General features: G+C 43.6%; 5 protein-coding genes and 1 pseudogene across 11 annotated transcripts; 3 read left to right on the top strand and 3 right to left on the bottom strand.

The window, feature by feature from the left end:
- Positions 1-110612: 110612 nt before the first annotated feature.
- Positions 110613-162642, bottom strand: TTC8 (tetratricopeptide repeat domain 8). Its single transcript, XM_066628272.1, has 14 exons — positions 162468-162642; positions 145307-145427; positions 142366-142429; positions 141175-141334; positions 140144-140233; positions 137230-137274; positions 132781-132866; positions 129552-129639; positions 125735-125845; positions 123354-123493; positions 121597-121771; positions 120034-120156; positions 115468-115551; positions 110613-114304 (listed from the first exon to the last, which is right to left on the bottom strand). The coding sequence occupies exons 1-14, from the start codon at positions 162567-162569 to the stop codon at positions 114188-114190; spliced, it is 1506 nt and encodes a 501-aa protein (XP_066484369.1). The 5' UTR covers positions 162570-162642; the 3' UTR covers positions 110613-114187.
- A 13785-nt stretch (positions 162643-176427) lies between these two features.
- EML5 (EMAP like 5) lies at positions 176428-330489 on the top strand. 4 transcript variants are annotated; one of them, XM_066628251.1, is made up of 44 exons: positions 176428-176754; positions 207943-208102; positions 217867-217965; positions 220428-220496; positions 235391-235576; positions 240413-240548; positions 242601-242802; positions 244448-244585; positions 245725-245981; positions 247867-248079; positions 250374-250541; positions 251718-251824; positions 253733-253851; positions 254311-254497; positions 255304-255409; positions 257619-257712; positions 260264-260364; positions 260872-261074; positions 261799-261910; positions 263389-263516; positions 264092-264233; positions 265667-265819; positions 267239-267370; positions 268102-268190; positions 274104-274280; positions 277036-277237; positions 277562-277688; positions 279069-279083; positions 284858-284866; positions 296489-296567; positions 296960-297089; positions 298017-298115; positions 300507-300527; positions 310400-310573; positions 314290-314498; positions 315795-315952; positions 317187-317301; positions 319839-320027; positions 320245-320417; positions 321195-321357; positions 323284-323387; positions 325264-325417; positions 329472-329572; positions 329938-330489. In XM_066628251.1, the coding sequence occupies exons 1-44, from the start codon at positions 176558-176560 to the stop codon at positions 329972-329974; spliced, it is 5934 nt and encodes a 1977-aa protein (XP_066484348.1). In that variant the 5' UTR covers positions 176428-176557; the 3' UTR covers positions 329975-330489. The 4 variants fall into 4 exon arrangements, with proteins under 4 accessions (XP_066484348.1, XP_066484331.1, XP_066484341.1 ...); XM_066628234.1 differs by lacking the exon at positions 284858-284866; XM_066628244.1 differs by lacking the exons at positions 279069-279083; positions 284858-284866.
- On the top strand, positions 255487-255606 carry LOC136637763 (5S ribosomal RNA; annotated as a pseudogene).
- An 11088-nt stretch (positions 330490-341577) lies between the features above and the next one.
- Positions 341578-373561, bottom strand: ZC3H14 (zinc finger CCCH-type containing 14). 3 transcript variants are annotated; one of them, XM_066628206.1, is made up of 17 exons: positions 373473-373561; positions 367800-367842; positions 365845-365959; positions 365044-365084; positions 364486-364687; positions 363813-364233; positions 360084-360256; positions 359265-359365; positions 358487-358642; positions 355049-355123; positions 353441-353600; positions 351432-351655; positions 349191-349311; positions 348268-348404; positions 343853-343947; positions 342123-342229; positions 341578-341863 (listed from the first exon to the last, which is right to left on the bottom strand). In XM_066628206.1, exons 1-17 carry the CDS (start codon positions 373506-373508, stop codon positions 341857-341859), a joined length of 2214 nt encoding a protein of 737 aa, XP_066484303.1. In that variant the 5' UTR covers positions 373509-373561; the 3' UTR covers positions 341578-341856. The 3 variants fall into 3 exon arrangements, with proteins under 3 accessions (XP_066484303.1, XP_066484319.1, XP_066484310.1); XM_066628222.1 differs by lacking the exon at positions 365845-365959; XM_066628213.1 differs by lacking the exon at positions 367800-367842.
- Positions 373562-385240: 11679 nt separating this feature from the next.
- On the top strand, positions 385241-455308 carry PTPN21 (protein tyrosine phosphatase non-receptor type 21). Of its 2 annotated transcripts, XM_066628184.1 has the most exons (20): positions 385241-385687; positions 395944-396292; positions 415221-415390; positions 416850-416947; positions 422581-422648; positions 425053-425123; positions 425715-425802; positions 428228-428316; positions 429877-429964; positions 430609-430688; positions 432236-432337; positions 436004-436064; positions 437302-437392; positions 438600-440068; positions 442370-442507; positions 443241-443462; positions 445457-445585; positions 445696-445930; positions 448441-448601; positions 449626-455308. In XM_066628184.1, exons 2-20 carry the CDS (start codon positions 396113-396115, stop codon positions 449752-449754), a joined length of 3669 nt encoding a protein of 1222 aa, XP_066484281.1. In that variant the 5' UTR covers positions 385241-385687; positions 395944-396112; the 3' UTR covers positions 449755-455308. The 2 variants fall into 2 exon arrangements, with proteins under 2 accessions (XP_066484281.1, XP_066484290.1); XM_066628193.1 differs by lacking the exon at positions 432236-432337.
- Positions 455309-459267: 3959 nt separating this feature from the next.
- SPATA7 (spermatogenesis associated 7) lies at positions 459268-523704 on the bottom strand. Its single transcript, XM_066624020.1, has 12 exons — positions 523323-523704; positions 502811-502885; positions 501393-501488; positions 492310-492357; positions 487713-487846; positions 476763-477235; positions 473916-473961; positions 471931-472004; positions 466857-466910; positions 461487-461564; positions 460526-460583; positions 459268-459753 (listed from the first exon to the last, which is right to left on the bottom strand). The coding sequence occupies exons 1-12, from the start codon at positions 523702-523704 to the stop codon at positions 459268-459270; spliced, it is 2004 nt and encodes a 667-aa protein (XP_066480117.1).
- Between the last annotated feature and the right edge of the window lie 5609 nt (positions 523705-529313).

Genomic DNA, 529313 nt, shown 5'->3' with positions numbered 1-529313 from the left:
ACAGAGCAGCATCTTATCTGTATGTCTTTTCAGTTGATTAGACAATGCACACAATGATACTGCAGCCCTCTTCCTGGCGTCAATTTGGAGTGTACCTCGGCACCTCCACTCATCAAAGAACCGAGTGTTCTCCCCTAGTAGAGCCACTTAAATTAATAACTAGCAAAAAGCATGGAACTAATCATTTATTGCAATTCCATGCTGCGCTGGGCTTTCTAAACCAATGACAAAGCAGTTTCCCCTGACCCTGAATCCTCTGCAACTTCCATTGTTAAGATTGCTCAGAAATATTCTGTTCTACAAGACAAGGGACTGCAGATTTGACTGATGTCGTCATTTTTATTTAATTAGCAAGGACAAATAGTGACAGGGCTTTGCAATAACTCATGGGCCGTCCTCTCATTCGCTTCTCTCTTTAGTTTTGAACAGGCATTGTCTCAGAAGGTTGGAATCGACTGATGAAAGGCCCACATTCTGAATCATCGTCTTATGCAAATTCTACAATCTGTGAGATGGAGGATTTAAAAGGAGCCTGCCTTGATACCCTTGTGCCAATTTAAGAGCATTAGCTTTATTTAAAATCTAAGTTATTGGTGGCCAACCTGTGACACTGGTGTCATGCATGGCAAGGAGCTGTGGGACGTCTGGAGAGGACCATGATGACAGGGCTTTCCAATCCTGGCCTGCAATATATCCAGTGCCAGGGTAGAAGGTGACGGACACACAACTCAGAGTAAGGGGACTTTTTCCCCTTGCCCCATGTCACATGCCAGCCACCCTATGGGGGTATGCAGATCTGCACCAGCAAAATTGCTGGTGCAGATCCAAGCAGCCTGGTGTAACACGGGGCTGACTGGAAAGGGGGTTTACATCTGGCCTAACTTGCTGAGACTGGTCCCACCCTCCTCCCAGGCTCAGTCCACCCACCAGCCCTCCCCCACCCAAAAATGCCCCCATTCCACCTTCCCACCACTCTCTCTAACCCCCCCCCCCCACACCGGCTACCCTCAGCCAGCTCAAGCTTACCCTGCCCAGTTGGGATCAGACACCAAGAGGTTGGCGCGTATCCTCACACCAGTCCACCCAGCTCACAAGTTGTCATGAATGTGCTTTATGGCACATTCTCAACAATGTAGGCAGGCGCAGGGGACTTGTGCTGGCACAACACAAGGTTGGGATTGGGCCCTAAGGCAGTGTTTCTCAAACTGTGAGTCGGGACCCACTAGGTGGGTCGTGAGTCAATTTCAGGTGGGTCCTCATTCATTTCAGTATTTTATTTTTAATATATTAGACTTGATGCTACCATGCTATGTGACTGTATTTGGGGAAATGTTACAGACCTATACTTTTAATAAGCTACTATGTATATTCTTTTAACAATGATAGTCAATGGGACTTACTGCTGGGTAAGTGTGGGTAGGATTGCAGCCTAGGATTGTAAAAAAATTTCCTGCTTGATGATGTCACTTCCAGTCATGACCTCACTTCTAGTGGGTCCTGACAGACTCTCATTTTAAAAAGTGGGTCCTGGTGCTAAATGTGTGAGAACCACTGCCCTAAGGAATTTAAATGTACACAGTTGAGATGCCAGGAGAGGCAACTGTGTAAGAGGCTGTTGCCTTCATGACCCACTTCTGGCCTGGAGCATTTGGTCGACCGCTGGGGGAACCAGGATCCTAAACTAAATAGACCTCAGATACAACAGGGCTCTTCCTGGGTATGAGTGGAATGACCTGAGCTGCTTGTCTAAAGTACAGAGTCAGGCCTCTCTCCTGCTTTCCTCGTGTGTGCTGCTGCTACCTAGAAGGCCAAACCACATCAAGGCACCAGAGGAGGCATGGGGGCAGCTTGTATCTGTATCCTAGTGTGAACTAGAGTGGCACACTCTCTCTAGTTTTGGATTTGACTTGTAGGATATGTGCCAGAAAAGGCTGGCTACCTACCATCTGTTAGCAGAGTTAAGGATTAAAAGCAGCCCCGCATTCAGCAAACTGATTTTGGGGTGAACAAAGAAAGAACTGTAGGCATTGTTAAAAAGGAAGAAAACAAATAGGAAAAGAAGCCAAACCAGTGGTCTACCAGAGGTAGGGAGAGAAGTAACTTCTCTTAAACTAGCAACAAACTTCCCCTAGTGGTAGAGACCAACATTAACACACTTTCTCACCATTTGAAGGCTCAGCTCACTTGCTGTTTCAATACCATCTAGGTACTGTTGTGGTATTCATCTTAAAATAAAAGTTGTCAGTTGCATTTTAAAAAAACTAATCTGTATAAAACTCTGCCCCTCAAAGGTCAGTACTGCACCCCCCTGAGGTCTGAGCCCTAGCTGGCTGCCTAGTTGGCCTCATGATATCACTGGTCCTGCCTACACCTCCCCACTGACTCTAGTCCAGCCCTGTGCCAGCTGTTGTTGCTCCTCCTCTTCCTGCTGGTCAATCTTAAAAGGCAACACCTGGGGAGTGGGACAGGAAGTGTTCCACTCTAGGCTTCCACTCGTCTCCCCTTAATATAATTTCCCTTCTCAGGTTTTGTCTTTTTAAAATTGGGGATCTGGAAGGGATGCTTTTTAAAATTGGGGGAGCAGAGGAGTAGACAAGAAGACATGCATGCACAATGCTCATTTTTATGCACATGTTTTATGTTTTAAGCAAACAACTCAGGCTGCACAAGAGGCAGAGCTGCAAGTCAATACTCCAACTCAGATGCTGGAGGCAGGAAGGGGAACTTGGGCAGCTCTGCTTGTTGAGACTAGTTATGCCCAACATATTAGGGGTGTTGCTTATTTTGAATTTGCTTTTCTAAAACAGATTTTATGTCTCTAAAATGTCATTTTTACTTCATTTGGCCTATTTATCCCCCAAGCCACCTTATTACTTAAACTGTGTTTCCCTTGATGATAGAAATATTTGCAGATTTGTATAAGGGGAAAACCGCTGTGAGCTGCTCTGAACCCATGGGATAGAGTGAGATACAAACCTCCTAATTAAATAGCAAAATTAAACTACAGTAAAACAGAATGAAAATTTAAAAATAAAATACAATTCAGGCACCAGCAATCAAGATCCCTTAAAAAAAAAATCTAAAAATGCCCACTAAAAGAGATGTGAAGAGCACAACCATTTTAATGTGGGAACGTGTGTGTGGGTGGGAGGGTGATATTGCAACTTGGTGTATCATTATTACACCAAGTTGATTTATTTTAAAATTCAAGCACCTATGTAAGTGGCCCTCGCGGAAGCAGCCAGCTGCCCTAGTGGAGGCAGCAATAGCTACATGATGCAACTGAGGCTACAAAAGTGTGACCTGTGGTTGAGCATGTCTTCCCTTCCTGCTGTACCATATCTCAGCTTCTGCTTTGACCTATTGCCCTCTTTTTTTTCCTTTTTTGTTTTGCAAGCAGGGGTTGGCAACCTTTTTGGCAAAGGGGCCAAATGTTTGGCAATGATGTTATCACTGAACTTCTGGGCAGGGCCTAGGAGAGGGGGTAAAGGGGATAATTTGAACCTGGGCCCAGGGTCAGAAAGGGGGCCCAGGAGACAAAGGAGGGGGCCCAGAAATTTCCTGGGGCCTTACATTTTCCAATCTTATCCAGACTTACTGCCCACACAGGATGCTAGGGGCATTACTGTGGGCACTTGGTGATGACCACTGCCACAAGCCATACACACCAGGCCCAGGAATGCATACATTCCTTAACAGTGTCACACCTGGGAGAAAACGGATTTGCTACAGTCGCTCTTTGGTTTGTGGATCTGCTTCCCATGATACACAAGACACTTTCGGTTCTAGGGTGAGCCTAAATCTAATGCTATGAATCTCCTGCAGGGATTTTCTATATTTGAAAGACTTTAAGAACATAAGAACAGCCCCACTGGATCAGGCCATAGGCCCATCTAGTCCAGCTTCCTGTATCTCACAGTGGCCCACCAAATGCCCCAGGGAGCACACCAGATAACGAGACCTGCATCCTGGTGCCCTCCCTTGCATCTGGCATTCTGACATAACCCATTTCTAAAATCAGGAGGTTGCGCATACACATCATGGCTTGTACCCCATAATGGATTTTTCCTCCAGAAACTTGTCCAATCCACTTTTAAAGGCGTCTAGGCTAGACGCCAGCACCACATCCTGTGGCAAGGAGTTCCACAGACCAACCACACGCTGAGTAAAGAAATATTTTCTTTTGTCTGTCCTAACCCGCCCAACACTCAATTTTAGTGGATGTCCCCTGGTTCTGGTATTATGTGAGAGTGTAAAGAGCATCTCCCTATCCACTCTGTCCATCCCCTGCATAATTTTGTATGTCTCAATCATGTCCACCCTCAGGCGTCTCTTTTCTAGGCTGAAGAGGCCCAAACGCCATAGCCTTTCCTCATAAGGAAGGTGCCCCAGCCCCGTAATCATCTTAGTTGCTCTCTTTTGCACCTTTTCCATTTCCACTATGTCTTTTTTGAGATGCGGCGACCAGAACTGGACACAATATTCCAGGTGTGGCCTTACCATAGATTTGTACAACGGCATTATAATACTAGCCGTTTTGTTCTCAATACCCTTCCTAATGATCCCAAGCATATAATTGGCCTTCTTCACTGCCGCCGCACATTGGGTCGACACTTTCATCGACCTGTCCACCACCACCCCAAGATCTCTCTCCTGATCTGTCACAGACAGCTCAGAACCCATCAGCCTATATCTAAAGTTTTGATTTTTTGCCCCAATGTGCATGACTTTACACTTACTGACATTGAAGCGCATCTGCCATTTTGCTGCCCATTCTGCCAGTCTGGAGAGATCCTTCTGGAGCTCCTCACAATCACTTCTGGTCTTTACCACTCGGAAAAGTTTGGTGTCGTCTGCAAACTTAGCCACTTCACTGCTCAACCCTGTCTCCAGGTCATTTATGAAGAGGTTGAAAAGCACCGGTCCCAGGACAGATCCTTGGGGCACACCGCTTTTCACCTCTCTCCATTGTGAAAATTGCCCATTGACACCCACTCTCTGCTTCCTGGCCTCCAACCAGTTCTCAGTCCACGAGAGGACCTGTCCTCTAATTCCCTGACTGTGGAGGTTTTTCAGTAGCCTTTGGTGAGGGACTGTGTCAAACGCCTTCTGAAAGTCCAGATATATAATGTCCACGGGTTCTCCCGCATCCACATGCCTGTTGACCTTTTCAAAGAATTCTATAAGGTTCGTGAGGCAAGACTTACCCTTACAGAAGCCATGCTGACTCTCCCTCAGCAAGGCCTGTTCGTCTATGTGTTTTGAGATCCTATCTTTGATTAGGCATTCCACCATCTTACCCGGTATGGATGTTACATACCCGGTATAGATTAGTTACAGAGGGGTGGAAGAGAGCATGAGACTCATTCTCATGACAACTAACACTTGTTCTGATTTGTCTGAACAGCTATGCTTTCTCTCTCAATATTGAGAGGGTAAAGGTTTTCTAAGGCCAGCTGGTGGGTTTGTGGTTGAAGTGTGATTTGAACCCAGGACTTCCCAGCTGCCACTCTTGGCCACAACTTTTCACCTGCTCTCTGGCTAGAAGGCAGTTTTTATATCTTACTTATACGATGTGTGAAGTTATCATGAATTAGATAGGTCATTCTCTCGTACTGTTTAAGTCAACCATTCCTGCCATCTTTCATCTCACTGTACAAATTCCCCTCCCCTCACGTAGAACTTGAGGGCAGAGTTGGCTTTAGAAAGTAGACTGATGCCAACAGCCACATTTCATATCTGAAGAGGTAAGAGCAGCCATTTAAAGGGCCAGTGTGTTTGCAAGGAGAGAGAGCAGTGGAAACTAATGTTCTAATTGACATATTTTTGGAATGTTATCATTTTCACATATCCGTGTATGAAAGCTTAGGCATGATATGGAACCATATATTGATTTATTTTGCTATGTGAACCACTTTGTGAATTTCTATTTGTTGAAGAGGTATATAAATATTCTTAGCAACAGAGTTTTGGCCGAGGGGACAGAAACAATGGGTTAAGTTCTTGTAATTTTCTGAAAGGACAATTTCTATTTTATATTAGTGACAGCCTGACAGACCCCATGTTCATACATGCCACTTTCTGCACAACTAGCCTAAAATGTTCCACTTGTGCTCTGGATTATAGGCTCACGTACACAATGTGCCTACTTGAGAGCAGAATTGTCTTACATAATCTCCAGAACTTGGGCTGAAATCTCTCAAAATGTCAAGCCATGTTGGGGGTTCCGTTTGTGCCTTTTGTGAAACCAGAAAAGTAAACAAATGGGAAAAGGGCTGGAGCTTTGTTGACATTTTGATGAACAAAAGAACTAATTGCTTAGGCCTTTAACTCTCCCAGGTGAACAGGAGCTGTACTTTTATGTAATTCCGTTCAAATCTGGTTGCTGTAAAATTCATGTGCTGTGACAATGCATCTAGTAAAAACTAAATTGTCTGTCTTGTGCTGGCTAATGCTTGAATGGCGTTGATGGCCACCAATGTGCTTCCTTCCTTAGCATCCTGGTAGTTATGAATAGTAACAATTGATGGTCTGCATACTAATTTGTGCACACAGAATAATACCTTAACATGCTGTTATGCTCACAATTTTCCCTGGAGTGTCACATAGATTTCATAAATAAAAATTAAATCAGGAGCCAGGAGGTTTCTTAAGCTGCCGGCAAGTTTACAACCACACAAAATTGTACATTGTTCACACTGGAAGACAGGTATTGGTTACCACAATCAGGTCCCAAGGACCATACTGAGAAGACATGTTGAGCACCAGCAGTCAGATCTCTTACGACCTGATCCTGAACAATCAGCACCGGCCCTCTGCTGGCACGGAGTGTCACAATCGTGCCCTAAGGCACACTCAGTGCCAGGTCAGCGCTTGTGCCAACCCAGCACCAATCCACATTGAGCCAGAACCAGTCAGAGGCCTGGCGCATACTGCCCAGAGCAAGGATGAGCTCCAGGCGACAGAAAGATTAGTCATGGTAGGGGGAGGCATTCCAGGCTGGGGGAGGGAGCAGGGTGGAAGGAGGCAGAACCAGTGGAGCTCTGCTCCACCATATTCAGAACCCAGCGTCGGGCCTCCTGGGGCCACTCAACTCTGCACTGGTAAAATAGTTGGTGCAGTCTTGAGTAGCCCCATTATGTGGCTTGGGGCCCTATAATCCTCTGAAGGAGAGGGGAGCTATGCTCTCCTTGCCTCCAGAGTGTCCATGTGGGTCTGACTCATGGGTTCGGGGACCCCCAGATACTGAGATTCATGGGTACCAAATCTGCAGATACAGCACGCCCACTGTATATGGCAGCTGCCTTCTACTTAGTGAGACTGTTACTCCATCTCATCCAGTGCTGTCTACACTGGCTGGCAGTGGCTCTCCAGGGTCTTGGTGAGAGGTCTTTCCCCTCACTTGTCACTTAATTGACCTTTTAAGCTAGAGATTCTGGGGAGTGACCCTGGCAGTTCTGCATGCAAAGCAGTGAGCTATGGCCCCTCCCTGAGAACAAAGTGACAAAAGCATCAGTTGCATCTCAGAGAAAGGGAAAAACAATGAGCATATATGTGCATCGTGTGCACATATAGTCCAAGCAGTGAGTCAGACGCTTGATTCTTTTCTCTCATGTGAGCTTTGTGATTACTTCCTCTGCTTTGTTCTTTAGTTTTACACACCTTAAAAGCCACCGTGAAGGGTTTCCCTCGCACCCTAACTCTCTCCCAAAGTCTCCCTCAAAAGATGCACGTTATCACATTATACACTGAAGAACTAGCTTCCGAGCAGGTGCCTCCAGATCAAATTAAATCCACTTCTGTATCAACCCTGCTTTTAAGCAAAATATATTGATTGCTGAAGCTTTGGACCCACTTTAATCAAGTAATCTAAACAGGGCATAAGCTTCAAAAGCCTGGTGATGCTCCTGGCTTCAAAGCTCTTACTTATAGTGAATTAATTTATCCCGAATGCTCCCAGCAACCCAGTGGATTTTAATGTTAGAGGTTGCAATCATGCCTCTGATAATATTCCTTGAATTCTGCCTCTATTGATTATAATGTAAAGGCAGAGAGTGGGAAAGGTTGGCAGAAAACACAAGGCTTTGATTTTTATTGAGCACGATGGAATCATTCACTCTAGTTTTATTGCCCTTGTTGGTAAGGGATCTTATAAGGAGTTAATTCAGTCCTTTTGTTCAATAATGATTTTATTCAGGCATCAACCTTTTATTTCAGTGTGCCTGTTTCTCTTCAACACAGCTACCCTTTTTTCTCCTATGAATAAATTCAAAGTAAATTGTAAATATCTATCTCTTCCAGTAAATATTTACTCTTCATAGTAAATATCTATCTCTTCCAGGCCAGTCTCTATACGCAGTGTGTGAAATAAACTATCTTGTTCTGCAATTGTGAAAAATGACATTCCAAAAGGACAAAAAAAGGACAAAAAAAAGCATTCTCTGATACTGTATCATCTTCACTAGATACCACTTTCAGAGGTGTACCTAAGAGGGGGCAAGGGCACCAGGCACCAGGTTGGGGGGGGCGGCGGCGCTGTGCTGCCATCCACTTCCTCTGGAAGCACCCCCTCCATGGTAGTCAGTGCTCCAATATTGGCACACTGATCTGAGGGCTGCTCCCTGAGGGCTGCCCCCCAGAGGTATTCTAAGAGGCAGGGAAGTTGTGCGTGACCTCCCCAACACTGAGAAAGCATTGTAAGGCCTTCTGGAAGCCGAAAATAGTCACTTCTGGTTTTTGGCCAGATTGGGGCAGCACCACTGGGGGCGTGCCCCGGGTGGGGCAGTGGCCAGGAACACCACTAACCAGTTTGTTTCTGGGTCCAATTCAAAGTATTGGTTATGATTTTGAAGGCCCATAAACTATCTGTGTCTAGATTATCTTCAGGCCTGTTTTCACTCATCCATATCTAACCAGAAAGTGGGGGCATTTCCTGTGCTTACCTGATAGGGAAGGTTCTAGCAAATATGCTTCTAAATCAGTGGCAATCCACTGCACCTGCCAGCATGCCTTCTCCTGGAATTTTCCCCCATTTGTATTTTTTTGTACTCTCATGCACCTTGTCACCACCGTGACCAGGCTAAAAAAGGAAGCCACAACTGGACATGGTTGTAGGTTCTGGCACTTAAGTAGCTGGATCTGGAAGTGTGAAGATGCAGACCCATACTGGTGACACATAGACATGTTGGTTCTTCTAAATGGGAATTCTAATGATATGGGATGGAAACAAGAATCAGTCTCCAGCAGCATCCATTGCAATTTTCAAACTACAGAATGTGAAAGTCAGCACAGTCACAGTGGCATAGCTAAGAGGGGGGCAGGGAGGTACACAGCCCCTGGTACCACGCCTTGAGAGGATGCCAACCTGCCCCCCCCATAGCAGCCCCAAGGTGAAAAAGCTGCCTACCGAGGATCAGGGAGGCTACATGCCTCATAAGTCCTCCTCAAGGCCTTAGAAAGGCTTCTAGGAGGCCTTCTGAGGGTCACAAAGGAGAAGAATGAATCTGGAAAGGAGATTCTGTGTGGATACCTTTGCCCTTTCTTACCAGAAAGGGAGGTAGGGAGATTCTCCTTTGAAGAACTTGGGGCTTGTGCATACATCAAGACGCTTGTGATATCTTGCAAAACACTATGTGAGCAGCCCCCCCCTCTTTCTGTCAAAATACTAGGTAAGAGATTGCTCTTCTCTTGTCTCTTGGGAGATTCAGACCACCTCCCAGACCCTGGGGGTATTGGCGCAGGGGTGTTAACAAAGGGGTGTTAAATTTGACATGGAGGTGTTAAAATTTTTGTACCCCAGGTGCCAGATAGCTTAACTATGCCACTGAATGGGATGACCTCTGTATTTTACATTGAACAGCCTGCAGTGAAGAGGAGGAAGAATAGTTGTTAGATGGATGGAGGAAGCCTTACAAGATTCACGACCATGCCTCTTTAGATCCTTTGAGAAGACTAGACAAAAGCTGATAGACAGGTGACACAGAGCTTCAAAACTATTACATTAATAATACCTAATACATACACAACATGCCGGGGCAGGGGGAGGGAGAGGGTTTGCAGGGCATGTCTTTCCAGTGTACAAAAACAGACGTGAAATTTTAGCAGGTGGAATGTCTCCTTTTTTCATCATATCCCCTTTTCTTTGTTCCCCATGGAGAAACCCACCCCTTGTGTTTCTCTTATACTCCTCTGAATCTTCAGGAGTGGGGAGAGAAACAGAGGCATTAATTGAGTGCTGGCTGATATACTATGCACAGCAATTGGCTTTCACTATGACAAAAGCCCTGGATTGCAGAAAGTGTCTTTCTTTGATTCCTTGCCCTTAACAGGGACTCCCTAGATGAAAACATGCTGCATCTGCCATAAGTGAGGAAAGCTGTGCACAAGGGCACCCAGGGCTGGTGCTATCATTAGGCCAACTAGGCAGTTGCATAGGGTGCATAACTCAGAGGGGCACAGTACTGACCTTTGCGGGGCACCGTTTCATACAGATTTGTCTTTTTTTACGCCATGTAAAAAATGCAACTGACAATTCATATATTTTTCATTTTAAGATAAATACCATGATATACACGAAAACTATTCCAAAACTAAGCACCGCTTGGCTGTTGAAGAACAGAAGACTTAAGGAAAACAATTTAATACAGCTCAGAAGTCAAATACCATGGCCATACTGCATATTCATGCAATCTCCATCTGAACCTTTTCTAATGATCCCAAGCATGGAATTAGCCTTCTTCACTGCCTCTGCACACTGGGTCAACATTTTCATCGAGCTGCGCACCAGGACCCCAAGATACTGTCACAGACAGCTCAGAACCCATTAGCCTATATGTAAAGTTTTGATTCTTTGCCCGAATGTGCCTGAGTTTACACTTACTTACATTGAAACACATCTGCCATTTTGCTGCCCAGTCTCCCTGTTTGGAGAGATCCATCTGGAGCGCTTCACAGTCTCTCCTGGTCTTCACCACTCAGAAAAGTTTGGTGTTGTCTGCAAGCTTGACCACCATGCTGCTTAGCCCTGCCTCCAGGTCATTTACGAACAGGTTGAAAAACACGTCCCAGGACCACACACCACTTTTCACCTCCCTCCATTGTGAAAATCACCCATTGACACCCACTCTCTGCTTCCTGGTCTTCAACCAGTTCCCAATCTATGAGAGGACCTGCCCTCTAATTCCCTGACTGTGGAGTTTCCTCAGCAGCCTTTGGCACTGTATTCCTCTAATTCAAATTGTGTCCCTCTTCCCCTTGTAGCTGCTGTTTGCCATGTAGCACAAACCATACAGATATCAGCACAAGGAATATGACAGTGCTCTTCCAGATTATGTAACTCTAGAGTTTTCTCTTTTCAGCAAGAGTCTTTGAGATAAATATACTACTACTACTACTACTACTACTACTACTACTACTACTACTACTACTAATAATAATAATAATAATAATAATAATAATAATAATAATCCTCCCATGGGACACTACCTTGTGGTGGGGCTTGCGTGCTTCAGTGAGGCAGGGGGCTAAGCTGGGTAGGGCTACCAAAACATACACAACCCTACCCTACCCAAACTAGACAGGCTTTTGCTGAGGTCAGGCAAAATGTGTCCCAAACCCATTCTTAGTATGGTGAGAAAAATGAATAGAAAGTCTATACTGGCTCAGTTGTCGAAAAAGTACTCAACAGATGGTCATATACAAAATCTCGTCAAAAACAACATGACTGTGCAAAAATAAATAATAATTTATACACAGAACATATACAAGTTATCTATATATAATATTAAATATATATACACATACAGAAACAAACATCTCTAGTGACAAGGTGTTGTGTGTGTTTTTATTGTGAGGAGATTATTACTGTTTGATTTTGCTGCATGTGGGATTTTTGGTAGTTGGGAATCTTGGAAAGGTGAGGTACAAGTGTATTAAAACAAAGCTGCATCTCTCTGTGTCACTGGTGAACTGCCTGTTTTGGTCCCTTTATATAATCATCCTTTTCTGTTCTCCATCTCGGGATAGACTGTCCAATTCCGGCCAGTTGTTGCCTCAGATTACATTCCATTCTGTCACCGCTGTCCCATGGATAACAGACGGTTATTTGCTTTCTGCCGAAGACTGATCTCTAATTTACAGCACGCCATGCCAGGACATCTGCCATCCAATATATTCTGAAGGCTGCAATGTCTCTGCCTAGTTTAGTTCAGCATTTTGGGGCCCAATCCTATCTAACTTGCCAGCACCAAGGCAGGCACAATGCAGCCCCAAAGGAACAAACATTCCCTTAACTTGAGGAGGCCTCTGTGACTGCCCCTCCATCACAGGATGCAGTGCGCACCATATTGGCATGGCTGCATCAATGCTGGAAAGTCAGATAGGATGGGGCCCTTAACTGCTCTTCTTTCCCTCTTCGGAGATTAGGAATATAAATTGTCTTCTACAATTCTGTAGCTTTGAAAATAGCAGGAATGAGAAGTGAAAAGTCTGAGACTTCAGGGCCAGAAGGTGGCGCCACTGGCATCGCTAGAGGGGGGGCAGTGCACTAAGTTTTGCAGAGAGTCTCCCTGCATCTTGCAAGCAGCTACTCCCCCTCTCAGAGCCATTCACCTCCGTTTCCCCCCTCTGCCCACATGGCTCCAAAGGGGAGGGGAGGAGCCGCTTGCACGCTGCAGGGAGGCTCTCTGCAAAACTTAGTGCACCGCCCCCCCTCTAGCGATGCCTCTGGGTCCAGCAAGCAAGACGGCAGGTGCAAGGGGGTGCTAAAATGAGAAGAGTGCTAATGTTTTGTAATTGGTCATGACATGGGGTTGGCTGTCTGGAATTTCAGGACTATTCTGGATAACGGTACTAGCGTTCCAGCTTCAATTCCCTGAATTTCCTTCCTCCGACGAATGCCACAGAGAACAGAAATTGGTGGCCAACCATATATTCCTGGTTCAGACTCCACAGTGCCTGTCAAAAGTGAGTTGACAGCCTTTCCTTTCTCTATGACATTCATGAAGCATTAAAACATTGGTTTTTAAGACCACTAGATCAGTGTTTCTCAAACTGTGGGTCAGGAGTAAGACCCACAAACTGACCCACAAGGTGGGTCGTGAGCCAATTTCAGGTGGGTTCCCATTCATGTCAAGATTTTATTTTTAATATATTAGACTTGATGCTACCATGGTATGTGACTGCATCTGGGGAAATGTTACAGACCTGTACTTTTAACAAGCTGCTATGTATATTATTTTAACAATGACAGTAAATGGGACTTACTCCTGGGTGTAGGATTGCAGCCTAGGGTTGTTAAAAATTTTCCTGCTTGATGATTTCACTTCAGGTCATGACATCACTTCCAGTGGGTCCTGACAGATTCTCATTCTAAAATGTGGGTCCTGGAGCTAAATGTGTGAGAACCATTGCACTAGATGGCAAAAACGATAAACAAAAGCAATACATGGGGTATAAACAAAGGTGGGGACAACTGCAACGTGGAAAAGATGTCATTCTTCTGAATTAAATCCCCTGCAATCATAATGTGACGTGCTATAAAGCTGGTTGTGTAAAAACTATCAGGAGGTGCAGGAGCAGGTCCACAGCTTGGGGGTCCACCTGGACTCGCAGCTGCTCCTGGATTCCCAGGTGGCGGCTGTGGCTAGGGGGGCCTTCGCTCAGCTTCGACTGGTGCACCAGCTGCGGCCATACTTGGATCATGCAGACCTGGCCACGGTGATCCATGCCTCTGTGACATCGAGATTAGATTACTGTAACGCGCTCTATGTGGGGCTGCCCTTGAAGACGGTTCGGAAACTGCAACTAGTGCAGAATGCGGCGGCCTGTGTGGTTACTGGAGGTAGGCAGTTTGACTCTGTCAGTCAGCTTCTCCAGCGGCTACATTGGCTGCCCATTCGTTTCTGGGTCCAATTCAAGGTGCTGGTTTTGACCTTTAAAGCCCTATACTGCTCTGGGCCAGGGTATCTTAGAGATCGCCTGCTTCTGTACAATCTGGCTCATCTTCTTAGGTCATCAGAGAAGGCCTTTTTACAAGTGCCACCGCCTAGGGAGGTATGTGGGGCAGCAGCTAGAAATAGGGCCTTCTCAGTAGTGGCACCAACACTATGGAATTCCCTTCCCCTTGACTTAAGAATGGCTCCCTCTCTTGAGACTTTTCAGCGAGGCCTGAATACCCTTCTGTTTAAACAAGCCTTCTGAGTTCTCGGCCTTTTTAACATCTTTTCAACATCTTTTAATTTTTTACAGACCTGATTCTTTTATGACTTGCTGCTCTATGCTCTTTTTACTACTTGTTATCTGACTACTGTTTTTATGATATGTGTTAATATGCTTTTATCTGTTTTTAAATTATGTTGTTAATCTGTTTTTTAATTATGTTGTTTAATCTGTTGTAAGCCGCCTTGAGTCCCTTCGGGGAGAAAGGCGGGGTAAAAATAAAGTTATTATTAAAAGTTGTATTATATCTTTTTTTATGGTAAGTAGTTTTCCAGAGTTCATTCAAAACACTTCCAAACTGGGATTGGAACTGGAATTCAGTTCCAGAGCAGGCCTTCTGTACAAGTCCCACTTCTGGGCTTCCCAAGGGCATCTGGTTGGCCACCGTGGGAAACATAACATTGGATTACATGGATATTTGGTCTGATCCTGCAGGGCTATTGTGTTCAGCAAACTGTTTCGCTGCATCTTTTAAAAATTTTTGCAAGATTCATTTGGGGACAGGATCTGATCTGTAGGCCATCAGTTGGCCATCCCTGATAAAACATGTAAGAAAGCAGATGTGGCTATTTTTACTAGACAGCACTTTATGACTAGTGCATTGGAGGTGCTTTTAGACAAAAATTACAGTGGAGCATCTTGAGCAAGAGGGAGGCTTAGGTGTGGTGTCCATCAGTCAGGTTGGGCATTGTCAAGGGTGCATGCCCATCAGGCGCTAGCAATGCCCCACCCTGAGAAGCTCTGACCCTGCACTCGTAATGGGTGAGGCGACATTGACAGCAGCGCCGATGCTCCTTCAGTCATGCCAGCACTGGGGACATTGGGGCTAATTTTAGACATACCAAGTACAAAACTTGGAAATTGGTCACACAAGCATTTTTCAACCATTCTAAGGTGCGGGGAGGCTTCCCCCACCGTCCGGAGGCATCTACAAACCTTTAGATGGTAAGTCTAAAATTAGCCCCAATGTCCCCCATCGCCAGCCTGATTGCAGGAGCACCAGCGGCACCCCTTTCCTTCCCCCGAAAGGACTTACAGAGCACAAACTTTCCTGGAGAGTTTAGGAATCGTTGGGCGCTAAGCTTTCTCCTGACCCCTCACTATCCATGGCAGTGGTAATACCGAATATGCTATTTGGCTAGGTGACAGGCATTATAAGTGGTCCAGTGCAGAGATTTGCCCCCACCCCCAGCACTGGCACCAGTACTAAGAAGGCTGGAGTTTATGGGCAACTGTGTAATCACAAGTAAACTGTGGAGTTACCCAATAATTTCAGTAGGAGTAACAAGAATGATGGTGAGTAAGAAAAGCTGACACGAGTCATCAAGGTTTAAATGGATCCTGGATGGTTGTGTGGTCTACTTGACCTGAAGGACACCTGGCCTCTTCCTGAACTTTGACAACACTTTTCTCACTTGTCATATCCTCTAAGTACAATGTAATTTAAAAACGGAAGGATTGAGCATAACATTATTGCTGTATCTGTATGCCCATTTTAAATCAATTTACGTCCTTTAATGCACGTTTTCTACCATATCCAAACCTCTAAGTGATAAAGAGGCCATGTTCCAGCCTGTGAGCTAATTTTGTTTGCTTCTTTCTTGCTGTTTCCTTCCTTTTCATCTTTCTTCGTGTGGAGAAGAGAAATGATTGCTAATGATTCGCAAGGATGGGGTATGCGGAGATCAGTTAACAGGGCCCAAATACCCAGCCATACAAACGATGCCAAAATGATCAAGCCATGAGAGAAAATTGACCCAGAGTGCACATTCTCTGATGAGCAAAGGATGAGCAAATGTAAATTAATGTGACTTGATGAAATCTGAAAAGTCATAACACAGTAGGGCTTCTAACACATTAGATGAAATGTGAAAATTATGCTTTCCCTGAAATCAGTCTTGAAGAAATGAAAGTGGTGTTTAAATTCTTCTAAAAAGATAGGTTTGTTGTCAAGGGAAAAAAGGTTGTTGGAATGTATTAAAATGCAGACTGCAGCTCAAGAACTGAGCTGAATTCTCAGAAGTTCCCAGATTTATCTGTCTGTTCAGTCTTCTATTTTGGTTGACCCTTTCCACCAGTAATTTTTTTCTCAAAAACACTTAGAAGGCTAAAAAGTAGCATGGAAATATTTTACCATTTGGCAACATAAATCAGTGGTGTCACTAGGGGGTGTGGACTGTACCAAGTGATGCACTCGGGCGGGGGGTGACACCACTACTGGCCAAAATGGGAAAAATATTGGTATTTTCAAATAATACTAACATGTTATATATCTTTCAATGTGTAATTTAATGCTGAAATCAGTAAAACAAACCACGTTAAAATATCTGTATTCTATCAAGAGTTATGGCCAAATAACCAGAAAAGGAAAACACAACTGCCTTATGTAGCAAAAAGTAGCTTTTTATAACTCAAACTGACTACTGAGACTGATTGTTCTGAAAGCCAATGAGATGTTGTTATGATACAGCAGGGAACCAATAAGGCGTTAGTATGAGTCAACTCTCATTTCCATGTATCAGAGCTAATACTAGAACTCTTATTTAGTTGTGTGAGGGCACAATCCTAACCAGGTCTGTTCAGAAGTAAGTTCTATTTTGTTCAGTGGGGCTTACTCTCAGGAAAATGTGGTTAGGATTGCAGTCTGAGTGTCATCAAGTTGGCCAGTGGGTTTTTTTTTGTTTTTGTTTTGTTTGCGGTTACTGATTTCTTGGGTAACCTGTACTCTTATAGATTAAAATAAGCAAATAAATAAAGTTAAGGGGGGGGGGTGATACCAACCTTAGTGATGCTACTGCATTTAGGCTCTCACACCAGATGACGCAAACCCTAAGGACGCCTCTGACGTAAATAAACCCACTTCAAAGAAAAATTTCATGTCAACAGTCAGGCCTGGTCTCTCCCCCCACCCTGCCCCAGTTATTTGCCTTTTGAGTTCTACAGAAATCACTAGGCCTAAATATAGTTGAAAGGATCAGATTGTGCTCTCTATTGGTTAACTTGTGATAAATTCCATTATGTCAACATATGTACACCACAGTGTTGAGGAAGGCTCCATTCCACAATGCAAAAGCATCCAGAGTAATCATATTTGTAGCTTTGGCCACCTTAGGTTGAATATCCAGTCTGGAAATGGGAAACACATTGAGAAAGTAGGTGCAGCTTTGGCTGATTTGGTAGGGAGAAAGAATTCGCTGATGTTTACTTTATGTTTTACCCTGTTAACCATCTGCCCACAGATGGCTTTCAGCATACTGGAACCCAAATTATGCAAATATGACTCAAGTTGCCATCCAATGTACAATCTTTGGATGTAACCTTCACGAAATATAGTGGAGCTTTATATGTGAATAAAGAAGCATCAGATTGTACTATAAAGTCCTGATATGTACTTATCACTTCCCCAAGTGGTGAGAACTTTCAGTGGTATGATACCATGGTTTGGTTTCCTTTGGAAGAGACAGCACTAGAGATTTAGGGAAGTTTTGTAATATTTGCTGTATTTCCAAAAATTCAGGTAGAGAATAAGCAACTTATACTCTTACCAGATAGCAGATCCACACATACACACACACCCATCCCATCAGATCCCCTTGCGTTCTGCCCCTGCACCCAAAGGTGCTTCCATATGTCTTTATTTTTCTATCTAACTGGACAATCTGGAAACATTCCTTACAGCAGCCCTTTCCCTGAGCCTGCGTATGGTGGCTGTATCGCATGAGGCTCAAAAGAGATCTCCAGATATCTCCTAACCATAAGCTCCTACTGAGGAAGCATTAGTCAACTACACCTGGCCATTGACAAGCAATCTCTCTGAAAAGGCATAGCCAGCCATTGTAGAAGTGCTCCACTCCTCAGAAAGCTGTTTAAGAAAAATATATTTGGCAGATGCTTCTTTTGGAATAAATCAGATCATACCTGCCCTTCAATCTTGTCCATCTAAAGCAGGCCTAGGTAAACCTGTTGTACCCAGGGCTTTTTTTCTAATAGAACGCACCGGAACAGCGTTCCAGCACCTTTTTTATGCAGTCCCCTGCAGCGCCGCACTTAAACTGAGTGCAGCGCACAGCCTGCCAACCTGAGTGCTGCGCCCCCCCAGCTACACCTCTGCCCCCACTGGTTCGCATGAGAACCCGGACGTGGAACCCGCGTGGCGCTCTACCCTTTTCTGGCTCTACTGTGCGCATGTGCAGTCAAGACTCCCCTTGCCATGGCATCCTGCGTGAGATGAGAGCTGGCGGCGGCTGGAGGCTGCGGAGGGTGCCGAGCCGAAAGCGCGCGCACCGAGGGAGCCAGAGCCGGAGCCTGTCTTGGGCGGGGCCATGCAGCGAGGGCCTTTGCTCTCCAGGTCATCATACAGGCTGGACTTCTGGCTCTTCATCTTCTTTGACCTGCTGCCCTGAATGGCACCAAGGCCGCAGCCGCTGCAGTGAGTCTGGTGGGGGCGACAGGGCAGCCCCGCAGCCCGCCTGGAAGCAGACGCTCTCCCAGGGAGGCTGCACTCGCTGCCTGGGCTGCATCCTGTCTGCACTTCCCTGGGAGTGAGCCCCACTGGCCCTGATGGGACTCCCTTCTGAGTGGACAGGCACAAGATGGGGCTCTCAGTCCTCACTTCCCTGGGAGTGAGCCCCACTGACTGTAATGGGACTGACTTCTGAGTGGACAGGCACAGGATGGCGCTCTCAGTCCACACTCCCCTGGGAGTGAGCCCCACTGAACCAGGGCTTTTTTTCTAATAGAATGCACTGGAACGCCATTCCGGCACCTTTTTTATGCAGTCCCCCATGCCTAGCACCGAACACCCTAGCACCCTAAAAGTAACTCTTTGTTAATCACATGTTGTCTAGTTGTATCTTATTACTTATTTCTCCAATAAAAATGGTTTATAAATAAATAAATAAATAAATAAATAAATAAATAAAAGATTAACAAGTTGTGAGTTCCTGTACCTTCTTTTTTTTTTTTCCTAAAAAAGCACTGGTTGTACCTATCCAGTATTCACTGCCTCCTCACAAGTAGACCAGACTGGTGGATTACACAGGCCTACAAAATAGAGGGTCAGAAAAGTTTTTCCCAAACTTTATGGTGGTTTGATATGAATTTGGGGTGCCGATTCCAAAAATGGCATCTGTTTTGCCCTATCATGTCTAGTTTTGGAAATATAGTATAGCCTCATTACTGAATGGTTCAAGCAGCTTCCTCACGAGGAATTCATAGGAATTCATAAAGAGGCTATGCAGTGTCTCCAAAACTAGACGTGATAGGGCAAAACGGATGTCATTTTTGGAATCGGCACCCCAAATATACCCAGGAATTGGTGTAACATTTAAGGAAGCAAAATGTGTGTTGACCTATGTTATCAGGGACTTGACTGCACCTTTCTGGCCTATGTGCATAGAGTTGTGCAGTGGTGTAGCTAAGGGAGTGCAGGGTATAGCAACTGCACTGGGCAACAAGCTTTAGGGGAGCAACAAGCTGAACTTGACACTACTGGCCAAAATTGTGAAAATTTTGGTATGTACAAATAATGCTAGCATATTATATATTATTGGAAAGGTAATTTAATGCTGAATGCAGTGAAATAATTCATGTTGGAATATCTGTATTCTATCAAAAGATATGGCCAATTAACCAGAAACGTTTTCACTGTGAAAACCTTGGAATGTATGAATAATACCATCATATTATATATTTTTGGAAAGGTAATTTAATGCCAAATGCAATGAAACAAACTATGCTGGAATATCTTTATTATATCAAAAGTTATGGCCAGTTAACCAGAAAACTTTTCATATATTTATTAATAAATTCAATTTGATTTTGCCATGGAGGGAACAGGCTTCAAGATCTTTGATGCCAGGTAACAGATGCCTTAGCTATGCCACTGCCCCATTTTTCACTTTTTAAAAAATCTGGGTGTGATGCCACTTCTGGAAATGATGTCACTTCTGGGGCACAATTTTGTACTCGTCATCAAGCTATACTTTCATTAGCTAAGCCACTGGGGTGCATGTGTGTGGACTGGTTTGGGTTGAGAAACAATTTTAAAAAGTGATTTTCTGTGTTGCCTAAGGGAGGGGGCTGCTCTCTTGGCGTGGCCATGGAGTCCTTTACAATACTATGCAACAGCAGTGCATTACTGGGATATTCAAGCAGCAGTTCATCTATAAGGCAAGCACAGACTGACAAGTTAGATGCTGAATCTCTTGTACTTGGAGGTATTAAATTTAATCAGAAAATGGACAGAAGAAGCTTCCCACTCACGTTGGTAGCAAATCTGCAGTATCAATGAAAAATATGGTTACTTAGTGATGTATAGTTGGGATCCAATTATGTGAGATATATTTTAAATTTAGATATTTTTCGGAGGCAGAATAAGGAAGAATTGGCAGAGCACTGAATGGAAAAATTAATGACTTGCATTACACGATCAGCGAGACTGAAGGCTACAGAGCAGGGAGTTTAAAAGAAAATTATAACCACTGATATTTCCAATGTGAAGTATAGATTGCAATGAGTGCAGTTTGAAATGTGGTCGCTTACTAAGCAGATATCTGGCTCTGTTTAATCAGTGCTCTGAGAGCCGCTGGCATGAAAACTGAAAAGGCCCAGTACAATACGTTAGGTGTGACACCAACACCTGTTAGCCTAAAAATGGTCTCCCCCTCTGTCAAAAAATTTAGATCCTAGTAGACACCCTCCTTGTCTGTCCACACTCCAGCATTCCTTAAAGTAGGAGCTCAATGAATATCATTTGCTGTGTGCCCAGTTCTTGGAAATTAATGTGCAATTTAGCATTAAGTAATAAACTTGGAAATTGGATTCCAGACAGTGGAATTGTAATTGCCAGGCCAAACTTGTAATTTTCTGGCATGTGGATGCACATTCTCTGTTGGCACTGATGCACAAATGTGTCTCCATCACACTAAGAAGCTCATTTATGGCTTTGTGACTTGCAGGAGAAATACGTTTCATCACTGATGGGGCTAAGGCTGCAATCTACACAGTTTGTAAGATTGCAATCAGGCACTAAGCACTGAAAAGATTAGGGTGCCTCCGTATGTAATTCAAAATAAAAGCAATACTATACTGTAAAATTTTATTTTTTGAAATGACATAAAACTTATATGCTGAAATTAAAATAGCTTATTTCTAGATTTTCTGATTGCAAAATTCTGGATAAGTTCATTGAAGCTGACAAAGCATGTTTGTGTCCATACACAGTGAATCAAGTCTATCTTGATACATTGTTGTTATCGGAGACTTTTGTGTTCTTTCAAATGAACAAAAGAGCCTTCTGCAGACCAGTTAGTACTCATCAATGTTAGTGCAATCTCTACATTTAAGAACATAAGAACAGCACCACTGGATCAAGCCAAAGGCCCATCTAGTCCAGCTTCCTGTATCTCATAGTGGCCCACCAAACGCTTCAGGGAGCACACAAGACAACAGACACAACCTGCGTCCTGGTGCCCTCCCCTGCATCTGGCAATCTGAGGTAGCCTACCTCTAAAACCAGGAGCTTGCATATAACTACCATGACTTATAACCCATGACAAACATTTCCTCCAGAAATTTGCCCAATCCCCTCTTAAAGGCATCTAAGCATGATTCCATCACTACTTCCTGTGGCAAGGAGTTCCACAGACTAATTACATGCTGGGTAAAGAAATATCTTTGGAAATACACACTGTACTCCACCTTTCAATATTGCATCAAGAAGATCAATGTGACTGAACTTCATTTTTCCTGTATCATTAAATGTCACATGCATATAACAGTGGAGCAGCTGTACTTCTCCACAGAGATTCATGTGCAAGTCAAGAGGGTATGAGTCAACTAGCTTTCAAGAACTTAACGTGTTAACAAGATATTAACAGATAAGTCCATAGCACTTAGAAAAGAAAATCTACTTGATACTTCTTTATACACTTCACCTCTCCTCTTCATGTGGGCTTCGAGTGCATTCATTACAGCATAGTTAAGTAGATAATGTACATGAAATTTGACTCTGGGGCACTGCCATCTTTTGCGTTTTTCCCCCTTGATTTGCTTCCTTTTTCCTGATTGGGTTTCTTTGCAGTTAGTATGAGGGTTGGTACAAATAGAATGCTTCCTGTTTTTCTTTTTCTTTTTTTTAATATCAAATCTGGCACTGCATAATGTTGTGAGTTTAACTGAGTGACCTCACTAGAGGTCATGAGGTCCACCATTTTGAAGTATTCGTGCACTACACTCACGTGACATATTGCATTGCCATTCCATACAGTGAAATTAATCATTCCATGTAGTCAACACATGAATGAGACTTGAACACATGAGACTTGAACACACGAAGGAGACTTAGAGATGGCAGAGAAATTAAATGAGTTCTTTGCATCTGTCTTCACGGCAGAAGACCTCGGGCAGATACCGCTGCCCAAACGGCCCCTCCTAACCGAGGAGTTAAGTCAGATAGAGGTTAAAAGAGAAGATGTTTCAGACCTCATTGATAAATTAAAGATCAATAAGTCACCGGGCCCTGACGGCATCCACCCAAGAGTTATTAAAGAATTGAAGAATGAAGTTGCAGATCTCTTGACTAAGGTATGCAACTTGTCCCTCAAAACAGTCATGGTGCCAGAAGATTGGAGGATAGCAAATGTCACGACTATTTTTAAAAAGGGAAAGGGGGGGGGGACCCGGGAAACTATAGGCCGGTCAGCCTAACATCCATACCGGGTAAGATGGTGGAATGCCTCATCAAAGATAGGATCTCAAAACACATAGACGAACAGGCCTTGCTGAGGGAGAGTCAGCATGGCTTCTGTAAGGGTAAGTCTTGCCTCACGAACCTTATAGAATTCTTTGAAAAGGTCAACAGGCATGTGGATGCGGGAGAACCCATGGACATTATATATCTGGACTTTCAGAAGGCGTTTGACACGGTCCCTCACCAAAGACTACTGAAAAAACTCCACAGTCAGGGAATTAGAGAACAGGTCCTCTCGTGGATTGAGAACTGGTTGGAGGCCAGGAAGCAGAGAGTGGGTGTCAATGGGCAATTTTCACAATGGAGAGAGGTGAAAAGCGGTGTGCCCCAAGGATCTGTCCTGGGACCGGTGCTTTTCAACCTCTTCATCAATGACCTGGAGACAGGGTTGAGCAGTGAAGTGGCTAAGTTTGCAGACGACACCAAACTTTTCCGAGTGGTAAAGACCAGAAGTGATTGTGAGGAGCTCCAGAAGGATCTCTCCAGACTGGCAGAATGGGCAGCAAAATGGCAGATGAGCTTCAATGTCAGTAAGTGTAAAGTCATGTACATTGGGGCAAAAAATCAAAACTTTAGATATAGGCTGATGGGTTCTGAGCTGTCTGTGACAGATCAGGAGAGAGATCTTGGGGTGGTGGTGGACAGGTTGATGAAAGTGTCGACCCAATGTGTGGCGGCAGTGAAGAAGGCCAATTCTATGCTTGGGATCATTAGGAAGGGTATTGAGAACAAAACAGCTAGTATTATAATGCCGTTGTACAAATCGATGGTAAGGCCACACCTGGAGTATTGTGTCCAGTTCTGGTTGCCGCATCTCAAAAAAGACATAGTGGAAATGGAAAAGGTGCAAAAGAGAGCGACTAAGATGATTACGGGGCTGGGGCACTTTCCTTATGAGGAAAGGCTACGGCGTTTGGGCCTCTTCAGCCTAGAAAAGAGACGCCTGAGGGGGGACATGATTGAGACATACAAAATTATGCAGGGGATGGACAGAGTGGATAGGGAGATGCTCTTTACACTCTCACATAATACCAGAACCAGGGGACATCCACTAAAATTGAGTGTTGGGCGGGTTAGGACAGACAAAAGAAAATATTTCTTTACTCAGTGTGTGGTTGGTCTGTGGAACTCCTTGCCACAGGATGTGGTGATGGCATCTGGCCTAGATGCCTTTAAAAGGGGATTGGACAAGTTGCTGGAGAAAAAAATCCATTACGGGGTACAAGCCATGATGTGTATGCGCAACCTCCTGATTTTAGAAATGGGTTATGTCAGAATGCCAGATGCAAGGGAGGGCACCAGGATGAGGTTTCTTGTTATCTGGTGTGCTCCCTGGGGCATTTGGTGGGCCGCTGTGAGATACAGGAAGCTGGACTAGATGGGCCTATGGCCTGATCCAGTGGGGCTGTTCTTATGTTCTTATATTCTTATGAATACAAACTCTTGCATATTGTTTGAAATGTTTTCTGCTTCTTGTGTAGTTTCTCCCTTTTGTGATTGGTCTTCGGTTATGTTTTTGAACTCATCCACAATCTTTGCGTAGGACTCTAGAACTGCACTTGTTTCCACTGCATGTGCCTCCCAGCGAATATTAGAAAGACATTTCAATACACAATCATTGCCCCAAAATGTTTTAAGGACTGCCTGTTGGTGTGTTGAGGCTTAGAAAAATGTATAGAGTAGTGTTTCTCAACCAGTGGTAATTGAGGTGGTGCCCAGTGGTATTCACAGGACCCTCAGTTCCCCACGATCTGGCAGTGAGACCAGCAACATAACATGATAAACAGTGGTAAAAGGCTCGGCTTAGTAGGCAGAACTCCAGCGTGTGCTTTTCACATGCTTGAAAAAGCCCTCCCATCCATCCTGAGCCTCTTACTGGTGCTTGTTGGGTCATGTCAGGCCTAACAGTCCAGAAATAACTGGTGATGACTTCATCGCCATTTACTTCTGGTGATACTTCCAATAGGTAGATTGTGCAAAGTGGTACGGTGTGGGACGAACATTGAGAAACACTAGTACAGAGTAACTGGACTATTGAGAAACTGGACTTACTGCCAATGAACAGCACTGTGGGCAACAAGACTGAGAGAGTGTGCAGCACATGATATGCTTATGGCATATCTGTTGTGTTCCAAAAGCTTCTTCTGAATTCCTTGATAAAGCCCTGGCATATTGGCAGTGTTGTCCTCAGACTCTCCACCTGCAATTTGAGACATCTATGTTGCAAACTTGGCACAGATAATGTGGTCCTTGATTTGCCACCTCTTCACCAGTGTGGCTTTTCAGACTGTGGAATGCTATTAATTATTCAACTGGTTTCCCATCCCATATGGGAGACACATATCTTAATATGTGAAAAATCAATACATCAAAGTGTGAAAGATCAGGGGTAGAGTCTGCAGATAAACTGAAGTACCCTGCAGTACTTATTTCATCCACAATAGCTGAGCGAACTTTGTAACTCATTAGATCAATGAATTCATCAGATATTACTTTGGGTCACCTTTGCCAACATTCCCTTACTCTTAAGATATCTTATCCCTGCTAAATGGATCAAACTGAGCCAAAAGCCACAAGCTCCCAAGAAATTTCTGTCCAGGAAGGAAGAGTGCATAGTGGAGTGTAAGGAAGCCTAATGAAGTTTTGATTTTTCTCATGATGACTACTTTGATGCTTTTTATGAAATATGAAATGTAAAATTCCTTAAAAAAAAATAAATCTCAGTACCCATGAATTGCTAGTGCCCTAAACACATGCTTGGTCTACCTATTGGGTAATCTAGCCCTGGTTATAACCCCTTCCTCCCCCCCTCCACCCCAAATTCCCAATGAAAATCACCCACGCAAGTTGCTAACAGAGCAAATAACAGCTTTGGAGTGGGACAATTTTCATTAGGAAAATGATGCACAGAAAAGCATTAATTCCCATCACCACAGTTCTGAACAGGTTCATGGGGGGGGGGGGGGTGGCAGCTTGTGGCTGCTATTGTAAGATTTTCTACCTTTTGCCAACTATTAATCTCACGGCATACTGACAAGGTACTAAAATTTTCAGGATACACCATACATTTTTAGACAATTAACAAGCCACACTATGATGTGGTGGGGGCTTTACATCCCCAATGGCCCTACTAATAAATTGCCCTCCCCCAAAATCCCACAGCAAACTTGTGACTCATTCACAGCACATCAGTGTGCTGCGGCTCACCGGCTGAAAATCACTCCTCTAAGAGTAGATGTTCTGAGCATGATGTGGATCTCCAATTGCCATGCCTAGTCTGGCCTGTTGGGCGTGTGTGTGTGTGTGTGTGTGTGTGTGTGTGTGTAAATTGAGATTGTCATCTATGCTGTCCTTTAGGCCTTTGGGGGAAGGGCAAACGATGAGTGTAATAAATAAATAGGAAATGAGGCTAATGCGGAAACTTCTTGGTGCAGCTGTTTACAAGCTTCATTAGTAAACATGTAATTAAAGTTTGGAGCCAAAAATGGCTTGGAGATATAACATTGTTCCAGGCCTTTTGAGACCTCTCTTGTCTGGGAAACAAGAGCCGGTTATACAAGTGTGTGTGTGTGCATCGTGACCTGCTGCTTCCCCAAAGGAAAAAAACACAGCGGATTTCATTCATCAGAGCTGTCAGCCATGCTGATGTTATCTGATGCTCGCCTCTGTGATGTGTGCATGTGTGTGCGTGTGTTTCTTTAGCTCTATGTACATGCAAATAATTTTCAAACATGCAAATTAGCTAATTATATTATTTACATAAAACACCCCTCACAGGCACTACAACTTGGCAGCTATGAATTAAGCTTAAGTTGGTTCCTCTCTTTCTTCCCCAGCTGTTTTTCTTAATTTAATTTCTTGGGTCTCCTGTTTGTTTGCTTCTCCCTTGTTTCATGCACGCGATGTCTGACATTGTGTGTCTGCTTTGGTAAAGCCCTTTATCAGCAACTCTGTTTTCCGCAACAGAAAAAAACTTTGGGCTTCAGAGTTGAAAAGCTTATTCTGAATAAGATCTGTTACATGAAAGTAATGCCGTGTTCCTGTTTGAAGCCTGATGCACCTTCCCTCCCTGCTCAATTCCATCCCATTGATCTGATTGAACATTCACTAGATCAAAGGAGCATGGGTAAATGTGCAGTCAAGGTTGCCGTATGCAGAGCGGGTTGCTGATAAGAGAGCAGTTTAAATAATTGCACAAGAATTTATTGGGCAACATGATTAATGGTTATGGAAATATGATGACCTGATAGCAAAGGGGAGCATGATATGATTGATGGAGTAAGCTTTATGAGGCCAAGCTTACCAACCACGTGTTTGGAAAGTCATAATTATTTGCTAAAGATCTTTACTTTTTCATACTCACCTTCTGAGGAGAAGCTGAAAGACAAATTATATGGTACACATTGTGACTCTAAGAAAGGTTATACTTTTCTCCAAATCTTGTGTTATTAGGGCAGAACTGTGTTTCACAGGAAATACACAGGACTGTACCAAAATTGGCAACTCTGTGTCAAGTTCTCCCTCTGTAACATGCAATAAGATTTACCCACATTGTGTTGCCACTATTTCCCTTTCTCCAACAGTGGCAGCCAATAGTGTGAAAAATGTGTGGCAACATGATGATGTCATGACACAAGGCAAGGGGGAGAACTTGATATGGAGATGCTGCTTTCAATGGTGCAGTTACTGCCATGTTCACATATTTTCTCCCACACACATTTAGAGCAAAAGAAGTAAAGGAAGTAAAGGAGCCCTGAACATGCACACTGTCTCTTTGACACTTAACACTGAATATACAGTTGTTGGAGAGGTGGGATCAATGGGTAGAGTCCAGTTTCACTCACAGGCACATTCAGTATGTGTGTGCATGGGCGGAGAGAGGTATGGCTTGTATGCCCTTGTATGTTCCCATAATGCAATGACTCTCAATTTTTTTGAACTTGGACTCCCTATTCCAAACCTACTCTATGCTGTGTTTCCCCAACCCATTACCAATCATCTATTTCATAAGTGAGCAGGCAGAGATGCTCTAAACAATTCCATGAAGCAGCGGTGTCACTAGGGGGTGAGGGCCGCACTGGGTGACATGCACAGGGGAGGTGACACCACTACTGGCCAGAATTTTTAAAATCTTGGTACTTTCAAGTAATACCATCATGTTATATATCATTTGATGCATAATTTCATGCAGAATGCAATGAAACAAACCGCATTGAAACATCTATATTCTATCAAAAGTTCTAGCCAAAATACCAGTCGGGGCGGGGCAATTGTGCATCACCACATCCACTGCCTGGGACGTAGCCCTGCCCACTGCATGGGAGGAGGGTGACATGCTGGGGTGTCACACGGGGGTGACACGCTGGCCTCCTACACCTGAAGACACAAACCCTAGTGAAGACACTGTCATGAAGCAACCCGCTACTGCATGCACAGATCTATGGACTAGCACTGTGACCCGAAGTAGGAACAGGAAGAAGACATATCCAAAAAGGCAACCTAAAGACATAGCACATGATGCAGCAATCTTCCTGACTCTGTGGAGGTCTAGGTCTCACCAGGACCTAGAGAGAAGGACCCAAGAGAACCCAATGTACACCACATTGAGTTCCATGATGGAATGAAGGCAGGCTCTAAATGTAATATATTTACATTTTACATCTGACCTCCTTCCACAACTATTTCATAACTATTTCCATAACTATTTCCATAACTATGTGGCCTTTTCAGCCACACTAGACGCTGTTCCAGAACCACCATTCAGAGGGCGATACCATAGTCTTTCGGGACTGAAGGTTGCCAACAGTCCATAACTATGCATTCTCCTTTCTCTCCCCATGTCACCCTTATTCCAGAACAAAACAGTAGTAATCACTGCCACCACCAAAGCTAAAACCAGAGGAGCAGATCCTCCCTACTAGAGATCATCCTTACCAGATGCACAACCTCGGATTCCCAGGGGTTTTCCTCAAAAATGGATGTAGTAATATAGAGTTAGCAGACACACAGAGATGGGGCAACTTGCTCTTCCCTGAATCAACCGGACCAGGAGGTTTAAGGTTAAAATATGAAGAAGATTAACTTTCAGAGATGGCAGGCAAAAGGTTTAGACAAAAACATAAAAGATTTAGACAATGGGGGGCCCTTGGCATGGTTCTTATAATACAATGGCAATTGGGTGAACAGCAAACATGAAAATAAACAGAAATCTGGTGCTACCTCCTAAACCTAGTCCCTGATCTTTCTTAGTTCATACAGTGGTTCAAGTCCATTATGGCACCTCTCTTCCAAAAGGAGAACCAGATCCTGTGTATGCACTTGCTTACTCAGTGAAAGCCAAGAGAACCCTTCAGCTTAACCTTATATGCCCTTTGCTAAATGATGTCACCATTCCACCTCACTGCTCAAGGCAAGATTACCTGAGCATCTTTTATTTGTCTTCAGACCCTGTTCAAGAGGGCAAGGGGGGCCCAATCTGGATGCATGCCCACTCTACTAGGAGTGACATGCTACATTGCTGCTTTCTGGGATGAAGGCGCTTAATGCCCAAATGTGTGAGAACTCCTAAGGGTGATAATCCTGTATTCACTAGTGACTAGCCCATTTTTACACAGAGAATGGGAAACTTTGGGGATGTTCACCACAAAAGGCTAGAGTTGTTAAAGAACAATAAAGCAACACTTCTTTTTTCTCAAATGAGTTTGGGCTTATTGGGGCCCTCAGGGTGTAGAATTCTTCACCAACCCACCCAGGTCCTGGCTGATGGGAGAGGGAGGTCTCATCTGCCTCAGGACCCTACCTTTTGCTAGAACATTTGTGGCCTCCTTCAGGACCCACAGAGAAATTGATTCAATGCCTTCTTTGTGCATCTTACTCCAGTGTGCCAGCTGTTTTAAAGAAGCTGATACTTCTTTTCAGATGCCCCATCTGACCCTGTGCTGCACTGTACACCAGCTACAATGCAAGGAACGTGGCCTCAGAGTTGCCTCCCTCATCCTTTTGAACTAGAACTATCTCCATCCCCCAATGCTTCCATCAAAACCTATCCTTGATGTGCCATGCGTACTGATATGCAATAGCTTCAGGCTGTGCAGTGCAACAGTGCCTCATGAGCAGCTTTTTCAGGATGGAGAGATGGGAACCACTCTATGGTATCCAAAGAATTGTCAAAACAAGGCTCTCTCCCACTCAGGTGCAAATTTATACCAGTAATTTAAGAGAACGTAAAGAACCATCATGATAGATTGGACTAAAGGTCTAACATAGCCATTTTGAACCAGTGTGCCGCGGCACATTGGTGTGCCATGAATGGTCCCTTGGTGTGCCGTGGGAATTTGGGAGAGGGTCATTTATTAGTAGGGCCATTGGAGGATGTGAACCCCCCACTGGCAGCATGGTGTGCCTTGTCCATTGTCAAAAAACAAATGGTGTGCCTTGACCATTTTAGTGCCTTGCCAGTGTGCTGTTTTTCAGTGTTTCAGTGATTTTCAGTGAGCTGAAAAAGGTTGAAAATCACTGGTCTAGCAGTTAGCCCAGCATGCTGTTTCCAACAGAAGGCAGCCAGGCCACTGGGAAGCTTCTAAGCAGGGCATGAACGCAAAATCCCACCCCTGTTAATTAGTCCCCAACATATGGCATTCAGAGTTTCCAAGAGCAATCATGCCTTAACTATTGGGCAAGATAAATGGCAATGATTTGTGAGTCACAGCTGTACCCAGCTGCCTAGCATAAGATGTCATAAAGCAGTATAAAGTGTCCAGCATAGTGCAGTGATTAGCAGACTGGATTAGAACTGGAGAGATCTGGGTTCAAATTTTATGGATGGTCACTGGGTGATCTTGGACCCGTGACATGCTTCTCAACCTTCTACAAGTGGTTCTTGTACAGATAAAATGGGGAAGGGGAAGCATATGTGCCTCTAAGCTCCTTTAAGAAAAGGTGGAATATAAATGATAAATGCACAAGATGCTATTTTAGCTGCAGCTGACAGCATCTGCTTGTCCCACAGGCAGCTGGAGAGGCACCACAGAATAAGCTGCCCATCTGGTCCCCTGTAACCCGAACCCACAGTTTCCTCACATTCCCTAAGTCTCCCTTGAGCAAGGGCTTTGGATTCTTGATATGGCTGAAATCCTATAAACTCCTGTTTGCCAAGTCAGCTGGACAATTTCTATGACCTCTGCACACAATATTCAGCCATCATAAACCTCAGCAACTTTAATCCTCTTGTTTTGGTTTGACATAATGAATGAATTCAGAAGGGGATAGACCATGAGTAATGTGAAAATGGCCCTTTTCAAAAGTAAATTGCCACAGTGCAAATGGCACACTGGGAAATGGGTAGAGGAAGTTTTCGTAATAGGCAGGTAGAGTAAAGCTTAAGGTGCTGTGGGGTGCTGAAAATGTAAAAACGCTACTATACGCAGGAAATTAGAAAAACACGTTGGGGGTTAAGAAGGTTGTAAGGAAACATTTCATTCTAGTAAGGCACAAAAGCAGGATTTGTGATTAAGCTTATTGTGCACAGCTGGAAAAGGGAGCAAGATCCAGTTCATTCACTTTCTAGAGACTGCCTTGTTGGGGGGACTGAGTCCCCTTCCCTTCTAGGGAAACATGAAACTGCCTTATGATGTCAGACCACTCTTCCATCAGGCTCAGTATTGCCTACATCAAACCTTGAGCAGTGGCTCCCTGGGCAGCCATCAAAACCAGCAGGGGATCCTCAGAATCCTCCTGAAAAATTTGTGCCCTGTACAATGCATAGGACTATAGCCCTAATGGGGAGCTGTGGCAAATAGCCAAGGGGCCCACCAGTCAAAAAAGTCTGGGAATCACTGGCCTACATGAATTGACAGCCATGGGTTGGTGGTTGAGCACATGCTGTGCAGACCAAAGCTCCCAGATCCATATTCCCAATATCGGGGGGGGGGGGGGGAGATGAGAAGGGCCCTGGATGGTAGAGTGCTGCAGGCAGTGTAGAAGGCAATACAGATCTAGGTAGACCAATGACTGACTCAGCTTTGTAAGTCATGCTTCTAACTCCACCAGCAAGACCATAAATGGCACAGGCTTCCATTATAAATTACAAAGTGTTTCAAAAATGACAGGTAGGCTCCATTCCTGCTCTTCCCATGTCCCTTATAAGTGGTAAGTGTTTTATAAATGTTTTCCCCCCATAATTCACAGTGGGAGGAAGCTGAGCTTATTCCCTATGCTATGGAGTCACTGTGAAGTGTGTCAGAAATGACTGACATACCGAAGTGAGCTTGCTGTAGCCTGTCATGTCATACACATTCCCCACATTTCAATCATAATGACTGATCTTTCAGGTTTGCTTACACAGTTTATACAAAAAGGAGGTATATGCTAATGAAATTATTGCTAGCACATTCCTGCTTGTATAGGTATCAGTAGATCACCATAACAAAATATGCTAGATACTTTTAATGGCAATAAATTGTTACAATATTTGTGTACCCATCTGTCACCTGGGCCCAGCCCAGGTGGCCAGGAATTCCCTGGGAACAGGGGTCTCCTCTAGAGGTGAGGTGTACTTGGGAGTAAGCCCCAAGTGTCAGCAGGACTGGGGGCTGTGCAGGACACCTACCCAGGAGTAGGGACAAGGAACAGCTGGGAGCAGGGAGACACGTGGCCAGGAAGGGTGGGGCTAGGCCGACCGGAGGTAAGCCTCATAAGGGAGCTGGAGAGGAAAGAGGGAGGTCACTCCTCTTCCGAGGGGTGGAAGGCCAGAGGGAAAAGGTGACCCTGGCCAAGGGGAAAGGAGAGAGGCCTCCATAGGGAGGGGGCTGTGGTCAGCTCTAGAGAGAGGAGGCTGGGGCAGAGAGCTCGTTGACCCAGGGCCTGCCCAGACCCAGAGGGCATACCCTGGAGGGATGTGGTTGTTGAGATGGGTGCTTGATGCCAACTACAACCCAGGGGGACTAACTGACAAGGGAGCCAGCACCAAGGTACCATTGGTCCTCCCAAGGCCAGCCAGCCTGACCTCTGCCAGCCGGGGCAGTGCCCTCCAGAATCCGGGTGCAGGGCCGGGCTGGGAGGCCTGGACTACAATCTCCAAAGAGGAAGGACTGGGGAAGGAAGGACCGAGCCACTCTGATGACGACGACACAAGTCAGCCTAGACTGAGGTGGGCTGTGAAGTAACAAGCCACATGAATGTAAAGAGGTTGGCACAATTAAACCGTCTGTGTAAAGCTACTATACCTGCTTCCCGTCCATTAATTCACTGCTGACTACTGCACCTCAACTGGGTAAGCCCCTCACGCTTGGTACCAACCCAGGGCAGGGGCCTCCTCCCGCCATGGACATTATACCATCTCCCCCAGATCACTACTATCACGATGGCCAATATTACAGTATTATGCAATTGTACAAATTGATGATAAGGGCAGATCTGGAGTATTGCATACAGTTCTGGTTGCTGCATCTCGCAAAGGATATAATGGAACTGGAAAAGCTGCAAAAGAGAGACCAAAATAATTACTGGGCTGGGGCACCTCCCTTATGAGGAAAGGCTACAGTGTTTGGGGTTCTTCTGGCTAGAAAAAAAGGTGCCTGGGGTGTCCACCCAATCCAGGCCTACCATTGCAAAGTTGGTTTACACACAGTGACAGCCCATTTATGCAGCCACCTGATGAAGGTTGCAGCAGACTGTGCAGTGTCTGAGGGGGTGGCAGATTCGGAGTGCCTCTCACTCCCTGAATCTGCTGCCACCTGCCTCAATCCTGCCATCAATGCAAGCCACACTGATCTACTTCTTACCTTGCTTCTCATATGCTGCTGTGATACCCGGAAGTGTGAACTTCTGGTGTCGTTTACAGGGACAGCGTGCTTGAGTTTGGAGTTGGAAATTGGATAGGACTGGGCCCTTAGACTGGTGAAATAACAAGTGTAACTTACTTGAGGATCATCTCTTGCAGGGATCTTCCTGAGATCACACAAGATTAATCACTCACCCAGACCTCTGCTACAACAGTAAAACTGTTTTCTCCAGTTCCTCACATGATCCTTTTTCATCCTGTGGCTTTCTGTGCTTGCCTCAGAGAGCAGTACTCGGCATGAACAAGTCAATGGGAGTACCAGCTTCATCACATGAGGGAATTCTGACATAGGAAAGGGCAGGACATTTTCTACTCTGGCCCCAGGGCAACCTGTTGATGGAGATTTGATTGAATATTTTCATGGCATTCAAGGAAGGCTTCAAAATGCATCTCCTCAGGAAGGCATTTGGCTAAAAGGCTGCTGCCTGATCAGGGAGCAAATCACTCCTGTTATCTCTGTATTGGTTTGGGTAATATTTTACAAGTATATGTGTTTTTGATGTTTTCAATTATTTTAGATGCTGTGAGCCGCCACAAGTGGATGAAGGCAGGATAGAAATAATTTAAATAAAGCAATACCTGGAGGCCAAGCCCCCACTTGGGTTTTAGAAAGTTTTTTTTTTCAACCTCTGTATGTAGAACACTGAAGAATTTCAGTCTTTACAAGAATCTTCTTACTGATGGGAGAATTTCCCACATTTCTGAGGACTCCAACAGCCTTCAGCCTCCAAGAAAGAGAGCATTATGGCAGAAGGCAAGACACCGGCAAGCCAGTGTTAATATCCAGCACATTACCTTGACACACGTTAATGGCAAGAACAGCAGGCGCTCTGTGTCAGAGAAAATTACCTGTTGACCCTAAGATGGAACGTGATTCCCATTCTTAACTGGATAGCTATGAAATGGTGTGGAAAATCTTATTTTGAACAGCCCTGTCCCATAGGGAGCTCACTTTCTATCAGCTTGCCTAGAAAGAACAACTGGGCTTAGAGTTTCCACCCGAAAGGATATTATTTCATCCACTTCCAGCAGTTACTCACTGCCAAGGCTTGCCTCCTGGGGCTCTTCTCCATCCACCCCCAGCCTGGTGCACTCCCTAAAAAAACAGAATACCCCACACCCACCCCCCAGTGAAAGGGAAAAATCTACCCCAATAAGAACTCAGCTGAGGTTGACTGTAGGGTCCAATCTACTTCAAGAGAAGGAAAACGTGTCCCTTGGGCTATGTCAGAATGCCAGATGCAAGGGAGGGCACCAGGATGAGGTCTCTTGTTATCTGGTGTGCTCCCTGGGGCATTTGGTGGGCCGCTGTGAGATACAGGAAGCTGGACTAGATGGGCCTATGGCCTGATCCAGTGGGGTTGTTCTTATGTTCTTATGAGGAGAAAGAAACACCTTTCTGAGTACTGGAGTATGGTAAACAGACTATTTAGCCTGGTATTTGGATGTTAATTGAATGGTTGGTAGATTGCTGAGCATGGACCAATGGGTAAGTGCTAGTCCTTGTGAGCCAACTGGGAAGATGGTGCAAGAGGGGGAAAAATTGTAAGTGTCCCAGGTTTAGGCAAGTTGCCTTTTCCTTTAAGAGTATAAAAACCTGGGTGTGGGTTCACAGAGAAGGGGACAGGAGTTCAACAGGAGAAGCTTGGGTTACTACTCCTTGTGCTGGAGTAGGCTGGAAGGAGTGTTATGTGGTTGACTGGCTAGTAAAGTTGGTAACTCTTAGTCAGCTAACCTTTCTTACTTTGTTCTGTTACTGTAAATGCATGTACTAATGTTTATGGAGCACCCAAAGCTCTCTTAAAGTCTAACCCTTTTTATAATAAAATTTTATTCTCTTAAAGTCTAACCTTTTTATAATAAAATCCTTCTGTTCTGAAGATTAAGCGCAACACATTTTATTGACCAAGGGAATGTACTTCAAAAGAATCTGGGTGCTTATGGTATTATAAGCAGACCACATTATCCTCAGGAGTTGGGTGGATTACAGTCCAATCCTATCCACACTTTCCTGAGAGCAAGCCCCATAGACTCTAATGGGACTTACTTCTGAGTAGATACACATAGGATTGGGCTGTTAGGCTGGTGAAAGAGGCTGTGGGTTGCATCCTGCCAGGGTTTGGCAATTGCCCCCTAATCTCTCCCAAAGGGTGATAATTGTGACAGTAAGGGTGATAGCAAGGACTATGTTCAAGCAGGTCCACTGAATTCTTTATCATGTTGGTCACTCAGTGAGTAGGACTTGGCCAATGATAGGGATGCCTGTAAGGAATGATCAGCACATGTGGTCTAAAACACACAGCCCCCCTCCCCCTCCACGCTCATGTTCTCCCTTAAATGGCATCCTGTAGCCAAGGCCGGACCTATTTAGCAAGCTGGCCACCTAACAAGCTTACATATTTTCAGCATTATAGTTATTAGAGATTTTGTTTCACAATGTACATCATGCAAAATATAATTAGAATGACTTCTGGAAAGTGGTCTAAATTTTAAAAAAATAAATGTATTTGGGCATCTGTTCATATCAAAGTTTGCAAGAGTTGGGGAGTCAGCCTGTAGGACTTTGGCTTCCCCTTAGCTGGAGGACTGGTTGTTAAAAGGGTAGTGGCACCTACCTGAGGACTCATACACCCACCTGTTTGGGACCTGTTTGACCAATCAGACAGAGCTGTGCAAGAAGTTGCAAACAACCTAAGGTTTATTTGCCTAGGATCTGTGTCCTGCTTTCTCACAGAGTGTTCAGGCATTTGGGATAGTAGGATACACAAGAACAAATTGGGAATATGCATTTCTGACTCGCCAGGAATGTTGAGCCAGTGAACCAGGAGTGCAAAGACCTAGGACTGTGTCACATCCTACAGCAGTGAGTGAGATGGTAGGAAGCATAGTAAGTTCTCCGTGCATCGCTTATGTGCAAATACTGCCATGAGATTCAAAGCAGATGGTTTGACATGTTTGGGCTGAATGTTGAAGCAGCCTGCATGAGTTCTGTTCCTCGAGTACAGGGACCAAATCTCCTGCTTGCATTTTTGGCTTGGCTTCTGGGCTGAAAAGCTACTTCACTATTAGCCACACTGCAATCTTTGCCCAGTGTGTACAGTACCAGATTCCTCTTCCAGCAGGCTGGGCTATTAATATTCACAGCATTAATGTTTTCCAGGCCCTTAAATAAAAAATGAAATGCCCAAATGGGGGAGGGGGAGGAAAACACACTGCACGTATCGCCTCCTGGCAACCATTATGAACTGACAAAAATAAATGCAAGTGGATTTCCAGAGCTATTACACCATATGAAAAGGGCATTAAAAATGCATTGGAGAGACTTGCCTTGTCGATACTAATGGACTGAGGAAATCAAAGGGAGGCCTGAGCTCTGTGTCTAAGGGGGAAGCATTAGTGAAGGGGCCCTGCTCCAGTGGCAGGAGACTTGCTCTGCTTGATGGTTCTATCCTTGGAATCTCCATGAAGGGCTGGACATGCTCTATCTCAAACTGCATGATACTGCACTACATGTTACCCTCCCCCTCATAGCTGTAAGTCATCAGATGTGAAAGTTTTTTCTAAAGGGGGATCTGTGTGATGTTTGGAAGACAGGGTCCAGCTCAAGGGGTAAGACTATTTCCAACTGGCAATTTCTCAACCCTGTCTAGAAAATGAGAAGTCAGGAATCAAAAGTGATGATGGATAACCCATACTTTTTCAAAATGAACGCCAACAATTTCACAGAAGCATGGATTTGGAAGGGATTCACAAGGTCATCTAGTCCAACCCCCTGCCTGTAGCACAGCAATTTTCAACCACAAATAGTCCACAGGTGTGTTGTGGGAGTTTGGGAGAATATCATAGGGCCAATGGGAGATGTGATCCCCATGCCAGCAACACAGTGTACCTTGTCAATTCTCAAAAAACTGGTGGTGTGCCTTGACAATTTTTACATCTTGTCAGTGTGCCATGAGATGAAAAAGATAGAAAATTGCTGCTGTAGCAGGAAATCCTTCTATAGCATCTCCAGCAGGTGCCTGTCGAGCCTCAGCTTAAAGGTCTCCAGTGAGGGAATCCACCACCTCACTTGGCAATCTGTTCCACTGCCAAACTGCCCTGACCATCAAAAATTTCTTCCAACAATTCAAGATGAATTTCATCTTGAGAATGTTGCCCACTCCTCGAACAGCACCAGCCACCGATTCCACATATACAACTGAATAACTACTCAGCCTAGTAGAGCATTTAAGTTCCTTTAAAATGGATGTGAACCAGTCTATAAACATTCAGAGTGGGGGAAACCCCAGCCTTAACCACTCTCAGTGTTTACACAACACTGTCTGGCAAGAGAAATCTAATGCACATTACCAGGCAACAATGCAACAATCATGTCACCAAGCAACAAAACATTTTACATGCTTACTGAAGTTGTAAGGAAGGAAGATTTTGAGTTACACAGGACTTTTCCAATGCCTGCAGCAGAGTTCTGTGTAACTCAGAAATTTGCTACCTCATCAACAAATGTGGTTTAAAAGTTATACATTGAGCAAACATGCTAAGGCTTTCATGGCTGGAATCCATACTGAACTTAACAGTTTTTCATGCTGGGTGCTGTGAGCACTGAGCCATTTACTTGGAGCTATTTCCAAGCCTTAAAGAACTTAGTACAGCCAATGAACAAGAAGCTCCTTTCTGCTGAATCAGAACATTGGCCCCCTTAAGGCAAGGTGACCAGATGGTCAAATAACAAAAGAGGACCAGGCACCCCAGAATGTAGGACATCCAAGAAAAAATGTAGGACATGACAAAACAAAAGCTAAAAATACTTGTATATTGTACTTGATTATTGATTGATTGTATGCATGTATATTGATTTCATATGGTTACTTTGAACACTATATTATCTATTATTAAGTTTAAAACTGTATTGCATATAGATTATTACATATAACTTATTAATTACATGAAGGCTATGCGCTGCCTGCTCACAGGGAAAAGGAGGACATTTATTTTCCTCTTAAAAAGAGGACGTGTCCTCAAAAAAAGAGGACATCTGGTCACCCTGCCTTAAGGTCAGTCATGGTTACCAGCAGCTTTCCACTACAGGGCAAAAGACTGACCCACTGGGTCAAAGCCCTTCGCAGGGGGGTCCAGTGGAGCTGCGGCTGCGCTTTCGTGCGGTGCAGCTGCGCCCTCCAGTGGCCGAATGCCCTCAATGCAGCAGCATCCCTAGGGAAGCAGGCGGGGAAGCCGCTGCAGCCGGCAGGCGACCTGAAATGACTCTGCGCAGGGCCAGCCTTCCAAGCGGGGACCTCCTGGTGGCAGAGACGATGTTGCAACCTGCAGGGGAGGAGGAAGCAGGAGGGGCTGTGCACAGGCTGCTCCTCTGCAGTGTGAAGCTGGGGTTGAGTCGGATCTTTGCTCCAGGTTTGCAATAGGTTGCAGCTGCTGCTCCTTTTGTATCCCTTGCAGGGCACACTGGACATGCTGCTTTCGTCTGCCCTGATGGTGCTGGGCTTTGGCTGCTCCACTTGGGACTGGACTATGTGCATGCAGGCAATAAGTAACTGGAACAGTCGGTGGAGCTTATCCTGTGTTTTTGGACGGCTCATCAGGGGTCTTCATGGTGGCTTCATAGCTCAGAGTACTGGTTTTGTAAACCAGGGGTTGTGAGTTCGAGTCTCACTGGGCCTGTAGCTCCTTTTGATAAGGCAATTTGCAGCAGACCCCCTCCCCCTCCCCACGCATGGAAATATCAGAGGCTTCAAATCTCAAGAGCCATGCTGGATTGGGGGGGGGGCCTGAAAGGGTTGCTGCTGTTTTAAGGCTTAGCATTGAAGATGGCTCTCTTGAAAAAACCAACTGGACAGGGTGGGATGCAGACAAATCAGGCTACCTGTCAGGCCAGTTGTCCACCCCAACTGGGCAAGGGGCAATCCTGCTGCCAAGTCTAAATTAAGAAACACACATTCATTTGCTTCCTGGGTTTTATTAGCTAAAGGTCAGTCTCACTCCCTGCTAATGCACCCAACGGACTGTTCATAAATGAAATGGATAAGAACACAGAACATAAGAACAGCCCCACTGGATCAGGCCATAGGCCCGTCTAGTCCAGCTTCCTGTATCTCACAGCGGCCCACCAAATGCCCCAGGGAGCACACCAGATAACAAGAGACCTCATTCTGGTGCCCTCCCTTGCATCTGGCATTCTGACATAGCCCATTTCTAAAATCAGGAGGTTGCACATACACATCATGGCTTGTAACCCATAATGGATTTTTCCTCCAGAAACTTGTCCAATCCCTTTTTAAAGGCATCCAGGCCAGATACCGTCACCACATCCTGCGGCAAGGAGTTCCACAGACTGACCACACACTGAGTAAAGAAATATTTTCTTTTGTCTGTTCTAACTCTCTCAACACTCAATTTTAGTGGATGTCCCCTGGTTCTGGTGTTATGTGAGAGTGTTAAGAGCATCTCTCTATCCACTCTGTCCATCCCCTGCATAATTTTGTATGTCTCAATCATGTCCCCCCTCAGGCGTCTCTTTTCTAGGCTGAAGAGGCCCAAACGCCGTAGCCTTTCCTCATAAGGAAGGTGCCCCAGCCCATAATCATCTTAGTCGCTCTCTTTTGCACCTTTTCCATTTCCACTATGTCCTTTCTGAGATGTGGTGACCAGAACTGGACACAATACTCTAGGTGTGGCTTTACCATAGATTTGTTCAACGGCATTATAATATTAGCTATTTTGTTCTCAATACCTTTTCTAATGATCCCAAGCATAGAATTGGCCTTCTTTACTGCTGCCACACATTGGGTTGACATTTTTTTTTAAAATGCAGGATCTCTTAGAGACACTTGAGAACAATATTTTCGACCTGAAACTGTTCCAATAGCATGCTTTATTAACCCCTTCCCAGCCAAGCCCCCATTTGAAACAGGGTGGAACAAGCTGGAATGAACATTCTTCTAACCCAAATATCAAGCAAAACACAGCCCTATGTCACATGAGAACAGGATCTGGTACATGAGAGCAGGATCTGGATTATGGAAAACTAAAATGGTTTTCTGGAAAAAGGGGATGGATCGCTAATTTTCAAAATAGACAGAGAAACTAAAATCACAACACCAAAGGATAAATTCATTTTTGGGTACTCAGGTCACATTCAAGAACTCTGAATACTTTCACAATGTCTTGCCCCAATTATGTGGGGCTTTCTCAAGGGAATAACTACACTGGCATCCAAAAAACTCAGAATAAAGTATCATGCCCTACTGCCTCATAAACCAAAAAAACTACAGCAAGTATCCTAGCCAAAAGCTCAAAGGAGCTCTAAGCAAAGGTAAATGCACCCACCTCCTGCAGAGCTTATTCCCATCTAAATGCAAGGACAAAAAAATAAGGATTTTTATAGTCAGGATTCATCAACCAACGAACTAATTCCACCTTCCAGTATCCATTCTAAGCTATAAGCAGTTTTCTGGGAAAAGCAGCGGAAATGCCAATTTTGAACTAGTAAGCTCTATCAAAATTGTAACTTCGATTGGAATATTTATTTATTTATTCATACGTACATACATACATAGCCTTTCTACCCCACCAAGGGCACTCAAAGCAACTAACTGAGAATAATATAGAAAGCCAAAAAACTTGCCCAAATTTCATGTTGTACTATGACATCCAGATTATAACTAATTTTCCAGAAAATATGACAGAACCCCAATATCCAAAATAATGATACAGGATGTAATGATATAGAACTGATTCACCAGTTCACAAAAAGTCCCCAAATTTTCAAGCCATATCTGGAAAGAGAGCTATGGAAAATCATCTTCCTACATAGGTAGACCAACCAAAATCACAGGTCATATTGCAGTACTTGGGAGTGACAGAATGAGCCACACCGTCTCCCAGGACTCTGTCCCTTGACCTGTTCCAGCCAAGAAACCCCTGCCAGTAAATTGTCAAAAATATTCCAAATAAATACCACTGTTTTCCAAGTTACACAGCAGAAATAAGTTCTTACCAGTTGAGTCAAGAGGTAGAGTCCACAGATGTCAAAAGTGGAATCAAAGAAAATAGGAAGATTGTGGCAAAAGGACAAAATTATAGTTCTTAGGTATTAAAGTGTACTTCCCTTAAATGTGCTATCCATACAAAAGGAAAATAGCACATTATTCAAAGGCATTCCAGAAAATAACAGCAATTTTCAACATACAACTTAAGCAGTCATTTTGCTATTACTACCTGAAGCACCCTTACCCCATGAGGGGGCATAAAGGGGGCAATTTGCGCCCAGACTCAGGGTCAAAAAGGGGGCCTAGGAGCCAAAGGAGGGGGTCCAGAAATTTCCTGGGATCTTACATTTTCTGATCTTGCCAGAACTCACTGACTGTGTGGTATGTGGGCAGCTGCTGCTGCAATCCATATCTGATGTGGTGAGGAATGCATGCATGACACTCCCTAACACAGTGTCAAATCTGGGAGGAAACTGGCCTGCTACAGTAACTTTTTGATTTGTGGATCTGCTAACCATGAAGGAGTGTATAGGAGCTCAGGGACACAGTTGTAGGACTACAGCTGCTGCAGAAGTAAGTTTTGGTACACACTTGGCACTTCCCATTCTAGTGTGAGCCTAAATACCATGGTGCTAATTTTCTGCAATGATTTCCCATAGGATTTTAAAGAGTCTTAGGAGTGTGTTTGGTTTTCTGTATTACTGTATCTAGCTGCCAACACTGTGCAGGCAGTTAGAGCTGGGCTCTACATTGGGAAGCCTGATATACCTGAGCTCCAAAACCTTTTCTGCCACTCTTCCCCTGCCTTGTTTTGCTTCCTTCCCACCCCTGTTATGCCCAACCTCTTGTCAACCTCCCCTGCTCTGTTTCACCCCTCCCTGTTTCACCCCTGATAAAATTTCTCTTGAAGGCCCTGACCTCACACTTTTGAATAGCTTGATTTTAACTACGTTGCTACAAAAACACATTTATTATAAGAAGCTCAAGTTGACCCAAAGAAAACTCACACTTCCCTTGTACTGTGTTGATCAAATCACGTTGATCTGAACATTTAACCCTCTTACACTGGAAAAAGACTCTTCACTAATGAAATATTGCGTTCACATAGACTTCGGTTTAGTCACAATTTGAAAAAAAAAATCAATAAAATGTATTTAGCATTAACTCCAGTTCAATGTAAGAACATAAGAAAATAAGAACAGCCCCACTGGATCAGGCCATAGGCCCATCTAGTCCAGCTTCCTGTATCTCACAGTGGCCCACCAAATGCCCCAAGGAGCACACCAGATAACAAGAGACCTCATTCTGGTGTCCTCCCTTGCATCTGGCATTCTGACATAGCTCACTTCTAAAATCAGGAGGTTGCACATACACATCATGGCTTGTAACCCATAGTGGATTTTTTCTCCAGAAACTTGTCCAATCCCCTTTTAAAGGCATCTAGGCCAGATGCCATCACCACATCCTGTGGCAAGGAGTTCCACAGACCAACCACACACTGAGTAAAGAAATATTTTTCTTTTGTCTGTCCTAACTCTCCCAACACTCAATTTTAGTGGATGTCCCCTGGTTCTGGTGTTATGTGAGAGTGTTAAGAGCATCTCTCTATCCACTCTGTCCATCCCCTGCATAATTTTGTATGTCTCAATCATGTCCCCCTCAGACTCCTCTTTTCTAGGCTGAAGAAGCACCAAACGCTGTAGCCTTTCCTACAGCATTGTAGCCTTTCCTTTCATTGATTTCATAGAATTAAATGGTGCTTAGAAGTGCTTAACTTTGATTGGATCCTGCCCAGTATTTCTGTGATTCTCTAGGTCATGTTTCTGAAGCTGCAGAAATTTCCCTATATGAGCAATGTGACCTTCTGGCTCTAGGTGGTGCAGCCGAGTTACATTTCTAGCAAGGAAGATTACTCATCAGAATGCAAGACAGGAGAGTCCCCACAAAAACCATCAAAAGCATATAAACCGATAATATGCAGCAGGGAGCCAGTGTTTTCCTCTTGGCCAGACAGTCCCCTGTATATCTGCCTCTTGTGATGCTTAACTGGAATGAGGCAATGTCAAGCTATAAACTTCATCCCTCAGCCCAGATAGCTCAGTATTGGTAACCCTGGTTGTCAGCAGCTTGCTGAACAATGGCCCCTTCATGTTGGGAACATTTTCTTCATCTGTTTTAGTGCTATTTCTTTCTGCTTTTTGAAAGGCTCTCTCATGTCTTTCTGTGATATTTTTTCCGTCCACACATGACTTCCAGTTTGTGCATGGACCTTTAACTGCAGAGGGAATACTCAGTGGCATCCTATGGACTCCTCAAACAATCTTCATATAGGTTTGGATCTCTGTGGTGGTTCCATCCAAGTGTTTCTAACAGTGGGAAAGACCATGAGGTGACACAATAAGCTCTCGCAATGGGTAACATGAACCCTAGTGTTGCCTCTGATGTTAGCTCTGATGCCTGTTCTAAGTGCCAGAATTCAATTGCTGAATATGCACAATTCACAGTGCAGGCAAACCTATACGTGTTTATTCAGTAGTATGTCCTGCTGTGTTCAATGGGCTTCCTCCTAGGAAATTGTGCATAGATTTGCAGCCTCAGTTTCCTTTTCTGCTATTGGAGAAGGCACTTCTGTACCAAAGGGCAGTGCCAAGGCAAGTTAAGCCCCACAATCTCATCTTATTTGTGTATTTATTTTAAAAGATTTTGGTCCTTCTTCAAAAACACCCCAGACAGCTAACAACATGAATTTAAAAAAAAGAGAAAAAACCACTATAAAAATACAAAACCCCCCAAATTGTAAAAATCCAGCACTGTAAATTTCTGTAGTAACTCAAGCATGTGTGTGTTCCTTGGTCAGGATACTAAGGCTGCACTCCAATGCACTTTTATGTGAGGCTGGCTTCTGAGTTAATGGAAAGATGCTTGCTGTGCATCCAGGCAGCTGGTCATCAGAGATGAAGAATCCATTCCTTCTGTTGATAGCAGTGATTTCTCCTGCAGTTAAAGAATGCCAGAGGTGAGCTACCCTCAAGTGTAGTTCATAAACACACTGCAGGAAATTGCAGGCTGGACCAGGCAAACATAATTCTCTCCTCCACCACTATGGACAAGACAGAAGCTTGTTCATCATCTGTCAGGGCCCCTTCCCAACAGCCCAAGCCTCTTTGAAATGCAGTATGTTATCTGGTGTTCATCTGTGCAGTCTCTCACTTGATTTCCAAGACTGTGTCTCTTTGTATTTGTCTTTCCCTAGCTGGCACACTTGGAAATGTTTCTCCTTTAGAGTTTAGGAAGATAAAAAAAATCACAAAGTACTAGAAAATGCTTGGACAAATGGGGCACTGGCAACAGTGCCTTGAAGCCAGCCCCTCATAGGAGTGCTCCTGGTCAGACTTCCAGCTTGGACAGGAGCCTTGCAGCATTGTGTTGCTACTATGCTGGATAGTACTAAGAGACCCAGGATCAGAGCAGAACATGAAAGCTTCATTGCTATGAAGCAGAGACAATAGAATTTAGCATGGGGGCAGGGCTGGCGCCTGAGACACTTGGTGATGCACCAGAAGAGGGGGAACTGCAGCTTCTTTCCTCCACACATACCCTTCATCTTTGGCACCCTCTTTCTTTTCCAATCCAGGGAGTGAAGCAGTGGAGGCAAGTAGACAGATGGAGATAGGTGCCCCCGTACCTTCTGCCTGATGTCTTCTGCCTGAGGTCTTCTGCCATCTTAGGATGGGCTAACCCTGCAAGGAGAGGAGAGCTTTTGAATCTCCTGGCATGCATCTCTCCAGCCCTAGTACTCAGCTCTAGGGTGCTGTAGCTATGAGGGAATTCAAGTAGGCCAGTTCGTTCTTCCCCTCCATTCCCCCCTTCCCCAGAAGGAAACCTAACACATTCCAAATTGCCTTCAGCCACAGACTTAATGACCAGACTCACACAGTCTACCTAATCCAGTTCCTTCCTTTTTATTCCCATGGCTAGAAGGAAGAGAACAATGAAGAATCCAGGATGTTCACATTGCTGTGATTGGGCAGCAGCTTCTCCCCATTCCCAACTCCACAAAAGGTAGCTGAAAAGAACAAGAGTTCCTGTCTTCAGATTTAAATGGAAACCTTGACATTCCAACTCCAGACAATGAGTTACCCTAGTATTTTGTGCCCTCAATATTTGTTGAGTTCCTGGAAGCTTCAGGGCTGTTTGGGGAATGTTCAGTGAAATTCTTTTTCTTTTAATTTCTGAACATTATATATTTCTCTTCTGTATACTGGGGAGCCACATGAGTATATGGAATCCACAAGTTTATTTTGAGTAGCACCATGTTACTCCTATATTGCTGTGTACTTTCAACCACCAGAGTTTGCTATTAGAACATATGATGATGATTCTCTCTTGCTGGTGGGGGGTACATTTATTTTCCAGTTCCTCTTGTATTCCTACCACTATTGAAAACTGAACTCAGCATTTGACACATCCTCAGGGCTTTTATTTCCATTTGGTTTGGGAAGCAGGATCTAGGTGAAGACGTAATGCAGCTAGACAATTAGTCACTATAAATAGCTTGGGCAACGGCTGTAGGAGACACCAATTCTCCTCAGAAAATAAAGGTTGGTGTAAGACAGACTCTGCCCAAGATTGCCGAATCCCCTGTGCACTTGAATGCTCTTGATTGCTGCAGTTTTTATGCACAGAATTTCTACTTTGATGACTGACAGGGTGGCTTCCAGTGTAATCACATTTTGAAAATCAATGTTGGCGTGCAATTTTTTTTAAATGAAAGTAGCCCAAATGTGGCCAGAGTCCAGTGTCTTTGTCATCAGTAGCCTTTACGCTATCTTGGAAGACACAGGTGTACATCCTCACTAAGCTACACATTCTGTGGATGGCCTTAGTCAAATCATTATCTGTCACCCTCAGTTCCCCGCTCTGCAGAATGGGAATGAATTGCCTGTCTTATTAGTTATAAGAATGAATGAGAGATGGTTACAAAATACCTTGAGGAGACATTAAGCAATGGAAATGCTGAAACAAGCAAACAGCATTGCAATTAAAGCAGCAGCAAGACCATTTTTCTGGTGTTGTATCCTGACATGAATGTAACACTAAAAAAAAACCACTCCTTATGCAGAAAACAGTGTAATCCACCAGCCAGAGCACCCAAACCAATCCATTCAGTTTTATAGTACTTGAACACAAGTGGTTGTTTTGTCTCCATTCTGTAATTCTATCTCCATTAAAATCAGTTTTCACATTCTAAAGACATCTGCAGAGAAGCCACAGGGAACTTGCCAAAGATGCACTGTGGGGTAAGGTGTGAAGAATCAACTGTGTTTGATCAGTGAATATATAGAAGTTGACATCTGGCTCTGCACAAATAACAAAGGAATAATATACAGTTCTGTGCATTTTCTTACAGCTTCTGTACATGGAACTTCAGAGCACATGAAGGAAAAAGTAAAATGAGAAACAGCTAATGCCAGTTTCATCCTTGGGCATATCCTCATCCTTGATTTGGGAGTGAGTAATGCCTGATGATTGGCTTATAAAAACTGTCCAATGTGATCTGATCATGGAAGTGGGCAGCTGATGGGTGCATTCAAGCCCTGCCTAAACACTACTGTCCACTGCACCATAAGCGCACGGCCTTGGAAATAAGTGCCAGTCAGAAAACCACTTCCTTCTGAGAAAATGTATGTAGCACAACAGTCTGCTTAGAGAAGATGTGGAATTCTCTTTCTTTTCATTGATTTTCGGTTTGTTGCTTATTTCCAGAAGATTAGTGACAGACCAACCCTGAGAAGTACTGTTATTGGACTGCTCCCCAGATCACCTATGTGAAACGTCCTCCAAATTCCATTCTTAAAATACACTTTTTCTGTGAATCCCCAAGCTGTGATATGCTATTGTTAGTAAGTCTAAGTACATATACATTAAATAACATATTCTTCCCTTGTGCACCCTGCCTCAGCCCTCCTCCCCCTTTTCCATTGTCTCCCTTGTGATGAATGCTATCCCCTCCATATCCCCTCCATATTTGGACACTTCTCCAGAGGACTTCCCAAACACAACAGCCACACGTGGCTGGATGTGTATTGGTCCTTACTTACGCGTATATCTGGATGTGTATTGGTCCTTATAACCCAAGACAGTAGCTCCTAGCCAAGGCTCCTACTGAGAATGGCATTTGCCACTGCCCACCAACTGGCAGCCAAATCTTCCTGCCTAGGTAAAGGAGGTGGGATTGTGTGGTCAGGTGATTCCCACTCATCCAGTCAGGGTCTACACAAGGTCTACTCCTCTTGGTCAACTTTTGGCTAATCTCTGTCATGTCTGTTTTTAGATTATGACATCCTTAGGGCAGGGACCTATTCTCTCATCTGTTGTGAAAGTCTATATACATAGATGGTGCTAGACAGAATCAATGGCATCAAAATCAATAGCAAGAACATTAAGTCCAGATCAGGGTTAATGGGTAATTCGTTTTTTTAAACATGCACTAAAATGCCCGCATTTCCTCCGTCTCACCAGGTTCTGAGTTCCACTTAACCAATCAACTTCTGATGGGTCCTCTGCCCTTTTCCACTCACGGGCTCTCCCATCTCTTATAACAGGAATCCTAATGGTGAGAAATGCAGCAAATAAGAATTTATATTCCTGTTCAGTCTGACAACATCCTTCTAATATGCTTGTACTTTGTCAGTGTTCACCACCGAAAAAAACATGATTATATAATTTTAAAAATTAAAAACATGATTATATAATTTCCTGTTGCACCCTTTAGGCCACCTGCTGTGCTTAGTAGTGTCATTTCTTGAGGGTGGTTATGTCTTTGGACGCTAAGTGCTGTGCGTGCCTTGTGAGAGCAGCTGAGGCAGGCTTGCACCCATCCCCATAGATGACCTGGTGTGTCTTAGCTCAGAAGTTCAAACCAGCAGTGACTCCTGGGTCTCAGCTCTGAGCAGCTGCTCCTATCCAAGTTTCTCATTGCTCAAGCCAGAAGGGGCATAACTGGCCTCCTTAAAACAGCTGGAGTTTCTTTTGGAAGAACTCTGGCAGAAAACTGCACAAGACATTTAAAGATTCTTTCAATATTTTTAAAAATCAAAAGAGGGGCTATTCTTTACTTGAATATAAGTCTTAGATGTAGATCTCACTCTATCTTGCAGGCTCAGAGCCAATTACAGCAGTTTTAGTAAGTTTTTTTGTTTTGTTTTTTAAAAAAGGTGGGTTTTCCTGATGCATACACTAGGAATGGAATCATCACTGATGACTGGGAAGACCCAATGTGCAGTGGACATCACAGGTGTCTCTGAATTTGGGATGCATGATATGTGTGTGTGAAAGTAGCTAGTGCAGGGAGAACTCTCTAGCTCAGTGATAGAGCTCCTGCTTTGCATGCAGATGGTCCGAGGCTCAATCCCCGGTGTCTCCAGGTAGGACTGGCAAAGACCCTGGTTTGAAAACTGGGAGCGAGTTAGTGCAGACCAGAATGAGCTAGGTGGACCAGTGCTTTGAATCAAGAGGTGGTGACTTCCTTTGGTCATCTCAGGACTTAATGAGTACTGTACACAACCTCTGAACTTTAAGACATTTCTTCCCAACAAGGGACCAAATGTGTACACCTGTCACAGGTGTGTATACCTATGTGCAAGGGGCACAGCAGGAGGAAGAAGGTGATTTGTAGCATACCATGAGGTCTGCTATCATGGTCACTGCTCCACCACTGCTCCATACTGCTGCCACTAGTGCAAGAACCAGAAAGCCACACGCTGCCAGCAGCACAGTGGAGATCAGCCACTGGTGGGGTTGTGCCAGTGGAGAGTGGAAAAGACATGTGGATCTCAATCTGGAACGCTTGTCCTGGGCCTCAGAGCTACACCAGCTACAGAGCTGGTAAAGATCTTAGGAGTTGCATCAGGGACCATGTGGCAGCTGGGAAGGCAAGTACAGGTTTTCTTTCTTACCTCTCCCAGCCAGCCTAGTACTGCACCAGCAACCCCACATCATGTGTTCTGGTGGGAGAAAGGTGGGATTAGGATTGACTAATGACATTTGCCTTTTGTTGTAATATGTGGTTTGGCTTGCTTACTCGAGTTATCTACAGCTATGTACTCCCCAAGGAAGCGTAGGTACCTAGTTATTTACTCCTGTGTCATTGTTTTTTTAGTGGTCTGGAGATTGTGCAAGTTAAATACATGTGTTTGTATGTGCACCTGGCTTTGGGACTGAGTTTTATTACCTCCATGTACACTGAAGTAATATTGGATGCTATAAGATAGACTTGTGGAAGTCTGGAATACTTTAACTGCCTCGCTTGCAGCAGTGTCGAAGCTGATTTACATTTTCTTCACATCCTCTGAAGCAAGAGAAAAGAGTTGAGAATATTTCCTTCTACCCTGCTAACTTTCCGTAATTATTTTGCAAAGGTTCCTGCTAACAGTCCCAACCCTGAGGCACAGTGACAAGGCTGCCTGTGCAAAAGAGATAATCTATTTCCTGTGGCAAGGAAGAAGAGAAAGGTCAGGTTTAGATACATATTTTATGAGTAAATAATACTGTATATGGGAAGCAAATTCTCATCAGTGTGGAAAATATAGTGATTCTACTAGAGGAGAAAAATTATGTGCTTGGATACTGGGCATTACTAAAAATTCCTTTTCATAACATAAAATGTACAACTAATTGCACCTGCAAGTAAAGGAAATTGTGAAACCAAAAAATTTTGCATTTGCAAGAAGGGGAGGGGGAAACCATGTCATTACATTGATTTTCTCTTTGGCCAGCTAAACATTTCAAGGGGACATAAAATTGTTTAGTGTTCCATGAAGATAACATTGCAAGCAAGATCTAAGGGTGCAATCCTAACTGCACCCTATGCAAGCCCAAGTCCCTTGGGTCGCCTGGGAGGGTTGCAAATGTGCCATAAAGCACATTTGCGCCTCCTCGGGAGAAAGTCAAGCCGGCGTCCGAGAAGCACCGGCCTGCGGAGGCTGACGGAAGCCTCTGTGCCGGCTTCCCCCCAGCTCCGTGCATCAGCTCTGATGATCCAACGCAAGGATGAAAGGTAGGCATGGGGGGGCAGGGAGGAGGAGGGAGGGTTCCTGGGCAGGGTGAGGGAGGGTGATGGGCAGCCTCAGGGGTGGGCAGGTGGGGAGCGGGAGGCAGGGCTGGAATCTGGCCGTTATGCCGGATCCCAACCCCCGTCCCTGGGGAGAACGGAGTGGCTTTAAGCCACTCTGCTCTCCTCGGACTTGCACCACCTCAGGAGGTGGCGCAAGTTCTAGGAGACCCATAGGCACCAGCAGTCCTTACCCAGAGGTAAGGGGAAAAGTTTCCCCTTGCCTCTGGCTAAGCCACTGCTGGCCACAATCATGGCTTGCCTGTTCCAGCACAAGTTACTTTTGCGCTCTAAGAGTGTTTTATGCTTTGTACACGTCTTTTTATGCTTTGTACACGTTTTATGCTTTTTAATGTCTTTAGACATTTTGATTTGCCTTTGAAGTTGTGGGACATCTTTCTCCAATATGATATTGTTAATCATGGCTATCTGTAGCCATTTGTAGGACTTCCAGTTTAATTTATAGGAACACTGCAAATGAAGGAGCTCCTTTGTTTACCCTCTCCATGTAAATATAACCGGAAGTCCCACACTTCCAGGTTTGAAAAGTGTGTATGAGGACCACAGTAAGGGATTTAGGTGTTTTTTTTTTTTGGGGGGGGGGGGGTAGCGCAGAGGCAGCAGGCCCAAGATGGCATCAGGCTGCTTTCTAGATTGTGCCACCCCTGCACATGTTCCACAAAAAATGCCAGAATGAAGACAGGTCATGGTTTGCTGAGGCAGTGAGCGAATGCAACAAGGGTCTCTACAATTTCTCAAGTGCGCAAAAGGCCTGAAGTGCTTGCAATGGTGACATGATTCACCATTCATAGGCAAACATGGGCAGGAGGTCTGGTCTAGAGGATAGAGGCTTCGTTAGCCTGAAGATAACATTGGAAAGTCGCCAGTTCGAGGCCACCGGCAGCTCCCTGAACAGCGAGACCTTGAAGCAGCTGACAAGCCCAGCTGAGTTATTCCATCTGCTCTTTGGTGTGAGCGAAGAAGTGTCTTGGCTGCCCTCCATGTGAGAGATGCAGGAGCTGCTTGCCAGGTGGAGGCCAGAAGTGAGACCAGACCAGGAAGATCCATCTGAAATGTTGTGTGGTTCTTGAAAGAGAGAAATGCCTGCCTATGTAAACTGCCTTGAATAAAGTCAGAGGAATAATCTGATGACCAGAAAGGTGGTATATTTAGTTAGTTTCAATAGTCTCCCTCTAGCCTGCCTCCTACTGGCCAACACAGGCAGTGCAGGTATGCTGTTGCCTGTGTGCTTGGCCCCTTCTTTCCAAGTCCAATGACACCCCACCCTGCATTGCAGGAACAACATTCTATCTGATGTGGAACCTCTTGAATAAAGTAGCTGTCTACATGGTATTAGACACAGAATGTCTGGAATTAAACCATGTTGTCTGTTCCTCTTTTTTCAGCTGCACGATTCAGAGGTTACCAGTGCACATAAGTTGATTGGCAAGGTCAATCCATACCGGGTAAGATGGTGGAATGCCTCATCAAAGATAGGATCTCAAAACACATAGACGAACAGGCCTTGCTGAGGGAGAGTCAGCATGGAATGCCTCATCAAAGATAGGAATGCCTCATCAAATGGTGGAATGCCTCATCAAAGATAGGATCTCAAAACACATAGACGAACAGGCCTTGCTGAGGGAGAGTCAGCATGGCTTCTGTAAGGGTAAGTCTTGCCTCACAAACCTTATAGAATTCTTTGAAAAGGTCAACAGGCATGTGGATGCGGGAGAACCCGTGGACATTATATATCTGGACTTTCAGAAGGCATTTGACACGGTCCCTCACCAAAGGCTACTGAAAAAACTCCACAGTCAGGGAATTAGAGGACAGGTCCTCTCGTGGATTGAGAACTGGTTGGAGGCCAGGAAGCAGAGAGTGGGTGTCAATGGGCAATTTTCACAATGGAGAGAGGTGAAAAGCGGTGTGCCCCAAGGATCTGTCCTGGGACCGGTGCTTTTCAACCTCTTCATAAATGACCTGGAGACAGGGTTGAGCAGTGAAGTGGCTAAGTTTGCAGACGACACCAAACTTTTCCGAGTGGTAAAGACCAGAAGTGATTGTGAGGAGCTCCAGAAGGATCTCTCCAGACTGGCAGAATGGGCAGCAAAATGGCAGATGCGCTTCAATGTCAGTAAGTGTAAAGTCATGCACATTGGGGCAAAAAATCAAAACTTTAGATATAGGCTGATGGGTTCTGAGCTGCCTGTGACAGATCAGGAGAGAGATCTTGGGGTGGTGGTGGACAGGTCGATGAAAGTGTCGACCCAATGTGCGGCGGCAGTGAAGAAGGCCAATTCTATGCTTGGGATCATTAGGAAGGGTATTGAGAACAAAACGGCTAATATTATAATGCCGTTGTACAAATCGATGGTAAGGCCACACCTGGAGTATTGTGTCCAGTTCTGGTCGCCGCATCTCAAAAAAGACATAGTGGAAATGGAAAAGGTGCAAAAGAGAGCGACTAAGCTGATTACGGGGCTGGGGCACCTTCCTTATGAGGAAAGGCTACGGCGTTTGGGCCTCTTCAGCCTAGAAAAGAGACGCTTGAGGGGGGACATGATTGAGACATACAAAATTATGCAGGGGATGGACAGAGTGGATAGGGAGATGCTCTTTACACTCTCACATAATACCAGAACCAGGGGACATCCACTAAAATTGAGTGTTGGGCGGGTTAGGACAGACAAAAGAAAATATTTCTTTACTCAGCGTGTGGTCAGTCTGTGGAACTCCTTGCCACAGGATGTGGTGCTGGCGTCTAGCCTAGACGCCTTTAAAAGGGGATTGGACGAGTTTCTGGAGGAAAAATCCATTATGGGGTACAAGCCATGATGTGTATGCGCAACCTCCTGATTTTAGGAATGGGTTAAGTCAGAATGCCAGATGTAGGGGAGGGCACCAGGATGAGGTCTCTTGTTATCTGGTGTGCTCCCTGGGGCATTTGGTGGGCCGCTGTGAGATACAGGAAGCTGGACTAGATGGGCCTATGGCCTGATCCAGTGGGGCTGTTCTTATGTTCTTATGTTCTTAAGGTGACCAGATGATTGGCTGCACAGGAAAAGTCTGATGACAGGCCTTCTTGGTTTTGTGAGAGGAAAAGCCACAAGACTCAAAAATCAGGTGGGTATCGGAGCGCTGCAGAGACACAACTGATGATGAGCCATGCAAAATAGGAGGGTTTAAAAAAAAACTGTGTACATTCAAGACAGAGTTGGAAGTTCTCAGGAGAGAACTGTCTGATTAAATTGGGTTTTGGCACAAAAGGGGGAGTGAAACCAGCTTACCTTCTTCACCAGTTCCCCCCTTCCCTGCTTTTGCAGGGTCAATCCTCCTCCAGCTGCTGCTATTTCCCCCTCCCCCCAGAATTCTGCTCTCACAGTGTGTTGTTCGCACAGGCTGTTCTGAAAAGGGAAACAAGGGTGGCTACTGCTGCCTTTACAGTCTCTACAGTACGCCCACCCCTTTCGCTCCCCCCTTCACCAAAATGCCTTCACCATTTTTGTTGTCTACGATAAAAATGGAGGGTCCACTTTGGCTCAGGCTTACTATATGGCAGAGAACATGATCTGGTTTTCCCTATCCTAAAATTATATGAAAAGCCTATCACACAGTATTTCTGAAGAGTTTGTAATGGGCAAAATAGCATAGCATTTCATGGGGCTAGTGGAATTCGCATCACAGCGTACAATCCCATGAACAGCAATTTCGATATGCAACCTAATCCAAACTAGTGGGTCATGACTCACCAGGGAAACTGGAAGAGGGCCATCCCCCCTTAAGGGAAGTGACCCAGAAATGGGTGCCCTAATGGTACCGCTGCCATTGCGGCAACACTGGGAGAAAGGGAGTTTGAAGCTTACCCAAAAGGTTGCGCTGGCCAATTGGCGATCAAAGCCCACTTCTAGTTTTCGCGTGAAAACTGGAAGTGGGCTCAGATCACTGATCAGGACTATTGGCTGCAGTGTGGAGACCCGCAGAAGGGGCAACGAGCCTCCCAGACCCTCCTGGAGGCCAGTGTAACCCCCCAGGTAAGTTTAAAATCCCCTTGCTCCCGGCAGTCCCGTAACCGCTGCAGCACAGTCGGGGTCTCCCCCCACCCTAGCCCTGCCTCGCCCCCTCAACTACTTACCACAGTTCCAAAGTCTGAGTAGGACTTTGTGAACTGCTGACCTAAACCCATGAATATTTATACTGAAATCAGTCCTATTGAGATCATAGGGCTTACTCAAAGTAAGTGTGCAGTTAAGTGCATCGCTCAGAAGTGACGCTGACTTCAGTTGGGCCTGCCCCTAAGTATGTATGTGTAAGATTGCAGCCTTAGTGTATATTTATTTTAATTGGACTTAATTAGCAATAACTTTTGGCCCAGGGATTTAAAAAAAATTCCTTCTCAGCTAGTTGTTCTTCATATTGCTAATGGAATCTCTTTTAATTTTAGTGTGTTGGCAATGTCTTCTTTAGACAACTCAATACGAATGAAGAGGGAATAAGTTAATTTGTTTGGCGCTATTGCAAAAAAAAAAGGTTTGCTTTTCTTTAATTTTGCAGTCACCATGGAGTGCACCACTCCCAATGTGACAAACCTATAAGAAATGTTTTGCTAGTAGAACTGTATCAAAGGAAGCACCTATTTTACCATTCTTGTTTAAATCAATGCAGCGTATTTATATACTGCGAGTATTTTATTCTTTAGAAGTCAATTTGTGCCCATTTGAAACACAGGAGATCTCAGCCTCAGCACATTATTTAAATACCAGCAAGAACATGTGAAGAGGAAATAAACAAGAAATTGTCTCTAAGCATCTGCAGAGTGCTTTTCTCTCATACAGCAACAAGCTTTCAAATGTCCTAACCTATAGTACAAATTCCTAAGCAGGAATTCAAAGTCTGAGGCTTCTAACTGCCTTGGAAACCAGCACTTCTTATTTTAGACATTAATCACCAATTCTAATAAAGTAACTAATCCTTAGCTTTCACATCATGCACTGGTGGGCCCGGCTGTCCTGTGACTATGGGCCAAAGTGCTGCCCCAACACCAGAAGTAATTGTAGTGATGCCATCATGTCACCACAATTACTTCCAGCTTCTGTGCTGCTCTGGTCCGCCCCCTCATTCTCCCCTCCAATTTTTTTTAAGAAGGTGGTGCAAGTGGCTGTGAGCTTGCAGTCACTATCTGTGCGGTTCCATGCCAATCTGAGGGTTGCCCACTTCTTCCCCTTTAAAAAAGGGGGGGGAGAAGGAGGGGGTGACCCAGAGCGTGGCGGAATTGCCTTTTTTTTTAAGTGAAAGAAGCCAGCAGCGCCCCCAGGTACGGCAGTGACATCATGCGATAGTGAGAAGACCATAGGAAAGAAAGAGAGAATCTATCAGCATCAACAACCTATATAGTCCTGGAAGAATAAGATCCAATGAACTTTTCTGCCTGTATGATATAAAACTTCAGACTTTTTGGCATGAGGCCACATCATGTATCTGACACAGTGTTGAGGGTCGGAAAATAAATAAATAATAAATACATGGAGAACCGATTATTGAATACAATAAGTGGGTCAGGATGGAGGGAGGAGGGGAGCAGAGGGCAAAATTAACTTGCACAGGAAGGGGGAGGAATGGATTTTGAAAAAGCATCAAGCAACCTACATTGCTAATCACAAACTTTTTTTGGTCTCAGTTTCTGCTCCATTTTAAGTTTAATGAACTTTATTCCAGGTCTCCCAGCATCTGTATATACCTCATTCAGCCACTAGAAGTGCTGAACATAATGCAATGTAATCAGGGTGACCAGATACAATGGAGGACAGAGTGCCTATACCTTTAACCAGTGTATAGAAGAGGGGATTTGGCAGGTGTAGCTTTTTAAACCCTTCCTGTTGAGCTGCACCTGCCAAAATTCCTTCTTCTAAACAGTGGTTAAAGTTATAGGCGCTCTGTCTTCCATTGTATCTGGTCACCCTGAATAATTACTTTCCATCACATTGCATTACATTCTGCAGCTCTAGTGGCTCAATGAGGTATATACCTGGAAGTGCATCTTTTGAGTTATTTTTAGCCCATAAAAGCTGGGGAAACTTAGGGGGTAGATAAAATCCTCCCGAGGGCTGGATTTGGCCCCCAGACCGGGGTTTTGAGACCCCTGATATAAAATAAGACAGGCATTCTTTGTATAGGTGATTTAAGGGAGCAATCCTGTGTACCTTTCTTGAGAGCAGGTAACATTGAACTCAGTGGGACTGACAGTCATATTGATACAGGCTAGTGAAAGCCATAAGCCAAATACAAACAAATTAAAAGTTAAATCATTAGGAAGTTTAATAGGGAAAATGTTCAAATGTTTACTTATGCTAACAGACCAAATGTTTAATGAAGCAAATGTTATGCCATGCTATGAGTGTTTATAGCCATTTATGCTAAAACTAATCATTTATGTTTACTTATGTTAATAATGTTTATGCTATGTTTATGGGTGTTACAGCAAAATTAGTTATTAAGTTTCTATGTTCAAGAAATAGGAAAAATATTATGTTTAGCAATGTTTGGAACAAAGAAAGCATTTTTGGTCTCTGAAGCTGCAGCCAGTAGACAGGTTGTAAATTAAGGAATGTTTCTTAAGAACTGTCAGGGACATCAGATAAAGTTAACACTGTTTGTAAAAAGGGAGTACAAGCTGGAATTTCCACCTGTCAAGCTAATTGGTAATATGATAAATGAAGCTAAACTGAACAGATTAGTTTCATTTTAAATCAAAAATACACTCCCAAGCTTGAATGTCAAAACAAGTGAACAGAGAATTAAAAAGGAAAAGGGATTTTTGCATTCAAGCTTCCTTTAATCATTGCAAGAAAAAGCATTTTGGATTTCTAAAACTATTATTTTATTAGGCTTCTCTTTAAATCAAAGTTACAGTCATGTATGCATATATTGAAGGCTGGGAGGAGCCAATATAGCAAAGTTTCATGTCAAAGAGAATATGATAGCTGCTTGCTTTTAATGCTTAATGATTAGTGTCTTTAAGAGTGTAAATAATGTTAGTAGCAATGTATGGTAGTTCAAAGTGAATTCTAGCTGTTAAGAAAGTTAAATAATAGTATAGAAATACACAGAATAGTGGAAGCTAAATTAAAAAAGACTTAAGTCTCAGATGTAATTCAGCTGCAACCTTGGAGAGGCAGATGCAGCATTGTTAATGAGTCTAACAAGGAGAAATGTGGTATAGAGTTACTCTTCAGATAAGACTCTTATCTTAGGCACTCTGTAGACTCAGGGTCCTGCTTAATTAGAACTGAGAAATATACAACTTAAAGTGAGATTAGACTAAAACTCAGAGACAGATTTACAACATACAGGAAAGACAGATAAGAAGTAACCAGGAAGGAAGATCTCTTGGCACCAAGAGGCAACATAAATCAGAGTATGAGGCTAAGAAAACACCCAATTAGAGACACTTTAATGAAGAACAAGGCCTTTGCAAAGGCAGTAAATCTGTTCCTAATTAAAATAGAGTTTTTCAAGATACAGACACCTGCAAATCAGCTAGACAGGAACAGATAAGCCAAAACATAATGAGAGTCTCTACAAGCTGACAAAAGAAGCTGGATTTAGTTAAAGTGAGATTTGTTTTGAATAAGAAAAGAGTTCTAAAAGAGAATCCTTATTTACAATAAGAGTTTAGTTTGTCCTGTATAAATAAATGAAATTACACCACTATACAGATCACATAAAGGGAATTACACATGGGATAGAGATTTAAAAACCAAGAGGTTTAGTTTAAACACAGGTTAGCCCACAGTGATTAATGACACCAGACAGAAAGAATGTTGAATAGATAAGCAGATGGCTGTTTGAAACATGTCAGGGTCAGGCCAGTGAGGAATGGCCAGAGATAAGCAAAGACATGCCAAAGGCCAGTAATAAATAAGTAAAGAGTAGCAAAAGATAAGAGCAAAAGACATAAAGTTATCTGTGGCCAATCCTGAGAAGGCCTCCATCTCTGATGTCACTCATCAGCCAATAAAATGTAAGACTCCTCAGACAAAGGAGCCAGAATCCAATATAAGGGAAAGACTCACACTGGAAAATTGCACTCTCTCTGAGGGTTCTGAGAGTTCCCACATGGCTCTCATTGCTCTCTTCGCTTTGGACAAGGAGTCCCTGAGAGGCCTGTTGCTGGCAATGAGATAAAGCTTGCGGACAATCACCAGTCTTGCTTACTGAGTTTGCTTTTGAACTTTGCTTTGACCTTGCAACAATATGGCCTACTATTGAGCAATTTCAAGTGGTGATCTAATGCACATTTACTTGGGGGTAAGCTTTCATGCACTCCATAGAACCTACTTTTGAGTAAAAATGCATAGGGGTAAGTCTGCAAGCCTATGTATGCTTACACATACAGTTGCCAGTTTGTCCAGAATGAACTTATTCCTTCAGCATTTTTTTCCCCTCAGGTGAACAAATGGCTTACAGTTCGTGACAGGTTGTTTAGGAACTGGTGCTGGGCTCTACCCCTTTACTTCTGAGCTCTGCATGGTACCAGATCTTCGCCTCATTTTTCAAAAGTTGGCAATTTTGTGATCTCACCATGTCCCAGTTCAAAAACCTCAAGATTTTGGATGCATCTCCCCTGGTGATCCTGCCCAATATGAGATTTAGCCTCACTGAACCCAGCAGAACTGACTTCTGAGTAAACAAGCATCCGAACATCTTAAAACACCCCATTATTTCAGTTCAGCTTGGCTGATTAATAGCGTCTCATTTCTTCAAACTGCATTTGCAAGCAGGAGGGTTACTGAGGCACAAGGCTTAGAAGCGTAAGCACAGAAACAGCTTTTAATCTTGCAAGCAAAGAACACAAAACCAAATTATTCTGTCAGCAGGTGGCTTGCGAATTTAAATTGGCTGTTTTCAGTAACTCTAGCATGCCGTAAAAGGGAGTGAATGCAATAATTGCTGCTGTAAGAGAAGGGCTGTAGGGCAGAAGTGGCAAATAGATTAGAATTATATAGCAAACATAGTATTATTGTCAGGGCTCTTTAAGTTAAATAAGAGGCCTACTGCTTTTGATATGAGAAATTGTGCCCATGCATGTAGACGAGAAATGTAACTAAACCATGTTTAAACAGGAAGGTAGGGCAGCAAGTAAAATACATTAAATGCTTCGCAGCAAGCAGAAATCAAGTGTACAGGAAGTGCAAGTTTAAAATACGACTGAATGCCAGTCCCAGCCTGACCCAGCCTGGTCTGCCCTGCCTCCATTCTTATGGTTCCAAGGCAGTTGGCAGCCCTTGGCTTGGCCTACTCTGCTCCTTCAAACAGTCAGAGAGGAATGGAAGAGGATGTGTGAGCAAGAGGAGAGTGAGTGGCAGTACTTTAGAGCAGTTTCTCAACCAGTGGTACTCAAGGTGGTGTCTGGTGGCACCCACAGGACCTTCCCGACCCCTGCCGCCTGGCAGCATGACCAGCAATGCAACAATGCGACAAGCAGCAATAGGAGGCTTGGCAAGCAGAGCCAGCATGCGCTTTTGGTGTGCTCCCATCCACCTTGAGCCTCTTACCAGTGTTTATCATGTTGCGCCTGGCCTCTCAAACAGGAAGTAACTGGCAATGACACCATCACCACTTACTTCCAATGGTACTTCCAATAGTTGGACCATGCGGAGTGGTACAATGGGGGACAAATGTTGAGAAACACTGGTCCTAGAGCATCTTTGCTCTAGCTACTGCCAGTCACTGCCCTTCAATAACTCAGTTTTCCCTGGAGAAAGCCCCTCCTCTTTGATTAATGGCACAAGTGGCAGCTTGCTTCCCCCAGCAAATGGCAGCGATGGGGGTGGGGATCAAGAAAAAGTCTAAGTCTAATCAACACCCTCCACACCAAGGTCCCAATGCAAATCTATCCTTGCAGCTCCCTTTAGGAAAAATATTTGAGCATATCAGTTCTGATGGCATGCTTGAGGCAACATCTCATTTGCCCCTTATCTACTATGTATGAGCATACTGGATAGATTTTGTCCAGAATGAATAGCAAAGGAGTACTAAGGACCCTACTACAAGGATGACTCCCTACTCCTTTCACATGGGTGTTTCACATCTGGAGGCGTCACTCCAGATCAGCTCCTCCCTGTGCTTCTGCTGGGGGAATACAGAAAGTTCTGGCCCACATGGGAGGACTCTACACAGTGGCCTCTAGATCCTCAGACAAACCAATGCAGTGGGAGAGATGAAACTGGTGTGTAAAGAAGCAGCAAGATGGGCTCCCAAATGTGCCCCAGGGGTTCTTATATCAATCCCAGCAAGTGAGGAAATGCTCACATTTAAACAGCTTATGACTGAAAAATCATAGGCACCCAACTTTTATAGGATAAGGAAGTAAAATTCTGGGCCTCTTCAGCCTAGAGGTAAGGGATTGCATTGTTCAGTGTGCCCCAGATTTATCTTATTTTTAATCCTTGAATGTAGAAAACTTACATATCAGTTTTTAATGCAACTCTTTGCCTGATGTGCTAGTGTACTACATGCAAGGGACTTTTTACCAAAGAGAGCCTTCCAAAATAGGACATGCACATCGTTCCCACAGTCTGAAGTGGTAGAGTCTGGAATGCTTCCACTTCAGTCTTCCATATCATTCTACAAAACTTAAAAAGGAATCTCCATCAGTACAAAATGAAGTGTGCGTGTTCTTGCCTAATTGTTAATCTGCATGAACAGCATGCACAGTCACTGACTCAATTTGTATAGTCATTTGTTGTGTGATTTTCATACTGTTTTTCCCCCCTGACTGTTCCATATATCATCTGTCATAGTTTTCTGCAGGAATTTAATATTCTGCAGTTCAGCATTAAGAAGGCTTAGAAGATCTTAGATCATTTGTCAGTGTTCAGTGTGGGGTTTTCATTATTCCTAGGGTGGATTATGGAGACAGGCTACTATTCAAATGGCTTGCCTTTGAAATGTACTAGCAGTGTCTTATCTGCAGAATTAATGCATGGCTGTGCAGAACCTGTAGCATAATGCGATGGTTGTGTGTGCGTGCGTGCACTGAGCAAGATATCAACATTTGTTTTATTCCAGATTCTAGGACACGAGGGTATTAAGGCAAAATGAAATGGCAGATGCAGCTGTTGCAGGCCTTCTCCCAGATGAATCAAGCTTAATAGGATAACTATCATCTTCCACAACTGAGTTAATTTTTAAATCAGAGGATGAAAAAATTAAACCAATGTACACTGTTGTATTAAAGTGATAATTGTAGTGAGAACTGGTATCCATTATAAGAAATCTTACTGTTCAAGTGTTCAGAGATAGAGATGATGATGATGATGATGATGATCCCACTTCTGCAGACCAAATTCTAGTACTTTCATGCCCTGCTTAGGAGTTTCCTGTACGTTTTTGGCTGACCACTGTTGGAAACAGGGAATTGAACCAACAGGGAATTGAACAAGATGCTCCTTTGGTCTTATCCAACAGAACTCTTTTTTAAGATGTTGGAATATTTTAATATTTAAAACACATTTTATTGAGTTCTAATTCATACATACTTCCTTGTAGTCAACCTGCAACATCAAACATCCAAGGGAAGCAACTGAAGAGATGTGTGAAATCATCCCAGGATGACACTCTGGAGGATGTCAGCAGATTCCTTAGTCAGTGTATAGATGCCAACGGGGAACATTTTCAGCACTTGGTCTAATTATTAACTGGGCCAAACAACTTCTTCTCTGTACACCATATACAGTATATGCATGAATTTTACCATAATACTTTGACACTATAAAGTGTGTGTGCGTTTTCTTGAGACATCTTGTATATAATGTTATAAATACATTATACTCAACAGGGAATCTTTTTAAAAAATCCCTTCAGAGCCATGGGTAAAGACTTGTACCTGTAATCTATTTTCTGTTCTTAAGTTTTGGGCAAGAAAAAAATGCACAAACTTTAATTTTTATATCAACTCAAAAGAAAAGTATATCCCAGTTTTAGCTGTTCACAGGAGGCAGACCACCGTTTGACCTTATTAGTGGTCTGCAGCATTTCCTGAAAATAGAAGTTGGTTTAAAAAAGGAGGGGCTGAATCCTCCAGTTTTGCTTTAAAAGAAATTGCTGGCCCTGCTCTTGAATTAATGAATCTGTGGAAAGGTTGCTAATTTTTATACAAAGAAAGAATTATTACTCTCATCTTAAACTGTATAGGAGACTACTATTCTGTTTATGTTATAATGGTATTACTGTACGTGCAGGGCTTTCTGCTTTGAGCAGATGGGCTCTTGGCTGGATTGGCATACTTCAAAACATCCCTCATCACAAGTCCTTTGTAGCAGTGCTAAGTCAACATAGGCATTTTAAGGGCAACTCCCTGTAATCTTGCACATGTCTTAGGGCTAAACTATATATGTGTGCAATTGTGCAAAGTGGCTGGATAGGAGAGGATTAGTCTTTCTTTCTTTCTTTCTTTCTTTCTTTCTATAAATAGTAAGAAAGGGGTCCATGAAGCATGGCAGAACAATGGCAGGAGGTAATGGGGCTTTAATTCTTTGCCCCCACCTTGTTTTTGATCCTGATCACAACCCCCCATGTGCTGTTTCAGATGAAAAGACAGACACATTCTCTCTCTGGCTTTCTCTGGCTTTCTCTTTCTGGTGGAAGTTGTTTTCATCTAAAAATAGCACACATCCCCTTAATGGAGATGAAAACTGCAGCAAAGGCAGTGTACTAACCCTAAAAGTAACATATGCATGCACATGCACACACATTCATGGAGAACTGCTGCCTGAGCTAAATAGGCCAATGTTCTGATGTAGAAGGCAGCTTCATATGTTCTGTAAAAGCAGCCAGGAACCTGCCTTTGCTGTATTGCCTGCTGCGAGCACTTCCAGGTTGTGCTGGCTGACTTTCCCTGTGCTTCAGCATATGTAAAACAGTCAGTGCTCAGAGATTATTTTCTCCCCAGGGATTTGAGCAGAACAATGAAGCCAAGCTAGCAGCAGATCCAAAGCGCTGGCAGTGTGGAAGCAAGAGGCTCCTCCCTGCCTTCCTTCTCTAGCTGGATGGCAGTACCCAGGAGAGGGAGGGCAGGAATGATCAGGGATCAGGCCAGCCGAATCAGATTGGAGCTGGCCTGTGAAGGATACATTTGATGAAAATGCAAGATTAGGGGGTGCATTGCAAAGTCTTTTCTCTTTCAACTGCTAATGGGAGAAATTTCATGGGCACCAGTGAAATTATTCCAAGGCTGCAATGCTATCCACACTTACATGGGAGTAAGTCCCATTGACTATAATGGGACTTACTTCTGAGTAATTATGCATAGGATCAGGCTCCAAGTGAGTAGCTAAAAATCTCAATCTTTGTATCTTTAACAAATCACTATGAACATTTATGTATACTGGGAGGATTTATAGGGCTCTCATAGGGTTATCCAACTGGGACTGAATAACCCAGCTGTTGCTTGTTATATTGGCTGACATTTTTATTAGGAGACATCAAGCACATCCCAACTAACTTGCATTAAGTTGCCACTGGACCGTTTCCGTTTTTAACAGTAAATAATATATTTTGCCCTCTGGATGTATAATTATCACTGATTGGATGCATTGTGTTAAAAAGTCAGGGAAAATATTTGAAAGAAATCAATGTCAAATGCAAACATTCAGATTCCTCTTTGGAGTCCTTCTACTCACTCAAGATGAGCGTGCTTTGAATAAACTATAGCATCTGTATCTTGTAAAAAGAGTCCATGTTATTGTGGCCAGATGTTCTGAAGTGACTGAGTTACTAATTTTAGCTTGTTACAATCAAATTTTCAGCTCAGAAACCAAAGCCTTTTCCTGCTGGCACAATTCATATATTTAAGCTCTGATTAGATCCCAGGAAGCATTTTCAAGCTTTGCTGAAGCAATGTTTTGAATGCAATTGTGAAGTCCTGCTTTCAACGTAGCTAGGCGGGTGAAGTATAAATGCATGTGTGTATGAGTTTTGGATGTCAAAGGGGTCTGATGTGGAGCCATCGAAGACAACAGTGCCCTTCATGTCCTTGTGGAAAGATCTGATGATGCTGAGGAGCCTGAGTGGACATCCGATCTTGGGGAGAATCTTGAAGAGGCCATCCCTGCTGACCAGGTTGAAAGCCTTTGTAAGATCTATGAAGGCTATAAAGAGTGGCTGTCATTGTTCCCTGCATTTCTCCTGTAGTTGTCTAAGGGAGAATACCATATCAGTGGTGGACCTGTTGGCTCGGAATCCACACTGCGATTCTGGATAGACGCTCTCTGCAAGTACCTGGAGCCTCTTTAGTGCAACTCGGGCAAACAACTTTCCTACAACGCTAAGGAGAGAGATGCCGCGGTAGTTGTTGCAGTCACCCGTCGCCTTTGTTCTTGTACAGCGTGATGATGTTTGCATCCCTCGTATCTTGAGGTACTCCACCTTCTCTCCAGCAGAGACAGAGGATTTCATGCAGCTCAGTGACAATGATCTCTTTGCAGCACTTTAGGACTTCAGCAGGGATGCTGTCTTTTCCAGGTGCCTGGGCAAGGGCGTCCAGGGCCACGTGAAGTTCTTCTAGGGTTGGTTCACTGTCAAGCTCCTCCAGCACAGGCAGACACTCAATGTTGTTCAGCGCTTCTTCGGTGACTACATTTTCTCTGGAATATCCGAAGTGGAGTGAAGCAGGGCTGTGTTCTTGCGCCAACCTTGTTTGGATTTTCTTTGCTGTCCTGCTGAAGCAGGCCTTTGGAACTGCAACAGAAGGCATCTATCTCTGGACCAGATCAGACGGAAAGCTCTTCAACCTCTCCAGACTGAAAGCAAAGTCCAAAGTCCAGCTGAAATGTCTGCGTGACTTCCTCTTTGCTGATGATGCAGCTGTCACTACCCACTCTGCCAAAGATCTCCAGCAGCTCATGGATTGTTTTAGCAAGGCCTGCCAAGATTTTGGACTGACAATCAGCCTGAAGAAAACACAGGTCATGGTTTAGGATGTGGACTCACCTCCCTGCATTACAATCTCTGCGCATGAACTGGAGGTTGTCCATGACTTTGTGTACCTTGGCTCAACGATCTCCGACACTCTTTCTCTCGATACGGAGATAAACAAACGCCTCGGTAAAGCAGCTACCACGTTTTCCAGACTCACAAAGAGAGTCTAGTCCAACAAGAAGTTGACGGAATATACCAAGATCCAGGTCTACAGAGCTTGCGTCCTGAGTACACTTCTGTACTGCAGCAAGTCATGGACTCTTTGCTCACAATAGGAGAGGAAACTGAATGCTTTCCACATGTGCTGCCTCCGACGCATTCTAGGCATCACCTGGCAGGACAAAGTTCCAAACAACACAGTCCTGGAACATGCTGGAATCCCTAGCACGTATGCACTGTTGAAACAGAGACGCCTGTGTTGGCTCAGTCATGTCGTGAGAATGGATGATGGTTGGATCCCAAAGGATCTCCTCTATGGAGAACTCGTGCAAGGAAAGCGCCCTACAGGTAGACCACAGCTGCGATACAAGGACATCTGCAAGAGGGATCTGAAGGCCTTAGGAGTGGACCTCAACAAGTGGGAAACCCTGGCCTCTAAGCAGCCCACTTGGAGGCAGGCTGTGCAGCATGGCCTTTCCCAGTTTGAAGAGACACTTGGCCAACAGTCTGAGGCAAAGAGGCAAAGAAGGAAGGCCCATAGCCAGGGAGACAGACCAGGGACAGACTGCACTTGCTCCCAGTGTGGAAGGGATTGTCACTCCCGAATTGGCCTTTTCAGCCATACTAGATGCTGTTCCAGAACCACCATTCAGAGCGCAATACCATAGTCTTTCGAGACTGAAGGTTGCCAACATTATAGCATTATATGAGTTTTGAATCAACAACTACAACCCCATTTTTCCACTCTCCTCTGTTACCAGCAATATCTAAAGCTGCATTGATGTTGCTTTTAAAAGTTGGTAGAAGATGCTTGCAGGTTCATCTAGTTGTAACACCATCCTACCAGAATTAAGCACTGTTAAGGCTACAGTCATTTGCACACAAATCATGCATCTGATAAATTAGGCCACTGCCACAACAGACTAACACAGCTGCTTTTCTAGAATTTCTCACTTGGGTGTAAATGTCATTGACATCAGTGAAACATGTATCTGAATAATAATGTACAAGATCAAGCTGCACATTCCATTGATTTCAACAGGCCAAGCTGAGCACGTGTTAACTCGTTCATAGACATGAAAAGTTTCCCTTTAAAATGCCTTGATTGGCTGGATCAGGCCTTTGATTTTATTGGCCTGAAGTTCAAGGTACAAGTATATAGACTCTATAATCAGTGTTTCTTAAACCATGGGTCAGGACCCACTAGGTGGGTTGTGAACCAGTTTTAGGTGAGTCCCCATTCATTTCAAAATTTTATTTTAAATATATTAGACTTGATGCAACCACGGGTATGTGACTGCATTTGGGGAAATGTTACAGATCAGTACTTTTAACAGGCTATTATGTATATGCTTTTAACAAAGATAGTAAATGGGATTTACTTCTGGGTAAGTGTGGGTAGATTTGCAGCCAAGGATTGTTAAAAATTTCCCTACTTATGTCACTTCTGGTCATAACATTGCTTCCAGTAGGTTCACACAGATTCTCGTTCTAAAAAGTGGGTCCTGGTGCTAAAAGTTTGAAAACCATTACTCTATATTATAGAGCAACATTTTGTTCTTCCCATGCATCATTTGAACAATCCTTTAAGTTACTTCATTGGTAGAGGAAGGCCCAAGCCTGGAATATAATGAGTGCTTTTCAGCTGAGCTGAAAACCTTTCGTACTTCTATCTACTGTAGATATTTGTTCAGTAGACCAGACTTCAGTCTACTCTTCAGAAAGGATTTGCAGCAAGATGGGCCAGGAGACACATATTCTAATAGAATATAGTCCAAAGGCAGGTTCTTCACAAACAAGTCTAGTCATAAACAGGACAACTAACCTGAGCATATTTATACAGTATTTCATTGTCTTGACTACCCCCCCCCCATTTGCTAAAAAGTGCAAAGCTTTAAAGGGGTAGTTCTCTTCCCTGGAGGCCAGCACTCCATAACTGCTCCATGATTTATTGCCAGGCATTTTGCTTGCATTAGTGAGGAGGGTCAATGGAGCATGAGACCCTTAAGGGTGAGGATGCCACACTCTCACTGGGATCTTGTTTGAAGTCTGCAATCTCTGCGAATTCTAGCTCAGGTCTTACAGCCCAATTGTATGTATTACTCAGAAGTAAGCCTCACTGAATTTAACAGGAACTACTCCCAGGTAGGCCTATATGGGTTTCAAGTCATAATATCCAGCGGTTCCTGATTATCATGATCCAGATTAGCATTGTGGCCTGATTCCAAAACTGGAACGGTGTGAGAGGATGGGATGATCCCCCACCATGTCAGAGTTCTGGCTGTTACTCAAGTTGGGAGTGATGACACCTTTCCCCAAGAGAAACAGTGGTGTAACTAGATATTATGCCAGACTGGAAACTACTGCTGTAGTAGCAGTTCTGTGTCTCATTTTTCTTCCCTGTAAACAGGGTCTCCAAACCCCAGCCCAGGGGCCAGATGTGGCCCACGGCTAGCCTCTATCCCACCCGTAGCCAGCCTCTGATTCCCTGAGAGCCTCTGGCACAGTTGGCCAAACACAACCAGAGTTGTGCTTGTGGGGTGGGGGAATGGGTGTCCATTTAAGTGTGTGCTTTATTTCTTGGGCTGTGTTTGTGCTTGGAAAAGTCCTGGACATTTGTGCCTGTTCATTTGTTCATTCATCTAAGTTCCATCTCTAATGGATTTATTTAAATGTTATATTCAATGTTTTTTCCAGCCCTTGACACCGTGCCAGATATTTGATGCGGCCCTTCGGTCACAGAGACCCATGCTGTAAACCAGAGGTATGCACAGTGTATGATCATCCCGTGAGTTTCCCTGTCCCCAATGCTATGTCATTGGCAGCTGCTTGTGAGGTTCTACACCAGTGTTTCTCAACCAGATACTCGTGCTATCTGGTGGTACTTGCAGAACCCCCGGATACCTGCCACCTGGCAACAAGACCAGGAACCTGATGCAACAAACAGCCATAGGAGGATCAGCTCAGTGGGCAGAGCTCCAAAGCATATTTTTCCATGCTCAGAAAAGCCCTCCTGTTCACCCTGAGTCTCTTACTGGTGTTTCTTGCATTGCATCTGGTCTCTCAACCCAAAAGTAACTGGTGATGATGTCATCACCAGTTGGTACTTTGTTGGTACTTCGAATAGGTGTTGGTGGTACCTATTACTACAGTAGTAGTAGTACAATAGTAGTACAATAGTAGTACCATTTGTACTACACGGTGGACCATGTGAAGTAGTATGGCAGAGGACAAACCTTGAGAAACACTGCTCTGCAGTGGATATGGTAAAAGTCAAAGGGGAGGGACTTCCTCACCTGAGCCAATGGAACATTCCTGGAGAGAGATGATTGTTTGGTTTATCCCCCAGGGACTCCTCAGATGTTTCTTCTAGAACTGAAAGGGCAGTTGCCATGAGTGAGAGACATGGAGCCAGCCAATGAATGTGAATAATATTGAGATCCTCCCTCAATTACCCTTTAGGAGTGGAAATGGACATCTATTTGGTTCTGTGCTGCACTGCATTTTATTTTTATCTTAGGGTTTGATCAGAGTCTCAGTTGACTGGCTCTGTAATTTGTTTTCCTGGTAGTTTGTTTCAGTTGGGTTACTGGCAAAGTTGATATTATGCTGCTGGATTATTATATAATTGAAAATGTTTAGAGCCTAGTAATTTAACTGGATGCTATAGAATTGTTACGAATTTGTTATGATGATTTACAGCACTGAGTCATTTAAAAAAAAATATTTGTTATGTCTTTTAAATGAGTGTTATTAATCCTTCACAACTACACTATTGACATTAGCCTTATTGCTCTAATTGGAAAAGTGAATTGATTTTTATGGATTTGTTATGGAACTGTCCACCTTATGTAGATAGACCTAAATTGATAGACCTAAACTGCAGGAAAGCAGCATTCAGATTAAAATCTGATCTGATCTATCATGGGGAAGGTTCCATCAGGCTTGGTTCCTGCAGCAGCAGCAGCCTCATGTGTTAGTAATATCTAATTTCCTCCTGAGAGCCTTGGACTGCAGTCCTATACACAATAAGCCCCATTGATCACAATGGAACTTATTTCAGAGTTGACATGCACAGGGTTGCACTGTCAGTTTCTCTCTCACGGCTTCTCTGAGAGCCATCCTTATAAGTCTGCTGCTTGTGATGTTCCACAAACAGGCTTTGTCACCATTCCTGCTACAGTGACTGATAATATCTGGCTAAATTCATTTCTGTATATGAGCTGCTCCTGATAAGCTGCTTTAAATGAAATCTCTTATGGAAAATCACCTTTGTAAGGGGCTGTAGCTCAATAGTAGCAAGGCTGGCCCATCTGTGCAGTGGCATTTCTGGGGGGGGGGGGATGGGACACAAAGCTTTTCAGGGACCTAAACACCCATATAAAGCACCCTCACCTTCAGAGCCATTCGTGGCTGTGACAGCAAAGCAAAGGAGGTGCCTCTGCTTTGCCTTCACAGCTGTGAATGCCTCTGAAGGCAAGGGGGAGGGGTGCTTTACCTGGGTGTACAGGCACCTGAAAAACTTAGCATTTTGCCCCCCTCTGGGAATACCACTGCATCCATGAGGCCAACTGAAGCTGCCACCTCAGGCAGCAGGGTGGCAGGGGCACCCACTTCCATCCACTGGCTGGCCTCCACTGATCTCCTCCACCTCCCTTGATTGGAAAAGGAAGAGAGGGACAAAATAGATGTGTGGAGGAAAGGAGAATAGCGGGTTGGAGTGTCAGAGAAGCAGAGGATGGCACATCACCAGGTAAGGGGGGCAGCATTTGCAACACTGCCTCAGGCACCAGGTGGTCTTGGGCAGGCCCTGAGTAGCAGAGTAGGTTCAATGGAGAAGGTCCAGTTTCAATCCCTGGCATCTCCAGGTAGGACTGAGAAAGACCCGTCTGGATAGAAAGGCCTCTGGTCTTACTCAATAAGAATATAAGAACAGCCTCACTGGATCAGGCTATAGGCCCATCTAGTCCAGCTTCCTGCATCTCACAGCAGCCCACCAAATGCCCCAGGGAGCACACCAGATAACAAGAGACCTCATTCTGGTGCCCTCCCTTGCATCTGGCATTCTGACATAGTCTATTTCTAAAATCAGGAGGTTGCACATACACATCATGGCTTGTACCCCATAATGGATTTTTTCCTCCAGAAACTTGTCCAATCCCCTTTTAAAGGCATCCAGGCCAGATGCCATCACCACATCCTGTGGCAAGGAGTTCCACAGACCGGCCACATGCTGAGTAAAAAAATATTTTCTTTTGTCTGTCCTAACCCGCCCAACACTCAATTTTAGTGGATGTCCCCTGGTTCTGGTGTTATGTGAGAGTGTAAAGAGCATCTCTCTATCAGAAGGCTTAACCACTTTTCCGTCCCTGAGAGTCACTGTTAATTCGTGATGCCTTCAAATCTCTGCTCATCGGCTGAGCTGGGTTGTAGGGTTGCAAGCAAGCAAGCCCAAATTATTTCATTGGCAATTACATCCACATAATATTGTTTTGCACTCCCCACTCCCTGCAGTGGGAGGTTTGAGGCAGTGTTTAAAGGATACAGTTTCTGTGGTGGGGTGAGCGCAAATGATATCTGATGTGTTTATAAAAATCTGTTTTACAGGGAGATGTTATGGAGGTGTAGAAGCAAGCACCCAGGCAGACAGTGTGAGTCCCAGTGCAACGTCTGATCTACATCTCTCTGGATCTGGATCTAAACTGGATCTAAACTGGATCTCTCTGGATCTAAACTGATCCCTGGGGGAAGGCCGACAGGAGCCGAGGGGCATCCGGTTCGGGACTCCTCATCCCTATGGGATGAGGATGGGGAGGTTAGAGAACAACAAGACAAAGGCAGGGTAGGAGAAGAAATTGGGAAAGGTAGGGTGATGGGATGTGATAGACGGTTTGGCACAATGAGAGGATGCGGGGACAAAGGAGCGAATAAGCAGCCCATCCTGGGGCATTCCGTGTATAAATGCTTTTATGCGAATGCCCGAAGTCTACGAGCAAAGGTGGGAGAACTGGAATGTCTGGTGACAAGGGAAAATATTGACATAGTGGGCATAACGGAAACCTGGTGGAATGCGGAGAATCAGTGGGATACTGCAATCCCGGGCTATAAACTCTACAGGAGGGACAGGCAGGGGCGTGTTGGAGGTGGGGTGGCCCTTTATGTTAAGGAAGGTATAGAATCCAGCAAAGTAGAGATTGAAGGTGGGTCCGACTCCACCGTAGAATCTCTGTGGGTTAAATTACCAGGCTTGTGCAGCGATGTAATACTGGGGGCGTGCTATCGTCCTCCAGACCAGAAATCTGATGGGGACCTTGAAATGAGGAAACAGATCAGGGAGGTGACAAGGAAGGACAGGGTTGTAATCATGGGGGACTTCAATTATCCTCATATTGACTGGGTCAATTTGTGTTCTGGTCACGATAAGGAAACCGGATTTCTTGACGTGCTAAATGACTGTGGCTTAGATCGGCTAGTCACGGAGCCCACCAGAGGACAGGTGACTCTGGATTTAATTTTGTGCGGTACGCAGGACCTGGTTAGAGATGTAAACGTTACTGAGCCATTGGGGAACAGTGATCATGCTGCAATCCGTTTTGACGTGCACGTTGGGGGAAGAATACCAGGCAAATCTCTAACAAAAACCCTTGACTTCCGACGGGCGGACTTCCCTCAAATGAGGAGGCTGGTTAGAAGGAGGTTGATAGGGAGGGTAAAAAGAGTCCAATCTCTCCAGAGTGCATGGAGGCTGCTTAAAACAGTAATAGAGGCCCAGCAGAGGTGTATACCGCAAAGAAAGAAGGGTTCCACTAAATCCAGGAGGGTGCCCGCATGGCTAACCAGCCAAGTTAGAGAGGCTGTGAAGAGCAAGGAAGCTTCCTTCCATAAATGGAAGTCTTGCCCTAATGAGGAGAATAAAAAGGAACATAAACTGTGGCAAAAGAAATGTAAGAAGGTGATATGGGAGGCCAAGCGAGACTATGAGGAACGCATGGCCAGCAACATTAAGGGGAATAATAAAAGCTTCTTCAAATATGTTAGAAGCAGGAAACCCGCCAGAGAAGCGGTTGGCCCTCTGGATGGTGAGGGAGGGAAAGGGGAGATAAAAGGAGACTTAGAGATGGCAGAGAAATTAAATGAGTTCTTTGCATCTGTCTTCACGGCAGAAGACCTTGGGCAGATACTGCTGCCCGAACGGCCCCTCCTAACCGAGGAGTTAAGTCAGATAGAGGTTAAAAGAGAAGATGTTTCAGACCTCATTGATAAATTAAAGATCAATAAGTCACCGGGCCCTGATGGCATCCACCCAAGGGTTATTAAGGAATTGAAGAATGAAGTTGCAGATCTCTTGACTAAGGTATGCAACTTGTCCCTCAAAACGGCCACGGTGCCAGAAGATTGGAGGATAGCAAATGTCACGCCTATTTTTAAAAAGGGAAAGAAGGGGGACCCGGGAAACTATAGGCAGGTCAGCCTAACATCCATACTGGGTAAGATGGTGGAATGCCTCATAAAGATAGGATCTCAAAACACATAGACGAACAGGCCTTCCTGAGGGAGAGTCAGCATGGCTTCTGTAAGGGTAAGTCTTGCCTCACAAACCTTATAGAATTCTTTGAAAAGGTCAACAGGCATGTGGATGTGGGAGAACCCGTGGACATTATATATCTGGACTTTCAGAAGGCGTTTGACACGGTCCCTCACCAAAGGCTACTGAAAAAACTCCACAGTCAGGGAATTAGAGGACAGGTCCTCTCGTGGATTGAGAACTGGTTGGAGGCCAGGAAGCAGAGAGTGGGTGTCAATGGGCAATTTTCACAATGGAGAGAGGTGAAAAGCAGTGTGCCCCAAGGATCTGTCCTGGGACTGGTGCTCTTCAACCTCTTCATAAATGACCTGGAGACAGGGTTGAGCAGTGAAGTGGCTAAGTTTGCAGACGACACCAAACTTTTCCGAGTGGTAAAGACCAGAAGTGATTGTGAGGAGCTCCAGAAGGATCTCTCCAGACTGGCAGAATGGGCAGCAAAATGGCAGATGCGCTTCAATGTCAGTAAGTGTAAAGTCATGCACATTGGGGCAAAAAATCAAAACTTTAGATATAGGCTGATGGGTTCTGAGCTGTCTGTGACAGATCAGGAGAGAGATCTTGGGGTGGTGGTGGACAGGTCGATGAAAGTGTCGACCCAATGTGCGGCGGCAGTGAAGAAGGCCAATTCTATGCTTGGGATCATTAGGAAGGGTATTGAGAACAAAATGGCAAGTATTATAATGCCGTTGTACAAATCTATGGTAAGGCCACACCTGGAGTATTGTGTCCAGTTCTGGTCGCCGCATCTCAAAAAAGACATAGTGGAAATGGAAAAGGTGCAAAAGAGAGCGACTAAGATGATTACGGGGCTGGGGCACCTTCCTTATGAGGAAAGGCTACGGCGTTTGGGCCTCTTCAGCCTAGAAAAGAGACGCTTGAGGGGGGACATGATTGAGACATACAAAATTATGCAGGGGATGGACAGAGTGGATAGGGAGATGCTCTTTACACTCTCACATAATACCAGAACCAGGGGACATCCACTAAAATTGAGTGTTGGGTGGGTTAGGACAGACAAAAGAAAATATTTCTTTACTCAGCGCGTGATCGGTCTGTGGAACTCCTTGCCACAGGATGTGGTGCTGGCGTCTAGCCTAGACGCCTTTAAAAGGGGATTGGATGAGTTTCTGGAGGAAAAATCCATTATGGGGTACAAGCCATGATGTGTATGTGCAACCTCCTGATTTTAGGAATGGGTTAAATCAGAATGCCAGATGTAGGGGAGGGCACCAGGATGAGGTCTCTTGTTATCTGGTGTGCTCCCTGGGGCATTTGGTGGGCCGCTGTGAGATACAGGAAGCTGGACTAGATGGGCCTATGGCCTGATCCAGTGGGGCTGTTCTTATGTTCTTATGATCTTTGGCAGCTTTTCTGGGCTACTTCCTATAATGGGACTGGCACCTGAGAACACTCCCTCTCAGAAAAACACTCTGATGACCAGGGAGCACAGGCAGGCAGGGGGAATGTGGCTTCCAGGAAGATCAGAGTTGACAGTCCTACAGGAGCTATAATATCTGAAGGGAGGAGAACCAGAATGACTGGGAGGATGAGCCTTGACTCATTCCTTCTCTGGGGAAAAGAAGCACTGTGAAAGTCCTGTGTGTGGGTATCTGTAGAAGGAGTTGGCATTTATAGGAGACTCCTCAGAGAAAAGCTACTCCTACTGAGAGCTGGTGAGAAGGACGGGAAAGAGACAAGGAAAGGAAAGGCCACTGAAGAAAGAGTTGCTGTCCATTAGGATATGTCCAGTGTCCATAATTAGGAGAGGGATTTTTCAGAAAGTTAGAAAGCAGATGAACAGTTCAAACCATTGCAACTCCATGCGCAGCAATGCAGAGGCACTGAATGTAAGCCAGGCTAGCTCTGCCCTCTTTCAACAACTCTTTTCCTGTGTCAAGAATATTCCTTGCAACATGGAAGGAGTAAAAAGGTGCACTGGCACCACCAATGCTTTCTTGGTTTCACATTGCCAGGTAATAGGAGGACACCAGAGAGGAAGGGTTGTCTTTTCTGTAAGTGGATCGCAGTTGGCAGTACTTGCACTGCTGCTTAGAGAAGGTTGTATCAGCAGCACTTCTAGAAGGTTTCTAACTCGGGCGTGAAAACATGCTATTGGCTGAAACTTGTCATATGAGAGCTAGGCCTGGAACCGGAGCGTGTTGGTTACAAGACTGCAAGGCAAAGAAATGCCTGCCAGGTTGCTATTTGAGACTCTGTTTCAAATAGTTGCTCCCTCGAAGACCAGGATATTTGTGGGTCTATGTTTTTATATTTCCTTTCCATTTTTGAAAGTCTTTAAGTTTGGGGACACAAGGTGTCTCCACTGGATGGTGCCAGATACAGCTTAACTGTGAGCATCACCCACCCATACCATCTCCTCCACTGATTTTACTGATTGAGTGGCGTAGCTAGAGGGGGTGCAAAGCACTAAGTTCTGCAGGGAGCCTCACCTTGGCATGCAAACAGCCTCTCCCCTTTGGAGCCATTCCGGGCAGGGGAAGCAAAAGAGGCAAATGACCTGGAATGGCTCTGAAGGGGAGGGGCCACTTGCATGCTGCAGTGAGGCTCCCTGCAGAACTTAGTGCTTTGCACCCCCTTTAGCTACGCCACTGTGATCAATCAGTCCTCCTTTCCCCAAATAGTATTTCCAGTTACAGAACTCAAACATGCCATATATTAGTAGTAATAATATTTCTGTGCCACTTCTCAACAAAAAGCAGTTTACAAAGTGGTTTCTATAGCTAAACAAATAAAATAATTCCCTGTCCCCAAAGGGTTCACAAGCTAAAAAAAGTTGCAAAAGAGACACTAACAAACGCCCCTGGAAAAGATGCCAAGCTGGGATGAAAAGGGACAATTGCTCTCACTCTCACACACACCCCGAATATAAAAGGACACCACTTTAAAAGGTGCCTCTGTCATTGAGCAAGGGACGTTTACAGTACTATTTGAAATCCTCAGGGAAGGTACTCCTGTTGGTTTCAACAAGCTTAGAAACAGTCATGCGAATCAACCTGAAATTGTCTCATGTTCCCCCTTGAGCTAATGCATTGCTTTGGATCAGGATGCTGGACTGAGTTCTCCCATTTGCTGCATTTGCTTTGCCTGACAGAGTTAAAGGATGCAGTTCAATTAAAATGATAAGGATGTCACTTCTCTGGAGTGATCTGAAGAGACAATCAGTTAACTTGATGGCAGGTTTCCTGCCTTTAGGTGCTCTTAAGATTGTAACTAAGGCATTGAACTACTTGGCATTCCTCTTCAATAAAATCAGGTGGATAATACTCTCCCTTCAATAAATGGCTATAGTCCCAGTGACAAAGAATTCAGAGGGAATCCTAACATTAGCACTGATAATGCCAACTGGACCTTCTACACCAGCATTGCACATTACTTCATTTTCTAGCATAGATGTTGCATGCTCTTTTTACATGAACACTTCATGTGCCAAGCTGTGCAATCAGCCAGTCAGCCAATACTTCATTTGCTGAAAGCAAAGGTCATGGCAAATGAGGACAATTTAATGTAGTACAATGGGTGGAACCAAAGAATATTAGTCCTAAATTCAACTGAAATTGATGGAACTGAATTTGCAGTCCAGTCCTGCCCTTGAGCTATGCCAGTGTATCTCCACAAATGCAACATCAGCCCTACTGGTGTAGTAGTCCACCCACTGATTAACGTGCCACAGACACCAGAGCAACATCAGAAAAATGATGCACCATCAAATGCTCATATACTGGCTCAACTGTGTGAGGACAGAGCTCAAGGAGGGAAGGGGATGATCCAGTTCTCTAGTTTATTAAGCAGGTAGCAGATCAATACAGCTTGCACCTGCAGTGGGCTGGAGGAAGGAGGTGGCGGACCAACAAAGAAGGTCACCCCGAATCTGCTGCTCCTTCCATCCCAATGCAAGCTGCATCGCACCACTTCATGGCTGGCCGGCCATGCTCCTTGTGTTTGCTGCTTGCACGAATAATTGGTGCTGCACCCAAGCTCCCTGCATCTGCTGTCCCCACCCTGACCTCAGCGCATTCAGTCGAAGCCGATAACAATCTTCACAAGCATATCATTATCTATGTTTAGAACTCATGATTGTTCTTAGTTTCAGCTGAATGCATGGAGGTCGGGAGCAGAGCTAATCAGTGGATGCATTTCAGGGAAAGGGCTGCAGTCTTGCTTCCCCTCCATGTGTCCAATGAACTCATGATCATGAAGATGAGGGCTGTCCTTGGACCGCATCTGTGTTCCTTTTTGCATAAATATGATTGGCCCAGTGGACAGTCAGGGAGCATCTAATATTGTAGCATTGTTGAAGCCAAGTACATGTGGACCCCATTGGTACCTGCTCTAGAAAGGAAGAGCAGCGTATCATAAATGATAAAAATATATAGTGCATTTTATGGTATAGGTTAGCACAAACTCATCTTCGTGCAATGAATGAGATCAGTAGTCCCAATAATTGATATTGGAAGTGAGAATCATTTTGTATCCAGCTGCCTGGAGTAAGCTTGATTAAGTGGTGTTCACCGCAGTAGTGAATTTGCAGTAATGTGGTTGTTATTCAGCTTGAATAAGAATGTGCATCTTTTAGTGAAGACATTTAGTGTATTAATTTCAGCAATGCACCATGCCACATCCCTTGATTAATGCCCCTTTCCCAGCACTCTTTAAAATATACCGATACAGCACTTTGTGCTAGCAATATAACAAGTGAAAATCTCAATCAAAGAGAAACCATTTTATCCCTCTTTCTGTGGAGATCAGCATTTCCTATATCTTCTGTGATTACAAATTTGCCTGCCACTTCTGATCTACTAATATGTGATGGAGGGCTGATGGGACTAGGGCTCCATTGCAAATTTGAATCCCAGCCCTGGAATTCCCCAATAAGATGGTAAAATATGCAAGATTACTCATTTTGACTTGAGTGACTTGTGCCATTTCTCCTGACTAGTTAAGATGGCAGTTTCTAAGCGATAGGCTTCTGATAAGCTTGCCCAGTTTGAGAGATTCTATGTTGCCAGCACAATCCAAATACTCTAAATATGACAGCTGATGTGTGACAGACACATCTAAGGTGTAAACTGGATGCTGCTGCACAAAAAATCATAGCTGGCATCATGCTTAAAAGATGCCTACTGCATGCTTCTACATTGCCCCTGCTAACTGAACTAAGAGCCACTTTTTAAGTGGTGATTATTGAGCCACCGGGTAGATGGGACTCGTCAGCCTGGGAAGGCAGCTCATCTAAGAGAAGGAAAACTCTGATCCCAAACCTCCACTGCCTTGTGGCTACATCCAGTTATGGAAAAGGCTTCAGGAGTCAACCTCGAGGCAAAATCCGGAGCCGGAGTCCCTGAGGCAGTTCATGGCTGAACACAGTCACGTTCTGGCAACTCCTGCGACGTTGCTGGAACCAACCGTATTGGCCTCTGCCTTTCCATTGGACCATTTCAGTGACGTGGAGAGGGGGGATTTGCTGCATGGGTAACAGTCTATCCTCCATATCTACTTCACCCAGGCTTCGCGCACTGGAGAGGATGCTCTGTTCCAGAACACTATTCAGAGTGCAATACCATAGTCTTCCGAGACTGAAGGATGCCAACAAGATTGAGCAGGGAGAGAGCAACTGCCTCTGCCATCCATGCCTCTGTTAAGTTGTTGGGGGCGCGAGACCAAGACCTTGCACAGGCCCTCCCTGGTACCTCTACCACCCCCTAATGGTGTTATGGGAAATAACACTTTCACCAGTGCTAAAGGTCTGGCCAGGATGGGACCTTTGATTTGCCCAGCCTGGGCAATGCTTGATCTTGATGCCAACTTCCAGTCTCTATTCACCCCATCAGAGGAAAGGCCATAGATAACAATAAATAATTGTAGCTCTTCCCCTCTGGAACTCTCAATACAGATCCATTTGAGACAGTGTGTGAGTTACAGGAGATCACAGTGGCTCCAACAACACTTAATTTTAGAAGAGTACTAGGAGGCATAATTTGGCTAAAATGGGAGCTCAGGAGTGGGGCTTGTGAATTTCACCAGGGACCCCCTAATCTTTCCCAACCCCATAATTCAAGCACTGGGCTGAGCCAATGTATGCCTGCCCTTAAAAGGCAGGTAAAGGTTTTCTACTTTAGACCTGCTTTGAGGCTGGGAGCTGGTTTGTTTTTGTATTCTGTTTCATGCTCTGTGCTCTGTATTGTTTTTATGGGGCTTTTTATTGTATTGATTTTACACCGTGTTCCAGGACTATTTAATTTACTCATTTCCCCATTTTTGTTTCACCTTTCACTAAAAGTTCCAAGGCAACTCAGCAGTAAAATACAAAAACACAGAAACAATTAAAATAATTCAAAAGGAAATACTGTAATGGAACAACTCAGAAAATACAGCAGGCAAAATGCTGGCAGTAGGCGCAAAAAAATGCCAGGCCCCCTTCACCCCCTCCCCCTGGCAAAACAAATGGGTTTTGAGTCTGCTTTTAAAAGAAAGATTTTAAAAAGCTCAAAACAAGAGAGGTTAGCCACAAGCTGCTCTCTCCCACAAGAGATGAGCAACAGCCTGCCAGCCTCCCACCAACTTTAGGAGCGCTGGAGGCAACCTGCGTTGCAGGTGGACCCCCCAAAAGCCCCTGAGCCAGCCAAGAGACTGTTCAGCTCTGAGGCACCAGGAGGGACTCACCACCTGCCCTATGCAGCGAGGAGGTAGGCCTTGCCCACCTCCAACCTTGGACTATGTGCCACTTGAGCAACATTGTATCTGCTTGCACATGCTGTTGGAGAAGGCCTGACATATGCCAACTTTCTGTTTAATTCTCTTCCCCTTCACCCCTAACATGACTTATTGCCTTGTATGTCACCTTGTTTTCTGATTTGTGCCCCATCGCTGTAATGCATGCCTAGAAAAAACCCATCCGGAAGCTAGACACACCAGTGACGACTATGGAGACCACCCACAGAGCATGTCCTGCTCTCCAGCCCTGGACTTAGTGACTTATGGACTCTAAACTCATCACTTGTGACCCCCTGAAACGAACTTGCATGCTATGTCTGAGACTGAAGGTTGCCAACTAGTTCTGTGCTGATGATCATCAATATTTTTCCAATGCATGTAACAGTCTTTTGGGACCTCACATTTTCTACTCGGCTGTTCTTCTTTGTTTGTATATGTGAAACATTCTCTAATAAAAAGTTATTCTGTCCCTGTAGTAGAGGTCTGCTTGATCCCTGCCTCTTCTGCTACTCAGCCCAACATTGGGCAAACACTGAAACAGTGATTGTTCTGCTCTGCTCCCTTTCTAGACAATGTTTGCATCAAGCATCTGCTACAAATGCATCCGGTGAACTGTAAAGGGAAAATAGTCCCACTGCCTAATTTGAGGGAAGGGGGTTTGGAGAAGGCAGCAAGTTGTAGAAACCGTGTCACGTGAGATCTGCTGAGTCAGCCTCAGTTGCAGTCCACTAACTCCTTGAGCAGTTGTGCTGGGAACCATTGGTGTTATGGCTCTGATAAATGTCTTCATTTGTTTAGATTGCACACAGCTGAGTGAGGATATGTTCGCATCTTTCTGTGGTTCCCACTTCTGCTGCATTTGAGCGTTTAATAAGATCTCTCTCTCTCTCTCTCTCTTTGAGCTCTGCAGCAAAAGGTTATAGTAGTCATTTAAAGCGGTGTTTCTCAAACTGTGGGTTAGGACCCACTAAGGTGCGTCACGAGCCAATTTCAGATGGGTCCCCATTCATGTCAATATTTTATTTTTAATATATTAGACTTGATTCTACCAGGGTATGTGACTGCATTTGGGGAAATGTTACAGACCTGTGTACTATGTGTATTCTTTTAACAATGCTAGTAAATGGGACTTACTCCTGGGTAAGTGTGGGTAGGATTGCAGCCTAGGATTGTAAAAATTTTTCCTGCTTGATAATGTCACTTCCGGTCATGACATCACTTCCAGTAGGTCCTGACAGATTCTCATTCTAAAACGTGGGTCCTAGTGCTAAATGTGTGAGAACCATTGATTTAAAAGTTTAAAATTCAGCCTTCCACATGTTTCCCCATAAACGGCACAATGCCCTTCCTGTAATTTGATCCTGTGAGGTTTCCTCATTCTCCTTGGTCTTTTGCTTCCCCATCTCCCCCTGTAACAATCTACCTTTCAGCCAGCCCTCCTCTGCCTCCAAGCTTCATGTCTCCCTAGCCACACATAGTTCCCTCTGTTCCCAGCATGCGTGAGTGCTTGGATTTCATTTATTTATTTAAGACATGTGTATACTGCATTTTCCCCTCCAAATGGAGGTGGTTAATTTAAAAACACAACACAACAAACAAGTAGTTTCTAACAGCACATAAAAACAAATAATAATCAGGGGAATGGCAAACAAAATCCACAGAACTTAAAAAGCTTGTGGCAACAAAAGCAGTTGTTAATGATAAGGAACACTGCAGTAAAGGGAGCCAGACAAAATTCCTCTGACATAGAATTCCACACACTCTGAGTGGAAAAGTCCAACCCCCTAAGTATGACTTTTTGAAGGCTATAGCAGGGTCATGGTTTTACTAAGAGAGAGTTGGGGTGGGATGTGTGGATTTCAATAAGGTTCTCTCCTTGGGTTACCAACTGAAGCTATTCCTGGAGCTATCCCCCCCCCCCCCAAATAATGTAACGTTGGAACTTTCTGGAAGTCTTGTTAAAATTTCCTGGATTGCTTTCAGTAGTCCTCTGAAGATTAACACTTATTCCTGGAGACTTCAGGCCCACCCTGGAGGGTTGGTAACTGTTACAGTATGTGCCCCATACAGCAAGGCAATTTGGTGGCTGGATAAGGCAGGCCTACCAGACTGCTGCTGTGTATAAGCAAATGTAAGCATACCTGTCTGACAACGGGGCAAGGACCAATCAGGGCAAAGTGCTGAGTCATTGCACAGAACAAGGAGAGATGGGAAAAGCTAATGCAATCCCCACCCAGGATGATGCAATGACATTCCTCAGAGATGAGGTCATGGCCTTTCCCATTGGCTGACAGGAGTATAAATGGCCAACAAGCACACTCCACTGGGTGAGTTATAGGAGTGAGTTGCTGCATGAATCTCTGCTGGATGGATACCTGATTTACTGACTACTTGGACTGTTTGCTGGACTGCCTCTGCTTGCTGATGTTTGGAACTTGGAACTGCCTTCTACCTGTAAATACTGCCTGTAAATAGACTCTGGTGTTGGTACTTCCCTGGGTCTTGCCTCCCTTTTTTTGGTGTCCTTCCCTGTGCTCTGAGCACCACACTCTGCAGCTGCCGGTTTGTGCTTCTGCTATCTCTGTGTTTTGCCCAATTATCTCTAACAGTAACCCTAGTTCCCAGCTGTTTTGAGCACTGGCATGAGAGATTTCTCCCAGCCAAAGCAATTCACCATGACTATTGCTTGGATTTTAAAATTCTATGACTTGTAGTGTCCTGGGTGCACACAGAAGGTCCTAGGTTCAATCAATCCCTAACAGCTTCAGGTAGAGCTTGAACAGACCCTCATATGAACCTCAGGAGAGCTGCTGCCATTCACTGTACACAAAGCAGACCTAGATGGACAAAGCATCTGTCTCTGTGTAAGATGGTGCCATATGTTCATACATCAGCTCTGTGGCATGACTGATGCTAGCCTGGGGGTAATGGGTTAACTGGAATTAATTAAGCAATAGATTGCATGATTAAAGGGCCACCAAAGTGAGTTCCAGTATGGCACAAGCAGATCTCTTGCCTGGAAAGGGGGGTGGCTGTCTTGCTAAGGAGCTACAAAAACCTGGAGCCAATCCCAAACAGCGGCACACTCTGGACCTTGTTCTGGCACACAAATTACTGTGCCCCATCTAAATGCCTTATTTTCCAGAACAGGTGCTCTTCTACCAGACCATTAGCCAACTGTGAGCATAAAACTGCTTTGTTACTTAATCACATTGATTCTCTCATGAAGCCCAAAGGAAGCACAGAATGGCTGCCAGAGCTCTGGGTAGCATTCATTACTGGTGCCCATCCAGCCCTTTGCAGAGAGATGCAGGTCATATGCTTAACATCAGCTTTGCAGGCTGTACAGGCAGGTCAGTTACAAGCAGTCATGGAGCCCATTCTTCCCCTTCCCCTGGCTTCCCTTCCAGCAATTGTAACCTACACTGCTAACTGTTGTGTTAACAGCAACGTGTAATTGTAGATGCAATGGTTCTTGCTTCGTGCAGAAGCTTGGGGCTAGAGCTTTAAACAAGAGTATGTTGCTGCTTTTCCTCTTAACAATATCATGACTAGGAAGGTGCCCTTTACTGCATTTGCATCTTAATTTCACAGACTCTGATACTGTCCCAAGGGAATGACAGCTCCTCCCATGCAGATGCAGCTAACTCTCTCTAGATTTCATCTCTCTTAAGCCATTCTGAAGTTAAGCACTTTTACATAATGTCTAGAATTTTAACAGTAATGCAAAAGTCTCTTTGCATGCTTTATAGCGAAGTTGTAACTAAAGAGCTCCTAAACACTTAAAACCACTTCTTTCTCTTTCTTTTTTTTTTTACTGTTGCCTCTTTTTAAAGCAGAATGGCCTATTCAGTTCAATTCAGGGACTTGGCACAGGCCCTCCATATGACTATATTAGGTCACATCTGTAAGCTCTGCCTGACATGACGGGATATAACTTAACGGAATCTGACAAAATGTCACTTCTGTGCACTGGGGAGATGTCTATTATTAGCTTCTTGGGAATTACAGTGGTTACTAAAATATCCCACTACCTGAGGTTTGCCTAGTTCCGCACAGCCGCCATATGAAAACACTCACATTAAGGGGCAATTTACTGTGGTTGTACCTGTCCCGAAATAAACTCTCTTGTTTCAGGGCACATATGATGGCATTAAACCGAAGCATCTTTGGCCTTGCGGCCGGAACATAAAATGGCTCCTTTCAGGTGCAGAGACTTGGAAAATGCAGCAGTGAAAGTGATGAACACAACAAAACAGGATCCAATTACAGCCTGCCAAGTCCTTCCCACTGAATTAGAGACTTGCCACAGTCAAATACGTATGCTTGCTTTTTAACCAGGAGCTGTGCTGATTAACGGCTATTGCCAAGGTCACATGACTGTATAACTCTCTCCATGTAACAACACTGCTTCATGTGCAGAGTGAATGTTACAGATAAATAAAAAGAAGTCTGAATTAAAGTTATATCCTCACCAGTGCAAATGTAATGACAGCATTCTGACTTATTTCACTGAATAACTGTGCCTCTCATAACCAGAAATAACATTCTAACTCTCCCCCCACCATGTTTTATTTGTTTTGATGTTGAAAGAGTTAAAAAAAAAAGAGCTTGGGTTCCATGTTAGCTTTAGAAAGGTAGCCAGAATCTTCCATATGTTACATGTAGAGGGTTTTAATCATGCACATTGATGTGGGAAAAGAGAGAGAGCAGACTGATCTACTGATCGCTCCATTGGGATGATCCTCAAAGCACTGATCTGCTTAATGGCATTTAAGAATTTTAGGCTGCCAGGTTTATTGGGCTTAGTTGGGGGGGGGGGCTGACTTGTACCAGATGCATATGATGGAGTCTTAAGTTCCCTTGGGTCCAAGAAGTGTTCATTTTCCTCTATCTCTTTACCACAAGATTCTGCCCTAGTAACCATTTTTCAAATGATCCTGTGTCATCATAAAACTCTGCCTGATGATCTCAGTCAAAGAGAACTCAGTTTTTTTATGCATCCATCCTAGCAACTATAAGGAGCAATCCTGAGTACCTTCAGTCAGCACAAGTGCCTTGTGCTACTTGAAGAGTGTTACGAAAGTGCCATAAAGCACTTTTACACCACCTTCGGTGGAGGCCCAAGACCTGTTGGGCAAAGCAGAGGAGGTAAGCCTGCACTGGCCAAATCAGGTTGGCGTGGGGGTCTGGGAGGGCATGGGGAGGGTGGAGAGGAGGTGTTCCAGGGCGGGGCAAGCAGCGGTGGCAGAGCCAGGCTCCGGCACTTGTACTGGATCCTAACCCCTGTCCTTGGCAGCCTTGGCAGCTCTGGGCTGATTGGATCTCCACCACCCACTGGGGCTGCTGCTGCTTTACCCAGGGTAAGGGGAAGCGATTCCCCTTGCCCTGGCCTGAGCCACTTTCGGCCCCATCCCTGCTTTGAATACGGGGCTGGCCAGCCAGCCTCCCTGTGCCAGCGCGGGTCAGGATTGGGCTGCCTGTAATATGCAAAACAGGGCATCCTACTGGAAATTACAACTGCCTTTCATTCATGCTACATAAAGTTTTCAGAAATTCCTCTTTGAATCCAATTTGCTTATTCATGGTGCTGACATCTTTAGTAGCAGGTCTATTTGACCTGGCATGTCCTTAGGAAGCCAAAATGCGTCATTCTTTTCAACATCTGCAGGCACAAACAGGAAGGCATCTCAGTTTAGTTCCTAATTACCTTTTAGAACCTAAGTGAAATGAGACGAGTAATGGCTAGAATGCAAGGTAATTACGAGGCACCCAGAGTGCCATGTAAACAGGAGAATGAGTTGCAAAGAAATATTCTTCATACATTCCTAGGTGAAAGACCTGCATTTGTAAATTGCAGGTAAGACTTATTCAAATTATGATGGGATCAGTTATTTAAAAAACAAAACAAAACCATTTCTCCCAATGATGTCTGTACTCTCCATCGCTTGGGAATTTCATTTATTTATTTTGTGGTGGTTTGCTATCTTTTACCTATAAATGACCTCCAAGACATATATGAGCCCATAATATCATATGGAAGCAGGAATGGTTTTTTGAACATGGTTTGAGACACGTTGCATGCAAAACAGTACGAACATCATAAGTATGCATCCTTACTTTGCAATTCTCTGCCCAGAGAAATTCGCCTGACATGTATTTTGAAGTATTTTTGGCATCAGGTGAAAACCTTTGCATTTTCCCAGGCCTTTTAGATGACTTTATTTCGGTTCCTTCCTGGTTAAGCTATTTGCTCTGTCATCTAATTTTGCTTTACACTGTAAAGTTTACAGTTTCATTGATTTCATTGAAATCCATTTTTATGGATTTTAATTTTAATGTACAACAAAATTGTTGTAATTTTGTTTTGTTTCATTGTTATGGATTCTAATTTTGCTCTGAGAATCCTTCAGATTGAAGGATGAGGCCACAAATATTAAACATTAATACTAATCAATAAATGCCAATACTGAAGGTGTCTTTATAAACAGAGCTTCAGTAAACCTGGAATGCTTGTAGCTTAGGCTCCCTGTCTTTCACCCTGGCAAATTAACCTACTGCTGCATTGATGGGCCAAAATAAGTAAGAGCTCTCAGGGACTGCAATATAATCATTGGCAGCTAGTCATATTGTTTTAATTAGTAAATGCTAAATTGGAAAAGAGATCATTATAGCTCAAGCTCCTCATCCTCCGCAACTGTCTCTGGGGTCTTAGAAGAGGAAAAAGCAACCTTTCAGATCTGAAGTTCAGACTAGAATGGGCAAATCCCATGCGGCTTCACTCACGTTGAGCCACAAGTCTCCACCCCCGTGACTTGACTCGAAAACAAGTCATAACGGGGGTTCTTTCCAAATCGCCAAGTTGTCTTTTTGCGACTCAAAAAGACTCGTGTCATGAGTCTTTTTGATACACAAGTCAGGTGCAGAAAAAAAACACGGGGCTACTGCTGGGGTGTATGTTGGAGTTCTTGTTCATTGCTCCCTTGCTGCCACATCTCATCGGTAAACAGGACAGGAGGGAGGGAGGGAGAGACTGTGAGAGAGCAAGGACAGAAGCGGCAAGAGAGAGGAGGGTCACAAGCAGCAGCTGCGAGGCTTACCAGGACGACCCAATCCTTTGCAGTTGTACTCAAAAGTAGTCTCACTGCAACCGGTCATTCAATGGGGTTTCCTCCCCTCCCCCCAAGTATAACAAAGGCACTCGCAGCAGCCTTGTGATTGGAAAGCATGATTGCTATGAACCTCTCCCCCTGCTTCTCCCCCTCCTTTTTCCCTGGGCTTCGCCAGCCAATCCGAAGGCAAGAACCCCCTTGGCATCTCCTCCTGCCCTCCCTCATCCAAAGAAACAAACCAGACTGTCGATCCTTCATCCAATGATCATCAATTTCTTCCTATCAGAGATGGGTAAGAGATCCTGCTTCCACCTCCCCCACAACTCGGATGCAAAAGCAAGCATTAACCCTTCCCTGCCTCTGGTTGGCAGCTGCAGGATCATGCTCCTCTTGCATCTTTCAGGGAGCTGGTGAGGGAGTGTGCCACGATCAGCCCTTGTGCTCCTGAACCTGCCGGCTGATTTGTCATGCAGCCTGAGGCACCATTTGCCTTCAGGCAGCCCAAGATCATGCTAGAGCTTGTGTGAGAACCAGCCCCGGAAGAAATGGGTGTACCCTGGAAGTGATTGGTGCACAGGCATGGCCCAGAAGGGATGGGGGCAGCCCATGGCTACACTGGGTGTTATGCCTCCTCAGGACAACTCTGCCGTCACGTTCATTTTGTGTGTATGGCTTCTGAATGAAACAATTCATTGTGTCAGCCTGGCATTCAGATATGCTGCCACATAAAGCTGGTGCTTATACTGGTAGTCAAACATGATTGACTAGGTGATGAGGTGGGATGGGAAGGCCAGGCAGTCTCCACTTCTCCAAGCAGGTGCCACTATGATATGGTCAACTTTATGATATCATGAAACAAAGGTTACCTCAGCTTGTGCACAGGAATGCTCAGGGATGTCTTTGACAGCTCTGCCAGAAGGTGGAGGCCACATGGAAGAGAGGAGGCAGCAGAAGTTACTATATCTGAGTGGTGGCTGGGGAAGGAAGGCAAGTTCACATGTGAACTTGCAGAGTGAGGGGTGAGGAAGTGGCCTGCAGCAGACGGCTCTCCATGATCTGAAGCTGGCGGATGATAACCGGCTGATCTGATGGAAGCTAGCGGAAAACTGGTGGAAGTCTGCCCACTGAAGCCTGCTGGTGGAAGCCGCTGGATATCTGTGGATTGAAACCGGTGTGTGTGTGTGTGTGTGTGTGTGTGTGTGTGTGTGAATGGAGGATAAAAGGGAGAGTGAATGGTGGTTTGTTTGATGCTCCAGCACCGCCAGCTTTGTGTGATTGTGTACGTGTGTGTGTGTGGGATGGCAAATGTGGTCAAGGCGAATGTTGCTTTGCTTTGCCCTTGGAAGCTGATGGAAGTTAGCTTCCAGGCATGCAGTATGGATGGGATGGATGAAAGGAAGAACTGGTGGATATTTGTGGATAGAAAGTGGTGGAAGCTGGCAAGCGGAAGCCAGGAATTATGCTGGCAGGCAGAAGCTGGTGGATGTACCTGGCTGATGCTTGTGGATGATCACCACCCCTTCCCACCTTGCTTTTCAGTGTATTCCTTCCAGGATGTCAGAGGTTTGCTGCTGAAGAGCACCCGGATTCCCTGCTTGCTGTGCCTGTGTCATCTCAGCCATGGATGACAAAGCTCCTCTGGTTTTCCATATATCCTCTCTGGTCTTTCAATCTCCAGATTCATGACTCAAGTTCCCATCCCTGCTAGAAGCTGCAGCACCTGAGGAGGTCAGTCTGTGAGCCCTACTCAGGAGAAGTAACTACGAACCATAAGGTACTCTAGTCTGGATCAGAACCCCATTCATTCTCTAAGAAGGGGGGGGGGCATAGCAAGGCCAATCATGGAACCCTTCATCTGCTGACTGGATCTGTGAGACTCCTTCATTGGACAGCTCCCCTTCTGCTTCAGGAGACCTGCAGGACAGCCCGCCCACCTCTTTGGGAAAATGAGAAATCCAAGCTATACAGCTGTGATAGTGAACATGGGGTAGAATTGCTGATGCTGGCTCTACTATGATACAGAACAATGTGGTCACCTCAAGCAAGAGGTTTTACACACCATTAAAAAGCAACACAACACCAGCTATTTTAATATAGGTAATATATTTTTATTGTCAATGGGAATAAGTAGGTTTTACCCCTCAAGAGCTACAGAATTTATATATATAACATTCCCTCTCTCTCTCTCTCTCTCTCTCTCTCTCTCTGTGGGGGGGGGGTTTGCATGTCTTCCATATCTCACCGAACCACAGCTTTGGGACATCCTCCTGGTTTTGCTCAGTAAGCGAGAGGAGGTTGGCTGAATGAATTCACTTTGATTTGCTAGTCATTCTACCAGTGTCAGAAAGAGCCTTGTGCTGCACATACCGTTTCAGCATCTTGAGGGAAAGGGGAGGAGAGAATTTCCACTGTGGTAATTGGGCTCAGCTTCATTTATCTCTGCACAGCTTTAAAGCCAGAGTGACTTCTTGGTTCTCATTTAGATGCTATTGCAGTGTGGAGTTAAATCTTCTGATCAATATTTATCAGGTTTGCAGCTCCACCAAACCTGAGACGGCAAGTCCTTTCATAAATAGATTGATGGGTCACTTACTTGCATCACTTCAGGCATTTATTTTTGTGCTGTTCTTTGTCAGAATTTCTCTCGCAGTAGTACATGAGCCAAAGACACTCCATGCATCCATGCTTCGAATGGGCCTGGGTTTGGCTTCTGCACAGGGCCAGTGCTATGCGTCGGCCAACTATGCATGCACTGCCTAGGGCATAAACCTCAGAGGGGCACAGTACTGACCTTTGAGATCTTGTAGACCCTTTTGTGAACTTTTAACCCATGTTAAAAATGCAAGTGACATTGTTCAAAATACATTTTAAGATAAGTATCACAACTGTGCTATGGAATAGAATTAATTTTAAAGTCTTATGAAAAAAAAATGTATGTTAGCTAGCCTTGCCTAGTGTTCAAAACAGCCTGGCGCTGCTTCTGGGGTTCCCTTTGTGGAGGAGCTTGGCAGGGGGATCTGGGGTCTATGCCAAGGGAATTTTCCCCTCTCAATCTATCTCCTTTGGAGTGCTTCACCTTATCTCCAGATTGAGGGGGTTTCCATTCCCAGCGACATGCTAGAAGCTTCAGCTAGGAATTTTGTCCACAGTATTTAGTTTTCTTTATGCAGGGAATATTTGTACAGTATATGGAAATGCAGCATTCACTCTTGAGGTGTGCCCCCTCCCCTCTATTGCAATCTGAAGTGGCAGCAGTCCAGGAACTGTTTTCTTACCACATCTGCTGTTTGTATAAACTAGGTCTGAATTAAATGGATATAATCATTCTTTTCCTGAGAGAATCCTGGTAAATGTGTTCTCTGTGTGTGTGGGGAGGGGGTAGGGATCTCGAACAGAATTGTCAGCATCATTACCAAGCTACAATTTCCACAACCTATATATGGTTAGAAAACCGATATAAGTTTGTGATGTGAATCTGGCACCAATAACGCCAGCAAGTTGTGCAAGCAGGAAGAAATAGTTTGGGCCTTTTTCTTTCCTGTTGACTTTTGATTGATTAATTTAATTAGTTCTTTGATTTATGTCCCACGTCCTTGTTTTTTTTAAAACAGCACTTACATATTTATCAATCCACCTTCATAGTAGTAACCCAGTGCCTTCTGTATGGTAAATTCTCACTCCAGGCCACAGTAACCATCTGTGCTGTTAGCAATCTGCCTTATCATTTAAAAAGTTAATTGCTCCTGCGTAGGCACAATTTGTTTAATAGCAAATTGAGTTCTAGGAAAAGGTTGTGGAGAGGACTGACAGCAAAACGTTGAGATGCTGGCTTCATCAGAACAGCCTTTCCACCACAATCTGCAAAGCTTTCCAAGGACAAACGTTGGGTGAATTCCTCTTATCTGAAAATGACTGCAGTTTAATCAAGGGTAGTGCTTTCTGACACGAAAACTTACAGAAAATAGTTAGAAGCTTCACCCATGGTAGAGCTACTGGAACCTTTGCTGTTTGGCATCCATTTCTTAATAGCACAGCCACTCAAAAAGGGACTACTCAGCTTTCCTCTAAACTGCCCGCTTACTCACTTGTGGCTTGTGTGCAGTCCTTGGTTTACATTTGAGAAGCATCAATTTTAGAAGACTTTTCATAATCCCTCAGATCTTTGAATGAAAACATGCATTATTTTAAAGGGGGTGGTTTTAGAGAGTAGGTCTAAAACCATTAATTGATGGGGTGTAGTTAGCAGCTGCAATACAGGTGGAGAAAAACAAAAGGAGTTCCATTTATTTGCAACACATGATAGGCAGAGTCCATTTTTTCCCCTGATCTTTAAATGTGTGTTGGTAGGGAGATGTCTCTCCTCCTCCTTTCAACAGTGCAGTCTTATGCATGTCTATTCAGAAGTATGTCCTGTTGAGTTCAATGGTACTTGTACTATATAGAATTGCAGCCTAGTCTACTAGTTTTACAGCAGCTGGGTCCAGTGGCTCAAATGGATTTCATAGTTCTAGAGCAGTAAATGGCTCCTAACCTCTACTCTGGTTCTCTCCTAACCTCTACTCTGGTTCTCTGAGTTACAAATGACTGAGTTATGGCTATTTGAGTTACGGACAGCCACACTGGCACTTTAGTGCATGAACATTCCATCTGTTGTGGTGTTTTTGCGCAGGTGCACTAGAGCTTGGCCATTGACATACATAGTCCAACTTCTGGACAAACATCTGGAACATAAGTAGTACATATCTTGGGAACTTAGTGTATCCCTGATTGTTGGATCAGCAGTTTTAGTATAAAGTAATACCAGTAGACTTATTTAGAGATTCTCAGTAGGACTTCGCTATCAGTAGGAAAGACTTGCCTCCATCATGGGCTCCGTTCCCCTGATCTTTGTAGAAAACCCATTATTGGTTCCTTTAGTATAGCTTGTTCTTTCCTTTCCCCTGACCAAGGTTTTATAACTGAGGTTCATGTTGTTTCATTGCATTATTTTTTATATGCAGTGCACCGACAGCTACATAAATTAAAGTTATTTATTGAATGCAACAAACGTGCAACTGAATCTACATTATCCCAGCTGAGTCTAATTGGTGTCTCATAGATCTTTTCAGTCTAGGTAAAACAAAAACTTTCTAATAATGTCTGCGGTATCCCTCTATTCATCAGAGTGATCAATCACTCATCCACTTAGTCAGCATCTGATCCTTCTCCATCTGGATTGATCTGCTTATCATCTGGAGTTACCTTTCTTTCTCTTCTCCTTTTCCTCCTCCCCCAAGTCTCTTTCAGCAGTTCCTTTCACTGAATAAATCCACCATCTCAGTTTTTGGAGGATACACTGAGCTGTGTATGGCTCTATTCTTGCAGCCTGTACTCCTATCACCTTTGGGCCAGCTTCCCTAATCACCCTGAGCTCCCTTACTGCATGTTAGCAGGCTCTGACTCTTGAGGGCACATGCTCTGCCATGTGGCCAGCTGGGATATAGTTCTTTGCATGTAGCAGCATAGCAATCCTCTGCCATAAACTTTTGACCCCTCCACATTTTAACTTGACTGTAGAATGGACTGTGTTGTGAGAAATGCTAAAACAATCACACTATCACTAGTTGGCCTAGCCAGAAAGGACCATGGCAGCAACACATTATTGCAACACTCACTATGAGAAAATCTACTAGCTTCCCCCAACCTCTACTCTCTGCTCTTGCATCTTGCTCTAGCTGCTTTTCTTTTCTCTGTCCTTTTATTATCCTTTGGGAGCTATTATTTGTCTTTGTGGTACCACTTAGGAATCTATTAGAATCTCAGGCTGCGTAGCAGAGTGTAGTAATACTGTACACTATAACCTTGGCTGAGCTGCAAGCTAATCCCTGCTTTGGATGAAAGGAAAGCAGGAAGCAGTAAAATAGAAGCTTTGGAGGAGAAGGAACAGAGAGAAAGGAGGGGGCTGCACCTAGTTATTTTACTAACTACCGTTCATTTTCAGTAGCCATTCTTCATTAATGCCCTTTTGGTGCTCTTTAAAACCAGTTCTCTTACACCATACATTGAGTTCTATGGCATAAGAACATAAGAACAGCCCTGCTGAATCAGGCCCAGGGTCCATCTAGTCCAGCTTCCTGTATCTCACAGCAGCCCATCAGGGAGCACACAAGTCCACAAGATATTTGCACCTCAATGCCAGTCCCCTGCACCTGGCATTCTATTTACCCTCTTGACCCACCCACCCCCACCAATGTGGTGGTGACTGAACTTCGGTTTAACTTGGGCCACCTTATTAAACACAAGTGACCAATCTTTAACACATGAAACCTACTGAACACACCTTCCCTCCCTCACCAGTTTGGGGTAGGTGAAAAAACAGCCATCCATGTGTGTGAACGGCCCTGCATGTAGATTCCCTTTTCATTTGAAGAAAAAGGCCATGGCTGACTATGGGCCCAATCCTACCCAAATTTCCAGCATGGCTGCAGCTGTGCCACTAGGGGGTGTGGTCACAGAGGTCTCCTCAAGGTAAGGGAACATTTGTTCTTTTACCTTGGGGCTGCATTGCAGCTACATCAGTGCTGGAAAATTGGGTAGGATTGGGCCCTTTAATAAGAGATATAAGAGTAGCAGCAAAGTAGCTATTTCACATCACAGAATCACAGACTTGGAAGGAACTAAAAGGTAATCCAGTCCCAGTAATCCAGATTCGTTCTGCAATCAAAAGTATACAATTTGGACCTAATATTGACCTCTACGCTAGAGGAAAGTAGCCAATATAGGCCAATGTAACATTGTTTTGTTTAAGGATTATGGGGAGTATCGTGAGTTAATTTTATATTTATTGCCAACTGTTTAATATTTGTTTAGTTTTTGCTCAGCATTTGGAATGTAGGAAACCTCCCACTAAAACAGAATAGCTGTTAAACTGTTGGGTTATGGTGAAAATATAATACTAAAGGCATATTGAAGCTTTAAGGTGCATTTTGAAAACGTCTCCATAACATGAAGATGAGGTACCAGGGAGGAGATATTTAAATACTCTTTTTACACAGATGTCAATGAGTTGTATGAATAGCTTGATTTCATTCAAAGAATCGTAAAGTTTACTGTGAGTACCTGTTTAATTTATCCCTGATCTGTTATGAAGACGATGATGTCAAGCTTGATTATTAATAAGGTGAATTGAATATGGATAAACTTAGAATGAAGGATAGACTAAAACATATATCGATCTTTTATTTGGTAGTATGTTTTATATTTTCATAAGCTTTTTTAAGTATATCACAAACCCTTCTGAGTTCTTTGAGAGTGTCAAAAAGCATGGGGATAGAGGCAACTCAGGGCCCAGTTGTATCCAACTTTCCAGCACCAGTGCAGCCGCAATGCAGCCCAAAAGTAAGGGAACAAATGTTCTCTAACTTTGAGGAGGCCTCTGTGACTGCCTCCCCACCAAAGTATGCAGCACACGTTCCATTGACGTGGCTGCAGTGGCCCTGGAAAATTGGATAGGATTGGGCCCTCAGTTGACACAGCATACTTGAACTTTCCAAAAGCTTTCAGAAAATGTCTCTTACCAAAGACTCCTGAATAAACTCAGTGCAAGCTTCCACTGATACGGAATTGTATGACCACAATAGGGATCTGATGTGGCAGGGAAAAAGTAAGTCCCCTGCAGTTCCACAATGCTTTACCCCTCCCTACAAGGGGGTGTAATGGGGCTGGAAAAGGGCAGGGGGACGATGGTAGAGGACTCCGCCATACCCTTCCTCCTTCCTAATTTTTTGACACGAGGCTGCTCAGCTTTGCGCCATGGATTTTGCTAGTCCAAGCCTGAATACCTCCATAGTGGTGCTGGGCTTACTCCAGGGCAAGGGGGCAAATGTCCCTTTGCCATGAGGAAGACTCCAGCAGTTGCAATTCTCACTCTGGATATAGCAGAGGCTGCATTGGTGCTGCTGCATCACAGCATGGATATTAGTTAGGCTTGGGCTATAAATTTAATGTATTCGGGCAACGTAAATCTACAGTATGCCCTAACAGCACATTAAAAAAAAATAATTCAGGACTGAAAGACTAACCATCAAAATTTAAAAAAGTGTATGAAGCTGTGTTTAATGTTCCATGCAAGGGTCTATTTCACTATAAATACACACTGCAAATTAAAAGTTCAAAGCACTGTAACCTTGACAGAAATGGATGGAGATGTGGTGTTGCCTCTTAATACTCAGAAAATCCCTATTTATCTACTCATGCAAATGATTCCTAACATGGTATTTGTGGCCATTCTGTCCATATATGAAGCTTATCCGATTAAATCATGCTGCCATGCAATTTTCTCTCTTCATTTTCAGGCCCCTTTCTGATATCTGTGCATAGGGCTACAAGTTGCTACTTTTATTCCCTGACAAAGGAACTTGATAACAGCAACATTGACATGTTTTTTTCGAGGAAAGGGGTGCTGAGGTGGGTTTCATGTGAAAAATTGTTTTAAAAAATGTGATGAATGCCCCGTCGTCTCCCCAGGTTTGCCTACTTTTCTGTGATTTGGGGCACGTTTAACTCCCCATAAACTCCTGTTCAGATTCAGTGACCCAAAAGCTACTAAAGCTGCTGGAGCATCCTTTGCAAACAGCCTTTGTTTGGAAACTCCATTCTCCCCCACACAAGTGGTTGGTTGGCAACCTTCAGTCTCGAAAGACTATGGTATAAGCCTACAGCACCCAGTATTCCCAGGTGGTCTCCCATCCAAGTACTAACCAGGCCTGACTCTGCTTAGCTTCCAAGATCAGATGAGATCAGACATGTGCAGGGTAACAGTTATTCAGGGTCCATCTTTCAGTCTGGGCCAACTATTCTGCTACCTTGCCCACTGGGTAGCAAGCTTGTCTGTCAAGGTCAAAGGGGTGGGATGGAGACACCAGTTGGGTTCCACTTCTCCAGGCAGGTAACCTGACGACATCATCAAAGCAAAGCTATATATTTCCCAGCCCACAGGACCTGTTCCTTGTTTTTGCAAGTGACCCATTCTTTGGGAGCTCAGAGAGGAGCATCCACTTGCTCACCCATGTCTGCAGTTGTAATGACTGGGGATTCCTTGAGCAACATAAGTAGCTTAAGCTAGGGACTGTCTAGCTATAGCACATTCAGAGACTTTCTTTTTTCTTCTGCTTTGCCTGCTAAGTTACTCTAGCCAGCATACAAACTTCCCCAGGTTTAACATACAGATGTGTTGGGGAAGATGAGGACAGACAGTGGTCAGAGAGGTTTGAGTAGTTTCCCAGCTGCATCTGCTGGGCATTAATGGTTAGTGCATCCATCTGGTGAAAACTTTTTTTTTGTCCTCTCCATTCATGCTCAGGCATTGTCCATCAGCCTGCTTGTACTTTCATTATCCACTTTTCTTTCCCCCATTTTGTTTAACTTCCTTTTCTGTTGGACTTTTAATAAACTAATTACATTTTGATCTTTGGTCTGCTTAGTTGATGCTCATGGGCAGGTCCTAGGGTAAAGGGGGCAATTTGTACCCGGGCCCAGGGTCAAAAAGCGGGCCCAGGAGCCAAAGGAGGGGGCCCAGAAATTTCCTAGGATCTTACATTTTCTTATCTACTCAGGCTTGTTGCCTGCACGGGATGCTGGGGACACTACCACATGCTTGTGGCTGCAGTTACAGCAGCTGTTGGTAAGCCGTATATGCTGGGCCAAGGAATGCATACATGACACTCCTTAACACTGTGTCAAATCTGGGAGGAAACTGACCTGCGACAATAACTCCTTGGCTTGTAGATCTACTTACCATGAAGGAGTGTATAGGAGCTCAGGGACACAGCTGTGGGGCTACAACTGTTGCAGAAGCAAATTTTGGTATGCACAGGACACTTTTCATTCTGGTGTGAGCCTAAATACAATGATGCTAACTTTTTTGGCAATGATTTTATATATTTAAAAGATTTTAAAGAGACTTAGGAGTGTGTTTTGTTTACCATATTACTGTATCAAATTGCTGATACCACGTGGGCAGATAGACCTGGGCTCTGCATCAGGAAGTTCAGTAGATCTGGATTCCAAAGATTATTCCAGCTGTTGCCACCCTCCCCCCTGTTTTGCCCTCCCCACCTTTGGGAAGGAGCCCAAAATAAACTTTGAACCCCCTGATAAAATTCCTCTCAGAGACCCTGCTCATGGGTAATTCAATGGATTGGCATGTTTCTTCATCATACAGATGCTACAGTGGGTTTAATTTTTCATAAGGACCCCTGGGGTCAATGCTTTTCTAAGAGGGTTTTTTTTCTTTCTACCAGATAGCCCCTGTCTGTCTGGTTTCTATAGCCTGGGATGGTGGCAGTAGATACAAACTACCAAGGTTCTTTGCTTATTCAGCTGCTGATCCAGTGAGTAAAGGGAAAGGAGAGAGGAGGAAGGGATGCATGCATGAAAACCACTAGAGGCTGCTCCCTGTGGTTGACTGGCCTTCTCCAGGAGTCCCTTTGCCTGACTAAAGGTTGTCTACCTGAAAGCTCAAGGGAATGGCATCAGGGACTCCATTTTTTTGCTCCCTCTTCACATCACTGTGACCAGCAACATAGCACATGCAGAGAGCTTTTGTGGCCAAGTGGATGGTATGTTGGACTTGGCTAGAGAAGATCTAGCTTCAAATTCCTCGCTTGGTACGTGTTGGGTGACCTTGGGCAGCTCAGTATTTCTTGGCCTAATGAACTTTGCAGGCCTGTGATGAAAGTAACATCACAGCCCTCCCCCCCCCATGCATGGGTCCCAGACTTCTTTGAACAAAAGGTGAGGATGAAAATGATAGCTGGACGAATGATCTGAGAGCATCTGATGCTGCTCTACTGTCAAAGCTAAGCAGGTTTGACCTTGTAAGCTGCTTGCCTGGGAGACTGCCTGGAAACCATTTATAAGCTGTGCTGAGCTTCTTAGAGGAAGAGAGTAGTATAAGTGGGGAAAAAATAAGCTGAAGTTTCAGATTTCTCATTTTTGATGTGACAGTTCTGTTAGAGCTTTCTGCTGAAACTTTTGAACCAAATGATACAAATGAAAATTCATGTCAGTGTTTGCAATTATGAGGATTCTTTTGTACTATATAAGGCCACAAGAACACTTTTGTTGGCATTTCTCAGTAGTCCATCTGGACTCAGTGTGCTGGAGTTCCATTCTATTAAAAACAAATACAGGTGTTGCCTATTTATCCGCATTAGTTCCATTTCGTGACTCGGCGCAATTGACAAAAAATGCGTTGTGCTCAATTCCATAGAGTTATGCAAATACATTGCAGCCTGACACTTCCGGATGGGAGGAAACTAAGGCAGCTGTTATCAATCCCCTCCTCTCCACTCCGTACTCAGCCCTCCCTGTTGCCAGCTGCCCACCTTCTTTCACAGTTGGGATGCTGATCTTTTAAGAGTCCAGCCCTATGAATTTCTACTCAGAAGTAAGCCCCATTCCAGTCAATGGGGCTTACTCCCAGGAAAGTGTGGAGAGGATTGTAGGCTATATCTCATGCTTTGCTTGGTGGGAAGGCTCGCTTGTGTCAGTTATTGCCTGCACCATGGGGGTGGGGGGTTGCTTGTGTTGCCTGCACTATCTCAATGGGGGGGGGGGAATTTGGCAAACACTCCCTGGGTTTTCTAAAGCAATCCCCTCTTTTGCTACCACACCTGCTCCTGTGTGAGTGAGGGGGGGGGAAGAGGTGCTCCACCTTGCTGCACGTGTTCTGGCTACAGAGATTTTTGGCTGCCCCTCCCCTCTTCAGCCTCTTTGCTGGCTCAGGGACTCCAGGAGTGTTACTGTTCCTTGGCAAGGGGAACCTCTTCCAGGACTATTTCCCTGCCTGGGCGAGGCAGAGCCATTTTGGAGTGTTTTGGGCTGCCTGGAAATGGAGGGAGACGCCAGCGCAGGGCAAAGGAGGCAAAGTTGTGTGTGACTTTTGGTTTCCACACCCCATCAAATTCGCAGATAAAAAATCCGTGGATAAATAGGCTGCACCTGTATTTGCAATAACCAGCTTTGAGTGGCAGAATGATTAGTATTTAGTGGCATACAAGACACACAGACCACAATACTGTATATCATTTCATTTAATTTTTTTCTAGTTACCCAGAGTTAATATTGCAATATTAAGGCAATTGCTGCAGTTCTGTGCCATTCACTTATCACATGTCTGTCCTGTGTTTCTCACAAAGAACAATACTTTGCTGTAAATTTTTGGAGAACCTGAATGTGAACAATTTCCAGATCACTGAATCTATGCATTCAGAAGTGGGGCATTTGCAGATAGATATTAAGAAACAGAAGGAGCTTTCCTTGAAGCAGTTCCACATAGTGGAATCAGAAAAGGTGCAGAAGAGAGTGACCAAAATGATTACTAGGCTGGGGCACCTCCCTTATGAGGAAAGGCTATAGCGTTTGGGGCTCTTCAGTCTAGAAAAGAGGTGCCTGAGGGGGGGACGTGATTGAGACATACAAAATTATGCAGGGGTGGATGGGGGATGTTCTTTTCCCTCTCACACAACACCAGAACTAGGGAGCATCCACTAAAATTTAGTGTCAGGAAGGTTAAAGGAAAATATTTCTTTACCTAATGTGTAATTAGTCTGTGGAACTCCTTGCTGCAGGATGCAGTGATGGCGTTTGGCTTAGATGCCTTTAAAAGGGGGATTGATTTCTGGATGAAAACTCCATCGCAGTTTACAAGCCATAATGGGTATGTACTGCCTGAGATCAGCTGGTTGCTCATCATAAGGGCCAAGTAGGAACTTTTTTCTGTCTGTTTGAATTGGTAGTTTTTTCTCCTACCCTGGTAAATGAGGGAAGGTGTGTTCAGTAGGTTTCATATATGAAAAATGGCTCACTTAATAAAGTTTAATAAAGTGGCCCAAGTTAAACTGAAGTGCAATCTGCTGTCTTCATTGGAGGCTGCGAGGGTAAATAGAATGCCAGATGCAGGGGAGTGGCATTGAGATGCAAGTATCTTGCATGCTCCCTGAGTCATTTGGTGGGCTGCTGTGAGATACAGGAAGCTGGACTAGATGACCCCTGGATCTGATCCAGCAGGGCTCTTCTTATGTTCTTAAGCAATATGAACCTGTTGGTTCTAGTGAGAGGCTCCACAGTCTTGCCTCAAATCTCCATTTCTGTGAGTTAAACACATCTTTGCTCGGAGCTGGCAGGAGAGTGTGTTTCATTTAAATTGTCTGCTTCAGTTGCTAAAATGTCAAAAGCCTAAATGTCATGGAAATGCTCGTCTTTCATAAAATATTGAGGAAACAATTCAGCCAAAGTTAGGCATCTTTTTATCTCATTAATTTTAGCAGAAGTTAAACATATGCTTCACCGATACCAGTACTGTTGGCAACGTTCAGTCTCGAGAGACTATAGTATCGCGCTGATTCTGGCACAGCGTCTAGTGTGGCTGAAAAGGCCGATCATCCATTCTCACAACATGACCGAGCCAACGCAGGCGTCTCTGTTTCAGCAGTGCATACATGCTAGGGATTCCAGCTCGTTCCAGGACTGTGTTGTTTGGAACTTTGTCCTGCCAGGTGATGCCAAGGATGCGTCGGAGGCAGCGCATGTGGAAAGCGTTCAGTTTCCTCTCCTGTTGTGAGCGAAGAGTCCATGACTCACTGCAGTACAGAAGTGTACTCAGGACGCAAGCTCTGTAGACCTGGGTCTTGGTATGTTCCCTCAGCTTGTTGTTGGACCAGACTCTCTTTGTGAGTCTGGAAAACGTGGTAGCTGCTTTACCGATGCGTTTCTTTAGCTTGGTATTGAGAGAAAGAGTGTCGGAGATCGTTGAGCCAAGGTACACAAAATCATGGACAATCTCCAGTTCATGCGCAGAGATTGTAATGCAGGGAGGTGAGTCCACATCCTGAACCATGACCTGTGTTTTCTTCAGGCTGATTGTCAGTCCAAAATCTTGGCAGGCCTTGCTAAAACGATCCATGAGCTGCTGGAGATCTTTATGCTTCACCGATACCAGTAGAACAGAAACATAAGTAAGTTGAGCTGGGTCATGTCCCAGGAATTTCCAATATTTTTACACCTAATTAAGATCTCTGTTTTTCTCTTTTAGGGGAAAAGTTTTTTTTGTGCCTGAGTAAGAATATATTATTTAATACCATGTGATTTTTTTTTTTTACACACACTGGTAGTTTGTTGCAATGACCTGAATCCTTAGCATTTTGAGGATATCTTAATGTTTGGAAAACACTATGTAATACATGCTAATAAAGGATTATTATAGGATAGTCTTGACACGAGATTGTCAGTGATGGAAAAATCTGCAGATGTTAAAAAAGCCCATAATTTGACAAATTCATAATAAGTAATATCTTACTTTAGTACAATAAAATTAGTAGAGATATTGTCTGGGCCACAACTGCATCCAAGTGAGTTCGCACATTCATAAATGGCATTTGACCTTTGAATATTATTCTTTTGGCAGCTCACTACTCACATCGCATTTCATGTAGGGAAGTATCCACAAGAGAACACAATGATCTCTTATTGATATTTCATAAATCAAGAGGGTATTTAATGCATCACTGCCCCCATTTTTAAATTATGTACTCAGTCATTTAATGATATATTCCCATGGATGTAATTTGCAAGGCCTGTCCCAGTGAGCGCAACCTGCAGGTCCTCCGAGCTGCTCGCAGCAAAGTCCAGCAGACTGCCAGGAGATGTGCTAACGACTACTGGCTCCAGCTCTGTTCCGAGATACAGATAGCAGCTGACACGGGCAACATCAAGGGGATGTATGATGGTATCAAGCAGGCCCTAGGTCCAACACAGAAGAAAATTGCCCCTCTGAAGTCTGCCACAGGCGAGGTCATCCAGGATTGGGCGCAGCAGATGGAACGCTGGGTGCAGCACTATTCTGAGCTATATTCCAGAGAAAATGTAGTCACCGAAGAAGCGCTGAACAACATTGAGTGCCTGCCTGTGCTGGAGGAGCTTGACAGTGAACCAACCCTAGAAGAACTTCACGTGGCCCTGGACTCCCTTGCCTTTGGCAAGGCACCTGGAAAAGACAGCATCCCTGCTGAAGTCCTAAAGTGCTGCAAAGATATCATTGTCACTGAGCTGCATGAAATCCTTTGTCTCTGCTGGAGAGAAGGTGGAGTTCCTCAAGACATGAGGGATGCAAACATCATCACGCTGTACAAGAACAAAGGCGACAGGGGTGACTGCAACAACTACCGCGGCATCTCTCTCCTTAGCGTTGTAGGAAAGTTGTTTGCCCGAGTTGCACTAAAGAGGCTCCAGGTACTTGCAGAGAGCATTTATCCAGAATCACAGTGCGGATTCCGAGCCAACAGGTCCACCACTGATATGGTATTCTCCCTTAGACAACTGCAGGAGAAATGCAGGGAACGACAGCTACTCTTTATAGCCTTCATAGATCTCACGAAGGCTTTCGACCTGGTCAGCAAGGATGGCCTCTTCAAGATTCTCCCCAAGATTGGATGTCCACCCAGGCTCCTCAGCATCATCCGATCCTTCCACAAGGACATGAAGGGCACTGTTGTCTTTGATGGCTCCACATCAGACCCCTTTGACATCCGAAGCGGAGTGAAGCAGGGCTGTGTTCTTGCACCAACCTTGTTTGGGATCTTCTTCGCTGTCCTGCTGAAGCAGGCCTTTGGAACTACAACAGAAGGCATCTATCTCCGGACCAGATCAGATGGAAAGCTCTTCAACCTCTCCAGACTGAGAGCAAAGTCCAAAGTCCAGCTGAAATGTCTGCGTGACTTCCTCTTTGCCGACGATGCAGCTATCACTACCCACTCTGCCAAAGATCTCCAGCAGCTCATGGATTGTTTTAGCAAGGCCTGCCAAGATTTTGGACTGACAATCAGCCTGAAGAAAACACAGATCATGGTTCAGGATGTGGACTCACCTCCCTGCATTACAATCTCTGCACATGAACTGGAGGTTGTCCATGACTTTGTGTACCTTGGCTCAACTATCTCCGACACTCTTTCTCTCGATACCGAGCTAAACAAACGCATCGGCAAAGCAGCTACCACGTTTTCCAGACTCACAAAGAGAGTCTGCTCCAACAACAAGAAGTTGACGGAACATACCAAGATCCAGGTCTACAGAGCTTGCGTCCTGAGTACACTTCTGTACTGCAGCGAGTCATGGACTCTTCACTCACAACAGGAGAGGAAACTGAATGCTTTCCACATGCGCTGCCTCCGACGTATTCTCGGCATCACCTGGCAGGACAAAGTTCCAAACAACACAGTCCTGGAACGTGCTGGAATCCCTAGCATGTATGCACTGCTGAAACAGAGACGCTTGCGTTGGCTCAGTCATGTCGTGAGAATGGATGATGGCCGGATCCCAAAGGATCTCCTCTATGGAGGACTCGTGCAAGGAAAGCATCCTACAGGTAGACCACAGCTGTGATACAAGGACATCTGCAAGAGGGATCTGAAGGCCTTAGGAGTGGACCTCAACAAGTGGGAAACCCTGGCCTCTGAGCGGCCCGCTTGGAGGCAGGCTGTGCAACATGGCCTTTCCCAGTTTGAAGAGACACTTGGCCAACAGTCTGAGGCTAAGAGGCAAAGAAGGAAGGCCCATAGCCAGGGAGACAGACCAGGGACAGACTGGACTTGCTCCCAGTGTGGAAGGGATTGTCACTCCCGAATCGGCCTTTTCAGCCACACTAGATGCTGTTCCAGAACCACCTTTCAGAGCGCGATACCATAGTCTTTCGAGACTGAACGTTGCCAACTAATTTGCAGATAGTTATGTTTCAGAAGCTCGAGTTCTCTATTAAAATAAGACCATTGTCTGTTCAATGCTAACAGTTTGCTTTCCAAACAATGAGACAGAACATGCTCATATAAGAAAAGCAGGTTTTAGTGAATAAATGCTTACATAAGATCAGAGTGTGTGTGTGTGGGGGGGGGGGAATATTAGAAACAGTAGAAACAAGCCATGCATTCCAATGCAATAATTCATCAGGCATGCTGGCTTAATGAAAACTGAGCACTGCCATGTTTTCCATATAGGTCAGTCCTATTTAAATATAGTATTAGATCCACTTGACTCTGATTTTAACAGCAACAGTTCTCAGAGGGACTAGAAGTGTGTCCGGGATGACCAGATGTCATTAACTGCAAAAGAGGACCTGTATTGTATTGGCAACCTTCAGTCTCGAAAGACTATGGTATCGCGCTCTGAAAGGTGGTTCTGGCACAGCGTCTAGTGTGGCTGAAAAGGCCAATCCGGGAGTGAACAAGGCAAGTTGCCTGCAACTTGCCCGCAAGTTGCCTGCAAAAGAGGACCATGCACCCCAAAATGTAGGGAATGCGAGAAAAATGTAGGACCAGACAAAATAAAAGCTGAGAACACTTGTATATTGATTTCATGGTTAATTTAACCATTATATTACTTATTATTAAATTTAAAACTTGGAATTTATTCATTCCAAGCAGGCTCTGCACTGCCTGCTCCCAGGGAAAAGGAGGACATTGAAGTTCTTTTCCAGGACACGAGGCTAACAAAGAGGACATGTCCTGGGAAAAGAGGAGATCTGGTCACCCTATGTCCCAGCCTTATGCTGCCCAGCTTCAGCTTGCAACTGTGTGCATAGTTATTTCTTCAGCATATACCCTGCTTTTCTCCCAAATGGGCACCCAAAGAAGCGATTAGTTCAGTATTGTCTACATCGCCCTCAGGGAGCCTCCAGTCTCCAATGAGCCTCTGGCCCTCCAGAGACTTGCTGGAAACCATGCTAGCCTGATGCAATTGCTCTCAGCATGACGGCTGACTGTTTGACCTCTTGCGTGAGCTGTGGGACGAGAGCTCCCTCCTCTGCTTGTTGTTTCACATCTGTGATGCAGTAGCAGCAGTGAAGGAAAGGTTGGCCTTGAGCTATTGCAAGACATTCATTCATATAAGTTCCATCTCTAATATATTTGTTTATGTAAATTTATTCAAATTTTAAATGTAAATTAATTCTTTTCTTTCCCTGCTCCCGACACAGTGTCAGGGAGATGATGTGGCCCTCCTGCCAAAAAGTTTGGACAGCCCTGGTCTACATAACTGGCAGTGGCTTTCAGGGCTATAGACAGGAGTCTCTTCCATTCTTACCAAGAGGTGACTGGGATATCTTCTGCATGCTAGAGTTCCTTCAATAGAACTGAATGAATCTGAAGCATTAAGTGAGCTGCTCTAACAGGGGAAGTGGAGCTCAAAACTGCAGGGACTGATTAGGGCTCATGGATCTCACACTAGGCAAGTTGGCCAAGTGCTGTTTTGCACTTTGCAACAGAAGCTGAGAAAACAGAACACTCATACTTCTACGTAATGCATGTAACGGCTCAAAGACAAACAGAAATGGTGGCTTCTTACACACAGTCAACCTCTCACTAATGAGCAAAACCAAGACTAAAGTACAGTTCAATGCCCCGATTATGCGATACAGTCTTGAAGAACAAGGCAAGTTGCCTGCAGGAAGGCAGCAGCAGGCCAAACTCCTGCTGTTTAATAAAAATGTCAAATGGTGGTGTAAGTGGGCTTGCTCTCCTTTTTTACTCTGACCACCTGCTGGAAAAGCAGCTTTGCTTACCATTTTGTTATCCAGGCTGTTGCTTGCCAATATAGTTTCATGCCCAGCAGAATTGTTTATCTTTTAAGTCACAGCATGGGGCAGATCCTGCTTCTTTTAAAACACTTCCCATGTATCCTACAATTGGACAAAATTCTTTCTTACAGAATCGTCTCAGGTTCTTCCTATTTTATTACTGTTGCCTGTTGAGCTGATTTCCAAACTGGTCCTGGGTCTCCATGCAGGTGCACATTTCTGTGTCTGATACATACAAAAAATGCTTCCTGAAAAGAGTTGCATGGGTGGATTCTCATTTGAGGAAACTCAGCTTGACAACCCTTGATGTGGGAATTGCAGTTAAGACTGCAGTCAAAGCCATGACTAGAAGTGGAAATGCATTATATGCCACCATCTATACTGCACAGACTTCAATGAGAGTATATGAGAACAATGTCATCTACATACAGATTGGAATGCAATCTACATTACACATTTGAAAGCTTGCTTGGCTGCACTTGAGCTATCAGGAATAGCAGTTATGAGATGTTGGGTTCACATCTCTCAATAATGGGAACAGCTGTGGGCCATGCTATGGCTCTTCCCCCTGTGAGTACGATTCCTTTCCAACAGCAGTTTCCAAATGGTGTGCCACTAAGGGCTTCAGGTGTGCCATAGAGCCAGAGAAGACAGCGGCAGCATGGGGCAAAGAGATGACTGCCTGGAGCCTTGCATGGCAGCCCAAGTATACAAGGTGGCCAGTGAAGGGGCCAGAAGTGGCCACTTTGCACCTCATGCTGCAGTATGCTTAGAAGAAGCAGCCAGAAGCTGCTGCTTTGAAGGTCATACTGCTGTGCTTGTAGAAGTAGAAGTGGCATTGCTAGGGCGTGCGGGCTGCACTGGGTGACAAGCACGGGGGGAGTGTGACATCACTACTCACCAAAAAATTTTAAATATTGGTATTTTTGAATAACACCATCATGTTATACGAGTTGATGTCTGGTCTGGTCTAGAGGGTAGAGCCTCCGTCTGCCTGAAGATAACATCCACAAGGTTGCCAGTTTGAGGCCACCGGCACCATGCGACCTTGAAGCAGCTGACAAGCTGAAGCCAAGTTATTTCCATCTGCTCTGAGCGTGGGAGGATGGAGGCCAGAATGTGAAGCCGGATCGGAATGAAACACCTGAATGTAGTGGTTCTTGAAAGAAAGAACCTTCTTTCAATTGTAAAAATCCCTATTTAATAAGGGATTTAAATAAAGCCTGCCTATGTAAACCGCCTTGAATAAAGTCTTGAATAAAGACCAAGAAAGGCGGTATATAAATACCTGTTGTTATTATTATTATTATTATTATTATTGATGTGTAATTCTATGTAGAATGCAATGAAACACAGCATTGAAATATCTCTATTCCAGTGTTTCGGGACCCACTAGGTGGGTTGCGAACTAATTTCAGGTGGTTCCCCATTTATTTCAAGATTTTATTTTTAATATATTAGACTTGATGCTACCATGGCTTGTGACTGCATTTGGGGAAATGTTACAGACCTTATAACCAGCTACTATGTATATTCTTTTAACAATGATAGTCAATTGGACTTACTCCTGGGTAAGTGTGGGTAGGATTGCAGCCTAGGATAGTTAAAAATTTTCCTACTTGATGATGTCACTTCTGGTCATGACATCACTTCTGGTGGGTCCTGACAGATTCTCATTCTAAAAAGTGGGTCCTGGTGCTAAATATGTGAGCAGCACTGCTTTATTCTATCAAAAGATATGCTGCGAGCCCTTTTGTCAATAGAGGAAGGAGAAACTCTTGCTAATGTTGCCCATTTTGTCAATACAGTTATGAGTTCTCGGAAAATGGAACCAAAAACAAACTAGCATATGGGGCATTTCTGACTATGAGGTTCCTCTCTTTGGGTGGGTATCATGTAATGGGTTGCTGCTTCTGCTGCAGCTTGACTAGTGGTCTTTACTAATTTCATCACAGATTCCGCTTGAGTTTAACACATCTCTTTTACTGTGATGTCTATGTTATATAATCCTGTTGTAAATGCTGGCTAATTGGATGTATATATTCACATGGATGTAGTGGCCTTATAATAACCTAAATGCTTCGAGAATGGTCACCACATATGTAAGTTATCCACCCATCACACTAATGTACTAGTGATGCCTCATGCTGCTATGCTTTGTGTTCTGTGCAGGATTGCAATGCTAGAGGGTCACAGTGTCTGCATTATGATGCAGACTCACTGTCTTTTTAATATGACTTACTGTCATATTAATATATATGAGTTTAATATAACTCACTGTCTTTTTAATATGACTGCTTGTATGCTAATAAAGGTTTCTATCTATCTATCAAAAGTTATAGCCAAAAACCAGCAGGTGCAGGGTGATGGTACATCACCCCATCCACAGCCCAAGGCTTTGCCCCACCCACTGCATGGGAGGAGGTCCATCATAGGGATGATGCACTGGTCTCCAGCACCAGGCTGGAAGCTGCTGCTTTGAGCCTCATGCTGGGCCTGAATGCTGTGCCTGGAAAGTACCTGCTTCCCATTCCTACTTTCCTCACCAGAAGCATTGCAGTTCTTATAGCTGCCAAGAGCAGAGTGCTGGTGTTCTGTGTGCACAGTGCATGTGAGTGAATCACATCCCTGAGAGGACCCCTGGTCTTATTAGGGATGGATAGATTTGCAGTTAAGAAACAGAAGTTAGATTATGACCATGAATCATTTAATGTAAATTAAAAGATTGTCATGTAATAATTGCATTAATTTATTAATGGCAATGTAATAATTTAATGTAATTTTAAAAACTGGTGGTATGCCTTGATGGTGTACCATGAGCTGGAAAAGGTTGACAATCCTGCTTTGAAAACTGGAAAGCTGATTGCGTGAGAAGCAGCCACAGCACATGCTTTTCCAATACAGTTTGGGGCTTCTCATGCGACCCACAAGGAAGGAGCAGTCCTGCACTATGAACGCAGCATGAGAAGAGGGCCTAACAGCCATTCTAAAAGAGCTAATCTGTGCATGCAGCAAAATGAGGTTGTAGAATTCTCAACACTTCAGACAGTAGGATAGGGAGCTCATTTTTTTAAATATACTCCCTTACATCATGGGTCCCTAAACTTTTAGGTCAGAGGGCCGCATCAAATATCTGGTGTGGTGTCGAGGGCTGGAAAAATAAATTTTAAATATAAAATTTAACTAAATACATTAGAAAGCCTCAGAAAGCCTAAGCCCTTCAGACACCTGCCCCCCCCCCAAAAAAAACACACTACTGCAGGGGTGCTCAAACTTTCAACTTTAGGGATGCTGGACCTTTAACAAGTGTATAGAAGAGAGAATTTCAGCAGGTGTAGCTTGTCATCTGTGGGATGACAAGTTGCACCTGCTGCAATTCTCTCTTCTATACACTTGTTAAAGGTCCAGCATCCCTAAAGTTGAAAGTTTGAGCACCCCTGCACTACTGGTTTTTCAGGAAAACCAGGAAGTTATGTTTTTAGGCCTTTAGAAAGCATTCCAAGGGGAGTCGCATGGCCTCCCTGGCCCTCAATACACCCTCCAGATGCAACTGGAGCACAGCTCTGGTCATATTCAGTTAAGCGGGCCAGAGGCTTGCAGGGTGACCAGAGGCTTGTCACGGGCCGCATCCGGGCCCTGGGCCAGGGTTTGAAGACCCTTGCCTTGCATGAAAAAGTTCCTTCAACTAAGACCAAACAAAAAAGGCTCTGACTGACTGACTAACTAAGGAGTCAGGTTCTACATTAGTCTGCTGCCCATTATGCTATTTTCAAGGAGTTCTTCACATAAAAGGCCCATTGAAAAAACACTAAGCACAACCTATAGCAGCCATTTTCAACCACTTTACCACGGGTGGTCTGCAGGTGTGCCACAGGAGTTCGGGGTCATTTATTAGTAGGGCCATTGGGGCATTTCAGCCTCCTACCAACAGAATGGTGTGCCTTGTCGATGATCAAAATACTGATGGTGTGCCCTGGTAATTTTAGCACCTTGTCAGTGTGCCACGAGATGAAAATCACTGGCCTACAGTCTGAAATGACATGAACACATTCTACCACCAGAGAACATTACCATTTTGGGCTGTGGTCCTATGCTTACTTACTTGGGAGTATATTCCACTGAGCTCAATAGCCCTTAGTTCTGAGTAGACATTATAGGATTGTGCTGCTAGTCTGCTGAATGTGCATGCCAAGTTATACAGAATGAGACAGTGAACTGATGCAATAGGATTCTGGGCTGTGCCATTTTAGACTGCATATGTACGTGTGCTGGGACTGGACAGCATTCAGACCTTCCGCAGAGCAGGGCTGTCATCAGAAGCTTCCTCCAAGAGTGGAAGCAGCATTCCACTCACACCCTTTGTATGAGAAGATGCCCCTTACAGACATGGAGGAAGCTTCCTCCACGAAGTCTCATGTTACAGTAGATCTAGATGCTGTTCAATTTAAAAATAAAAAATTCCCTCATGGAAAAAGCTCCCCTAATGCCTAATGAATGCCTAATGAATTAGCAGTAATCCTCTCCCCATGTTAATATAGTCATCTACCCATTGTGCAAGTTTGAATACATAAAGTGTTTTTTTACAAAGGGAAACATTCAAAAATATGTATACCCACCTACCTTTTTCCTGAAATATAGTCCAGAATCCTATAGCTCCAATCTACCAAAGAATTAACATGGGCATTAATGCATGTAGCAGAATAAGGTGAAGGGTTCTTAGGTGGTAGAAAGGACTGTACCACTTCAACTTGCAGGTTGTTTACATTTTCAATGCTTCTTTATGTGCAAACACCCCACAAGTAGAAAAGCAGCATAAGAGAAAGGAGTCTAGAGTCTTTCTTCCTGACATGCCTGCTAGGATGTGTGTTTAAGTTGCAAAATGTTTTGCATGTAAAGAAATATTCAAAAATGGAATTTCCTTACCTACAGACTAAAGTTAGAGCTAATTTCCCAGAGGCTAAAGTAATTTAGATTTTATTTACTCATCAGAATCTTGTGAATGCAGGTTGGACAACACTGGACTTGTGTTACAAGTCAGAGGGACAAACAATTGCTGTGTTCCAGGAATGCTGTAACTGTACGAGGAGGTCACACCGTCCTAACTGGATTGGCTCACAGAGATGGATACAGTTTCTGAAGTGTCGTGTTATGCCATGTCATACTAAATTAACTAAAGGCAGTTTGCTCCAGGGCCAGCTGATTCGCCTGTTTGTTGGTGCTCATGCAAATTAAAGGAAAACTGAGACATCCCTCCATGACTAACAGCCTGCCTTGCTGATCTGCTGTTCTTTCGATGGTGGTGCTGTGTTCTCATTACCACATTTGATTTAATTAGTGTACATGTAAGCTCTCTGCAAATATTGGAATACCCTTGCTTAAGGGGATGAGAGGGTAAAAAGAGCAAGCAGCAACTAGCTTATTAAGCAAACAAATCCTGCCTGCAGAATGCCAGATTGATTACCAGTGGCTCCAAGCCGCAATGTTATAGCACTAGACAACGTAATTCACCCAACTTTGTGTTCCTATGTATTGCAAAATTTGGAAGTCTACATTGGGCTTAAATTAGGAAGATTCTATTTAGCTGGCTATGACAGAGCATGATTCCACAATGTCCATTACAATGGCAACAAGCATCCTTCATTTGCATCTCTAATTTTAAGTTATGCTTCTGTTCCTTCTTTCCCTCAGGTTTTTGGACCCTCGGACGCAAATTACATGATCATTAGAACATAAGAAGAGCCCCACTGGATCTGGTCAAAGGCCCACCTAGTCCAGCTTCCTGTATCTCAGAGTGGCCCATAAGATGCCTCAGGGAGCACGCAAGACAAGATACCCATTATGGCTTCTAACCTATGATGGACTGTTCTAAAAAAAAAAAATCTGTCCAGTCGTTTTTAATCTCAACCAGGTGCCATCACCACATCTTATGGCAAAGAGTTCCAGGGATTAATTACACAATGGGTAAAGAAATATTTTCTTTTGTCTGTTTCAACTCTCCCAACAATGAGTTATACTGGATGTCCCCTGGTTCTGGTGTTGTGTGAGAGGGAAAAGACCATCCCTTTAGGACACAATCTTAACCCCTTATGTCAGTGCTTTCCAGCACTGAGGTAGCTCTAAGGTAAGGAAACAAACATTCCCTTACATCGAGGAGGCCTCCATGATTGACACCCAACTGCCAGGATGCAGCACAAGTCCCATTGGCACTGCTATGCCAGTGCTGGAAAGCACGGACATGGGGTTAGGATTGTGCCCTTAGTTACTCTATACATTTATGTGCTTGTACACGTAAATCTTATCCATTTCACCAGGATTTGCAAGTGGGTCCAAGTTTAAATCTTTTTTTTCCCTCAAAAGAGAAAAATTGTAAGCAGTTTCTGAATTTTCAAAATTTATAACTAGTTGAAAAGAAGAAATAAGATTCTGTTCAATTATAGACCATAATTAATTATAAACTGCTTTTTAAAAATATATATACACAGTACGTAATAGCTAAAAAAAATGGCAATTTAGGTTTTTGTTTTTTTACAGAAGCCTATGAGAGGAATTACTATTTAAAATCAGCATTACGCACTCATAAACTGGATATTGGCCTACAGTCATACGTGTTATATTGATTGGTTTAAAACAAGATATTTTACCTGATTGATCTGTCTGGAATTTCTCCATACTACTATATGTAGCACTATAATGTCTACTCCATCTTGAGGGAGTCAATATTATCCACACTGTACCCCAACTTTACTAAGGGCACTTCTCTCCGTTTTATTCATCATATTGACTTTGTTAAAAATTAAACCAGATCCTTCTGTGGAACTAATTCTTATGCAATGATAATTGAAAACAATTTCCTAATTTGCAACAAGCAGCAAATATAGGAAAATAGCATAAAGGAAAATCACATGACCATGGCCTAGTTCAATCTGACTGTGCCTATTTTAAGGGCCAGCTGCCCTTAGAGTTATATCAAACAAGACACCCTTTACTGAATACAGCAATACCAGAAAATGCTTCAGTTTAGGTGGGGGGGGGGAGTATAGTATACAGTAAAAATAGATTTAGAATTTGAAAAGCATCAGCTATCCAAAACAACCAGCACATGGAATAAAAGCTCAGAAATGTCAGTATCTTCAGACTTCTTGGACTGAAGGATTAGAAGCAACAGCCTCCTCTCTCATTAGCTTTTAACTGAAAGCTACCCTTGTTTTTAAACCTTGGCCACATTAAAGAGGGGGAGGTATTCATAGCTGCTGCCACTACTCTGCTGCTTCTTTCTTTCCTTCTCAAGATGACCCGTCACACTGAACCATTCATCCTCAAACAGCTCTTCTAGGCACACCTTGACTAAGCTGCTTCCTCCAAGAGAATAAAGGCAGCCATTTCCCATTCCCTCTGCATAGCCCTTATATCCTAGTACAGAGGTTCTCAAACTGGGACATCACATTGCCCCAGTCTGAGAAGTCTGGACTCTGGCCCCTTAAGGGGCAGGGGAAGGGAGGAGGCAGCAGGGATCGCACCGCTGCCAGGGACAGGTGGATGCTTTTTGGTTTTACTTCTGGTTTTACTGATCTGCAGCCAGTACTGGAGTCCTAAAGGGTCCGGGGAACCCTCCACAGAGCTCCTCACACTTGCAAATATCTAAAGACACAAAATGGGCACTTCTGGTTTTTATCATGAAACCAGAAGTGTCTAGTGTTAAAAATTTTTTTAGCTATTTGGAGGTGCAGGGAGCCCTGCAGAAGGCTACCTGGACCCCCCCCCAGACTCTGGTGCTGATCCCCTCTGATGGGGATCAGACTGCAGTAAACCTTATTCTGCTTTACTTACTGTCCCCAGAAATAAGCCAACAAAAAAAAGGAATGCTACCACTGGCCATGTCAAGTAGACTATTCCCCACTTTAAAGCTCTTTTGGATTAAGGAAGCAGTTTTTCCCCAGGCAGGGAAGGCAAGAAGCTTCTGTCTATCTCTGCCCAACATGTCTGATATGCTGCTCTAAAAATATTTAGAGATTTGAATCCTTCCCCCTAAACCTGAACTAGTTAACTGCTTTTTAGAAAAATAATTAAAGATATTTTTAAATGAGACGGGGTATCAGAGTCTAGCGAAGTGCTGTTCCAACTGCTTGATGAGTTGTTGCGTATCCACATGCCCTGGAAACGTTGCTTCAGATTTCTGAGCCGCTATGTAACTCCTTTGGAGATCTCCAACCTGCAAGAAAGGCATGCAGACTGAGAGACACACCAATGCTATCCTTGTTCTATTAGGTTTCCCCCATCTCACAAGTACCATATCCCAATATGAAGAATATGCTCTAGCCAAATTATGTGCCTTTAATACATGTTCTTTCCCAGGTAGAATCAGTCTAAATATATCTGAAAGGAATTTTCAATCAATACTATCTGAAAATGTTTACACTTTGATAAGATCACTCCCCAACTTTCTCAAAAGACAAGAGTTTGAGTTTTTGACCGCATTTTGCATTCAGCATTATTACACAAATGCACAGCCAATGGTTATTTAGTGGGTGCAGTCCAGCAACCACATCTGTCCCGCTGGTTTCAACAAGACAGTTTATCAAAGCAGTTCCCAAACTGTTGCATTGTGACCCACCAGGGGAACCAAAAGCAGGGCATTCCCTCTTAAGGGGAGTGACCCAGCTCCAATGTCAGTGACGGCGCCGCATCTACTGAGGGGCTTGTTTCTTACCTGGGAGGCAATGCTGGCCTCCTGCAAGGTCCTGGAGGCTTGCAGCCCCCTCCAATGTACTTCATGGCTGCTATAAATAGCGCTTATCTCCGATCAGCAGCAACCCCCATGTCTACCAAGGGGCTTGTTCCTGACCTGGGAGGGCAGCACTAGCCTCCTGCAGGGTCCTGGAGGCTTGCAGCCCCCTCTGATATTCACTGTGGCGAAAACCAGAACTGTGACCACTGCAATGCTATTGCTGCCCCTTCCCTGCCCATGCAATCAGTTAACTGGTTCCCAACTCTCCTGTAGGGGTTTGGGAACCACTGGTTTAACAAGTACTTAACTTTCCTCTTGAAAATCAATAGATTTAATACAGCTCAAGTCTGGCTGGACTGCCTCCAGCAAATGAATGTGTCATGAGAAACTTAAAGCAGACAGCAAAATATAAAAAGGTACAATTAAAACCCCACCACTACCCACATACGAACCCACTACTTGGAAGCTTGCGACTGCTTTCAGAATTGCAGGCAGGGGCTGTAACTCCCACTGGCCACACTTTAAAACCCACAGGTGCACTCATAGTAATTCATGCAGAACATGCCTTGATAATCCAGTGGGAGACTTTTTGCTTGCTACGCCTGGTTGGAGAAGATACAGAGGACAACGAAATAAAGTTATGTTACCTTATCAGACAGTACAGCAAAATTGAAGTGTGGCTCATACATATGAGGTGTCAATGAGGATGCTGTATTCAGAAACACTCTTGCCTAAATAACAAGAGAAAACAAAAATGGAGAGACTTATTAACTTGTGCGTTTGTATGGAGCAAGACACATAAGTATTTCTGTTGTGTGCCTTACTCCATATTGTTTTAACATTTTAGCTTCACATTGTTTTAACAAGTGGGAGCCACTATAATATTCTTCAGTATGAACAACAGTCACAAGTTAGAAACAGATATAGCAATAAGAGTTATTGAAAAAGTAGGAGTTTTATGAGAATTAGTAGGAAGAGACTGACTTCTGAATCAGACTGTAGTAACCAAATACAGCACTAAATTCATGTGCTCCTCCTTTCCCAATGAAAACCATCTCTGATCTACTCTCCTACTGGGTGTGTGCTTCTTGTGAAAAAACAATATTAATATCCTGCAACATTGACCAGTGCAACAGATCTGGTAGGAGCGCTGAACCTTTTACAAAGCACAGGCTTATTTAGATTTTCATCCTGCCCGATCCCAAGCTCCAAGGTAAAAAAGAGAGCAAGAGAGAGAGATACAATATCTCTGATGCCTCACATTTTTATAAGGAATAGGGAGATGAGGCAAGGAATTCTTACAATATTAACTCTACCTCCCTACTCTAAATTACCACCTTTTAATGCCCTGAAAAATGCAGTCCCCTTCATTCAGCAAAACACATCTGTCATCTGTAATCACATCTGTCCCACTGATTTCAACAAGACAGTTTATTGGGTACTTCTCCCATCCCATGATGTCCCACCTATGCCTACTCTTCTTCCTCTCCACAGACTGAACCCCCTCTCCCCATTTTAAATCACCCCACCTTAAGACCTGAATCACCTTCTTTAAGAGTCATGACTTGCTACCTATTTTCAATACCCTAAATCTCACCTTGAGAAGCCTCTGCTACCCCAAACCAATAGCACCTAACCTCACCACAAGATGTGAAGCTGTTCCTGGCCATTCCATCTTTCACTAATCTGTAACTTACTAAAGAAAGCCTATCCCACTAACCATGTAATATTTATCTTATTCCTATACTGCCTTATTCTCACACATTCAAAGCGGTTTACAGATTTAAATACTGTTGTAAATACAGAAATGTTTCCAAACATTTGGGAAGGGAGGAATTATTGAAAGTAATTATATACATGCAAGCAAATAAAGGAACCCATTCTGAAACAGAGCAGCCTTTTAAAAAAAAATTAAAATTCTGAGCTGGGAAACATGCAAATGGAAATGCATCTTATATTGTGCATTCTGCTCTCTGTTCACCCTGCAGCTTTGTTCTTGCAAGATGGCTAGGGATTAGAATTTACAAGTGCTCCGTTCTTTGAAGTGCTTGGAGAGCAGAATTCTTGGTGCTCCCTGGAGGCTTAGAAAAAATGGATTGTCACAGCAAGACCTGAAGGATGACAAGATATGCATATATGCAGCTTTACACCCAATTCATTTATCATGTTCATTGCCCAGCCTAAGCCTAAGAATTAGGGTAGTTAAGACCAGGATAGTTCTGCTTTTGAGAAGCCAGTAGCAAGATTAAAAAAAAAAAATCCTTAATAAAAAGAGCCTCTCTAGCATCTTTCTTCTCAGCCCCCCTAGCACTCTTTTGAATCAGTGGAGTTATTCTGGAACCTTTGGTTTGGAAATTATTTTCTACATGTTGCTCAGACTATATGATAAAAAAAGAAACAGTGGTTTATACTATCGTCAGACTTCAGTTTGGGGAAATGATAGCCATCCAAAACAGGCCCATTCGTGGGACTGCAAAATTTTAGAGAGGTTTTGACATCTATTTGCTATTCTGGGAAATGCACCTGCTCTAGCGTCTTGCAGCAGCAAGAAAATGCACCCAAGCTGACAGTTGGCACCTGGACTACATGAAAATCTCTTTGGGCCCAATCCTATCCAACTTTCCAGCACTGTGGCAGTCATGCCAAAAGGGCATGCACTGCAACCTGTGGTCGAGGGACAGTCACAGAGGCCTCCTCAAGGTAAGGGAATGCTTGTTTGCTTGAGGCTGCATTGGTGCTGGAAAGTTGGATAGGATGGCGCCCTTAGAATATTTATGCCTGACACTAACTTGGAGGATCTTTCCCACTGTGAGGGGGGTATCTGGGGGATGAGCGGGAAAGGAAGATTAATGCTCACCAAGCTCAACCTCAGGAAGCAAACAGGCTCTCCAGCCACCATAACATAAAATTTACATGTAATTGAAAAAGAAGATTCAAATGGATGGGATAATTTTTTTTCAATTGCTTGCAGCAAGTCACTTCTGCTTTCACTGTTATTATACATTAAGACAGAAATGAAGCCTAAGTGTATGCCAATTGAATACAGTTTGAGAACTAACAGTGATCATCATCTGTCATAGCAGGGAACAGTGCAAAAGTACTTTTGAATGTTGCCATGGTAATTGCTAGAATATTTAAATAGTAGCCCTGAAAGCAACTTGCTGCTTAGAAACAGAGATTTAAATACAGATTTTATGGCACACTGCAGTTCATCTGCAGTGAAAATTCATATTCACTAAAGCATGTTCACTATTCATTTCAAAAGATTATTTAATCTTCATAGCAAACAAAAGTATAAGTCAGACACACTAATACCACCAATGTTTTCAAGAATGCTACTGGAGTAACTGTGACCCCCACAGAGCAGCAGCAGTGGAATACAGGTTTCTATTATCTTCCCTGCTTGGTGATTTATTTTCCAAGGAGGGAGCTAGGAGCCAGCAATGGTGTTGAATGCAACTGACTTTGGTAAAGAGGCCCCACCCACAGGGATTTTGCAACACTGACTTGTCTTGGTATCCACTTGGGGTGGGGGGGTTAGTTCCTCAGGACCTGCCACAAGAAATAGGTTGGTTGCCTCTTCAACCAGTCACAAGAGTGAGGATGACTCATCATTTTCAGACATTGTGGCTGGATCTCTGGTGAGAGAGAGTTCCTTTTCTGCCTTAAGCAGGTGGAATTTTTACCAGCCAATAGCAGTGTCCCTTGGATCCACCACTGCTCAGCTGTGAGACACTGGGAAGGATGCATGGAGTAGAGTGGATTATGAAGTTTTGCTTTCCAAGAGACTTCTGTATTTGCTGTGACTACCTGCTCTATAGGTAGGTTTTGTTCTGTGTTTATGTCTTGTTGTAAGTTAGAGTAGGAAAGAACGTGTTTATACAGAGAAGTAGGATTTGTCTGGGCACTGCTATTCTGAGGACAGAAAGGTGTGGTAGAAAGAAGAAGGAAAGTGAGGTCAGATATTTAAGGACTATTTCTCCTTCTATTCTCTAGGTTCTGGGTGATCAGGGTTGTAATCTTTTGGGACTAGAGATTCTGCTTAAAAAAACTTTTTTTTTTAACTCTTTCCACAATACTAGCCCCTTTGAAGAGTTATATAGGCATCTAAGGCTGCAATCTTATGCACACTTTCCTGGCAGTAAGTCCTACTGAATACAGTGAGAATTACTTCTGAGTAAATATGCATAAGACTATGTTGTAAGAATGTGAAATAGTTTCCTTACTGATGGTCTTGACTGTCTGTATTTCTGCTTATGTATTTACAGAAATAATCATTGGGGACATTTAGGGTGCAATCCTAAATGGGAGAAGGGCTGGAGCAAGTCCCTAGCACCAGCCCAGGAGTGTGGCAAACATTTAAGCAAGTTTACGTCTTCTTGGGTGTCAGCCAGGCTGGCAGAAGGAAGTGCGCTGGCCTGCGAAGGCTGCATCTAGCCTCCATAGCGACAGAGGAAAGTAAGTCTACACTGGCCAAGCTTGGCCAGCATGGAGGTCTGGGGGTGTGTGGGGAGGAGGCATTTTGGGGAGGAGGTGGGTGTGCCAGTGGGTGGGCAGTGGGAGAGGGGATGGGGCCAGATCCTGACCCCATTTCCAGGCAGCCTGGCACAGCTCCGGGCTGCCTGGATCTGCGCACCACTTCAGATCTGCGCCATCTAAGTAGACCCATTGGGGCTGCAGCGGTTCTCCCTGGGGTAAAGAGATTCCCCTTGCCCTGGGCTTAGCCACTTTGGAGCCCAACCTCATGTTTTATACAGGGCAGGCCTGCCGGCCTCCCGTTCCAGTGCAATTTAGGATTGAGCTGTCCGAGGAGCACAGAAATTACTATGCCTGTTCTGAATCATGTGGTTATATTCTAGTAAGAATTCCCAAAGCCTTTATATCTCAAACAGCATATTCTACAATGATGCCGCAAACCTGTGCTTGTTTTCAATCAGTAGCATGCATGGGTACTTGTTTAGAACATGAACTGCTGGTGCAGGGCAGGAAATCTAAAGCTAGCCTATCATGTCATAGATAAATACTGATGTTCTAATTTTATAGACACTCTTACCTTGGAGTAAATCTCATTGCTCTTAGGACCTGTTTCTGAGTAGAACTATTTAGGATCACACTGCTAACCACTTACTCAAGTTACTGAGCCCTTCACTTAACTCATGTAACAGCTTCCCTAAATCAATATATAAGTTCAAACTTTCCTTTAGCATACCAACCTGTTCAAGATGAGCTTTTTGCATCTCTAGCACAGCCAGATTATTGAAAGCTTCTGCATGATCATTGTTGTTGGCTAAGGTCAGTCTGAAACACTGGTAAGCCAAGTTTGTGTCCCCAATTCCCTTAGGAATAAAAGTTAAGAATGAGTCACACTATTTCTAGCGAAGCGCCAACATTGCATGGGGAGGCAGATTTGCAGATAACTGAATCAGTGGATAATGGATCTGCAGATACAGGGGTCCACCTGTACAGGTGTGCGCCACTTTGCGATGCTCCGGCTTACACTGGGATCGCATAGTCGATGACCATGTGTGGTCATGTGATCATTGGGGGCACACACAACACTCTGAAAGTGAGGGGAGCCTCCGGAGGGTTGTTTGAGCCTCCCAGAGGCAGTGTATGTCTGTGCGCTGCCTCTGCAAGGCTCAGACTGAGGAAAAATATGTCAGTCTGAGCTCCGCAGAGGCAGCGAGCGAAGCTTAAAAGGTTACCAAAAGAGTGACACTGACTATGAACAAATGTTCATAGCTCACAGGGCATGTGCATTTTCTAGCAGCAAGTGGCTGATATGCTGTAGTGTCACAGCAGAGGAGGACAGGCCAGTGGGTCAAGGCCCCTCTGGCTGCCATTGGCTTAGCTCCTCAAGGTCACAGAAAGGTTGGTCAGCTTAAGGCTGAGCAGCTGAATGGTAAGGGAGGCCAGGGAGACTTTAGAATTTGAATTCTTAGGCCTAAGCTGAACAACTTTTGCTCATTTTATTTATATACATCTCCTACAGGTCACAGGCTTTCAAATGGCACCATGCTGGTAGAAATTAGAGTAATCTTAGAACCCAAAAATGAAGAAGGAAAGCACAATATTTAGCTTTCTGTTGGGTTCAATCAATGACTGCTAATCTGTTAAGTACACAGATAATTTAAAAAATCCTACAACAAAATTTAACTCAACATATTTACACCATACTTTCCCCTCAAGCAGACATACTCAATTTAGCAATCAATATAAAAATCTCAATGCAAAACAAAACAAAAAGGTAACTGCTAATCTTTTTTTTTTTTTAAGAGTGACTTTTTCATAGCATTATGCTGCATTAAACCGAATCAGAGTGCGGGCTGAATCCAAGAGACTGTTAATGCCAGATCTCACACTGGCAACGTTTTGAGACAATTAGTCTCTTTAAGCCATGTGCAGAGTCCTTTCACCTTGCGATTGAAGAATTCCACTTATCCACTTAAATATACTTGGCACTGGGGCAAAAGCTTCTTAGTGAAAGAATTCAGGCCGGCTGGAGCTCTGTTACATTTTTTTTAGTTAAAAGCAAGTTTCCACTGAGATTTTCCTGAAAGACGAGTCACGTGCATTGGATGTGCACAAGAATGTCTTGTGTCTTTTCAAAAGTAGGTCTGTATCCTCCACCAAACCAGATATTGAGCTCTGCTTTTTATCTTGCAAGTATAATATAGTATATATTCTTCAGGACTTGCAGCTATTTGAAAAGCCTCCCAAGCGAACATGTCGACAGTGTTTCATCATTTCTGCATCTTAACAAATTGTGTTCTTACCACTGCAACATGTCCCAAGTTATACCAAACATCTGCGGACTCCTCTTCATTTTCAGCCAGAGAAAGTGCACGTTCAAAGGAGCTAAGGATCATGTCATACTGCTGAGCATAGAAGCAACAGAGGCCCAGGTTGTTAAAGAGCTGGCAGTTATAAACACCCATTTGAAGGAGCCGCCTAGTCCAAGAGAAAGTTTATTATTAACTTATGACATGGCCTGTGAAAGTCACTTCTGCTACTCAAGTATGGCCCAGTTCAGATGCAATGTGGGACCATAGTTTCATCCAGCTGGTGCAGAACGCTGCTACCAGGTTGCTAGTGGGGGCCTCCTTGACCAAGTACATCACTCCAATTGTTTTGTGTTGATTGGCTCACCATTTGCTTCCAGGTACAATTCAAGGTGCTGATTGTTTCCCTAAATCAGGGGTGTCAAACTCATTTCATACAGTGGGCCAAATAGCATTCATGGCACTTGCCGCGAGCCCAGAAGTGATGTCATTAAGCAGGAAATGATATCATTAAGCAGGTGGACCAAATATAAGCACTTTTTTCTTATTTAGGAGCTCATTAGCTGCAAGTGACAGAAGAGAAAATATGCAAACCTTGATCATATTTTCAAGATATGGGACAGCCCAATTAACATGCAGGCCAACCTTTCAGCAGTGCTGCTTCAGCTGAGACATCACTTTGCAGCTTAGCAGCTGAGAGGTACTCTGCAAAGTGAGGCTTCAGCAGAAGTGGCGCTGCAGAAAGTGCAATGCTAGGAGAGCTCAGTTATCAGATGGACCACCCTTTCAGCAGTGCCTCTTCTGTCAATGCATCACTTTAGAGCGCAACAGCTGAAAGAGATGCTTGGTGAGTCCAATTATCATGGGGGTGAGATAAAGAGCATTCGTAAGCCATATCCAGACTGTGGGCCTTATGCTTGACAGCCCTGTCTTAAATGGTTCAGACCCTTAATATCTCAAGGACCACCCCTCTCCATGCAATTCTATGTGCACATTAAGACTACCAGGAGAAGCTCTGGGTTCATTTGATGTGCTTGCTGGATCAGGTGTTTTTAGTGGCAGTCTCAAGGCTCTGGAATTCCACCCCCTACCCAGGAGGTTTGTATTGCCTCGTCCCCAAGGCCTTCAGATGGGCTTTAAAAACTCACTTGTTCTTTCAGGCTTTTGGCAGTATGTCCTAACAGCACACTAATACAGAGCTCCCTGTTGTGATTATGATTTGAATATTGTCTCTTCAATGTTTTCTTTTTATGTTTTTTAATATATTGATTTTAGTGTGAGTCACTTTGGACACCCATAAACTTAAACAACAACAAAACACAACAGAACAAAAACAAGAGGGACCAGCAATTAAATACTGCATCTCCTGAGCCCTAATGCCTAATTGACTCAAGGAGATCAATCTCCTCTCCCTAGCACCCCACCCCTATGTTCTCCTGTGGTTTTCTCCAACCAGCACCAACCTTCCATGGCTACTGGGTGGATACCGAGCATGTTCAGTCCATATAAGGCTATTTTGGATGCTTTTCTTCCCCCTTTTCCTTTTCTTTTAATTTACAAACATACATGCTTCCGTTTACCCAGGAAATCCTCCAAGCATGTAGAAACCACTGCTATTTCGGTGCGCGGCCCTGTTTCATGAACAAACTGGCAGGTGCTCAACCACCTCAGCTTGCTTTTAGAATATATATAAATGAAAAAAAAATGTTGCTGTCCTCATGTGGACTCTGTGAATGCAAACAGATCCTTACCTGTAAAACCGCAATGCTATCTCAGGCTGGTCAGAATAAAAGTGATTACTTCCAATGCACGCAATGGCTTCCACGTGTGTATTGTCTTGTTTTAAGACATCTTTATAGTATTCGGCAGCTGCAGAAATGTTGTTCATTTCCTGTACACAATTTAAAAAATTTTAAATTAGAAAAGCATGTTTTTAATTATGCAGAACTGCAGACTCTGAACGTCATAATTTGCAGAAATCATACAGGACACAGATGAACCATTACAGAACTGACAATCAAATAAAGATCAATTACACAATTTTATTCAACACTAGGCTGTACAACAGACTTACGTGCCATTTTGTTACTTCCTCCACCCACATGTCTATTGCCAAAGAACAAATATACTGGAGAGGATGTGCATACGTATTAGTGGAATATAATTATGAAAACGCCATTGTAAGGTGTTTTCTTCAAGCCTGTTCACAGTACATAGCCATGTGTCCTTGGGTTTCACTTGCTATTTATAGATTGCCATAGTGTAAATAGAACTATATAATAGCATCAATTTCCTGTAGCATGGAAACACTCTTTTCTGATTGTTTCCTAATCTCCTCGTATCAATCAAGCGCCAAAGCTTTTCAAAGGGCTGTTTAAAAGGCTCTGGTTCAGAGTCCCAAAGGAAAAGGTCTCAAAGACAGAATGGGTGTTTCTTAGCAGCACCAGCTCCTCCCCACATCCTCATGGTCGCAACTTCTGCTATGAGAAGTTCTTTCAACAGAAAAAGTGGAATAAAATGGCATTATGTGAAATGCTCATGATATATCATGACAATTGCAAATTATATGCTAAAAAAGTATTTCAGCATTCACATTCTATAGGAAGTTGTTAAAATGACTTTTTCCTTGTGTTAAAATACTAATGCAAACAAGATTTCAATGCCTGAAAAAGTATAAGTGCAAGCCTGTACAGTACATGATGACTGTGTGCAACCTCCGTGTTTTATAGGTAGCCTGTCTCTGAATGCCAGGTGCAACAGGATGCAGGTATCTTGTAATCATATGTGTACCTAGAAGCATCTGGTGGATCACTGGGAAATACAGGAAGCTGGACTAGGTTGGCCCTTGGCCTGATCCAGCAGGGCTCTTCTGATTAGAACATACACTGTGAATTCAGCATTAAAGAGCTTTTAGTTAAAAAAAGAGATGCTATGTGTTACACCTGTTTACCACACATTATTATTTAACATTTGCATAGTTATGCAAATAGTTATGCAAATGCTATCGCACTATGCTATCCTTTATCACAGATGAATGGATTGAGGCTAAAGGGGAGTGGCTTACCTAAGTGTGTTCATGGCAGAGGGGAGATTCGAACCAGAGAGATTCCAATTTGTAGCTCAGTCTCTTAGTCTGCAATCTTATACACACTTCCCTGAATACAATGGGACTTACTTCCAAAAAGACATGCATAGGATTGTGCAGTTAGTCTGTACCCTGCACTTTCTTTACTGAGCCCACGACAGCATATACAGATATGGAGATAAGGATAAAATGTTACCACATTTTATCTTCATAACAAGCCCTAAGGTTATGCTGGGAGAACACACTGGAGTTTCATGACTGACACAGAATTTGATCCCAAGTCTTCCCAGCCACCCTAACCAAAGGTTACCCAACTTTTAATGATTCTGTGAAATGGTCCTCCCGACATTAAAAAAATTTTTTTGGCAGGTTTACAGATTCTTAGGTTGAAGTTTGTTATAAAGCTGGTGATGAACTACATTTTGAAGCTAGTGACTTGCTTTTTGGTTTCATCATTCTCTGGTCAGTTTGTTTGTGGAACTGCAGTTTTTCAACATTGCAATTTGGGAATTTTTAATGTATTCGATTTTCTGTCTTGTAAGCTACTCAAAGTATGTGGCAAAGCAACCCACATGATGACTTAAATACCATTTTGTAATGCTTCACCAAAAGCAAACTGTTACTTAATCTCTGAAGTATTTATGCTGCTAAGTAATTCTTGCTGATTTAATGAATTCCCAAATTACTCCCAATACTAACAGTCGGCACCCATCTGCAAAGTGTCCCAAGGGTTAATCCTGTGGCTCTTTGAGAGCACAACAAATGCCTGAAAAGACAAGAGGACCACATGCTCAACATCTGGTCATGCTTCCTTAAGTGAATGTGGGCTTCTCTTTGAGATTGTTCTAGGAAATGCTACTGCAGCAGAACAAATAAGCCTTGGTAAACATCTGGGCTTGATTTCTCTTTTTTCTGCTTCTGCAGCATCATCTAATTTGCATCCATAAATGCTAGAAATCTATGCAGTGAATTTTTGAGGCCATGAACAGACGTAATGAATATTGATCCTCTCTTTGCATAATAAGAGTGTTAATTTGGTTCACCTACCTCATGGATTCTGGCAATGCCACAAAGGAGAGATACTTCTCCAGGAAACCGATCTAATCCTTGCTTGAAAACATTTAAAGCAGTCAGAGGCTGATCCAAGCGCAAATACACCTGAGCAAATAAATGGCAGGTGAGTCTGTGTCAATACCCAAAGATCTTTGAAAAAATCTGTCAAGCAAGCTGCAGTGAACGTATTACATATGCCTACATATAAGGATGAATTAAAAATAATATGCAAAGGTTGTGCCTTGGCCTCTTCATACCTTCCAGGACAGAACTGCCTTGAATAAAGTCTAAGGAGAAATCTGAGGACCAAGAAAGGCGGTATAGAAATACCTGTATTATAACTCTCTTGTATGCCAGAAAGCCACAGCTGCATTCAAACGGTGAACTACATACTAGGAACACACACTACACAGAAACTTGAGACTGCCGCTACAGAGGTTAAGTTCTCCCCACTTCCTCCATAATGTTTAGTACAACCAATCCTGAGCCCTTCAGTCATTACTAGGAATGTTACCAAAATTCATAATGACCTGGCTCAGAATACAGATTTGCCTAGGTTGCAAATGCTTAGAAGCATTACCAATCAAAGAAACTGAAATTAAAAATGAAATTCTCTACACAGAAATTATCATTTAATTTGGGTATGTTTAGTCAGTCACTAGTGATTGGTTTGTTCTCCATAGCTCATTAACTAAATTAGAAATGAGTCAGGATACTTAGCCAAAAAATTGGGAAATGGGTTGGCTTGCTTCCGAGTCAAATAAAATTCAGCCCCCAAATCCCTGCCCTCAATTACTGACTGCAACAGACAACTTTAGAGTTCATGAAACAACTTGCAGGTGAACTGCAATCTCCATAAGCTGAAGACCCTCAAGAAAACCACCAAGCCGTATGTGCAATACTGAATTCATTTCTTCAGTCTGACCAGTCTTGTTTGCATAGCACTACTATACTTCAGGAGCAAAACCCACTGCGATCACTCATAATAGTGAAGTAACATGATGAATAATGTAATGCTGACATAGCTTGGAGAACAACAGAAACCCAGCTGCCAGTGGTGTCTCTATTACACATAGTAGATAATACAGTGTGGCACTTTAACAGTAGAAAAATGTATTATTATTAAGACTTCAACAGTAAATCCTTTTTATATGCCATTATGGTATTTTGCCCTGAAAAAAATGACAGTCTGCCTTGAAAAGACACAACAGGATCACTTCAAATGACACCATCAGCTAGAATTAAGTAATATACAGAAAACAAGTTTCTTCATAAAGACTCCTAGAAATAAAAACACCTAGATCAGTGTGATCAATTTGCTGCCTGGTTTCTAGTGCCTCCTATACTGACAAGAAGTAATGGCTTCCTGGAAAGATGGCATATCTGAGATTGGTTAAAGTTGGAGGTGTTTCTTTTAATGCTGAGTTAGGCTCTGACCATATTCAAGTGCATTACAAAATAAAGGCACCTGGAAAAGACAGCATCCCTGCTGAAGTCCTAAAGTGCTGCAAAGAGATCATCGTCACTGAGCTGCATGAAATCCTTTGTCTCTGCTGGAGAGAAGGTGGAGTGCCTCAAGACATGAGGGATGCAAACATCATCACGCTGTACAAGAACAAAGGCGACAGGGGTGACTGCAATAACTACCGTGGCATCTCTCTCCTTAGCGTTGTAGGAAAGTTGTTTGCCCGAGTTGCACTAAAGAGGCTCCAGGTACTTGCAGAGAGCGTTTATTCAGAATCGCGGTGTGGATTCCGAGCCAACAGGTCCACCACTGATATGGTATTCTCCCTTAGACAACTGCAGGAGAAATGCAGGGAACAGCGACAGCCTTCATAGCCTTCATAGATCTCACGAAGGCCTTCAACCTGGTCAGTAGGGATGGCCTCTTCAAGATTCTCCCCAAGATTGGATGTCCACCCAGGCTCCTCAGCATCATCCAATCCTTCCACAAGGACATGAAGGGCACTGTTGTCTTCGATGGCTCCACATCAGACCCCTTTGACATCCGAAGCAGGGCTGTGTTCTTGCACCAACCTTGCTTGGGATTTTCTTCGCTGTCCTGCTGAAGCATGCCTTTGGAACCGCAACAGAAGGCATCTATCTCCGGACCAGATCAGATGGAAAGCTCTTCAACCTCTCCAGACCGAGAGCGATCCCAAAGGATCTCCTCTATGGAGAACTCGTGCAAGGAAAGCACCCTACAGGTAGACCACAGCTGCGATACAAGGACATCTGCAAGAGGGATCTGAAGGCCTTAGGAGTGGACCTCGACAAGTGGGAAACTCTGGCCTCTGAGCGGCCCGCTTGGAGGCAGGCTGTGCAGCATGGCCTTTCCCAGTTTGAAGAGACACTTGGCCAACAGTCTGAGGCTAAGAAGCAAAGAAGGAAGGCCCATAGCCAGGGAGACAGACCAGGGACAGACTGCACTTGCTCCCGTTGTGGAAGGGATTGTCACTCCCGAATTGGCCTTTTCAGCCACACTAGACAATGTTCCAAAACCACCTTTCAGAGCGCGATACCATAGTCTCTCGAGACTGAAGGTTGCCAACAACAACAAAATAAAGAAGGTCAGTTTTAGTAGTTTGACTGAAACAACAGACCCCTCACTACTGATGTTTGGGATGTTAGTGTTGTATTGTAACCACCGAAACAACCACCGAAGTGACCACTATGATTTTCTGTTTACAATTTCTACACAAAACTCCCAAGCTCAGCAATGTCTGCATTAAAATCTTAAAGAAATGCCTCCGTTGTGTCCATCACATTTCTTCTCATTTCTTCAACATCTGAACCTATTTCCATACTTTCAACTACTTTACTTTCCATAATCATCCTTTTCTGTAAATAGAAAAGTGACAGATATAAAGTGACAGATATAAAGGGAGAGTATATGGTCTATTCAATCCCCCCCTCCCACCTGCTCCTTGATTTTCTTTAAGGGTAGCTCAGAATGAATTATTTTTAAAGGGTGGCTTTAAAACCTGAACTCTTTTGTACCTAGTACTTTGGACAGAATCCTGCAGTTTCTGATTACAATCCAACAAAGTTATGAACAATGACAAGGCAGGGAATTATTACGAACACAAATAAAAGGGGTCTTTGAAATTTTGGTGATAGCTATTCTCAGTGTTACACAGACGCGGTTTATTTCAAAATTGCCTGTTCAGTGGTATAGGCACTTGTAGGAGAAACTTTAAAGACACCATGGCTGTGTGCACAATAGGTCTCTCTGTATACACATATATAAGTGGCTTTGGAGGATTGCTGCCTGAAAATCAGCATGTTCACTATTGGAGAAATTTGGGGAGAAAATGTGATTATTATCTTCCCACACATACAAAGAAAATATGAGAGAGAAAGAGAGAAGGATTCCCCACCCCTGCAGAACTGGTATGTTTTATGTTTTACATAAGAGGACGACAAAACTGGGACAGAATTGCCAGAATAGCTTGTGTTATTACACTACTTGAAACACATTCTTCTATTGTGATTACAGGAAATAATTTTTGTAATTCAAATGTAATGACTGAAGGACTGAAGAGTCATTAGAACTTACCAACTGTATGTAGATAAAAGAAAGGAGATTACAAAATGAGTGTATCTGAATGGAATCCAGAAACCTTTAATAATAACTGGGGAAAAGGATCAAAGTACCAAAGTAATTTGAGGATGAGTCAAAAAGGGTAGAGGTCTTGATCAACCCACAAGAGGTAAAGTAACAAACAGTTTGAATTTTAAAGGGAAACTTCACTCCCAAATTACAATTACCTGAAATGATCAACTTTTAAAATTGCAAATACTGACTTACTTTTGCCAAATATAATATTGTATCTACCATGTCCTGTTGTCTGAGAGCAGATTTAAACTGTGTTTCCGCTTCACGATATAATCCTAACCTAAGGGAATAAAGATACAATATATCAAAAACAACAAACAGAATGTAAAATGTTCTAAATATAAAGTGATCCTATAACACTATGGGAAAAAATGTTGCATAAAAAATGGTTTCTGGTTTCTCTCACTTGTGTTGGGGACTCTGATATCCTTTCTGCTCTTATGCAAAATTTGCTAGAAAAGTTAAGTAAATTTTACATACTTGACTCACTATATAATCCATTCAGCCTACAAAATCTTTATCACAGATGAAAAATTAAGACCACTTACACTGATAAAGTTCCAGTGAGCTCAACTGAACAATGCTAGCATATGGTCAGCAACTGGCCCTTACTAATCCTTGCTGTTTAAAGTAGAATGTTACATAAAATACAAAAAGTTATTTTTCAGGGAGCTTGTAATGCAGCCACTACAATCAATACAAAGCAATTTATCATTTCAATAGCCATACAGCCTATAATTCCATCCCCATAATTTCCATCCCCTTTCATTTACCAGATCAAAATGTGTAGAGAAATTAGTCGGCATCAAGATATGCTAAAGAGGACTCCCACAGTAAGAAATGTTGCATACTCTTTAAGAAAATGTCTCAAATGTAAAGGCTAAAAGGCAACTCAATCATGGTACTGGGGTCAAATTATATATAGGGGGGCACCATATCCACAGATCCCGTATCTGCAGACGCAGTTATCTGCAGATCGGGTCTGGCGCCTCCCCAGTGCATGCACCCCCACACACGCCACTTCTGGAGGTGAAGGGATCTCCACTCCCCTCACCTCTGGAAGGAAGTTTGAGCTAAGCAGAGGCCTGGGATGTCCGCCCCTAGCCTCTGCTGGGCTCAGACTGAGCTCAAAACATGCGACATCTGGTTTCATGGAGAAACCAGAAGTGATGTTTTTAATGCCTTATAAGGCATTAGTGCTGAGCTCAGGCTCCCCTCCAGAGGTAAGGGGAGCAGAGCTCCCGTCGCCTCCAGAGGGTGGGATAGTGACCCCTGGACTGTGGGGACAGGCGTCTGCCTGTATCTGTGGTTTCAGGTATCTGAAGGGGGTTCCAGAAGGGAACCCCCACAGATAAGGGGGCATGCCTGTATTAGTGCAACACCACAGGAGTCGTAAAAGCAGTACTGATATTAGTGATGTTTTTAACTGCTCTGCTCTATTTGTATATAATATTCTATGCTCCACTAATCTTATCATTGGCAGAGAGAATGTGGCACCACAGTGCCTCAAATGTTCAGCAATCAGCTTAATCAGATTCTGTGAAACCAATAATGCCTGCATGTATTCTGTCTTTTAAAAAAAAAAACAACTTTTATTTTTAAAATGGTGCAACCTGCTTGAGTAGACAGGGAGAGCAATTCATCAGTCTCTGAGTGTTACTGACAACATTAAAGCCAGCAGGAGTTTGTCCCTCCTGAAGCAACACTCCATGGATTCCACTGTGTTGGATGACTGGCCTAATCATAGTGGTTCATGCCTTGATGACCTCAGAATGTGATTACTGTAACATACTTTAAGTGGGGTTGCCATTGAAGGCTGTCTGGAAACTGCAGCTGATGCAGAATACCTGCATGGTGGCCAAGGCTCAATGGTTTGATTTTGTCAAGACATTGCTCTGGCAGCTGCATTGGCTGCTGGTTCGTTTCTGAACATGATTCAAAGTCAAAGATTTAAAATCCTATACAGTCTGGGATTGAGATATCTAAAGGGTCCCTTGTGCATGTGCTGCCCCTGGCTGAGGCCAGGTTGATGGCCACAAGGCCCATTTTTATGGGATGGTGAGATAGAAATATTTTGAATAAGTAAACAGACAAAACTCATGCCTGGCTATTAGTATTTTAATCCCAAGTAGGAATGGAAAGAGACTCTCTACTAAATAGCTTGCACATGATGCCTAACTCAATTCACCCTCATATACAATTCAAAATCTGAGGCAATCAGGCTGTCCATCTCAGTTTCAAAAGAAAAGAAGTAGTGACCCAGATTTGGACAACAATAAAGTGGTTATCTCAAAATATTTAAAAACCGCAAAACACTGAATCACAGAAAGGGCAATGTTCTGACTAAAAGGGATGCTATCCCTTACACTATATAAGGTTTATATTTGTATTGTGCTTCTGCCTATCAATCTGTCTCAGGCTGGAACTACATATTACTCATGTCACAAAGCTACAACCAAATCCTACATTCTGATGTCAAGCTCTCTACTGCAACACACAGAAAAGCTGAACACAATGTGCTGACATCACATCATGCATTTTCTTACCTGCCCTCCCCCATGTTGTGGGGAGGAAACCTCACAACATCACAGAATGTTAGTTCCTAACCATAGGAGGGGAGAAGTTGAGATGGGTAGGCTGGTTCCAGCAGCAGTTCCATAGCACGTTGCGCTGGCGTTCCTGGGGGGGGAAACGCTATGCTTTGCAGACACCAGAATGCTTGTGTAAAGCAGCCCCTTGCCTGCAGAGCCAGTTGCAACTGCAAAAGCTTTTGCAGAGGCAACTGGCTCTGCAGCTGAGGGGAGGGTGTTCTGGTGGCTGCAAAACATAGCACTTCTCCCCCACCCCCGCCAGGAAGGCGTTCTGGTGGCTGCAAAACATAGCACTTCCCCCCCCCCCCCGCCAGGAACACCAGTGGCATGTGGTAGGTGTAGTATTGGCTTCAGACATCCGGTCTTAATGTTTCCATTGCTTTTTAATTGCAGGCTGCCATCCACCCTCTCATTTTGAAAGAAATAAGGAGTTATGCAGCTTAAGTATGAATACTATTGTCAGTCCTATGGTTGCCATATATAAGAACTTCCATTCTTATATGTGCAGCTCTCATACTCCCTTCTAGCCCTTATCTCCCTACTTCATCAAGGTGGGATGGTGGGCAAAATGCACAGGCCTCCTATTTCCTGGTGCAAGTGCCTGTACACATTTGGGGAGGGGCACACAAGGACATAAGTAGGGTTTCCAAAATTGTATGGGGTCCTTCTGTGTACAGTTACTAAGGGCACAAGCCTAACCAGGTCTACTCAGATGTAAGTCCTATTTTGTTCAATGGGGCTTACTCTCAGGAAAGTGTGGTTAGGATTGCAGCCTAATTCACAGTAGACTGAATCAGGCCTTATGTTTTAGAAGGGACAAGATGCTTTACCTGTAATAACACTTCCCAATTTGCACTTTCCACCACCAGTCCTTGAACTGAGCGTGCTGCGTGGCATAGGCTGCCAAATCTATAGCCTTAAAAAAAAATTTTTTTTAAAGGTCAGCTTTAATTTTGAGACAAGACACATGGTTAAGAAATAGGAAGACATTAAAAAATGCACAAGATTACAGCAGAGTGACATAACAAGAGAAAAATATTTTTGTAAGCTTGTTTTTTCTCTTCTGCACTATATTGTGCAGGTTAAGAACAAGAAGGTGCAAGAATACCTTTTGTAACTCCTCACAAAATTGATGGATTTGTTTCACAAATGCATTCAAAACACATTCAAGGCCAAGAAGTTATCTAAGCAATTGCTGAGGTGCTAGAACATAACTCTCCTTCCTATAACAATTTTATTCACTGGATTGGATTACACATGGTCTTGTAGATCAGTATTTAAAGATGTGAATATCCACACACACATGCCTTTCTGAATTTAGGGGTTTGCAAAGGAGGCAACAAGAAGCTCACTATATTTTCAGTTTAGAAACCAGGAAAATGATCTGCAGAACTGGGACCACCACAGAACTCTAGACACTCAAACACAGAACCTGCAAATATTGACATTCCCTTGGCATAAGGTTAATACCCAACAATAGCCACAAACCCAAATTCAAATCAAAACACGTCAAAATATATTTAAGTTCCATACCCCTCTACTTGTATTATTACACAAATTCATCAGTAGTCCCATTTCTTTGACAGGTCAAATCTGAAGTGGGGGTGGGGATGCTAACATCAGACAATCCAAACATCAATTATTTGGTGGCTAAGCACCCATCATAGTCCAGACTGTGGTTATATATCCCAAATCAGATTATATGATCCAATGGTATAGATTGATAGCATTTAGTTTTTCAGATAGAAAAGTTGAAAAAAACTAACAAGTCCACAACTCATCCCAAACACCTGGCTGAAACATTTGTAGGAAGACACTTTTTCCCCGTGTTTTCTGTGGCGTACATGTCTGTGGTTCAAGGAAAGTATTTTCTGCTTTGCCTTTGAACCAGCCACTTCCCTGGAAGAGGCCCTTTCCCCCTCTGTAATCCAAACAGTAATACTTGACTAACATGAAAACTTCAACATTCATAGGGAGGAAGCTGCATCGATGAAGAGATGGCAAATCATCTGCCATAATGACAGGTGTAATAACTTCCCTCAATGAACGACAATTATAGATAGAAGTATTGGGACCACTATGTAACACCTACAGGCCATTAGTGGGTATGGAAGTTATACTGATTTCAAATGTCATTTTGTGCATCAAGGATCCAGAGGAGTAGTGTAGTAAGAAGTACATTTCTATGCATAACTTATTAACACAATTTTCCTATTTCACAGTTGGAAAAGCTAACAGTTTTAAAACAGTTGGGATTTTTTTTTAACAAGTGACAGGAGCAGAGTAGATTTATATATATACATAACTTTCATTTGCCCACACAGAATACTTTTCATGATAGCAAATATTTGCATCTCTGATAGCTCGAAATCTGGTCCCTGAAAATCCTACTGCTTTCATTCAACATTTAAGCCTCATTAACTCTTACTAATTTAACAGACCTTCCCCAAAGCAATTGCTACATCAGTAACAACTGCCAGCACATTTCTAGGCCCGAATTCTGTAACTTGCCACCATCTTCAACAAGGATTTGTTTTTAGTGAAAACAAGATTAATTCTTGCAGTGATACATTCAACACTGCAACATACCTGACAAAGTTAATTTAGCACTGACCCACTGGCTTCTTTTTGCCTGTAGAAATCTTCAACCAGTTTTTATTAGAGTAACCAATCCCAAGAACAATGTGAATAACCAGTTCACAAAAACGTATGGGAACTAGAAAAAAAAAATCTGTTCCAAAGTATTCAAAGGAGGAGGATATAACACACATTGAAATGCCCAATGCACATTGAGATGCCCAATTTCCAGTTCAGTATTCTATGAAAACAAGAGAAGCACTGAAGATGTGACTAATCCAGAGCATTGCTCATGCTCCAGTGTTCATATGGAGTTCTTGCATGCATGTGTGGAGCTTTATGCAGAAAAGGAATAAGTATGGAAATTTCGTTCTACCATCCAAGTAATTTGTACTGCTCTCTGTTGGGGAAGCAATATATGCATCAAAGGTCCTATACTCATACAAAAACACTGGACAGCATTGTTGGGCTCTGGCTACAGACTAAAGTTGAGTTGTAGAAGCCAGTAGGACTATTAGACTATAATAGTCCTATTGGCCTCTATCCTTCAAACACTTCCCTGAGAGTAAGTCCCACTTAACTCAATGGGGCTTACTTCCAATTAGACTAGGATATTCTGTATGTAGGTTATACATTTGAGACCCAATCCTAGTATAGGTAATTATTTCATACAATTCAACCTTTGCCATTTGAGGACTAAGGGTGCAACCCTGATCTGGACCAGTGCCTGGGCTGAGCCCTAGTGCTGGCACTGAAAGACTAGAACTATTCAATTGTAAAAATCCCTATGGGGGTTTAGAACAGCCTGCCTATGTAAACCGCCTTGGATTAAAGTCTGAGGAGAAATCTGAAGACCAAAGAAAGGTGGTATATAAATACCTGTATAAAATAAATAAACAAACAAACATGTTGTAAAGCATGTTTACAGCACCCAGCAAGTAAAGAGTGCCAGCACTTGGTCAGGCACCAGGCCCAGTGCCAGCAAAAGGAGGATGCGCCAGCACCTGGGATTAGTGCAACTGCCAGGCTATAGTGCAACTTCTGGGGGGAGGGGGGAATGGGACCAGTGGAACCCTGCCTCACAGGATCCTGAACACCATCAGGCTGGAAGGGCCAACACAGAGTCCTTAAAGTCTGTGCCAGCAAAATAGCCAGTGCAGACTTGAGAAGCATTGTGGGGCTTGGGGCTTTTGCGGGGGTCGGGGACAGGGACAAAAGTCTCTTTCCTCCAAAGAGACCTCCAGTTGCTTCCTGGCGTACGCTGGATACAGCGGTATCCACTTTGGCGCCACTGTTCCAACGGGTGCCAGGAAGCTCAGGACTGGGCTGTAAATCCACTGGAGGTAAATCATAGAGTATATTCTAATCTAATTTGGCTTCTGAAATTTCCACTTGCTTAAAAGAGTCAATTGCTGTTGAAGCCATTTATATCTTGCATACCCTGCTGTTCTAATATGACGTTTCAAAAATCTGCACTTGTCCTTGACTGCATTGATACCACTAAAGTTCAATTATCTCAGAATGTGCCTGTGCAACCACCCGTTTAACAACTTAAGGCAGATAATTCAGACCCAATTAAAACCCACATACATCATTTGAATCAATTCCAATGCATGCCAACAAAAACACACGTGCATTTGAAAATATTTCCAAATATTGGCAGAAATCCAGAGGGGAGCATACACAAGATCAACACACATCCAAACAGGTGTACAAAGTGTGTGTCCTGACAACTTTCCCCCTTCAAAAAAAGTTTTGCATCAACTGCTTTTTGAACATCCAGGAATTTAAAAGGACATCTTGATGCCTGCTACGTGTTCACACATGTGTGCTTTTCGGGAGGAACTGAGAAAAATTCAGGTCTTTGGGGGTCTCTGTCATGGCCAAACTGATATAACTGCCAAAAGAAACAGAAGCTGGAATGTTTGATTAAAAGTTGTGGGACTGATTCTTGTGTACTACTGCTATTCTGAGCAGGTCAGATAACAGGCATGTTCCAATGAAATCAACTGTATTCACAATTCAACAGTAAGCATGCATCAGATTAGATCAGCATAACAGAGAAGGACATAGAGCTCAGTGGCTTACATACAGGAAGGCCTCAGGTTCAGTTCCTGGTATCTGCAGGGAGCAATTTGACAGCCCCCCCCCCCAATTCTGAAACACTTCTGCCAGTCAGCATAGATAATACTGAGTTAGGTTGCAATCCTATGCACACTTTCCTGAGAGTAAGCCCCACTGAAGATAATGGGACTTATTTCTGACTAGACAAGCATAGGATTGTGCTCTTCGATGATGTATCAATTATCTGACAGTATAAGGCAGCTCCACATGTAGCAAACAATCTAGGTGATATACAGTAGTGTGTGGTGGGGGGGTGATGGCTGCTGTGCTCCCCACTCTTTCCTATATGTCCAAGTTCCTATGCTTACAATCATCTATTGATCTTGGATAGATCTTAGGTAGGGAGAATGGTCATGTTGTGGCCAAGATGCCACAGAAGAAGTTTGACACAAAGTCATGGATGAGTCACTTCGTGGCCATTTTCACTTTCTTCCCCCAAAATTTTTTAAAAAAATTGGTACTTTTTGTCCCACTGCCAAATAGAATATTCTTCAACCTGCATTGTCTTCCCTAGTAACAAAAGGGCTTATACAGAAATGCCAGTTCAGTTGAAAATAATAATACTAATAAAGACTTACATTCTTAACATCATTCTCATGGTGAAAGATGTATTCAAATAGTGCCTGTTGGAAAATAAATTTACAACATGCTTTTACACAGGTTTACAACAAGGCAGAGAAAAGACAAAAGCCATTTACAATTATGCAACACAGAGCTCAATGTTATCCCCGGTCAGCCCAAAGTATGCAGTGCCTGTGCAGGTGTGTGAGCTGCATGCTACCGGGGAGGGGACAACGCGACCCTGAAGAGGCAAGTAACACTTTTTCTCACCTTTTCTCCCCATAGGTCACCTGGCCTCCAATGGGTCTCAGAATTATGGGAGCTAATTGCTAGCTAAGTCCAAGGAGGCTCAGGGGACCTTTTAGGGCAGGGAAAGGGGAATAGGACTTTGATGTGTACTGTTGTCACCAAGATTCTTCCCATCTTGCCCCTGAACTGCCTCTGCCCAGCCTGCTCTCTACCACACCAGCTCTGGCAGAGCACCTGCGACACTTGTACTCATAGATGTTTGCATCAGCAGCTCAGGCTTTATGGTGGTGATATTTTATGCAAATTTTATAGCCCCACAGTTTCAAGCTTATCTTCACAACCTGAAGGACTAGAAACTTATGGTTTTTAGAGGAAAAAAGTCTGGATGGTGAATTCTGTTCCACATACAAACTTTGATGTTTATGTAGTGTGGCTGCAGAATACAAATTTCTGTGCCAAAGGCATTTGAGCTTCTCGGCATTGAGTAATCATATTTCAGACATTTGTTTTCAAATGCAGTGATGTACAGCAGGGTTCCCAAACATTTTTGACTGGTTGGTCCCTTGACTTATTGGGCCATTGGCCACAGCTCGCCATTCGGGTAACAATCCTATATTGTATAGGGTGGAGGGTTTTTTGCAAGGATTCCACAGCTCACCTGGCTGGTTTCCATGGCTCCCTGGGGGGCCACCACTCACAGTCTGGGAACTACTTTTATACAGGGAACTCCTTTTCTCCTACAGAATTTGCCTTGCATTGCATGAAAAATGTAATCATGCAGATTAATTCTACTAATTTGTGTTTATTTTCAGATCACTTTTTAACATGGTGGCTATCATATTTAGCAGGTGGAGAACATTCGGTGTTCCCTTATTCAATGCAGCATAGAGTCCTCCCAGCAGCTCTTCACTGGTATCTCACTAATTTTTTGCTTTCAGAACTGTGATCCTCTTTGGGACAAGAAAGTTTTTTTTAAATACCTGTTTGATATGCAAACCTTTTGGAGACTTTTGTTGTTATTGTTGAAAAACAGTATATAAAACTCAGTAATAATGATAATAGCCAATCTGAGAGGACAGTATCTTTACTTAATTTTAGAAGTGGAAGGTTGTCTATATCTGAGAACATTTCCCTCTGGAACTACCCAGCTAAATGAATGAGAAAGGGAGGTCAAGAGTAGACCTCAATTCACTCCTTCCCTTCACCTCCATTCTTAGCACAGAGGTTCATCTTGCAGGGTCAAAGGACTCCCATATTCCAATAAATCCAAGAACCCCAGGGCTTATTTGTTAACTTCTCTTCTGAAGAAGGAAGTGGGATAGAGACACAAGGGAGTGGGACAAACTCAAGGCTTGTTCCTTGTTTCTGCCAAAGATAAACCCTGGGGATGAGAAAAAGAACCAAAGAGTTGTATGGTGGTTCTCAGGACTCATTAGACATTGTCACCAACATCTGGGCCAAAAGGCCAAAGGAAAAACTCAAGATAAAATGTACATGATCTTGGGGATAGGATGAAGGCACATTGAAGTATTTTCGTTCCTTGACAGAATTATGAGAAGCTGCTATTTAAAAAAATAAATTAATAACCCTATTTTAACATTTGAATGGAAGACATCCCATGCAATTTGACCTTGTACATTAACAGCACACACAGAAAATTTATTCCCCAAGTGCATCCATAAAGCCGTGCGGTGATTTTTAGTGTTTTGTTTGTCTTGCACACGTACATTTGAAAACCCATTAGCTAAAGTTATCTTCTTTTCAACACAGTGAGTGCCCTACTTTCAGCAAATTATGTTTTTGTTTTTTTTTACTGCAATGCCTCCATTTCAACTGCTAGGACTTGTTTCTTGCTGTGCAGTGATAAGAACAAACCACAAAAACAGAATTACACCTAATTACAGTTTACTCAGATTGTGATTATATGCATGGGTTCATGTAAACTGCATTCTCTGGTGCAATATGCTATGCTATCATTATTTTTGTTTTCAAAGAAAGCCATTAGTAAGTTTGTACACAGTCTTGGCACATTTACACACATTCTTCAGTTCTTTCCTAGGCAAGTCTCTGGAGACGGGCAAGAGATAGTATTCATACAACTATAGTATTGCCAGTGACCGGCACGACTGATAAGAGTAATTTTAAAAATATCTGTCACAACTCATACTGGATGGGTCTATTTACTACTTTGGTACTGCACAGATGTAGCCATGTTTAAGCAATTGGGATTGTATGCTTCCTTGTCCCACCTTTCCCTATTGGAGTATGAATTCCCAAGCTGGCACTAACTTTTGTTAAGCATTGTGTCAGCAGTTCCATTAATCGTATGTAAGGCTAACCAAAGTTTCCACATAACCAGGATTTGAAACCAAACTGAACCCCTAAATAGCCTCAATCATGATTCATGTTGCTTTTAATATATTGCTTGCCTATGGCGGTAGGAACTTATGCTTTAGAAAAGAGAGGAGAGGAGTAGACATTCTCATAGCCCACTCCCAATTGCTTAATCATGAGTAAGTAATTCAGAACATTTTATCTGCACTGGCCCAGAAACAGATCCCTATTTAACCAAGGACAGCAGGAAATTAACTGCCCCTCCCAGTAATAAGACAGTGACTGCATCTAATGAACATTACTTTAATGAGAAACAAGATTATCAAAAGATACAATTTGATCACATACCTTTGCCAGCTTTGGTTGCTGAGCATAATTATTCAAATTCAATTTTGATAGGTTTATGAAGGGACCATCAGGATTTGTGAGCATAGAGGCCTGGAAGGGGAAAGACACCACAGAACTAATATAAATTACCACTAGCAGGACAAACTAAATCAACTAATATCTGAAAAACAATGCAGTCTACTCTAGGGAAATAAGATGTACTTTTCCTACATATTTGAGATTAATGGAAATCATTTAGTCAACAAGTTCCAGTCTACAAATGCACACCAAGAGCCACATATTCTGTGAGAATACACCAGTACTACTACTTTCAAATCCCTTAAGGACCCTTTTCCCTGACACATTCTGCACCACATTTTAGGTCCCAATACGATTTCTCGGGCAGCACAGGCGGCCACTGTGCTGTTCAGGCAACCACCATTGCAAAAGCACTGTAAGGCATTTCTGTGCCAGCAGTGAGGGTGCGGCACCAGCACTGAGGCCTGCGCAAGTTGGCACTGGGCCTCAGCACCGAGAAGAAGATTCTGCAGAGCGCCTGGTGGTTTCTTAGGGCAGGGGGAGGGTGGGGGAAGGTGGGAAGGGAACAGAACTGAGTGGGGAGAGGGCAAGCTAGGAAAACTGAAACCATCACATATTAATCCTTTGTTTATCTGTCTATTTCCCATAGCAACCCTGGTTGTCATCCTTGGGTCAATATGAAGACTGTAAGGGCAGGGACACAGCCTTTCATGGATAATTATATAAATTAAGAATAAAAAATCTCATACACACACACCCCAAAAATATGACAGTACTGTCAGTCAAGCTATTAAAAGGTATTTCATAATTTATTCAGTTGTTTATAATCCACCTTTTGGTCCCCGAATAAGTTAATCTTCTGAAGAGGCAAATTTATTTAATAGACAAAAATATGCAGTGAGATAAAACAAGGCAAGAATCACACACACACACACTTCAAACTTCCAGAAACCATTTGTTCTGTGTTTTATAGCGCAGCATTCATCTGCAGTTTGCTTTTTCTAGTCCCTTACCGTTCCAAGCCTGACATATCTCCCTGAGGCAGTAGTCATTGGACGGGCAGTGTGAGCAGTTCTTGGAGTCTTTATGGCTTGTTCAATAGTACCTGGTCGTCCACCCTGGGTGCTAGGTCGTACAAATCCTGTAATGGGTCTCCCTGTCTGAGTCACTGGCCTGAAATTATACAATTGGAAAGACATGGCAGAAGTGATGACCTCTACTGCTTAAAAAAATCCTACCTAGTAAAATTTTTAAATAAGACTATACCTGCATCAGCCTATCTTCCTGGGGACTTGGATATCCCTACAAATAGCTTTCGTAGTCTACATTCTATCCTAGGTTTGGTCTTTTGCATTTCTCTGACATCTCAATCCAATCTAAATTTCCACATGGTTGTAGTGGAAATGCACAAGATCCCTCAAGGAGATAGTGGTGTGGTGCTGACAGTGGCCCCTTGCTCTGACAGGCCTGGGAAGCATGGGGTTAAAGCCTAGACTTTTAGCAGTGGATGTGCTATGCAGCCGCAGCCACTAGAGGCAGCAAGGTCTTCAGGGATAAAAGCAGCACCAGGAGGAGAGAGAGTTTGGTGGGTGAAGAAGGAAGGAGGTTGGAGAGATTAAGAGTGCAGAAGGAAGGAGCTTAGAGGAAAGAGGATAGGTTGGGCTGGCTGGCTGATAAACTGACTGCTGATGGAACGAATGGAGACTGCTGGAAACTGGTGTGTGGCTTCCATACCCAAGAGCTGCTGAGAACCAAGGTGTTGCTGCGGTGAACAAGAAGGGAGGAAGGAGGACCTCTGCAGGTTGAACAGCTGAGTTACCCTGGTGGTGGGGTCCAGCAGTGTTGCAGCGCAGAACTAGGGCCATTGTAGGGGAAAGAAGGGGAATTAGCTTCAAGTGGGCATAAGTCCTATAGGCGAAGCTTGGAATGGTAATTTGGCAAACAGTGGCAATGCAGTGTGGGATTTTTGACTGCAGGAGGTCTCCTCAGGGTAAGAAGACATTTGTATAGGATTGCAGGTTTAGGCTTTGCAGGATTAAGTTCCATTGAATATAGTGGAACATACTTCTGAGTAGACATGCCTAGGATTGCACTGTTAAGTCACATTATGGAATACCCATTAGACAGCATTTCCCAATTCAGCTGAAAAGCAAACTGGGTATGGCAAATAGACATCAGAACCAGTTAAATTAACCAGTGAATACCTGACAGCCTGGCTGGGACCTCCACCCTGACTGGTTCCAGGAAGTTTTAATGAAGTGCCAGGACCTTCAAAACAAAAATTAAAAAGCAGTCATAATTTAAGGTTTTATAGATCAATGTCACTTCTTCCTCTCAGTCAGCTTTTGTTTAGCAGTCTCTAGTAAGGTGACAGTGACAGGATGTCAATAGTGATGTGGGGCAGAAGATCCGACTACAGGTCCAGCCTTGTTATATATGGATTTTTATAAACAGATTTAACTCAACATGAATGGCCCCTGCAAATGAGAAGGAATGTGCTGATCCCTGGAGAAGGAAAAAAATGCACCCCTTTAAAATCACAGTTTAAAAAACTGCTTTTTACTGTTGCAGAGAGACAGTCATACAAGTCATTACAGGTATAACCTAAGTATCCACAGATTTTTCTATCTCAAAGCTGATGAGATGGGCCCTTTAAATTAAAGGAAAACAGTTGTTTAATAATGCCAGAGAGGGCAGCTGGCTGACAATTCATTAATCATTCTCTCTGCAGGCTTCACTCCTCCCTTCCCCCATAGCATATGAAAGAAGGCTAAATGGCAGCTATTATCACCTTCTCCATACTTTCCCCCTTGCTGGGGCTCCTGGTGAAGGGAGGGAATCTATGCCTCCTAGTAAAGCCAAAGCACCTGGAAACAGACTGATTGCCTCTGTGTGCATTTCAAAAGTCAGCAAGGCTGTTTTAAATCAACAGAGCAAAGAGACTTTGTTTTTTAAATTTATTTAGTACAGTGCATTTTTTGCCATCCACTTGAGTTCTTGGAACAGAACCCTAGTAAATAATAATAGGGTTATTATTCTCAATAAGTGAGTCTAGTGAGTCTCAACCTGTACTACAAATTTTCCACGCCTCAGCATACATTGTTTTATAAAATTAACATAATGAATGGATACAATACCACTCAGACTGCCACCCTTTCAGGCAACTACTGTCTTTCAGAAGCATATATATTGAGTATCTGCCACACAGTTTATTTTTAAAGATGGGCAGGCAAAAGGTTCAGTGGTTCCCAAGCTGGTGGGTCATGGCTCACCAGCAAAGGAAACCCTGTCTCTGGCCCTTTAAGGAACGAGAAGGGGGGAAGTCAGCGACACAATCTCCAGGATCTTGCTGCTGCTAGGGACGAAGGGGACTTTTTTGGACTTACCTCCACCAGTGCCGGCATCTGGAGGATGTAAGAATCCCCGCAGATGACTCCACAGGGCTCCCCAAGCGGCAATTAACTAAAAAAAGCAATTGGAAACCACTTCCTGTTTCACAATTGAAAACTGGATGTGATTTCTGATCATTATTTTTAGTTAACTGCAGACTTGGGGAGCCCTGAAGAGATGTTCCCTGGCTCCTCGCACTCCCCAGAGATCAACATTGGCAGAGGTAAGTTCTTAAAATCCCTTCATCCCTGGCTGCAGTGCGATCCTGGGGACTACATCCCCATCCTCCTGGGGACTGGGCAGGAGGTCTGGTCTAGAGGGTTGAGCCTCCATTTGCCTGAAGATAACATCCGAAGGCCACTGGCACCGTGCGACCTTGAAGCAGCTGACAAGCTGAGCCAGGCTATTCCATTTGCTCTGAGTGTGAGAGGATGGAGGCCAGAATGTGCAACCAGATCAAGAAAGAAACATCTGAATGTTGTGGTTTCTTGAAAGATAGAAACCTTCTTTCAAATTGTAAAAATCCCTATGGGGATTTAATTTGCCTGCCTATGTAAACCGCCTTGAATAAAGTCTAAGGAGAAATCTGAGGACCAAGAAAGGCGGTACAGAAATACCTGTATTATTATTATTACATTGCAGCTCTCCCCCTGCAAAGACTTACAGGTTCCCAAACTCCCAAAGAGTTTAGGAACCGCTGAGTTAAATTAAAACCAACATATTCCAAACATGCTAAATACAATCCCAACATACCTAGGCCCCAGAAAATTTTCTGAGAAACCCATAGCACTGAAATGGAAACATCAGGCACAAAAAGGGGCCCTCTCAGATAATGTGCATGGGGGCTGGATGATAAGGTTTATCTAAGCAATATTATTCACAACAGGTAAGTTATGTTTTGTACACACAGGAATCTCCAATACACTTATCTGGGAGTAAGCTCCTTTTAACAAAATGGGACTTAGGCCCAAATTCTAACCAACTTTCCAGCACTGGCATAGCAGTGCCATAGCACATGTGCTGCATCCGGCACTCATGGAGGCCTCTTCAAAGTAAGAGAATGTTTGTTCCCTTTCCTCGGAGCTGCATTGCCCTTATGTCAGTGCTGCAAAGTGGGTTAGGATTGTGCCTTCAGAATCATAGGGTTGGAAAGGACAATAAGGTTATCTAGTTCAACCCCCTGCCTGTAGCAAGAAATCCTAAAGCATCTCCAGCAGATGCCTGCCGAGTGTCTACTTGAAGATCTTCAGTGAGGGAGAATCCACCACCTCACTTGGCAGGGAGGTGTTACCTCTGCCACACTGTTAAACTGACCTTACTGTTAAGAATTTCTTCTTGATATCTAAGTAGAATATCTCTAGTTGCACCTTAATTACGTCTGAGTAAACAGGTATAGGATCGTGCTATAAAATTTTCAGGATAGGTGGACAAAACTTTCTAAGCAAACTTAGTTGAAATGGACACCTGGACTTTTTTTTTTTAAACCATTTACTGAGTAGTAATCAGGGATCCCACAGTATAACTTGTGGGAACAAATCACCAGCTAGAAAGTGGAGAAGGAACTTGTAGCCTGAAGGACCAGAGATGTTCAGGTGAAAGGTGGGTAATAAACTGAATTGAAAGAATGAATAATAAATAAATAAAGTAGAACACAATGTCCTTGTTGGGCTAGGCTCCTGTACAAAACATTCCATGATTCACTTGCAGCCACAATAACTCTAAACAATTTGAAGCATCTTTAAAAGTCATGCTTACGTGCAACTTGTGCAATAGCATTTTCATCAAGCATCATCTCAGCAATGCCTTCCTGATCCACATCAATTTCATCCACATACACCATTTCCGTTAATGCTCGAACTTTCAAGCACCAAGCAGCCTAGATCACAAGTACAGAGAAGAACCAATGTTTAATTATATAATCTGAAACATACTACTACTACTACTACTACTACTACTACTACTACTACTACATCTGTGGGATTCAGCATTGTATTAAACTGAACAGAAAATGCATGCAATGGGCTATCCCAGCAGTAGGACTCCCTGCAGATGTGGGAAGGGGGGCGGAGATGGAGAAACAGCATTATGATGTAGTGGATTTTGGCTGGATTCTAGCCTGCAGCAAAAGACTGAGAACTAAAAAGAACCATCTGAGAAGGCTGGAGGGTTGAAAACTGCATAAGTAGGCATAGAGGGAATAAAAGAATAGCACAGAAAGGGAGCAGCCTATATTGCCAAGGAGAGGTTAACACCAAGAGGGACCCAAGGGTGCTGTACATTAGAGTTGTAACTGAGCTGTCTCACACACAACTAAAAAGGAATATCCCCACCAAGTACAGTATAAGTAGATTTTTTTTTTACAGAATATTTGATAAATGATTTACCAATCATTTTGACAGCAATATTATAAATCCTATAGAACAAAAGTCATAGAATACCACCCTCACAATTTTTCTCAGCCTTCCAAAAACATACACAGACATTTTAAAAACAAGCAAAATAATTGCAAAGTCCACTATCCTACAGCATGACAAATTGGTGAAGTTTCTTTCTAATGGGTAAAAAGAATTGGATGGGGAAAGCAGAGTGTGTCTCCACATGTTCTCTTGCTAACTTAATAAAAAAATGTAATCAGCTTAGGAGAGTCAAGGAAGAGAGCTAGAATACTAAAACAGAGCTGCCACAATGGAGGGCTTTTTTCCAGACATAGAACAGACCACCTCACGCTTCCCAGGAAAAAGAGTTATAAGCAAAATATTCTGGTTTTTGATGCATCATACATGTACACCCAAAGCACTGCAAACCATTTAAACAAGAAGTATCAAAGCAAACCTTAGAAAGTCATGGACACAAGTGAACAAGACACTTATTATTTAGAACCGGGGATACAGCATGGAGAGCTTTTGTAGTAGTGACCTTGCTCCTCCTTCACAATACTGATATATACAGTATTTTTTTTTATACTACAGCAGTTTCAGAAACACTGGTTGTCTCATATACAGACTACCTCCACTCACATATGCTTCATGTATTAATCCCCTGGAGCACAGGCATCCATGAACAAGCAATAAAGAAAGCAGTGTTCTTTAAAGGCAGTTCAGTAGCTGTAAGTAAAGGAGAATGTTATATAACCAACCTTCTATCAGCCATCATTTTAAAAAACCTACATAAAAGATAGGATGCCTTGAAGATTTAAATCTATGCCAATGTAATGACTCCTTATGAAAGTAGCACAAGTGATAAAGAACACAGCATAGTATGTATGTTTCACAAGACTGTCATATTGGGATCTGCTCAATCACTGCTGGAACCAAGTTGCTGTGGGCCTTGGGGCGAAGTCCTGCATGCCCCCATGGCACCTCCCAAATGTTCTTTGATGGTACACTGAGTGCTAGCACAACTACAAGCACAGTACTGAGGACTAAGGTCTTGGCCTGACTAGGCGGGGATCTGTGATGGGCTTGGGTCCTGAATCAGGGCCTGAGCTGTCCAACCTCCAACACCATCCCCACACACAGTTCTGCCAACCCATTAAGCCTCACATTCTTCTTCCATCAGAACTAAAGTTTGTGGTTATGGGTCTTCACTGTCATGGCTTTCTTTGCAGTGGTGCCCAGACCACAAATTATTATTATTATCAGTATTTATATACCACTTTTCAACAAAAAAAGTTCACAAGAGAGAAAAATCCAATAATTAATGTCTCTCTGTTTCAAAAGGGTTCACAATATAAAAAGATGTAAAAGAACAGCAGCAGACAGCCACTAGAAAAGACACTGCTGGGGTGAGGCGGGCCAATTACTCTCCCCCTGCTGCAAAGAGAGCAACCACTTGAAAAAGTGCCTCTTACCCAGTTAGCAGGGGTTCTGCAAATGTTTTTCCTTTCTTCCGGTCTCTTGCCTCTTGGTCTTTCACAGGCTGATTGGGACAGTATTTTTTTAGATGACCTGTCAATTTAAATTAGAAAACAGAAAAATCAGATGAAACATTAAATAAGGGGCACAGATTATTTAATGTTTCACCTGGTTTTCGGTTTTTCTAATAGAGGATTCTGTTTTTCTAGAACATATAGTTTATGTCGGCTTTATATGCTGCTGTTGCAAAGCATTTTGGGGGCTAACACCACAAAACAACTCACCAATTTTAATACACAAACTAATAAAAATATACTTTTTATTATACATACTTTTTATTATACAAATTCAATACCTAATTAGGCATCATGTGACAGGAAACTGGTTTTGAATTAGCACAGGAACAATGGAGTTCCAATAAAAAATTCAAAACTTCTTATGGAAACAAATTCAGTACCTCTCATATTAAATTCTTGCAATAATGAAACTGCTGTCCATATAAAATGTTGATAGCTACAGAAGTACAAACTGAAAGTGCCTTTCATTGGAAAATGAAATTTACATTGTTACTGCCACTGAATGAAGCTTGAAAGAAGAGAAGCTGAGCATTTCTTCACCCAGTTACTAAAAAAGACCTTGCCAATAAATTATCAAGAAGGGGCTGATTTAGAGAAAATATAGGCAAAGGAAATTTCAAGGAACATCTGAACAGTGGGACACTGAATACGCTCTCTCTCGCTCTCTCTCTCTGCATGTTGTCAACAGCCATATAATAAAACAAGAACCTGTTGAAACAACGTAGTGGCACCCTCAATGATATTAAACCATCCCATGCAAGATAGACAAAGTTGTATGGCAGTTGGTAAACCACATTTTGCATATTTCAAATACTCCAGGACAGGGATATCAAACTCATTTCACACAGGGGGCTGAAGTTAGCATTCCTGGTGCCTGCTGAGGGCTGAATGTGACACTATTAAGTAGATGATGGCCAGAAATAAGCACTTTGTTCTCTCAAAGAAACTCATTAGCTGCAAATGATATAAGAGAAAATCTGCAAATCTTGTTCATATTTTCAAGATATGGGAGCCCAAGTATCACACTGGAAGAATTCAATAATAACAGGGGCCAGATAAATTGCATCCAGGGGCCGCATTTGGCCCACGGGCCTTATGTTTGACACCCCTGCTCTAGGATATTATTAGCCCATCTTTTCTTTGTCTTTGTCTCTTTGTCTTCTTCCAATACAGTGCAGTATATACACTGCAAAACTATAAAGAAACAACATGAAAGGCAACAAGGGAAAACCATGAGACTGACACAGAAGGCTAAGTAACAAAAGCAAGACTCAAGGCCCAATCTGATCTAACTTTCCAGCACTGATGCAGCTGCAATACAGTCCCTCAATAAGGGAACGTTTGTTCCCTTACCTTGAGGAGGCCTCCGTAACTGCCACCCAACTGCAGGATGCAGCACACACCCCTTCAGCTGCATTGACGCTGGAAAGTTGGATAGGATTGGGGATGTTCCTTGGAGATGTTCCTTAAGCTAAGGAGTAAGATCCACAAACCTATTATGTTGTGGTCACTCTCCCTTCATCCCTGTCAAAGCACTGGCAAATCTGGGGTCTGAAACAGCATCAGCCATAGGCGGTGCAACAGCCAACACCATTGCTGTAACTGGGTATGGATCCAACCACTGTTACCAAGCAAAAGACTTATGGATTTGGCATCCTCTTCCTGGTCAGAAGCTTAGTGACCAGAAGCTTAATGACGGTCATAAGTAGCAACAGGAGTTGCTACAAAAGCAAGCAACCTTTTGCCTCTTACCATGATGTAGGCCCCGTGAAGATCATGGTTTCAGAAATTGTTCTGGGTAGTCCACACACTTGTTACTCTCACAACTATCTGTGGGTAATTTTCATCACTAAGAAATGAAAATAAGCTCACCAGAAGGGAGGGAGAAAAGTAACCAACAAAGCAGATTGTTGTAACCAACACTGAAGAAGGTTCTGACATGGTTTGTGCTAATCATAATTAAGAACCCACAACAAGATTCAAGCTTCCAGGAAAATCATGGTTTAAAACTGCTTGTCTTCTTTTATATTCACCTCCATGGTGTAGCAGCCTCTCAAGATTGAACAATGGCCCCAACTGTGGTTGTTGCCGATTTGTGAACTCAGATATAAATGTGAAATCAAACCACAATGGCACAAATTGTAGCTTGAAAACCAGCTTCACACCATGGTTCAGATCCTCTGAAAACTATCATTTATCAAACTACTATCAAACTATCAGTTTGTGAGCAAACATGATTTAGATCAGTGGTTTTCACAGTCCTACTCAGACATTGAGAGCTTGGTAAGTCTTTGTGGGGGCAGTGGGTGGCGATGGTGACACAGCGATTGTGGTGCTAGGAAGAAGGGACTTGTAAATGTACCTGGGGAAACATCAGCCATTGGGAGGGTGGGTGGATCTCACAGCCCCCACTGCACATCTCCCCACTGCTTAGAAAGGCTGTTATCTCTGATTATGACCTACTTCTCGGTTCGCAATTGCAAAATGAAAGGGGATTGCAATAGGAGATAACAGGGAGGCCTTCAGAGCGGGAATTGTCTCCTCCTTAAGGGGGAAAGGCTATCTTACGGCTCCCCTGATGGATTGTGACCCATTAGTTTGAGAACCACTGGTTTAAACACAGATGCAAAACCATTATTTAGCAAAAAAAATTAAAAAATAATGTATTCTTTATTGTTGCACACTGTATTTTCTGGGGATACTGATACAACTAATTGTTTAAAGGAAGTATTATTAAAAGAGTTATACCAAAAAAAAGGTGCCATGTTTCTAATATGCATTTCTGAAAGTAGAGGCAGTTTAGATTGATGGCAAGTAGTTCTCCATTCAAGATGACTACAACATTAAAACACTACTCTGCATAGCTGAGATGAAGAATAAAAATAACTAAGCCAGTAGTTGCCAAAGTCGTGACGGCTGTGTTGCAAAAAAATTCCTTCCCCATTTGAAGCAGCACTTATGTTCTGCCCTGCTGCTCATAATCAGTCTGCCTGATCTCTACAGAGAGATGCTCTGGGCAATCGTGTCTGTAGCCCACTGCCCCAGCAGGTTATGTGCCCAGATATCCAGGCAAACGTGACTGCACAGAGGGTCATGCCGCAGAAATCAGGTGGGTTGATTGTGAGCAGTGCAGTGAAATAGTAAGCACTGTACATGATGGGGAGGGCTTCAGCTTGTACTGAATCCAGCCTGCAGGCTATAATTTGGCAAACAGTGCTTTAAGCAAGCAATGGCGAACCTTTTGGGCTCGGCATGTCAAAAATTTGGAAAATGCCTCTGCTAATGTGTCACCCTGCCTCCCAAACAAAACAGAAACAATTCTTTACATATTCATTTATTTAAAAAAATAGTCCAACCATGTGTAGTGCTATGTATTATATAAAGAAATGTCAAATAACTACAAAAATGAAATACGAGTAAAACAAACTCAGTTGTTGTTGGGTATCAGTGAATGCTGGCATGTCATCCAAAACGTTGAGGTGTGTCACTTTTGACAATTGTGTCACAAGTTCGCCATCGCTGCTCTAAGCCCTGAACTGTATGTGTCTTAGGATCCAATCCTATCCTGTAGTATGTGTCTTAGGATCCAATCCTATCCATTTTTCCAGTGCCAGTGCAACTGTTCCAAGGGGGTGTGCACTGAATTCTGTGGTGGGGAGGCAGTCATAGAGACCTTCTCAAGGCATGGGAACATTTGTTCCCTTACCTCGGGGCTGCATTGCGGCTGCACCGGTGCTGGATAGAATTCCATCAACTCCATCAGAATTGCAAAATGAAACCTGAAAACCGAGATATGAACAAGTAGCCAGTGAGTTTTCCATTGATTCCAATGTGCTTTGGAGCCTGTGCTGAACTCTGTGAATAGAAGGAAAGCATATACAGCTCAAGATGTTTTCTTAGGAAAAAATACAATAATGAATAGTATTTGCCATTTAGAGAGCTCAAAGCACTTCAGAGATACTATCTTGCTGTTAGCCCTGCCCTGTAGAACTATGCACTGTTTCTTTATATTTCAGGTAGAGGAGGAAGGCAGAACAGAATGGCTTTCCCAAGGTCATCTAATAAATTGATGCAGATGTAAAATTAGAATCAGGAATGCCCTGATTCATAAATACAGTCTGCATCACCATGCTACACTAACCCTCAGGTGTGCATTTGGTAACATTTTGGGAAGATAACTTTTCAATCTCTCCACTTCCCACTAGTATGCTACCACTGATCTGTTCACTACAGAGGGCAGAGAAGTTACATCACCATGCAAAAGTAGAATTAAATAAGGGTTGGAAGTAGAGATGTAAAATTTCCAGAAATTTTGAAGCTCGGAAAAAAGCTCAGTTTTGTTCCGGTTTTTTTGGAAAAAAATGGAAATTTTTGGAAGGTTGGAAAAAATGCTACATTAGCACATTTTTTTTCTTTTCCAAATTGAAAATCATTCTGTTACTTTAGGAACATAAAATATGACTACGGACAATTTGACTTGGCATAAAATTATCACAACTAGCATATTAAGAACATAAGAACAGCCCCGCTGGATCATGCCATAGGCCCATCTAGTCCAGCTTCCTATATCTCACACCAAATGCCCCAGGGAGTACAACCTATAACAAGAGACCTGCATCCTGGTGCCCTCCCTTGCATCTGACATAGCCCATTTCTAAAATCAGGAGTTTGCACATACACATCATGTATATAATCCATTGTAACCCGTAATGGATTTTTCCTCCAGAAATTTGTCCAATCCCCTTTTAAAGGCATCCAGGACAGATGCCATCACCACATCCTGTGGCAAGAAGTTCCACAGACCAACTACACGCTGAGTAAAGAAATATTTTCTTTAGTCTGTCCTAACTCTCCCAACATTCAATTTTAGTGGATGTTCCCTGGTTCTGGTGTTATGTGAGATTGTAAAGAGCATCTCTCCATCCACTCTATCCTTCCAGTACATATAATAAAAATATAGTGTATCCAAACAATTATTACAAACAGAATTTACTTTTTTATAATATTTATTTGTAATTGTAACAAATGGAGCAACAATCTCCTGAACTGTTTACTGTTGGGTGCAAACCTAACCCCTTATGTCAGTGCTTTCCAGCACTGACATAAGGGCAACGCAGCTCTGAGGTAAGGGAACAAACATCCTCTTACTTTGAGAAGACCTCTGTGAATGACACCCAACTGCAGGATGCAGCACATGCCCCATTGGCACCTCTATGCCAGTGCTGGAAAGCACTGACATTAGGGGTTAGGATTGTACCCTATGTGGAACAGACAAAAAAAACCTCCTGAAGTAATAATTATTCATATTTCCTCTACAGAGTATTAAATTAAAAAACCCCATTTTCATAAAAAGAATTGAAGAGGAGGGAAGTGTATAGAAGGGAATGGGACTAAGTTTCAATGAATGGGCATGAAATTTAATCAGAATCATTTTCTGAGCTGTAATTATCAGTATCAGTTTCAGTCTGTGCGTCTGCAGCTACTCTGTTGTGTCTGTCATTATCACAGTTATTATGGACTTCTAAAAACTGAAGGTTTGCCCAGATTGAAACAAGCTTCTCTACCCTTTCACATGTCAGTTCATTTCTTGATTTAATGCGAGTGTTTCCAAACATAGACCAGATTCTTTCACATGCTGCAGAAGATGGAGGAATCTGAAGAAGGCGAGAAGCAAGAGGAGTCAGAGGCTGTGTTGTCCAAAGACCTTGCCACCATGTTGCAGGAGGAATAAGTTTGGCAGAATCTCAGATTGCATTCCTGGACCAAATCCCTGAAGATGTACTATATTCTGCAACATTTGAAAGTTCCTTCCCAACATCAAGTCCTAAATGTGATGCTTGTTTTGTAATCCAGTCAAACGCAGTAACAGTGCTATCATCACTTATATTTCCACCTTTGAAACTTTGATTCAGCAGATTTTCAGCAGCATGAATTGGATGGCAACAAAATTCTTCCCTTTTTTAAATAAAATCTTTCACTTTACTTTCTTCTACAGTTGTAAGTGGAGATATACTGAGATTTTAAAAAACAGTTGTTTTTATCTTGGTCATTAAATAAGGAGTTTCTGACAAAAGTGCACTATCTGATTCAGATGCAGTGATTGCTGCGGCAATTGGCTTTAGAATCTTCAGGGAATTTTGCAGCTGAACCCAGAAGACATCACATCCTGATCAAGAACAGTGTTTCTTACACTTCTGGGTACTTTAAGATCTTCAACTATTACTGTTTCTTAAAGAGCTTCTTTGTTTTTCAGTAAACTTTCAAAGGAGATCACCACTCCAGCCCCCTGAGTTTTACTACAGAGCTTCAGGGTCACTATTTTATTCTTTGCATTTTTTTTTCTACTTGCTTCTTCTTGAAAACTGCAGCTACAATATGAGTACCTTTTACATGTTTTATAACTTCTTTTGCTCATCTATAGATCATTTGAAGGGTGTCCAGTTTCATAATATCATTAAGAAGCAAGTTGAGCCCATGAGATGCACATCCTATTGCAGTAATAGGTGGTTACTCATCCATTATGATCTCCCATGCTGCTTTCATTTTGCTGGCATTGTCAGTCAGCAAAGCAAATACTTTACCACTCCCAATTTTCTGTAGGACTTCACATATTTTACAGCTGATATACTCTGCAGTATGTGAAAAACTGGTTGAGGAGTTATAACAAAATTTATAATTCCTTCTCCTCTCACATTTGTCCACCCATCTGTAAGAAGTGCAAGGCACACTGCTTCATTAATTTTTCCTTGCACAGATTCCATTACACATTCATATTCCGACTCCAAAAGAGGCTTGCTCAAAGAATGTCTGCTGGGCAAATGGTATGATGGTCTTAGTAATTTCAAAGCTTCCTGCCAGCATGTATTTTCAGTTATTGAAAATGGTGTTCCAGAAGAATATATTGCAAGAGCTTGATCAATTTTTTTTCCTGATCTTCAGGTGTCATCTTGTCTACAAATGAAGTTCTTGAATAGTTTTTGGATGCAGCTGTCTTCAGTATCTGTTTACTTGAAGATGCTGCTGATGTTACAGATGGAGTAGAAAGAGGACTTCTTGAACGTTGAGAAAAACTATGTGCATTTTCATCATTGCGGTCCTCTTCACTGAGATTCATGAAGGATTTTTTAAATGTAACAACAGGACACTTGTTACATACAAGAATGCGTTTTGTCATCCTGGTAGCATTTGGAAATGCATATTTCATCTGACAATATATGCAAATCACATTTTTCTTCTCAGAAGAACTTGTCATGTGAAAAAGCCGCCATATGCTAGATGTTGGTCTCACCATTTTCCTGAGGGGAGTAGGAAAGAAAAATAATTTAATGGCTAGTTTGCAAGAAGACACTCATCTATGGTTGTGGGTGGGGGAAGTAAAGAACCAGATTAGTAGTAACTCGTATTATTTACACAAAGCTTATAAAGATAAACTAACGTAGCTAAATGATTCAGTTTTCTGGAATCAGATAAATGTAAACTCTTACCTTTTTAAATTAAGTATATACTTTCAGATCCTTTTTGTTGCTCTGTATTTTCTTCCAATGCTTTGAGGTCTTGTGAAGAGAACAGAACAGAACCAAACATACCCACTCACATGCAAAAACAAAACTGAAACCTTTTTCTTTTCTTATGACAACAGCAGCACCTCCTAAAGGAAGAAATGCATGTTCTTCTTGCATTAGATAGTTCAGTTTGTAACCTAGGTCTTGCTTGTCCTCAGTGTACAGAAATTAGAATAATCTGATACCATATATATTTTTTAGAAATGATTAGGAAAATATTTGAACACCTTGTCTTAAAATATTTTACTCATCATGTTAAAATAAAACATTCCGTAATCAATTTCTTTTTTTTTCTTTTTTCAGTTTTTCAGAAAAAAACAAAAAAGGCTTCAAGAAAAAAAAAGTTTTTCCCAGAATTTTTCTGGGTTTTTTCCAGGCCTTCACATCTCTAGTTGGAAATTTATACTACATATTCATTAAGGAAAGATTTACACTAAAAATATATTTAAGACACACCCCAACAATATTTCACAACATTTTATTTTGAACTTCGAAACACCAAGCCTGCATTTTGTTCCCTTCCTAAACCAACATATGGAACACAAAGAACAGTAATCAGATTAGGCAACTAATCAGGATGATCAACTGAGACAGCAGCATGTTCCTGCTAGGTCATGCTACTGCTACAGCACACAGAAGCCAAAATATATTTTCTATGTTTGATGAAAGGTTACTTCTGACTCACTCTCACATACTAGTTTCTTCTTCTTCTTCTTCTTTGATAAAAGGTTACTTCTGAATAGTTCTCACTCTCACATACTAGTTTCAATGACCATGTGCAACCCAATCCAATGTATCATATTTTTCGCTCCATAAGACGCACTTTTTCCCCCCAAAAAAGTGGGGGGGAAAGTGTGTGCGTCTTATGGAGCGAATACTGCAAAAAAAACAACAACTGCGGGTTGGAAATGGCCCGGCCGCCCCTTCTCCGCCCCCAGCCCCGCCCCCTGCCCGCTCGCTCTGCTCTGCATGGCTTCCCCGGGCAGTCAGAGGCTGAGCTGGCTGGGGGGGGGGCTCCTGCCTTCCCTCAGCGCCTGCACGGACTGTGGCAGCACCGGACGGAGCGCGAGGGCGATGAGCAGCGGCTCCAAGGCGCCGCAGCCTGCCAGAGCCTGAGCCTCGGCGGTGCCGCCGCACGCCCAAGCCCGCGTGTCTACTCAGAAGTAAGTCTCAGAGTCAGTGGGGCTCACTCCCAGGAAAGTGTGGGTGGAGTGGCAGTCTCGCTGCCCAATCCTGTGCATGCCTACTCTGAAGTAAGTCCCATTAGAGTCAGGGGGGCTTACTCCCAGGAAAGCCTCTCTCTCCCCCCCCAAGCCTGGAGCATCACATCCTCTCTCCCCCAAACCTGGAGCATCACAGACTCTCTCCCCCCCCCCAAAGCCTGGAGCATCACAGCTTCTCTCTTCCCCCCCCCCAAGCCTGGAGCATCACAGACTCTTCCCCCCCAAGCCTGGAGCATCACAGCCTCTCTTTCCCCCCACCCCAAGCCTGGAGCATCACAACTTCTCTGCAACACAAACACTTTCGCCCCTCTCTCTCACACACAGGCTGCCCCCTTCTCTTACACACACAGATGCTCTGCCCCCCCACACACACAGCAGGGGAGGGGTGCTTTCACTCACCTCATCCAGCATCTGAATGTAAGTCCCCCCCCCCCAACCTGCCATCACAAAGAAAAAACTGTCTCCTTGGTCAGAATGCCAGTGTTTGCTTATTGCACAAGCCCCAGGTAAGGCTCGGTTCTCACCATAAATCCAGAGGTTTGTTGCGTCTTGAGAATTCAAGTTGTGGTTGGACTTTCCACTTGTTCATTTGTATTGGAATCACGGAAGAACTGGCAAGGAGGTAGATGTGGTATCAGCAGTGGCCCCTTTAAGGGTAAGGCCTGGGCATCCAGCAGAGTGTGCTGCACAGCTGCAGCCACTGGAAGGCAATAGGGCCCTCAGGGATATAAGGAGTACCTGAGGCAGAAAGGGTGTGTGGGTTTTGAAGGAGTGCAGGCTGACTGACTTTATTGAATTTGGAATCTGGCTGTGGATTGTGACAAGATACCCTGATGGATTTGACTGACCTACCTGGAACCTGACCTTGGACTGTAATTTGGCTTATTGGCTCTGGACTCTGATTTGGCAACTCTGATTGATGGACTGATTTACTTGGCATCTGTGGACTGGAACTGGACTCTAACTTTCGCTTGCTGCACTGGTGAGTTGCACAAGGGGGACTGATCAGCCTTAAGTGGGCACGAGGCCCAGTAGATTGGAATTTGGCAGAACATCATTGTAGCAGAAAGATAATGTGATCCCCTATTTGTGTGCACCTGCTTTTGTGAGCTTCATAAATTCTGACTCTAGCGGTGATGAGTTCTTGGGGTTTCCAGAAAATTAGAGTACTCAAACCTTTAAGTCTCTCCATTTGTTAATGACAGTGATAATGGTTCTTAATGCCACTGTTGACTGCTGTTCACTTTACATGGTTCAAATGTTATTCTGTTATAGTTTATTAAATATTTTATTACACTATTTGGTTCAGAATATTTTTTTCCTGTTTTCCTCCTCTATAAACTCTTATGGTCAGGTGTGTCTTATGGAGTGAAAAATATGGTAGTTTCAATAAGACATACTCTCTAGTAAAGCATGTTGAGGACTTACAGTTTAGAGTCTGAATCTTATACTCCATTACTGATTTCAAAGCAAGTAATGCATGCTAATCTGTTGAACGGTACACTGAATATTTCATGGAACAAACATACATAGCTTACCACCTCTTGATAAAATTTATAAGAACCAACTAGTTCTTAAAGTCTACAATACATGCATTACACTCAGAGTGGGCAGCAATGTCTCCTGCATGAATACCAGTACATACCCTTCTGCATGTAATGTTGTAACTTAGTACAATATCTTGAAATCAACACACAGAAATACACGGTTGGGATTTGAGGTGGTTAATCAAGTTTATGTAATCATAATACCATATTTCAATGCAAGAACAATTCTGATTGATACCAGCATAGGATAAATGACACTTAGGACATTTACAGCCTGAGCCAATACTGACCTAACGTCAGTGCTATCTGTTGCAGAATGTGCTGTAAGGCATGTTTGTGCCACCCAGGGAATAAACGGTGGAGACGGGGAGGTGTGTGCCAACCCAACACCACAATCAGAGCCCTGACTGCCAGTGGAATGGAAGTAAGCACTGAGCGGTGTGGGGTGTGCGGGGAGGGTGGTGGGACAGCGTGGGAAGGTGTTTCTGGGTGTGTGGAGGGAGGAGCGAGGGGTGGGGCTGGCAGAGGCCTCTTCCTCCTCTGAATCCTATCCTCCCTCCCAGGCTCAAAAGCCTGACACAGGGCTTCTTGAGCCTGTGCCAGCAAAATAGCTGGTGCAGACTCAAGAAGCCCCATTGAGCAGGCTGGGGCTTTACTGGGGATAAAGGGATGAATGGGCATTTAATCTATAGGGCATTTAATTTGTAAAACATTTTACTTGCCTTTATCAAATGTTTACTGTCATTTGCCCTGAGACTTTTTGGGGATATAATTTTTATTATATATAAAGAGCTAGTACCTAAATTTCACTTTTTTGACATATTCTACAGAGACAAAAACAGAACACCAACTGAACCTATGTAGATAGGGATGGACTTGATTTTCAATGATACCCTTCGAGTTCTCCAGAACACAACAGGAAGGCTGCAACTGAGGATGTCACCAGATGAAACAAACCATCTGCACCAGATGGTGGATTACCTGATCTCTGCTGAGGGAAACCTGAGATGAGGTTGTTGAAATATCCTCAGTGGTCCCTGCAATTTAAAGGCTATCCCTCTACCAGCAGTGTAATTGACATGTTATTTATTCGAAATAAATGAATACAGTTTCACTCCTCTCCAAATGCTTTCCAACTTTTCAATACAGTACCTTCAACAACTGTAGAACACACAACACAGCACAATATGCCAAATGAAGGTGTAGTAGTAATGAATATAGTGATACTGTTGTGCTTATGCATTTAGCCATTCCTTTCCATGGCAAACACTTTACATTTGTCTATAATAATTTTAATTTTGCTGCTTTCTAACCAATCTTCCAATTCTAATTATTTCAAATTAAAGTTATGCTTGGAAGTGCATGCAAATCTGATAGGTCAGCTGTCCACCTTCATTCAAGTCCTTAATGAATGTTCCCCAAAGCCAGATAGAGCACAGATTCCTTTTGTATACTTTTCAATCAGACAAGTGCAGACGGATACTGCACTTAGACTTGACTTCTCAACTATTCATCTTACAACAGTTCTTTCTATTCCCCAAGTCCCAAATATTCTTAGGAAGAAGTTATATAAAGCTGTCAAAAACCCTGTCAACTACAGTACAATATTTATTGCTTAATTCATCTTTATTAATCCAGTTGCTTTACCAAGGAAGATACTAGGTGGATTTTATAGTACAGGTTCTTAATAAATTCAGGTTGACTGCTAGCATTCACCCAGTTCTTTTATGTATGCTTACAAATTACTTTGTTGCTCCAATACTCCCAAGTTCTAAAAAAAAGCTAACAAGTTTAGAAAAGACTGGAAAAGCCCAAGATGATCTCCAAAATTTCAAATATTCTTTATCCAGACACAGAAGAGGTTCACATAGTAATTCTACTTTATGGAAGATTGGGAAAGTTGTTGTCAAAACTTGCAAACAATTATTTAAAAATTAAACCATAAACAGATATAATATTACATGGAATCCTCAATTCAGTGAACTTTAGAAATAATGGACAATGCTGGCTTTTGGTCACCTTACACAGGACTTTCAGCAGCATGAGGGAGCAATCTGGGACTACCATCCCATAACGTTCTTGAGAGTAAATCCATTGAACACAATGGAATTTACTTCAAGTAAACCTGTATAGGATTGTGCTGTAAAGGAACTAAGTATTGTATTGGAAGGGCAGGCACCTCTACCCTCCAAGGACACACCTTGAACTGGCTCTCCCATTAGGAACAGAAATGCTCCTCCACTTCCCCTGGCCACTCTAGAAATACAGATATTCCTCCATTTTTTGACAAGTCCATACCTACAGCAGTGAAGTGGCAGTACCAGGGGGAGTCTCTAAGTTAGGAGTTTAAATGAACCAAGGGGAGAGAAGGGGTATCTGAATTTAACAGACTTTCAGCATTAACAGACACAGCTTCCCCCATTCGTCTTTTATAACAAGGGTTCACTACAACTAATAATTCCTATACATTACTACATGCTATTCCTATAAACATACTGTAACAAAGTAGGTTAGTCTAACTAGGAAGGAGTCTAAGTGGCTTACAATGCAAGAAGATTTTCCTCCCTCTCTTCCTCAAACCAGGAGACATCAACTTAAATTGACCGGTGGCTGATTTAGGATGGACATCCTTCATATAGCACATAATATACACATCAGCTTAAAAAGTAAATTCATTGAGGATAAAACTTTCAATGTTTACTAGACAGGGTGGCTATATGCTACCTTAAGTTCAGAGGTAGTATGACTCTTTTCCCTCTCACATAACACCAGAACCAGGGGATATCCACAAAAGTTGAGTGTGGGAGAGTTAGGACAGACAGAAGAAAATATTTCTTTACTCAGTGTGTAATTAGTTTGTGGAACTCCTTGCCACAGGATGTAGTGATGGCATCTTGCCTGGAAGCCTTTAAGAAGGGATTGGACAAATTTCTGGAGGAAAAGTTCATTACTGGTTACAAGTCATGGTAGGTATGTGCAAGGTAGAGGTAGGCTGCCTCTGATTGCCAGATGCAGGGGAGGGCACCAGGACGCAGGTTGTGTCTGTTGTCTTGTGTGCTCCCTCAGGCATTTGGAGGGCCACTGTGAGATACAGGAAGCTGGACTAGATGGGCCCTTGGCCTGATCCAGCCGGGTTCTTCTTATGTTCTTACGTTCTCACCAGTTCCAAGGGAGTGATGGAAGGAGAGGAGTATGCCTTCATTTCCAGGTTGGGAACGCCTGGAGGCATCTGGTTGGCCACCATATGAAACAGAATGCTGGATGAGATGGGCATAATCAAGCAAGGCTCTTATGAAACTCTCTCATCGCATTCTGTTAAAGCCGATCAATTGATTTTGATTTTTAAATCAAACCCAGCTTTACTCCATACAGCATCTAAAAGCTAAACATATAAAGCTTATTTAAATTTTATTGTGACATTAACTTCAATGATTAGAACACACTTCCTCAGATGCATGAATGGCTTTCCTCTGTAGGTGTACAGGTGTATATACAGGTACAGACTAGGGAAAAAACAGTAGACTGTACATCTTGCATTTCCTACCCTCCAGTCTGTACATAAGAAGAGCCCTGCTCTTCTTATCTGGATCAGGACAAAGGCTCATCTAGTCCAGCCTCCTGTATCTCACAGTGGCCCACCAGATGCCTCAGGAAGCACACAAGATAACAAGAGACCTGCATCCTGGTGCTCTCCCTTGCATCTGACATTCTGAAGTAGCCTATTTCTAAAGTCAGGAGGTTGCACATACTCATTATGGCTTGTAACCTGTGATGAACCTTTCCTCCAGAAATCTGCCCAATCCCCTTTTAAAGGCTTCTAGGTCAGACATCATCACCACATCCTGTGGCAAGGAGTTCTACAGACTAAAGACATGCTGGGTAAAAAAATATTTACTTTTGCCTGTTCTACCGACACTCAATTTGAGTGGATGTTCCCTGGTTCTGGGGCTGTGCGAGCAGGAAAAGAACATTCTGAAGTAGCATGCTTCTAAAACCAGGAGGTAAAAACATAACACCATCATGGCTAGTTACCTGTGATTGACATTTCCTCCAGAAATCTGTCCTGTCCCCTTTTAAAGGCATCTAGGCCATCCACCATCACCATGTAGGCTAGACACCATCCTGTGGCAAGGTGTTCCACAGACTAAAGGAATATTTTCTTTTCTCTCCCTACACACTGCTGCAGTTCAATGCAAAATTTAAGATGTATCAGTGACCATTTGCAATAACTGTATGTGAACATCCCATAACACTTTTCAGGACTTGAAGTTCTGTAGAATAGGAATTGTTTAATGAAGAAACATTAACCTGCCTGCCTGACAGCCCAATCCTATCCACATGTTCCTGGGAGTAAGCCCCATTGACTCTAATGGGACTTACTTCTGAGTAGACATGCATAGGAGTGGGCTCTGAGGCTGCAATTCTTTCCACACTTACCTAGGAGCAAGTCCCATAGGACTTACTTCTGAGTAGACATGCATAGGATTGTGCTGTGAGTCTCCCCCCCCCCCTTTCACTGAGGTCAAGGGCTTCTTGCAGCCGGTGGGGGGGGGTTTGCTGGTGTTACCCCCCCCCCCGCCACAGACCCAACTATCCCCGCATGTTTTCCCCCCACCACCGCTCACACACACCCCACTCCCTGGCTCAGCAAACCTGGTCACTGGGCTCCTTCTCCAGCAGCTGGGAGCAAAGGTCCGAGCAGAGCTGAAACTTCCTACGCCTGAAGTAGCTCCAGGCGTGCAGAAGAGGGTCCATGCCGAGCCCCAGGAGGCAGAGACGCGGCCCGAGAGCGAGAGCAGCAGCAGCAACTTCTCCTCCGCCTCTCCTCTCCAGCCCAGGCCCGGCGTCCCTGCTTCGCCCAGCAACCCTGCAGGAGGGGCCTCGCCGCTTATAGGCGGCTAAACGACTGCCTGAGAGGAAAGGAGCAGCTCTGTAGACGGTGCCAGAGCTCGCGCTGCCAAGACAGGGCTTGGGAGGGAGGGTGAAAGACTCTCATCCTCCAGGCTGCTGTCTTGTCTGCCTGCCTGCAGAAGGAGAGCTGCCAGCTTCCAGCACTCTAGGAACTGTTTCTTTTTCAGTCTGAGGGGGGGATGGAGAGAGTTTCCCACTCACCCAACACCAGAACCAGGGGGCAGCCACTCAGACTGAGTGTCTGTGGAACTCCCTGCTACAGGATATGGTGATAGATAGAGTGGAGAAGGGGGGTGTTATTTTCCCTCTCACAACACCAGAAGCAGGGACCAGCCACTCAAATTAAGTATCTGTAAAACTTCTTACCAGAGAATATGGTGATAGACAAAGTGATTAGGGTGTGTGTGTGTTTTTTCCTCTCACAACACCAGAAGCAGGGACCAGCCACTAAAATTGAGTGTCTGTGAAACTCCTTGCCACAGGATTTGGTGATAGAGTGGACAGGGGGATGTTCTTTTCCCTCCCACACAACACCAGAAGCAGGGGTTAGAAACTAAAATGGAGTGTCTGTGGAACTCCTTGCTACAGGACATGGTGATAGATACAGTGGATAGAGGGATGTTCTTTTGCCTCTCACACAACCACGGAACCAGGGGATATCCACTAAAATTGAGTGTTGGGAGAGTTAGGACAGACAAAAGGAAATATTCTTTTACCCAGCGTGTGATTAGTCATACCTTCTAATGTCATACCTTCTAAGGTGCCCCAGCCCAGTAATCATCTTAGTCACTCTCTTTTGCACCTTTTCCATTTCCACTATGCTTTTTTTGAGATGCAGAGACCAGAACTGGACACAATACTCCAGGTGTGGCCTTACCATAGATTTGTACAACGGCATTATAATATTAACTACTTTGTTCTCAATACCTTTTCTAATGATCCCAAGCACAGAATTGGCCTTCTTCACTGCCGCAGCAAATTGGGTCGACACTTTCATCGACTTGTCCACCACCACCCCAAGATCTCTCTCCTGATCTGTCACAGACAGCTCAGAATCCATCAGACTATATGTAAAGTTTTGATTTTTTGCCCCAATGTGCATGACATTGAAGCACATCTGCCATTTTGCTGCCCATTCTGGAGAGAACCTTCTGGAGCTCCTCACAATCACTTCTGGTCTTCATCACTCGGAAAAGTTTGGTGTCGTCTGCAAACTTAGCCACCTCACTGCTCAACCCTGTCTCCAGGTCATTGATGAAGAGGTTGAAAAGCAGGGTCCCAGGACAGATCCTTGGGGCACACCGCTTTTCATTTCTCTCCATTGTGAAAATTGCCTATTGACACCCACTCTCTGTTTCCTGGGTGCTCCTCTTTTTAGCAGGGGGAGAGTAACTGGCCCACCTCACCCCAGCAGTGTCTTTTCTAGTGGCTGCCTGCTGGTGTTCTTTTGCATCTTTTTAGATTGTGAGCCCTTTTGGGACAGGGAGCCATTAGTTATTTGATTATTGTCTCTGTAAACCGCTTTGTGAACTTTAGTTGAAAAGCGGTATATAAATACTGTTGTTGTTGTTGTTGTTGTTATTTTGCTAACTACCAGTGAATTCTCATTCTTTCCATTCCTCTATAAAGTCCTTCCTTTTTCTTTGTTGCCAATCTTCCTTTTCCACATGGAACAATAACACAGGTGCACATGCTCTGGCATCTCAAAGGAGGGCTGAGAACCTTTTTTAAAAAAGTGCTCATTCATTAATTCATTTATAACCTATACATACTTGAATGGTAGTTGGAAAGGCATACATTATTTATTTAAGCCACGCATATACAAATTCTTCTTTTATCATGTGTGTCTTTTTTTTTAAATAGCAGTTCAACAACCAATGTACTCGCGATATAAAGCTGCAGGTGAATAAGCCTTACTTCAAAAATGGGATCCCCCCCCCCCCATTATCAACCCAGGATAAAGTCTGTTGCAATGACTCTGGGAGCAACAGGACTCAGAAGGTCCAGCTGCTGGATATAGTACAGGTGCAGAAGCAGAAAAAGAGACACCAGACAGGTTTAAAATATAAAAGCAAGAGGAAGGCTGGAGCTGAACAGGCTGAGAGTAAATGTGAGAGTGTTCTCTTCTCAGCCTCCTACAAGCTTTCTTTATGGAATCTCAAACAGCACAAAATAAGCTGAGTTGCATTCAGTTAAAAGATAAACATTAGCCAGCTCTAGCATAACTAAGGCACATTCCTTGATAAGAGGCGAATTTTCAAGGTACAGTCTCCCATCCTGTTTACATAGGCAAAAAGGCAGCGAATCAAGGCTGTCTCAGAATGTGTTCTGAAAACAAAGATGCAGGTTTGCCCACAGTATAGCCAAGGTTCACAAGCCTTTTTGTCACTATTCAATTTTCCCCACAAAAGTCCCAGTAGATTGTGCCCTCTGTCTATAATTCTTCAGATTGCATGTTGCATTAACTGTACAGGGGTTTTTGTTTGTTTGTTTAATGTGTGCTTTTCAAGATGGCTGTCTGTTAAAGCTGTTGCACAGTAATGTTTTTGTTTTTTTTAATCTTTGCTTAGTAATATTAAAGAATATTACTTTGATGGGACAGGCACACATATATATTTACATAAATGTCCAAAAGAAAAAATGTTAAGAGAAAAATATAGATAAAGTTGCATGATTTTGATCCTAACTAGGGACTGGTAGCAGATAGTCAAATAGCAATTCAGGACATGTTTTTAAATAACTTGTGGAAGTACAAAATGCTGTAACATGTTTTCTGTGCTTGTCCAATAGATAGTACAAAATATTTAAGAAACAATATAAACATTGGTTAGGTTCTTAAAAGATTTTCCAAGTTATTGGGAATCTCTTGGTCCTAAATTTTGCTATACAATATATTTAATAAGGCTTCAATCCTAACCACACTTTCCTGAGAGTAAGCCCCATTGAAAAAATAAGACTTACTTCTGAGTAGACCTGGTTAGGATTGTGCCCTTAGATTAATTATTCTGCAAGTTATGACATTTTTGTTGCAACTGTTGTTAACAAACAATAATTTGCTTATACAGCTAATAAATATATTCTACTATATTAATTTATAGCAGTAGGACTGAGAAAGACTTCTATCTGAAACTTTAGTAGACCATTATCAGAATAGCTCCATTCTACCACTATCAGAATAGCTCCATTAGATGCAGCATGTCTCATTCAGCTGCTTCCCATGCAAACTTAGTATCATCTGTACTCTCATCATTCTACCTTTTTCGTTCTCAGGTCCTCTGTAAATATATCTACCAATGACACAATGGGATAAACCAGTGGTTCTCAGACTCTTAGCACCAGGACCCACTTTTTAGAATGAGAATCTGTCAGGACCCACCAGAAGTGATGTCATGACCGGAAGTTAAATCATCAAGCAGAAAGTGTTTTAACAATCCTAGGCTGCGGTCTTACCCACACTTACCCAGGAGTAAATTACATTTCGTATCATTGCTAAAAGCATATACATACAGATATCCAGATTATACATATATATGTATATACATATACAGATTCACCGCAGACACTCATCTATAAGTTGATCCCACAGATAAGTCGAGGGCAGGTTTTGAGCCAACAATCATGGAATTTTCTATGACCCTCGGATATGTTGGGGGTTAAACTTAGGGGGTGTTGGACTATAATTTTGTCTGATTTTACTCGAGGCCAGATCCTGAAAATTAACCTACCACTAATTGTTACCTAAGAACGGTAATCTCTAATTTATTAAAAACATAGTAAAAGATCATAAGATACATTTTTATTCTTTTTAAATTCTGATCTTCATCACCTTTTTGTAAGCACTATCAGAGTAAGTGCACTGTAAACAACATACCAGTAAAACAGTGGTTCCCAACCTGGTATTCATGTACTCCCAGGGACACTCAACAGGTACTTGAAAAAGAATGGAATAATGGCAGAAAAAGGCAGGTTGTGCTCCAGAATGCTTTGCAAGGCCAGCAAGGCAGGAAGGGAGGTAGCTAGTTGGCTGTGAAAGCCCCACCAATAGCTAGTTTTTGGTCATCAATTCATGTATGAACCAGTGATTGAAAACCAGCAGAGTAAAAAAGCTGAAACGTAATATGGAAAGTGATCAATCACCCAGAATTTCTCAGCACACTTCTGGTGCAAAACAGTGCAAAGGCAGAGTCTTCTGTTCTTCAAACAGATAAAAAGAGAAAACACTGTGATAAATACATGAAGTCTGGGCTTTCATATAGAGGAGATGAGGGCTTGTATGATAATTACAAACATTTTGCTAATATGAAGGGTACAATTTATGTAAATGGGCTGCCAAGGGATATGCAAGTGAAAAAGGTTGGGAACCACTGCAGGAGAACCATGAATCAAATCCAACTTTAAGGTGTCTGGTGTGTTAAGCCAGAAGCTCTACATACAACATACAACCCATAACACATAACTGAGAGTGTGCAATTCAATTCACAGCAGAGAGATGGAGCTGCATATATTTGCAACCCTTTTTACTCAGGTGTTATTCTTAAGTAAGGGTGCATTGAATTGTAGCCTGCTTCAAATGGAAAGGAGGATTCCCATCCTGGTGTTTCAAAAAACAGACCTGCAGGTAGTGGCAAAGCAGAACCTGGTTGCAGCAGAAGGAAGAAGAATGAAAGGTTAACAAATTGCTTCTAAGGAGCTGCCTGCTACTTGAGAAACCTGGCGCCTGTCTGCTGCTTGAGAAAGGAAACTTATCAGAGTTGAAAGGCTTTGCCCTCTGATTGACCCGGAGATAAGTCGAATGATAATTTGAGCTGGATTACTTGGCAAAATTTTCACATACTATAGGCGAGTATCTACGGTATATACAGATTTTTAACATTTCCCCAAATGCAGTCACATACCATGGTAGCATCAAGTCCAATATATTCATGTTGGCAACCTTCAGTCTCGAAAGACTATGGTATCGCGCTCTGAAAGGTGGTTCTGGAACAGCGTCTAGTGTGGCTGAAAAGGCCAATCCGGGAGTGACAATCCCTTCCACACCGGGAGCAAGTGCAGTCTGTCCCTGGTCTGTCTCCCTGGCTATGGGCCTTCCTTCTTTGCCTCTTTGCCTCAGTCTGTTGGCAAAGTGTCTCTTCAAACTGGGAAAGGCCATGCTGCACAGCCTGCCTCCAAGCGGGCTGCTCAGAGGCCAGGGTTTCCCACTTGTTGAGGTCCATTCCTAAGGCCTTCAGATCCCTCTTGCAGATGTCCTTGTATTGCAGCTGTGGTCTACCTGTAGGGCGCTTTCCTTGCACGAGTTCACTATAGAGGAGATCCTTTGGGATCCAGCCATCATCCATTCTCACAACATGACCAAGCCAACGCAGGCGTCTCTGTTTCAGCAGTGCATACGTGCTAGGGATTCCAGCTCGTTCCAGGACTGTGTTGTTTGGAACTTTGTCCTGCCAGGTGATGCCGAGGATGCATCGGAGGCAGCGCATGTGGAAAGTGTTCAGTTTGCTCTCATGTTGTGAGCGAAGAGTCCATGACTCGCTGCAGTACAAAAGTGTACTCAGGACGCAAGCTCTGTAGACCTGGATCTTGGTATGTTCCCACAGCTTCTTGTTGGACCAGACTCTCTTTGTGAGTTTGGAAAACGTGGTAGCTGCTTTACCGATGCGCTTGTTTAGCTCGGTATCGAGAGAAAGAGTGTTGGAGATCGCTGAGCCAGGGTACACAAAGTCATGGGCAACCTCCAGTTCATGTGCAGAGATTGTAATGCAGGGAGTTGAGTCCACATCCTGAACCATGATCTGTGTTTTCTTCAGGCTGATTGTCAGTCCAAAATCTTGGCAGGCCTTGCTAAAACGATCCATGAGCTGCTGGAGATCTTTGGCAGAGTGGGTAGTGATAGCTGCAGTGTCGGCAAAGAGGAAGTCACGCAGACATTTCAGCTGGACTTTGGACTTTGCTCTCAGTCTGGAGAGGTTGAAGAGCTTTCCGTCTGATCTGGTCCAGAGATAGATGCCTTCTGTTGCAGTTCCAAAGGCCTGCTTCAGCAGGACAGCGAAGAAAATCCCAAACAAGGTTGGTGCAAGAACACAGTCCTGCTTCACTCCGCTTTGGATGTCAAAGGGGTGTGATGTGGAGTCATCGAAGACAACAGTGCCCTTCATGGCCTTGTGGAAAGATCTGATGATGCTGAGGAGCCTGGGTGGACATCCAATCTTGGGGAGAATCTTGAAGAGGCCGTCTCTGCTGACCAGGTCGAAAGCCTTTGTGAGATCTATGAAGGCTATAAAGAGTGGCTGTCGTTGCTCCCTGCATTTCTCCTGCAGTTGTCTAAGGGAGAATACCATATCAGTGGTGGACCTGTTGGCTCGGAATCCACACTGCGATTTTGGATAGACACTCTCTGCAAGTACCTGGAGCCTCTTTAGTGCAACTCGGGCAAACAGCTTTCCTACAACGCTAAGAAGAGAGATGCCGCGGTAGTTGTTGCAGTCACCCCTGTCACCTTTGTTCTTGTACAGCGTGATGATGTTTGCATCCCTCATGTCCTGTGGTACTCCACCTTCTCTCCAGCAGAGGCAGAGGATTTCATGCAGCTCGGTGGTGATGATCTCTTTGCAGCGCTTTAGGACTTCAGCAGGGATGCTGTCTTCCCCAGGTGCCTTGCCAGATGCGAGGGAGTCCAGGGCCACGTGAAGTTCTGCTAGGGGTGGTTCACTGTCAAGCTCCTCCAACACAGGCAGGCACTCGATATTGTTCAGTTCTTCCTTGGTTACTGCATATTCTCTGGAATATAGCTCAGAGTAGTGCTGCACCCAGCGTCCCATCTGCTGCGCCCGGTCCTGGATGACCTCGCCTGTGGCAGACTTCAGAGGGGCAGTTTTCTTCTGTGTTGGACCTAGGGCCAGCTTGATACCGTCATATATCCCCTTGATGTTGCCCATATCAGCTGCTATCTGTATCTGGGAACAGAGTTGGAATCAGTAGTCAGCACATCTCCTGGCAGTCTTCTGGACTTTGCTGCGAGCAGCTCGGAGGACCTGCAGGTTGCGCTCACTGGGACAGGCCTTGTATGCTGCTTGAGCTCTCCTCTTTTCCTCAATGACTGGTGTCAACTCCTCAGAGTGGGCTTCAAACCAGTCTGCCACCTTGTTGGTCTTCTTGCCGAATATGGACAAGGCGGTGTTGTAAACGGTATTCTTGAAATGTTCCCATCTGCTGGATGCATTTGTGTCAACTGGGCCTGGAAGTGATTCCTCAAGCGCTCGTGCAAATTCCTCCACTTTTCTCTGATCCCGGGTCTTGCTGGTATCAATGCGAGGTCTTCCTTCCTTTTTCGTGTGATACAGTCGCTTTGTTTGCAGTTTCACTCTGCTGCATACCAGGGAGTGGTCAGTGTCGCAGGCAGCACCCTGATAACTGCGTGTGATCTTGATGCTGGGAAGGTTGGAGCGTCTGGTGAGGATCAGGTCGAGCTGGTGCCAGTTCTTTGATCTTGGGTGTCTCCAAGAGACTCTATGTTGGGGCTTTGTGTTGAAGAACGTGTTGCTGACACAGAGACTGTGATGACAGCAAAACTCTAGCAGGCGTTGGCCATTTTCGTTCATCCTCCCAGTGCCGAACTGACCTAAGCAAGTGGGCCATGAACTGTTATCAGCACCAACTCTAGCATTGAAATCGCTGAGGATGAACAATGGCTCTTTTACAGGGATCTTCTTGATAGTGGTGGCCAGGTCATCATAGAATTTGTCTTTGGCTTCTGCTGGAGACGACAGAGTCGGTGCATAAGCACTGATGAGAGTGACAGGTCCTGCTGATGACTGGAGCTGCAGGGACAAAATTCTTTCACTTCCCACAGTAGGTGGAATGATGGATTTCAGCAGGGTATTTCTGACCGTAAAGCCAACGCCATGTTCCCTGGTTTGATTTGGTGGTTTTCCCTGCCAGAAAAATGAGAAATTTCTCTCCTTGACAGATCCGGAATCTGGCAGCCTCGTCTCTTGAAGGGCGACGATGTCCATCTGCAGTCTGCTCAGCTCCATGTCGATGACAGCTGTTTTGCGTGCGTCGTCTATTTCTTGCAGGTCATCAGAGAAGCCAGGTGTCATTGTCCTAACATTCCAGGTGCCCAGCTTTAGGGCAGGAGTTTTCTGTTTTCTGTTGCATGGTGCAGAGTTGTCGATCCGCTTGTCGGTTTTCACCCTAAACCCCACGCACCCCATGAGGTTAACGGACCGTGGCGAGGCAACACCTTACTGGCTGGGGACTGCCCAGCTTAAGGCGGGCGGTAGCTGCCCAATGAGATGCAATGATCTCTCCCACCTTCGGAAGCAGCCCCTAGCGTCATGCTCTACGCCAATCGAGTGAAGACTTATAACCGGTAACTGCTGCTTCCCGTGTTGTGCCGACGCCGTATGGCGAAGTTGGAGTGTCCTCTCCAGTGCGCGAAGGGTGGGTAAAGAAGGTATGGAGAATAGGCTGTTACCCATGCAGCAAATCCCCCCTCTCCACATCGCTGGAATGGTCCAATGGAAAGGCAGAGGCCAATACGGTTGGTTCCAGCGGCGTCGCAGGAGTTGCCAGAACGTGACTGTGTTCAGCCATGAACTGCCTCAGGGACTCCAGCTCCGGATTTTGCCTCAAGGTTGACTCCTGAAGCCTTTTCCACAACTGGATATAGCCACAAGGCAGTGGAGGTTTGAGGTCAGAGTTTCCTTCTCTTAGATGAGCTGCCTTCCTAGGCTGACGAGTCCCATCTACCCGGTAAGCCACTATTAAACCACTATTAAGCCACTATTAAGTTGAATGGAATCTCCAAGGTCAGAGACAGTTACCTCAGAGCACCAGATACAGCACTCCTAGCATCTGGATGGCTATGGAAAACAGGAGGCTTATGTAAATAGACCTTTGGTCTGACCTTTGGTCTGACCAATATATTAAAAATAAAATATTGGAATGAATGGAACCCACCTGAAATTGGCTCACAACCCACCTAGTGAGTCCTAACCCACAGTTTGAGAAACACTGGGACAAACCATTCTGATGGCCAAGATCAGCTGCTATTCCACAGTCCAATGAAGCGCACAATCCTAACCAGGTCTACTCAGAAGTAAGTCCTAGTTTGTTCATTGGGTCTTACTCTCAGGAAAGTGTGGTTAGGATTGCAGCTGAAGTCATTTACAGAGCTGCTGTTAGTAAGACTTTGTCTTACATATTACACAGAGTGAGTTGTTAAATCAAAATGATAGACCTCTGGACTGTTTCACCAGATTGCATATGTGGGAACTTTTTAGAGAAAGCTTCCTCATGCCCAAAACATCCTGCATGTAGTAAGTCAACAAATTTAGGAGAGTCTACACTAAATGTTTCTTCCAATTTATTTACATATGACTGTAGTGACTTTTTTTTGCATGGAGAAGACTTATAAAATACAATCCCACACCAACAACCTGAAGTGACACAGGCCCGAATTATATCATTTTAAACCCTATAATTCCTCTTTACTTTCCTCCAATTTCTATCCACCTATCCATCCATCTATCTGGTTTGGCTGGTTTACTTCAATCACTTCTTATTCTTTATACAAATGGTCAAATTCTGTATACCTTGTTGGAAAATGCATATAGAGGCATCTCTTGATTTAGACAATCTTGTTTTTGAAATTGCAAAATTTCCAAATTAGAAGTCTAATTTACACTGGCAATTTTTGAAATAATGCGGTCAATCATTTCCTTGCAAAGTCACTCCAGAAGACACAAAGACGTTTTTGTGACATTTGTCAGCTTTGAAATGCAGCTAATAAGCACCAAAATTAGCTCAAATAGCTGCTAATGAGCAATGCTATAAGATGCTGGCAGCTTCCTCTGGTGGGGGAGTCTCTTCCAAAGGCATAAGATAAAAAACAGGGAAACAAAATGCATTCACAGAGCTGCCACTGACCACTTTCTCAGTTTCCTTTCTGGCATCTTTGTTTTCATTGCTTTCTCAGCCATTGAGGGCTCAATCCTATCCAATGTTCTGGTGCAGCCACAAGGAAGAAATTTTTCCTTACCTTAAGGAGGCCTCCATGACTGCCTCCCCCCACCACAGGATGCAGTGCCCACCCTTTTGACACGACACTGCAAAGTTGGATAGGATTGGTCTTGGACATCAGTAGCCACTCCCAGTAGCCTGCCTCCTCAACCCTCCTGCTACACAATCTTGGGCAAGCAGAAGTCACCAGTTTTCAGTGTAAGTGTTCAATAACTTTGCCCCTAATCAATACAATTTACATTGGTTCTTATAGAAAAGTCCGAGGAGAGCTGTGAGGCTTGAAGCTGCTTCGTTCTCCCTGGGAACAGGGGTTGGGATCCGGCATAACTGCCCCGCCTCCCACTCCCCCGCCTCCCACTCCCCCCTGCCCCCAGGGCCGCCCACCCCTCCCCAGGAACGCTTCCCTCCCCCCTCCTCCCTGCCTCCCCCCTGCTTACCTTTTCTGCTTGCATCGGCCCAGCCAGGCTGACACAAGCATCCGAGAGGAAGCTGGCATGGAGGCTTATGTCAGCCTCCACAGGCCAGTGCTTCTCGGAGTGCTGGCCCGGCTTCCTCTCGAGGAGGCGCAGACCCTCCTGTGCCAGCACAAGGAACTTGTGGTCTGGATTGAGCCCTAAGTAATAGTCACTACCATGTAACTAATTTATTACACTGTCTTGATGGTGGCAGAACAGGGTAGTCTGTCATGACTTTGAATTCAAATTAACCCTGATCAGTTACAGCACAATCTTAACCAACTTTCCAGTGCCATGGCAGCCCTACTAATGGGATGCACATTGCATTCTGTGGTGGAGGAGCAGGCATAGAGACCTCCTGAAGGTGAAGTAAAGTTTGTTTCCTTACTTTTGAGCTGCATTGTGGTTGCTGCTGCTGCATTGTGTTTGCTGCTGGAAAATTGGTTAAGTTTGGGCTGTCAGTCATGTTTGCTCTTTGGCTACCTTTGAATCTATGATTACACTTGGAAGTCCAGGTTGTAGTCGTTGGTAAGAAACTCACCTCTATATTTTGCTGAGAGTACATGTTTTGAGGTTGGTTACAATACAGGTATTTTGTCTCATTAACTTTGATACTAGGTCACTTTTATGGACTCTATTGTGAGTGGGGAAACTTGAATGGCTATGTGGAAGCTTAGCTGGTACAGAATGTGGCAGCCTATTTTTTGACAGAAAGGGTCACTGAAATTATGGCACACTAGTACTTCAATTTGAGTACTAATGCACTCTTGGCTTTCAGACAAAATTAAGTGTACTGGTTTGTGACCTATGAAGCTCATACTTTTTGATGACCCCTCAAGAGGCTCTGCCCAATCTCCGGTCATGATCTCTGAAATCAAACTCAGAAACCCTCTTGAGTGTCTTTTCCATGTGCTGAGCTGGAACAGCCAAGGCACATTATAAGTCATTCTGCTTTGTGAACCTCTTTTCTCTACTGAAGATTTTCTGATGTTTGAGACGTACCATCTTTCAGTTGTGATGCAAGACCTTATGCGAGACCTTCCAATTTGTACTACTTTTGGGCAAAGCTGCTGGGTGAAGGTGATGATGATAGAGGGCAGGATTTGTCATGCCTTGTCTGTCATTCCTTTTATTGTGTATTATACACACTCATGCACAAGCACGCACACCCACCCATACTGAAATCAATTGGATTCACTCCTAAGTAGAGGGACCACATAATATGTATTGTATCCTTAATGTATGTGCATTGTGACTCATCCTAAGCATTTTGGGGTTAGTTATTGATATTGTGGTGGTGGTGATCTGCGATAGGTCCTTTAAAATATTTTCAAGAAATGCCTCAGCTTGCCAGATGTCAGGACAAAAGCCATTTGTGACTAAAAACAAGCTTCACAAAATTCAGCACCATGGAGAGTGTAAAATGCACCTGAGGGATGATCACTGGTATGGCTTAATGTCTTTGAATGGCTCCGCATTCATCCCATTCATACTAAGGTTGCACACTTTAGGAGTCGTGGTTTTGACCAAAAAATTGATCCTGAACATTGTTTGCATTTTGAGGTGTTCTTGAACCAGGACTTTAAGTTGACAGTAGCTAAGTGCTGAGTTTTAACATGCACTTGACCACAGGAGGGCAGGTAGTTTAGAGCGTGTCTTGTTCTGGGGTAGAAGGTTTTCTAAAGGTAGTGGCACTGCACAACAACAGAATATACACTAGTGTGCTATTCGGTGCTGTATTTCTGTTATGCCATAATTAAAGCAGTGTTAATCAACCATGGGATCGAGCCCACAATAGGGTTGCAAAGCCTCAGTTGTGGGGTCATGGCAACTTATGGGAATGAAAAAGGTTAACAATCGATGGACTAGAGCACCACCAGGTAAAGGGGGAGGCATCCGGTGTACTCCTTCAGGTACCAAGAGAGTGTCCCAGCCCTGCTCAGGTTCTTTAGAAATTGTTCTAAAATAGCTTTCACTAGTGCCAGACTTTGTGGTAACTTTTTCTTCTATATGACTATTTGGTTATAGTGAATAGTGCTTGGAGAGCATTATGGGAGCGAGGAGTGGGTGGCGATGGGCAGATAGGGTCCTGGGAAGAGGGTGGGATGGAAAGTGGGGTCCCCAATGTAATACTTTATATATTGGGGTTGTGGCACAAATGAAGACCGCTGTCCTAAAAGAACTGATGACCTGAGGCCAACTGGTGACTTCGGCTGACCAGAAAAAGGCTTGAGGGTACGTGGTGACTTCTTGTACTGTACTTTCCTAGGCTGCAATCCTATCCACATTTACCTGGGAGTAAGCCACATTAACTATAATTGGACTGAGAGCACAATCCTATGCGTGCTTACTCAGAAGCAAGTCCAACTGTTTTCAATGGGACATACTCCCAGGAAAGTAAGCATAGGATTGCAACCTTAATTCTGAGTACACATGCATAGGATTGGGCTCCTAATTCTTCGACCTCCCTCAGCAAAGCACTTTTAGAGCACAATCCTATGCATGTCTACTCAGAAGTAAGTACCACTGTGTCCCCTGAGGCTTACTCCCAGGAAAGTGTGTATAGGGTTGCAGCCTGACAGCCCAAGCCTATCCACACTTTCCTGGGAGTAAGCCCTAGTGACTCTAATGGGACTTACTTCTGAGTAGACATGCATAGGAGTGGGTTGTTAGATGTTAGGCGCCTTGGGCACAATCCTAGGCACGTCTACTCAGAAGTAAGTACCACTGTGCCCCCTGAGGCTTACTCCCAGGAAAGTGTGCATAGGGTTCTTGCCACCTCAGCTTCCCTGCCCCACCCCCACTGATGGAGGCGTCCCCCGTTTCCCGCCTTTTTTCCCCTCAGGCTGCGCGCGAGAGGGCAACGGTCGCCTCTTCAAGGGCGGGGGGAGGGGCGGCGAAGACAGAGAAACCGTCCCCCCGCTCAAAAGGCGCCACGAGGGGACTAAGGCAGACGGATCGCGCACGCGCAGACGGAGTTGGCGCGTGGGGGAGGGGGCAGGGTTGACGTCGCGTGAGGCGGCAGGAGCCGAGGGAGGCTCGGAGCGGCTGGAAGGGGACGGGCGCTCTCTCTTCGCCTGCCTTGGGCAGGACTCGCCCCCCGCCGCCTGCCCTTCGGGTGGATGCTCATCGCGGAGCCGCCGCCGCCGCGCAGCCATGTCTAGCGGCAGCAGCAGCCGGGCTGGCAGGAGGGGACGCCTTCTGTGAGGAGGACAGGCGGCGGCGGCTGTCTGAGGAGGCTAGATGTCGCCGGCCAGGGATTAAGCGGGGAGGCGACAGTCCCGGGCGAGGGGCGACGGCCCCCTTCCTCCGAGGCTCCTTCGGTGGGAGGACCCGACTGCAGGCGGGGAGGGGGCCATGGCCGACCGCAGCCCCCCGAACTGCCACCTGCGGCTGGAGTGGGTCTACGGCTACCGCGGCCACCAGTGCCGCAACAACCTCTACTACACTGCCGCTAAGGAGATCGTCTACTTCGTGGCGGGCGTCGGCGTGGTCTACAGCCCCCGCGAGCACCGCCAGAAATTCTACCTAGGGCACCAGGACGACATCATCAGGTAGGCCCCCCGTCCCTTCAGCTCTTCTCCACAGGAATTTCTGCTCGCAGGACAGCATGTTCCCCCGCCAGACACCCTCCGCCTCCTCGCGAGGGCAGCAGTGACAGGCAGGCGACCGACCGCCTCGGGCACCAGGGCGCTCCTCTGATCCCCCCCAGAAGCAGCGCTGTGGGATCCTTCTGGGCAGTGTTGTGTTCCGCCCCCTCTCTTCCCCCTCGGGAGCTACACACTCACTCGTCTTCATTTGTTATTCCACGACTGTCACTGGTTCCCCAGCTCCTTGCAGTCACAGGGTGGCCAGATGTCTCGACCACCAAAGAGGACAAGGCACCCCAAACTATAGGAAAATGTAGCATGTGCCAGCCGCCTTAGGGCACCAGGATCCTCCTTTGACCCCCATCTCCAGGAGCAGCGCTGTGGGATCCTTCTGGGCAATATTATGTTCACCCCATCCTGCTCCCCCCTTTGTAGGAGTGATGCATTCATTCATTTTAATTTGTTTTTCCAAGGACTGTCACTGGTTCCCCAGTTCCTTGCAGTCACAGGGTGACCAGATGTCATAACCACCAAAGAGGACCAGGCACCCCAAAATATAGGATATGACAACCACCTTAGGGCACCAGGGTCTTCCTTTGATCCCCATCTCCAGGAGCAGCACTGTCATCTTTGGGATTCTGAGAAATATCTTGTTCACCCTATCCTGCTCTCTCTCTCTCTCTCTCTCTCTCTCTCTGCAGGAGCTACACACTCATTCATCTTCATTTGTTATTGCAAGGACTATCACTGGTTCCCCAGTTCCTTGCAGCCACAGGGTGACCAGATGTCAGAACCACCAAAGAGGACCAGGCACCCCAAAATATATGAAAATATAGGATGTGACAACCATCTTAGGGCATCAGGGTACTCCTTTGATCCCCATCTCTAGGAGCAGTGCTGTGGGATCCTTCTGGGCAATATTATGTTCACCCCATCCCGCTCCCCCCCCCCAGGATTGATGCATTCATCCATTTTAATTTGTTTTTCCAAGGACTATCACTGGTTCCCCAGTTCCTCTCCAGATGACATAACCACCAAAGAGGACCAGGCACCCGAAAAAATGGGAAAATATAGGATAGGACAATCACCTTAGGGCACCAGGGTCTTCCTTTGATCCCCATCTCCAAGAGCAGCACTGTCATCTTTGGGATTCTGAGAAATATCTTGTTCACACCATCCTGCGCGCTCTTTCTCTCTCTCTCTCTCTCCAGGAGTGATGCATCCATTCATTTTAATTTGTTTTTCCAAGAACAATCACTGGTTCCCCAGTTCCTTGCAGACAGGGTGACCAGATGTCATAACCACCACAGAGGACCAGGCACCCCAAAATGCAGGACATCCAAGGAATGTGATAAACACCTTAGAGGACAAGGGTCCTCCTTTGATCCCCATTTCCAGAAGCGGCACTGTTGTCTTTGAGATCCTTCTGTGTAATATTATGTTCACCCCATCTCACTCTCTCTTATTCTCCGGGAGCTATGCATTCATTCATTTTAATTTGTTATTCCAAGGACTATCACTGGTTTCCCAATTCTTTGCAGGCAGGGTGACCATGTGTCATAACTACAAAAGAGGACCAGGTACCCCAAAATGTAGGGCATGACAAAATAAAAGCTGAAACCACTCGTCTATTGATTTTATGTGGTTAACACTATAATACCTATTATTAAGTTTAAAACTGTATTACGTGTAGTTTATTACGTATAATTTATTACAAGAAGGCTATGTTCTGCCTGCTCACAGGAAAATGGAGGACATTTTAAGTTCTTTTCCAGGACATGAGGTTTAAAAAGAGGACATCTGGTCACCCTGCTTGCAGAACCACACTCTTCCTTGTTTCAGATATTATCTGAGAAACAGTCTTAACTTTAGTTGTCAAGGACAGTTGTTAATAGTCAGCTGGTTATTTTCTCCTGGTCTTGGAGGAATAAGGTGAAGAAACTTGATCCTGTAAACACAGATTGTATTTGCAGTTTGGGATTCCTATTCTACTCCCTGTTTTTGACTCTCTCAAACACATATCTGTTATCAGTGATCTCAAATACTGCATTTGTCAATGCTGTGGGTGCCCTCTTGACAATACTGTCCTCTTGCCAGTTTCAGACAGTGAAAGGTGCACGAAGAGCAGGCATCTGCCTGCTTCCCCTCTCTATGAAATTCTCCCTTAGGGATTTGTCAGAGTCCAAGTTTAAGTATCTTTCCGAAGCACTGTAAGCTCTACAAGTAACTGTTTGGGGCAGACTTTAAGTTGTTGTTGGCAACCTTCAGTCTCGAAAGACTATGGTATCGCGCTCTGAATGGTAATTCTGGCACAGCGTCTAGTGTGGCTGAAGAGGCCCATTCGGGAGTGACAATCCCTTCCACACTGGTAGCAACTATAGTGTGTCCCTGGTCTGTCTCCCTGGCTATGGGCCTTCCTTCTTTGCCTCTTTGCCTCAGTCTGTTGGCAAAGTGTCTCTTCAAATTGGGAAAGGCCATGCTGCACAGCCTGCCTCCAAGCAGAATGCTCAGAGGCCAAGGTTTCCCATCTGTTGAGGTTCATTCCTAAGGCTTTCAGATCCCTCTTGCAGATATCCTTGTAGCGCAGCTGTGGTCTACCCGTAGGGCGCTTTCCCTGCACAAGTTCTCCATAGAGGAGATTCTTTGGGAACCAATCATCGCCCAGTCCCACGACATGACCAAGCCAACGCAGGCGTCTCTGTTTCAGCAGTGTATACACGCTGGAGATTCCAGCTCATTCCAGGACTGTGTTGTTTGGAACTTTGTCCTGCCAGGTGATACTAAGGATGCGTCTGAGGCAGCGCATTTGGAAAGCGTTCAGCTCCTTCTCCTGTTGTGAGCGAAGAGTTCATGACTCACTGCAGTACAGAAGTGTACTCAAGACGCAAGCTCTGTAGACCTGGATCTTGGTATGTTCCATCAACTTCTTGTTGGACCATACTCTCTTTTTGAGTCTGGAAAATGTGGTAGCTGCTTTACCGATGTGTTTGTTTAGCTCGGTAACGAAAGAAAGAGTGTCGGAGATAGTTGAGCCAAGGTACACAAAGTCATGGACAACCTCCATCTCGTGCGCAGAGATTGCAGTGCAGGGAGGCGAGTCCACATCCTGAACCATGATCTGTGTTTTCTTCAGGCTGATTGTCAGTCCAAAGTCTTGGCAGGCCTTGCTAAAACAGTTCATGAGCTGCTGGAGATCTTTGGCAGTGTGGGCAGTGACAGCTGCATCGTCGGCAAAGAGGAGGTCATGCAGACATTTCAGCTGGACTTTGGACTTTGCTCTCAGTCTGGAGAGGTTGAAGAGCTTTCCGTCTGATCTGGTCCAGAGATAGATGCCTTCCTTTGCAGTTCCAAAGGCATGCTTCAGCAGGACAGCAAAGAAAATCCCAAACAAGGTCAGCGCAAGAACACAGCCCTGCTTCACTCCGCTTCGGATGTCAGAGGGGTCTGATGTGGATCCATCAAAGACTACAGTGCCCTTCATGTCCTTGTAGAAAGATCTGATGATGCTGAGGAGCCTGGGTGGACATCCGATCATGGGGAGGATCTTGAAGAGGCCGTCCCTGCTGGCCAGGTCTAAAGCCTTCGTGAGATCTATGAAGCCTATAAAGAGTGGCTGTCGTTGTTCTCTGCATTTCTCCTGCAGCTATCTAAGGGAGAATACCATATCGGTGGTGAACCTGTTGGCTCGGAATCCGCACTGCAATTCTGGGTAGATGCTCTCTGCAAGTACCTGGATCCTCTTCAGTGCAACTCGGGCAAACAGCTTTCCTACAACGCTAAGAAGAGAGATGCCAAGGTAGTTATTGCAGTCACCCCTGTCGCCTTTGTTCTTGTACAGCGTGACGATGTTTGCATCCCTCATGTCCTGTGGTACTCCACCTTCTCTCCAGCAGAGGCAGAGGATTTCATGCAGCTCAGTGGTGATGATCTCTTTGCAGCGCTTTAGGACTTCAGCAGGGATGCTGTCTTCCCCAGGTGCCTTGCCAGATGCGAGGGAGTCCAGGGCCACGTGAAGTTCTGCTAGGGGTGGTTCACTGTCAAGCTCCTCCAACACAGGCAGGCACTCGATATTGTTCAGTTCTTCCTTGGTTACTGCATATTCTCTGGAATATAGCTCAGAGTAGTGCTGCACCCAGCGTCCCATCTGCTGCGCCCGGTCCTGGATGACCTCGCCTGTGGCAGACTTCAGAGGGGCAGTTTTCTTCTGTGTTGGACCTAGGGCCAGCTTGATACCGTCATATATCCCCTTGATGTTGCCCATGTCAGCTGCTATCTGTATCTGGGAACAGAGTTGGAATCAGTAGTCGTTAGCACATCTCCTGGCAGTCTTCTGGACTTTGCTGCGAGCAGCTCGGAGGACCTGCAGGTTGCGCTCACTGGGACAGGCTTTGTATGCTGCCAGAGCTCTCCTCTTTTCCTCAATGACTGGTGTCAATTCCTCAGAGTGGGCTTCAAACCAGTCTGCCGTCTTGTTGGTCTTCTTGCCGAATATGGACAAGGTGGTGTTGTAAACGCCTTTAAGTAAAGACTTAAGTAAAAAGTAAAAGTAAAAGTCTTTAAGTAAAAAACTTTAAGTGAGAAAGTGTTAACCCTGTCACTAAAACATGGTCTTGAATACTTACATAAACAATGGCTTTTTAATCTATTTCTGCAAAGTGTGCTGTAAGAATTCATATTATTCATATTTGTCTAATATGTCCCCTCCTCACAATCCTATGGCTGACACAAATCTGTCCTATGTTGATACTGCAGTACTGTCCACTGTTTATCTCAGCTCCAAGAAATGAATTTTCCTGATTTGTTCAAGTCTCTAAACTGAGAAAACTTTACTGTTGATACATTATGTAACTGACCTATTTCTGCAGCCTGAAGTATTGTCTTTATTTGTGTTCTTACTGCTGAGTGTACGTACCAATGCAATTATAGTTTTGCATGTGTGTAAAGTTAACTTTCAGAGTTATTACAGAATTGTCAAATGAACATAAAATATTTTTTAATAGTAAGCACCATAGATGTTTTGGAGGTGTATTTGTAGATGGTGAAACTGAATATAAATTTTGAAACATTTTGCTTTGGGTTCTTTATAATATCAATTGTTCCAGGTCTGTGTGTGTGTGTGTGTGAGAGAGAGAGAGAGAGAGAGAGAGAGAGAGAGAGAGAGAGAGAATTAGTGACAGTGGAATGTTCTTTTGGCGAAAGTTAATGGTTTTTCTTTTGAAACTGAATATTTGACAGCTGTGGGTCCCTAGTAAAAATAGGGCATTGAATTCTGAAGTTTGGATGATTTCCCCCCTTTTTTTATTAAATGCTAATCATTTGGTGTTTTGGGATGTTTTTACTTGAAACTAAAAACTAATGTTGATGGAGGAATCTATATAAGCTTTATGGGAGAGTTAGCAAAAACCCAAATAAGTTTTTTTCTGAGACCTTATTTTTGAAGTATGCATTTTTAGTTTGTAGGATGTGTGGTGGTGTTCTGACGGCTTGCATCTATGTTAGAAAAACATACTTTCGCCGGGGGTTACCTAACTCCCAAGAATCCACAGGTACATCAAGAAGGTAGTAACTGATAAGGTGGAGGTAAGCCAGGTGGCTATTTCCTTCTACTAAGCATTGGAAAACAGAAGACACTTTCTGCTACCTGTGTAATACCCTGGTATTAGTTGTTCCAATTTTCCACCCTCAGTATTTTTTCATCAAAAAATGTTCAGTGTTTCCTTTTGCATGATCTTTCTTTTTTAATTTGCACAAAGCACATGTAAATTCCATGATTTCGTGCTAGTGTGAAAAGCCTAAATGATGCCGCATCCTGAGAAATTTAATTTTTTTTGAACTCATCTTTTCTAGCTTGTATGATTGCAGAGAGAAATTTGAATAGTTTCAAGCAGTGTCTGGTGAAATCTCAGAAGCCAGTAGAAGTTTCAGTAAGATTTCAGTGAGCAATGTGTCCTTCATAGCTTTTTATCCCTTCCTAGCAGGCTCATATTTCAGTCTCACCACAGGGCAGTGGTTGTTAAAACCCACGCAAACCATGCTGCAAAACTGAAAGCAAGTTCTGTGAGTTTGTATAAAGTTCTGAAGCTTACTATTCCTGAGAACTCTAGGCCAGGGTTCCAGGCCAACAAAGGAGATGTCCAGGCAGGTACCTAAGGCTAAGGCACAGCACAAGAGAGTTAAGCAGGAAGGATGACTTGGCTGCAACTGATTTCTGGGGTTTTGCAGATTCCATGGTTGGGGCTTCTTTGCAGTAAGTATCTCAATGTTGATGTCTTAGCGCAGAATTTTGATTTCTTGGCACATGACAGTAGTAGCATCTATATAGTTCCTCTATGTCCCTCTTCACCCTAGAATGGGATATTTTCTGATGACTGTTGCTGGTGTCTCTTCTGCACTTCTTTTTAGACTATGAACCTTTTGGGGACAGGGAACCATATATTGGTTTATTTTCCTATGTAAACTGCTTTGTGAACTTTTTTTGTTGAATAGCAGTATATAAATATTCTTAATAATAATTATAGGGTGGTATGCTGCAACTTCTGCATGTGTAGAAAATCTTAGGAAAGGCAATGTTCTCAACAATCTATTAGGTAGGGAATTTTAGACAGGGAAAAATCATAACTTGTAACGCCTTTAATATTTTAAAACAAAGACTGAAAATCAGCAAGCACTGGGATGCTGGGGATACATGACTATACCTTATTTTGTGTAGCAACTAACAGCCCAATCCTATGCATGTCTACTCAGAAGTAAGTCCCATTAGAGACAATGTGGCTTACTCCCAGGAAAGTGTGGATAGAATTGGGCTGTTAATTGTTGTTACTAGTGAGAGATCAGGTGAAAATATGAGATCACTGTATTTAGTGCAGATTTAGTGGAGCTGGAGTGCATTGGGTTCCCCCCTTTTCCTGATATTTGTGAAAGAAAGAGAAATCACATGCATTATAGTTAGACAGAGAAACTATGGAGTATGATTAAAAAGTTACTAGTTGAACCATTCTGTTCTTCTAGTTCAGTGATTTTCAACCACTGTGCCGTGGTACACTGGTGTGCCATGAATGGTCCACAGGAGTCCCGTGGGACTTTGGGGAAGCTCATTTATTAGTAGGGCAATTGGGCAATTTGAGCCCCCTACCATGGTGTGCCTTGTCAGTGGTCAAAAAATTGATGGTGTACCTTGACAATTTTAGCGCCTTGTCAGTGTGCCATGAGATGGAAAAGGTTGAAAATCACTGATCTAACTTTCTAGATTTGTTGTTATTAATCAGCAAGTGAATTTTTATTAGTGGGGATTTTTGTATCTAGTTTGAAAACATCAGCTTAATAGTATCTGTATCTTTTTTTTTTAGCAAGAATTTCCTTTTTCATCTTCCTTTGCCATTAAAAGGGTATGTTATTAATTCATTTTGTCTGGCTGCAGTAAAATAGAAGTCTGTGCTTCAAGGGAAAAAGCTTCTTTCTTTATGAATCTTTCTCCTTTATTTGACAGTTGGTGTTGAAAACAGGCCACTTTGATTGTGTCAGTATATTTCCAGTAGGAATCATGTGACTAGATCAGTGGTCTAAATCAGTGATCATTTTAGCATCAGGACCCAGTTTCTAAAATGACGTACTGTTGGAACCTTTGCCTGGTTTTTGATAGAAGCTAAGGCACGTTTACCTACTCCTGAGTAAATGTGCATGTGCAGCTTAGTTTTACTTCCCATAGAGCTCAGTACATTTTCTTTGTCAGCTGGGGGGATGATATCCTTTAGTGTTTTGGGGGGCCTGTGTTCGTTGGATCAGAACCATTCTGGTAGCATTGCATTGCTCTTGGCCTACCCTTTGAAGTGAACTGAGGCACACTCACCTCCTCATTAGTAAACATGCATGTGCGACTCAGTTTCACTTTCCATAGAGCTTAATACGTTTACCTTTGCTATCAGCTTGACAGGTTCACAGCCCGCCAACAATCTGGTCATGACCCACCATTTGGGAAACACTGGACTAGATCATTGGCGGTCCTCTTCTATATCTTATACTTTGATTCAAAATACATTTAATGGGAAGTAAGCACTGGTTTCATTAGCATTTATTTTCATGTAATGTGCTTAGTATCACTGTCACAGTTGAAATTCTTTTAAAATTTAAATCATGCTGGTCTGAGATAGTTAAATAAACTGCTACTGCTACTGCTACTGCTACTACTACTACTTAAATCGACATTAAAAAGAATTTAAATTACAATTAAAAGCAAAATAATTTAGAGCCTGATCCTATTGTCCAGCAGTGCTGGTACTGGGTGTTGTAAAAGTGTTGTAAAGTGCTTACTGACACCTGATGGACGGTATGGAAGGACTGTTAGTTATGTTATAAGTATAGTTTAACAGGGGAAGCTCACATGCTTAAAAAGCTGAAAAAGCTTTTTCTGGTCCGTCTGTGTCTGTCTGTGAAAAGAAAAAAAAATTGTTCCGTTTGAAAATCCAAGCCGCTTGGCAAAATCTTGGCAGCATGTCAAGATGTTCTTGGCACAGCAGAACATTCTGATAAGAATATGCAGGCAAAATCAACAGGCCTTTGTTCTCAAAGAAAAGAAAAAGGTTTGCGGTTTTAAAATCTGTCCATTTTGCTTTTCAAACCACAGGACAGTATTATTCATTAAGCTAAAAAGTCTAATATGTATAAAATTATTAAGAGAGGTATTTTAGTAGGTATTCACACAAAATCTCATAGCAATATTATAGAAGAACACTAGTCAGCTTATTCTTCCTTATTCTTCAATATTTTAAACCAGTTTTGTCCCTCAACAAGTAACCAACATATAAAAGCTATTATAAGGAGTTTTAGTGGCCTAACTTCATTAAAAGGGTTTAGTAAAGAAGAAACACAGTAAAATCATAAAGTTAGTTTCCCAGACAAAAAGCTTAGGAAGCAGTTCTGTTAAAAGGTCACTGCTTAGAAAATCGGGCAAAGTAAGTTACATTTCAGAGATAGATAAATACCCCAACTCGGAACATTATGATGACAGATCAAAGGTAATGTGGGTTCAAAAATGAATAAGAGAAAGATTTCTTTTTAAAATCTTTCCTTATAAATGAGAATTTTTGCTTGTATTTATATGAACATACACCACTATACATCTTTACCAAGAAACGGGATGCAGATAGAGTGGGACATGAAATAGCAGAGGGTCCAGTTTAACACAAGTTAGCAAAAGCCAGAGAACCAGAGCTGGGAACCAGAGAACAGAAACACTGACGTCAGACAAGATAGAACACAGATAGCTTTTGCAACAAAGTCCATTGATATATTGAGAGCTAAGGCCAAATGGTCAGTTTTGAGCAAAATTGAGGTTACAGTACCATCTACTGGTTGTTCAACTCTTTAAATTGTATATGGTTAAATGTATGGAATTGCCTAATTTGAAAAACTGGTGACGTGAACTTTACCAATCAAATGTCTAACGCTATCTCCAGCCAATGACATGTCTCAAACAGGGAACCCAAAATTGTAATAAAAGAGAGGGATTCAGACTGGAGATGTGATTCCCACATTCTCACTCTCACACTCACTCTCAACGCTTGGAAAGGAATCCCTTGAGACGCTGGTTGATGGGAATGGAATAAAAGCTTGGAAATGATCTTGCCTACTGAGTTTGCTTTTGAACCTTGCATCACCCTGTAACACACCTAGTGAGTAAGTGGTAACAGGTGGGAATGCCTGCACCGTCCCATAGGCAATGCATCCTGCCCAACAGCTGCCAGCTGAAATAAGGTCTGTGCTGGACAGTAAAGTGGTGTGGAGAGGGTGGCAGGAGGGCATTCAGGAGGCTGGGAGGGGATGTTTTTGGGCAGAGGAGGGAGGGCAGGGACTATGGAGCAGACCTCTGCTGTATCCTAATCCTTGTCCTGGCCCTGCTGGCATTACACAGGGCTACTTGGTTCTGCACCATCTAAATAGCTGGTGCAGATCTGAGTAGCTGCATTATGGAGGATGGGGTGCTACACATAGTAAGGGAACAAATACCCCCGAAGAGACCTCTCACCTGCTCAAATCTAGTGCTGGATATAACTTCGAAAGACCTGGCGGCCCTGCTGTGCCAGTGTTGGATAGGATTGGGCTTTTAATATTTTACATGTAGTGAAAAACAAGCAACTCTTTGATTACTTTAAATCAAACCTATCTTGTTTAGAATTTGATGTGGTTTTTTTGGTCTGTGTTGCGGAAATGTTATTCTGTAACATTTTTTCTGATTGGTATTTACTGCATAGGTTTAAAATGCAGCAGACCTACAGCCCAATCCTATGCATATCTTCTCAGAAGTAAGTCCCATTATAGTCAGTGGGATTTACTCCCAGGAAAGTGTGGATAGTATTGGACTGTAAAGCTGCAATCCTATGCACATTTTCTGAGTAATCCGCACTGAATACAGTGGGAGATACTTCTGAGTAGACATACAAAGGATTCTGCTGTTAATAATATAGCTCTTTTGTTGAAGATAACAAAATCTATCAAGTGCTAATATTACAGAAGCAAAGCTAATGCTTTGAAAATTGTTCTGAAGTAAAGTCAGACAGATAGAAGATCTCTGGGGTATCTGTGGTAGTGGAAAGCTAGTGTCATTATCTGATGTATATAGTGGCTCATAAGGATCTGAAGGCCCGATCCAAAGGGCCTATGCCAGCACACAGTGTTGCAAGCATGCAGTAAGGCATGACTGCTGGGGGGGGGCACTGGCTCAGTGCAAGCCCGCCTGGGGATTACACAGGATAAGGAAGCATAAGTGCTGGGCAGCTGTGCGATGACAGCTGCCTGGAGCTCTGGGTGAGTGCTGGATGGCGGACTGGTAAGTCATGTGGGGAATGGAGGTGTTCTGGGGTGAGCAGGGCAGAGCAGGGCAGGGGAGAGGGAGGAAGCGGGGCAGTAAGGGCAGTAAGATGGTGACAGACCTTCCCACCATATCCATATCGCCCTGCTGCCATATTCTAACCCCCCTCCCGGCCCGGGAGACCCGATACAGGTCTCCTTGAATCTGCACCTGCTTAATAGTGGGTGCAGATCCAAGAGATCCATTGGGGCCGCCTAGAGATTATACGGGGTAAGGGAGCCTGGGGTTACATGGGGTTAGGGATTACACGGTGTAAGTAGACCTTGCACTGCTTCCCAGCCCCATGGGATACAGTTGTAGCCATTGCGGTGCTGCTGTAGTCCTGGGCGCTGGAAAGTACAGGATTGGGCTGTGAGTCAGCAACTCTATTTTCTAAATGCTGTCACTGCAAATAAGATTTATTTTTCTAATTGAGTATTGTTCTTGTTTTATAAACAATAGTCAGCAAAAGTTACAAACACTGGGCACAATACAGATGCTACTTTATGCTTGTAGAGGACAGAATGGAGTTTTTACATGTGACCAAGAACAGCAGGATCCAGAACAGGGGCCACATGTTTCTGTTGTAAACTGCCTCTCCAATGCAGAGCATACCTAGAATTTCTTGGCACCATTTCATGTTTGTGCTACATGGTACCTAGACTAATATGGCATGAAAGGACTTCTGACTCTTACCCTGGCTCAGTTTCCAGGCACTGATTGCTGCTGTTCCAATCCTATAAGCCAGTGGTTCTCAAACTCTTGTGTAGAGTGGGGGCGAAGGAGAAAGCAGTGGAACAGTTCACAGGATTGCTGTGCTGCAGAGTAAGGGAGGCTGTTTAAGTTACTTACTTGCTGGGGCACGGGGGTTTGGAGAGCCCTGCAGAGCCCTCTGCAGGGCTCCCAGTGCCTTGTAGAATGTAAAAAAAAAAGATTGCAACCTACTTCCCAGTTGCAATCACTAAACTGGAAGTGGGTTATGATTGTTCTTTTAGCATTCTGCAAACAACAGAGAGTGTAGCAGTGACTTTTGGGGAGCAACCAAACAGGTTGCTGGATGTAGGTGCGAGAGCAGAAGCAATGAAAAGTCAGACAGAAAATCAAGAGACAGCAGGCATATTGAGGGTTGAGAATGCAGAGAGAGACAGGCAGCTTGTACCAGCCTTCTCACTGCCGTTTTATTGAATTTTGCAACATTAATTCAAGTTACATTGAGTTCCCAGATTGTGCCACATTAGAATCTCATGCAGGGGTGAGAACAATGGGTACTTCTTTCGAATACCGTATCAGCTCGCACTGTGGCCTCGGGAACTTGGCACCCCCTCGGCCTGCCGTGGGGGGGGAGGTTTGCCTTGCCTTGCCATATCACCAAAGCCTCAGTGCTCCTCTGCATAAGCACTCTCTGTTGGCAACCTGCAGTCTTGAAAGACTATGGTATCGCGCTCTGAAAGGTGGTTCTGGAACAGCGTCTAGTGTGGCTGAAAAGGCCAATTCGGGAGTGACAATCCCTTCCACACCGGGAGCAAGTGCAGTCTGTCCCTGGTCTGTCTCCCTGGCTATGGGCCTTCCTTCTTTGCCTCAGACTGTTGGCCAAGTGTCTCTTCAAACTGGGAAAGGCCATGCTGCACAGCCTGCCTCCAAGCAGGCCATTCAGAGGCCAGGGTTTCCCACTTGTTGAGGTCCACTCCTAAGGCCTTCAGATCCCTCTTGCAGATGTCCTTGTATCGCAGCTGTGGTCTACCTGCAGGGTGCTTTCCTTGCACAAGTTCTCCATAGAGGAGATCCTTTGGGATCCAGCCATCATCCATTCTCACGACATGACCGAGCCAACGCAGGCGTCTCTGTTTCCGCAGTGCTTACATGCTAGGGATTCCAGCCCGTTCCAGAACTGTGTTGTTTGGAACTTTGTTGTTTGGAACTTTAGTGCATAAGCACTAAAACACCACATTTCCCCTTTTGTATTTATTTAATTTTGAGATAGCATTTTATGAAGTATGAAACAAGTGTAGGCCTTGTCAGCCAAACAAGAGGACTTCAGGTTGGCATTGTGGTGTCATAACACACAAATTTTGACACAGTGAAAAGAGCACACTGAATAAGACAAAAGGACCTTCATAAAAGAAATGACTGAATAAATACATGCTAAAATTACAGTTGAGAAAAAAGGCAACACTTTTTCCTCTAAAAAATGATTTGCTGTGAGCAGAATTATTATAAATCAGCTAAAACAACAGGTGGTGGTTAGGTAAACAAAAATATATATGCACTCCCTTTAGGGGGTGTTGGATGACAATTTTTCAACAAGATTATAAAAAGCAAAAACAAACATAATAATAACAACATTGAACTTTTTGTTAGGGGTCCTTGATTCACTGGATGTCATCAGGAAGCTGGGAATCTGACCTCTCAGGCTTCAGTGCCATGACATCTTAAAATGTTTCTGTGAAAATAAACAGAACAGCAGAGCCTTGCTCCTAGGTTATTTCTAGGTCTGGCAAGTACTGATCATGACTCCTATGTGTTTGTTTTTCATGGGGAGGTGAATCTTTTTAGATTCAATATTAAGAAATTCAAAATACATAATAACACATATATTATTGTATACTGTGTCTAAACAAATGAACAAATGATCTCATATCCCTTGTTTTTAATTATTTAAATAAAAAAATTGTAAGATGCACTGTGTGTGTGTTGCAAGGTACTTTAAGATGTTGCAAGAGATAAAGCAAACTGAGCAGGCAAAAGTGGTGATTATTAGTTCCAAGCATTGAGAATGAATGTGAAAGTTAGAATTTAGCAAAAGGTTGTAACACAGCGTCTTAAGGGAACATTTCCAAGCATTGAGAGAGTGTCAGAGTCAGAAGTGAAAGTGAGTGAAGTCACATCAACATCTTAAGGGATTCATGTCCAAGCATTGAGAATGTGTGTGATATTCAGAAGTGAGAAGAAGAGAGAAGCTTGTGTGTGTGTTATTACAATGTGGGGTTTTCTTCTTGAAACACATACATTTTTTACTGGAGACAATTCTGTTGTTCCATCTTACACATACAATTATCACATATCCCCTGCAGTCAGCAAATGGCATTGCACTTTGAATCACAATGACCTCATTTCTCATAACCATCGTATGACTTTTCTTCTGGCCTTCGAAATGCAACATAACTGTTGCTAAACTGCTATCCTCTGCACCCTCTGTGAGAATCTGAACTTTGAACCTGCAAATAACCTTGTGTGAACCTTTCTGATATAGTTAAACCACCACAACTAATTTAAAATATTACTATTTACTAGTAATTTATATATGCACTAAACTGGTTTTAAAATGAAGATGAGATCTGGTGTGTATATTGTTTTAGCATATGCGTGTAAGTGGTGCTTTGAAGACGCTTTCAAACCAAAAAGTTTCCTGTGGTTTGAAAACAAAGGAACATTCACTGTGTTTGCATCTTATCTGTTGTGTTGAGAACACTGGGCACACAGCCAAGTCCAGCAATCCGTTTGACTTTCAGTTTTGTGTTTTTTCCTTGATCTTGCTTGGACATTTAACTTATAGTGTTGGCATCCTTCAGTCTCGGAAGGCTATGGTGTCACGCTCTGAATGGTGGTTCTGGAACAGAGTGTCCTCTCCAGTGCGCGAAGCCTGGGTAAAGTAGGTATGGAGGATAGGCTGTTACCCATGCAGCAAATCCCCCCTCTCCACGTCGCTGAAATGGTCCAATGGAAAGGCAGAGGCCAATACGGTTGGTTCCAGCGGCGTCGCAGGAGTTGCCAGAACGTGACTGTGTTCAGCCATGAACTGCCTCAGGGACTCCGGCTCCGGATTTTGCCTCGAGGTTGACTCCTGAAGCCTTTTCCATAACTGGATGTAGCCACAAGGCAGTGGAGGTTTGGGATCAGAGTTTTCCTTCTCTCAGATGAGCTGCCTTCCCAGGCTGACGAGTCCCATCTACCCGGTGGCTGTTTAGTCGCCTCTTATGACAAGTACAGCCAAACTGAGGGCCTATTCTTATCCCCAGCCCCCAGGGGATTTAACTTATAACATACCTTCTAAGATGTGGAAACAAAAAGAAGGCTTAAAAACAATGAAAACAGGCATATATATACAGGTAACAAAAGAGAGATCAGTATGGAATTCCTGGCTAATTTTACAAAGCAATTGTTTAACTAACATTTTGTAAACTGATAAAAAAACATGGTAAATTAAACATCTTATAAGAATAAAACAGAAAGGCCTTAAGGACTTGATTAAAACTATGGGATCAGAAAAATTTTCTGATGGAACAGAATGAGACCAGAAAATCATTTTCTGATGAAACAGAATGGGATCAAAAAATCTTTTTCCTGATGAATTTAAACCATGGGATCAGGAAAAATTTTCTGATGAAGCAGAATGGGACCAGAGAAAAATTTTCAAATGGAACAGAATGGGATCAGAAAATCATTTTCTTGGTGAATTCAGGGAGGTCCTTTAAGGTCCTGATGAAAGCTTTGGGATCAGAAAAAGTTTCTGATGGAACAGGATAGAATCAGTCAAAGCTATGGGAACAGGGAGACTTTTTAAAAGCCTGAATAGCTTTGTTATTACTGTTACATAAACATCTTAGAAAAAAGAGGTGTAACTCTGACTATAAATAACAAAATAAGGTTTAGCTTGACTTTAAAGCTGTGATAACTGCTGCCAATGGGTAAAATGGCTGATGGCTGCAGTTCTAAAAGGTGTGTGGAATGAGAGACACTGGGAGACCATGGTTATATGATAAATATTGAGCTTGGAGTTGCTGCTGCTTAAAAGCTGAAGCTTATGAATATGGCTTAAATTTCATGATATAAGCCAGGGGAAGATTTTTTTTTTTAAGGACTGATCACACATCATTTTAAAAACTATTATGGCAGCTGCTAATTCAGCTCTCTGTGCAGAGATTTGGGAATTGGTAACATGGTTTTTTCACTGACCTTCCTTTTGGTGTGTAACTACTTTAGCGATGGGGATTGAGCATTTGATTGGTTTTAAAGAGAGATTTGCCTGTGTTACTTGGGCAAGCCTAGAATTTTTGGGAGTATAAATGTCCCTTCCTTCACATACTTAGCCCTTTGTTTTTTATAATGGGTAGAGTGATTCTTAAGACTTCTTGGCTTTGAAGTCTTATTGCTTGCTCTTTGCTTTTTCTAACAAGGGAAATGATGGCTTCTTGATAGAAGAACACATTCTTTGAGGGGTTGGATGAAAAATGAAACTATTTAAGCATCTGGGGAAAAATAGCCTGGTTTGCAGGATTTTGACCTTTCTTAAGGTGGTCAAACAGTGGTTTTAACAATTGTTGCAAATGTTGCTCCCAAATGTTGCAATTACACCAAAGTTAACTGTTGGGGGACATTTAATTCAGGTGTTGCAGGTATAACACAAAATGATAGCACTTTATGCTCAAACTACAAATAAAGTGCTTGTGTTTGCACTTTTTTTCTTGGTGCTATATGAAAACTAGACTGTTATGAAATTTAAGACAGGTCCTGTAAGAAAAAAGGATTTACTTGGGGACCTGCTATTAAAATCCATATGATAATAACTTATGAGTTTTAGATATTTATTTTTAAATGGCTATAAAGCTTAACTTACACTCAGCTGACACAAAGTTGGGCTGTTTAACATGTTTTGGGAAAAAACTTAGCTAATGATACTTTTGGCTTTTTAAAGTGGTTGGAACGTTACTGAGCTATACTGCTTTCTGTGCAGGGATTCTTAGGGTCTTCCAACCATAGGGAACTAAATGATATGTATGTGTTGTACCTTTTTGTAATTCTTCAGCATCTGTGCTAGTGATGCTAAAGTCTTTAAGTACAATCTGTACCTCTTTTGGCACAGAATGGGGGAATGTTTTCCGTTTTTTAACTGCTTGCCTTCGTGCGTTGTGGCCTTGTTTTACAGGGAGAACTATGGACAGCTTTAAAGACTCCTCTGCTGTTAAGTCTTCTGATTTTTTTTTTTTGCGTTTTGAGCTATGGTCTCTATAAGGGATGGCTGCTTGTTAGTGTCTGATTTTTCTTTTTTGTTCTAGCTGGGTTGGTGCAGAGGAGGGAAAAGGAGAATTATAAGCTGATGGTCTTTTAGGAAGAATACTGTTTTTTTTCTTCCTCTGACTGCTTTTGCAGCTCTGCCTGCAGAGCGAACGTTTGGATGGTAAATTAAGTCTGTGACCTCTTGGGAGGAAACACGGTGCTGAGCTTTGCTAAGGAGAAACAGTAAATCATTGCGGTGATGCTCTTACTTCAGCCGAAAGGCTGGAACCCATACTCACCTGGGATCCTGAAGGATGCTTGATGCCTCTGTAACCTGTGCCGGGCGAGGTGAGTGGGCTGTGATCTGCCTGGTCCTTGTTCCAGGTTCAGATGAAGCAATGAATGGGAAGCAACCAGGAAGGAGACAGTCAGGCTGCTTGATATAGGAAAGAGCGAGGGTCCCTGTTCGGGCGCCAGATGTAGCAGTGACTTTTGGGGAGCAACCAAACAGCTTGCTGGATGTAGGTGCGAGAGCAGAAGCAATGAAAAGTCAGACAGAAAATCAAGAGACAGCAGGCATATTGAGGGTTGAGAACGCAGAGAGAGACAGGCAGCTTGTACCAGCCTTCTCACTGCCGTTTTATTGAACTTTGCAACATTAATTCAAGTTACATTGAGTTCCCAGATTGTGCCACATTAGAATCTCATGCAGGGGTGAGAACAATGGGTGCTTCTTTCGAATGCCGTATCAGCTCACACTGTGGCCTCGGAACTTGGCACCCCCTCAGCGTGCCGTGGGGGGGGGGAGGTTTGCTTTGCCTTGCCACATCACCAAAGCCTCAGTGCTCCTCTGCATAAGCACTAAAACACCACAAGAGAGCTTTGCAGAGTGGTCTGTGGGGCTCCCAGCACACCCCCCTCCCACCCTGGCAGCAAGTAAGTAACATAAAAAACAGCCCCCCTTCCACTGCATTGGCATAATCCTGAGGGTCACTTTGCAGCTTTTTTTTGGTGCCACACCCCTTAAAGGGAAAAGGGCAGGGGTTTCCAGGTGGCCTGTTTCTCAGGCTGATAGCTTATGTTAGAAGCAATCATGCAGGGAAACCAGCTTTTTTGTTTAGGTGAAAGAGTCCTGGCATCAGTACAAGACCACAGTTTATATCCTGTTGTGGCCTAGCGCTAGTTCTAGGTTGATACTGCTATACTAGTTATGTCCCATTGTTCTTCTGTTGCAATAGGCACAGACCCACACAGAACTAGTGGGAAGGGGCTCACTGGAGTTTAAAAGCACAGAACTATATTCAGAGCTGGAAAGAGAGTTTGCCAGCAACAGAGTGAAATTACTGATTCTTACTAGCTGTAGGATTTTGTAGTGGCACTAGTATCACAAAGCATAGCTTTCATACCTACCTGCTGCAAATTATAGGATCATGGTGCCAAAAAAGCACATGCAGTTTGAAGCTACGATGAACATAATCCTCTCTGTATTTGTATATTTTCTTAATTTTAAACTTGTGAATAGCTGTGTTGAAAATAAAAGAATGCCAGTGATGTTAGTCTGGATTAAAACCTTAATCATGTATATAAGATGGCGTTATTAGCATTAGGCTATGTAGAGTGGTACTTCACCACCTCTTCATGCCTAATGAGTAAAACCTGAAAAGTGCTGTGGGTGCTTAAAACCAATGATGCAGCCATCTGTTTTTTTTTTTCTTTGCCTTTTAGTTTTCAACACTTCATTGGCTTCAAAAGATGATTACATTTGCAGGTCTAAAAAACTGTGTTATAATAAGTGAAATAAGATGATATTGGAATTGACCCTGAGTGAAAGGATTTAACAGGGGTTTAACTTCATGCACACCAAGGGAATGCTGTAAAGCAGTGTTTCTCAAAGTCTGTCTTCTGCTATACCACTTTGCATGGTCCACTGGAAGTAACGAGTGATGACATCACCTTTTACTTATGGGTTGGGAGGCCAGGTGTAACGCAACAAACACTGGTAAGAGGCTCAGGGTTAAGGTTAGGAGGACAGGACAGGAGGGCTTTTTCGAGTGTGGAAAAGCATACTTTGGAGCTCTGTCCACTGAGCAAAGCCACCTACCGCTGTTTGTTGCACAGTGTTCCTGGTCTTTCTGCCAGGCGGCAGAGGTCCAGGGGTCCAGTGCGTACCACCAGACACCATCTCAAGTACCACTGGTAGTACCCATACCATTTGTTGAGAAACACTGCTTTACAGTGTCCATTAAGGCTGTGAATCTAATATGCTTCTCTGGGAGTAAAGCTAATTGAACCCGGTGGGATTTACTTTTGAGTAAACAGTCTCAAGGAGCTCACTGTATTAGAGCTGCTGTGCACTTATTCAGATGGAAAATGTAAATTTATTTTATTTATTTATTTATACAGGTATTTATATACCGCCTTTCTTTGGGCAGATTTCTCCTCAGACTTTAATCCAAGGCGGTTTACATAGGCAGGCTGTTCTAAACCCCCGTAGGGATTTTTACAATTGAATAGTTCTAGTCTTTCATAGAACTCCTCGTTCCAGCTGGATTCCTTCCTGGTCTGGCCACTCTCTGGCCCTTTGCCTCCCACGCTCCACTTGACGGCAACTCCTCTCTGCCACCTAGGGTCAGCTCATCAGTACATCAGTGTGTCATCAGTTCTCGAGTACTTCGGAGCTGCTTTGTACCAACACCAATATCTATATTCAGAATCTACAGTCAGTGTGGAGACCTTGAGTTTGTTCCTTTTAATGGTTAAAAGATGTCTTGCTGCCCTGTTGTATGCCTGCACAAATAATCATGATGGATATTTCACCAGTATACAGGCATGCTCTGGTACAAAAACTTTGGAAAAAAAACCTTATTCTAAGATACTGGCAGTACAGAAGCTTTGCTGCAGATATTTCATATGATTGTATAAAATATATGTTTGGTAGGTATTTGGCATTTGTGACTGGTATGTTTTAATTTTCAGATTCAGATATTCTTAATTATTTGCCTTACTATAGATTCATCTTTCCTTATTTATTTACCAATTTAAAATAATTATATCTTGCTTCTCCATCAAATGATCTAGATTAGAAGAAAGCTTACATAAAAATGAAAACAAACTACATTAAAGCTAGCATAACAATGCAGTTATGGCACAGAACTAATAATCATAAGATGTTGAAGCTAATAAGAAAAAAGGTTACCTAGCCATCTTTCCTAAAATCCTGATAGTGCAATCTTATGCATGACTACCACACTGAATTCCATGTAACTGAGGGCTCAATCCTGTCCAGCTTGCCAGCACCAATGCAGCTGAAATGCTACCATGAGGTAAGAAAACAAATGTTCCTTTACCTTGAGGAGGCCTCCTTGACTGCCCCCCCCGCCATAGGGTGTAGTGCACACTGGAAAGTTGGATAGGACTGGGCCCTTACTCTCAGGTAAGTGTGTGTAAGATTGCAGCTATGAAAAGTAAGGTTTTAACTTTGGGGCTGCATTGTGGCAGCATCAGCTCTGGAAAGTTGGATAAGATTGCGCCCCGAGCCACAGGTGCGTGCTTACTCATGAGTAGGTGACCGTGCCTCAGTCCACTTCGAAGAGCTGGCCAAGAGGAACACAATGTCACCAGAATGGTTCCGGTCAGATGAACTTGGGCCCCAAAAAACACTTGAGAAGGAAGGCCCCCCCTCAAAGCTGAGAAGGGAAATGTATTGAGCCCCATGGAAAGTGAGCCACACGTCCCTTGGCTCCCATTGAAGGTGAAAGTGGAATGGACGGCTACCAGAATGGTCCTAATCTGATGGAGCTCAGCAAATGCTGTAGAAGGGCCCTCTTCCAATAGTAAAAAGCATAAGAACAGAAGCTTGAGCAGCTGGTAAGGTGAAACTTTTTTAAAGTTTCATAATGCTAGGTCCCAATAGAGCAGTGGTTCTTAAACTGTGGATTGGGACCCACTAAGTCAATTGTAAGCCAATTTCAGGTGTGTCCCCATTCATTTCAACATATTTTTTATTTTTATTATATTGGACTTGATGCTACCATGGTATGTGATTTGGAAAATGTTAAAAATCCATACTTTTAATAGGCTACTATGTCTTTGCTTTTAAGAATGGTAGTAAATCAGATTTACTCCCAAGTAAGTGTGGATAGGTTTGCGGTCTTTGGGATGTTTGGGGAATTTTTTTTAAACAGATCAGCAACTGCTTAGAAGGGTTCTTTATTTTAAATAAATTATACTTACTGTAAACTTTTAATTTACTTTATTAGATTTGGTCATATCAGGGGTGTGTCTCGGTTCTGGCCATGACATCACCTTCCAGGTTAATGACATCACTTCCAGTGAGTCACAACAGATTGTCATTCTAAAAAGTGGGTCCCAGTGCTAAAAAGTTTGAGAACCACTGCAATAGTGTGTCATTTCAAAAAGTGGGTCCTGGTGCTAAAAAGTTTGGGAAGCACTGAATCAATTCATTCTATGGTGTAGCTACCTGATAACTAAATAAATATCCTCTGGACTTTTAAAACTGTGCTGATCTTGTGTTCCATTTATAATCCATCAGCAAGAGCAAGTAAGGTGAATGATGCCTTATCTTAGGTCAGCACACGGTATCAGACTGTATCTGGATAATTTATGAAGATTTACTAAGATTAGTGTGTGAGTTTAAAGTTTGATTTCTTTTTAGGATTCAGAGCCTAAAATAAGAGAATTTGAAGCTATAGGTCATTGTTGGTTTTTTTTTTTTAAATAAAGGTTGCCTTTTTGTATTTTTTGATCATTTGTCTAAAGTCAAAGCAACCTTGCAGATAAGTAAAAAAATTGCCTGCTTATGCAGACAAAACACCTACTGATCTATTAATGTATTATTTTGCTGCCACGGATTCTACCACAACTACAAGAAGGGCTGCTAGACTACAGGTACCTTTCATTTTACCCGGGGGTTACATTTTGGAAAAACTGCACATACAGTATCTCAAAAACACATATAAATTTTAAAATACTGGTACCATAAGAATGTATGTAAATTGTGCAGGTTAGGGCAGGGGTGTCCAAAGTTTTTGGCAGGAGGGCCACATCGTCTCTCTGACACTGTGTTGGGGGCCAGGGAAAAAAAATAATTAATTTACATTCAAAATTTGTATAAATTTACATAAGTTTACATAAATGAATATAGTAAAGATGAACTTATATGAATGAATGAAGGTCTTGCAATAGCTCAAGGCCTATAAAAGGCCTTGCACAAAGCAAGGCTGGCCTTTCCTTTGCTGCCGCTACTGCATCACAGACATGAAACAACAAGCAGTGGTGGGAGCCCTCATCCCACAGCTCATGTGAGAGGTCAAACAGTTGCCCTCACGCTGAGAGCAGTTGCGTCGAGCTAGTGTGGACTCCAACAAATCTCCGGAGGGCCAGAGGTTCATTGGAGACTGAGGGCTCCCTGAGGGCCACATTGAGAGGCCTCGAGGGCTGCAAGTGGCCCCAGGGCCGGGGTTTGGGCACCCCTGGGTTAGGGGAAAAGTCATGTAACTGTTTACCTCACAAAATAAATAATTTATGATTTCCATTATTGATTTACCTTTGATTGATTTGTTTGTTTAATAGCCAAAAAAGCTAATAAAAAGTAAATACATCTTAAATAAACATTGTTTATTTAAATTTTTTATTTAAATCTCTTTTTAAATGTAAATACTAACACTTAACATTCACAATTGGTGATTTCTGCTTTCCCAAGGTGTTATATGTGGAGGGTTGAGGAGAGAGGTTATTGAGAGTAGGGTTCATTTATGTCAGCTGATGTTGGTGAGGAAGATGGCTGCCAGCCAAACATGGAAAGTTTGACCATGTTGTTTCAAAAATTTGGGAGTGTAGATTACTGTAGATACTCACCTATAGGGTGAGAAATTCCTGCCAGTAAACCAAGCTTAGATCATCACCCCAACTTATCTCCAAGGTTGCTCAAGGGTTAGAGCTTTTCAGGTAAGTCTTGGCACCAGAGAAGCAATGCAGAGATAATTAGAGAACTGTTAATCTCCACAGTAACCTCCCTGGGAAACTCCAGCCAAAGTTAACCTTTCATTCTCCTCCTTGAGAAATGGACTAAAGGGGTCAATTGAAATCAAGCAAACCTCCTTCCGTTTTGCAAATGCTGCTGCAACCTCCTTCCGTTTTGCAAATGCTTGCATTTTGCAGAGTTCTGTTTTTTTAAACACCAGGATGTCATCCTCATTTCCATTAAGACAAAGTTCCTGTCTACAATTCAATGCACCATTACTTAAGAATAACACCCATGGAAAGCAATGAGTCTACTACTGAGTAAATAGGGTTGCAACTGTGTGCTGCTACACTTGGTCACAGTCATTCCTTGTTGCTTGGCCTCTGCTGTGAATTGAATCGCACATTTCCAGTTAAGTGTTATAAGTTATATGTTGAGCCTATGGCTTAACACAGCAGGCACCTTAAAGAAGGATTTAATTAATGGTTCTCCTGCAGTGGTTCCCAACGTTTTTTCACTTGCACATCCCTTGGTAGCCAATTTCCATAAATTGTACCTCTCATATTAACTAAATGTAATATTTAATGTGCTAAATGTAATTTGTAATATGAATACTATAAGTCTTCATCTCCTCTATATGAAAACTCATACTTCATGTATTCCTCACAGTATTTTCTCTTTTTACGTGTTTGAAGAACCGGACTATGCCTTTGCACTGTTTTGCACCAGAAGCATCCTAAGAAAGAGAATCCAGGAGCAGCTGTGAGTCCAGGTGGACCCCCAAGCTGCAGACCTGCTCCTTCAGGGGGAGTGCAACCCCATTCAAGCGCAGGCTGATACTCCAGCACCTGCACTGAGGATTTTCAAACCAGGAGAACCTCTGCCTTAGCCAGATTTAATTTCAGCTTGTTAGCCCTCATCCAGATCCCCATCGCCTCCAGATAGCACTCCAGGAGCCCAACCACCACCCTGGAATCTGGAGGAAAGGGGAAATAGAGCTGGGTGTCATCAGCATATTGATGGCACCCCACTCCAAATCCCCGGATGACATCTCCCAGTGGTTTCATGTAGATGGGCAGGAGGTCTGGTCTAGAGGGTTAAGCCTCCATTTGCCTGAAGATAACATCCGAAGGTTACCAGTTCAAGGCCACTGGCACTGTGCGACCTTGAAGCAGCTGACAAGCTGAGTCGAGCTATTCCATCTGCTCTTAGTATGGGAGGATGGAAGCCAGAATGTGCGATCAAGAAAGAAACATCTGAATGTTGTGGTTTCTTGAAAGATAGAAACCTTCTTTCAAATTGTAAAAATCCCTACGGGGATTTAATTTGCCTGCCTATGTAAACCGCCTTGAATAAAGTCTAAGGAGAAATCTGAGGACCAAGAAAGGCGGTATAGAAATACCTGTATTATTATTATTATTATTATTATTATTATTATTATTATTATTATTATTATTATTATTATTATTATTATGTTAAATAGCATGGGGGACAAAATTGAACCCTGTGGCACCCCGCACCTCAAGGGCCACCACCATCTGGGACCAGTCCTCCATGTAGGAGCGGAACCACTGCAAAACAGTGCCTCCAACTTTCAACTTGGCCAATCGGCTCAGAAAGAGACCATGGTCGATGATATTGAAAGCCACTGAGAGGTCCAGCAGGACCAACAGGGATGCACTCCCTCTGTCCAGTCCCTGGCATAGGTCAACCACCAAGGGGACCAAGGCTGTTTCCGTTCGGGTTTCAAGCCTGACCTGAAACCAGATTGAAAAGGATCCAGATAATCCACTTCATCCAAGACCCTTTGGAATTGAGGGTCCCACCACCCGCTCAATCACCTTGCCCAGAAACGGGATGTTGGAGACTGGCCAGTAATTGTCAAGTACAGTGGAGTCCAGGGAGGGCTTTTTCAGGAGGGGCCGATCCACAGCCTACTTCAAAGCAAGCAGTAGTGTCCCTTCCATCAAAGAAGAGTTGATCACTCTCCCCCTCCACTCAGCCAGCCCCCCCCCCCGGCAGCTCTTATTAGCCAAGCTGGGCAAGGGTCAAGCAGGCAGGCAGATGACGTCACACTCCAAAGGAGTTTGTCCACATCCTCAGGCTGCACAAGCTGAAAAGGATCCCACAAAACTGCCATGAGGGAATTTGCGGTGAATCAGGCTATCGGTGTAACTAAACAAATAGGCCTTGCTGGTATTTTTCAGCAATGTGCCTCTGTGGTTCTAGTAACTTAACCCAGAGTTTCCAAAAGTATGGGTTGCTACCCACTGGTAGGTCATGAGCCCATGCCCTCCCACCCACCATTGTCTCTGTTTGCCTCCAAATCTCTTCCAGGTTGCGCTGGGCTAGCAACCCATGCTGCAGGCCTCAGAATAACTTGCAGAAGCCTCCAAAAGCTACTGTAGATACTAGTCTCTAAGTCAAAAAATTTATGCCTTAAAAATTGACACTTAAAACCTTGGTTGACTTATACACTGGTCAATACAGTTAATAAAGCAGAAGCTTCTGGGAGCTTCTGGGAAGCTTTGCAGCTATCTGGTGATGGGGTGTGTGTGTGTGGAACTGTGCTGAGAACAGGATACAGGGAGTGGAGGAAAAAGAATTTTTACCAGTAATTACAGTATTCAGAGGCAGTCAGTTTAGCTTCTTTTCAGAACAGGAAGAGGAGTGAAGGCATTTATGGGAATTGTAGTCTGTATGAGGGTTGCTGTAATGGAAGTGCAGCACTGTACTCCTCACAAAACCTCACAACTCCCACAAGCACCTTCCAGTTTGAAGAAGAAGGTAAAACGCCTCCTTTTTTTCTTTTTGCTGCTGCCTCAGAACAGTTCCTGGTAAGTCATTGTAGCAAATGCTACTTTGCTTTGGGAAGCACACAAGGCTTAGAGCCTTGTTGCTTTATTGGAGTGCAAGGAGCAGAGGCACGCTGAGGGTTGAGGGAAGGAACTGGAGCAGCAAGGAGTCAGAGAGGCAGAAAAGATGAGACGGCGATGCAGAATGAACACGGAGACAGGTTTCAAATGTGGATGCAGGGAGGAAGCTGGAAGCTGGAATAGAGACTGATCCTTGCCTAGCTTCCTCCAAGCCTTTTATTCACTCTTAAGCTCATGAAGCAATACAGTACAATACTGAGGGTTATTAAAGGTTAAAGATAACACTAGCCGGCTCAGGCTAACCACAACACATTTCTAGATCTGACTACTTCCTTATTTCTAATGCTAGCTCATCTTGTTTACTAGATAAAAGGCAGTGAACAAGGCCAAGCTCAGAGTGTGCTCTGGCCAAAGCAGATGTGTCTGCCTGTGTTGCCAAGTTCACTAAAACCAAAGCGTGCGTCTGCTCTAATTACTACAGTCATTTTTAAAGCATTTCACACACACACACCCTCAGTTTAGGGTTCTGAATTTTATAATGCCAGGATGTAATCCTCATTTTCAATTATTATTAACAATATTACTTAAGAAAAACACCTGTGGAAAGCAATGGGTCTTCTTCTGAGTAAATAGGGCTGCAACTATGTGTAGTGGTACTTGCTCATGCTCATTCCTTGTTGCTTGTTTTGCTGCTGTGAATTGACTTGCACACTCCCAGTTATGTGTTATAAGTTGTATGTTATATGTTGAACCTCTGGCTTCACTCACCAGGCATCTTAAAGAAGGATTTGATTAATAGTTCTACTGGTATGTTGTTTATAGTGTGCTTATTCTGAAAGTGTTTACAAAAAGGTTGTGAAGACCACAATTTCAGAAGGTAATGAATAAAAATGTATTTTATGATCTTTTACTAAAATTTTTAATAACTTGGAGACTGTACAGTTCTTAGGTAACAACTACTGGTAGGTTATTTTCCAAGATCTGGCCTCTGGTAAAATCAGACAAAATTATAATCAGGCACTCCCCTAAGTTTAACCCCCAACATGTATCTGAGGGTCATAGAAAACAGAATAGGAATGCCTTCTTAAAAAAGCAATGCATTGATATAGAGGAAAACAATACAAGAGCAAAGACTAGAGATCTCTTCAAGAAAATTAGAGATTTCAAAGGATCATTTCATGCAAAGATGGGCATGATATAGGACAAGAATGGTAGGGACCTAAAGGAAGAAGACAAGATTAAGAAGAGGTGGCAAGCAAAAATACACAGAGAAACTCTACAAGGAAGATCTTGATGTCCCTGATAACGGTGATGGTGGGATCACTGAACTTGAGTCAGACATCCTGGAGTGTGAAGTCAAGTGGGCCCTAGAAAACATCACTAACAGTAAAGCTAGTGGAGGCAATAGTATTCCAGTTGAGCTCCTTAAAAGATGAAGCTGTTAAAGTGCTGCACTCAATCTGCCAGCAAATTTGGAAAACTCAACAGTGGCTTTAGGATTGGAAAGCCTATGTTCCAATGCCAAAGAATGTTCAAGCCACCACACAATTCCCTTTTTTCACATGCTAGCAATGTTATGCTCAAAATTCTACAAGCTAGGCTTCAGTGTGTGAACAGAGAACTACCAGAAGTAGAAGCTGGTTTTTGAAGAGGCAGAGAAACTAGAGATCAAATTGCCAACATTCGCCGGATTATGGAGAAAGCAAGGGAATTCCAGTAAAACATCTACTTATCTTTCATTGACTATGCTAAAACCTTTGATTGTATGAATTACAACAAATTGCGGCAAGTTCTTAAAGAGATGGGAGTACCAAACCATCTTATCTGTCTCCTGAGAAATCTGTATGCAGGTCAAGAGGCAACAGTTGGAACCAGATATGGAACAATTGATTGGTTTAAAAAAAGACTCTGATACTGGGAAAAATTGAAGCAATTTTGAAGGAAAAGGCAGAGGTCGAGATGGTTAGATAGTGTCATGGAGGCAATAAATATGAATTTGCACACACTCCAGAAGTTAATGGTAGATAGGGAGGCCTGGCGTACTGTAGTTCATGGGGTCACGAAAAGTTGGATATGACTTAATGACTGAACAACAACAAAGTTACGATTACTCAGGTAACCAATGGTCATCCTTGCCAAGTGGCAGGTGAGAGATGGAAAATGCTTCCTGGGATCAGTATACATACAGCAAGGAAAACAACAAAACTAAATCTACACTGTCTCTGAATGCTAAATCCTAACTACCAGGCCAAACTTTACCCTGACAGATGGATGCTCATTCCTGCAGTACTTTGTGTTGCAGATGCCAGGTTCAATAGCAAACGTGAGGTTTGCCTGGTGCAAAGTTATAGGAAATTTCCTAGAGACCCACAAGGAATTAAGAGCCAATCATTTAATTACAATTGTGCTGAGTCATGTCACACCAAGTTGTTATCCATTCACAACACAAGTCATGTCTTGTTCACCCCTTCTTCTGTAGCTCATCCCTCACACCTGTGATAAATTTTTTCTATATCACTATCTCTTTTTCAAGGTCTTTGCTGGTGCCTCTCTGTGCCAAACCTCCTAGCATTTGAAAAGCATGTTAACCCTTCTTCCCTGCCATAGACATGTTTGCTCTGCCATTTAGCCTTCTACAACTACTTCTGCATATGTATTGCTGTTTTAGATGACCTATACTTCTAGGAAATTGCCCATTACTGACTTCCAGGATATTATTGATGTTTCCTGGACTCCACTTAACCGTAATTGTTACAGGGCCAAATCACTTAGGGCACAATCCTAACCAGGTCTATTCAGAAGTAAGTCCTATTTTGTTCAATGGGGCTCAGGAAATGGGGTTAGGATTGCAGCCTAACTTATCCAGTATTCCTACTGTAATATTCCATTCTGCAAACTTACTGCCATAATCTTACTACCATAAACTTACTGCCATCCCCTGGGAGCTGGGGATAAGAATAGGCCCTCAGTTTGGCTGTACTTGTCGTAAGAGGCGACTAAACAGCCACCGGGTAGATGGGACTTGTTAGCCTGGGAAGGCAGCTCAGCTGAGAGAAGGAAAACTCTGATCCCAAACCTCCACTGCCTTGTGGCTACATCCAGTTATGGAAAAGGCTTCAGGAGTCAACCTCGAGGCAAAATCCGGAACCGGAATCCCTGAGGCAGTTCATGGCTGAACACAGTCACGTTCTGGCAACTCCTGCAATGCCACTGGAACCAACCGTATTGGCTTCTGTCTTTCCATTGGACCATTTCAGCGACGTGGAGAGGGGGGATTTGCTGCATGGGAAACAGTCTATCCTCCATATCTACTTTCCCCAGGCTTCGTGCACTGGAGAGGACACTCTGTTCCAGAACCACTATTCAGAGCGCAATACCATAGTCTTCCGAGACTGAAGGATGCCAACAACAATGAGCTCCCGCCCCCGAAATATCTTGTGAATTCTAATTCTTTTCCTATCTCGTTCTGTGATAAATATACACAGTTCCCCCCCCCCCCCAAATAATTAATCTTGTCCACAGGGTTTCTAAACAGGCTACTTAAGTTCCTAGAACTAGGTCATGTATTCTAGTTAGATATCAATTATAGAGGTAATTCATTTCTTTTGGTTCTTTTTTCTTTTCCATTTGATCCACATGAGCTGAGGATTTAACTGCAATAAAAATTCTCATTAGTCGGTCATCTAAGCCAGTTGCAGTTAGTTTTCCATTTTTTATGTGGAGTGCTATTAGCACTCGAGGCAGGGAAAAAAAAGAAAAAGGAAGACAAATCAAGCTGTCAGAGTCCTAATGACCTGGTTCTTTCTGTTTTTTCTTTCTTCATATATTTCTGTAAAAATTGTGCCTTGGCATCCACAGGATTGCCATTCTCGGAATCCCTGTGGATGCAGAAACCTACAGATAATCATATCTGTGGGTCAGACATCCTGTTGCTCTCTGAATGTGACTGGAAGTGATTATTTTTGGCCCTTAGAAGGCTATCCCTCAGAATGTCCTCCGGACATAACCAGAGCACACTCCAGTTGCGTTTGGGGGGCAGCAGGTCCAGCCAATCTGTAGGTTCTGAACCCAGGGTTAGATAAAACCATGGGTTCCGAATCCACAGATAAAAAGTCTGGACCTGTACTTACTTTTTTGTGTATAGGAATTTCCTGGATGGATATTAAGGCAAAAAAATGCTGTCATCTAACTGCTGCATATTTTTTCTTGCCTGTGTATAGTATTGGCAACCTTCAGTCTCGAAAGACTATGGTATCGCGCTCTGAAAGGTGGTTCTGGAACAGCGTCTAGTGTGGCTGAAAAGGCCAATCCGGGAGTGACAGTGCCTTCCACACCAGGAGCAAGTGCAGTCTGTCCCTGGTCTGTCTCCCTGGCTATGGGCCTTCCTTCTTTGCCTCTTTGCCTCAGACTGTTGGCAAAGTGTCTCTTCAAACTGGGAAAGGCCATGCTGCACAGCCTGTCTCCAAGCGGGCCGCTCAGAGGCCAGGGTTTCCCACTTGTTGAGGTCCATTCCTAAGGCCTTCAGATCCCTCTTGCAGATGTCCTTGTATCGCAGCTGTGGTAGGGCTGTAGGCGCTTTCCTTGCATGAGTTCTCCATAGAGGAGATCCTTTGGGATCCGGCCATCATCCATTCTCACGACATGACCGAGCCAATGCAGGCGTCTCTGTTTCAGCAGTGCATACATGCTAGGGATTCCAGCTCGTTCCAGGACTGTGTAGTTTGGAACTTTGTCCTGCCAGGTGATGCCGAGAATGCGTCGGAGGCAGCGCATGTGGAAAGCGTTCAGTTTCCTCTCCTGTTGTGAGCGGAGAGTCCATGACTTGCTGCAGTACAGAAGTGTACTCGGGACACAAGCTCTGTAGACTTGGATCTTGGTATGTTCTGTCAGCTTCTTATTGAACCAGACTCTCTTTGTGAGTCTGGCAAACGTGGTAGCTGCTTTACTGATGCGTTTGTTTAGCTTGGTATCGAGAGAAAGAGTGTCGGAGATCGTTGAGCCAAGGTACACAAAGTCATGGACAACCTCCAGTTCATGCGCAGAGATTGTAATGCAGGGAGGTGCGTCCACATCCTGAACCATGACCTGTGTTTTCTTTAGGCTGATCGTCACTTTAGGCTGATCGTTACTTTTTTGTGTATAGGAATTTCCTGGATGGATATTAAGGCAAACAAATGCTGCATATTTTTTCTTGCCTGTGTATATATTGTAAAATAATACAAACTAATTTTGTGAATATATGTAAAAAGTACAATTTTCAAGTAATTTTGTTATTGTACAATAATGAAAAGTTTTAGAATGTTGCTGGTAAAAAAACTTGAATTCTACTGAAGAATTAAAAATAATATTTAAATTGCAGTATATTTTGAAAAGTTTGATGGTACAGTATTCAGAATACAAAATACTTATTTTGAATATTATTATTAATAACTTTTCCTATGTTTCTTTTTTCCAAGTCTTGCTTTGCATCCAGAAAGAGTATTGGTGGCAACTGGTCAAGTTGGGAAAGAGCCGTACATCTGTGTCTGGGATTCATATACTGTGCAGACTATCTCAATAATGAAAGATGTTCACACGCATGGTATAGCTTGCTTAGCATTTGATGTAGATGGTCAGGTATGTGCATGTATTCTGTATTCTAGTTTCTAGACTGCATGATGTATCAGTCTGCTGTACAGAAGATGGATTAAATCAAATTTTTAATCTTAGGTATTCTTCTCTTTGGGAGGAATCCTGAAATTTACTTTGAATTTCACTTTTTTTGACATTTGCGCCAACCCTATGAATTACGTAAGCAAAAAGAATATAAATTTGTCTGTGTACAAGTTACCAATCTGATGGCTGCTGTTTCTGGATATGCTTTTAAAGACACTCAGTAACATAGATACACAGGGGAACTATAAGTAGTATGCTGGCATGCTGTGTTGTGGCCAGTGGCATAGCTCATTGGTTCGGTGGGGAGAGAAGAGGGAGGTGAAGGCTCAATGAACATTATTATTATGGAAATAATTTTACAAATGCGTACATGCACACACCCACACCCACTCCGGAGGAAATGAAAGAGGCACGAACAGCCCAATCCTATCTCTGAAACGGCTACTGCTATTTCCTATGGGTGCCAAGGCAGCCGCTGATCTCCTTGGAGTAGTCTCCTTACCCTGGTTAGAATGCAGCCAGAGGCAATGGGTCTCCTTGAATCAAGGATCCAGGAAGCCAATGTCAGGCGTTCTGGGCAGGGACTCTGCACAAGATACAGTGGCAGAGGGTGCCGCCATCTTTGTCTCCTTCCCTGGTCTGATCTTCCCCTCCCCTGCCCAGTTCTTCCTTCCCCATGCCCTCCCCTCACCCTGAGAAACCGCTCCGCTTGCTGTCAGAGAAAGGTATTGCTTGGTGTTCTTGCAGCAGGTCTTTCTGGCACTGAGACCTAGCGCCAGCACTTCTTCCTTCCCAGGAGTCAGAAACATACTTTACAGCACATTTGAAACACCCTGCGCAGGCAGTGCACAAGTACTGCTGGCAGTAAGAACCACAGGACTGGGCCCTAACTGTCATCAGTTTGACTGCACATGAGACAAGGAAATATGGAAGGAGGTCTATAGGTCAGTGTTGAGGCTATCCCAAGGGAAAAGGTTTCTAGTCCTTTCTCTACTGTTTCACGTGTACTGTGTTGCAGAAGTCACAGGACTGCAGTGCTGAGACCAAGCAGTTCTCCTGTTCAAGAGCAGGATATAAAAGGCTGAAAGGGCTTTGAAGCAATCTTTGGAGCCTAGGCTGTAGCCATAGTGACTTGAGGAGACAAACAGGACAAGGGAGCTGCTTTCATGGGGGAATGGGGGCATGCTGCAAGGTGGCCCACAGGTTGTGCCTATGCTGACACAGTGGTGTTAGCTTGCACTTGAATAGGGATGTAAGGTAGGAGGTGGAGAGGAGAGTGGGTGGCTTACAGTCCTGAGTGCTGGCTTGGAATAGTGGGTCTGGGGTAGTGGCTGGAATGGCATACTTCATGTAGCACTAATTTGTCAAACTAAAGCTGTGATCCTATCCACATACCTGGGAGTAAGCCCCATTGACTCTAATGGGACTTGCTTCTGAGTAGACATGCATAGATTGGGTCCTAAAGCAACAGAAGCAAGTCAGACAGATGAGCGAAGGGCGAGAGTTATGGGGGTCTCGTGACCTGATTTTATAAAATACTTTTTCTTCCTATAGAATCCAATGGGATCTTATGGGGGGTGAGCTCATCAAACTACTTTCTTTTGTAATTTGATGGCCCTTGATTGCTCATCTTCAACATTAAATGGATGCCACTGTTGCATTACAACTTTCAAAATGTACAGCAAAGAATTTAAGACAAGCTCTGGAGGTCAGGTGCTTCATTAGCATGGATTCCTGGATTGAATTTGGAGTTGGTGAGGAAAACTAGGGTTGGTGATCTTTCTTTTGTATTACAACTTCATTTCAAGTCAGGAACCTTCCAGGATGTGGCTTTTGTTTACATGATCAAATTGGCATTCTCCGGACATAGGGAAGCACATATACATAATCAAATGCATTCGAATCTTTGTTGGGGGAAAACTGCTTAGTGGTGATGAGAGGAATGTGACCTGGAGCAGAGAAATGGCTGGTGAGAGAGAGGTTCATCTGCCCACCACCACTTCTCCACTTTAAATGTCCTAATTTCAAAGTGACTTTGCTTTTTTAGAAAGATCCCAGAGTGTTGCTTACATATCTTACGGCCTGATTCTGTTTCCTGTGGCTGCTGGTTGAACTAGTGTTGTGCCGGCGAAAGACCACTTTCTCCTATGTAATCCTGCACACCCCCTACAATCAGCAGATAAAACCCTCCTTAGGATACCTCCACCATCTGATGCCATCATTGTCATGTGACACCATGTTTCTGGAACCAGTTACCAGAATATTTGAGAACTGCCTTTGTATTGCTGCTTCTCTGTAGTGCTGCTATTTGATTGCTGTACCAGAGGGAAGACAGACCAAATTTAGAGTCAAAATGTTGGAAGTCTGGAAGGAAGTACATTGTCTCACTGGGAATTTTTGGATGTGACAATGAAGTACTGAAATTAAGATTTCAGGTAAACAATTTAGTTATATTAAAGCTCTGATTCAGTCTTGATCTTTGCAAACCTCCTGTTGAGATGAGTGAGTATAATAATACTTTTATAAATTAAAATTTGGCACACTAATCTCTTGCTGCAAAAAGGAATAATGTATCTAACAGGGAAATGTTGCCTTTGAAAATCTATGCTTGACTAACAGAGTATCAGTGAGAGGCAGATGCTTGTGTGTCGTTTACCAAAGATCCTCTATGCCAGTCCAGATATTTGAGTATGAGATGCCCTGAACAGCAAAATGAACAATACAAAAATGGTTTTAAGTGATATCTAATGTCATTTACTGTGCATAAAAGGCTTGCTTGCATTGTAAGCTCAGTTGTTACTGGCAGCAGAAGAATGAGGAGCAAGGAAAAGGGATATACCTAGAACAAATTAGAAGAAGAAATTAAAGGGGCATACAGAATTATTAGCACAATTTTCAGTATGCACATCACTGCTGACAATAAACAGAACTTTGATAGAATTTGGAAGAGGTATAGAGAAAACGGTTTAGAAGGTTGCCAGTTTCTGGGCTGGCGTAGAGGATCAGTAAGGAAATGGGAATTTTTTTCTTTCCCCAACTTTTATTTCTTGGAGATTCTCTATGCCAGCCTTTTCTTTAATTAGAATCACGTTATGTAATGTTTTAAGTATAAATAAATTATATTTAAAATATAAAGCAAACTCAGTGACAGGGTTTCTTAAGAAAATATGGGCTATTTTCAAAATTGTTGTGGGGGTTTACAGAATTGGCAAGCCCTTTGTATACAGGAAATGACATTGCCAAAAAGGATCTGTGTACTGTTTCCATCTGCTTGGCAGGGAGGATGTGTTCACAAACATTTGAACTGGCACAGAAGCTCATGAAGAAAGGAAACAATGAGGTAAGAAAATTTTCATATCCTGAAAATGTATAGTTTATTCTTCAAACTACCATGGGATCAATGTTGCGTTCAAACTTGCATAGAATTAAAGTCCTCTGCACACTTATTTGAACGCATATAGATTGCACTGTAGAATTTAGGCACCAGGTTAGGACAACTGAAATACCTGCTGAGTGCAGATGCCCCTCCAAAACCTTGACAGAAGAACCATTACCCTTCTGCTTCCCATACAGTCCTTTCCCACAAAACAGGAAGTGCAGCACTGCACTTTCTGTTGTATTTAAAAGACCTTCATGAAGTGAACAGGTAGGGACAGGTTGATATGGCTTCTCTTGCAGTGGACTAGAGGGAAGCAGTGGCAGATGTGGGTGAAGGGTAACCCAAACCTGCCTCTTTCATGTCACTTGATGTAAACCTCATCATTCATGTAATGGACAGGCCGACCATCCTATGTACTAATAACACAGCAGCAATATCACAGTAGCAATAACACAAGTATATATGTATATAATATGAAACATTTCTAGCACATTCAGTTAACAAGGGGTATTATCCCATAGTAAAAAACACATTAGCTGAGGCATATATCTAATGAAGCCCATCTTACAATCCCATTTCCCATTATTCAACGATCTTTATATTACACTCTTCTCATGCCATCACTGCATATCTGTATTTTCCCCTAATGTGTACAACCAGTACATACGGTTCTTCACATTCACAACCAGAACAGTCATATTCACAATCCTACTTCATTCTTTCTTTTTCGTATGATACCGCCCCCGCCCCCAGGAGAATGTTAGCTTTTGATAAGGGTAGTTTTCTTTTTTAATAAAAGTACGTTTTTTCAGGACCATGCTTTTGAAATGATGAATAATCAATTTTAGTGTTGAATTGGTACAAGGTACTATGAGATGATTATGGTCATAGAATTCTCAGAATTTAGCCCAAATTCTTGATATGGCCTTAACTATTCAGCAGCTGTTGCTTCTCAGTAATAATGTATTTGAATTTATACTCTCTTTTCTTAATTGGCAAACTTAACATTACATGACACCACTATTTTTTCCAGTCTTTTAGGAGTTAATAGCTGTTACATAGACTATGGATAGAATAGGGTTAGTCAACATATGCTATGTTCATTGCTTGTAGGATAGCCATCTTTGGAAATAGTTTACCTGTACAGGTGCAACCTATTTATCTGCGGATTTTTTATCTGTGAATTTGTCTCAACACAAATCGGGTGAGGCGAACTGAAAGTCATACACACCTTTGCCTCCTTTTCCCTGTGCTGGCTTCTCGATCAGTTTCAAGGCAGCCCAAAACACTGCAAAAAGGCTCCGCCTCGTCCAGGCAGGGAAATAGCCCTGGAGCCATGGAAGAGGCTCTCCTTGCGAAGGAACAGTAACACTCTTGGAACCCCTGAGCCAGCAAAGAGGTTGAAGAGGGGAAGGGGGGGCGGAAAACCTCTGTAGCCAGAGTATGTGCAGCAAGGTGGAGCACTCTCTCTCACTTACACACACACAGGGGCAGGTGCAGTAGCAACAGAGGGGATTGCTTTGAAAAACCCAGGGAGTGTTTGCCCAATTTCCCCCCCCCCATGGTGCAGGCTCTCTGTGCTCCAGCTTACACAAACAAAACAGCCCAGCAAGCAAGCCTTCCCAGCAAGCAAAGCATGAGATTTAGGCTACAATCCGATTCACGCTTTCCTGGGAGTAAGCCCCACTGACCACAGTGGGACTTACTTCTGAGTAGAAACACACAGGACTGGACTTTCAAAAGCTCAGCATCCCATGTGAAAGGGGGAGGCGAAGGAGCGGAGGGGAGGGGATTGATAACAACTGCCTTAGTTTCCTTCCAGCCCCAAGTGTCAGGCTGCAGCGTATTTGCTTAACTATGGAATTTAGCAATGCGTTTTTTGTTAATTGTGCTGGGTCACAGAACATAACTAATGTGTATAAATAGGCTCCACCTGTACTAGTATAGGATATTTACAGCACAATGCTACGCTAGTTTGCTCAAAAATAAGTCCCACTGTGCTCAGTGGGGCTTACTCTTAAAGTATAGGATTGCAGGAGTGGCCCTTCCATTAGTCAAGGTGATGTGAGTTAAACCAGTGGCAGATTGTGAGGGGGCAGTGGACTCAGGATGCCTTTCACCCTGAGCCTGCCGCCACTTCCTTCCAGCCTGCCATGGATGTAATTCACACTGATCCACTTTCTGTCTTCAGCCATCCAAACCACAGCCATCCAAATCCTGACCTGGGGTCTGGACGAACCTATCTGTCCGGTGAGCAGACCTTACCAATTCACCAGGTTGTAGCCCTGCATGTAGGAGCAGGGATACTGAAAAGTCATATCTGCCTGGACGTCCTGTTGTGCAGCCTTCTGGGACGCCAGGCAGCAGATGCAACTGCCCAGAGCATCCCTGTTCCCTGATCGAGGAGGACTACATGTGGCAACCCAACAGAATGGTAAGATGTGGTCCAAATGGGCCATGTTTCCGTTGTGCAGTGGTGGCAAGTTTGGCCACCGCTGTTCTAAACTGAACAGAAGGAGAATCACACACCTCCTTGTCTTACTCCAAGAGCAGTTTCTTCATGGAAGTGCAGGACTTCTGGATTGATTTACAGAGACTCTGCGAATGGAGCGCCTTCATTTGTGCAGTCCCTTTAAATCTTACCAGAAGTTGTGCACTTCTGCAACTGAAAAAACCATGTGAGGAACATGGTAAGTGACTGTTTTTTGTAACTGTGCAGAGGCAGCAGAGCCAATGTCATTGGGTGGCATTCCATTTCTCCTGCCACTGCTCAGTATTACTAAACATTTGGATTAGATTTGATATAACTGAAATGGAAAACAATGGGTTACTTCCATTTTGTGTTGTCAGCATCCAAGAAGGCATTTCTTATTGTTTGATCTTCCTTCGGAGAAAAAGTTATTTTATGTGATTTGTAAAACACCGAACAAGTTACAGCATTATTCTACTGTTCTTCTGTTGTTGGTCCAAAAGCATAGTAAGAAAAGAAATACAGGTCCCACCTCCATATCTGCAAAGTTGGGGTCTGCAGTTTTAACTAACCATGGGTTCTGAACCCATGATGGAAACCAGACCTGAGCTCCTCGACATGATTGAAGATGTTTTCCAGTCATGTCCGGGAGCCCTCCTGTGGCTTGCAGAGGCTGTACATGACCTCGGAAAGGCCTCCAGAGATGCCAGGAATGCACTTCTTGTTTTGGGAAAAATCAGAAGTGCCTTTCTGGCACATCTGGAGGTCTTTCTAAGGCCCATAAAGCCCTCTGTGGGCCTCAGAAAGGCCTCCGGACAGTGACTGGAGAGTATCTCCGGAGAGTACTCCGGAGAGTATCTCCGGTCACATCCGAGGTCATATGGACTGGACCCATGAATTTATTTATCTGTGTGTTTTTGGTATCTGTGGGGGGTCTGGGAATGGATTCCTTGTGGATGCCGAGGTCCAACTGTAGAGTAAATGTTCTGTTATTGCAATTAGCTTTGAGCACTTGGGATGTGTGTATATGAGCTTGTTATCAGAATCAGTGAAATCATATGCCTCAGATGTATCTTTGAGAGCATATTAGTTGTTTTGACACTTATAAAAATATTATGGACTACAGTGCAGTAAATGCATGCTTGAAGTTGCCATTGCAGGTGATTTTTCTTCTTCTATATTGCTTTATTATATAGAGTCCTTCTCTTCAACATATGTCTCTCAACCAGTGTAACTTCATAAATATTCAAATACATCCATGGAATAATTGAAAATATTTGATTTTATATATAGAAGATGTCGGAGACAGGACTAAAAAAAGGTTTATGAGATACATGTGTTTTTTATGGAAAGCATGTTTCAAATACAAACTGGAGGAGCATGCCCTTGAGTCAATTGAAACAAATTGCACAAGGAATTCAGGCCTTTAAAAAGTGTGTTACAGAATTCATTTTCTCTCTCACTTTCCTGACACAAAATATTCTTTCCATGATTTAAGAAAAAATACAGTTCCTTTGTGCCAGAAAATTTTTTGGCCAGGATCCAGAGGGCATTCACAGAAGCATGACTTGAATCCACAGACTGCTTCAGGTGGAGTCCAAATGCCACTGCTAACGCAAGCCATCTTGTCCCCTTCAAATAAGGGGGGATGAGAAAGAATGGGAGCCCCCTTTGGGAGAGCAACAGTGCCCTTTTCTCACCTGTGATGCTAGAGGGAGAAGGGGGGGAGGTGCTGTAGCTGCCATTGCTGCCTCCTTGCTTTTTCTGCGCACTGGGCAGAGAGACGACAAGCAAGGAGATGGTGCAGAATGGGAGGTAAAAGGGAGGATCACAGTGCCCTACCTCTCTCTGCCTGCTTAGCTGCAGCTTTTGCCCTCCCTTCAGCACCGCTGCTGCTGCTTTCCTGATAATCTTTTTGCTTGCTCTCAGAGTAGGAAGATAACAAAAGTGCTGATTGTGTGGGGCTCTGTTGGTGGTGGGTTGGAGGAGTTATAATGAACTGATGGGGGGGTCTTCCATCAGTTCACCTCACCTCTTCAAGGTGACACTCAGTATGATACATTTCTGGGAGTCAGTCCTACAATTCACAAGTGCTTTTGTATATACACCTGATGGAGATGTGATACTGACTCCCTGCAAATCATAGTTGCGCACTAGGAACAAGCTACAAAAACATACTAAAACACAGAATAAATTTCCCTCCCTCCTTAAAACTGCTTTAATTGTGGTTTAACTGTATGCTTACAGTTGTTAGTGCTTACAATGCTTACGATGTTAGTGCTGTAGATTTGCTTTTAATTAGAGTTTGTAAACCTGCTTCGTATCCTGCTTTCAAAAGCTGCTTAAAAGAGAACCTGCTTCGCATTAATTGTACTTAATATTGGTGCCTTACATCTGTACCAGATTGTATATTGGAGCAATATTGTGGCTTTTCTCCCCAGCCACAGCTCCTTTCATTAGAGGCCATTTGTGAACCTCCCCTTTAGAAAATATGGAAGATGCTTCTGAGAGGAGGTGGAAGCTGTCTTGCACAAACATCCCTATGCAGTCCTTTTGGAGCCTGGCCTATCTTTCAGAAAGACAAGAGATACAAGATACAAGAAACCTTTATTGGCATATTTAAAATCCAAGCAGTATAAAATGGATGGAGGGATACATGAATCAGACAGTTCACCTCCAACCATGACCAACCAGGCCTTGCTGCCACATATCAACCATTTGTGGCCATCATAGAAATACGTCTCTTAAGTATCATATTTATATATTTGGCCACCACTCCAGAAAGCTCTTCATTTACCCCACTAAGTATGCATGTTATTTTATTCTGGTCATTCTGACCCCAGAGAGTGGCCAAGACTGGCGATAAGTAACTTATACGAAGATCCTGATATATAGGGGAATATAATAATATATGATATAGTGTTTCTATATTGCCCAGCCTGCATGGGCAAACTCTGTCTGCAGCTGGAATACCTCTGTATCTTCCAAATAGTTGCTCAGATCGAATGACATTACATCTCACTAAGGTAAATGCCCTTCGTTCTTGGGCGCATTCCCAGAAGACAAAATACATAGGCCTCCTTCCAGGTAGAATACAAAGATGGAGATGTAATGAAGAACAGATGTTGAAGGCATGGCTATTAAGGTCCTGCTGCTCAATGTCAAGGAGCCTTTGTGTCAAGGCTCTGTAGGCCTGTGTTGAGGGTAATCCACCTAACAAGTCTGAGGAGAGCCCCATAGAGCAGATTTTTTACTCAATAGAGTTAAGCTTGGGAAAAGTGGGGAATCGGGTAAGAGATTCAGGCTAGCTTGTTAAGAGATATCGGGTAAGAGATATCAGGCTAGCTTGATCTGACTGGTGATACACTCTAAGCCTATATCTAAAAGTCCTAAGCCATGCCAGGGTTTCCAATCTGTGCTGTCCTGCTTCCAAACAAAGAGCTGCATAGGCTACACAGCGTGGCACTCCTAGGATCTTACGTAAAAATATCGCCTGCACACCCTCGATTGTGCAATCAAGGGCCAATAACCAAACTGGAATTTCATATAAGAGCTGGGAGATAGTTTTTGCATTAAAGGCCAGCAGTGCAAGGACGTAAGGGTTACCCCTGGTCAAATGGAAGCGCATGATCACTTGGGTCATAACCATGGCTAAATTCACTGCCATTTTGCGATGTGTAGTCCAAGAATGCTTATGGTGGAAATAAATCCCTAAATCTTTTAGAAAGATTTTAGTATAGAAACTGAGTGTTGTTAAATGTCTGTGTTCTTGATGTATTGTCTGTTTTATTTTCTTTCAAAAGTGCAGACTATTGTCATTTTGAATGTTAATATTTTATTTTATTCTCTTTTCTTTTAACATTTGGAAATTTTCAGCGTTTGCTTTCAGTTGGTTTAGATTCAAAAAATACAATCTGTGTGTGGGACTGGAGGAAAGGAAAAATGTTATCCATGGCTCCTGGTCATACAGACAGGGTAGGTATAATTTAAAAAATAAAATGGTAGTGTAGGTGCAGTTATAACTTGTTAAAACTGCTTAATGTATTTTATGAAACTATTTTTTGGATACTTTTTTTTATAAGAAATGCATTTTGTTGGCTACATTAAAATATATGAAGTCATACTAAGTAACATTGATATGTGTTGCTCAACATGTATACTTGTTCTTGGGTGTATATTAAGAGTGTACATGACTCAGGACAGACTCGTGTTGTCTTTGATCAGGTTGATGCCAAGGGAGGTCCATAAATCTCTAGTATAGTGGTTTCCAAACTGTGGGCCAGGACCCCCTAGTGGGTCGCAAAGTCGGATTAGACTGTGTGTATCAAGGGTTAAACAAGCTGCTACTTGGGAGAAAGACTGCTGCCCAATCACCATTATAGTTGCACCCGTTGGCATTCATAAATCAGGCAGCAGCAGCTTGTAGGCAATGGTGCAGACCTGAGTGACTGGTAAAATGAAATACTTTTTTTTAGGCTTGTAAAGCTAGGTAGGTCCTGATAAGAGTGTCATTTTAAAAGTGGGTTCCGGTACTGAAATGTTTGGAAACCACTGCTCTAGTAAAACGCTAAACTTTGGTTCTTTGGAATATTGTTCCCTGCTCCTCTCTGACTTGGAAAAGTCTCCAGAAAATTTCAGTAGCATGAATGCTAACTTTGCCCTCTGAATGAAAAGAGTTGGACATCCCTGTGAAGTAAAACTGAAGATCCAGGCCTGCTCAAATCCCATCTTGGATACCCTGTTCCTGTCAGTATTTGCAGTAGTGAGAGTTCTTGCCAGGGGCTGGGTGCGGCCTGCTCATACCTTGGTAACCAGTCTCACAGTGCTGCCTAAGGGATAGCAATCTAAGGACAGCTTGATTGGAAGCTTGAGACATCAGTAAGGGGGAAGGGCAGATTGCTTTAGAGCAGCGTTTCTCAACATTTGTCCCCAATTGTACCATTTTCCATGGTTCATCTATTGGAAGTACCACCAGAAGTAACTGGCAATGATGTCATCACCAGTTACTTCCAGATTGGGAGGCCAGTTGCAACGTGACAAACACTGATAAGAACTTCAGGGTGGATAGGGGGGCTTTTTCAAGCTCTGCCTGCCAAACTGAGCTTCCTACTGCTACCAGCTGTATTGCATTGTTGGTCCCACTTCCAGGTGGTGGGGGTCTTGGGGTACCACTGGACACCATCAGCCAGTGGTACAAACACCACTGGTTGAGAAACACTGCTTTAGAGATAAATCAACCGATGAGAAAACTAGGGGCCTGATCCTATCCAACTTTCCAGTGCTGATGCAGCCGTGCCAATGGGGTGTTCAGTGCATTTTGCATTGGGGATATGGTCATGGAGGCTTCCTCAAAGTAAGGGAATATTTGTTCTCTTACTTTGTGGCTGCATCGCAGCTGTATCAGCACTGGAAAGTTGCTTAGGATTGGGCCCTAGGTGGGCCTAGCCTAGTTTTATATATTCAAACTGGCTATTTCTTTAATAAATCAATTTTATTGTGATAATAAAGTTCCATTGACTCGGCCTATCGGAGTCTTGAGAATAGGGAAACTCAAGGGCAGCAGAACGGTGAAGTCAGGACCCTGTGAGAACTCCTGCCTTAAAGGATGATCAATTATAATGACTGTAAGACTGGGACCATTTTAAAATTGTAAAGGATTTAAGTGGTGATTATCAGCCGTTCATGTCACGGCACACTGACAAGGCACTAAAATTTTCAAGGCACACCATTGGTTTTTTGACAATAGACAAGGCACACCTCACTGCTGGTAGTTGGCTCCCATCCCCAGTGGCCCTACTAATAAATTACCCTGCACCAGACTCCTGTGGCACACCTGCAGACTATTCGTGGCACACCGATGTGCCACAGCACACTAGTCGAAAATTGTTGGTTTTACGAAACATATATAGTTTGGTTGGCAACCTTCAGTCTCGAAAGACTATGGTATAAGCCTACAGCAACCGGTATTCCCAAGCGGTCTCCCATCCAAGTACTAACCAGGCCTGACCCTGCTTAGCTTCCAAGATCAGATGAGATCAGGCATGTGTAGGGTAACAGTTGCTGCTCAGATATATAGTTTACGTATCAAGAAATTAGAGTAATTTTTTCAGTGCTTTGAATGGGGAGTCTGTCCAATGAAGCCTCTTTGAATTAAAAGTTGCAGTGACAAACTTTATATCTCCTATACTGATGTCACCATGTACGTGTTCTACAATATGTTTCCCAATATTTCTGGTATTTTTAATTTCAGTTTTGAAACATTTTATTATTAGGCTGAATTATTTCCAGGGCAGCTTTTTCATGCTTTTAGGTTTGTAGATGTGGTGGTTTGTCATCTTCATGCAAATTACTACCTTTCTTTGTTTAAATTAAAGTTCGTTTTCCACTTAATTGAAAATCATTTTCAAAACTAACTTGATTTTTCCCCCTCTCCCCAGATATTTGATATTTCTTGGGATTTGTACCAACCCAACAAACTTGTCAGCTGTGGTGTGAAACACATCAAGGTAAGAAAATACCTTCATAGCTGTCTTTTTTTCAAATGGTTTTGATAGCCTTGTAAGTTTACTAGCAAAGGTGTCAGCCTATAATTTCCACCTGCCATCATGAATCTTCCCAGTAAATGCCCACAGTTCTAGCAGTTTTTTCATGCCTCCTCCTGCATTTCAATAGAAAAAGCCACATGTTGAATACAATGTATAGTGATCCTCACCAGATCTTGATAACTCTTCTTCAACATTTTTCTAAACTTGTGAGCAGTCCTACCAAAATGATACTTGTAGCGATATACAGGCGCTGAGCTTTGGGATGTCTTTGCATATTTGGCAATCTGGCAGGCACACCTGCGACTGCGCACACGCTTTGTTGATATGTTGAGTGTTGAAAAGCCAGTGCTCTGGAAAATAGTAGAAGGTTATAGAAAGAGCTAGCCTTGAAGAGAAATCATATCTATGGAATGTGTTTGCGGTTAAGCTAGAGAGCCGGCTAGTTACAGCCAGTATGAATCTCAGCATCCTCTTGTAAAATTCCCTATTACGTAGCCTTATATCATGTGTTTTGAGACTTAATAAAAAGCTGGGTCAGGAGCTGGGAGAGACACTTCTCCCTTGATTTCATTCATGCTCCTGCTTCCAGCCGTTCTGCACCCCTTTAAAACATGTGTCTGTCGTCTGATTCTTCGCCATGGCTTCTCTGCCACACCAAAGCAGCATCTCGAGCCGCTTCCCAAGTAGCACTAAACTGCTACAGATACTGACCTAAACAAATTCTGGAAGAGCAACAAGATGCCATGTTTCTGTCTGAGTTTTGTTTAGTGATCTTTTGACTACAGCATGGGCCTTTGTTTTGCTAGTGTTTTTCTGCTGACAGAATATATATTATCTATTTTTTTTAATAGTCTGTCCTGTAGTCAAGTCTTAGAGTGGGTAACATAAGCAATTCTATCTCTCCACCCAGACATGATACCCACCCAGCAAATCAAAATGTAATTTGATCAAATTCATTGAAATATCCTGCTTTCCCGATAAGCCTGAACCACAAAGTCTGGCTCAAGTAAATAGATCCTATATGTCTAAAAAATGCTTTTTATGCTACAGTTATATAGCCATGGAAACTATAGTCCAGGATGGTTTCCAGACATATGCAGTGGCCTGAGTTTTACACAAGAAGAGGTGCAGGGGACATACACCTTTCTTATACAGAAATGCCTTTTTCAAGGAAAAACATTATGTACTAATCAGCCAATAATGGTCGGTTAGCACAAATTTGATTGTCCATTTGAAAATTGGAGTTGTTTTATATGATATTCAACCTTACCAACTAATTGTATGTTTCCAGCACTGTTCTTTTTATGCAAAAAGCTCCTTTTAAGAATCTTTCAACAAATGTGACAAAAATATATCTTTAATTTGCCTTCCTATTAGAGAGGTCGCCCTTCTTAACAGAGAGCTTGCAGAAATGTATTCTTAAGTGTTTTAAGTAAAGCATCCTTAATTGAACAATGGGTTCATCTTTGGGCTATGAGTTCTATGAGAAATTGAAATCAAGGGGAGGGAATGGTGACATACTCTATTTGAATAGTTTTTCTGTTTGACAGAAAATGATTTCCAAATATGGTCATGCATCACTTAGCAACAGGGATGCGCACTGGCACCCCTGTCACCAAGCAAGGCTTGATGTTATGCGAAGCCTCTGGAGGCTTTTCTGAGCCTCGCAGAGGCAGTGTACATCCCAGGAAATCAGAAATGTTTTTGGCCGAAATGGCCAGTCTAAGTCTCAAAAAGGTAGCGCATGGATGCATGCTGCCTCTGCATGGCTCAGAAACGCCTCTGAAGGTGAAGGAAGCACAGCTCCCCTCAGCTTCAGAGGCTGGAGGGAGTGAAGAGGGACCAGTGGCAGCTGTTGCATATATGGGCTGTTGCTGGTCGGACGGTCGCTAAGTAACGTTCATCTGTACAAACATCTGCTTTTAAGTACTGGGAAAAAGGTATGAGCAGGCCGCACCCAGCCCCTGGCAAGAACTCTCACTACTGCAAATACTGACAGGAACAGGGTATCCAAGATGGGATTTGAGCAGACCTGGATCTTCAGTTTTACTTCACAGGGATGTCCAACTCTTTTCATTCAGAGGGCAAAGTTAGCATTCATGCTACTGAAATTTTCTGGAGACTTTTCCAAGTCAGAGAGGAGCAGGGAACAATATTCCAAAGAACCAAAGTTTAGCGTTTTACTAGAGCAGTGGTTTCCAAACATTTCAGTACCGGAACCCACTTTTAAAATGACACTCTTATCAGGACCTACCTAGCTTTACAAGCCTAAAAAAAAGTATTTCATTTTACCAGTCACTCAGGTCTGCACCATTGCCTACAAGCTGCTGTTGCCTGATTTATGAATGCCAACGGGTGCAACTATAATGGTGATTGGGCAGCAGTCTTTCTCCCAAGTAGCAGCTTGTTTAACCCTTGATACACACAGTCTAATCCGACTTTGCGACCCACTAGTGGGTCCTGGCCCACAGTTTGGAAACCATAACATAGCCATCTCTGGAAAGCAAGAAACAAGTGTGAAATTTCCACAAAAAATACTTTTTTGTAACTTCCTGATACTTTAAATTTGTCAAAACATGGTATGTTAGCTAAGTAAGAAACTGAAATCATATGTGCAGTTAGAAACAACAGATAATATATCTCTTGCCTGGAGAAACATTCTTGAAAATTGAGCACTAAAGACTGTAATTGAGGTCGGGAAGGATCACTGACAGGCTTTGGATTGTAGTCAGCAACAAATGCATCCCCACTTAGCCTAGTTACATCTGATCATTAACTCTCCTGTGGCTCTTCCTAATTGTGGAAGTCAGATACAAAATGGTAATGAATGGTTAATGCTGCAGCCTGAGAGTTAATAAGCATGCATTCTAGCTCAACTCTCCTGCAGCTTGAGCTGACCTGCCTTCCAGCAAAGACAGGCAGCAGTCACAGTAATATGAGTCTGTCATGGCAAATGTCTTCTATCTTTTCCGCCACACATTAGTGGGCCATTTTTGTGACAGATCTACCCTGTCTCCTATCCACACGCTGCTTGTTGATGAGCGAATGCCAGCCAGTGTCCATGTCAGTGGTACAGCAGGGGATCTCTTTCTTCAGCCCTAGATATGTAGAAGAAAGAACATGACGGTCCGGGCAAGTTTGAAGACAGAACATATGGCAGCAGTTTACACCTTCCTTTTCCTTCTTAGAGTTGGGGTAATCTCCTAGTCACACCCTGTGCCAGAGAGGCAGTGGCAGTGACAAGAGAATTCCTTTCAGCCGAATTCCTTTCAGCTTCTACTGACCTTCAGAACATATATTAATGTAGGAATTTACGGTGTGGAGTTCTGCTTTGTATACCACCTTCCTATGATTTTCTTACCAGTAGTGCCTCAATTATAGAATTTATCTCCTAGGGCAGTGTTTCTCAAACTGTGGGTTGGGACCCACTAGGTGGGTCGTGAGCCAATTTCAGGTGGGTCACCATTCATTTCAATATTTTATTTTTAATGTAGTAGACTTGATTCTACCATGATATGTGACTGCATTTGGGGAAATGTTATAGACCAGTACTTTTAACAAACTACTAAGTATATTCTTTTAACAATGATAGTAAAGGAAACTTACTCCTGGGTAAATGTGAGTCAGATTGCAGCCTAGGATAGCTAAAAATTTTCCTGCTTGATGATGTCACTTCCAGTCGTGACATCACTTCCGGTGGGACCCAACAGATTCTCATTCTGTCCCGGTGGGTCCTGGTGCTAAATGTGTGAGAACCACTGTCCTAGGGAGTTCTGTCATAGTCCAATTGCATATTTTCTTAAAGGCCAGGTTTAAATGATTGTTAATTTATTGAGAGGCATTTATAGTTTACTCTGGTATATTTTGTCTGTTAAAAAGGTTTTAAGGATCTGCTTTTGTGGTTACTGCAGCTTTGTACTATTTTAAAAATAGTTTTTTAAAAAAAACTTCATTAGCTGTTTTGTATTTTTTAGTTGTAGAAAGGAAAACAAGATGAATATTTTTTTCAAATCATAAAGTGGGAAAGCCTGGCCTCTGAGCGGCCCGCTTGGAGGCAGGCTGTGCAACATGGCCTTTCCCAGTTTGAAGAGACACTTGGCCAACAGTCTGAGGCTAAGAGGCAAAGAAGGAAGGCCCATAGCCAGGGAGACAGGCCAGGGACAGACTGCACTTGCTCCCAGTGTGGAAGGGATTGTCACTCCCGAATCGGCCTTTTCAGCCACTGTTCCAGAACCACCTTTCAGAGCGCGATACCATAGTCTTTCGAGACTGAAGGTTGCCAACTACTAAACCAGATCTACCCAGCCTTCTTCACAAGTAATCTTTAATGTTTTTCTTATCTGGTTTTAGTTTTTGTATTTCTATATGGAAGGATGGATAATGTCCATAATTGTGAAAAATAGGGTGTGTGTTGTATCTGTCAGTTTATTGCCAAAGCCTAGGTTGAATACAGTTTAATACTCCATTAGCTTTATTGCTAAGTACCATCTCATCTGTTTTAAAATACAGAATGATGATTTTGTCGCCATTTCAGCATCTTTCACCAAAAATACTTAAGTGCATTTGAGATGCCCTGAATTTTGTCAAAACCTACAGTTAACATGTTTAATCCAACTCTACAATTCTTTACCTTAAATAATCCTTTCTAAATAATGTTATCTGAACTAAAAATAACTATATAAATTGCAATGATTCATCAGTGATTTTTGATGAAAACATTGTTTAGCCAAAAGTACAGATTTCTGCTTTGAAAATCAACCGCAGACACTCCCTCTAAGTCGAGCCCACAGATAAGTCAAAGGCAGGTTTTGCGTCAAAAATCATGGAATTTTCTATGACCCTCAGATAAGTTGGGGATTAAACTTAGGGGAGTGTCTGACTATAGTTTTGTCTGATTTTCCCCGAGGCCAGATCCTGAAAAATAACTTACCACTAATTGTCACCTAAGAACTGTAATCTCTAATTTATTAAAAACATAGTAAAAGATCATAAGATACATTTTTATTCTTTTTAAATTCTGGTCTTCACCACCTTTTTGTAAACACTATCAGAGTAAGTATCCCACTATCAGCACTGTAAACAACATACCAGTAGAACAATGATTCCCAACCTGGTATTCATGTACTCCAGGGACACTCAACAGGACCTTTAGGGGTACATGAAAAAGAATGGAACAATGGCAGAAAAAGGCAGGTCATGCTCCAGAATGCCTTGCAAGGACCAGCAAGGCAGGAAGGGAGGTAGCTAGTTGGCTGTGAAAGCCCCACCAATAGCTAGTTTTTGGTAATCAATTCATGTATGAACCAGTGATTGAAAACCAGCAGAGTAAAAAAGCTGAAACATAATATGGAAAGTGATCAGTCACCCAGAATTTCTCAACACACTTCTGGTGCAAAACAGTGCAAAGGCAGAGTCTTCTGTTCCTCAAACAGATGAAAAGAGAAAATACGTGATGAATACATGGGCTTTCATATAGAGGAGATGAGGGCTTGTATTATTAATTACAAACATTTTGCTAATATGAAGGGTACAATTTATGTAAATGGGCTGCCAAGGGATATGCAAGTGGAAAAGGTTGGGAACCACTGCACGTGAACCATGAATCAAATCCACCTTTAAGGTGTCTGGTGTGTTAAGCCAGAAGCTTTACATACAACATACAACCCATAACACATAACTGAGAGTGTGCAGTTCAATTCACAGCAGAGAGATGGAGCTGCATATATTTGCAAACCTTTTTACTCAGAAGTAGACCCTCTGCTTTCCATGGGTGTTATTCTTAAGTAATGGTGCATTGAATTGTAGCCTGAATTGAATTTCTGATGGAAAGGAGGATCCCATCCTGGTGCTGGAAAAAGAAAGACTTCTGCCAAATGCATGCATTTGCAAAAAGGAACCAGGTTGCAGCAACAAAAGGGAACAGAGAAGAATAAAAGGTTAACTTTGGCTGGAATTTCCCAGGAAAGTTACTATAGAACAGCCATTTTCAACCTTTTTCAGCTCACGGCACACTGTCAAGGCACTAAAATTGGTCAAGGCACACTCCCAGTTTTCTACTTACATTAAGTTACTATGAACCCTTTGACATCCCTTTGACAGACCCCTTTGACATCCGAAACGGCGTGAAACAGGGCTGTGTTCTTGCACCAACCTTGTTTGGGATTTTCTTTGCTGTTCTGCTGAAGCATGCCTTTGGAACTGCAACAGAAGGCATCTATCTCCGAACCAGAAATGGAAAGCTCTTCAACCTCTCCAGACTGAGAGCAAAGTCCAAAGTCCAGCTGAAATGAATGCGTGACTTCCTCTTTGCCGACGATGCAGCTGTCACTACCCACTCTGCCAAAGATCTCCAGCAGCTCATGGTTCGTTTTAGCAAGGCCTGCCAAGATTTTGGACTGACGATCAGCCTGAAGAAAACGCAGGTCATGGTTCAGGATGTGGACTTACCTCCCTGCATTACAATCTCTGCACATGAACTGGAGGTTGCCCATGACTTTGTGTACCTTGGCTCAACGATCTCTGACACTCTTTCTCTCGATACCGAGCTAAACAAGCGCATTGGTAAAGCAGCTACCACGTTTTCCAGACTCACAAAGAGAGTCTGGTCCAACAAGAAGCTGACGGAACATACCAAGATCCAGGTCTACAGAGCTTGCGTCCTGAGTACACTTCTGTACTGCAGCGAGTCATGGACTCTTCGCTCACAACAGGAGAGGAAACTGAACGCTTTCCACATGCGCTGCCTCCGACGCATTCTCGGCATCACCTGGCAGGACAAAGTTCCAAACAACACAGTCCTGGAACGTGCTGGAATCCCTAGCATGTACGCACTGCTGAAACAGAGACGCCTGCGTTGGTTCGGTCATGTCGTGAGAATGGATGATGGCCGGATCCCAAAGGATCTCCTCTATGGAGAACTCGTGCAAGGAAAGTGCCCTACAGGTAGACCACAGCTGCGATACAAGGACATCTGCAAGAGGGATCTGAAGGCCTTAGGAATGGACCTCAACAAGTGGGAAACCCTGGCCTCTGAGCGGCCCGCTTTGAGGTAGGCTGTGCAACATGGCCTTTCCCAGTTTGAAGAGACACTTTGCCAACAGTCTGAGGCTAAGAGGCAAAGAAGGAAGGCCCATAGCCAGGGAGACGGACCAGGGACAGACTGCACTTGCTCCCAGTGTGGAAGGGATTGTCACTCCCAAATTGGCCTTTTCAGCCACACTAGACGCTGTTCCAGAACCACCTTTCAGAGCGTGATACCATAGTCTTTCGAGACTGAGCGTTGCCAACAGTATAAGTTACTATATTACAATTTATTTTTAATTAATATAAGTAATACAATTAAATCGTTACATGACAAAGAGCACAAGCCTCACCAGGTCTACTCAGAAGTAAGTCCTATTTTGTTCAATGGGGCTTACTCTCAGGAAAGTGTGGTTAGGATTGCAGCCAAAGACGGGGAGAGAATGGGGGGGAATGTGCCTGTGGGACTTACTTCTGAGTAGACATGCCTAGGATTGGGCTGTTGGTTGCACTCTTTTTTCTCAAATACAGGAGTAGGCAATTGGCACTTCTCTCTCCTCCTCTCCCCCACCCCACCCCCTCCCACAGCGACATTCTCCCCCATCTCATAATTGCAGTTAGCACCTTTCCTACTGTCCCTCCCCTCACTGATCCACCCTTTCCAAAGGTCCAGAATCACTTGGCTCACATTCTCCCTCCCCCCATTGCCTGCTCCTGTGTTTCAGAAAAAGCCCAATCCTAGGCATGTCTACTCAGAAGTAAGTCCCATTATAGTCAATGGGGCTTACTCCCAGGAAAGTGGGGTTGGAGAGGAACCTGAGAGCCCAGCCCAGGCGTGTCTACTCCGAAGTAAGTCCCATTATAGTCAGTGGGGCTTACTCCCAGGAAAGTGTGGATAGGATTGTGGCCCAACACCCCTCCTCTGAATGGCAAAGGCGGGGCAGCGAGGGTCGCTTTGGGGAGCTGCAGGCTACTGTGGTAAGGAAAAGGGTCTTCAGCCAGCCCATTCTTAGGCTGGTAGCCTCAGCAGACTCCATGCCTGCTTGCCTGCCCCTGGCTCCCTTGTTCTCACTCTGCCCAGACCTCCTCCAGGCGTTTCTGGTTGCCCAATCAGCAGGCAGGGCAGACAAAGGACTTGATACCCAATCCTAGGCGTGTCCACTCAGAAGTAAGCCCCATAATAGTCAACAGGGCTTACTCCCAGGTAAAGGAGGATCGGGTTGCAGCCTTCCTCTTGCTCATGGCAGGAGATGCAAAGCAGCAGAAGCTGCTCCTTTTTCACCTATGCCTAGTTTTTCCGCCTATGCCTCCTAAGAGTCAACCGCTGCTATAGAAACAAATGAGCCTGCTTTAGCAAGAACTAAACTTTTCAGAGTTGAAAGGCTTTGCCCTCTGATTGACCCAGAGATAAGGCAAAGTGATAATTGGAGCTTGATTACTTGGCAAAAGTTTCATGTACTATACGTGAGTAATTACAGTAATTCTTTATTATAAGACAAGTATACTCTATACTACCATATCTTTCTCCGAAAGGTCTTACATGCAATGGTTTTTTAATGCAAAGAAAAAATTAGCAATTTCTGTTATCTATGTCAGATGACAGTTATGGATGTTGTGCAGTTGGGCCTTGGAGCCTTTTAAGGAAACTGGGTGGTGCCAGTCAACCCGCACGACAAATACCCAGTGTAACCTCTGATCAAGTATCCTCTCGAGTTGTATCCCTTTCCAAAGCCCCAAGAGGGAAAGAGCTAGTTAGTTGTTGGCAACCTTCAGTCTCGAAAGACTATGGTATCATGCTCTGAAAGGTGGTTCTGGAACAGTGTCTAGTGTGGCTGAAAAGGCCAATTTGGGAGTGACAATCCCTTCCACACTGGGAGCAAGTGCAGTCTGTCCCTGGTCTGTCTCCCTGGCTATGGGCCTTCCTTCTTTGCCTCTTAGCCTCAGACTGTTGGCCAAGTGTCTCTTCAAACTGGGAAAGGCCATGCTGCACAGCCTACCTCCAAGCGGGCCGCTCAGAGGCCAGGGTTTCCCACTTGTTGAGGTCCACTCCTAAGGCCTTCAGATTTCTCTTGCAGATGTCCTTGTATCGCAGCTGTGGTCTACCTGTAGGGCACTTTCCTTGCACGAGTTCTCCATAGAGGAGATCCTTTGGGATCCGGCCATCATCCATTCTCACGACATGACCGAGCCAACGCAGGCGTCTCTGTTTCAGCAGTGCGTACATGCTAGGGATTCCAGCACGTTCCAGGACTGTGTTGTTTGGAACTTTGTCCTGCCAGGTGATGCCGAGAATGTGTCGGAGGCAGCGCATGTGGAAAGCGTTCAGTTTCCTCTCCTGTTGTGAGCGAAGAGTCCATGACTCGCTGCAGTACAGAAGTGTACTCAGGACGAAAGCTCTGTAGACCTGGATCTTGGTATGTTCCGTCAGCTTCTTGTTGGACCAGACACAGAGGGAAAGAGCACTCTACTACCATCAAGAGAGCCCTTATAGCTTTTTGGTGGTTGTCCCAAATGCATCCTGAATTTTCCCACCCATTTTCAATGGACGAAATCAACACAGCTATCAGCAGACTGAAGTGTGGCAAAGCCCCTGGCTTTGACGGCATCTATCCTGAGTTTTTCATACGAGTACATTCTGGGAGACACACAAGGAAGAGGCTTGGCAAATTCTTCTTGGACATACTTTCTAGTGGACATCTGCCACCGGAATTTAAAAAAGCTAAAGTAATATCAGTTCTGAAACCTGGTAAACCCCTAGACAGAGTAGATAGTTATTGCCCAATTGCCCTTCTGAGCTCATGTTACAAACTTTTGGAGAAACTAATCATAAACAGAATTGGCCCTATAATAGATGAACATCTGCCTGTAGAACAAGTTGGCTTTTGACAAAATCGTAGCTGTGTTGATCAGATGTTGAGCTTGACAAGCTATATCGAGGCTGGCTTTCAACGAGGTTTAAAAAACTACAGTTGTATTTATCGACCTAACTGCGGCATATAACACCGTAGGGAGGGAGAGTCTGCTATATAAATTGTGTCACATCATCCCATGTAAAAAACTGTATCGATTAGTCAACAATATGCTAAGTGACAGATCTTTCCAGATCATAATGGGGGACAATTCAAGTAAGGTAAGAAGGTTAAACAACGACCTCCCACAAGGCTCTGTAATGGCACCCACACTATTTAACCTGTACATCTCAGACTTGCCAGTAATAAGGGGACGGAAATTTGGTTACGCCGATGACTTGGCTCTAGCAGTGCAGGGAAAAAAACATGGAGGTGTTGGATGACCTCCTCTCAGAAGACCTCAAGATCCTGGGAAAATATTTTGCTGACTGGAGGTTAATACCCAGTATCAGCAAAACGGTGACTACATGCTTCCATCTTAACAATAAATGAGCTAATGCAGCCTCGAAGGTCTATCTAAATAACCTACTCCCTTACAATCCTCATCCAAAATATCTTGGAGTAACTTTGGACTGGACTCTCTCTTATAAGCCACATCTCAAGAACATGTCCACAAAAGTCAATACCAGGAACAACATACTCCAGAAATTAACAGGAACAAGATGGGGAGCTTCAGCCACCACTCTCAGAACATCAGCATTCGGATTGATCTACTCCGTAGCAGAATACTGTGCTCCAGTATGGCTTAACAGCTGTCATACTAGCAAGATTGATATCAGATTAAATGAAAGCATGAGCATCATAAGCGGCTGCATAAGACCCACTCCTGTCTGTTGGCTCCCCGTCTTGAGCCACATAGCACCACCAGCCCTACGGAGACAAGAGGCTTTAGTGAAAGAATATAGAAAAATCAGCAACAACCCACTTTTACTAGTACTTGCAGATCTTCCTCATCTATCAATCAGTAGGCTTAAATCCAGAAAGCCTTCTCTGGCACTCGCACAAAATCCGCACAACAATTTTAACATCACTGCCCAATGGAAAGCTAAATGGGTAGTCGAATGCCCAGAAACGGGTAGTTATAGAGACAATCCTACACTTAAGGTGCCAGGTTTCGACTTACCTCGCCAGCACTGGAAAACTTTGAATGGTATCCGTACCCTACATGATGTTAGTCAGGATTCAGTGTTTAAAAGGGGGCTAGTATCTACCCCACAGTGTGATTGCGGGTTCTCCTGCCAAACCATATACCACATTGTGTCTGGCTGCAAACTGAGGGCGTATACTGGCCCATGGTCTGACTTTTTCAATGAAGGTAACCTTGTCCTTGAATGGCTGGATGAACTGGACATTGACATTTGATCTAGTCTCATTGATATATAAGTCCACGTATTATATGCCATACACTAAGTCAGTAGTACTCAAACTTTTCTGGCTATTGGCTCCCTTGACCCCTGTGGCTGTTGGCCATGACTCCCCATCATGTTCCTGAGGACTGGAAGTGACATCATTAAACAGGGTAGCCAGAAACATTAAATATATTAAATATATTAAATATAATATTATATTTATTATAATATAATATTAAATATATATTAACTATATTAATATTAATTATATTAATCATATCATTAATTAAATGCAGATCTTAAAAATATATTTTTAATACACAGTAATATACATGCTTTATAAATGATCAGCTGCTGTTCACTGTTGGAGACAGGATGCTGGAGTAGGTAGATTTTGTCTGGTCCAGGAGGACTCATTTTTTTAAACTTTGTAAGCATACCAGTAGAATTGTTTTATCAAATGAGCTTTGTGAACAACCAGTCTGACCAACATTACACACACACAACCCTGTGGACCCCAATCCAACTAGTCATTTCTCCCATTCTCCTTGGATAGGATTGAACCCTTTTTTAATTTAATGAAATTAAATTTTTCCAGCAGCTGGTGGGGAAAACAAAAATAGATCATGAAAATATATCAGAGCTGATAAGGGTTTGGTTAGGAAGCTGATTTGTCTCCTATACTAGGAGATGCACAGCTCAAGCCTATGCATGTCTACTCAGAAGTAAGTCCCATTAGAGTCAATGGGGCTTACTCCCAGGAAAGTGTGGATAGAATTGGGCTGGCAATCACTTCATCAATGGCTGATAAGTATTCCCTTCAAATAGCAAGATTCATCACTTTAAAAATACAACCTTTCCTCTTCAGTCAAACAACAAGATTAATAAATCACTTTAAAAACAGTACCCTTTTCCTGCTCCTGGCCAAGTAAAGTGTGTGCTTGTCTCTCCCCTCCCCTTTTGCCAACTGCATGGAAGCAACTTTAAGACCCCTGGTGACTGGTAAAATAGGAAGTGTTTTATTTGGGGAGGGGGAGGAAAGCGGGAAGGTTTGGAGATCGAAAGGGGGGAGTGAAAGAGGGAGCGGGTTGAAAAGAGAGATTTCACTCTGATGAGAAGCGATCCCAGGCTGGGAACTAGGAACCAACCAGGCAAGGATCAGCTAGGGTTAAGGACTACAAGCTGAGCATGCTTGGAAGAGGGCGGGGCGCCAGCAGCCACTCTCGCAGCTTAGCAACTCCCTTTTCCTCTGCTTTATAAAAAAGCGCAGACGACAGGCAGAAGACGGACTCGTATTCTGCCCAGGAGTGTGACTGCATTGCTGCGAGGGGGCATCCTGCGCCTCCCCTTTGAGTTCCTGGCGCCGCTCTAAAGAGCTACATCTCACAGTTTGAATAACCCTACACTGAATAAACAAAGTTGGTTCTTTATATTGGTATAAGTAGACTTCGTGGAATCAAAAGTCATGAAACTCAAGGAACATTGTGGTTATTATTTGTGTAGTTAGTGATATGGATACTGGAGAGGACACTCCAACTTCGCCATACGGCGTCGGCACAACACGGGAAGCAGCAGTTTACAGACTGCACTTGCTCCCGGTGTGGAAGGGATTGTCACTCCCGGATTGGCCTTTTCAGCCACACTAGACGCTGTGCCAGAACCACCTTTCAGAGCGCGATACCATAGTCTTTCGAGACTGAAGGTTGCCAATACCCTAGTTAGTGATATGGTTTCATCCTCAAAGCCTAGTGTAAAAATAGGTTGGATTCAAATATTAACTTATAAGATTTACTTTGCTCCCCAATTTAACGGAAACAATTTCATGATTTTTTAAAAAGCCTAAGGGCGCAATCCTAACTTGCGCAGGCCAGCAGGCCTGTGCTGCATCCAACTCAAGTTTGGGGCCAAAAGCTGCACAGCCTGAGGCAAGGGGAAATCTTTCCCCTTACCTCATGTCACGCTGCAGCAGCCCCAGTGGGTCTACTCGGTTCTGTGCAACCTGACAAGATGGTACAAATCTGAGCAGCCCAGGACTGTCTAGGCCGCCCAGGAATGGGGTTAGGATCTGGAATAACTGCTGGATCCTGGCCATGGCTCCTGCTCCCCACTGCCCACCTGAAACGCCTCCTTTCCACCTTCTCCCCACCCTTCCCATGCCTTCCTCATATCCCTGTGTTGGCTGAGCTCGGCCGACGCAACTCTTTTCCCCGGGGCCCACTTTGGTGTGGGAAAGCTGGATCACATTCGTGCGCCAGCCTATCTCCCCTCAGAATGGCACAAAAATGCTTTAAAGCACTTGAATGGCTGGACGAACTAGACATTGACATTTGATCTAGTCTAATTGATAGTGCTTTGCAGCACTTTTGTGACGCTCCCAGGCTGGCGTAAGGAACTTGTGTCTGCCCAAGTGAGAATCAGGATTGAGCCCTGAGTTGTCTGACATTTGCCTTCCTGTCCTGTACTGTGGCAAAGTACTTTTTTACATGTTATACTATCTGTATGATTTGATGGCCCCTATGTTTGCAACACAATCTTTGCTTACACTGAAGTAAGACTCTCTGATTTCAATGATTATGCTTAGGATTGCAGTATGAGCTTGTTGCTAAGCCTACTTATTTAAATGTAAAAACACACTGAGTTCATTGGGACCTATTTGCTGATAAATATAGGTAATTAGGATGGCAACCAAAGGCTGATGTCTTATGATTGTTGACAATAAAACACAATGGGCTTCTCCTATCCTGCTGTTTTGTACATGAAAGTCACTACTAGTTATTGAAGGGGGGATCTTGCTGCTCTCCTGGAGCCCTCTGTGCCACACAGAATCCTGCTTCTGAGAGCAATTTTTCAGAGGGCTCGGGATGTGGCGAAAGTGAGAAAGTTCACTTTCACATACAGTCTTCTGCTGATTACCTTTACTATACAGCCTATTGAACTTGGCAGCATTCCCCTCTACCCATAAATGTGCACTAAGTCAAGTTGTAAGTCTGGTTTTTGGTTTTTCATTTTCTCAGGGCTGCAAAAAGCAAACAGCTGAATATGAGAGAGCAAATAGTATAGGTTATAAGACATGACTGTTATCAGTAATATAGTAATAACTTTGATAACACTGCTTCCTTTAGCATTGTTTTGTTACAGTGCTCTTTGTCTTGGGTTGATTGACAGTTACTGCAGCCAATGAGAACTGTGTATACCTGCCAATTTGCTGCCCTATAGTCAATAACATTTCTAATAGTGCTCAATCAAAAAATGCTCAACCTTTCAGGAATGGATCCCCCATATTAAGTGCAGTATACGTTTCTTACATATGTTTTCTTTTCCCTCTTTCCAGTCATTGTTTTTATGTGGCATCATCATGCTTTCATTTTCCTCCACAAGCAACTGCCAGTTGAGCAAAGGCAAGATAACTTGAGGTGCAATATCACGTTTTTACTTATTTTACATGATGGAAGCAAAGGGAGAGAGAAGTGGGAGGATGCTGTTTTCAGTGGTAGCCAAACACCACTTATAACAAGTAGTCCTAGTTGTTTAATCTGTTTTGCATGAACTACCTAAATAAAATAACTTTATCTTGCAGTTCTGGAGTTTATGTGGCAATTCCCTGACACCAAAGCGGGGTGTTTTTGGTAAGACTGGTGATCTTCAAACTATATTGTGCCTCGCTTGTGCAAGAGATGAAGTAACGTACTCTGGTGCACTTAACGGAGATATATATGTATGGAAAGGAATCAACCTTATCCGAACTGTACAGGGAGCACATGCTGTAAGTATCCTTTTGATATGACAATTTACTGAAACTTTGAATAAATTAAGGTTTTATGGAATATGCACAGATTTCTAAGTGGCTTGCATTGTGGTTAACAACAGGAAATAGGCAGATGTTTGCCATTTGAGTTGTAATTTTACTTCTTACAGACTATAGCACAAGTTCAGTCTTAGTGTAACAAATTTGTAGACAATTAGCAGTCTTCCAGAGTAATGTTTGAGAACTCTTTATTTACTATAGCAGGAGACTGAGTGCATTTGCAGGCAGGAGGGATCTTCCCCTGTTCCAGTATGCCTTGTGTGCTGTTCCAGTTTATGCTCAGTTGCATTATGTGTAAATGTTTATTTTAAATATCATTGACTAGCTGAGAAGAGAGTGTTATTTGGTTTGCTTGTAGGTAGACTTGGCCATCTACCAGCATGCTATTATTTAATGTTCAGTCTAGGCAGGATTGTGAATCTGCAAAAGGTACTCCTTTTGTTCTTTGGGCGCAACAGTGATCCAGATCTCAAGTGCTTTCATATATCCGTAAGTACTGAAGTGAACTTCAGTATCACTTTTCTTCAGGTGTGTGGGACTGTGATAGATTCATGTGGCCTTCTACATCCATCTAGCTTCCTTTTGTGTTACTGTCTTGTATGTCCCAATCTGAAGGACGTTATGCTGGCAGAATGACTGTTCTGCCAGCAAAACATGCTTTACAGCTGTCACAAATGTACCACTGCCAGAGCACACGGTGGTGCTTGTTCACTGCCACAAATGGTGAGTGGCAGAGTCCGTGCTATAATGGACCAGGTTGCCTGCCAGTGCAGGCAGGAGATTGGAGGGAGGAGAGGAGAAATGGAGCAGGGAGTGTGCAGAACGGGGAGGAGATGAGCGGGGAGGAAGGAGTATCAGGCCTGGGAAGGGGGTGGGTTTGGTGGCAGTAGTACCTGTCGAATCTTAACCCCCTTTCTGGACCCAGTTTTGCCTCACTGGGTGCTAGTGGTATCACTGCTGTAGGTCCAACAACCCATGGTGGTGGCAAGGACTTATTCCGGGGGAAGTGAACAAATTTCCATTCCCCCGAGGAAGCCTCAGCAAGCCAAAACTCCCCCGTGGGATGCAGCAGATGTCATGTTGGCACCACTCCATCAACATACAGGGAGTTGCAGTGGATTAGGCTGATAGTCTGCAAAATGAGATATTTACAGTATTTGCACTGAGGAAGAAGAAGATGCATTTCCCTTAGTAGCTTATTCTTAATAACTGGTAGACTAGGAGCAAACAAAATATGAAACTGGGATTTTGGAGAGTTTCTAGCACACTTTTAGGGTAAGTCTTTGTGGGGGGTGGGTGGGATGGAAAGCAGTGGTGTGATCCCTAGAATCGTGCTGCTGTGGGAGAAGGGGGGGCTGTTTTTAACTTACCTGTTGCCAGGATCTGGGAGGTGTGAGGAATCCTGCAAAGCCCTCTGCAGGGCTACCTGTGTCTTGTAGAATGTAAGAAAAACCTATTGCAATCTATTTCCAATTTTGCGATTGTAACGAAAAAGTGGATCGTAATTGTTTTTTTTACATTCTACAAGCCGTGGGGAGACCTGCAGAGGGCTCTATGGGGTTCCTCGCCCGTTGGACCCTAGCAGCAGATAAGCCATTTCTGCCCAACATTGCAGATACGCAACAGGAATAAAATGTGTACACCTGTGGGCTGGGCAGAAATGGGTTAAGTTTAAAACAACCTGTCTTCCCCCACAGCTTCGTGATCCTGGGGATCGCATTGCTGCTTTCCCCCTGCCCCACCCCTTAAAGGGAATGGGACAATGGTTTTCATGCTGGTGGGTTGTGATCTACCAGTTTGAGAACCACTGTTCTAGCATATTTCTAGAAATTGGTCTCATTTCATATTTTCATTGAAATATAGTATGCACATTTAATCTTAACACTTCTGTTCATGTTAGAAACACCCTTTCATGATGGTGTAGTTTGAAAGAGGCTATGTTCCCAGAAGGTGCTGTTTTGTTATTGTTACAGAAAATGGCAGTTTGTAATCAATAAAGCTCAGGTCATGAAATAGGGAAGAAGGTAACCTCCTGAGCTCATACTATCTCAACCATATAAGGGCTTTCTATCCTGAAACAGTCAACTTGAATTATGTTAGAAAAGTAAAGAAAAATAGCACATATTCTGAACTACTGCTGTAACATGCTTTTGATCTTCATTCAAGGGCAAGCCCGTTTTAGTGCAAACTGCAGTAGCTTAGTCCTGAAGAACTACAGAAGGTGTGAATGACATTCTCACAGTACTTTACAAAGTTATAAATACTGTATACAGTATACCAGTGTACAGAATCTTTCTTTTGCATTCAAAATCTGAACAAGTTGACACACTTCAAGAACTATATGTGTGAGAATATGTAATTAAACACTAAAGGATGCATGTCTTGTATGGTTACACTGGTAGGATTTTACATGGGAAATGTATATAATACACCTCCTTAGTGACTGAATAATTTATTTCAGTATTCTTTAACAGAGCTGAATACTCAGGTGGTGTGGCTTGAAGCCAAAGCTGAGGTTAGATAACAGGCGCTCTGTATATAACATCACCATGCCATGTTGCTTGGTCAAGTTTTAATTAAATAAAAGTGGAAACAATATAGTAAACTTAAGCAAGTGGTTTAATTCTGTTGGGAGCCAACACATAGCTGCAGTTGCTCATGCTAATTCTTTGTTGCTAGTCTCTCTGCTGTGAATTGAATTTCACACTCCCAGTTTTGTGTTATATGTTGTATGTTATATGTTAAACCTATGGCTTAACACATCAGGCATCTTAAAGAAGGATTTGATTAATGGTTCTACTGGTATGTTGTTTACAGTGCACTTACTCTGATGGTGCTTACAAAAAGGTTGTGAAGACCAGAATTTAAGAAGTTAATGAATAAAAATGTATCTTACGATCTTTTACTATATTTTTTAATAATTCAGAGACTGCACAATTCTTAGATAACATAACTGGTAGGTTATTTTTCTGGATCAGGCCTTGGGTAAAATCAGACAAAATTATAGTCACATACCACCCCCCTCTTTTACAAGAAAATCAGAACTTTTTCTTTGTAAAGCTCTTAGAGCATCTTTGGGGGGTTGTGGGATACTGGGCAGGCAGAATATGTCTAGCATTTTAACTTTCTCTGAGCTGGAAGTGCCTGCATTAGTAGCACTTACAAACAAGCCTCTACTGACTGCACATAATGTATTCTTACAGTTACATACAGTTTATTTACAAATGTATGTAGTAGTAGTAATGTTCATGGATTTTTGATTAGCTCCTTTGCCTAGTCACTGTAATTACAGAGGATAAAAAATATTTGCAGTGAATTGACTCTAGATTGTGGATCCAATTCTATCCAACGTTTCAGTGCTGATGCAGGTGCAATGCAGCTCCTAAAGTTCCCTTACGTTGAGGAGGCCTCCATGAATGCCCCCTCCCCGCAGGATAACATGCACATCCTGTTGGTACAGCTGCATCAGTGCTGAACACTGGATAAAATTGGGCCCTAATTTAATGAAGCAAATTTCCTAACTATTCAAGTCACACATAAAAATAACAGATCAGTCTCAGACCAACATTAGGAATCAAGCGGTGGTGGTAATGTGTACAGTTGTGGCCATGGGAGCAGTCAAGGGCAGGTTTTCCTAGAAAAAGTGGACAGAGCTGCATGCCATTGTTCAGTTCTGTCACCAGCGGAAATATATCGCAGACACTCAAGTATAAGTCGACCTTACAGATAGGTTGAGGGCAGGTTTTGAGCCAAAACTCATGGAATTTTCTATGACCCTTGGATAAGATGGGGGTTAAACTTGGACAAAATTATAGTCAGATGCCTCCCAATGCCTGATCCTGAAAAATATCCTACCAGTAATTGTTACCTAAGAATTGTACAGCCATCAGTAGAACATGCGGTCACTCAGCGGACAAGATGCGGGAGCTGCAGGGGTGCTACTGTTGCTGCTGGTTGTGGGGGTGGCTGGCGGTCACTTAGGGGAATCAGCGGCAGCTTAGCAGTGAGTTCCTGCATTGTCCTCTAGCTCTCCCCTGCCTGTCCAAATAAGCCTGGCCCTAAGTGGCGCGCAGATAAGGCGAAGAAACGATCTAATGTATCAGCATAAATTTCTCTCCCTATAAGTGAGTAATGTGCTATTTATATACATTACTTAATTAAAACCACTTAATTAAAAGGTGAGACATCACCTTGTCGACAAAGGTCCTTATTGTCAAAGCTGTGGTAGTAAGCTTTTCCCATTAGTAATATATGGCTGTGAGCAGGATCATAAGGAGAGCTGAGTACCAAAGAATAGATGCTTTTGAATTATGATGTTGGAGAATACTTCAGAGAGTCCCCTGGACTGCAAGGAGATAAAATCAGTCAATCCTACAAGAAATCAACACTGACTGTTCATTGGAAGGACAGATACTGAAGCTGAAGCTTAAATACTTTGGTCATCTCATGAGAAGGGAGGACTCTTTAGAAAAGACCCTGACACTGGGAAAAATTGAAGGCAAAAGGAGAAGGGAACAACAGAGGATGAGATAGTTAGATAGTGTCACGGAGGCAACAAACATGAATTTGAACAGACTCCGGAAGTTAGTGGTTGATGTGGAGGCCTGGCGTGCTGTGGTCCATGGGGTCACAAAGAGTTGAACACAACTTAATGACTGAACAACAACTATTTATTTAAACTCACAATGCCTTTTAAAGCATTATGTCAAAAGAAAAAATGACTTGTGAAGATGTTTGCTTTGCATAATCATTACTGTGAGTTGCATATATAGGTAAATGTGTGTTTTTCTTTAGGCAGGAATTTTCAGCATGAATGCATGCGAAGAAGGCTTTGCCACTGGTGGCAGGGATGGTTGTGTTCGCCTCTGGGATTTAAATTTTAAACCAATTACTGTGATTGATCTCAGGGAAACTGACCAGGGATATAAAGGTAAACAAACCCTATTATTTTAATTATATTATCTAAGGGAGAAGTTTTTTTTTCAGGTATGAAGGTGTAAAGAACAAATTATGCTACCCTATGTGTATAGAGAGCAAAGTGCACTGTGTTCATCAAGGTTAAAGCTCTGTGGTTTTCTGGAAGCAGCAGTACAAAGGAGGGAAGCTAGTATATTCACATCAATAATTGTCTGCTTCTGTTGCCTTTTATTATCCTGTTAATGATGGATAGGGAGCTGTTGGCCTCCCATAACTGGGATACTCCAGTTGCAGGGGGCATTTTCAAGTCCCCTGTCCATTGTTTTCATTGCCTTATAGTTCTCAGTACAGTAGTACTGGTATTTTTTTTAACGATCACTTTAAGGTCTTGTGTAGCATGTGAGCAAGGGCCTGTGGCATTGGATGTCCTGTATGGATTATGAAGCTCTGCCAGGCTGGGGATTAGCATTGTATAGTAGAACTCTATGTATGCAATGGTTTTGGGGGCCAGTGAATTTGAGCCAGTGTGTTTTGATTCTGCTTACCTAATGATATCATTTGGCCTTTTATAATGATAATTCATCTGAGGAAATTAAAGCTGTGCTGGTGTTTGTAAATACAGGCACTCAGTCTCTGAACTGAATTGTTATTTAACCACTAAGAATAACTGCAGTGCCACTGCTGCTGGGCTAAAACCTCAAAGTTTCCTGGGTGACCTTGGACCAGTCATTATCTCTCAGCTTAACCTACCTCACAGTGTTTTCATGAGGACAAAAGGAGAAGAGGAACCGTATATACCACCCTGAGCTCCTTGGAGAAACGGCAGTGTGAAAAGTAAATAAATAATATTGCAGGTTTATATATTGGTCAGTACTCACAAAAACAGTTTGAGGGCTGTGAATAAGATGGCAGTTGTACTATGTAGAGCAGCCATTTTCAACCACTGTGCCACGGTGCACCGGTGTGCTGTGGGAGTTTGGTGGTAGGTCATTTATTAATAGGACGTTGAGGGATATGAGCTCCCCACCAACAGCATGGTGTGCCTTGTCAATTGTCCAAAAACTGATAGTGTGCCTTGGCAATTTTAGTATCTTGTCAGTGTGCTGTGAGACAAAAAGGTTGAAAATCACTGATGTAGGGGGAATCTCATCTGGCAATCTACAATATCTTGAATAGCTGGAATTTGACTAATAGTTTAAGGGAAACCCTCAACTGTCTCCTACATTGATCAGTGGCTCTTTGTCATTGTCAGCTTTTTGACAGCCAATTGTGATAAAAGTATGGCTGGCATTTGTTATGAAAGATGAGGGACGTAGAGGGTAAAATGAGTGTGTGCCTAGTGGCACTACTTTCTGTTCTTTACACTATTTCCACTGGTCAGACTGAGGTTATTGGGAAATTAGTAGCCTTCCCATTGCCACCACCCAAAATTAGGAGGTCCACGCAGAAAGAGGTCACCTTAGGAAAAACCCTCTCACAGGATAACGATCCAATCCTGTGGGCCTTTTACGAAAGTGGAACTAGTGTCCTGCTGGTGTTAAAGGCTCTGTGACCAAAGCATGACATGTATTTAAAAGCAAGTAAGGATAGTAAAAGAGGAGTGGTTGTCAAAAGATTAAAATGCGAGCAGCAAAATAAAATTCCTCTGATGTAGATAACTAAATATTGTTCCTATTCTAGTATTCACATTCTTCCAGGGTCCTGGTCCTTACACTCGCAATGCAGCAAGGTAAGTAGGTAAACTTCCTTCACTAAAATAGCATCTGCTCTCCAGTGATGAATCAGGCAACACACCTAAGCATTCTTGTGTGTGATCTTAAAAAAAGCCTGATGTTAATGAAGTCATAGTTCCACCTAACTGAATGGTTTATAACCACCTAGGCATCATGTCTGTTCCTTGACCTAGTCAGGTGAACTTGGATGCCTGATCAGCTGCTGTATGCCAGTTTTAGAACTAGGGCTGGCCAGTCTGTTGTCTGAGTTGGGCCCAGACAATGAAAATAATCAATCCAATCTTAGTATTTTGTGTATTTCTATGTATGAGCAATGTATTTACTTTCCACAGGTCTGTCTGTGAGAAGTGTTTGCTGGCGAGGAGATCATATCCTAGTTGGAACACAAGACAGTGAAATTTTTGAGATTGTGGTGCATGAACGCAATAAGCCGTTTCTTATTATGCAAGGACATTGTGAAGGAGAGCTTTGGGCCCTGGCAGTTCATCCTACAAAACCATTGGCCATGACTGGAAGTGATGATCGGTCTGTCAGGTTAGCTCCCTTGAATACTCAAAGAATGGCCACGTACAGTAAAATTGAGATTAAAAACAAAAAATGATTGAGGACTTTAAAAATATATCCCCAACTTTGCATTTAATAAGTGTTTGCATATTCTTGGAAAGAGGAGTTTGGCAGTGTTAATTATAAAACACAAACAATTTAAAAAGTCAGAGTTAATTCTGAAATGATAAGGCTTCTAATTTATCTAGGTTACCTCAAACTGGAATATGTCATCCAGCCTACACATATGCAGCGAACCCTCAATTTAATGGTCTAATGGGGGGAAGTGGTGTCCATTAATCCTGAAAATCTTTTTAAATCAGACACACTTTCCCCCATAAGTCAGTTAAACCTCTACATTAGAAAGCTGTCTTGGCTCTGCCACTCTACTCTCTACCAAGATGCACTAGGAGTGGAGGAATGTGTCCATTCTGAGAGACCTGATGGAGGGCAGAGCATCAGTACTGAGAGAGCTCTCTAACGTAAGACCTAATCCTCTGTCAATGCTGCACCAGCTAAACACATGTACCACTGGTGCACTCTGTTGCAAAAGCACCACAAAGCATTTTGTGATAGCATTAGTAGCTGGTGCAGTGGTGGGAAGGCTCGAATCTTCCTGCCCACACCATCAGCCATCAGGATGCATGCAGGACCAGGTGAATCCAGTGCAGGGGAGAGTGGGGAACACTTGTGATCCTGGCCCCTTTGCTGCCTGGGGCCGGAACCACAGAATGCCACCCCCAGTTACTCTCCCTTACCTTGACGACTGGGGTCACATTTGGCCTTCCCAGCCCTCCAGAGGCCTTCTCAAGGCTCTGGTGGGCACTTAAACATCTCCTCCAGTTTTTGTTGGAAAACTGGAAGTGACATTTAAAAGCCCTCCGAATTCCTCAGAAGGCCTCTAGAGGAGGCTGCACGCAGCTTCCCTGTTCCTCAGAAGGCCTCTGGAGGGCAGCCGAAGGCATCGGGGGGGCATGGATGGCAGAGGTGACTGACCCACTGCCCCTGGAGGTGTGGCACCCTGGGGCATATGCACCTCTTGACCCCCCCCCCCCATGAATGCTAGTGATGGGGAGGCGGAATGGGGAGGGATGGAGTGGGAAGGTAATGGGCAGGGGTTGAGCAGATTGGGCCTGGGAGGGGACAGGATTGGCAGTTCCCGTGCACACCATATACCAACTTTCTTCCTGGGCCTGATCCACCTGTATGAATCAACTCAGGCTTGCTCCAGCGATACAGCTGGTGCAGGTCCAAGGTAACCCATTGAGGCCTCTAGCCACCAAAATTCTCCTGCAGGATGCAGTGTAACCTGTGCCTGTGCAGCTGCATTGCTGCATAGGGATTTAGATAGGTATAACTGCTTTGAGTCCCTTCCTTACCTATCTTTCAAGGCACCTTTGGTGTTGGTGCTTCCGCTTCACCCTCAACCAATACTTGTGCAATACTCAGGGATATTTGGGGGGGGGGCATGAATTGACCTGGGTGTCAGTTTAGTTCAGAGCATAGAGAACTAATGAATGTAGATCATATACTTCCTTCTAGATATTTATATTTTAGAGAAACCTGTTGTACTCTTATGTTACATGGGTTATATGTTTCTCTTCATTTTTTACACTGAAATAATTTTTTCTTGTAGAATATGGAGTCTTATAGACCATGCATTGATTGCACGGTGCAATATGGAAGAACCAATTCGCTGTGCAGCTGTTAGCACTGATGGAATTCATCTTGCACTTGGAATGAAAGATGGTTCTTTCACGGTACTTCGAGTTAGGTATGCTATAAATTTGGGATTGCAATCCTGTACTTACCTCACAATGTCATCGCTGCTCCTCCACTGGTGCTGACTGTCGTAATCATAAAAGGTACTTTGACAGCACGCTACTCAGCCTGGTTCCAGGAGTGCTGGTGGGAAGGCCTGTGCCTTCCTGCTTGTGCCATTGCTTCTCCTGCTGCTCACCAGAGCAGGTAAGTCAGAAGGTAGGGTGGGGGAGGGTGGAGCAAGGGCAAGGAGGGGAAGAAATAGGACAGGAAGGTGGCAGGGGATGGTCGGATCAGGTCCAGAAATGGGGTGATTTTGGCAATAGCAGTCGCCGCCAAATCCTAACCGCCTTTCTGGATCCAGTCCCACGGCCTATCCAAGTAGACCCTCTGTGGCTCGGAGGCTTACTCTTAGGTAAGGGAACAATTGTTCCTTACCCAGAGGAGAGCTCTGCAACTGCCCCCCTTGCAGGATGCAGCAGTAGCCATTTTGGTGCTTTTGCGTTGCGGCGGGGGGGGGGGGTTAAGGATAGGATTGGGCTTGAGAATTTAAACATTAATAAACATTTGCCCTAAGGGTTTTACACACAAAATTAATTGATACCTCACAGTTGTAGCATCACAGTAAAACAGTACTGTTAAAATATCACAGTGCTATGCTGGGAAAAGTTTATTTTCACTAAGAATAGCAAAATTCTGTCCCTTGCTGGCCAACTGTATAGCATCAGTGCCAGATCCATCCTTTGGTTTGTGCTCTTTCACAGGATGCTGTTTTCATATAATGCAGTGTTGTTAGGAGTTACAGGGCTCGCGCTGCTGCAGGCAGTGTTTTCTGGTTTAATATGTTGGAAAAATGTACACAAATAATAAACTATAAATTCATAGTCATTCTGCTTTAATTTTACACTGGTACATGAGTCTACAAATAAAGAAGGATTTTTTATGTGTAGATGCCTTCGTTTAGACTGAATTTTTTACCGCACGTTTTTAGAAGTTTTACACTTTGCTTGATGAGATAAGATTGATGTGCATGTACATAGAAAATGGAAAACAGTTCATTACTATGCATATACTTGTATATAGTAAACTTTTTAACATAATTTTTTTTAATATAACCTTAACCACCAGATGTTTTCTTTTTTTGTGTTACAGAGATATGACAGAGGTTGTTCATATTAAAGATAGGAAAGAAGCTATTCATGAATTAAAGTATTCATCAGATGGAAACTTTCTCGCAGTTGGCTCCAATGACAGTTCTGTGGATATTTATGGTGTTGTTCAGCGGTACAAAAAGGTTGGGGAGTGTATTGGATCCACAAGTTTCATCACTCATATGGACTGGTCACTGGACAGTAAATATTTGCAGACCAATGATGGCAGTGGGAAAAGACTTTTTTACAGGATGCCTAGTGAGTTATTCTACTCTTGTTACCTTTATACATGAGAATAGGCAGCCAGCTCTGTATAGAGGGTGCCTATAGTCCAATCTTATGGTTGGGCTGCTCTTTGAGAACTTGCATTCTGGGAGTATGGCCTGACTTAATGGCATCGCAGAATGTGACACTACATAAGAACATAAGAACAGCCCCACTGGATCAGGCCATAGGCCCATCTAGTCCAGCTTCCTGTATCTCACAGCAGATCAGCAAATGCCCCAGGGAGCACACCAGATAACAAGAGACCTGCATCCTGGTGCCCTCCCTTGCATCTGACAGCCCATTTCTAAAATCAGGAGGTTGCACATACATATCATGGCTTATAACCCATAACGGATTTTTCCTCCAGAAACTTGTCCAATCCCCTTTTAAAGGCATCCAGGCCAGATGCTGTCACCACATCCTGTGGCAAGGAGTTCCACAGACTGACCATACCCTGAGTAAAGAAATATTTTCTTTTGTCTGTCCTAACCCTCCCAACACTCAATTTTAGTGGGTGTCCCCTGGTTCTGGTGTTATGTGAGAGTGTAAAGAGCATCTCTCTATCCACTTTATCCTCCCCATGCATAATTTTGTATGTCTCAATCATGTGCCCCCTCAGGCGTCTCTTTTCTAGGCTGAAGAGGCCCAAACGCCATAGCCTTTCCTCATAAGGAAGGTGCCCCAGGCCAGTAATCATCTTAGTCGCTCTCTTTTGCACCTTTTCCATTTCCACTATGTCCTTTTTGAGATGTGGTGACCAGAACTGGACACAATACTCCAGGTGTGGTCATACCATCGATTTGTACAACGGCATTATAATATTAGCTGTTTTGTTCTCAATACCTTTTCTAATGATCCCAAGCATAGAATTGGCCTTCTTTACTGCCGCCACACATTGGGTTGACACTTTCATCGACCTGTCCACCCCCCCAAGATCTTTCTCTTGATCTATCACAGACAGCTCAGAACCCATTAGCCTATATGTGAAGTTTTGATTTTTTGCCCCAATGTGCATGACTTTACACTTACTTACATTGAAACGCATTTGCCATTTTGCTGCCCATGCTGCCATTTTGGTGAGATCCTTCTGGAGCTCCTCACAATCACTTCTGGTCTTCACCACTCGGAAAAGTTTGGTGTCGTCTGCAAACTTTGCCACCTCACTGCTCACCCCTATCTCCAGGTCATTTATGAAAAGGTTGAAAAGCACCCGTCTCAGGACAGATCCTTGGGGCACAACGCTTTGCACCTCTCTCCATTGTGAAAATTGCCCATTGACACCCACTCTCTGTTTCCTGGTCTTCAACCAGGTCTCAATCCATGAGAGGACCTGCCCTCTAATTCCGACTGTGGAGTTTTTTCAGTAGCCTTTGGTGAGGGTTTGCTGCCAGATTGCTGCTGAAAACAGCAAGCAGTGCCAGCTTTGCTGCAATAGCCTTCTTCAAGTCTCCAGTGTGGGTATGTCAGTGCCAGGGGCCTATTGTGAGCAGGGATGGGGAGGATAAGGGCATTCCATGGGAGGAGCCAGATGAACAAGGGGGAGGCAAGAGGGGATGGATCTGGCAGCAATGGCACACACTGGATCTTATTCCCTATTTTTAAAACCTCCTTGCCCCTTTTCACTTCTTGGCCATATGCCACCAAAATAAGTGGCATATTCCAAAGAGACCCATAAGTTGCCCCAGGGCTTATGCCTTACAGTAAAAAATTTTTTTACTTACCTTCCATTGTTCTAGGGTCCCCTCACCACCACCACCATTGGATGAAGCTCTGGTTACGGGATAGAATTGGGACTGGTCAAATTCATTAAAGTAATTTATGTAACAGCTGTCCTTAGAAACTGAGTGAATGCCTAAATGGAACTTTTTATGTTTAGGTGGAAAAGAAGTGGTAAATAAGGAAGAGTTAAAAGGTGTCCAGTGGGCTTCATGGACTTCGATTTCAGGTCTTGAAGTTAATGGAATATGGCCTAAATATTCAGAGATCAATGATATAAATTCTGTAGATGCAAATTTTATGGGCCAAGTTCTAGTTACTGCAGATGACTATGGAATAGTAAAACTGTTTCGGTATCCTTGTCTAAGAAAAGGTAATTTTAATGCAAATTTTGAATGTAATAAATATATTTATAAAAACAGAAAGCCCAGAGAAATGTGAAAGGTTTTCAGAATTAAATAAATGGTCAAAATTAGTTGCTGGAATTTTCTGTCTAAACCAGGGGTCTCCAAACTTTTTGGCCAGAGTGCTGCATCAAATGTCTGGCACGATGTTGAGGGCCAGAAAAAAATTTAAATATAAAATTTATATAAATAATTTAGAGATGGAACTTAGATGAGTGAATAAATGAATGAATGGGCTCATTCATTCAACCTCTCTGGCCCTTAAAACACCCTCCAGATGCAACCAGAGCATAGTTCCAGTCATGTTCAGCAAAGTGGGCCAGGAGCTTTCAGGGGACAAGAGGCTGACCACCGGCCGGATAGAGGCTCGCCGTGGGCCGCATTTGGTCCCTGGGCCAGGGATTGGAGACCCCTGGTCTAAAGGGAATAAAATTTTTTGAATAATAATGGAATCATACAGGTGCAGCCCATTTATCCACAGATTTTTTATCTGCGGATTTGTCTCAACGTGAATGGGGTGGGTACTGAATGTGACACACAGCTTTGCCTCCTTTGCCCTGCGTTGGCATCTCCCAGTTTCCAGGGAGCCGAAAACACTGCAAAAAGGCTCCGCCTCACCCAGGCAGGGAATAGCCCTGGAGCCCTGGAAGAGGTTCCCCTTGTAAAGGAACAGTAACATTCCTGGAGCCCCTGAGCCAGCTGAGGCTGAAGGGGGGGCAAGAACCTCTGTAGCCAGAACACTGGAGGTGGAGGTGGAATTGGAGCGCTCGCGCTCTCTCTCTCTCTCTCTCTCACTCACACACACACACACAGGGGCAGGTGCCGTAGCACAGAGGGGATTGCTTTAAAAGAGAAGAGGGGATGCTTTAAAGAACCCAGGGAGTGTTTGCCAAACTCTCCCCCCCCCCAGACATGGTGCAGGCTATCACAAAGCTTTCCCACCAAGCAAAGCATGCGATTTACAACCCAATCCTCTCCTCACTTTCCTAGGAGTAAGCCCCATTGACTGAAATGGGGCTTACTTCTGAGTAGAAACGCATAGGGCTCAACTCTTTAAAGATCAGCATCCCACCTGTGAAAGAAGCTGGGCAGCTGGCAATGGGGAGGGCTCTTGAGGGGGAGGCAGGAGGGGGAGGAGAGGGGATTGCTTTAAAAAGCCCAGGGAGTGTTTGCCGAATCCCCCCCTCCCCCGATGATGGGAAACCTTGGAGAGACAGGGTGAGCAGAGAGCTGGACTACAAGTCCCAGAATGCTCCAGGGCAGAGGAGTTTCTATGATGGTGGTTGGGAGGAGTGCAGGAGTGGCAGCAGTGAAGAGGAGGAGGAGAACCTGCAGCGCTGTTGGGAGGCCGCCTGGGACACAGAGGTTTCCCAAGCAAGTTCACCATTCCAACTGTGAAAGAAGCAGGACAGCTGGCAGCAGGAGGGCTGAGTACAGAGGGGAGGGAATTGAGAGCAGCTGCCTTAGTTTCCTTCCAACCGGAAGTGTCAGGCTGCAGCCTATTTGTTCTATGGACTGTAACTCTACTGACTCAGCAAAACGCGTTTTTTGTTAATCGCACCGAGTCACGGAACCAAACTAACGCGGATAAATAGGCTCTACCTGTATTGTTAGCCAAATAGTAATGGCTGGTAACATTTTTAATCATGGGAGACTGAAGGATTAGCAAAATTCTGCATTCAGATAAATATAGTACAGCCTAGAGATATTTTATTACTTTCCCCATGCAGTAAAGAGAGAGGCTCTTCCCTCACCTCTCTCCTATGAGACCCCCAATCTCCTTTCAAGGTTGAGATTTATCTCTGGAAAGTAGCATGTGAACCAGATCTGAGATTAAAATGAAATCAACCAACAACACCAGATTGTTTATTTTAATTAGATTAGTGTTCTAGATTAGTTGAGCAGAGTAAAATTCTTACCAACTATACTGGTGTAGAATATTTCATAGTATACAGGGTTGGAGCAGTGAAATATGAGTAGACTTCTGTGCCTGGAATGAGGCTTTCTTTTCTCCTGCTGCTGTCCCCTTCAACATACATTCAAACAATCAATTCAAAGGCCCTCCATGGGGTACAGGGAGCTGCAGTTGGAGGAGGAAGGAGCTCAGCAGAAATCAAGACCACCACCCCAAGCAACCAGAAGTGCATTTCCATTTGCTCAGACCATTGCTGGATCCTAACCAATGTACAGAACACTCTTAAAATATTATTTTTAGATGTAATATTATTTTGAACGTCACTAAACTGGTTTTTGTTTTTAACAGGGGCAAAATTTAAAAAATACCTTGGTCATTCAGCTCATGTGACAAATGTCAGATGGTCACATGATTATCAGTGGGTTATTTCTATTGGTGGAGCAGACCATTCTGTTTTTCAGTGGAAATTTGTTCCTGAAAGGAAACTGAAGGATGCTCTTCACATAGCACCACAAGGTGAGTGATGCATCACTTGAAATTGAGTTTAAAATAATTTTTTATTTTTTTCACATTTTTATACTGCTCTTTCTCCAAGAAGCTCAGCATAGCGTACATGGTTCCTTCCCTGTTTTGTTTTCACAATAACCCCATGATGTAAGTTAGGCTGAGCAATAGTGACTGGCCCAAGGTCGCCTAGGAAGCATCATGGCTGAGCAGGGTTTTGAACCTGTATCTTTCAGGTCTAAGAGCCCAATCCTGAGCTTGCACCGTGGTGCACTGCCAGGCAGTGGGAAGGTGAGTGGAGGAGGAGAGGAGGCCTTCTGGGGGAGGGGGAGGCAGGGAGAGGGCAGGGAGGTGGGATGCTAGGGGAGGGAGGGGGGACTGGTAGGGATCCTGAACACAGTAACCCAAGGGTAGCTGGGCTACTTCCCTTCCCCTGAGGAACATTCCCCTTTACTTTGTCCCTCTGTGATTATTTAAATTTAGCAGGCACCGCTTTGTAAGTGATGTGAAATTGAATTGGTTAATATCAGGGTGTAACTGACTCAGCAGAATTAGGTGTAAGTGATTGGTTCTAATCCCTTGTTGGTTAAGGAGGTTTTGCTATAAAAAGAGATCAGTTTGGACATTCAAGACACCCCTTGTGGTTCTTCAGTCAACTTGGTAACTACCACGAAGCACTCTGCTCAGATGGACATCTGCCAGCACTGGTAATTGGATGATTAGTTAGTTTTAATCTTCAAAGTGGAATAGATAGAGCTAGGTTACTGTTTTTTTTTTTTTGTGCTATCTTGTATTCTGACTCCCTGGAAACACCCTAGAAGAGCTCTCTTGCTTTTCGGCAATGGAAGTGGTGTATTTAAATAGTGGTAGGAAAAAACCTACATCCACAAGGTGGCAGCAACCCTAACCTTCACACCTACTCATATGGGTAATATTCAGGATTGTTGAATTAGGGATAGCAAATTTATTTTGAATTGGTGAAGATAAAGTAGAAGACAAACATTGGGCACACTCATGATATATAGTTGATGATCATATTGTTTTGTTTTCCCCTTTTAGTCTACTCTTAAAATTGTTTCTGAGGTAGTTTTTATATGCAAAAGTTCTTGTATTACTTGGTATATTTAAATATCTTTATATCTGATTTTGTTGTTTTAGTATTTACTGTGGTCTATTTTTTCAACTCAGAAAGCCTGGTTGATTCTAATAGTGAAGAATCTGATTCTGATCAATCTGACATTCCAGAGCTGGACTCTGAGATTGAACAAGAGACGCAAATCACATACCGTCGACAGGTATATTCAAATGCAAACTTGATCTTAAAATTTGTTATGTTGATAACTGGCAAATCCAGGTTACACTTGCAGCCCGATCCTATCCCCTGTTGCATTGGTCAGTGACAACAGAATGTGTGCTGGGTACTGTGGTGCGGGGAGTTATCAGACAGCCTGCAGGAGGTAAATAAAAATGTTTTTACTTACCTCCTGTATGGCAAAGTTGGAGTGTCCTCTCCAGTGTGCAAAGCCTGGGTAAAGTAGATATGGAGGATAGACTGTTACCCATGCAGCAAATCCCCCCCTCTCCATGTTGCTGAAATGGTCCAATGGAAAGGCAAAAGCCAATATGGTTGGTTCCAGTGGCGTCACAGGAGTTGCCAGAGCGTGACTGTATACAGCCCTGAACTGCCTCAGGGACTCCGGTTTTGCCTCAAGGTTGACTCCTGAAGCCTTTTCCATAACTGGATCTAGCCACAAGGCAGTGGAGGTTTGGGATCAGACTTTTCCTTCTCTCAGATGAGTTGCCTTCCCAGGCTAATGAGCCCCATCTACCTGGTGGCTGTTTAGTCGCCTCTTATAACATGTACAGCCAAACCGAGGGCCTATTCTTATCCCCCAGCCCCCAGGGAAAACTTACCTCCTGGTAATCTGATTATCTATGGGTCTCCTTGAACCTGCACCAGCAAAACAGCCGAGGAGGGCCAGGTAGCATGTCGGGTTGCAAAATGGGGGATATGATCCAGCAAAAATCATTGCTGCTGGAACCACCGCCCTCCTTTCTTCACCATACTCAGGGTTCCTCCCCCCCACACCTAGTTATTCTCCCTACCCTTCCCATCTCCACCCATTAACCACCTCCAGGGCCAGCCTTCCTATCCTGGCACTATCAGGGTTCCCCAGCTGCAGCTAACTTGTGGCAGTGGCCTGGCAGTGACATGATCTATGCATAAGGGTCTTTTATGCTTGCTGTTAAAGTCCGCAGTATTGGCTGTTAGAAAGTGGATGCCACAACAAAATCCATAAACCGCAGAACTTATGCTCATTTATTTTATGTCAATTTTTAAATTGTATTCCACCTTTTAATTTAAATTTAAAGAAAGTTGTTTACACATATTAAGATTAAAATAGCAATAAACAAATAAAAATGTAAAAATAGAATTGTAGTTCATCATGGCAAGCTGTCTGATTGGAAGCAGTTGCAAATGTTCTGACAAAGTCCAAATAGTACTGGCCGCTGTTACATAGCTCCTATGTATCCTGTCTCCTGGTTTTGTCTATTGTTTGCTGAGACTTGGCTGTCTCTCCTAGTGTAGGAGTGAGTGACATCGTATAGCCTAGTTTAGCACAGCAGAACTACAATTCATGTTCATGCTGTTAGATCTTTCTGGTAGATTTTACCTAGCTTCTTTTAAACTCCTGAAGTTAGTGGAAAGTTTGTCCAAGTAGTTTTATGTGCTCAAAGTTCTTATCAGAAAAGAAAGTGTAAGATTGCACGTATTTATAATTTTAAATTCCATATTGTAAGTACTTGCATTACAATTACAGGTGTGTCCCCTTATCCGCGGGAGTATTGTTCCAGAACCCCCTGCGGATATGGGCAAATGCCCGTTCCTGTTTCATGGAGAAGTCGTGTGTTTTGTGTTCCTCAGTCTGAGCCTGACAGAGGCTGTTGGTGGGACATCCACATGAGATGCTGAGCTCCGAGAACCCTCCGGAGGCGAGGCGACATGCACGGGGGGCATGCATGGGGGGGGGGTCCCGTGGACCTGATCCACAGATACGGGTTCTGTGGGTATGGGGGCCCCCATACTGTTCAGTGTTGTAATTGTTTTCCATTACTATTGTTATAACAAGGTAAGAAAATTGGTGGTAAATGACTTCCTCAGAGAGATTTGCTTTTCAGAGAACTGTATATTCTCTGCTAAGGTTTACAAAGAAGATCTACCTCAGCTTAAAGAGCAATGCAAAGAAAAACGAAAAACTGCAGCCTCAAAAAGAAGAGAACGGGCTCCAATCAATAGTATAAGATTGCACTTTGTTCATGGGTAAGTAAAATATAATTTTAGCCTTAAAGCAGACCAGGCAGATTATTTTGATATACATACATTTTGACATTTAGGGGCTAAACTAGACATGGTATCCAGAAATCTGAAATCAGATCTCTCTGGCGCTAGCTGTAGGTAAGTGCAAAACCCCCTGATCAACCCCAGCAGCAGTGCAATCCTAGGGATCGATTTGGGATCAAGAAGTTTCTGAGGAGTTTGGGGACTGCCTCTTTAAGCTGTTTTCATATTTCTGTCCTCTTGTGATTACTACTTGAAGCAAAAGTAGTTGATGTAATCTGGTTGTTCCGGCATCCTGCCCACCTAGTTACTTTGATTGTTTTTTAGTACTTTTGATGTAACTACTATATTGAAATCATTTTGCTTTGTTTTATGTAACTTAAAAGCTAAAATGTTTTCTATTGTGTAATCATGCATATGATGTTAATGCCTGTTTATTAGTTACAGAGGCTATGACTGTCGGAGTAATTTATTTTACACCCAGACTGGAGAAATTGTATACCATGTTGCAGCAGTGGGTGTAGTTTACAATCGACAGCAAAACACACAGCGCTTTTATTTGGGTCATGATGATGACATTCTCTGTCTTGCTATTCATCCTTTAAAGGACTATGTGGCAACAGGCCAGGTACGATTAATGTTTAGGTGAATGAGAAATCTGTTTAGCTAGTGAACTTATAAAAGAATGTGTCATAAATTGGTGTCATTTGCATATCTGCAAAGTATTTAGAAACAGTTTAGTTGTAGAAGACATGTGTTATATATGTTTTGACATGAGAATAAAGAAACACATTGATTTCTCAGACTGCAGAAGAGTTTATTTTGGAAATCTATTTCTATCTGTAAATAATTACAATGATGCTGCACAACATTTCCTTATGGTATCTGTACCTGCAGAAGCTGTCCTACACGCTTATGTTAGGGGAAATGTTCCGTAACTCAAGGTATTATGACACATGAAAGAATGCTAAAGTAGCTGCATATATAGAACCTCATGTGCATGTTGCTGCCCCCATGTGGACACTGAACCACTTGATCAGTGTTGATAATTATAGAATATCTTAAATGAATGGGCAGCTTCAAATGTGTTAAGGAGAATGCATTTGAAACAAATACAAATTGTGATGCTTTGCAAATCTTTGAAATAAGCAGTTTGGGCTTTGATTTGACTGTCAAATCAGAACTGAAATCCATTACTAGATTTTTGAATCATTTTTTTGTTTTGTTATGAGACTGTTGTAAACCTATGAAAAGAAGAAAGGAATGTTTAGGTACTGGAATAAAGAAAAAAAACTTTAGTAGTTTTGTTTCTATTGTACCACTAGGTTTTTTTCCTCTTGGTGGTATCTCTGATGTGATTACATATGTAAGCTAATATTTGAAAAATGCGCAAAATTAGATTTGAAATAATTTTTTTAATTTTTTTTTTTAAAGGTTGGTCGGGATTGCTCAATCCATATTTGGGATACAGAGACTATCAAACCACTGTCAGTATTAAAGGGCTATCACCAGTATGGTGTTTGTGCTGTTGACTTTTCAGGTATTAATGATTTTTTTGTTTCTCCAAAATAGTAGTCCTTACAAATGCTTATCTATAAGTGAGACAGCTTTTTTTATCCTAAGAGCAACTGTTACCCTGCAGATGCCTGATCTCATCTGATCTTGGAAGCTAAGCAGGGTCAGGCCTGGTTAGTACTTGGATGGGAGACCGCCTGGGAATACTGGGTGCTGTAGGCTTATACCATAGTCTTTCAAGACTGAAGGTTGCCAACCAATTGTTACTGCAATTGTTCATATTTCAGTACAATATCTTACACAACCCGATGTGTAAGGATTAGTTCTAATCAGTTGCATTTTCAACTCTTACAATTATTATATTATAGAAAAGACTGACTTTACGGCCCAGTCCTATGCTTCGCACACTGGCTCATGTGCATATATTTGTATATCTATATATATATGCTTATATATTTTGACATTTTATATGTGGCTGGTCTTATGACCGTAATAAAGATTTACTACTACTACTACTACTACTACTACTACTACTACTACTACTACTACTACTACTACTACTACACTGGCTCATGCTGGCGCGCAGTGTCGCAAACATGCTGTAAGGCATGTTTGTGGGCCCTAGTACCAGTGCCCCACTGGTGCTAGCCCAGTGCTGGCTGGTGCTGGGCTAGCACCAGTGGAGCACCGGAGTTCTGCCACTTGGCAGTCACACAAGCTTGCCAAGGAGTTGAGAAGTAGGTGGGGGGGCGGGGAGGAGGCATTCCGGGGTGGGGGAAGGCGGAGAAAGAGTGGAGAAGGGACATGCCAGGGGGGGAGTGAGCAGGGCGGGAGGGAGGTGGGACCACTGGAGCTTTGCTCCACCGGATCCAGAGCCTCTTATTTCTTACTCTTCTATGCTGACCTTTGGGTCGCCATAGAAGTCAGTAGCCCCATTGAGGGGTTACTCAGTTTACCAAGGGAAGGAGACTAAAAGTTCCCGTCTCCTGTGAAGGAGGTGGCAGCTGCCTGGTGAGCACAGGATGCAGCGGCAGCCATTTTCTGCACCACTGCAGCCCTGTGCGCCGGGCAGCTCAGGATTGGGCTGCTGGATAGTGTTGACAGCTCTGAGTGATGCTATTTCTGGAGATTTTTTTCCCTCCAATATGGTGTCTTTAATACAGACAACCCCTGTTAAAATCTGAATGATTCCTTTCTGCAGTTCCTTGGGGTCTCCAGGCCAATCCTGAAGAGCTGGCAGCTCTAACCTTAGTTCTTGATACCATCTCTGTGAGCATACAGAAGCAAACATTTCTAAGGTATAGGCCAAATTAAAGACATACCAACTCTGTAATACATGGATACCCTAGATCAGTGATTCTCAAACTTTTAGGGAACATTACTCCCTAAGTAAGTCTTTGTGGGGGAAGGGCAAGAGCAGCGATGTGATCCCCAGTATTCAAACGTTAGAATGTTGAGAAACAGTGTGCGAAAACCACTTCTAGTTTGCAAGAGGTGGTTTGTGCACGCTGTTTCTCAACATTCTAACACCTGGGGAGCCCTGCGGAGGGCTGTGCGGGGCTCCCTGCACCTCCTGCTTCTTGCAGAAGGACACAGTAAGTAAATGCATCCCCCTTAGCAAACCGATTCCGGGAATCACGTCACTGCCTCCCCCCTTCTTCTGCCCCTTAAAGGAATGAGGGAAGCTTTACCTGAATTGGTGGGTTGCAACCTACCCATTTGTGAACCACTGCCCTAGATCCCTTTCCATAAACATTCACAGACTTTGGTAGGCATTGTGATGGGCAGGAGGTCTGGTCTAGAGGGTAGAGCCTCCATTAGCCCGAAGATAACATCAGAAGGTCGCCATTTCGAGGACACCGGCAGCTCCCTGAACGGCTGAGAATGGCGAGATCTTGAAGCAGCTGACAAGCTGAGTTGAGTAATTCCACCTGCTCTTGGTGTGAGTTCTTGGCTGCCCTCCATTTGAGAGATGGAGCTGCTTGTCAACCTGCACGGGAGAACCGGAGGCCAGAAGTGAGACCAAATCAGGAAGATCCATTCTGAAATGTTGTTGTTTCTTGAAAGAGAGAACCTCTATGATTGTAAAAATCCCCTTGAGGGATTTAGAAACGCCTGCCTATGTAAACCGCCTTGAATAAAGTCAGAGGAGTAATCCGATGACTAGAAAGGCGGTATATAAATACCTAGTTGTTGTTATTAAAAAATAATGATTTATACTGATTCTTTTACAGCGGATGGCAAAAGGATAGCTTCTGTTGGAATTGATGACAATCATACTGTTGTTCTTTGGGACTGGAGAAAAGGAGAGAAACTTTCTGCAATCAGGTAACATTTTAACCTAATCTGCATAATGATGCTAAATAAACATAATTCAGATAGTAGTGGCCAAGATTAGAAGTACAACTACTTTGTGCTGCTTAAGATTTTTTTCTCTCCTTAAGCTCAGTATACCTACTGGATCTGCTACATAGCTGCATATGGATGCAACATATACGTAAGTTGTATGTAGGTTGATTTGAATTGCACAATCAATACCTTACATTAAAACTCAAATTTGAATATGCAGTTTCAGCCTCTGCACATTGGATTTTATATGTGTAAGCACTGTGCATATTTTACACCCACGATTGGATGTCCAGTAGGTCAGACAGAATAATCTAGTGGGCAGGGTACGAAAGCAGTGTCTTACTTCCTCAGTGCATGTAGGAAGAATAACAATAACACAAAACAGATAATTTAAACAACCCACCCCAAGAACCTTACTGGGCACAGTCCTTTAAGGAAGGACTTTAAGGAGTTATTAAGGAATTGAAGAAGTCTCTTGACTAAAATATACAACTTATCCCTCAAAACGACCACGGTGCCAGAGGATTGGAGGATAGCAAATGTCATACCAATCTTTAAAAAGAGAAAGAGGGGGGACCCGGGAAACAATAGGCCGGTCAGCCTAACATCTATACCAGGTAAGATGGTGGAATGCCTCATCAAAGATAGGATCTCAAAACACATTAGACAGGGGTGCTCACACTTTTTTGGCTCGAGAGCTACTTTGAAACCCAGCAAGCCCCGGAGATCTACCAAGAGTTTTTTTTACAATGTTCGCGCCATCATAACATATAACATTTATGTGTACAATGTATGTTGGTGTACCTTGAGCCCCACTGAGTATAACAGGACTTACTCCTGAGTAGACATGCCTAGGATTAGGGTGTGAGGCTGCAATCCTAGCCACACTTACCTGGGAGTAAGGCCCATTGAGTACAGTGGGCCTTACTCCCGGCGTTTCCTCCCAGAGGCACCTGAAGGGGGGGGTTGGCACTCCGCGATCTACTCATTTTGCCTCGCGATCTACCTATTGAGCACCCCTGGCTTAAAGATACCTGGTTATCTCCAAAGATGGTTAATCATGAGTAAAGCATCATTTAAATCCATGAAACAATTTATACTTGGCTTTCTTTGGAAGATGAAGCCCCCTATTTTTACAGGGCAGAAGGATTTTTAATACTAAAGATAGTTTCTTAGTATTAAAGATACTAAAGGTGGTTAAAACTGCTTTAGTTACCTTAGGTTTTGTGTTTTTACTTGTCCTGTTGCCTGATGCGTTGTAATACATGTCTTATTATAAAACTGCATAGCATAAATTGTGGCTAATCTATTGAAGACATGCCAAAAATAGCTGCATATTTGAAATCCTTGCTCCATCCAAACATTGAAATATTCAGTTAAACATGACATTAATATAAGAGCAGCCCCGCTGGATCAGGCCACAGGCTCATCTGGTCCAGCTTCCTGTATCTCACAGTGGCCCACCAAATGCCTCAGGGAGCACACATGACAACAAGAGACCTGCATTCTGATGCCCTCTCTTGCATCTGGCATTCTGACATAGACATAGCTCATTTCTAAAATCAGGTGGTTGCACATGCCCATCATGGCTTGTAACCTGTGATGGACTTTTCCTCCAGAAATTTGTCCAATCCCCTTTTAAAGGCATCTAGGCCAGATGCCATCACCACATCCTGTGGTAAGGAGTTCCACAGACTAACTATGAGTAAAGAAATATTTTCTTTTTGGCTGTCCTAACTTTCCCAACAGTCAATTTTAAAAATTGTTAAACATTGTTAAAAAATTTTTTCACAGTGTTATCTAATAAACTGTTAAAAGTATATTTTATCCTTTTTATCGTTCAAAAATTGTTTGAAGTTATGGTTCTAAAATTTCAGTCAATGTTTATTCTTTTCATAAGATCAAGATTTGCCACTAACATTTGGGAATAAAGGTTACTCATGAGGGTTCTGTTCCCAGAACTCCCATGAATGGCAAAAATAGCACTATAGCAAAGCAATTTTAAAAACAAAGTCCCTTTGCTCCTGTGATTTGAAAACAGCCTTGCTGACCTTTGTGATGTTAAGACAGAGTCATTAAGACAACAATCCAACAATCAGTTCCTTTCCAGGCCCTTAGAAACTATTATCTTTGTGTTCAGGGGGAAGGGAGGGGGGTCGCTTGGAGAGAGAATGATTGATGAATTGTCAGCTGGCTGCCCTCTCTCTAACTATTGTAAAGGACTGTTTTCTTTTAATTTAAAGGGCCCTTCTGATCATGTTGAGATAAAAATCTCTAGGACAGTAAGAAAAGCATTTTAAAGGGGTGCATTTTTACCCTTCTCCACTGATCAGCACATTTCTTCTCATTTGCAGTGGCCCTTCCTGTTGAGTCAAAACTGTGTATATAAAATCCGTGTATAAGGTTGGACCTGTATTTGAACTTTATTTCATTTTGGACTCTTTTTGTAAATCTTGTTTTGTTTTTAATTTTATGTCTGTGGAGAAGCTTTTTCTTCAGTTAGATTGAAAAAATTTGTATTTTTTTCTAGGGGGAGCAAAGATAAGATATTTGTTGTTAAGATTAACCCATTCATGCCTGATAAACTAATTACAGCAGGAATTAAACATGTAAAATTCTGGCGAAGAGCAGGTAAGGAAAATTATTTAAAGGACTGTATTAATTTTTTACCTTGAAAAGTCTAGGTTCTGTGCACTAGACTTCCTAGTGCCTACACAAGAGGAACAAAGTGACCTATTATCCCTGGCACTGGGATTCCAGTACATGATCCAATTGACATAGGCAATTTGGGCTGCAATATTATATTCATTTTTCTGGGAGTGAGTTCCACTGAATTTAGTGGACTTACTTTTGAATGCATAGGATTGCATAGGATTGCATTATAGGTTGACACAGAGATGATTCATCTGCAGATGTATGCATTTTCTCTCAATTCTGTATTTATGGTTTATGGATAGATAATGGATAAAGTATCCTTCCTTAAGGATTCAGAAAAGCAGAACCTATACATTTGATAAATTAAAAAGCAGCAAAGAAAACTAAATTTAAAATGAATGTATAGTTTGATTATAATTGCTCTGTATGGTGCCTTAGAAAATCATGATCAAATGTTTACATAACTTTTTTATTTTAATAAAGGAGGTGGACTGATTGGGAAAAAGGGCTTTGTGGGTCCAATGGGGAAAATTGAAACGATGATGTGTGCCGTTTATGGCTGGACAGAAGAGATGTCATTCTCTGGAACTTCAACTGGGGATGTATGCATATGGAGAGATCTGTTTCTTATAAAAACTGTGAAAGCCCATGATGGCCCAGTATTCAGCATGCATGCACTAGAAAAAGTGAGTGACTTATGTTGATTATGAAACAGTAAGACTTCATTGAAAATAAATTTATGAGCAAGATCCAAAGAACTAATTTGGGCAAACCTTAGTGAATTTTTCTCTCTCTTTAAAACTGGCCACTGGGCCGTATCACAAAATGGTTTCAAACTTTTTCTTCATTCTACAAGGGGTTTGTAGTGTGTCACGGTGGCTCAGAACTAGTTGTGTGGTTCTTTGAATCCTATTCTATGACTGTAGGGACAGTTCTGGATTTATTTTCTAGTCACAACATTAATGGATTTGATTTAAACAGTTCTGAAATAAAGTTAAATTTAAATACCATGAAAAGTATCATTGTTGTCTTTTAAGGTTATGTCACAATTTGGGAAATCTGAATAGAATTTCTGACACGTTTTAGGATTGAACTGAAATCACCACTAAGATGTCAGCCTTATACTCTTTAAGCCCAGATTATTATTTGCTTTGACCCTATGCATGGTTGGTTATTCACTGTCCAACCTGAATTCAGTAAGTGTTTACTTCCAAGTAGGAAGGTTTGCAGTCATTGTTCTTAAATTAAAAGTAGTTTAATGGGAATAATGGTTTATATGTTGTCCACTTGGACAAAAGGTTAATATGGTTTAAATATAAAATTTAAATATTAATGTAAGATTATTGTTTAAATAAGACTAATGTTGACTACACTGTAGAATATTTTTATTCATTTTCTAATATTTTTCAGGGATTTGTAACTGGAGGCAAGGATGGAGTTGTGGCTCTTTGGGATGATACCTTTGAACGGTGTCTCAAAACATATGCCATCAAAAGAGCTGCCTTGGCTCCAGGCTCCAAAGGTGATTTGAGGATTTGTTTAATCTTTTATAGTACATCAGACACTTCTTTTCACTGTTGTTAAATATGAATTTTAGTATTATTGTTTAGCAACAGCCTTGCAGCACAATATGGGGAAAGCATGGGGAGAGGCTAAAGAACAGGCTTCTTGATACTGATGGTGGAAGAAGCTGCACTATATCCATTCACTTTTGAAAAGCATAATAGAAGTCGGGACCATAATGAAATTGAGAGATTACGTATAATTGAGATATTACATTATTTACTGCTGCTGTTTTCCTTAATGTCCTCTTTTTTTTTTTACATTTGCTGTCTGAACATTTACACCAGTATAGAGAGGAAGCAGATGAAGCATATGGTCTCTAAAATAATACACTTTAGAAAGACTTAAGAAGAAATATTATAACTCTGCTTCTGTTAAATACTTTAAAAAATTGAACCTTTGTTTTTAATTTGCATCTCAATCCTGTGCATGTCTTCTCAGAAGTAGGTCCTGTTGTGTTCATTGAGGCTTACTCGCAGGAAAGTAGCCCTACTTTCTGGGAGTAAGTCCCATTGAACACAGTAGGACTGGCTTCTGAGTAGATAAATATAGGGTTGCTGTATAAAACATATATATCAGGGGGTGTATTTGAAGTTGTTGAATGTTTAGACAGTGGCTCTAAATATTCTTCAATTTCAACTTAGCTCTATCATAAAGATGGACAACATCTGAAATAGACTTCATATTTCAGCTCAGAGATACCTGATTTTCTAATAATTAGCAGGTAGGAATTTTTTTAAAAATAGTGTGCTAAACTCCACAACAGAAACCAATAATATATTTTTTAAAAAGTGTATGTTTGAACTTGTTATTCAAGCCAAAATTCTGGAAGGCAGTGGTTTCCTGCCATTTCCAGGGAGTTTGAAAACCTTTGTTGGGGGGGGGGGGAAGGCAGCAACACTATCCCCAGGATTGTATCACTGCCGGGGCTGATGGGGGAGGGTTTTACTTATCAATCCTTTCACTGGCCTCCAGGGGGTGTGGGGAGCCCCACGGTACCTTCTGCATGAACCTCTCAAGCCTCTAGCAGTAAAAAAAAAAAAAAGATTGGAAACCACTTCCAGTTTTTGATAGTGGAATTGGAAGTGGGTTCTGATTTTTTTTTAAACTGCTACAGAGGCTTGGGGAGCTGCAGAGGGCTCCACAGGGCTCCCGCACCACACAGAGGGTGGTGCAGGGATTAGAAAGTGGAACCCACCCCCAAATCAGCCTTGGAGCAGCACAATCCTAGGGATCGCATTGCTGCCTTCCCCCCTTCCCTGCCCCTTAAAAGGCCAGGGGCAGGGCTTTTCAGGCTGGTGGGTTGTGACCCACCAGATTAAGAATCACTGCTGTAAGAAATTAAACAGGAAAGAATAACAGGCAAATTACAATTAAGCTTTACTTGTAAACATAATTTCCAAATTGAATGCTTGAGTAAAAAGAATTTCCATTTAGGTCTCCTTTTAGAAGATAACCCTTCTATACGTGCCATATCATTAGGACATGGTCATATTTTAGTAGGCACAAAGAATGGTGAAATACTTGAAGTGGATAAAAGTGGACCAATAACTTTGCTGGTTCAGGTAAGTGTAAGCATTCACCTCTTTCCCCCCCGCCCTCCCACACGCATTTTAGTTTTGAAACATCAAAATATGGGTATTGTAATAATGTTTCACCTTCATGGTGAATTAGGTTCAATAAAATAAGCTTGTACTTGTACAAACAGGACTTGTACGATACATTTGCTAAATGTACTGGTCAGTTGTTTCAGCACTGATTCAGTTATCTCTCTTGCCTTTCATCTCATGCTTCAGATGGATTAGCCAATCTTTTTAACAAGTACTAGATGAATTCTTATTTGTTTAAACATTCATATGTCCCTCCCCTTTAATAAGGAAAATCACTGTGTGAAGAGTTGATAGAACTGCTCTAGAATTTGGCAGGGGTTTGTGCCATTGTAAAGGCTAGTTATACTCAGCATTGGCAGAACAAACTTTTCCTTGGTCTTGATCTTGTAGAAGAAATTATTTATCTGTACACTGAGATAATTTCCATTGTGGCTGAACAAGTTGTATAGGTTTCTAAGTTTATGAAAACTAATTTCTCATTCCTCTTTGTAGTATAAAAAAATTAAATTGTATTAACTTTGTTTTTACAGGGTCACATGGAAGGAGAAGTTTGGGGTTTGGCTACTCATCCTCATTTACCTATTTGTGCCACTGTAAGCGATGATAAAACCTTAAGAATATGGGATCTGTCCCCAAGCCATTGCATGCTAGCTGTTCGTAAGCTGAAGAAGGGTGTGTGGGTTTTTTCCTTCAAATTGTATAAACATTTTGCTTCTTACTTAGAGTCTGTTTTAAGCAGATGTTTGTTAGGTCACTAACAGCCGAATCCAACCTAAATTCCCACTCCCACTGATGCAGATGCACCAAGGAGGTGTGCACTGCATCCTGTGCTGGGGGGCCAGTTGGAATGGTCTCCTGGGGGTAAGTGAACTTTTGTTCATTTTCCCTGGCAAAAGCTCCCAGACTCCTTGGTCCTGCACTAGCTGTTTTGCTGGTACAGGACAAAATCATGTAAAGGCAGTGGAGAAGGAGAGGAATAAGATTTGGCCACACTCTCATGCTTCCAAACCCACCCTCCCCCTCATTCTGCCTCCCTCCCTGCCCAGAAACTTCCTTCCCCTCACTGCGTTGACCAACAGCTCCAGGATGTGCAAATTCCAGCAGAATCCAGGCATTTTTGCCTGGATGGAGTAAAATCCTATCAACAACTATTAGCTGTTTTAGCTAAATTGAACATACATCTTTCAGAGGCAGTGTACCTCTGAATAGTTCCAGATGCTGAGGAATGTAACAAAGAATACAACATCATGCTCTACTAGTAGACTTCCTGAAAGCATATGACTAGTCCAGTGATTTTCAACCACTTTGCCGTGGCACAATGGTGTGCCGCAAGTGGTCCACAGGTGTGCCACAGGAATTTGGGGGAAGGTTGTTTATTAATAGGGCCAATGTGAGCCACCACTGGCAGCATGGTGTGCCTTGTCAATTGTCAAAAACCTGGTGTTGTGCCTTGACCGTTTTAGTGCCTTGTCAGTGTGCCATGAGATGCAAAAGGTTGAAAATCACTGGACTAGTCATTGTTGGAAACAGGATGTTAGACTAGCTTCAGTCTGATCCACAGGGCTTTTCTCAAGTCCTGGAGAGGACTTGAGGCAAAACAAAAGAGGTATACCAGCTCTTACCAGGGACTAGGGATCCCCAAAGTTGAGGATTAGTGAGAAAATGCTGGTGAATGCACATGCATGCCTCATCCATTCTATAGATAGAAGGCTTAGTATGGCTTATGCCGTTGGCAAGAAGGCCAATGAATACTGCTGTGTGAGTTAAAGAACCAAGGTGACAGTGGAGAGGGAGAACAACCTTTCAGATATTGATCAGGCTGCTGTAACTGACAGTGTGAGCTATTAACCAGGACGGTGATAATTCAGATCTGTTCATACTCATGAACTTGCTAGGTGGCTTTAGGCAAGACACAGTTCTCTTAGCCTCAATGCCTTATCTGCAATATGTAGCTGATAATACTGATGTATCTCAAGCTACAAGATACATGGCTTACATCTACACCTAGCCACCATGTATCTTTGAACACTTGAGATGCTTATTATTTTACCCTCAGAATATTTGACTTTAGTTAGAACTAAATGACTAAAATGTCTGTCTTCTAGGAGGAAGATGTTGCTGTTTTTCTCCTGATGGGAAGGCACTGGCAGTAGGTCTCAATGATGGAAGTTTCTTGATGGTTAATTCAGACACTCTGGAGGATCTTGTTTCCTTTCATCATCGAAAAGATGTTATTTCCGAGATACGATTTTCTCCTGGTAAGTAGAAGGTAAAGATGATGATGTAGATTCTTTAATTGTGAAGTGAAGTCTGCTGCTGAAATGCTGCTCCCTCTCAGCACACATTCAGTTTAGATATTCTGAATATCTGAAGAGGGCTTTAAAAGAACACTATTTCACAAGAGAACAACCAGTTACACTGCAGCAGAAAAAACAGGTCTAACCTTTTTATACACAGATTTTTTTATACACGGATTTGACTCAACATGAATGGCTACTGAAAATGAGAAGGAATGTGCTGATTCCTGGAGAAGGGCAAATGCATCCTTAAAATCACAGTTTAAAAAACTGTTTTTCTTACTGTGCAGAGACAGTCATGCAAGTGATCATTCCATTCTTCAGCTGAGCCAGGCAAAGACAAAGGTCCTTTGTATTTCTAATTGCTGACTGCCTCTCTCCAACAGTAAGAAGAGCTGTTTTTAAACCACAATTGTAAAGGGTTGCACTTTTTAATTATTTTATAATTGCTTTTATTTAACACATTTTATGGTATCTGCAGGGAGTCCCAGAATCAAACCCCTGTGAATGTCGAGACATGACCTTATTAGGAGCAAAGGAGGGGCAAAGAAACCTGGAAGTGGGTCTTTAAATCTGTTTTTCCACTTTTTTTTAATCCACTGATTTTTTTAATCTATTAGAGGTTCTGGAACAGAACCCAGCAGATAACGAGACATGACCTGTATCTCCTTTCTGGCAGTACAATCCTATGCTAGCGGCTACTTACACTGGTGTAATGTTGGATTAGCTTAGAGCTGTATTTCCCAAGCTAGTGGGTCATGACTCACCAGGGGAACCAGAAGCAAGTAATTTCCCCTTAATGGGAGTAACCTAGCAATGACCTAACCTGTTGTTAGCATAGTGGTTTGCTAACGTTGGGGGCATATCCATCTTCTGTAGGGTACTTAGGATATGGCATACATTGACTTTTTATCCCTTCCACTCCACTTTCCCCCCTGCTTTGGCCTCTCTACTAGTGGAGATGCGCTGGTGACCAAGCTACATTGCCGTAGTATTTTTCATCATTTTGCTGGTGTCCATGGCACATCGGTCAGCAGGTGAACTTTTGCACTTGTGGGGCCAGTGTATGTGAAGTCTCAAATATAGGATTGGGCTGTTAAAGGGGAATTCCTTTAGCTCCCTGGCTCCTATTTTTTTGAGTTTTTTCATTGCATAAATTGCTTCTAGCTTATAGAGTAACTGAAGATTACCATTATTTCATTATTAGAAGTTCATATTTCATTCTTCCTTGTCCCTCCTAGTACTCATGTTTGTACTTTTTCTGTATGCAAGTACTCCCTCCTTTTAAAATCTTCCTCTGCCCCCCTTTTAAAGAGAAAATTGGCTTCTTGCTCATAAGATATTGAAAATTCTAGAAAAATATTCATATTTGCATTTTAGGTGCTGGAAAATACTTAGCTGTAGCATCATATGACAGTTTTGTAGATATCTACAATGTAATGAGCAGTAAGCGGGTTGGAATCTGCAAGGGAGCCTCCAGTTACATAACACACATGGATTGGGACATAAGAGGTAAGAAATACAGCTCCTGCAAAATGATTACAGTTCTGTAACTTAGAAAGTATAAACTATTGTGAGTATGAATATCTGGTAAAGCTGCAGTTTTCTTGCAGAATTTAAAAATGTTGATGATATATACCCCTACTCTTTTAATGTTTTTAGTCAGGTGTTTTATCATTTGTATGTTTTATTTTTATGCTTACACCAGTTAGAGTACCAGAAAAGTGATATATAAATCTTTGAAATAATATAGTTGTTATATTCAGGCCCCCCCCCCCCCACCGTAACCATGAATTCATTTATCTGTAGATCAGGTCTGTGGGCCCCCCCCCGTGTGCCCCTTTTGGAAGTGAGGTTTGTTTGCTCCTTTGCCTCTGGAGGGTTGTCTGAGCCCAGCAGAGGCCTCTCACATCTGCCCGCAGTCTCTGCTGGGCTTAGATGGAAACTTAGAGCAAAAAAAAATGTCACTTCCGGTTTCCACCCCCAAACTGGAAGTGATGTTTTTAATGCCTCAAAAGGCATTGGGAGGGCTGGGGAAGCCCTGGCAGAGCTTGCCTCGGGAAGGTGGAGGGGTTATTTCTTGGAATCCATGGTTTCATGTAACCACAGGGCATTCCAGAACGGATACTGGAAGGCGTGTCCTGGATTCCGGAATGGATACCAGGGCACGCCTGTATTGAATATTGTTGTGGGGGGAAAAAGACATTAGTAAGATTTTCTAAATTGCATATTTTATTTTTCAGGCAAGCTTTTACAAGTCAACACAGGTGCTAAAGAACAGTTATTTTTTGAAGCTCCTCGTGGGAAAAAGCAGACGATTCCCAGTATAGAGGTAAGAAGTTCAATATAAATATCTGTGTTTTCATTTTGGACTTTTGTAAGCAGAAAAAGATGCTATTCTATACTGCTGTCCCCAAAACAGAAGTTGACATTTGACTATACAGTCATGCACTGCATAATGGCATTTTGGTCAACAGTGGACTGCATATATGATGGTGGTCTCATAAGATTATAATGGAGCTGAAAAACTTTGTGGGTCTTGTGTAGTTGTGTAACATTGTGTAGCTGTGACCAGTGGGCTGCAACCAGATTTTTGGTGGGTTGTGAGCCAGTGCCAGCTGTGGCGCCACAAGACATTCTGGACCGCTACCCAGCCGCCACAGCTGAAGAAGTGGGTCATGGCACAGCGCTAATAAGATTGGGAAGCACTGAGCTATACCATATAGCCTAGGTTTGTAGTAGGCTATACAATCTAGGTCTGCTTAAGTACTGTACAATATGATGTTTGCACAATGATGAAATAGCTTAATGATGAATTCTGCAGAGCATATTCCTATCATTAAGTGACACATGACTATAATCCAATACAAAATGAAGCTAAGGACCAAAGAAAACATGTGCCTTAATTGTGCAATGTTTCTTGCTGGGAACTTAGGTTTCTTTTTAAAGAGCAAGAGAGGGGGGACCTGTGAATCTTGACCAAACCTAAAAATATTTGTAGGGGAAGAGCTCATGATCTAGATCCAAATTACAGCAGGGGCAAAGTACTAACACTGTTTTTGCCATGGTTTTGTCAAGGTTGGGAATCACCATTCTCACTGTATAAATAGAAAACAAATCCTCTTCCAGGGTCAGTACACAAATTAGGCAAATGCTTATTTTGGCTCTAACACTACACTATGTCACAGCCTTTGATTTTAGGTAACACTTTCCATCTGTAAATTCTCCTCTGTTCAGGTTTAAGAACATAAGAACAGCCCCACTGGATCAGGCCATAGGCCTATCTAGTCCAGCTTCCTGTATCTCACAGCGGCCCACCAAATGCCCCAGGGAGCACACCAGATAACAAGAGACCTCATCCTGGTGCCCTCTCTTGCATCTGGCATTCTGACATAAGGTTTAGTTGAGACCACAACTTGACTGGAGTTTGACAGTTTATATGTCAAATTGTAAATTTCATTATATAATTGACTCTGGCTCATCTACATGCACTAAAGAAGAACATCAGGGTTTTTCATGTGTAAAAGAGCAATTGTGGAATTTTCCTTAAGGTAGTATTTTTTTCCACAAAAGGGAAAGGATTAGCCCACAAAAAGAAGTTAGCTACAGCTTAACATAAACACAAAGACTTTCACAGCCAACATTCGTAAAATTTTTCCTAAAATTATTTAGGTTAATAGGCCGTGGTCAAATAAAATCATTTTTACCTGATGTTTTCACCTACTGCTGTGGTATAGGGCACGGGTCTCCAAACCCCGGCCCGGGGGGCCAGCTGTGACCCACAGAGAGCCTCTTCTCGGCCTGCGGCCAGCCTCTGATCCCCTGAGAGCCTCTGGCCCAGTTGACCAAACAGAACCATAATTGTGCTTGTGTATTTTATTTCCTTGGCTGTGTTGATGCTTGGAGAAATCCTGGACATTTGAGCCCATTCATTCATTCATTCATTCATTCATTCATTCATTCATTCATCTAAGTTCCGTCTCTAATGTATTTATTTAAATTTTATATTTAATTTTTTTTTCCAGCCCTCGAAATCGTGCCAGATATTTGATGCAGCCCTTTGGCCGAAAAGTATAGGGCATTTTCAAAAGCTAAGGCATACACCAGATAATACATACATACACCAGAGATACATACATCTCTCTCCTTAGCGTTGTAGGAAAGCTGTTTGCCCGAGTTGTACTAAAGAGGCTCCAGGTACTTGCAGAGAGCGTCTATCCAGAATCGCAGTGTGGATTCCGAGCCAACAGGTCCACCACTGATATGGTATTCTCCCTTAGACAACTGCAGGAGAAATGCAGGGAACAACGACAGCCACTCTTTATAGCCTTCATAGATCTCACAAAGGCTTTCGACCTGGTCAGCAGAGACGGCCTCTTCAAGATTCTCCCCAAGATTGGATGTCCACCCAGGCTCCTCAGCATCATCAGATCCTTCCACAAGGACATGAAGGGCACTGTTGTCTTCGATGGCTCCACATCAGACCCTTTTGACATCCGAAGCGGAGTGAAGCAGGGCTGTGTTCTTGCACCAACCTTGTTTGGGATTTTCTTCGCTGTCCTGCTGAAGCAGGCCTTTGGAACTGCAACAGAAGGCATCTATCTCCGGACCAGATCAGACGGAAAGCTCTTCAACCTCTCCAGACTGAGAGCAAAATCCAAAGTCCAGCTGAAATGTCTGCGTGACTTCCTCTTTGCCGACGATGCAGCTGTCACTACCCACTCTGCCAAAGATCTCCAGCAGCTCATGGATCGTTTTAGCAAGGCCTGCCAAGATTTTGGACTGACAATCAGCCTGAAGAAAACACAGGTCATGGTTCAGGATGTGGACTCACCTCCCTGCATTACAATCTCTGAGCATGAACTGGAGGTTGTCCATGACTTTGTGTACCTTGGCTCAACGATCTCCGACACTCATTCTCTCGATGCCGAGCTAAACAGGCGCATCGGTAAAGCAGCTACCACGTTTTCCAGACTCACAAAGAGAGTCTGGTCCAACAAGAAGCTGACGGAACATACCAAGATCCAGGTCTACAGAGCTTGCGTCCTGAGTACACTTCTGTACTGCAGCGAGTCATGGACTCTTCGCCCACAACAGGAGAGGAAACTGAGCGCTTTCCACATGCGCTGCCTCCGACGCATCCTCGGCATCACCTGGCAGGACAAAGTTCCAAACAACACAGTCCTGGAACGTGCTGGAATCCCTAGCATGTATTCACTGCTGAAACAGAGACGCCTGCGTTGGCTTGGTCATGTCGTGAGAATGGATGATGGCCGGATCCCAAAGGATCTCCTCTATGGAGAACTCATGCAAGGAAAGCGCCCTACAGGTAGACCACAGCTGCGATACAAGGACATCTGCAAGAGGGATCTGAAGGCCTTAGGGATGGACCTCAACAAGTGGGAAACCCTGGCCTCTGAGCGGCCCGCTTGGAGGCAGGCTGTGCAGCATGGCCTTTCCCAGTTTGAAGAGACACTTTGCCAACAGTCTGAGGCTAAGAGGCAAAGAAGGAAGGCCCATAGCCAGGGAGACAGACCAGGGACAGACTGCACTTGCTCCCGGTGTGGAAGGGATTGTCACTCCCGGATTGGCCTTTTCAGCCACACTAGACGCTGTGCCAGAACCACCTTTCAGAGCGCGATACCATAGTCTTTCGAGACTGAAGGTTGCCAATACCACACCAGATAACCTTTCAAGCTGGGTGTAACTGGAATAGAGAAAAAACTGTCTCAGTTGGTGGCCTATAGTGGAATCACAGCTGTTCTTAAAGTCCCAACTGCCTTTACTTAAAGTCACTTATTGTTCTTAAAGTCTCAAGCTCCAGGTTCTTTTATCTATTCCAGGATGTAAAAATTTAAACTGAGAATGAGATCATTAGTTAAACTTTGCTAGAACCTAATTCCATACCATGTAACATTGCATTAAATGTCACCCGGGATGTCAGACTTTGCCCCTACAAAACTCACATTCTTTTGATTGCTAAATAAATTTTTCCCCATACTTCTGTTGTGCATGAAAGCTGTGCCTGGGGCTGAGGAATTCAAAAGGGAATGCTAGAGAAATAAAGAGCCCAAACCAGGGCAACATAAAATGCAAACCAAATTTTACTATGTCAAAAAGACACACAAACAGAAACAACATCTGACATAACAAACTTCCCTGGGTTTCCGTTTGGGAGCCAATACCTAAGCTGGCCTCCTCAGATGAATACTCCCTAGATCAGGGGTGTCAAACATAAGGCCCAGGGTCCAGATGCAGCCCGTGGAAGCTCTTTATCTGGCGCTTGCACTCTCCCAACTGCTGCTCTCTCTCAACTGCTGAGCTGTGCTAAGTATCACTAATGGCAGCCCCACATGATAACTGAGCTATCTCATATTTTGAAAATATGATCAAGATTTGCATATTTTCCCTTCTGTCATTTTCAGCTAATTTGTTCCTAAATGAGAATAAAGTTCTTATTTCTGATGATGATCTGTTTAGTGACATCACTTCCTGCTTAATGATGTCACTTCCGGCCCTCAGCATGCATCACAAATGCTACAAAAATGCTACATGAATGCTACATCGTTGTACAAATCGATGGTAAGGCCACACCTGGAGTATTGTGTCCAGTTCTGGTCGCCGCATCTCAGAAAGGATATAGTGGAAATGGAAAAGGTGCAAAAGAGGGCAACTAAGATGATTGCTAGGCTGGGGCACTTTTCTTATGAGGAAAGGCTACAGCGTTTGGGCCTCTTCAGCCTAGAAAAGAGATGCCTGAGGGGGGACATAATTGAGACATACAAAATTATGCATGGGAAGGATAAAGTGGATAGAGAGATGCTCTTTACACTCTCATGTAACACCAGAACCAGGGGACATCCACTAAAATTGAGCATTGGGAGAGTTAGGATAAAAGAAAATATTTCTTTACTCAGTGTGTGGTTGGTCTTTGGAACTCCTTGCCACAGGATGTGGTGATGGCATCTGACCTGGATGCCTTTAAAAAGGGGATTCAACAAGTTTCTGGAGGAAAACTCCATTACGGGTTACAAGCCATGATGTGCATGTACAACCTCCTGATTTTAGAAATGGGCTATGTCAGATGCAAGGGAGGGCACCAGGATGCAGGTCTCTTGTTACCTGGTGTGCTCCCTGGGGCATTTGGTGGTCTGCTGTGAGATACAGGAAGCTGGACTAGATGGGCCTATGGCCTGATCCAGTGGGGCTGTTCTTATGTTCTTTTTATGTTCTTATGCTATTCGACTCTTTGTATGGAACAAGTTTGACACCCTTGCGCTAGATTTCCTCAGATCATGTTCTCTCTCGACATCTGGTCAGTTGGGTCATTTGTCATTCTCTGATGATGGAATGGTCAGGCCAGCTGACTAACAGCTCAGTAACAGCCACCTGATCAGTTCTCATTCTAGTTCTCATAATAGTTAACCTTTTAATCTCTGAACTTTATTACAAAACTGAAAGCGTGTTCTCTACAATCCTGATGCGCATCATCTAAAGACTTCAATGGGAGATATGCATATTTGTATGCCTCCAGTACAGGTTGAGTCTCATTATTTGTGCGGGTTCTGTTCCCAGGACTCATGTAGATGGCAAAAATTGCATTAAAACAAACCCACTTTAAAAATCAATGTCCCTTAGCTAGGCAATTTAAAAATAGCCTTGCTGACCTTTGTGATGTAAAATAGAGTCATTAGGCAGGCAATCCATCAATCAGTCTCTCTTCAGGCACTTAGAAAGGCTTCACAACAAGCCAGCAACCCCTCCCTTCACCCAGAGCAAAGTGATTATCTTTCTTTCACATGCTTATGGGGAAGTTAGGGGTCATTTGCTTTGGAGTGAAGCTGGAGAGAGAGAATGATTGATGAATTGTCAGCCGGCTGCCCTCACTTGCATTAAGGAGGTTATTGTTAAACGACTGGTTTGCTTTAATTTAAAGGACCCTTCTCATTGCATTGAGATGAAACTCAATGAGATGAAAAATCTGTGGATAATTAGGTTATACCATTGATCACTTGCATGACTGTCTCTCTATAACAGTAAGAAAAGCAATTTTTTAAAACTATGATTTAAAGGGAAGCATTTTTCCTCTTCTCCAGGGATCAGCACTTTCCTTCTCATTTGCAGTAGCCATTCATATTGAGTCAAATCTGTGTATAGCAAGGTTGGACCTGACTCTGGTGTGTGTTCTGAGGTTAGATGCATAGCTATGTGTAAGTATCCTGCCTCAAACAGGCTATCTTTGTAGGCAGAGAAGATTTCCTGGACATCATGGACAAGTGTTCTTGGTTCCTGCTGTGAAGGAATTTGGCCAATAATTGGAGAAGTCACAGATGTAACTGCTTCATGTCTCACCAGTGATAGTACAGTCTTGGCAACAGGAGATGATTTTGGATTTGTAAAGCTTTTCCGATACCCTGCCAAAGTAAGTAAATATGTAGTTGTTTCATAATGACACTGTTGAGTTTGTTAGGTAACGAAGTCCTACCCCTTTCGTATTTACAAGCAAAAGCACTGAGAGTGTGCATACACTGAACAGGTGTGCCCCGTTATCTGCGGGGGTTCTATTCTGGAACTCCCTGTGGATAGTTGAAACCTCAGATAAGGGCAAACTCCCACCTCCGTGGTCTCTGGGGGCCACCCTCCCCAGAGGCCAAGGGAGCTCCACTGTCCTTGCTTCTGGGGGGGGGGGGGCTTCTGAGCTCAACAGAGGCTGAAGACTTCTGTCCCTGGCCTCTGCCAAATTCACACTGAACTCTGAAGGTAAAAAAAGTGACTTACAGAGAAACCGGAAGTGACATTTTTAGTCCAAGTGACATTGGGAAGCCTGGGGAAGCTCGGGGGACATCCTTGGCCTCTGCTGAGCTCAGAAGCCCCTCTGGAGGCAAGGAGAGGGAAGCTGTACTCCCCTCGCCTCTGGGGGGTGCGTGCAGGGCTGCGTGTGCTGAGGGGGCCCAGACCCGATCTGCAGATAAGTGAATCTGTGAATGCAGAATCTACAGATATGGGCCCCCCTGTATTATTCACGTTACCTACAGCATCAAATGATGGAAAACTGGGGGTAGACACAAGAAAGGAATGTATAGCAACATATTCCTTATGTTACAGGCCAGTCCTATTGAACTTTTCCTGTGCCAATTCAGCAGCAGCAGCACAGTTTCTGCTGCTTCTGTAGGGAATTTCAGCTGCTGGAGGTCTCCTCAGGATAAGGGACACTTGTCCCCTTGCCCTGGGATAAGCTCCAGTAGCCACAGTGGGTCAACTTGACCCTGAGCCAGCAATATCCATGTCAACGGATCAGGCTCTGGGGGATAAGGCATGCACTGGTGACGATGATTTCCACCCCACCCCCTGGACCCAATCCCCCTCCCCCGTCGTTGCTCTTCCCCTGCCCAGTTCCACCTTCTCTCTGCCTTGCCCCTGTGCCCAACTCCCTCGCTCTAGTGTGCATTGCTCTGGCTGCTGGCCCTGGGGGGAAGACTCTGGCCTTTCTGCCAGCGCACCTATTCTTCGCAGTATCACAAAGCACTTTATGGTGCTTCTGCTATGACCTGGGGCATCAGTGCAGCATGCGCTCTGCCAGTGCGCTATTTGAATAGAATTGGGGACTTGGCTTCCTCCCTGGATTGGCTTAACAGCACTCAGACTGGTTTCTGTCATGTGGACTTAATGTCCTTTTCCTTGACTCTGGCTACCAAGTCAGATTTGTGTTAAGTTAATAAAGTTCTTTTCACTTCACTTGATTTGGTGGGAAATGTTAGTAAACATTGCTTAACCCTCTGTGCTGAGTAAATGGGTAAGGGTAGTTCATTATATAAGGAACCCAGAGCTTATACTGTGGAGATTTCAAACTGTTGACCCAATCCTACAGAATTGCTGTGCTTGCAGAACATGCATTCTGCTCTTGTGTGCTGTTGCTAAAATGTCATAAAGCACTTTGCAACAGTACTTCTAGCTGGCACACAGCCTTTCCCTGTGTATCATTGGAGCGAAGGACTACCACCAGACCAGGTAAGTCCAGTGCAGGAGTGGAGGGAGGGCAGGAAGAGGGTTGAATGACATTGGGGAAGGGTGGCAACAGGGTGGGGTGAACCTACAAGGGGCTGGATAGGCGATGCTGGCACACCATGTATCCTACCCCCCCTTCCCAGGCCCGATCCACCTGCACAGATCAACTCAGACTTGCCCCAGGGATACTGCTGGTGTAGGTCTGAATTGATACATAGTTGCAGCTGAGGCTTACAACGTTCCCTTACGCCAGGGAGACCACCAGCAGCTGAAATTCCGCTGTGGGATGCAGTGTAGCCCGCATCGGTGCCCCTGCATCGCCATACAGGGATTTAATTTGGATTTGGCTGTGTGATTTATTTATTTCAGGATTGTTTTCTTTTGTTTATTGTATTTGATTGGGGGGATAAACTGCCAGATTTATTTATGGGCATAGTAAGCATCTTGACATATCCAGGGTTACCTTTGACTTCACAAATATATGTTTTGGGAGAAGAAAAGCCAACACTGAAGCAATGAATGATAACTTTTTTTCTTAGATGCTTATTTCTATTTCATTCTCCAGTGGGCTCTCCATGGTGGTTTCAGTCAGTCTTCCTAAGATGGGTAGCTCTTCTTCCAAGGCAGGCAGGTCAAAGAAAAGTTTCCTGTGGAGAGGAGCTCTCCCTAGCTTCCCCAGACTGACTTCGCCTGGCAACTGAGCGTTCTGGGCTATTAGCCCCTTTTTGGGAACCCCTTGTCTCCCCTCCGTTTTGCCCTGCAATGCTGTCTCCCTGCGACCTCTTGCGTTCCCTGGTGCTTCTACCTCACTGGAGCAGGTCTCAACAGCCATTTTGAGTGCCCTGGGAGTGTGTGTAGGCAGGCTGAGCCTCTGCCGCCCATGAGGACAGGAGAGTGGCTTCAGCCGTTGGCCAGACAGATTTAGAGCCCCCCTTCCCTCCTGGGTTGAATCTGTGGGGGGTTTGGCTGGTCTCTGCCAGGTCTGTGCTGCTGCTGCTGCCTTTTAAAGGTGCACAGAGCCTCAGGCAGCTTTCCCACGCTCCAGCCACATGGTGCTGAGGTAAGTGTCTAGAACTGGGAAGAGAAGGAGGGGAAATTCCTTGCTCGCCCCCTCTGCTTATTTCCATTTCATTTTGAATGAAACATTCATTCTTTCTCCTTTTTATTCTTAGGGAAAATATGGGAAGTTTAAGAGGTACGTGGCTCATAGCACACATGTAACAAATGTTCGTTGGACTCATGATGACAGTTTATTAGTCAGTGTTGGAGGTGGAGACACTTCTTTAATGCTATGGACACATGAGATGGAGGGTCATCGTGAAACCAGGCAGTGTGACAGTGAAGAATCTGATCTAGATTCTGAGGAAGATGGGGGTGAGTAACACTTTTGAGATACATCAATTTTAGAGATGAGTTTCAACTTTTCTGTGAAATCCATAATTTACAAATATTTTTAAAAGTATAGTTTCCATGGCATGAATCTCAATTTGAAAATTCCAGCTTTTCCAAAATTAATGTATGTTACACTACTTTGTTTTTTAAACATTCATGTAAAATATGTTTTTCTGTAACTGTATCTGTTCTCATACTTTGTTGCTGTCTTTAGTGCTTTGGAAAAAGAGCACTAATTTGTAAATGACATCATATTCATCTGCTACTAAGTTCCAATAGTCCTTGTGGTTATAAATATTTTACTAGGGTATGACAGTGATGTCACAAGAGAAAATGAAATTAATTATACCATCAAAGCCTTATCAACCAACATCAGACCAATGTTTGGAATCAAACCTCATCTGCAACAAAAAGAGCCTTCAGTAGATGAAAGGTAACTTTTAGCTTTGGGGAGAAAATCAATAATTTTATGGTGTAATAAGAAAACAGAATTATAGAGGTATATTGCATATATTAAGGAGGCTAATACTTTATGTTCATTTGTTTTTCAACAACTGTCACTATTAGTTAACCATTCCATTTAATTCTGCATGGATTGATAGTGTTGATCATTTAGAATTCCTTATATAGAGCAATGAACAGTGTACATGATGAAGTGCATTAGGATTATGACCACTACCTAACAAATATGTAGGGCCTTTAACTTTGACAGGGATAATAACCTGTTGTAGGTAGGGTAGTTCTAGAATAATACAGGTGGACCCTCTTTATCCACAAGAGTTTCGTTCCTGGACCCCTCGTGGATACTTACTTCTGCATTATATCAAATCACGCAGATTTCGAGGTCCTCTGAGCTCTGAATGTGACCAGAGCTTTGCGCCAGTCATGTCCGAAGGTGTTCTGAGGCCCATGGAGGCTACGCGCAGCCCCCATGGCCTCAGAATGCCCACTGGAAGTCCTAGAAGGACAGTTCCAGTTTTTGGTCGAAAACCGGAAGTGCCCTTCTAGGAGGCTTCAGGTTGAGCCTCCAGAGGTTTCAGGTTGGACCTAATGTGGCTAAATGGGGGTCCAGAGGAATCCTGTTGAGCCAAATCCACAGATCAAAAATCTGTGGATAAGTGGGTTAAACCTGTACTCCTCTTCTTGAGTAATCAATGCTAGATATAGCATTTTTCTGAACTGTAGTCATTTATACAGAGATATTGGAGTGGGTTCAGGTAGTCAAACCCACAGGCATTTGAACATACGAGTTCCAGCAGCACTGAAATTAAAGATAGAGCTCTAGGGGAGATTTCACAACAAAGTTGTGAGTGAGTCATTTTGGTGGTATATGTCTGAGGAGAGAAAAGGGGAGGGTTTTTTTTAAAAAGAGTGGATAAGATCTGGCATCTGCAACTTCCACGGGATCCACCCCAACACATCCCCTAGTTTCTCCCCGAAACCACCCCTTTCTTGCTCACAGCCCACCCCCCGCTAACTTACAAGCACCTACAGAACCTCCCAAGACGACTGCCACTCATGCCACATCATTCATGGCAGCAGCCTGACCGCGCATAGCAGTGGTCCAACTATTCTGCTGCTATAAAGGAACTAGCAGTGCAAGTCCCCAATAAGATTGGAGCCTGAATTTTATACATAAATGTCATTCAGATGCAGAGAGATTTATAATGTACTCAATAATTGAGTTGCATGAATATTAAATGGAGACAACATTTTATCCATGAGATTAATTTCAGTTTTCTTTACTCTAGATTTATGATAAACATTGTTCATATTTTAATATCCCTGCTTAATTTTTATGCTTCCTATGAAGGCAAGGAGTTGTGAGGTGAGTTCTCTGTTTTAAATAACTTATTATAAAGCATATTTCACTTCAGGTGTGATGGGGAAAATAATGTTACTAATAAAAAAGCAAGTAATACTTGTGCAAATATGAGTGAAGTACAGAGGTCCCAAACTTATTCTGTTCATGGTGCCCTTAGTGTCAGAGTAATTCTTACATGGCAGCCCTACTGCAGCAGTTGCTCTAGGACCTACAGAGATGCAGCCAGAATTTCTAGAAAAATATCCCGCATCATCCCTGTGAGTTCGCTGCAGTGCCCTGGGGTTGCACAGTTTGGGAATCAGTGTCATGGATGGGGGTGGGAGGCTTTCCACAAGGTATTAAAAACATTCTGGAGAATTATCACAACCTGTAGAGGTTATGACTTGAGTGTTAAGGTTTTCAGAGACCTTCAGTTATATCTCTAAATTAGAATCTATGTCCTGAAAGAAAAGGGGAGAAAGCATGTGTGTGAGGATAACTCTTCTGTCTGGGGTTGTTACATGCCTTTGCATTCTGTGTGCGAAATAAGTGACAATGACAACCATAGCACAAATGGGCAACTTGTCAAGGGTAGTGTTCATTAGTCTTTGGTCTTGTTGGCATAACTGCTGTGTAAGCCAGAAGGTGATCCTTCCTTCTTCAGTCCTTCTCCAATTGTCAACCGTCTTGCCATGGGCAAGGATACTTTCTGGGTTTGATTGCACACTGAGAAAGGTATTGGATTAGTTATGGTTTATTAAATGTTACAACACAGAGAATAAAAGAAGCAAAGAAATATATTGCATCCCTTCGGTAGCTGGAAGTCTCTTAGACAGAGGGACAGATGAACCTTCAGTGGCCAATTGGTCTTTAGCATCAGCTTGTCATAGTGTTTTAGAGCCTCCCATTATACTTATAAAAGGCCTGTCACAAACTGGCATTTTTGCACTTCCAGCTCCCTTATATTGTTTGTTGCATTGCTTTGAGAGGACTACTATCTATCATTCCTCTTCCTTTCCCTAAGTTGAGGAGTCTAACTAAAGCATACACAACAGGTGGCATACATCTTAATAGATAAACCTGGGCACCAAGTCAAGGTGGACTGCATGAGCAATGAGGCAACCATATTATTCTAGGACACAACTGAACAGCAACCACACCACTGACTCTTCAAAATACAAATGTCTTTTGCAGTGGTACTAAACCAACTTCACTGACTGGGGAACTTGGGGCTGCCCTTAAGCTGATTCAACCAGTTTGACAAAATTGGGCCACATGCTGGAGCAGCGAGGGGATCTTCTGCTGCTGCAGCCTGGATCTTAGCGTTGAGGAGGCTGGCACGGCAATCGGAGCACCACTCCTGTGGGCCCACCCTCCGCCCATGTGATATTTTGGCCTGAAATTGACCTCTCAGAAGCAGTTGGTGGTGACATCATCTTGTCATCACCAACTGTTTCCGGATGCCATGCTCTCTTTGCCATGGCTGCAGTCACTGTGACTGTATGGTGAGTGGAGGGGCCTCCATGTGTGCTCCGCATGGGGCTGGCCCTGGAGAAAGTATTATCTATTAACTAACTGCTCTATGTGTGTATGGCTGGCTAGGAATCTGCTTCTGACATTGACTTAGATGCAAATCTTATTGATATCAATCAACTCTACTTCCATATTAATGTAGGTATTTTGAATATACTGGAATGCTAATAATTGTATCTTTGTTGTTTTTGAGCCATTTCTGCCCAACATTGCATACACTCAACAGGGATCAAATGTGTATACCTGTGGGCTGGGCAGAAATGGGTTAATTGCAAAGTAATGTTATTTTTTATCAGTACTTTGGTTTACATTTTATTCTATCTGTGGAGTACTTTTCCTATAGAACAAATAGAGAAAGAGAGCAGTAAATGTGCTGTGTGATAAAAAAAGTAGATCTCAATTGCAATTGAGCTTTGAAAAATTTCAAATAATTGGAAGACCTTGTTTTTTCCTAATCTTGAAGATTCTTATCAATTTGGTTGGTTGGCTGGCTACTGTTATAGGCTGATATTTTCAAAAACCTTGAGAGATTAGGTGCTAATTTGTCATTGGAAGCAGTAAGTTTCCTTCCCAGGGCTAATAGCTTTAAGGGGATCATTTCCCTTGGAACTGCAGAGTGAGGGGAAAGGATTAAATGTCACTTTTGTGGTCACAGTGGTCCTGATCCTGATTGAGGCACTTTCGTAGGTTCTGTGTAAAAGATTCTTTGGGGGAAAAAAGGGTCAAGCCATATACTTTATGGCCCAGTCTGACCCCCTCCCCCACTGGTGCAGCTGCACCAAAAAGGTGCATGATGTGTCCAGCAGGAGGATGGTTCAGGAGACTGGAGTGAATTTAAATCCCCTTACACCTCCATAAGCCTCCTGCTCTGCAATTGGTCTCTTTGGACCTGAGCTAGCTCTTTAGGTGTTTAGAATTTTTAGCTTCTTTGAATCTTTCTGGTGCAAGTCTGAGTAGAGAAAGGGGATGGGGAGTCTGTGAAAAGGGAGAATAGGATCCAACATGCACCATTGCCACTCAATCCACCCTTTCCTGCAGCCCCCCACCACGCCCCCACTGCTACCTTTCCTGCTCTGGTGGGTCCAGGGACTGCTCCCAAAATGGCCACCAACAGATTGCTTCACACTACGTTGGCAGCCATTTTATGACTCTCCTGTTGTAATCCCAGACAAGATTGGACTGTTACATATGTGAAGACTTTTGTTATTTTTAAACAATGAAATCTTTATTTTTTTCTCTTCTAAATATATGTACAATGGAAAGCTGATACTAGAAATAGTGTCTATTTTAGAACACAAGTAAGGCTGTCAAATTATATTTCTGTTTTAAGTACTATAACCTATCAAGCGCTCGTTTCAGACAAGTCCACCTTTTTAATCCACTGGGTATAGTGTGTAGCCTTCAGGACCCTGAGTTACCTATACCGGGTTATAATGTAATATATATGAATTAAACTAGACTGTACGCAAGTAAGAGAATTGTAGTAGTTGGCAACCTTCAGTTTCGAAAGACTATGGTATCGCGCTCTGAATGGTGGTTCTGGAACAGCGTCTAGTCAGCTGTCACTACCCACTCTGCCAAAGAGAATTGTAGTGAATGCAGGAAAAATGTTTAACACAGGGGTGTCAAACATAAGGCCTGGGGGCTGAATGTGGCCCACAGAAGCTTTTTATCCGGCCCTCAGGCTCTCAGTTGCTGAACAGTGCTGAGGAGTTACGGCTGAAAGGGCAGCTCACTTGAAAATTGGGCTCTCAAAAAACTTGAAATATGATCAAGATTTGCGTGTTTTATCTTCTGTCTTGCAGCTAATGAGTTCCTAAGTGAGAAAAAGTGCTTATTTTTGGTTTTGACCTGTTTAATGACATCTCTTCCTGCCTAATGACATCACTTCCGGCCCTCAGCAGGCATCATGAATGCTATTTGGCCCTCGATATGAAACGAGTTTGACACCCCTGGTTTAAGATATGAAAATGGTATGGAACAGGAACACTTCAATAAGAAGTTGAAAGTATTGGAGATAAGATATGCAGCTCTGTCCCGAAACTATTGCTGATGTAATTAACTAGCTAGAGACAAGCACTAAATTCAGTCAAATTGAAATTATGATTAAATGTATATTTTGCATTTGGGACAATTTATCAATTTATTTGTGAATGTATATACCACCTATCCCTAGGTAGCCAAACTTGGTCCTGAAGGCAACTTACAATATGACAGTGGTCTTCAACCTTTTTTCATGGCACGACCCCAATATATAATAATGAGATTGGGGACTCTCCCAGTCGATCCCATCCTCCTCCCACCCCTGTTGCTGTCCACTTCCCCTGTAATGCCCTTCCTGCAGTGTTCACTGTAACCAAATATTCTTATTGGAGAGAACAGAAAAAGTTACCACAAAGCCTGGCACTAGTGAAAGCCATTTTAGCACAATTGCTAAGAACACAATTGCTGGAACTCCTTGCCACAGGATATGGTGGTGGCATCTGGCTTAGATGCCTTTAAAAGGGGATTAGACAAATTTCTGGAGGAAAAGTTCATCACAGGTTACAAGCCATGATGGGTACTTGCAACCTCCTGATTTTAGTAATAGGCTACCTCAGAATGCCAGATGCAAGAGAGGGCACCAGGATGCAAGTCTCTTGTCTTATGTGCTCCCTGAAGCATCTGGTGGGCCACTGTGAGATACAGGAAGCTGGACTAGATGACCCAGTAGGGCTCTTATGTTCTTAACCTGAGCAGGACTGGGACACAATCTCCCCCTTTACCTAGTTTCTTACCTTATTCTCCTAAGTTGCTGTGATCCCACAACTGAGGCTTCATGACCCCATTGGGGTCCAAACCCCAAGGTTGTAGAACACTGCAGTATATTATATCACACGCGCGCATGCGCGCGCGCACACACACACACGCATAAAACACAAAACATAAAATCACATATTAAACCACAGTAGCATAAATAAACCTAAACACAACAGCTAAAGCCATATAAACTTAGGCCAACATAGGTATACAGGGGGGCCCCTGTATCTGTGGATCCTAAGTTCGCTGTTTCAGTTAACCATGGATCGGGTCCATGGGGCCCTCCCTGAGTGCGACCTCCTCCTCCTCTGGATGTGAGGGGAGCTTTGCCTCCGGAGGATCTTCTGAGCCCGGCAGAGGCCGTGCGAGTCCGCTCACGGCCTCTACTGGGCTCAGAATGACTGTAAGTAATGAAAAAAAAAACACTTGAAAAATGACTGTAAGTAATGATACAAACAAAAAACTGGAAGTAGCGTTTTTATTTTTTTGGCTACTTACAGACTTTCTGAGCCTGGCAGAGGCCACGGGTGAATGCGCATGGCCTCTGCCAGGCTCAGAAGACCCATTGGAGACAAGGGGAGCAAAGCTCCCCTCACCTCCTGAGCATGGGTGGGAGATCCCCCGTATCTTCAGGTTCACGTATCGGGGGGGGAGTGTTTCTGAAACAGAACTCTCACAGACATCGGGGGCACACATGTATGGTATAGGAAGCATGGACTGCTGGCAAGAAAGTGTAGCAGAAGCCTGAAAACTACAAATAGAAGCATTAAGAACTGCATTTGTAGAGTTTTTTTTCTGTCACTATATTAGCAAGTTTCTATCTAGAACATACTGTGCAGTCTATAAAAAAACAAAACAAAACTGGGAAGACGGGATATAAATTTTCAAAGTTAAGAAAAATAAATTTCTACCCTAGAAGCAACACACTCTGAATAACTATTTTCTACCTGATTTGCAATGCCACTGCACTGGTCTCTTAAAAATAAATAACTTGTGGAATGAACAAGCTAGAATCATTCCCCAGAATGGTGTCACAGCTCTGCTCACTGGCCTTCATTGTTCTGTTGTGTGTTCTGGTCAATGATGAACCAAAGAGAAGGGAATTGAGCAACCCATAGCAAGCCAATTCCTTCCTTCTTAATAAGTAGTAACCATTCCTCCTCTCTTCCCATTCTCAGAAGTCCTTCCCAGGACTCATTCGGACTCATGGCAGAGCTTTGTATACTCAGAATCTGTGTGTAGTCTACTTTTGCTTTGAACATTGCTCTTGGGGGGAAAAAGCAGTAGCCTCAATGATTTCCTTACACTTAGGTTTTGCCAGAGGAGAAACAAACACAATTCTACACACTCTCTTTTCTGCTGTAAAACATTTTCGGCCATTGATATTCTTATCTTTTAAACACATTTCACTTTTGGCCTAACTTGATTAAGTAATCATTCTCTCTTTCTTACCTGCTGCTGAAAAGAGGTTCCAGGTAATGCTTTTATTTTGCTAATGTCTATTTCATATTTCACCATCATCTTTCAACACCACACAAAGCTGTCTGTCATTCTGGTGCCAGGAACACATCCCTCATACTACCAATCTTCAACATATTGCCATGCTCCTTTTCTTGCTTTCCATTCATATGTAAAAAAAAAAAATGGGGTTGGATCCAGAGAACTGCGACTGTCTTCCATGTTCTCTTGGAACATAGTTTTTCTGCTCTCTCTTCCATGTTTCCGTCTCCCATATTCCCTCTCCAAAAGGCAATCCCGAATACCTCCTGACCCTCAGGAACAGCTTAAGATAAGTGTAGAGGGTTACTGATGTAGGGGGAAGTCAGTGGAAATGCTTCCCTTCTCTGGATCCAACTCTATAAATACATGCTTCTGTTGATTTGTTTCCTTGTGAATTTGTGAAATTTAAAGGCATTTTTGAAAGGCAATATAAGCATAAAATGGAGTTAGATCTCATTCAGTTCTTAGACATGCTCACATGGTATGTTTTCATGGAAAATTTTCAAATGTTGCTAGTTATTTAACAAACCCCACAACACATTATACAACGGGAAGGAGATACAATAAGTCTAAAGGGAGTTCAAGTTTAAAAATGTACAGCCCAATCCTGTACCTACTGGTTATCACTGGTCATTGTTGGTTTTTCTCCTCTGGGTGCTGACTGCTGTAAAGCATTCAAGTGCCTGTTGAAAATGGTTATCAGACAGCATGCTGCTGGAGTGCTGGCAGGAAGGCCAGCGCTTTCCTGCCCACGCTGTTGTGTCTTCTGCCGCTCGCCGGAGCAGGTAAGTCAGTAGGAGAGGCAGAAGTGGTGGGGGAGGGCAGAATGGGATGGGAATGAATGGGGTCTGGGTGAACTGAGTCCAGAAGGGAGGTGCGTTTGGCAGCAGCGATGGCTGCCAAATCCTAATCTTTCCTTGACACGATCCTATAGCACAGGTCTAAGCGGACCTGCGCCAGCTATTTAACTTGTGAAGGTTTGAGTAGACCCCCCTGCACCACAGAGGCTTACCCCCAGGTAAGGGAGTGATCTCTTACCCAAAGGAGACCTCTGCAGTGCCCCCCCACCATAGGTTGCAGAATGATTTTGGTGCTGCTGCATCAGTGAGGGGTGTAGGTGGGAACGGATAGGATTGGACTGTAAGTTGCTGTATGAGAGAAATTTGGTTGCCTCAGGGTTGTGTATGTCTGTTCTGTGTATTGAGGTTTCGATTGGGACTTTCGTGCTCCAGACATCACCTCAGCCCCTTTTCCATTGGCCAGATGGATACAATAACCAGTAACTCCCAGCAGAGGTAACTGGGAAGTACTCAAGAGCAAAACACACAAACTTCCCAAAAATTGGTTTCCCGGCAAACTGATGATGCTTGCAGGTTGACTTGAAGTGAAAAGAGCAAACAAAATTAATTCCCTAAACACTTCTAGCTAGAAATACAGCCCCCATTGCTAGCTACTTACATTTTTCCAAGAATTGTAGTCTTTGCATTTACTGGAGAGTAAGTGGGTGTGCCTTCTGCAAATCAGGACTAGATTTCATAGTAAACCTGGCAGACATACACATGAGCATCCTGTGCTTGAACTTAAGTAACCTAGTTTTGATGGTATTGTTGATTTACCTGACTGGAGGAGTGGAGGAACTCATGTGATCACACCATCCAGCCCTCTACTTAGACAGTTTGGTTGTCCAGTCATTAGACACAGGCCAATCTTAGTAAGAGACTTGACTACTTCTGCATGAAGAAGGATCTCAATCCAGTTTCAGCCCATGGACATCCAGCAATGGCATTTCTGACAAAGATTGCTGCAGAAGGATGTCAAGCAACTCTTAGACTGTTGAGCCTGCACGGGAACTGCAGAGTGTTAAGTTTTTAAGTTTTTGCAATTAAATGTAGCAGTTATGGAGTAAGAGTACAGATTCTTTGATAGACTAATGGGCAGTTTTCATAATGGAGGGGTAGGATCCCTCAAAGATCTGCGCCTTTTACCTTGTTCATAAATCATCAGGAGTAAGGAGTAAACAATAAGGAGACCAAGTTAGTAAATGTCACCAACTGGAATCAACTGTTATTGAGTGGAGATCTGCATGTACAAATGTAGCATAGTAAGTGAAACTGACACCCTCATCAATAAGGAAAGTAGGTAAGTCAGGGAATCATCCTTTTCCTTATTCTTTCAAAAAGAATTAGATGAGATCTTCCAGGAGAATGTTAGTATTGTCTCTTCCATCCAGCCTCATCATCCTGTTGGCTATGAATCAGAGTCATAGAATACGAATGCCCGGCAGGCTTTAGTCATTGAACAGCTAAGGTTATTCCCAGGCAGAAGTGATTGTGGTATCAGAAGGAAGTAAAAATGGAAGAACATTCATCATGCCATGTCAAAATTGTGACTTTGCAAGAAATATCAAATGGTACCATTTCCCATTCTGTGAAACACTTCCCCAAGCAACAATTATAACTTGTCCGAGGACTTAGAGGCAGTTACTTAATCTGTTAAGTAACGTTGGATTCATTTCAGCTTGTTCAGCCTGAGGACATAGACAGCATACTTAGTTGCATGTGTGTAACCGACTATTTGTGTGCTTCATCCTTGCCCATCCTGACTGGTCAAGTCAGTGAGGTCAGGATTAGGCTTATGGGCAATAGACGTTCATCATTGCCTCCTAAAGAGAGAATTACGTACCTCTTCTGCTAAAGGAGGCAGTAATACGCCCTTTGTTGAAAAAGCTGTAGTGTTTTCCTATGTCAAACATTGTGAGGGGACAGATTGCTCAAGCACATGGTAGCGTCACACCTCCAAGTTTTCCTGGATGAGACTGATTATCTGATCCCATTTCAGTTGGATTTTGTGTTTGGGGACAGAAACCGCCTTCGTCACATGCTGAACAGCTTGCACTGAGGGATTGACAGGGGGAATGCAACCATGTTGATTCGCCTGGACTCTTTAGTGATTTTCTATACTTTTACCATGGTATCCGTCTGCACCATTGATGAGGATGGGTGGCATCATATATTAGTGCTGTTGTTCATTTCTGAAGGGCAGGGTCAAGAAAGCAGTACCCAAGAGCATAACAGTGTTGGAGGGTTTCTGCTCTACCCTCTGACATTTAACTTGCAAGTCTCCACAAGGTTCCAGCTTGTCCTTCCTGCTATTTACAACTACCGGAAACCACTGAGTGAAGTCATCTTGAGATTGGGCTGCAAACCAATCAGATGATATCCAGCTTTATCTCACTTTTTCTTCTGATACTGGGGAGGCAGTGGAGACCTTGAGCCAACATCTGGCTGCTGTGTGATAACCAGACTTTTAACTAGGCCAGCTGTGGGTCACATCACCATGGTTCATTGTGAATTGCATTGGCTACCAATTCATTTCTGGGCTAAGTTCATGGTGAACTTCAAAGCTCTAAATGTTTTGAGACCCAGATAACAAGGACTGTTTCCTCCCATATGTGTCTTCCTGCATGCTTTGGTCATCCTTGGAGGCTTTACTCCAGATGCTTTTGCCATCTGAGGCAATTGCAGTCATCCATCAGGAGCAGGGCTTCTTAATAGTGACTCTGAGTGTGTAGAATGCCCCACCTGCAGAGACCTGGTTGGTTCCTATCTGAACTCCTTCAGGAAATATGTAAAAACCTGGCTTTTCTGTTCTGCTTTTGTAGAGGAGTGATATCTGGCGCTTGCATTGAGGTGTTTTTCAGCTGTGCATTTTGGTATGTTTTTACTGCCTCTTGATTTGTTTATATGGTTTTGTTCCATGAATTTGTGCTGTTTTTATTCAGTTGTAAGCTGCCTTGCGTTACTCTAGGTAAGAGAGGTAGACATTTAAACATGTTTTTAAATAGGAGAGAAAAGAGTAGAACTACTAAGCTGCTGAAGGCTACTTTAACTTTACATGTAACAAAATCCCTTCACAGAAAGCACTTTGTAATTAGTAGGAAACCTGTATGTAAATTATGTGCCATGAAGTATATACAATCTGTGTGTGTATTATCATCCCACAAAATAGTCTCCATATAGGTATATGTGGAATATGATTATTATGACTATGATTCTTGCATAAAAATATTAATGTGGTCTTTAAAGTTCTTTAGAACTCATCCTTATAATCAAATGTAGCTTGAACAGCTATGATGACGGACAGCTCTTAAAAAAGCTGCAACCTCTCACCTTTCTTGTGGAAGTTGTTGCTATTTTGGATGCTGATTTTTCTGAGAAACTACCATTCTGTGCCCTGACAAGCATATGCTTGAAGCACACCTCTACATCTTCTGAAGCCCCTCTAATATTTTCTGCATCTTTTGGATTCCATTGCTACTTTTTAATATGTTGAACACTGGTTTAATGTTAAAATCTAGAAGGGACATTCAAATAAGTTTAATACGAGTATAAACATTTTCAGACATACTTTGATAATTGCTGTAGTTCAATAAGATGTAGAATAATTTTTATTCTATGTTTTAATGTATTTAATACATAAAAATGCAGAGGTATCTGTACTATCTTGTACTGTAAAGATAAAAGAACACCTAACATCATAACGTAGTCCTACTGTCCACTTCTTCCATTGTTGTTGGCAACCTTCAGTCTCGAAAGACTATGGTATCGCGCTCTGAAAGATGGTTCTGGAACAGTGTCTAGTGTGGCTGAAAAGGCCAATTCGGGAGTGACAGTCCCTTCCCTTCCACACTGGGAGCAAGTGCAGTCTGTCCCTGGTCTGTCTCCCTGGCTATGGGCCTTCCTTCTTTGCCCCTTAGCCTCAGACTGTTGGCCAAGTGTCTCTTCAAACTGGGAAAGGCCATGCTGCACAGCCTGCCTCCAAGCGGGCCGCTCAGAGGCCAGGGTTTCCCACTTGTTGAGGTCCACTCCTAAGTCCTTCAGATCCCACTTGCAGATGTCCTTGTATCGCAGCTGTGGTCTACCTGTAGGGAGCTTTACTTGCACGAGTTCTCCATGGAGGAGATCCTTTGGGATCCGGCCATCATCCATTCTCACAACATGACCGAGCCAACGCAGGCGTCTCTATTTCAGCAGTGCGTACATGCTAGGGATTCCAGCACGTTCCAGGATTGTGTTGTTTGGAACTTTGTCCTGCCAGGTGATGCCGAGAATGTGTCGGAGGCAACGCATGTGGAAAACGTTCAGTTTCCTCTCCTGTTGTGAGCGAAGAGTCCATGACTCGCTGCAGTTCAGAAGTGTACTCAGGACGCAAGCTCTGTAGACCTGGATCTTGGTATGTTCCGTCAGCTTCTTGTTGGACCAGACTCTCTTTGTGAGTCTGGAAACTGTGGTAGCTGCTTTACCGATGCATTTGTTTAGCTCGATATCGAGAGAAAGAGTGTCGGAGATCATTGAGCCAAGGTACACAAAGTCATGGACAACCTGCAGTTCATGTGCAGAGATTGTAATGCAGGGAGGTGAGTCCACATCCTGAACCATGATCTGTGTTTTCTTCAGGCTGATCGTCAGTCCAAAATCTTGGCAAGCCTTGCTAAAACGATCCATGAGCTGCTGGAGATCATTTTTGAACATAAGGATGTATTGCTCATGTAAATGAATAAATAGCTGCCATTGCCAGAGAAGTATATCAAGAAGGCATTACAATTTTACAAACAATTTTGAGTCCTCTTTCCCCAATTTATATTTTAAGACTAATTTTTCAAAACAGCATCTTTGGCTTCCATAATTTTTCCTTATGAATAACCTGGTTATCATCCTTCACTTGTCTGAAAATAAATTGTATAGCCCCCCTTTTTTTTTCTTTTTGCCACTTTCCCATTTTACATGTTATGCTCATTGTTCTAGTTGGTTTTGTGTGATGCATAGTTTTACATGTGATATAAATTTTGTTAGGTGATTGTACGTTTATATATTAGAAATGCTTTACCATTTAAAGATCTGTTATTTAACTGTATTACTAAATCAATGTTTTGTTGCTTTTCATTATCTATAAAGGACAACCATATTATAAATGCAAGTGGAGCACCTCAAATGACTTTTTAAATTACAATGTGTATATTCTAGTGTTTTATTTCTCCTTTCACAGACAATGGAAAGGAAAGCCAATGTTCTGATACTATCCATTTGAAGCAAGACTGTAATTTTTTGAGAAAAATCTGCTCCTAATCACATAGTCTAGCTCAGGAATGTTGGAGGGTTGTACCCTCCTGCAGTACCATGGCCAGGCACAAGACGTAGACTTGGTACAGACTGAGGAATTGCCATACCCTATCCTCCTGGGGCGGGATGCCCCCAACTTCCAGGAGTTAGTACTCCAAGTCCTGCACCAACAAGGGGAGGCCACGCTGATCGCCGAGGAAGAGGATCCTGAGGAAGGGCCATCAGGAGAGTCGACCAGAACCGACCTTACCCTGGACGCCCCCACAACCAGGTTGGTCTCGGACCCGCAGTTCCGTCGTGCCCAAGCAGAGGACCCAACCCTGGAAGATCTGAGAGCCAATACTGCAGTGGAGGAGGGGCAGGTAACAGATCCCCGCTGAGCCGCCCATTACCCTCACATAGAATGTGAGGCCGGTCTCTGGTGGCGGAGGGTGCCCTCTCAAGAGGGGGGTGACCCCAAGAAGCAGTTGGTAGTGCCCCAAGGCTTCAGAACGGCGGTTCTGCGGTTTGCGCATGACGCTGACTGGGCTGGGCACCCTGGGTCCCGGAAGACCATTGGTCGGGCCTTGCGCTATTTCTTCTGGCCCTCCTTGGTTAGGGTTGCCCAGGCACACTGCTGCGCATGCCCCGTGTGCCAGAAAGGCAATGCCCAACGCCCCTTTGGGCACCCCTTTGCCCTTTACCTGTGGTTGATACCCTGTTCAAACGTATCACAGTGGACTTTATAGGCCCCCTACCTAGGACTGCCCGCGGGCACAGGTAAGCCTTAGTGGTAATGGACTATGCAACCCGATACCCTGAGGTAGTACCCCTGCGTGGAATGCACGCCTCTGGGGTTGCGCGGGCCCTGATGCACCTGTTTGCGCAAGTAGGTCTGCCAAAGGAGATCTTGACCGACCGAGGCAAACCCTTTACATCAGGGGTTCTGAAAGCGCTGTGCCAGACCCTTGGGGTCACCCAGAAGTTCACAGCCATCTACCATCCCCAGACAGATGGCCTTGTAGAATGTTTTAATCAAACGCTCAAGGCCATGATACGCAAGCTCGCCCATGACCGGCCTACCCAGTGGGACTTATATTTGGACGCCATCCTCTTCACTGTTCGGGAGACCCCCCAGGCCACCGGTCTCGCCCCCTTTGACTTGTTGTATGGACGGCGACCCCGAGGACTCCTGGCAGTGTTAAGGGTGGTCTCCTGCAGGGGTAGGAACGCCCCAGCTGGTGGGCGAGTATATGGACCGGTTGCAGAAGACACTTGAGACGGCCTGTGCGGTTGCCCGAAGGAACCTGGAGCAGGCACAGGACCAACAGAAGCGATATTACGATCGGTCTGCCCATGCTCGCTCATTCCAACAGGGTGACCAGGTCTTGGTTCATGGATCCCTCTTCCCTGGCCAGCCTACGGAGCCCTGGAAGGGTCCTTTCCCCATTTCAAGGGTCTTGGGGCCTTATACTTACGAGGTCCGCTGTGGGCTCCGCCCCATCCAAAGGTGGGTCATCCACGTCAACCAGCTGAAGGCCTGGCAGGATCCCGCGTCCAACCCCGACCACGCCTTTGCAGAGCTGCTGGTTGACCCCGAAGAGGAAGACCGAGGATGGGTTACACAGGAATCAGCCTCCCCCGTGCGTCCCCCTTTTGGAGTGACCCTATCTGAGACCCAACGGACCCAACTCGAGGCCCTGTTGGCTGTCTTCCCTCAGGGTTTTTCAACCTCACCAGGACGGACCCAAGTTGTACATCATGAGATCCCGACTGAGGAGGGCGTCATAGTCCGCACTGTGTGGCGTCCACTCCCACGGAAACGGTGGGAGATAGTGGAGAACGAAGTAAAGGACATGCTGCGCCTCGGGGTGATTGAGCTGTCTCGGAGTGAGTGGCGCAGCCCCATTGCCTTGGTCCCCAAACCTGATGGGACTGTCCGCTTTTGAATCGACTTCAGGGAGGTAAATAAGAGGGCCAAGTTCGATGCCTATCCGATGCCGCGGGCTGAAGTCCTCCTGGATCAGGTGGGGGAAGCACGGTACCTGTCTACCTTGGACCTAACCAAAGGTTATTGGCAAATTCCTCTTTGTCTGCAAGACAGGGAGAAAACCGCCTTTGCTACACCTGGAGGCCTCTTCCACTTTACAGTGATGCCCTTCGGTCTCCATGGGGCCGCCGCCACCTTCCAGCGGCTGGTTGACCACGTGTTAAGCTCATGTCGCACCTTCAGCGTAACTTCATGACATACTGGTTTTTAGCCGAACCTGGGAAGAGCATGTGGACCACCTCCACCAGGTCCTGGATGCCCTCCGGGGGGCAGGTCTGCGAGCCAACCCTAAGAAAAGCCTCCTGGGCGCCACAACCGTGCACTTCCTAGGACATGTGGTTGGGCAGGGAAGGGTGGCACCGCAACAGGAGAAGGTGGAGGCCTTATGGACCTTCCCCACCCCTTGCTCACGAAGACAGTTATGACAGTTTCTTGGACTGGCCGGCTATTACAGCCGCTTCATCCTCCACTTCGCCACCCGAGCCAGCCCCTTGACGGATCTCCTACGGGGGCCTGCCCGGGCGACCGTCCCATGGACGCCAGAGGCCCTCCAGGCCTTCTAGGACCTCCGGGAAGCCCTGCTGGAGGACCCGGTGTTGCACAGCCCCGACTTCAGCAGGCCGTTCATCATCCAGGCTGACGCTTCAGCCACCGGGCTGGGGGCGGTCCTGGCACAAAGGTACCCAGAAGGGGAGAAACCGGTGGCGTACCTCAGTCGCAAACTCCAGCCTGCGGAGCAACGCTGTGCCACGATAGAGCGGGAAGCTCTGGCCGTGAAATGGGCTGTCACTGCCTGGCAATACTACCTAACGGACAACCCTTTTGTGCTTATCACGGACCATGCACCCCTCCAGTGGATCCACCGTGTTAAAGACCATAACGACAGAGTGTTGCGGTGGTACCTGGCATTGCTACCCTTCTCATTCACGATCCAACACCGCAAGGGAGCGCTCCACAAAAACGCGGATTGCCTTTCCCGCCTGTTTGAAGATGGGGACCCTGCAGACCCAATGGTTCTCTCGGGGGGGGTGTCGGGCTCCCTCCCAGATGCCCTGACCCCCGACTTACCCGGGAGCAGGCACCCCATGCCTGGGGGGGGAGGCTTCACTGCCCTCGAAGGGGGCAAAGAGGTTGGCTCACCTCAACCAGCCAGAGGGGGCTGGCAGGGCATACAAGGAACACTGCAGGAAACAAGCCAGGAGCAGGAAGGGCCTTTTCTGCCCCACGTGGAGGAAGGGGAGGGGCCAAAGGGGGAAGGCTTGCTCCATAAAACAGGGAGGCCAGGGATGAGAGGCAGTCAGTGTGAAGCAGGGAGCTGTGAGGTCAACAGCTCCTGCTTCTAGGCCAGGTTTGGCAGCTCTTCTAGGGAGGAGGACAAGGGTGCTGGAACCCCCTCCAGCCAATCTGAGGCCTCCCTGGGGAGGAACAAGCCTGCTCCAGGCCCCTCCAGGGGAAGGCCCCTACAGCAACATTTAGGAGACCATTTTTTAATTCCAAAGTATTCAGAAAAAAAGTATATGCTATCTGTGCTGCTTACTGTTTTGCTAATTAATTAATTAGCAGATCATTTGCATATTATGCAAACTACAGCTACCCAGCTCCAGGCTTGTTGCTTAAACATGGGAACACTGGCTCCCTTGGCAAAGAGCATAGGCTCAGAGAACCAGAATTCCAGTTTTCACAGCCCAAATCTTGCATGGAAGGAATGAGGGAGGGAGGCAGGGGCTTGAAGTATTCAGTGGGGTGGTCATCACTAAGTTGGTGGTGGGCTTTGTGGACCCTGAGGAGGTTTACAAACACCTGACCTCGCTGACCTCTGAAGTCTGTAAATGGTGAAATAGGGATCAAAGATAGCAGGAGTTGAAGCCTGTCATATCTGCTTGCGTTTGATCACCAACCTCTGCTTATTGAAGTTTGTATTTTTGCTATAGAAATAATTTAAATATGGTAATTTACATGTTTTAAAATAAAATGGTACATAGCATCTGTGTGTGTGTGCGCATGTGTGTGCGTGCGTACACAAGCATGGTTTTCTGGAGAAATTGCTTAATTGTTGAGCACTGATCTCTGACCACTTATCCCTCCATATTCAGATAGGAACTGAATTTACCAGTAGGAATCGAAGGAAGTCGGTGAAGAAGGGTTTAGGGAAAAGGGGAACATAAGAGAAAGTAAAATGATGGATGGAGTGGATAGAGGGAAGTTCTTTTCCCTCTCAGTCAATATCAGAGCCAGGGGTCATCCACTAAAATTGACTGATGGGAGAGTTAGAACTGACAAAAGGAAATATTTCTTTTAACCAGCATGTCATTAATCTGTGGAACTGTTTGCCACAGGATGTTGTGTTGGTACCTGACCCACATGCCTTTAAAAGGGGACTGGGCAGATTTATGAAGGTAAGGTCCATTGCAGATTACAGTTCATGATGACTGAATGCAACCTTCTAATTTTAGAGGTAGCCTGTCTCTGCATGTCAGACACAAGGGAATTGCTACAGGATACATGTATCTTGTTGTCTTATCTGCTCCCAGAGGCATCTGGTGGGCAACTGTGAGAAAAAAGAAACTAGAATAGATGAGCCCTTCCCTGATCCCACAGGGTTCTTCTTATGTCCTTAAAAGGAAGCTTTTTTAAGGAAAACTAGAAAGTTGACTTTTGTAGTAGGTAAAATAGGAATTAGTGTGTTAAAAGGGAAGAGGCAAAAGAAAATTGTCAAGGACCTAATCCTAGGAGTCATCTGTGCTGCTGGAGCTCGTATTCCGGTGGCACAGCATGCTTTAATGCTATTACGAAAAGCAGCATGTCTAAGAGCACAGCTGGGCGGATGCCACCATGTACCAGTGACCCCAGATAAAACTCCAGTGCCAGTCAGTCAGTGGAGCAGGGAAAGGGGGGAATGAGGTGGAAACCGGGATGAGGAAGGGGGTTTGTTGAGATGGGGAAGGGGGCAGTATCAAGGAAAGTGAAGCTGCCAATATCATATTCTCCCTTCTAGGCCTCGATCCACTTTCCCTGGTCCACTTGGACTTGTGCCTTGTTCAAGTCCAAGTAGACTTATTCATGCAAAGAAGGCTTACTCTGGGCAAGGGAACAAAGCCCCCTTATCTGGGGACACATCCAGGACTGCTCCCCTCCACAGGATGCAGTGTACACTCCGGTGGTACAACTGGTGGGCGGGGGGGGGGTAGATAGGACTGGGCTATAAGAAAACTAGACTTATATCTGCAATTGAATTAATATTTTCCATATTCTCAACTAAAACATTGGTCAAAACAAATGATAAATATAAATCTTTAAACACCTTTTTATTTTAGAATGGTCTCTTGTAAGAGCTAAGTAGTTGAGTAATTTAACCGTTTTCTCTATCCAGTTTGACAGTTCAGAAGATGCTGTTTTAGTACTGAATGGGTGACGGACAACCTTTTCTTATTCACAGTTCTTTGTTTCAGACCACCAGTTAGTAGGGCATTGCCTCAGCCTGAAAAACTTCAGACAAATAATGTTGGGAAAAAAAAGAGACCTATTGAGGTAAGAAAAAGACTGTTATTTTAAACATCCTTTTAAAACTTATTTTAGCAAACAATGTGGCATAAAAAACTCCTTCGGGGTGAGTAGAGAGAACAAGTGATAAGGTAGGGGGCTTGTACATGCTGCTGTATCTTTATCCATATCTGTTTGAAAGAATCTTCCAACTCCCAGGCAAGATGGCAGAATGAAAGGGTGATTTGAGAGCAAAGCTGCGTAGTTGGCTCACCTACAGGTAGAATGGTTAGAGAACACGTCTTCTATTTTTTTCCATATGAATGAGAAGCTGTTATAGAACTCTTTTGTTTAGAAGAATTATTAAAGTATTTTGTATAATATATGTTATTCATAAGGCAGTTTTAAGGATGTGATTATCATAACTCTTGTTTGTTCAGGATCTAGTGCTGGAACTGGTGTTTGGATACCGAGGTAGAGATGGAAGGAACAATGTGCATTATTTGAATGATGGTGCTGACATAATTTACCACACTGCATCTGTTGGGATCTTGTATAATGTGGCAACAGGTAGGAAACATACATACCCTATGGATGTAAGAAGAGCCTTACTGGATTGAAACCAAGAGTCCATCAAATCCAGAACCCTGGATTGGTTTGTTTGTTTTTTACTGTGGCTATCCAGATGTCTCTGCCTGCAGTATGCCACTGGATAACAGTTGCTAGAGAACAATGGCAGGAAAGGACTATTGCCCACAAGGGTGGACGGAAGGCAATAGCCTCTCCTGCAGTTGGTCCCCACCAACTGGGATTTAGTGGCAGAAGTGTTCCAGGACCCTCTGCAGATACCGAAACCCATGGATAATGGAATCTGTGGGTCTTGGCCCCTCTACTCCTACAGAGCATAGCTCTGTGATGGGAGCATAGCTCATCCAGAGGATGTTCTGAAGGCCTTTGAAGGTCCCTTTGGGTTTATTGTACTGAGCTGTACTGACTCCACACTTAGTGGAGATTGTTTTCCATAAGAAATAAAGGGATAGGCTCTGGTTGGGAACTGAAGATTTGAAAGAACCTCCAAAAAGCTTATTTTGAAATCATAGAGCATTTATTTTAGAAATCAGTACCATACAAAATATTTTTATTCTAAAACCTTTAAGAAATATGTTTTGGTAGGATATGCATGATATAGGAAATGTTGAAATTTGTTTTGTTGGATGAGTGTTGGTGGATGTTGGGTGAGGTTTAAGTGGAAGCGGTGATTGATTGTTAACCACTGTGGGTGCCCTTTGGGGAGAAAGGTGGAGTGAGTATGTATGTATGTATGGAATGAATGAATTGGACCTTTGTAATTGCACGGACCCAATTAACAGAGACTCGGATTGTGAGGATCCCATGTATTGAAGATTATTCACATTCCCACTTACACTTGTATAGCGTCTTCTGTTCTTTTTTCTCCCATCATACATCTCGTATTGTAACCTAAATTTTTCTTTTTAGGCTCTCAGACTTTTTACCAGGAACATAATGATGATATTTTGTGCCTCACTATAAATCAGCATCCCAAGTTTATCAACCTTGTGGCAACTGGCCAAGTAGGTATGTTTGTATTTTTTAAAAAAAGAAATTAATATATAAGCATGACCAGTTTGTTATATGAATTCATAGATAGAAGAAAGCATTATGCTCCTTCTGTTTGTATGAATGTTACTCAGTTACCTGTGCCAACTCTATATTTTTTATAGTATAATTGACAATGATTTTAAAAATTCTTGATGCTTTTAGAAAACCAATTACATTATTTTCATAGAAGCAATTATCCAAATAATGTTCATGTGTGAGCCCCATTTAAGCATACAGAGTTTTTATTTTCTAACCACGCACCTCTTAAAGTGTCCTGTACTGTCATGACCAGCATTCCAATTTGCTCATTACAACTCTAACTAGTTAAATGCACATTTCTATAGGAAAGAGGAATAACGTGTATTGTAGGGACTCTTGCAGGTGCAGAGCAGCTCTGCATTTCACATGCTCTTTCAGTGAAGGCTGAGTAATACAGTGACAGAGAAGGAGAAATCGGTTCTGTGTTAACCGCTATGGGGGGCCTGTACAGAAAACCAAACTACCCTGATAATGAACTTTGTTGTCCTAGGATAGGTTGGTCATCTGAATCTCCTTCCAAGTGGGGAGGAGGATTTTATTACTCATTGAGTACAGCTGTCTGATTAAATGTTGTATGTATCCATCCAGTGTTCCCAGGCATTACTGTTTTCTGTATAGAGTCCCATGGGGAAACAAATAAGCATGCTTTGGAGAAAGCAGCTGATATAAGCTTCACTATTGTATAACTAAAAGATTAAAAATCTAAAAGTATAATCATTGAAATGCAGTTATTAAAATCAATCCAGTACATGATAGTGAGAACATAAGAACATAAGAACAGCCCCACTGGATCAGGCCATAGGCCCATCTAGTCCAGCTTCCTGTATCTCACAGCGGCCCACCAAATGCCCCAGGGAGCACACCAGATAACAAGAGACCTCATCCTGGTGCGCTCCCTTGCATCTGGCATTCTGACTTAACCCATTCCTAAAATCAGGAGGTTGCGCATACACATCATGGCTTGTACCCCATAATGGATTTTTCCTCCAGAAACTCGTCCAATCCCCTTTTAAAGGCGTCTAGGCTAGACGCCAGCACCACATCCTGTTGCAAGGAGTTCCACAGACCGACCACGCGCTGAGTAAAGAAATATTTTCTTTTGTCTGTCCTAACCCGCCCAACACTCAATTTTAGTGGATGTCCCCTGGTTCTGGTATTATGTGAGAGTGTAAAGAGCATCTCCCTATCCACTCTGTCCATCCCCTGCATAATTTTGTATGTCTCAATCATGTCCCCCCTCAAGCGTCTCTTTTCTAGGCTGAAGAGGCCCAAATGCCGTAGCCTTTCCTCATAAGGAAGGTGCCCCAGCCTCGTAATCATCTTAGTTGCTCTCTTTTGCACCTTTTCCATTTCCACTATGTCTTTTTTGAGATGCGGCGACCAGAACTGGACACAATACTCCAGGTGTGGCCTTACCATCGAATTGTACAACGGCATTATAATACTAACCGTTTTGTTCTCAATACCCTTCCTAATGATCCCAAGCATAGAATTGGCCTTCTTCACTGCCACCGCACATTGGGTCGACACTTTCATCGACCTGTCCACCACCACCCCAAGATCTCTCTCCTGATCTGTCACAGACAGCTCAGAACCCATCAGCCTATATCTAAAGTTTTGATTTTTTGCCCCAATGTGCATGACTTTACACTTACTGACATTGAAGCGCATCTGCCATTTTGCTGCCCATTCTGCCAGTCTGGAGAGATCCTTCTGGAGCTCCTCACAATCACTTCTGGTCTTTACCACTCGGAAAAGCTTGGTGTCGTCTGCAAACTTAGCCACTTCACTGCTCAACCCTGTCTCCAGGTCATTTATGAAGAGGTTGAAAAGCACCGGTCCCAGGACAGATCCTTGGGGCACACCGCTTTTCACCTCTCTCCATTGTGAAAATTGCCCATTGACACCCACTCTCTGACAATTCCTCATGCTGATTGGCTAAATTGTTCATGAAAAAGCACTTGTTCTTGTTTATCAATCCATTGCCAAAAGTATGAGTTGTGTCCAAATCATGGGATTAGGTAGAAACTTTGCTCTGTATATAACTGAGAATTTTGAGTAGGGCAACTTTGTGCAACTTCTGACTAACTTTTGATGTTCAAAGAAGAGCATCACTTTCATTCTGTGTATCTGATTTTTTGGACTAATACTAGAATAACTCTCTACATATGGAATAAAAGTTATTTCAGTGTAGAAATAGCTGCCATAGTGTTAATATTTCAATACAGTGATTCTGAGATCTAAACTTCATGTACTTTATGCCACATATACTTTAGTTCTTATCTTCATTCTGGTTATAATGATTTTTCTGCTGCTTTTCCATTACAGGAGACTCAGCAGATATGTCAGGTAAGGGAAATTAAAATTTAATCTTCAGATATAATTAGGCTACTTTAGTAGTTACTTACAGTGTTGTAGACAGATTAATAGAGTATATTTCCATGATATTAAGGCCCTATAGTTCACTAGCACTAAATACAAATTCAGCAAAATATAGATGTATATTAATGAAAATCAAAATATTAGTTTCACACATTTTAATTTTATTCCATTGTTTTCTCCCTTTGTTAGATAAATAATAAACTATTTTTAACGTGCTTTTGTTTATATACTGATACATTAATTTCTAGAAAATTATTGGGGCTGACAACAATTTCTTTTAAATACAAATTAGTAGTGTTTTAAATTTAGCTTTTTACTGAAGAGGCTTGGGTGACTGAGTTAATAAATCATCTTTTGCATTTACAAAATTGTTGTCGTGCAATTTTTACCAGTCATCCAAAATCATTAACAGTGGCATAAAATTCATTTTGTGGAATACCATTTTGTTTCATTTGAACCATTTGAGCATCATAGTTTCAGCAATAAACTGTTTTCCACCTGTTACTTTGTATATTTGTTCCCATTTTGCATGAGTGAGTACAGTAGTCATCTATAGGCAGTAATTTTAGTTGTCTACTAGAAAACATCCCACAGAAAATGTTAATGTGTATATTTGTCTATGTGGCACTTGTTATTTCTTCTTACCTCATTTGCTTTGATTCCTGTGGGTATGGCTTCCTGTCATACATAACCAGGAATATAAGAATTGTCTTGGGGAAAGTATCTTTCATCTTGAACACTCCAGTGATGAACTCAGAAGATCAGCCTTTTGGATTCCTCATACATAGTGGTCCTTGTTGACTAGGACGGCAGTCCAACAGAATTTAAGGTCACTGAAATCAATGGATTGATAAGGAATTTTTAACTCTGTTGGATTGTGACCCATATCTGTCCAAAGAGTTTGTATAGTGTTGAAACAATGTTTAGAATAATCAAAGTGAGACAAATTATCCAGATAAATCCTTTCTGGAAAAGTTGGTTGTCCTCATAGACTGCAGTCTTCTACAGGATGTTTTCACTCATGCATGTGCCTGTTCCATACATAGATATGAATATTCATAATATGCTGCACAGATGAATTACCATGACCAGGTACCCATCCATGACATTGGCTAGCAGATGGAAAGTGTATGGGGTTCCTGTCAACAGAGCATACTCATGATCAGAACCTTAGATTATATTAAGTGAATTAAAAATATTGTCTATTAGTGTTGCGGTAAGAATTGTTCGGGCTTAATGGCCATGGTCTATGAAGGATTTCATTTCTTAATGTTGCGAAAATTTTTGTTTCATCCAAAGTGTTGGGAATTTTGTAAGGTAGCAAAGGCAGCAAGCAACTAAGGACACCACACCTGATATATAGATTCAAATATTAATTTCAGTGTTTATGTACTTCAATACATATGGACTGAGGAGAGGACAGGCAGCCCAATCCTGAGCTGCCTAGAGTGCAGGGCTGCCATGGTGCGAAAATGGCTGCCGCGGCATCCTGAACGCAAGCTGGCAACTGCTGCCTGCTCCTTGGGGGAAGGGCCCTGCAATGGAACTACTCATTTCTGCAGCAGCTCTGGAGCTCCTGCAGAATCAAAGAGTTCTGTGTCAGGCTGTGCAGCCCAACACGGAGCTCAGGATTCAGTAAAGCTGAACTCCAACATCCCGCTTCTGGTCACTTAAATAAGTTGATACCACATCAGTAGAAAGCTCATCTTTCTTCAGATGACTTCCCTCAATGACTGCCTCTCTCTTGTTACATTTTCTCTGACTGCCTTGGCTGACTGCTCTCCCTGGCAGCCCCCTGACTGACTGCCTGCCTGAGGGAACAGGCTCCTTTTATAGCCTCTCTGCGGAATCTTCTACAGCATGTCCTTATGTAGGCAGGGCTTCCTGTTTTAGCCTCTTCTTAAATGTTTACAGCCTTTGCCTTTCTCTTATGATGCCTCTCTGACTGGGTTTTAACTATATTTCTGAGGTAAAACATTTTTATAACACTCTGAAAAAAACTTTTTTCTCCTGTGGGCTCTCCATTGCAGGATCAGGCCTTCACAAGTGTGTAGCTCCTCCCTCTCAGGCAGGCAGGTCAGGCAGAGAATCTTCCTGATGGGTGGGGCTTCTCCTGCTTTCCCAGACTGACCTTGCCTAGAGCAGTGGTTCTCACACATTTAGAACTGGGACCCACTTGTTAGAGTGAGAATCTGTCAGGGCCCACCGGATGTCATGGCTCCAAGTGACATCATCAAGCAGGAAAATTTTTCACAATCCTAGACTGCAATCCTACCCACACTTACCCAGGAGTAAGTCCCAATTACTATTATTGTTAAAAGAACATACATAGTAGCTTGTTAAAAGTACAGGTCTGTAAGATTTCCGTAAATGCAGTCACATACCATGGGAGCATCAAGTCTAAAATACTAAAAATAAAATATTGAAATGAATGGGGACCCACCTGAAATTGGCTTGCGACCCACTTAGTGGGTCCCAACTCACATTTTGAGAAACACTGCTCTAGAGAGTCAGGTTGGGCAGAATTGTGCTGCTGGCCAGCTTTGCTGACCAGTGCTTTCTTTAATCACTACGAGGCAAACAGCCATTCGTCTTTTGCTCTAGGAGTCTCTAGGCTCCTTTTTCAATGCACCACGCTGCCTCTGCAACCATTTTCCTGTAGGTCTCCGTTCAGCATGGGACTGATTGCTATACGCTGAGCTGGTCCCAGCAGCCATTAAAGGCAGTCAGAGGCACACGTGTGCTTTTCTCTGTGCCCCTAACTGCTATCTGAAGTGGAGCGGGAGAAGGGGTTGCAGCGCAGCTGGACAACTTTAGAGCCCTGCTCTCCCTGGAGGGATCGAGCTTTGGGGGTTTGGCTGCTGGGGAGCTCTAGCGCTCCAGGTGTCTCTGGGCTCCTTTTTCATTGTGTTACACTGTCCATGCTACCATTTTTGTTCAGGTCTCTGCTCAGCACAGAACTGGTCGTGGCGGCAATTTTAGGCAGCCTGAGGCAAACACGCAGTTTTTGTCCACGCCCCTGAATGCCGTCTGAGGTGGAGCAGAAGAAGGGGTTGCAGTGTGACTGGACAACTTTAAAGCCATGCTCCCCCTGGAGGGATTGAGCTTTGGGGCTTTGGCCGCTCAGGAGCGCTAACATTTGAGTGAGCCTTCTTCAGAGTCTCTCTACGTCTTTTCCTACCATTAGACCTGTGGCACTCTCGCAGCAACCCGCAGCTCCAGGTGCCTTGGGGCATCTTCTCTCAGACACCACTGGCCAGCTAAGCCTGTAACGTCCCCTTCCTCGGAGCCTACCAGCCTACCAGTGGTGGTTTCTCTGTCTAGAGAAAGGCAGTTTGTTGATAGAGTGGCAGTTAAGGGGGTTGAACCTGAACGGAACCTTCATGTTGCCAAGAATGTGGTGAGGTCTCCTTGCAGTGGGGGACTGTGGATTTTTCTCATTACAGCCAGTCCTTCTAAAGAGACTCTCCCCCCCAAACTGGGACGAGATTTCAGTTACTGTACAAAATATGGTCCAGGCATCTGTGTCTGCCAGCATGGCTGCAGCTACAGCATCCATCCAAGGGTCACTGATCTCCAGTAGGGTCCCTATCCCTTCTGCTCCCAACCAGGAGTCCTATGAGGTGGAAGTTGAGATCTCCCCCTCTCTTGCAAAAGGCAAAAGAAATCTTGGGAGCAAAACTGTCAACCTTGTCTGTCTTCCAAACAGGATTTAGCACTAGATTCAGAGGAAGAGGAGGCTTCGCTGGGCTCATCTGCTGAGGAGGGTCAAGTTTCTGAAGAAGAGACGCATGATTCTGAGCAACAGGGCTCACAACTTTTTTTTCTGATTTATTCAATCAACTTTTCACTAGGATTATGTCTGCTCTAGTTTCAATCCTCTCATGCCTCTTCAGCCAAAACTCAGCCTTCTACTACTACTAGGCAGCCAACTAGTCATTGGGGGGCTGCCTGTGTCTTCCCAAACAAGCATGAGACTTGTTTGATCCAATCCAGGGGTTTCCATTGCCTATTTCAAGCCGCTCATAGATAAGGAAAGGGCCACCCCCTTAAAAATCTAGAGATCCCATTCATCCTGCTTTGGTATTCTATAAGGAGGAAAAGGCTGACATGTTCAGGTTTAAACTACCTGTAGTTGATGCCACTGGTCCACCACTGATATGGTATTCTCCCTTAGACAACTGCAGTTGAAATACAGGGAACAACGACAGCCACTCTTTATAGCCTTCATAGATCTCACGAAGGCTTTCGACCTGGTCAGCAGGGACGGCCTCTTCAAGATTCTCCCCAAGATCGGATGTCCACCCAGGCTCCTCAGCATCATCAGATCTTTCCACAAGGACATGAAGGGCACTGTTGTCTTCGATGGCTCCACATCAGACCCCTTTGACATCCGAAGCGGAGTGAAGCAGGGCTGTGTTCTTGCACCAAACTTGTTTGGGATTTTCTTCGCTGTCCTGCTGAAGCAGGCCTTTGGAACTGCAACAGAAGGCATCTATCTCTGGACCAGATCAGACAGAAAGCTCTTCAACCTCTCCAGACTGAGAGCAAAGTCCAAAGTCCAGCTGAAATGTCTGCGTGACTTCTTCTTTGCCGACGATGCAGCTGTCACTACCCATTCTGCCAAAGATCTCCAGCAGCTCATGGATTGTTTTAGCAAGGCCTGCCAAGATTTTGGACTGACGATCAGCCTGAAGAAAACACAGATCATGGTTCAGGATGTGGACTCACCTCCCTGCATTACAATCTCTGCACATGAACTGGAGGTTGTCCATGACTTTGTGTACCTTGGCTCAAAGATCTCCGACACTCTTTCTCTCGATACTGAGCTAAACAAACGCATTGGTAAAGCAGCTACCACGTTTTCCAGACTCACAAAGAGAGTCTGGTCCAACAAGAAGCTGACGGAACATACCAAGATCCAGGTCTACAGAGCTTGCGTCCTGAGTACACTTCTGTACTGCAGCGAGTCATGGACTCTTCGCTCACAACAGGAGAGGAAACTGAACGCTTTCCACATGCACTGCCTCCGACGCATTCTCGGCATCACCTGGCAGGACAAAGTTCCAAACAACACAGTCCTGGAACGTGCTGGAATCCCTAGCATGTACGCACTGCTGAAACAGAGACGCCTGCGTTGGCTCGGTCATGTTGTGAGAATGAATGATGGCTGGATCCCAAAGGATCTCCTCTATGGAGAACTCGTGCAAGGAAAGTGCCCTACAGGTAGACCACAGCTGCGATACAAGGACATCTGCAAGAGGGATCTGAAGGCCTTAGGAGTGGACCTCAACAAGTGGGAAACCCTGGCCTCTGAGCGGCCTGGTTGGAGGCAGGCTGTGCAGCATGGCCTTTCCCAGTTTGAAGAGACACTTGGCCAACAGTCTGAGGCAAAGAGGCAAAGAAGGAAGGCCCATAGCCAGGGAGACAGACCAGGGACAGACTGCACTTGCTCCCAGTGTGGAAGGGATTGTCACTCCTGAATTGGCCTTTTCAGCCACACTAGACGCTGTTCCAGAACCACCATTCAGAGCACGATACCATAGTCTTTCGAGACTGAAGGTTGCCAACATGATGAGTTGATGCCCCTGTAGTGGCATTGGGTTCCCCTTTGGTGCTGTCCTCCAACAGTGAGGGTATGCCCAAAGATCCTGTTGACAAAAGGATTGAAACTGCTGCCAGAAGAGTTTTTGAGGCATCTGCCAGTTCCCGGAAGGCCTCTGTAGCTTCTTTGCTTTGCTCTAGGGCATTTCTTTTCTGAATGCAGCACTTTGCTGAGCAGTACAAGCTTCCCCCGAAGGCTCAATTGGATCTTAGGAAGATGGCATCTACAACTGCCTTTGTGGCTGATGCCATGGATGATTCAATCCAATTTTCTGCAAGGGCTGTGGTGGCAGGGATAGCAGCCCGCAGAAGAACCTGGCTCCATAATTGGGATGTGGACTCTGCTTCCCATGCCAGGGTAGTTGCTTTCCCTTTCTGTGATACTAAGTTGTTTAATGATAATTTGGAACACCACCTGGTAGAAATCGGAAGGTGCTTCCTACCAAAGCCAAGCATCCAGGCCTCCAGAGAATAGCAACAGTCCTTTCATGTCTTGAGAGGGCTCTTCATCTTTTGCCTTACCTGGAGGTTTCTGTAGGGGGCAAAGACCAATCTTGCAGTTCAGAAAGGCTTCCTTTAAGCCTTGTTCTCAGCAGAACCAGCCTACCAAAAGCATTAAGCCAAGCCCATGATATCTTCCACTCTCCCGATAGGGGGAAGGCTGCAGTTCTTTGCTTACAGGTGGGACAGCGTAGCATCAGACAAATGGGTCAGGGACACTGTGAGGTTGGGGTACCCTCTTGAATTCTGTACAATTCCAAGGGACTGGTTCATTCAGGCTCGCAGGTTTGCCTGCCATCGAAAGCACTCCAAAACCCTTGAGGCCATTCGCCATCTGCTTCAGATTGGAGCCATAGAGCCAGTTCTAGGATGCAAGTGGGGCTTGGGGTGTATTTCCCATCTCTCCACGATTCCCAAGGTGTCAGTGATACCAGAGCCATCTTGGTTCTTAAGTGGCTCAACAGATGGATGCGGCATCACAGATTCAAGATGGAGATGCTAGGTCCACGCTTCTTGCCATTCAGAGAAACAACTACCTAGCATCCCTGTATTTCCAGGAAGCTTATCCCCATATGCAATCTATCCTTCCCACCGAATATTGCTGCGCTTCTGCTATGACGGTGTCCATTACCAGTATCAGGCACTCCTCACATGAGGTTGTCCTCGTAGCCCACCTGCATACCCAGGGAACAGCAGCCTTCCCCTACTTTAACAATATCCTCCTGAGAGCGAAATTGTCTGTTTTAGCACAGCAACATATGGATTGAACCATCAATTGCCTGATATACCATGAGTTTGTAGTGAACCTAAAGAAGAGTTACCTGGTGCCCTCCCAGTTCATCCTTTACCCTGGAACAATTATTGGCACCTTCAGCACCACGTTTTTCTACCACAGGAGCATTGAATCCAAGACTTCACATCTGGCAACCACAGTCCTGTGTACACGCAAGCCAGACATCTTGATCTTGGCACAAACCTCTTAGGCGTGCTGACCTCCTGTTAGGACATCCTGTCACACACTGGATCAGGGTTCCCTTATCAGGATTGAGAAGATGGAAGTTCTGCTAATAGCCCTCACTGGCCTTGTCAACCGTTGTTGCCGACTTTAAGGAACAATCCATCTGCCTTCCTCTTCACCTATCACTCAGAACAGTGTTTCTGCTTCAAGGATCCATCTTTCATCCATACCCCCAAATGTTTCACTTAGTTACCTGGAGGTTGAGTGGTGCCGACTTGCCTGATTAGGCTACTCAGAGCCTATACTCAAGACCTTACTGGCAGGTGTATCCGCTAACAGGGTTTACATTTATACCTGGAAGGTGCTAGTGGATTGGTGTTCATAGCGCAAGATACCCTCCCCCCCCCCAAAAAAAAAATAACACATATTTTGCTTCCTTAAACATTACACCAATTCCTGGGTATATTTGGGGTGCTCATTCCAAAAATGGCATCCGTTTTGCCCTATCACGTCTAGTTTTGGAGACACGGCATTGCCTCTTTAGTGAATGGTTCAAGCAACTTCCTTATGAGGAAACCTACACCATGGCTTCCTCATTAAGAAGCTACTTGAACCGTTCACTAATGAGGCTATACTATAATTCATATCAAACTCATATCAAACCGCCATAAAGTTTGGGAAAAACTTTTCTGACCCTCAATTTTGTAGGCCTGTGTAATCAGGGTAGGAGCGCTCTTGGACTTCCTTCAGTCAGGCCTGAACAAGGGTCTTAGTACTGCCACTCTTAAAAAGGCAGGCGTCAGCCATTGCCTCTGTGTTAGGATATCCAGAGGGGACTCATTTAGTTTCCCATCCTCATGTTTTTTTTTTAGTTTCTCAAAGGAGTGGCCCTACTTAATCCTCCACCTGTGTTTGGGGATCCTCCACTTGGGATCTGCCCCTGGTCCTTAAGGCCTTGACTTACACTGCCCTTTGAATCTAGGGCCACTTGCCCCCTTAAGGTTCTCACTACAAAACATTCAGGTAGGTATTAGCTCTGCTAAAAGAGTTTCCAACCTAGATGCTGTCTATGTATGTATTTCCCACTTGTGAAGGACTGAACCTAAGGAAGGGCTGGGGCACCTTCCTTATGAGGAAAGGCTATGGCGTTTGGGCCTCTTCAGCTTAGAAAAGAGGTACCTGAGGGGAGACATGATTGAGACATACAAAATTATGCATGGGAAGGATAGTGGATAGAGAGATGCTCTTTACACACTCACATAACACCAGGGGACATCCACTAAAACTGAGTGTTGAGTTATGACAGACAAAAGAAAGTATTTCTTTACTCATCATGTGGTTGGTCTGTGGAACTCCTTGCCACAGCATGTGGTGATGGCTTCTGGCCTAGATGCCTTTAAAAGGGGATTGGACAAATTTCTGGAGGAAAAATCCATTACGGGTTACAAGCCATGATGTGTATGTGCAACCTCCTGATTTTAGAAATGGGCTATGTCAGATGCAAGGGAGGGCACCAGGCTGCAGGTCTCTTGTTATCTGGTGTGCTCCCTGGGGCATCTGGTTGGCCGCTGTGAGGTTCAGGAAGCTGGACTATATGGGCCTTTGGCCTGATCCAGCGGGCCTGTTGTTATGTTCTTATGACCCTGCCATGGAGAGCCCACTGGAGAATGGGGAGATTTGAGCTTACCTTTGAATTCCCCTTCTTAGTGGACTCCATGGCAGAGTCAGTGCATCCTCCCTTGCAACCTGGCTTATTAAAAAAAAATTTCCTAGGTAACTACATAGCTGACCAGTTAGGTTCATTACTATAATTTTGGACCTTCATTGTCAATTGAGTGCCACGTGGACTTAGCTGTGCAATTTGTCACTTCTCTGGGTTAAGATTTGAAGTCTTTGATACCAGATTTTCTTTGGAGTATTTTGTTTGCAATGTTCCTCCTCAACAGCAGAGGAGAAGGGACATGTGAATGGAAAGTGCACAGGTAAGGGGAATTCACAGGTAAGTTCAAATCTCCCCATTTTCTTAACAACTAGAGACTCCAAGGTTTTAGTTAGGTCAGGTAAATAGGTCTTGATGGGAAAATCTTTTGCTGGTATTTGAGCTTTTACATTTTGCCCAAGTCTTTACTGAACAAGTAGAGGATCAGTGGACAGTTATTGACAGTTGCTCTGGGGTGAGATGAATGGTCTGTGATTTTCCCCTTTAGTCCTTTTGAAAATGCTCACCAAAGTCAGGGGCAAAATGTTAGGAAATGAAATCCTTCATAGAGCATGGCCATTAAGCCCAGTTCTTACTGGAACGCTAATAGCACTGGCCATGAAGGCCTTAGCTTATATTGTCAGGTCTTCTTTTTCACAGGTTTAAAAGGCCTCCTGCTCATGATGACCTATATATAGGAAGTGATGAAAAGCATGTAGAAAATGAGGTTGAAGTTAATCCTGTTAATTTTTACAAAAGAGCATGCTTGACTAAAAGCTTTTCCTCCATATACACTGTGCTGTATGTGTGTAATTATTTGTATAGCTCTGTGACAAAGGAGATTTGACTGAGAGAGTAAGAAAAGGTAAGCTTCATTTATAGGCAGATTTTTCCTGGAGCTATTTCTTGGATTTAAATAAAAAGCAAGTCTGCTGAACATTGGCTTCCTTTGCAATATCAGCTTAAGAAGGCAAGACTAAACTTTAAGGTTTTTTCTAAAAGCATTTTAATGTTTAAGTGTTAAAAATCCTGTTTCCACTAACAAAATAAATTACTGATCTTTTTATATTTGTTCAGCTACAGCACCTTGTATTCACGTATGGGATGCAATGAACAAACAAACATTGTCGATATTGCGATGCTACCATTCAAAAGGTGTTTGTTCAGTCAGTTTCAGTGCCACTGGGAAGCTTCTTCTGTCTGTAGGGCTGGATCCTGAACATACCATTACCATTTGGAAATGGCAGGAAGGTAGGAAAGTATTTTGTTTGTATAAAAGAAGTTAGACAGGAGCTTCAGAGCACACAAAAGGATCCCCAACTCAAAATGGTTTTCCCATTCTAAGCATGCATTCATGGATTTGTGCATTCATGGATTTGTTACCTGCACTAAATTATATTTGTGTGCATGTGAAGTTTTTTTCTGCCTTCATAAGGCTACTTCATGAATTGTGCAGATGCAAGCCTGAGTTTCTCAGGAAGCTGCAAGGTATATGATAATGTTTCTGTTGCATTGATTTCAAGGGGCAAACTGTGCATAACCGAATGCACACCCAGCTGTCTTTCTAAGTGGCACACATGTGGAACTTACTTCTTACTAGATATAAGCTTCAGACTCACATAGAGAAATTAGTGTAATGGAATACTTAAATACAGGTGGAGCCTATTTATCCATGTGAGTTCCGTTCCGTGACCAGACGCATTAAGAAAAACGTGTTGTGCTAAATTCCATAGCGTTAAGCCAGCCATTTTCAACCTTTTTCAGCTCATGGCGCACTGACAAGGCACTAAAGTTGTCAAGGCACACTACTACTTTTTAATTACATTATTATGTTACAATTAATTTAATTAATATAACTAGGGGCACAAGCCTAACCAGGTTTACTCAGAAATAAGTCCTATTTTGTTCAGTGGTGCTTACTGTCAGGAAGTGTGGTTAGGATGGCAGCCTTAGATCGTTACATGACAATAAAAGAAATTCCCCAGAAGCTTGGAGAGGGAGGTGTATGTGGTTTCTGGAAAGGTTTTGAAGCAGGTCTGTTCAAACTGTTATCAATTGATGTGCTCTGATATGCCAGGAAGTGGCAAAGAGAGATGAGACTGAGCACACTGGAGAAACAGAAATGTCCTGTGAGGGGCAGTGAGGCTGAAACAAGTGCAGGATTCACTGGGGTGGGGGGAGAGAGGGAGAGAGAGAGAAAGGGAATGGGAGGCACTTTCTGAACTTTGGAAAGTGGTGAAGAGGGAGGGGAGGGGCAGAAAGAGAGGGGTTAACTGCAATTATGGGGGATGTGTGTGCAGGAGGGGAGGAGGTGGGGTGGGGGTGGAAGAAAAGCATCACTTGCCTGCTCATTTATTCAAGAAAGAATGCAACCAAGCCTCTGTACGTCTACTCAGAAGTAAGCCCCATTATAGTCAATGGGGCTTACTCCTAGGTAAGTGTGGATAGGATTATGGCCCATTGCACTTCCTGCCAAAGCCTTGCCAGGGGAAGCAACACAGGCAGGGTCACTTTGGGGCATTGCAGACAAGGAAAAGGGTCTCTCCAGGATCCTTGCCAGCCAGCTGCTTCTGGCTCCTACCTGCTTCCACCTTCAGGCTCGCTCTCACTCCCTCCTTCCTCTCACTGCTCGCTGTTACTCCCTCTGCGTTCCGCCCGCTGGGAGCTCTTCCAGGCTTCTCTCACTGCCTGGCTGGCTGCCCAATCAGCACACGGGGCAGGCACCAGCAACAGCAGGAGCATTCAAGCCCCTGCACGATTGCCCCTTTCTCTCCTGCTGCTGCGAGAGGCTCCAAGCCGCTGCTTCTCCCCTGCGCGCAGCTGCTGCTGCTGCTGCCACCGCCTGACTCCTTGGACCCGTGGCACACCTGAGGTAGCCTCACGGCACACCAGTGTGCCACGTCACAGCGGTTGAAAACCACTGAGTTAAGCAAATACGCTGCAGCCTGACACTTGGGGCTGGAAGGAAACTAAGGCAGCTGTTATCAATCCCCTCCCCTGCGCCGCCCTCAGCCCTCCCGTTGCCAGCTGTCCCTGCTTCTTTCACAGGTGGGATGCTGAGCTATTAAGAGTCCAGTCCTATGCATTTCTACTCAGAAGTAAGCTCCATTGTAGTCAATGGGGCTTACTCCCAGGAAAGTGTGGATCGGATTGTTGCCTGAGAGCCCAGTCCTACCGTGTTTCCCTGAAAATACCTAGTGTGTTTTTTGACTATTACTGAAATATAAGACTTACCCCGAAAGTAAGACCTAGTGCCTGCTGTGCTGCCTTGGGAAGAGGATGCTGAGGAGGAGCTGAGGTGGGAAGCAGCTAGTGAGGCAACCCTACCTACCGGGCTCTAAGGCTCTCCACACTTTCCAGGGAGTAAGTCCCATTAACTATAAAGGGACTGACTTCTGAGTAGGCAGGCAGGCAGGCATTCTCCTGGGTGCTGAGGGGATATTTTTGTACATGAATGACTGCGGATTGTTGTACATCAAAAAAAAATAAGACCTACCCCGAAAATAAGACCTAGTGTGTTTTTTTGAGCCAAAAAAAAAATATAAGAGAGTGTCTTATTTTCAGGGAAACACGATATGCTTGCCTACTCAGAAGTAAGTCCCATTCTAGTCAGCGGGCTTACTCCCAGGAAAGTGTGGATCGGATTGTAGCCTGAGAACAAAGTCCTATGCTTGCATATTCAGGAGTAAGTCACATTCTAGTCAGTGGGCTTACTCCCAGGAAAATGTGGATGGGATTGTAGACAAATGAAATAAAATATCCGTGGATAAATAGGTTGCATCTGTAGTACCAAGTCAATATCCATACTTGTGTGATTTTTGAAATGCCTATATGGAGAAAGAGATTCACCTTTGCAGTTCTATTCAGTTCTAATCTACCCTAAGCAGATAAAAAATCTGTAGATAAATAGGTTGCACCTGTATAACCTTGGCCCTTCAGCGCAATGGAGACATCCAGTTTATAAAACTGGTACCAAAGCATACTTAGTAGGGGTACTCATTTGAGAAGTATATGTGGGTTGTGGGTGGTCATAAATTTTTGTCATGATGTGTGCAATTTTTGAAGCTCTAAGACCCATCTGATGTTAAGGAATTAGAATGGGGATAATGATACAGTGGGCCCTAGGTATCTTCAGGGGATCTGTTCCAGGACCCCCACAGATATCAAATTCTGCAGTGAAATCCGGGGGGGGGGGGCGTGCCCTGGCAAACCGGAAATGCTTTTCAAAAGCCTCTGGGAGGCCATTTGAGGCACAGGGTGGTCTTGCTTGACCACTCTGCACATCAGAAGCCCTTCTGGGCACGACTGGAAGGCATGTCTGGTTGCATCTGGGAGGTTTCTGAGGCCCTCCAGCCATAGACTCAGTGTCCACATAATTCATATATATTCGCGGATGCCAAGCCCACAGATAAGGAGGGCCCACTGTACAGATCTGTGTGTAAAGTTATTGTAAGGATTACAAGGTACTGTGTGAGAAGTGTTTGAACTCTGTGTAATTGTTTGTTTTTATATTAATACTTTTAGTATTATTATTTAATAATAATAGTAGTAGTAGTAGTAGTAGTAGTAAAGAAAGTGGACCAAGGTAGTGTCTAACTTGGTCCTTATGAAAAAGGGGATATAGTGGTGGAAACCAATAAAATCACTACTACAATTTTCCATCGTCTTGAATCTTGAGAACATTATATGGCAGTTTTGGAGGGGCTATAGCTCAGTGGGAGAGCATCTGCTTTCCAAGGAAAATGACCTAATTTCAAGCCTTGGCATCTTCAGGTAGGGCTGGAAAAGACTCCTGTCTGAGACCCTGGAGAGCCTCTACCAGTCAATGTTGACAGGACTGAGTTAGATGGACCAAAGGTCTGACTCAACATAAGGCAGCTTACTATGTTTCTGTTACAACTCTTTCTCACTATGTATTCTTACAATTGTGTGGGCAACTTTAAATTATCATTTATTCTTTCCACTAGGTGCCAAAATTGCCAGTAGAGCTGGTCATAACCAGCGTATTTTTGTAGCAGAATTCAGGCCTGACTCCGACACACAGTTCGTTTCAGTAGGAGTAAAACACGTGAGATTCTGGACCCTTGCTGGAAGAGCTCTACTCAGTAAAAAAGGACAAACAAGTTCAATAGAAGATGTACGAATGCAGACCATGCTCTCTGTAGCATTTGGAGCTGTACGTAACAAATTTTATTACAATATGCATCTTTACCCAAACTATTCTTGTTATCTTTTATGCTTCCTCTATGACTTTACACTGATGGATCTTGCAATCCATCTCGTAAGGCCTCAACTGCATTCGCATAAGCTGTTCTGGTGGTGGGCGCTAAAGACAGCATGGAAGCAGGGAAGCTCTATGCTGGAGCAGGTAGGTCAGTGGCAGGAACAGTTCAGGGAAGGATAGTGGGTGGTTTGGGAGTCAGGCAAGAATCATGAATGGGCTGGGGATGGTTCAGGACTGGGAGGGAGGGAATCTCAGTGGCAGTGGTGCATACTGAGATCCTATCCCCCTTGTCCCAGTCAATTCGGGAGTGACAATCCCTTCCACACTGGGAGCAAGTGCAGTCTGTCCCTGGTCTGTCTCCCTGGCTATGGGCCTTCCTTCTTTGCCTCTTAGTTTCACCCTAAACCCCACGCACCCCGTGAGGTTAACGGACTGTGGCGAGGCAACACCTTACTGACTGGGGACTGCCCAGCTTAAGGCGGGTGGTAGCTGCCCAATGAGATGCAATGATCTCTCCCACCGTCGGAAGCAGCCCCTGGCGTCACGCTCTATGCCAATCAAGCGAAGACTTATAACCGGTAACTGCTGCTTCCTGTGTTGTGCCGACGCCGTATGGCGAAGTTGCCACTAACAATGAAATTGATTTGACAGACGAAAGGAGGTCCTTAACACAGCGCATAAGCCCAATCCCAACCAACTTTGATGCATCCACGCCAATGGGTTTTTAAGAATATAATAGAAACTTACATTTGTTTGTTTATAACACTGAAATCCTGCCTTTTGCTAAAATCTCAAAGTGATCTTGATTTAAATAGTAAAATGTATTTGTATGTTTTATTGCTTTTATGTGCACTTTAAACTGTCTTGAACATTCTGTGAATGGAAAGGTGGGATATAAATTTGATCAATCAAGGAACAGGTATTCTGTTCCCAGGCCATGTAGGCCTTTAAAGACCAGGTCCAGCATTTTGAATTGAGCCTCAAAACTAAATGTAAAGCCCATGTAGACCGCCTTGAATTAAAGTCTGAGGACAAATCTGACAACCAAGAAAGGCGGTATATAAATGCCTGTAGTATTATTATTATTATTAAATGGCAGCCAACAAAATCCTTTAATACTGACATTAAATGTTCAAGACAGTCAGTCCTAGTAGTTAACACAAGTTGTAGTTTCGTAACATTTAAAAAAATATGCATTTATTCCCTGTTTGAAATCATATGATAAACATATTGCCCCCCCCCTTTCAGAATAACTTGACATTTACTGGCACCATCAGTGGAGATGTGTTTGTTTGGAAAGAGCATATATTGAATAGGATTGTCGGCAAAGCTCACAATGGACCTATATTTGCAATGTACACAACATTGCGAGATGGCTTAATTGTAACAGGCGGCAAGGAGAGACCGTGAGTCCAGTTTTCTTATTCAAATTCTTTTTAAAAAGATAGTAATATATAAAGGTGCAGTAGTAAATTACCTTTTAGTAGTTCTATGTTTTAAGTATTGACAATTGGTTACATTTTTACTTTGTCAGCTTATGCCTATGGCAGAGCAACCAATGACTTCTGCTATTACAGATACCATGGCATCCTAACTTTTGGTATCATGTCATCATGAGTAAAGCAGGAAACTGGATTGTGTACTTTTTCATGAGACTTTATAACTGCTAGGATACAACATTGTAGAACTGTGCGAAAGAGGAATAACTTCCAAGTTCTGTTTTCCAATTTTCCTAATGCAAAATATCTTATTCAGTGGAATACCTTCAATACTTGCTGGCATAAAATGAAGTATGTGTGTGCAATTTTTTCCCTTACATTTCTTTTTTATCCCACTTTTCACTATAGTCCCAAGTCAAGGAAATACAAAATCAAATAATAATGCCCCTTAGCGGTTAACTCTGTGAAATAACATAACTAACAGAAACTGCTACAAAATTGGAAGCCTAACAACTGTAAAAATTTAAAAATATAAAAATCAAATAAATCAACAAAGTTGCAGTAGACACAATATTTTGTGTAGGGCAAAACAGCCAAAATGGTTGTACAAGTAGGGTTTCTTTATCTGTGGATTTGCCTCACCATGAATGCTGAACCCCTGGATCACCCCACTGAAGTCCTTCAACAACAACTGGAATGTTGTTCTGGTTGCATCTGGGAGGTTTTTGATCCTCAGAGGCTGCATACCAGCACACATGGCCTCTTTGAGGCTCAGAATGCCAGCCAGGAAACCAGAAATCGCCAGAAAAAGACTCAGAATGGCTCTGGATGCAACAAGTGTTCCAGTGGGCCCCCAAAACCACAAATTTTATTATCCACAGTTTTCAGTATCCGTGGGGAATCTGGGAACAGAACCTTCACAAATTGGGAGGCACCACCTGTACTGATTTTACTGTACTGTATTTTAAAATTGAAGCTTTCATTATTCATTTGTGAACTTCAGTCATGGTGTACAATTGATGAATGGTTTTTGAGATTGGTATGCATTTTTTAAAAATTATCTTGCAGTGCATATTGCTTTTTTCCCCAGAAGCAATCCCCAATAAGTTCAGTATGTCTTACTCCCAAGTATATGTGCACAGCATTGCAGTTATAAGCTTTTTATTCATTCTGTTTATAATTTTTCACTTTATTATACTAGTTCAAAAGAAGGAGGAGCAGTTAAGCTATGGGATCAGGAGCTGAGGAGATGTCGTGCCTTCAGATTAGAGACAGGACAGATAATTGACTGTGTTCGCTCTGTATGCAGAGGCAAAGTAAGTGTTTCTCTTCTTAATCAACTACTACATGTATTAGAGCTGCTATGCCACTGGCAAATATACAGTTTTTTATCTTGTTTCCTCATTAACAGTCCAATCCTATGCTATGCTGATGCAGCCAGGCTGCATGGAGGTGGCTGGAGGTCTCCTCCAGTGATATTTTTCCATTTACCCCAGGTAAAGCCCCAGTCACCCCTATAGGGCTTCTCAGATCCGTGCCAGCTATATAGCTAATGCAATTTGCTCCAAATTGTGTTTCGGCCGTCTGCTTACCTGTGCTGAATACAGCACAGGCCAATTGGCCTGCCTGTTCCAGCGCAGGTTAGGATTGGGCTGCCTAAACAGAGCTATGCTACCAATTGAGTAGCAAGCCTGTCCATCTACAGTAGGTCAAGCAGTGGTATGGAGTGATCCAGGTGGGTTCTAGTCCTCTAGTCAGGTAACTTGATGACATCATCAAAGTGAAATTATATAAGTGCCAGCCCCCAAGGAGTCTTTGTTAATGTAGCAACATGTTGTGGGGACTCTGTGGGCTGAGTTCTTTTGAGTTGCAACTCAGCTCTTTCTGCTGGGCATTACACACTACTTGCATTCATTTGATCAAACCTTTTGTGCATTGCAGCCAAGCTCAGGCATTTTCCATCAGCCGGTTGTATTTTTCAATTCTTTTTTTTGTTTACACCTTTAATAAACTAGAGGTTGTGCCTTGGCATCCACAGGGGTTCCGTTCCCAGAACCTCCATGGATGCAAAAAAAACCGTGGATAAAGAAATCTGCTGCCCGACCCACAGAGGACTTCCTGGAGCCTTTTAATAGGTTTCGCGAAAACCAGAAGTCCCTGTAAAAAGTCTCCGGCTGGCATTTAGAGTTAACCTCCCCAAGACTCAGAAGACCTGCTGGATGTGACCCAGAGGTCCTCTGTGGGTTGGATTGTGGATTTCTTTATCCATGGTTTTTGGCATCCACAGGGATTCCAGGAACAGAACCCTCACAGATGCTGACGCACAACCTCTGTGGGTCTTCCCACTGTGGATTTGGAACCTTCAGTGGGTCAAATTTGCAGATACCAAATCTGCGTATGAGGACCCACTGTAGTTACATTTTGACCTTTTTCTGCCTTCATCTTCCGCTTTTTCTACTCATCTTCATGAGTAATTCAGTGGATTGTCATGCCCTACTAATGCTATTGTTCGTTTGGTTTTTAATAAGAACCCTGGGCCTTTGGTGTTCTCTTCCAGAAAGAATCCCCCCCCCCCCCCGGAAAGCCCACCTGTGAAGATGGGGGTTACTGCCTCTTGTAGATGTGGGGTTTTTTATGCTTCCCACAGCTTAATACACTCAACAGAGCAGACAGCTAATTGTTTGTCTCAATAACCCACTCCAGCATAACACACGCAGTGGGGCAGACAGCCAATTGCTTGTCTCAGCAACCCAATCCAGCAGCCCCCACATTCATCCGCATGCCTTCAAGGTGAATGCAAAACAGGCAAGCCTTCTCCCAACTGCACCCCACCAATGCTGAACATGCAGGTGTGAAGATACTGCCAACTTGCTTACTTAAGTTATTTGAGCAAATGTCACTATTGAATACACATGCAAGCTAATTCAAAATAGAAGAAAAATGTATTCATTAAAGCAAGGCAAAATGCCTCCAAAAGGGAAGCACCACTCCCATTGCCAAAAAGCAAGTGAGCTCTCTAGAGTGTTTCCATGGGGTCAGCATACAAGATAGCACAAGAAAAACAATAACCTAGCTCTGTCTGTTCCACTTTGAAGATTAAAATTAACTAATCATCCAATTACTAGTGCTGGCAGTCGTCCATTTGAGCAGAGTGCTTTGTGACAGTTGCCAAGTTGATTGAAGATCCACAAGGGGTGTAGGTCTTGAAGACCTGCATGTCCAGACTGGCCTCTTTTTATAACAAAACCTCTTGACCCACAAGGGATCAGAACCAGTTACACCTGATTCTCCTGAGTAATTACACCCTTCGATGTTCACCAATCCCGTTTTGTGTCACATACAAAGCAACAGCTGCTAATTTAAAATCCTCACACCTGTGAATCATTTCTTCTTTCTACAGTTCTTATCTACCCACTGTCAAGGTCCCTACAGAGCCCAGCTGAATCATTTACTCAGCATTTAAAATCATACAGAGGTGTGTGTAGTAATTATTTTCAGCAGATAGCCACTCATTTCTCAATACTGCCACAGTAACATTTCAAGTTAAAATCCAAATAAGTAGCCACCTGTGTGATACCACTTCTGTCTGATCTTTATAGGCTGGGATGCTGGCAGCAGATACAAACTACTGGATTTTTTTCCATGTTTGATGCTGGTCAAATAAAGGGCAAGAAGGGAACAGGAAGCGGTGTTAATCATGAGACACTGCTTCCCTTGGTTAGCCTGTCTTCTTCCTGGATGGATGCACTCTTGGTACCCTGACAACATCCAGCATTATTATTCATAGATTCAGAAGTTACATGTCATCAATCAGAGTTGTTTTATTAGCTTCTTTAATTCATCCTTGTTTCAGGGAAAAATTCTTGTTGGAACAAAGAATGCAGAAATAATAGAAGTTGGAGAGAAAAATGCTGCATGTAACATTCTAATTAATGGTCATATGGATGGGCCTATCTGGGGATTGGCAACACATCCTTCTCGTGATGTTTTCCTCTCTGCAGCAGAAGATGGGACAGTCAGACTCTGGGATATTGCTGATAAAGTAGGTATAAAAATGAATGACTAGAGTAATAATAATGTTCAAAAATATACATTAAAAAGAAGCCAGTTGAGAAACTGTTTAAATATTTTAAATATTCAAATATATGCATATTTAAAAATTAAGCATGAACTTAAAAATTAGTCATGACAACCTTGATTTGCTCTCTGAATAGATAGAAATGTTTGATCTGTTTCCTTTTAAAAAAAAATTATTATAGAAGATGGTAAACAAGGTCAACCTGGGCCATGCAGCACAGACTGTGTCTTACAGTCCAGAGGGTGATATGGTGGCTATTGGCATGAAAAATGGAGAATTTATCATCTTGTTAGTGAACTCCCTAAAGATATGGGGAAAGAAAAGGGACAGAAGATCAGCTATTCAAGACATCAGGTGAGAAGTCATTATCCTTTACCTGCTATGGGACTAACTATATTTCTGGTTTTCCTAAAAATGGGAACAATCAGCATAGTGACCATTTCTGATCACTATTCTTGAAGGGAAGAGACTCTAGGCTCCAGTCCTGAGTCCTCTTTGGCCCCTGATCACAAGCATTGACTGTAATGATTGTCTTTAGTAGTTGTACATACAAACCAGAAAAAAAGTATGTGAAGATGATAGACAACCAATTTAAGAGAAATTTTCAGCATCAGTTTAAACAGTGCTGAGAGAAAATCCCCAGTGAAATCCCTGCTTAAAAAAAAACTATCTTGGAAGGGAGAATTTTCAAAAAAGTATCTCAAGCATCAGAGGACTAGGTCTCTATAACTGGGAAGGCATATAATGGTGATCAAAGAGAACAAGTCAGGAACAGATATAGCTTGCAGAGAAACAGGTGCTATCTTTTGTTGTGGAAGAAAAGGATTAAAATTGAACAAAACCATAGAAGAAATGAACATCACAAGAAAAGTTTAGAATTTGTTTGGAGGAGTGTGAATAGATAGAAATGAAAAATGTTCTTACTCTGGTATATTTTATGAAAAGGACAACAAGATTTGAGAGCATTTATTGTATTAAAAGACCCATCAATTTTTATATTAAAAGATTCATCCTTACAAAATAAATACAGCATATGACATCAAGGGATTGACATATAAATTAATATTCCAAGATTTTTTAGATGTTTGTTGTGCCCAGCAAGGACTCACTTCAAACTGTTTGTTTACATAGGTTCAGCCCAGATTCTCATTACTTAGCAGTGGGTTCTAGTGAGAATGCAGTGGATTTTTATGATCTGACTTTGGGGCCTACTCTTAACCGAGCCAGTTACTGCAAAGATATCCCAAGCTTTGTAATTCAGATGGACTTCTCTGCAGATAGCTGCTATCTTCAGGTAACTGTAACTATAAAGTGTTCTGGTAAGTTTACTTTTGTATACAGGTGCAGCCTATTTATCCATGGATTTTTTATCTGCGGATTTGTCTCAACAAAATGGGATGGGGTACTGAATGTCACACACACCTTTGCCCTGCACTGGAGTCTCTCAGTTTCCAGGCAGCCCAAAACACTGCAAAAAGGCTCCACCTCGCCTAGGCAGGGAATAGCCCTGGAGCCCTGGAAGAGGTTCCCCTTGCAAAGGAACAGTAACATTCTGGAGCCCCTGACCCAGCCGAGGCTGAAGAGGGGAAGGGGGGGCAAGAACCTCTGTAGCCAGAACATGTGCAGTGAGGTGGAGTTGGAGCGCTCTCTCTCTCTCTCTCTCTCTCGCACGCACGCACGCACGCAAGCACGCACATGCACACAGGCAGTTGCCTTAGCAACAGAGGGGATTGCTTTAAAAGAGGATTGCTTTAAAGAACCGAGGGAGTGTTTGCCGAATTCCCCCCCACCCCCAGACATGGTACAGGCTATCACAAAGCCTTCCCACCAAGCAAAGCATTCGATTTACAGCCCAATCCTCTCCACACTTTCCTGGGAGTAAGCCCCATTGACTGGAATGGGGCTTGCTTCGGAGTAGAAACACATAGGGCTGGACTCTTAAAAGATCAGCATCCCACCTGTGAAAGAAGCTGGGCAGCTGGCAATAGGGAGGGCTCAGGAGGGGGACACAGGAGGCGGAGGAGAGGGGATTGCTTTAAAAAGCCCAGGGAGTGTTTGCTGAATTCCCCCCCCCCCAAGATGTAGGCTCTTGGGAAGCCTTGGAGAGACAGGTGATGGTGAGCAGAGAGCCAGGATGCTCCGAGGCAGAGGAGTTTCCATGATGGTGGTTGGGAGGGTTGCAGGAGCGGCAGCAGTGAAGAGGAGGAGGAGGAGAACCTGCAGCACTGTTGGGAGGCCGCCTGGGACACAGAGGCTTCCCAAGCAAGCTCACCATTCCAATTGTGAAAGAAGCAGGACAGCTGGCAACAGGAGGACTGCGTGCGGAGGGCAGGGGGGAAGGGAATTGAGAACAGCTGCCTTAGTTTCCTTCCAACCAGAAGTGTCAGGCTGCAGCCTATTTGCTCTATGGACTCTAACTCTATGGACTCAGCACAACACGTTTTTTGTTAATCACGCCGAGTCATGGAATAGAACTAACACGGATAAATAGGCTCTACCTGTATAGACTTCTATCATAAACTCTTCCAAGATTGAGTCTAAATACTACATCTATTTTACCTCATATCTAACTAGAAAGGGTTCTTTAAAAACTGATAGTGATTTTTGGTCCATGAATTAAACTCATTTTTGTTTTATCTGTGACATAGGTTGGTTCAGACATTATGCCAGTCTCTACACAGAGTAGCTTGAAAGAGCACCAACCAGGCTTGCAACATAGATGCACTTAAGCAAAATCTCCCTCTGTTAGAAAGCCTATATATAAGGCTGTTTGCATTGCTACTGTGACTTTCAAGCTACAGTATGACACCAATAGTGCCACTGCAAGCTTGATGGCAGCCCCAAGGCACTTGTGTGGAACCAACCATGGTATCTGCAACAGCTCAAAGAGTTTTATAGTTTGTATTCATATTTTTTGTGTAGAGTTGGTGGTGTTTGTATTGTGATGTGAAAATGCACTAGGTTTTTATATTTTTAGAACATTCTAACAAATATCAAGTTGTCATGATATGAACCAACTGAAATTTAAATCCGAAAAAAAGGATCATTGCGAAAATAGCATAAGCCATAGGGACTAGGTATATAGACAGAGTTAAAATCATCTAGAAATTGCATGGTTTGAGACATTGCCAATTTCTGCTTCTTAAAAGAGGCATTGTTTCAAAACAACTTCATTAAACCTGTAATTCAAGTTTTTATCCCTCTTTATTAATTTTTGAAGGTCTCTACTGGGTCTTATAAAAGGCAGGTTTATGAAGTGCCTTCAGGAAAACAGCTTCTGGATCAGACTGTGATTGATAGAATAACATGGGCCACTTGGACCAGGTAAATGCACACATACTTTTATTTATTTTATTTATTTAAGAGATTTGTACTTCACCTTTCCACCCCTCTTAAGGGCCCTCACGGTGGCTCTTAGCATTTGAAACAGCATCTCCCACCTGACAGAGAAAGTAAATCTATACACTCCCTATTTTTTAATATGTCATAGTATACAGATGGGTAAAACACTTTGGGTTTCCTCAGACGCTCCTATGAACTGGCAAGTCTCTTATGAAAATGCATAAGATTGAGCATTGGGGCTCAGCCCGCACTGCAGAAACAGTATGGGTCTTTCCCCCACCTCTGACCTCCATGTTGTACTCTTGCTTATTTAAGTTTATAGTCTACTTTTCCTCAGAAAGACCTCAAAGTAGATAACACACAATAAAATCAATAAAAGCAAGCCACAACAAAGCCACAGAGGCACATCGCCATGAGTTTCTGAAGTCCATTGAACACTGTAGTGATGTGTGCAACGTATCAAATAGTCTTGTTTTGGCCCACTTTCTTGTCTATCAGGACAAGAGCCAGCTTGTCTGGCTTGTGGAAAAGTGGAAAACACATCTGCAGTGAATAGGCAATAGCTTAATATTCCACCAGGCACTTTACTCATTTCCAAAAGTGATTCAGCATCCAACAGAGCAATCTTGGTTATATTGATTATGAGAGGAGGCTATGGCAGATTAGCAGTTCACCTCTTGGCCTGTTCTAAATATAAAGTTAGGTAGTGATTGGTGAAAGGAAGTGTTGGCAAGGAACTCATACTCATGTGGAACTGCTCCATCTACATTGGGCTCTAGCCTAATCCTATGTGTTATTCTTTCAATGAGTTGGTCTATGTCAGTGGTCTCTAAACTGGAAACCGCTGTGTCTCGAAAAGCCCTCCTCATCCTGAGTGGCACTTACTGTTCTGCCACTGTGCTGTGTTTCTTTCAAGCTGATCTGGGCACAGGGATGCAGAATGGTAAGCACCACTCATGGGGTGGAGAGGGGTTTGGAGAGCCTTAGTCTGTGAACATTTCATTGTTTCCTTTGAAAATAATGCATATAGTTCAGCTGTTCTCAAAAAAGCAAAAAATAAAAAATAAATTGCCTGGATTCTGGCACTGCCTAGAATGTCTTAGTATCAGTCTTTATTTAAAAGATTTATATCCCACTTTTGTGTACAAACCAGCTCACAATCATAAATAAAAATTATACAAAAACACTACAAAAATACAATGAACCCAATGAACAGAATACATAATGTCTGTCTGTGGAATAGTTTAACACTGCCCACCTGCTCAACTAGTCCATCTTTGGCTATCTTTAGCATACATTAGGCACATGTGTTCAGCTGCACACTTCCAGACCATGTTTGACATGTTTGATTCAGCCCTAACAGTTTTATCTAGCATTGTCAACTAAAAGATGTACTCTTATCAAACTTGCATTCATTTTCTAGATCAGGGGTCTCCAAACCTGGCCTGGGGGCCAGATGCGGCCCATGGAGAGCCTCTATCTGGCCTGTGGCCAGGCTCTGATCCCCTGAGAGCCTCTGGCCCTGTTGACTAAACACAACCAGAGTTGTGCTTGTGGAGTGGGGAAATGGGGGTCCATTTAAGTGTGCTTTATTTGGGCTGTATTGGTGCTTGGAGAAATCCTGGACATTTGAGCCCATCCATCCATCCATCCATTCATTCATTTCAGTCATTCATCTAAGTTCCATCTCTAATGTACAGTATTTATTTAAATTTTATATTTAATTTTTTTTTCTGGCCCTCGACACCATGCCAGATATTTGATGCGGCCCTTCGGTCAAAAAGTTTAGAGACCCCTGTTCTAGGTCAAGACTTACCGGTACTTCTTGAAAAGCTCTTTTCCCTACCTTTTGTTTCAGTGTTCTAGGAGATGAAGTTGTTGGCATTTGGTCCAGACATGCTGAAAAAGCTGATGTAAATTGTGCCTGTGTTTCTCACTCGGGAATCAGCCTTGTAACAGGCGATGACTTTGGCATGGTCAAGCTGTTTGACTTTCCTTGTCCAGAAAAATTTGTAAGAACTTTTTTACTTGATTATTATGAGAGCTCTTTTAGTGAAAGCTTAGGCTGCAGTCTTAAACATACGTATCTGGAAATAAGACCCATTGACTTTAGTGAGACTTACTTTTGTTAGTAGTCATGCCTAGGTTTGTGCTGCTACTGTGATATTGAAAAAGAAGAGTGTCGGGATATGTTCCTTTGATAGAACAGAGTAGTGCCCAAGCTCGCAATTCACTTCATTAAGACACCTGTAAGTTTTTTGAAAATTGATCTAGGTCACCTAGAACATGAAACATACAAATGTCATTGCTTGAAAGTAAATAGGACAGTCCTTACTCCTGTATGATTTTTGTCCCTCACCACTATTCCTTGTGACAGTTGAGCAGCAGATTTCACTTGCCTGCCCCTCCTCTGACATCGGTTCATAGTATTATTAAGTGCAGGACGACAGCCTTGTTGGGAACAAAAGAGAGAATTCACATGCAGGAGTTGCCATGAAAATAGAAGTGTGTTCCAGCTGCTGTCCCAAGTTTAAATGGTACATAACAACATAAGAACAGCCCCACTGGATCAGGCCATAGGCCCATCTAGTCCAGCTTCCTGTATCTCACAGCGGCCCACCAAATGCCCCAGGGAGCACATCAGATAACAAGAGACCACATTCTGGTGCCCTCCCTTGCATCTGGCATTCTGACATAGCCCATTTCTAAAATCAGGAGGTTGTACATGCACATCATGGCTTGTAACCTGTATTGGATTTTTCCTCCAGAAACTTGTCCAATCCTCTTTTAAAGGCGTCCAGGCCAGACGCCATCACCACATCCTGTGGCAAGGAGTTCCACAGACCAACCACACGCTGAGTATAGAAATATTTTCTTTTGTCTGTTCTAACTCTCCCAACACTCAATTTTAGCGGATGTCCCCTGGTTCTGGTGTTATGTGAGAGTGTAAAGAGCATCTCTCTATCCACTCTGTCCATCCCCTGCATAATTTTGTATGTCTCAATCATGTTCCCCCTGTGGCGCCTCTTTTCTAGGCTGAAGAGGCCCAAACGCCGTAGCCTTTCCTCATAAGGAAGGTGCCCCAGCCCCGTAATCATCTTAGTCACTCTCTTTTGCACCTTTTCCATTTCCACTATGTCTTTTTTGAGATGCGGCGACCAGAACTGAACACAATACTCCAGGTGTGGCCTTACCATCGATTTGTACAACGGCATTATAATATTAACCATTTTGTTCTCAATACCTTTTCTAATTATCCCAAGCATAGGATTGGCCTTCTTTACTGCCGCCGCACAGTGAGTTCATCGACCTGTCCACCACCACCCCAAGATCTCTCTCCTGATCTGCCACAGACAGCTAGAACCCATCAGCCTATATGTGAAGTTTTGATTTTTTGCCCCAATGTGCATGACTTTACACTTACTGACATTGAAGAGCATCTGCCATTTTGCTGCCCATTCTGCCAGTCTGGAGAGATCCTTCTGGAGCTCCTCACAATCACTTCTGGTCTTCACCACTCGGAAACGTTTGGTGTCGTCTGCAAACTTAGCCACCTCACTGCTCAACCCTGTCTCCAGGTCATTGATGAAGAGGTTGAAAAGCACAGGTCCCAGGACAGATCCTTGGGGCACACTGCTTTTCACTTCTCTCCATTGTGAAAATTGCCCATTGACACCCACTCTGTTTCCTGGCCTTCAACCAGTTCCATGAGAGGACCTGTCCTCTAATTCCCTGACTGTGAAGTTTTTTCAGTAGCCTTTGGTGAGGGACCATGTCGAATGCCTTCTGAAAGTCCAGATATACAGTATAATGTCTACAGGTTCTTCCGCATCCACATGCCTGTTGACCTTTTCAAAGAATTCTAAAAGGTTCGTGAGGCAAGACTTACCCTTACAGAAGCCATGCTGATTCTCCCTCAGCAAGGCCTGTTCGTCTATGTGTTTTGAGATCCTATCTTTGATGAGGCATTCCACCATCTTACCCGGTATAGATGTTAGGCTGACCAGCCTATAGTTTCCCGGGTCCCCCCTCTTTCCCTTTTTAAAGATAGGCGTGACATTTGCTATCCTCCAATCTTCTGGCACCGTGGCCGTTTTGAGGAACAAGTTGCATATCTTAGTCAAGAGATCAGCAACTTCATTTTTCAATTCCTTAATAACTCTTGGGTGGATGCCATCAGGGCCCGGTGACTTATTGATCTTTAATTTATCAATGAGGTCTGAAACATCTTCTCTTTTAACCTCTATCTGACTTAATTCCTCAGTCAGGAGGGGCCGTTCGGGCAGCGGTATCTCCCCAAGGACTTCTGCCGTGAAGACAGATGCAAAGAACTCATTTAATTTCTCTGCCATCTCTAAGTCTCCTTTTATCTCCCCTTTCCCTCTCTCACCATCCAGAGGGCCAACCGCTTCTCTGGCGGGTTTCCTGCTTCTAACATATTTGAAGAAGCTTTTATTATTCCCCTTAATGTTGCTGGCCATGCGTTCCTCATAGTTTCTCTTGGCCTCCCATATCACCTTCTTACATTTCTTTTGCCACAGTTTATGTTCCTTTTTATTCTCCTCATTAGGGCAAGACTTCCATTTATGGAAGGAAGTATCCTTGCCCTTTACAGCCTCTCTAACTTGGTAGCCATGCGGGCACCCTCCTGAATTTAGTGGAGCCCTTCTTTCTTTGTGGTATACACCTCTGCTGGGCCTCTATTACTGTTGTTTTAAGCAGCCTCCATGCACTCTGGAAAGATTGGACTCTTTTTACCTTCCCTTTCAACCTCCTTCTAACCAGCCTCCTCATTTGAGGGAAGTCCGCCTTCGGAAGTCAAGGGTTTTTGTGAGAGATTTGCCCGGTATTCCTCCCCCGACATGCACATCGTGACCAGAACACAAATTGACCCAGTCAATATGAGGATAATTGAAGTCCCCATGATTACAACCCTGTCCCTCCTTGTCACCTCCCTGATCTATTTCCTCATTTCAAGGTCCCCTTCCAATTTCTGATCTGGAGGACGATAGCATGCCCCCAGTATTACATCGCTCCACAGGCCTGGTAATTTAACCCACAGAGATTCTGTGGTGGAGTCGGACCCACCTTCAATCTCTACTTTGCCGGATTCTATCCCTTCCTTAACATAAACGGCCACCCCACCTCCAACATGCCCCTGGCCTGTCCCTCCTGTAGAGTTTATAGCCCGGGATTGCAGTAGCCCACTGATTCTCTGCATTCCATCAGGTTTCCGTTATGCCCACTATGTCAATATTTTCCCTTGTCACCAGACATTCTAGTTCTCCCATCTTTGCTCGGAGACTTCAGGCATTCGCATAAAAGCATTTGTACACGGAATACCCTAGGATGGGCTGCTTATTCGCTCCTTTGTCCCCACATCCTCTCACTGTGCCAAACCGTCTATCACATCCCATCACGCTACCATTCCCAATTTCTTCTCCTACTCTTTGTCTTGCTGTTCTCTAACCTCCCCATCCTGGTCCCATAGGGATGAGGAGTCCCGAACCAGATGCCCCTCGGCTCCTGTCGGCCTTCCCCCAGGGATCAGTTTAAAAGCTGCTCTACCACCTTTTTAATGTTATGCACCAGCAGTCTGGTTCCATTCTGGTTCAGGTGAACCCTGTCCCTCTTGTACAGGCCCCGCTTGTCCCAAAACGTTCCCCAGTGCCTAACGAATCTAAACCCCTCCTCCCTACACCACCGTCTCATCCACGCATTGAGACCCCTGATCTCCGCCTGCCTAGCTGGCCTAGGACTCTGTTCCTGCTCAGAGTAGACCTATGTACACACCTACGTATTTATTTTTATTGCCCTCACCTAGCTCCTGTTCCCCCCCTCGCTGGACCTTAGATTCCCTCCCTTAGGTTAGATTAGGTGCTCCCTTAGGTGCAGCTAAATTTCAATGTTGTTTTAAGGTTGATTTAAAGTTAGTTAGAAGACAAGGAAGTGAAGTGGTGTAGCTGAGGAGTGCTACTGTAGGGTGGGAGAGCAGGCACCAGACAATGCAGTGGGGAGTATTTCAAAAAACATTGAAGCTGATATGTGTAATGTTTGTTTTTAAAGGCAAAACATAAAAGATTTTTAGGTCACTCTGCCCATGTGACTAATATTCGCTTTACCAGTGGAGACAGATATGTTGTCAGTGCTGGTGGGGATGACAGCAGGTATGTAAATTTTTTTCTGGATTTATAGAAAGACACTTGTGCTCTGCTAACTCAAATTGGTTGTTGTTTCTGAAAATGTAGTCAACTATTTAAAAGAACAATCATTAAACTAAACTAGCAAAAACAAGTTGAGCAATTTCTTTGGTAATCACAAGTACCATCTGAAATAACGTTATATCCTAAAGCTTCCTAACCCTGCAGGAGGAGTTTCCTTGCAGAAGCAAGGATTCCTTCTGCAGGAGAAGCAAACCTTAGGGTATAACCCATAATCTTTAAATGTATTTTGAAACTAATTGTTTTTCTTTCAGAATTTACAAACATACAATAACTTTTATTTCCCCCTTTGCCTCTGTTTGAAATTACAGCATATTTGTCTGGAAATGTGTACATATGCCTCACTGAGAGACATGAAGACCTTCCAAAGATGACACTGCATGAAGTTAGAGGCATGAGTGCCCCACAGTTGCAAAGAGACATTCTCCAGTGCCCTGCATGCTTCAAGAAATGGTGCTGATAAAGACAGATACCCATCTATCTGACTGACTCAAGTCTATCAGAGATGGACTGCTGCAAAAATACTGAGTCTGGTCACATTACTACAGTATCTGATAACCTACATCTGTTTCCCACTCACTGCCGGATGCTGAAACCCATTGATAAGGGGAAGTGAGTTTTGGCTCAGTGTACAATTTTCCAATAAGATCTTGGATTTCAAATCAAGAGATGTTATTTCTGACCTAGTGCTGTCTATCAATGTGTTTACTTTCTGCATAAATGCTTCCTTGAAGTTCTGGGAACTGACTGGCACTCAAATAGAAGACTTATTTTATTACTGAAAGGAAAACCACATTGCAGCTCTTAAATAATCGTATTTTTTAAAAATATGGGTGAGAATAAAATGTAAAATATATGAGTGGTCTAACAAAAGGCTTGTCTAATTCACGCCCCCCCCCCAAAAAAAACCCCAAGGATTAAGTTTGTTTCTAGGACCTGCAGAATTGTCTTGGTTTTAAGCCTGGGTTGTAATGTTATTTCTGGTGAATGCTAGTAGACATGCATGAACCCATTCTTCAAGGCTGATTTGGTGTTTTTGTTGCACTTAAGCATTAAATTAGTTCTGTGAGCAGAATCCGATTTGCTCACATTGTGAGTGCCTTGCCCACAACCGAAAAGTCTAACTCTGATTTTTGCCTTGTGAATAAAAGTGTTCTCAATGAAAGATAAATGATCGTGTTTGCTTGCAGAGCTGTGCTGGAAATGTGGAATAGGCTGTTCATTTTATTATTTATACGTTGATGAAGTTTGGTGTTGTCATTAGATGCAGAAAATATATTTTTTTCATAGCTGTAGGAATTGTTTCATTTGTGCAGCATCACTTGGCAAATTCAAAATGAAACTGATCCCTGCAATCACATTTTGCAAATCAGCTTTTAAACAGGAATAGAACAGGCTGAAATATCTCACTCTCTACATCACAATTGTACAGTCAATTCAGATATGCAGGTGCCCATATGGTGCAGTATTCTGAATAAGTTTCAATTCAGAGTACACGTGAAGGGATCACTTGTTTGAAAGTAACCCCACGTCAAAATCCATCTCCCTATGGAAAAATTAAGCTGAGATGGCAAGTTAGATTTTGTCATGCAAGTGCCCACATGTTTGAATTGGCTTTTAGCAGTCAACTTAAAAATAATCATGCATGTCATCCTACTTTAAAGCAGAGAATTATCAGTGACAAAGGAATTTATTTCTGTAACTTTACTCTCCTGCTAGAAGGGGAGAAGATAACCTCCATTTCAGTGTACCTAGATCATACAGCCAACCTGTGAGGTAGACCAATGCAAGTGCTTGAAAGCTTTACTGAAAATAGTGTCACTTAGCTGCTTTTAATTAGATGCTCTGACAAAACAACTTCCTTTGGAGTGCAGCTGCCTCATATGCCTGTCAGTCTATGCTTTACTTGGAAAGGAGGAAACAAAATAGCTCACCCTACAAAAAACAGTTTTGTCTTGAATAATCCATATATGGACTAAGTCATTTGTGCCCCTGTCAGTGACTTCTGCATGCAGTCTAGGCATCTCACATATGAATGATTTAAACTGTGAAGTGAAACAGATACTGGAGGTTCTGTCTTCCCCAGTCACTAATAGGTGATTTGTGTTGTGAAACACTATGAATGAAATCCTTAAGGGCATTGACTTGCCCAGGCACCCACCCTTCCCACCTCTTGTTTTGGCTCTGAACTGTGAAGGGCTTCCGCACCACAGCCCAAAGGGTTATGTGAAAATTAGGTTCTCTGAATCAGTATTGGCTGTACCTTTTTATAGTTGAATAAAGATCTGCAAAGTGGGACATAGATTTAACGAGAGATAAAAACAGTAAAGTAAAATTCCATAAATGTGGCATCATCAGGACCTAGATGGTGCCGTACCTTAATGCATTAATTTAGTCATAGAATTGAAACAGTGGGAGGAAAACACAAGCACATTTCAGGGTCACATAATGTCAGTGGCAGATTGATCCAGTTCTTACTGGATTCACAGGGTTTAGCTGCTTTGTGACTTATTTTTTTTTTTGGCAAAGTTCAATTGCTTCCATGTTCATTTTTATGCCAGGCTATCAGGATTGCCACAGTATTAGATGCCAGATTATCAGAATTTTACTGTATGAACATATACAAAATCATATATCCTTGGCTAATCTGGAGATTAGCCTACAGATTAGCCCTTGGTTTTGTACTGGAAATTACTGATGTGGATTACAGTGCCAAATTCAACTAAATGCAAGCTTTGAGAGAATGGAAAATTCAGCATGATTTAAATGATAAAAATACATACAGTGAAATATAGACATTGTGAAATAACATCTAAATTAAATGACCTCGAGTATTCCCTATAGTTCTTTCATGTACCCAGGTGATGCAACTGACCATTTATTCAACCAATCAGATTCAGATCACATCTACAAATCATCAAATATGATGATGCTTAACTATAGCATGTAACTCTTTCTAAGAAAGACTGGCAGAAGCAATTCCTTTATTATTTTTTGTTTAGAGGACAGGTTGGAAGGAACAATGATAATGCTAGAAAAGGACTTTCTCCTTTCTTGGACTCTTGCTTCTTCTATCGCTCCTCCTCTAAGACCTTCTGTCTTAAATAGAACTTTTAAATAGAATAACAGAAAAGTAAGCCGTAGAGTAGAGCCAGCATAGAAAGGTGCTAACCAAACATTTAGTATTACTAGAGCACTTAGGCTTTCCTTTGGATCTTAAGAAGCTCATGGAACTGGCTCCTTTTGGATGAAGGAAACTAAGGGTCCAATCCTAACAAACTTTGCAGCAATGCAGCTGCAATGCAGCCCCAAGGAAAGGGAACAAATATTCTCTTACCTTGAGGAAGCCTCTGTGACTGACCCCCTACTGCAAGATGCAGCACATACTCTGATGGCCCGGCAGCATCAGTGCTGGAAAGTTGGATAGGATCGGGCTCTAAGTTTCCTGTTAAGTTCAGAGATGGCCTTATGTTAGGTGACTATATGTAATGAATACATAATAGCTTGTGAACTTTTTCATTGTCAGGGTCTTTGCTGTAACTGAACTCTCTGGATTCAGTTATCTTGATTACTGTTCAAGGAAATATAACTGCACCACCCCCAAAAACAGCCATACAATGCAGCCAACATAAGAGGCACTAAATCAATAAAAAGCTCTCAACACACAAAAGATGAAAACCTTCCATCTTAAGATTTTGATGTAGTATTTCTGATCTTAAATGGGACCACTATCACAAGCCTTAATATTCAATAGTAATTTTGTCTGATTTTATAAGAAAATGCCTGGGAACATTGTTATAGACAGTGAATGCCTCAGCCCACAACCTTTCACCTATACCATCCTGTTAAGGGCGGAAATGAATACTGTAGGTCACACCAAAATCTGCCATATTAGCTACTACTCTGTTTGATTTGAACATCTACTTCAGTGATGTTCCAAGCACTGTGTGTGTTTCTTATTATAACATAGGCTGCAATCCTATATGCATTAACTTGAGAGTAACTGAATTCAATGGGGCTTACTTCTAAGTAGACAAACATAGGATTGTGATGTTAGTCTGTGTTTGTCTGGTCATGTTCATGACCATTCAATGCAGATAAATATGCAAGCATGCCAAAGCCTGGTATTCATTCACCAATCACTGTGGTATAGGCAAACCAAATCCTTTTCCTGGTTTTATTTTTGAACAACTTGGTTTTGAGGTTTGTGCCATTAACAGCTCATGAATGAGAAGGGGAATAAACCAGGGAGCACATTTTGATAGTTCAAGTTGCAGCTGCTATGGGTACTTACTCAGCAGTGGAGAGGTGAATGCACATGCCCCTTCCACCATGCACATCCAAAATATAATGCAGGTGCTTCCTTCTTCAAGAAAAGAGGAGAGAGGCCATGCAAATTGGGCTTGCATCACTTGTCGAATGGGACAGATGGAATGTGAACTTGAGAGTTGCGTCATTTGCCAAAATTATATATACATTACTGACTATAAGTGCTGAATATGATATGAATCCATATCCCAAGCAATTTTTGACTTCTTTTGAACAGCAGACCCTTCTGTCATATCAAACTGGTTTTGAAATTTGCTGCACTTTCAAGAAAAGTGTGACACATGGCATGGATGACTGCTGTTCAAAAACTAGAAATCCAAAACCCCCTTTGAGGCATGGAATCCCTTTGAATCCTGGCATTTGACTTTTTTTTAAGAAAAGTCATACCAGTGAGACAGCAAACTACATTTATTTGAAGGCCTCATGTATATACATAGCTTTCACAGCAGATAAAGCCATGCCCACTGCAGTTAGGAATGAGTTACAGCCTAGTGGCAAAGATATTATCAGTTATCAATTATTTGTCATCCCTCTATACAACTAGCAAGTTTGCTCCCCTTTTGTTCTTGCAAAGAGTAAAATAAGTAATTGAACAAGGATCATAACCAGTGTGACTAGACATTCATATTGAACACAGTACAGGTGGCTATAATGGTCCAAAAACATATAAAAGTAACATGTGACATATAAGCTTGAAGACTAATATTGGGAGTATCCACATTACATTTGTTTAACCTCAATATACAATTATTCATTATCTACAGGATATGGTAACAGTGGTAACTGTTATGTTCTGCTACTGAAAAAGCTAAACTTAGAACTGCAAAGGTGAATCTCTCCATATAGGCATTTCAAAAATCACACAAGTATGGATATTGACTTGGTACTACAGGTGCAACCTATTTATCCACGGATTTTTTTATCTTCAGATTTGTCTCAATTTGAATCTGGTGGGGGGGAACTGAAGGTCTCACACACCTTTGCCTCCTTTGCCCTGTGCTGGAGTCTTGCTCCATTTCCAGGCAGACAAAACACTGCAAAAAGGCTCCCCCTCGACCAGGCAGGGAAGTAGCCCCAGAGCCATGGAAGAGGTCCTTGTGAAGGAACAGTAACACTCCTGGAGCCCCTGAGCCAGCAAAGAGGCTGAAGAGGAGAAGGGGGCCCGCCAAAAAACCTCTGTAGTCAGAACATGTGCAGTACTCTCTCTCTCACACACACACTCACACACACACAGGGGCAAGTGTGGTAGTAACAGAGGGGATTGCTTTAAAAAACCCAGGTAGTATTTGCTGAATTCCCCCCCTTAGGCTGAGATGGTGCAGGCTCTCCTGCTCCAGCCTACACAAACAAAACAGCCCAGCAAGCAAGTCTTCCCAGCAAGCCAAAGCATGGGATTTAGGCTACAATCCGATTCACACTTTCCTGGGAGTAAGCCCCATTGACTAGAATGGGACTTACTTCTGAGTAGGCAGGCATAGGACTAGACTCTTAAAAGCTTAGCATTCCACCTGTGAAAGAAGTGGGGACAGCTGGCAACAGGGAGGGCTGAGTACGGGGAGGGGGAGGCAATTGAGAACTGCTGCCTTAGTTTCCTTCCAGCCCCAAGTGTCAGGCTGCAGTGTATCTGCGTAACTCTATGGAATTTAGCACAACATGTTTTTTCTTAATAGTGCCAGGTCACAGAATGGAACTCACGCACATAAATAGGCTCCACCTGTATTTAAAAACAAATATTTGGTCCTTAAATAAAATGTTTCAAATTAGATAAGATTAGTGTACTCAGAACTTCATTTAAAACATCAATACTAAATGTCCCCATATTCATAATGCTCCATCTTAATTATACCAGTCCAATGATTAACTGTTTTTGATCTGTGCACAGTGTGAATACAATTGTATCTGTATACTAACTTCCCTCAACTCAGATATATGTTTTTTGTCCTCTCTGGATTTGACATCAGAAGGGAAAAAATAAATTGGTTTCAGGATAAATTAATGCTTTTACCAATTTGCCATAAGTATATTAATATTTCTGCTTAAGTAGGGTAGGTCGTTTCTTCAGCAGGCGACTCCACTGGTGGATTCAGAGAAATTGTTTTTACAGCATGAAAATTTTTGGATAGAGATCCTCAGGGCAATTGAATTGTCCAAATATCTAATACATTCCATGGAAAACGTAGTTCCAGCAAGTTCCAAAATCTAGTTTATACAGAGCTTCAGTCTACCTGCAACTGCAATCTAATATTCCAAAAAGAGAGAAAATAAGCATTCTCTCTAAGTTCATTTTATTTTCCATCATTCTGGAGCTTCATGCTAGTATCTTAAAAATACAATTCTGAAACTCTCTAAGCATAGTGGCAAAGACAGCTGGTTCACATGTCAATGTTGACATGTTCTTGATCTACAAATAGGCAGCTATTCATAAAAATGGCTGGTGTAGAGTATGTAGCCAGTGGGGAGGAGATGTGCAAGGTCATGATTTCAGGTGCTCTCAGGGGGGAAAAAGCTTCCTAGAAAGATCCCTAGTCTCGCAAACAGTACAGGCTGTAGAAAACAACCTTTGATATTGAGAGTGGCATGGTAGAAGCTGAGCCCTACCTCACACACTCCAAACCACCATTACTGCTGGGTAAGCATTTATTCTGAGAGCAGTTTGACTATACAGGTCCAGCCTTGTTATACACAGATTCGTGTGGCCTCAATACGAATGGCCACTGCAAATGAGAAGGTATGTGCTGGTCCCTGGAGAAGGGAAAAAATGCACCCCTTTAAAATCACAGTTTAAAAAACTGCGTTTTACTGTTTTTTACTGTTGTAGAGAGACAGTCATACAAGTGATTACAGGTATAACCTAAGTATCCACAAATTTTTCTATCTCAAAGCTGATGAGAAGGGCCCTTTAAATTAAAGAAAAACCATCCTTTAATAATGCCAGAGAGGGCGGCCATCTGACAATCCATTAATCATTCTCTCTGCAGGCTTCACTCCTCCCTTCCCCCTGAGCAGGTGAAAGAAGGCTAAATGACAGGAATTATCACCTGCATTCTTTCCCCCTTGCTGGGGCTCTTGGTGAAGGGAGGGACTGCTGCCTCCTAGTGAAGCCTAAGCCCCTGGAGAGAGACTGATGGCCTCTGTGTGCAGTACAAAGGTCATCAAGGCTGTTTTTAAATCACCAGAGGAAAAAGACTGTTTTTTAAATTGATTTGCTATACTGCATTTTTTGCCATCCACCGGAGTTCTTGGAACAGAACCATCTTGAATAATGAGTCTCAACCTGTACTTTGTAAGCTATTTTAAAATATCGCACCCTTATTTTTGATTCAACTTAAGTGAAAGTTACAGCAGTCATTTAGAAGATTGTATTTTATGGAATCTTTATAATGAGAATTAGTAATAGTGGACCATCCATTTATCGACAAAGTTTGTTCAATTTTGTTGTTCAGTCAACAAAACAGACAATACTAATAAAGGTCTATATGCCATTATTAAGATTTCCTAAAAGAAAAGAGCAATATTTATTTATTTATTTATTTATTTATACACCGCCTTTCTTTGGTCGTCAGATTTCTCCTCAGACTTTAATCCAAGGCGGTTTACACAGGCAGGCTGTTCTAAACCCCCATAGGGATTTTTACAATTGAATAGTATGAAACATCTAGCAAACATTTCAGAACTTTTCCATTTGCATCAAGATGCTACCCTCTTGTATCAAGAGAGTAGAAATCATATTTCTAGTGGTGAATGTTCTGGGAATTTTGTAAACTAGTTTTTAACTCAACACCCAGCGCATGATAGCCTGCACAAACTACATGACTTGGTTTCACTACTTCTTCATGAAAAAAGATTGGTGCTGTTAAATCTTGCTTTCACCAGTTCTAAGCCTGTTTTTTCTTCCATTATATTTTATTACCTTATTGTGCTTTGGGGCCTTGGTTTGACTGTATTAATTTAAATAAAATTAATTGACTGGTTACAGATAAAGTTTAATCTAGCTACTAGTTAAGGTGAGTTCTTCGGCATGGAATCTTGACTTGGAAAAGCAGTGTTCACTTTCAAACATTTTTAGGTGTATTTTCATATCAAATGTGAAGCTCAACATAATAATCAACCAAGGCTAAAAATGGAATCCAGATTTGTATATAGGAAGTTTGTAAACTAAATTCAGTCTTAAACTGAATTGACACATGTCAACACCATGTCCTACTTGCCCACTATTTGTTGTCTTCATCAGTGGAGAAACAAGTCTGACAATGATCACCTACAGAAAAGTGTTTTGATTATAATCCTAAACCATATGACTTTTTGACAGACTGATTTCAAATCATAGGAAGTATAAGAGGAGGAAAAAATAACTTTAAATGAATCAATTCCCTTTCACAGGTAAAATGATTGACAAGCCTGTTTTATCTGTCTGCCCAGAACTACAAAAAACTAAAGACAGGTTTCTCAAGCATCCAGCAGGCCACAATAGATGACCAATGGCAAGGTCTGACTTGGATGGTCACAAGCTATATAGGCTTAATATAAATCATGCAAAGGGACTGCAATTTAAGAAAATATTTGCATAGTTAAAAAGTTGAGTTGCCAGTGGCTAGAGCCATTACCCTTTCCGTTCTGCCAGTGAAGTCCACAAGTTGGCACATTCCAACTCGTGGAGTAGGTTCACCTGTTCAGTTTCCCATGTTTTTGATATTACTTTGAAGAAAGATGCACTGAATAGAACATCCTCCATATCAGATAACATCTTCTGAAACCAGAGGATGGTTGTCACTTATTCGGGGTTCTCCATCCTGCGTAAGAGAACTCTAACAGGAAACAGGAAGCTTCCTGCTTTCTATTAGCTTTCTAGCTGTCTCCTTCTCTAGCATTCTGGCTGACTTTCTTGCATTCCTCCTCTAGTGTTCTGTAGCAGGAAGGGCTTGCAAAGAAAGACATGAAAAACAATGCTAACAAAAATGGCCTGTGAGCTCCCATAGTACTAAAAGTATAGGGTCTGCCTTTGTCTGTGGTTTTGGTATCCATGGGAGGGATACAAAAGAATGTATCCCCTGGAGATAGTGGAAGGCACTTATGTTTTGGATCAGGATGGGAGCCATGCAAATGTTTAGTTAAATTAGAAGAGGTTGCTTGTGCAATAAAAAACAAGACTGGGCGGAGCAGGGTATGAATGTGATCTTTGGGAGTTAATCTATTCCCTACACATACTAGCCTAATGTGAGCTGGCAACTGTCAGGAAAGTATGAATAGATGGACTCCTTAAGCCAGCTTCTACCACAACTAGCTCACCCTTGCCAGACTGCTCCAGAATCTGGTGGGAGCTGGAGTTGGAATGCAGGCAAAGTCTGTTCAGGAATCCATCAAAAGAGTCCATTATTACATGCGTTGTCCTCAATGAAAGAGAAACAGCTTCCTGCTCTTTGTAAGCATTTCCACAGTAAGATACAGTAGAGAAGAATGCAGTTTGGAAAATTAATCTTAAATATTCCTCACGCTGCTCAGCACCCCAGTACCTTTATATTAAGTGAAGACAGATGCTTCCATTAGCTGAAACTCCATATTTTCTCATTGTTACCAAGTGGGAGAAAAAATCATTTTATGCCCCTTTGTCTGACTGTATTTCATTGAGTTTCCAAAAGTTAACTATTCTGTTTCCTAGGACCATTATATTTCACTCTGACGTGTTTGTTAGACAATCCTTGCTTTAACCAAAAACAAACAAAATCTTACATCAAATTAGTCCAAAGGTGTATGTTAATTTGATACTGTAATAAAGGAAATGGTTTTAAGTGTATTCCCGTTTTGGGTTTTCATCACACAAAGAGCTAATTCCTGTGATCATACAATCCTAGTTTGTTATTTAACAAGTATATCAAGCCTTTTTTGCATAAATTAAAGATTTTTTAAAAATTAATAACTGAATATGAACTGAACTTTATCTGCAAACTTAGTTTCTAAGTTATTTCCTGGAGTGTTAAGTTTTAGAATTCAAGAATATATTTGTCAAACCTGAGTTTAAAATGTGGAGCTAACTTTGTTTTCTGATATCTAATGTAAATACTTGTACAAAATATCTTTTGTATATTTTTGTGAAAATGTAGTTCCCCAAAACATACAAAAGATTTAATAAAAAAGTGCATTCATGTTACTGCTTAATCTTGTATATTATATCCTAAAGAGTTCCAAAAGAATACTAACTTCTGCCACTGAGATTTCATGGTCTACCTATTTTGCTTACTGCAACCAAATATTTCAAGGCAATCAAACGTAAGCATGTGAGAAGAGCCCTGCTGGATCATGCCAAAGGCACATCAAGTTCAGCTCCTGTATCCCCTTACATCTGGTATTCAGAGATAGCCTGCTTCAAGAACCAGGTGTAACAGGCCTGAAACAGGCCATTTAGTTTAAGAGCCCTTAATGCTGGGGAAGCTGAAATATCTCTCCTTAAACTGGTTAAGAGATTGGAAGTGGACTACAGCATTACACACTCATTCCCTGAAGCTCTATTCCTGAAACAAATTCCCTCTTTCTATCCTTACATGGTTGAATGACACATCGGCACCAATGTTGCCTGTGATTAAGGCTGGCCAGATTCTGCTTTAATCAGCTTATTACTTGGAAATTCTGTTTAGCAGTGTTTCTGACTAACTTTTTTTCTAGTGCCAACTGCCATATCTCTTGATGTATTTATTTTTAATTAAGGTAGGGGAAATTTCCTAAAGGGTGAGAAAGGTCTGTGGGAAGGCACTGTATGATTCTGCAATTCCTTAACTGCACTTAAGAAAAAGCCAGCGTTGCTTTTGCGCAAGCCACACATAAATGAAAAACAGTACCAACATAATCACATACTTCAGATTAATCAGTAAACTGATTAAGAGCCCAATCCTGTGGTCCGCGCTGCGCCTCCGCGCCGTGGACCAGTCGCAAACCTGCCGTAAGGCACGTTTGAAGGGCTTATTGCCGGGCTCCTGCTGGAGGTGGCTCAGCTTCAGCTGGGGCTGAGCCACCGCCCAGCAGACGCCCACGTTCCGCAGCTCAGCACTGCCTGTGACCGCTGGGCTGTGGAACAGAGAATGGGGGCATTCCCGGGGGCATGGGGGAGGCGTGGTCGGGGGCGTTCCTGTGGTTGGACAGGGCTGCTCGCCCTACACAAGCGCCTTCACTTTAGCGGCGACCAAACAGTTGCTGCTAAAGTGAGTAGTCCCATTGTGGGACTGCTTCCCTTACTTGGGGGAAGGGGACGAATGTCTCCTCCCAAGGAGCCTTCCGTGGTAGCGCGGGAGGCTCTGAATCCGATGGGAGCCCTTTGTGGAGTCGCCGGGTCCTGCAGCTCAGGATTGGGCTGTAAATTTCCCAACTTCTTAATTTTTCCCCCCTGAACTCTAGAACAGGGGAAGACACAGAAGAATAAAATAAGAAATCTCTTGAAAAAGAGGAAACCCATACTGAAGAAGTGGATTCAGTACAAGCACTGATCATCCTGCTATATTACTTACAAGCAACTGCCACAAATTAAAAATGACACTGTAATCATAATGGAATCTCTTCCAGTCTTGGAATGAGTGGTCCCTAACAGTGAACTGTGAGCCAAAGGAAGAAAAGATGCTAGTCCAATGTCAGTAGGATAAAATCCATGCCTAGACATTTTAATTAAAGTGAAAGCAAAATCCTCATCCTACACAGACATATCTTTACAGTAAAAAATATGTAAAACCAGTTATTAAATATACAAGTTTTGAAAATTACACATTTCAAGTATGCAATCAACTATTTTTTAATAGATATGAAATAATATCTAAGAAAGGCTTGGCATATGTGATGCAACTTTTCCAGCATCATCTTCTACGAGCAAGTGTCCTTCCATCATGATACAACAGTAAGTATTTAATAAATGGGTGGCATCTTTATTCACTGGGGAAAACAAAGAGAAAAATGAGTAAATCTTGTCTCCTCGTAAAAATGATACAATAATTATTGTTCTAATAACTGGACCCCAAAATCACCAAGCCCAAATACTTCAACATTATCTAAAGCAAAACTGAAAAATTATGGCCATCCACAGCTGTCTTACACGTGTTTCTTGTCATTTTTGCAGACAGCTTAATTCTTATTGTGAAATGACCTGTTTGAAAATCATTTGGAATTCAACAGAGTAAGAGAAATCAGTTACCTAGTTTGAGATCGCGTCCATTTCAAAGCATGACGTGGTGGTACAGAAACAGAAGGGTGATAGAAGGTGCAGTCTGGTCTGGTACAGTGTGTGTTAAACCGACAATGCTAAAAAGATACAATTTGAACTTTCAGAAAAGGCTGTTGCATCAGAGTTTGGTTTCATTTAATCTGTGTAGACACAGGCCTAGGAAGCTGCCTTATTCAGTCAGACCACTGGTCCTGCTGTCAACACTGACTGGGAGTGGGCTCACCAAAGTTTCAGACCAGGATTTTTCCCAGCTGCACCTGAAGATGCTGAGGATTGAAACATCAGCAAGCAAAGCATATGCTCTACCTCAGGGGTGCCCAAACCCCAGCCCTGGGACCACTTGCGGCCCTCCAGGGCTCCCAATCCAGCCCGCGGGGCGCCCCCAGTCTCCAATGAGCTTCTGGCCCTCCGGAGACTTGCTGGAGCCCATGATGGCCCAACACAGCTGCTCTCAGCGTGAGGGTGACTGTTTGACCGCTTGCGTAAGCTGTGGGATGAGGGTTCCCTCCACCTCTTGCTGTTTCATGTCTGTGATGCAGCAGCGGCTGCAAAGGAAAGGTCAGCCTTGCTTTGTGCAAGACCTTTTATAGGCCTTGAGCTACTTGCAGTAGGTCTTGCAGACCTTCATTCTTTCATACGAGTTCCATCTTTAATACATTCATTTATGCAAATTTATTCAAATTTGAAATGTAAATTAATTCTTTTTTTCCTGGCCCCTGACACAGTGTCAGAGAGATGATGTGGCCCTCCTGCGAAAATGTTTGGACACCCCTGCTCGACCTGATCTGTAACTCTCCCAAACCAATAGCAATTAATTCTTACAAATACATATTTCCTCCTTTGAAATGCAAAATGCTTTTAAATGGAGTATCTTGTCTCTCTTGAATATGCGCTGAAAGTTTCTGTGCTCGTTTACATGTAATCCCCAAGGCCAGTTCACACATACAGGTACATGTACATGTATATAGCTTACAGCACAATTCTACACATACCTACTCAGAAGTAGTTCCCAGTTTTCAATAAGGCTTCCTCCCAAGAAAGTAGTGGGAGTCTTAATTCCTCAAGACTTGATGATGGGGAGCTGAATGTGTGAACTGGCTTTCTTGGAAAAGAACTGCAGTGAAACAGACATAACTAGTTCTTTTCAATGGAAGTCTATTCACATATGCAGGTCACCATTTGGTGCCGCAGATACTAACTGGAGAATATGCCTATGAGAGCCTAACCCTAAAAATTAACACAGTTCTTCAAAATGCTGAAATTGAAAAACACAAGAAACACACAAAATCTCTCTCCTTTGACTCTTCGCCCACGTACCTGATGCGTGCTCTCTACCTGTCCCTTACTCTCCGTTCTGTCTTCTGTACACTCGTCCAGTTTTATATATACCACTCTACTCTGTCTCACCATCTTTCGCTGTATCCCTCTCTTCTACACTGCCCCATGTGCTAGATTCTGACTTTCTCCCCCCTCTCCTTTGAGGTAGACACATGCACTATTTGTGGCAACTCTTCATCACTATGTGCGCACAGAATATTCTTGAAGCTAGAAAACAGGAATAAGAATTATTCCTGGAAGTGGGAAAATATCCAACATGCTTTTGGATGAGAATGACATTTCCAGGACTCAGCATCAAATGATTAGGATTCAGCCCTTGTTTTCAGAGTCCCCTGTAGAAAGAATTTTTAAAAGGCACTTACTTTAGGATGATAAAAAGGGCATTCCATTTTTTTACATGCTGGGAAAAATCGGCAAAGCTGGTTGGTTGAAGATGCTGGTGGAACTGGAGGTGGGGCTGTGAATCAATTAATGAAGTGGGAAATTAAATCAAATATCAGGCAAAAAATGCATGTTTAAAGAATCTCATATACTACAAACATCTGACTCAATTTCTGGATGATGCAACTCTTAAATATAGTATTTTACCGTATAGTTGTGCGTTGCTTAGCAACAGGGATGCGAACCTGGATACAACAGGGATGCGAAGCCTCCAAAGACTGCGTTCCCCCAGAGCTCCAATGCCAAAAGGTGTGAGAGACGTGACTTCCGGTTTTCCTAGGAAACCAGAAGTCACAACTTGCACGATTTGGGAATTCTGAGCCCTTGTGATGCTCAGAAAAGCCTCTGGAGGCAAGGCCAATTCTATGCTTGGGATCATTAGAAAGGTATTGAGAACAAAACAGCTAATATTACAATGCCATTGTACATAAGAACATAAGAACAGCCCCACTGGATCAGGCCATAGGCCCATTTAGTCCAGCTTCCTGTATCTCACAGCGGCCCACCAAATGCCCCAGGGAGCACACCAGATAACAAGAGACCTCATCCTGGTGCCCTCCCTTGCATCTGGCATTCTGACATAACCCATTTCTAAAATCAGGAGGTTGCGCGTACACATCATGGCTTGTACCCCGTAATGGATTTTTCCTCCAGAAACTTGTCCAATTCCCCTTTAAAGGAGTCCAGGCTAGACGCCATCACCACATCCTGTGGCAAGGAGTTCCACAGACCAACCACACGCTGAGTAAAGAAATATTTTCTTTTGACTGTTCCCAACAGCCAATTTTAGTGGATGTCCCCTGGTTCATCTATGGTAAGGCCATACAAATCTATGGTAAGGCCACACCTGGAGTATTGTGTTCAGTTCTGGTCACCACATCTCAAAAAGGATATAGTGGAAATGGAAAAGGTGCAAAAGAGAGTGACTAAGATGATTACTGGGCTGGGGCACCTTCCTTATGAGGAAAGGCTACGGCGTTTGGGCCTCTTCAGCCTAGAAAAGAGACGCCTGAGGGGGGACATGATTGAGACATACAAAATTATGCATGGGAAAGATAAAGTGGATAGAGAGATGCTCTTTACACTCTCACATAACACCAGAACCAGGGGACATCCACTAAAATTGAGTGTTGGGAGGGTTAGGACAGGCAAAAGAAAATATTTCTTTACTCAGAGTGTGGTTGGACTTTGGAACTCCTTGCCACAGGATGTGGTGACAGCATCTGGCCTGGATGCCTTTAAAAGGGGATTGGACAAGTTTCTGGAGGAAAAATCCATTACTGGTTACAAGCCATGATGTGTATGTGCAACCTCCTGATTTTAGAAATGGGCTATGTCAGATGCAAGGGAGGGCACCAGAATGAGGTCTCTTGTTATCTGGTGTGCTCCCTGGGGCATTTGGTGGGGCCGCTGTGAGATACAGGAAGCTGGACTAGATTGGCCTATGGCCTGATCCAGTGGGGCTGTTCTTATGGGGAACAGAGCTCCCCTTGGCTTTGGAGGCTTGAAGGGGTGCGCAGGGACCAGTGGTGGCGTCGCATATGTGGCTGTTGAGTACGCAGAAGCACCGCTGCTCCAGAGACCCAAGGTCAGGCAGTTGCTCCCGGGAAATAACGAGGCGCAGACACGGCAGTGCCCCACCAACAGATGTCCTTTTACTGAAGTATGTACAGTATGTACAGTGCTGAGGCAGCACAGCAAAGCAAAACAGCAAGATAGAATTTGCCACAATTTCTGATCACTACTCCACCGACATAGCTTCCTGAAGACACTCCACATAACATCTCCCACACAGCAGCTTGTACAAGCCCCAATATATATACTGGCACTGGCCAATGGGAAGCGGGATATGATCTGGTGACACTATGACTCATAGTCTTGTGCTATTGCATCATCCATACTGTGCTTTGTTGCATCAGCCAATCCCATGATGCTATAGGGCTACACTGTATGCACTCAGGCCAAGACATCAGGGCCTAGCCTTGCTCTATTCAGCCTTTAAATTCACATGGGCCTGGGCCATATATCACAACAGCGGCCCCTCACTGGAGAGTTGCAAATTGGTGCTCACCTGTATATAGATTTAGGAAAATTATATAGCATTTAAAATGGAAGTTCAGTTTGCTCCAGAAAGAGACAGCGTACTATAGCTTCAGTCAAAATGCAGCTTCCTATCACATTTCAGGGCATGTGAAAGAATGGTTCACCCTAAGCTATGCTACAAGGCTTTTTCCAAGTCAAAGAAATATACGGGTGGGGACAGGAGGAGAAATCACCAGCCAGTGGCGTATCTGATACACCATCACTGGAAAGAAAAGAAGGGCTTTTGATTGTCAGTGTATTTAGCTCTCCAAAGAGCTCAAGGCAGTGGATATGATGTCACACAGCCCTTGCATTTTACCCTCACAACATGTGACTTAGGCACTTCACACCCCAAACTGCAGTCTGTCCTTGACAAGCCAGGGATCAGGATAGTACTGTCTCACCTCATCTCTCATTTTTTAATGTAGTAAGTTGGAAAGACACACTAGAACATAAGAAATCCATATATTGCAATGTAAACAAATATTTAGTTGCAATTTAACTGTCCACTATTCTTAACTGAAATATACACCTCAACATTAAAAACAAATCAAAAGAACAAAACCAATACAGTACCATTTTGTACAGTATTTACATAATAATCTTACATTCTTCCACAAAGAGTAAATAGCGTTCTGAATCTTCATATTCCAAGACATTTTAAATAATCCCCACTTTGCCTCAAATCAATTTTCCAACTACCTGCCTTTCCTCATCCTTGCTATTTCCTTTACTTTTGACAGAATTATCCCATTTCTACACTTTGATCTCCTTTTTCCAAGAGAAGCCAGTTGCCATTCCTGCTGCTATTAATTGAATTATAAGCTCTGCATCTTTGGTCATAACTAGATATTTGACAGAGATCAGAAATCCATTCCTCTCTTCCAATGTTGGACATGCATTTTTATGGTTCTGGGCTTATTTTATTAATCCACCCATCACCACGAAGTTCCCTGGACACAGGGTGACGAGATACAATGGAGTACGGAGTGGCTATACCTTTAACCGCTGTATAGAAGAGGGAATCTCGGCAGGTGCAGCTTTTTAAACCCTGAGCTGAGCCGCACTGTACCTGCCAAAATTCCCTCTTCTATGTGGTTAAAGGTATAGGCACTCTGTCCTCCATTGTATCTGGTCACCTTGCCTGGGCAGCATACATGATCAAACAATAAACACAATTTGTAAAAAAACCCTTAGTATTAAAACTGCAGAATGCAGCAGCCAGAAAAACAAATCAATAAAATCCAAGTAGAATAATGAACAATATTAAAAACAGGTACAAAGTATGTTGAAATGGCTGGGCAAATAAAAACAATCTTTGCCTGGTGCCAAAAAGATACCATGTGTGGTGCTAGGTGAATTTTTCTGGGATGGGCATTGGAGAGCTGGAGGGCCACAACCAAGAAAGCTCTCTTCCCAGTCACTACCTTTCTGAGTTCACCTGCAGGAGGACTCAAGGGGAGGGTCTTGGACGATGAAGCCAAAGTTTGCACAAGCTCATGCGGTGAAAAGCAGACTTCCAGTACTCAGGTTCAAGTCATTTAAGAAATTGTGGAACTGCTGAAGAAACATTGGGCAGGAGGTCTGGTCTAGAGGGTAGAGCCTCCGTCTGCCTGAAGATAACATCCACAAGGTTGCCAGTTCGAGGCCACCGGCACCGTGCGACCTTGAAGCAGCTGACAAGCTGAAGCCGAGCTATTCCATCTGCTCTGAGCGTGGGAGGATGGAGGCCAGAATGTGAAGCCAGATCAGAATGAAACACCTGAATGTAGTGGTTCTTGAAAGAAAGAACCTTCTTTCAAATTGTAAAAATCCCTATTTAATAAGGAATTTAAATAAAGCCTGCCTATGTAAATCTTCTTGAATAAAGTCTTGAATAAAGACCAAGAAAGGCGGTATATAAATACCTGTTGTTGTTGTTGTTGTTATTATTATTATTGCGTGCCTTCTTCTGAGGCTTGTGTAGGGGTTTACCATTGTTAATTGCTTTGTTTGTTGCTATGAAGTAAAGGCAAATTTAGTGCAATGCTGTAATGCTCTCTAATATTTTCAACAATTCGACAACTAAGGAGTGACAAGTTATTTCTGTGTGTCAAGACCTTGACGGCAGACTGTCCTACCAACGGCAAAACTAAGCCAAAACCGGACAATCTACATGGTTTCACTGGATTCTGCTGATATGGGGTCCCTCTGGTCATTACCATATTCATTTCAGCAAGCCCAAGGTACATCTGGAACAGGAAGCAGTCTTTACCTGGTTTAGGAGATGGCAGAGGGGTCCGCCGGCTGGCATGAGTATAAGGGCAGTCTGGCTTGGTACACTTGGCATCATATTTGCAGTTGGGATGAATGAACAAGCACTTGTCAGCAAATTTGCAATTGGGAAAGACTCTGAAATGGAAAAAAAACCCAAATTTCCTACTGAGTTGTTACAAAAATGTACCCATTTTCAAACTAATGTTTATATTCAGAAAGAGTCTGTCCTTTTGGTCTAAGTCTTGAACACAGTTCATTTCACACAGATCAAGTAACTTGTTTCCTAAGTCTAGAATTCTAAAGGAAGTTTTTAAACACAAGTTCTCAGTTCTGATTGTGATAAAAAGTAGCTATGAATACGTTCCATAGTCAAATAACATACAAGTCTATAGATAAATAAAAGCAACATGCCCAATAAAACTACATGAAACATATGCATATACATATACATGAATCCAACTCCGAAGAGTGACAAGGAGCCAGAGTTACACCCATGAGTAGTACTTGTGATGATCTTCATAATTAATGGTCTGGTGGTTGAATTGGTGGGATTCATTTTCTTCAGACCCACCTTGGAGTCTCACTGAAATCCATGGACTCCAATACGGGTCCCAAAAGAATGAAAATAGCTTAGGCTTCCCTGAACCCCAAGACTTCTTCAAACACCCAGTGCTATTCTTGGGCACATAAAGAGGCCTTGCTAGTTACATCAGGGAAAAACTAAATTGCTAAATGCAGTGATAGGCCTGTCTAACCTCCTTTACTAGGCAGGTAATAATTACACACCAATACAATGGAGGCTTTTCCTGGCACCAGGGCAGAGGGTGAGACCAATGCCCTTTGCACTCCACTGCTGACACTAAGGCAGAAGACCAAAGGGGCAAACCATCAACTTGCATTGAAAAGCTTTATACCACTAACTTGCATGACAGCATGGGATGATGGAAGGCACACTCATCTCCATTTTTGCAGGCTGGCCAGTATTTGCAGCGCTCAGGCACTTTCTCTGCTTTCTGTATGATGCCCACCTCCGCCATCTCCACTGTGGAGAAAAAAACCAGAGATGCTTTTAGACTTAATTCAGAGTATGACTATTCAAATTCAGAATGGGCACCATTAGGAACATTTATACCAACTGAAACCAGACAGAAACTTAAAATATACAGGCACATAAAGGGATGCTCTGATTCTAAGAGAATATGATACGGAAAGAGGCGTAATAAATAGAGTATTTGTTTCCAGTGAGTAAGATAGTTTTACAGCCTAAGTTTTACTGAGCATAATGGCTTACTTCTGAGTAAATAAATAACACTATTTTCAAACACCTCTAGTAATAAGTCAAATAATTAGCACCAGTTGCAGTTCAAGCATAGGTTTGATCATAATTATACCTAAACCAGAAATGTCAAGTGGTTAATTCTAGTTCACAATTAAACAAACTGACCATCTGCCATCTTTTTTATGGTGCCCAAAAACTGCTACAAGAGGCACCAAGCTCAATGTGCCTCAGCTGTTAAACCTGTGACTTCTACCATCAGATCTTATTGCAATTTACGTCATCTTGACCTCTCAACAATTCTGCAGAACTTTGGCTTTTAGTAATGAAAAGCAAAGCAAAATACACAACCAAATGAGCATTTGCTTATGAAAAACAACAGTAGAAGAATGGAGTGAAACCCATTTGCACGGGCACTAAACAAGCACCCTGAAAATGAAAGACAAGGAAGTACATGCAAGTGGAAACAGATGGGTTGAGTGAAATATGAGATAGGGTGAGAATTTTTTAAAGTTCATGCGTGTACAAGTGTCTGTGCGGACAGACACACGCAATCCAAAAACAAAGAAAAAACACCATTTAAGTCCTTATTTTGATGTGAAGGGACCTTTAGAGTGCATTTGAAATATTTTATTTAGCTTAATGAGTCAGGGACTCTTCTTCTGAGGTGGTAACTATTGTTCAGGGAAGCTATAAAAGATAATGTTATGTTTTCCCAGTATCCCAGAGGTGTCATTGGCTTGAATCTCAATGAGTCACTGCACAAACAGAAAGCCATTCTGGCCACCTATGGCAGGATCTCCATTTTTCAAATCTTCCTCCATGCTCCACAGCGCACTGTCCTCCATGATCCTTGAGAGTTGGGGGAATCCTCTCTAACACCTTGGTGGTATGTGGAGAGAACTTGAAGAAGGCACAGGAATCTGTGACAATCAGGAATCCTGCCTTGTGCAAGCAGAGTGATTTCCCCTCATTCAAGGCCACCAATTCAAAATGTGTTCGGCTTAATAAAATCCCCCCTAAGGTCACCTTTCTCGTCATTTCAAAATTTATATATTGCTGCCCCAGAACTTCTAAGACGGGGAAGGCTTAAAATCCAAATAAATGCTGAGATATTCATCTGACTTTGCAAAAGGGCACCTCAGAGACTTCTGAAGTACGATCAGACAGGTTTGTTTCAAAGGGTGTCCTTCAGAGAACAAGGATACCTGCGGAAAAACCACTCTGTCATTCACAGTAACAGATTTCAGGGGGACCAAAAACTCCAGTTGTTCTCAACACAGAAGCTACAGAGGGCTTACACACCACCACAATAATGTTGAGTGGGAAACAATCTGGTTTCACTTCCTCAGGAGCTTGGGTTAGGGCAGGATGAAAAAGGAAATGCATAAATGTCTATGCCCAATTTTTTGAATTTTTAACTTTCAGGACCCTCTGGCACCTTGACTTGTCTGCAAAAGAACTCCTGCATCTTGCAGAAGATTCTGGACTGTGGTTCAGGCTTGAGTGGTCCAGTCCCATTTGAGTTCCATGTCAACTAATGTGAATTGAAAGGGCACCATAGAACACACCCAACCCTCTTCTGTGACTGTGCACTACAGGACATGATTAGTAGTGATGGCCAAGCTGCCTTTCTGGGAAACTGGTCCACCAATATTTATTTATCAATTACACCTGAAGATAGAGCTGATGGGTACAACCTATGTTCTTCCTGAGTCAAAGGGGTCTGCTGGAAAGAATCCATCACTGTAATGTGCCTTTCAGTTCCATCACTGCATTCTCATCTCATATTTAGCTTGAACGACTCAAAGACAGCAACACAAAACAAAAACACTTAGTAATCAAGTTAACAAAAGGAGCTTATCCAAGGAGGACGAGAGTGTTACCATCAGCACTCTCCAGCTGTCTGGATATAATGTGCATCTGCTGTGCACGAAGGCTTCTTAATCCCTTGCTGGCAGATGCTCTGGGGGGAACTGGCCTCACTCCTTCCATAAGGCTCATTTCCTCCTCCTCCTGATCCGACAAGTATCCTGGAGGGCTGGGGACTCCGTCCAACGTGACTATGAATTTGGGACTAGAAGGTTTCTCTGGCTGCCCAAGTTGATCTCTGTAAAAGAGCAGAATACATCAGAAACATCAATGCTACTGAAAGAGAAAGCAGAATAAGAGTGGCAATTGATGCCACAAATACAGCACAAACTGATTTACATTACATTTTTATCCTGCCCTTTCCTCAAGCAGCTCGGAGTTGTAGGCTATCCTCACAACACCCAGCCTGTGAGGCAATTTGACTGAAAGTGACTGGTCCAAGGCCACCCGGTCAGCTTCAAAGCTAAGCAAGGAACTGCATCTAGGCCAGTTTCAGTCCAACATTGTAAGTACTCCCCACATTGGTTTTCATGACAGACAGATGTTTCCTTTACAAGAGACTGGCTTTTGTTTCTTTTAGATTGTAGTTTTCTAGTGCTTCTTCAGGGGGACAAAACCATTTTTCCCCCAAACACTTTTCCAAAAGCTGACATGCTTTTTCTGAATTAAAATGAGATACCTCACTCTAACATCCCAAAAGGCTTAATTTAGACTGTGCTGAGAGGACTACCTACTATGTTTCTGCACCAATCACTCTTACAGGTACAACTTCTGACTGAATGAGCACAGACTTATGCAGACACCCAACAGTGAGCCTCCTTCAAGAGCAGGAGATTCTGCTGCATATCTGTGTTGGAAATGACTGATTGATTTAAAACAGCGGTCTCTAAACTCGGGACTGCTGCACACAGAAAAAACTCTCCCCAGCCCAACTGATGCTTACAGTTCTGCAGGGAAACCTGCTATCTTCATCTTCACTCTCCCCCAAACATCATGCAGGCCAGCAGCTTCTGCTCAGAAATCCAGGCGCAGTGCCTGCTGGGGTGACAGAAAGAGGAAGCAGCTGGCCAGCACAAGGTTTGGGGGAGATAGGAGATGAAAACAGCAAGCTCCCCTGTAGAATGATAAGCTCTGTTCATGCAGGGATGCAGTTTTCATGGGCGCTGGATATGGCCCATGGGCCACGGTTTGGCACCTACTGATTTAAATCCTGTGCACAGAGACACGGCAGAATCATCTGCCTGTCCAGCTGCCCTTGGGGGTGGTAACTTTGGGTTCAGAGAAGTTGTTAATTCAATTAGTGCATTTATTATGACACACTCATGCTTCTCTCACAGCGCACAGTTTTTGAATTTTGGTTGGCCCACATCTTATACACAATTTACTTGCGTGAATGCCTTCGGCAAAACAAAACAGAGAAAACCAAAAACAAAAGTTTAAATAGTGCAGGCTCTTTCTGCCTGCCATTCCACTTATTAAATACACATTCGGGAGTGAGCACAAGATCAGAGAATGAAGCTGCTGTTTGCTCAGTCAGTCTCAGTTCCCACATGCCTCTCATAGTTTTTAAAGAGACAGTACAGTACATAGGTTTCAGATGCAAGGGATTTTCAAGGTGAGTACATACTATTTTAGCTTTCTGCACTGACTAGAATGTAACTGTCACATAAGATGTGGTCCGACTGTACTGGTTTATTGTATCTTTGGGGTTTAATGAGTAATTGGAAGATAGGCAAAATATATCAGAGAAAAGTAAAAGGAGAAAAGCAAAATGAACTCTCTTCTTTAAAAAAGAATAATGACATCTTCAAGACTAAGACTGCAATCCTATATGCACTCACCTTGGAGTAACTCCCACTGAAATAATATGACTCACTTCTGAGAAGACAGAACTGTATGTAGCCTCATTCACACATACTTGCTTTCCCATGAAACAACCAAGATCAAAACTAACTATTCACATCTCCACTTTCGCCATGGCCTGATCCCCAAACATGACAACTTGGGACAGAATGACTTTTACCGTGTCTGTATAAATCGCCCTGAAAGAGGCTGCACGGCCTCTGTGGCCCTCTTCATCACTTCCAGATTCTGGGGCACTAAGATCTCTTCTGACAATTTTGGTTTCTTCAAAATAAATGAGCGGGTATCCGTGTGGACGACTGATTCCAAGTCATAATAATCTGTCAGGGGCAAAAATGTGAAAATCATTGGATACAATTAGGAAATGGGTTGTGTGATGACAATAGGACTATACAGCTAAACCGTTTGCCCAGTCAAAGATTTCAGTGGCAAATGTACTTCAGTACTACAGACAAAGAAGTAAAAGCAGCCATTGAGGTAAAGATAGGTCAGCGCTAGGATAGCTGCACATGCAGCTTCTACTCTCTTAAAAGCCAGTAGCCTTTTAAGGCTAAGAGACAGACAGCAAGAGCCAGGCATGCAGCTGCTGTAGCGCTGTGTTGCATAAAACACAGCACAGTGCTAAGGTGGCTGGTTTCGTGGCTTTATCCCTTCCACCAGTTCCAAGTTAGGAAAATGACAGTGCATATGCGGCTAGTCAGTGGGGGGTGATTTGGTGGGGAAGAAAAAGGAAACAGAGCAGGGCAATGGGTGGGGCTGACCAGTGCTCAACAATTACTTGTCAAATCCCAGTAGCAGTTTCCTTTGACTCAATTCATTTGAGGCGTTATTGTCTGAATTATTACTTGACAATGCAGTCAGCTTTAGAGACTACTAGAAACTTTGCCTGTGCAAGTCCCATTGAAATAAATGGTACTAGCTCAGGAGCACATCTGTTTGATCCCATTCATTTAAATGGGGCTTGTGCAGGAGATATTTTTGGTATGCTATTAAAATACAAATGGAAATAAAATGAATTCAACAGGCTTCAGTTCACTCAGTCATATACACAGCTACCTGGGATTGCATTATAATCAATTCAGTGGAGTTTACTTCCAAGCAGACGTGTGCAGAGAGCCTCGTGTGGTAGGTTGCAGTACTGCAACCAAGAACTCTTCCCATGACCTCTGTTTGATCCCAGCAGGTCTCAAGTAGCCAGCTTGAGATTGACTCAGCCTTCCATCCTTCCGAGGTTGGTAAAATGAGTACCCAGCTTGCTGGGGGAAAGGTAACATGACTGGGGAAGGCAATGGCAAACTACCCTGTTTATAGTCTGCCATGAAAGCGTCACGGAAGTGCTGACATCCCAAGGGTCCATAACGAGTCAGTGCTTGCACAGACACACATAGGATTGCACTGTCAACGCTGTCAAAATACTTCATGATTTGCTACAATGCAGAATAATATAAATTTAGCTTTTTTTCTCAACAAAAAATTGTACCAAGATTAGAAATAGCTTCATCAGGACATATTAGGGTTGTTGTGACTTGATGCTTCATCTAAATGGTAAGCTGAAATCATATCCAGTTTTCCCACTGGCAAAATACAGAAGATAATTTGGGGGGCAGGCAGTTACATGGAATATAGGATACAAGGCTATGTAACCTCATGAGATTTAAACAACTCTTTTCGACCTAAAAGCACAGACAGTTGCAAGGTATCTTGCAACTTGGGTAAACACAAAGTTTTTTAAACTTGGGCCTTTGGTAAACACAAAACCATAGCAAACCTTGGGTCTTTTGCAATGCTTCTTCAATGCCTGGTTCAATCTGGAGGCTGGTCAAGAGTTGCCTTTGTGGAGTTCCTATAACAAAAATGAAATGAAAAAGCCTTTTACTTCCTGTTCAGTTATTGTTATTATACAGGCCTAAAAATTAATTATCAAAAATCTGTTTAAATATGCCTATAGTAGAACAAAAAGAAATTTTAAAAATGTCCCAATGTGAGTTATGCTATTCAAACTTCAAATATTTGGGAATATGGGCAACAAAAAACATAAATCAATTAATATTTAGAAATTATAAACAACTATTTCAACTTATAAAGGAGAAAATGAAGACCTGGATTAAATTAAATTTATCAATATGAGGCAGAATAGCATTGATCAAAGCATAACTCCTACCACAATTTCTATTTTTATTCCAAAATATAACTTTACAACCAGATATTTTAAAAATAGAAGTATGGCAAAAAAAGTTTAGAGAAGTTTATCACAGGAACAGGGAAGAAAATAAGGTTTATAAAGAGTGTTAAATACAATCAAAGTGCAAAAGAAGGGTTAGAAATACCACAGTTGGAAAAATATTATGAAGCTTTCCAATTAAATCAAATTACTAAATTTATACAGGTAGAAGAAACTCCTGATTGAGTCAAGATGGAGGAAGATGGAGAAATTGGGACAGACAGACAGACAATTTAACAAATTGGGGACAAATCGGAATTTGAGATTTATTTGAATCAGGGAAACTAATCACAATGAGACAATTAGAAGAGAAAACAAGACAAATTGGCTACAAATAAAATAAGTAAGGAATTTTGTAATACAAAAGAGAGCATTATGAGACAATTAACAGAATTTGAACAATATGGTATAGAAAAAAATATAAATAATAGAAAAGGATTAACTTCATTATTATATACATTCTTGAGAGAGAGTATGGAAGATAAAATAGCTTGGGAAACAAATTTGAATACTGATATACCAGAGGAAGTATGGATGGGAATATGGACCAAATACCCCTATAAATCAATATCAGCTAGAACGAAAGAAATGGTTTTAAAGGTAGTGCATAGATGGCATTTGTACCTCACAAAATTACATAAATTTAATAGAGACATCTCAGATATGTGTTGGAGGAATTGTGGAAGGAAAGGTACATTGGAAAATATGCAGATTTCCTGTCCTAAGATAGAAAAATATTGGCATGAAATAATTAAATGGATAGGAACTCTACTAATCAAAAAGTAATTGAGAATGAAACATTATTATTATTTTCACTATTCACTGGGGGAAATGAGAACTTGACCAATATAGAGTTAATTGCAAATCTTATTGGAGTAGCAAGGTGTGAGATTGCAGAAAGCTGGAGAAATGTCTAAGATCTTTCATTACAGAGTTATTTGAACAGGACCTAGCAAACAGTAATTATGCAAAAACTGACTAATAAGGCCAGAATACATAGAGGAAAAATATCAATTTATGAAAATTTGGCAGCCTTTAATAACATATGGTACTGAGTTAAATAAGAAGAAAAATGTTATAGGAAGTAATCTAGAATGTTGGTCTGTAATTTTTTAGGATGGAAACTGAGTAAGAGAATAAATGCAATTAAAAAAAGAAGAGCTATGAGTGTATGTGAGGCGAGCCCTTCAATCAACCTTTCTCTCCCTTTGAGTTGCATAGGTTCAAAAATAGGTAAAACTGTCTTTTGCATCATTTTGATGCTTCCACCTCCTGTTAAGTGCTGTCTCTGCAAGGAGCCCTGTGTTTTCTGAGAGAATTTTCATTTGTATATTGAAAAAGCCTCTTCCTGGTTCTTTCACCTTTTTATGCCTGCTCACACTGATCTATATTGGTGCTTAGCAGTTTTTCTCTTCTAGTTAACCTTTTTTTAATTAAGCTCACCTTGATAAAAAGCAATTGCTTATAATTATTAGTGACTCTGTAATTTTTATGCTGCTCCTTTTGCTCATCACATTAACGTATGTCAAATAAAACTTGACAATAAGGAATAAAAAAGTCCATGTTCCGTTCAAGGCAAGGAGTGACTGGGCAGCAATTTCCCCACAGCTCAGTTCTAGAAAGGTGCTTTTGTTTTTCAAAGGCACTACATTAGCTTCTTCCAATCCAGTTCCACTTATTCTTCTAACGAGCGAAATGCTGTTGGATTTCAGCTCCTTTCTCCAGGGACTTGTTAGATGATTCTTCTCTCTTGGCATCTACCAAATGGGAGATCAGCTTTGCTTTACTTCCCTGCTCCCTCACTGCGCTAGGTGCTTTTATCCCACAGGATCAGAGTGACTCTGGTAGCTTTTCTTTAAAAGAAAATGAGGGAATTTCATGAAGTCTTTTCTGTAGCTACTAACCCTGAGAGCTAAAGGGAAGTCCAGAAACTGAATGCCAGTTGGGGGGGGGGGGTTGGTATTCATGCCCAAATTTTGTGGGGCTTCCGAAAAACCTTTGTATGGCTACTAAGGGGGAAAGGACACTTGACTAGAGCAGGGGGTTGGGCAGACTTCAAGCTTATGGAAACTGTTTTGTCTTTTACTAGAATCCTGAGCTGCACCAGCTGGATGCAGGTGCAAAATCCTGGCTTGGGACACAGCCAATGACCAAGTACACCCAATGAGACATACATAGGGATAACCTGCAAATACAAGTAAAAATCTATTCCTATAGATTTTCTATAGCTCAGAGATTTTAACAAAAAGCATCTAAAACCGGCCAGGAGAGCTTCACACAGGGAAAGCTGAAGAACACTGAGGCAGAAAGAAAAGGGCCAAGGCTAGCCATGGCAATTTTTTTTACTTGCAATTGTAACAAAGAGAAGAGGCAGTTGCACTATTAGCCCTCTTGGGTATAAAATCTCATTTTACAGCTGGAGAATACTGAGGCTCAGACATACGCAATCTGCCCACAGACTACCAGACAAGGAAGCAAGTTTTGCTGCTGTTGAAAAAAAAAGGGGAATAGGAAATCCTTGCTGATCTACTGCAAACCACCCAGATATTCACCTATTGATTCTCATCCAACTTCTGCCTACCCCCATACTAGAGGGACCTCTGATGAGATCCAGCAGGAATTTTTTTTTCTTCAGAGTGACAAAAAAGACACAGTCTTCCCTATTTGTTCATGACAATATACTCTTTGGATGCTATGACTTGAAACCTTCCCCGTTGTCCTGTAGATGGATTGGAGCCAGGGAGGTACCACATGCAAACACCTACTGCCCAATTTGGATCTTGCATTACTTTCTCCCATGATGGGGGAGGGCACACAAGAGACCCTTCCTGAACTGGGCATCCCAGCAGACAATGCTAGAAAAAGCTCACTTGTGGAGTGCCAGGCGCCTGCTGAGAAGCAGGTTCATTCAGCCTGACATGAGCTTCCTGGGAGAAGAAAATGGTTTTCCTGTTCCTGGGAACAGAGCAGCATCATCAGCATTACCTGGAACTCTCCCTAATGCTGGTTCCTTTGGTTCTTCTTCTGGTATCTGCGAACTGACTCTTGACAGCCGATTCTGGACATGAATCACTTCCAGGAGGCCTTCATCATGGGCTGTTCGAGTTCGGGGAGCCACAGGAACCATCTGCTTTGGTGCAACTTTCCATTAGGCAAACAAAACATCATGGGTGTTATGCAAAGTACAAAAGGCCACCAATGCTTCATTTCAAAGTAACAGAGTTACTCTGAAGAAAAAAACAGTTACAGCAGACCAAAACAGCAGTAGTTACTAACCTCTTCTCAAAGAAGAAAAAATAACCCAAAACCTAGAGCTGACTAAAATAAGGGTAGCTGGTGAAAATTTCTCTTTACAAAACTGGCTGCTCTTACATTCCTCCACATAATTTAAACTTCTGTTTCTACTTATGAAAAGGAACCTGGAATTCCATCTTCAGTAATAACACTCTAGCCTCCTTTGATCTCTTTTCAGATCTTCCCCAAGAGGGCTTTTCCATAACAAGATGGGCTTCCTTCCTACTTATAGTGCTGCTGGAAGCCAATTTAGCAGGGGTGTGTGTGTGTGTGTGTGTGTGTGCGTGCACGCACACGCGTGTGAGAGTGTGTGTGAGTGTGAGATGCTGCAGTTAAAGCCGATCCACAGGACAGCCTCTTAAACATCAACCCAACAATGGTGCTTTCTTTGTACTACCAGAAGGATTCCCTTGGGCTCACTGAAAAAGAACAGGAGATCATGTGCTCTCTGTCAAATCAACGCAATTACCTGCAGCGTAACTAGTCGTCTTTGTGACAGATTCCTGAGCTTCAGATATCGCTTTCAATATTAAATTCTTATTGGCCTGTTTGGAAGGTGGCAGGGATGGCCTGGAGGGATTAAATCAAACAGATACCAGCGAGAACATTAAAATTGGACATTGTAGGCATTCCTCTTTTCCTTCATACATATATAACAATGCTCTGCTGGAAAGTTTCACATTCCAGAGGTTGGCTGAAATTTAGAGGGCTGTGATCATTTTTGGAGTTATGTCCTTGCATCAGCGGCACTCCCCACCTCTATACTATTCTCTGAACCACACGTCTTCAAGCCAAGTCACAGGATTGCCTTTCAGGGTTTCACTGTGGTAGTAACACAAATCGATTGTTCTATAGCCCTCTCCAATGCCATTCCATTCTGTATAAACATGAAGGTGAAACACCTTTCAACCTAAAAGAAGTTCACTCAGATAATCACGACAAACTTCAGATGGATGCCTCCTTTGAAAAAGCAAACAATATGAATTGCAACAGCTCTACATTACATAATCAAATAAGACTACAGCAACCAAAATAACACTTTTCATATATTTTCCTGAGCAGGTTTGTTTATCTATTTATTTACTGTATTTCTACCCCACCAATCTCTCTGAAGGGACCCAAACAGATTATGTAATCTGTTCCCACAGTCTAATCTTGCATTCAGGTGCAAATCTACAAAGAATTGTCCTGTGCCCCCTGTTGAGGAGTTTAGTGTAAACTTATTTGTAAAAGTCACACTATAATTCAAAAGTGGTTATTTGTATGTTTTAGAATAGCTTTTGGATACCTTCTTTCAGGTTTTGCAGGCACAGACACACTGCTGGAGATGCCTCCCAAACGCAAGCCATAATCTTCCTCCTCTTCCTCCTCCTCCTCCTCCTCTGTCCCATCAACACTGAACCGTTTCACTTTGACCACAGAGCTTACAACTGGCAGTTTCCTCTTCCTGGAAATTTCTTCCTGCAAGCAAGAGGATAATTCAGCTTCATCTGCATGATGATAAAAGCAAAGGAATCACTGCTGTACTTGTAGGATTTGTCAAAAGGACACAAATTCTCACTACTAGGATGACTACACTGACAAAAAGCCTTGAACAAACCTAGTACTTTCTGCACAACAATATGAGGTTTCCCAGCATATATAAAAGTACAGATTTACAGAAGTGCTCCTTTTGGGTTGGTCTGAAAGTGTAATTCAGTTTACCACTGCATTTGCTCTATTGTAATAAGCAAAGCCAGCTTCCACTCTTGAGTGATCCTTCTTGCCCCCCCAAATACTGAACTTGCACTCCCTTTCACAAGAGGGTTCTTTAGAATCACAGAATTAGAGAGTTCCCAGTGGATTCATCAGCTCCTCACCCTATACTTAAATGCCAGCTATGATGCTGACTTTTTCTTGAGAAGTTGGTTCTGATCTTTTCTTGGTCCTCCCCACGTCTCCTACACCTGCCAAATTTTCAGGATAAGTTCTAGTTACCATCACAATGAAGTGAGGTCTCAAAAGCTCTCCCTGAAAACCACTGAATATCCGGAAAAGGAAAAAGAAGCAGCCTCTCTTTGGGGGAGGGGGGAACAAAGCAGCCAGGAGGGCCTCTTCTGTAGGGCCTCCTCAAAGACTTTTCTTGTTTGCTCTTTCCCAAAGTGAGAAATTTTTTTGGCTTGGAAAAATGGGAGAGGCTGAGTGCAAATTCCATTGTGAGTTGGGTCTACTGGGGTCAGGATGGGACTCAGAATGGAGGCAGTTCTCAAGTAGGGCAGGGGGGAATTTGCGTTTTGAGCTTCCCTCAGAATGACCCCACCTCTAACAATAACAGAAGTGCTAGGAGCTCAAGGGACAAACAGAAAGATCTGGATTGGCTTTCAGAATGTATCCCATTTATATCTGAACCTTCGTCCAAGGAGTTCTCAGCAACACACATGGAATCCCCCCACCTTGTATTCTCACAACAATTCGGTGACATTAGGCTGAGAGTGTCTGATCCAAGGCTGTCCAATATACGTTAGATACTGAGCGGGTTTTGAAGCTGTGCCCTGATGGCTCAAGCCAGCCACATTGGCCCTTGGGAGTTCTCAAAAACAAGCAGAACAGAAAGGGCATGACACTGAAAAGGCAGATAAAGAAGACCACCACCTACAGCAAGACTAGATCTAAAACATCCAAGATCTCACGTTTGCCAAGAATTATGAAAATCAAGGTAACCATTGTAAAAACCATACTTTTACATTTTACTTATGGTTCTTCATATCTAGTGCTTTAATTTATTATCTGATACAATGCAAGACATTAATATGGGGCTGAGCCTTTATTCTAGGAATGCCACTGGCTAAATCAAAGAACCTAACTTCACATTATTCACATATACTGTTATGAACCCAGCATTTGATTTTTTTTAAAAGAAAATTTATTTTCATTACAAACTTGGTGTTGACAAAAGGACAAGTGTTAAAAGACTGTGGGTACGTGAGAGTCCTAGGTCGCACAGTTTTTCTTGTTAAAGAGTTATACTCAGTTGTACATACATGAAAGTACAGAGATTCCCATTCCCTAACAATACAGCCTCCACATTTTCAAAAATAGACCCTTTCATTATCAAGAGAGCTAGAAACCTGCTTCTAAAGAAAACAAGCAGGCTTTAGAATCCAAATTCAGTACTCATCAGATTCTGTGCGCAATATAAAGAATGTTCTGTGTGAAACAGAATGTATGGAATCTGAACATATAGACAAATGACCCTATTTATAGCCCCAGACACTTATTCCTCCACATCTGAGAATGCAATGACACAGTTTATCCTATCACACAATGGATGGCACAGAAGCCACTAATAAAACCACAGAAAGAGAACAGAGGAGAGTCACATTCATAATGGAGGAAAACAGCAAATTACACTCTGACAGATCATAAGAAAGTGAGATTAGTTTAGACATGGTTGCAGGGAGCATGACAACAACTCAATTCTGCATAGCCAAAGGAAAGATTTGTTGCAAAGGGCATGTTACATATGGTTCCTCAGATCTAATCCAGTAACGTGCTTTGAAGCAATGCAGGAAATTAATGCTGGGATGCTTGATTTTCAGAATGCTATTGGCTAAAAATACATAAAACACAGAACTCTGTTTCTTCAAACAACAACCCTGTGCTTTGAAAAATATTCCACAGAATCTGCAGTGTGGATTAAAATTAGCAGCATCCTCCTGAACCACTCACAAGACCATACCCCACTAGTGGGTCCATTTGATTTCTATAGTGCAATCAGTGCATAAGCTGCTTTACAGAGTGACTTTTTTCAAAAGGTCCCTGCTCTGAGGAGCTTACAATCTAAATGTTGCCAGAGGAGACAATGGAAAGGAAGCGGCTTGGGTTACAAGCAATGAACATAAGCAAATGCACTACAAATTCTTAAGATTTTTCTCAGTAGGGAAGTTGGATTGGGAAGTTAAGTCAAAGGGTTCCCACAGAAGAAGCCCAAATTTAAATCAATTTTGAATATTAAAGAACGCCAATATCCATGTTTTCTTCTAGGGTAGGATCCTAAGTCAATCACTGGCATTTGTTGCTCCACAGCTGAACCAAACTGGAATAATGCTGTTTCTTTGCCTTTGCAAAATTCTTCAGTGGAAAACAGAAACGCAACTATTTTGGGGATTAGAATATGAGACAAGTAATTATCTTGCCAGTACAGAAAACTAAGTTCAGGGCAGCATACATTGTTTTCACATGTTATTCTCACAACCATGTAAGTTACATGAGGATGAGATATTTGGGCCAAGGTTACTCAGTGAGCATTTGAAACAGAGTCTCCCCAGTGGTTATTCCAACCATTAACCATTATGTGCTGTTTCAGACGCTACACTGTACTGCATGATTAGCAGCAAACACGTACATGTCTTCCTCCATCCAGCAACCCATTCCACCCTGCATACATGGACCAGGGATGCAGAACATGCAAACTGCCCCTAATCAAACTGCACAATTAGGGACAGTTCAGACATTCCATCCCCTGCAAGTCTACGCAGGGCAGAACATGGATTCCCTCACTTCTAAGGGCACAGTGGTTGGGCCAGTAAGACTGTACTGTCTAAACTGTCCCATTGTCACCCTGACTCTGTGATAACTGACCATGCCTCCTAGATTGTGCTCCAGAATCTTCTACAATGAAGAGGGGTTCCATAGCAGACAGGACAACAAGGAAAGGTTTCCCTAAAAGTTTGAAAACCACTGGTTTAGTACTAAGTCTTTACAGAATTCACACCCCACAACTTTGCAATAGGAAGATTTGAATTGAAATTCCTACGTAACCTTAGCTAAGGTTAACAGCACACACACGGACGGACACACTTTTCACCTCCAAGCTACTAAAGCACTCACGTCTGGATGCCATAAAGTTTAGATGCCACTCGGGAGTATTTTTGACTACTCTAGCTATGTTTAGATCAGGGGACTCCAGGTGTCCATGGTGACCTCCGTTTGTTGAGTACGTGTTAAATACCGGCATTGCTTGGGCTTACATACTTACCTCACTGCTAATTTTATCAGCGTTCACTTTGGAAGGGGGCCTGTAGCTCTCAGCCAAGCTGCCAAATGCGTCTGGATTGCAGAGCTGGATGGTCTCCAGTGAACTGCCACCCTGTGAGTCAAGCTGCTTCCCAGTCTGCAGGTTGCTTGGGTGCAGCAACCTCTGCAAGTGCATGCTGGCTTCAGTGCTTCTACTGGCTGGTGGGCGATAGATTTCAGCTGATGGGCGGGAGGAGCCATAAGTCACTGTGACAAGGGGCTTCTTCCGGGGCAACCGGTTCTCCTGCACAAAATTGAGGTCTTCGTCAATGAGATCATCTGGTTCAGGTTTAATGTCGATCACAGCTTCCAAAGGGGACAGTTCCCGTAGAGGTTTCACAGTTGACATCAAGAGGGATGGGGAGCCATCTTGGCTAGCCTGCCTGTGAGAGAAGAGAATGTATTAATTTCTCACGTCAAAGAATTTTCTACAGAAGAAAAAAATAGAAGGAGAAATTTAAGAAACAAAACTGAGAGCCAGGAAAGTGTGGTGGTTCTGGAGTTGGGACTTAGGCCTGGAAGATTCAGGTTCAAATCCCCACACAGCCATGAAGCTTCCTCAGTGACCTTGGGCCAATCACTATATCTCAGCCTAACCTACCACCCAGCTTTCAAGAAGTGATTGAGGACCTTACCGGGCAGCAGTAACAGCAGCTCTCTGTTCTTGGGAGCTAGTTGAAACTCTGGACTCAGTCCTTTCTGGCCCAGAACTTGAAACTGTAAGAGGCTGTAGGCTTTCTTCACCCCTTCTCTCCTCATTCCCACCTGAAAGACTTTTAGCAGATGGCAGACTGCTCTCAAAAATGCTAGATTCAGAAGACTTTAGGCTCGTAGGCTCTGAAAGACACACATATTGGATCTTAGCTCAAAATTCAATACAGTATTCACACAAAACTACACAGTGCTGTACATTTCAAAACATGTGCCTCTCCTCTGATTCAAAGAGCAGCAAGGCAGGCTTTCTAAGCAATGGTTTTTATAGTGTGTAAAAACTGTGTAAACTTCTCTTAAAAGTTCTAATTCTTACACATGCTACAGTTAACAATATACTAACAATGAAGTTAACAAGTACAGAATTCTTTTTTAAAAAATCCACTATGCCTACAATACACACGAAAGCATACACGTAATACCGTATGTGTACTGAATTTTTCATTCCCAAGCATTAATCCAAGGGCCTTTCTTCTGCTTACCTGTAGTTACAGATCGAAGCTTATCTAACACACCATGAAGCCTGAAAGGAAAAAAAAAATGCTTTATTGTACAGCTTCAATGTTCTCAATTAAACTAGGTCTGGAAATGCTGCATGGGTGCAGGTTTCAGCACTCTTCCTCCTAGGTTCTCATGTACCTGCGCAGCAAGTTTAATCAAACTAATGCATGAAGGTGTCACTAAGCTTCGCAGAATGAAAGTGCAGGAGAGAGCAACCAAGATGATTAGTCAGCTGGGAAACCTCCCTTACAAGGAAAGGCTACAACATTTTTGGCTCTTCATGCTAGAGCATGAGGGGAGACACAATTGAGACATATAAAATAATCCATGGGATGGATTGAATGGATAGAGGGAAGTTCTTTCCTCCCTCGCACAACACCAAAATTAGGAGACATTCATTAAAATTGACAGACTGGAGAATTAGAAGGAAATATTTCTTCACCCAGTGCCAATTAATCCGTGGAACTCCTTGCCACAGGATGTGGTGATGGCACTTGGCCTAGTTGGCTTTCAAAAGGGATTGGACAGATTTATGTAGGAAAAGTTCATCACAGCTTAAAAGTGATGCTGACTATATGAAACATCTGGGTTTTAGAGGTAGCCTGTTTCTGAATGCCAGATGAAAGGGAGTGGCAACAGGATATAGATCTCTTGCTGTCTTGCGTGTTCCCTGAAGCACCTGGTGAGCCATTATGTGATCAAGGAATCTGGACCAGATGGGCCCTTGCCCCTATCCAGTATGGCTCTTCTTATGTTCTTAATGTGATGGATGACAAACGTACCACACAGTAAATCTCACAGTATTGTTTCCTAGAAAGAGGGAAAGATCATCCGTCATCTGCTCTTGGCTCTTCTTGTTGGCCACCATGACCATGATATAATCGGGGAGCTCCTCATCTAATTTAAAGAGGGAAAAATACAACTGGGCATTAGGTTTTGTTTCATGGCCAACTGTAAGAGTTTTTGAAATATACATCAAATTGATAATCAACAATAAATTTCCTAAACAGTTTAGCACAGTGTTTCTCAAACTGTGGGTTGGGACCCACTAGGTGGGTTGTGAGCCCATTTCCGTTGGGTCCCCATTCATTTCAATATTTTATTTTTTAATATATTAGACTTGATGCTACCATGGAATGTGACTGCATTTGGGGAAACATGACAGACCTGTACTTTTAACAAGCTACTGTGTATATTATTTTAACAATGATAGTAAATGGGACTTACTCCTGGGTAAGTTTGGGTAGCAATGCAGCCCAGGATTGTTAAAAATTTTCCTGCTTGATGATGTCACTTCCGGTCATGACATCACTTCTGGTGGGTCCTGACAGATTCCCATTCTAAAAAGTGGGTCCCGGTGCTAAATGTGTGATAACCACTGGCTTAGCAGAATTGTTTTGCAGTTTTGCTAAATTTGAAAATGTATGTGCATTAGGCATTGAGGTTAAGAGACGTATTTAAAGAGCTAGAGCTCTGAGGCAGAAAGAAGTTCCTTAGGTGCAGCATCTCTGTCATCACATTGACACCTGCCAAGTTTTCCTGCCACCAGAGGGATTCAAATTACATCATCCTCTGGTGGAATGTTACATTAGTTTTTGACTGGCGTTGAAACATAAACGCATGAAAGTTGAAGAATTTGCCTGGCTCCTACGTTTTTGGGCTGGCTCCTAGAACAGAAGCAAATTTGACAAGCCCTGGGTTACACCACACTTTATTGTCATTTCTTACTATTCAATTCATATGAAATGATGCTTATACTTTGTGTACTAATCTTAGGTCACGGTTGGACATTTCAAGACATGATTGTTGAATATAAGCAGCATCCCTGATACAAAAAGACCTTATGTGCCAAACCTTATGCATGCTTTCTTGGAAGGATGACTGACTGTGTTCAATACGGCTTATTCCCAAGTATCAGCCCAATTCTGAGCTGCCCGACGCAAAGGGCTGCTGCAATGCCAAAATGGTTGCCGCAGCATCCTATGAGTATTCTGGCAGTCACTGCCAGCTCCCAATGCCTGCTTGGGGGAAGGGGACATTCGTCCCGTTCCCCCAGGTAAGGAAAGTAGCCCCACAAAGGGACTACTCGACTCTGCGCCGGCTATTAAGTAAAGGAGTCCCATGTTGGACCAAGAGGCCCAAAGCGGGGCTGTGGATTTGGTGGAGCTGAGCTGAGCACCCATGCCAGCCTCCACAGAGCTGCTCATGCTGCAGAGACCCACAAAATTGCGATTGCAACTACTCTGGGATTTGCGTTCGCAAAACCGGAAGTGGTCGCAATCGCAATTTTGAGGGTCTCCACATGTTGGGGAGCCCTGTGGAGGCTGGCACTGGTGCATCCCGCATCCCTAGGAGGCTGCTGCAGGCTCTGGCAAGTGGCAGCAAGCCCTGCGCACCTCCAAACCAGTGCACGATCCAACAGGTCGCATCACTGCCTTCCCCCTCCTCACCCATTACGGGGATAGAAGCCAGGGTTCTCTGCCTGGGGCTTTGCAACGCTCCAGTTTGAGAACCAGACTTACAGGGCTCCCAAAGTCCACTTCCTGTTTTCAAGCAGGACTTTGGGAATTACTGTTCTAAGCAGCTAGTGAAAGCAAACAAGGATCAAACTGTTTACTTCTAAGCACACACAGTACAAGATCTGAGAGGCTTACTTCTGACTGTACATATATAGAATTGCATTGTAAAACAATTTTGTATTGATAATCAAAACTAGCAGCGCTACTGTAAAACTTACCTACATATGCTCCCAGTTCCTGTAGTTTTCCTTTTATGGCACTCTACACAAGGAACAAAAATTAAAAGTTTAAAATTGCACAATATCAAAGAAAAGATATTCAGAAATTGCTTCGGAAGTCATAAACTCAAACCTAACTCCAGTGGCATAAGATGGCTTAAATGGTGGACAGCATCTGCTTTACACACACATAGATAAAAAGCAATTTTCTTCTTTAATTAAATTTAAATCATAGTACAGGTGGAGCCTTGGTATCCATGGGAGATTCATTCTTGGACACCTGAAGATACTGAAAATCACAGATAATCGAATCTGCGATTTTCAGCCCCTTATGGCATCTGAAGGGGACCAGAGCTGCACTTCGATCTCAACAAGAGAGCTTTCTGAAGCCCGGAGAGGCAGTGCGTGTCCACCCACTGCCTCTGCAGGCTTCAGAATGACCCACAGAGGCAAAAAAAACACCACTGACGTTTTTATGCCTTTTAAGGCATTCTGAGGGCTTCCCCGGGCACCCATCGATGTACGCATCGCTTTAAAAATTACCTTTTAAACCAGCGTTTCTGAATTTAAGATAAAATTAACCATTTCCATTTATTAAACACAAAGTTTGCTTTTCCATGTAAAACAGAGGACTGTGGAGGAACAAACTGGTTCAATTATAAATGGAACAATTATAAATGGCACTATATCATGTTCTGTATTTTATTACTCTGAGTTTCATACTGGACACAGGAACCACCAAGTTATTGCAAGTACTGTACTAGAATCCAGGAGATGCTCTCACTGGAATCATCCACCAAAACTATATGGATGATCTTCATTTTATGCCCTCCAGAGTCTGCAATATTTTCAGTTTTCAAATGATGACCACTTATGCCTTTGCAAGCAAAGACATTTACTGTCCATCACATGCAGACAGGCACTCTATTTGCTCAGTAACTACCACCTCTCATGGAAAGTTCATAAATGACTTCATAAATGACCTGGAGACAGGGTTGAGCAGTGAAGTGGCTAAGTTTGCAGATGACACCAAACTTTTCCGAGTGGTAAAGACCAGAAGTGATTGTGAGGAGCTCCAGAAGGATCTCTCCAGACTGGCAGAATGGGCAGCAAAATGGCAGATGCGCTTCAATGTCAGTAAGTGTAAAGTCATGCACATTGGGGCAAAAAATCAAAACTTTAGATATAGGCTGATGGGTTCTGAGCTGTCTGTGACAGATCAGGAGAGAGATCTTGGGGTGGTGGTGGACAGGTCGATGAAAGTGTCGACCCAATGTGCAGCGGCAGTGAAGAAGGCCAATTCTATGCTTGGGATCATTAGGAAGGGTATTGAGAACAAAACGGCTAGTATTATAATGCCGTTGTACAAATCTATGGTAAGGCCACACCTGGAGTATTGTGTCCAGTTCTGGTCGCCAAGTCTCAAAAAAGACATAGTGGAAATGGAAAAGGTGCAAAAGAGAGCGACTAAGATGATTACGGGGCTGGGGCACCTTCCTTATGAGGAAAGGCTACGGTGTTTGGGCCTCTTCAGCCTAGAAAAGAGACGCTTGAGCGGGGATATGATTGAGACATACAAAATTATGCAGGGAATGGACAGAGTGGATAGGGAGATGCTCTTTACACTCTCACATAATACCAGAACCAGGGGACATCCACTAAAATTGAGTGTTGGGCGGGTTAGGACAGACAAAAGAAAATATTTCTTTACTCAGCGTGTGGTCGGTCTGTGGAACTCCTTGCCACAGGATGTGGTGCTGGCGTCTAGCCTAGACGCCTTTAAAAGGGGATTGGACAGGTTTCTGGAGGAAAAATCCATTATGGGGTACAAGCCATGATGTGTATGCGCAACCTCCTGATTTTAGAAATGGGTTATGTCAGAATGCCAGATGCAAGGGAGGGCACCAGGATGAGGTCTCTTGTTATCTGGTGTGCTCCCTGGGGCATTTGGTGGGCCGCTGTGAGATACAGGAAGCTGGACTAGATGGGCCTATGGCCTGATCCAGTGGGGCTGTTCTTATGTTCTTAAAGTTCTGAATAATTGTTACAATCTGTTTCTACGCATATTTATTTTAAGTCTCACCTTAAATAGGAAATAGGGCAGGGAATAGGTGGTCATCAAAAGTCTCATATTTATTTTAAGTTCAATGTGATTTACTTTCAAATAAGAAATTAAGTGATCTTGCTGTGTATCCTTGCCAATGTGCAGCAAAATAATAAAGAATTATCCCACAATGGGCAACAATCTCCTGTTACTGCAACACTGAGATGGAAGATGCTGCACATGGCAAAAACTATGTCTTACTTGCTTGAAGTCTATTTATTCTGTTGTTTTCTAAGAAACACTGTCTGTGTGACAGGATAACTCCTGATATAAACACTGTGGGACTATGGATGTCTGTTCTGCAAGTTTTACAATGTATAAAAGGTGCCTGCTCTGTATGCTCAGTTACATCAGTGGCTATTCATAATTTTTATGGATGCTTCACATTTTGGGAACACTGTTCATAATAATTATGACCTCTTTTATGGATGACTATCTATATATTTCTGAATGCATAAACACATGAACAAATTTTAATCAATTTTGCCTCTAGTTTCAAAACTACCCATTCAAGGAAAAGAGAGGCAAAGAACAAGAATGTTTTACTTTTTAAAAAAGTTGATTTCACACAAATATAAAATCATAGTGGCATTCATTTACTTGTACCTACTCTGAAACCTGAAATTGCCATTTAGTACAATATTGACCATTAAACACAAATGACCTATTTTGCAATTTCATATATAAGAGTTAAAAAAATATTATTATTATTATTATTATTATTATTATTATTATTATTATTATTATTATTATTATTATTAATAATAATAATAATAATAATAATAATAATAATACAGGTATTTCTATACCGCCTTTCTTGGTCCTCAGATTTCTCCTTAGACTTTATTCAAGGCGGTTTACATAGGCATGTGGTGGTATACCCATCATTCTACTGTAGTTGCATTAAGACTGAAGACTGTGCACCCAGTTGAGAAGTAAGTCTTTTGAATTCAGTAGGATCTCATTGTGGGCTGAGCAAATATACTGACTACACTGCACCTCATTCATTTTGCATCCCACCCACCCCACAGTGAATGGCTGAACTGCCCATACCTTACTCACAAAGTGGCACCTACTAAGACAGGGGTATTGAAAATAAGACCCGGGGGGGGGGGGCAGATGCAGCCCTCGGAAGCTCTTTATCTGGTCCTTGGCCTCTCCCAGCACCTCCATCAGCTGCTGAGCTGTGCTGAGGTGTCACTGCTGAAAGTCCAGCCAACAGGGCCTAGGAGAGGGGGGTAAAGTGGGTAATTTGTACCCAGGCCCAGGGTCAGAAAGGGGGCCTAGGAGCCAAAGGAGGGGGCCCAGAAAGTTCCTGGGGGACCTGACATTTTCCTATCTTACCTGAATTAACTGCTAGCGCATACTGCTAGGGCACAACCATGTGCATGCATTGTTAACTACTGCTGCAAGCCATACACACCAGGCCCAGGAATGCATCCATGACCCTCCTTAACACAGTGTCAAATCTGGGAGGAAACAGGCCTACTACAGGAGCTCTTTGGCATTTCAAAAATTTTAGAGAGACTTAGGAGTGTTTGATTTTCCATATTACTTTATCTAGCTGCTAATGCCACATGGTCAGGTAGACTTGGAAGCCTAGTAGACCTGAGCTCCAAAGTCTATTGTGGCTGTCATTACCTTTCCCTGCCCTATTTCCCCCCTCCCCCCATTCTGCCTGCCCCCATTGCCCCCCTTCCTCTTTGGGAAGGGACCCAGAAGAGACTTTGTACCCCCTGCTAAAATTCCTCTCATAGGCTCTGCCAGCCAACATGACAATTAGGCTCTCTCACATCTTGAAAATATGATCAATATTTGTGTATTTTCTCTTCTGACATTTACAATGAATGAGTTCTTGAGAAAAAAATGTCTTCCCCTGGTCATGACCTGCTTAATAACATCACTTCTGGCCCTCAACAGGCATCAAGAACACTATACAGTTCACTGTATGAAATGAGTTCAACACTCAAGAGTCAGGTGAATATGAATGAATTCATGAAGAACCCAAGAGCAGCTGCTGCTGGTTGCTCCCTTCCCCTGTAGGTTCCTAAGGCAATCTGGCAGCAGGAAAGGAACAAATGGGTTACAAATGCTGCTCAGACAAATGGGTTACAAAATGCTAAATGGGGCAGAGGGCCTGTACCTTTAACCATTATATAGAAGAGGGAATTTTGGCAGGTGCAGTTCACATGGAAGGGTTTAAAAAGCTGCACCTGCCAAAATTCCCTCTGCTATTCAATGGTTAACCCATTTTTGCCTGGCCCACAGGTGTACACATGTGGTCCCTGTTGCATATATGCAACACTGGGCAGAAATGGCTTAAAGGTACAGGCCAGTGGTTCTCAAACTTTTAGTACAGAGACCCACTTATTAGAATGACAATTTGTCTGGGACCCAGCAGAAGTGATGACATTAACCTGGAAGTGGTGTCATGGCTGGAAGTGACATCATAAAGCAGGAAGTACTTTCTGTATTCTTACTTTATGTAAGAATGCAGCAAGCATGGAAATTGCCCATGGCAAGCACTGAAATGGTGCCATTTTCCCTAGATAGGCAAGCTATAAATAATTACATAAATTAAAAGTACTTATAAATACTTAATGAGAAACAAGTAATTAAATAAGGGGAAATCAGATGGGGAAGCCAGCCCTGTCTAGAGGCCCCTTGCCCCCCTTTGTATCTGGGAGCACTACACATAAGGAAGTATCTGTGGAACACCAATAGGGACACCACTAAGACCTTGGCACAGATGAGAGCTCTGGTGGCACCTGCAGCCCCAAAGGATGCATTGGAGTAGAGGAGGCTTTAAGGAGCCACAGGTTTCCTTGGCAACAGACCAACAGCCCCAATCCTGTGCATGTCTAACTGAGAAGGAAGTCCCAGTGTAGTCAATGGGGCTTACTCCCAGGTAAGTGTGGACAAGATTGCAGCCTCACAGCCCAAGCCTATGCGTGTGTACTCAGAAGTAAGTCCCATTACAGCCAATAGCGCTTACTCCCAGGAAAGTGTGGTTAGGATCCAGCCTCAGAGCCCCGTCCTATGCACGTCTCCTCAGAAGTCAGTCCCAGTACGGTCAACGGGGCTTACTCCCAGGAGAATGTGGACAGGATGGCAGCCTCAGAGCCCAGACCTATGCGTGCCTACTCAGAAGTAAGCCCTATTATAGTCAATGGAGACTTACGCCTAAGAAAGTGTGTCTAGAACTGCAGCCCCAGAGCCGAGTCCTGTGCCTGTCTACTCAGAAGCAAGTCCCATTAGAGTCAATGGGACTTACTCCCAGGCAAGTGTGGACAGGGCTGCAGCCTCAGAACCCGCTCCTTTGGAGGTCTACTCAGAAGGAGCCCCACTGGAGTGGGTGGCGCTTACTCCCAGGCAGGCGTCGGCCGAGTCTCGCCTCCTGAGGGTCCCTGCAGAGCCCAGGGAGGGGCGGGGGCGGAGGGACCGAGGCCTCCCTCAGAGGCTAGGAGGGGCGCGGAGCTTCCCCGGCGGGCGGGGACGGCTGGAGCCCGCTCGGGGGTCTCTGGGGGGGGTCTCTAGCCGTGCCCAGCCTCTCGCTCCGTCTCCCTCACCCGGATCTTGCGGCTGATCTCGGTGCCGATCTCCATGGCCGCGATCCCGCGCTGCTCCCGAGACCGGCCAGGCGGGCCCGACGCGAGCGCTCCCCCTGCGGAGGCCAGAAGGGCCGCGCCGCCACGGACGCGCCACAGCGACCCCTGCCGGCCGGAGGGGGAGGGGGCGCTCCTGTCCCCCGCAGCCCTGTCCTGGCCGCATGCCAGCACCCCATCCCGTGGCAAGGAGTTCCACAGACCGACCACACGCTGTGTAAAGAAATATTTTCTTTTATCCTAACTCTCCCAACACTCAATTTTAGTGGATGTCCCCTGGTTCTGGTGTTACATGAGAGTGTAAAGAGCATCTCACTATCCACTTTATCCTTCCCGTGCATAATTTTGTATGTCTCAATCATGTCCCCCCTCAGGCGTCTCTTTTCTAGATTGAAGAGGCCCAAACGCCGTAGCCTTTCCTCATAAGAAAAGTGCCCCAGCCCAGCAGTCATCTTAGTCGCTCTCTTTTGCACCTTTTCCATTTCCACTATGTCCTTTTTGAGACGTGGCGACCAGAACTGGACACAATACTCCAGGTGTGGCCTTACCATCGATTTGTACAAAGATGTAGCATTCATGTAACATTTTTGTAGCATTCATGATGCATGCTGAGGGCCGGAAGTGTCATCATTAAGCAGGAAGTTATGTCACTAAACAGATCATCATCAGAAATAAGAACTTTATTCTCATCTAGGAACACATTCGCTGAAAATGACCATTTGCAATAACTGTATGTGAATGTTTCCCCTGGGGGCTGGGGATAAGAATAGGCCCTCAGTTTGGCTGTACTTATCGTAAGAGGCGACTAAACAGCCACCAGGTCGATGGGACTCGTCAGCCTGGGAAGGCAGCTCATCTGAGAGAAGGAAAACTCTGACCCCAAACCTCCACTGCCTTGTGGCTACATCCAGTTATGGAAAAGGCTTCAGGAGTCAACCTCGAGGCAAAATCAGGAGCCAGAGTCCCTGAGGCAGTTCATGGCTGAACACAGTCACGTTCTGGCAACTCCTGTGATGCCGCTGGAACCAACCGTATTGGCCTCTGCCTTTCCATTGGACCATTCCAGCGACGTGGAGAGGGAGGATTTGCTGCATGGGTAACAGCCTATCCTCCATACCTACTTTACCCAGGCTTCGCGCACTGGAGAGGACACTCTGTTCCAGAACCACCATTCAGAGCGCGACACCATAGTCTTCCGAGACTGAAGGATGCCAACAACATGTGAATGTGACGCAACATCCCATAACACTTTTCAGGATTTGAAGTTCTGCAGAATAAGAATTGTTTAATGAAGAAACATTAACCTGCCTGCCTGACAGCCCAATCCTATCCACACTTTCCTGGGGGTAAGCCCCATTGACAATAATGGGACTGACTTCTGAGTAGGCAGGCACAGGATTGGCTCTGAGGCTGCAATCCTATCCACACTTTCCTGAGAGTCTTTAATACAGTCTTTAAACCAGTCTTTGATACAAAATATCCATCTGAGTCCCCCTTTCATGCTGAATTCCATCCCCTTGTTGTGCATCACACCTTTGGCACAATTGTTTGTGGTAGAAAAATACAGCCCTCCTTGATATGGGGCCCAGTGTATTTGACTGCGGTTACTTGAGTGGTTCCCTCTGCAGTCACAATGCCTCACGCTCCCCCCTCCCCATTCAGCCTTTGCTGTTCAGACTGGCCACATATGATGTTTGGCTCTGCATCTTTGTTTCTCTAGTTAAACACTTTAGAAGCCACTGGAGGGGGGGGGGCAGGAAATCTAGACTGGGACCACCACAGCAAACAGGCCAGTTTTGAAAGCCTGGGCAAAGTAAAAAGGGCCTTGCCTGATGAAGTATTTCTCCCAGCAAAACTTGAGGGTTGAATTTCTACCTCTTGTGCAGTCTTAAACTTCTGTTAAAAATGGGGGCTGGAGAAGGAGGCACCCTATAAGTACACAGACATATTTTTGTGACTGAGTTGTTGGTTCCTCAGAATCACTAAGGGCCCAATCCTATCCAATTTCCAGGGCCTGCGCAGCTGTGCCAATGGAGCGTGCACTGCATCCTGTGGTGGGGAGGCAGCCACAGAGGCCTCCTCAAGATATGGGAACATTTGTTCCCTTACTTTGGATCTGCATTGTGGCTGTACCGGTGCTAGAAAGTTGGATAGAACTGAACCCTAAGGCTGCAATCCCATACACATGTTCCTGAGAGTCAGCCCCATTGAACACAGTGGGACTTACTTCTGAGTAGATATGCAAAGAATTGTGCTGCAATATAGATAAGACATTCTAGTGCCATCATCCATAAACATGCACTGAAAAATGGGGTAGGGAAGAGTAATCCCACTCTAGCTAGTGATACTTACTCAAGATCATTTAACATAGATTGGCTAGATTTATGTTGCCATCCTATTGTTAGAATCCCCCGCCCCCCCCAAAAAAATTGCCACTCTTTCCAGTGGAACTCGTGTGCTTGCTTGTAATATCAGCCTGATAGGCAGAACCTAAGAGATGCAGCCATTTCCCAGCCAGTGATGTCATTAAGACAGGGCAGAGGGGGGCAGGCTACCCCCAGACATGAGGCTCAAGGGGACATGTCACCATGCAACCCAAACCTCCCTTTGGCAATCTTTGGGCCACTTGAGCCCAGCCACCACATGCTTTTGCCATGGATTGTGTTTTTGCTGCTCACACGGAGGGGAGGGGACAGATTTATGAAAGAAATGTCCATCGCAGGTAATGTCATGATGACTGCATGTAACCACTGGGTTTTAGAGATAGTCTACCTCTGAATGCCAGTTATAAGGGAATTGCAGCAGGATGCAGGTACCTTGTGCTGTGTGCTCCCAGAGCCATCTGGTAGGCCATTGTGAGAAACAGGAATCTGAACTAGATGGCCTGATCCTGCTGAGTTTACAGAATGAAACATTCTTAGCTATAAATTAGCATTTGCAGAATACTAAGGGCGCAATGACATAAGGGCAATGCAGCTCCAAGGTAAGGGAACAAACATTCCCTTACTTTGAGGAGGCCTCTGTGAGTGACACCCAACTGCAGGATGCAGCACATGTCCCATTGGCACCACTATGCCAGTGCTGGAAAGCACTGACATAAGGTGTTAGGATTGTGCCCTAAATTATATTGGCACACATTTCTGCAAAATCTCACAGAATTGTGCAAATTTGGCACAAACTGACAAAATAGCATGATTCAGCTCCATAGTAGAGCTGACAGATTGATGCAGTTGGCAAGTAAGCTCCCATCTTAGATATACCATTCAGTATAATGCAGCAACCTGAATAGCATTTCAACGCTTTGAAGACTGCCATTCCTTTGCATTGGCAACTGGTATACAGATACAAGTATTCGGTCTTCATTATCTCTATACTGTATTTTTCTGTTTCCTTTTTATCTCTAGGGCTGATAGTTCAGAGGGCAGCTGGATTTCTGGACACAATTATCCTACTGCCTCACAAGTATTTTTTGCTTCAGGTCACAGACATTTAAAAATGTACTCATTGGCCCATTTATACCATCTATAAGCCTAATTTAAAGGAAAGATTAAGATATTCCTGGGAGCCATAAAAATAAGGCCAATACTTTCGGAATGAGCCTTGCTTTAATTGGGAAGTCTTAATATAAATGACTGTATAATGAAAAAGAAGTGATCAGCTGCTGTTTGTTGTAACCCCCATATATATTTCTGCAATGCCCCCTTAGCCAAAGGAGCAGCTGTTCCATTGCTGACATTCTCCCAGCTACGCGTTCCAACTTTCTAAGGTAATGGCTTCAAGTGTACATAGTCTTCTCCCGGATGAGTTAGACGGAGTGTCTTAATGTCTCCCACACTAAGGCAGTTTCTAGCTCAGATTATTTTGAAGTGCCTTTCTGAGTCCTTTTCATAGCAGATTTCCAGTTACTCCATGGTTTATTTCTATTTCCCACTACCTCCCTACTGTCCTCTTCTTCCTCTTTATCTTTTAGAATAGCACTTCTTCATTTGTAATGACAGTTTTCACTGAACTTTCACACTAGTCCTGCAAGATGGGTCACTATCCTTCTCATCTTGCAGAAAAGCTGAAAATCAAAGTAGATGCTGCATGTCAATGTGTGCAGCGTAAAAAAGGCACTTGCAGGGGGTGATTGGGATTCAGGATGTGGTATGGGGAAAAGGTGCTTATCCCTTTCTCTACCATCTGTTTCCCTACTTCAAATTGCTGAAGCTAAGCAGGTGACCAGCTAAGCTGGTAAGTTGCTGGTGGGAGACCACCTGGGAATTCTGAATAAGCTGCCTTGCAGGGCCAGCCCAAGCCATCCTGATGCCTGAAGTGGCATGCTGAATGCGGCCCCCCTACCTGATGATGTGCCAGCCTCTGGTCCTCTCACTCTCCAGTGTTGTAGCTCAGCATTCTCCTCCCCTCCACACTTCCTTTTCCTCTCTGTCCCCCTCTTCCTTTCTAATCCAGGAGTAGGAGAAGGAGGAGCAGTGGTGGCAAGTAGGTGGGCAGAGCTGGATGCCCTCCTTTAATTTGCTGCCTGAAGCTACTGCTTCAGCTGGCTTCATGGATGAGCCTGCCTTGTTGCATTGAGTTCCATGGTAGAAGTAAGACGGGATATCCATGAACTAAATAAGTGCCCCTCCCCAAAGTGACTTTTCTCCCAGGTGTGTGAAACAGCAACATGCAAGAAAAAGGCAAGGGTCTTTCTTATGTTTATGAAATGCTGACACCAGGCACACCGTCATTGCAATAGGACTCCGACAAGGCTGAATTTAACTGCACTCTGCCAAGACGGAGAAGGTTGAGGGCTTCCCTGGCCTCCAATGGGGGGAAAAAGCATTGAGATGTGAAATCTGTCTTTAGAGGGACCTGATCTCTGCTGCAACCAACTATGAGCTCTAGTTTGTAGAACCAGAAGAATATTCCAAACTGTTGACCCAGCCATCACCTAGTGTGCTCTTCCATATGACTCTAATTTCAGTGCCAGCTGTGGATCATGCATATTGCAAACTCAGCAGAAGCCCAGTGCAAGAGCAAGGGAGGGTCACCCAGGAAATAGATCTTCTGGTGAAAGGGATTAGGTCATTTCCAAAGATGTGGGAATGCAGACAAGCAGCATGGATACTGGATGCTGTCCTTTTGGTTCACTTAACCCTGTGGCTGGTACTGTACATGGTTGCTCCCCAATGCATCTTTGCCAATGTATTCTGGATGCAAGTGGGACATTACAGTAAGCCTTGGTTGTTTACAATTCTCCCTGGTTTGAAGGATCTGGGATGGAACCCTCTGGTTCTGTTCTGTTCTCTCCTTGGCTTGATGTGTAACTTCCAGGTTTCTGGCAAAAAATATCTCAACTAGTGAACTATGGTTTGAAACTGCAATTGCACCACTTGCTGTGACATTTAAACCAGGAAAAGCAACTTGTAAACAGTTGTAACATACACTGACTTAAGCCGGGGAAGATTCCCAAGCAATCATTTCAGTGGTTTAAACTGAATTAATTTTGGCTCTGGTTAGCCCACCTCATGCTTGACCTGAGAGGGGAAAGGAGGACAAGCTGCTACGGTGCCATCTGGTTGGGCCATTGTTGATACCTATGCAAAGAAGCTCTTCAATGTTCTTACAGTAGCTAATACTAGAAGAAGCTAAAAAAAAATTAATTGTAAAGTTGCCTGCAACTGCTAAAGACCAGATTTGGGAGAAGTGAGAGAGGATACAGCAGAGATAAAGCAAAGAAAGAATACAGCACTGGCCACTCTCTCTCTCTCTCTTTTTTTTTTTTTTTTTTTGAGACAGGTGAATATTAACAAGTAATGTCTTGTAGCATGAGTGAGAAGGAGAAGGCACAGGAGAAAAGCTGGGGGGAGAGGAGAAAAAAAGTGCAGCCAGCCATAATATTGGCTGCAGGCCTCTGGGCTGATTAATGGTCTCAACCTTGCTTGCCTGCTATAAGAATGTAAACAGTTGAAGTCCTTGCCTTCTTTGGGAAGTGGTTTACAGCTTGTGACCCATGTGATGAACTGTCCACATAAAGCATATACAGTATTTTGGAATTACATCAGATCTTCCCCCATCATGTGCACTTTCCTGGTAGTAGAATGAGCACATAGTCACTTAAATGGTACTGAAAAAAGAGCAGTCTGATTTTCAAAGCTGTTTTCGGTAACTGATTTGGAAATATGCTGTTAAGGGCCAAAAGGGGAAGACCATCCTTTAGGCAAAGTGATGGGGGTCTGATCAGCAGCAGATTGCAGGGGGAAAAGAGGGTGGCAGATTTGGGGCATCCTTCAACCACCGCTGCTGCCACTGCCTCTCTCCAGCCTGCCACAGATATAACCAGTGCAAATCAGCTTTCCACCTGCTAAAAGTGAGCAGAAGGTAGATCACCCCCCCTTTAATTTGCTCCTTCCACAGCTTCCTAAAACATGGAAGTGCAGGACTTCCAGTTTGATGTATGAATGAAAGTGCTCCTTCATTGCCCAATCCCTTTAAATCAAACCAGAAGTTCTGCAGTTGAAGAAACTGGGCAAGGAGCAGGTGACTGGCTACTCCTGTGGGAAGGGGAGAGGTATGCAGGGGAGAGGGGGCAAGGTGTGCAGAGAGGCAGCGGACCCAATGAAGTATTGGGTGGCATTCCAAGTTGTTCCCCAGTGATTGCCAATACACATCTCTTCAGATATGTAAAACTTTACCAACCTTCATATATTAATTCTAAGTGGCTTAGCTCAAAGATATCAGGAGACTGGGAGAACATGAAGAAGAAAAGACTAACTGCTATAAAAACAGAATTATTGATAGTCTGCTGATTTGCTGAAGTCTTTTACAGCTTGCAGGCATTTCAGCTGGATTTGTGTAGAAGAACTTAACAGTGGGCTGTGCTCATTCTGGATGAGAAATGCAATATACTAAACATGGGGGAGAGCACTACGTAGTAGGTCAACAAAGACCTATTGAAACAGAGACATTCTGAGGTAGTGCTGAAAGACTGTCTCACAGGGAGGGGAGTTCCACAGAGTGAGAGCCAACACCAAGAAAGCCCTCTCACAGGTCACGGTCAACCAGACTTCTGATGGTGATGGAACCCGCAAGATGGTTTTCTTGGAAGATCTTATCAGACAGGATCTATATGGTGGAAGGTAGCTTGTGAGATACTTTGGCCAGCCCTGACCTTTTCAAGATAGCCACCAGCACCTTGGATTGCATCTGGGAACATACAAATCAGAACATTCTAATTCTTCTTTATTCAATATATTTATATACTACTTGTCAACAGTACATTCTCAAAGTGGCTTACACAACAAAGGAATAAGAAAATGACTCCCCATCCCAAATGGGCATACAATCTAAGGCTGCGATCCTAAATGTACTTACTTGGGTGTAAGCGTCCAATCCTGTCCAACTTTCCAGTGTTGATGCAGCCGCAATGCAGCCCTGAGGAAAGGAAGCAAATGTTCCCTTACCTTAAGGAGTTCCTCCGTGACTGCCCCTCCACTCCAGGCTGCCGCACACACATTTCAGCATGGCTGCATTGGCACTGGAAAGTGGAATAAGATTGGGCCCTGAGTGTCCCCAAATACAGTGGAATGTACTTCTGAATAAACTTGTTTAAGATTGCACTAAAAAAAAAATAAAAGGGGAACAGCAGCAACAGCTGCTCAGAGGGACACTGTGATGGGTTTAATAGGGACAGTTTGTTCTCCCCTGCTATATATAAGAAACCCACCCCTTTAAAAGAGGATGCCTTACCCAGTTAGCAGAGGCAACATTCCCATCTATTATGTTGGGTCATGCGCCTCTTGACTCATTACTTTTAGGTAGGTGGACACCTCATATATTTCAATGTTCAGTTTAAGGTATGCATGTGCCAGCCATGCATTTGAAAATAGCTGGACCATGCAGTTACATCAAAGAGTTGGGCTTGGCTGCAAGTGTACAACCTGTTGAGTGTACACTGTGCATGTGTGAAAAAGCTCAAGGGGAAGGTCAAACAATGTGAAAAACTGTTTGATTTCTTTCAAATGAGGTATAGTTCTCTTTCCTCTGTGTAGGACATATGGTATTTATTCCCCTTTGTGTTGCTTGTTGTAGAGCACTAAGCAGTTTTAGATGCTTTATAAAAATGACAAACAAAAACCAAGTAACCCTATTAGCGCAGCAACTTAACATTTGATTAATACCAGCAAACAGAGGAGTGAAATGGTCCATGTCCAGAATGTTTTCAGTCCACATCTGACATTCCAAACAAGCTGGGAAGAGGTGAAGTCAGGGATTACCAATGAGTTGTAGTAGAGAGGTGGTAGGGCAGAGTGACATGACTGAGCGAGTGAGGCAAGGTTGGTCTAGGACGAACTCTCTTAAGGAAATAGATCTTTAGGGGAGGGAGTTCCACACACAGGGAACACAAGAGAAAACAACTTGACAAACAGAAATGGAGCACACAAACAGGAGGAACTCGGGAAGGGGCAAACGCTCAAGAATCTGTAAGCAAAACCAAAATATACTGTATGGCCACTTTATGAAACTGGCTACACAACACACTGCATGTTGAGGATTAGAAGGGCACTCATTGGGTTGCACCCCAATATTTCCATCCTCTTTTGGTGTATGGTGCCTGTATGCTTTCTCCAACAGAGCAAGATGTTCTTCTCCCCAGATGAAAGAAACCTTAGGAGACAATCCAACAGTAGGAAGTACGATACAGCAGCTTGTATATCCTATATGGTACCAGCCTGTACACTTTTCGCAAAGCAAAGAGCAGTTTCAGATGTGGGGAAGCAATGTTTCTTTGATCATTGAAAGCAGCTCCTCATGGCCGCTTTCAGAACAAACACACACAGGAAATCCATCTAGACCATGGACTTCCTATTAATGTCTAGTTTGGTTCCTGAATGTGCCTGACTCTGGGTACAATCCTGTACACAATTTCCCAGGAGTAGGCTCCATGGAACACAATAGGATTGTACTATTTTTGTTGAATGGTAACCATCCGTCCATACATCCATAACCATACATGGGGGGGGGACGGGGGGGCCAAACTTGCTTAACATGAGAGCCATATACAATAAACTTCAGATGTTTGAAAGCTGCAAGAGAGATGTTTGAGAGCTGCAATATTTAAAAAGTATTTAAATTCTTAAATGTATTTGCTCACCATGAACATTAAACATGTTTTAATCCAGTGGACTCTGTTTATACCCAGTAAATAATTATAGAGCTTGATTTCTTATTTTCTTTTTATATTAATTTTGATGCAGAAAGGAGCTTAGCCAACATACAGGTCTGCCCTTTTTACCCGCAGGTTTGGAATCTGTGGATTTGACTCACCACAGGTTTCGAACTTGCAGTGCAGGACCAACCTGACCTCCAGGATGCGACCAGAAGTGCATTCTGATCATGTCTGGGAGGCTTTCTGAGACATGGAGAGGCCATGTGCAGCCTCCCTGTGTCTTAGAAGGCCTGCCGGAGGCCTCTAAGATGCACGTCTGGTTTTTCAAAAAACTGAAGTGACTCTCAGAGGCCTCAAAAAGGCCTCCACTACCAGTGGATTTTGGCATCTGCAGGGGTTCCAGGAATGCTGGGGACGACGACTGTATTTCATGGGAGCTGCATAGCTTATGAACTTATTTGTCAAAGAGCTGCATGTGGCTCATGAACCATGGTTTGGCTAGCCTTGGCATACATAACTTCCTACCCCTGCTCCACACCTTCTTACCAATAAGAGAATAATTGTTTAGCCTAAGGTTGCATCATGTAACAGTTTCTAACAGTGCTTTATTATTGTTTGTTTATCATTGATACATTTAGAGCACAACCCAAGGCATGTCTACTCAGAAGGAAAACCCATTGAGGTCAATGGGACACACTCCCATGTAGGTGTGTATAGGATTGTAGCCTTACTGTCCAAAGAATTGTCCAAAGTAATGCTAGATCTGTAGGAAACAGACTCCTGAAGCCTTTTCCATAACTGGATGTAGCCACAAGGCAGTGGAGGTTTGGGATCAGAGTTTTCCTTCTCTCAGATGAACTGCCTTCCCAGGCTAACGAGTCCCATCTACCTGGTGGCTGTTTAGTCGCCTCTTACGATAAGTACAGCCAAACTGAGGGCCTATTCTTATCCCCAGCCCTCAGGGGAAACCTCGAGGCAAAATCCGGAGCCAGAGTCCCTGAGGCAGTTCATGGCTGAACACAGTCACATTCTGGCAACTCCTTCGACGTCGCTGGAACCAACCATATTGGCTTCTGCCTTTCCATTGGACCATTTCAGTGACGTGGAGAGGGGGGGATTTGCTGCATGGGTAGCAGTCTATCCTCCATATCTACTTTACCCAGGCTTCGTGCACTGGAGAGGACACTCTGTTCCAGAACACTATTCAGAGCACGATACCATAGTCTTCTGAGACTGAAGGATGCCAACAAGAAGGAAACAGAATCCTCACAAAGAGGTTCAAAAGCCACATCTAAGCACTTACTAGGGAGTATAGATGGCAAACTCTCTCTCTCTCTCTCTCTCTGAGTTTTCTTTAATGGGGGAGTTAATTGAAATCTTAAAAGACCTGATTCTTTTCTTGTGAAGATGAGTGCTGGATACAGAAGGCTTAAGATGGGTAGCAGATCATGCAGTCATTTCCAGGATGTACTGTGGATTAATGAACTAATCTATTTGAAGGAGTTATTATCATAATGAGGCTTGAAAGCAGTGAACGATCAATGTGATAAATTGATTTGTGCCTTCGTGACAATGGAAACTGCTCCTTATAAAAGGATTCAGGGCCTAATGACTAAATTATCATAAATGACCTGCCTGTTGATTCATCTGATACACACATTGCTACCTGCTCCAATGCATGTTTCCTCAAGGAGCAAACCTCATCACTTTCAGAAGACCTTGTTGCTCCCAGATCACTGTGCATGGGATTACGACTTGGGAGAGGTGTAACTAGCATGGAGCCTGAGGGGCACCTGCCCCAGGTGCTAACCCAGGGAGGGTGCAATGTACAAGGAAGTCACTTTCAGGTTCTCCTTGGAGGTGGAGATGCTCCTTTGGGAAGCCTCCAAGGGAGAAGGAGGAAGGGCACCCGAAAGTGACATCACAACATCATGTTAAATGTCCCTGCCCAGGGAGCCAGGGCTTCTAGTTATGCCTCTGCCTGGGGGTAATAAAAAAGAGAGCATGGAAAGCTACAGTGAGATTCCCTGTTGTGGTTTTTAGTCATTCCCTTTTGATTTTGAAGACGGTGGTTGCATATTTTGTATTGTCATTTGCAATCCACTGATGTTTGCTTTTTTTAAAATGTATTTTATATTTTTATGGGTATCCAGTTCCCCTTTTTTTGGGGGGGTGGCGGCGGCGGCGGCTTGTTCTGCAGAGAGAGAAATCTACCTTGCACATTTTCAGCTGCACAGGGTGCATGCCTTTCCCTAAGGCGACAGGAATAAACAAATACACAGACACGTGTGTCTGGGAGGGGGGGAGTCACTGGATCTGTGCACAGATGGCGGTTGCGTGATGCACTGCAGCCTCTGCAAGGCGGCCGGGTGCGTGCTTGGTCACTCCCCCCTCTCTTTCTTCCACACTCCTCCTCCTGCCCCTTGCCAAGGCGGCGGCGGCGGCAGCAGCAGCAGCAGCAGCTGTCCCATTGCTGACATTCATTCCCCCTGCCTGCCAGGCATTCCAACTCTCTGAGGTCATGGGGCTGCAAACACCGAGGGCTGTGCTGCTTTCATGATCGCGCCCGTATCCTTCCGCATGGCTGGAGCGAAGGGGAACGCCTCTAAAAGGGGAAAGAAAGAAAGAAAGCGAGCCAGCCAGCCAGCCAGGAAGGGAGCAGGCAGCAAGAGGACCCTGCTCTGCGCTGCGGCTGCTGGACTGTGCGCCTGGGGAGAGAGCCAGGGTGCTGGTGCGCGCCTGCGGTGCCAGGACGGTGGGAGCAGCCTCCCTTGGCCGCTTGGAGTGTTGTTGATGCCTCCTCCCCTGACTCTTCGCCCAGTGTGTTGCTGCTGACACAGGAAGTGAGGGATGTTTTCTCCCTGAGTGGCTGCTGCTGCTGCTGCGGAGGCTGGTCTCCCCAGGCAAAGGAGACCCCCCAAGACTCCTGCTGAACAGAGGATCCCTGCAACGGCTTCATCCCAAGGGCTGCGCCCGGGCTGGGACAGCTGCTAAAGGGACCCCTCTTCGCCTGGGACTCCAGCAACAGGTAAACTTGGATGGGGGGGTGCGGTGCGCACCGCGCAGCCTGCAGGGGATGCTTCTCGTGCTTGGGGTCTCTTGGGGAGCAGCGGCAGGGCGCCCCTGACTCCGCAGTAGTCCGATCTCGGCTGTACAAAAAGGTTGTAGAGCCGCGGACGTGTCCCTTGGCATCTGTTGTGTCGGGGCTTTCTCGTGAGTAGTCCTGGTCAGGATCGGGCTGTGCTACTGGCCAAATTCTTCGTGACGTCTAGTCCGATGAGGGGGATCAAATATGATTGCCAACACCTTGTGGCTCCCTTTCTCAAACCCCCACCTCTTCCCCTCCCCATGTGTGCCTTTGTTCATTTATCTTGGCAGTGCCTTTGATTTCAATAAAGTCTGTCCTTTCTGCTCTGCGCACCTCCCCCCCCCAGAATGTAACACAGAAAAGAAATAAGGTTCTTTTTGTATTCCATTTATAAGTAACTTTAAACAGAGTTATTTATGTAGGGGACATTTCACCAGGAAAGTTATAGCCTTCCCTATTTATATTCCTGGCAGTCGAGCTTCTGCTGTTCCTTGTGGTGCTAAAAACTCAGAGCAAGAGGGAGATGTTCACCTTCTTTGTTTCACCATTGGAGATGCTCTGAGTATGTGTTTTATGCGCAGGTTAACTTGGCTGTCCATCTCAGAGCAGCATCCACCCTTGCTCAACCCTCCCCCCACCAAGAATGTCTGCATTTTCTCTCTTTTCTTTCTGTTAGCACAATAAATTATTCCAGGGGGCTGGTAACCTGATAACCTGAGAATATCAGCTTGATTTGTATATTTTTTCCAATGCATTAAAAAAAAAAAATAAGATTAGCAATTTGTAATTTAACTGGATGAAAACTTGCTTTCTTTCCATATTCATAGATTTTTTAAAAAGCATTGTATTAAGATGAAGGGAGAAGAAATAAAGTAGAAGCTGTGTGCAGAAATGAATGACCTTTTGGTAGTTATACTCTGTTTATGAAAAGGGTTGGCTAAATGATGGTTTTGAGATATTGGAGTTACGACTGTTGATACTATGCAGATAGGCATTATTTAGAAATAGGTGTGCATTTCCAAAGGGCGGGGGGGGGGGGGGAGAGATTAACATGACAGCCTCGGTAGCAGCAAATAACAGCTGTTAAACAAAACTGGTGGTGCTGTGTCTGCAAGAATTGTGCTGGGCCAGCATGAAAAGTTGTTGAATAGGTTCGAAGCCATTCTTTCCCTCCAACACATTTTCTAATTGGCTTGCTCGAAATGTATTTAATTGTGACACAGTATATGCTGTATGTGTCATTTTGTGTCTGAGAGCAATCCAGACTGGGAGTGATGGCTGGAAAATGTCCTGAAATCTCTTTCATTCTGGTGAAAACTTACCTTATAAGTCAGGATGAACTTGTGGGTAAAATCACATTACAGCAAATGTTGTCTGGTGTTGCTGTGGAAAAAAAATGAGGCAAAGATTGAATCTGTCTGATTTGGGCTCTCGCTAACATGAAGCACTTGTCAGTCTCATTGATTTCAGAAGGAGAGACATGCATTTAATCCCATTTATGTTTATACAAAAGTAAGTTTTAAAACTCACTGTCATATAAGTATTTATAAGAGTGCAACTTAAACTTTTACTTTTTCCTAAGTAGCAACTTCCCTCCCCAGAAGCAGCTTTTTTTGGTGGAAACTCAAACGTTCGTGGCTCTAGCATGTTGTCTTTTTAGAACATTTGTCACTAGTAACCTGGTCATGATATCCCCAAAGGCAGAGGTCCCCAAAGTGTGTGTCATGGTGCTCTGGGTCATTGTAAGGCACTCACTGGGACATCGTGGAACGCCTGCTGCCTAGCAGCAAGACCGTGACACAATCCTGCAAACAGCGGGAGGAGGCTCAGTGTGGTGGGCAGAGCTGCTGCATGCAGTTTTTGCACACTTGGAAGAGCTGCCCCCCTACCCTAATCCTCTTACTGCTGTTTGCAGGCTCATTTCTGTTCACTCAACCTAAAAGTGAGTGATGGTGATGTCATCACGTGACACATTTTGCATCACCACCACTCAATTTTGGATTCTGAGCACCGTGTCAACAGTTTGAAGGGCTTTGCAAACCAGGTAGGTTTGGGAAGCACTGTCCAAAGGGAAAGGGACAAGCCATTAACGCTGTCATTCCTATGAGCAAAAACATATCTGGGGTACAACACTGCCTCAGAAATGAATTGGATTTCCCTTTGGGGTCACTTTGTCCCCAGGCTAAGTTTCATTAGTTTACCCCTGCCAGCTTCCACTCCATTCCCAGCTATTTTGTCCACACCAACCATACCATTTCTTTATGCTAGAAAAGTATTTGAAAGTACTGAACAACATTTCAGTTTGAGCTTGGCAATGGGCTACGCGGTCATTAGCTACGCCACTGGTAAGGTCTGTGAATGGTTGGCCCAACGTGGTCTATGTAAATAGAGGCAGTAGATTTTTAGACTTTGCTGAGTTATGTGCATACTTACAGGGAGTAAATTGTGCTGAAATCAATAGAATTTACTTCTGAGTAGACATGCATGGGACTACACTGTGGCTGTACAAATGTGTGCCCACTGGTGTTCCTGGAAGGGGGGGGGGCAAATCACTAAGTTTTTCAGGCACCTGAATGCTGATGTAAAGCGGCCCCTCCCCCTTGCCTTCAGAGCCATTGCAGAGCTTTGCCTCCTCCACTTCACTCTCTCTGTTCCGTTTTGCCCTCCCTCCAGGAATGCCAGTGCCTGGGCCACTAGGCACAGTTCATGTGTTTCTTTCTTTATATGGGACATATGATGATCTACAGTGTGTACGGTGACACATACTGACTTTTGCTATCACATACAAGTACGTTTTCTTGAGGTTCATTTGTAAGCACCATGAAATTTATCCGGGGTGACGAGTGACCCTAATAAACAAAAAAGTTTTCCCCCCTGTTTCTGAATAAGAGTTAAATATTTGTTTAACACACCCATTGAAATCAGTGGGACTTAAAAATGCTTAGCTTGCTGGGTTGCGCCATGTGTTTTTTCTCTTATGCCAGATAATTAAAGAATATCATGCTTAGAATTCTCAGTGCTGACAATCCTTTTAAGGAAAGATCCAAAAGTGTTTCTAAAATGTCAAAACGATAGGCATGTTTCTTTCACTGTGAGGTTGTGAATTGTTCGAATGGGGAAGCAGCAGCAACTTAAGCAGTAAACATTAAAAAGGATGTTTTAGAAACATATTTTGATCTTTAAATATCGTTGTCCAGTATCAAGTCACTGAGTAAGCTAAGGCCGGAAAGTCATCAAATGTTATTGCTAGTGGGATGGAACCATTCTTTGATGACTGTGCAGGGGGGCTTCTATAATTGCAGCAGTGTGCCTGGCAAGGGGGAACCAAGACACTGTGCTACAGAACTAAGAGCAAGAGCCTCATCAGTAAAGAAGAAACAGGTGGTATGGTTCACTAGTAGGTATTGGCAACCTTCAGTCTCGAAAGACTATGGTATCGCGCTCTGAAAGGTGGTTCTGGCACAGCGTCTAGTGTGGCTGAAAAGGCCAATTCGGGAGTGACAATCCCTTCCACACCGGGAGCAAGCGCAGTCTGTCCCTGGTCTGTCTCCCTGGCTATGGGCCTTCCTTCTTTGCCTCTTAGCCTCAGACTGTTGGCTAAGTGTCTCTTCAAACTGGGAAAGGCCATGCTGCACAGCCTGCCTCCAAGCGGGCCGCTCAGAGGCCAGGGTTTCCCACTTGTTGAGGTCCATCCCTAAGGCCTTCAGATCCCTCTTGCAGATGTCCTTGTATCGCAGCTGTGGTCTACCTGTAGGGCGCTTTCCTTGCACGAGTTCTCCATAGAGGAGATCCTTTGGGATCCGGCCATCATCCATTCTCACGACATGACCAAGCCAACGCAGGCGTCTCTGTTTCAACTAGTAGTTTCAACTACTCTGTTTCACTAGTAGATAGATTTAGATATAGAATCCTTTATTGACATATAAAACAAACAAATCTACACTATATACACTTGGTCAGCCAGATAACAAATCAGCTTCTCGATTGCGCAACTCAGTGAGCTGATATAGGAAAGTTGCCACAGAGTCTATTATTTCCACAGAAGAATCAGTTAGGAGGTAGCGTATTCTTGCCATGTCTGTAAGTCCTCTTGTTCTCAGTATAGGATCCAAATATCTTTGACGGATTTCGGGTGTAGAAAGAACAATAAAGAACGGAATGGACAATGGTCTCAACACAACCCAGCCCACAAGGAGTAGTCCAAGAGCATCCTCAGGGTGCAGCTCTCAACTTACCTACTCTAGAGGAGTAACAAATGGGACTTCTACAGACTGTGGATTGCAGCACTAGTGGTGTAGTCTTGCCTGCCTATGAATGAATGGAGATACTAGAGCAATATGCTTATTGTTTTTGATTGCATTTCTAGTGGTTTTATAATGTTGTTTACAGTAAAGTGTGGCATGAATGCACTATTGGCGGGATGGTGCAGGTTATGTAGATTTGTTGATTCACAGCCCAATCCTGAGCTGCCTGGGTTGTGCAGCTGCAGTGCCGCCGAAAATGGCTGCTGCTGCATCCTGCAGGCTTTGGGCAGCCACTGGCGGCTACTCGGGACAAGAGGACTTTTGTCCCCTTCCCCTGGGTAAAGAGAGTAGCCCTGCAATGGGGCTACTCTATTCAATGTCAACCAAAAGGTCGGCGGTGAATCAAGTGTAGGGCGGTGAGTCCAACACGGAGGCTCTGGATTCAGTAGAGTGTCACTCCACCAGTCCTGCCTCCCCCCTCCCCAGTATGCCTCCCCCGCCTTCTCCCCACGGCTCCGCTTTGCTCTCCGCTGCTCGGCAGTCTGTGTGATCGCTGAGTGGCAGAGGTTGGGCGCCTGCTCAGCGGTAGCGTGGCACCGGTCAGCGTTGGGCTACCACCGGTGCTCGTCTGATGGTAGGGCCCGCAAACATGCCTGACAGTGCACACTGGTGGTGAGCCAGTGCGCCGAGCCCAGGAGTGAACTCTTAGCCAATTTATACCCCTTCTTTCGGCACTCAAGATGACATACAAAGAATGCAGATACATTTTTTAAAACATACACATGCACATGCATAACAACCACAAAACCACCATAAAATACAAGATTGTAAAAAGCAACCAAACACAATTTTTAGATCTAGATTATGTCTTTCCCCTTATTTCCTTAAAAACCTTCTGAGCAATAATGTTCCAAACCATACAGAATTAATGCAAAGAAACCTTTTCTCATTCTGATTTCTGACAGCATCTTCTAAACTTACTATTAAGCTTATGCTAAGTGCCAGCGTTATGTTGGGAACCGTGCAGAACATACAAGTGACATTATACCTGCCCAGAAGGCTTGTGTTACAGACTGTTAGGATGAGTCAAGAAAATCTTTGCTGAAGATGTTGAAAAGGGATTAGAGTTGTCATCTTTTTCTGTCCTGTGCCTTGCGTAGTTGCCTGACTTGTAGAATCAGCAAGAATGGCTTCTTGTCTTGGCACAGAGATGCATGGGAAAAGATTTCCCTTTTTGTACGTATTTCTGCTTTTCATGCATCTGTCAAAGATACAGGACCCCTGGAAGAAGAAAAGTTGCAATCATGGTAGAGTTTTGAAGGAGAAAAGTTTAGGTCTCCAAACCCTGGTCCAGGGGCCAGATGTGGCCTGCAGCAAGCCTCTTTCTGGCCCATGGCCGACCTCTTGTCCCCTGAAAGCCTCTGGCCCACTCAACTGAACATGACCAGAACTGTGCTCTGATTGTGTCTGGAGGGTCTTCTGAGGGCCAGAGAGGTTGAATAAATGAGCCCATTCATTCATTTAGTAACTCATCTATGTTCCATCTCTAATTTATTTATTTAAATTTTATATTTAAATTTTTTTTCTGGCCCTCCACACCATGCTAGAGATTTGATGTGGCCCTCTGGCCAACAAGTTTGGAGACCCCTGGTTTAGGAGAATAGGAGGCTCTTTCACATTTAATGGGCAAATTGACAGGAGTGAGATAAAGGGCAATAGAGCAACAATGGATTGACAGCCCAATCCTATGCATGTCTACTCAGAAGTCCCATTGTGTGGGGCTTACTACCAGGAAAGTGAATATAGGATTGCAGTCTAAGTTGTGCAGAATTTTGGGAGGAAGAAAGCAGTGTAAAGCAACCTTATAAGTAAACAGTAGGTGGCCTCCAGCCCTTCTCTGCTAGCTTATGCACTCCCTTCTCTTTCCTGTGCTGGCTACATTTGTATCACTCTTCTCTTTTTCACTACAGGCCTAGTTCTGGAGATTTTGTTCTAGTTCTCTAAGGCAGGGGTCTCCAAACTTTTTGGCCATAGGGCCATATGAAATATCTGATGCAGTGCTGAGGGCCGGAAAAAATTTAAATATAAAATTTAAATAAATAAATTAGAGATGGAACTTAGATGAATGAATGAATGAATGAATGAATGAGTGAGCGAGTGAGTGAATGAGTGGGCTCATTCACTCACCCTCTCCGGCTTTCAGAACACCCTCCAGATGCAATCAGAGCACAGCTCTGGTCATGTTCAGTCAAGTGGGCCAGAGGCTTTCAGGGGACAAGAGGTTGACCGCGGGCCGGATAGAGGCTAGCTGCGGGCTGCATCTGGCCCCCTAGCTGGGGTTTGGAGACCCCTGCTCTAAGGCAGTGGTTCTCAAACTTTTTCACATCAATACCCATTTTTTTTAAAAAAGACACGCTATCTGAACCCACCTAGCTTCACAAGACTTTTTTTTGAAAGGTGATTTAGAAAGAAATATTTTTATTTATTTATTTACAAGCACTATTTTATTTTTTTAAAAATAAATGAAACAGGACTGCCTCCTTCCATATAATCCTATCCATCCTCTCAGATCATCAGAGGGGGCCATTCTAATTGTGCCCCACCAGTAGAGGTAAGAGGGATGGCAGCAAGAAATAGGGCCTTCTTGGTGGTGGCACCCTGTCTATGGAATTTCCTCCCCATGAAACTGAGAACAACTCCCTCTTTGAAGTCCTTTCGGTGGGGTCTCATAACGTTTTTTAATTTAGAGAAGCTTTTAAATACTGACTTCAGGGGGCTGGCGCTTTTTATGAAACATTTTTTTAACTGATCCAACTGTGTCTTACTGTTTTTGTGGTTTTAATTGTTTTTATTAATGTTTTAGCATTGTTTTATCTATTGTATTGAAGTATTTTGTAAGCCGACCTGAGGGCCCTTAAGCTAGGTGAAGATATAAATTCCTTAAATAAAATAAATAAATTTTATTTTTAAAAACTCAATTCATTTCTTGTAATGAGGCAGTCCTAATGAATAGTCTCAAGGCTTGAAGGGCTTGCAGCCCAATCTTATGCACATCTACTCAGAAGTAAGTCCCATTAGATTCAATGGGGCTTACTCCCAGTAAAGTGTGGATAAGATTGGGCTGTTAGTTATGTGACTTGAGACTTCACCTGCATCCACTACCTGTCACTGAAGGACATGGAAAAAAACACACCAGAAAAAAAGATGCTCAAACATTTATCTCCTCTATTTACATAAACTTGCATGCTGCTCAGCTCAGCAAACTGCAGAGTAGTTAGCAGCTATCTGATTTTTTGATACCTCAGGGCTTGAGGCAATTAGTTAATTGATCTTTCCATCATCTCTGTTTTCATTGGAGGCTCTGTGGGACCCACCTGAAATCGAGTCACAACCCACCAAGTGGGCCCTGACCCACAGTTTGAGAAACGCTTCTCTGTTAAGACATACACTCAGGCAGTAGAGGTGGCCTTTATGGAGGAGATAGCTGCATGCACAATTCATGTTGCTTTCTCAGCTGGAAACAGCAACACAGAGTTGTCCTAGCATCAGATACCCATGCCAAGCTGCTGCAGCATTGACGTGGGTGGTAGTTAGTCCCTGGACACATGGAAGTGCAGTTTGTTGCCTCATTTACACATGGAGGGAAATGTCGTAGGCAGAGCATGGGGAATCTTAAGAACTAGGTAGTTTAAATAGATGCAGAATGTGATGGAGTACAAATGTAGGAGCTTAAGGAGAGGGGCACTATGTTGGTAGTGACACAGGTTTGGGAATACTGTACTTAAATCTTGTTCTGCTTGGATTTCCTCATAGAATAAGAAATATCTTTTGCAGGAAACATGATTACGTGCGCAGTATTGTCACTGAGCAGCTCAGGATGATACTGAACATTTTTCTTATTCACTGCATGTGGGAAAAAAACATTTGCAACAGAATGAGCTCTGCTATTCATGCAGACTGGTGAAGATTTTGAAGTTCAGTTAGAAATGTAGCAAAAAGAGCAAAAACCATATCAGTGTCTTGTTCACCCTAACGGGCAGAAATTTGGGAAGGAAGAGAAGGCTGTACTTATAACTTTTGCTTGTTTAGGGTACATGTACATTGCAGGACCATCATAGGATGCCATCTGTGCACTCTTCAACATTTCACAGATTGAGATAAGGATACACTTGTAACACTCCTGTTCTCATTTTAAGACCGCCACTTGACGCCGTGAATGCTGTATTCATTTATCCGACAACAACCTCTCCCCTGTTGATTTAAATGTTTGGGTTTTTTTGTTGAAGGAATATTAGCAAAACATGATTATCTATTATATGATATTCTGTAATAAATGAATACTAATGCTTATCATCATCATCATCATCATCTAAAGTAGGATTTAACACCTCTGTGTGTGAAATGGCAGTCTGTGCATTGCATGGCGCCTTAGTGGTTCTTGAGCATATACACGTATGCATGTGTGCTGGAGACAACTAGTATACATGCTTTAAAAAAAAAAAATCTGTTCTAAAGATTCTGATAAAGGAGCCGAACTCTGAAGAAGGACCTTTGCACTGGAAAAAAAACAAAAAACTGTAACAAGGCATTCCCCCAAAAGCAAACAATGAGACAAAATAGGAATAGTAATTTACTAGAGAGGTAACCAAAAATAGGGACTGTTGCTGGTAAATAGAGACATATGGGTCATATGGAAATCTTTTGCCTCTTTTGGAGTTCAAGTGTCCTGTGTGATCTCCTTTTCTGAGGATAATTCCTATGTTCCCGGAACTGGTGCCAACAGAAGATTCTGAGACATCCCAAACAGTTCTATGTTCTGATTTGTCACCTCGGATATTACTCCCACCTTTTAACATGTATTCAGCTGTGTTTTTGGATGGAATAATACAGCCGCATAATAAATAGGAATGATCTCTTTGAAGTATTTTATTTTCTATGAATATTTATTTTACGCTTCCTTAAAGGAGCTTAGGCTGGCATTCGTGATTGTCTTCTTCACCCCACCCCAGTTTTGTCCTCTCTATGACTACGTGCGCTATCCTTACCCACTTTCCAGCATCGACATAAGGGCAATTCAGCTCCGAGGTTAGGGAACAAAACATTCCATTACCTTGAGGAGGCCTCCATAACTGCCTCCCAACTGCAGGATGCAGCACATGCCCCATTGGCATAGCTATGCCAGTGCTGGAAAGTTGGTTAGGATTTGGGCCTATGTGAGAGAGATTATCATTAGGCTGAGATTGTGTGACTGGGGCAGGATGACCCAGTAAGCTTCATTAGAGGGTGCAATCCTAACCCCTTATGTCAGTGCTTTCCAGCACTGGCATAGTGGTGCCAATGGGACAAGTGCTGCATCCTGCAGTTGGGTGTCACTCACAGAGGGCTCCTCAAAGTAAGGGAATGTTTGTTCCCTTACCTCAGAACTGCATTGCCCTTATGTCAGTGCTTTCCAGCACTGACATAAAGGTTTAGGACTGCGTCCTTAGTGGAATTGGACCCTTGGTCTCCTTGCTCCTTGTCTTAACAATTATAGCATCTGGTTTTCAGAGTACTACTTAGTTAAAAAAGACTTTTTGCTTTTCCATCACATTAGTTTTGATGGTGTGATAAATTACTATTAAGATTCTACAAATCCTAGGAGAGCTGGTGTAGGAGTTGGGAACATGATCTGAGAAGACCGCGGTTCAAATGTCATCTGAGCCATGAACTTATAGGCGCTCCTGGAACTACCACCCAGCTCTCCATTTGTAATTACTAATGAGTAGGACTAGGCTACCCAGCCGTGTTATTGTAAGGATGAATGTGGCAGTATTTGTGAAGTGTTAGCCTTCTTAAAAAAAAAAAATCCTTTTCCAGCAATATTTTGCACATGAATGATGTTGTGAGTTTATTGAAAGTCACCCTTTCCTTTTATTCTGATCTTAATTAGCTATTTTTTCCCTTCTTCCCCAGAATCTTTGTGGATGCTTCCTTTGCTTCAATCTTGGAGGAGAAGTCGCTGCTCTTTCATGGCTGCTGCCGGTTGATCATTCAGGGTCTTTGCAACTCCTGATTGTGTACAGGAGCCACGGTGTCTCCCAATGGTATTCTGTGATTTCCTGTGAATGCGTTAGGGAAGAAAATGCCGCTGCCTTTCGGGCTGAAGCTGAAACGAACTCGACGCTACACAGTATCTAGCAAGAGCTGTTTGGTGGCCCGGATCCAGCTGCTTAACAATGAGTTTGTGGAGTTCACGTTGTCAGTGGAGAGCACTGGGCAGGAAAGCCTGGAGGCCGTGGCTCAGAGACTTGAACTCCGAGAGGTGAGAAGGGTTGCAGGGGGCTATGGGTATCTGTGACCTGGGGTGGATGCACCCTTCTATGCTGGGCCATCTTCTGGGGTTCAACATAGCACACATTTTTCTCTGTCAGCACTTACATGCAATGAAGCAGACACAGAGACAAATTTGAAAGGTGTGTCTGTGTTAGTTTGTTGCAGCAAAACACCATGTGTCTTGTGGCACCTTGAAGACTAAGAAATGCATTGTGGCTTAGGGTTTCATGCGCCAGAGCCCATCAGATGCATGAAGTGGTTCCCTGATGGATAGGGGTATGGGAACAAGAGCCACACACATTCTGCTTATAGTTGACTCTATATACTGCTTTGCCACCTGGATGACCTTCAATGCAACATACCCAAAAGACATGCAATAGGAATTAAGTGGAGATATTGGGGTTTGAACCTGGACCTCCTGCATCCAAAGCACATGAGCCTGTGCTCAAAACTATGAGTCTGGGTGGTGTGTTTCCTGCAATTTTTTTTTTGCCAAAAACGGTAGTGGTGGTGGTGGATGGGGGTCAGAGCCGAAACAGGATGTACATCTCTGTAAACCTCTTGACTGCTATGGGTCTTTCTGGACCTGTGCTAGCAATTTTGCTAGTGCAAGTCCTTGGAGAGAGAGGGGCCAAGGAGGCTGCAGGAAAGAAGAATAGGATCTGGTGTGGCCATTTCCACCAATCCCTCCCCCTTTCACAACCTCCCCACCCCATTGCACCCCCTGTTACACCCCATCCCTGCCTCCATTTCACCCTCTCCCACACCTCTCCACCTCTTCTGCTGACCTGCTCTGGTGGGTGGTGGGAGAGCCAACAACATGGGCAGGAAGGTGCTAGCCTTCCTACCATCATCATTGACAGTGCACTGAATAGCTTGCTGCTGGAGTGTCTTTTACGACTGGTACTGACTGCTTTATGGCAGTCAGTGCCAGCAGAAAAGGTGTGACGATGGTGTGACGATGGTATGTATTGGATTGGGCTGTTATTCATTTATACTGCTGTTGAGTGTTTTACAGTATGTGATCCAGAGCCTACTCAGTTGAAACAGTGCTTAGTTGCTTTTGAGATTGGTTAATATAGATATTTTATTTATTTACTGTATTTCTATCCTGCCTTTCTCCCCGAAGGGACCCAATAGATAGCTAGAAAATCTATTAAATAGATAATCTATTAAGGCAGTGTTTCTCAAACTGTGGGTCGGAACCCACTAAGTGGGTCGTGAGCCATTTTCAAGTGGGTTCCCATTCATTTCAGTATTTTATTTTTAATCTATTAAACTTGATGCTCCCATGGTATATGACTGCATTTGGGGAACTGTTACACATCTGTACTTTTTACAAGCTATTATGTATATTCTTTTAACAGCTATAATAAATGGGACTTACTCCTGGGTAAGTGTGGGTAAGATTGCAGCCTAAGATTGTTAAAAAAATTTCCTGCTTGATGATGTCACTTCTGGTCATGACATCACTTCCAGTGAGTCCTGACGCATTCTCATTCTAAAAAAAGGGTCCCTGTGTGAAATGTGTGAGAACCACTGTATTAAGGTCTTAAATGAGACTAGGCACTTTACCAAGATTAAAAATGGACAGTCCCTGCCTACATTGATGGCTACTTGTTACAATGGCTATGAGGTGCAGTGGAGCATAGCTCTGCATAACATTTGTAGGGGAGCAACAGCACTGGTGGGTCATTGTGGAAAACAGAATATTGGAGTAGATGGATCTTTGGCATAATCCACCAGGGCTTTTCTTTTGGATAGTCTAAGAAAAGATGGCAGAAGAACACTGGTGAGGGAAAGGAAAGTGGAGTGTCCTCAGCTTCAGTGAAAATGGTTTCTGGGCTGTAGCTACAAAGATATGTTTGAAAATCTGTGAGCAATGCCTGATGAAAACCTGAATGAAACTGAAGAGGACTTCCACTGATCGAGGGTGCTGTCTGCGGAGTCTCTGCACCATCTTGTGTGTCTGGCAAGAACAATTTCTGTCCAATGAGGGGGGAAAAGCAATATGTTTTATGAGGAAAGTGCAGACTTTCAGTTGAGGCAATTGAACTCCAGTGAAGGCAACTGAACTCGAAGCAGTATATGTGCCTGTTAGTGTGTGTATGGATCAGGAAGCCTCTGTGTGATGAAATAAACACTTGCAGAGTGCTTCTGTTGTGATGCCGTTCTGATGTTTTCTGTACTGAGGTGTCCTGGTAGGATAAATGTCTCTCCTGAATGTCCCTTGGTGTACAGTGAAATTGGAGTGCAGGCTGAGTCAGTGGCAGATTCTTGGTTGTTGACAGTAGTTGTGCATGCTTGTGAGTGAGTGAGTGGACTTGTTGCCTTCATGCATATTGCCTCCTGGGCTTGCAGTTATACTGCTGCCTGCTTAACCTTCTTCTCTGTTCTGTGGTTCAGCTGTCTAGGGCAGTGTCAGCATCAGATATGCAGCTGCCTTAGACCGAATCAGATATTTGGTCTGTGTAGCTCAGTTATTGTCTGTACTGACTGTCAGTGGCTTGCTGTGGTTTCAGGTAGGGATCATTCCCAGCCCTGCCTAAAGATGCCGGGAATTGAACCCAGGATCTTCCGGGTATCAAATTTATATTCTTCCACTTAGATATGGCCCCATTTCCTCTATCCAAATATACTGCTTCTCAGTGAGCCTTTTAGTGAACAGTCTGGGACAGATGTCCCATCTATCCAGTGAAGTATCTTGTCCCACTTTCAATGAAATTGCCTATTGAAGGAATTCAGCACATGGCAAGGGGAGAGAGAGAGCACGAGAGAGCTGGGTATGAGGCTATCATTTATACTTGAGCTGTTACAGGTGGACCCTCTGCTCCGAGAAGTGCTTTGAGCACTGACTGATTTCATGCACACCATGCCAGAGATGCACTTCATTCTTCCAGTAGTAATTTTCTTTCTGTCTGTCTGTCTGTCTGGCTTGCTTGCTTGCTTGCTTGCTCTGAAATATTTCAGCAAATGGCACCTGCTCTTGAAAGCAAACATTGTAAATCAGATTTTAAGGCATGCAAACCAGACTCCTGGACTCGTGCTGACTTCGTTCCCCCTCAAAACACATTCTTGTTAGGATTATTTTGGCAAAAGGGATGCGGAGGAAGGGTTGAAAACAGCACTCTTAAAATGTAGATTGGGAAAAGAATATTAATGGAAAACAGAAAGTATCTTATTTGCCTTCCAAGAGTGTGAATTAAAAAAAAATGTTTTCGTAGGCCTTTCCAGCCAGTTAACATCCTCTTTAAGTATTACTTATCTTGGATGAATGTTTGACAATATTCCAGCCCTTGGTTGCTTCTGGGGCAACCACCTTAAACTAATTTTTACTCACATGCAGCCACTGGAGACTTTGCTACTTGTTTTAATTTTATTTATTGGTCACTCTGCCCTTTTACTAATGAACTCAAGATTCCCACCCATTTTATCCTCACAACCACCATGTGAGGTGGGTTATGCTAAGAGAGAGTGACTGGCTCAAGGTCACCTGCAGCATAGTCCTAACCACATCTACTCAGAAGTAAGCCCCATTGAGTTTAATGGAACTTACTTCCAGTTAAGTATTATAGGATTTCAACCTACTAATGAACTCCATGGCTGAGTGGGTATTTAAGTACAGACCTCCTAGTTCACTGTAGCCACTACAACACACTATCCTTGCTTCAGAATTCTTAGCCCCCAACCCGTCTACCCTTAATCATCTCTAAAGGCCCTGTCTTGTTACTTTGCAGTAAGAGACATGCACCATTGGGAGTTCTGAGCTTTGTGGGAAAAGGCTATGCTGATGTTCCTCCCTGTGCAAGTGCTGTCATGTTTTGGGGCAAGGATCCTCTATGGAGAACTCGTGCAAGGAAAGCGCCCTACAGGTAGACCACAGCTGCGATACAAGGACATCTGCAAGAGGGATCTGAAGGCCTTAGGAGTGGACCTCAACAGGTGGGAAACCCTGGCCTCTGAGCGGCCCGCTTGGAGGCAGGCTGTGCAGCATGGCTTTTCCCAGTTTGAAGAGACACTTGGCCAACAGTCTGAGGCTAAGAGGCAAAGAAGGAAGGCCATAGCGAGGGAGACAGACCAGGGACAGACTGCACTTGCTGCGGAAGGGATTGTCACTCCCGAATTGGCCTTTTCAGCCACACTAGATGCTGTTCCAGAACCACCATTCAGAGCACGATACCATAGTCTTTCGAGACTGAAGGTTGCCAACTAGACTGGGAGAAGCCATAGCAGGGGCTCCAATCCTGTGCTTCCAGTTCTGTGGAAGGAGCTGTATTACCCCAGCTCCCCTGCTGTGACAGAAGAAATGGGAGCTTGTCTTCCAAGGGGGAAAATGAGTGAATGAGGCAGTGTCAGTGAAAGGGAGGAAACTGGTTTCTTTTTAGGGATTTGAGCAGGTAAAGTGCAGGAAAAGGGAATGAAGGCAGTGAAGCAAGAATGCAGAGCAAAAGGCTTGTAGGAGTAGGCCAGGGCAGTGACTGGAAGTGTGAGGGCTGAGGAGGAAAAAGACAGAGGAGGCAGCAGGGAAGACTGGAATTTGTTGCACAGACATGATGTATGTTCAGCTTTCAGGATTTTATTTAAGAAACAAGAGTCTATTCCTCATAACTTTTATCTGTGTGTGTACACTAGAAAAGAAATGCCTAGAAAAGAGACGCCTGAGGGGGGACATGATTGAGACATATAAAATTATGCAGGGGATGGACAGAGTGGATAGGGAGACGCTCTTTACACTCTCACATAACACCAGAACCAGGGGACATCCACTACAATTGAGTGTTGGAAGAGTTAGAACAGACAAGAGAAAATATTTCTTTACTTACCGTGTGATTGGTCTGTGGAACTCCTTGCCACAGGATGTGGTGATGGTGACTGGCCTGGATGCCTTTAAAAGGGGATTGGACAAGTTACTGGAGGAAAAATCCATTACGGGGTACAAGCCATGATGTGTATGTGCAACCTCCTGATTTTGGAAATGGGCCATGTCAGAAGGCCAGGTGCAAGGGAGGGCACCAGGATGAGGTCTCCTGTTATCTGGTGTGCTCCCTGGGGCATTTGGTGGGCCGCTGTGAGATACAGGAAGCTGGACTAGATGGGCCTATGGCCTGATCCAGTGGGGCTGTTCCTATGTTCTTATGTTCTTACAATGCTTGGATCTGTATCCAAGAAAGAAACATACCCTACACAGATCCCCCCCAACTACTATTCTTTGAAAACAACTGCCATTTAACAAAACAACTGCCATTTAAGCACCAGGAGTCAAACACCCTCAGTTTTGAAAATTCCCCGTTTGTGAAAAATATCATTGTTTTGAACCCCGAATACATTATGCAAAGTGAATAATTTGTGCCGTTTGCTCTTACACAAGCTAAGCCTGAGCTCAGAATGGCACATTTCTCTGGAACCAAACTTGGGTGTTGTTCTACCACATGCCACCCTGTGTATGTTGAAGTTCAGAAGGTCAGATAATCTTAGTTCTGTTTCCAGATTTACTTCTCTCTCTCACTCCGTCATAGTGTGCTATAAACATGATGGAAAAAAGCTAGCTACCTAAAACAAAGTGTGCTGTGGAACATAGATTGTGGTATTTGCAGAATGTGAATTGGAGGGAATGCAAATACAATCTGGTTTTCTTGCGACACACCCTGGCCAAGAAGCCAAGTGGTAAACATGCCTTCATTAAATTCCAGGAGTCAGTGTGGGCAGAGTACAGAGATGACTGAAGGGAGTGCAATCAAATCCTGCTGTTGCAGTACATTCGGGAGACTTAACACTCCCTTAAAAAATGCATACAGAAGTGTTTTTTATGTAGGGCCAGACTAGATGTGACATGGAGTACCATATTTCTTTTCCCTGTTGGTTTTGAATGAAAAATAGCATTGTGATTGGCAGAACCCCTGCTGCCTTTGGTGGGTAGTCCTTTTCCCCCTCCCTCAACTACTTTACTTTCAGTGAAGGGAAAAATACAGGTGGCTATATTCTCCCCCCACCCCGGTATGTATAAGGGGGGACTTTTAGGAGACAGATGGCAGTAGGATAATTAGGAGCCTTATGATCATGAGAAGAGCCCTGATCATGGAAACTGAAACAGAGCAGCACATGCATGTTTACCCATGAGTAGGTGACCATGCATGCTTCAGTTTGAAGGGCATGTCAAGGGGAATACAACTGCCCAAGAACTGTCCCAATCCGATGAACACAGTCCACAACGAACTCTCCAGAAGGAAGTCCGAAACTGACAAGGAAAATGTATTGAACCTTGTGGGAAGTGAAACAGAGCCACACATGCACGTTTACTCATGAGTGTACTCAGATGCACCTCATTCCAAGACAGAGGTGGGCAAACCCTGGCCCTAGGGGTCCCCCACTCTGGCCTGCAGGGATCTCTCAGCCTCCATTGAGCCTCTGGCCTGTCAGAGACTGTTGGAGTCTGCGCTGGCCCACAACTGCCAGTCATGACCGCCAGACGCGAGCTGTGGGCTGAATTAGAGCAAGGCCTTTTATAGTCTCCATGTTTTCTGCTTTTCCCTGGACATTATTTTAACTCCCTCCAATGGCCTCTGAACAACTTATGTCTCCATGTGTATAAATAAGCTCAGTAAAATTCATTTATTCATATAAGTTCCATCTCTAACGTATAAATTTATGTAAATTTATTCAAATTTGAGATGTAAATTAATTCTTTTTTTCCTGGCCTCTGACACAATGTCAGAAAGATGTGGCCCTCCTGCCAAAATGTTTGCCCACCTCTGGTCCAAGGTGGGCAAAAGGCCTTTTTCAAAAGGCCATCTTAATGGTTCCAATTTGATGAAAGTGGAGCTCAACAATGCTCCAAAAGGCGGCCTCCCATCCCCCCACCATTGTAAAAAGGATAAAAGAATCTTGAGCAGCTGATGAAGTGAAAAAAGGACTCATAAAGCTAGGTGGGTTCCAATACAGATTCATTTTAAAAAGTGGGTCCAATTACTAAAAAGTTTGGTAACCACTGCTCTAGTGTGTCATTTTAGATGGGTCAGACCAAAGGCCCATCTAGTCCAGCTTCCTGTATCTCACAGTGGCCCACCAAATGCTTCAGGGAACACACTAGACAACAGACACAACCTGCTTCCTGGTGCCCTCCCCTGCATCTGGCAATCAGAGGCAGCCTACCTCTAACTTGCACATACTTACCATGACCTGTAACCTGTGATGAACTTTTCCTCCAGAAATTTGTCCAATCCCCTCTTAAAGGCATCTAGGTAAGATGCCGTCACTACTTCCTGTGGCAAGGAGTTCCACAGACTAATTACATGCTGCTCACACGCCGATCATAGTTTTTCAAGCAATGTTTTTATTTATTTTTTTAAGACCTGGAATTCTGCGTTAAGTCTGATATGGATCGTCTGTGTCAGAAATTCAGCAGTTCAGCAGGGAGTCCAATAGCCTAAGGCTCAGGCCTAGCCAAAGAGAGCTACCTGGAACTGCCTATACTCCGGGCTCAGTGGTTTCTTCAAGTACAGAAGAAAATAGGAATGTGTAATGCTGTATAACTGCCTGCATTTGGGACACTGCTGGCTGAAATGAGTGTATGAATGGGTGGGGCTTTGTGTTGAGCCTGTCAGTCCAGCGATATGACTGGCAGACAGTGGCAGGGACAACACATTCCAAACTCAAATTGTCAGAAGCAGAAAGTGGGAACTAAAAGTGCATGAAAACAGTTGGTTGCAGGTGACCAAAGCAGTAAAACAAGCTGCACACTCCACAGCAAGCATATGATAGTCACATAGCACAAACAATGAATTAACGTCATTTGGAGAATTTTTGATCCCATTTTACATACAGTGAATACTGAGGTAGAGCAATCGGTGACTAGTCCAAGATAAATCAGCTGCTATGATTAAAATTGGTTTGATCAGAGAGTGGAGTTTCCCCTTTGACTGTTCTGTTGGCAACCTTCAGTCTCGAAAGACTATGGTATCGCGCTCTGAATGATGATTCTGGAACAGCGTCTAGTGTGGCTGAAAAGGCCAATTCAGGAGTGACAATCCCTTCCACATTGGAAGCAAGTGTAGTCTGTTCCTGGTCTGTCTCCCTGGCTATGGGCCTTCCTTCTTTGCCTCTTTGCCTAAGACTGTTGGCCAAGTGTCTCTTCAAACTGGGAAAGGCCATGCTGCACAGCCTGCCTCCAAGCGGGCCACTCAGAGGCCAGGGTTTCCCACTGGTTGAGGTCCACTCCTAAGGCCTTCAGATCCCTCTTGCAGATGACCTTGTATCGCAGCTGTGGTCTACCTGTAGGGCGCTTTCCTTGCACGAGTTCTCCATAGAGGAGATCCTTTGGGATCCGGCCATCATCCATTCTCACGACATGACCGAGCCAACGCAGGCGTCTCTGTTTCAGCAGTGTATACATGCTAGGGATTCCAGCACGTTCCAGGACTGTGTTGTTTGGAACTTTGTCCTGCCTGGTGATGCCGAGAAGGCGTCGGAGGCAGCGCATGTGGAAAGCGTTCAGTTTCCTCTCCTGTTGTGAGCGAAGAGTCCATGACTCGCTGCAGTACAGAAGTGTACTCAGGACGCAAGCTCTGTAGACCTGGATCTTGGTATGTTCCGTCAGCTTCTTGTTGGACCAGACTCTCTTTGTGAGTCTGGAAAACGTGGTAGCTGCTTTACTGATGCGTTTGTTTAGCTCGGTATCGAGAGAAAGAGTGTTGGAGATCGTTGAGCCAAGGTACACAAAGTCATGGACAACCTCCAGTTCATGCGCAGAGATTGTAATGCAGGGAGGTGAGTCCACATCCTGAACCAGGACTCTGAAAAATCAGAGCAGTTGGAGGGTATAATGTTTGCCACTGTGAATGGCAGGCATTATGAACTTCTGGATTGGCTCACATAAATACTAGAAGTCTGACTATCTGTCCTCACCTGGTCAACAGTGTGGTTCCTTCAGGCTTCAACTTCTTGACCTACAGTGAGATTTGGCTGCCTATATCTCTCCTGACACTTAAAGACAGCCTCAGATATCGGGGAATCCTGTTCTGGAATGGTGATCTGCAGCATCTCTCCATCCATGCCTCCCTCTTTTGCTATGGTGTCTTCTGCTTCCAGTTTTAGGAGAAAGGGAGAGGAATTGTTGCTAGTAGTTGTGTACCCGCAGGCAGAGATGGGAGTTAACTTGCTAAAGTGAGGAAATCTGCTCTGCTCTAGTGAGGAAATCTTGGCACTGTCTGCCGTCATTATGTCTGAGAGAGAAGTCTTGGCTGTCTAGTGCATTGATGCTAATTATGAGATTGTCTTGCAAACGTGCACCTGCCGCATATATAAGTTGGAAAAGTCAGTGTGATCATGATTGTTGCAGCAAATGCTGCTGTGCTATGATTTTATGACCTAGGCTACAATCCACATAATAATTAAGATCCTTGGGTTGAAGCCAGTTCAACTGGGGAAGTAAGTGGGTTTGAAATTGGCTTAATCTAAAGTACTGTGACCAAACCTGTTCGTGAATTGCAAGAGATGACATTTATCATAGAGGTTTGCAGAGCAAAGTGTAAAGGAGAATCCAAAGAACGATGTTCAGTTAACATGCCCACACTGACAAGAAGTGGGTCATGTTATTTGGTTGTGGCTAGAACGTTCAAAACCAGAATTACTGAACATAGTTTGGTCTTGAAATAAGTCTGCTAGGCCTTATTGAAGGTTATACACACATACACATCAGTTGAAGGTTTGATAGCAAAGCACAGGCATGACCTGGAATATTTTTGAAAGACATGCAGGAGTTTGGTGACCTCTATCCACTGACTGCAAAATTCCTTAAGAATAAGGAATTATGATGATGACGACGACGATTATTTATACAGGTTGTGCCCGTTCTGGAAGCCCCAGTGAATTAAAAAAACCAGTGGATACCAAATCAGTGGAAAAATAGCTTTAAAGACCCACTTCCAGGTTTCTTGCTCCTCTATTGTCAACCCCGAATGCATTTGTATAGACACTGTACCGCATTTAGCCAGTAGATGGGGTGTATAATGGAATCTAATGGAATGAAATTATAATTATTTTACAGTGCAAAGGATTTTGGTGCTTTCTTTCTTGTTGCAAGGCATTTAAAAGTGGACCTCAGTGTCAGTGGTGAGTCAAATCAGTGGATACTGAGATCCCACCTGTATATCGTTTATCAACAGGAGTAGTTTTCAAAGTGGTTTACATGGTATGCTAAAATAAATCAAATGGTTCCTTGTGTCCAAAGTGCTCACTATAAAAAAAAAAAAAATTAGGAAGAGACACCAGCAACTGCCACTGGAAAAGACCCCATGCTGGCATGAGTTAGTGTGACTACAAAATGGCACATGAGAGTGCTACAATGAAGTTCCCAATGTTTCCTTGAAAATAATCATTATTGATTTTATTACAGACATAAGAGGTGAATTTATCCTCAATGAAAAGGAATGGTTGAACTGTTTTATTTTATTTAAAATATTTGCACTCTGCCTTTCTACTTCAGTACTCCTAAGATGGCTTGCAACAAAAGATAAAACTCCTGCAATAAAGTATTAAAATAGCAGATGTAAAAACAATTCAAATGTAGCAAATTGTTGGCACTTTCAGAATATACAATGGCAATACATTGGATGGAATTTAATTACTGGTAACAGGTATAAAAAACGAGAAGCTTTTTAATATACATGTGTTCCACTGTGGAGAAAAAAAGGATTGATTAGAATGGAAGCTGTGGGAAGGGTATGGAGGAACTGAGTGCAGAGAAAAATGAGGACTGATGAATCTGTACCAGGAAGGGATGCAGGCTATCGCCCCTTCCACTCAAGTCTGTTATCAATCCGCTGTATAATACTTACAGATGTTGTGAGGGAAACTTCCCCAGAACCTGAGAAAAGAAGGGATTGTATGATGTTGGAGAGCAGACAAGAAGGACTTCATTTCCCTTCATTTTGCTTGGGATCATTAGGAAGGGTATTGAGAACAAAACGGCTAATATTATAATTTGTATATTTGTATTGGCAACCTTCAGTCTCGAAAGACTATGGTATCGCGCTCTGAATGGTGGTTCTGGCACAGCGTCTAGTGTGGCTGAAAAGGCCAATCCGGGAGTGACAATCCCTTCCACACCGGGAGCAAGTGCAGTCTGTCCCTGGTCTGTCTTAACGGACCGTGGCGAGGCAACACCTTACTGGCTGGGGACTGCCCAGCTTAAGGCGGGCGGTAGCTGCCCAATGAGATGCAATGATCTCTCCCACCGTCGGAAGCAGCCCCTGGCGTCATGCTCTACGCCAATCGAGCAAAGACTTATAACCGGTAAACTGCTGCTTCCCGTGTTGTGCCGACGCCGTATGGCGAAGTTGGAGTGTCCTCTCCAGTGCGCGAAGCCTGGGTAAAGAAGGTATGGAGGATAGGCTGTTACCCATGCAGCAAATCCCCCCTCTCCACGTCGCTGGAATGGTCCAATGGAAAGGCAGAAGCCAATACGGTTGGTTCCAGCGGCGTCGCAGGAGTTGCCAGAACGTGACTGTGTTCAGCCATGAACTGCCTAAGGGACTCCGGCTCCTGATTTTGCCTCGAGGTTGACTCCTGAAGCCTTTTCCAGAACTGGATGTAGCCACAAGGCAGTGGAGGTTTGAGGTCAGAGTTTCCTTCTCTTAGATGAGCTGCCTTCCTAGGCTGACGAGTCCCATCTACCCGGTGGCTGTTTAGTCGCCTCTTACGACAAGTACAGCCAAACTGAGGGCCTATTCTTAGCCCCAGCCCCCAGGGACAAATATTATAATGCCGTTGTACAAATCTATAGTAAGGCCACACCTGGAGTATTGTGTCCAGTTCTGGTCGCCGCATCTCAAAAAAGACATAGTGGAAATGGAAAAGGTGCAAAAGAGAGCAACTAAGATGATTACGGGGCTGGAGCACCTTCCTTATGAGGAAAGGCTACAGCGTTTGGGCCTCTTCAGCCTAGAAAAGAGACGCCTGAGGGGGGACATGATTGAGACATACAAAATTATGCAGGGGATGGACAGAGTGGATAGGGAGATGCTCTTTACACTCTCACATAACACCAGAACCAGGGGACATACACTAAAATTGAGTGTTGGGAGAGTTTGAACAGACAAAAGAAAATATTTCTTTACTCAGCGTGTGGTTGGTCTGTGGAACTCCTTGCCACAGGATGTGGTGATGGCGTCTAGCCTGGACGCCTTTAAAAGGGGATTGGACAAGTTTCTGGAGGAAAAATCCATTATGGGTTACAAGCATGATGTGTATGTGCAACCTCCTGATTTTAGAAATGGGTAATGTCAGAATGCCAGATGCAAGGGAAGGCACCAGGATGAGGTCTCTTGTTATCTGGTGTGCTCCCTGGGGCATTTGGTGGGCCGCTGTGAGATACAGGAAGCTGGACTAGATGGGCCTATGGCCTGATCCAGTGGGGCTGTTCCTATGTTCTTATGTTCCCATATTTACTTTGATTGGGAAGGGTAATACCAGTTGGGGTTATGCATACTTGTGTGCACACTGGTTACCTGCTCTGGAGATTGTGGTTTGCCCAAGATGGTGTAGTTCACATAACCCTAATATTGCCCCCTCCGCATGCACAGAATCATCTTGGTGAGCTAAATGATCATTTCTATTTGTATTTACGATAGTGTCCATTGTTGGATAAGACCAGATAAAACAATATTTCTATATGAACTGGGAAAATCCTGTATACTTGGCTTAGATTACTTTGCTACAATTAATTTAGCAAATCTTCAGAACTTTATATGTTCCCCAGTAAATCTTTCCTATTTTTCAAAAATACCCTTGACATAAATGCATTTATTTGAGGGAATTATTTTGCCCTACAGACCAGTTTTCCACATTGACTGTTAATCTCTGCATAGATTGTATTACCCCATGCTTGTATTTCCCACCCACCCCCATTTTGTTAGATGGGCCATAAGTGTATAAAAACCTTGCTTTTTCTTTGTCCTCATAACAAAAAGAGCAATTAGCTGGAACATAATTGTGTAGAAAACTTACAATCCTTTTTATCTAGAGCTGATTTACTGCCTGGAGGTTGAATGATGAGTAAGATGCTAAAATAAATAAACCTTACAACAGTGTTAATCTCAAAAGCTTAACATATTTCAAGAGTTATGTCATGTCATTTTTGTAGGTTTGGATAATTGCTTTTGCTTCTGATAGCAGATTACTTTACCCATGATTAAAAGTAATTTATCTTTTTGTTCACTCAACATTAGACTTCCAGACTGCCTAAATGCCATAAAGAGCTTGGGGAGCAAAAATGTATCCTAGCAGCTGAAAAGAGCTTTGTATGGCCTAGATAGGCTGTATTTTATCTCAGTTCAACCAGGAGTTCCTTTCCCATGTCTGAAATCCTAAAACATTCTAATTGTTGAAATTCAGTGGTTTGTTTGTTTATTACATTTTTTTTACCCCACCTTTCCCCCACTACCATGGGCACCCAAGGCAGCTTAACAAAAAAATCATCAAAACAATGCAGTGATAAAACCACAATGACCTGTCATTTCACTTGGCCAGTGCATGAGCCAATGAGAGCTGAAACCCAGATTGTAATATAAAGCTAAAAACAGACCCATGTTTTTTATGAACACGTCAAGGACCCAATCCTATCCAACTTTCCAGCTGCAGTGTAGCCACAATGCAGCCCTGAGGGAACAAATATTCCCATACTTTAAGGAGGCCCCAGTGACTGCCCCTCTACCACAGGATGCAGTGCACACTCCACTGGCACAACTGCACCAGTACTGGAAAATTGGATAGGATTGGGCCCTAATTTATCTGATTTTAGGACATAAAAGGACAAAATCTAATTGGGCATTAAGAAGTGCTGAGCTTTTATAGTATGAGTTATTTTCTATAAGACTAGCAAACTAATGGCCAGATGGTTCCAATTGTGGAACAGAGGTTCCACTGTCATAAATGGGCACATGGTGGTGCATGCAGCATGCCCCCAGCAACGTTTCTGGAACCAGTGCCTTGTGGCAGTGATGTCAGTGGCCCACTGATGCAGCTGTTGATAAGCAGCTGTTGGATTGTTGGTAAGCTGGCATTGGGGGTGGGTGTTGGGAGGAATGGGGGAGTGTTTGGGCAGGGAACAGGGTGAGCAGGAGGCAGAATGGGGAGGGATGGAGGGGTGGATACCAGCAGCAATGACTTGTGCCAGTATCATGACCTAGCCCTCTCTTTCCCTCATTCCCTCTCCCTTACTCTCCCTGACCTACGCCCACAAAATGACTGCCATAGAGCCAAGAAAACCTATTGGGTCAGTGAAGGCTTGCCCCAGGCAAGCGGAACTTTTGTTCCCTTATTTTGAGGAGACCTCCACGATTGCCCTCTGCAGGATGCAGCACTCTCTGTTGACCTGGCTGCATCAGGGGAGGGGTGGTTAGTTAGGATTGAACTGTAAGGCTAGATGCATATGGTACCCCATCAGTGTGGGACTTCCACCATCATCACTCCTTTCTGTATTGCCAATGGAACATGAGATGCCTTGAACCATGAGTAGGGAGCCCACACTGCATTATTGAAAATAAACCTTACTGAACTGAACTGAAAATAAACCAGCCAGTATTGTAATGCCTTCTGCAGATCTCTAGTGCAGCAACATTTGGAACATCATGAACAGTTCTGGGTGTCCCATTTAAAACAAAACAAAAAAACCTAGTATTGTAGAACTGGAAAGAGCAATCAAAATGATCACGGGTTGGAGCACTTTACCCTCAAGGAGAGACTGGTGCATTTGGGGCTTTTCAGTTTTGCAAGCAAATGCAAAGGAATGATACAAATTTATAAAATTCCATACGGTGTGGAGAAAGAGGATAGAGATAAGTTTTTCTTCCTCATAGTACCAAGGATCATTCAACCAAACTGATTGGCTGGAAACTCAGGACAGACAAAAGATAATTGCATAATTGATCTGTGGTATTCTGTGGATTCTTTGCAGTGATGACCACTGGCTTTGGTGACTTAGATTAGAAAGCAGATGAGACAATTTCTTGGAGGAATTGGTGACTAATAGTTATGTCAGCTGTGTGGAACTGTCATGCCACTGAAACACTAACCACTAGGGGGCATCGGTTGGGGGGGTACTTCTTTAAAACCAAGCTTGTAGGTTTCTTGGAGACATCTGAAGAACTACTGTGGGAAATGCTAGGCTAGATGGACCTTTTGTTGCTTTCTTGGTGCTGTGCTGGCACCACAAAGTTCATCCTGAGAAAGCAGCAACAAGGCTTCACAACATTCTTGTACATAGTGGTTTCCCTGGTACTCTGCAGTGCCAGACAGCCCAACTCTGTTTCCCGGGGTAATGAGGATGCCTCATTATTGGTGGCAGCAGACACAGTTTGTGCCACATTACCGCTGCAGCTAAAGTGGCCTGCAAGATTGCAATGGCTAGATATGTTTATGATGTATAGCAGGGGGCTCCTGGGGGCCAGCTGTGGCCCACAGCAAGCCTCTGTCTGGCCCGCTTCATTTATTCATTCATCTAAGTTCCATCTCTAATATATTTATTTAAATTTTATATTTAAATTTTTTTTCCGGCCCTCAGCACTGTGCCAGATATTTCATGCAGCCCTCTGGCCAAAAAGTTTGGAGACCCCTGATGTATATCATAAATCCACTGTACTTTGAATGCACTCCTTTAGTGCTGGGCAGTTGTGTTTTCTTTCAAGCACACACAATTCTCTGGTTTGGTGTAGTTTGTATGATGTGTGTATGGGATAACTAATCTTTTGATGCTGGGACACTGATAATTCAGCAGCAGTGACTGAAACACCAAGAGGGCTCTGTGACCAACTTAAAATGTTGCACGATTAGTGGTAGATCAACACTTGTTGCTATAATAGTTATGCCAGTAAAATGCATTAGCATCTGTGAAGACAGAGATCACCTGCAGTGTCAAGGGAGTTGCATAAGCAGCATGATATCCTCAGGCAAGAATTACCTACAGTGACTACCAAGGAGTATGGAAGGGCATGTGCTAGTGAGCCACGATAGGCTGAGTTAAAGGCTCTTGTGAGCCCAAAGTACCTCACAAGAAGAGACTGTCCAGTGCCTCTGTGTTTGAGCTAGTGCCTTGGCTTTGCTTCCTTCCATTCAGCTACCAGTGTGGGGAGAATAAGAAACATAAGAACAGCCCCACTGGATCAGGCCATAGGCCCATCTAGTCCAGCTTCCTGTATCTCGCAGCAGCCCACCAAATGCCCCAGGGAGCACACCAGATAACGAGACCTGCATCCTGGTGCCCTCCCTTGCATCTGGCATTCTGACATAGCCCATTTCTAAAATCAGGAGGTTGCACATACACATCATGCTTGTAACCCATAATGGATTTTTCCTCCAGAAACTTGTCCAATCCCCTTTTAAAGGCACCCAGGCCAGATGCCGTCACCACATCCTGCGGCAAGGAGTTCCACAGGCCAACCACACGCTGAGTAAAGAAATATTTTCTTTTGTCTGTCCTAACCCTCCCAACACTCAATTTTAGTGGATGTCCCCTGGTTCTGGTGTTATGTGAGAGTGTAAAGAGCATCTCTCTATCCACTTTATCCTTCCCATGCATAATTTTGTATGTCTCAATCATGTCCCCCCCTCAGGCACCTCTTTTCTAGACTGAAGAGGCCCAAACGCTGTAGCCTTTCCTCATAAGGAAGGTGCCCCAGCCCCGTAATCATCTTAGTCGCTCTCTTTTGCACCTTTTACATTTCCATAAGAACATAAGAACATAAGAACAGCCCCACTGGATCAGGCCATAGGCCCATCTAGTCCAGCTTCCTGTATCTCACAGCGGCCCACCAAATGCCCCAGGGAGCACACCAGATAACAAGAGACCTCGTCCTGGTGCTCTCCCCTACATCTGGCATTCTGACTTAACCCATTCCTAAAATCAGGAGGTTGCGCATACACATCATGGCTTGTACCCCATAATGGATTTTTCCTCCAGAAACTCGTCCAATCCCCTTTTAAAGGCGTCTAGGCTAGACGCCAGCACCACATCCTGTGGCAAGGAGTTCCACAGACTGACCACGCGCTGAGTAAAGAAATATTTTCTTTTGTCTGTCCTAGCCCGCCCAACACTCAATTTTAGTGGATGTCCCCTGGTTCTGGTATTATGTGAGAGTGTAAAGAGCATCTCCCTATCCACTCTGTCCATCCCCTGCATAATTTTGTATGTCTCAATCATGTCCCCCCTCAAGCGTCTCTTTTCTAGGCTGAAGAGGCCCAAACGCCGTAGCCTTTCCTCATAAGGAAGGTGCCCCAGCCCCGTAATCAGCTTAGTCGCTCTCTTTTGCACCTTCTCCATTTCCACTATGTCTTTTTTGAGATGCGGCGACCAGAACTGGACACAATACTCCAGGTGTGGCCTTACCATCGATTTGTCCACTATGTCCTTTTTGAGATGCGGCAACCAGAACTGGACACAATACTCCAGGTGTGGCCTTACCATCGATTTGTACAACAGCATTATAATATTAGCCGTTTTGTTCTCAATACCTTTTCTAATGATCCCAAGCATAGAATTGGCCTTCTTTACTGCCGCCGCACACTGGGTCAACACTTTCATTGACCTGTCCACCACCACCCCAAGATCTCTCTCCTGATCTGTCACAGACAGCTCAGAACCCATTAGTCTATGTGTGATACGTGTAATGTATGTGATATATTAGCCTATTTGTGATACCCATTAGCCTATTTGTGATACCTATATGTAAACCCTTTAGCCTATGTGTGATATGTGTGATAATTCTGTTGTGCCTGCATTAAGTGTGCATTGAGATCAATCAGTTGCTCCTGAATCAGAGAAGCAGGAGAATTGCCTGTCCTAAGATTGCTGCCCATTGCTTCTCTGCATGATGAGTTGCTCTTTCCTGCTTGCCTCTTTTTAGGGTGGAGATGCTCAGATCAGTGACTCTTGCAGAAGCACAGGGGTGGGCTCCTCTGTCATTGAGTGGTTCTTACTCTTTTCACATTAGTAGTTCCTCTCTGACTCTGATGGTCGCTAGGCTGAAGGGAGAGAAGATAGCAGCTGCAGGAGAACAACTGTGGTGCTGTGGTTGGATTAGGAAGGTTTGCATTCAGATCTCCTGCTGAACCAGTCATGTTCTATCAGCCTGCTCTTTCCTCTGTGTTTGCTGCCCTCTGCTCCATGGAGCAGAGCAGGACATAAAGTGGGAAAGAAAATGGCAGGCCTTGTGTATGCAGTTCAGGGTTGCCTTGCAAGGAATTCCTGGCTTTTTGCATTGCTGCGCCACACCCATTTGTGGGTCTGGGTCATACGTATGCAAGGGAGCTGCCTGCTCATTCTCCCTATTCTTGGCTGTGGTATAGCCAGTGGGCAGCTGCTAGGTCTTGCTCCTCCTGGACTCTGCATTGGCGAAGGAGAATAAGAATTCCATGGCTTTTACTCATGCTGACAAGTTTGGCCAAAGAGGAAAAGGATACCCCTCCCAAGGGAGGAAGAAGAAATAAGTATTTACAGACACTAGCAGCAAAGTTCAAGGCATTGTGGCCACCTGGGATCTGGGATTTTCCTATTTTTGCAGGAGAGCCTCTGTCGGCCTAAGATTCTGTATTCAGTTAAAAGTGTTTGTGACCTAGTTATAGATTTATTGCCTTCGTTTTTGAAGCAGCTTACAACAGAGTTGAAAAATTAATAAAAGCTATAAAGCTGGTGTAACTACTCTTGTTTCTTATGCTGTTTCTTTTAAGTGCCGTGTACGCTGGCTGGTGCTATATAAATAAACCATAACTTGGATCAGAGAGGACCATTTGGTTCCTTAGATACCTTAATTATCCGTGAAGCTGAGAAATAGTGTTCCTCCATATTCTAAGCACTTCTTTTCCATTGTGACATTGGCCTTCTATGGTTGTCTCACCCAGCTGTCATTTTTACCTTGCTTTCCTTCTAGATCACCTATTTTAGCCTGTGGTATTATAACAAGCAGAATCAGCGCCGCTGGATTGATTTGGACAAGCCGCTAAAAAAACAATTGGATAAATATGCATTGGAACCGACCGTATACTTTGGAGTGGTGTTCTATGTGCCTTCTGTCTCCCAGCTTCAGCAGGAGATTACCAGGTGAGTGACAAAGAGTCACTTGTAGTGTTCTGAGAAGTAAACTATCTTTACATAGCATTTTTGAGACAATAGTGGAAAATGCTCTGGTTACTAAATGACATCCCTTCACTGTAGGTTATAGGTCCAGTTACCTAATTCATACAGTGTCACTGGGAAGCATACCTAGCAGTTAGTATTCAGTGACATACCCCTAGAGCAGGGGTCTCCAAACCCCGACCCGGGGCCCAGATGCGGCCCACAGCAAGCCTCTATCCGTCCCGCGGCCAACCTCTGGTCCCCTGAGAACCTCTGGCCCAGTTGATCAAACACAACCAGAGTTGTGCTTGTGGGGTGAGGGATTGAGGGTCCATTTAAGTGTGTGCTTTATTTCTTCGGCTGTGTTCATGCTTGGAGAAGTCCTGGACATTTGAGCCCATTCATTTATTCATTCATTCAAGTTCCATCTTTAATGCGTTTATTTAAATTTTATATCTAATTTTTCTTTCCAGCCCTCGACACTGTGCCAGATATTTGATATGGCCCTTCAGCCGAAAAGTTTAGAGACCCCTGCCCTAGAGCAAAAACTAGGGTGGAGCCTGAGGGGCACCTGCCCTAGCTTCTAAACCAATGGGGGTGCATGACTACCCCTCAGGCTCTGCCTTAGTTAAGGAGGAGGCGCTGACAGCTTTGTGCCCTCTATTCCTTCAAGGGGAGCCTCCACAGGAGGAGGATTTGTAGAAGAATTCCCTGGGGCATTTGGTGAGCCAATGTGAGATACAGGAAGCTGGACTAGATGGGCCTATGGCCTGATCCAGTGGGGCTGTTCTTATGAGGATCAGAGGCAGCAAAGCTACAGCAGCAAGTGCTCCTCCTCTGCGGAGAACCTGGAAGTGCTGTCACAGTGCACTTGATATTGTGACGTTGCTGCCCCAGACTCCAGGCAGAGCGCTATGTCTCTACATGCCTCCCCTGAAGCTGTAAGAACTCTGCCTGGAGAGGGTGCTAGTATTCTGCAGTTCACAGTGACACTCTTTCCTTGGAGTGTCCCCTCTCTGGACAAGTGGGGAAGTGGCATTAAGCCAGGTCTTTAAGACAAAGGAATAAAGTGTCCTCAGAGGAGGTGACATTAATCCAAGGCCAAGTGGAAGTTGGAACATAGTAGTAGCAGGAACCTGAAGTGATAAGAAGAAAAGTCTATGTGAATTTGGGGTAACTGAGAGACTGCGAGATGAAACTGTTATATTTTCCAAAGCCTTGTGTGTGAAAGGAAGATGTGAAATTGAAGGGTGCCCCTGCTGTGGCTCCTGCTTCATTTATAGAGTGTTGTCAAAGCACATGGAGTTTTACAGAATTACTGTGAAAAAAGTAGGGCCGAGGAGCTTCTAAGATAAATTGATGCACTGCAAGGAGTAGGTAATTTGCATTGCCTGCTATCAATAGAATGGGAAAAAAAACCCTAACGAACATTATTTTTCCATAGATATCAGTATTACCTGCAGTTAAAGAAAGACATCTTGGAAGGGAACATTCCTTGCACATTTGAGCAAGCAATTCATCTGGCTGGCTTAGCTGTTCAAGGTAACTTACACTGTTGTAATTGTGTTTTCCTAATTTTAGGAGAAGAAAGCTAGCATCACAATTTGAATGCATGTAGTATGTTTTTGGGATAGGTGGTGCATGGTCAGTGGGCCATATCTGTTCTGCCAAGGCTTTGACCTGGAACAAGCATTCCAGTTCTTCCTGTAGGAAAAAGAAAAAGTCTACACATGTTTTTCTGCTTTTGTTGAGTGGGCATAGAATCCTTGGTAGGCTGAATAGATTCATCATCTTCAGGTTCCCTTATCTCTTGTGTAAATAAACATTTCCCAGTTTTAAGTGGTATGAACTTTTTATACTTGCAGAAGTTTATAAGTTTTTTTAAAAATAGATATTATTAAATATCTATTTTTTAAATAGATAAGGTATTGGGGCTCTGTGAGGCCTCATATAGAACATAGTTATATAGTTATTGTGGTGCTATAGGAGCTAAGGGCTACACTACATGTGATGCTTAAAGTGTTATTTGCCCTGGCAGGCTTAGTTTTACTTTAACTGGTAACCACCAGATTTGGCCTCCATGTGAATTGGGACTACCTGGGAGTACAGGAGCTTTCATCCTTCCCCCAACATAGTCCCAAACTCTGGTGTCTTCCAGTCTGGCTGCTATTTACTTTTGCAAAAGCTCCCATTGGCTTTTATTCACAAAAGCTTATGCTACGTTTAAAGTGCAGTCCTAACCCACTTTCCAGCACTGACATAAGGGCGATGCAGCTCCGAGGTAAGGGAACAAACATTCCCTTATTTTGTGGAGATCTGCATGAGTGCCACCCAACTGCAGGATCTGTTAGAGATAATGGGCACAACACAGGGATAGCAGAAGCGCAAACCGGCAGCTGTAGCGTGTGGTGCTCAGAGCACAGGGAAGAATGCCAGAAAAAGGAGGCAAGACCCAGGGAAGTACCAGCACCAGAGTCTATTTACAGGCAGTATTTACAAGTAGAAGGCAGTTCCCGAAATCAGCAAGCAGAGGTGATCTGGCAAACAGTCCAAATAGTCAGCAAATCAGGTATCAGTCCAGCAGAGATCCGTGCAGCAACTCACTCCTACAACCTACACAGTGGAGTGTGCTTGTTGGACATTTATACTCCTGTCAGCCAATGGGAAAGGCCATGACCTCATCACTGAGGAATGTCATTGCATCATCCTGGGTGGGGATTGCATCAGCTTTTCCCAACCCTTGTCCTGTGCAAAAATTTAGCACTTTGCCCTGATTGGTCCTTGCCCCATTGTCTGACAGGTATGCTACCATTTGCTTACATACAACAGCAGTCTGGTGGGCCTGCCTTATCCAGCCACCAAATTGCCTTACTGTATGGGGCACATACTGTAACAAGCACACGTCCCACTGGCACCGCTATGTCAGTGCTGGAAAGTTGGTTAGGATTTGGGCCTTTGTTGGTTAATCTTTAAAGTACTACAAGATTCTTCATTGTTTTTATTTTCATATACAGTTATACTGCTATCCTAGAATAACGCCTCTGCCCCAATCCAATTAGGGGACTTAAACAGCAGCAGATCTAGCAGTCTGCTGCCGTAAGTCCCCTTCAGTCAGCACAAACGTTTTGCTACTGTTAGGCACTATGGAGCCACCAGCACAAATGCCCAGAGGCTTTGTATACACCCCAGAACTGCTTGGATACTCTGCAGTGCTCGTAGGGTGGCAGAGGGGGTGGCACATGGGTGATTTGGAGTGGGAAGTGGGCCAAACCAGGGGTGGTTTGAGGGCAGGAAGCGGCAGTTGTGCACACTGGATCCTATCCCTGTTTCCTGGCTTGAAACCGGTCCCTTCCTCTTCTTACACTTATGCCATCAAAGTAGCTGCCATATGTCCAAGGAGACCCATTGGTGAGCACACAGTCTACCAGGAGGTAGGTAAAATTTTTTTACTTACCTCTTGCTAGCCGTTTGAGTCCCTACCCACCATAGCATGCAGCTCATGCTCTGTTGGCAATGCTTCATGCTGCTGGAGGTGGAGAGGACTGGGCTGTTAATAATGTTTTTTGGAAATGGTATTTTTTATACTGTTACCCTGCAGATGCCTGATGTCTGATCTCAGAAGCTAAGCAGGGTCAGGCCTGGTTAGTACTTGGATGGGAGACCGCCTGAGAATGCCAGGTGCTGTAGGCTTATACCATAGTCTTTCGAGACTAAAGGTTGCCAACCACATTTTTTATACTGAACTGGAGTTAATCCTAAATGCATCGATTGGTTTTTTTGTTGTTTTTTTAAAATTGTGACTGAACTGGAGTCTACATGAATCCATTTCATTAGTGAAGAGTCTTTTTCCTGTGCAGGAGGGTTAAATTTTCAAATCGAATTGATTTGAACAACACAATACAAGGGAAGTGCAGGATTTCTTTGGACTAATTTGAGCCACGAAGCTTGCTTCTTGTAATAAATGTGTTTTCTAAGGAATGTAGTTAAAATCCTGCTATTCCAAAGTGTGAGGGTGCTTCAGACAGTAATTGCAAAATGACTGCCCAAGCTGTGTGTTGAAAATTGCTGTTATTTTCTGGTATGACTCTGAATAATCTGCTATTTTCCCTTGGTGTGGGTGGCATGTTGAAGGAAAGTACAGCTTATTACCTAAGAATTATGATTTTGTTCCTTTGCCACAATCTTCATATTTTCTTTGATTCCACTTTTGGGGTCTGTGGACTCTGCTTTGTGAACCAATAAACTATGCTATTGCCTACCCGTAACAGCTTATTTCTGCTTTGTTGCTTGGAAAATAGCAGCATAATTATAGTAAACTGTGAGCAGAAGTTAAATTATGCAGTGAAAACTTAACGGGAAAAAAAGGAACTGCTTCTTGTTTTCCTGTTAGCTGTTTTCTGATCCCACCTATACACTTTTGTACATGGTCTTCTGCTTACACTGTTTTATTCCCCACTGCTGCTTGCTGCAAAATGCAAGCCCCCTGAGTCAGGGAGTAGAACTCCTTCTCTGTTCCTGTGCATCTCAGCTGTTCCTGTTTACCTGAGACAGTCCTGTTTCTCATTTCTGCCTATCATAAACCATGGCTTCTGTTTTGCCTCATTTAGGCCCAAATCTTATCAAACTTTCCAGCACTGACAATAGCTGTGCCAATGGAGCATATGCTGCATCCTGTGTTTGGGTGTCAGTTATGGAGGTCTCCTCAAGGTAAAGGAATGTTTGTTCCCTTACCTTGAAGCTGCATTGTCCTTACCTTGGTGCTGGAAAGTTGGTTAGGATTGCGCCCTTAAAATGTCTTATTAATAGGATGGCAATCCTACGCACAATTACTTGGGAGTATTTCCCGTTGAACACAGTGGGATTTACTTCTGAATAAACATGCATGGGATTGCAGTGAAAATAAAGGCTGTCATTACAGCTTTGTTAGTGTGAATTGCTAAGACTTATTGTTCTTCAAGGTTAAGTTCCTCCTGCCCAGATCTCTAGCAGTGAAATCTTTGAGTGAAAGTACAGAGGCATCTTGTCTGCAGCATACATGAATGTAATGCAGGTACATTTTATACTAATGCAGTACACAGCATCTAATTTGCGCATTGCACACAAATGCATGGGTATACCGTTGTGATAGTATACTATCGCAGTATATATCGCAGTGGTCCCCATACTGGGGTTTTTTGGTGAGTCGTAAAACTGTCAAGTTGATTACTAAGGAAAATGTATTGAGCTCTACGGAAAGTGAAACTGAGCCACGTGTGTTCACTAGTAGGCAAATATGCCTTGATTCACTAGAGATTCCATTCTGATAAAAGTGGAGCTCGGCAAAAGCTCCAGAAGGTGGTACCCCCCACAATAGTAAAAATGATAAAAACAGAGGCTTGAGTGACTGAGAAAGTGAAACTTTTTTATTGGTTTCCTAAAATTAGGGGAGTCTTGATAGAGTGTCGTTTTAAAAAGTGAGTCCAAGTGCTAAAATGTTTGGGAACCACTGATGTATAGTATAGTACAGGGTGACCCCAAAAAAACCAGAACCCATAAAAATTTTATTAAATCCTACAAAGGTCCAGTAAATTTCAAGAAACTTTTCCTTGGTTGACCAAGACATATTGGGGAAGATTATTGTTCCAATATTTCATGCACAAAGTCGTATACCCTGAAAGAAAAAAGAAGAAAAATTAAAATTAACAGTTTTATTCAAAGATTTGTGGGTTCTGTTTTTTTTGGGTCATCCTGTATATAATGTAATTTATAGCATTAAGAGTGTAATTCTGCCCTTCGCTTGCCATGTTTGCGCCTCCTTGGGAGTAAGCCGGGCTAGCGCATGAAGGTGACACAAGCTGACACAAACCTCCACACTGGCTTCCTCGGCGAGCCTTGCGTTGGCCCAGCTGGGCTGACGCAAGACTCTGGGGTAGGCAGGGAGGAGGGGAGAGGAAGGCATTCCTGGGCGGGGGGAGGGTAGGTGGTGGGCTGTCCCTGGGGTAGGCGGGTAGGGAGTGGGAGGTAGGGCTGGGATCCAGCACTTATGCTGGATCCCAACCCCGTTCCTGGGGAATTTGGAGCAGCTTCAAGCCACTCTGTTCTCCTCGGACTTGTGCCTCGCGACTCGTCACCTTGGGAGGTGGCACAAGACCAAGGAGATCCACAGGGGCAAAGGCCCCTTACCTGGTGTTAAGGGGAAAAATTTCCCCTTGCCTCTGGCTGAGTCACTTTGAGCCCCTATCTTGTGCTGGATATAGTGCAAGCCTCTTGGCTTGCCTGTTACAGTGCAGGGTAGGATTGCGCCCTAAAACAGTTATGTTTTTCCCATATATCTCTAACCAAAGGAATAAACATTTACCCCTTTCAAAGTGGATGAAGGGCTATTGGACTAGATGAACTTGGCCATATTCAGGTGAACCTGGACTACATGATCTTGAACTCTATGATTCTATTTCAACTCTATTCTACATTCCAACTCTATGATTCTACTACAGAGTAATGAACAAAGTATACTTTAGTCAGAATAGAGTATCCTGCTATGTATGATGTGGGGGGAATAATCTAGAATGAGACTACTGGCATGTGTGTGTCCCTAGGTTCATTTCTGAAATGTTGGAGGGCATGTGTTCCTTTCAACTTCTATATTTCTGAGAACAGTTCACGCACAAAGATGGGCGACGTGGAGAGATGAATATCACGCTGAGCCTCTGGGCCATTTATTTAGCTGCCTCCCTTTACTTGCTTAGAATGCTAATCATGTGTGTGGTGAGAGACCTGCCAAGAATGTTACGTGCCAATAAGATCTAACAAATGAATAGAAATAGCTTGTTTATGTAACAACATTCTTTCAAATTTTTATTTAGTCCTGGCTGGTTCTTTAGTAGCATTCATTCAATAAATAAATACCTGCTTAACCATGCTTGTACATCTTAGGCAATGTAAAATATATTGGAATCTTTCTGTAATCCTGTTTCTAGATGGAAAATCAAAGGGCACAAATCTCTACGCTCTATATTTGGAATAATTTCTGGGGCTTCTGTATCACAGAGAATTTCCCTAGACACTTGATAGGGTAGTTTGTCTGTTGCTCATCATTTAGACAGCAGACCCCATTATTAGTAGATTTGCTACTGACAGAACTCCATCTTGATGGTTATAAATACTTAATTCCTGCTTATTTTCTCTTAAATCCTCAGCTGATTTTGGAGATTATGATCAGTATGAATCGCAAGAGTTTCTACAGAGATTTGCCTTGTTTCCTGTGGTAAGAATGGTCTAGTTCAGCGATGGCAAATCTTTTGGGCTTGGTGTGTCAAAAACTCAGAAAATGCCTAACTTGATTCTGCTGGTGTGTCATCCCCATCCCCACCCTGAACAAAAGAGAAACAATTCTTTACATATTCATTTATTTTTTAAAAATATAGTCCAATCATGTGTGGTGCTATGCATTATATAAAGAAATATCAAATAATTACAAAAATGAAATACAAGTAAAACAGACTCAGTTGTTGTCGGCGAACCCTGGCTTGTCTCCCAAAACATCGTGGCATGTCACCTTTGACACACGTGTCATAGGTTTGCCATCACTGGTTTAGTTTCTACTTTTTTCCAGTACTGTTTTGATTTAAATGTTGCTTGATTGACTGATTGCTTATTGCTTAATGGCTATTTCATTTTCTGAATTACATTCTTTTAGTGCTTATGTTTATTCTTTGTGTTTGGTGTTTCACTGTTAGTTTTTGTGAGCCACCTTGGGAATGATTTTATAGCCAAGGCAGTATATAAGGGCACAATCCTAACCAGGTCTACTCAGAAGTAAGTCCTATTTTGTTCAATGATGCTTACTCTCAAGAAAGTGTGGTTAGGATTGCAGCCAGGCAGTCCAATCCTCAGCTGCCTGTGGCGCCCAAGTCTGGCAGCTCCATGGCGGGCTCCCGCCGGATCCTGCGCCTCCCGTGCTACCGTGGGAGGCTCCTATGGAGAAGGGGACGTTTGTCCCCTTCCCCTGGGTAAGGGAAGCAGCCCCGCAATGGGGCTACTCACTTTAGCGGTGACCTTTTGGTCGCTGCTAAAGTAAAGGTGCTTGTGTAGGGTGAGCAGCCCTGCCCGAGCACCTTGGATCCTGCGGAACTCGGCTCCACGGATATGCCTCTCCCCCTCCCCCTGACACGCCTTCCCCATGCCCCTGGCCACGCCTCCCCCCTCCCCGGAACGCCTCCCCCACGCCCCTGGCCGTGCCCCCACCTCCCATTCTGCAGCCCGGCGGTCCGGGAGACCGCAGAGCTGCAGAACTTGGGCGCCCACCAAGTGCCAGTCCAGCTCTGGCCGGCGCTGGGCTAGCTCCTGCGGGAGCCTGACGGTAAGCCCCGCAAACGTGCCTTGCGGCACGTTTGCGACTGTGGTCTGTGGCGTGGAGCCGCGCAGCAGACCACAGGATCGGGCTCTTAAGAACATAAGAACAGCCCCACTGGATCAGGCCATAGGCCCATCTAGTCCAGCTTCCTGTATCTCACAGCGGCCCACCAAATGCCCCAGGGAGCACACCAGATAACAAGAGACCTCATCCTGGTGCCCTCCCCTACATCTGGCATTCTGACTTAACTCATTCCTAAAATCAGGAGGTTGCGCATACTCATCATGGCTTGTACCCCATAATGGATTTTTCCTCCAGAAACTTGTCCAATCCCCTTTTAAAGGCGTCTAGGCTAGACGCCAGCACCACATCCTGTGGCAAGGAGTTCCACAGACCGACCACACGCTGAGTAAAGAAATATTTTCTTTTGTCTGTCCTAACCCGCCCAACACTCAATTTTAGTGGATGTCCCCTGGTTCTGGTATTATGTGAGAGGTTCTGGTATTATGTGAGGTTCTTAATGCCTTAAATATATTTTATTTGGGAATGCTAATGTCAGTTCCAAATGAAAAAGATCAAATGAATAAACTAAGAAAAAGTCTTATAAATTAAATGGTTATGTATTTATTATTCTGCATAATTTCCCCCACACCCGATTTGGTTTTTGACCTACCTTGTTCCAAACATTCATGACTGTGTTACTAAGAACGAAATTCAGAAATTATTTCTCCCTAAATGTGTGCTAACCATGTGAGGCTTCAACCATCTTAGGGGCTAATCCTATTGTGCCCTAGCGCTTGTGCCAGTTCTGGGTGTCGTAAACATTCCGTAAAGCACGTTTACGGCACCCTCAGAATAGGGAGTGCCTGCGCTGGGTCCAGTGCTGAATGGAAGATGTTGTAGGGGTGCCCGATGGTAAGTTGCACCACTAGGTGGTGGTGCAGGTTTTCAGGGTGGGAGGAAGGTGGCAGGGGGCGGAGGAACTGGCTTGAAATGGGATGGGACCTGCTCTGCCGCATCTTATCCTTCGAGTCAGGCTGAAAGCCCAATGCAGAGGTACTCTCATCTGCACCAGCAAAATAGCTGGCACAGATTTGAGAAACCCTATTGTGGCTTCCCCAAGGAGTCCTCCGGCAGCCTTTATGGGGCTGCTGGATACAGTGGTTGCCATTTTGGCGCTGCTGCACCCAGCAGCCCTGCCGAGGACAAGATTGAGCTGCCTGGGATTTAATTTGTATTAATTAAATAATTTGCTGTTTAAGGACCTGTATATTTATTTGGGAATTAGCATTAAGCCTTCTCTTCTGTTCTTAAGGCTTGGTTGCAAGATGAAAAGATCCTGGAAGAAGCAACCCAGAAAGTGGCCTTACTCCATCAGAAGTACAGGTAGGACTCTAAAATTCTGTTATTGGCAGCAGTTATTATTTATATAGGGTAGTTCAACCACATGGCATTTCCAAAGTAATGAGTTGACAGTTCCCTCTTCTGATGACTTGCAATCTAAAATTGACTCAAGGGAGGCAGGAGATGAAGGGAAGGAAATGGAATCGAAGATAAAGTGGGGAAGGATATGTGGCTGATGTCAGCATGAAGGGCAGGAGGTGGGTGGAACAGGGTAGGGCAGGGGAGAGACGGGGAGGAGAGAGAAAGGGAAGGGGATGAGGGCTGGAAGGGGGCGGTCTTCTGGGCCTCGATTTGCATTACCTAAACAGACTTGTACTAGCGATATTATGGCACAGATCTGAGTAGACTTGTTCTGTGCTGGAGGCTTACCCCCTACCCAGAGAAGACCCCTGGGACTGCCTTCCTCCCCCTGCAGGATGCTGCTGGTGCACTCTGGTGCTGCGTCTGGATTGGCATGGGGGCAATGATAGGATTTGGGCCCTAGTGGACTCTGACATGGATAAATATAGATAAATCAGGTCCATGAAACGTATTAGTACATTCATGTCCTTTTTGTTTTGTTTTGTTTTGAAGAGGCCTTTTGCCTCCAGATGCAGAGATGTTATATATGCAAGAAGTTGAGAGAATGGAAGGTTATGGTGAAGAGAGCTATCCAGCAAAGGTAAGGTTAAAGTTTTCATGCATGAATTTGCTAAAAATCTTTCTGTAGTCATAGATATATTTGTACAGTTCAATTTTCTTTTAAAGGATATACTAAGCTGCCTCAGGATTAAGAAATCTTGGCTTGTAACTAACAACCTTGAGATAAATACAGTGAATGTTTATTTTGATTTCACTGAGCTTGCTCAGGTGTCAAGCCAGAAATTGGATTGTTTAGCATACAGAATTCTGCACTTCAATATTTCCAATTTCAGTTGGGCAGGAGATAATTCAGGCAGATAATCAGAACTGGTCAGTTTCAGGCCACAGGAAAACTTCAGGTTTTCACAGGAAAATGTTGCTTCTTGTTATGAAAGAGCTACAGGAACTTGTACTGCGCTCTTCCCTTCCCTCTTCTCTTTTGTGAGTGAGAGGAAGAGGTGTTTGGTTCTGACTAAATGACTGTTCCCCTTTAATGCGGATTCAGGGATCTGAAAATCTTTGCCATGCCTTCATGAATCCATAACTGTGATCATGAATTGCTTTTACCATTTATAATCAGGGCAGTTCAAAGCTTTCTTCTTTCAGATGTTTTTTTTCTGATGTTGCTGCAAAAGGGGATGAAATTATCATTCAGGAAGAACTGTCTTGAATCAACTTCCTTTGCCCCATCCCATTTACTAAGTGATTGCTGTCTGGCTAGAATCTGCCATGTGTCCAGACTAGGAAACACTGCTTTTACTCTAGACCAGCTTCATTTTTCTCTGTTATGTCAGATCTGCTTGGCTGATAGTGTCATGACAGTGTCATGTCCATTATGTAATCCTTGATTGCCTGTAATCATTTTGGAAAGGAAAAAGAATTCCCAACCAGGAAAAAAAAAAACACAGTACAGAAGCTGCCGGAGAGATAATAATGACAGTGAGTTGCTTTGGAAAAAAAAATACCGAAGTCACGTATCTGAAGGGCTTTTGGGAAATATTTCTTTTCCCCAAAGCCCTACATTTGACTGAAAAATGAGTGTGTTCAGTGTAGCACTAGTTCATGTGGGAATAGGCTTTCCCATAAATAGTCAAGGTTCAAACTGTTTATAGTCAAGGTTCAAACTGTTTAGCTTCTTAGTTAAGGGGAAATATACTAGGAACTAATAAAGATCTTTCATAAAAAGGGAAATATGGCCTGCTTACTAGACCTAGATAACAATCACACTGCTGCATTCCATCTAGGAACCTGTTTTAAAGATCCCACCCAGTTGTGATGCAGGATCGAAAGAGACCACTGACACCAAGCTAAGTTTAAGGCTTTTATTAGGAGGAATGGAACCTGAACCAAACAATGGCAAGACCTCGTTTCAAATTACCCCCAGTTGAGAGGACCTGAGGCAGGCAGGCTCGAGGCAGCAGGACCTGAGGCAGGCAGGCTCGAGGCAGCAGGACTTGAGGCAAGCCAGGCAAAGTCTGGGTGGTTGTTCCCTTCTCTGGTTCTCAGACGCTCTCCCAGGGGCTCCTTCCAGCAGCTCTCCCTCAGAGCTCAGGTTTCAGCTCCGCTCTGCAGCTTGGTCTCTCCCAGCTCGCTCCTCACAGCTTCTCTTCCCTGGAGGTCTCCGCAGCTTGATCTTCCAGCTCTTTCTCTGCAGATGCTCCCCAAAGCTCCTCACAGCAGCTCTGTGGCTTGGTCTCTCGTCCTGCAGAGCCCGCTCTTGGAGCTCCTCTCCACAGTTCTTCCCTGGTGGTCTCTGAGCTCTCTGTGCTGGTGCAGCCCCTTTTATAGCCTCAGTGGCTCCGCACACGGCAGCCCTCTAGCTTTCTTTTGATGGTACTGCAGCCTTTTTGCACACGGCACTCAAGTCTCCTGCTCAGCCCCTCCCAGCCCTCCTTCTGTCTCTCCAATCCAGCAGTTTTCCATTTGGTCCTCCAACTCTCAAGGGCTTGTTACAAGGTACTCAGCAAGTGAGCCTATTGGCTCAGACAAACTCAGACAGACTGTCTATTGGCTCATAAAAAGCATGGTTATGATCCCACCAGGCCAAGTTACAGTAGTCAACTGAGCCCAAGTTCTGCACATGTCACAGTCATCTTCCATTTTTTAATGACTAGCAAAAATAACTTGTGTGTCTTCAGATTTGCTTTCTCCTTATTTGCCTTCAGGAGAACAACTAAGCAAAATAATTGCAGACTCTTGGGATCAAGTGGCAGATTTGTGCATCAGGAGAATTATATTCCATGCTCCACAGCAGCAATGCAACTGCTATGGATTTCTAGGCCTGTTGCTTCGCTCAGAAACGGAGTGAAAAGAGGCTATTGGTGCCACAAACAAAAGCAGTACAATTTTTAAAACGTGTCTGAAAGCTGCTGTGTTCTTGCACAACTTGAATGGTTATGTTCATGGTGGGGAAAAAGAAATTGCAGGCATGTTAATTGTGTTGATTATTTCTGTCTGTTATCCAGGATAGTCAAGGAAGTGACATCTTCATCGGAGCTTGTCTGGATGGAATCTTTGTGAAGCACAAAAACGGCCGGCCTCCAGTAATATTTAGGTGAGTTGTTATCTGCCAAATGTGATGATATTTTCTTGCTAGTAGTCACAAGAGCTTGATGGTCTCTCATCTGAGTTCAGAATGTATTTCTCATGTTGAAGCAATACAGAGCATAAACCAAAGGGAGTGGAGCCCCGTCACAAATGTGGTCATTTGAAGCGCCATGGGGCAGTCTCCATCAGGGCACAAGGCTATCTGTAGGGTAGTGTTTCACAAATGTTTTAGCACTACGACCCACTTTTTAAAATGACAATCTATCACGACCCACTAAACCCATGGTTCTCAAACTCTCTGGTAGGGGGGAAGGCAGCGACGCATTGCCCAGCATCGCACTGCTCTGGAGGGGCGCAAGGGCACGCTTTCAGTCACCCCTGCCTACAGCAGCCTCCTGGGGGTTGGAGGAGCCCAGTGCCAGCCTCAGCAAGTGCATGAGGCTCTCCATGCAGTGCAGACCCCTGCAGAACACGATCATGACCACTTCCTGTTTACAAAACCAGAAATTGTAGTGATCATGACCACTTCCTGTTTACAAAACCAGAAATTGTAGTGATCACGTTCTGCAGGGGACTGCACTGCGTGGAGAGCCTTGCTGAGGCTGGTACTGGGCAACCCCCAGAAGGCTGCTGCAGGCGGGGGAAAGTGGAAGCGCGCCCCTGTACCCTGATCAGAGGCGCGATCCAAAAGATTGCATCTCTGTTTGCCCTGCCCTGCCCCTTAAGGAGGCAGAGCCCGGGGCTCTCAGGCTGGGGCATTGCAATGCCCCAGTTTGAGAACCACTGTGCTAGACAAAGAAAAGAAGGAGCTCTAGAAAGAAATAATATTTTATTTATTATTAATAGTAAATTAATATTTAAGAAGTTCATTATGGGTTACAAGTCACAGTAGGTATATGCAAGCTCTTGGTTTTAGAGGCAGGCAACCTCTCATTGCCAGATGCAGGGGAGCGCACCAGGATGCAGATTGTGTCTGTTGTCTTGTGTGCTCCCTGGGGCATTTAGTGGGCCACTGTGAGATACAAGAAGCTGGACTAGATGGGCCTTTGGGCTGATCCAGTAGGGCTCTTCTTATGTTCTTAATAATGATCAGGGTTCTGTGCTCCCAAGGTGCCTAGGGACTTTACATTCTCTCTGTGTGTGTATATCTCAAGGACTGTTCCCCCAAACCTTTACACTCATTCCAGGGTACCTAGAAGGCTGAGCTGGAGAACAAGATGTGCCATTAGGGACTTCCGGGCCAGACAAAAGGCTGAAACTGGGTTCACATGTGTTCTATGGCATGTCAATTACTAGAGAAAATTGGAAAATTTGAGATTTCAGTTTGGGGGTATGAAGATTACCTCATACCACAGGTTAGCATTCCTTTTGTGACTCCCTATGTACAGATGGAAGGGTGTATAAAAGCAACCAACTGCATTGTTAGACACCTGACTTGGAAATGTTCAGAGCAGCTAAGATTTGTACTGCAACATTCTATCCACACTCATGTCCATGCAATTACAGTACTACGATCTGTGAGGTTTTGAGAGTTTGTAACTCGTTCTTCTTTCCATCTTCCCCAAAGGTGGCATGACATTGCCAACATGTCCCACAACAAGTCCTTTTTTGCATTAGAGCTGGCAAACAAAGAAGAGACTATTCAGTTCCAAACTGTAAGTGAGTGAGTTTTTACTTCTATGCATTTTAAAACAGTGATATTAGAAGGATTATGCCAGACATTTTCACTTTCTAGACAGAAAAATCTATCATTTTTACATTTGTTCGGCATTAGATAACTAGCCATGAACACAGTTTATACAGCTAGTTTGTGGTCTTGTGAGAGTGGGAAGAATTTTTCTTCATATGATCTTGGGTTTATTCTTCATTTGCTTTAGCACATCAGGAAATGCAATAAGTATGTAACGTTTCCACATGTGTTTAAGATCCAACACACACAGCCCAAGCTAACCAGTCAGTGTCCTACATGAAGTCTATGAATTGACTGCACAGTGTGGGCCTATGTGTTTTGGATTTTATGCATACAGATAGTGCTGTGCAAACATTATGTTCATGCACAGATGACTATGTGTTACATTTATGCAGGCCTGCCCAAATATGCTGGGTGATTGGTGCAATTCCACCGCAATGTGTGCAGTCTCCGCCCTGCGGGATGATGGTCTGCCCTGATCTTAGTCTTGTGAATCCAATAGCTTGGTTTTGTGTATCCACTCAGTAAAACATTGACTGAAACTTATGCTGGCACGGATTTGTCCCACCTGTACTTTTTTTTCTTACGTATATCTCTTTTGCTTAACAGGAAGACATGGAAACAGCAAAATATGTGTGGAGGATGTGCGTGGCCAGGCACAAGTTTTATAGACTAAATAAATGCAGTCTGTAAGTACAACATTCTCTTTTGTAAATGTTATTTTCTTCTGTAACATATTTGATTGACTCAAATAACAGCATAATCCCAGGCACTAGTAGTGCTAGTTATTCAGAAGTAAGTGCCATTTGTATAGTGAAGCTTATTCCCAGGAAAGTGTATGTAGGATTTCATCCTATGTAACTTTTGGCCCAGTCCTATCAGAGATTTATGCTGACGGATCTCACCGTCAGTTAAAGGCCAGGCCCGCTGTCACATGAGCCACTGCAGCAGTGGGTGGCTTGCTGCCCACTATGGAAGCCAGGAAACTCCACACCAGCCACAGCAGGATGCCAGACCACCACTGGAGCATTTAGGTCAGGAGGGCGGGAGGTCTGCCCAAATGGTAGAGCTGCCACCTTTGCCTGAAGAACATCTGGGGGTAGAAGTTTGATACAGTCAGAAGTATCTGAGAGCTGCAAACACACTGCTGACAAGCTGAGTCATCCCAGCCGGTGAGTGCCCTTGGTGAGAGAGAAGAGTTGCATTCCAACCAATGAATGGAGATAACTACCTTCAGTGAGAGAGGAGTGCTGCCAGCTAAGCCTGGGAGGTGAATGCAGCCAGAAAGTTACCAGACTGAGAAGGAAGCCAACTGGAATGAAGGCATTTTCTATGAAAAAGCAGAACTTACTGTATTGTAAAAATCTGTACGAGGATTTAGAAAAGCTTGTCAGTTAATTAAAGTTGAAGGAGGCATCCCGTGATAAAAGAAAGATGCTTTATAAATACTGGTATTAGCAGCAGCAGCAGAAGGGATGGTTTGGGGGAAGATGGTAGACACTCTGAAGTGAGTAGTGGGTTGGGCTAGGCTGGGTTTGAGGGAGGATCTTGATGGCAGTGGCACACACTAAGATCCTATCCTCCCCTTCCTGAACTGGGCCTGCTCCCAGGAGTTTCCTTACACCAAGAAAAGCACTCTGGTGCAAGGGACAAAACCTCTAATGTTACATATAATTAATTTTCATATCATTGGGCATGAACACTGTGGTCTGGCGTTTCATCTAATTAACATGTTGCGTGTATTTCCCCATGATATTCCAGTATAAGAGACATAAATTGTTTGAAAGCATTAAGTCAGTCCTCTCTCCCCAAAAGATCACCCACACTTGGGCTTAAATTTCCAGGTACTTGGAGAAAACATGGTCAGCCTTTACATAATGTATGTCTTGTGGTTTTTCCAATACCCATGGCTATGTTTTCTTTCTTTCTAGTGATGAGGTCTAGGAACTTATAAAACAATAAGAGGGAATCTTTGAATCCTAACCCTTACTTGATGTCCCCAAAGAGGTTACCTCCTAGTCCACCCGTTTCCTGTCCTTGTTGCAAACTAACAGAATCCCCCTTCTTTAGAGTCAGCTTATCTTCTTATTTTGTGGTCTAGGAAAGGCTGGGATGTCATGATGGGAGCACCTTTTTAAAGCTGACCCGAAGACCTGTTGAACTGTCTTCCCACATCCTCTCTTTTGAATGTGCTGTTTCATTGTCTGCATTTTGTCTGCATGTCCCTTGTCTTTAGAGACTCCCCAGACTCTCCACCTGAGGAAGGCTCTCAGAAATCTTTCCTCATTCTTTCCTTTCCACGCTTTCCAATCCTTTCTCGTCCTTCTCTGCCCAAAGGGTGAGCTAGAAAACATTCTCTTTCTTTCCTTCCAAGTTCTTTGCATGCCATTTGTACTGTCCAGTGTTTGCTTACTTTACCAGCCTTGCCATGAAGTGATTTGACCCAACTCAGTAGTCCCTTTGGCAGCAGATTCCAGCAGGGGCACCATTTCCTTGCCTCCCCATCTCTGTAGAGCAGAGGTGTCCAAACTTTTTGGCAGGAGGGCCACATCATCTCTCTGACACCGTGTCAGGGGCTGGGGAAAAAAATTAATTTACATTTAAAATTTTAATAAATTTACATAAATGAATATATTAGAGATGGAACTTATATGAATGAATGAAGGTCTTGCAGTAGCTCAAGACCTCTAGAAGGCCTTGCATAAAGCAAGGCTGGCCTTTCCTTCACTGCCGCTGCTGCATCACAGATATGAAATAGCAAGTAGTGGAGGTAGCCCTCATCCCACAGCTCACACGAGAGATCGAACAGTAACCCTCAGGCTGAGCACAGTTGCATCCGGCCAGCATGGGTTCCAGCAAGTCTCCAGAGGGCCAGAGTCTCATTAGAGACTGAGGGCTCCCTGAGGGCTGGATTGGGAGTCCCTGAGGGCCGCAAGTGGCCCCCGGGCTGGGGTTTGGGCACCCCTGTTATAAAGCATTAAAATGTTAAAGCAGTGGAATGTGTGCACTATTTTTACTTTTTGTAAAATATAATACCGCAGGCACATAGCATACATCTTATCTTTTAACTAACAATTTCAGAGAATGAATTCATACAGGATGTGGGGCTCTCAAAAAGCACTACCCTGTGTAAGGTTCTGTGCCTTTGGCATGTAATTGAAAGAGTTTTTAACCCAGGTGGTTCCTATTCACATGTTGCATTTGGAAATAGGATTGTAGCTCAGCAGTGTGTTTCATCAGGCATTTAGCTGCTGAGTGGATTTTTGCCCTCTATATCTCTGATATATTGCGATGACTTGACTGCCTCCCTGGACTCATCAGTTCTCAATTGGCTCAATTGAGTTTCTTTTTTCTTTTTCCTTAAATTTTTTTTGCTCTGTTTTGATATTGTTTTCACCCTACAATGTTAAAACTAATGTTTTAATGCCTTATTTGATGTTTTTTACTAGCTATGACATTTTGTACTTGATTATAAAGCTCTGTAAGTCGCTTGGGCATTTGCTTCAGCATGGGAAAGGCGGGGTATAAATTTCTTAAATAAAATAAATAAACCAGCCTTTAGTTACAGGAAGTGGGACATATTGTAAATGGGCCTTGAAAAAGAAAGCAGGAAGGAGTTGGGATTTGTCAGCTGTGTTCTTGATTCTTATCCTCTCTGTAATCCCACCAACACAACTGTGGGATATTAGTGCATCATATGACATTTTGAATGCCCTTTAGTGAGATAAAGCAGGGTATAAATATGGTAAACATATGGTGCAGGTAGGATTTATTGTCAGAAGCAGTTGAGTCTGTGCAAACATAAATAGCTCTACCCACTATGAGATGTAGCAATGTGCAGCAGTGTGAGTTGAGTGAAAAAGGAGAGTCACATTTCTTTGTATCTGACAAAGGGGAAATTTCTTCAAGGGTTGCTTTAAAGTTGCTGGAGAGCTAATTATTATCCAATAAGTGCTTGTTGTGGTAGTAGAGGTCTAAGCAGGTGGTTATAAGTACAACATTATAAGCAGTAATTCTTGAGAAGGATTCAAATGACATGAAACCAAATGCTGATGTCTTGCTTTTATGGAACTTCAGGACATTCGTTGAAACATAAGTTGCTCTCCCCTGAACTTCTGGTGCAGGGGTGTCAAACATAAGGCCCTGGGGCCAGATGCGGCCTGAGGAAATTTTTATCCAGCTCTCAGCTGCTGAGCCATGCTGAAGTGTTACTGCTGAAAGGGCAGCCCACTTGAAAATTGATCTCTCCCGTATCTTGAACATGATCAAGATACCGCAGACACCCGCCTATAAGTCGATCCCACAGATAAGTCGAGGGCAGGTTTTGAGCCAACAATCATGGAATTTTCTATAACCCTCGGATAAGTCAGGGGTTAAACTTAGGGGGTGTCTGACTATAGTTTTGTCTGATTTTACTCAAGGCCAGATCCTGAAAAATAACCCACCACTAATTGTTACCTAAGAACTGTAGTCTCTAATTTATTTAAAACATAGTAAAAGATCATAAGATACATTTTTATTCTTTTTAAATTCTGGTCTTCATCACCTTTTTGTAAGCTCACTATCATTTTTTGTAGTACTCACTATCAGAGTAAGTGCACTGTAAACAACATACAGTAGAACAGTGGTTCTCAACCTGGTATTCATGTACTCCCAGAGATACTCAACAGGACCTTTATGGGTACTTGAAAAAGAATGGAATAATGGTAGAAAAAGGCAGGTCATGCTCCAGAATGCCTTGCAAGGACCAGCAAGGCAAGAAGGGAGGTAGCTAGTTGGCTGTGAAAGCCCCACCAATAGCTAGTTTTTGGTCATCAATTCATGTATGAAACAGTGATTGAAAACCAGCACAGTAAAAAAGCTGAAGCATAATATGGAAAGTGATCAATCACTCGGAATTTCTCAGCACACTTCTGGTGCAAAACAGTGCAAAGGCAGAGTCTTCTGTTCTTCAAACAGATAAAAAGGGAAAACACTGTGATAAATACATGGGCTTTCATATAGAGGAGATGAGGGCTTTTATTATTAATTACAAACATTTTGCTATTATGAAGGGTACAATTTATGTAAATGGGCTGCCAAGGGATATGCAAGTGAAAAAGGTTGGGAACCACTGCAGGAGAACCATGAATCAAATCCACTTTTAAGGTGTCTGGTGTGTTAAGCCAGAAGCTCTACATACAACATACAACCCATAACACATAACTGGGAGTGTGCAATTCAATTCACAGCAGAGAGATGGAGCTGCATATATTTGCAACCCTTTTTACTCAGAAGTAGACCCACTACTTTCCATGGGTGTTACTCTTAAGTAAGGGTGCATTGAATTGTAGCCTGTTTCAGATGGAAAGGAGGATTCCCATCCTGGTGTTTCAAAAAACAGACCTGCTTTGCAAGCATTTACAAAGCAGAACCAGACTGCAGCAGAAGGAAGGAGAATAAAAGATTAACAAATTGCTTCTAAGGAGCTGCCTGCTGCTTGAGAAACTTGGCGCCTGTCTGCCACTTGAGAAAACTGAAATGTTTCTCAAGAGTTGAAAGGCTTTGCCCTCTGAGCTTGATTACTTGGCAAAAATTTCATGTACTATAGGCAAGTATCTACCGTATGTATATTTTCTCTTCTGTCTTTTGCAGCTGAGTTCCCAAGTGAGAAAAAGTGCTTATTTTTGGTCATGAACTTTTTAATGACATCACTTCCTGCCTAATGACATCACTTTCGGTCCTCAGCAGGCATCATGAATGCTATTCGGCCCTCTGCATGAAATGGGTTTGACACCCCTGTCCTAGTGTGAATCGATGCTGAGCATTCCTGCCATGTTCTGCTCAACTGCTGATTGAGGAAGCATGTTAGAAATCATGGCATCTTCCTTGGTTTGCTTTTCTGCTCTCAGCTGTGGTGGGCTGTAGCTGTTGTATAAAGGAGGTGGTTATCAGGCTTATGAGATGACAACTGTAGTAAAAGTTCTAAGCCCTGAATTAGATCCTAAACTTTTTTGTTTTGCAGACAAACCCAGACGGTGACAGTGAATCCAGTTAGGAGACGATCATCTTCCAGGATGTCTCTGGTAAGGTCCTCTGCTTTTTATTCTTTGGTTTGTTATTCTTAAAGTATTTTTTAATCAATAAGAACTATCCTAGCTGCTAAGCAGAGCAGCTGTTCCTAGCTGCTACTTTCAAAGGGGCAGTAGGTCATACCTGCCTCTTAAATCGTATATAACTGTGACTCAACAACCAATAGCTCCTTAGTAGGACCCATAAATGATTGTAAGGTTGGCTCTGCCTGCCACACTGAAGCAGTTCGACTATCCAGGTTTTCTACGAATGAGTTGGCAATAGCATGAGTTGGCTGCTAAATGCTGATTAGCTTAAAGCAGCTACTGCTGACCAGGTGATTTAGCATTTGCTATAACCTATTAACCTCAAGAGATTCACAGTCAAGTCTTGATGAGCTAACAGGTATGTATATATTTGCCGAAACACATCCACCCTGATTCAGCAGTTTTCTTATAGGCAATGGAAGTCCCTCTCTCCTAACCCCGATGGGTATCCCACTGATTTGTTGCTATGCAGCCAATGGTCTTGGTGTGCACCTTTCATTATGAGCTTAACAGCCCAATCCTAACTTGCACTGGAGCAGGCAGGCCGGCAGGCCTGTGCTGCATCCAGCACAAGTTTGGGGTCAAAAGCGGCACAACTTGAGGTGAGGGGTAACCTTTCCCTTTACCCCATGTTGTGCTGTAGTGACCCCGATGGGTCTATTCAGATCTCAGGTCTACTCAGATCCAAGCAGAACAGCATGGCCAGCGGCTGTGTCGTGCTGCTTGGGGACGGGGTTAGAATCTGGCACAATCATCGGATCTTGGCCTACTCCCTGCCCACACACCCCCTGGGAATGCCTGCTGACCACCCTCCCTCTGCCCTGAAACACCTCCTCCCTGCCTTCCCCCCCCCAGACCCCTGCGTCAGCTAAGCTTGGCCAATGCAAACTTACCCTGGCAGCCCTGGATCTGACACAGGGAGGCCAGCGCAACTCTCTGTGCTGGCCTCCCAGACACTTAAGTCGACGCAAACATGCCTTATGGCAGGTTTGTGACACCCCTGGATTGGCACTAGTGACTTGTGCTGGCCTAACCTGGGGGTTAGGATTGCGCCCTAAATCTGATCTTCCATTGCAGTGAGTGGGGAGCTGATGTTTGCCAAACCCCTGCATGAACTTTGCAATGCATAAGGGTATCTAAATTTGGGTGAAGGTTTGACTTCTTTTGGTGAAGATCTCTACTTGTTTCTACAATATCTTTGTAGCAGCCCAAGCCGCAGCATTATATGATGCCACCCCCACCACCCCAGTTACATTACAATGGACACTTTGTGGAACCATATACGTCGTCCCAAGGTATGTACTTATTGTGGTCAGGAAATGTAAGACCTATATGTTACCAGACTGTTGTCAGCCTGTTAGAAAGGAGCTTTAGGGAAAACGCTCTGTTTATCAGTAAGAAGAAGCAGGCAGTGACCACAGGCAAATTAGGTTGTTAAATGGTTAATGCTAAGTAGATCAAGCCCTGATCAGTGTGCAGAAAGGGAAGGCTTTGTGAAGAAGTGTCATGCATGTTATCTGAACTTCCTAAACACAAACCAACTATAAAATCGTTAAAAGAATTAAGGAGTCATGTGATTAATGGTTTGTACCACCCTTTCTTTTTATCCCTGTTATCAGGAGGTAATCCTAAACCTACTGTCTAAGAAGTGATAGGCAATTCATTGTAGCAAGGAAAAAATACCTCTGGTTTCCACAACCTATTGCTAGCATAACGTGGTTGATGTGGCAACAACCCCAGAGTACATATTGCCCTTAATAAAACATGTTTTTAAATCCTTTGATGCTGCACAGTGTGGACTTACTTGGCTTTTTGTCAGAGCCCATGGCTCCCTTAGGGACCCATACAACTCATTGGCTCTTGTGGCAGTCGCAGCAGCCTCAAAAATCACTCAGGAAAATCCCACGTCATGTGATGTCTCTCAATGTTCCTACTTCTATGTGCAAGTTGCACATAGGAGCGGGCAGTGGCAGGGGTTTTGTGCATGCATACACACACATGTCACGGGTTCAGAAACACTTGATGCCTGAAGGTCCAATGCTGATCCTGCTCTGAGGGCAAAGTACTTACCCATATTCTCCAGGCTTTTAAAGCAGGGAGGGTTGTCTGCAGCTCTAGGCTAGGGAATATACTTTGTGCAATGCATAAGACCTTGTTTTCAGTCCTCCTCATATCCCTTAAGGACCTGAGATAACAACAGGGCTGGAAAAGATCATGACCCGTGGTCTTGGAGAGCCGTTGCTATTCGAAGCAGACAGTACCTATGTTCATACCTTCCAGAGACTAGAATTTAGTTGTCTGTGTTGTAAAGCATTCTTTTTAGGACTTGAAATATTTCACTGTTGACAGTGGGGGGCATGAATTGGGGACAGATGCATTGCATTCGTCACAGAAAGACAATACGTTGGCGAGGTGCAATGTGGAAAATGTTGATAACAATTTGTTACAAGCTGTTTTGCCATTTCTATGGATGGCTGTAAATGGGTGCTAAATTTCTTTCAGATAATCTCTATGGGAATACTCAGAATGGCTACTACTGTCACTCGCAGACCAGCCTGGACAGAGCACCACATGACTACAATGGCAGAATCCGCAACGGCAGTGTCTACAGTGCCCACAGCACAAATTCTTTAAATAACCCACAGCATTATATGCAGCCTTCTCCCATGTCCTCCAACCCGAGCATTACTGGCAGCGACGTCCTGAGGTCGGATTACGTCCCGTCACACCGGCACAGTGCCCTCATACCACCTTCTTATCGGCCTACCCCAGATTACGAAACTGTGATGAAACAGCTTAACCGGGGAATGATACATTCAGATAAACAGAGTCATTCCATGAGGAATCTCAACATTGGCAACTCCTATGCTTATAGCAGGCCTGACGCCTTGGTGTACAGTCAGCCTGAAATCCGCGAACATGCTAATTTCAACTCGCCTCATTCTGGCCACTACCCATTTAACCTGAATTACAGCTTCCACAGTCAGTCCCCCTACCCCTATCCTGCTGAAAGACGCCTAGTGGTTGGAGCGGTGAGTGTTCCTGAGCTGACGAATGTTCAGTTGCAGGCCCAAGATTACCCGGCACCAAATATCATGAAGACTCAAGTGTACCGCCCCCCTCCCCCTTATCCTTATCCAAGACCTGCCAACAGCACCCCAGACCTTTCCCGACACCTTTACATCAGCAGCAGCAATCCAGATCTCATTACCCGTCGGGTCCATCATTCAGTCCAGACGTTTCAGGAGGACAGCCTGCCAGTTGCGCATTCCCTCCAGGAAGTGAGTGAGCCCTTGACCTCAGCGCGGCATGCTCAGTTGCAGAAGAGGAACAGTATTGAAATAGCCGGTCTGGCCCACAACTTTGAAGTCATGAGGATTAAGGAGAGGACTAGTTCGGCATCAGCGGCAGATATGGCGCCTCCAAAAGTACTCCCTGCTGGGTCACAGCCCACTGTTTTCCTGGAGAAAACAAAACAAGAAGAAAATGAAGAACGGGAGGAAAATGTGAACTATGGCCATCAGAAGTCTCTTTCAGATGCCACTATGCTAATTCATAGCAGCGAGGAAGAGGAAGAATTTGAAGAAGAGAACAAGGCAAATGCACTGGTCTCTCCACTCATCAATGGAAAACCCCAACTTCCATCTCTCATGGGAAATTACCCTTCTGAATCTTTATTGAACTACCCCTACAGTTCAGTTGTGTCACCTCCTGGTCCTTTGCACATTCTGGAACCCAAGTTGCATATTACTGAGACTGAGAAGAGGGTAAAAGATGTGAGCCCTGCCCATATCGTGGCTGATATCCAGGTGCAGAGACGAGGTGATGGGATATTGACGCCGTCTGTATCTGAATCGGACTTAACTTTGTCTGCTAGATACAGAGTGCGAAAGGATTCTGTGAAGAAGAGACCTGTGTCCGAACTACTTTCGGGGAAGAAGAATATAGTAGAAGGGCTGCCTCCTTTAGGGGTAAGTGTCTCCAAAACTTCCCTCTTCTGCTTTTCTAGGTCACAGTTAACAGCTTCTCCATCCCACACCTGTACCAAGGAGTTCCAAGATAATTGTAAGGCATTATGTATGGAGTAGTGAAATCTTGAAAAGCCATTGCTGATCAGAGTGGGCTAGAGGAACCACAGTGCTGACTCTGTACAAGGCAATGTTGTGATGGAGTAGCTGCTTCCAACAAGCTTCATTGTTGTGATGACTAACAGCCCAATCCTATCCACACTTTCCTAGGAGTAAGCCCCATTGCCTCTAATGAGACTTACTTCTGAGTAGACATGCATAGGATTGGGCTGTAAATCCCTACAAGAAATGATGCAGACTGAGAGCCCTATTCAACTTTCCAGCACCGATACAGCTACAATGCAACCCTGCAAGGTATCTCCTTGCCTTAAGGAGGCTTCTGTGACTGTCCCTTCACCACAGAATGCAATGCATGCCCTATTGGCATGGCTGCATCAGCACTGGAAAGTTGGATAGGATTGGGTCCTAAGTTAAGCAAAACAGAACAAGTGAAGATATGGGAGAAAAGAAGCTTATCCTAATGCTCCAGCTTGCTCAATATTGTCCGCATGGACTGCAAGCCCCTCTAGGATTTCAAGCAAGCAGGGCTTGTTTTATTTCCCTTAGCCCTACCTGAAAATGCCAGGGGTTGAACCTAGTCTTTTGCCTGAGCAGTGGCCCATTCCCTGATCTATAGCCATAGCCCTGTTATAAAAATGAGCCTCTACTCTTGGGACAGAATTTTGGTTTCCTTAATATAGAACTTTGAGGGGTTTTTTAGTGCAGCCACACACAGCCCCAGTTATATATAAATGTATAATTCTTTCCACAGCATGTAATTTGTGGAATTTGCTGTTGCAAAATGTGGCAATAACCACTGGTTTTAAAAGCCAGAGTCACAGAGGAGAGGTTTGTCACCAGCTAGTAACCATCATGATTGTATGAACCCTCCAGATTCAGAGGAAATGTGTCTCTGAATATCAGTTGCTGTAGGATGCTGGTAGAAGAGGGCTTTGTCAGACATCTGGATGGCCACTGTGAGAAAAGGGGGAGGGGAGGGCTGTCTTTATATTCTCCTTTCCAGGTGAACATTTCAACATTTCTTTGGTAATAGACCACCGGATCTCTTGCAAACGGCTCTTTTGCTGTTCCATGGGCTCACATAAAGCAGCTCCCCGTAGGGCTGCAGTTTTCAAACTCCCAGGGAATTTGAAAGCCACAGTGAGTTCTTGCAGGAGTGGGGTGGGAGGCAGTAGGGGCAGGGGGAAGGGAGCAGCGTGATCTCTAGGATCACGCTGCTCATGGTGGGCTGCAGGAGCTTGGGTACGCTTACCAGAGTCACCTGCAGCCTCCCAGGGGTGCGGGGAGCCCTGCACGGTTGTCCGCAGGGCTCCCCGATGGTTCAAAAGCAAAGCAATCGTGCTCTGCTTCTGGTTTAGTGGAAGCAGAGCACGATTGCTCTACTTGTGAAGCTTTGGGGAGCCCTGTGGACAGCCACGAAGGGCTCCCGGCACCCCCGGAAGGCTGCAGGAGGCTCTGGTAAGTGTACCCAAGCCCCTACAGCCCCCCGAGTGGCATGATCCTGGGGATCACACCACTGCCTCCTCCCTGCCTCCTGGCTGCCCCCGCCCCTTAAGGGGAAACAGGCCAGGGCCCACAGGTTGGGGCGTCGCGATGCCCCAGTCTGAAAAGCCCTGCCATAAGGCATTGTGGGAAGCAAAATGAAGTTGGTTCCACTGTCTCCCTATAATGTGAGGACTAGTGGCAAACTGGAGTGCATCTGAGTGTCAAGGTTTGTATTCCCAAGTTGTTTTGCAGGCATTTCTTTGGTGATGGTTGATGACATGTATATACGGAGTACACTGTTCTCGGCTCTTTGAAAAGAGGGTGGGTTGACAACGCAGTAAAAATAAGATTTTAAAGAAAACCTAAAGTTGTGGGGATTTGAGCAACTTGGGTATAGGATTGCTCAGTCCCCCTGTGGCTATCCAGGGAAGTCTATTGCCTGGAATGCTTTTTTCTTTTCTGAGGTCTATTTATCATTTCAAAAGTGGAGTGAAGACAGACAAGATGGAATGTTGTTTCAGTCCTGTAGTTTCTGTAGGATGATTAGCTGAGAGAGCAGGTACTTGTCTTGTTTCATACTTGCCAAAGAATACCCGGAGGGGCTTCTCTTTTCAAGCTGTGTCCTTCTAACCACCAGCACTCTTGTTTGCCCCAGGTCCTGTTGTGGCTGTGTGCTGTATGATTATCTTGTTCCAGCAGGTCATGAAAAAGAACAGAGCTGAAGCCAAAAAAATTGGCCCTTTGAAGCTGGCGGCTTTAAATGGGCTGACGCTATCTCGACTGCCGCTGCCAGATGAAGGGAAGGAGGAACCTGCCAGAGCCATGAACGATGAGCGGGTCAGTGTGATATTTCCTTGAGCTGTGTGTTAGAAGGTTTCTGTTCATCTTTTGTGTTTGCTTAATTCTGGGTTTCCATAAAAGAGAGTTTTAGCTGAGTAAAGACATCAGGTTTTGATTTACTGCTGTGACAGGTCTGTAAGAAGCATGCCAGGAAAATAACATCATAGCCAGGTTTTTTGTTGTGTCTGCCTGTTGCTTTGTAGTATAGATTTGGTTTTTATACTGTGCCTATATTGTGGACTGCCTAGTAAGTCCTTGCAGAATAGAAAATTCCTAAGTATCTACCCATAGATTAAAATTTTCAAACTGAGGCTCTCCTTTCTGTTTCCCTACCTTCAGAGGTAAGGTGGAGCCCACGAAGAACACAGTCTTCTTTGTGGTGGCACACAGATTTTGGAATATCCCTTGCACCACCTTCATTCATCAAATTGCCTGCCCTTGTCTGCCCACTTGCTTGCAGTACTCTAGCCCACCTCTCTTCTCTTCCACAGTACCTCTTCAATTTCACCTCCCCTTCCTTTTTCAGTCAAGGGAGTGGGAGGAGAGGCTGGCAGATCACTGCAGAGGGCAGCATTTGGCACACCACTTCAGCCATCAAGAGGTCTTGGGCCAGCCCAGACAAGTTGTGAATATGCCAAGTTTTGCCAAGAACTTTTTTTCCTCCATAACTTTTTGTGGGGGTAAAAACGTGACTGGAAAACATTGTGATAATTCTGCTCTCTGTTTCTAGTGTAAAAGCTTGGAACTACGGTTGGAACAGGGAATGGTGTTTACAGAGTACGAGCGGATTCAGAAGAAAAGACTCCTAGATGGCGAGTGTTCAATAGCCCGACTTCCAGAAAATGCAGAGAGGAACAGGTTCCAGGATGTGCTTCCTTATGATGACACCAGAGTAGAGCTGGTCCCTACAAAGGAAAATAATACGGGTTATATCAATGCTTCCCACATTAAGGTGAGATCGGAAGGAAGGAGAATGTATCAACCCATTTTCTTGTACATTCTATTTTTGACCAAAAATTTTGCTACAAAAATGGCCCGGGATGGTAAGAGTCTGGTTTACCTGACTGATTGTGCTAGTGTGGTTCAAATGAATAGTGGTGCAGAAGAATATTTCTCTCCTTGTGGACTTGGAAGGTAACAATACACCTGTTTTGCCATTTGCCATTTTTCAATATTTATTTTGTTGGACTAGAAAGAAAATGGCATGAAATGCAGCCCTTTAATTTCCAACTCTTTTCAACCTGAACTCAATGCATCTCTTAAGAAAGTAGGTTTCAACTCAAAGCACTTTGTCTTTTTGCTAACTGGAGTACATATGTGGAAGCTGTTATCCTTAAAGCCCTATTTCTGAATGATCTTTTCATACTTGAGTATGTAAATGGAGGTTAAATGACTTCCTGGTGTATAAACAGATCAGTCAACCTTTGAAGGTGACATGTCAGGTTTAAGAAGCATGTTATAATCTCATTGAAGAGTAGGAGTTCTGCTGAGTAGAAAACGTCTTATGAGCGTTCTCATTGCATAGGCTAGGTTATATTCAAGGGAAGTGGCCATATCCACATTCTGTTCTCATCCTGATCATGTGATGTTGTGAATTCTGTGTTTCTTCAAAAGAAATTTGCAGAAATGAAATGTTGTTGCAGGAACATTTATACAGGCTGATCTGCATTGGTGAATTCTCACTACCTTCTCCCCGGCCCACCCCTTCTGAATACTGTTGTCTATCTTTCAACTCCTACATAACAAATAAATCTACTTTCACAACGTCCTTACTCGGTGCCTGTAATCCTCTTCTCTGTCCAGAAAGGTAGTCGTGTGTTTGGTATAACAGACTAAGGGTGCAGTCCTTACCCCTGATGTCAGTGCTTTCCAGCACTGGCATAGCAGTACCAATGGGGCATGTGCTGCATCCTGCAGTTGGGTGTAACTCACAGAGGCCTCCTCAAAATAAGGGAATGTTTGTTCCCTTTCCTCAGAGCTGCATTGCCCTTATGTCAGTACTGGAAAGCACAGACATAAGGGGTTAGGATTGTGCCCTAAGGGTCCAGTTCTATCCAACTTTCCAGCACTGGTGCAGCCCCAAGGTAAGGGAACAAATGTTCCCACATCTTGAGGATGCCTCTGTGATTGCCTCTCCACCACAGGATGCAGTGCACACCCCACTGGCACAGTTGCACCGGCACTGGAAAATTGGATAGAATTGGGCCTTAAGAGCCCAATACTATCCGCTGCTAGCCCAGAGCATGCAGTGCTGCTGATGGAGTGTGCAATGTATGTTGTGGGCTGGCAGGAAACCAGTCAACCCAGGAAAGGTAAGTAAAGACATTTTACTTGCATCTGTATAGGCTGCCTGGTTTCCAATGAGTTTCCTCAGACCTATGCCAGCTCTTGAGCTGGCGTAGATCTGAGGAGATTCTGGGGATATGAGCTGAGCCCGGAAGGGGCTATAAGATCCTGCAGGATCTAGTGCCACCAAGGTTTGCTCCTGGTCCAGCCCAATCTATCCATGATCCTCCCCCGAACTACCTCTGCTGCCAACTTATGGGCCATAGCAGAGGTTCTTTAGGCCAGTGGCATCCACATATGGTAGTTTTCCCAGCCCCCTGAACTGTGAAGTGGCTTTCCTGCTTTTTGGCCCAGGACAATGGTGGTGGATCTCAGGATCCGCCACTGTAAGGCCTGGGTAGAATTGACACTCTGGAAACCAATCTTGTGGTACATTAGAAACTAATAAATTTATTGTAGCAAAAGCTTTCCTGGACTACAACCCATTTCATCAGATGTATGAGTGTTGTTCTCAGTATACATGAATGGTTGTGATCACATTGTGACCAAATGACCATGAAATGCAGGATAAATAGTGTGTGACAGTTTGATGTAAAGAATTGTCACAATTTAACTCTTTCTACAATGAATTGGTCACTTAGTAAATGTGCTATTTCACAGGTCTCAGTTGGAGGCATGGAATGGGATTATATTGCAACCCAAGGTCCTCTGCAGAATACATGCCAAGACTTCTGGCAGATGGTGTGGGAGCAAGGGATTGCCATTATAACCATGGTGACAGCTGAAGAGGTTAGTGTTTCTTTCTCTGTTTGGTGAGAATTCCTTACAGAATTGTCTAGTCCCATTAAAAAATAACGTTCGCTTTTCATTTTTTTTGTTGACTGTGTGTGGTGGTCTAGGAGGGAGGTAGAGAGAAAAGTTTCCGGTACTGGCCGCGGCTTGGCTCGAGGCATAACACAGTGACGTACGGAAGATTCAAGATCACCACCCGATTCCGGACAGACTCTGGTTGCTATGCAACAACAGGTTTGAAGATCAAACACCTCCTGACAGGGCAAGAGAGAACAGTTTGGCACCTGCAATACACTGACTGGCCAGAGCACGGCTGCCCAGAGGACATAAAAGGATTTCTGTGTAAGTTTTGATTAACCTTTTTTTGTCAATGATATCTTTTGCAGTTACTTTCTGGGAATCGGGTATGGAGTGATGCTGTGCCTTTCTACCTGGCCACACCAGATGGAGTAATGAGACACCAGCAGGTGTGCTCTCACAACTATTCTGTTTTAAACGAATGACTCTAACAGCTTGAACAGTTTATTATTTTATGTAAACCACTTTGGGCATCTAAACATTGCAGAAGAAATAAAACTGTTTGGAAAACAGCTATTTGGAATATACAGGTGCAGCCTATTTATCCAAAGATTTTTTTATCTGTGGATTTGTCTCAACGAAAGTGGGGTGGGGGAACCAAAAGTCACACACACCTTTGCCTCCTTTGTCCTGAGCTGGCATCTGGATCCATTTCCAGGCAGCCCAAAACACTGCAAAAAGGCTCTGCCGTGCCCAGGCAGGGAAATAGCCCTGGAGTCCTGGAAGAGGTTTCCCTTGCAAAGGAACAGTAAAACTCCTGGAGCCCCTGAGCCAGCAAAGAGGCTGAAGAGGGGAAGGGGGGGCCAAAAATCTCTGTAGCCAAAACACATGCAGCAAGGTGGAGCACTCACTCACTCACTCACTCACTCACTCACACACACACACACACACACACACACACACACACACACACACACAGGGGCAGGTGTGGTAGCAACAGAAGGGATTGCTTTAAAAAACCCAGGGAATTTGGTTTGCCAAATTCCCCCCCCCCCATTGAGATGGTGCAGGCAATCACTGATATAAACAAACCCCCCCCCCCATGGTGCAGGCAATCACCGACACAAGCAAGCCTTCCCACCAAGCAAAGCATGAGATTTAGCCTACAATCCTCTCCACACTTTCCTGGGAGTAAGCCCCATTGACTGGAATGGGGCTTACTTCTGAGTAGAAATGCATAGGGCTGGACTCTTGAAAGATCAGCATCCCATGAGAAAGAAGTCGGGCAGCTGGCAATGGGGAGGGCTGAGTACGGAGCGGAGGGGATTGATAACAGCTGCCTTAGTTTCCTTCCATCTGGAAGTGTCAGGCTGCAGTGTATTTGTGTAACTCTATGGAATTTAGCCCAATGCGTTTTTTGTTAATTGCGCCGAGTCACGGAACTAACACGGATAAATAGGCTCTACCTGCATATGTATGTGCAGAGTGCAGTGCATGATCATCTTTCCAAAAAATGAATGCATGATCCACATTATTTAATAAATAGTGAACTTATTTTATACAAAGATGGGCTGTATTTATCTTGTGATTAGAAGTGAGTGAGGTCCCAATCCTATCCAATTTTCCAGTGCTGGTGTTGCTGTATCAATGGGGTATGCACTGGTTCCTGTGTTGGGGAAGCAATCACAGAGGCCTCCTCAAGGTATGGGAGCTTTCGTTCCCTTGCCTCGGGGCTTCATTGTGGCTGCACCGGGGCTGGAAAGTTGGATAGGATTGAGCCCTGAGTTGGTTAAGATTCTTGACTAAATGATTTGAAAATGATCCAACCTCCCACCTCCTTTCCTCTTTATTTGGAGAAAATCAGTTCATGCACTGACTCATATCAAGACAATTCCTTTTCCAGCAATCCCATCCCTCAAACACCCTCCCCACCCACCTTTCACCTCTCATCATATACCTACCTCTGCATCAATGGGGAGCTCCCCCTCTGCCTTGTTGGCAGAGACAACAATGAATTGCCATGGGGATTCTTTTCTCTTTTCTCTCCAAACAGGAAGCAAGATAAGCCAAGGGATTCATGGGATTGTAGCCTTTGGTAGAGCTACTGCAATGAAAGTAACCCTCCCAGAGACTGCCGTCCCATAAAACTTTTGCCTTTCTTCTCATTTGGAGAAAAAAAAAAGCTTTGTATCTGTTTGCTAAGTACTTATTACAAGAAACACTCTGCTGGGCCTCATCAAGATTCATCTCATCCCAAATCTTGTTTCAACCAGCTGTGGCCAACCAGCTACTTCTGGAGAACTCATAAACAGGTTGTGTTGTGTATATGTCTCTGATGAAACATGAAGATTTCATTATCCATCATGGCTAACAGTTATTAATAGATGAATTCATGAAGGTTTGATCTAATTCCCTTTTAATGCTGTATGAGTCAGTGCCTATCACAGCACCTTGTGTAAGCAAATGAGTTTTTTTAATGAAGAGGTTATTTTCCCTGTGTGGAATTTAGTGCAACTATTTTAATTAAAAGCAAGGCATCTCACTGACTAAGGGCGCAGTCCTAACCAACTTTCCAACACTGACGTAGCTGTGCCAATGTGGCGTGCACTGCATCCTGCAGTGGGGAGGTGGTCTAGGGGGCCTTCTCAGTGTAAGGGCATGCTTGTTACCTTACCTTGGGGGCTGCATTGCAGCTGAGTCAATGTTGAAAAGTTGGTTTGGATTGCGCCCTAAGTCATTTTAAAAAACATGTCTGTTCTACTTTCTGGACTTGGTTGCAGTGGTGATTTTTAAAAAAATTTCTTCCTTTCTCTTGTTTTCATGGAACCTGACAGCATATCTGGAAGAGATACAATCAGTACGACGTCATACCAATAGCACCGCAGATCCTATGACCCCCAACCCTCCTCTGCTGGTGCACTGCAGTGCTGGTGTGGGAAGAACCGGTGTGGTCATCTTGTCGGAGATCATGATTGCCTGTCTGGAACACAATGAGGTTATTTTATTAGTGTTTTTTTTTTTTTACAGATTTTACAGGCATCAGGTTTTTCTTGTTCAGTATTTCTGTCGAGCCTCAATATAGCAAACCCAACAGCCTCTCTGTGACATTGGCATTATGTTCCTCTTTGGAGATGAGAGCTAAATGCTGCGAAAGATATGGAACTTTAATGATGGCCGGACCTGACTGAAAACTAGGCTTCTCAGGTTCATGTTAATTACATGATCTGAAGGCGCATGACCCAGCCACCTTCCTGAAGTCTATGTGGCTTAGGGCACAATCCTAACCAACTTTCCAGCACTGGCATAGCTGTGCCAATGGGGCGTGTGCTGTCTCTTGCAGTTGAGGGGCAGTCATGGAGGCCTCTTCAAGATAAGGCAAATGTTTGTTCCCTTACCTCGGAGTTGCACTGCCCTTATGTCAGTGCTGGAAAGTTGGTTGAGATTGCGGCCTTAGTGAGAGACTACTGAGAGGTAGGAGGCCATCTGAGAGCCCCATGTAAACTGCCTTGAGTTTCATGATGGAAGAAAGGCAAGATATAAATGTAATCAAATAAAAATACCATAAGCATGCATAACATTACATGATGGAAATTCAGCAAAACAGACTCTTGCTGAGAACTTATAGTCCAAGGGTGGCCAAACTTGCTTAACGTTAGAGCCACATATAATTAACTTCAGATGCTTGAGAGCCCCAAGAGAGATGTTTGAGCGCTGCAATATTTAAGCTTTAAATTCTTAAATACATGTACTCGCCATGAACATTAAACTTGTGTTCTTAATCCAGTGGACTCTTGGTTTATAGCTGGCAAATAATGACAAAAGCTTGAAAATTTTTATTTACTTTTTTATATATTGTGATGCAAAAAGGAACTCGGCCAACGTATTTCCAAGAGCCACATGGTATATGTCAAAGAGCTGTGTGTGGCTCGTGAGCCACGGTTTGGCCACCCCTGTTATAGTCTTATCAGTGCGTGTCTGCCTCACCCCTTGATCCCTTTTTCTGATTCTTCCTTCTGTAGGCACTGGATATTCCAAGGATGCTGGATGTGCTGAGACATCAGCGAATGATGATGGTGCAGACGCTGTGCCAATATACCTTTGTCTATGGAGTTCTCATTCAGTTCCTTAAGAGCTCGAGGCTTATATAACTCCTCCCTATGCCATGTTTAAGCCTCATTCTTCACAAGAGTTTACAAAAGTAGAAGATTGCCTTCTGTGGGAGGTCTCAAGGACACAGCCTGCGTGTGAGGCTGCCTTTGTGGCATGGTTTGAAAAGCTGAGCACCGGCCCAGCGTCGTCCTGTCTGTGCAGAGCAAGGCTTCTTGAGTGGACAGGCTTCTTTCTTTGTTCATGTAGCTGGAACAGGGAAGGAACAAGTGTGGCTTTTTAAAAAGGAAAATGTGTATTGGTATGCTATGCTCATTTACTTATGAGACTGTTGCTGCAGGCAAACAAAAAGCCGATCCTATTGAGCCAGCATTGCACCATACCGAAATTGCGTGTTTTTGTTTTTTTTTAACAACCCACTTTTAGAATACAGGAAAAAAAACCCAGCTGTATCTATGTTGCTTATAGATAACATTATGTGGTGAAGCTGTATGTCCCGCAAATATGAAAGCCACAGTGCATTGAACTTTTCTATTTGAATCAATGTTTATATACAGTATATATTTTAATATAGTCAAGGACTATACCGATTCACATTGGAACCAGCAGCTGCAAGAAATATCTGAAGGTAGCACTTAAGGCATTTAGGACCCAATCCTATCCAACTTTCCAGCACCGATGCAGCTGTATCAATGGGGTGTGCGCTGCATCCTGTGTTGAGGAGGCTGTCATGGAGGCCTCTTCAAGGTGAGGGAATGTTTGCTCCCTTACTTCAGGGCAGCATTGCAGCTACATCGGTGCTGACAAGTTGAATAGAATTGGGCCCTTTGTCTTGTACTTTAGCATATCGTTTGTTCATTCATTCGTACGTACGTACTTTTCTAATAGCTACAGAGCAGCACAGTATTTCAGAGTAGTATATGCAGAAGGAAAGAACTCAAGTTCTTTGGTTTTAAGGAAACTGAGAAAGAAGAGGAAATGGCAAGCGATAAAGACTTGTACAGTTCGAAGCATGACAGTAAAAAGATCAGTGTGTCTGTATGAGAGATGTTAGATAAAAAAACTGAGAGGCTGGAGAAATGGTTACATTTGGCACTTTTTTAAATCTACAGAACTAAGGAATACCAGGATGATGTTATTGCTGACAGTTCTAGGCCCCTTGCAAAATGATGTTGTGCAATGACATGTAGCTCCTGGGAAGGTACAAAAATGATGACGTCCTCAGTATTATTCATTCATTTAGAAGACAGTTTCCTACTACTAGTTAAAATCCAAGTGGATGCTGATAATGTCTAAGCACTTTCTTGCCTCTTATTTATCTAGGAAAGTGTGTCGGGAGTGCAGCAATACACTTAACCAATTAGCATGCATTATTCATTTGTTTTTTTAGGAAAAGCTTTTTAAGATGAATTGAGTGAGGGATGCTGGTTTTAAAGTGGATGTTGCACATGGTGACAAAGGCAGTTAGTTGTATGTAAGACAGAGTGTGAGTGTGATTATTGGTTTACATATTTTAGTGGGAAGGCTGCAGTATTACTCTTTTTTTTTAATGTTCCCTGTCAAGAAACTCCATGTTACAACAGAATCCTTGAGCCTATTTTTCTTTCTTCTCTCTTGGAGTGTTGGGGCGGGGGGAGGCAAGGGCTAACAATCCTAAAAGAATTCCTTCCAGCCGGGCTGAGATGAGGTTAGGAAGAAGTACGCATCTTGACAGGTCTACCCCCTTTCTTTATGATCACCTGGAAGACACGAAAATGGCAAAAGTACTAACAGGCTGGTTAAAAGCTTTTGAAAGGCGTACATGTCAAAAGTAAAGATGAATGGGTTTTTTTTCATGATGCCTGCTGTAAAGGTAAAGGGGACGTAGAGAGATGGTAATTTTCTACAGGCAGTTATGCAGTTGTGAATACCAGAAGATAAGTGAGATGCCTCAAAACCCCACTAGCTGTGGCTGTTGTACACAGTTTAGCCAGTAGTCCTTGTCTGTGTGGCTTCAAGTGGTTTTTTTGTTTTGTTTTTGGGCTGCACCATCCTCCATGAAATGGGGTTAAACTGCTGTTAAAAGGTGTTTGTGGGCAGTCTAATCCAGCCCCATGGCATGTTCTTGAGCTGGCTCAAGAGCAATGAGCAGAAGATTCTCTGAATGCTTTTGGTATGCTAATCTACATGATGCAGACTCTTGTCTTTGGTCACTTTTTAAAAAACTGTCATCTGGGTGAACTAGATTTCTGACTGGCTTTTAGTCAATATTACCTGCCCATTAACAGCAGCTCTTTAGCATATTGGCTAAATTTTTTTAACACTGGCAAGTTCCTTCATGGACTCTGAAAATACTATGTTTTCAGTAGCGCTTTCCCTCAAAGAGGGTCTCTTGCAACATTAAAAGGGGTGGAATGGGTATTGGAGGGTAAATTTGAAAGTAATGCAGAAGGATTGGGAAATGTTCTGTCTGCACCAGACGGCAGAACTAAATTCCTAAGAGTGTCTTTTACTATTGAAGCCTAACAAGACAGTTGAAAAATATAGTCCTCTTCTGTGGAAACTACTTTTAAGGTGGCCTCTGAAACCCCAAATATATATTTTAAGGTTCTGTTTGGATATTCCAGCATCCTTATTTCTCAAATTGTAATTCACTGTAACAGATTCTGAATAATGGGATTGGGAGTTGGTACATATTGGCCTGGCTTTGCTTGACACAGGAAGGACAGGCGCAGTAGGAACTGCGCTTTGACATCCCTTCTTCTGGGTTGAGCATCAGTCTTTTTCTGAAAATAGCTTGAAACAAGAGGTGGCTAAAGCAGAATATTTGGTTCCTGATCTATACAAACCATACAGAGGAAAAGAGCCAAATCTCCCCCTTCCTCACTACAATCTTAGCTCTTGCTCCATTTTCTCGCTGCCTGCCTCTAAAGTGAGCCAATTGGGGGGGGGCCTACCAAGTGAGAAGATTTTGCTCCCCGCTCTTGTGTGCTCCTTTTGTAAACACCCCCCCCCACGCACACACAGCTCTTTGGTTTTGTATGTGAACAGGGCAAAATGTGGGTTTGTAATACATATGTGGTTGCCCTGCACAAACCTTTAGACCCAATCTAGAGGAGCATAAAATTGTGTCTCTCCTTGGCAAGGTGTTTGGCTCACTGAAGCTTGGGGGAACTTTGAAGTGATGTCCACAGGGGAGGGGAGGGGGTTTCTGGGGAGGGGATTCTTGATTCAAGACTTTGCAGGGGGCCCAATCCTATCCAATTTCCCAGCACCAGTGTAGTTGCAATGCAGCCCTGAGATAAGGGAACAAATGTTTGCATACCTAGAGGAGACCTCTGTGATTGCCTTTCCACCTCAGGATGCAGTGCATGCCCCATTGGCACGGTTGCATAAGCACTGGAAAATTGGATAGGATTAGGCCCCAAAGCAACTCTCTGGATTAATGCTGTTAACTGCAGTCCTGTGGGAACTGGTTGCTTGACTCCTATTTGGGAATGTGCCAGAACAGGCCCTGCTGTGGAATGTTCTAAAACAGAGGTTCCCAAACTGATGGGTCACAACCCACCAGGGGAATTGGAAAAAGCAGCAAAGTAATCATCATGATCACTATTCGGACTTCGAAAACCCTGTAAGTCTTTGTGTGGGGAGCGGGGAGAAGGGATGGGACGGAATGGAACAGGACGGAACAGCAACATGATCACCACAATCGCACTGCTGCCAGGCAGGGAAGGGGTTTTGTAACTACTTGGGGGTTGTTATGGCTCTTTGGAGGGTCTGGGGACCCTGCAACCCCCTTTGTAGCCCTCCCTGAGGATTGAAATGTTGAAAAAAAACACCCAGCTTCATTTTTCGCCCCAAAACAGGAAGTGGTGTTTTTTTTTCTTTTTTCAACATTTCCAAGCCCCTTGGTAAGTTACAAAACCCCTTCCCTGCCTGGCAGCAGTGCGATTGTGGTGATCATGTTGCTGTCCCATCCCATCCCCCCACCGCTCACGCAAAGACTTATAGGGTTCCCAAAGTCCTATTCAGACTTTGGGAACCACTATTCTAGAATCTAGATCTTTGAAGGAGCCCAGCTGACCAAGCTAACAACTACTCTGCTTTGAATGGATGAGGGAGAATAGGGCTCCAGTGCTTCCCAAATTCATTTTTCAGTTTTCTTGGAATCATACAGTGTCAAGGGGGTGGGGAAGGTAGGCAGGCAGCCATAAAACAGTGGAATTTTTAAAAATAACACTGGTGTCTCAAGCAGGCTAGTTAATCAACCCGAATGTTATAGATTACAACAATTGACACTGCATTGTTAAGCAAAAGATGCATTACAGGGTGGGTTGTTTTTTTCTTGAGAAGACCTTTTGATGCTAAATAAGATGCTGGTTGACTTACAGCACAATCCTGTGCGTGTTTACTCAGAAGTAAGTTCAATTGTGTTCAGTGGGGTTTTACTCCCAGGAAAGTGAGTCTAGGATTGTAGCCTTAGTGAAGGCAGATGAACTGAACATATAGTGAGTAAGTAACATATATGTTACTACATATAGCAACAGCTGGATACTGTGTGCATGTGTGTTTTTTAGATCTGCAACCACATACTTTAGGCCCACCCAAAAACTTCCTTGGAAGCACAGTTCAAGATGCCTAAGCATATAAAAGGAACCTGTAGGCCATTTGATGTAACCTGGAATATCCCAAGACATGTAGAAGTTGAAACAAAACACAGTAAATAGAACTTTCAGAAATTCTAGATGACCATAAACAAGGGTAACAAAATCAATTTTCTTACTAAAGGTAAGAAACTGGTGTACAATTTTAGGGCCCTGGAGGGGCCAGAACTGCTCCTCAACCCAGACAGCCTGTTGATTTCATTGCAGGCTTAGAATAGGATGCAAGTTCTGAGTCATATGATACTACAGTGGTGTAAGTGTTTCTTCTTAATATACATTTCTTTGCAGCTCCACTTGTGTTTCTATAGGGGGGCTGCATGGATAGGGAAAATTTCTTCCTAGTGACCCCCTCTGGGAGGGGCTGAACATTATTGCATAGGAACCATAGGATTTGCCACATGGTTTCAACATGTTGGAGAAGTATGGGACTGGACCGCGGAGAAGTGATGCCCATGCCACTCTAGTAATGTCTGCCTCTGCCTGGAATCAGAAGGGTTTGAGGAACTGATTCCATAAGAAATCCAGAAATTTTGAACCCTCAAAATCCTATTGGCCTTAATGGATTTTCAAGCAGCTTTCTGAATTAACTCTATGCAAGCAAAAGAGAATGCTGGATCTTGCATTTAATTTCTCCTCTTTGCACCAATATACAGGGATTCACGCAGTGCTTTGCTCCAACAGTAGTATGTGTCCCTTTTCAAGTATTATTTTTCTAGTGTCAAGCTAAGCGTTTTTAATATCTGTGTTCTGCTTTGTCTCTCTCAATCAATACTGTAAAAATGTATAATCACTGCAGCTTTAAACTTTGTACAATTTGAAATGGGTTTGTAAAACAATGTACAAATTGTATTTGATAGACAGAAAGGCTTGTTTTACTTTGATATGTAATATATGTGAAATGAATTATATCATAGTCTATTTTTGCCATGGAAATAAATATTTGAAGCGCTTCTATATTAGCTGTTCCATTATTTAACAAGTGGCATAGAGGAAACAAGTAAGTTATGATGTAAAGCCAGAGAGATGTAAAAAAAAAGAATGGAGAGAGGAAAAACCATTAGTGTGCGTGATATTTTAGAAGCTAATCTATGGGTCCTTGCCCCAAGGACTTTACAATCTAAAATTTGACAGAAGAGGACAACAAGTAGGGAAGGGCAGTGTAGGCATTGAATATAAAGAGATTATTTAATTGTTACAATCCACTGACTCTGCTTTAAAAACATAAGAAGAGCCCTGCTGGATCAGGTCAAAGGCCTATCTAGTCCAGCTTCCTGTATCTCACAGTGGCCTGTATCTCACAGTGCTCTCAGGTGGAAGGAGGAGGTCCCTGGCATGTGCTGCAGTGCTGGCAAGGTGCAGCTCCCACCCTTCAAACCTCTGCTCAAGCCTCTCTACAGCCACCACAAGCATGTCCCCTTCATGGACTGTGTTCGGAAGTACAGTGGCTGCTTCAACATGACGTCATTCCGGGCCAAGCAGGTTCTATGAGACCGCTTCATGCTGACCTTCAAAACTCAGGGGCAGGTGTATGAACTCAACGGGAAGTACAACTAAGGGTTCAACCTCAAATAATCCAATTTCAAAATCCTTGTCTACCTGAAATCTAAAAACTATAATGTGAGGTTTCAAATTGAAAGGGAATTTCAAGATGAACATGAACGTGGTGTTGGTCATGTCATTTGATGGAACCATGACTTCCAATAATTACAGTGTGTTGACTGACATGAGGTAGTTGTGCTACATTTAAATTGTTCATTGCAAGCAAAGGAAAGTTTATTGAAGTAAAAATGAATTTAAAGTAATTAAATACTATAGCAAAGCACAAGAACCAAGCTAGTTGATGAATATTTTCATCATATTGTGAACTTTTTGTTGAAAAGCGGTAGATAAATACTGTTAATAATAAGCAGTCCAATCCTGAATGCTTCCCTTTCGTTATCTTGGTACATCTGAAAACAATTCCTTTAAAGGTAAGCCAGTGTTTATCATCTCAGTATGACAGCTGAGGACTGGGGTTACTTACAATATTTCACGGCTAATATGAGTTGTGAAGTAGGGAACTAGTAGGGATGGGGTGTGTCTGTACGTGCTCATTTAATGAACAAAGCAACTGGGAAAGACTTTGAAGGGCATTGTTAATCGCTGATGGTCTTACTTTGGGTTACTTAGCTGTGTTTATTATTAGTAAATCATAACATGGGCACCATGTTCCTTATGTAAATTTAGAGCATCAAATTCTTCTGAGAACACAGTTGTGCTCACCTGTCCAGCACAGAGGAAAATGAAGACTTTTCACTAGGATTAAGTTCTAACAAGGAAAGCAACTGTCAAGCCCAGCTAATGTTGATAACTGATCTCAAGCAGACACAAACATCTTTCACAGTAGCTAAATCTATTTATGTCTGTTAATGTATGACTCCAGGGCTATTTTAGCTATGGGGGAAAACATCTGTCCTGTCCCTCTCATAATTCTGCAGTCAGACTCCCATATTGAGCTCTCTTTCCAGATCCAGGAGCTGCCATATGTGAATTGTGCATGGACATCCTCTGCCCAGAATAGTTTCTTCATTAATTTCAAATGAGACGGCTGATGCACAGTGGCATTTGTGGATGTTTCTGTGTTTCGATGTTTGCAGGTTATAATAGCTGGAGAAAAATGGGTCTGTCAAGACTCTAATTTGAGGCATACATCACCAAGTCTAGTGCCAGGAATACAGATGCCACTGAAATTCAGTTAAAACTTCCATTTTCCACCATGAGTTTGGCTTTCTGCCCATATGGAACCCCAGCAAAATAGCACCAGCACTTACATGAAGAGTGGTTCACTTGGTTGCTGAAAGGGGTGTGTATGTGGGGGGGGGGGATACACAGGAATAGCACAGAATGGAATGTGCAGAACTGAAAGGGGAAGGGAAAAATCTCAAACCAGGGGATTCTGCTCTGACAATCTGACATGATGTCATCTTATAGGGAACTCTTCATACCTCATTTTGCCATATATTCAGAGGACTCAACATTAATGAGGAAAAAGTGGAGTAAAATAAAAGCATGCAATGACTATTTTTGTACAGGAATTTTCACCTTCCGGGCCTGCATACCAGAAGATACCAAACAGGAAGAGAAAAAGATGCCCTACAGCAAAATCAACATTGTGACAAATGACTTAGGGCACAATCCTATCCTGCCCTGGAACAGGCAAGCCAAGACACTTGCACAGTATGCAGTGCAGGAGTGTGGCCTCAAGCAGCTATGTGCTTATGGGTCTCCTCGGACTACCGCCACCTATTGAGATGGCACAAGTCTGAGGAGAGCGGAGTGGCTTGAAGTTGCTCTGTTCTCCCTGGGAATAGGGGTTGGGATCCGGCATAATTGCCAGATCCCAGTCCTGCCTCCCACTCCCCACCCACCCCGGGACTGCCCACACCCCCGCTCTCCCTCTGCCCAGGAACGCCTCTCTCCCGCCTCCTCCCCACCTCCCCCTTTGCTGCTTGTAGCGGCCCAGCCAGGCTGACACAAGCCTCAGAGAGGAAGCCAGCGCAGAGGCTTATGTCAGCCTCCACAGGCCGGCACTTCCCAGAGTGTCGGCCTGGTTTCCTCTTGAGGAGGCACAAATGTGCCTTATGGCATGTTTATGAACCTCCTGGGCCGGCGCAAGGGACGTGCGTCGGCCCAAGGGCGCGTTAGGATTGCGCCCTTAGACAGGAAAAGTGTTAGGCAAGTTTGCAGAGAGGACAGAAGGTCAACTGGAAGCTATGGGCCAAATCTGACCCCCAAAGCAATTGTAGCTGGTCCCTGGCATCTGAACCAATTTTTAAATCAAGGTCCAGTTTTATAAGGAAAAACAAATTGGAAAACAGTAGCAAAAGGCATATATAGCACTATAACACTTTTTTCTTTTGGATGTTGTATAAAATATATCAACTATGCTGGAATGCAAGTGTCCCATTACGGTCCAGCTCTTACTTCTACCTGGCAGTAAATTTATTATGGAGCTTAACCACTTGGTGCCATAACTCACACTTTTAACCATAATGGGATGATCATAAAATACAGTATACAAATATTGGTGGCCGTCTTAGGCTGTAATACAATTTGTATTAATTAATACAAATTAATTGGGAGCAATTTGCATTTAACTTACTGGGTCTTACTTCTGAGTAGACGCGGATACGATGGTGCTATTAGCGGTATTGTTTATGGCCTGATCACATACAGAATAGTAGGCTGTGTGTGTGGGGAGGAGGAGGTTCTGTTGTTCTGCTTGGAAGGATCAATCCCAGCAAACGTATGGTCACTATGATCATGGCCTTGACCACCTATTCATGGCAGGAAGGAAGTGAATGCATGAAATCAACCAATCTGTGTTTTCAAAGCTAATGCTCATCTGTGCTGGCCACACTTGCAGAGCAGGAGCTGTCTTCTTTAAAATAAATCTGGCATCTCTTGTGGACAGAAAGTTCCATGAGTGCATTGGACCTCACAGCTTATGATTATTGCACAAGGACCTTATCTTATTGCAGTGAAGGTATATTAATTCCAAGACTCTGACTTTTACTGTTGCAAATGCTGGATCTATTTATTATAAACAAGTTGTATAAATAATCACACCTGCCTTTAAAATATATAATACCTCTACATTAAGACTTTTGAGTAGTTAACGACAAAGTGTTACATGCAGCCGAGCCTTGCAAAAATTTGCCTTTTGCCCACTACGATATGCATTAGCATTCAGTTCACTACAGCCTGATTCATAATACTTGGAACTCTTTCACATGAGGTTGTAAGTTCATATGAACAGAAGATGAGGGGGGGGGGGGAAATGATGATTTGCTAGTGTTTTATTTAATTAGCAAAGTTCAGCTCTCTGCACTGGCTGTGTGTGCTGTCTCTTGGTGCTTTGCTGCTGGTTGTTCACTGCTGTGCATTGTCAGTGGAGAGATGAAGAGATTCTGCAAAGCTTTCTTGGAGGTCATCGACTTCTCGCAAAGACTCGCTCATTTCAAAGTCAGCATCGCAAGTCGTTGAATCGAGAGTTGGTGGCAACATGCAAGAGGTATCTGGGGTTTCCTTGGTCACAAAGGATGAAGGATCTGGTCCAATGGGCACTGGTTCGCTTAGATTTTTGGAAAATCCATCCTTGCTCTCCACCTTTTGGGATTTCTCACTGCACACCAAGGATTTTGGCTCAGCTTGCTCGTTTGCTATGAAATCTATTGCCTTTAAGATCTCCTCATTTTTTGATGCAGGCTTGCTCTGTCTTTGAGTGTCATCAGGATGTTGGAGGTTCTCAGCAGGCTCATTCTGTCGAAGGCCAAATGTGGCAGGCTCTCCCAGATAGTTCTCATTGGTGCAGCCCAGGTCTACTTTCAGAATCTCCAGCAGATGGCGCATTTTGGTCTACAATTCAGGGGAAGAAAATAATACCAGCACTGGTAAATATGAGACAGAGAGAGAGAAAGAGAGAGAGAATGATGATCAAACTGCTTAAGAATGGAAGGATGGGTTTTATTTTATAGCTGTCTGAGAGGTAATCAAAGATTGTTTTCATATATCAACATGCATGGTCCAATCAAACAATAGGTAGTAGACAAAGAACACCTCAAATTAAGGAACTTTTTTTTATCCTGTCATAATGCACATAATTAAGGATAAGCTAATTAACAATTGTTTACAAGTGTATGATATTACATTTTTGTGAGGCAATGACAGGTGTGTGTGTGTGTGTGTGAGAGAGAGAGAGAACACACATCTATTTAGAACATATCTATCATACTTAGAACATATCTGAGCCATATCTATTCAGAAAAACAATCAATCAATCAACAGTATTTATATACCGCTTTTCAACTAAAAGTTCACAAAGCGGTTTACAGAGAAAAAAACAAATAACTAAATGGCTCCCTGTCCCAAAAGGGCTCACAATCTAAAAAGATGCAAATGAATACCAGCAGACAGCCACTAGAACAGACAGTGCTGGGGTGAGGTGGGCCAGTTACTCTCCCCCTGCTAAAAAGAGGAGCACCCACTTGAAAAAGTGCCTCTTACCCAATTAGCAGGGGTTAACAGGTTCACAGAGGCCAGTAATGTCAATTGATGCGATCCTGTTTGGTGAATTCATTTTCTTATGCTTAAATTTTTTTTAAGACTGCCTTTTACATACAGGGCATACCTCTTCCAGATGGTTCTTATTTTGTTCTATGTGGCGCTCAAATAACCTTTCCAAAGCTCTAAAAAATACAAAATGTTCTGAAATTAGGAGTTAGTCAGAAAAAAAAAAAAAATCACATATCCTGCCTAGTTTCATCTGCCTCTACTTGCTTCCCCTTTTGCTGTTGTTTTGCCTGCATTTATTTGAGAGTGTGAGCCTTTTGGGGACCTGTACCCTTTGTAAAGTGTCTGCACACAGAAGGTGCTCTATTGCTTTTTGCTTTGTAAATTGCTTTGACAACTGCTTAGTCGAAAAGTGGTATAGAAGTATACCAACTTTTCAATGAAAAAATATGGCCAAAAAAAATAACTTCATCATAATCAAAACTTAATTTCCAGAAATAAACTCTTAAAAATGTTGGACGTGTCTAAACTCCAACATGGGGTGCCCTCATATTTTCTGAAAAAATGTGGGAGATGTGTTGGGATGAGACCATTTAGCAGGATGCTTGCTGGGACCCTGCAGGCTACTGAGTGATTTACTCAATCATTACTCTGTCACACAGTAGGGTGAGATATGGCATATCATAGTACACTGAGTAAGAATAAATTGACCTCAGGTTTCTTGGATACCATGATACTAGACTGGGACCAGTTCTGCATCTAGCCCTCCATCTCATTTGCTGGGAAAGTAGGTTCCTTTCTGCAAGTTCATACGCTTCTCACTCTCAACAGACTTGCTCAACAATGCTGTTGCAGTGCTTTGACCTCTAAAAGCTTGACAAATTTGTACAAGAGGAGAAAGGAAGCAAACTCAGATGCAAAATGCTAGACTTTTATCCCCACAACTGCCCCATAGTATTTTTTCCACCAGCATTGGCTAAACCTGCCTTGGTTAATTCACTTCTTCCTCAAAAGGCTCATAAATCGATGCATACTATCACTGCAAGGATTTAAACAGATGAACTCCAAATGCATCTAACCTGTTCGAAAACAATCCGAGTCTCAGAATCTCATCTGTTATGTCCTGGATGAAATTTAAATACAGAAGTTCTTCTTCTCTGCATAGAGAACAGAAAATCTACCCTCAGTCTCCAAAACTGACATTTATTAGCTTAGATAGATATAAAGCTATTAATAAAATCTAGACTGGAGATTGGAAGAAAGCAGCGAATTGCTAAGAGAAAGGCATATCTATTATAATGAAAACACATTAATTCTGAAAAAACAGTGGTTCTGGAGTTGATATACAATATAAGAACTTGCATATTTCTAATATGAGTACTTCCTAGCACTATCTTAGAAAGGGTACAACAGAATAATCCCTTCTCTCCTTCTCACAAGGAGAAAGCCTCTTGTAAGATGGTGCCACATGACACACATGTTTCATCAAAATACAGTTTGTGCTTCAGAAACTTCTTGCTCATATGCAAGAACAATCAATCAACTAATGTTCATATGATAGATCAGGTAAGATTTCTTTGAGCCGCAACCCTAATTTTTATTTAATATTTAAGACACTTATACTCTGCCCTTCCCCCCACAATGGGGTGCCCAAGGTTGCTAACCATAAAATAACAAACAATGAAAACGTCTTAAAACTACAATAGAGAGGTTAATTACAGCACAAAAAAATCTCCAGAAAAAAACAAGGGTAAATGAAACCAATTATAAATGCAGCATCAATACACTGCAAAGAGCAGAATAAGTTAAAACGCCCCCAAGACCCACCCACCCCACCTACAATGGAAATGCCACCTGAAAAAAAGACATCCACGCAGGACACAGATCTCAAGTCACTAGGGATGGACTTCTGTAACTGGGGTGCTGCAACCTTCTAATAGGGAAGACCACAACTGCTGTGAACTGTGCTATTCAGTTATAAAAAACAAAACATAGTGACAGACCACTGTGTCCTGGACAACTGTGTCCCAGCCAAATGTGTTCTGGCCATCAGCACCCCTGAATATTTGCTGTTCCAATATATGTATATTTATATTAGATGTACTTTTTAATTTTTAAAATGGAAAGGTATGACTAGGGTTGGGCCGGGGATAAGAGACTTAGCAAATATAACTGGGGTTTGTTGCCCAGTTATAGCTTGTTGCCCAGTTATAGTGGGACTCAAATAACTGGGGCACAAAAATCCCAGGTGTGAAAGCCCAGGGACACCAGTGCCTGGGACACAATTGTCCTGAATGCAAATATCCTAGTACCCCCCCCCCCCCCCAAAAAAAAAAAAAATCTCTGGAAAGGATGCTAAGGTTGAATATCCTAGGGAACAAGAAGGTATTCATTTGCACACAGGAACCCTGACCTGATCAGCAGCACAGAGCAGGCCTTCAATGCTTTAGACAAGGGGTGCCCAAACCCCGGCCATGAGGCCACTTGTGGCCCTCGAGGCCTCTCAATGCGGCCCTCAGGGAGCCCCCAGTCTCCAATGAGCCTCTGGCTCTCCGGAGATTTGTCTGAGCCCACACTGCCCACTCTCAGTGTGAGAGCGACTCTTGACCTTTCATGTGAGCTGTGGGATGAGGGCTCCCTCCACTGCTTGTTGTTTCACGTCTGTGATGCAGTAGCGGCAGCAAAGGAAAGGCCAGCCTTGCTTTGTGCGAGGCCTTTTATAGGCCTTGAGCTATTGCAAGACCTGCATTCATTCATATAAGTTCATCTTTAATATATTCATTTATGTAACCTTATGTAAATTTATTCAAATTTTAAATGTAAACTAATTCTTTCCCCCCCCCCCGGCCCCCTACACAGTGTCAGAGAGCTGATGTGGCCCTTCTGCCAAAAACTTTGGACACCCCTGCTTTAGACCAGTGGTTCTCACACTTTTAGCACTGGGACCCACTTTTTAGAATGAGAATCAGGACCCACTGGAAGTGATGTTGTGACTGGAAGTGACATCATCAAGCAGGGACATTTTTAACAATCCTAGGCTGCAATCCTACCCACACTTACCCAGGAGTAAGTCCCACTGACTATCATTGTTAAAAGAATATACATAGTAGCTTGTTAAAAGTACAGGCCTGTAACATTTCCCCAAATGCAGTCACATATCATGGTAGAATCAAGTCTAATATATTAAAAATAAAATACTGAAATGAATGGGGACCCACCTGAAATTGGCTCGCGACCCACCTAGTGGGTCCTCACCCACAGTTTGAGAAACACTGCTTTAGACACATGGGAGTGTTGTATGTAACCAAGGGCTGGTTTGCTTGTGACAGCCGCTAGTCTCTGGTGAGAAAGAATTTCATCTAAGAGAATAGGGAGCTGGAGGAAGGGAACTTTTGGCTGTAACCCAGGTTTTTTCCACTTTTTAGGCCACTGTAAGCAGGTGGGCTAGCACAATTTTTGTGGATTAGTAATTTGCATGAATTTATTTGCAAGGCTGTGACACTATAATTCCCTAAGGACAGAACGGATGTAATCAATTCATCCTCCTCCCACCCTCCAATTTTTGTTTCCTCTACTGGTAGCACAGACAGTAACTTCTTCAAGACATTTGCACCACTCAGCTTCATCCTCACATCAGAAGGAGAGAATCCCTCGGCCAACACACACTTAGGCAGCACCTGCAGCTACAACAGTCCTGATCCAGGGAAGAATATATGTGCACAAGTGAGTCTTCAATGCACATGTTTTTTCTCATTGGACCCCAAACAGTACACAGACTGGATGCAGATGTGTGCCTGTATTGTGACTGGTCTTGAGACTGTGTCCTAGGCTATGCAAGAAAGCATATTTCTTTTACCTTTGCCATTTTGAAAGGGATGAGCTGTATGCAGATAACAGCACAGAACTATATCTGGAAAGGATCTTGAGGCTTCAATGATCTTTTGTCTTACGTTATTTTTCAAATATTATTGTTGGCAAGCTGAGCGTTACTTCTACGCAGTTTGTTTAAAAGCACACGTTTAATGAAAGAAGGCAAAACATTTCAAGTCACAGAAAAATAATTGCTCAGGTGTCTAAACAGCAGCAGCAATATTTAGTAAGCAGATGCAAACTGACATAGTACACAAACATTTAATAGAAGCAATCAGCCATCAGCATGCAAATCGGTTAATGTGCTGCTACATTTCCTTCCATAAAGTGAATTGCATTTCAAAAGGGAGGTGCTTGAGCGAGAGGTGCAGAGCATCACAACACCTTGAATGCTTTTGGCATGCACGCCTTTGGATCTAATGTTAGTTAGTGATCTTAACACTGCAGAATAGAGTTCCACTCCCATAGCACTTTCCAAGAATCCTAGAGTGCTTTACAATCACCGGAGGCAGAACAATGTAGTTGTTAAGAGTGTCAGACTAGAACCAAGGAGACAAAGACTCAAATCCCCACACAGTCGTGAAGCTCAGGGTGCAATCCGGGGTCATCTGACTCTTGTGCCAGCCCAGGAGTTGCAAATGCACATTTGAGCCTCCTTTAGAGTCGGGGAGACCAGTGCAAGGATGTGAGCCAGCCTCCCCGTGCTGGAGCAAGCCCTGGGACTGGTGAGTTTGCGCCGACCAAGTCAGGTCAGTGCGGGGGTCTGTGGAGGGCAGGGGAAGGGAGAGGGTGGGCAGCAGGTGGGCCTATGGGCAGGCTGGGCTTGGGAGGGGGTGGTGCAGGTATCCAGCACTTAAGGCTGGAACCTAATCCCACTCATGGGTGACCAGGTGCAGCGCTGGGCTGCTCAGATCCGTGCCACCTCTTTAGGTGGCACAGCCACTTTGGGTGCCCTTCGGGGAGAAAGGCGGAATACAAATCTAATAAATAAATAAATAGCCCCACTGGGACTGCTACCACATTACCACGGGTAAGGGGATTAATTCCACAGTCAGCCCCAACCAGCTGCCCAGCTGCATACTATGCCCAGCTGCATATGCCCGGCTGCATACTATCCAGACTACTGGCCTGCCTGTTCCAGCACAGGTTAGGATTGGGCTGTCAATGGGTGACCCTGGGTGAGTCATTCTCTCTTGGTATAATGTACCTCACAGGACTGTCAATAGGACAAAATGGGTGAATTGATGGGGAGAATCATGTTAGCTATCCTATACTTCCTGAAGCTAAGGTGAGTTTGGGAGTGGAATAAGAAAAAGCTACCAGCAACTGCTCCTAAGCCACCAGCAAAGCTGACCCTACATCACTTTCCAAACTCAAAACTTTGGGAAACTAGGTGGAGGGATAGGTTCCAAAACTTTGGAACACCAGGTGGAGGGATAGGTGTGCAGATGATGGAATGTTTGAGCTGAGTGTTGTGCTCCAAGGCCTAATCCTGAGGCAGTTTTATGGTGCAAGTTCTCACTCCACATTTGCTTTTAAATCACACAAGCACTAATTTCATGCAATGAAGCATCAGCATGCAGAGACACCCATGTGTTTCCTCCGTATGTTATTTGGGATTTTTTTGGTGCAATGAAGACTGATGCAGCTTTGTGCCCAAAAACCAAGGGAAGAAAGAAGATAGAAGGATAAGATTTTTCAGTCACATTGGTTTAAACCAGGGGTCTCTAAACTTTTCAGCCAAAGGGCTGCATCAAATATCTGGCATGGTGTCAAGGACGGGGAAAAAATTTAAATAGAAAATTTAAATAAATACAAGCAGGGTTAGGCCTGGTTAGTACTTGGATGGGAGACTGCCTGGGAATACTGGGTGCTGCAGGTTTATACCATGGTCTTTCGAGACTGAAGGTTGCCAACCAACCACATTAGAGATGGAACTTAGATGAATGACTGAAATGAATGAATGAATGAATGGGTTCAAATGTCCAGGATTTCTCCAAGCATGAACACATGCCAAGAAATAAAGCACACACATTTAAGTGGACCCCATTCCCTCACCCCACAAACACAACTTTTTTGGAGGAAAAATCCATTATGGGGTACAAGCCATGATGTGTATGTGCAACCTCCTGATTTTAGGAATGGGTTAAGTCAGAATGCCAGATGTAGGGGAGAGCACCAGGATGAGGTCTCTTGTTATCTGGTGTGCTCCCTGGGGCATTTGGTGGGCCGCTGTGAGATACAGGAAGCTGGACTAGATGGGCCTATGGCCTGATCCAGTGGGGCTGTTCTTATGTTCTTATGTTCTTATGTAACTCTGGTTGTGTTTGGTCAACTGGGCCAGAGGCTCTTAGAGGATCAGAGGCTGGCTGCGGGCCAGATAGAGGCACTTCACGGACCGCATCTGGCCCCCGGGCCGGGATTTGGAGACCCCTGGTTTAAACCAAAAGTCAGGATTTGCATTCTGCTCTGTCCCTAAACAATACCCTGGTCATAAGAACATAAGACTGGTCATATTACAGTCTCTAACATTACCAATAATGTTGCATTTTATTAATTTTTTTAACTCTGTTACTTACTCAGCCTGGATTCTTCTCATGGTTGGGGACTCTGCAAAGCCTGGAGATGTCACGCTAAGCCATGAAAGGAAAAACACAGAAAAACAGAAGTGAGAGCAGCATTGTGATTTCATGAAGTACAACGGTCATAAAGTAAAATATTCTTGGGAATTGCACTTTGGTGAGAGTGCCGAGAACACTCACTGTTGGAGAGCCCTAGTCTACTCTCTCAATAGAATTACAATTTCAGGGCTCCTGGGGAAAAAGAAATAAGTACTGTATTATACAGGCTTAAATCTGTACTGTAGCCATGTCCTGAATATAGCCTTTGACAGAGTGCCACTTTCTGAAGGAAGCAACTGGACTTCATTGAAAGACCATCTGTTAAAGAAGATACCCAGGGCTCTTTGCAGAAAATAATCTCTTTAGGTTCAAATACAGATCTGACCATGGCATTCATGGGGGATCCATTTCTGGATCCCTCACAGATACCAAAACCCACAGATCATTAACTCCATGGGTTGTGAGTTAGGTAACAACAGGACCTCCAAACGCAACCAGAAGCTGTTCTAGTTGCATCCAGAGCTGTTCTGAGGCCTCTATTAGAAAGCCTCCCAGACATGACTGGAACAAGCTTCCAGTCGCATCTGGGAGGTCCTGGGAGGTTCTGAGTGGGTCAAATCCGCAGGTCCTGAACCTGTGAAAAAAGAGGACCCACCTGTATCTCCTTTGGGAGGAGGTAATTTTGGCACAAAAATGGAATGGAGGGAAAATGTTAGCCTCGCCCTCCCATGTACTCCATACTATGATCCTGAACCACTTAAACTATCCTCTGTTTCTGGAGCTAAAAAGATCGCTTCCTGTCCACTTCCCCGTCTAAGCACATCTGTTCATGACAGGCTGAACATTAATTGTAGTGCTGACATCAAGACTTGAATGACACCCAGATGGAAACATATCTAGCCTTCAGTGTGTTCTGCATAATAACACCATCATGATAATATCAAGAGGTAGTTTGAAAAATCACTTCTGACAGTGCTGCCTTTCAACTCTGAAAAGTACATTGACTTTTATATGCTTCTGAAGCGATGATATCTCCAGAATTCTAGTGGGAAATACCTAGCTAGTAGGTCTCTGATTCACTGATTTTACAGCTTGCCTGGCAGATTGGTCTGATGTTCCAGAATACCCCACCCACTAAATCTACTACATTCTGATGCTTTTGTGCTTGACGCAGACAGTGAACCAACTGCACAAACATGAGTTATGCCTTCCATAATTTTTTTTTTTCTTTTGGGAAGGCACTTGCGACTCACCACAGGTAAACAACCAGAATGCTAGTTCAGAGTTTGGCAAGCAATCCAAGAAGCTGATCAGGAAAAAAGATTCAGAAAGTTCGATAATGTGGGGTGATGGGAAAGGGGAGGGGCAGGACTGTGTGTGATCTTCGCTGCCTGGGATTAAAAAATGTAACATAAAGAAAGCCCCACTTTCCATGAAGAAGCAATCTGTGATTTGTGTGTGTGTGTCTAATGCAGCCTTTTTTTAAAACCTTTTTTGATATCATGGCACCCGGAGCAGGCACTAAAATTGTCAAAGCACACATCAGTTTTCTGACAATTGAAAAGTCACACTACACTTCTGGCCGGCGACTCACATCCTCCAATGGCCCTACTAATATATGACCCTCCACAAAACTTCCATGGCACACCTATGGATCATTCACGGCACAGTGGTTGAAAATCACTGATCTAGGGTCACAGCTGATTTGACTTGGAACACAATTAAAGGAATAGACTGGCTGAACTCAGGAGACTGTGGTACAGGCTCGCAGATCCAATCCCTTGGTTGTGTCCTCACTAGGTCTGGAAATTGGAATTTCCAGCTCCATACACATATGCCTGTATTACATGACTTTTACTGAGGGTACTGCATGTTGATTTTATGATATGAGCACTTTCCTGTATTTAAACATCATTTGTACCTAAGAGTCACCCATATCCTTAATTTTACACACTTGATTGATGTCTCCCGCCCTCCCAGGCACCTACACACACAGAATGCAGGGTCTTGTTCATTATTGGTCTATTTACTAAAAACTGTGGTAAAGTAGCAACGTATATTCTGGCACCCTAAGAGGCCAATAAGACTCTTGCTTTCCTTGCCTGCCTGGGATGAACAAGCAGAGGAACAGTACAATTGTGCTGTATTCACCTTAGAAAAAAGATGAGCAGGACCAAAAGGACCTCCTCCCCCCAAACATGGGGGGGGGGCAGTAAAGCGTCAGAATGATACGCAGATGTACTAATCACTTTGTAAATATTGTTACGTTGTCTTTTCTAGTGCCTCTTCAGCCAAAATGTGTTGTGAATCCTATGCATCACTTTCTATTTTTTTGGGGGGGGGGGGTATGCCATGTTCCCCTTCAGTCATGGTCACATTCAGAGGCTGCAGGAGGAAAGTAAGACATGCTAAAATCCATGGGTAATTCCATCTTCCATGAAGATGAATCAAGAGATGAATCCTATCCAACTTTTCAGCACCGGAGCAGCCGCAACGCTGCCCCAAGCTAAGGAAACAAACATTCCCTTATCTTGAGGAGGCCTCTGTGACTGCCTCCCCACCCAAAGGATGCAGTGCACATCCCACTGGCACAGCTGCACTGACGCTGGAAAACTGGATAGGATTGGACCCTGTATCATTAACAGAATATAAAGTATGCAGGCTTCAGCCCTATTTTCCTTCCTTCCTACTGCATGTAGGCTTTCTTGGTAATCAAACCTTACAAGATTTCTTAGATTTCCCCTCTTTAATTTCCTAGTATCCTTCCTAAGTTTATTACTCCTATTGCAAGGTCTGGAACCTTCAATATAAATTACACCTGGAACCTATTTCAACTTGTTCAAGCAATTTTTTTTAATCCAACTGCTTTCTCTATTCATTGCTCAGCCCAGCCCAACTTTGTAACTTCCTTAATGCTGCAGAAATCTTAAAAAAAATAAATCTGAATACATGACTTTGCAGTTTTAGATGTCCTTCCAACCAAATCCATCTGAGTTCTGGGTGGCCTTACCCTAAAGGCCAACTAGGCAATTGCCTGGGGTGCCAAGATCCCAGGAAGCCCATTTCAGGTCCATGTCTTGGAAGCAGAGCCACTGTCTACTTTTGAAAGGTTTGCACAAAGGCAGTGCAGCAGCAGCTAGGTGGTGTCATATACATTCCAGGGGGGACATGATCTGGTTGCCTTCTGGTTGCCATTAGCTGCCAACACCATATATTCAGTTGCAAGGAGAAGTAAAGAAGTGACAGACATTACAAATGAAAAAAAAAAAAAATACACTGTTCAAGTCTTGATCTTTCAGTATGCTATTGTTTTGCTGCTCAATATCTGAGGAAGACACTAGAAGGAGAAAACATTAGACCCATGAACCAAATCTTCATCTCAGTCACTTCCAGTGTCGAGTTTATCAGATTCTCACTAGTCTCACTAGGAAGGAGAAATGTGAAAACTTTGACCCATATTTCAATTTGCCTCTCAGGGAGAGAGATGGCCGCAGCTCAGCTCAGCTTACCTGAGATGCCTGGCGACGCCCCTGGAGGCTAGCCATGCCTCACTAGGGAGGCGGGACGCACAGAATGAATACCTCCGGTAAATGGTAAATGCAGGGTGGAAATAGTCATACTGGGATTACCCCCTCCCCCACACACACACTTTGCTTGTCTTGCTGTGACCCCACCAGTCACAGCAAGACAAGCAAAGTGTGTGTGTGTGTGTGGGGGGGGGGGGGTAATCCCAGTATGACTATTTCCACCCTGCATGCCATTTACCGGAGGTATTCATTCTGTGCGTCCCGCCTCCCTAGTGAGGCGTGGCTAGCCTCCGGGGGCGTCACCAGGCATCTCAGGGAGAGAGATGGCCGCAGCTCAGCTCAGCTCCACATGCATCCTCCTGACTTGCTGCTTTTCCGAGGCTGAGAACGAGGTGGGTGGGGCAGCGTGAGGTGGGTAGGGCGTGGGAACCATGGTGGGGCAGGAGGGAGAGAAGGCTGACTGGGCAGCTCAGAGGTGCTGGATCCCATCAGCACAGGGCGCGCTCCTGGCAGGCTTCAAACTGGGAGGGAAGCCTGACATAGAGAGAGCAGTGAAGCGCTTTCCTCCACCTGGGAAAGAGGGAGCCCCGCCTGCTCTTGGGGGGTGTCCAAATGCCCCAGCCTGCATTCCTCCGTCTTGCCTGGGGGGAATAGGGGTGGCATCTGCATGTTGGGATGCATGTGTTTGAGCAGCCCCCATCTACTTTGGGGGTGAGTTGTAATCTTGCTGGGTGTGGCTGCAATCCTATCCACACTTTCCTGGGAGTAAGCCCCATTGACTCAAATAGGACTTACTTCTGAGCAGACCTACATAGGCTTGAGGTCTGTGCAAGCTTAACCCAGGATCTTCACCTTTCTCTTTTTCCTCCCCCTTCAAAAAAGAAAATAAAAGCTACTCTTGATGGCTTTTTCTCCAAAAATTGATTAAAAAATAAAAACACCCATTCCTTTTCAGCCACCCCCCTTTTTCCTCTTGCCTCCTTTTGAGGGGGGGTTTCCCATGTTAGCTGCTATTGTAAGGCAAAAGGCACAATCCTCGCTAGGTCTACTCAGAAGTAAGTCCTATTGTGTTCAATGGGACTTACTTCCAGAAAAGTGAGGTTAGGATTGCAGCCAAACAGTCTCTGGGTCTCAGTTTGCACCAGTCTGCAATTAGCAGATACACACAAAACAAAGTCTTCCCCTCCCTCAGCAAATTCATCACTTCCCCCCCCCCTTTTCAAAACCCTCCAGGTGTGCTGCTAACAAACTCAGGGCACAATCTTAAACCAGGTCTACTCAGAAGTAAGTCCTATTTTGTTCAATGGGGCTTACTCTCAGGTAAGTGTGGTTAGGATTGCAGTCTCAGAGTGCTGGCAGCTGTTTTTTTTTTTGTTTCTAGTGTATAATTATAACACTTTCATCCCCATTTTGGGGGTAACTGAGGTGAGGTAATGGGGAGCCGTGGTCAATGGCCACAAGCATCAGGGGAGTGCTGGAAAAGTTCGAGAACCACTGCCATATACCTTGGTGAGGAGAGCTGAGAAACCACCTGCCCTTCATCAGACTTATCTTCATTGGGAGACACTTTATCTTCCATCTACAATAAAGGAAAAAAGCTTTTGTATTACAAAAGGAGGGAGGAGGTGGTGCGAGAGGTGGTGGTGCAGGTTGGAGAAACTGTTGGGGGAGCACATGTGCTCTGCTAAACATGCAGCAGTAGCAGCATCCCTCCCTTCTGACATGTAGCTTCAGTGCCAGGAACAATGTAGTGTGCCCAAAGAGTCCTGACAATATGAGGCCATCCTCAGAACAGTTTTACAGCAAACTGCTACTCAACACATGCACAAGCAATTCCAGCAAGCAGCATATGGCTACTTCCATATATGAAGCACAAGAAGGGCTTGTCTTATATTGGGAATGGCCAGGTGGTTTACATTGTGCGTGGCTTAGTAGCAGTGTACCTGGTTGAGAACCTGAGGAGGAGAGAAGGGATGCCAGTCTATCCCCTCCCATGTACATGGGCTTAGCACATGCTGTGGGGAAGGTCTGTTCTCACAGTTTTTTTGAGCACTGTTTCTGATTGCCTGGGAGAATGTTGCAATTTGCTGAAAAATCAATTATAATTTTCAATAAATAATGAAGAGAAGACATTATCTTGTGCAAGCAAGGAAGAGACTAAGGGCGCAATCCTAACCCCTTATGTCAGTGCTTTCCAGCACTTTCCAGCACTGACATAAGGGCAATGCAGCTCTGAGGTAAAGGAACAAACATTCCCTTACTTTGAGGAGGCCTCCATGAGTGACACCCAACTGCAGGATGCAGCACATGTCCCATTGGCACTGCTCTGCCAGTGCTGAAAAGCATTGACATAAGGGGTTAGGATTGTGCCCTAATTTTACCAACTCCTTTCTGATATTCCTCTTGAAAATTTTGTCCTGACAATCCTTTACTATTAGTTCGGCCCATAACCTGAAGTCCCATTTTACTGCTGGGGAACACTGAGGCTCAAACATCCACAATTTATATTTGAATCAGGCCAATATGTACACATAGATCTGTAGTCTTTTTGTTGCTATTTAAAAACAACCCTTGTTTAAAACGTTGCTGATCGACTTCAAATCACCCAAACATTACCAGTAGTTCCTGATGTACTTGGTCTAAAGGGGACCTCATGCAAGCAGCAGGAAGCTTGTCACAGGAAAGTTATAAATCAGTGTTTCTCAAATTGTGGGTCATGACTCACTAGGTGCGTCGTAAGCCAATTTCAGGTGGGCCCCCATTCATTTCAGTGTACATATTATATTTAATACATTAGACTTGATGCTACCATGGTATGTGACTGTGTTTGGGGTAATGTTACAGATTTGTACTTTTAACAGGCTACTATGTATATGCTTTTAACCATGATAGTCAATGGGGCTGACACCCAGGTAAGTGTGGATAGGATTCCAGCCTTTGGGATGTTTGGGGATTTTTTTTAAAAACAGATAAGCAACTGCATGGGAGGGTTAAGGAAGGATCTACTTGATTCTAAATAACTTTTTCAACTTATACTTATTGTAAACTTTTAATTAATTGATTGATTTGATTTTGTTATATGGGGGTGTTAAAAATATTCCTGCTTGATTATGTCACTTCCTGCCACGACATCACTTCCAGAGGGTCCCGACAGATTCTCATTCTAAAAAGAGAGTACCAGTGCTAAAAGTTTGAGAACCAGTGATCTAAATTCCTTAACTAAAAAACATCTAAAAACCTCATTCTGGAAAGCCTTTGATGCCTGATAATAGAGTATGATGGCTGCTTTTTTTTAGTAATTAGCATTTTAACTGACGGTTTTTATTGCTGCTGCTGCTTGGCTTTTATTGTCTATTTTATAGTTTTGTTGGCATTATATAGTTTTTTATGTATTGTTTTTATGTGTTTTAATTGTTGTTAGTTGTCTTGAGTGCCCTCCAGGGTGAAAAGCAGGGTACAAATAGAATGTAAAAATAAAATAATAAATTACCTGCATTATGATCTTCTGAAATTCGTCCTCATCTTTTTTTCCTGATCTGTCAGACATAAATTGAAAACTGCAAAATTCAAGTAGGTATATTAGGCAGATTTCTCAGAACACACCATCCTGAAATTAGACACTGGAAGTTTTAACTTCCAGACACCTAATGAAAAATTGTGACAGACTGCAATCTTTACCTGGAAATAAATAGGACTTACTTCTGAGCAGACCTATACAGGATTGTATTGTTAGATACCTGTAACAATCCCAGTGATGCTTTTGCTTGCATGACAAAGACGAACCCCATTTGAGGGCATTCCCTGCCACCCTGCTCCCTCCCCCGGCACGCCTCCTCCCCGCCTCCCCTGCCCCAGAATGCCTCCTCCCTGCCTCCCCCCACACCCCCACCTTCCTTTCCACTGCCGGTGGTCCATCCGACTGCTGAGTGGTGAAGCACCAGTGCTAGCCCAGCACCAGCCAGCATTGGGCTAGCACCAGCACTCAAGCCTGCAAATGGCACATTTGTGACAATGTGCGCTGGCGGTGAGCTGGCGTGCACTGAATAGGACTGAGCCCTAATCCACACAAATTGTACTGATTTCAGTAAAATGACACTCGTTTTGCATGCATGTCTTAGAGCCAAAATGGTTCTTCAGGGACCTGGGTTCAAATCCCTGTTTAACTATGCACAGGTGACCTTGGACACGTCACAGATTCCTCCGTTTCAGTCTCCTCTATGTAACAGTTCACCTGGCAGGAAACTGCAAATGGCAAACTCTCTTCCAAAGAAAATGCATTTCTCATTTCAGTCCTGGAAGACAGGTAACCATTCATAATTTCCTGCAGAGCAAACCGATGTTGGGTAAGGCTGTGCAGCAGATGACCACTATACAGTGGTACCTCACATAACGAATGCCTTGTGCACCGAAAAACTCACAGAACGAAAGCATTTTGCGAAGTTTGGTAACTCGCACAACGAATTTTTATGACCCGTGCTTCGCAAGACGAATTTTTTGTTTTGTTTTGTTTTGTTTTGGTTTGTCTTAAGGGGGGGATCTTCATGCCAGTTTATGATCCCGTTCACCCTAGTAAGGGGAGGATCTTCATGTCCATTTATGATCCCGTCCACCCTAGTAAGGGGAGGATCTTCATGTCCGTTTATGATCCCGTCCACCCTAGTAAGGGGAGGATCTTCATGTTCGTTTATGATCCCGTCCACCCTAGCAAGGAGAGGATCTTCATGTCAGTTTATGATCCCGTCCACCCTAGTAAGGGGAGGATCTTCATGTCAGTTTATGATCCCGTCCACCCTAGTAAGGGGAGGATCTTCATGTCAGTTTATGATCCCGTCCACCCTAGTAAGGGGAGGATCTTCATGTCAGTTTATGTAAGTAAGTCCCATTGTGTTTGCTCCCAGGAAAGTTTGCACAGGATTACAGCCTTCAAACTCCCCACTCAGCATCCCCCCCATCGCTCATTCACCCTCTCACTGCCCCATTTCCTTCACGTTTCCCCCCATGATCACGGCAAAAGCAAGCAATTGAGTGCAGCTGCTCTGTCCTCCCCAGCTTAGAGCACAATCCTGTGCATGTCTCCTCAGAAGTAAGTCCCATTGTGCTTCCTTGTTTCCCTCCCCATGATCATGGCAAAAGCAAGCAATTGAGTGCAGCTGCTCTGTCCTCCCCAGCTTAGAGCACAATCCTGTGCGTGTCTCCTCAGAAGTAAGTCCCATTGTGCTTCCTTGTTTCCCTCCCCATGATCATGGCAAAAGCAAGCAATTGAGTGCAGCTGCTCTGTCCTCCCCAGCTTAGAGCACAATCCTGTGCGTGTCTCCTCAGAAGTAAGTCCCATTGTGCTTACTCCCAGGAAAGTGTGCACAGGATTACAGCCTTCAAGCTCCCCACTCAGCATCCCCCCCCGTTTTTGAAATCCTCTGTACAGTATGTATGCCTTTAAAGAGCACTTAATAAACACTTTGTAAACCAAATTTGACTTTGTTCTGACTTTTCTTGCCCATAGGAACGCATTAATTAAATTTCAATGCATTCCTATGGGAAAACGCGCTTCGCAAAACGAAAAACTCGCATAACGAAAGGACTCGCGGAACGGATTAATTTCGTTATGCGAGGCACCACTGTATATACTATAACAACAACATCAATAATAAAACGTACTCTGAATGAACTAGGCCTGCAAGACATGAAGAATGGAAATAGATGTGCAAGGCAGGGCACTGGCCTCTAGCATACATGCCAATGCCTTACAATCGATCTAGACGGGTAGAACCTTGGTATCCACTGATTTGACTCACCACTGATATGTGGTCCACCTTTAAATGCCTTGTAACAAGGAAAAAAAGCACCAAAATCCAATTTCCTACCTTTGTGCAGTTAAATAATTATGATTTCATTTCCTTAGATTCCATTATTCACCCCGTCCAGTGGCTGAATGCAGTATTGCATCTAAACCAATGTATTCTGGGGCAACAATGGAGGAGCAAGAAACCTGGGAGTGGGTCTTAAAAGCTATTTTTCCATTTAATTGGTATCCAGTGATTTTTTTTTTTTAATCCACTGGTGGTTTCAGAAAGGAACCCAAGTGGATAATGAGGCACAACCTGTACACACAAATATTGGGACAGGCCCAATTCCTTCTTACAATGTCTACAGAGCATTTCTATGCTCTTTTCATGGTGGGACCAAGGGATTTGATGTGATGTGTGCACATTGTATTGTGGGGAACAAGGGCATGTATAGAATTCCACATTTCAGATTACATGAATCAGTACTTAGAAGCAACATGTGCCAAAATAAAAATATTATTATTGAGCATGGCCGGCTCAAGAAGTTTCTTCACCTGCTTATGTCAGTCTGTGTCTCTGCTTCCACATGCTGTTTGGGGATATCCGTCGTTTTCCGTTTAGCCGGCATATAATATCTGTACTGGGAGAGGTAGGATTTAGCATCCGATTTCAAAGTGCGTGGGGTGAACGGTTGCTGATTGCTGGTAAAGTGTTCAGAGTGCTTGTCAAGGAGATCCCCACTATTTGATTTGGATTCGGCATTCTGGACCTTGGGAGGAGGTTTGTTTGCAATACTATCAGAAGAAGAGCTGGCAGAAGCCTTGGAGTGCAGTCGATGGAGGCTTGATGTACTGATGCTTGAGACTGAGATGTTGGATGTTTTTTGACCCTCTCTCCGGGCAAGTTTTTCAGGACCAGGAAAGTCTGTGCTTTGTTTCTCTGGAGTAGACAGGTGACTTGGCACAGACTTCTGCTCACCTGGTGCACCCAAGGACTGCCCCACGTTGCCTTCAGTTTCTAGTGAATTCTGAGGGAGAAAGAGGGAAGAACCACAGATAGCAAAGTTCAATGACAGGATTGCTGCTGCTTCTCATTCAAATGCGAGGTTTGAAAAGTACTACGCCATTAAATAAAATACGTGATTATTTGGCTGTAAAATATTTAAATATTTGAACATCTGCTTGCAATATGGAAATCAGCATGTGATTTTAAAACTTTTTGTCTCTTTAGACTGCAGTTGTGATGCTCACAGATAACAAGCTGTTGGGGCAAAATATTTAACAGTGCAATCCTATGCATGTCTACTCATAAGTAAGTCCCATAGGGTTCCATGGAAGGAAGCCTGTAAAGCAGTGGTTCTCGCACATTTAGAACCAGGATCCACTTTTTAGAATGAGAATCTGTCAGGACCCAACGGAAGTGATGTCATGACCGGAAGTGACATCATCAAGCAGGAAAATTTTTAACAATCCTAGGTTGCAGCCCTACCTACACTTACCCAGGAATAAGTCCCGTTACTATCATTGTTAAAAGAATATACATAGTAGCTTGTTAAAAGTACAGATCTGTAACATTTCCCCAAATGCAGTCACATTCCATGGTAGCATCAAGTCTAATATATTAAAAATAAAATACTGAAATGAATGGGGACCCACCTGAAATTGGCTTGCGACTCACCTAGTGGGTCCTGACCCACAGTTTGAGAAACACTGCTGTAAAGGATTGCAGCCTAAGGATTGCATGTGACCATGTTCTTGAAAGGAATAGGTTCCAAGACCTCCTTGGTTCCATGCTAAATATTTTGAAGCCATAAAGCACAAAGGAAATTTAAGGGGACACCACTGAAACCTAACTGTAACCCCTCTATTCTACATATGAAACCATTAACCATCACAGGGTTTTTTGTATTTTGCTTTTACTTTCTGTACGTGAACAACTGCACAGAGCATGTAAGATGCCTGGAAACTGAATTGCAGAATGTCAGGAAGATGATTTGCATCCTTTTTAAATAGATTTATGAACTTTGCTGTCTGCACTATAAGCTCATTTCTTATAGATGGCCTTGCAACCCAACCCATCACATTTTCACGTATCACAGACCAATTGGCACAATCATATTTTTCCATCCACGCAAGCACAATTGAACTTTCAATTCCATGACTCTGATCCACCGCAGCAGATTTATAGTACATGGAAAATCCATCTACCTATTTGAATTTCACCTGAATATATTTGTACTGCCATTTGTCCTGCAACATACTCAATTGTTCATTTACGGCATTGTGCACAGGCACCTGGCTCTGAAATGACTGTCTCCACCTTTGTATACTATGTTGCTGGTCTAGCTGACTCAGCCTATCACCGTCACCATTCTGAGACTATTTGGCTTGAACACGGCTGTTGAATTAGCTCTCACCTGATCAGTTATCTAAATCAGGGGTCTCCAAACCCCAGCTCAGGGGCCAGATGTAGCCTGTGTCCGGCCCGCAGCCTCTATCCGGCCCGCAGCCAGCCTCTTGCCCCCTGACAGCCTCTGGCCCACTCAACTGAACACAACTGGAGCTGTGCTCTGGTTGTGTCTGGAGGGTGTTCTGAGAACCAAAGAGGTTGAATGAATGAGCCCATTCGTTCATTTATTCACTCATCTAAGTTCCATCTCTAATTTATTTATATAAATTTTAGATTTAAGTTTTTTTTTCCAGCCCTCAACACTTCACCAGGTATTTGATGCGGCCCTCTGGCCAAAAAGTTTGGAGACCCCTGATCTAAATCAACCTACCTGACATGGCAGAAGGAAAATTTGGGGGTCTCTTTCTCATAGCTCAGGCATATATATTTCTTTTCTTATATGCATCTTGTTTCCTTATATGTAGCTTTGGAGGTTACATCCAACTTTTGGGTTGCCCATAAGTCATCTCTGATTTACTTCAAAGGCTAGCTATTTCTGTGCACGGGGGTTCATTTGCAGTCACACTACCACACGGGTTCTGCAGTCTTGAATCTATGTACGCAGGAGTTCTTAGACATGCTTATTTTGCTTGTGAGAATGCACTAACTTTGGCACCAACCAGTTGATATCCAATAACTCTACAGCCAGTTTGGTGCTAAAAAAGGCTAAAACCCTGGGAGAATTATGATAATTTGGGGCAAAAAGACTGACATTTCATGAGACAATCAAATGCTCATTCATATGACTCGGCAAAAACACAGCAGATTTAGGAATACTGAAAATGGAAGAGTCAGAACCACAATATTCAATGTGAGGCTTAAAATATTGACTGTGAATCTAATTCATGCACTCACTGTTACTTTTCAAAAAGTGTATATTGACTATGCACATGTGGAAGTGGTTGTATGAATGGGCTGCTATTATACAAGCCATAGGCATGGACACAATGAACTATGTGGTTTACTGAAAGAATTCATTGAATGAACATAGGTAATTTATGCTTCTGTTGGGTTCACACAACTGTTGCAGCACATTAATATTTTAATTTTGCAGAACAGCAGCAGCTGAAGCATAGACTGAACCTGCATGTCTTGAACCTTAATCACACTAAGGGCACAATCCTATCCTGCGCTGGAACAGGCAAGCCAGGAGGCTTGCGCTGTATCCAGCTCAGGATAGGGGCCAAAAGCGGCTCAGCCAGAGGTAAGGGAAAACTTTTCCCCTTACCTCTGGGTCTTCTCAGACTTGTGCCACCTCAAGAGGTGGCACAAGTCAGAGGAGAGTGGAGCAGCTTGAACAAACAAGGAGGTGCAAACAAGGAGGTGCAAACATGCCGTAAGGGACTTGCGCCGGCCCAAGCCCAGGTCAGGAGTGCGCCCTAACTCTGTAAGCTGAAAATTCCCTGTGAAATACTTGGCTGGTTCCTGAAAATATTCATCACTGGAGTTCTTTTTCCACTCTTTTACATAAGGTTAAGACATTTCTGCCCAACGTTGCACGTACACAACAGGGATCAAGTGTGTAGCTGCAATTTCTCTTCTGTCCACTGTCAGGGGTGCATGTTGAAGCAGCAAGGCTGGCTGCTTTGATCAGCCAGTTCTTTTCCCTGTGAGCTGTCTCAGGTAGTGTAAAGTACCTAAACCCTGTGCCAGAATCCCTGGGCTTTTCACATGAATTCTTAACATTACAGTCTGCTCAGTTCAACATAGATATGAAAAATACTAGCTCGGTGGATAGATCAATAAGTGATCTGCATTGAGTTTTCTTTCTTGTTGCATTATTATTGTGTGCCTGACAGCCTTCTGACCTTGAGATGGTTGATTTCTGTGTGCACACCTGCAGAACTAAGCAGCCTACAATGGAAAAGCTGAAAGTTTCTGACAGACAAAACAAAAAAGTCAGCACTCTTGAAGGTTCTGAGTGACTTTGAAATGGAGAAAGTCACTTTAGATTTACAGAAAACCATAAACTGGAACAAGGCGACACGTTCTGTTCCTTGGGGATTCTTTCTATGGCTCCTAATCCATACCGAAGTATGAAACCAGAAGAAAGATACTCACTAACCAGCTAACCTTCAACAAAATGTGTGTATCTTTCACACAGATCGCGATGAGCTGTGGAAGTGCTATTGAATAACCCTGACAGCACAAAACAAACCACAGAGCTTCCTAGCTTGGACTCTCAGGCGAGCCACCCTGACAGGGTCTTAAAAAATACTGCAATCGGCACAAATAGGATATGTCTTATTGAACAGGAGAACTTTATAACACTTGCTTAACTTGATGCGCTGCTACACACAAAGGGCACAGCTGTCGTTTTTCAATACAGTTAGGTCAGTTTTCAAATGCCTACACTGCAGAGTCAAAAGGCCCATTTCAGACTAACACAAGGTGCACAGTACACCATTTGTCCTTCTGATAGACAATGAGGCACTTGAGACTCAAAAATAGACAACAACAACAACACCCACAGACACAGGATGTCTCAAAAAGATGTACACACATTTTAATGAGCTCTAATTCACACATACTTCCTTGCAGAAGACTCAAAACACCTCAGGGAAGCAAGTGAAGAGATGTACAGAATCATCCCGGAACACACTTTGGTGGACAGATCCCTCAGTCAACATTGTCAGCAGTGTATAGACACCAATGGGGAACATTTTGAGCACTTAGTGCACAAGGATGTGCACTAAGTGTTCCCTTACCCAAGGATAAGTGTTTGTGGCATGGGAGAGGGAGGGTCTACTTGGACCCGTGTGCAGGTCCACTTGGACCTGTGTCACAGGATCAGGTCTGGGGATCAGGGGGTTAGGATTTGACGGCCTCTGCTACTGCTGAACCACCACTTCCCAGATCCAATCCATCCAATCCTGCCCCATTACCACCCTGTTCTACCCTCCCCTGCCTCATCTTGTTCTACCTTCTTCCCATGTGCTGCATCCTGCATGAAGCAAAACAAAATTAGTTATGGTTCATGCAGGTCATTCCATATATGTTCTTGCCCCCAGAAGAAGGTAAAACTCTTTTTTTTAAAGACATCTGATAATAATGAGACCAAATTGATAGCTCTGTTGGATGACTGGTCTGGTACACAGGACACGAGAAAAATGAAATATTAGTTATGTTTTGTAGATTTTCTCATGCAGGTATTTGCAGCACTAATTCATACTATGCTTACAAAAAGAGTGAAGCAATTCACCTTCTCAAGCCTACCGCATTTGCATGGGAGACTGTCGCCACAGAGTTTGCTAATAAATGCAAGTACAGAGATACTGAAACGGCAAGACTGGGATCAGGTGCAGCCTAGCGGCTGTAGCATGCATTTCAGATGCTATCTTTAGATTTTAAATGCTACTATAACACTAAATAACAACAATTTTATTATCATCAACAATAATAATCAATGCAAACTCATGGAGGCATGGAATATTAGGGAATAATGAGATTCCAGGCTCACCATGAAATGGAAAAGAATACTAATGAATGCATTAGGAAAATAAAACAAATCAGGTGCATAATTCAATGCTGAGATGGGGTAATTTGTACGGACATTGATTTTGTTTGAGTTATCTAGGAAAATGTACCTATCTATGAATAAGAGGTAAACACTACATCTAGAGGGAGTAAGAGCCCAGACAATTTCACTCATTCATCACGGGTTGCTCATAATACCACAAGGTGCTTATAGGGTATACATTCACAGACTGTACATTATTTCATGATCTTTCACTCTTTTGTACAGATATTAAGATTCATTAGGATCCACTCTCATGACCCCAAAAACAAAGGAACTGTTAATACACCTACAAAAATGATCAATGCCACGTAGTAAGCAATCTTTTCTTATTGTACCTACTTGAAGTTATGCTGACACTTTTTTAAAAAGCCTGCTTTTTAATACAAAATGGAGAAATAAAAAAAGGCCTGCAATACATATTCCACTGTCACGTGGGTTAAATATACCCCCTAAATGTATTTGTTTTATACATTGCCGCATGAACTTGTTGCCATCTAACAATTCCTTCTCTTATTTTGATCAAGGTAGTTCCTTCTCCTACTCTGATAGCTTATGCACATATTCTGAATAAAATGGAAAGTGAAATAATCAGTAGGTTGACTAAAGACCAGGTAGAATAACAGACCTTTTACACACACACACACACACACACACACACACACACTATACTAACTTAACAAATGCTTGATAAATGGGACTCCTTTAAAATACAGTGTCACGTAGAAGCAGAAATGAAAAAGCACAAATGAAGCCACAGATCTAGCTGGAATGCCAATGAGATAATCATTATTCATTTTTCTCTTAATGGTTTGGTAACTGTGGGCACAATCCTAACCCATTTTCCAGCACTGATATAAGAGCAATGCAGCTCCTAGGTAAGGAAACAAACATTCCCTTACTTTGAGGAGGCCTCTGTGAGTGCCCCCCAACTGCAGGATGCAGCACATGTCCCACTGGCACATCCATACCAGTGCTGGAAAGTGAGTTAGGATTTGGGCCTGTTTCATTTGTAGTAAACAGTTCATAAAAGTTTAAGCAAATTTCTTCTCTATTCCAGTTGGCCCAATGTAAACACATGAAACTGCCTTACACTAAGCATACTACAAATTTGCCTTAGGCTGCAATCCTATATAAACGTACCTGGGAGTAGGACCCCACTGAATCCAATGCGCCTTACTTCTGAGTGGACAGGCATAGGCGTGGGATGTTAGACTCATTCATGTCCACTCTGACCAGCAGCAATTCTTCAAAGTTTCAAGCAGAGGCTTGAATCAGTCCTGCTACCAGATTAACTGCTATCTTTAACCTGAGATCAACTGGGACTATCTCCAGACTCAGCAACTTCCTTGAGGCTGTAAATCTTTGTTCCCAGGCAAAGGATCAAGAATTTGTGAGTGACTTTTCTTTGTTCTAGCTTAATGAAGCTTAAGCAGATGTGACGACCTGTTTTCTTAATCATGGGAGTCATAGAAATAGCCAGTTTCAGCTTTCTGGTCTGATCCCATTCAAATGCTGAATAAGAAAGTGAGTTTCTGGTTTACTTGTTAGTTTTTCTTCTACATTTCTAGTCAAATGTAGGCAGTAATTAATAGCTTTAAGACAGACAAAAACCACTTAAGCAAGATTCTTATAGCAAAACAGAAAGGAAAGTCAAGGAGTGATATAAAAAGCCTTGCAAAAGTCATAACTACAATTGCGGTAGTAAGACAAATAAATCCTAGTGTAATTAACAGGACAGAAAAGATTTTTTTTTAAATGAGCAGAAGTTGCATGTGATACGTTTGTCGCTGGACTGCATCACTGGGTGAGGCAAGATTTATTCATATTGGGCTCTGTCCACATCGATCATTGCAGGAAACTTTGCTTCATGTCCCACCAGCATGTGAAGCATGGTTGGTGGGTATTTGGAACAGAGCCTTCTCATGCCCAGACTATGAAACTCTCTTGCATAGAATTTTGGGCTTCTTCCTTTTAATCTCCAGACAAAATGGTGGCCATCCTGTTCAGACAGGATCAGTTTAGGATTACCTTTTACAGAGTGGAGTGTTGATGCTGGATGACCTTTTATTGTTGATTTTAGCTGAAGCTTAATCATATTTTTTTTTTTTTGGTAGTTTAAATTATTGTGGGCCCCTCTGGTGAGCTTCCTTTTAGCCAGAAAGCACCATGTAAATTTTAGAATAAACCAAAAGATAAAGCAAATTCAGTGTCGCAATGTCATTTACAGTAGCAGCCCCGTCTTCCTGTTTCGTGCACAGGAATGCTTTGAAGGACTTTAAAACACCAGTCCATTCTACCTCAAATAGGTTTTTTAAAAAATATTAATTTTTATATCATCATATAGATTTCATAATAAATCTGTACATCGCAAACCCTACACATCAACACTGTCAGACCAGTTGGTTAGCAAATTCCACAGAAGTTCTTAGGGCTAAGAAAGATGTGACAATGATCTTGATGGAAGACAATCATGGAGAGTAAAAGATGAAACTTTGCGTCTTTAATTTGACATATCCCTTCGTTTTTCAGCAAAACAACGGCCCATGCATGGCGTATCTACACCACCAGCGGTCATGAATAACATTTCAAAGCACGATTATTATTCAGCCGTCTAATAACATCATCACTCACATTGTCAGCTACCAAACAGTCACGCAAGAATCAACCAGCTAATGACCAGCATTATACAGCAGCTGGATGCAAAATACACCCCTGTGCATATTTTAAACTGAAAACAATACCGTCAAATGTGCAAGTGGGTGTGTGCCTGTGTGTTTCTCACTACTATGAAAAAAATATTCTTCTTTCAACTGTTGAGCTAATAAAAGTTTTTCCTTTTGGCTAGCATAATTCTGCTCAGTGATAGTCAATAATATTTTCTGTGATACTTATTTTTTATGAGCAATTTATTTCTCAAAATTCATATGCTTCCACTGAAAAAAATACAGTTCATAAATAGAAAGTAACAAATTTTTATTTCTAAACATGTAGAATGGTTTTCTTTACACACATATACAGACATACACATGAAGGACATGACCCAGACTTGATGCTTTTACCTCATGAATTTTAATGGATTAGTTAAATATCTCTTTCTAATGAAATCGACGGGACTTAGGAGGCAATCCTAAATTAAAAGTAAACTCTATCGAACATAGTGAGACTTACTTCTGAGTAAACGTGCATAGGATTGCATTATTAACAGCGTGTTCAGTAGAGTTTACTTAAGAACATAAGAACATAAGAACAGCCCCACTGGATCAGGCCATAGGCCCATCTAGTCCAGCTTCCTGTATCTCACAGAGGCCCACCAAATGCCCCAGGGAGCACACCAGATAACAAGAGACCTCATCCTGGTGTCCTCCCCTGCATCTGGCATTCTGACATAACCCATTTCTAAAATCAGGAGGTTGGGCATACACATCATGGCTTGTACCCCATAATGGATTTTTCCTCCAGAAACTTGTCCAATCCCCTTTTAAAGGCGTCTAGGCTAGACGCCAGCACCACATCCTGTGGCAAGGAGTTCCACAGACCGACCACACGCTGAGTAAAGAAATATTTTCTTTTGTCTGTCCTAACCCGCCCAACACTCAGTTTTAGTGGATGTCCCCTGGTTCTGGTATTATGTGGGAGTGTAAAGAGCATCTCCCTATCCACTCTGTCCATTCCCTGCATAATTTTGTATGTCTCAATCATGTCCCCCCTCAAGCTTCTCTTTTCTAGGCTGAAAAGGCCTAAATGCCGTAGCCTTTCCTCATAAGGAAGGTGCCCCAGCCCCGTAATCATCTTAGTCACTCTCTTTTGCACCTTTTCCATTTCCACTATGTCTTTTTTGAGATGCGGCGACCAGAACTGGACACAATACTCCAGGTGTGGCCTTACCATAGATTTGTACAACGGCATTATAATACTAGCCGTTTTGTTCTCAATACCCTTCCTAATGATCCCAAGCATAGAATTGGCCTTCTTCACTGCCGCCGCACATTGGGTTGACACTTTCATCGACCTGTCCACCACCACCCCAAGATCTCTCTCCTGATCTGTCACAGACAGCTCAGAACCCATCAGCCTATTTCTAAAGTTTTGATTTTTTGCCCCAATGTGCATGACTTTACACTTAATGACATTGAAGCGCATTGATACTTCTTGATCAATTGATCAAGAAGACATTGATACTTCTAGGAAAGTAGACATTGATACTTCTAGGAAAGTATGCACACAATTGCAACTTTGGCTGCAATCTAGAGAAAAGTTTCATTAAGTTCACTTAAGAGGCCAATCCTGAGCCCTTTGGCATTGGCAGTACAAGTGTACTGCTAGTGCTGGGTGTCGCAAATATTCCTTAAGGCATGCCTACAACTTCCTACGCCAAGTCAGCATTAGTGCAGTCCTAGCACTACTTGGTGCTGAGCCCAGTGCCGGCCGGATGCCACTCGGAGCTAAGTAAGTGCTCCGGGCAGCGGTGAGGGCCTTGGGATGGGGGGGGGGAGAAATGTTCCGGGCAAGCAGAGGAACTGGGAAAGGAGGAAGGTGGGACCAGTGAAGCTCTGCTCCGCTGGCTCTTGAATTCTGTGTCAGGTAACATGGACTGTCTTAAGTCTACGTCAGAAAAATGGGGCACAGACTTGAGAAAGCCCCATTGAAAGTCCTCTTCCCTGAAGAGACCTCCAGCAGCTGCCTTGGGGAACAGGATGTAGTGCTAGCCGCTTTGGTGCCGCTGCACCCGATGTTGCCGCTGCCTTTGGGATTAGGCTGTTACTCCCCAGGAAGTGTGCACAAGACTGCAGCCTTAAAAAGATGCAAAAATCAATTTTTTTCTCAACAACTTTATGATGAAATGACTTAAACAAAATAACTTTGAGTGAAGACTTGCTGTATAGGATTGTTATTGTTTTAGCATATTTTAAGGTTGTAAGCTGCCTTGAATCACAAAAGTAAGGTGGTGTATACATCTTTTAAGATTAAAAAAAATATATTGTTGTTTCCAAGGACCTCCCAATCTCCAGCTTCCCACCTAGGAAATACGACAGCACGTCTGGCTAGACATATCTAAATGATAGTGCAACAAAATAGAACGGGGGGGGGGGCAACCTTTCAACTTTAGGGCTCCTGGACCTTTAACAATTGTGCAGAAGAGGGAATTTCAGCGGGTGCAGCTTGTCATCATATATATAGTTGAATCAGGAGAAAGGGAGAAAAACAGAGGAGGAAAATTGGGATATGCATTTTTTTTGTAACATTCACTGTGCTACATTTTTGGCACTCATATACCATCTGTTCTCAAATGTATATATTCTATAACATGGAAAATAAAAAATGGCTCCATTCTTCAGCTTGTAAATTGATTAAAGAATATGCAGCCCTGTATGTTTTAAGTCTCTGCTACCCCCAAAAGGCAGATCTAAAATGAATATCAAAAAAGAAAGCATTTGTGGCTGATTAGAAGTTGTTCGCATGAAACACAACTGGAAGAAAACCTTGGACGATAGCAGTGAAATCAAAAGTCAATTTTTCAAAATGTAAACATGCTTACTTTTCTGTAAGTGGCTGATAGTGGTCTTCTACTCTCCCTGGAATTGGATCGGGACACATCTTTAGATGAGTTGATCTCCTTTTCACACCTTTCTATTTCTTTCTTCAGTTTTTCTCTTCGCTGCTGATCTGAAACTTGAGAAAATAAGTGAATCAAATTTTTTTTAAAAAAAATCTCTGGGATTCATATTAATATTTATCTTGCAGCTAAATTACAGACTGTTTTGGGTTAAGGTAGAAAATTTAAAAACAAAATTGTCATGGTTCAGGAAATGCACACAGGTGGGGCCTCTGTATCTGCGGATTGTGCATCCAAGGATCTGGCTCAATGCAGGTCCCCCAGATCCATGTTGAGCCAATCTTGGCCACACTTGAGCCCTCTGGAGGGCCTTCCCCGGGCCTCAGAATGCCTTTTGTGGCATAAAAACATCACTTCTGGTTTCCCTTGGGTAACCAGAAGTAGCATTTTTTCTGTCAAAAAGGCCATTCTGAAGCCGCAGAGGTTGCGGGCTTCAGAAAGCCCTCTGGAGGGACCTCCCCTTTGGAGGGCTTAAGGGGCCAAAGATCGCGGATTTGATTACCGCCATTTTCAGTATCCTCAGGGATTCCGAAAATGGATCCCCAGGCCCCACCTGTAATACTCAGTTTAGTGATATCACATAAGTGTTAGCACCACTGTTGTTGACCTACAGGTCTAGTAGCAGACCAATTGTTACCACTAGTGGCTGAAGACGGGGTTGTGTAATACTCACTCATATGAAAAGTCACATCCAGCCTGTACAGTGGGGCTAAGGTAAGCGTTGCAATGTGTGTGGGAATTCATATCCTAACCCCTAACATGTTTTCATGGTGTACCTGTGATTAAAAAATGACAACAGGCTTAAAAGAGCAGCTTCTTACCCAATTACCCACAAAATGAATGGATCAAGCTGGGGGTGCATTCAGGTCATCCAGAATATCACTAGTGCTTCAACAGAACTGGGCTGCGTTATGCAAAATTTGCATTTTGGTGGAAGAAATAAGGCTCCTTGCTTGGCAATGCCCTCTATATACCATATCAGCAGTACTTCATTAAGTATGAACGTTAACAAATTAAACACACAACTCAGGCACATTATTTTGAAAGAGAAAGGTGTCTTCCATAACTACCGGTATATGTTCAATCAAAAGTAACAGTTTTCTTTTTGCTCAGCACTTGATTGCTAATTGTAATTTCAGCCTCAAGACCAAAAGTAACTATGAGTTACTTCTGAGAAATGAGCAGATTTTCCTGTACAAGGAATGCAAGTTCTGAACCACTCTCTGGAGAAAACTCATTGATTCTGCACTAATGTCTCTGAAGTCAGTGTGGAGACACGGATGTAAAGTGACCTGTGAATCATCTCTGTGAATGACACAATGGCCATCTGTTAAATAAATTGCTGGTAACCCTTAGCTTTCTCTCTTGCTGCTGTATTTAGTCAGATACACTACTTCCATGTTCTTAAATATATACGATTGTATATCAAAGGCAATGATTGTGGACTGTATTGTGGACAATGTATCATATTGTATTATATTTTAAATGTATTCTGAATGTATAAATGTATTATATGTACTATATATGAATTATATATTATATAAATATGTTACAAATATTTTGTAAATGAATAAATACAATGTATTATATTTAAAAATGTACTTTACATTTAAAAACAATTTAAATGAATCTACTTTAAATGTTTTTCTTGCAGTGCCCTTGAAGATTGAAGACTTCCCTGCTAGATTTTTCCTGTTGTATAAGATGTTCAGGTTGCTGTACTGTGAAGGATCAAGAAGGAAAAGGATTCACAATTTAGAGCGCAATCCTAAGGGAGCACTCGGCCGGCGCAAGTCCCTTACGCTAGCCTGGGAGGGTCGCAAACATGCCATAAAGCACGTTTGTGTCTCCTCAAGGGTTCGCTGGGCTGGCACAGGGATGCATGCCAGCCTGCAAGAGGCTGTATCCAGCCTCCGCGCTAACCAACAAGGGAGTCTGGGTGGGTGTGGGGAAGGAGGCTGCAAGGAGGCGTGTTGGGGTGGGGGAGGGAGGGCGGGCCTGTGGGCGGGCAGGTGGGGAGCAAGGGTGGAACCAGGATCTGGCAGCTATGCGAGATCCCCAGGCAGCCCGAGGCAGTTCCGGGCTCCTCAGATTTGCCCCACCTGGTACAGATCCAAGTAGCCTCATTGGGGCTGCCGTGGCATTACCCAGGGTAAAGGGAATTACTTCCCCTTGCCTCAGGCTGAGCCACAGTCAGCCTCAAACTTGTGCCGGCCTGCTTGTTCCAGCACAAGTTAGGATTGCGCTGCCCAGTAATCAGGTTTATTAAAATCTATCTTGATCAAATATGCAGATCAAATACACCTTATCAAATAAGTTGAATACATACACACATATTTTTAAAAAGGCAAAATTTCTGACTAATATGTGACCCTTCCCCAAACTTCTGGGGCACATCTGCAGACCACTCGATGCACAACAATGTGCCGCAGCACAATGGCCAAAAATAGCATATCTAAGGCAGTGTTCATCAATGGGGTCACAAATCTTCCGTTGTCGGGTTGTAGCAACTTGTGGGAATGAAAAAGTTGAAGACCACTGGACTAGAGCACCACCAGATAAAGGGGGAGGCATCTGGTATACCCCATCAGGTACTAGGAGGTTGTGTCCCAGTCCTGCTCAGGTTCTTAGTAATTGGGCTAAAATAGCTTTCAAGAGTGCCAGGCTTAATGGTGATTTTTTCTGCTTTCTCTAGTAAAAATATTTGGTAACAGCGAAGTTAAATTAGGGCGCAATCCTAACCCCTTATGTCAGTGCTTTCCAGCACTGACTTAAGGGCTATGCAGCTCTGAGGTAAGGGAACAAAAATTCCCTTACTTTGAGGAGGCCTCCATGAGTGACACCCAACTGCAGGATGCAGCACACATCCCATTGGCACTGCTATGCCAGTGCTGGAAAGCACTGACATAAGGGGTTAGGATTGCACCCTTAATTAAGTACAGAATACAAGGGGAGGGGGAGGGATTGCACAAGCACAGGGATTTTTCTTTGTTATAGTGTCAAATGATGGTTTGACATTAAGAGTGAACTGGCCATTTAGTTCCTCAATCCTTCTGATCACAATGTCCAGACTGTGTTCTTAATATACTCTCTACAGAACTGCCAAGCTGAAAAGGTTTTCACAGCTCCTATAATTCAAACATGGGTATCCACACCTGTCCTGTTTGGCAGAACTGTTGTCACGTTTCGGTCACACATTCTACAGTCACAGAATTCTTCCCGCTGCTGATCTCAATCAACATGCTTAGAGTGATTCACAGCTTAGATGCCACAAATTTCAACTGCTATTTTAAGTCAGTTAGGCTGATCTAATCCACATGAGCATGTCTGGGTGCTCTTCCTGTGGCGTGGCAGCTTCTCTGTTATGCTACTGGCTAAAATACTGGGAAAGCAGCTGAAAAAAACTACATTTTATATGAAAAGTAGGCCAGCCTATCATGTTTGTAACTTAAGAAGTGGAATGTGTTAATGAACAGTTAATTTTTAAAGCGAATCCCCAGAAAATGCAGCAATCGTATATGTGACTACAGTCCATAGCACTGTTTTAAATAGAGATGCAGTGAAAACACGTACTCAGTAGTGCCCAGTCATGTAAATGAGAGAATGGGGGCTCAGCAGGAGGTAAATTTGCCTAGGGCAGTGTTTCTTCAACCAGTGTTTCTTCAACCAGGTTTCTTCGTACCACTGGTGGTATTCATGGGACACCCAGACCCCCCACCATCTGGCAGCCAGACCAGTAATGATATGTGACAAGCAGCAGTAGGAGGGTTGGTGGGCAGAGCTCCAGCATACGCTTTTCGCATGCTCGAAAAAGCACTCCTGTTTGCCCATCACCACCCACTCCTTGACCCCGTAATGTCCTCCCAACATTGTTACGTCTGGCCTCCCAATTCAGAAGTAACTGGTGATGACATCATGCTATTTACATCCGGTGGTACTTCCAATAGGTGGACCACGTGAAGAGGTTCGGTGGAGTTCAAACATTGAGAAATGCTGGCCTAGGGGTAAATTGCTAATATCTAGGCCATCATCTTTCCCAAAAGCTATGGGAGAAACGGTACAGACATCATGTTTTAGTACGGATTCAATCCTAAGCAAATTTACTTGGGAGCAAGTCCTAATGAACAGACTGAGGGTGCAATCCTAACCAACTTTCCAGCACTGACATAGCTGTGCCAAAGTGGCATGCACTGCATCCTGCAGTGGGGAGGTAGTCAAGGGGGCCTCCTCAAGCTAAGGGCATGTTTGTTACCTTACCTTGGGGACTGCACTGCGGCTAAGCCAGTGCTGGAAAGTTGGTTAGGATTGAGCCCTGAGACTTACTTCTGAGTAATCAAGCATATGCCAGCCCTCTAACATACTTTTTGTATTTATTTCAAATACCTTTTTAACTCGTTTTTCAATTTAGAGTTTAGATGCTTGCTGTCCAGAATGACGCAACACAGCATGGTTATTGCCCAGAAGTCATAGTCTATCTGTAGAGTAGTTTTTAAAAAGATACACAAAAGAAAATACTTACATTTTATGCTGTTTAGCCTGCTTTTTGGCACTGAACAGTCTACAGCCGCTGAAAGCAAGCAATATAATAAAAATGAGTGAATGAACCACTTGTTCAAAAATTTGACATTATCTTTGCTTAACACTGGCTGTCTGTATGCCATACTTTCACCCAAGTTACTTTAATGGAATAAAGCTGCCCATAACTAAAATATAAAAAACTGCCCACACTTTTAATTATGCTGTTATTCTAACCAGCAGTGTTATTTAAATGGATTCAATTTTATGTTAGGAAACAGGAAGACATAATAATAAAGTTTCTTTTTAAACATATGATGTGCTATACTTTGGCTTCTATGGAAAATGTACCTCAAAGCACACTGAGGTCAATAACTGTAGCTGTGGATATATTGTTCCCAAACACTGTGATGCTCAATAAAATATATTTGTTCCGTTCCAAGGCTTTAATGAGTACAGACCCAGAATATTCCTGCCCCATTCAACAACTGCCGAGAATATGGGTGGTGACGCATGGAAGTGAAGGAACACCAGAATGAATACATCAGCATGTTCTAATAGTATATTTATTCAAGACAACAGTCAGATACGTATAATGTGTCTAGTTTTCAGCTCGCTTAATCCTGTGAATCAGCCCCATCTGAAATGATGAGGGACTTATCCAGTCTGTTAATCAAGTAAGACACTAAAGCGCTATGGATCAGAGCCAGAGCTAAACACGTTGGCACCAAAATCACACTTAAAATCTACACTTCTGCCCTTCTCCAGATAAGGAGTGATTGTGAGTCTTGCTGCCAGAAAAATGACTATTACGTCCCTGAAAGCGACAACTCTTCTCAAATGCTATAGCCCCCAATTTGACATAAAGCTGATGTGCTTAAACCTGAAGATTTCAGTATGGCTAATTCTATGGTGGATTGTGGCATTTGCTTGAAAGTCTTCCACTCTCTTGTCCTCCCACTTGTGAAGCAAAAGCAGAGTCCAGCAGCAAGTGGAGAAGACAAAAGGCGAAGAGACTGATGAGGTAGCCAGGAGCCATAGGGTTAGCACAATATCACTATGGTTAGGAGATTGGGAGCATGTGGCAGAAGCACGTGTCCATTTCCTTTTCATTCCCTCACACACAAATGCCTCACTGCCCCCTTCCCCTTCTGATGCTAGCCATGGTGCAGCATTGCACCTGCACAGATGTCAATTGTAATCATAGGTAGTATCAAACCTGAGTGTGCAAGCAGGATTAGACCTATCTGGAAACTCTAGCTAAAACTAACCCACGGTGAGCATTAACTGCAGTAAAAATACAACACCACACCATGGTTAACACTGAAAATGGAATGGGAGGCTGCACCCTACCTCAGTACTGAAGCATTACCATCAGGTGGACCCAGTTGTTCAGGTTTTCTCAGCTCACCTGCAAGTGATTATCTTTTTGGGCAGGAGGGCAGGTCTAGAGGGTAGAGCCTCCATTTGCCTGAAGATAACATCCACAAGGTCGCCAGTTCGAGGCCACCGGCACCGTGCGACCTTGAAGCAGCTGATAAGCTGAGCCGAGTTATTCCATCTGCTCTGAGCGTGGCAGGATGGAGGCCAGAATGTGAAACCAGACCAGAAAGAAACATCTGAATGTTGTGGTTCTTGAAAGATAGAACCTTCTTTCAATTGTAAAAATCCCTACGGGGATTTAAATAGCCTGCCTATGTAAACCGCCTTGAATAAAGTCTTGAATAAAGACTAAGAAAGGCGGTATATAAATACCTGTATTATTATTATTATTATTATTATTATTATTATTATTATTATAGTGCTCTTTTAACTCTATGTGTTTTAGGGCCCAATCCTATCCAATTTTCCAGTGCTGGTGTAGCCGTGCTAATAGTTGCACCAGTGCTGGAAAGTTGGAAAGGATTGGGCCCTAAGATCCTCTAGAGCAGGGGTCTCCAAATCCTGGCCTGGGGGCCAGAAGCGGCCCGCAGTCAGCCTTTTTCCGGCCTGCAGCCAACCTCTTGTCTCCTGAAAGCCTCTGGCCCATTCAGCTGAACATAACCGGAACTGTGCTCTGATTGTGTCTGGAGGGTGTTCTGAGGGTCAGAGAGGTTCACTTTCTTATTCACTTATCTAAGTTCCATCTCTAATTTATTTATTTAAATTTTATATTTAAATTTTTTTTCCGGCCCTCCACACCATACCAGATATTTGATGCGGCCCTCTGGCCAAAAAGTTTGGAGACCCCTGCTCTAGAGAGCCAGGGCTTACTCCTCTCTGGGGACAGAAGAAGTTAAAATTTGAAGGGTAAAGTGACCATACTATCCAGAATTTGGGAATTGTCTAGATTTCAGGCTTTCCATCTGATACCCCAGGTGATGCTTCATCCAATATAGACTCTGTGCTTTCATTTTCATTTCATTTCCAGGTTGTGTTCTCATAGTTATGGAGAGGAAAGCACAACCAAAAAACTTGCAGGTCACAGTCTATCCAATTAATTCAGTAATATTCTCCACTCACCCTGATACTTGGGCCTGATAGAACATTAGTCATTTGTCAATCTAGTCCCTAAATTAGTCTGTGAGTGGGAGAGGGCAAGACCTGTCTACTTGTCATGAGTGATTTCACTCATATAATCCAGAATATTAAGAAGGCTGAAATAAGGGACAAAACCATCCATGACAAAAATGCATATAATGGAAGAGACAGAAATACTATATTGAACTATCAGATCCAATAGCAACTGCTTACTGAAAATTATAGAGCAAGTCACTCTGGATTTAATGTGACATGGGCCACAATGGAGTTCAGGCTTGCAATTAGCTTTGAACTGTACAACCAAAAATCTTTGGAAAATGGAAAGCAGTAATAATAAAGTCAGGTATTTTTTTAAAGCATTTACAATGCCCTCATAACTGAGAAAACCCAATCTTCTCACGAATACCTGGGATTTGGGGAGAGAGATTCCAGAACACAGCCAAGCCTTCTTTGTCAGTTTGGGTTGGGTTCAACTGCCATTTGTCTCCGCCCCTACCAGAACTGTCTCTATCAACAGCCATTCTACCTGGCTGCATCTGAGGAGGTGAGATGACAAAGCTTTGTCCAGCAAGGTGGCTGGGACCAACTGCTGTTTTGTCTTCAGCTATCAAAATTGTCTTTAGAAGCTCCATTAGGTAACACCAGTACTGGCCTGCTAGTTGACCACAATGCTACCAAAGGAGTCACCAACCGCAATGGTAATATCCCACTCATCGCCCCCACCCTCCTGGCTCCCTGCCTTTTAACAAGATAGATATGGTGGGGGGAGGGAAAGCGGAAGAGGAGCTGCTCTAGCCCTCTAGTCTACCTGATTCCTCTCTGCTTTTTTAAAGCACAGGGTGGGGGGAAAGGAAGGAGAATATAAGCAATTTGGAGGGAGAAATGGGCATAGGGCAGTTGGGAAAAATGGAGGAGATGGAGGGGGTAAGGCAAATTGTGGAGGTGATGGAGGAGATGATGGGGATAAGACAAGATGGGGGAAGTTCAGAACAGATGAGAGAGTTAAAATTTGCAGGGCATGCTTTGCGGGAGACAGCAGATGGGTTTGGGCAAATCATGAAAGAGTGGGTACCCTGATATTTCTGGGTTTCCTATTCTGTCTCCTTCCCCTAAATTCCTTCTGAAATGATTCACTAAGCAATTATTTTGAATTGGCAACCAGTTAGGGCGCAATCCTAACCCACTTTCCAGCACTGACATAAAGGCAATGCAGCTCCGTGGTAAGGGAACAAACATTGAGGAGGTCTCTGTGAGTGCCACCCAACTGCATGATGCAGCTCATGCCCCACTGGCACAGCTATGCCAGTGCTGGAAAGTTGGTTAGGATTTGGGTGTTAGATGCTTTGCTAAAATGATAGTATATAAATGTTATCAAAGTATTGGACTTTACTATCACAATTAGGCTACATTTTCACCCTTTTTTCTGCTTCCCTTTTCCAACCCCATATATCTGCTCAACCTATCCATATATTTCTATCTTCTATCTAGAGTACCACCTTAGAAATCTGAATTACATGCATAAGATCGCTGATGAGTATAAGATAAATGATATGCCAAATTAACAAGTTAAATTTGCATAGTTATTATTAAACTTTTGTAAAATATTTTTATTGTAATATTTTTATTTTTATAAAAATAATATTTTCATATTTTATTTTATTATATCATTATATTTATTATAAAATATTTTTATTTTAATATTATTTTTAAATTTCTATTTTAATATTATTTTATTGGTTATTAAATTTTTAGTTATTAAATGTTATTAACTTTTACAGCCCACAGATTTCTTTTTCAGAAACTAGTTTCCTTGGAGGGTCAGTCTGAAAAGCAAGTAACAGAAGATGAACCAGTGCCTTAGCCCCAATCCTTAAAGTAGACAGCTAGCAAAATTCTGGTGACCCAGGCCCTACTTCCTCCACACCTGTTTTGTCTCTAATTTGGCAACCTTGGGAGGGGGGCAGTCAACTGGCAACTTTCTGAGGATGGATTTGGCTCAGAGGACTCCAGTTGCTGATCCTTAAGACTTCCTGCACTGGTGTTCTATATTTTGAATATTATCACTCCATGGTCATGTTAGCTATGCTCACCTACTGTGCAGACTATTTATGCACCCTTTCCCCAGCACATCAGTCATATACAATGGAGGGGAAGACTCAGGAAAGGTTACCAGTTGCATGATCCTGGGCAAAGAGAAAATTCCATCTTTAGGCCCCTATCAGGAGAAACAGCTGTAGATGATTCCGTTTTCCCCCTCTACTTAGACTGCATCCCCAGGAACACCTGCTCCTGATGCAGGAAAACCATGTTCTTATTTGTTTGGTGATTCACAAGGATTACAAGGGCTAGAAACTCATTAAAAAAATAATATACTCAGATTTATAATGGGACATTAAAATGATAACACCAGGTTACATTAGGTCCATGCTTCATAGTACCAAGAGTCTGCTCCATGAAGCAAGCAAATGGCTTTTAAGAAGCCACAAAACAATCTGATTTATTGCACAGTGATGCTCAGCAAATGGCACATTTTTTAAAAAATTTGTTAATTTGGTAGATTTGTTATCCAGTTGTCAGACTCCGCTGCAGGAAAACTGGGTTCAAGTACATGTAGAACACTGGATAAATCTTGGGTAAGTCATTTTTTCCCAGTTTCCATACTTATTCTGTAAAATAGGTCCAAAACTGACCTATTTCACCGGGGTTGTTGTGAGGACACACGGTGTAAGCAACACAAAGCATTTTTTCCAATGAATATACTGTATTATTGAATAACAAGGACAAGAATAATTGCACTGATTTGCTAATCCAGGGTTTAAAATGATCAGAGATAATAAATTTGAAATTTAATATATAATTGTTTAATGGAGATCTCATTGAACAAATGCAGAATGTACTAAACTTTCAGATTTGGGGCAGCCCAACTCTACTTAACTTCCTGCATGGTGATGCAGCTGCACCAATGTGGTGCATGCCATATCCTGGGGAGCAGTTTTGGTTTCCAGAGGCCTCCTTGGGATGAGGGAACATTTATTCCCTTATCCCAGAGTAAGCCTGTGCCGGCCCACTGGGTCTACTGGAACTTGCACTAGTTCTATAGCTGGAATAAGTCTGTGTGGACCCAGGTCAGGGGATTGAGGCTGGGAAGGGGCTAGCATATTGATGTGCACCACTGCAACAAATATCATCCCCTTCCTGGTCTCTATCTGCATTCCCCCCATCACATCTTCACCCTCCCCACACCCTCCCATTTCCTGCCACCCTCCCATCCCTTGTGCTGACTTACCAGTGGTGGCAGCCTCAATTCACAGGCACACAGAGCCAGCCATGCACCATTTGCAGCAGCCAGGCCAAATGGACTGGGGTACAGCCTTTTGCAACTGCTGTAAAGGGACTTATGGCCCAATCCTATCCAACTTTCCAGCACCAGTGAAACTGCAATGCAACCTTGAGGTAAAGGAACAAATGTTTCCTTCAGTTTATGTTACCTACATGATTGCTGCCGCACTGCAGGATGCAGCACATGCCCCTTCAGCACTGCTTCATTAGTGCTGGAAAATTGGACAGGATTGGGCCCTTGCACCACTAGAACAAGCACTCTGGCAGCATAAGGTCTGAATAGGATCGGGCCGTAAAAAAGGTTGTAGGAATAGAATTTGAAACCTATTTTCTATACTTTATGTGGAAAACAAATTGATTTGGAGCTAGTTTTAATTGACTGGCGGGCAGCCCAATCCTGAGCTGTCTGGAGCGCCCAGGCTTAGCGGCACCGAAAAGGTCTGCCACCCGAATCCTGCACCTCCCACGCTACCGTGGGAGGCTCCTTGGGAGGAGGAGACATTCGTTCCCTTCCCCAGAGTAAGGTAAGCAGCCCCGCAATGGGAAATGCGCTCGTAAGGAAAAGGCGCTCATGTAGGACGCACAGCCCTCCACAAGTGCCTTGGATCCTGCGGAGGGCAGCTCCATGGATCCTCCTCCCACCCACCCCCAACACGCCTCCCACCTGCCCCTCGGCACGCCTCCTCCCTGCACCCGCCGGTCTCCCACTCCCCAGAATGCCTCCTCCACGCCCCTACCTCCCATTCCGCTGCTTTGCGGTCTGGGAGACCACCGAGCCGTGGAACCTGGGCGACCACCCTGTGCTAGCTCAGCACCTGCCAGCACTGGGCAAGCACCGGCAGGAGCCCAGTGATGAGCCCTGCAAACGTGCCTTACCGCACATTTGCGTCTGTGGTCGGCGGCACGGAGACATGCCGCCGACCACAGCATTGGGCTCTAGAGCCAGTAACCTGAATGGAATGGAGTTTCACCTTATACAAGAATTATTAAATATGCTATAAATATACTATATATAGTGTGCATGTACACACACACTATAAATACACTATACAAAGCAGATTTGTAAATAATCACTTCTTATAGTTATTGAACATTAAAATCAGAATGACATACATGAGAGGAGATTATACTAATAACTATCTATAAGACAGAATGCAGATCATATCTGGAAGCAGTCTTTTTCTGAATATGAAGCATTTGAAATTAAAGATTAAAAAAATTTTTTTTTTAATTGACCATATAGTTTAAACTGCTATGAAATTTATTTTTCAACATCTTTGTTTTATTCCTATTTATGACACTGACACTTTAAATCTTTTTTCTAAGAGACAGGAAACAGAAAGGATTTTAAAAAAACAACCACATGCTGTGATTGCATAGACGGGTTAAAAAAAAAGATAATTAATGCTACAATAGTTGTGCCAAATATTAAGAAAAAGCTCCATCTTTGGAGACTGAATATCTGCTCAGTGATCCAAGAAATGGCAAATGATGTAGCTTAATGATATAAAATCTTTAGACTGACATACTGATACAGGCTGTATTCAGTCTAACGCTTTTATTTTTGTTACGATTTCCAGAAACAGGGTGGTGGAATCTTCTAAAAATGCACAAATACTAGCACCACGAATTCCATTTAGCATTTTAAGTACCTAGTAGAATGTTGGCAAGAATAGGTGTTGGCAAGGATAGGTGTTGGCATGTGTCTATTAATTCTAAAATGGCAGACTTTAAATGTCAGTCATTATTTTTTTAAAAAATACAGTTTCAAGAAAAACTGCATTCCTAATTAACCACTCAGTGCAAAGGAAAGTTAAGATGAACAGCAGAGAATAGGAAAGAGACTGAATTTTCAGGTCAAACGGAGACAATGTTGCTTGTCCTTGGACAATACTGTATACGGTATTATACGGTATATTATTATTATTATTATTATTATTATTATTATTATTATTATTATTATTATTTAATAATAATAATAATAATAATAATAATAATAATAATAATAATAATAATAATAGTAACAGTATTTATATACCGCTTTTCAACAAAAGTTCACAAAGCGGTTTACAGAGAAAAATCAAATAACTAATGGCTCCCTCTCCCAAAAGGGCTCACAATCTGAAAGACACAAACACCAGCAGCCAGCCATTAGAAAAGACACTGCTGGCGTGAGGAGGGCCAGTTACTCTCCCCCTGCTAAATAAAAGAGGAGCACCCACTTGAAAAGTGCCTCTTATCCAATTAGCAAGGGTCTCCAAAGTATAGCAGCAGTCTCCAAAGTGGAGACCACTACACACTGGTAAAGGTGTCCCCGGCGCAGAAGGAGTTTATCGTTCTGCCTGGGGGCCTTCCCTTGGCGCCACAGATCACCCCTGAACTTTGCGCTAGCCAGCTGCTTCTGGGGTCTGTTGCCCCAGCAGGCTTTGCACCCGGATTTCTGGACATGCGCAGCTGGCTGGCATGAAGGTCGGAGATGATCTGCAGTGTCGAAGAGAGAACCTAGGGCAGAACTCTAACCTCCATTCACCGGGGGTGTGTGTGTGAAGGATTGTGGTGGGCACCAGATCTGGCCTGTGGGCCGGGGTTTGGCACCCGCTGCAGAATAGCATGGTTAGCTAGCTTGTGACATGTTGAAAATGGCTCATTGCCTTTTCTGTCATAAGAACATAAGAAGAGCCCCGCTGGATCAGGCCATAGGCCCATCTAGTCCAGTTTCCTGTATCTCACAGTGGCCCACCAAATGTTGCAGATGTCTACTATGTTTCTTTGCAGGAGATAGGCCTTACCATAGTGGTAGCGCACCTGCATGCAGAAGGTGGTAGGTTTGATGCCTGGTATCTCCAGGTAGGGATGGGAAGGATCCTATCTGAAACCCTTGAGAGTCACTGCCTTTAAAGTAGGCAATATTGAACTAAATGACCAGTGGTCTAAGTCTGTCTAAGGCATCCTCATACATCTGTTTAATCACTGTCTCATACTTTGGATTTGAGTTCTTGCATATTGACAAAAAACACTGGCAACCCATTACTACATAGCCTTGGACAAGGTGCCCAGATACAGTGGAGGACAGAGTGCCTATACCTTTAACCATTATATATTGAAGAGGGAATTCTGGCAGATGCAGCTCAACATGAAATGATTTGAAAAGCTGCACCTGCCAAAATTCCTCTTTCTATACAGTTCACACGAAAAGTTAACAGAAAAAATTCATGTGTACATTTTTACCTCTGGCTTGAAGGATTTTATTGTAATGGACAGCCATGTGATCCCTGATCAGGTACTGGTTATTAAGTCTGCGGGAGGAGGAGTCAATGCAGAAAGCTGCAAAATTAAAATACATTTGATCATTATAAGGTGTTTAACCTACAAATTTAACCTACAGCTTAACCTACAATTGCAGAAGCAAAAAGTTCAAAACAGAAAGTGCACAGATGGAAAATGGATAGTGTGAAGACCAAGAAGAGCAGAACCTATGAAGAATTTGTTTCCGCACAAGGCCCACTGAAACGAATAACACTAAGGTGAGTGGAATGGAAGGTACAGATCCAATTTGTTTCAAAGAGGCTTGTACAGGAAAATTCCTTGCAAAATACGTCCAAGAACCAGAACATGGCTCTCACTCTGCCCTTATGACCTTAGCTTGATTTTTCCCTGGAATTGATTCATAAACAGAATCCAAAAGTTAAGTGGACTCCTTCTGAAGGTCTATAAAACCAGCAGCAGGTCTGCTCAACTGTCATCAGCATTTTGGGATCAAGTTCTGCAGTTTCCATTCCTGTTTTCTGACAGGGACATCTTAGAACATTTTCTGGATTTGGTAACTGGCCCAAGGAGATGGTAGGAGGGCAATTAAACAGACATTGAATAACAAAGCAGAAGAAAATCAACACTTACATTATAAAACATTCTCCAGTTACCAAGCCATGAACAAAGAAAGCACCAATCACAGAGCCATCTGAGTGCTGCTTTTGAGATGTGATGTTTAGCTTTTAACAGCCAAAGCAGGAAAACATCCATATATATGACTAAAATGATGATATCTTGAAAACTCAGCTACTCCATCATAACCCCATTATGAAGTCAGTGTGACTACTCAGCTGAAAAGTAGTTTAGCAGACTCAGGGTTTTGAAACAGATAACATGCCAGTCAGTGCTGATCAACAAATCGGTGAGGCAATTAACTAATTATTCATTATTCAAACATGGAGATTTTCAAATGGGTTTTAAATAGCACCATCTCTTATAAAACAGTGCTCAGTGAGGGAGGCACTACTGTACACAATTTATACTCTCTTTTGACTCTGACATGTAGTCCATGTAGGGTGGGTTTTTGAAAAAGATATGTTACTTAAACTTCATCAACTATGTTGAGATACTACAATATTTAATTGATTCAAAGCAAGACAGCCAAAGGGCTAAAAATGTTTAATCAGCTGTGCTGAATAACTTTATTGCGCTTCAGTTTCATTTAATGGCCAATCAAAAGAGTTCTAACTAAGGAATAACATTATTATTAAAAACCTGAACCAAACTAAAATCTTTACAGAGTGTTTAAATAAAACATTTTTATAGTCCAAACAATTGCTCATATTATGCAAAAACTGTTTTTAAAATCTTGTTGTTTCGCACATCAAATTACTTACCATTACTTTTAGTACTTAAATGTCCTTTGAATGGGCTTGCTGGTCCATACCTGGGAACGGCTTGGTATTCAATCACTTTAAAAAAAAAAAAGATAAAGAAATGAAGCAATTAGAAAGAAAAAAAAATCAATAAATAGAATGAAACAGGGCAGCATGGCTCACAATCCTCTGTTTATCGTGATTACCTAAAACCTGAGTTTGTGTCAAATCATCAAACTGTGGAGTAGGTGACCTTTATTTAATATTATAATAATTACAGAATAGAACAGAGCCTCATGATTATGTAGTAAATTGCTCATTTAAAACAATTCGCGCTGAGTCTAATGGTTCATAAATTTTGAAAAAAGTAATAATAATATAATATACAGTATTTATATACCGCCTTTCTTGGTCTTTATTCAAGACTTTATTCAAGGCGGTTTACACAGGCAGGCTTATTAAATCCACGCAGGGATTTTTACAAATTGAAAGAAGGTTCTCTCTTTCAAGAACCACCACATTCAAGATGTTACGCTCCGATCTGGTTTAACATTCTGGCCTCCATCCTCCCACGCTCCGAGCAGATGGAACAGCTCAGCTGCAGCTTGCCAGCTGCTTCAAGGTCGCACGGTGCCGGTGGCCTCGAACTGGCGACCTTGTGGATGTTAATCTTCAGGCAAATGGAGGCTCTACCCTCTAGACCAGACCTCCTGCCCAAAAAGTATATATTTAATAGACAGATCCTATGCAGGGTTAGGTACATTTCAGGCCCCGATCCTATTCAGCTAGTGTGCTGGCATACTCCTTGGCGCACCAAGCCTTTGTGCTGTTGTAAAAGTACTGTAAAGTGCTTTGTGATGGTGCACGGGCAGGTGGACAGGGCCCAGGAGAGGCGTAGGATCAGCAGTGCCGGAGCACACTGCATCCTTTACCCTGTCCTGGTCCTGATCTGCCAACATGAATCAGCTAGGGCTTGTGCCAGCAACATCACTGGTGCAGGTCCAATTTGACCCACAGTGGCAGTTGGGACTTTCTCTTGGGCCAAGGAACAAAAGTCCCCTTACCCTGAGGAGACCTACCACCTGCTAAATTCCCTGCACTGATTCAGCATAGCCCATGTTGGCACCATTGTGTTGGTGTAGGGGAATTTAGATAGGATTGGGCTGTTAGTGTGCCTATCTCTGCAGAATACTGGATTCTAAAATAACTGAAAATAATGCAGTCACATAAATTTTTTTTCTCATTCTTTTTCTCATTCTTTCTCAATTTTTTCTCATTTTCTTATTCTGAAATGAATATGCAGTGCCTATTTCTCTTACCACCATTTTAAACAGCTGTACTATTTGCTTCATGCTATTTAGGACCAAGACTTTAGGGAAGATTTGAAAAGAAACACACACACGCACAAAATAGCAATGGAAATGTTCACTGTGGGAAGATGTACATTTTCTTTGTGTCATAGCTTTGCAGTTCAAGTCCTGAGAAAAGGTAATGTCTTGGTGACAGGTGTTCTACCTTGAGGCGACAAAAAATCCAAATTTTCATGTAACGATTAGTGAATTAATTGCAAAGTTACTGCATTAAAAAATGGAATAAGCAATAAGTTTTAAAATCATCCAAATTCTAAAAACAAAACTGTTTTTTGCTGCAATATGAATGAACCTCATGCTTTCTTGCTCCCTCCCCTGTTTTGCTTCCCCTCCCCTTCCAATTCCCTGCTTGAGTTGATTTAATTAAGATTAATAAGCACATAACAGTCCTCCTAGTTCAAGCCAAGGGCCCATCAGTCTAGATTCCTCTCTCACACTGGCCCACTAGATGCCTCTGAGAGCACTCAAGACAATATGATAACCTGTTGTTGCTCCCCCTGCATCTGGCATTCAGAGACAGGCCACGTCTAAAACCGAGAGGTGTTGCATATAGTCACCATGACTTGTAACCTGTGACAGACCTTTCCTCCATAAATCTTTCCAATTCCCTTTTAAAGGCATCTAGGCCAGATGCCATCACAACATTATGTGGCAAGGAGTTCCACTGATTAATTATGCACTGGGAAAATACCTAACGTTTATACAGTGCAGCACTTTCTGAGTTTCTAGAGCACTTCATGTGTATTATCTTGATGTACAAACAGCCCAACAAGGTATTATTATCCGCAGATTGCAGCTGGGTAAGACTGAAGCTGAGAGGGGATGGTTTGCCAAAAGGTTGGCTAATGAAAATCCATGGCTGAGGAGAGATTCAAAATGGGGAAATCCTGATTCACAGCTCAATCTCTTCATTGCAATGCTGCAACAGCCTTGATACATGAGAACCAAGGAAACCCTGATCTGCATAAACTATACTCTGCTAAACTTATAAGTAACAAATTGGTTTGCTGCAAAACCGGAAGTAAAAGAGGGTGCAATGGAAAAGGGGAGGAGTTGTATTGTATCAAAAGTAATATTTCTGAACAGTACATGTAATGTCTCCATAGCCACTTAGAGGATGAGATGTTCCATTAAGTGAGTTCCTTTACATGCTTTTGCTGTTCTCACCAATAGGCAGATCCCATTTTGCATAAACAAAGTGCCAAAAAAAACCTTCAAAAGAACCTAAAAGGCTTCCATGCATTCCCTCGAAATCTTCAACAGAGGCCAGAAGGAATTATCACACCCATCAATCTCTAAGAATTATCCCTTATGCTCTGTGCTATAGAGCCAGTATGCTGGTATTGAGAAAGGATAATTCATTTTCACATAGAAGAACTATCCTACACAAGTGTATAGGTGAATTCTAATATGGTAGTATTCAGCTATTCACATTCTGAGCTCTTATCAGGCATATATTATGTACTGAATCCGTTCTACAGTGTTGAATACCTTCAATGAATCATTTTGCATTTAGATTAGCAGTCTCATCTTTCCAGCTTGATTACGTCTCTTGTTCAAGAGCATCCTTTCTCCTACGATTCTCAACCTCCTTATGGCATAATGAGCACAAGTTATTCAAATCTGCCTCTCCATTCTAGTGTTTAGAGAACACACATCTACCTTCTTTTCACAGACTGTCACTGTAAACCATTCCTGGAGACTCCTAGATACTTCTGCCTTAGCAGTACCCAGATTTAGGGCCAAATCCTATTCAACTTTCTCACCCTGGTGTGGCCATGCCAATAGGATATGCATTGCATCCTGTGGTGGGAGGGTAGTTACAGAGGCCTCCACAAGCTAAGGGAACATTTGTCCCCTTGCTTTGGGGTTGTATTGCAGCTGCACCAGTGCTGGAAAGTTGGATAGGATTGGGCCCCCAGTCACTTCATGAATCTGACCTAAATGCAGCACTTCTGAAATGAATGTTCAGGATCTTCTTTTCAGTTCCTGCTGACTAAATAACAATGGAGTAATTCCTTTAAACTATAGGTCAGGTCCCTCAGAGGCCATTATCCAACCTAGGCATTTTATCACTTTTAGTGCTTTATATTTATTACAATGACATAGGCTGATACTCTTTTATACAAAAATACAATTAGTGATGTGGACACAATGAAATAGCTAGGAACATAAGAAAAGTCTGACTGGATCAGGCCAAAAACCCATCTAGTCCAGCTTCCTATATCTCACAGTGGCCCATCAGATGCCTCAGGGAGCACACAACAGAAGACCTGCATCCTGGTGCCCTCTATTCCATCTGGCAGGTTGATTCAGAAAGCCACACCACGTCAAGTTTGAATTATGGGTGAAACAGCAGGGACCTTATTAAACTTACCTGTCCTGCACCATCCCTTGATTCTCTCCCCTCCCATTTTAGCCAGATCATAGCTCCTTGTAGACTTCAGAAAACAGTAGCAAAGGCAGCCATCTCAAAAAAGGGGCATGACCCCTCCCCCCTTCCATAGTGCGTGCGTGTGTACACCAGACAGACCCCAAATAAAAAGCTGAGAATTTTGCTCAGAGTTTTGCTATATGTATAGTTTACCTAATGTACCTCTTGAATTTGCAAAGTCGAAATACTGTAAAAAAATGTTTTTAATTATGGTAGGTATCAGCTTCTGCCAGCTTCTGCCACGTGCTACAGAACATCTTTATAATCCATTAACTAGATAAGGACTACTAATACATTTATCATGGAAGATTACATGTTCTTGCAATCCTCTAAAGCAGGGGTGTCCAAAGTTTTTGGCAGGAGGGCCACATCATCTCTCTGACATTGTGTCGGGGGCCGGGGGGAAAAAAGAATTAATTTACATTTAAAATTTGAATAAATTTACATAAGTTTACATACATGAATATATTAAAGATGAACTTGTATGAATGAATGAAGGTCTGGCAATAGCTCAAGGCCTATAAAAGGCCTTGCATAAAGCAAGGCTGGCCTTTCCTTTGCTGCCGCTACTGCATCACAGATGTGAAACAGCAAGCAGTGGAGGAAGCCCTCATCCCACAGCTCACGCGAGAGGTCAGACAGTCGCCCTCATGCCGAAAGCAGTTGCGTTGGGCCAGTGAGGGCTCCAGCAAGTCTCTGGAGGGCCAGAGGCTCATTGGAGACTGGGGGCTCCCTGAGGGCTGCATTGGGAGTCCTCAAGGGCCGCAAGTGGCCCCAGGGCCGGGGTTTGGGCACCCCTGCTCTAAAGCAACAAACTAATAATATGTACTACAAAATGTCAGGTGAGTCATTTGTAAGGCTCTAAAAACTAATTCAGTTTTCATTTTCCTCTTATTTAATAATATTAAATTTGAATGGACTATTAAAATGTGTGAGCTTTCAAAATATTCACAACGTTTATTCCTTCCTGTAACTTCTAATTTCCTAGGAAGGGACTATTTAGAGCCACAAAGTAAGGTGCATCTCCCAAAGGAATTGTAGGTAATTTCTAGAGGATACACACATTTATTGCTTCTTTCCACATGTCGATTTGTTGTATGTCGATTTGTTGAGCAGGAGAAATGCTCATCCATCTACCATTTTTGAGTCTGTGCAATGGTTGCAATACTATGTTGACCAACAACATCAGGACCAATTGATCCACATTTAAGCATGCTATACAGATAGCAGCTGACACGGGCAACATCAAGGGGATGTATGATGGTATCAAGCAGGCCCTAGGTCCAACACAGAAGAAAATTGCCCCTCTGAAGTCTGCCACAGGCGAGGTCATCCAGGATCGGGCGCAGCAGATGGAACGCTGGGTGCAGCACTACTCTGAGCTATATTCCAGAGAAAATGTAGTCACCGAAGAAGCACTGAACAACATTGAGTGCCTGCCTGTGCTGGAAGAGCTTGACAGTGAACCAACCCTAGAAGAACTTCACGTGGCCCTGGACTCCCTTGCCTTTGGCAAGGCACCTGGAAAAGACAGCATCCCTGCTGAAGTCCTAACATGCTGCAAAGAGATCATCGTCACTGAGCTGCATGAAATCCTCTGTCTCTGCTGGAGAGAAGGTGGAGTACCTCAAGACATGAGGGATGCAAACATCATCACGCTGTACAAGAACAAAGGTGACAGGGGTGACTGCAACAACTACCGCGGCATCTCTCTCCTTAGCGTTGTAGGAAAGCTGTTTGCCCGAGTTGTACTAAAGAGGCTCCAGGTACTTGCAGAGAGCGTCTATCCAGAATCGCAGTGTGGATTCCGAGCCAACAGGTCCACCACTGATATGGTATTCTCCCTTAGACAACTGCAGGAGAAATGCAGGGAACAACGACAGCCACTCTTTATAGCCTTCATAGATCTCACAAAGGCTTTCGACCTGGTCAGCAGAGACGGCCTCTTCAAGATTCTCCCCAAGATTGGATGTCCACCCAGGCTCCTCAGCATCATCAGATCTTTCCACAAGGACATGAAGGGCACTGTTGTCTTCGATGGCTCCACATCAGACCCTTTCGACATCCGAAGCGGAGTGAAGCAGGGCTGTGTTCTTGCACCAACCTTGTTTGGGATTTTCTTCGCTGTCCTGCTGAAGCAGGCCTTTGGAACTGCAACAGAAGGCATCTATCTCCGGACCAGATCAGACGGAAAGCTCTTCAACCTCTCCAGACTGAGAGCAAAATCCAAAGTCCAGCTGAAATGTCTGCGTGACTTCCTCTTTGCCGACGATGCAGCTGTCACTACCCACTCTGCCAAAGATCTCCAGCAGCTCATGGATCGTTTTAGCAAAGCCTGCCAAGATTTTGGACTGACAATCAGCCTGAAGAAAACACAGGTCACGGTTCAGGATATGGACTCACCTCCCTGCATTACAATCTCTGAGCATGAACTGGAGGTTGTCCATGACTTTGTGTACCTTGGCTCAACGATCTCCGACACTCACTCTCTCGATACCGAGCTAAACAAGCGCATCGGTAAAGCAGCTACCATGTTTTCCAGACTCACAAAGAGAGTCTGGACCAACAAGAAGCTGACGGAACATACCAAGATCCAGGTCTACAGAGCTTGCGTCCTGAGTACACTTCTGTACTGCAGCGAGTCATGGACTCTTCGCTCACAACAGGAGAGGAAACTGAGCGCTTTCCACATGCGCTGCCTCCGACGCATCCTCGGCATCACCTGGCAGGACAAAGTTCCAAACAACACAGTCCTGGAACGTGCTGGAATCCCTAGCATGTATTCACTGCTGAAACAGAGACGCCTGCGTTGGCTTGGTCATGTCGTGAGAATGGATGATGGCCGGATCCCAAAGGATCTCCTCTATGGAGAACTCGTGCAAGGAAAGCGCCCTACAGGTAGACCACAGCTGCGATACAAGGACATCTGCAAGAGGGATCTGAAGGCCTTAGGGATGGACCTCAACAAGTGGGAAACCCTGGCCTCTGAGCGCCCCGCTTGGAGGCAGGCTGTGCAGCATGGCCTTTCCCAGTTTGAAGAGACACTTTGCCAACAGTCTGAGGCTAAGAGGCAAAGAAGGAAGGCCCATAGCCAGGGAGACAGACCAGGGACAGACTGCACTTGCTCCCGGTGTGGAAGGGATTGTCACTCCCGGATTGGCCTTTTCAGCCACACTAGACGCTGTGCCAGAACCACCTTTTTAGAGCGCGATACCATAGTCTTTCGAGACTGAAGGTTGCCAATACATAATATACTTGCAATGTATCTTATATTTATATACATTTGTGAATAGCTGACCACTGGTCATCTGTAACTAGTGGCTTTAATACTCTCTCATGTATTTTCAGTCCATTTTTCCAAATGTGGTTGTTTACAAGTACATGTGATTGAGTTAAAAAGTGCGATGTATTAAAACAATATCACTTCTTAATGACATCACTTCCAGCCCTGCCAGCACAATGTGAGGAGCTCCAGAAAGATCTCTCCAGACTGGCAGGATGGGCAGCAAAATGGCAGATGCGCTTCAATGTCAGTAAGTGTAAAGTCATGCACATTGGGGCAAAAAATCAAAACTTCACATATAGGCTGATGGGTTCTGAGCTGTCTGTGACAGATCAGGAGAGAGATCTTGGGGTGGTGGTGGACAGGTCGATGAAAGTGTCGACCCAATGTGCAGCAGCAGTGAAGAAGGACAATTCTATGCTTGGGATCATTAGGAAGGGTATTGAGAACAAAACGGCTAATATTATAATGCCGTTGTACAAATCTATGGTAAGACCACACCTGGAGTATTGTGTCCAGTTCTGGTCGCCACATCTCAAAAAAGACATAGTGGAAATGGAAAAGGTGCAAAAGAGAGCGACTAAGATGATTACGGGGCTGGGGCACTTTCCTTATGAGGAAAGGCTACGGCGTTTGGGCCTCTTCAGCCTAGAAAAGAGACGCCTGAGGGGGGACATGATTGAGACATACAAAATTATGCAGGGGATGGACAGAGTGAATAGGGAGATGCTCTTTACACTCTCACATAATACCAGAACCAGGGGACATCCACTAAAATTGAGTGTTGGGTGGGTTAGGACAGAAAAAAGAAAATATTTCTTTACTCAGCATGTGGTCAGTCTGTGGAACTCCTTGCCACAGGATGTGGTGCTGACGTCTAGCCTAGATGCCTTTAAAAGGGAATTGGACAAGTTTCTGGAGGAAAAATCCATTACGGGGTACAAGCCATGATGTGTATGCGCAACCTCCTGATTTTAGAAATAGGTTATGTCAGAATGCCAGATGCAAGGGAGGGCACCAGGATGAGGTCTCTTGTTATCTGGTGTGCTCCTTGGGGCATTTGGTGGGCCGCTGTGAGATACAGGAAGCTGGACTAGATGGGCCTATGGCCTGATCCAGTGGGGCTGTTCTTATGTTCTTAATGATGCCACATCCTGCTTAATGACATCACTTCCAGTCTTGGGAGGGGGACATACCTTAAGAAGTGGCTCCCAGTGCTAAAAAGGTCAGGAACCACTGCTATAGTAGCAAGAATAAATTTGTATTAACTCCTTAAAAAGGTCAGTAGGCAGCATGCATAGCCTATAGTTGAAAGACTATAGGGAAAGGTAGGGTGATGGGATGTGATAGACGATTTGGCACAATGAGAGGATGCGGGGACAAAGGAGCGAATAAGCAGCCCATCCTGGGGCATTCCGTGTATAAATGCTTTTATGCGAATGCCCGAAGTCTACGAGCAAAGGTGGGAGAACTGGAATGTCTGGTGACAAGGGAAAATATTGACATAGTGGGCATAACGGAAACCTGATGGAATGCAGAGAATCAGTGGGATACCGCAGTCCCGGGCTATAAACTCTACAGGAGGGACAGGCAGGGGCGTGTTGGAGGTGGGGTGGCCCTTTATGTTAAGGAAGGGATAGAATCCAGCAAAGTAGAGATTGAAGGTGGGTCCGACTCCACCGTAGAATCTCTGTGGGTTAAATTACCAGGCTTGTGCAGCGATGTAATACTGGGGGCGTGCTATCGTCCTCCAGACCAGAAATCTGATGGGGACCTTGAAATGAGGAAACAGATCAGGGAGGTGACAAGGAGGGACAGGGTTGTAATCATGGGGGACTTCAATTATCCTCATATTGACTGGGTCAATTTGTGTTCTGGTCACGATAAGGAAACCAGATTTCTTGACGTGCTAAATGACTGTGGCTTAGATCAGCTAGTCACGGAGCCCACCAGAGGACAGGTGACTCTGGATTTAATTTTGTGCGGTACGCAGGACCTGGTTAGAGATGTAAACGTTACTGAGCCATTGGGGAACAGTGATCATGCTGCGATCCGTTTTGACGTGCACGTTGGGGGAAGAATACCAGGCAAATCTCTAACAAAAACCCTTGACTTCCGACGGGCGGACTTCCCTCAAATGAGGAGGCTGGTTAGAAGGAGGTTGAAAGGGAGGGTAAAAAGAGTCCAGTCTCTCCAGAGTGCATGGAGGCTGCTTAAAACAACAGTAATAGAGGCCCAGCAGAGGTGTATACCGCAAAGAAAGAAGGGTTCCACTAAATCCAGGAGGGTGCCCGCATGGCTAACCAGCCAAGTTAGAGAGGCTGTGAAGGGCAAGGAAACTTCCTTCCGTAAATGGAAGTCTTGCCCTAATGAGGAGAATAAAAAGGAACATAAACTGTGGCAAAAGAAATGTAAGAAGGTGATAGGGGAGGCCAAGCGAGACTATGAGGAACGCATGGCCGGCAACATTAAGGGGAATAATAAAAGCTTCTTCAAATATGTTAGAAGCAGGAAACCCACCAGAGAAGCGGTTGGCCCTCTGGATGGTGAGGGAGGGAAAGGGGAGATAAAAGGAGACTTAGAGATGGCAGAGAAATTAAATGAGTTCTTTGCATCTGTCTTCACGGCAGAAGACCTCGGGCAGATACCGCTGCCCGAACGGCCCCTCCTGACCGAGGAGTTAAGTCAGATAGAGGTTAAAAGAGAAGATGTTTCAGACCTCATTGATAAATTAAAGATCAATAAGTCACCGGGCCCTGATGGCATCCACCCAAGGGTTATTAAGGAATTGAAGAATGAAGTTGCAGATCTCTTGACTAAGGTATGCAACTTGTCCCTCAAAACGGCCATGGTGCCAGAAGATTGGAGGATAGCAAATGTCACGCCTATTTTTAAAAAGGGAAAGAGGGGGGACCCGGGAAACTATAGGCCGGTCAGCCTAACATCCATACCGGGTAAGATGGTGGAATGCCTCATCAAAGATAGGATCTCAAAACACATAGACGAACAGGCCTTGCTGAGGGAGAGTCAGCATGGCTTCTGTAAGGGTAAGTCTTGCCTCACAAACCTTATAGAATTCTTTGAAAAGGTCAACAGGCATGTGGATGTGGGAGAACCCGTGGACATTATATATCTGGACTTTCAGAAGGCGTTTGACACGGTCCCTCACCAAAGGCTACTGAAAAAGCTCCACAGTCAGGGAATTAGAGGACAGGTCCTCTCGTGGATTGAGAACTGGTTGGAGGCCAGGAAGCAGAGAGTGGGTGTCAATGGGCAATTTTCACAATGGAGAGAGGTGAAAAGCGGTGTGCCCCAAGGATCTGTCCTGGGACCGGTGCTTTTCAACCTCTTCATAAATGACCTGGAGACAGGGTTGAGCAGTGAAGTGGCTAAGTTTGCAGACGACACCAAACTTTTCCGAGTGGTAAAGACCAGAAGTGATTGTGAGGAGCTCCAGAAGGATCTCTCCAGACTGGCAGAATGGGCAGCAAAATGGCAGATGCGCTTCAATGTCAGTAAGTGTAAAGTCATGCACATTGGGACAAAAAATCAAAACTTTAGATATAGGCTGATGGGTTCTGAGCTGTCTGTGACAGATCAGGAGAGAGATCTTGGGGTGGTGGTGGACAGGTCGATGAAAGTGTCGACCCAATGTGCGGCGGCAGTGAAGAAGGCCAATTCTATGCTTGGGATCATTAGGAAGGGTATTGAGAACAAAACCGTTAGTATTATAATGCCGTTGTACAAATCGATGGTAAGGCCACACCTGGAGTATTGTGTCCAGTTCTGGTCGCCGCATCTCAAAAAAGACATAGTTGGCAACCTTCAGTCTCGAAAGACTATGGTATCGCGCTCTGAAAGGTGGTTCTGGAACAGTGTCTAGTGTGGCTGAAAAGGCCAATTCGGGAGTGACAATCCCTTCCACACTGGGAGCAAGTGCAGTCTGTCCCTGGCCTGTCTCCCTGGCTATGGGCCTTCCTTCTTTGTCTCTTAGCCTCAGACTGTTGGCCAAGTGTCTCTTCAAACTGGGAAAGGCCATGTTGCACAGCCTGCCTCCAAGCGGACCGCTCAGAGGCCAGGGTTTCCCACTTGTTGAGGTCCACTCCTAAGGCCTTCAGATCCCTCTTGCAGATGTCCTTGTATCGCAGCTGTGGTCAACCTCTAGGGCGCTTTCCTTGCACGAGTTCTCCATAGAGGAGATCCTTTGGGATCCGGCCATCATCCATTCTCACGACATGACCGAGCCAACGCAGGCGTCTCTGTTTCAGTAGTGCATACATGCTAGGGATTCCAGCACGTTCCAGGACTGTGTTGTTTGAAACTTTGTCCTGCCAGGTGATGCCGAGAATACGTCGGAGGCAGCGCATGTGGAAAGCATTCAGTTTCCTCTCCTGTTGTGAGTGAAGAGTCCATGACTCGCTGCAGTACAGAAGTGTACTCAGGACGCAAGCTCTGTAGACCTGGATCTTGGTATGTTCCGTCAGCTTCTTGTTGGACCAGACTCTCTTTGTGAGTCTGGAAAACGTGGTGGAAATGGAAACGTGGTGGAAATGGAAACGTGGTGGTGGAAATGGAAACGTGGTGTCAAAAAAGACATAGTGGAAATGGAAAAGGTGCAAAAGAGAGCGACTAAGATGATTACGGGGCTGGGGCACCTTCCTTATGAGGAAAGGCTACGGCGTTTGGGCCTCTTCAGCCTAGAAAAGAGACGCTTGAGGGGGGACATGATTGAGACATACAAAATTATGCAGGGGATGGACAGAGTGGATAGGGAGATGCTCTTTACACTCTCACATAATACCAGAACCAGGGGACATCCACTAAAATTAAGTGTAGGTCGGGTTAGGACAGACAAAAGAAAATATTTCTTTACTCAGCGCGTGGTCGGTCTGTGGAACTCCTTGCCACAGGATGTGGTGCTGGCGTCTAGCCTAGACTCCTTTAAAAGGGGATTGGACGAGTTTCTGGAGGAAAAATCCTTTATGGGGTACAAGCCATGATGTGTATGCGCAACCTCCTGATTTTAGGAATGGGTTAAGTCAGAATGCCAGATGTAGGGGAGGGCACCAGGATGAGGTCTCTTGTTATCTGGTGTGCTCCCTGGGGCATTTGGTGGGCCGCTGTGAGATACAGGAAGCTGGACTAGATGGGCCTATGGCCTGATCCAGTGGGGCTGTTCTTATGTAAGACTGAATCAAAGGCTTTACTCTAGGCATGTTGGAATCAAAGACCTCATCGAGACAACAAAAATAGTCTTCTGTATTAGAGATGGATTGATTAGCTAGTTAAATAAGTTTGCAAGCTCAGGAAGGGCACTCATACTTTACAGAGCATAGACAAGTGCTTGAAGAGTGCTTGGTTGAACAGGGGTGGAATTAATGATGCATGTGGACAGAGGGCTAAATCAGTGCAAGCTGCAGTGCCATTACTAAGAGCACCCATGTGGATCTACAGTAGTTACTTCTCCACTGAGGTAATTTTCTGTTCTTTCACGATCCTGTTTTCCACTGTTACCTTCTGACCATTACCTTTTTAAAACTGAAATGTTCAGCTAATGCTAGGATAGTTGCAGGTTCCTGTCTGTGTACGATTGGGTTCTAACAGTTGGGAAAACGTCAGGTGTCCTTAGCACAGGTGGCAGGTAAGTATAGCATTCAAATGCAGGTGAGGAACAAAATCCAAAGTTACAGTCAGTAAGAACTGAGGGCAGGACAGGATACCAGACTGGACAGAAAGCAGAGAGTGAGAGAAGAAAACAGGCCAAGGCATAATATGATGTTCAGTAGGACAACACATGTCCTCAGAATCAAACAGCCTAGACTGAGAGATACAGCAGGGCTTCCAGTCGTATGGCAGGAACTGGAATAGGAGGACCCAGTTGCCTGGGCACCAAACTGAAGAGGGCTCTGCACAGCAGTGCCTACTATCAAGCTCTAGTGTGAAGTGACTACAACTTTCCAGTGCCCTCCATGACAAATAAAGGAGTGCCTCATGATTCAAATACCTGCCAAACCTTTACTTTCAAAGCTTGTTGTTGGCAACCTTCAGTCTCGAAAGACTATGGTAACACACTCTGAATGGTGGTTCTGGAACAGCATCTAGTGTGGTTGAAAAGGCCGATTTGGGAGTGACAATCCCTTCCACACTGGGAGCAACTATAATGTGTCCCTGGTCTGTCTCCCTGGCTATGGGCCTTCCTTCTTTGGCTCTTTGCCTCAGTCTGTTGGCAAAGTGTCTCTTCAAACTGGGAAAGGCCATGCTGCACAGCCTGCCTCCAAGCGGAATGCTCAGAGGCCAAGGTTTCCCATCTGTTGAGGTTCATTGCTAAGGCTTTCAGATCCCTCTTGCAGATATCCTTGTAGCACAGCTGTGGTCTACCCACAGGGTGCTTTCCCTGCACAAGTTCTCCATAGAGGAGATCCTTTGGGATCCGGCCATCGCCCATTCTCACGACATGACCAAGCCAACGCAGGCGTCTCTGTTTCAGCACTGTATACACGCTGGGGATTCCAGCTCGTTCCATGACTGTGTTGTTTGGAAGTTTGTCCTGCCAGGTGATACCGAGGATGCGTCTGAGGCAGCGCATGTAGAAAGCGTTCAGCTTCTTCTCCTGTTGTGAGCGAAGAGTCCATGACTCGCTGCAGTACAGAAGTGTACTCAAGACACAAGCTCTGTAGACCTGGATCTTGGTATGTTCCGTCAGCTTCTTGTTGGACCAGACTCTCTTTGTGAGTCTGGAAAATGTGGCAGCTGCTTTATTGATGCGTTTGTTTAGCTTGGTATCCAGAGAAAGAGTGTCGGAGATTTTTATTTTTAATATATTAGACCTGATGCTACCATGGCATGTGACTGCATTTGGGGAAACGTTACAGATTTGTGCTTTTAACAAGTTACTACATATATGCTTTTAACAATGATAGTAAGTGGAACTTACTCCTGGGAAAGTGTAGGCAGGATTGCAGCCCAGGATTGTTAAAAATGTTCCTGCTTGATGATGTCACTTCTGGTCACGACATCACTTTCGGTGGGTCCTGACAGATTCTCATTCTAAAAAGTGTGTCCCGGACCCCCGGTGCTAAACATGTGAGAACCACTGGGTTATGTAGTCCAACCTCCTACTGTGACATTGGAGGGATTGTCCATCCGTCAGCCTCTCCATTCCTCCAATTAGCCTTCTCAGTCCAAACCACAGCAGCACATAGATAACAGTTTCATTTCAGCTAGAAAGTAAATATTTGTAGAGCAGAATTTGCAGAGGATTCAAAGATTGAGAAGGCAAAATGAAGGAAAGCAAAGTGGAGCCAAGTTAATCCTGGAGTAAATTCCTTGCTGATCAAACTTCAGTGATCAGTCAAATTCTGACCATGAGCAAAGGCCATGACTCAAGAAAGAGAAATAAAGCACAAAGAGCAAGGCATTTGCTATTCGCACCTATATAGCAGGATCATCTGGATCATCTGGATCCAGTATAGCTGGATCATCTCCAGTTCAAAAGCTTGACTGGACAATGCTTATGGGGGTGGGAAGGGAAAGCTGCATGGGCAGACATCCATGAACATAATGCCAAGTACAGGTGGGACCTTGGTCTCCACTGATTTGACATCCACTGATTTGACTCACCACTGATACTGGGGTCCACCTTTAAATGCCTTGTAATGAGAAAAAAAAGTACCGATTTCCTACCTTCATGCTGTTAAACTGCACTGGTTGCAGGCTTCTTGGGGTTAAAGATAACTTTGAAGACCCACTTCTGGGTTTCTTGCTCCTCCATTTTTGCCCCAGAATGCATTGGTATAGACACTATACCACATTCAGCCAGTAGATCGAGTGAATAATGGAATCTAATTGAATAATTTCATTTCATTAGATTCTGTTATTCCCCCCGCATCTAGTGACTGAATGCAGTATAGCATCTGTACCAATGCATTCTGGGTGACAATGAAGGGGCAAGAAACCTGGAAGTGGGTCTTTAAAGCTATTTTTCCACTGATTTGGTATAGACTGATTTTTCCCCCACTTTAGGTTCTGGAACAGATCCCCAGTGGATAATGAGGCACGACCTGTACTGTTGAATGTGGCTTCCAGGTATTATTCTAGGTCCCTGTGATGATCTATGTGAATTCCAGTCTATCTCCTTTGGAGTCCTTGCTCTAAATTTGTTCAGTTAAGGTGTCTGAGAGTTGAAGTAAATATTCTCTTTGGTTACTGACAATTGCATTTAGGTTGCCAATAGGATTTAATTTTCCTTTTTGCTCTGCTCTGGGAGATTTTTATTTTTACATTATAATACCATCTGCTTTTCATAGTTGTTTCATGCTGGTTTTACTGCATCACATAAAGCAAAAGGTAGTCAATACATTAAAAAATATTTTCAGGGTTTTTTTTTATAATGGAAGGATACACATGACTTCTCTTTAGATAACATAAATACCACAGTAGCCAGCATTTAAGTAAATTATGTCTCCTTTGCCACAGTAATGCAGCATTTGTGTATCACTGATTAACAATAAGCTCCTGTTTTATTACTATTTCAATCTTTGCCAATTACAAGTGCTGAGAGATAAAAAGCCCAGTGCAGACCACTAGCTTTGAATAATAAAGCTGATTTAGAGTAATTATATTAATGGTTAGACATAAATTACACAGGTCTGTCAAGAAACACCTTGATTTGGAGAAGTTAAATGTTTGTTCATCATAAACACTTAACTTCTCTGAATCAAGGTGTTTCATGCCAGTCTTAAAGCTGGCATAGGTTAAACTAAACCCAGAGATGGGGAAAAATTAACTTCATTTCGTTAACTTTGTCCCTAGTTGTAATCTATTGTTGCATTCCAACTAGGTTAAGATATCACATAACACATTGCCACAAGCCAATGGTTCTCAAACTTTTTGGTCTTTGGAGCTCTTAACACTCCTAAAAGGAGTCTTGGGGGACCTCAACAATAGACTGACAGAGTCTTGGTGAGCCCCAGGGTACCAGCACAAACTGGGAAGGGGGCAGATGGCAGCCACAGAGCCCTCGAAGTGGTCTCAGGGAGCCCCAGGGCTCCTAGGAGCACCTTTTGGTTGCAATCCTAGCCACACTTACCTGGGAGTAAGCCCCAATAACTATTATGGAACTTACTTCTGAGTAGACACGCACAGGATGGAGCAATTTAAGAAATGCTTCCCTAAGCTGATGTGAGCAACATCTGGGGCATATGTTAAAAAATGAGATTAAAAAACAGACTACCTATAGCACCTATGAACATGAGAACCAAAGAAAAGCCTTGTTGGATGAGGCCAAAGGTTCATCTATACCACTATCCTATGCGTGTCTTCTCAGAAGTAAGTCCCACTGAATTCAATGGGACCTACTTCCAGGTAAGTGTTTATAGCCTCACTTAATGTCGTTTAGTTTTGAGTCAAAGTTGATAAGAAAAAAACATCAATTCCCAGCTGGGGCCACTGTCTGTGTGGAGTTTGCATGTTTTCCCCATGTCTGTGTGGGTTTTTTTCCAGCCTGGTAAGCTCACATTTATTTCAATGTTTAGTAATAGAAATGTTTGGGGTCTTTATTTAGAAATTTGGTGATGTTTCTGTGACCAGAGACATGCTGTAGGAACTTAACTCTTGTTTATATACATCAGTTATCCTCTGGTAAAACTGGTTTTGTTATAAGTCATTTCGCTTAAGTCATTTCTGCCCAACACTGGATATACGCAACAGGGATCAAATGTATATACCTGTGGGCTGGGCAGAAATGGGTTAAAATTGCAGTTTCCAAGATCCTATCAACAACCTTAAGTGAGGACTTGCTGTATAGGATTGCAACCTAATCCAGCATTCTGTTTCCTACAGTGGCCCACCAGCTGTCTCTGGGAAGCTCACAATCAGTAAGAAGACCATACTTCTCTACAACCATTGTTCCCCTGCAACTGGTATTGAGAGGAGGACTACTACTGAACCTGGAGGTAGTGCATTGCCATTGCAAATAGTAGCCACCAACAGACATGTCTTCCATGAACGTGTCCAATTCCCTTATAAAGTCGTCCAAGCTAGTGGCCATCACCACTTCTTGTGGCAATGAATTCTACAGACGTGCCATACAAGGAAGGACCTCCTTTTGTCCTGGATAAATCTCTGGTACAGGAAGGGGGATCATTCCTGACCCTTCTGGATATGCCCCTTCCACTACTAGGAGGCAGGTCCAATCCAAAGTCCTGCTATCTCGTCCTGTTACAGAGTGCATCCCACCCCCCCAGACCTGTCTCTGCTAGGGCAGAAAGCTAATGCTCTGGAGGCTAAACTTCACTTGCTCATTCAGTATATGGTTAATTTTAGAGTGCCTAGAACTAGACACTTTATAAGAATAAAATGCAAAGTGTCCTGCTCTGAGGCTCACAATTTAAAAGACACCTACAGAGAAAGAGAAAGGGAGCAGTAGAAAGATGGGAAAATTCAGCAAACAGAGATCAGCAATGAGAAAAAATCTTTGGGAAAGCCTGAGAGAAAAGTTGTTTGAATGCAGACAGATATATGCAAAAACTGCAGAGAGGCTAAATCCAGCAATCATTCATATACAATGGTAGACCTTTAATGATACTTTTGAAACAAGGTGGAATGATTTATTTTTTTATCCAACATTTATACCCTGCCTTTCTGCCTCTAAAGAGGCCCTCAAGGTGGCTTACATTTTAAAACAGTAATGATATAATACAAACTTCCCAGAAAAATCCTAAGCATACCTACTCAGAAGTCCAATTGTGTCCAGTGGTGCTTACTCCCAGGAAAGTGTGTACAGTATTCACAGTGAGGTGAAATTGACTAAATGCCTGTCTTAACAAAAAATTTTCTACTAAATGACAAAAAGCCACCAATGAGGCAGGCGTCCAAGGGGAGCAAGTTCCCAGCTATGGGGGCTGTGAGTGAAAAGTCCCTTAACAAGTTTCCCTTCCCCAATCAGACTTCTGAAAAAGGGGGAACAAAGAATGAAACAAAGAAAAGAACAAACTCCAGATGTTGAATGAAATGGCCAGGCACATTCATATGGAGAGAGGTGGTCCTTTAGATATCCTGGTCCTAACCTAAAGGGCTTTAAACGTTATCACTACAACCTTTCATTGAGTTAGGAAGCACACTGGTGACCAATGAAGGTGTGATAAATGGGAGTTATCTGCTTCCATACACTGGCCCCAACTAGAACCTATGAGGCAGCGCTTTGTTCCAGTTGGAACACATTTCAAGGGTTTGCTTATACTGACTTATATGGAAACTGGTTTATACCGTTGAGTCATGTAACCCATTATTGCTCAGTTTGATTAGCAATCCTCCACAGTCTCAGGTAGACAAAACACCAACAGAGATTCCCAGACTTCTGTCCCAGCCCTGCTGTTTGACATATTTTTTAACCAGTGAAAAGCATGCTCCTCTGTCCCACAAAGATATGGATTTTCCTCTCACATTCTCCTTTAATTTATGTCGGAGTAAAGTTAAGTTACCACCTTAGGTACATTTATGAGGGTGTGAATCCCAATGAACGTAATAAGATTTGCATGTGCAGAAATACCTTTGCTGATCTCATGAATTCTGCCATTATAAAATAGAATACAAAAAGAGGGATCATGTGTAATTTTATGGTGTATTTTGCATCTAAGAGGCTAGCCTGAGTTTCAGCCCAACCAAGTACCTATATTTGAAGCTCACTCAATTCTGATTCCTCCGAGATCCTAATCAGTGAGAAGAATTATCCCTGATGATTGTGCTAGCTGAAACAACTGAGTAAATACAGTATAGGCCCAGGAGGATCAATCTTCTAACAGGAGTCAGTTAATAAAGATATAATTTCACATACATTTGGCAGAACTATCTTCTGCAATTTGGGAATACCAACAAAGCCTTGAGCCGTTAATAAAACAACAATCTCATAATTTCTCTCCAGGCCCTGTGTGCAAATCAGATTACATCAGTGAAGGAGAAGTTCATTATGGGTTACAAGTCATAGTAGGTATGTGCAAACTCTTGGTTTTAGAGGCAAGCTGCCTCTGATTGCCAGATGCAGGGAAGGGCACTGGGATGCAGGTTTTGCCTATTGTCTTGTGTGCTCCCTGGGGCATTTGGTGGGCCACTGTGAGATGCAGGAAGCTGGACTAGATGGGCCATTGGCCAGATCAAGCGGGGCTCTTCTCATGTTCTTATGTTCTTAAGGCCTTGGATCCTGGCTTCATAACTAGAGGTGTTTGAAAATGGTGTAAATTCATTTTCCTCATTGCATTCAATAAGATACCAGAAACAAACACCTCTATTCATAACTCACGCAAGACTTTGCTGTGCTGGATGAAAAGGCACTGAAGAATGGGGGCAGGGTGACAGGCATCCCCTGTAGACAGCACATAACCTTCTTATAATCAATAAAGTAATTATTTTAACTAATAATGTAATTAATATATTACATGTAATAAATTATATGTAATATAACTTTAAATCTAATGATAAGTAATAAGGTTAATTAATCATAAGAAATGAATATACGAGTGTTTTTAGCTTTTATTTTGTCATGTCTTATATTTTTCTCAGATGTCATACATTTTGGGGTCCTCTTTTGCGGTTATGACATCTGGTCACCCTGAAAGGGGGCCTTCTCAAGGGCTTACCTAAGCTTGTTTAACAAAAGCTCAAAACCCATTTCTGCCCAGCCCACTGGTGTACACATTTGATCCCTGTTGCGTATATGCAATGTTGGACAGAAATGGCTTAAATAGTATAAGAAAAGCCCCACTGGATCAGGCCAAAGGCCCATCTAGTCCAGCTTCCTGTATCACACAGTGGCTCAGGAAGCACACAAGACAGTAGACACAACCTGCTCCCTGGTGCCTTCCCCTGCATCTGGCATTCTGAGGTAACCCACTTCTAAAATCAGGAGGCTGCACATACCTATAAGTGCCTATACCTATAAATTAATACAGGTGTGCACCACCTAACAACCGTTCGCTTAACGACAGACCACATATACGAAGGTGGTCAAAGCACAATAAAGATGCTCTTAATGAGGCAATCCCATAGCCTACAGCAGAGTGTCTGTTTACATAACAGAGAGACTGAATGCAAAGAGACTATCTCCAGTAGCCTGTGCAACCAGCTAGTGTCTGGCAGGGAGTGTCTGTTTCCACAACAAAGGCGACAGACTGGACTGGATGATCGCTTAATGACCTGATCACATAACAACAGGGATAGGAGAATGTATCCCCATCGTTAAGCGGCGCACACCTGTGCCTATATCTATAAATAAGTGGCAGTACTGTTGGAGTACCTTGAGGAGGGGGTGGGGGGAAGGAATCTCCATGCAGTGCAGGTTAGGAAAACAGCAAGGGGGGGGCGAATGCTGGGAAACTCTCGTGTTCTCGCAGCATGTGGCGCACTCTAGAACCCCACCGGCACAGCCTCTCCAAGGGCCCGATTCTATCCAACTTTCCAGCTCCAGTGCAGCCCCCTGGTAAGGGAATCCCATGCGCTGCCAAGGCCCCAGCGACTGCCCTCCGCCACAGGATGCGGCGCACGCCCCGGCGAGGACTGGAGCCAAGGGCTGCGGTGACGCAAGCCGGAATCCCTGAAAAGGCCGCGCGCTCTGGGGGGAGAGAAAGGGGCCTGACGCTCCAGGCGGCCGGGCTCGGGCACCGCAAGTGCGCGTCAGGCGGGGCGCGCGCGGATGGAGAGTCTGGCCGGCGCGGGGCGCAGCGCTCTCCAGGCCCCCTCTCCCAGCGGGAAGCTGGCGCAAGGAGCTTCGCGGGCGCACAGCAGCCCCACCGGCTCTACCTGGGCTCCTCCTCCTCCTCCTGCCGCCGCTCTCCATCCTCACGCCCATGCTCCCACCGCTCCTCCTCCGCCTCGCCCCGAGGCCTCCGAGCTCGGCCTGGTGCCTTCCTTCCCTCCGTCCCTGGGCAGGTCAGGCCAGGCAAGGGGCGGGCTCGGCAGCTGGCGGGTTGCTATGGCCACTGTCGCTCCTTCGCCACCGGGAGTGTTGCGTCCTGGGACCCGGCAGGCGGGGAGGGGAGGCCGGCAGGGACCGCGGGGAGCTGCAACCCTGGCGGCGGCCTGTGTACTTCGGAATCAGGCTGCCAACCTAGCCACACTTACCTAGGAGTAAGCCCCATTGACTCTCATGGCACTTCCTTCTGAGTAGATATGCATAGGATGGGGCTCTGAGGCGGCAATCCTACCCGCACTTACCTGTGAGTAAGCCCCATTGAATCTAATGGAACTTTCTTCTGAGTAGACATTCATAGGATGGGGATCTGAGGCTGCAATCCTATCCACACTTACTTGGGAGTAAGCCCCATTGACTATAATGGAACTTACTTCTGAGTAGACATGCAAAGGATTGGGCTCTCAATCACACAGAGTTCAGCAGGGTGAACTCCCAGGTAAAGGTGTGCAGGGTTGCAGCCCCAGAAGGAGAAAGTTGGGGGTTGGGAAAGTTGGAGGTGAAGAAGAGGCAGGGGACCCAGAGAAAGGTGCTGCCTCAGTCTTTCTCTGCTCTTACCCCCCAGCACTTGTCCACTGCTCTTCTCCCGTGCAGGTTTACTTGGGAGCAAGCCCCAGAGCCCAATCCTAGGCATGTCTACTCAGAAATAAGTCCCATTAGAGTCAATGGGGCTTACTCCCAGGAAAATGTGGACAGGATTGCTGCCCCCCCTACCCAAAGGGGCTCATCCAGTATGACAGGTTGGCAGCTTTTCTGGAGCTCAGGACAGCTCTGTGAGGAAGTTCACCGAGGAAGGTGGTTCCAAGCTCTGTGGACACATTAGCTGGAGCAGGGTGCTGCAACTTCATTGTGACTTTGTTTGTTATCTGTCTGTCCTGGACAGGTCCTGGAGGCCAAATAGGTCCTGGAGGCCAAATTTAGGCTTTTAGGCAGGAAGCTGAAAGCCAGGACCTCAAAGGTAGCGTTCTCTGAAGTGCTACCTGTTCCACGCGCAGGGCCAGCTAGGCAGGCGGAGATCAGGGGTCTCAATGCGTGGATGAGGCGGTGGTGTAGGGAGGAGGGGTTTAGATTCGTTAGGCACTGGGGAACGTTTTGGGACAAGCGGGGCCTGTACAAGAGGGACGGGCTCCACTTGAACCAGAATGGAACCAGACTGCTGGCGCATAACATTAAAAAGGTGGCAGAGCAGCTTTTAAACTGATCCCTGGGGGAAGGCCGACAGGAGCCGAGGTGCATCCGGTTCGGGACTCCTCATCCCTATGGGATGAGGATGGGGAGGTTAGAGAACAACTAGACAAAGGCAGGGTAGGAGAAGAAATTGGGAAAGGTAGGGAGATGGGATGTGATAGACAGTTTGGCACAATGAGAGGATGCGGGGACAAAGGAGCGAATAAGCAGCCCATCCTGGGGCATTCCGTGTATAAATGCTTTTATGCGAATGCCCGAAGTCTACGAGCAAAGGTGGGAGAACTGGAATGTCTGGTGACAAGGGAAAATATTGACATAGTGGGCATAACGGAAACCTGGTGGAATGCGGAGAATCAGTGGGATACCACAATCCCGGGCTATAAACTCTACAGGAGGGACAGGCAGGGGCGTGTTGGAGGTGGGGTGGCCCTTTATGTTAAGGAAGGGATAGAATCCAGCAAAGTAGAGATTGAAGGTGGGTCCGACTCCACCGTAGAATCTCTGTGGGTTAAATTACCAGGCTTGAGCAGCGATGTAATACTGGGGGCGTGCTATCGTCCTCCAGACCAGAAATCTGATGGGGACCTTGAAATGAGGAAACAGATCAGGGAGGTGACAAGGAAGGACAGGGTTGTAATCATGGGGGACTTCAATTATCCTCATATTGACTGGGTCAATTTGTGTTCTGGTCACAATAAGGAAACCGGATTTCTTGACGTGCTAAATGACTGTGGCTTAGATCAGCTAGTCACGGAGCCCACCAGAGGACAGGTGACTCTGGATTTAATTTTGTGCGGTACGCAGGACCTGGTTAGGGATGTAAACGTTACTGAGCCATTGGGGAACAGTGATCATGCTGCGATCCGTTTTGACGTGCACGTTGGGGGAAGAATACCAGGCAAATCTCTAACAAAAACCCTTGACTTCCGACGGGCGGACTTCCCTCAAATGAGGAGGCTGGTTAGAAGGAGGTTGAAAGGGAGGGTAAAAAGAGTCCAATCTCTCCAGAGTGCATGGAGGCTGCTTAAAACAACAGTAATAGAGGCCCAGCAGAGTTGTATACCGCAAAGAAAGAAGGGTTCCACTAAATCCAGGAGAGTGCCCGCATGGCTAACCAGCCAAGTTAGAGAGGCTGTGAAGGGCAAGGAAGCTTCCTTCCGTAAATGGAAGTCTTGCCCTAATGAAGAGAATAAAAAGGAACATAAACTGTGGCAAAAGAAATGTAAGAAGGTGATAGGGGAGGCCAAGCGAGACTATGAGGAACGCATGGCCAGCAACATTAAGGGGAATAATAAAAGCTTCTTCAAATATGTTAGAAGCAGGAAACCCGCCAGAGAAGCGGTTGGCCCTCTGGATGGTGAGGGAGGGAAAGGGGAGATAAAAGGAGACTTAGAGATGGCAGAGAAATTAAATGAGTTCTTTGCATCTGTCTTCACGGCAGAAGACCTCGGGCAGATACCGCTGCCCGAACGGCCCCTCCTAACCGAGGAGTTAAGTCAGATAGAGGTTAAAAGAGAAGATGTTTCAGACCTCATTGATAAATTAAAGATCAATAAGTCACCGGGCCCTGATGGCATACACCCAAGGGTTATTAAGGAATTGAAGAATGAAGTTGCAGATCTCTTGACTAAGGTATGCAACTTGTCCCTCAAAACGGCCATGGTGCCAGAAGATTGGAGGATAGCAAATGTCACGCCTATTTTTAAAAAGGGAAAGAGGGGGGACCCGGGAAACTATAGGCCGGTCAGCCTAACATCTATACCGGGTAAGATGGTGGAATGCCTCATCAAAGATAGGATCTCAAAACACATAGACGAACAGGCCTTGCTGAGGGAGAGTCAGCATGGCTTCTGTAAGGGTAAGTCTTGCCTCACGAACCTTATAGAATTCTTTGAAAAGGTCAACAGGCATGTGGATGCGGGAGAACCCGTGGACATTATATATCTGGACTTTCAGAAGGCGTTTGACACGGTCCCTCACCAAAGGCTACTGAAAAAACTCCACAGTCAGGGAATTAGAGGACAGGTTCTCTCGTGGATTGAGAACTGGTTGGAGGCCAGGAAGCAGAGAGTGGGTGTCAATGGGCAATTTTCACAATGGAGAGAGGTGAAAAGCGGTGTGCCCCAAGGATCTGTCCTGGGACCGGTGCTTTTCAACCTCTTCATAAATGACCTGGAGACAGGGTTGAGCAGTGAAGTGGCTAAGTTTGCAGACGACACCAAACTTTTCCGAGTGGTAAAGACCAGAAGTGATTGTGAGGAGCTCCAGAAGGATCTCTCCAGACTGGCAGAATGGGCAGCAAAATGGCAGATGCGCTTCAATGTCAGTAAGTGTAAAGTCATGCACATTGGGGCAAAAAATCAAAACTTTAGATATAGGCTGATGGGTTCTGAGCTGTCTGTGACAGATCAGGAGAGAGATCTTGGGGTGGTGGTGGACAGGTCGATGAAAGTGTCGACCCAATGTGCGGTGGCAGTGAAGAAGGCCAATTCTATGCTTGGGATCATTAGGAAGGGTATTGAGAACAAAACGGTTAGTATTATAATGCCGTTGTACAAATCGATGGTAAGGCCACACCTGGAGTATTGTGTCCAGTTCTGGTCGCTGCATCTCAAAAAAGACATAGTGGAAATGGAAAAGGTGCAAAAGAGAGCGACTAAGATGATTACGGGGCTGGGGCACCTTCCTTATGAGGAAAGGCTACGGCGTTTGGGCCTCTTCAGCCTAGAAAAGAGACGCTTGAGGGGGGACATGATTGAGACATACAAAATTATGCAGGGGATGGACAGAGTGGATAGGGAGATGCTCTTTACACTCTCACATAATACCAGAACCAGGGGACATCCACTAAAATTGAGTGTTGGGCGGGTTAGGACAGACAAAAGAAAATATTTCTTTACTCAGCGCGTGGTCGGTCTGTGGAACTCCTTGCCACAGGATGTGGTGCTGGCGTCTAGCCTAGACGCCTTTAAAAGGGGATTGGACGAGTTTCTGGAGGAAAAATCCATTATGGGGTACAAGCCATGATGTGTATGCGCAACCTCCTGATTATAGGAATGGGTTAAGTCAGAATGCCAGATGTAGGGGAGGGCACCAGGATGAGGTCTCTTGTTATCTGGTGTGCTCCCTGGGGCATTTGGTGGGCCGCTGTGAGATACAGGAAGCTGGACTAGATGGGCCTATGGCCTGATCCAGTGGGGCTGTTCTTATGTTCTTATGTTCTTATGTCCAGCAACTTAACAAGGACTAGGGTGGTGCTGATGCAGAATGCCACAAGATTTTTGTACCTGTATTGTGCTTGCTGGTACAGTTGGCAAGGGGTGTGCATGAGAGAGAGCCAAACTTGGTCCATTCCATTTGCTGATCTCCTAATCCAGGGGTGCTCAAACTTTCAACTTTAGGGATCCTGGACCTTTAAAATTGTGTAGGAGAGATAATTTCAGCAGGTGCAGCTTGTCATCTGTGGGATGACAAGTTGCACCTGCTGAAATTCTCACTTCCATACACTTGTTAAAGGTCCAGCATCCCTAAAGTTGAAAGTTTGAGCACCCCTGTCCTAATCCACTGTTTCTCACATTGTGGGTCAGGACCCACTAGATGGGTCATGAACCAATTTCAGGTGGATCCCCATTTGGTTCAATGTTTTATTTTTAGTATGTTAGACTTGATTCCACCATGATATGTGACTGCATTGGGGGAGATCTGTACTTTTAACAGGCTATAATGTATATGCTTTTAACAATGATAGTGGGGCTTACTCCTGGATAAGTACAAATAGGATTGCAGTCTAGGATTGTTAAAAATTTTTCCTACTTGATAATGCCACTTCTGGCTTTGACACCACATCCAGGTTAATGACGTCACTTCTGGTGGGTCCTGACAGATTGTCATTCTAAAAAGTGGGTCTTGGGCTAAAAAGTTTGAGAACCACTGCATAATCTGCAACTTCTCTGTATATGGTAATGGCAGATTTGATAGGTATTTGGGTGACTAGAGACACTCCCCCCATTACCATTGTAGCATATGCCCTATCTTTGTGGGTCCAAGAAAACTTAGGGTGATGTGGGGGTGATCACAGAAGCTGCAGTAGCTGCAATTTCCCCGCAAAATGACCAGTTGTAGTAGAAGACAAGGAACCTGAACTTTCACTGATTGTGCAGGAGAGAGAATTTCAGTAGGGCAGCTTGTCTCATCCCTGAAAGCATCTTGACATGCTAAAGGACCCCGTGTTCAAGAGTAACAAAGTTACACTTTTGAATCTCTGCTTCTAATGGAACCTATGCCTTTTA

Source organism: Tiliqua scincoides, chromosome 1 (genome assembly GCF_035046505.1).
Source record: "Tiliqua scincoides isolate rTilSci1 chromosome 1, rTilSci1.hap2, whole genome shotgun sequence".
NCBI lineage: Eukaryota > Metazoa > Chordata > Lepidosauria > Squamata > Scincidae > Tiliqua > Tiliqua scincoides.
Note: the sequence above shows the minus strand (reverse complement) of the source record. Positions and strands in the feature narration are given on the sequence as shown.

Coding starts and splice junctions, on each gene's coding strand:
- TTC8 (XM_066628272.1), bottom strand. CDS start 162,569: ATGGACCCTCTTCTGCACGCCTGGAGCTACTTCAGGCGTAGGAAGTTT. Junction 129,640..132,780: donor ATTGGGAAGTGTTATTACAG/GTAAAGCATCTT, acceptor TTATTCCCTTAG/GTTAGGATTATATCGTGAAG. Junction 115,552..120,033: donor AAAAAGCTCATCTTGAACAG/GTTGGTATGCTA, acceptor CTTGTTATTTAG/GCAAGAGTGTTTCTGAATAC.
- EML5 (XM_066628251.1), top strand. CDS start 176,558: ATGGCCGACCGCAGCCCCCCGAACTGCCACCTGCGGCTGGAGTGGGTC. Junction 253,852..254,310: donor AGATTGCACTTTGTTCATGG/GTAAGTAAAATA, acceptor CCTGTTTATTAG/TTACAGAGGCTATGACTGTC. Junction 260,365..260,871: donor AAAATTCTGGCGAAGAGCAG/GTAAGGAAAATT, acceptor ATTTTAATAAAG/GAGGTGGACTGATTGGGAAA.
- ZC3H14 (XM_066628206.1), bottom strand. CDS start 373,508: ATGGAGATCGGCACCGAGATCAGCCGCAAGATCCGG. Junction 358,643..359,264: donor GACGACTAGTTACGCTGCAG/GTAATTGCGTTG, acceptor CCTAATGGAAAG/TTGCACCAAAGCAGATGGTT. Junction 353,601..355,048: donor AGCATTGCAAAAGACCCAAG/GTTTGCTATGGT, acceptor TGCCCCTGACAG/ATTATTATGACTTGGAATCA.
- PTPN21 (XM_066628184.1), top strand. CDS start 396,113: ATGCCGCTGCCTTTCGGGCTGAAGCTGAAACGAACTCGACGCTACACA. Junction 445,586..445,695: donor CCATGGTGACAGCTGAAGAG/GTTAGTGTTTCT, acceptor GTGGTGGTCTAG/GAGGGAGGTAGAGAGAAAAG. Junction 448,602..449,625: donor CCTGTCTGGAACACAATGAG/GTTATTTTATTA, acceptor TTCCTTCTGTAG/GCACTGGATATTCCAAGGAT.
- SPATA7 (XM_066624020.1), bottom strand. CDS start 523,704: ATGGAGAGCGGCGGCAGGAGGAGGAGGAGGAGCCCAGGTAGAGCCGGT. Junction 472,005..473,915: donor TTCAGAAGATCATAATGCAG/GTAATTTATTAT, acceptor CCTTTATTGTAG/ATGGAAGATAAAGTGTCTCC. Junction 459,754..460,525: donor ATAAGAACCATCTGGAAGAG/GTATGCCCTGTA, acceptor CCTGAATTGTAG/ACCAAAATGCGCCATCTGCT.